The sequence below is a fragment of the Podarcis bocagei genome (assembly GCF_964188305.1).
Source record: "Podarcis bocagei genome assembly, chromosome: 12".
In the NCBI taxonomy this organism is placed as follows: domain Eukaryota; kingdom Metazoa; phylum Chordata; class Lepidosauria; order Squamata; family Lacertidae; genus Podarcis; species Podarcis bocagei.
The window spans coordinates 35321102-35869556 of record NC_138137.1 but is presented as its reverse complement, the minus strand read 5'-3'; the positions used below and the strand labels follow the sequence as shown (position 1 = coordinate 35869556).

General features: G+C 42.8%; 3 protein-coding genes and 1 long non-coding RNA gene across 21 annotated transcripts in view; 2 read left to right on the top strand and 2 right to left on the bottom strand.

The window, feature by feature from the left end:
• The window catches only part of ADAM22 (ADAM metallopeptidase domain 22), a 124630-nt gene extending 70646 nt beyond the window's left edge, over positions 1-53984 (top strand). For 2 of the 13 annotated variants that reach the window (XM_081163157.1, XM_081163162.1), the window contains exons 6-33: positions 3126-3189; positions 3461-3530; positions 6783-6853; positions 9409-9483; positions 12387-12458; positions 12908-13074; positions 14634-14718; positions 15248-15338; positions 16015-16066; positions 18000-18099; positions 19956-20027; positions 20502-20594; positions 21288-21368; positions 22759-22809; positions 23386-23449; positions 24191-24296; positions 25275-25397; positions 26000-26168; positions 26502-26607; positions 27789-27879; positions 29549-29566; positions 31760-31954; positions 36014-36114; positions 36351-36417; positions 38962-39072; positions 41971-42057; positions 51904-52027; positions 52384-53984. In XM_081163157.1, coding sequence (XP_081019283.1) covers positions 3126-3189; positions 3461-3530; positions 6783-6853; positions 9409-9483; positions 12387-12458; positions 12908-13074; positions 14634-14718; positions 15248-15338; positions 16015-16066; positions 18000-18099; positions 19956-20027; positions 20502-20594; positions 21288-21368; positions 22759-22809; positions 23386-23449; positions 24191-24296; positions 25275-25397; positions 26000-26168; positions 26502-26607; positions 27789-27879; positions 29549-29566; positions 31760-31954; positions 36014-36114; positions 36351-36417; positions 38962-39072; positions 41971-42057; positions 51904-52027; positions 52384-52404 — 2527 coding nt within the window. In that variant the 3' untranslated portion in view covers positions 52405-53984. Of the gene's footprint in view, positions 1-3125; positions 3190-3460; positions 3531-6782; positions 6854-9408; positions 9484-12386; positions 12459-12907; positions 13075-14633; positions 14719-15247; positions 15339-16014; positions 16067-17999; positions 18100-19955; positions 20028-20501; positions 20595-21287; positions 21369-22758; positions 22810-23385; positions 23450-24190; positions 24297-25274; positions 25398-25999; positions 26169-26501; positions 26608-27788; positions 27880-29548; positions 29567-31759; positions 31955-36013; positions 36115-36350; positions 36418-38961; positions 39073-39624; positions 39672-41970; positions 42058-50778; positions 52028-52383 lie in introns of those variants that run through there. The other 11 variants (XM_081163164.1, XM_081163163.1, XM_081163166.1 and 8 more) reach the window with 11 other exon arrangements.
• Positions 53985-63244: 9260 nt separating this feature from the next.
• STEAP4 (STEAP4 metalloreductase) lies at positions 63245-298474 on the bottom strand. Of its 3 annotated transcripts, none has more exons than XM_081163275.1 (5): positions 298463-298474; positions 68090-68564; positions 66905-67432; positions 65561-65725; positions 63245-64586 (listed from the first exon to the last, which is right to left on the bottom strand). In XM_081163275.1, the coding sequence occupies exons 2-5, from the start codon at positions 68540-68542 to the stop codon at positions 64317-64319; spliced, it is 1416 nt and encodes a 471-aa protein (XP_081019401.1). In that variant the 5' UTR covers positions 68543-68564; positions 298463-298474; the 3' UTR covers positions 63245-64316. The 3 variants fall into 3 exon arrangements, with proteins under 3 accessions (XP_081019401.1, XP_081019400.1, XP_081019399.1); XM_081163274.1 differs by lacking the exon at positions 298463-298474 and adding an exon at positions 83766-83943; XM_081163273.1 differs by lacking the exon at positions 298463-298474 and adding an exon at positions 83766-83942 and having other exon boundaries at positions 68090-68567.
• ZNF804B (zinc finger protein 804B) lies at positions 165756-405197 on the top strand (the record flags this gene model as incomplete). 3 transcript variants are annotated; one of them, XM_081163141.1, is made up of 4 exons in its annotated part: positions 165756-165773; positions 379521-379664; positions 399750-399880; positions 401681-405197. In XM_081163141.1, the coding sequence occupies exons 1-4, from the start codon at positions 165771-165773 to the stop codon at positions 405195-405197; spliced, it is 3795 nt and encodes a 1264-aa protein (XP_081019267.1). In that variant the 5' UTR covers positions 165756-165770. The 3 variants fall into 3 exon arrangements, with proteins under 3 accessions (XP_081019267.1, XP_081019265.1, XP_081019266.1); XM_081163139.1 differs by lacking the exon at positions 165756-165773 and adding an exon at positions 206254-207292; XM_081163140.1 differs by lacking the exon at positions 165756-165773 and adding an exon at positions 364698-364724.
• LOC308569417 lies at positions 402084-417657 on the bottom strand. Of its 2 annotated transcripts, XR_014000704.1 has the most exons (5): positions 417579-417657; positions 411075-411114; positions 406329-406437; positions 405098-405219; positions 402084-402191 (listed from the first exon to the last, which is right to left on the bottom strand). It is a non-coding gene; the product is annotated as an uncharacterized lncRNA (long non-coding RNA). The 2 variants fall into 2 exon arrangements; XR_014000705.1 differs by lacking the exons at positions 411075-411114; positions 417579-417657 and having other exon boundaries at positions 406329-407472.
• Between the last annotated feature and the right edge of the window lie 130798 nt (positions 417658-548455).

Sequence of the window (548455 nt, the reverse complement as noted above, 5' to 3'; positions counted from 1 at the left end):
CCTGGTGTAGTGGCTTAGAGACTGCACTTTGAACTTGTTCAGCTCTCGCCTGAGCTATGAACTCACAAAGTGGGCTTAGGCAAGCCACTTCCTCAAAGCCTTCACCCCCTCCAACCGCCATCCCTCTCTAGTATTGTGGGAGGGGGGAGTACTGGCCTCCCTCACAGGTTACCTGTGGTGATGACTGAGATAGTGTATTCAACACATTTGAAACGTTCTAAGCACAGTGTCCTTATTGGTCTGTTTCTCTATATTTGATCTACATATGATACAACATTAGGCCTGAGGGATCATCCTGTGGTAAGAGATTGCTTCTAAGGTCATGATGAGGCTATAAATAGAAAGCTCTTACCTCTTTGTCATCATTCAATTTCCCTGAAAGGCCTGCACTTACCTTATGGGATCTTCATTGATTTATTGCTCAGTACTTTTGGTATCACTTTTCAAAATATACTTTAAAAATTATTATATGTGTATTTGCAAGACTGACCTTTTTTTTTTTTTTTAGTTTGTCAACCCTCCCCCACCCCTGAGTAATAAAAATATGTGGCTTCTTCTTTTTTCTTTTGCAATAATCAGGACTTGAGAGTGGGCCACGTTACGTGCTGAGCTCAGGTTACATGCTGAACATCAGCCTAAAAATAGTATCTTTTTAATGCGGTCTGCAGGGTTTGGCTGCATGACTTCCTTTAATAGTAAGGTGTATTATTTATTTATATATATAAATTGCATTCTGCAATTTCATTTAAAAGAAACCAAAGTGGTTTGCAACAATCACACAACACAAATTCAAACTGATCACCAGCTAACTATTACGGAAAAACGTTTGTTTCATAATTTTCTGTGTTTGCCTGGCAGCAACGAAAAGTTTCCAGCAAACGTTTGAAGGTTACTACAGAAGGCACCTGCTGAATCTCTCTTGCATTCCTTAGGAATGGGCCAATAAAGGCTGGGTTTCACTGTGATGTTAAATCAGCCTCACTACCCCAGGGGATAACCACTGAAGTTCCTACAGATGATCAATCTGGGATATAAGGGTTCAGACATAAGGGTTCAGACAGTCCCTAAGGTATCCTGGGTCTAAATTGTTCAGGAGTTTGTAAATTACAAAATAACTTGCCTCAGGAGTAGATGGCAGAGTGTGCAGATGTTTTAACAAAGGCCTCACATGTTTGCCCCCACCAGCAGTCCAGCTGCAACATTCTGCATAAGCCGCAGCTTGTAAACCAAGTCCGAGGGCAGCCCCAAACAGATCACCTACTCCAGCCTTGAGGTTATTAACACAGGAACTACAGTGGTCAGGGTATCCCTTTCCAGGAATGGCCATAGCTGGCAAACTAGACAGAGCTGGCAAAAGGCTCTCCTAGCCACAGAGGACACTTGGGGCTCTGGTGACAGAGGTGTATCCAGAAGGACCCCCAAGCTACACACCTGCTCCTTCAGAAGAAGTGCAGACCTGTCCAGAACAGTGAACCTGCCTATTTCCCAGACATATATTGGCTCTTAGACCATTATCCCTGATGCTTGCTTTGCCTACCAGACGATGGCAGGCCCCGTCAAAGTGGGACTGCTTGATAGTTCCTTGCTGATTTCATCTTGTTGACTTGGAACTTATAGTGACGCTTTCCATTCAACTTGGTTTTGACTCTCAGCATTTTGGTCCAACTTTCCAGACCTGATGATTTGTGAAAGAAGACATAAATCAGCAGTATACTTGTCCAGCTCTCTTTAATTATCTCGTTCTTTCAGCTGCTGAATGTTAATAATATATTATATCCATCCTAAAAACAGAAGGAAGCCAAGATGGAAGACTTGTTTGTGTTAGTGGGCAGCTAGGCCTTCCTGAGTGTATTGTGGCCCTCTACTTCCTCCTTCAGGCCACTCGCAGAAAGAGTTAGACCACATCAGATAGGATGGCCCTTTGCTGATTTCATCTTGTGGGCTCCTGAGCACCTTCCTCAGTCCCACCTCAGTATATTAAGGGAGGGTACTAGCTGTCAGCCAAACTCCTTTTCTTTTCTGAGGCTGTGCCATCTTTGTGAGAATATCCAACAAGTCACCTGTCCACCATTACCACATATGCAGGTGTATGTGGGGTTTGTGCCATATTGTCCATGCAACGCTTGTGGGGAAAAAAATAGAATCATAGAATTGTAGAGTTGGAAGGGACCCCACGGGTCATCTAGTCCAACCCCCTGCAATGCAGCGTGGGGCTCAAACCCACAACACTGAGATTAAGGAGTCGCACTGAGCTACCCCTGCAGAGTGTTTTAATTTGATGCACCATACCACCTTTAGATTTTTAAAAAGTAAAGGTGTAGGACAGAATTTATCAGATACATAACGCTAGAGAGTTTAGCTGTGTCCAGCGAAGCATTGACTTTTGCGAGGTGTGCCTCTCTTGCAGCCACAGCTAAATGTCAGTTTTGGGGCCATTGACTACGGCAGAATTCGTGAACCCCATAGTGAAATCCCTAATTCCATCAGCTCACAGAAGACACGAGTACATTGTTGCAGATTGGAGGATTGCAGACGCTTAGAAAGGAAAGGCCATCTTAGAGCATCTCTCTAGTTAGTAAATGATATAGTGCCTGTAAGACGCCAGTACCTGCAGCTGTTCAGGCAAGCAAGGTGTTCTCCCTGGGTTGCAGTGCTGCCTCTTGGTGGCAAGCAGGAGACACTGCACATTGATGCGTTTAATGAACTAAAACTCAAGGTGATTTGGGTAGTAATTCCTGCAAGGCAGACAGAAATTGTCAAGAGTGTTTTAGAGTGTAGTGTGTTTCCTGATAATCTTTTACTTTGTTGTCTTTAAAACACCAGCTATTAAGTTCACAGTATATCATTATATATATATATATATATATATATATATATATATATATATATATATATGCTTTCGTAGATTTTCACGGGTACAGGAATGTAGGTTTTGGTGTCTTTGGGTGTCTTCCCGTGTAAGAGTTGGGGTGTCTAGGCGACGTTTCGACGAGGTCTCACTCGTCATCTTCAGGCTGGTGCTTTCGGCTTCTTGTTACTAGAACATATATATATATATATATATATACACATACATAGTTGTATTTTTTATTGTGTGAGTCTGATATTTCCCTAATTCTTAACAGCGGCATGTTCTATGATGGAAATCACACATATCTTATTGAGCCGGAAGAAAACTACACTTCACAAGTAAGTAGATAAGTGTTTCGTAAGTGGAATGCAGATATTATCTACAGGAAGCATATTCTGCAAAGATGCTCTTTCCTTCTTTAGCAAACAATTTAGGAATTCTTATGTAGGTTCCAGCTGAGTTTCTGAACTGTCAGAAGGTTGCATCAGAAAAATACGCTTCTCAGCTTCATAACAGATGGCATTTAATAACACCCTTTGGTGCTAGAGTAAAGTCCCAAGAAAGTTTATTTTGTATTGCTTTACTAAATTTAGATGTTTCTAATTTCAGGAGGAATTCCATTTACACTCTGTTTACAAATCCAGATTATTTGAATTTCCTTTGGATGATCTTCCATCTGGTATGTGTGGTTTTTTTAAATCTTGGGGTTTTTTTAAAAAACCGAACATACTCTTAGCTCATCCTTCATTGATGCACTTACTTCATAGTTAATCATTTGTAGGGTTTGATTTTGTTATTTTTAAACTAGAGGCTGAAGAAAATAATCTGCCAGCCTGATTGGGAAACAGAAAAAAATCTAACTCCTCTTCTAGTAGAAAGTCTGTTCTCTAAAACCCCCCTCCCTCCAAAAATATTTTTAGCTTTTTGATATTATGATAGTTATTTAATGACTGGTTTTAGGAGTCTCCACAGATAAAAAAAACAGGCAGATTATAACTGATGCTCTTCTGTAAACACATTACTGCTTACCTCTCTTTAGATTTAAATTTAATAAATGAGCTAGATATATTAAAACCCCCCAGCTCCTAATGATAATAATAATAATTTATTATTTCTACCCTGCCCATCTGGCTGAGTTTCCCCAGCCACTCTAGGCAGCTTCCAACAGAACATTAAAGACAGAATGAAACTTCAAACATTAAAAACGTCCCCAAACACGGCTGCCTTCAGATGTCTTCTAAAAGTCGGATAGTTGTTTATTTCCTTAACATCTGATGGGAGATGCTGAAGATCTGAAGAGGGTGTTTTCAAGGCGTAAGAACAAAAGCACATAAGACAAGCTTGCTGGATCCTGTCCGTGACTCAGCTAGTCCAGCATCTTGTTCTCACCGCGGCCAGTCAGATGTCTGTGGGAAGCCTGAAAGCTGGACATGAGCACAACATTACTTTGCCTACTGGTATTCAGAAGCATAATGCCTTCACAGTGGAGGTAGAATATAGCCATCATGGCTGGCAGCCATTGATAGCCTTGTCCTTTGTAAAGGCAAATGCTTGCATGCTTTCCATAGGTATTTGGACAAGATGGACCACTAGCCTGACGCAGCAGGTCTGTTCTTATGTCTTCAGTTCTGTCCAGTGGTCCCTTTTACGAATTGGTAGGATTTCTTCCATGTTCTGCCTGCAATCCACAATCAGTTTGTTCTGTTCAGCATCATTCTTTGAAAAAATAATAGAGCACACACCACGCCGAAGTAGTATTGTGGTATTGTTTGCGTGCATGTTGTGTGAAAATTTACTCAGGAGACAAAACGATTGAACCCATAGCCATGGTTGCTGCAGTCAAAGCTTACCATGAAACTGAGGTGTAATTAGAAACGCAAAAATTGGTTCCACACCTTTTCTTCTTCCTTGCCTTATTTAGTTGCTTATTACGTTTTTATTTTGCGCTTCCTGTAAGGAACTAAAAAAACCAGCAAGCAGTTTTTCCACCCTTAATCCTCACAGCAACCCTGTGAGGTGGGCTGGAGTGGTTCAAGGATGCAAAGTGGGTTTCATGGATGAGTAGCACCTTGGGTCTCTCTGGTCCTCATCTTTACCATTACACTACACTGCTTATTTTGAGAAGTCAGTATGTGTTTCCCCCACCCCTTATTTGCACAAATAGCACTTTTGTTGCAGAGAGATAGCATTGTCTCAGCAGCTAAATCGTCATCTCCCAGATAATACATGCTTAGCTTCTGTAACTGGAGTGTGGGTTATGGCTGTGTTCATGGATGTATTCTGGGCCTGGTTTTTATTTTGTACTATTCTTGAAGCTGTGAGTAATTAATATTTAGGTACATTTAAACGGATGGGTAAACCTGTTAAGGGAATCTGGAAATATTTCAGTGCCTATGAAAACATTCTGAAGTGTTTGGGGTTGGCTGGGGAGCCCTTTTCCATGTTGAGGGCCACTTTTCCTTGGAGGTAATCTGGCAGGGGCCACATCCCAGCAGTGGGTGGTTCTGGAGCCCGTGATGGTCAGAATCAAAGTCAAAAGGGGTGGGGCCAACTCTCTTCTCTTTCTTTTCCTGTCTCTCCCTTTTCTCCCTCCTGCCAAACCACATCAAATTGCTGTATCAAAATACTGAGAGCTACATGTAGTTATGCCGAGGGCTGTATGTGGCCCTGAGACTGCTGATTGCCCACCCCTCTTTTAAATCATCTAAAAGAGTTCAGAAAGAAGACTGCTGCCTTTTTCCTTTTTTTTTTTTTAGAAAGGTCAAAACATGATAAAACTACTGTTGCATGGGATGGATGATGAAGAAATATGTTTGTGTATGAAAGCTACACTCGGTTGCATAAAAGCTGTCAGGTTTTTTCACTCTCAGTTTTTTAGAGACAGCAAAAATCATTTTTCAGTTATTCGCCTATCCCTCCTGGGGGCAGTTTCAGAAGTAGGTGGGTGATGATACGCTTCTGGTTTTTCGTAGCAAAATCCATTTATATGATCATTCAGATAAGGAAACTTTGCCTTTTGGTGAAATGCTGAGATGTTTGTTATATAGGCTTTTTATGCTGCTTTTGGTTCTGACTTCTCTTCATGCCATTAATACTTTTTTTATATAAAAAATTCTTATCTCGCCTAATTAAAATGCTGATATAATTGGGCTTTGATCATCCCTGGCCCGGGCTGCCATCCTTCACAGACTTGCCTGAAAATTAGTGCTGTTGACATCAGTGGGAGTAAGGGCTCCATTTAACAGTGCACATTTCCTGCACTCGAAATGCTTTGGTGTAGGAAAATGGATGTGAAGAGCTGATTGTCTTTGGCCGCTGACTATGCATCAAAGCTCACAGTAACATACTGATCATAATGACAAAATAACTGCTAGAGCAGGGTGAGGGACCTTTGACCCTTCAGACATTGTTGGATCCTGTCTCTTATTGTCCCTTAATATTGGCAGTCCTAGATGGGGCTCACAGGAGATGAAGTTTCAGCAATATCAGGAGGTCCATCAGTTCCCCACTCCTGTGGCAGAGGCTCAGTAATATTCTGCTCATGTTGGTTCTTTGTGTATATATATAAAGGTGGAGCATGCTGTGGCTATGTAAGTAGCCATTAGAAAAGCAGGTATGCAGCCATGGAGAAATGGAAACTAGGTATTTTTTGAGACTACCTTTCTTATCTGTGTTGTTATTGAAGTCTATAAGTCCACATTTCCACATGGTGGTGCCCAAGGCCACCGTTTATTTGCAGGAAAGCATTTTGAAGGGTGCAGAAATGTAAACCTCCACTTTTAATATTGAGCCACGAGTGAAATGCCTGCAATATTTTGCTGCTGTTGTTCAGCCTTGCTCAATGCAATTGCTTTCTTTGTCCTGCTGTTGAAAATGGCTATCTTTTATTGACCCGTGTTGTTCTGACTTGAAATGTGTGTATTCCATTCAGAGTTCTGGCACATGAACACCACGTCACAGAGGTTCGTTGTGAAACCAAGACACAAAAGAAGGAAAAGGCAGGTATGTGCCTGTTCTTTTCCCTTTCAAGAAGGTGCATTCAGGCATATCTTTCGGTGGGTATGGGATTCTTTTTGGAAGGACGCGTGGGCTTTCAGAACTCTATGGACTTCAGTGCTTTCTGCAAAGACGCACCTGTTATAGTGCGGTTTGGACATTGTCCCCTCATGCAAGTAACATGCTATGTCCAGCATCACGTGGTGACCCCGTAGAAGAACTCTTCCATAGACAGCGTTGCTCTGGAAGTCCTATGTCATCTGCTGTATCAGAAATCCAGTCCCAAAAGCAAACTGCTTCTTTGCTTTGGGCAGGAAGCATGATTCCCCCTTGCCTCCTATTCCACATTTGCCCACTACACTGTCAGAAGGGGTTCCTTCTGGTCAGTTCCACCAGGAGTACTTGTGTCTTGGTGATGGAGAGATTATTTCCCTTCCTGTGTATGGAAGGGTGAATATGCCCTCTTGACACTGATGTCATTCCTACCTACCTGGACAGGGCTTGGACCAAGGTCAGCGCTACAGAGCTGCTGGTGACCAATCCAGCGGTCCCACCAATTCACCTGTGTGTCCCTATTGTGGTCCACCCACATCTTGGTTTGTAGCAGCAGTGCCAGGGACAGGAGGGCAGCTCCTGTAGGAGAAACTTCCCTTTTGTGGTCTCAGAGAAGAGGACACTTTGTAGAGGAGAAAAAAGCAGTTTTATTGTGTACCCAGGTGAGAGTGCAGACCACACACCCAAAACACATTGGCAAGAACAGTTATACATTTCTACTGGGAGGATATTCTACTTAACACAGCCAGTCGTGGAATTCCATAGCGTATCTATTACTATATGGAAGCTTCTCTTATAAGAAAAAATCCTGATCTCTAGGCTTTTCTTACGCCTGTGCAATAAACTTGTTTACTTCATAATTATGTCCTTGCACTTAGTAAGCAAATGTGCTGGTCCCGGGGGGGGGGGGGAAAGGTACTAATACCGTATCCGAAGTTCAGTCCAGAGTCACTAGCAGGGTAGACGATCACTAGATGAGGCGCGAGGTCCGAAACAGGGAGCCGGGTGGGGGAGCAGGAACGCTGGTAGGGCAGCAGCAGGAAGCCAGGCGGGTAACAGGAACACTGGTAGAGCAGAAGCAGGGAGCCAGGCGGGGAACAGGAACACTGGTGGGTCAGCAGCGGGCAGCCGGGCGAGGAACAGGAACACCGGAGAGTCAGGAGCAGGAAGCCGGGCGAGGAACAGGCACACCGGGAGTGCAGATCTAGGTCTGGGTAAAGCAGGTACTCCACAACGACGTTGCTCCCGCAACCTGGGACCGGGCTGCTTGACCTTTATCTTCTTCTAAGGCCGGGGGCGGTCCCGGCCCCCAGGAGCCCCGCCTCTCCTGGCCTTAAGGCGAGCACTCCTCCTGGGAGAGACCAGTTCCCTTCGCCTCTCTGCCCTAAGTCTCTGCAGTTCAGGAGAGGCCGAAGGGTTACTGGGCCCCGGGGGAGGCTCACCTGTAGCCACTGAGTCTTCCAGCACCTCTGGGGCCAGAATGGTCTCACCTGGTGCCTGCCCCTGAGGATCTGGCACAGGTGCAGGCTCCTCAGCATCTAGGCCTTGCCCCAGTTCAGCCGGCCCTGGAGGCGGGGACTCCTGTGCCGGCTGGGATTCCTCCGGTTCACTCTCAGACTCGGAATCCCAGGCCATCACAGCAAATACTTAACAAGTGACTACTTCGTTTTTGGTTACTTCTGCTTTTCCTTGGCTAACTGTTGACTATGGTGTCCATGGGGTAGAGGAGTGCTGAGCATCCCTTTTTGTATATAGGACAATCAGAAATGACATAGAAATCTATCTGCCGCATCACACTTGCTACTACTGAGTGTAAGGGAAAGTGAGTGTATGTGTGATCCTTCAAAGGTAGCAGCACGTCTTAGATTTCATGCTACACACATACACTTACAGTCTCATGTCAGGTGTGTGCCATTGGGAAACGTGCAAGACCTGTATCAAGGTGATCGCCCAGGATGTTCTCTAGAACAAACATGCTCTCCATCTGGGGCTGAGCTTTCTGACGTCAACAATTGCATGGCACAATTTTTCTGGAGAACCTGCAGGGGGACCCAGCACATAGGCGTGCTGTGCTTTGTATCTGACAAAGTAGGAAAAACGCTTCAGCTTCTCAAAATCCTCTTAATTACAGAATTCTCTAAATAAGCCGGTTGCTTTTTGTTTGTTTAGTTTATAAATTGTTGAGCTTATTGGTGCACACACTACTCTGGAACAGATTTGTGGCATTCCTATGGAAAGACCACACTTTGATGGGAGGCAGGTCACAATCAATACCTTAATGCAAAATTTGCCCATTATGTTTCTTCCAGAGTTGCATCAGAATTAGATTGCTGATGCTGGGAGGCATGGCATATATTCTGTTGCTAATTTGGTACATGGAACTACTTGTAAGTGCTTTTGTAATGAGGCCAGAACGAAGGAAATAAATTCATTCCAACACGATGAGTTTTATTACAATCAGATACGTTGACATTTTACACATTTACAGTTTCTTACTCTTTCCGCAGGTTCATCAGAGCCCGTATAAAGTTGAAGAGGAAACTAAATATGTTGAGCTAATGATCGTAAATGACCATCTAATGGTGAGGTTTGCATTTTGGGCCTTTTTGGAGTAATCAATAATTCACGTGTAGCATTGTGCCTGCAGTAGATTAAGAATAAAATACCTATAGCAAAATGATTCTAAGCTATGCAGATATATATGATCAGAGTGAAGTCTGAGCTTGTTTGAAGTTATGCCTAGAGCGGCTCCATAGAACTTCTAAAAACATAGGAAAGGTCAGTAAGTATACAGCATAATCCTGTATATAAATCTTCTCAGAACAAAGCCCCATTGAGTTCAGTGGATTTAATCCCTGATAGGATTGCAGCCACAGAAGGCTTCGGTTGTATACAGAACATTATGCCTAACATGTCTTCTAAATTACAGTATTAGCTGAACGGCATATATTTAGTTAAGAGAAACTATCCACAAAGTTTGAAAGCAGCCATGAATGTAATATTCCTTCATTGTGGCATCTATGTCATTTTTAATCTGTTTCTAAATGGTTAAAAGATACCCCTCAACATCATTAGCTTAGGACCAAAATAAATGTGATATTGAGTTTTTATTTGCCTTTAACATGCAGATTTCTTTAAAAATAGTAAAAAGGAGCTGCTTTTTGTATGTCTGCAGACACACATGTAAGTGTGTGCGAGAGAGATTTGCATCAGATTTACAGTGATTTTCCTTACATTAACAGCAGGAGGTGGCAGGAAAAGGTTAACCTCCTCCCTTCCTGCTGCGATCCTGATAATTATCACACCACTACAGCCTTGGCTTCTACTTGCACTTTAAAAAAATATGCACCTCAAATGCAAAGGTGCATTTTAGGTCACATCTAGTTTGGCTCCTTAGCTATTGCAGACCTCTGAATACAAAATGTCAACAAATAATCATTATTGCCACCAGGGATGGCTGGTAAACCTTCATGATCTGCTTGGGAATTTACCAGAGGCACCTGCTGGTAATCTGATCCTAGGCTAGATGCGTTTTAATGAGTATAGCTGTTCATGCACCCGGTTTACCAAAATTTGGGGAAAGAGCGAAACAACACAAAATAAGTGGTCCTGTCCTACTTATGAAATTAACTATAGAAATTCTCCATGTTAATTCAAAAGACACACAGAATATGTGGGGTGGAGCCACTCCACAAACAGGATTGATCCAAATTAGTATAGAAGATTTTAGGGTAAGCCACAACACTCTTCCTCATTGGTGATTCTTTTTCTTTAAATCATTGAGTTTCACTCATTAATAAAAAGGGTATTGTTGTCATTTGCAATCTATAATGCTGCAGGGACCTTCTCACACACAAACCCCACGGCGCAACTCTGCTTCCCGCCCTCCCCCGGTGAGGTTTCCATAGGAGTGGATTGAAGTGTGTGTTCCATTTAGGCACTTACACACACACACACACACACACACACACACACTTCATCCAAATTATTACATAAGATGTCTCTCCATGGAATAAGAGATTATCGATTGCTTTCTTCGCCTCTGTAAGAAACAGGAAAGAAGGTAGTCATATTTTATTGGAGGCACTTTGAAGCAATTTGCTCTCCTTGCAATCGTGGAACTATTCAAACTGAGAGTTGCCAAGGAGATTTCTTTCTTCCGTTCTTTCTTTTCTTCATAATGATTGCAAACTTGAGTTCTGCAGCCAAGAGCAAAGGCAGATCTCAAAATCTGAATCCTTGGAAAGCTGCCAGAATAAGGAAGAGGCAGAACTCTGTTGTAACAAAGAAACTACAGTGTGTGTGTGTGTGTGTGTGTGTGTGTGTGTGTGTGTGTGTGTAGATGAAAAAGGCCAAACTGTGTAACTGGAAAACTTTCAGGACCACAAGAGTCTATTTCCATAATCGCTTTCTACTAACAGTCAGGGCACTGCACAATATAAACAGTACAGTCCTATACGTGTCTGCTCAGAAATAAGTCACATCAAGCTCAATGAGGGTTACTCCAAGGTAACTGCAGCCCAAAATAGTTCATACAAAACGTAAACATTACTACTACCAGTAATAAAATACAATACTATAAAAGCAACACTGTGAAATATTCATAAAAGCTCAATGAATTAATGTCCATATCATCATTCTGTCCCCCATAAATACTTCCACAGTTTATTTCCCTAAATTCTTTTTCACCAGATCTCCCAGGCATACACTGTGTCTCCAGTTCATAGAAACAAATAAGCTCTGCTCATATGTTACTTGTATGTAGGGCATTCTGTCGGTGATGGAGGAATGGGATTGGCTGGCTGCCCCCGCTCCTGACACCACATCCCTGAGCTACTCCTACCCTAAGGGTGTATGACGTAAGCACCTGACATCTGCTGAGGAACACCTGCGTGTGAACAGCTGCTTCTGTGTAGCAGCTCAGTGCAATTGGGACACCTGGTTGCGCTGGTGTCCTAATCACCTGGAACTCACGCACATGAGCAGGGGTTGGGTAGCCCGGGGGCAGGACCAGCAGCTTAACCCTGCTCCCGCTTCACAGTGTAAGTGCCCTGGGTGTTAGTAATGCATGAATAGGACTATAGGGCATAGGCTTTCTGGCAACCATGTGAGAATTGGAATCTTCTGATCATAGATCACTGGTAATACCATATTTTGAGACATTGAGGAAGCATAACAGTTGCTATTTTTTTCTGTCCTAAGCACATACAAGCTGGCCCAGTAAGATATAGGTTGAGGGATGCTAATCTCGCTACAAATGAGGCCTGTACTGTCTTCTTGGCTATCAGCTTTGTGGAATGCCCTTTCCATCAATTGGTACTTTGACCTTCATGGTACCATAGGGAGTTTAAGATAACAATACTACTAAATAGATGGCCAGTAATCCATTTTTCACGGGCAAAGCAAGCCTTTGATAAAAGTGAGTTCTGAATAGAAATTGTGCTTTAGAAATCTGATTAGGATTTGTCTGTCTTTTGTCCTTCAGCTGAAAAAGCACCGATTATCGGTCGGCCACACAAACAGCTTTGCAAAATCAGTAGTGAACATGGCAGATTTAGTAAGTATAATTCACAAGCTGCTAGTGCAAGATAGATTTGTCAGCCTTATCACGGGGATGGTAATTTTGGGTCAGGGAGCGATAGCTGCAGTGCATTTTTTCATTGGTGTCTATTTTGCCATTGGATGACTGAACTGCAGAAGTCTCAGTTATCTCATTAGGACCATTCCTGTATTATGTTTCTGAATCAAAGGTTCCCAAGTTTTGAAGCACACTCCCTTATATTGGGGGCGGGGGAATGGCCTTGAAAATATATTCAGATATTTAGCCCTTGATCACATTGCGCTTTAATCTGTTAGAAAGGAGAGGGCTCTGACCCTTCATTAAAGTACTGTTCTGTATGCTCAACATTTCCTTAACTACATGGGGGCAAAGGGGCTGTTTTAAGGAGAAAAAGAGGCAAAATTTATACTGTCGCTTGATGATCGTTCATTTTGTTAATGTGCTAGATTTACAAAGAACAGCTCAACACCAGGATAGTCTTGGTTGCCATGGAAACCTGGGGTACTGATAACAAGTTCACCATATCTGAAAACCCACTGGTGACCCTGCGTGAGTTTATGAAATATAGGAGGGATTTTATCAAAGAGAAAAGTGATGCAGTTCACCTTTTTTCGTACGTAATTTCATATTGTTTTGTTATCACTTGGGGTAGTGTATTCTGAATTGCTAGTGCTGAATGACGTTAATTTGGTCTGGGCATAATTCTAAACCACAGTTTATGATTGCATGCGTGAGCCTTGGGTATGTGCATGCTCCACTTTCTCCTTCTCCTCAGACATGGCCTTGAGGTGATCAGAAGCTATCGTTTCCATTTTTAATTCAGTGGTTTATTGTTACGTCCAAACCTCGAACTCTGTTTAATCTTAAAAAATGATTTTGGGAAGCAAACCAGGATTGTAAACCAAGATTAACTTGTTTCCCCTAAACCACAGTTAAGGCTAACCACAATTTGTCTGATTGAGCAACTGTGGCTAGTTGAAAACAAAAGTAAAAAAGGAGTTTGAGGCTTTGTTCATGTAATGCCTTGTGTTTCATCAGAACACAGCCAAACATTTTACATGATGTCCAAATGCGCTGTGTACTGTAATACACACTTTACACATTATTAGGGCAGACCCATGTTTAAACCAACTTTTACGACCCTGAATGCCATCTATTTTCATAAATATTAAAACAGAGATGGGATTTTAAGTGTGGTAGAAGTGATTTGAGCACACATTCACTGTAGTCTGAGGAATTTTGCTTTTAAGGCAGTGAATGGGTTATTCAACCTACATCTACAGACAGCGACCGATTTGCATAGGGATTACATTCTGGACCCTTGCGTGCATTGGTGGGGTCCGTGTAAGGCCGCCCCGTTCTACCCCCATTTTTGTGATGTTTTCTGGTCACTTCTAGGTTTGGTGCAATGCTCGTGTGTGCGGGCATGCATATATCGGCCACACCTAAAATGGTCACTTCCATTTTTAAATATTACCTCAGCCTTCTCTCGATGCCATCTTCAGTGCGGACTGCAGAAGTAAAACCAGCAAAGTCAAGGGGGGCTTATCCCAGCCAACCCAACTGATTTCCCCCCACAAATATTTAAATCTGGATTTATGTTTGCACCCCTCTAGTATCCTTGTGCCTTATTTTCCAAGGGAGTAAACAAGGCATAAGACGAGCTCCTCTTGTCTGTCTTAGTTGACTTGCACTTTAAGGTAGGATCTCTCTAATGCTGTCCCCAAGGCAGTTGTGCCAGGATTTGGGCACCTTGCTTGAAAGCACCCAATTCCTACTGGATCTGTATTAGCCTCCCCTGATGCCAGGTGTTTTTGTGTGCTCCCATTAGCCCCAGACAGCTGGAATGCATGAGATTTATAGTCTGAAACATCTGGGGGGCATCAGACTGAAGGAGCCTGATCTGTGTGGATCATCTCTTTTCAAATCATTTCCATGTTGTTTCAAATTCATGGTAGCTTCCTTTTTAAGGTTGTGGCTTCCTGCTCTCTTTCCTTCTCCCCACTGCCTCCAAACCACTGTTCTGAATCAGAAGCGGGAACTTCACAAACAAGCATACGTGTTTTCTGTCTCCTGAATCCTAAGCTAATGCTTGTTGTTTGAAAATGCCATGGTTTCTAAATTGCCGCTTTGTGCTTTTCTCACTACGGTTTCTGTTGTTTTTCTTTAAAGGGGGAGTCAGTTTCAGAGCAGTCGCAGCGGGGCAGCCTACATTGGTGGTATTTGTTCGCTTCTGAAAGGTGGTGGTGTAAACGAAGTAGGTCCAAATGCCTCTAGAAACACAAAAGGGCTATGCAGAAATGTTTTTTGTGAAAACCCATGTCTGGTTCAGCTCTCATGGCACAATGCTGTGTGACCCACCCTCCCCTGTCACAATGGGAAGAAAGCACCCCTTGGTACCAGTCAGAACATGGAAGGGGGAAAAGATTAAAACCCTTCTCTCCCCACCCCCCACTCCATGCTACAGTCTCAGTCTTCCCCAACCCCACACTGGATTTTTATTATTAATATCTTATAATAAAGTTTAATGCTATAGATGAACTTGTTTTGTATTGGATGTCTTCTCTAATCATTTAAGGGCAAATGTTTTTACCTGTTATTTGGCCTACGCTTTGCAACTTTCAGCCAGCTTGCTATTCCCCTACGGTTCACGGGAAGTAAATGGAACAAGCCTTTGCAATCTCATCTTTCGCTTCAGGACAATTCTTTTAAAATTTATAAAACACTTGTAAATTGATTTTCTTTTCCCCTCTCCAAGCCGTTGCTTCTCTTGTTTTGTCTTTCAGTTTGGAAAGCCGGATTTAATGTCAGTAACGTTGGCACAGTCCTTAGCTCACAACCTTGGCATTTTCTCAGACAAAAGAAAATTGCAGAGTGGTAAGGAAGTTTGGTTGATGGTTTCCTTTAAAAAAATGCTCATTTATTTATCCCCCCCCCCAGGAGGGCAGATGTATTCTCATGCCCCCTACCTTTGCCCCAGTCTCTCCTTTTCTCTTTCTCAGTCATTGTAATAATATATTATTTTTCAGAAGGAAAAGGAAATTTTTGAAAGATGTTCCTAAGAATGCATCTGAACTCTCTGGAATTGCATTGTTTGTTAAATAACGAATCAGGGATACAGTTTTGGTCTAACTGTGGCAATTATCCTATGGTAATTGTATGCAAATTAAATGCAGATCTTTTGGAATTGGCCACATCTGCACCTCATGACCTGGCTGGTGGTGGGAAAGTATTTCTCCTCTCCTGTCAGATATGGGACATGGCATTAAAACTTACTTACTCCATACATGCTTGTGAGAGCCAAACCCATGAAGGTTTGTTTTGCAGTGATCTTTATTTCGTAGATTTCTGGAATGATACATTTAAAGATGAGAAATGCCCTTACTCACAGCTTACTTTGGTATTATAGAACTCCTTCTGGTAGGCTTATAAATAAGTATTGTGTATTCTTCCTTACTTCTTATTTATTTCTCCTAATATGCCCCCCCTATATTTAGATTATTTCCAAAGGGGGGGAAAACAATAGTGTGTAATTTGTTTATTTTTATTTTAGGTGAGTGTAAATGTGAGGACACATGGTCTGGCTGCATAATGGGAGATACTGGGTAAGCTATTGCTTTTGAGAAACTTCAGCGCAGCAAAAAATCTAGATTAGGAGGTGGGGATGGTCGGAGGAAGCGGTACCTAATAAATAGCATTAAATGAAACTGTGCACCTGAATCGGCTGACAGCAAATTGATGCACGTTGTCAAATTGACAATGGGTTGCATTCAGCTAAGTCCTACTCAGAGTAGACCCATTAAAATACATAAACATAAGTTAATCATGTCCATTAACTTCAGTGGGTCTATTCTTAGTAGGGATAGCATTGGCTGCCACCCATTGAGTCTGTGTGTCTCATTAGGAAGATAACAGCTTGCCTGCTGGATCAGGGCAATGGTCCATATTGTACAGCATCTTGTTCTCACAGTCGCCAGCCAGATGCATGTGGGAAGCAACTGGTATTCAGAAACAAACCACCTCCAACATAGCCATTGTGTCAAGTTGTGACTGATAGCCTCATCCTCCATTTGTCTAATCTTCCGTAAGAGCCATGCAAGTCGGTGGCCATCATGGCACCTTGTGAGAGCAGATTCCACAGTGTGACAATGTGCTGTATAAAGAAGCATATCCTTTTGTCTGCCCTGAATATTTCAGCTTTTTTGGATGTCCATGCTATGACAGGGAGAATGAAAAAAAGTTCTCTATCGCTTTCTCCTGTGCCCTACATAGTTCCATGGACTTGTGCCATGTCACGTCTTAGTGTGAGTTCTAATGCTGCACAACAGAGGAATTCACTAGTGCATCAGCTGCACTAGCAGAAACCGGTCGCTCAACAGATTACACAACCTCTTACACAAAGTTACTTGCAACCTGCTTGTGCATTCTCTTGTGCAACAGTATTCTGGTGGCGCCAAACTTTTTACCAGAAGAACAAGTACACCGCCAAGTGACTTTAACTTAGTGCTAATTTGGGTACAAACCGTTGCCTGCCCAGCATATCAAAATCTGAACTAGTTCAGCTCCTACTGGCTAGCAACCATGTCATAAAAATAAGGATAGACCAATGTAGCTGAATTCTTGGCCTGTTTTTCCACTGAGCTTGCAGAAGTGAAAACAAAAGCATCAGTGACATGCTTCATATTGAACACATAACTCGCCTCTAGGCTACTCATTCTCCCTAAGCATATTCATGATGGAAGCTAAACTAAAATTATGTTTTTGGCCCACCTAATAAGCCACAAGTTTCTCATAGCTGTTGTTCTCCTTGAGTTTTAAACATGAAATATGTAGGCACATAGGCACTACCAGTTTACTAAGTGAGTACTGTACATCCGGGGATGTAGGTGGCGCTGTGGGCTCCACAGAGCCTAGGACTTGCCGATCAGAAGGTTGGCGGTTCGAATCCCCGCAACGGGGTGAGCTCCCGTTGCTCGGTCCCTGCTCCTGCCAACCTAACAGTTCAAAAGCATGTCAAAGTGAAAGTAGATAAATAGGTACCGCTCCGGCGGGAAGGTAAACGGCGTTTCCGTGCACTGCTCTGGTTCGCCAGAAGCGGCTTAGTCATGCTGGCCACATGACCCAGAAGCTGTACGCCGGCTCCCTCGGCCAATAAAGTGAGATGAGCGCCGCAACCCCAGAGTCGGCCATGACTGGACCTAATGGTCAGGGGTCCCTTTACCTTTACTGTACATCCATGTGAAGTTTCTCAGCTCTATTCCCTATCATTATTTTGTATTCCTCAGTGCTCCAGATAATTTGCAAATACGAACAGCAGAAGCTAATGAGATTATCTAGGGCATCGCTGGAGAAAGCACAAGAGTCATTTCGATAAAAATTATTCCTACTGGTTTTAATTAGCAATAAAATAGCTTAAGGAAATAACTGGCAAAAATATTCCTTCCAGTGGAAGCACTTTCAGTCCAGTAGAAGTCTTACCTGAATGTTTATGAATCCATCGGTGGGTCATGAACTAACCTGCTTCCCCCTTTGATGCAGCTATTACCTTCCAACCAAGTTCTCCAAATGCGACGTTGAGGAGTACCACGAATTTTTAAATAATGGAGGTGGAGCCTGCCTTTACAACAAGCCTTCCAAGGTAATAGCGGTTTGACACTAAATAACGTTTTATCATTCTGTCTACTCAGATGCTCAGCTCAGTGGCCTCCCAGTCATTTGTATTGAAATGCTTCTTGGCAAACCCACCTGTGTAGCACTTGTTATATATTACCTTATTCTTTCAAAATTGGCTGTGGGCAATCTGTGACCTTCCAAAACGTTGCTGGGCTGGATGAGAAGTTTTAAGTGTCATTTTTGTTTTGGAGCATTTAAAAAACAAAACTGTGCATTGACTTGTTTCTACAATACATTGGGCGTAAGGATCAGTTTCCATAGTAGAGGTTGTTTGCTTTGTTTAGTGCTCCACTTAACTGGACACAGAACATATGTAGGGGGCGAGGACTCTTAGAATATCCTGTGACAGATGGGGATGACCAATCTCCCTTTATTCAGTGATTCCTCTATAGCAGTCTATTTTTAAGTAAATCTGCATATATTCAATTTTGGCTTTGCTTTTCATCACAGCATTGGGATTCAGAGCTCCCTGGTTTTTCATCTCCCGAAATTTAATCTGCTGCCTCCGCCTGCCTCTAGTAGTGCTTTTTAATGTGGTGTTTTATGGATTTGTTTAAAAGTTTGTTGAGAGTTTCCTTGGGTTTCTTTTTAAGAGAAAGGCAGGGTAAAAATATTTTAAATAATGAATAATAAACTGCATATGCAGTACTGAAGTTGAAACGGCAAAGTTTTAAGGAAGTTGAAGGAGTTTAGGATTAAGGTGCAATTGAAATATTTTAAAGACTTCTTCCAACTATTGAAACTCATTTCCCTAGCATCACTACTATAACACACAGTAAAAAAAAAGTTAAGCATTTATGTCCTTCCCTTCTGGGCATCTTACAATATTAAAAAACAAAGATGCTATAAAACAACAACAGAAACCAAATCAGCCAAGGAGGCAGGACCAGCAGTTAAACCCCCAAATGCTTTGTTGTTGTTTAGTCGTGTCCGACTCTTTGTGACCCCATGGACCAGAGCACGCCAGGCACTCCTGTCTTCCACTGACTCCCACAGTTTGGTCAAACTCATGTTAGTAGCTTCGAGAACACTATCCAACCTAAGTTGCCACAAAGAGCAACAGCCAGAATAAAATGCTTGTTTAAAAATGAAAAGGCATTGCAAAGATGCAACCACAAACGACTCTCTTTGTATACAGTGGGATAATTTAGTGCGTAACATTGGAAAGACGTTTGCTTCATTTTCTTTTCTGTATGTCACTGTAGATGTGACTCACACAAGCCTTTTTAGGCATTGAGTAATAAATATGTGAAGCGGCTATTGAAAAGTGGTAGTCACAGCCCCTGGGTGACAGTGCATGCACAAGCTTCACCCCTGGCTGATGCATGAACTGTGCCATGCTCCATGTGCACAGACACATTAGACAGGAGAACTAGTTACCTATGGCAGCGGTGCGAAACCTCACGTCCAGCCCTAGCTGCCTGCTGAACTTTCCACAGCCCCCGTTTCCTACTCTGAGTGTATATGAACAACCCATGAACTCTTGCTTGTCTGGATAGAGGACAGAGAAGTGTGTGAATGTGTGCAGCAGGCATCCTGCTGTACAAACGTAAAATTTACATTGGTTGCCTCAGCCTTTGGCACTCCCCGCCACTGGAACCTGGCCTTTGGAAGCTTGCCCAGAAGGGAACGTGGTCCCTGGGCTGAAAAAATGTTTCACACCCCTGGACTCCAGGGGTTATAGCTATAGCTTGCATATTCTTGAGAGCTCCTCCACCTAAACATATGAATATGACTGTGGGCTGTTTTACCGGTGGCCAAATAATGCAACCCCACACTTGCCATTTTTATCCTGTCTTCCTTATTTATTTTTCGTCGCAGCTTCTCGATCCTCCAGAATGTGGCAATGGCTTTGTTGAAGCTGGAGAAGAATGTGACTGTGGTACTGCGACCGTAAGTCATGCAATGAATAGTTTGCCCGTGGCGTCACTTCCTTTTCAAATTAGACAACTCATTAAAGAAGAATAGGAGAAACTGCCTTAAGGGGGCGGGCTTACTGTTTGCATTGTTTTCCTCGCCAGCCACTTGGTGAAGGAAGCAAGCTGCACATTAACCGTGCATTGATGCATGCACAGTGGTGCTGGTGGAGGTACTTTGGGTCTGCTTGCAATGTACCAAGCAAGTGTAAAAAGAAGAAGAGAAGACTCTGGGGTGTATCCTGTGCTCGTCATGCTCAGAGCATGTTTCTCAGTTAGTAGATGCCAGAATGTAGGCTTCTCCCAAGGCCATCAAATTATTGATTGATTGGTTGATTTTTTAATCTGAAGTTTGCATTATGCACACCATAGAGTGTCAAATGAAGGCGCAGATAGTTTTGAAGAAATGTGCTCGTCAAACTGCTGTTTTACAATTGCCTCCACTCCTCAGGAATGTCGTGCTGAAGGTGGAGATTGCTGTAATTCCTGTAGTCTAACGGCTAACTCCGAATGCAGTAATGGACTTTGTTGTAAAAAATGTCAGGTGCGTATTTAAGTGAAAGATTTTTATTTTAAAAAAAGACCATTTAAAAGCCCGCCACTGTGTCATTATGCCTACTTTTGATTACCAGCAAAATCGACTCATTTTCTGAAAGCTTAACAAAAAGTATCCCAATGTTTCCTTCGCAGTCAGTTTCATCTGCAGGACGTAGCGCAGTATCTCCTGTTTTCAAGCACTTGTTTGTTTACAAGTCGGCCAGTTGAGAAGATACTAAAAGAGAAACAGTAGCACAGAATGAAATGGTGTTATAGCTGGAAGGTCACACAGCCAAACCCAGTTCTCGCTGTAGGATCTGCAACGGAGGATGCAGCTTCAGTTATCCATGACAGATGGCCATCCATCCTTTGCTTAAGTCCTCTGGCAAAGCAGAGCTCACCACCTCCTGAGGCAGGCTGCTTCTCCTAAGTTTAGCTGGAATCTGCTTCTTTAAACCGCTTCCCTCCTTTATATGGGCCGCCGATCACAGGGGTTGTGCCGTTTATAAATATCGTGGCATGTAATTGTAACCTTCATTATTGTACTTGGACATTCGAATTTTGTCAGTCGCATATGAGAACCCCCAGTTAAACCCGATGCGAAGAACAGAAGAAGAAAATATTTTTGTGTGTGTGGTATTTTGACTTGAACCATCAAAAGGTTATAGATCTTCTCAGATATTTAATGTTTCTTTTTCAGTTTGAAGCCAAAGGAGTTGTATGCAGAGAAGCTGTGAATGATTGTGATATTGCAGAGAGTTGCACAGGAGACTCTAATCAGGTAAAGTTTCAAAATGAGTGACTGGAAGGCTGTAGCTCAGTATAGCAACAGGACATCTGCTTGGCATGTAGAAGGTCCCTGGTTTAATCCCTGCCATCTCCAGGTTAGCATTGGGAGAGGCTCCTGCCTGAAGCCCTGGAGAGCTGCTGCCAGCTAGTGTAGGCAGTATGGAGCTAGAGGGACCATTGGTCTGACTCTGTATAAGGCAGCTTCTTATGTTCAGAGAGAAATAATAATAATAATAATAATAATAATAATAATAATAATAATAATAATTTATTTATACCCTGCCCATCTGGCTGAGTCTCCCCAGCCACTCTGGGCGGCTCCCAATCAAGTATTAAAAACAATACAGCGTTAAATATTAAAAACTTCCCAGAACAGGGCTGCCTTCAGATGTCTTTTAAAGATAGGATAGCTACTTATTTCCTTCACATCTGAAGGGAGGGTGTTCCACAGGGTGGGCGCCACTACCGAGAAGGCCCTCTGTCTGGTTCCCTGTAACCTCACTTCTCGCAATGAGGGAACTGCAGAAGGCCCTCGGCGCTGGATCTCAGTGTCTGGGCTGAATGTTGGGGGTGGAGACGCTCCTTCAGGTATACTGGACCGAGGCCGTTTAGGGCTTTAAAGGTCAGCACCAACACTTTGAATTGTGCTCGGAAATGTACTGGGAGCTGGTGTTATATGGTCCCAACAGCCACTCCCAGTCACCAGTCTAGCTGCCGCATTCTGGATTAATTGCAGTTTCCGGGTCACCTTCAAAGGTAGCCCCACGTAGAGCGCATTGCAGTAGTCCAAGCGGGAGATAACTAGAGCATGCACCACTCTGGCAAGACACTCTGCGGGCAGGTAGGGTCTTAGCCTGTGTACCAGGTGGAGCTGGTAGACAGCTGCCCTGGACACAGAATTAACCTGTGCCTCCATGGACAGCTGTGAGTCCAAAATGACTCCCAGGCTGCGCACCTGGTCCTTCAGGGGCACAGTTACCCCATTCAGGACCAGGGAATCCCCCACACCCACCCGCCCCCTGTCCCCCCAAAACAGTACTTCTGTCTTGTCAGGATTCAACCTTAATCTGTTAGCCGCCATCCATCCTCCAACCGCCTCCAGGCACTCACACAGGACCTTCACCGCCTTCACTGGTTCTGATTTAGAGCTGGGTGTCATCTGCTTACTGATGAACACCCAGCTCAAACCACCTGATGAGAGAGAGGTTTGCAAAATCTGGACATTCAGTTAATACCCACTTGAACAAAACAATTTTGGGAGACAGGAAGCAATGTCAAATCGAAGGCTTAAAATGTGCATTTGCATTAATTTTAGACACTGCAGTGCAGCTTTAAAAACTCTGGTCTAGCTTATCATATGGTTCCTTCTGCTTTTTCTTTAGTGCTCTCCAAACCTGCACAAAATGGATGGGTATTCATGCGATAACGAAGAGGTACGTACAGTGTTTCATTTGATAACTTGCGTAAGATAGGCTTGAGCAGATAAAAGCTAGTCTGTTCACAGACGTCTATTAAAGGACTCATTTGGGACGATGGAATCTGTGATTCTAAACATGTGCTGCAGAATCCTGTGCCAGAATCGTGTCTCTTCCCCACCCTTTCCTCTTAAATATATGTGTATATATTATAGGTTTGGTTTCTTGTTCACTTTGTTTCTTGCATATCACATTAGCGGCAGATAGACAGTTGTAATGTAACGTTAATACTTTGAATACATAGCAATAATTTTCACTTCAGTTGGTTAGGTGAGTGGGGGGGAAATAGGTTTTTGAATAGTAAGACCTTTTTATTTAGATCTGGCAAACATTTGAAATTGAAATTGCATATTAAAATGGAGCTGCATATTAAGGCTGCTAAGCTTTGGTCCCATTGGTACCTATTGGTTGTTTGTTTTTTACTGTTTTATAACCTTTTCCCCTCAGTAATGTAGAAACAAGCTAAGCAATAGATTTTTGGAAAATATGTCAAATGACGACAGACCATGTGTCCTTTTCTTGGTTTCTCTTCAGGGCCTTTGTTTTGGAGGACGATGTAAAACAAGAGACAGGCAGTGTAAATATATCTGGGGAGAAAGTGAGTAAGCTCTTTTAAGCTTCCAATTATTATTATTTTTTAAGTGGTATCCCTCTGGAAACCCACTTGCTTGGCATCAGGACTGTCACACAGAAGAAGGCAAAGACGTGCTATTTGCTGCTCCAGAGAACAGCATTATATCTAATGGACTTAAGTTACAGAAGAATGGGTTCTGATTCAACATTAGGGCCACATCTGCCCTATCCTTTTAGAGCACTATGATACAGTCATGGCCTCCTCCAAGGAATGCTGGGAACTCTAGTTTGTTAGGGGTTGCTGAGAGTTGTTAGAAGGCCACTATTGCCCTCACAGAGCTGCAGTTCTCAGAGTTATTTGGGAACATGGGCTGATTTTTAAACCACTCTAGATCTTGTCTGGTTGCTAGAGAATAGGCGGTATTCCACTTGAAGCTGCTACAGTTTCCAGCAGCAGATATTTCTGCTGCTTTATAACCACAGATGTCTACTATTTTGAAGGCAAAGTGCTTTATCAATTGTACAATACCTTTGCAAATTCTAGTTTCCTGTCAATTTCCTCCCACTCCAGTCACCGGTACATTTCAAGGATGCTTTAGCTGAGAACCTTCAGTGCTTATATAATAAAAATAGTTGAGAACATATAAATTGTGATCTCAGTCAGACCAAAATCTTCCCATGTTTACACATGCTTAGCTTTTAGAACAAACGTGTGTGACATGATTGAAGGAAATTAGTTTCTGTTATTTTTTCCCTTGCCCTTAAGATGTGACGGTCGCTGATAACTATTGCTACGAGAGGTTGAATATAGAAGGAACTGAGAAAGGCAACTGTGGCAGAGACAAAGATACTTGGACACAGTGCAAGAATGAGTAAGTTAACACTATTCTTTTGAGATAGCACCTTGATTTTCTTCGTGTTTTAGGCCAGCGGTCCTCAGGCATTATAAGCGACATATATGTTCCTTTGCAGATAACCAGATCTAACACCATCATTATCATCAATAATAATAATAATAATATAACTTTAGATTTAATTGCAAAGATTGCATTGCAGTAATACAATCATGACGTCACCAATGCCTGAGGTACTGTTGGTCCCCAGGTGCCTGTTTGGGTTCAAGGGGGTTCTGGGCCTGTAGAGGTTGGAGACTGTTGGTGTCAACCAGGGATGTCCAACACGTCAATCGTGATCTACTGGTCGATCCCTGCGAGCTTTAGGTAGATTGCGGTCAATCGTTGGCCCCCTTCCGGCCCCACCCCCTCTCCCAGCACCGGCCTCTATTGTTGCAGAAGGGAAGTCAGAGTTTAGAAACGGAGGCTGTTGTCTGGCCAGCGATCGTAAAGTTGGTGGCTGCCTTTGTTCCCCCCTCCCTCAGAAGAGCTGCCCCCCTAAAAAATGTGGCACCTCCCCTCCCCCTAAAAAGCTCAACAACTTTGAGCTGAACCCCTAAAAAATGGGGGTAGATCACTGCCAGGTTTTAATTTTGAAAGTAGATTGCAGTCTCTCGGGAGTTGGCCACCCCTAGTGTTGGCCAGGGTTTCCCAAACTTGGGTGTCCAGCTGTTTTTGGACTACAGTTCCCATCATCCCTGATCACTGGTCCTGCTAGCTAGGGATGATGGGAGTTGTAGTCCAAAAACAGCTGGAAGGCCAAGTTTGGGAAACCCTGGTGTAGACAATCCTGAGCTAAATGGACCAGTGGTCTAACTCAGGATAAGGCAGTTTTCTGTGTTCTGTTGCTTATGTCCAGTAAACATCACCTATTTCTCTTAGGTAAGTTTCCCCCCTTTTTTACTCCAAGCAGCAGCAGCATCAACAATGAATGCCTTGTTTAATCTTTCCTTCCAGGGATGTTCTTTGTGGATATCTCCTGTGCTCTAATATTGTTTCTATCACCCCAAGACTTGGGGAACTCGATGGCGAAATCACATCAACTTCTCTTCAAGCTGTGGACAAGTCCTTTGTTTGCAGGTAATTTCTCAAATCCTAAACGGGGAGGACCCAGTCCAAGCCCATGAATTGTATTTTATTGTCATGATCAGAGGTAACAGCACATCACATGTCCATCGCTATGTGTATACAGAGCAGTTGCACTTGTAAATTTAAAATAATGTTGCATAAATTCCAGGTTGCTTAATCACTGGTCAGAATTTTTTTGAAGTTTTGCGTGATCCACTGTGAGAAAACATCAGCTCTTTTCTAGCCATGAAAAAAGGATTAACAAACGTTACTTAGAGCCAGCATGGTGTAGTGGTTAAGAGCGGTGGACTTGTAATCTGGTGAACCGGGTTCGCTTCCCTGCTCCTCCACATGCAGCTGCTGGGTGACCTTGGGCCAGTCACACTTCTCTGAAGTCTCTCAGCCTCACTCACCTCACAGAGTGTTTGTTGTGGGGGAGGAAGGGAAAGGAGAATGTTAGCTGTTTTGAGACTCCTTCGGGTAGTGATAAAGCGGGATATCAAATCCAAATTCCTCCTCCTCCTCTAGTGTTCTATGTTTTGACAGCAGTTTTGTTAAAAAGAGATTTTAATTTGGTGGATCTAACAACAAAGGCTTTTTGTGTCCTTTTGCAGCGGGAGTCATGTCAAGCTAGAGGAAGATGCAGACCTTGGCTATGTAGAAGATGGGACACCTTGTGGCCAAGGAAGGATATGTTGGGAGCACAGATGCCTTTCTGCAGAATCCTTTAACTTCAGTTCCTGTCCAGGAAGTACAGAAGGCACCATCTGTTCAGGGCATGGAGTAGGTTTTGCAGTGCCTTGAGGGAGTGATTGCACATTAATTCCTTAAATATTGGCTGGCTGGCAAGGGTTCTTTCTGTGCCTTTTCCAAAAGGGCTGTAAAAGAGGCTGAAAGTAAATACATGTGAACCAATCTGTAACCTACGCGTATAGGGTGGCATACAAATAAGAATAATAAATCATCCAGTATACTTTAAAGCACTGGAATTAATCATCTGCCTCATTTTGTAGCCTAGTGGTAGAAAAGCAGGAAAGCAATATCCTTTATTTATATTCGGACGACATATTCAGATTTGAGGACTGCTTTCTAAATGTTAGATTACATTCTTTATAGGTGTGCAGTAATGAAATACAGTGTATCTGTGAAGGGCTGTGGACTGGTGCGGACTGTGCCAAACCCATCATGAAACCAAGAAATGATGATTTTATGCCCAATCCAGGTGAGTTGCATGTTTTACAATTTAATGAAATGATCACAGGCTACTTTGGGGGGGGGGGGTCAGACTTCAAAGCATGTGCATTAATTTTCCACTTAACATGGCATCACAGCAGTAGAGTCTTTTGTCAATAGGTACCGTTGGACCAACTTTCACAGGCCAGAGCCCAGTTTATCAGATATAGCTACCTGCCACAAGACTCGGTTGTCTTAGAAGTCATGCTTTGTAAAAAGGGCCATCACTCAGTGGTTCCACACTGAGTCCAAGGCACCTCTAGATTGGGGTGTGTGCGGAGGAACTGCACTATGAAACCATTAATAGCCATTTCCAGGCACTGCAGACAATATTGAACTAGATTGACCAATCGTCTGACTTGGTATATGGTTATATATGGTCAAGGAGTACCAAGACCTTGAACTTGGTCTGGTGGAAGATTGGCAGTCACTGCAGATCCCACAGACAAGGTTTTATATGCTAGTGGCGGTTGCCTCCACAAGCAGCCTGACCACCACATTTTTCAGCCTCCAGGCAAACCTCAAGTGCAACCTCACATGGAGAGCATTACAATAATCCAACCCTGAGATTACCAGTACATGGGCAACTGTGGTTAAGTTATCCTGATCCAGGAAAGGCCATAGTTGTCTTCTGGTAAAAGGTAGTCCAAGCCACTGTTCTTTCATTGGCAGAGTTGGATCCAGATGAAGCAGCTGCTCCTTCAATGAGAGTGCAGCCCCAAGGCGATCTAGATCAGAGCTGTGGCAGGGGCAAAAAGCTGAATCTGCTCTTGCCAGGGTTCAGATCCAGATTGTGATATGCATACACTCAGCTGCTATTTACTAAAAAAACCCAAAGAAACACACCTAAGTTGGCCCACGTTGTCTTGAATCCCGCTTTATTCTTTGCTGCTACATGTCTCCCTGAGGGTGTTTATCCCAGAGTTTTACACCTCTAAAAATGAATCAAGCAATCTGAATTTAGGGTTGTCTCCAAATATATCATACTCTGAATGAACCCATTTAAATATTAATGGACATGTCCGTTGATTTTAATAGCTCTACTCCCAAGTATGACTTAGCTGAATAACTGTATTAGGAAAACCGAAGTTTCATAGTTTTACGTATGTGCTCCATCGCCTCGAAATGAGGTACATTCAGATTCTCGTTTCCTTCTTTTTTTTAATCTAGGTGTCACTAGCACAAATATTATTATAGGTGCTATCGCTGGTACAATTTTAGTGTTGGCTCTGATTCTGGGCATAACTGCATGGGGTTACAAGTAAGTAATTTATATATATATATATCTTATATTAACAAAGGTAAAAAAGGTTATTTCATAAGATTTTCTATACTTTATTATGATTTGATAAAGTAAAAGTATGAATTGGCAGTGTGAATTATCAAATGATTTAGGCAAAAGAGAATTTCAGAAGTTTCCCTAATCAGAACTGCTTCCAGTTCTCCTCTCTGCAAATAGTTGCCATTCTAGGCTTGCTGTACTCAGAAGACTTGTTGTCCAACATCTGCGGACTGAAGTCTGCATAAGACTGGAGGACAGAGGACAGCCTTTGAGTAAAGCTAGTCTAGCCATCCTGCCTGGGGATTATGGGAATTGTAGTCCAATGACATCCAGAGACCCAGCCAGCAAAGCTGATGTACTCTTTAAGTCAAACTTGCCATAATAGTTATATTATTTACTGGCAACAGCCTGGCTTACTAATTTTTAGTATAACTTTCTCACATTCTATCTTCAATTATTTACTGCACACCTTTGTTTCAGCATGTCTAAACGAAATGTATGAGAGGAAAAATAAAATTTATTGAACTCATGCACTGATCCTAAGTATAGGCCACATTCACAAATGTTGATAAGTCTGGGTTGCTAGGCTCCCAAGGTTTTGGGAATAAGCCACATGCTTTGTACACACTGTTCAATGCCCCCCTCTTGCTCCTACCCTGGCATGAGGAGGGGAAACAACCCCAGAAGCTTGAAAGGGGTTTGACTTCCTGTGACGTCCAAGCCTGGGATTGTGCATTGTTTCTACCTAACAACAACTTTTGGTCTCAGCAAGCAGGGTTCTTCTTAACAGTCACTTAAATGATACTAACTCTACTTATGAAGTTAGGCAGCTCTTGAAAGGTACCAGAGGGGATTGCGCTCTCCTTCCTTGAATGAGAAGAGAATGAAAATAGATCTGGTTTGCGCAAGAAACCTCATGGTTAGTGAGGAAGGAGTTTCACAACAAGCCAGAGTTTCGACAGCATGAGTCAAATTGTGGCTTAGCTCAGCTAAGGACTGGGGAGGAGCAAAATGGCGGCAAGCTCCTTTCTGGAAGCCCACATCTTTGTGGGCCTAATAAGCCATTGACTTGGGTCCACATGACACAGCGAGCCATAGTTTGTCTTACTGTGCCATGTGAACCAGGTCAGTGTGTGAGTTCATATTGCCCAGGGTCTGCAGGGTTTGAAATAAGAAACATCATTTTCTTCTAAAAGGGCTTTCCTAAACTCAGCCTATGCATTTCAAACATAAAGCTGATGCTTCATTGCATGCAGTTTGCATAGTGTCATGCTCTGTTTCATAGCAATGACTCAATTGCTTGGGAAAGACAATAATACTCAACTTCTGCTAGGGTTTCTTTTCTATTTTATATCTTTGGGGCTGGATCCTAAGGGCTGCACAAAGGTGGGTCCTACCCCCTCTCTTCAACTGCAGCCACCCACACCTGGCCCTGTGCTGTTCCTCAAAGTTTCACAACAACTCTCTGAAGTGGCTTTTCAGGGGCATCAAAGAGATGCCAAAGGAGGGTGTGGGTCTTTCCCATTCTGCATGTGGAAATCCACTGGGAGTTCTTAGGATCCAGTTCTTAGCTTATGATACTGAGAAGAGTAATGGCAAGTACAACATGGTAACTCACTCTCTTATCTCTCTTCCTTCCTCTTGTAAGAAACTATCGAAGACAGAGGTATGTGAAAAAGCAGTGTGGCCACATGTCACAGAATGCTTAAGATGTGATCCCTATTTATTATTTAGTTGGGATATATCTATATATTAGAGACATCAGTATGGCTAGGAATGTAACATTTTTTGTGTACATGGAGCTGTGGGCTGATGAATCTAATTTAAATGGCTCCTATCTTTGTAGTGTTAATGTATTGTCCCTTAAGACTTGGATTCCTGTATTCTCAGATATGTTCTTTTAGGAGGGTGGAGCCCTAAGGCAGAGACCAGAACCTGTGGCCCTCCAGATATTTTTGGACTACAACTCCCATCATCACTGACCATTGGCCATGTTAACTGGGGCTGATAGGAGTTAGAGTCTAACAACACCAGGAAGGCCATGGGTTCCCCATACCTGCCCTATGTGGGCTATTTTGTTTTTTATTACACCTTTATTTTCCTAGCAGCCACAGTGTTGAAATTTAACTTCAGACCCAGTTCAATTCTGCTTAGTACATAACATTGATTACTGGAGCATTTTCCAATTACCTGGGCACTAATCCCTTCCATTATGAACTTGTCTGCATGTTTGCCTTTTTAATCAAAAGAGAGATTAACATAGCCATGTATGATCCCGCTCCTGACTGGTGCTGAGCACTTGTTTTTCTAAGCCACAATATTTTTTTCCAAATTAAAAAAAAAACTTGAAAGGAGGTCTAAGGGACCTCATGGATGGTGTTAGACTACAGCTTCCATCATCATTGGCTGTGCTGGCTGAGGTTGATGGGACTTGGAGTCCAGCAACATCTGGAGGACCCCCGACTCCTCATCCCTCCTCTAGAATAAGGCCCAGCAGCATTGTCCTTGGTTTGCTTTGGCCTCATGAAGATGCCATGTGCTGGCATCTGAAGCTGAGGGCAATGCTTCCCTATAAAATGGCTCCAGGTAGCAGCTGAGCATGTGATCATTAGGACTAGAAAACAAATGGTGTCAAAAAGGTGGCAACTTGGCTTTATGAAAAGTATCTTCTCTACCCTTTCCACTTTCATGCTCACAAAATTCTAAAAAACACTGTTGGATTAGCTCTAAGTTTGACATTAAAAGTCTTGTACTTCAAGGATAGCACAACTAGAAAAGCAAGTACTCTTACCTCTGTTTGTCACACACAATAATTAATTAATCTTTTTTAGATAACATCCTGTAAGTGTTCTTTGATCACAGTTCAAAGTACAGGAGTCCAGTGTCATAGATATGGAATCTTTTTTTTCCTTTGTATAAAACTAATTTTTTTGTAAGGGAAAGTACAAAAATTGTACTGGTGTATGTAGGTATATATCTATAATCTATTGCATTAGTTTGAATCTTTGGTCGAAGAGTGGGATTCGGTATTTCTTGAATATCCTGTTTAATGAAAGAAACTCCTTAGTTGAATTTGGGATGGGGAACTAAGTTTGTTATGACTGCTAGGCAGCAGTAGGAAATCCCCTTCACTGTGCTCATGTAATATTTGGACAATATTGGGTATTGCTGTTGTTTTTAATTGCCTATTAATTATCAAGGCCTTCTTTACCGATTGCTCCAACCTGTCACGAGATGGAGAAAAGGAAAGATTGGGGATGTAGAGGGTGGCAATACCTAACCCCACTCTTGAGTGTCTCTTAAATCAAATTGTTCAAACTTGTTGCCTTTAGGCCTATTAAGCAAAACCCACTCTGTAATGGGTGCATATCTTAATTAGACTTTTAAGTATCTCAGGGAATGCATTTCCCCATTACAGAATGTAAGCCTATTTTCTCAGGTAGCCATTCTCTCTTATTCATATAGTTATGTGATAAATTTTCATGGTCTCCTTTCTAAGCTTTACCTGTGCTATATACCATATTTTTCGCTCTATAACACGCACCCGACCATAACACGCACATAGTTTTTAGAGGAGGAAAATCCGTAGGCATGCCACCCGTAGGCATTTCCTCCATAACACGCACAGACATTTCCCCTTACTTTCTAGGAGGAAAAAAGTGAGTGTTATGGTGCAAAAAATACGGTATATATGTATATGAGTGTGTATTTATTTACATATATATATATATATATATATATATATATATATATATATATATATATAAAAATACATACATACATTTGGAATATGCATGTGTTTTTTTTGTTTTTTAACCTTCAGTGTGTTTCTGACTTGAAAATGTTCATTATGCTTTAGACAAATCCCTCAGGGAGATTATGTAAAAAAGCCTGGTGAGGCCGACTCCTTTTATAGCGACATGCCGCCTGGAGTCAGCACAAACTCTGCATCTAGTTCTAAGAAGAGGTCTGCTTTTCTGTCGCATTTTCAGATTTCTACCTGTTCCATCACACATTATTCCATTAGTCAGAACCTTTCATTGTTTTGCAGCAGGTTTGATTACTTCTTTCCTTCCTTTTGTGGACTGTGTGTGTGTGTGTGTTTAAAGTGACCCCCTTCGGTCTTTGATTACTGACTAGTTGTATCCTCTCTTTTCAAGTGCACTTCTTTGGGGATCCAAAACTCCGACAAATTATATTGGTGGAGTGGGTGAGTGGGTGGGTGGGCTTTGTAGCCCCACAGATAAATCAGATCCTCAGTTCTGATAGCCATCTCCTTCTGCTTGGAAGTGCCTTGTTTTGCTGCTTATAAAGTGTCCTAGCTCCTAATCAAGCAAAACACTGTACCCAAATTGCCATGAATTTGAGATTACGATGAAGTAATCAAAGAAGGGGGATGCTGTACTTTCATTAACTGTTATAACATTAATGAATTACGGTAATAGAAATGTTAGAAGTGTTGTATTTTATCACTAGTTTGCCCTGCCTTTTTGTTCTTTCGTATGTTGCCAAATCTGGCATTTCCATTTTGCATTTCTCTCTTTTTACTGACCAAGGAAGGCCTGATTTACGTACACAGCCACCCTTGCGGGTGAACCAGCTTGTGATGTAGATCCCTGTAGGCGTGGCACAAAGTTTTTGGAGTGGCTTCCCATGCATTTTGGCCAAGGTTGCAGCAGCAGGGTTGGAGTGTGTGAGAAGCTGCTACACCGCCATGTGGGCTGTGCCCTTCACTATTACAACCAATTATCCGTGGAGGCAGGATTGTTGTGGTCAGGCCATAGAATCACTGCCGACACCTTGATTCCGCCAGATTTAATCCCCAATCCAATGCCTCTGGAGCATGACGCATCCAGGGTGAGCAAATATATATTGCCCTCTTCTGTGAAAGGAAATGCAGTGGACATGTACATGGAGCTCTGTTATGGATCTGGAGCTTTGTGCATGACACGAGGCAATGGGCTGTCCATTGCTCTGTCTGCTGAAGAAAGGCATATGCACCATTTTGAAATGACACACACATCATGGTGCATTTAAGAGTTCATGAAGTTAACAAGGTCACTTTGATCTGTAAACCTTTTTTTCTATCTTTTAGCATGGAGAGATTTATTATGGAATTGCTTTCGCCCCTCAAGCATCTTAGAAGGCTTTCACAAAAAATAAATAAATAATTCTGCCATGTAATAATACTAATAATGGACAGGCTATTTTGTGAACCATCATTTCCCCCCTTTTTTCTTTTTAAAGATCATTCACGCTTTTGGTGGTTTTCAAATGAGAAACTGAAAAGAAACAGAGGAAATTTGCTCCTCAGATTCAAAGTTGTGAATGTAGTAGCTTAGTGATTCATATGTAATGCCGATGCAAATGTCTGTGTAATACTGAGGGTTTTTATACCTTTGTGAGATTCTCTTTAATTTTTGCATGGCAGATGTCAACTTGAAAAGTAACTCCTAAGTCAACATCCAGTTTCTTGACTGAGGGTTTATGTTTGTGGAAGGATTAAAATGTTGATTTTTCTGAGAATAATCTTCAAAGCTGCATATCCATCTGCAGTTGAACTTCTTGAATGCCTAAATATAACAGAATTTTTGGAAAACAATTTTCCTGATATTTTGTCTTATTTAGGGAGCAAACTTTTGTTCATTCTATGAAGCTTGACTTTTAAAATGGGCATTGCTTAAATTCCATTGTATAATGTTATGTGTCATCCCCCCCCCCCATTTCCATTGATTCCTCATTTCAACCACTTGTTTGTTCTTTACTGTATAATGCTATGAAACTCTTAAGGTCTGTCTACATTAGGACAAAGAGTATCTCTTGTCAGTTACCTATAAAGCTAGCTAAGTTTAAAACTGGCATGGCCTATATTATGGGTGCTTAGTATCAGGCAGGAAATTTACCTTCACAAAAGTTTCAGACTACAATAGTTGGACTAATGAGTAGGGGGGAAAGTTCTGTTGGATGCAGTCCTTCATATCTTACATATTTTATTAATAAAAAAATTGCACAGGGAAAAAAGATTAGAAAAAGCAAGAGAAATATGGGGCTGGATTCAGTCAAAATCAATGGGACAAGTTAGTCATGGCTTAAATTAACAGCAGTTGATTTCAAAGTCAGGTTCAGCTGACTTTGGTTGGATCCAACCCATGCCATTTTGTCTTATTTATGCAAGAGAAAAGGTTCTAAGATATAAAGGATGCTTATCTACGATCTATATAAATTTTGTTAAAAAAAGAAAAGTAGTTTAGGCAAGTCTATCCAGGCACATAGATCCTGACTGTAGGAGTGCAAATATCCAGAGATGTAGTGATCAGGTGGGATTGCTATGAGGAATTATAACAGATATAGAGTAAGCCATCTGTGTCAGCAATGAAAGCATTGTGTTGACTGGGTTTAAACTATTTTGATATGATTCTTGATCAATCCACACCTCTGCATCTCTGGCCATTTCTCTACTGTCCATCTCTCTTGCCTGAGAAGTCACGTACACAGCCCAGTTGCTTAGCCAGGCAGGCGTCCTGGGTCATCCAAGACAGTGGGCAAGTTTATTTGATGTAGGATCTTAATCTTAGGCCTAGGAAGCAGATCTCACATTAAGGTGATAATGGTCGCTGTCCTCCTGGCCACCCTCCTTATCATATGTATTGATTGTTCATTACCTCCGGGGTTGCCAGATCCTCTTCTTTGTAGTTCTGTTCTTTGTTTAGTAGTTTAATTTGTCCCCACGTGGGTTTGTGGAAATGCTCAGAAGAAATCTGATTGGTTCTTACGAACACTCTGTAAAAAGTTCTTTTGTGAATAAAAATGGCCTGGGCCAGGGGGCTGCAGAAACAGTCAGGCACAGAGAGACACAATTATACGCACCCTTCCCGGAGTCTTGCTGGTTCAAGTCTCTGTGTGTATTCTTATTAACCAGAGTTCAATCCTTCCTTTACTTTGTGAACGCAACACTGACGTGTTTTAATCTCTTTCACTGTCAGTTTTAATTATTTTTTGAACTTACAACTTTTTATTGATGATTTTAATATATCTTATATACTGCGCAGTGGTTCAATTGGAATATCATTTTTGTCAAATTAAATAATACATTTTAAAAAAAATCAAGTGGCAGGACAGATGAAATTGGGATAATGTGTTTTTTGTGTGGATGTGCAAAACCTAGGATTTAACCAGGTTTGCATAAGCCATCTCAGAGAATGAGCTTCATAAGCAGGTTTGAGTTCCAGAACTTACATGAGAAAGTAAGTCTCTTCCAGCTTAGTTTTCCTCTGGGGAAACAAGATGGACAGAGAGAACGCAACCTGGGAAAGGAATAAATCATTTTCTCCCTTGCAAGATCCTGCTGCTGCTCCAAGCTTGACCCTCTAAGACAGCCTTCCTTAATTTGGTGACCTCCAGAGCTTTTGGACATCAACTCCCATCATCCTTCATCAACAACCATGCTGGCTGGGGCTGATGGGAGTTGTAGTCTGAAACATTTAGAGGACACCTGGTTGGAGAAGCCTGGTCTGAAGAAACCAAGTGGGAAAGGAGAAGGACTAGGTTGCACTTCTGCCGGGTGTAGGAGAAACTTGCTTTCTTCTTTTGTTTCTAGACAACCTGTGTACACATCTCCTCTGAGCCAGTTGTAAAGGCACCAGTGATGACCCAACATCCAAATATTTGCACCTCTGAGTGCAATAATGGAGCCTCTCACCTGCCATTGTGTTCATGAGCCTGCCAAATTATTTGACAGTCATCCTTGTCTGGCAAATAAATGAGATATCCCACATAGACTAACATAACTAGAAAGGTCTAGAATCTGAAAATGGGACATGTTAAATAGATGCCCTTAGAAATTCACTTAGAAATGGGTTTATGAATGTGTCCTGAGTAGATATGTAGTAATGTGCACACTATTTTAGGGAATGAATAGATTTAGGAACAGTTGTAGGAGCAGAAGTAAAACTTAACTGGACTTTTCATGGACTGCTGATTTAGGCAGACATTTTGGGTATTGTAAACAGACCTTTAAGTAATCCTCAACTTAAAAGTTCATGAATAATGTCCTTAATAGATGCTTTATGTACCCAAACCAGCCAGCTCATGCAAGTCTTGCCATTTACTCCAGGTCAAACGGATTATCTCATTCATGGAGTGAAAGAATCCAAGATGCAAAGAACCTTTCGGACATCTGTCAGAATGGGCGACCCAGGAGTAACTCATGGCAAGGTGAGAATGACCATCGCGTCAGCAGTGTTCATAACCATTGCAGAGTAGATGCTGTCAACCAGCATGCTGCAGCCATATCTACAATACCAGAGTTAGAGTACATGCTTTGCACATATAAAGTCTTACGTTCAGTCCCTTGTATCTGCAGGTAGGTCATGCAAATGACTTCTAGCATGCTACTTTCCTTGGTTCCATCATATTGTTTTCCACTGACTTATCCTTTGGTCTTATTTCAGGTAATATAGGCGGCAACAGGAAGAAAGTCAAAGGCAAAAGATTTAGGCCACGGTCTAATTCCACTGAGTAAGTTTGACCTTGTAGTTGAAAACAAATACAGAAAGACTATCCAACTATTTCTGTTTCAGTTCCTTCCTGTTACATATTTGAACCAGAAGGCTTCTAGACTCACTGAAAGTACTGATTATTAAATGGTGTGGCAACAGGTTTTTATTTTGACCATGTGTTTCTAACAGTTGCTTTTGTTTTTGAAAATACGCCTATTCCCCTCCTCACCTAGGCAATATGTACCAGTGGTAACAAGCTCCTCCATAAGTTTCTTTTTAAAGTCTATTATTTGGCTTCAGGGCAGATTTTGGGCAGTTTGTCAGCAAGAAACCGGGGGGGGGGGTGTCTCCCCTTGCACCATTTCCCCAATGGAAATCCTCACTCCTCCCATCTGCATATCTGTCAATCTCCCCTCCGGAGATGCTTCAGTGTCACCTTGGGGAGGAGAGGAAAGGAACCAGGGCGAAGGGTTTTTATGTTGTGTTTATGCAAAGCTGTGCAGGGTTGAAGGGTTAATCACCCGTTTGCCTGCACTGCAGTCCCAGTCCAGATTTTCTCCCCCACTCCCATGGCTGCTACTTTAAAGGGGAGCAAACACAAGAGACAATGATCTGTTCAACATCACATCTAGCTTGGCCCTAAGAAGTACTTCTAGCTTGTTAAATGTATTCTCCTTAGCAGGATGGGCAGTGAAGCAGGCTTTCCCATCGCAGTTTTGTGTCCCCCCCCCCGTTAACTAGAAGCCCCACACCTTCTCACCTTTGTGTGCTGCACTATTCCCCACACCTGTTTACTGCTGCCTGTTAATCTGCATGGGAAGAAAGTCCCTGATTTGACATCTAGGTGTGTTTCACTACCAATGAAAGTGGATATTTAATGCCATCTTGCAACTGGGGGAAATGGGGAGAAGAGATTTAGATGGCAGCACTAATGCAAAGTTCAGATGTAAGGTTTCAAAATGTACGATTCTTCATGCTAACTTTCACATTTAGGGCAAATGTTATTCAGGGAGACCTGTCAAGGACACAGTGGAAATCATCTGCTATATTCCACAGTAAACTTCTCTACCTAATCAGCAGGAGCAGCCAACATGTTACCTTAATATGTTGTTGGACTACAACTCCCATCAGCCCAAGAGTACATGGCCAGTGGTCATGGGTGATGGGGATTGTAGTCTAGCAACCTCTGGAGGGTTGGCTACCCTGGTGTAGCATTCTGCAAGATAAATAAATATACAACATAGCTTACCTCAAATTCTGTTATCTGGTTCTTTCCTAATTCTGGGTATGGTTTGTATCCCACTAGATGCACATTTTAGTAAATTAGTTTGAATAACATTGGGTAACCATTTTAGTTTCACAAGGTGCCAGGAGTTCAGGAAGCCTTTCTCTGTAAAAGGAAGATGCTTTCCTATGTGTTAATTTGCTTGGAAGTTTCGTATTACTTTCAGCTACAGTGGTGCCCTGCAAGATGAATGCCTCGCAAAACGAAAAACTCGCTAGACGAAAGGGTTTTTCGGTTTTTGCGTTGCTTCGCTAGACGAATTTCCCTATGGGCTTGCTTCGCAAGACGAAAACGTCTTGTGAGTTTGTTCGCTTTTTTCTTAAAGCCGCTTGAAGAGGCACAGTTGCGACGGACCGTGCTTCGCAAGACGAAAAACATTGCAAGACGAAAAGACTCGCGGAACGGATTAATTTCGTCTTGCGAGGCACCACTGTATATACTTTCATTAGAGAACTACGTATTGCTAAATAAGACTTACTTAAAACAGTTTGCTTTGTTTGTGCAATGCCATCTACTGATACATGCTGTACGGAACGAACAAGCCGCGTGTGGCAACGTATATTTCATGTGTTCATGTGCTGCCACAACCTGTGAAGTAGTGTGATCTGAATGCAAATGACATCCAAAATGAGCCAAAAGAGAAGTTGTCAATATCTGGAGAACTGGCGTCTCTGTGCTGCTGTCCATTGCAGCATTCCTGGTGAAAGGTTAACTACATGGATATAAGATGACCACTCCCCAAGCCTGCAGAGCCATTAAAGCAAACTGGTCTTGGTGGTAATGGGGGACAAAACAAACCCTGGTCCTGATCCCTTTAGAGGAGTTGATTAATGACTGCTGGAAATGCATAGTTTTATTGCCATATTTGTCCCTAAGATCAGTGTTACACAAAGCAGACCACGCGGTCGTTTTGCTTGCATGGTATTGAGTAAGTGGAGCAAAAGAGAACTTCTGTAGTTGACAATTTCTGTGGGGCTATTTTCCTACTGGCCCAGTAAAGTTTGTTTTACTTCCATAGTTTTGCAAAGATGAGACATTAACGTTCCAGAGTTTTCTGCAAACTTAAATGGGTAGAACAACAGTTTTGACTTTTAACACCAAGACCCTGAGTGTTGGCATAGGAGCATGTGTTAAAGCATGTCCCTTTCCCGGGTAGCCATTGCTTTGTTCATTTGTACTAACTTTGCCTCTATAGGTGTGCATCTTCCTCATTGTTATAAATGATATAAACTTTGGCTTAGATTTTCCCCACCCCTATTATATATTGTGTTTTTGCAGCAGAACATCCCATGCTTCTGAGCCTGGGCTTTCCCACACCAACCAAATCCCACCCCAAGGCATAAGCCACAGGGGTTCTCACCACCCCCAGACAAGGGATCGGGATCACAGGTCAGTCCTAAGTGCCCTTCCATTTGGGGCAACTTTTTTTATTTTTATCCCATTAAAAGTTTCTTCCCAAAAGTATCCCTGTGGCAAAATACCCCCAAACCCGCCTTTGATTGCTGATGGCAGCGCTAGCTAAGCCCTCCTCCTTGCTGGCCTGATGTGTGTAATCCCCCCTGCCCCCCAGTCTTATAAGACCTGGGACTTCTGCATTGTTGCATGTTGTGCTGCAAGCCAAATCAAGCCACTGGTTTTAAGTTTGGTAGGCTTAAGAAGTTGTTTCTTTTTCGTTTTAAGCAAAGTTTTACCATTTGATCTGATGGGTTATACTATATCAATGATGACTGATGCACAGTTAACCCCCACAGAGATTGCTCTGCCCCTCTTGGTTTCATTCTGCAACCTGGCATGATGTTAAAAGCTACCGTTTCAGGTTGCTCAGAAATAATAGAAGCTGAAGTGTGTGTACTTGGTGCAAAGAAGCCTCAAAAGTCTTGTACAACCGTTGCATGCCTTTGTTGCCGTGATAACTTTCTCTTTTCTCATTGTAAAATCCAGATCAGGAGTGCTTCATGGTTACCAAACGAGCCTTTACAATAAAAAGTGTAGGTTAAAGGTTTGTCATTTGCTCTCACACAAGCCCACTAAAACTGCAAGATAAGAACCAGCGCATAATGTCTTGCCCATGAGCCCATTGCTTCGCTAGCAAATTTGTCTTGCGGCTGTGCTTTGAACTTTTACTTTTTAATTAGGAACCGAGATGGAAAACATAAAGCACTCCTAGTTTTCAACTTGCTGTTGAAAGTAAGTAGACTAATTAGAAGCAATTACAGCTGATAGAGAATTAAAGCGATGCCTGTGCTTATGTGGTTGGGGTGAGTGGGTGGGAGAGTTACGCAGCTTAGACAGAATGATGCAAACAATGTTTGATTATTGGATATAATAAATTCACCATCCGATTTTTATTTCTATTGAAAGCCCACGTTCAACACAAGCTAAAAATGGTTCACCCAAAACATTGCCACCTAGTGGCATAGTGAAATGGGAAGATTGGTGTAGATTGTGAGATACACATTGATAAACAGAGACTAATGGGTTGGGGAAGGTGGCAAAGAGGAAGTTGGCGTCGTTGTTTTTTCCTGCCCTTCTCTCTGGAAGCCCTATTGAGATTCCACTGAGGGTAGCAGTGCATTTTTCTCCACGATTGTGAAGACCTGAAAAATTGTTTTTCTATAAAATAAATCCTGACATTCTCCAGAGTCAGATTACATGATGTCATTTAGTATGCAGCAGTAGCAAGGTCATGGAGTCTCTGGCTTAGTGTCAACTGTAGGTGGATTTAAAAGTAATTTATGAAGCATATTTATTGCAGATAATTAATGCCCCATCTTTCCTTCAAAGAGCCCAAAGTGGCACACATATTTCTCCCGCCTCCACCACCCATTTCATCCTAAAGACAACCCTGTGAGATAGGTTAGGCTGAGAGTGCCTGGCCCAAGGTCACATAGTGAGCTTCCTGGGTGAGGAGGAATTTGAGCCTAGCTCCCTCCCAGTCCTAGTCCCAATGATCTAACCACTACACGACATTGGCGTTATCACTTTGTCCCTGCACTTCATTGACTTTTAAACAGGCAGCCGTATTAATGTAGCAGTAGTAAATGTTATCAAACAAGTACTCATGTAATCTGTGCTGCAAAGAGAGGACAAAGTAGAATATACTTTCCATTGATAAAACAATGGTTGTTAGATTCAGTCTGGATTTTTTAAAAAAAAATACTGTAAGAAATGTCTTGCACATAGCGTTGACCAGGACTGGGCTTTGGGAAGCAGATGGAAGGATCCATGCATATTGGTCAAAGGCTATATTCAAGTTGCCCAGCTTATAAGAGTCACAAGTGTAGGGCAGCCCAGTCTTTGTGCTGCAAACAAAGGCTACTCAGAAGTAAACCCCATGAGTTAACTGGGAATTATTCCTATGCAAGTGTGCAGAGGACAGTAGGCCGAACAGTTCTGTCCGGTAGATTGCTACCACATGGCAGGTGTTTTGTGTGTGCAGCAGCTCACCACACAGAATCATCTGTTTCTGCATCTCACCACGGTCTTCCACGTATTGCCAGCAACGTGAAGAAAGGGCAGTGTGTGGTGAGCCTCTGGGTACACAGCTTGCGCTGCAATGCAAAAACAGCTTCTTGTGTTTTAGGCAGACTTACGTGCACCAAAGAACCCACATGTGACTGCAAGTCAGTAAGATTTCCTGTCATTTAACTGGCAGGACCTGGTTTATTTGCAACTGTGGACGTGAAAGAGTCCCCAAGACCATAATGTTTGGCCCCTGGTGTAAAAGAGGGACCCATTTCTTAGCTGCCTTTTCTCAGATCAACGTTTTCTCAGATCCAAGGTGGTCTGCCTATATTTATGTACTCTTGACCTGTGGTGCAAGGCAGAGAACATTTGCTCGCTGTATAAGTTAGGTTAAAGACACAGCACTGAGACAAAACGACTTGCCTGAAGCTTTCAGGAGGTGCTTAGAAGAGATTAAAGGAGTCCTCACTTTGGAAGGGCAGTTGCTGCAGCACCTGTCTCTTGCGTACTTCCCCACTGGGCAGATTCAGTGCTTCTAAGTCTGTTTGCATCCAGACCGAGATTTAGAGATTTAAGAGATGGGTAGTTCTCTCTCTCAAGGCAAAAGTAAATTGCAAATGTAAGCCTCCACTTCCAAGGGAATTCATTTTGAACCCCCGTGGCTCGGATTTTCTTCACCCAACTTCCACACTGATTTATTTAAGACAATCCTTGGCATTTGGAGGATGTAAAACAGCCAAACTGAGCTTATGCTGCTGTGTGTTACCAGATATTTCTTTATTCTTCTTCTGCTTTCTCTGTTCCTTCCATTGCTTTTTGCAGGTATTTAAGCCCATGGTTCAAAACAGAATATAATGTAGCTAAGTGGGTAGAAGATGTGAATAAAAACACTGAAGGACCCTACTTTAGGTATTTTGTAAATTAATTCTCTATCATCTTTTAAGAGCTGTTCCAGCATATTCCAGATATGATGGGACTCCTTATCTTGTATCTTCCAATACAAGTGATTTATTGTAGATGCTGAGGACCCTTTTTGTTCATTTGCTGCCTTCTGATGTCTTTTTTGGGCTCCATTGTGCAATTGCGATTCTTTTCTGACTGTTTTAATGAAGCCGTTTGAAAAGGATGTTCATAGTGCATGTATTTCCCATCATCATCTCTAGCTTTTAGTAGCTTTCTCTTCGTTTGATGCCAAGTAGCCTTTTTGTGGGCATGATCTATGTCTACCACTAATCAAGTAACATTAGTTGAAATAGCTAAAAGGTCAGTGTATTGAAGCTAGTAGCTTTATAATACACTTAAGATGCAATCCTATACCCACTTACGGGGAATAAGTCCCACTGAAAGCAGTGGGGTTTACTTCTTAATAGACATGAGTAGGGTTGTGCTGTTAGTGCCAACCCAGTGCTTTTTCAATAAAGGTGTGAAATTGCAGCAAGTAGTAGAATTGTACATAGGTTATCGTTTGTGCATCATAATAAAAAAACGGGAAGCATGCAAGCATGTTAGCAGAGCATTTACCTAGTATATCCATTAGAAGTCAGAAATATGCTGGAAAGAATTAATTGCTCTTCATGGCAAGAGGCTAAAGATGTGTTGTGTGAATATTCAGTTAGGTTGTGCTTTCTTTGTTTCGGCCATTGGCCATAATGCCAACTAACAGATCAAAATAAGAAGAAGAAAAATTAACTACAAGCATACAATAAAAACCAATTGGTAAAAACAAACAGCAAACATACAAAAACCTGTAAATCTTAATAAGAAGGAATCAATAATAACAAGAAAATAACACAAGAATGTAATCATGTTAAATACTTTTAAGTGTGCATATATCTCATTAACAGTGCGATGTCTACTAAGAGAAAGGCTCTACTGATCTCAGTGGGTCTTACTCCCAGATAAGTGTTATTGCAGCCTAAAATAAGCATTTCACTAGTTCAATCCTTTGTCAAGTAGCACTCAGAACAGGTGTCCAAACTGGAATTTGGCTATATAGTAATCAGAAAATGTTTGCCACTGCTTTGCATCTGCCAGAGCAAAGGTGGCCTCTGTTAAATTAATCTCATTTTTGCTGGCCAATAAATATTTTATTTTCTTCTGCTTTAACCAGTGTTTGCCATATTTTTAACAATTGAAGAAGAAAGTTATTCTGCATTTGCCCTCAAAATTAAGAAAGAAGAGTAGGTAGTATGGAATGTCCAGTTGTTTTCTCCCTACGGATGCAGAAATGTCAGTCAAAAGGCACTTTCCCATATAGCAGAAGTTCTCAACCTTTTTCAGTCCACGGCTCCCTTGGCACCCCTTTGGGGCCCAAGAGTCCAGTTACGTCATCCCTTGCCTGCATAGCTGGCAGTCTCTCACCCTTTTTGGAACACCTTCCCTTGTGGACTGTTCCCTCAGCCTCCTCTCATTGAGAGTCCTCTGGGCAGCCGCTGCTGCCATCCCTGGTCTCTGAACTCCCCTCCTCCCCCCTGCTGCCCCATAGAGAAGTGTCTCCTCACACTGCCCAACAAAGGCCTGGGAAGAGGATGCCCCCAGCCTTAGTGGCCCAATGGAGACTGGTCAAAGACAAATGTCCAGCACCTTACCTTGGGAAGCAGCAGCTGCCTGTGTGCCTGGTCTCTCACTTGTCTGTCCATTCCCAACCGCAAGGGCTGGTGGACTAGCTGGGTGGGTTGCCTTGCCTGCCTGCTTGCTTGCTTACTTACTCCAAGGCTGCCTCAGCTCTTGGCAACCAGCACCCCATGGCCAGCCCCAGAGGTACCATTTGCCCGGTGAGCTTGTAGCCAGAGCTGCTGCAACAAACAGCCATGCAAGCCTTGGGGAAGTAGAAACATGAGAGGGCATCAGAGGAGGGAGGGAAGGAAAGGAAAGGGGCAGAGGCTAGCATAGCTTGCGGCACCCTGGCCATCATTCAAGGCACCCCAGGGTGCCACGGCACACTGATTGAATACCACTGCCGTATATGGTACATCTAAAAGAGTGGGCAGGGCATTGGTTGCCATCTCAGCAAAGGAGGGCTGGAACTGTCCTTAAAACAAATGTAGGGAAGTCAAATAACTAATTTTTCAAACTGTGCTGGGATTTTATCAATGCATAACGTAGCACATTCTTAACATTTGTCAATAAGAACAAAGCTCTCCGCACAAAAATGCCTCTGAGGTGCCATTTAAATACCATTTTGGCAGCTGTGAACCATAATCCATTAAGAAAATTCAAAGGCAAACCATGTAATTGGATCAAGATGGCACTGAAAGGGGAGTAAGTTGTTGGTTTTTTTAAAGAATTAAGTGAATTTGCCCACACCTCTAGGAGCCTGTCTTCTAGGAGATGAAGTCATTTATGCCAATAATTAAATAAACACAAGGAGACTGGAATCATTCCTGTTTGTTCTGTCTCATCAGAACCAGAAGACTGCAAGGACTCCTAAAATGATTTTTTTTTTTAAATTTTAAATTCTAGTGCTTTCTCTCCAGGCAAACACCATATCTCATTTCCATATAATCATAATTATTATTTCCACTCTGTTTTAAAAGTGTTTAATACTGTACAATGAGCCTGCTCCCTTTGTTAGAATTTATTATGCAAGGAATAATCTTGCTTGATCCTCCTTTTATATTTTTCCAACTGCCAATGCTGGAGATGACCAACTTATGATACTATTCTCAGTGGCCAGTTGCATTGTTATTATAAGCCCAGTTCAGTTGTGACATGAGTGAATGGGACCCATGGACAGAGCAGTAGAAAGAGGGCTTCCTGTGGAGCAGATGGCCTGAGCACATGGAAAGCAGCCATGTGACAATGGGGACAAATACTAAAGGCAAGGGCTTCTTCTTTGTATTCACGTTGCTCCTCCACACGAGTAACAACTTAATAGGGCTTAGTCATATTCCAAAGATTTGAATGGCAAAAGTGACCCAGTGAAGTTTAGAGGTGAGATGATAGAAGGATAGGAGACCCATGTCATTGTCACAAAGTGATGTTTAGAGAAGTTCATGGCCAGTGCTAGGTGAAAAAAACCCATCCTCATTAAATTCAGAAGTGGCATCATTTATAAAGAAACTAAACAAAAATAGGGGAGAGAACATCTGTGTTGCTTCATCTCCTCAAGTCACTTGTTACCTTTTGGTCAAAGGCCTTAATGGGGTAATTCTTGTTTCTGAGGTTAGTATTTGGGTATAGAAGATAGTATTCAATGCAGTATTTTAGTGGGAGGAAGGATTCAGTGGGGGGAATCTGATATAGGCAGCTTGTTTATTTCTGAATCAGCGCGCATAGGATTGCGCTGAGTCTGTCTGCTAATCCTCTACTACATACTATCTTTTGTTGAGCTACACTTCCTAGTGAGCTTCCCTTCAAACTGCCCCAAACAGTTGGTGCTTGGCATGATCCCTAATCTAATTGCTTTGGAAGCCATGGCTGCTTGTAAAACTTGAGAGGAATCAGCAGGAATCAACTGGATTGGTGTTGAAGATAAGCTTATTTATAGATGTCTTGGGACCAAGATGCATATAAGATAACCCCACGTTAAAATATTCAACTACTTCCCAATTATACTACTTCCCAAATTGTTCATCATCACACATTATGATGACCATAGGTATGAGCTGTCACTACAATTGTGCAAGTGTTTGTGTGAAATAATGCATGCTTGTTCATTGGTACAGCTCAACTGTTGAGTACACAGACTGAAAATCTGTGAGTATACAGGTCAACTATATGTGTACACTGATTGTACACTCATTGAATGTAATGTGTTAACACTCCTGATGCAAGTGACAGTACAGATCTGGCTCCTCTTCTTCATGTCATCTCATAGTTTTCTGATTCTAGAGCCCTGAATAGATTACATAATGGGGAAGGAAGGAATTCCCCTACTTGGTGCTGATTTTGGTAATCCCACCCTCAATGGCTGCTCCCATCAGGTTAACTCACTTTGACTCACAACACATTTTTGTTTCCTGGCTAGCAAAATGTCCATAAGCACTTTTGCATTTTCAAGTGTTTTCTGAAACTGAAGATGCATTTTTTTCTGTGCTTGAAATAAGAAGCATTGTCCAGAATAACCTATTAAACATTAAAAGCTTCCCTAAACAGGGCTGCCTTTAAATGTCTTCTAAAAGTTTGGTAGTTATTTTTTTCTCTTTGACATCTGGTGGGAGGGCGTTCCACAGGGCGGGTGCCACTACCGAGAAGGTAGTTAGTAGGTAACAAATATCCTGCAAAGGGGGGAAATGGGGTCCTGAGCTACAAAGATGGCTTCCATGTGTAGAATTCTGTCTCTTCCAGGAATCCAGCAAAGTGGTTTGTGATGGTGGCTAGTTTTTCAGCTGCATAGGGTACTTTCGGTTTCATTGGGGGAAGCTGCACATGGGATTTTTAGCCTTGCTTTCTACTGCCATGCATATATTGTGATTTTTTTAAAATGTAAACATAAGCAAGTTGCTTTGTGTGTGACTCTTTGACCAGGGCCATCTTTAGCAGATGCGGCGCTGGGGTGGAAATATCTGCACAGCACCCCCAAATTACCACAGATAGTGTTGGGGTGGCCATAGCTGCACACTGCCAGCCATTCGGGGGGGGCAACTCTCCCCCATGCCACTGCGGGAGAGCGATCCCCGCAGAGGCTTGGGAGTGGAGTTGCACCCCTCCCAAGCCTCCGCTGGAGGAGAACACAGCTTCCCTCCCAAGCCTCCTCAGGAGGAGAGCAATCCCCGCAGAGGCTTGGGAGGGAAGCTGCACGCCCGCACAGCTGGCGGGCGTGCAGGGAAAGGGGAGGCCACCAGCAAAGCCGCGCAGCTCCCCCACTTGTTGGGGTGCCCCTGAGAGGCCGGTTCCCTGGCACTACGCACCACTAAGCCCTATGAGAAAGACGGCTCTGGCTTTGACAACACTGAAGTGTGTTTGGATAACCATGTAGGAATCGGGTGTGTGTGTCTGTGTCAAGCTTTCCAGTAGACCATCAAAGCTCTTGAAAGGATGTCAGGGGGTGCATGTGTGTTAAGGGTTAGATCACTTGAAAGAGCCTGATTTTCTTCACTAGTGCTCAAGAGGAAAGAGGCCTGGAGGGTGGGGGTGGGTCTTTCCTCCTTTCCCCCATGCTTCTTATGAAAATAAAGAGGTGCCAATGACGCTGTTTCCTGCCAGGATTATAGAAACTGAATGAGAACCATGACTTACAGCAGAAAACAAAGCTGCCAGCCGGTTTAGGACAGGCAGCTTTAATAGGACTGCCATCTGCTACTCTATTCTGGAAAGTATGAGAGCAGAACTGATATAGGTGGTCCACTTAAAGTGGGTTGTGCTTCCTGCCAACGCTTACCTGCTTTCCTTCCCATGCTGTTGGACTCCAACTCCAACTCCAACTCCAACTCCCAGGCTGTCTGGGGCTGATAGGAGTTGGAGTCTAGTAGCATCTGGGGAACACCAGGTTGGGGAAGGCAGTCCTGTAACCACACACAATACTTTAGATGTTGTGGTTTCCTGAAAGTATCTACCAGTTTTCCTTTTGAAATATATTTGCATACGGTTGTAGAGGAACTGGCAAATATGTACTCTGGCAGCATTGATTTAGTAGTGATCAAGATTAAGGCATAATCCTCAGCATGCTTACTTGGAGGGAAGTCGCGTTGTGTTCAGTGGGGCCTTTTCCCAGGTACGTGTGCATAAGATTGCCATTCTAAATGTGCATGCTTGGAAGTAAGTCATTGAAATAGTTAGCATTTGCCTTGGAAGAGAACATATTGAGAGATAACATAACTTCTTTGCTTATCTACTTGTAGCCATGCACTTTTTTGGGAGCAAACAAAGGAAGTAATTGGCTCCTGAGTAGAGATAAGGACTTTTAAGGAGGAAATCGTATCCAGTTTTGTACTTCGGTGTGGATTCTTGATGAATTTGAGGAGTCAAACAGAATGAGCAAGGAATTTCTGGAAATCAAGCATGGTTATCCTAATTTGACCATGGCAGAGTACAGTCATTGCTCTATGGTATATACTGTGTTCACAATATTTTTTCAGTCGAGCCTTTTCACACATAAGTCATAGTGACTGTCAGGGCATCCCTTCCAGCTAAGTTTAAGTTCATGAAATAATTAGAGTCGAAGTGCACGTGATGCAGAAGGAAGGGATGGGCAGATATCATGCTGCAGTGTTTCAAACCATGTATAACATTTCTGAAAACTCATCAGCATAGATTACCTGCATGCAATAAGCAAACCTTGGGGGGAGGGTTCTTTAGCACTGCGTATCTCATCCCAGTACAGAGAGCTTATTTGGTGGAGGCACATTCAAAAAGATGGCATCCCATCTGCATTCAGAAGAGGGCACATTAGACAAATCCACCACTGCACTGCATAAATTCCGAACGAAGATTGTTGAGCTTCCTTTTCGTATCACAGAAACAGCAGTTGGGCACAAAACACCAATGCTCTTGTCAAAATAAGAATAGCAAGCTGTTAGAAAGCTTGATGTATCTAATGAGCAAAGTTTATCAGGCTTCTCTGGTTTCCTTCTGTGGTGATGTCCAAGAAGGGCACCTGCAGTTTCATCAGGAAATGTACTTATTTCAGATTGTGGTTTGGATTTTGAAAATGTATTCCTGAATATACTCTTAAAGTATGCACCGAGGAGGGACTTCCGCTCAGGGCTGTCTTAAGCATATGCGGTGCCAGGGTGCAAAGATCTGCCGACGCCCCCCCAGGTTGCCCAGTCCCAGGCGCGCAGGAGGGCGGGCACTTCCCTGGACTCAACTCTCGGGCCCCGGACACTCAGCCTGGCGCCCCAAGAACCCGGCGCCCGGGTGCCCCGCAACCATAGCGCCTATGGGTAAGACGGCCCTGCTTCCGCTTGTATCTGATTTTGGATCTCTTTGGATGCTCCCAAGATCCTCTGGGTAATGCCTATATGTTCTACACACATCGTTAGGGCAGATCACATGCTTCCTAAATCCACTTCTGATGAATAAGTAGGCAGTGCCTGTTGGGCAAGGCACACACTTCACATTGACCATAATAATAATAATAATAATAATAATAATAATAATAATAATGTGTTGTTGTTTGTACCCCACCCATCTGACTGGGTTGCCCCAGCCACTCTGTGTGGCTTCCAACAGAGTATAAAAGAACACAATACACCAGACATAAAAGGCTTCCTGAAAAATGTAGATGATATCTGAAGAAATGTGGGGGCAACTATGGTGTTTGGTGTGGAAAGTAGATAAACATGGTCTGAGATGCATGGAGGCGAGGGAGGCATAAGGGATCTAAGGAGGTTGCTGGCACAGCCATGTGATTAGGGATTTTTAAAAACATCCTTTCTTGAGTTCAGCAAGCCAGAGGGACCCAAGATGGAGCGTGAGGAAGGGCTGCCATGAGCACAGGACTGGGGTCGGGGCGGTGAGTGAGTCTAGCATTTCGTCAGGGTACCGGAACATCTGAGACCAGCTGTGCTTCTGACTTTTATGTTTTCTTGCACATGACCCAGATACAGAGCTTCCTTGGTCTGTCTTGATTCCGGAATTGATTCTTAAGACACTTTAGTTGTCCATGCCCTTGTGTGTATAACTCTAGTCAATAAAGTGCAGACGCCTTATTGACTCGGACAAGAATGCCCTTCCGTGTGATGCCGACATTGACTTGCTAGTGCTTTCCTTACCTTGTACAGAAATGCTGATTTCTCTGACTAATCAGTCCATTTTTGTCTATCCTCCCCACCCCTCGCCCCACCCCCAAACCAGACTCCTACTTTGGCTGGAACCACTGTGCACTGGATGTTGCTTGCATGTCTACTAATTTGGGTGTTCAGCTCTTTGTATTTGCCTTTGTTTCTTCACAATTAACCCTTTTTTGCCTCTGAACTGCATGCCTTCTGTATAACGTAACACGTTCTCATACACTGTAATAAATGTTTCTGGTGCGCTGCTTTCAAAAAAGCAACTTATGTGCAGCCCTATACCCGGGACATGTTTGCCTGGGAGTAAGCCTCACTGAACGCAGTTGAGGCTTAGTTCTGAGTATTCACGCATAAGATTGCGGTTAAGCTCTGAGCCAGCGAAGACTTACATCAATGTAGGTGAAGGATGGGGAACCTGCGGCCCTCAAGGTGATGTTGTAGTACAACTCCCATCATCCCTGACCATTGGTCATGCTGGCTGGGCCTGATGGGAGTTGGAGTTCAACAACATCTGGAAACGCTCCAGATGTCCTCATCCTTGACATAGGTGCACAGTTGTCAGTGGGACTTGCATTAGTATAAGCCAGGCATAGGCAGACTCGGCCCTCCAGATGTTTTTGGCCTACAACTCCCATGATCCCTAGCTAGCAGGACCAGTGGTCATGGATGATGGGAATTGTAGTTCCAAAACATCTGGAGGGCTGAGTTTGCCTATGCCTGGTATAAGCGGTCGGTGACTCTTTAGTACACAGTCACTTTTTTTAAAAAGCTCTTCTGCCAGTTCCTCATTTTCTTAGCCAGTACAAAAATGCATGAATAAAGGAGAAATGTTGATGCTTTGTATGTATATGCTAGCAGCCTCATACCCAGCTTTGTTTGGGAATTTTAAGAAACACAATGATCAGGGGCTAAAAATCAGTGCAGTGAACCCATCTGCTCTCTTGATTTGAAATAGCATCCAAATGTATCCAAACATGGATGAAAACCTGCTCCTTGATCTCAGGAACCATCATTCAAAATTTGGCTAATGTATCTTAAGAGGCGTCCAAATGCATAACAAACAACTTTCTAAAATATATATAGTAGGTACGTAAGCCTCATCTGAATTATACATTTAAAGCAGTATTGCATCACTTTAAGCAGCCCTGGCTTTCCCAGAGTCCCTTGGGAAGAGGGTTTGGCAGTTAAACCGCTGTGAGAATTGTGGTTTGCCAGAAGCGGTTTAGTCATGCTGGCCACATGACCCGGAAGCTGTATGCCGGCTCCCTCGGCCAATAAAGCGAGATGAGCGCCACAACCCCAGAGTCGGCCACGACTGGACCTAATGGTCAGGGGTCCCTTTACCTTTTTATAATGCAGATGAAGGCATAGATACAATGTGATATAAAGGAATAATTTTTAGTTAAATAATAGTGAAAGCTTCACATATATTACCTCAGTAATCCCTATAACAATTTGATAAGATAGACCAGTATCGTTATCTCCAAAATTCCAGGTGACAGACTTAAGTTGTGGCTTCCCTGAAGCCACTTAGGCTGAGGGGAGAACATTTATAGCTCTGTCTCTTATTCACCATGCTACCCTAAATCTGCTTCATAATAAATCATATTCCCAATTTTATAAATAGCTTATTTTTTATCATTTGATGCATAAAATGATAAGAAGTCTGGTTCATAGTATGTAGTTCAGCCTTTGCCAATCTGATGTTTTGGACTACAACTCCCATCAGCCCCAGCCAGCCCAGCCATTCTGAGTAAGGCTGATGGGAATCATAGTCCAAAACATCTGAAGATGGGTGAGGACTAGCTTAGTTGCTGTCAAAAAGTGCAGTCCCTTGAGAACAACTCTTGCAAAGTTTCCATTAATATGAATTAGAATTGCTCAAGATTTGCACAGGAGTTGGTCCTACTGAACTGTTTCCTAAGCTGTAGTAGCTTGGAAGCCTTTGGCTTCTTTTCCAACTATGTGTGGCAGAGTGATTGAATCAAATTCCCAGCATAGCTTCAAAGTAGTTCCGGTTTCTGTAGCAAGGCTGGTATCCCTAGACATTCTGTTTATTTTTGTCTATTCAACACCTCAGGACCCTTTCCCCTGCAAAGTCCCCTTCATCATCTACTGGCTCCATTGCCTCCAGCAGAAAATATCCATACCCAATGCCTCCACTTCCTGATGAGGAGAAAAAGGCCAACAGAGCAAGTGCCAGGGTAAGCCTCACTTCTTCCTTGGATCTGCTGCGTACTTAACATTTAAGCTAGATGTAGACAAACACCATTTTGTCTTTCACTGTTGTTTGTACTGGTCTCATCTTGGAGGAGCCAACTGTTTATCCATCAATGGTCTGGTTGGTATGTCAACTTGGCTCTCTGTCCATTGAGCCACAGTAACTGCTTTCGCTCAGTCAACAGAAGTTTCCATTGCATAGTTAAAACATGGAATATAGAAACTGTAGAATCATGGAATTGTAGAGTTGGAAGGGATCCCAAGGGTCATGCAGTGCAGGAATAGTAGTATAACAGGAACAGCAATAATGGATATTTCTCTTCTCTTTGTCCTCTTACAGCTATGGGAGACTTCCATTTAGTTCCACTGTCTACCTGAGCTGATACCAGAACTGTTTACTTCAGATTTTATACAAACTCAGCATTGCTGAGTCACTGAACATTCATCTGCTAAGTGGACAATTTGAAGGGCAGAGATGCTGACCAGCATGGAGCGAACAAGTTCCCTGAAGAAGGAAAAGGCAATTTTCTGCAGCAGATTAGGATTTTAATTACAAGTAAAGAGCAACCAAACCATATACATACCCCATTTACCTGGGATACATGGAACTGAAAATATAAAAGAGTATTCCGCATGATGACAGATAATATGTAGATGCGCAAATGAAACTAATTGGGAGTCTCAAATGTGGGTTTTTCTCTGGTCTAACATAATCCCAAATAACTTTAAACAAACAAACAAACAAAAACAAAAAGAATTCAGAATTTGATATGTAAACATTTATGCTGTGTGCATGAATTCCTCTGTTCACCACCTTCCATGTGTAAGGGACTAGTCATTATACTTTAGTAAAACTTTAGTAAAACTAGCATGCAGAAGTAAGAAATGTTTTTTCCGCAAGTGGGATCTGAAGAGGCAAACATTATGACATAAGCAGCCAACAACAACAAAAAATGCTTTTTTAATTTTTATTACTTTTTGTGATTATATTCTAAGTAGAAACTCATACGTGTGTAAAAAGTTGTAAAATACCAACAATGCAATTATATAATGTGGGGTTTTCTTGTTTTGCTTGAAGAACACTCATGAGTGAACATTACATGTCAAAGAATCTTAAGGGCCAAAGTAGGAGTGGCATGGAAGGAGGACCATAGGTCAATGGAAGAGCACATGGTTTGCATGAAAAAGGTTCCAGGTTCAATCAGAATCGTCTCCAAGCAGGACTGGAAAAGTCGTCCTCGGAAAATGGCTTTCAGTCATCGTAGACAACACTGAACTAGATGGACCAGGGGTCTGACTCAAAATAAGACAGCTTCCAATATATATTTTTAAGTCTAATAGCAGCTGCAAGGGGGAGGGATGGTTCTGTAGTGTTGGGGAAGGATTTTTCAATCTTTTCCCCAACTGTGCTGTTTCCCCCTCAAAAACCACCCCTGTGTAGCTGCTATGCCAAAGCTCAGGTGCTAACCTGAAGGGTCTAGAATGCCTTCCTGGATCCACAGAAAACAGTGGTTCACTGCAAGACTTGTTATTCTCCTTCCCAATGAAATCAATGGGACTTTAACAGAGCACTTACAAAAAAACAATGGCGTCACAATCAGGGACCACAACAGTGAATGTGATGGTGGTCAGAATGGCACATTTGCTGTATATATTACATTTTTTTCTGAAGCTATCCAGAGCTCTTAAGTTATCTGGCTTCGCCAATTTATCCTATGTGCTGATATAATACTATGTAAATAATGCACTTCTTGGCCAAATAAGCGCCATTAACTGAACGGTTTGGTTAAGTTACCAGAGGCCATTCATCTACATGGAGTTGCATAATACACTATGTATGCACTATTGGTATGCTATGTTGTTATTGGCTATATACATTCATTGATGTTCCTGAACTGAGTTCGTTATGAAAGATTTTGCAAAGTTGTGTGGTTGTTTTTTTTATTAAAAAAATCAAATATAGGGAATCTTGTGAAGGTTACACAATATTGCCAGTATAGATTCTTATATAGGAGCCGTTATCCTGATTTACTAAGCACAGGGATGGGGAATAAATTTGTGGCCCTCCAGATGTTGGGACTCCAATTCTCTTCAGCCTCTGCCAGCATGGCTAATCACCAGGAATGATGGGAGTTGTAGTCTAGCAACATCTGGAAGGACACAGGTTCCCCATTCTGTGATGTAACATTGCAGGTGATGGTCATACGCAAAAAGGAAAGGGAGAGGAATCTTCAAAGGCATTTGCAAAATAATGTTTTTTGTGTATTTTTTAAAAATTAACAATATGTTCTAGTCAGTATGTTCCCGTACTCTTAATTGCATTCCAAAATAACTGTGAGGTAAAATGATAAAAATGAATAAGCACCTTATTATAGGTCTGTGGTGTGTATTGTAGCTCTCAAGGTATGTATTAGGCAAGATTTTATATATGATGCTTTGTTAGTATCAGAAGTTGAAACATATACATGTTGGGACCAGAGATGTTTAATTCTGATCTCCCCCCCCCCCAGTGATTCCAACATGCTTTTTCCCTAGCAGAGATTTTCGGAAAACACTGCCTTGCAAAACCCAGAATAAAGTGATACCCACATGCATGGCAAGGAATTAATGGGCTGTTGAAAAATCTCTATTTAAAGCATTCTTTGGCAAGGGCATCAACTGATCTTTTGACAGTATTTGAATGGAAACAGCTTCTAAATTTCTAAATTTCATACTTATTTCACACAATTCTTTGGTACATAAGTTGCCATGTGTGGCCTTCCTTCATTTAACTCAGGTATAGAGCACCTGTGAACCCTCCAGATGTTGTTGGACTCTCAATTCCATCAGCCCCACTGAGCCTAGTCGCTGGTTGGGTGGGTGGGACCTGTAGCCCAACATCTGGAGAGCCACAGGTTCACCTGTCCCTGATGTAACTGGACTTATTTTAAGAAATTCCACTTAGTTGAAAATGTTGGTTCTATGCGAATATAAAGTACATTTAAGAATGTCTCCAATTGTAAAATATGTAAGACTTTTAAAGTGTTATATTTATAAGACTCGGCCAGTTATATTTATACAACACTGGCCTTGCAGTCATTAATAATCCCTACAAGAAGCATAAAGTTGGGTAAGTATTTTGATTTGATTTGTAATAAATAGGAAAGGAAAGTTAAAAGAGAGAGAGAGCAAATTCCCACCTGAGAAAATGTCTAAAGGATTGTACAGTATATGTAAAAGTATAATTTTGGAAATATATAATGTCAGCCAGAGACTGGAGGGTGAAAGCTAAGTTAACATCTTGTGCCATTAGACTTGGGGAAACTTGGTTGAAAACCTGGCTGCCTTTCCCTTGGTTTCAATGGATTTTGAAGCAACTTCTGGAACACAACCTACCCTCAGGTTAAAGGAAGGTTAAAATAAAAAGGCCACCTCCATATTAATTATAGAGAATACACACACACAGCTTTTTGATCCCCAGTATCTGGAACATTTAGATGTATATCATGTGCCTTTTTGGATATTTTTCTGTTTTGGTACAAACCTAAGTATCATTTAATTATTATTTTTTTTAAAAAAAAATCCTCCTCCATCTTTTATTTTCAGGTTATTAGGAAGAGTGAAATTTTGTTTTTTTGCCAGACAGAGCTGAATGTAATGTAGTGTTAGTTGAGACAACTTCAGAACATTCATTGAGAATACACCCTTGTCTGCAGTTAATGGCATACACTGTAACCTACCATTGTTTTGACCATTCCTAATATTTGTAAATATTCACCCATTCAGTAATCTTAATGTAAAGTTAAAATATAATTTTAATAAATCTTGGCTTTTACTTCCATGGTCTAGTGCAGGATTTCTCAGCTCACAAAGCTGGATTGCCTTGGTGTGTGAAAGGGTCACGAATGCTGCTCAGTAGGAAATGATGACTTAAGTCTGGGTTAAGAAAGTTAACTAATGGGTTTTGAGTCCTGAAAGACAGAAGAGGTAAGATTCTGAGAGAGGTGCTGCTTCTAGCTATCCCCACACTTTTGATCCATATGGACAGGTCCAGGGCATCTGTTTGTTTTATTTTAAGCCATATGTATATAAAGACTACTTCTGGAGATGCCTCTGCTGAACTGTGTTCACAGGCAGAGGCAATGGAAGGTTCCCCACAATATTTATTTCTTCTCAGGATAAATGAGCATGTCTCCTTTCTGTGGAGATTTTCAGTAAAAGGTATCTTAGTAAGATGTGATTGAAATGGATGTCAACTCTGCAGCCTTGTTCATATGAGCCGCTGCGCCAGCAAAGAAAATAGAAAGGCAGAAGGCAATAAATTTGCGATCCTCCAGGTGTTGAGCTCCAACTCACATCTGCCCCAGGTAGCATAACCAGTATTCAGGGATGATAGGAGCTGTAGTCCAATAACATTGGGAGGACCTCAGGTTCTCTGGCTCTGGAATAAGGATTGTGGTGTTTGTGAGCTTCCCTAGGATACTGTCGCAGCAACAAGCCATGAACAGTAGCTAGTGGCACCGTCAAAGCTTATTTGCTGCTATTTACTGTAGGTGTTGCAATGCCACAGAGAAGCCACCCCAAACTCTTGTGAGACTTCACTAAGCATGTGGCTAAGTCTCATGAGAGACTTGGAGGGGTGACTAAGGAGTCTTTGTAGCTGGTCCAGCCTCATTCTGTGGACAGCCATTGCTCAGTCTGGTACTCTCAATGCCAGTGGCCACAGAGTTCCTTGTATGGCTGTTCAGGGGCCACCATTTGCTTCCTCTTTTGTTTGAAGCGTAGTGGCTGCTGCACCTCAAACAAAAGAGAAAGGAACCCGAAGTGATGCTCCACGACTCGGCAGCACAAGGGGGGCATGGAACATGCATTTGGCCACCCCTGTCAATCTACTGCCTGAGACAAGTTGCTCAATGTGCCTCATGATAGGAATAACACTAGTTTGCAAAGCCTTTACGCAGCAATGAAATGGGCAAAATGAAGGCAATGGATGGGGGGGGGATTTAAGAAATCAATAATATTTGTCAGGAACCACAAATGGTAGTATGCAAAGCTTTTATATAGGAAGGAAATGGGCAGCTAAAAGGCAAAGAATGGGAGTGGACCTGGTAGGCCTCAGAACAGACTCTTCCTATAGTTTGCAGCTGTAATTAGTTCAGCACGAGTCGCCTGACCTGTCACAGCTGCATTTGATTGGCAACTGAACTACCAAGCCTGAAATCAGGCCCAGGGCAACCCAACTTGGGTTTTTTAAAAAGAGTGTTTCTTCTGTAAACATGCAGCAAGACAGTAGCAGTATGAAGGTAAGTGAGAATATATTTCATTTCAGAGTGTTGCTGAAATGTTAGTCCACACCTGCTGGCTTAGGGTTTGTTTTAGGTATGTGAAAATAAGTGGTGGAGTCTAACACTTTGTTCAGTTGTCTAAATCTGGCATCATAAGGTAGTGAGTGAAAACATTAGAAGTAGCTATAGTTTGCTTAACTTGAAATGGCTACTTTTTGTCTGTGTGTAAAAATCCACTTCTGTTGGTGGGTTCACAGGAATTAATTTAAGGAATCCATGACAGTTTTGTGGTGTTTTTTGGGGGGTGGGGGTGGGGGAACAATCACTATTTCCCCTTTCCTGCCATTATTACACTGCTGATCATTCATTTTCACTCAAATGTCTTCATTTTCAAGTAAGATTATCTGGTGTGTGTGGAGGAAGAGGCGAGGGAGTTCATTGCTTAATTTGGAGTCTGAAAGCTTTCCTTAAACACAAATAAGTTCTGAAGAAATTAGTTTGGTCTATTCAACATGGCTTCCAATATTTTCAGTATTGTGTGCTCCTTGAGGGTTATAGCTAATTTTATTTTATTTCTTGCATTTGGATTAATGTTTTATAATGAGCTTTGAGCTCTGGCACAAAATTAAATAATGACAACATGCCTTTTCATCCCACTCAGCTCCAACTGAGTTTAAAAGAGCTCATATGTGTCCAGGGGAACATAAAAACTTCTTTTTAATAGCATCAGAGCTTGAAATAGCCAGATGTGCAAATGTGAAACAGTCTACAGAGCAGCTTTTAAGCAGGATCTATAGTGGCATTTGGGACAGTGTTCCATGTTACTCTACCAAAAATTTGACTCTTCTTGCTGCAATCTTTGACAGTTCCATGGTTGTCCTTCAGAGAAATGTTTAATGAGTTGTTGTTCTGTGTGTAATAATACCACTACAGCACCTATTCATGTGAAGCCTCTTTGTGAAAGATAAGCCATGCATCTCCAGCTGTGCTGAGAGCTGCTTTATAGGGCTGTATGTATGTTTGATCTGCAGAGAAACCATGTAAGCACTGTAATTCCTCACTTCAGGGGAACATGTGGCCTTCCTGTTGTTGGATTCCCAGCTCCTACCAGCCCCAAACAGCATGACAGAGATGATGGAGGCTGCAGTCCCAGCAAAATTTAGAGAACCGTATCTTTCCCCCATCCTTACATGCAGGCGTACAGTATGGAAAAGATGTTTCAATTCCACAGAAGAATTCTGGAGCTTGTGGCTCTTCAGGTGTTGTTGGACTTCAACTCCTATCATCCTAATGGTCAGGAATCCTGGAAGCTGCAGTTCAACATCATAAGAAGGGCCACAGGTTCCCCATCCTTGTAGAGAAATTGTGTCAGAAGCAACTCTGGTAGATGCCTCCATGTTACAACCTCTAGAGAACCCCCTGAGAACCCTGGGTATAGGGCGGTATTTAAACTCAATAAATGATAATAATACAGAGCAAGTCTATGTATGCTCACTTAGCCAACTCCCAGGTGAGTAGAGGCATGCTACCTTAGACTGCCAATGTAAACACAGCAATAGTACCACGCTTGGTGCCATTTTCAAGACCAACTGGAGAGCTAAAATCCAAGGAAAGGGTCAACCAGTGCTTTTCAGCTGGGCCACAGCAACCAGCCTATGTTTTAAAAACAACAACAACTTAAACTCAGAACATAGTAATAGCATTTTCTTAACTTTGAAAACAAGAAATATTTTACAACAATTTTTCTTCTAACTTATATAGGTATATTTTAGTTGCAGTATGATTTATTAATAAAGTAGCATTATGGGTGGAATCCAACTTAGTTCTATTTAAAGTAGACTCAATCAATGTAATGGTTCTTAAGACATGCACATTAATTTCTGAATAGGACTAACATTGGATACAACTGGGTTTTTGTGTGTGGAAGTTACTAGGGATAGGCAACGCAGCTTAAAAACAAAGCAAAAACCCACATGCTAGAGGCTTGATCTTCTAACAGAAATAGCTGTGCTAACTGCTGTAGCTACAGGAAATTTAGAACCATGGAAAAATGAAAGTGGAATAAACCAACTGGAATAAGTTGATAAGGGATGGTGCAATGGTAGGATACACCATATGAGTTTGACAATCAGGGTGGTAGAAGATGGCACAGTCTGAATCCTGCCAATAGACTTGAGCAGAGCAATTCAGTGAGGGGATGGAGAGAATCTCTGGCAGCAAAGCCACCATTTTCTGAACCCTACTGGTTTTACACCAGCTAGGCAGAAGCTGGAGGAAAAGAAGCACACTGACTCCTGGGCAAATGGGAAATCCACTCTGATGTGCTCTCCTTTTGTCCTCTCCTCTGGAGCAGTGACAACAGAGAAGCAATGGCAGAGGTCCTTTCCATGGTGGCTGGGATTCCAAGGGCATACCTGCCTCTCTACCCATAAAGAGAGAGGGTCCTATAGCCTTCTCAGATGCCCTCCCAGGAACCACAAGGTTGTCTACCAATTCTCCTTTGAGATGCATGCAAACAAAAGACAAAATCCCGCCCGTTTTACAGTGGACACAATTATTATTATTTTTTAAGCCTGAGAGGCCTTAAGACCTTACATATTCAATTTTTGCAAAGTATATTTTTACAACCAGTTTAGAAGCACTTGCTTAACTGCCCTTTGAATATAGTGGTGCTAGTTGTTAACTATAAAATATCATACAGTAGCAAGTCTGTAAATACAAAGATACGAAGTATATTGGTCTAATAATTCCTGCTGATTGCCTGTGTTGAGAATCCGTGTAGTATTCGCTAGGGCACACAGTGTGGTGCATATTAAACTGTAAACCTTTGCACAATCTTTGAGCAACAAGATACCACTGTATTATTTACGTACTAGCCACAATCCGAGCGTAATGTAAATATGCTTTTAGTGCCATTAATTATCCGTGGAATTTAAACACACACACACCCTTAACTTTGGGTGGCCAATTTTTATTAGAATTATTGCAATGTTTTTCAAGTAGCAGTTATTATTTGTGACATCTTAAATCTACTGCTGCAAATGTTTTCTATTACAATGTCTTTGTTGTACTATATATCCAATGGCTGATTTTTTTTGCAGTAGCGTGTTTGTCTTGTGGATATGGTAAAAACAAGCACTGTATTCACTATTGGAGGCTGAACCATATGGCATTTTGTAATTGTTTTACTGTTTGGAACTGTCTCAGTCCTTCTCCTGCTGAAATTTTGACAAATGATAATGCAGAAGCTTAAGAACTACAGCTTTGAATGCAACTTAACTTGCATAAGCATCAAAATTCATGAAGCTAGCACACACTTTTCCATAGCAACATTACTATGAGCATATTTAAGACAAAATGACTAATTTCTACCTGTACTCATGTATTATAACATTCAGTAAATATGACTCAGTTTAATATGATTATGGTGTCCTCTTGTGTGTGCTTAATTTTTTTTGAATAATTTGGTGATCTCAAATTATTACTGTGGCTCTTGAAGGGTGTTTTTGTTTTGTTTTTGGAGGGTGGCAGTGTGAGGAGTTGCCTCTTTCTCCTGACAACAAGAGATGTGTTCTTTATCCTTCAACTAGTTGCTAACATATTAGCACAGTACATAAATACCTGTTGAAACGTAAGTTGCACATTCAGCCATTTCATAATACCAAAAAAATATGAAAAACTAATTGGTGCAATCTTCTTGGCATCACCTTTAACAGAGTGGCCTGTTGCAGTTGGTTGGTGGATTATTTTATATATAAAATTTACTCACATATAAATATTTGGCCTATTTTGTTTTTAAATAGGGACTCCAATTATCTGAGCCTTGTCAGTAGTTCACCTCTAGAACAATTGGGAGGTAAAGCTAACTGTAGAACAGGGGAAAAGAAATTTCCTGTAACCTCAAACTGGTGTCTTCCAGATGTTGTTTGACACAGCATAGCCAATTGTAGTTCAAAGCATCTGGAAGGCACAAGATTGGTGAAGGTTGCTCTAAGGAATGGAACTGTCAAGCTGATTTTTCTTTACCTTTTTTTCACCTTCACACAAAAATGTCTGTCTGCTAATGAGTGTGTTATCTCCCTCACCCCATAACCTTTCCAATGCTCTGCAAATTGTCTCTTCAGTAACGAATCTGAGTTTCTTGCAAAGCTTGGGTCATGAAGCATAACACAGGGCTGCTGAGAAGTGAACAAGATGGGAGGGAAAAGCCACCTGTCAGTTACCTGATGTTGCAGCCATGATCTTTTTTGCCTGCACTTAAGCCTCAGAATCAATCCCTACAGGCAATTAAGTTCAAAAAGTATGAAAACTGTATTTTGCTGTTTGCTGAATTGCTTGAGCCATTTTGATGAGGGCATGACTGACCGTCGCCCTGAATAGAAGCACTCCACATCAGGGGCGGAGCAACCTGCCCTGGCACCTGGAGTGGCGCAGCAGCGGGGCTAGCCGCCCACACGGCGAGTATTCCTAGCCACCCACTGCCCACATGGTGAGCGTTGGAGTGGCACCACCAGCCACCCATATAGTGAATGTTCCTAGCCGCCCACTGTCCGCTAGTTGAGCATGGGGGGGGCACCACTAGCCTCCCGCACGGCGACCGTCCCTAGCTGCCTGCTGCCCACATGGTGAGTGTGGGGGGGCATGTGGTGATGTCACCCCTCCTCATGGCTGACACCCGGGGCAGGGTGCACCCCCCATACTTGCCTTCCTTGCCAACGCTCCACATTGCAACATTTTGTTGTAGGACCCACTTGTGGAATGTAATTCGATAATTCAGTTAAGATTCAACGCCCCATCCCCCGCACTGTGCTTTACAGTGGTGGCTGATAAGGGGGTGCATCTCACCAAGACTGACAGGTCCATAACCTCCAATCATATTAAGCAGATTGGCATAGGGCTTCCTTGGATTTGTCTAGCGCCAACCAAACCCCAGCCAATGTAAAGCTTCACAACTCGGCCCATGTTAACGCCTTCTGCAGCTACTGACAATCAACTGTACCAACAGTCTTGGAAGCATTACCTCCAGCCACTCACAGCTCTTTACATTCAATTAAACCCATTGTGCTAGGCATGTCTCTCTGCATGGCGGCTGAGAGTCATGTCACTTCAACAGCAAGAACAATATTCTCCAAGTCAATGTCCTCATTGTAGGAGCTCAAGAAACATCGGCTACAGGAGGATTGTAGTTTTGCTCTCTGTGGCAGGCAGTCGCTCCAGTATTTGCCTTTTTAGTCAAAGAATTCTGAATTAGATTCTCTGTTTTAACAGGGGAAAGTGGCAAAGGGGAGCTGCAAGTTCGCTTTTGTAAAAAGAGAAGCAAATGCCAACATGTACTATATATGGAATTGACATCAGGTATGGGAGATCAGTAAGGGACGCAGAGCCTAGGACTTGCCGATCAGAAGGTTGGCGGTTCGAATCCCCGCAACGGGGTGATCTCCTGTTGCTCGGTCCCTGCTCCTGCCAACCTAGCAGTTCGAAAGCACGTCAAAGTACAAGTAGATAAATAGGTACCACTCTGGCGGGAAGGTAAACGGCGTTTCCGTGTGCTGCTCTGGTTCGCCAGAAGCGGCTTAGTCATGCTGGCCACATGACCCGGAAGCTGTACACTGGCTCTCTTGGCCAATAAAGCGAGATGAGTGCTGCAACCCCAGAGTCGGTCACGACTGGACCTAATGGTCAGGGGTCCCTTTACCTTTATGGGAGATCAGTAGGTCTCATCATTCCTGATCTTGGCTACACTAACTGGGGCTAATGGAAGCCGGAGTCCATACAGCAGCAGGTACCCCACCCCTGGTCTATGAGTATTTGCAAACAAGTACTCTTGCGGCCCACTTGGTATGGGTCGCCCTGATCTGGAAAATCAGTTTCCTCTACGAGCACCTGGATCTGATCCGCGACCACCCGTGACCACACTTGTAGGTGCAGCAAAGAGACTTTGTTCTTAAAACTTTCTTTATTATGATGATCAGGATATACAGAATATAAATGTTGGTGAGCAAAGTTTCTACATAGAGGTTTATGAGTAGGATCTGTTTATGGTATGCTGACCACGGTTAGTGATTTTTGTGTGGAAAACAAGGCATTTGTTTTACTGAATATTATTAAAAATGGTAAAAAAATACAATACATAATATACAGCAGTAGGCAGTATCAGACGGAGCCCAAGAAGCTTGAATAAAAGCAGTTGCCTGTTGTTGATTAAGCTTGTAAGTGTAGCTTAATCATAACCTTATTCATAGGCATATGCAGGGAAACACTATAATTAAACGACTTTGTTGGATCGTAGCAAAAATGAATTTAAAATTCCAATTCAAATCCAGTCCAAAACCACAAAGTCCATTGACCATGAATTTATTGGGGGGGGGATCCATTGTGTTTGACTATCAACACATTCTCCACAAAGTCATGAACACTTTCCATCACAATGAGAGGAAATTGCAGGTGTGTACACAGTATACATGGCCTAGGAAAGCATAGTCAATTTAGGAACCTTTAAAGTGCTGCTCAAATTTGAAAGAGAACATAAATCTGAAAAGGCACAGAGTAAGACCAAAAGCCATAGTTCAAATTTATTATTGCTTTGTCTATCGACCAGCCTTTCCCAACTTAATGTCCTCCAAATGTTCTGAACTGATCAGTCATCAGGCTTGATGGGAACTAGTGCAAAATATCTGAAGGGAATCTGGTTTGGGAGTGCTGCCATAAACTTATTCATCATCAGTGTAATTCATATTCTCAGATGTGGCCCACTGCATGTTGGGCTCCTCTTACACAGAGGAGATAGGGCAAAGACGATAATGGTTTCCTTAAGTCTCAAATCCAGAAAAGGAAGGTGCACTCGTCCTCCAAACACCTTAGATGAATATTGACCAGTTGCTGGGCCTTACATTGCAGAGTAATAATGGAACACATAATTTTTGAGCATATTTTCGATGCGTATAAATTGCTTTCACTTTTCTTTTTTGCTATTGCAGATATGTGTGTTGAAACTACATTTGCTAAGAGCTTATACAGCTGACCTGCAGTGGCTGCTGTTTGTCTGGCTTATGCCTTTGGGTGTTCTTTCCCAGCCCTGTCGAATATCAGTTAACGGCCGATCGATACATGGAAATATGAGGAAAAACTTCATGGCCAACACAATGCAGGGGATAATGAGAGAGAGGATGTAAACGGAAGGAAGGCACCATGGGTAGGTGCCAGCATTCAGGAACCTCTTCCCACCGTAGACCAGTGTATGGGCAGTGCACAACACCAGCGTCAGGTAGCCCAGAGAAGACTAGAAAACAAACAAAACATGATTGCAAAGCTAACTTCCTTATTATGAGATACATGGCAGCAAATTAGAAAGCATTCTATTCTGTTATCAACAGATGACCAAAACTCAATTCTCCTACTGATTCCAGCTGGCAATTTTCTTGGTCAAGATGGGATAAAGAAGCCCATTGTGTCTTTCAATCATAGAGGCAGAACATTTAACTAATCAGGCCTATGAGGCACAGTTCTCTTCTTTGGGTTAGATACATGAAATGAACTATAGGGAGGATTAGCAAAAGTATGTATAATCTATTTTTAGATTATCCACCAGCTTTTTGGTGTATTTCACTTTTAAAACTTTCTAAAAATCATAATTTTAAAACCTGTGATTACTGGTTTTCCCAGATGTGAAAAAGCAAACTCGACAATATGTCGTTCATAAAACCTACAATCAGACTAAAGAGAAACCTTTGCAAACAGATGGCCCTGACACAAACACATAAAAATTCAAGGAGTAGGAACAAAACATCTCTTATCTGCAGAAGCCACAGAGAAGTCCTTGCAGGAGTGATTAATTTCCCAAAAATGAGGGAACCTGGAGAAGTGTCTTTGAAGACTTCCTGAACGGTTGGTTTGGATTGGGTTAGGCCCCTTTCCTCCTCATTTCCAGACAAATATTAAGACTAGGATAGGGAACATGTGGCCCGCTATATATAGGATGGACTCCAACTTCCATCATCTAGGCAGCCTAACCAATATATTAGGAATGGAAATTGTAGTCCAGCAATGTCTGGAGAGCCACAGGTTCTCCATACCTGAATTAAGAGCCACGCTGGATTGGGCTAACGGCCTATATATCCCAGAATCGTCTTTACCACAGTAGCCAACCAGATGCCCCCAGGATAATTGGGCTTTACTTCTGAAGAAATGTCCATAGGAACACACTGAAAGTGAGGAAGAAGGAAAGTTAGCTTGTTGGCTAGCAAGCTCTCTTACCTGTACGAAGCGAAACTCTCTCCAGTTGACACTGTTGCTGACAGAGGGCAAGGATGTTATTCCCAGGAGGACAAACAGAAAGAACCCCAAGATACCCAAAGAAACATACGAGTCACTCATCCAGGCTCTTTCATTGTTCAATGGTTCTGTTTTGTTGTTCAACACCTAAGGTGATAAAAGTTTTAAAAATACTTTTTAATACCCAGTAGGCACAGACAGATTAAAATACAGCTATAAAATGGCTTTAAATTAATATTGTGAAATAGTCAAGGTTCTCTTGACAGGTTTTGTAGGTGCATGGCAAATTGCCAAAAGTTGCACCCGTCAGAAGTCAGGAAATTTCTGTCGTCTTAGAATGGTAAAGACTGGAGATAAAATGGAATTCCCTCTTTTCTAGATTTGCCAACATTTGTTTCTGTCAGCTGTGTAGGGAAGTTTGTTTCTGGCAGGTGACAGAAGTTTTACAAGGTTTCCCTGTGGGATGTGCTTGCTTGCTTGACCTGACAAGCACAGACCTTGTTCAAATGTCCGCCTCTGAAAGGTCCAGAACCTTACATGGTGGACAGTGTCATGAATGAAGAGCAGGCAAGAGGGGGTCAATTCCATGCCACAACATGTTTGGTGACTAGGCAGTGGATCTGAATTGGGCCCAAATCCAACTGCAGGGTATGTGTGTGGGTTGGTGAATGGAGTATATCTGGCTTCATTTTTAAGACCGAAGTGTTAGAACAATCTCTAGGCTTCAGAGCACTAATAAATCGTAAATCAGAAAAGGGCTAGAGGAGCAGAATCTTAGAATTTTTTCACAGCCTTCCCCAACAGCTCTTCATCCTTGGTGTGGTAACAGTATTGTGAGTGGGGGGGGGGGCAATCTGCCTTCCAGAGGCAGCATGGGATAAAGACCCCATGGTTTTTGCTTTTACTGTTAAGATGGCTGGTGGTAATTAGAGGTTCTAAATGGCAACTGGGGTTCAAACAGTTGAGGTCCCCCCCCAGTAAGAACCAATGGCTGCTCTTACTGGAAGCCCGAGAACACCCCTCACTCTCTTTTACATTTGGATGTCTCCATGGGAGAAGCAGGGAGGGCATGATCTGTGCCGGATGGAGAGCAGCAAGCACGACATCCTAAGCCCTTGCGATGTTTCTGATCATAGCTGTCAACGTGTCGCTTTTTTAAAGGGAAATTCCCTTATTCCGAATAGGATTCCTTGCAAGAAAAGGGAAAAGTTGACAGCTATGTTTGATGGCTTCAAAGCCCTGCTTGCATCACATCCCCATACAAAGTTGCAAAGACCTCAGTGCTGGTGGTGGAATGGGAGAAGAAACAGCGCAACATCAACTTACCTGTGCAATGACGTAAGAGCTCCACCTCCATCGTACGTAGCCCCGAATAGGGATCACGAGTGTGTACAAAACATGGAGGAAAGCGTAAGCCAAGGCTACCAAGCCAAGCTGTTTCCTGCAGAGCATCCATTTGTCTAGCCAATCTGGAAAGCGTCTGTACTTTGTACCTCTGTATAACTGGAGGACAGCAGCAAAGATCCCAGGCAAGTAAACCAGAGCGAGGAGGATGAGTGCCACAGCAGGGCAGACACGGTTTGGGATGCTGATGGCAATAAAAAAGGAACGGTCCACTTGTTGCTTAGCGTAAGTATAGACCACATCGCGGACCACGCAGTAGAAGAAGATGAATGCACTGAGGACAAGGGAGAGATAGATGGGGTATTTCCACATCGGGAAAAGTTGCAAAGGGTAATTCTCAATTTCTGTTGCTGCTAAGAGAGACCCTTTATCCAATGGAGTAAGACCAAGGCTTCGAACGATTTCCATCACCTTTTCCTTTGACTTGCTGTCATCTCCGCAGACAAATACCTGGAGCAAAACAGCAGCAACAACAACACAATGAAGGGAGACCTTATTTAGTGTTTGCTTTCGAATACTGCTCTGACTTCAGTAAGAAGCTGTGTTTGAATTGCCAGAGTAGGTCTAATGCCCACAATTAGCTCGTGTTCTTAGAAGGCTATCAACTGACCAGAATTTGGCTAAAACAGAAGAATCAGAAATGGGGGCAGGGAATGGGGAACCTGCGGTCTCCAGGTGGTGGACTATAACTCCTATTAGCCTTTATTATTTGCCATGATGCTTCAGGCTGATGGGAATTTGAGTTCAACAGCAGGTCCACAGGTTCCCCAACCCTGGTCTAGGCCTTGTGATTTTCCTTAAGGGCCCTTTACCTCCCTCCTCCCCACAAAGAAGAAAATTAAAAGCTGGACTTTCCTCCCTTGATGCAAACTTTCTGCTTTCTTATCAGTTCTTTGGGGCCACAATATGAAACTAAGACTGCCAGCCTTAGATGGTTAGATCTCCAGTCTAGAAACAGTTTTATATCATGCCATAAGCAGTTCACCTAGAGAGGCTTTGAACTTGGAAGAAATGCTTTAGGATTTGCAAAATGAAGATCTAGAACTGGGCTTTCACCTTTCAAGTCTCTTTAAATGTGAGCATCTTTTGCCCCAGAGATGTCATTACCTGTCTGCTTGCATCCAGAGCACCTGACTGCAGAGCCCAGGCTGACACGGTGTTAAATGCTTTCACCACCTTGCTGCCTGGCAGGAGCTGGGCAAGATATTCAGCATTGGATTCCGGGTACTGGTTTATTTTGAGGTTGTTGCTCACATCCACCAGCACTTTCCCACGGAGAACTTCCCTTAGGTTTTCCAGAAAGCTGTAATGTGTTCTGTGGACTGCTAAAATGATAACAGCAGATGTTTCTGCAGCTTCTGCGTGAGAAAGCACTGTGGCTCCTTCAGGGATCAGAGAAGAAGTCTGAGCACCTCGGCTTCCAAACACTATAGAATAGCCACACTGCATCATTTTGTGTCCTAGAGATCTTGCAAAATCGCCTGTTCCAAAAATGCACACCGTCTCCTTCTTGTTAGGTACATCTGTAGTCAGTGGAATCATTGTAGAGTTCTTCTCCATAATGGACAGGCACGACGGTCACCTACTAATATACAAGATTGTACATATTAAACCTTATATCTGCACTCGCTAGGGATAAAATAACTCAGTTTAGTTCTCAAATAACTCAAGCTCCGTGATTTACAGATCAGTAAGGAGGGTTGTATAAGGTCACAGGAATATGTCCTGTTTCCTGCTGGAATCTGCAGTAATGTGTGTGTTAGAAATGTGCCTGTTGGTATGAAAACTGTTGAGGTATGCTAATATTTTATATAATGCTCCTTTTAATAGTTGACTTCTTTTGGCACAGCAGCACTTCCTACAAGGTTAACTTACAAGAAACTGAAACTAGACCTTCCAGAGGATGCTGTTAGTGGACAATTTCACTGCACTGTTTGAGCTCACTCTCTGGTGTGCAAGAACAAGCAAGAGACCAGCCATCTTAGAAAAAAGACTTTCTGATGCTCTCAGTATCTTGAGAGATTCAAGTGTGTGTGTGTGTGGGGGGGGGATTTTGCAGTTTCCTTTTGCAAGTATTCTCAGGATCCAGCACAAAACACAGGAGGTGCTTCTGTTATGTGACTTGTTGTTCTGAACTTAACCTCAGCTTAAAACCTCTTTGCAAAACTACGTGTAGTTTTCATGCAGATAACTGTGTGGAACTGTGTGTTTACATGAATTTGTTGTTTTTAATCAGAGCTTCAGGGGGTTTATTTGGTCCCTAGAACCTTCCTTTTATATACCATGTTGGCCTGAATATAAGCCTCACCCACAAATAAGCTGCACCTTTAAAATTCAAGACTTATTTGCAGGTGCAGGCCACCTCCCAGCACTACCGCTCTGAATGGGGGGTGGGGGGTGGGGCAGCCAGTGTCAGTGCTCGGTTCTGAGCGCACTGTGCGCCCGCTTCCTGGCACTACCACCTCCCAACATTACCTCCCCAAGCCGGCACCGGCTGTCCCCTGCCCCCTGGTCAGGGCAGTAGTGCCGGGAGGCGGGTGCTCTCAGTTCTGAATATAAGCTGCACTTTAAGTTTTCACAGTCAGAATTTGGCAGAAAAGTGCGGCTTATATTCAGGCCAATACAGTACGCCTTCATTTCACTAAGTTTCTTTTTTCCGTAAATTGGGAAATGCAAAACCACAAAGCAAATAGTTTTGTCAAAGAAATATATTCCTTTGTGACTTCAAAAGTTATTTGAAGAAATAAAGGTGTGCCATATTTTAGGAACATCGTCTGTCTCAGACCATGGCCACCTCAAAAGTCAGGTAAACATGTGGGGGGGGGGGAATGTTGCACGCTACCCATAATAATTTGACCAAAATTTTCTCTCCCCTTTAACAATTTTTGAATGTTATTTATTTCCTCCTTTATTGATGGGGAATAGTAGGGCAGGGAGGAAATGTGGGGTAATATTTTGGGCACAATGCTAATCAACACTACCCCACCCAGAAAGAAACTTCCAAGTTATTTGGATGCTGTTCAGCTTTAGAAAGATGGGCTATGAAATGATGAATGGATCTTACTTCCTTAGTAATTCCTTGACTTGAGAGCAACACCCCACCCTACCCACACCAAAAAACAAAAACCCCAGGTTCTTTACAACAGCCTGAGAGAATTCAAACAATCTATTCTACTTCCCTAGCTGGGGACATTTTGGTGCAATAAATGCACAGATAAACCCCCCAGGAAACTTTTAGCTTTAGGAATGTTGAGAGCCTATTTGGCCACTAGGTGGCAGCATGGATTTGCTTTGCAACTTTATGTCTTTCTGCTTTTATGTCAGCCTTATGGCTATATACCTGTGCTTGAAAAGGAAATACTAAAGAGATATATTTGTTTTTCTTGTGGGAAATAAATGCTATAGAAATTCTATAAATAAATGAAACAGCATTTAGTACACACTATATATATTTTCCTAACTATGGCTTTACCTTCTCCCCGTTTCTCACCAAAATTGGAATAAAAAGGGGAAGACTAGAGTTGCCAAGGGGGTATGTTTTAGGATTGCCCTCGCTGATTAAACCTACATAAATGTGCACATGCCTGGAAAAAAATAGGTCCGAAGAGACAAAATGCAGGATGGTTTTCAGAGTAGAACCACTGAAATTAATGAATATAGAATCACAGAACTGTGGAGTTGGAAGGGACCCCAGTGGTCATCTACTCTAAACCCTTGTAATGCAGGAATCCTGCCCCCAGCCATCCCTGGTTAACACACTGACCCACTGTACCACCCAAGGGCTAAGTTGGGTCTACTCTGACCAAAACTTTTGCCATACTTAAGAGTAGACGCATTCAACCCCCTTTCTGAGGGGTCTCAAACACTTTGAATGCACCCCACACCAAAAAACCCCCCACATCCTGAATAATTTCTATTTCCCTCTTGTGCTGAAGAGTTATGTAATCAAAACTGACCTTTTTGATAGCTTTGGGAATGCCAAGGGTGTCATTGACTACTAGGAAAAACAGCAATGTATGCGCAGCCTCGTTTTACCTCCAAGAATCAAGCCCAAACAGCAGGGATGAGAAACCTGTGGCCCTGTGAATGTTGTTGGACCACAACATCTGGAGGGCCCACAGTTACTCTATCCTTGTAATGCAGTGGGGAAGTGTAAAGTACAGTGGTACCTCAGGTTAAGTACTTAATTCGTTCCGGAGGTCCGTTCTTAACCTGAATCTGTTCTTAACCTGAAGCACCACTTTAGCTAATGGGGCTTCCTGCTGCTGCTGCGCCGCCGGACCACGATTTCTGTTCTCAACCTGAAGCAAAGTTCTTAACCTGAAGCACTATTTCTGGGTTAGCAGAGTCTGTAACCTAAAGTGTATGTAACCTGAAGCGTCTGTAACCCGAGGTACCACTGTAGTGGGGAACCACAGGCCTGAGGAACAAAGTGTGGCCCTCCAGACCTCCCTGCCTGACCCTTGTGACTATCAGCAGGCCACACCCACCTCATCACTCCTGCTTGGTGCTCTGCTTCATATTTTTGCTGGTGTCCTTGAACCCTCATCATGCCTCTTGGTTGCCCAGATGGAGGATAGAGAGGTAAATATTACTTTAAATGGCCACCTTTGCTGCTGGCTCCACCCACCACTGCCATGTGACACCCCCAGATAGGAATGAGGCCCTCAATCTGAAAAAGGTTGTCCACTTTTACTGAATAGTCATGGGGGACCAGAGTCATAGCAAACACACTTGATATAGCATTGCTAATGTGCAATTTATTTATTTTTTACATTTCCCAGAAACACTTATATTTTGGTCCTATATTTTGGGGTGGGGCTGGGGGGTAGAGAGAGGGGTTGGAATTCCCATGTTTTCCTCTTCTTATTCTTTCTTCATTCATACTCTCTTTTGTTTTTCCAGTATTGCTACATCTAGGAAATGAGTGTCCAACTTAAAATGGGAGTGGGGGTAAAATAAAAACGAGTATGTTGTGAATTATAAGAGCCTTCTGTTATGAGGTGCACATTGAGAAATACAAAATAAACGGGGGGGGGGGGGGATCCAAGGGCCAGGCTCGTAATGTAGCAATTTTATCAGTGTAATTTATTTTTTAAGGAAATGAGCCCCTTTCTCTGGTGCACATACTTTCAGCAAAAAGATTCTGCGCCGTGAGTTTTGACACAGCAGATAAAACGAATTGTTAGAGGTGATAAATCCTCTTGTGGAGAATGTGCCGCTGTTCTGCTCCTCACATCTCTGCCTTTTATCAGGAGAATACTAAAGCTGCCTGGAGGTTCCTGAGACATATGAAGCAGAGGTCTAAAAAGATGTGCTTAATGTTGTCTAAATCATAACAAACTACTGAAAGAGCTGCAAATCTCATCGCCTCAACCTGTTCCCATAAATACATAAGACCAGGCTTAAAAGTTGAGTCGTTTTCTTTGCATTTCCAGGGTTGTTGAATGGTTCAGGGTCTAAAAGTATCAGGCGTTAATCCAGTCCAGTCAACTGCGGAGTGAATTGGAAATGAGCCCATAAAGTCCAGGAAGTTTCAAAGCTAGAGCCAGGCTTACAAAGGACTGAGCAGGGTGTGTGTGTGTGTGTGTGTGTGTGTGTGTGTGTGTGTGTGTGTGTGTGTGTGTGTTTACGCATGGTGTTAAAATATACACTTGACTGCAACAATGCAGGTTTCTGACTTGTAGGGGATACAAAAAATAGGTATCTCGAATAATGGTAGTTTTCAACAGTGTGATTTTTATCCTTTGCGCTGATGTAATTCTCAGTTGCTGGTTTTACAGTGACTCTGGTTTCACAGTGTTTAGATTTCATCTTTTTATTGTACAGTGGTGCCTCGCAAGACGAAAAGAATCCGTTCTGTGAGTCTCTTCGTCTAGCGGTTTTTTCATCTTGCGAAGCAAGCCCATTGACGGATTAGCGGATTAGCGCTATTAGCGGCTTTTAGCGGCTTATCAGCTTATCGGATCAGCTGATAAGCGGCTTAGCAGCTTAGAAAAAGGGGGGGGGACCCCGCAGGAATTCGCAATACATTTTCGTCTTGCGAAGCAAGCCCATAGGAGATTCGTTTTGCGAAGCACCTCCAAAACGGAAAACTCTTTCGTCTAGTGAGTTTTCCGTCTTGCGAGGCATTCGTCTTGCGGGGCACCACTGTATTTTACTTTGGATCTCATGGTTTTATTTTTCACAAAAAACATTTGTTCTTGCACAGTACAGAAATACTGGAAATAAGCTAAAACTGTTAATAATGGCTTGTGGCCAGTTACAGCTTTCAGCAGAGTAGCTGTTGTTTGTTGCAGTAAAACATTTTGTGGCACCTTAGAGGTTAGCAGATTTGTTTTGGCCTAAGCTTTTGTTGACTTCTAGGTTCTATACATGTGACCAATGATCCTCCATGCCTCCCCTCCCCACCCCATGATCAGGGACGGGTGATTATTTTTTGTTTTCAGGTCACGACATTTCAGTATCATTCTGTATTCTTTTTTCCCCTCTGGAAAATGCATCAGCATTTTAGTACTCATTTCCCCCCCAATATACACATCTTTATACAGTGGTGCCCCGCAAGACGAATGCCTCGCAAGACGGAAAACTCGCTAGACGAAAGAGTTTTCCGTTTTGGAGGTGCTTCGCAAAACAAATCTCCTATGGGCTTGCTTCGCAAAACGAAAATGTCTTGCGAGTTCCTGTGGTTTTTTTTCCCTCCCCCCCTTTGTCTAAGCCACTAAGCCACTTATCAGCTGACCCGATAAACTGATAAGCCGCTAATAGCGCTAATCCACTAATCCTTCAATGGGCTTGCTTCACAAGACGAAAAAACCGCTAGACGAAGAGAATCACAGAGCGGATTCTTTTCGTCTTGCGAGGCACCACTGTATTTGATTTTGCCCAATGCACACATTTTGGTATTCAGTGTCCCCTTCAAATATAAGGCATTTTTCCTTCAAATATAAGGTGTGGTTAGTGGTTAAGAGCGGTAGACTCTTAATCTGGTGAACCGGGTTCGCTTCCCCGCTCCTCCACATGCAGCTGCTGGGTGACCAGGCCCTAAGGAAGTTAGATTGGCTTCAACCAGAGCCAGGGCCTTTTCAGCACTGGCCCCAACTTGGTGGAACGCTCTGTCTCATGAGACCAGGGCCCTGCAGGATCTGATTTCTTTCCGCAGGGCCTGTAAGACAGAGTTGTTCCACCTGGCCTTTGGCTTGGAGCCAATTTGATTCCCTCCCCCCATTTTCTTTTTTCTTTTCCTTCTCCTGCAATGAGGCTCCATTTTAATATTTTAATGTTCCATTATTTTAATGTTGTATCTTATTTTTGTTTTTAAGTTGTAATCATTCATCTTGTTTTTATTATTGCTTGTAAGCCGCTCTGAGCCCGGCCTTGGCTGGGGAGGGCGGGGTATAAATAAAAAATTATTATTATTATTATTATTAGTATTAGCTGCTGGGTGACCTTGGGTCAGTCACACTTCTTTGTAGTCTCTCAGCCTCACTCACCTCACAAAGTGTTTGTTGTGGGGGAGGAAGGGAAAGGAGATTGTTAGCCACTTTGAGACTCCTTAAGGGGAGTGAAAGGTGGGATATTAAGTCCAAACTCCTCCTCATCCCCCTCCTCTTCTTCCTAATTTGTTGCTTTTTGTGTACATTTCACCTCTAATAAAAGCATCTTTGTACACTTTATTTTCTGCTGGAGAACTGCACAACAGAATTAGAAATGGAAATTTGAAAAGACAGCTGTGTTTTTGGTTTGTGTATGGCTTCAGGAAATAGGAATTAGGCAGGTTTGCATTAAAATTTGAGCCGAACTGAACTTCTCCACCCACCCCTAGCCTTTAGCTAAGATTCTGCTTGTGATCGTCTGGTAATTGTTGACTACATCTCTCACTGCAAGCCCATAGCATTCAGCATAATCATGGGCTTCCTGGTAACTGTGCTTCTAACAGCAGAGGCGTTAGTTACATGACGACCTTGGCCGTAGCAGGATGTCATAACCATTATGCCAAGCAGCTAAAACAACACCTCTGGCTCTGGTTTGACACCGGGAAGCTCCTTGATGTTGCAATTGGGTCTTGCTGCCAGCTCCTGCTGGTAAAGTGCCAGCAAAAACACAGTGTGTGACCTCTTAGCACTTACTAATGTAAGGTACTACAAAAGAGCTTCTAACATAAAGATAAACTCATACAGGAGATTAAAGGAAAGGACAATAGCAAAACATGCTTATGCAAATTTGTATCCTCTGTTGCAGTTAGAATGGATGTTTGTAGGTAAAGGTAAAGAACCCTTGGATGGTTAAGTCCAGTCAAAGGCGCTTTTCTGGCCGAGGAAGCCGGAGTTTGTCCGCAGACAGCTTTTCCGGGTCATGTGGCCAGCATGACTAAACCGCTACTGGAACATGGAGGACTTTGATGAGTGCCAGAGTGCATGGAGACACTGTTTACCTTCCTACCGCAGCAGTTCCTTTTTATCTACCTACACTGGTGTGCTTTCGAATGGCTAGGTTGGCAGAAGCTGGGACAGAGCAATGGGAGCTCACCTTCTGATCGGCAAGCCCAAGAGGCTTAGTGTTTTAGACCACGTCGCCTTGGGTGTGTGTAAGAAAAACATGTCAGTAGCTACACAGAGATAATAAGATGCCTGACAGACATAATGACATCAGGTAAAGCTCTTCCCATAATTGCATTTCCGTACTAGAAGAGACCTGAGCTGCTGAATATCTGCCTGCTACACAGCTGTTAAAGGCACAAGCACTCTATTCTCCTCCAGCACCAACCCTAAACTATGCAAAGACCCCAGGTGCTAACCAGAATGCTGCTGGCAGTAGGGAAGGAGATTTTCACTCCCAAGTTGTGTTTTCATATGCAGTGCTTTTCTCTTCCTAACAAAAATGTACTGCACTCATGGGCTTATAAGGCAGAACTGACAGCCCATCATATTGATGGGTGCCTTTGCCTCTGTTGATTTTATAACAAGGTTACTCTCGAACACAAAATGAGCAGGTAGTGATGCATGTCTCTTCACACCAAGTTATTGTTAGTACTTCTAAAGGTCAGTTGCAGGCCAATTCTTTAACATGTTGCAGTGTACTACAAATCAAGCTACAGCAGGGATGGAGAACCAGTGTCCATGCAGATGTTGCTGAAGAACTACAGTTCTCAGCACCTATGGAGAACTGCAGGTTCTTCACCCCCCAAATACAGGGTTGGCTAGGACATCAAAACTTTATTTAAGTGTCTCTATGATTTATCTTCGTATTTGTGTGTGTGTGGCACACAACAAACCCTATTTTCTGCCTCTCCATTTCTCACTGGGGCAGCAGGTGTTTGCTCACATAAAGCAAGCCCTGTTACCCTCCCATGCTTTTGTCATGTCTGGAAGTGTATGTCGGCCTTTTCCACAGCAAGTGCACATGCAGCTCCTCAGGGCTTTGAGTGCCGCATAATGTAGCCCCTTGTGCTTTCAGATCAAAAGACATTCTTCCGCCACAATCTGAAAACACACAGACGGGAAAGAAATAATGACAGCTGACTCAAGAACTTGGATCTGTAACTGGAGCCTGGATGGATAACAAACAAAGAGCCGTCCTTTCAAAGGGAACAGTCTGCACCTGAATAACAAGAATTGCTAGAAGAAGCAGGGCAAGTGAGGAATAGTTGATCACTGAGTGAATCACTGGAGGGAAACCACAGGAAAGTGGATTAGCTGGGTGGAGCTGGAGCAGGCTGGGTCCTGCACATATGGATCAGAGATGGAGAGCTTGGGCCCTCCAGAGTTGTTTGACTCCCAATTCCCATCAACCCCCCAACAGCATTTGTGGGGGCCACCAGTTCCCCACCCCAATATAGATGTTTGGAAATGGAGTTATGTCGTTAAAATAAGTGATGAGTGGAGTGGCCTTGATCCCATGTCACTTTATAAACGATGGTTAAACTTAAGTATGGTTTAAAGGTGTAAAGGTAAAGGGACCCCTGACCATTAGGTCCAGTCATGACCGACTCTGGGGTTGCGGCGCTCATCTCGCTTTATTGGCTGAGGGAGCCGGCGTACAGCTTCCGGGTCATGTGGCCAGCATGACTAAGCAGTTTCTGGCAAACCAGAGCAGCGCATGGAAATGCCGTTTACCTTCCCGCCGGAGTGGTACCTATTTATCTACTTGCACTTTGACATGCTTTTGAATTGCTAGGTTAGCAGGAGCAGGGTCCGAGCAGCGGGAGCTCACCCCATCGCGGGGATTCGAACCGCCGACCTTCTGATCGGCAAGCCCTAGGCTCTGTGATTTAACCCACAGTGCCACCCGTGTCCCAAAGGTGAACATGTAGCATGGTGTTAAAACTGCAGGCACTTTGATTCTCCTCTGTTCCTGCTGCTGGCCACCAACTAAGCTATTGATGGGCTTAGCATTATACCTGAACCTGAGCTTGAGCTTTGTTTCCCCCAAACAAACCTTGTGGTTACAGTTTGTGGTTTTTTTGGACAGAAACAATGATTTAATTTGAAGAAGCGTGTTGAGGCTCCTTCATTGCAGGAGGTTGAACTAGATTAGTGTTTCCCAACTTTGGGCCTCCAGATGTTTTCGGACTACAATTCCCATCATCCCTGACCACTGGTCTTGCTAGCTAGGTAGCTAGGGATGATGGGAGTTGTTGTCCAAAAACAGCTGAAGACCCAACGTTGGGGAACACTGAACTAGATGATCCTAAGGATCCCTTCCAAGTCTGCAGTTCTTTGATTCTATGAGAAGGAAGAGCAAAGCAAAGCCCAATGAACCTGTAAACCACAGCTAAGCTCAACTATGGTTTACAGTGATGTGTGAGTCAGGCTGCTTTAGAAGGCCATTGTCCTGAAAAGCATCATGCAAATATTAGGATTTATAATAAATAATAGTAAATATGGACTTCAGCCTTTCATTTTTCAGTGTATTTACAGATGGAGAGCTAGTTCAGAGGTGATCAGATGTTGTTGGACTCCAACCTCCAGCAGAACTGGTAAGGGATGATGGGAGTTGGAGTCTAAAAGCATATGGAGGGAAAGTTTCCTAGCTCAGGGACGTTTAGTAGGTGGTCTTGCCATGTAGGGATGATGAAAGCTGCTGCATTTGCTGAAATTCTATCTTGAACATAGCAGTTACAGGTATGGCTAAGCCCACAATATTTTGCACCTGTTGACTCTGCTCCTCTGGTAAAGTCTCAGTCCTCTTTAGGCAACAAGATGTTTGGGTGCTCAAAAGGGACCATGATGCTAAAAACAGTAACCTCTTGCAAGTATCCATACTTTCCTTTTTAATTATGGGCTTGGCTGGAAAGCAATTAAAAGGCATCCGGTTCACCTCCTACACGGAGGCAACAAACAGCATGCTGAAACCATTCTTCTTAATTTGTTTTAACCAATTCTCTTCTTTAAAAAGCGCACAAAACACCTCTGGGGAAGATGCCACTACATCCATCAAACACATAAAAAGAGCCCTGCTGAATCAGGCCAAAGGCCCATTAATCCAGCATCATGTCCTTACAGTGTCCAAGCACAGGCCGCAGGAAGCCTGGAGGTATGACCAGAGTGCACCCACCCACTTTTGACTTCCAGCAACCAGCGTGAAGAGGCGCACTGCCTCTGACACTGGAGGGAGACCATGGCCATTGCGGTTAGTAGGAATAGATTAGCAGCTCTGTGCACCCTAATTTTGTCTAATCTTATGCTGGTGGCTATCACTACATATTGTGGGAGCAGATTCCTACTTTAACTATGTCCTGGTGTGAAGGACTTCTTTCTTTTGTCCATCCTTGATCCACCAACATTCATTGGATGTTCTAGCTTAGTAGTATGAAAAGGACTTTTTCCGTTCTGTGCGTAATTTTACTTTTTTTTACTTTTTCCGTTTTACTTTTTCCATTCTGTGCGTAATTTTACGCATCCCTTATCATGTCTCTTCTTATTGGTCTTTTCTCTAAGCCTTTTACCATATTTTTTGCTCTATAAGACTCACTTTTTCCCTCCTAAAAAGGAAGGGGAAATGTGTGTGCGTCTTATGGAGCAAATGCAGGCTGTGCAACTATCCCTGAAGCCAGAACAGCAAGAGGGATTGCTGCACAGCAATCCCTCTCGCTGTTCTGGCTTCAGCGAAAGCAACGCAAAGCCTCTTCAACAACATTTGATTCAGAATATTCCCCCCCCCCCTGTTTTCCTCCTCTAAAAACTAGGTGCGTCTTATAGAGCGAAAAATACGGCAGTTCTGTGTGTTGTAACCTTATCTCAAAGGAGAGTAGCTCCACCCCCTAAATCATTTTTCTTTCCTTTTCCTGAAACATTTCCAGCTCTGTAGAGTTAACTTTTGGGGGCAAGTCAATCAGAACCATATACGTTATTTCAAGGGCAGTCACACTGCAGATTTGTACAGTGGCGTGTTATCGGCAGATTTGTTTTCAATCCCTAGCATAGGGTTGCCATATTTCAAAAAGTGATTTATTTATTTTTGCAGAATCTAAAAACAACAATAAAAACCTCATTTTTGGCCAAAGTTGTTGAGCTGTTGTTGTTGGTTTTTTGTTTAACTATTTTTAAGGAAATTCACCAAAATCTACACTTCCAACATGGGTTGCCATACATTCGAATTTCCCCGGACATTTCAGTGATTTCCACCTGGACAGTTTCTGACGGCCAAATCCCAGCTATGTCCAGGAAATTCCAGACGTATGGCAACCCTACCCTAGAACGACATTTGCCTTTTTCACATCTGCTATGCACTGGGTTGAAATTTTCACTGAGCTGTCCATTACAACCACAAGGTCTTGTTTCTGGTCAACCACCACCAATTCAGATCCTATCAGTGTATATGTGTCAGGCATGGAGTATCTTCTCTTCCCCCGGTAGCCTCAGATGCGAGAAGAACAAAGTTTGTATTTTATGGCTTTTTATTCAGTCATCTGGTTGCAAGACAAAAGATCCATGTCTCTGAGCACAGGAGAGGTTGGCTATTCTGAGCCCATCTCTTCTGTCTCCCACAACATCCTGGGAACCTATGGGAAGTCCCAGGAGTCATACTCCTTTTCACCCTTTGTTCTTGAATGTGTAGGGACCTATGTGCCCTTGGTGAAAGAGGGTCTTCCAGGCTCTTCAGGGAGGTCTCTTCTGGCTGCTCTCTAACTCCCCCCTCTTCCTCTACTATCTTGAAGCTAGGCATTTCTTCACGCAGCTGTGAAGCAGCCCTGTGTCCTCCTCCTCCTGAAACTGTAGGGAAGGGGGGGGGCTTCCCCCCTCCTCTTCTGAGAGGAGCTGATCAGGCCGAGGGCTCATTTCCCATTCCTCCTGTTCAGTCCAGTCCAGTGAACTTTTTGTATGGGGCGGGGAGGTTGCTCCGGTGTGCATTCCTGTACTCTTCACATCTAACTGCATTTGCCATTTCACTGCACATTCACCCCGTTTGTAGAGGTTCATCTGGAGTTCCCTGAAGTCCCTTTTTGTTTTAGCCATCCTGAACAATTGGTTACCAGCAGCAATTGAGTACTAGCAGTTGGGTACCAGCTGCCTGACTGCTTGCCCCTACCTCTAAATCTTATATGAACAAGTTAAAACAAGTTCAGGTCAGAAGTGCCAACTTGAATAAAATATTGGCTGGGGGGGGGGCAGGTAAGCCCCGCCTTCACAATCGATCACATGATGCGGCACACACACACACACACACACACACACACACACACACACACCATTTGAATGGCAATGCCCATCAAGTTTGGGGGGGCCTGCCCCCTCAAATATTTTATTGGGAGGGTGTCAAAGGGACCTGGGCCCCTAGGAGTTGGCTCCTATGACTCATGTCATTGACAGTTTTGTCAGTGCTCTTCCTTACAAACAACAAAACAAATCCTATTATCTATGCTGCTGCAGTTTAAATGAGTAACCCTGTGTTTCCTTTCTGAGTGGTATAATATGCACTGTGCATATATGTGGGCATAAAAAGCAGGGCATGGGTGTGGATATAGGTCATTAATACATAGGACACAACACTCCTAGCAAGCCTCATCTACTAACTAAACCTCCCTGTCCAGCTTTGCTAATGTTTTGATCAAGGAACCAGTATGTTGAAAATCCACCTGTGCACCACAGAGTATATTTGCAAGAACCTCGCTGGTCTGGTGCTCTTTCGATTCATTAGTTACTTTCTTTAGTGCATCAGGTGATGTGGACTATGGCTTGAGATTGCATGCAAATATTTTAGTATGCAGTTGGAACACTTCCTTTGCTATTACTGTTTCAAATGACTCTAAATCACCCCTACCAACAATTCTAGGAGCTTGGAAAGGTCATATCTCGCCTTTCTCCTTCTTAAAAATAATGTCATGGTTGCTACTTCAATGTATCATTTAATTTTCTTTTTTACAACTCTCTGAAAAGTGAGTGACTTTTTAAAAAAATAATAATAAAAGTGCAGATTTACAGGGATGAGATGAAATACTGTCAATAGTGGTTGTCTGGATTAATGATGTGCTGCAACTGCAAAGAAAGGATTAAAACTTGAGCTATTGATATTACTAAGATGCTTGCAGATTCAGTTACAGGATCATTTATATTTACATTTTTTAAAGAACAGCTGTTTCACATATAACTTAGTAAATGAGCTTTTGCATTTTCTTCCCTTCCCATCCCACCCCCCCTTTAAGTGGACTGATGTGATCAGGGAAGTCGGTCATGAGACAGTGGTATTTGGATACTGCTGATGCGCTGACTAGATGGACTGCCCTCCACAATCCTTATTCATGGGCTGGACATAATAAAATCATAGAATTGTAGACTTGGAAGGGATCCTGAGGATCATCTAGTCCAACCCCCCTGCAGTGCAGGAATATGTAGCTGTCCCATATGGGGACTGAACCTGCAACTCTGGAGTTATCAGCGCTGTGCTATAACCAACCAAGCTATGAATAAAGTAGGTTAGATCTAGACCCGTGGTTCCCAACGTAGGGCACACGCCCTACAGGGAAGCAATTTGATTTTTAAGGGGGACAATTCGAGAATGAGTTATTAACAGTTAATGGACTTTTATGCTTCCTCCACGTGAATTGGACTTCACTTTTTGAATAATAAGAACTATATGTCACGGGGGGCGGTCATCAGGATATTAGAGATGCTTAGGTGGGGCATGGCCAAAGAAAGGTTGGGAACCACTGATCTAGACCAAGCTAACTGAACTATTGAAATCAGTGGGGCAACTTAGCCAATCTTTAGCCTCAGCCCCGTTAATTTTAATGGGAACTTGGTGCACTCAGCTCGGATCCAGCACAATCATGGCACACTAGCCATAATGCTTAATAAGAAATGTAATACCACATAGAGACGGCAATTTAGCAAATAACATTTAAAGCCTACCTTCTAAGGGTACAAATAAAGATAATAGAAAACAGATTATTTTCTCTTGCATCCCACATATGTAATGGTAATGGTAAATAAGATTTTATTGTACTAGCAAAGGCCATGACAAAACCATGCAAACACTATCAAAAGAAAATATATACATGTGTAAAAACAAGGACATCGGAACCACATAATCACAAGTGAGACTGAAAACAGGGCAGCTCCATGAGTGCCATATGTAATGGTTTTAGGTAATCATGAAGTGGGAGATGCTTTTTACGGTGTTTAATGTTTTACTGTTGTACACTGCTCTGCTATTTTATGGTATGTCAGTATATACCTTAAATAATTTTATAAATAAAGAAATCAGATCTTGCATTAAGCACATCAAAAATACACACAGAGTACATTTCAAACCTGGTACCCAATACCCAATGCTGGAAGAGGTGACTCCATCACGGTGGATTTGTTGTTGTTCTTGTTGGATGGCAAAGCAGACTAAATTTTCCAGTGCCTTGGGGGCAGATGCACATGGTACAATCCCAAAACTGGAGAAGCCATTTCTGGAGGTGTGATGGGGATCAGAGATGTGTGATGGGAAAGGGAAGGCTAACACCTTTCCCGCTGCTCTGCCACCTTGCCAATCCTGGGAGTGCCTTTTCCTCTTTCAAAAGGGGGGGGAAACAAAGCCATCTTTCGAAACCTGCATTTCTCTGAACTTTGAAATGTAGTTCTTTGGATAAGTAATGTATATAGTAAAGGTGCATATGCTAGTATAAAGTGTGCACAGCAATGCATGTATTGGTGAAAATAACATACAAATGTGCTGTATTAGGGTAAATTGGTTTTCCAAAATGTGCATATTGGGCTAAATCGAACATTAAAAATGTGTCTGAGAAAATAGCACAATCGTGCTGCTGAATTTTCATGAGAACCTTAAAATCAATCAATCAATCACAACCTATGTGGAAATGTGTAGAAGTGAAGTTAAGATTGGAAAAATGAGGAACAGAGAGAAACCAAAACTGACATATTAAAAAAGGTCTGCATTCCACTTCATGGGATGACATGGACTCTTAAGTCCCTGAAAGCTTTTCCCATTTGTTCATTTTTAAAGAGTTGCCACAGGATCCTTTGTTGCCCATGTATGTCTAGTCTGGCCTTGAATGACACTTTTGGACCAGCTAATCACATTTTGCAGTGTCACCAAAGAGACGCAAGCCCTTTTCTTTTGCGTTTCCAACAGCAGGAGGAAAGTAGAAACAAGTTTGGATTAGCCACCGCATAGCATCTGTGCCCAGCAGAGACTAACTTGAAAAGGGTGCCTGTTTCTAAAATATCACATTCAATAAAGAAGGTGCGAACTGAGACATTCTGCAAACACTTTGGTGGGTCTCCCAAGGTGGATAGTGAGATTTGTCAAGTTCTCAATTTAAATTGCCACTTACCTTCCACACTCTGCTGCCTGTGGTATTTCCAGCCCTCCTTGTCACTTACTGAGCGCAGCTGCAGCTGCAGGCAGCATCTGGCTGGAGGAACTACGGATGCTTCCCTTCGCTTGGAAGAGAATGAGGAAGTACTTTGTTACTCCTGGACATTTATCAGCTGGAGAGGAGAGGCAGAGAAGGGAGGGGGAAGAGAGGGAGGCTGGAGATTTTGCAAGTCTGGGCCTGGAGGGTGGAGAAGGGAACAGAATTTCCCGGCTAGCGCCTTGGGGGAAATTCCCTGCCTTGGTATCTTTTCATTGGATGAGGTTCAGCCACGGCTGCTTACTCTGCCTGTTGGCAAATGCTGAACTTCTGGCTCCTTGCCAGCTCCTTGTTCAAGCTGCCTTCTCTTCTGAGTTTATACAGTTGGAAGTAACTCAGCTGCTTCAAAGGCAGAAGGAAGCTGTAGCTACCGCAGGAGCCATGTCTATCTCGTATGCAGATCATAAGTGATAATTTTATTCTTCAGTTTATTCCCTTGCTAGTGGCATTTTTGCATGACACGTCACACCACAAAATTTGCTGGGAAGTTTGCAATATAAATAACCACAAGCCTCAGCTCGCTGCCTTTAAGGACATAGGAGCCTGGCCAATGATCTCCCTAGCCTAGTATTCTTGCAATGGCCAACCGGGTGACTTTCTAAAGCCCGAAAGCAATGGTGTTTCCTGCTTGGCAGGGGGTTGGACTCGATGGCCCTTGTGGTCTCTTCCAACTCTATGATTCTATGACCTGAGTCCAGCAGCACTCCCCCCATTTGTGGTTCCCAGCAATAGGCCTTCAGGGGCATACTGCCTCCAATAGAGGAGGCAGAACATAGCCATTGTGGCTTGTAGCCAATGTACCATGGCTAGTAGCCCTTATGTAGTGGGCTTTATCATGCCACCTAGTGGGTTGAAGGACTGGGAGCTGTGATGTTCCCTAGTTGGTTGTAGGATGGCCCATCCAGGTTGTCAATCAATGGTCTGCTAAGGCTTCGCTTCAAGTTTGTGGGGGACTGTAGCAAGCTACAACACACTCAGGTTGCTGGCAGGGCCCACAGGAGCGACTCACACCATGGTTGGCCAAGAGCTTAGCAACTCCTTCCCAATTGTCCAGCAAACAGGCTGGGGAGAGGAATCGGCCAGCAGGCAGTGGTTAGATCCTTGCCTGGTGCCACACCAAACTCTGGAATCAATATACTTGAGACCATGTTTAACCTCCATTTCTTGGTGTCCCATCCCTCCTGGGTATTTTGCCTACATGCGCTTGATGCACAGTGTAAACAGAAAAGGATACATAGCTACTAAACTAAACTAAGCTAAATTCAAAATACTTCCTGGGAGTGGGTGGTAGGTGAAGTGGGGGGGGTCACCTATTTATTATCTAGCTAATCCCATTATAAAGTAGACCCTTCCTCCAAGGAGCTCATGGTGGGGTGTGTAGTTCTTTGCCATGTTATTATCTCTTTGCCATGTTATTTTCACAATGACCCTTCAAGTTACCTAGAAAAAGATTGAGTGTGTGTGACTGTTCCAGCTCCCTTCAATAAGCTTTGTAGATGAACCTGAGTCTTCCCTAAGTGAGTGCACTTTTGTACTAGGTATTCATGTGGTGAGGATGAATGTACACACACACACACACACACACACACACACACACACACACACAAATGGTCTGTAGTGTTATATAGTTATTATGGGGCATAAAAATAAATTACGCTTAAAATAGGTCACTTATTGCAGTAGAATCTTTGATGTAGCCAAGAGCAATCTTGAAATATTGCTGAGAATCTTGACCCCAAGCCACTCACCCCTTTGCAAATCTGAAAATAGCCTCCCTGTTAGAACAGCCACAGGTATGGGTGAAGAGCAATTCAATTTTCTAGATGTTCTGAGCACATCTGCTGCATTCTGACGCTGTTTCCCCCTCCCCTTCTAGACAGAGAAGGTGTCCTATCCACCACTGCCAGATAATTGCTCATTTAGCCCTGTTGAGGCATTCCCTCCATCCTTTAGCCCTGTTGAAGAAGTTCCCTCTATCCTAGCATTGCCCCCTGGTAATTCTCATCCCAACAACTCCATACTTGACCTTCATGCATTGAATGGGAAGGCCTGATGGGGAAATCTTTGTGTATTCCGCTGAATGCCCTTGCAGTCCTCTACGGAAATGAAAGCCATGGTCCTGAAGCGTTCCTGAGCCATGCTAGGGATCATTAGCAAAGAGACAGCAAATAAATCTGCCAATACCACAATGCTGTTATACAAATCTATGGTGAGACCTCACTTGGAATACTGTGTATTCTTCTGGTTGTCTCAGCTCAGGAAGGGAACTGTAGAGCTTGAAAAGGGAAGCCAAAATGATTGGGATGGGTATGTTAAGCAACTTCCATATGATGAAGGGTTACAACATTTGGGGCTTTTTAGTTAGGTGAGAAAGAGGGAACTTGACAGAGATGTGTAAAATTATGCATGATGTGGAGAAAGTGGATGGAAAATAGTATTCTCTCTCAAACAACACTGGAACCATGGGAATGTAATGTCTCAGCTACAACCTGGAGGCCTTGCCATTAACCAAGGCCTGGAACAGGCTCAGTCTGAGAGGAATGAGCCAGAGATGAGGGCGAGGAGGGATATTCCATGCTGAGGGTGAGTTTGGCCTCTGATGTTTAAGGCCAAACTAGTCCCAAACCTGAGGGAAAGATGGTGCCTCAATGCCAGGCAGAAACCCACCTCTTCTGGAAAAGTGCCCAACCACAAGACAGGACTCCCTGCGAATAAAATCTTCCTATTGAGGCGATCTCTGGATGACGATAGCTGAAAGGAATCTGCTGAGGTCAGGATGTGGCTCCATTGGCTCTGGATTAGTGCTTGTGGGGATGCAGGTGGCACTGTGGTCTAAACCACTGAGGCTTTTGGGCTTGCCGATCAGAAGGTCGCCGGTTTGAATCCCTGTGACTGGGTGAGCTCCTGTTGCTCTGTCCCAGCTTCTGCCAATCTAGCAGTTCAAACGCATGCCAGTGCAAGTAGATAAACTGATGCCACTGCGTCAGGAAGGTAAACTGCATTTCTGTGCACTCTGGCACTCATCACGGTGTCCCTTTGCACTAGAAGTGGGTTAGTCATGCTGGCCACATGACCCAGAAAGCTGTCTGTGAACAAACGCTGGCTCCCTTGGCCTAAAAAGCGAGATGAGTGCCGCAACCCATAGTTGTCTTTGATTGGACTTAATCGTCCAGCGGTCCTTTACCTTTTACCTTAGATTAGTGCTAGACTGGAAGAGCAGCTGGGACAATGTTTTCCTGCTAGCACTGTACTTTATCTGCTATCTGATCTCTTGCCTATTTAGAACCTGTCCACAGACTGCCCTGGATCTGTATCTTGCCTGTGCTTTGCCCATGGGTGAACTGGAACATGGCCTTGAACTGCTCTGAGCTGCCCTCTTTCCTAGCCCCTTCTTTTGGACCCTGACCTTGGACCAGCCCTGGATAAAACTTTTGATGTTGTTGCTGGCCTATCAGTGTAGCTGTTAAGAAGTTCCTTTACTTAGGAGCCTAGTGAGAACAGGACAGAGGCAACCAATGAAACTGAATGTTGGAAGATTAATGACAGAGAAAAGCAAACATTTCATAGCTAAACTAATTGGATGGCATTAAAAAGAGCATTAGACAAATTCACAGAGGATAGGGCTATCAGTGACTACTAGCCACAATGGCTATGTTCACAGTGAAATCAGAGTGCTGGACTAGATAAGCCTTTGGCCGAATCCAGTACGGTTTTTCTTACATGGAACAGGGCTACTCAACATGACACCCTCCAAATGTTGTTGGAGTCCAATTCTCATCAGCCCCACCCCCAGCTAGTATGGTGAATGGTCAGGGATGATGGGAGTTGGTGTCTAACAACATCTGAAGGACACCACAATGGCCAACGCTGATGTGGAGGATTCCAAGAGTGTTCAGCTCAATGCTGATTCACTCTCCAGACTTTCCCACTCAATGAATGGAGACCAGAGGCTGCAACCAGTGGCAGCAATGAAGACATTCAAAAGATCTCAGGTTCTACTCTTGGCAACTCCAGGTAGGTATGGCAAAGATTCCCTGTCCTGAAACGATACACAGCAGCTGCCAGTCAGCGTAGCTATTTCTTACACAACATTTATTTATTGCATAACATATATCTGTTGCTTGATTGTAATACAGTGGAACTTCTGTTTTCAAGCATCTCAGAAGCTGAACGATTTGGAACCCGAATGCCAAAAACCCAGAAGTGAATGCTTCCATTTTCAAATGCACTTCGGAAGTCGAACAGCTTCCAAGGCGCGTTTCTCCATTTTCTCAATGGAATTTGCCAACTGCCCATTGCGCCTTGGTTGTCAAACGTTTTGGAAGTGGAATGGTCTTCCGGAATGGATTATGTTTGACAACTGAGGTACCACTGTAGTTTACAACAAACAAACAAACAAACAAACAAACAAACAAAAACCCCCACCATTTAAGCATTACAGTTACCAGTAAAAGAAAGTTAAAAATAGGAATTTTACCAATTCAAAAATAATTAAAATCAACCATGAACAAAAAGATTAAAATGCATGTCAGGGTTCTACATGTCTGGGTAGGCTGTTTTAAGCAGGTGCCAAAAAAGAGAATAGCAGGAAGTTCCAAAGTGTAGGTAAAGGTAAAGGTAAAGGTACCCCTGCCCATCAGGGCCAGTCGTGACCGACTCTAGGGTTGTGCTCTCATCTCGCTCAAGAGGCCAGGAGCCGGCACTGTCTGAAGACACTTCCGGGTTACGTGGCCAGAGTGACTAAGCTGCATCTGGCGAGCCAGCACCAGCGCTGCACACAGAAATGCCGTTTACCTTCCCGCTAGAAAGTGGTACCTATTTATCTACTTGCACTTAGGGGTGCTTTCGAACTGCTAGGTAGGCAAGAGCTGGGACCAAACGATGGGAGCTCACCCCGCCGCGGGGATTCGAACCGCCAACCTTTTGATCGGCAGGTCCTAGGCTCTGTGGTTTAACCCACAGCGCCACCCACATCCCATAAAGTGTAGGTACTGCTACACTAAAAGAACAAATTCTTACTAGTGTGGAACAAGTGTTATGTGGCACCTGTAATTGTGCCAGTTCTTCAGATCGAAGTAGTCAAATGGGCATTTAACATCCATAAAGCATAAGGGGGAATAGCCCCTGGTGCATTTGAGTGCAAAAGAAAGGAACTGCACATTTCTTAAAAGAAAACTTGATTTCAAAAACATTTGACTGCTGTTTCTGCCAGCTTTGGACCGCCTCTGTTTCTTTCTTTAAATAGGGCTACATGAGCAATCATCTGCTCAAGCAGTTACTGTGCTCTAATTTTTCTAGTTCACTGATTGCTGTTTACCTAGTACAGTTGATTGATCACCTCCCTTTCAACTTATTAATTAATGACAATTACATATATTTGCATATTACAAAAACATCAGCATAGCTGACGTTGAGATATTGGGGGGGGGGGGAGTTTGATACCATTTTCCATTTTTGATAAACAAAAGCTGCCAGTCAGTTTTAGAAAAAGGCTTTCTTTAAGTGTCTCCTTTTTATTCCCCACTGAAGTAGCACACTAGATACAAAAGGACCTCAAGAAAATACAAGAATAAATAAAATGGATATTACACTCCACCCACTACAACACAAGAAAGCAATAGAGAGGTAATGACATACCCATGGCTAAAGGTGATATTCAACTATTTTTAATCAGACAAGCAAGAAAAAAAATAAGTATTGCCTGAGGGCATCTTTCTGGGAAGCATCTTGCATGTGTGGTGGTCATATGCCCCCAACATCACCACTGATATAGGATAGAAATTGAAGTCAAGTGGCTTCAAATCCACCAATTCTTGAAAGAAGCTGCAGGATAAGGACGAATGGCTCTGTGAATTTCAGTTCTCCCAGTTTCTCATTATCCCAATCTTTAAATTCATTTCTCCATATTTCCACACCGATTTGCAATTTCCCCTCCCAAAAAACAATTCTCATGAAAATTCATCGCATTTTAATGCAACTGTTTCCTAAGAAACACATTCTGGAATGCAATTTTGCTTTGCAGACACATTTATTCAAGATGCTTTCCCTTAATATAATGCATATTTGTATGTTATTCTCATCAATATACGGATCTATAGTGACACACTTTGCCCTGGTGTACGTTTTGTACATTTCACTTGGCTGGTGAACTGTGTTGCAATATTTGGACAAGTGCAAATTTCAAAGGATGGCTTTGTTTCAATTTGCATATTGTTTTGGAATATTCTGTATTTGTTCAGCTTGCCTCTAAATGCACACTACAGCTAATTTCTCTTGAATCCCTACTGCAGGGGTACAGTGTAGCAGTATATTAATTGCCCCCACGTTAAGGTTCTATTTCTACCCAATACCACCCAAAAACACTGCAATTAAAATAAGTGCAAGGTGTGTTAAAAATAATCAAATGTGTGATTTGTTGAGGGTGTAATGAGCATCACTGCTCAGCTGCTGGGATTATAGTGGTGCCCCGCAAGACGAATGCCTCACAAGACGGAAAACTCGCTAGACGAAAGAGTTTTCCGTTTTGGAGGTGCTTCGCAAAACGAATTTCCTATGGGCTTGCTTCGCAAGACGACAATGTCTTGCGAGTTCCTGCTGGTTTTTTTCCCTTCCCCCCTTTTTCTAAGCCGCTAAGCCGCTTATCAGCTGATCCGATCAGCAGATAAGCCGCTAAAAGCCGCTAATAGCACTAATCCGCTAATCCTTCAATGGGCTTGCTTCGCAAGATGAAAAAACCGCTAGACGAAGAGAATCACAGAACGGATTCTTTTCGTCTTGCGAGGCACCACTGTATTTCTATCCGTCTGTGTATAAGGTGGGAGAAGGCAGGTTGCTTGCCAGAGGGTGGTGGCACCCTTGCCAGGGCAAGCGATAATACAGCAGCCTGCGAATATACTCACTATCATTGGCCTCCCTGGGGCCTACATTTGCTCCTGCGTGACCTGACTGCTCCTCCATTACTAGAGACATTTGCGAGTCAAATTTAGAAGAATGAAGCTTTGGCTGCTTACCAAAATCCCAAGGCCCTTTGAGCGGATTGCCTTTTGCTTTCAGGGGGGCTTACAGTCCAGGGTTGAAAAGCCACATTCACACTGCATTGGGTTTTTTTGTCAGAAATAAAATCCCAAAAGGGGTTAACGTCAGTTGAGAGAGCACATTTTTTAAACGATAATGCAAATCACAGGGAACGACAGGGAGCCAGCATGTGCTAAGAGTTAAAGAACAGTCAGTTCTTTCTCTTAGAAAAGGAAAATATAATGAAGCTGCCCTCTTTTGTATCAAAGTGTCCCTAGGAGCAAAAATTCCATTTTTTTTCTTGTTTTGCTCTTTTTTTATATCTCCCTTTTGAGATGCCAAACTAGCCATTGAGAATTCATGTCAGTTGTGAGACAAGAGCTAGGACTAGGCTGAGGCAGAAAAAAAGAACACACCTTCACTGCTGTTCAGTTCTTTCAGCTGCTATGTGACTGTACTACTTCAATTGTCTCCAGGTTTTCCATTAATGACCATTTAGGGAGTCCAGAGAAAACTCTTTCAATCCGTATATGATTATTCCTCAGAATTGCCTGTATCTCTGGCCAAGTGGTTGCATGCCCTGAGTGGCAGTCGTTTATGAACATGATAGGGTCCTTTATATGGTAGGTAAATATTATTCTGCTCCAAAGATACCACCTTGCCATCTATTGTTCAGTTGTTATAGTTGCGACAATTATTATTTAAAATTGCAGTAAATGCCACAGCAGTGCCAAAAACTGCCTTCCAATGTCTTAAATTTTTTATTTCCTCATTTTTCTGCCTGCTTCTCAGAGCACTCGAAAATTTCAGTGACTGTACTCATTGTTACAAGCTTCCTTATAGTTTTCAGCAAATGTTTCTCCAGCACTTCAGCCTCCTCAGCTGCCCCTGCTTCTTGATCTGAAAAAAGTTCTCATGGGACTTGCCAGGGGTTGGACTAGATGACCCTTGGGAGTACCTTCCAACTCCACAGTTCTATGAATCTGTGATTCTGTGTCTGCACAACGTCTTACCCCAGGCCTTAATTGTGGCCGGGGCACCCAGGAAGGCTGCAGAGCATAGATCACCTGTAGACTACTGGTGAGATAATTTGTAGGACCAAAGGAAGGACACTCACAGGTACCTCCCGCCACCTCAAAAGTAAGCTAAGCACACACAAAAAACAACAACCTGCCACCCAACCCATAAGAATTTCACTCCCTCTTTGATAATGTTTGATTGCAATTTCTTTTCTTATTGGTAGAAAATGGTTTCAAACAGGCTTCCTCAACCTCGGCCCTCCAGATGTTTTGAGACTGCAATTCCCACCAACCTTGACCACTGGCCCTGCTAGCTAGGGATCATGGGAGTTGTAGGCCAACAACATCTGGAGGGCCGAGGTTGAGGAAGCCTGGTTTAAAAGATGCAGGAGACATTTCCTGTGCAGCATTAGTAAATGCACTTACTGCTTTTTGCAATGTAACCTAATAATACATTTTAAAAAAGCATAAATCTTCAGAAGTAATTAAAAAAAACCAAACCAGAAATGTTTCAGAAGAATCACTGGCAGTGCCAGATTTCTGATTTTATTTACTCCTTGCCAGTTGAAGTCAAAACAACAGTTATAGCAAAACAGTCTGCTGGCCTGTCGCATTGTAGATTCATGTTTAAGAAGCTAATATTTACTCCACTTTCTGTTTTCCTCATTTGGGCAGGATTCCATTTGTAATAGGTAGTTTCAGCTGAGTACTGACTCTTTAAGAGCCAAGCCCCAAATGGGTCTTGGCATGAGGCACAATGCTTGAGAGAACTGGCAGAACACTTTCGGATCTGGAGTAGGAGTCTGTTAAGATTGGTGGGATTTGCATGATTTCCTCGGTACCCTAAGCAGACCCCGGCCCAGAGGAACCTGCAACGAGAGACCGTTCTAGCTAAGTTGCCTTCATTTCCCCAGTTGTTGTTTTTTAACTTCCAACAGCCCTTCAGTGAGTTGTAAGAAGTAGACATTCATTAGGAGAAGTCTAGCGTATGCTACTCCCTCACTACATAAATATTTACCAACGAGGTAGGAATTAATTTCAATGGATTGAATCCCTGAAACTGTGAGAACAACTTTCTGAGACCAGATTGTTGTGCTCCATCCTCCACGTTCCTGGACGTTAGTTAGGAAATATGGTACTGAGCCATATTAAAGAACTTTATGTGAATTAGCCGGCATCTGGAGACTCTTGTTACTTTATAAAACACCATTAAACAGAAGGGAAGAATCGACAGGTGTAATTCTGCTGTCTTTGGGGCAAATAAAGTTTCTATTGTTTGTTCCCTTAGGGAACCTTCTTTACCAAACACCAAGGCCTATGCTGAATAATGCAGTAGTCTGCTAGGGTTGGACTCCTGGGCACAGGTCCTGTGTAGTCCCAAATCATCCTGAAGATGCCTTGGTGATACTACTGCAGTAAAAAGTCGTGGTGACAGGCAAAAAAGCAAACACCTGCATCGATAGCCAAGGCTCTAGCTGTCTACCACTTTGATTTCTTCATTTTTGAAGAGTGGCAATGGAGTTCAGCCAAGCATCCACCACCTTCTCTCTCTCCGCTTCCCCCAAATCTGACAGTGTCTTTGGCTCTTCTGGTTACTTCTGCATGATACCATCTGTTAGCCTACAGAGCTTCATTTTTAAAAGCGTGATCAGCAAACCAGTGCAAGCATAGTAGAATATGTCTATGAGCCGTGTCACCTTAATGAATTTAGTGAAGGTGGCAGTTCTCCTGGGCAGCTTCCTCTAATCTGTGGAGGTAACAATGAAGCAGTCTACTGCTGCCTTCTCTCCAGCCCAGATATGACTTTTGCTACTGTACCACTGATGTTAGCAGCCAAAACACCTCCCACTATTTAAAGGAAATTTGCCATGTGCTTGAGGGCAAGCAAGTATCTGCTCATCAGCAAGTACAGAGGCTCATGCCTTTAGGGTCATGTAGTATCCAACACTGGCCACCTGCACGTTTTATGGGGTAGGTGTGGAGGAACAGCATTGACAAAATGAATGCAAGGTGAAAAATACTGTCATGGCTGTAAGAAGAAGGGTCCCAGAATGAGAGTCTGAAACTGGACACCACTTTGCAGGAACTGGACACCACTTCGGTATGTAAAACTCTCCATCGGGGTCAGCTCTTATGGAATTGGTCCATGAACTGTTTCATCTACAATTGCAGAAGTTATAGGGCCTGTGGATGCCATCAGGTTGACTTGCTGCTTTGGGGTACTCATATGTTATGAAGAATCTATATACTCCAAACATCAAGTATAGTGTCCTTTGAAAAGTGCCACCTTATTCACATCATCATCATCATCATGGGCTCATCTCCAGCATCACCTGAATGTAACCCCATCACTGATTATTTAATTTCTGTAGAGATACAATCAAAGTGGTCCACTGAGGCCACTGGAGTGAGGCCTTATGGGAAACCATAGTGGGTACAAAATTTTCTGACAAGAATGACATGCTACTCAGTCTGGGGGTAAGGGTTATTGTACTGTATACTGATTCTTAAAGAGGCCAAACCCAGAAGGCCTCAGAATGAAACTGACTATGTGAGAGACAAGTGTGGAATAGTTTCAGTTTTGCAACAGGAGGCTGTGTGAGTGGTTGGATTTGCATCTCCTCAGGGGTGTAAGCAGTCCCAGGTTCAGAGAAACCAGCAACTGGGTACAGTCCTCAGTAAGTTAGCCTGTGTTTGTCTACCTGCACCTTTCCAGTGAGTTGTAGCAAAAATAAATAGTTGAGCTGGGTCCCATCCACACTGTACACTCCTATACCAGGTATGGCTCCTCTCACCCAAATCCTGGGAGCTGTAACTTACTACATACTACAGTTCCCGGGATTCTTTGGAGGAAGCCATGGCTGCTAAAGTGGGGTAGGAGTAGAAGAGGTTTAGTGGGTACTGCTGCTTTCTTTATGAAACTCTTTTCCCCTGAACATAGGGTAACTTGCTTGGCATTCATAGTTTGACTTATGCTATCTGGTTTTACTGGTTTCCAGTGCATTACGACTGCAGATGTATGAGGTTTCGTCTTTGTTTTAGCGACTAATTAAGCATTTTATTAGCAGGTGCTGTTTCCACATTTATTCCAGCTAGAGATCTTGCATAATTCAACTTGTAATGTACAGGGTCATTGTGACCACATTCAGAGACAGAACTTGGCATTCTCAACCTGTTCTGGAAACTCAGGCAGGTCCTTCAGCTGCAGATCTTCCTGCATCTCCAAGACTGTATTTTGAATCAACTTCGCTTCCCGAAATAAGTTTAGTCCAAGAGCACAAAAGGGTAGAAAACATCTGTTAATTTGCACCTTAGACAAAAATGTCCTCTGGAGATTGTCTTGACTTATAAAATTTCAGTGTATATTTCCTTTTTCTTTTCAAAGAGAAGAAAATAATATTGCTCAGCAGCCATTACCAGTAGGAGCAACAACTCTATTTATCAAACGTTAGTGTTAGACTTTTGTGGTGATATTAAAAAGCCTGAATGCCTTCAGCCGAAATTCTATTTCATTTGGAATGGTTTTACTTGATTTATAGTTGTAACAGTTTTATCTCTTTTGATAATTGTATATTAGGAAAATGAGGCTGTGTTCGCTCATGAGGCACATGGTGGGAGTGGGCAGGACCAGCCTTCCCATTAGGCAGTTGCCTCAGGCAGCCAATTCTGGGAAATGACAGCAAGATGTATGAGAACAGAACTGTCTGGACCACATGGCCTGTCCACATGGTCTGTTCAGTGACAGAACCACATGGCCTGTTTGAACACATTAAGCCAGTCTGTTGCCCTCATCACTGCAAGAGAAGTAAGATTCAGCTGCCACTTGGATCAGCTTCTACACGTGGAATGGAGGTGCTATCTTGCTCTTTAGCTCAGGCAGCAAAATGGAAGTGCAACAGTCCTGTTCCCTATGGACTGTTGCTGTACCCCACACAGAAGGAATTCCCTAGTGATACCCGGTGCTACACTGGGGGTCCATTTTTAGGAGATTGTAAGACATGTATTGAGCATTTATATTTATGGTGTGTAGTGGCTCAGTGACAGAACACCTGCCAAAGATCTCAGGTTCAGCCCCTGACATTGCCAGGCAAGCCTTGGAATGATTCCTGCCTGAAACCCCCAAGAGCTGCTGCCTGCCAGTGTAGACAGTGCTGAGATAGATGGACCCATGATCTGACTCAATACAAGGCAATGTCCTTGACATCCACCGTGTGAAGCTGGTGGGTTAATATCTCACATCTCACTTTTTCCACAAGAAATCAGTCCTGCATGTTTCTGATGGGCAGACATAGCATTGCATATTTATATACAGATAAAAAAATACGATAGCACAAACTTTACCAATATGTAAACAAAAAACAAAACATAAAAACAAAAAAGGAGAGATAAATTTCAGCTAAGCATGCCGTAAAAGGGACCAACAAAATATGCAACACTTTGTATGTCAGAGTTTACTTGCAGTATCCAAAGTTAGAGGCTGTTACCACATTAATCCTTGTTTATAGAATGAAGAAATTCCAGAACATTTTAGCTCTGGCCCTTTGTTGACTATCTTGGTTCACTGACATATGGCTATGGAACTAGTCCTTTTCAGGCATCATTAAACTGAAAGCTTGTTTGAGGCAAAGGGTCATGAACCATCTTCTCCACTCTTGACAGGTCCAAAGGGGTCTTGTAATCTTGTTTGGCTTCGGATTATGGGTGGGGTTTTTTTTGTCTACACATGCAAGCAGACCCTCTTACAAGGCTTCTTCAAACCTTGCTACTAAATGCAGCTACAAGGTTAGGGGAAACCATGTGTAGGGCCAGCATACAAGAACTCACTGAAGAGGGTGACTGGGAGTGCCATAGGACAACAACAATAGTGCCATTGTGATTTGTGCTTGACATTTGCCCCTCGGACATGCAAGCCAAGGATGGGCAGCCTGTGACTCTCCAGGTCCTGTTAGATCCTGCAGCTCCCATCAGCCCCAGACAGCATGGCCAATGGTGAAAGAAGACAGGAGCTATATAGATCAGTAACATCTGGAAGTTCAGATTCCTCACCTCATTATAACAGTTAGCATTTATTATTAATATTTAGTTAGTAATGCTCTCTGCTAGTCAATTCAGTTTGTCACTGACAGGACGTCCCAGGGCATTTGGATCCCTGAGGCAAAGGACAAAATGGTGCCACACTTTCATTCCACACACACACAAGTGGACTAGACTGGAAGTTCACTCTTACTCCAGTGCTGATGATGGGATTGTGTCTTCCACCAAGCCTAAGGGCAACAGGTCATTTTAAGGAGCACAAAACTGGCTGCATGGCAAACACAAATCTGTCTTCCAATTTGTGGTGGTGGTGGGGAGAGATGTGTGCAGGAGAAATGGCAAGGCAATACTGTTGCCTCTCTGCTCCCCCACCTGCCGACTGAGATAGCCAACTTGTTCTGTGTTTTTATTTATTTAAAACTGTCTAGTCCACCTTCTGAGGAAAAATTCTTCCACAAAGTAGCTTATAGATATGATAAAACATCCCTCCATGTGTGTTGCTGTGTAATGGTGGAGCCAGGCCAGATCTCTGGACTCTTGTAGACAGCCAGCAGTTTGTTTGCATGTTCATTTAGTTCTGACCCCATCCTTGCCCTCCAGTTTTCCAAATAGAAGTCTAATGAAATCTGTTTCTGCTGCTGAATAGTTATTGAGGAATTTAATGTGTGTTATAATTTGTCAAGAAATTAGTTTTGACAGAGAAGTTCATTGGCAGTTCAGCTCCCAGCCATTTTAGAGGGCAAAATTGTCATGGTTATGGCTGCTAGAACTGTATTCTGGTTTTGTAGTGTCTTATTTTTGCAGCTGTGGTATATATTTACTTTACCGTTAGAGCTTAACTATTACATAAATACAGTAAAATAGTCTAGGGAGCTAAAGATGTGCTGTTTATGTCAATCTATCTTGGCTTCTCTAAATTGTGGGCTCGTATTTTTATATTTCCCGTAACTGATTCTTTCCTGGAAACGGCTGGTAATGAGCCGAAAGCTCACCAGAAGAATGACCAAAAAAGAGAGGAAAAAATGATCTGGAAAACATGGGAAACAGAAAGCAGCTTTTCTAATATTAGAATATAAATTAAACCCAGATAAAATTAATTGGTTATTTTTTTTAAATAAAGTAAAAGAAGGATATGAAACTGTTAAGTTTGGGTCCAGATTCAGACCTTTTGGATCTGTTTGGCCGAAGTTATTTGGGACTGTGGTTTTGAGGGATACATTGACCTCTGTAAATAAAGACAGAAAGCCCCCAGAGAAAAAATAATCATAGAACTATACATAGGGTTGTGGCTAATTAAGTTACAACCCATAATGTGCCATTGTTGCTCCAACCAAAGCCACATTGAGGGCATATTCAGATGTCAAAAAGTGCTGCTTGAGGTTAGAAAATAGAAACATGGAAAGATAAAGTGACCATGTTTCTGAAGCCTATGATGCAAAACACCAGATATTTTGTCTTCTGATTGGGTCAGGGAGCATTTCCTGTTATTACCAAGCATTAAACTGACTAATCATGTTTCCTGAAAGAAGCATAGTATGTCACAACTGACCCCACCACTGGCTCAATTTTAACCTGAGAGAAAATAAATGTTTATTTTCTTGTTGGAACATAGGCATACCTTTTGCTTGATGAGACCAAAGATCATCTGGTACAGCTACCTGTTCCTCTCAGTGACCACTTTTATGCCTCCAGGAAGGCCACACGCCAGCATGAGCAGCCCTCCTCTGCTGTCTCTCTACCACCCAGCAACTTTTACCCAAGGGTATATTACTTTTTGGCAGTACATGCCATAAATTGGTAAATTAAACAAACCTATTCCAAATCTAGGGACATGGGTGGCGCTGTGGGTTAAACCACAGAGCCTAGGACTTGCTGATCAGAAGGTTGGCGGTTCGAATCCCCGCAATGGGGTGAGCTCCTGTTGCTCAGTCCCTGCTCCTGCCAACCTAGCAGTTCAAAAGCATATCAAAGTGCAAGTAGATAAATAGGTACCAGTCCGGAGGGAAGGTAAACGGTGTTTCCCTGCGCTGCTCTGGTTCGCCAGAAGTGGCTTAGTCATGCTGGCCACATGACCCGGAAGCTGTACGCTGGCTCCCTCGGCCAATAAAGCGAGATGAGCGCCGCAACCCCAGAGTCGGCCACGACTGGACCTAATGGTCAGGGGTCTCTTGACCTTTTTATTCCAAATCTACTGCTAAGTAATTGTGCTTGATGGCCCCAGGTTCTAGTATTATGTGAAAGGGAGAGGGGAAATTGTGTCCCTTTCTTCATCTCATGCATAATTTTATAGACCTCTGTCATTCGTGTCTGTGCAGAAAGCAAGCTTGCTCCATCTTCCATGGGACAGCCCTTCAGATATTTAAGGATGGCTATTATATCACTTCTCGGTCTTCTCAGACATACCTAACTCCCGTGACCATTCCTCATAAGGCTTGGATTCTAAAATGTAGCTGATGGTAACTCACTGTTGGAGAGAGACATTTTGGTTCCACTGTGTGCTGATGGTTCAGCTGATTCCATAACCTATGTGCAAATTCCACTTATTTACAGCCAGAGCAAGAGAAACAAATCGGGTGTTGTAGGCAATGTGAATAATTCACCAGTGTTTGTGCGTCAGCTGTAAAATTTCACTTTGGTAGATCACAAGACTGCACATGTGGCAGAAATATTTGTCACGATCCCAGCCTTAAATAATCAAGAAAATATTCTGCAATGAAACTGTTACGCTTGCCAAATAAAAGTCTGTAGTGTTTTATCTCCGTTGGCATCACAGGAGAAAAACGTAAAGTGTGCACCACTGAATCCTCCATCATTGGCAAAGATGTATGGATCTCTCACGAAGACCTACACCTACTTAGTCCAATAGATTAACCACTGCATCACAATACTTTACCAGAAGCAGGGGTTTAATAACAATTGTTTTTCATTTTGATTGGATTATAGCGATTTTAGTGAATTCAGTTAAAATGCGCACTTTATTTTGCACAGGCACCTATATTTCTTTCTGGTGGTATTCTGCATGTTCAACACCTTTCCTGTACTGCAACTGGCTGCTGAACACCCTGTTTGAAGCAAGTGGACCAAATGAAACGAGACCTAAATACTTCTCCTCCTACACCCTTCCTTGAAACTTTCCATCCTCTTCTGCTTGTGCAGGTATTATGCTGATACTTCCTTATGCTGCTTTTAGCACACAGATCTTGTCCACACCAGAGTGAACCATGTATTTGCAGCTACTTGCATACCCATTTGATTTGTATAATCCACACGATGTTACCCTCAAACAACACAGGTTCCAATTCTTCCCTCCTGTAATTTCGGGTTTACTCGATAATGGGGATAATCCAGTTCACTGGGAAAAATCAGGCTGCAAGCCACTCCCCTTGGGGTCACAGTCAATTTGCTTTAGTGCTTCAGAGTGGGTGGATCAGCCTTCACATTCTGCTGCTCCACTTTCTATGCCCATTACTTCCTTGTTGCTTTCATTTCTTTCCCAGCTATAACATGCCCGTCTCTCTCTCCCCCTCTTCTTTGATCCCTCAGATTACCACAAAACCAGAAAATTACGCAGGCGTTAACATTTTCTACACCAGATATTGCACGGCAATCTGAAAAGTGTGAGCTTTTCATTTATGTTCTGGTGGTGCTCTAAAATATTTCCAGTGTAGATAATGCACTTTGCATGTGCTTCAAAGGTTTAGTGTGCAGGCAACCTGGTGGTGGCTCTCTATGGACTCAGGCAGAGATCTCCCCCATTGCTTGCTACCTGATACTTGTGAGTGGCATTGCTGTAGTTTTATCTCGGGACCTTTCCCATGTAAAGCTCCTATTCCATGACTGATCTAAGGTCCTTTGCCCTTCAACCAGACAAGTGACACATGGCATAAAAGATTAATCTACTCTTCTTAACTAAAAATAGAAGCACCTCATGCAACTCAGGCTCAAGACTTCCACAGCGCCGTGCACCCCAGCTGCAGCGAGATAAGGCAGCTTTTTGCAGCTCTAGGAAACTGTTGCTCTGCTTAGATTAATTTTGAAATTTATAATTTCAAAATTAATCTAAGTCAGTCCATGAAACTGACATTCTTCTAAACAGTTCAGGTCTCTTAATCAGTGTCATAATGGCAGACAGCTGGTCTTTCATGTCGCTATCCTCTGCCTAAACAGCTTGTGTTTCATTTCGTTTACCACGAACTCCTCTGTGTTTTGTTTTGGGGGAAGGATAAAGACACTGATCTGTTTGCTCAGACAGAAAACTGAAGAACTGTAAAATGCACATTTCTGGGGAGCAAATGCCTGCAAACCATCAAGCATGGGGAGATTTTGCTTCATTACTGAAGCAGGTGAACAAAAAACCATGCCAGAACAATCAATTCAAGAAAGAATTGAATTAAGTTACATCCACACCATATATTTAAGATTTAAAGCACGGGTGACACATGTGGCTTCTTCCCCTCAGCTCCCTTAACAAACTTCAGTTCCCACAATTCTTCAGGAAGCTATGTGGTCTAAATGTGCTTTCACTATATGGCGTGGGTGTAAACTTAGTGACAAATTCTGTCGTCAGCAAGTAGAGCGAGACATCTGACAATGCTAGGTTCATGTTGCTTCCTTGCTGTGGGCTGGCTTAAACTGTCTTAAGCCCTGAAGCAATATTTACCTTTGGGATTGACCCTTTGTGAATACTCATGTACAGGCTGTTCTTTGGCTGTGGACAACTGAGCAGCGTGTCATGCAGAAAAACAGCCTTTATATCCTTAAGAAACGTCATGATGGATGTTACTTTGGCAAGCACAACAAAATTCAGCTGAACATTTTCCTTAAGCACTGAACAAGGGAAAAGCCCAGAGGGTTGTGCAGACAGCAATGAATTTATGGAATTCTTCAAGCCACCTTATCTCTGAAGCATACTGGGTCCTCTCATAATGAGGTCTGGTTGTGCAGAAGGATAATTGCTGTAACTAATTCCTGCCCCCCCGTATCCATTAGTAGGTTAGAGCCCATTCACCCTAGAACTTCCTTTGTGACAGAAGTGACCCAAGGGATTAATTATATGTTATGGTGTGGTTTCTTCATAGGAACATAGGAAAGTCCATTGTGGCGTAGTGGTTAGATTGTTGGACTAGGGCCTGGGAGACCAGGGTTCAAATCCCTGGTCAGCCATGAAACTCACTTGGGCCAGTTCAGTCTCTCAGCCTAACCTATCTCACAGAGCTATTGCAAAGATTACATGGGGAGGAAAAGAACCATGCATGCCACATTGAGCTGCTTGGAGGAAAGGGGTATATAAGTGCAAGAAAACAAATGGATAGATGGATGAATGAATGGATGGATGAAGCTGCTTTCTACCAGGTCAGACTAAATGCCAGTCTAGTTTCTGGAGGAATGGTGACCCTCCAGGAGTTGCTGAACTTCAACTCTCATAGTTCTTGGCCATTGGCTCTGTAGCCTGAAGCTGTTTCAGGGTTGGAGTTCAACAACATCTGGAGGGCCAGAGGTTCCTCATCCCTGCTGTACTCCTGGTTGTGACTCTCCTCCAGAGGATCTCAGTAGATAAAGGTCCTCCTCATATTTATTTGATTAGTTTAACTGGAGATGGCAGGAGTTGAAGCTGGGACCCATTGCCTGCAAAGTGCATGTTCTCTTGCTGAGCTGCAGTCTCTCTCCAGCTTGTCCATGTCTGCAAGGAGCTTTAATTTCTGTAAGGACATGTTGTAAGGTGCCAGCGGGCTTGAACTGGGGACACTGGACCTAGATGTTTTAGTCTTTGTGCTATCAGGACAGCTCTCAAGCTGTGGGAGCTCTTGGCTGTGTGGCATTGCTCTTCAGTGCCACACAGACAGTTACCAGGAGGGCAAATTGTGATGGAGCTTCCAGTTATGAATACAGCTCCATCATTAGGAACATGCATGGTACACACAGGCAAACACCATGCAGTTAGTTACATGCTATGAAGGCACAGCAAACTGTTGTGCAAGGAAAGAAATCTTCCTGGAGAAAAAGCCATAAACTAGAAGTTCGAGAGAGTAATGACAGTTCAAGATAAGGTGAAGGGGAAAACAAGGCTACAAATCTATCAAGAACTGCAGAGATCTTCCTATCCAGTCCTATCTTGACTTTTCCATAGGGCTAAGCCAATGATCATTAAATATAATGGAGTTTCCTCTCCACCATCAAAGGGTTTGTGGGCTACCAATCCCTCTGTACTGCATAGTTCCAGTTGCACTCATCACCGTCTTCAAGAAGTAAAAAAGAAAGAAAAAGAGGAGGATGAGATGGTGGAGACGTCGGTACAGTGCAAATGTGTCTGCAGGAAGGCCATATTGGTTCCGCCAGTACATTTACACTGCACTGACCTCCCCACCACCTCACCTCCCCTTGTCCCTCTGGTACGCAATAACCACCCACCTGGCAGGAAGCTTATAGCTGCTGAGCTACTTCTGGGTCTGTAACTGGTCAGTTGGTTAGCTTTTTGCTTGATCACCTCCCCACAGGTTAACCGGGATACAAAGGCAAGGTAATGGATTCCTTTTTATTCCTTCCTTTTTGCAAAGGTCACACATGCTCTGCGGTAACGCCCCAGTCATGCCCAACCCTTGTAACAAGGTGAGACAGAGACACACACAGAGAGAGAACATTTGCAAGTGTTTTTGCATTGCAAGGATGTTGTGGTTACCACTAGTGTCATGCTGGGTGCTTGACACTTGGGCTGTTTACCATTGCACTGCCATCCGCCCCACTCATCTGCTGTCGACATTTGGGGATTCTACTTATGCAATATTTTTATGCTTGTGTACAAAATCCACAGCGTGTTGAATCAGAGGATGACGCCTGTAGATGTGGATTAACCACAGCTTTCGCTTCTGAAATGCATAAAAGCAAGTGAGGCAGCTCTTTCTCAGCTGCTGCTCTTGGGCATGTCACAACAGTATGGGGTGGGGAGTTGTGACTTACACATCTGCTTCCTTCATATTTGACACAGTAGGTGGATATTTCATACCTGGGTACCTTTAGGTAAAGGTAAAGGGACCCCTGACCATTAGGTCCAGTCGTGACCGACTCTGGGGTTGCGGCGCTCATCTCGCTTTACTGGCCGAGGGAGCCAGCGTACAGCTTCCAGGTCATGTGGCCAGCATGACTAAGCTGCTTCTGGCGAACCAGAGCAGCGCACGGAAATGCCGTTTACCTTCCCGCCGGAGCGGCACCTATTTATCTACTTGCACTTTGACGTGCTTTCGAACTGATAGGTTGGCAGGAGCAGGGACCGAGCAACGGGAGCTCACCCTGTCACGGGGATTTGAACCACCGACCTTCTGATCGTTACCTGCCTATTAAATATCATGCACCAAAGTGGCTCTGGCCTTCTCCACCATATCTTTAAAAAAGAGGAAATGATTATCAAAGGAAGGAAAAAACACAGTGACAACTGGGAAGCCCTTAGCAAATTCAAAGTGACTGTTTACAGTCATACATCGTGTTGTGTTAGGTTCATGTTGTGTCTTTTCAGCTTATGAATGTGGCAAACCAAGAAGTGTATACTTCCGGGTTTCGTCGCATGTGCAGGAGCGTTCTGCACGCTTCATGCATGCACAGAAGTGCTCAATCGTGCCGCGCACATGCGCGGAAAAGGCGCTCTAGTTGTGGACTTTTCAGGGTGTGAATGGCACCCCGGAATGGATCGTGTCCACAACTAGAGGTACCACTGTATATGATTAATGTGTATATGTGGGGCAGCCAGTGATAGGAGGCAGAGGAAGGCACACATCCTTCCTCTGGGAGATACCCATTTCCCTCAGCTCAGCTTTGCAGGAGGATGTGCTTCTGCTGCCTTCATCCTTACACTTTAAAATAGTGATATAGCACTTTTGTGTGCTAAGGAAGTAACACATTTTCGGTGAGCTGATCTTATCTGCTGAAAAATCACTGCCCCACCCCTGCCTTTTCCGCGTCTGTTGGCAAGAAGGAGGGCCAACCCAATACATTCTACTGCCTGAGGCTAAGGAAAATATGGCACCCATCTCATTATTCCTCATACAGAAACTGGGCTGGCAGTTAAATTCCTCTGCCTCCCACAGTATTGTTAATGGGATAGTGTCCTCCCTGCTACCTGAGAGCAGCAGGCTAGTTGTGGGGGTGGAGGACAGGCTATAGGGCACCCAACACCTTAACAGAAGAGTCCATCCAAGGGGTTCAGGAGGAATAGTGAGAGGAATGCCAATGCTGCCTGATTCCGCCTAATGGTAGGGCTGGCCCCAGTGCCATGGTAGATAGCATTTTTTACTTAGCAATGCAATGTGTTGGTAATCCAAAGAGAGGCACAGCCAAGGACTACTCTTCTCATGGACACCTTCTATGGCAACATACTGGTTTAACATAACAGTCACTAATACTCGGGTGACTGGGCATTATGCTTACAGTTAAGAACGTGTGAGTGAGGAGTGGGGCTGAGCTGCCCCTCCCTCTGGGATCCATAGAAACTGTACAGCCATCTGAAGGAAGGTTTTCATGGGATCTGAGCAATCTGGGTTGGAACGATCAGGTGGAAGCCTGTACACATGAAAGCTTCCTCCCTTCAGAGAAGTTTGCACAGTGCAGATTTATGTCCCCATTGCCATGCTCTCCTTAACTGTAACAATAGTGCCCAAAAAGGTGTATGATGGACAAAATACTGGGGTTCAAAACTTTGCTGCCTTTCTGTGTTCATCATCTCCTTGCTCTGTGAGGCATTATGGCTAAGGGCAGATGAATCTGTCAGCTTCAGTTTCTATTATTTTCTCATTTTCCCAATCTGTGATTTTTTAAAACATTCACCAGCATTTTAGTGTACATGTTTCTCCTAATATGTATATAGTTTCATATGCAATTTTGTCTAATATATGTATTTGCAAGCTATTTCCCCAATATAATGCATTATTCTATGTTATTTTCACCCATCATCATCATCATTATTACCCCAGGTTTTTCTCCAATGAGCTCAAGGTGGTACATGCTTCTTCCCTTCCTCAGTTAATTCCCACAACAACTCTGTGGGGGTAGGTTAGGCTGAGAGGAAGCAATGGGCCCAAGGTCACCCAGTGAGTTTCATGGTCAAGTGGGGATTTGAACCCTGATCTCCCAGGTCCTAGTCTGACACTCCAAGCACTGCACCACTCTGGCTCTCAGTGAAGACATTTCTTGATTGGAGAAGTGAATTGCAAAATCCAGAGAATCGTGAATTTCAAAGGAAAGCTGTGCTTTGGTTTGTGTTTTGTTTTGGGAGGTATGAATTAGGCAGGGCTGAATTAAAATGTGAAGTGAACGAATTTTTCTGATGGTTTCACTGCTTTCCTAAAATGAGAACTGGAAGGAGGAGGAGCACAACCTCCGCATCCATCTGAAAATATTTTATTGTTCCGTCTTTCTAACTGGTTTATGTTCCGGTTCTTTCATCTTGCACCTATAGCTTCTCATTTTCTTTGTAAAACTATCTAAGGAAAGAAAATATGCAGTAACTGGAAGTACAGCAGATGGCTGGGATGGCAATGTCAGGGATGAATGAATCAGTCTGTTTCTTCTCCATGCCTGTTCCACACATGTTCATCCATACTTCCCATTTCTGCAGTCATCTGGGTTTCTTTTACAAAACCTGCATAAAAAAATGCATTAAAACAATATTTTTAACATATTTTCTCTCACATTTCTAATAGTATTTTCTTTTACATTTTTTTTTTTAGCCAAGAACTGCATTGTCATGTCTAGGACATGTCATGTTCATAACTAGACACTGCAATTCTAGCCCAGTTTACCTAGGGATAAATGGGGATTACATCTGAGTAGACATGGTTAGGATTGCAACCTGTTATAGATCTGTTAGTCCGGGAGGTGTGGATCAGGCCAGTTCCTACTGAAATTCACAAATATCAAATTCCTATGTTGGGACTGGCCAGTGTGGTGCTCTGCAAACTATAACTGCCACTATCCCCAAATATTCACTATCCAGGCTGGGGCTGATGGGAACTATAGTTCCGTACATATTATGTTGACTATCCCTGTCCTAAGTAGTAGTTAGCATGGACAGAAACAGCAGCAGACTTCAAATCTGACTTCTACTTCATTTTCTTCTCTCTCTCTCTCTCTCTCTCTCTCTCTCTCTCTCTCTCTCTCTGAGTTCTAGGATTATATTGGTCCTTGAGAATGTGCTCACTTAAATCTCCTTCTGCCTGGTATAGTATAAATTCAGGTCCTCTTTGTTGGACAACCTCTAGATGGCATTATGGTACTATAAAGCAGTCAAAAAGGAGTGTGTATTTAGGAAATCATTAAATTTTTACCAAGGGTATAATGTGTTCAAAGGGCTACTATCCAGACCTTTCTTGGGCTATCACAGAATATCAATTCCCAGTGGGTACGGAGTGGTCCTAGTGTTAACACTGATGTACATATTTTAGAAAGTATGAGAAAATTATTGAACATTAATAATTGAACCTCAAGTAACCGTGCTTTAAAATATTAATAGAGATTTCATTCATTTTTAAATACCAAAAAAGCATAGTACATATTTTCCTATCAGTGGGGTTTTTTAATATATAAAAAAGAATAGAATATTTATAGCAGTCATATTTGACTACTATAGCAGTCATCTTTGAGTTATAAGAGTGCAAAGTGAAGGTATCAAAATAGAAGAAATCTCTCTCTCTCTTTTTATTTGCTTTGGTAAGCTGTGGTGACCTTTTCGTATTTTAAACTTTACATATGGGTTTGAAAGAAAGAAATATGTCACAGTCTCCCACATATGCCCTGCTGGTTATGCATATGCCAAAAACACTTGTGGTTGAAATGCTCTCATGTCTCAGCATCCACGGTTCCTGTCTACTGAGGCCATTGCAGCAACTGTACACATGGCTTTCTCCTCAGTTTTTAAAAGATCAGGTCCCAAAGGCAAGGAGGTGTATGCTGTATTCAAAGAGAAATATAAAACTCAACTGAATCTTGGAGTGCTTCCGGATGGGGGCCTAATTTGGAAACAGGTCACTGACAACAGTTTCTGTATTCCCCCACCCACCCTATTTCTCAGAATTGAATTCTGGGCCAGGGATACACTCTGGGATTTTGATGCCAACAACACTGTGTGATCCCACAATAAACACCCAGCTAGAACCACCCTTGGCATCTCTGCTTGGTATCCTTGTTGTATTCAGCTTAGCATGCATATACTTTTGGTCCATGGCAGGGCTGGCCCAACTATGAGACTAAGTGAGGCAGCTGCTTCATGCAGCAGATGTTGGTGTACATGAAGTAGCAGTGAGGTTTTGGAAACACACGTGCCACATGGTCTACCCTGTGCCACCTAAACTAGGCTCTTACCCCGAAACACAATTACAACAACTCTTGCTTGTAAGTAAGGAAGAGATCTTTATTAAGACTATTTAGGCTCAACCTAAGGTCAAGAAGTCAAGGTACATGAGCAAGGCAAGAAGTTCATAACCCCACAGAAACTATGATGATGTCCTGACAGCTGACATGCCCCTCCCACCAAGCTTTTAAATGTACGGTGATGGGGCTCTATTGCCCTATGAGTCTGCTGTATGCACACATACACCATCTGGGCAAGATATCACAAAGGTGGCACCTGGCTTTTGGTTGCAAGACTGTGTCCTGCCCCTCTGCCTCCAGCTCCAATGTTTCCTCCTCCTCCTGTTCAACTCCATCCTCTCGCTGGTCGAAGTCCTCCCACCTCCCTGATGAGGCTCTCTGCTCTGCTGGAGGGACTGTAAGACCTGCTTCTCCTTCCCTGCTTCTAGATGTCAGAGTCACAAGTGGAGGACCTATTCCCTACAACCCTGGGTGCCAGCCTTCCAGCCCCCTACCTCCTGGGTTTTCTGGGGTTGCCAAAGTATGCCAGACCCTGATGGAGCCAAGGGCCCATGACAGATGCCCTCAGGTGCAGTGGAGGATGGCAGCTTATCTCCAGTGTTAAACTAAGATTCAGCTACCTGCCAGGTTAGCTACAGGATTTGGAGGTAGTGGGCACAATTTTGTCTTCCATTTGTGGTAGCAAAATGGCTTGCACCAGTCCTGAATCTAAAGCAGATGATGAAAGGCATAAGTACAGTGCAACTCATTTGTTACAGTAGCCCAGAGGTAGGCAGTGTGGTGCTCTCCAAATATTTCTGGGACCACAAAAACCATCATGCACAGCCCACATGGTCAATGATGAGGGAAGAAGGGAGTTGTAGTTCAGCAACATCTGGAGGGTACCCCCTTGCCCAATACGTGATGTTGACTGAAGCAGAGGCCCCACACATCCCAACTACTGGTTGGGCCAACACTTTAAAACATCCTGCTGTGTCGTTCAGACACAAATTCCTGCTTTCATTTGTTCCTGCCTGTTCCTGCTCTTGATGGTGCCTGACACAGTCAGTAGGTCACTTTGCCCCACTGCATGGCAGAGACCGACCTTGACTGTAGCTAATCCAGGCTGATAAAGATCAAACCAGAACAATATCCCAAGCCATACAGCAAGGAAAATGATTGTTCGAAGGAGGAGGAGGAGAACCTGGGGCAAGAGTGCTGGGAGGGCAGTCCTTTTTGACCCACAAGAATCAGGCCATTTCCAGAAAATAAGGCTAGTCAGAGAGAGGGGCGGCTTGAATTGCAACCTCTTTGCTATGAGTCCTCAATGCCATGCAGTTTCTTGGCCTTTGCTCTACACCTGCTTCCTCAGTAGAGCTCAGGATAATGCAGCTGTCTGCTTCAAAAGGCAAAATTGCTTAACAGAAGGCCACACCTCTGGCATAGCAAACAAAAGATGTTTCTGGGAAGATGGTGCAAACTTACTGTAAACTAATTTACAGTGCAATCCATTGCATGTGTAGTCACAAGCAAGTCCCACTAAGTTCAATGGAACTTGCTACCTAGTGAGTTTATATACTTAACTTAATCCTTTATATACTTAACTGGGACTGAGCCCCATTGAAAACAACATAGAAGGATTGCACTGTTACAGGTTCACTGCTACCATAGTCACACATACCCCACTGAACTTAATGGGACTTACTCCTGAGTAAGTATGCATAACGTTAAAGGCCAACTGTTATTTGGACCTGTTTCTAGCACTAACAGGTATAAAGTAGGGAACAAAAGGGTTTTAATCTATAGAATGTTTCATGTATAGGCACATTCTTCTCAAGAAATAAGTCTGCAAGACTAATCAAAACAATTTTAATACGTGTCACATGATTAATCACAAGGTAACATTTTGCTGCAAGGATATCCCACTGGGTTATTTGTCAAAAATGTAAATGCACTCCAAACAGAATTTCCTGCCTGGCTCTGTGTACACCCTCATTCATTATTGGTGTTCATGTACAAGATAAGCATAAGAATTATGAGAAGGGGTGGAAGCAGATAATATTCCTCAAAGAAAATCTCCACCCCACCCTGCCAAATCTAATCTGACTGTGGTTTGAAAGAAAACCCACACACCGTAAAATGGAGATGCAATGGATACATTTTCAGAAGTCTTGAGAAGCCAGTCACTGAACAATGCAGTATTTTTTTAATTGTTGTTTGCTACCTAATAAAATATGCTAACCGAAGTTTACCGAAGGAGCCTCAGGAGATATCATAATTATGATGATCATGCTAGTTGTACCCTGCTTTTTATCTTCATTATTAGCTAATTAATTCTTCCAGCATCCTGTGAGGGAGGAAGCATAAACTTATTAGCTCCATTTTTTAGACACTGGAAAACAGAAACAGAAAGGTATGAGAGAAGTTGCTGTAGGCAAACAAAGGAGATTTTGTATGTCGGAAGGAGGAGAAATTAGTTGGTTATGGTTATTTTCTGTCCCTCATCCATCTGTACACCCTAATATAATTACCTCATTATATAACCCCTGCTACCGTGTTATCAGCGTGGTTTATCAAATGGCAGAATGCCTATGATGAGGTACAAGGAATCACCCATTGGCACAATCCCGAAACTGAGTGACATCGACTTGATTAAGCTCCAGTGGAGAAGCATCTGTCAGCACAGTTGCATGTGCAAAGTCATCTGTATTGTGCTGGCATCACAGAGAGAACATTGTTGAGGGTAAGGAGGTCTTTGCTTTCTCTGCTCCGCTTTTGAGAAGGATGTTGCATTGGTTTAGAGTTTGTGCTGATGGGTTGGAGGAAGAATAATTTGAGGAGCAAATTCTGAAAGCATCATCATCATCATCTAAATGCATTAGCAACAGGAAACGAGTTCCAAGGATAGGGCTAAAGGAGGAAAAGGAGACTGCCGAGAAGATGGATTGGTTCTTTGAATCTTTTATTCACAGTGGGTCCCTGCTCCTGAGCTGACATTTTCAGGAAGGAAGTCTGAGGAACTAAAGCAAGGAGTGGTGGCAAGAGAAAAGCTCTAAGGTTGCCTTGTTAACGAAAAGCTAAGAAAACATTGGGTGCAGATGGTATCCATCCAACCAGGGGTGCCAGCTTGAATAAAATATTGTGGGGGCCCAGGTAAGCCCCGCCCTGCCTAATCAATCACATGATGCAGTGTACACACACACCATTTGAATGGGAATGCCCATCAACATTGTGGGGGCCGAAGCCCCCAGTGCCCCCAGGAGTTGGCTCCTATGCATCCAACAGTTCTTAAAGAACTCATATGTGAAGTTGCTGTTCTTGCAACAATAAAATGTACCTTGTCCCTAAAATTAGCCTCTGCATCTGAGGACTGGGAAATGGCCAAGGTGAAATCAATTTTTACAAAGGCATCCCTGGGAAATCTGTGAAACAAATGGCCCACTGTCCGTTTCATATTTTAGAGTTCTTTGAGAGCGTCAGTAAGGTGATTCAGGAGACACTGTGTAGTTAGACTTTCAAGGAGCTTTTGATAAGCCTCCAGAGTAAGCTTCCTAGCTTAGCAATCTATTTTCTTATGAATCAGCAACAGAAAAGGAAGCAGAGAGCAGGAGCAAATGGACATTTTTCACAGTGGAGGATTGTAAGAAGTAGAGTCCTCCAAAGATCAGTATTGGGATCTGTGCTTTCAAACTTGCTCCTAAATGACTTTTGTCTTAAGAGCTGAGCAAAATAAAGAGATGGCCAAGTTTGCTGATGATGCCAAATTGTTCAGGTCACTATGAACAAAAAGGGATCACAAAGAGCTTCAAAAGGATTTCTCCAAGATGGGTGGATGGTCATTAAAATGCAAAATGAGGTTCGATGTAGGTATTATCCCTAGATTCACAGCTTTCATTTTTTTAAAAAGCAAGTCTCTAGCACTTTTAGAACCTGACACATTTTTTACTTATTTCATAAAATGTATACACTGCTTGTGGCGCTGTGGGTAAATCCTCAGCGCCTAGGGCTTGCCGATCGCATGGTCGGCGGGTTGAATCCCTGCGGTGGGGTGAGCTCCCGTCTGCGGTCCCAGCTCCTGCCCACCTAGCAGTTCGAAAGCACCCCTAAAGTGCAAGTAGATAAATAGGTACCGCTATATAGCGGGAAGGTAAACGGCGTTTCCGTGTGCTGCGCTGGTGCCGGCTCGCCAGAGCAGCTTCGTCACACTGGCCACGTGACCCGGAAGTGTCTGCAGACAGCGCTGGCTCCCGGCCTCTTAAGTGAGATGGGCGCACAACCCTAGAGTCGGACACGACTGGCCTTCGGGCAGGGGTACCTTTACCTTTTATACACTGCTTGGGACGTGGGTGGCGCTGTGGGTTAAACCACAGAGCTAGGACTTGCTGATCAGAAGGTCAGTGGTTCGAATCCCCGCAACAGGGTGAGCTCCTGTTGCTCGGTCCCTGCTCCTGCCAACCTAGCAGTTCAAAAGCACATCAAAGTGCAAGTAGATAAATAGGTGCCGCTCCGGCGGGAAGGTAAACGGCGTTTCCGTGCGCTGCTCTGGTTCGCCAGAAGCAGCTTAGTCATGCTGGCCACATGACCCGGAAGCTGTATGCCAGCTCCCTCGGCCAAGAAAGCGAGATGAGCACCGCAACCCCAGAGTTGGCCACGACTGGACCTAATGGTCAGGGATCCCTTTACCTTTACCTATACACTGCTTGATTGTAAAAAAAGAAGCTCAAAGTCATTTGTAAAAGATAAAAGAGTAAAATCAAGAAGAAGAAAAATCACAACTATTATTTTCAAACTTACAAAAGTTAAAATAGTAAAACAAGTTAAAATCACCTCAACTTTCTAAGCATCTTGGTAGGCTTGTCTAAGCAAGAATGTTTTTGGCAAGTGCCAGAAAGAACACAGTGCTTGATCTCAATAGTCAGGGAGTTCCAAAGTGTAGATGCTGCCAAATTTCTTATAAATACAGAACGGGTATTGTTCTGTATCTGTTGTAGTGCCAGTTCTTCTGATCAAAGTTGTTGAGTGGGCATATGAAGCACAAATCACATGCTTCTGAATACTAGTTGTTGGAAACTGCAGGAGGGGAGAGTCCTACTTGCATGTATTTTGCACAGGCATCTAGTTGGTCCCTGTGAAAAGAGAATGCTAGACTAGATGGACCACTGGCCTGATGCAGAAGGTTGTTCTTACATCCCAGGCACCTGATGCTTGTTATGTATGTATGTATGTATGTATGTATGTATGTATGTATGTATGTATGTTAGGAGGATCTGCCCCTTCCATACAAATCCCTGTTACCAACATTCTGAGAACATAATAAATTAAATCAAAATGGTACATTTGTAAGAGTCAGGTAGAGGGAATAATAGGATGCAATTGGGGTGTATGTCAAAAACCTGATATAAAAAAGAGAGATTTTTTTAAAGAAGAATGAATAAAAACCCACAGGACTGATGAATAGCTCCACCATTGGAGATGGGCTGTATTTCACCCAATGCTTTCAACTAACAAGCCAATCCTTGGCTGGTTGTTTCCAGGATGTCTGTGCTTTTTGAATACAGCTTCTAATTTTTACGATGGCAATCCAACTGCACCTCTTTTGTTCCTGTGGCTTTGATTGTCGACAGGGTCTTTGAGAGACTGACATAAGGGAAATGCAGGGGGTAGCCTAATTGTACATTTTGGATAAGTACGAGGAGAAACGCTCTGACTCTAGTTTCTGTCCTGCTGAGGGCAAATTTATTGTGCACGCCTATATTTTTTGAAATTGCTCTTTTTGTATCATCAAGGAAAAGTGGAGAAGAAAATGAAAGTATTTACATTCCATGAAATCTTCAATAAAATTCGGAGAACAGAAGCTGTTCCATGCTGAACCTCAATAAATAGAGGGCAGTTAAATATTTCATCCGTTTGTGAAAATGCTGCATGAATAATGCAAAAAACAATTCGGAGGAACACAAGTGCTGCCCAGGCCTTGTTCACATGTTGTCTTGGCATCAAGTGTATTTCACAGAAAACCTTAACTTTTCTTCCTTCTTTCTTTTGACTTTTGATGTCTGGATGAATTCAGGGTTGAGCTGGGGTGGTGGTTGACATTCCATGCAATAAGAAAATCCATCTTATTATTGAAAAAGGTTTTGATCAGCTTGTCCATTCTGTTAAGTTTCACATTAGCCAGCTGTCTGCTGTACCAGGTTACGTGTATGCAATGTGCATATATATATATATATATATATATATATATATATATATATACACATAGAAGGGACGCGGGTGGCGCTTTGGTCTAAACCACTGAGCCTCTTGGGCTTACCGATCAGAAGGTTGGAGGTTCAAATCCCTGCGATGGGGTGAGCTCCTGTTGTTCTGTCCCAGTTCCTGCTAACCTAGCAGTTCAAAAGCACGTCAGTGCAAGTAGATAAATAGGTACCACTCCAGCGGGATGGTAAACGGTGTTTCCATGCGCTCTGGTTTCCGTCACGGTGTTCCATTGCAGCAGAAGCAGTTTAGTCATGCTGGCCACATGACCTGGAAAGCTGTCTGTGGACAAATGCCAGCTCCCTTGGCCTGAAAGCGAGATGCGTACCACAACCCTATAGTTGCTATTGACTGGACTTAAACGTCCAGGGGTCCTTTACCTTTACCTTTTATTAATGCAATATGTATGTGTGTCTGGAGGATGGGGGTACGGCATAGACAAGGGGATATCTCTCCAATGCACACCTCCTGCTCCATACGCCAGTGGAAGAGCTCATGCTTTGCATGCAGTAGATCCAAGGTTCAATCCCTGGCATCTCCAGTTAGTAAGGACCAGGTAGCAGGTGATGGGAAAGGCAGAGCTCATGGAAATACAATGCCTCTCAGACTACACAATGCTGGGCTAGTTGGGCAAATAGTCTTATTTGGTATAAGGTGGCTATAGAGCACAAAGCCCTCCAACTTTTCCGAAGATAAATCCAAGACGTCCCTCTCCTTCATGCCACCGCCTTACCAACCACTCAGGAAGCTTCAGCCCACCACTGCCACTGCCCCTCTGCACAACCTTGCTGCTCACCTCCCCACCTGCTCAGGCTGCATCAGCCCACCACCGCCAACCTCCTGCATGATCTCGTCTCCCCACCCGCTTCGGCCTGTGTTGTTTCCCCACATGATTCTGCCACTTGCCTCCCTGGCTGCTCATGCCACCTCGGCCCACTGCTGCTGCTGCTGCTGCCGTCACCCGTCTACCCTACTGCCTTAGATTCGCCAGCTGGGCTCTCTCTTTGCCTACTCTGCCCCTGCTGCTGTGACTGCGCCTCGTTGCAGCTGCTGACGTACTTCTGGAAGCATGGTACTGGCTTCCAGAAGTATGTCAGCAGCTGCAATGGGCCTCAGTGGAGGCCTAGCGGTGGCGGAGGCCTTGTTGCAGTGGCTGCAGGGGAGGCCTCGGCCTCACCATTGCAGCAGACAAGGAAGCAGGACATCCAGGAATGTCCCACTCAAAATGGGACAGTTGGAAGGTCTGAAGCTATTATGATATAGGTTTCAGAGCCTGAATATGAGTGGAAATGTATTTTTTTTGGGGGGGGGCAACCAGTCTCAAGTGAAGAAGCAAATTATGAATGGCTACGTAGAAAAAGGCAATTTAACTAAAGCGCCCTTCAGCCCAATGTACTGCTAATTCCTAATTGGCTAGCGAGTAACCATGCTGTTAAGCAACCTGGCAATTATGCTGAGTTGTACAACACTTACAAAAATTAGATGATACTCATGTAATTACAATAAAAAGTTACTCTAGTAGAAAAAGAGGTTTGTGTCTCCTGGCAGATGATCTACAGCCGGCTAGCTCAACTGGCAATTACCGTAACAAATACACTGATTTTGACCAGGCTTTTTACTTGGCGCTTCAAAGTGAAACATTGCTTTAAATGCTGGGAACTGGGAACAGCTAAAGAAAGTAAGGCAGCCCTCTTTTTCAAATGTTCAGAGGCCTAACTTCAAATCTTGCTTAACATACTGACACACAGTTAATTGTTAATTTATTGCAAAAGATACGCTCTGCTGTCTAATGTCTTGCATAACTTTGGAGGTTTTTCATCTTGGGGGATGGAATCATAAGCTTGTGATAAATTCTGAAGGAACTAATTAGTGTGTATCAATTTTTTTAATGGGGGGGGGGAACCACCCTCTGATGATCACAAGAAAGAAAATGGGTTAGCAATATCTTGCGCCACTCCTGTGATCTTTGCATTTGTAGGAGTTCTGCCACAGGGGGACTAGAGAGCAGTTTGAATTATTTATTGCAGATATAGCGGCTCCTTTTTTCAGGAGTCAATGTTGGTTTATGCCAGTGGAGCTTGTCTTCAACTCAAATGAGCTCCTCCACCCACCCACCTACCACCATGTGCCGTATTTTAACTATTACATTTGCCAGTGGTCTCTGTGATTGACAAGATCACATAGTTCTCATGTGCTGTGTTTATAGTCCTTTATCAGGTTACTGAAACTGGGACTCCCATGTGATAAATAATGAATACCAAGGACTCTAAATACTTGAAATGTATTTTCAAGCTCTTTGTTGTTTGGTTTTTGCCTGTTTGCTAAATGCTAACTTTTAGAAAAGATTAGGAGCAACCTGGAATGTTCTGTACACATCGGAAATGGCATGAGCAAACCCCTCTGGGAGCAGAAGTATTAATGATGACTTTTGCAGTCTGTGTTAATATTTTTCTTTTGTGATCTGAATACCAGTCTGTCTAGCTCCGCTTTCTTGCAGCTTCACCTCACCAATCACAATTGCCTTTCCCCTCCTTGTGTACAGCATTCCTGGCGCTCTACAACTTCAAGAGGCCAAACTAACTCTTTGATTTCAAGTGTGACTGCTGGTGCATTTGTGACAGCACCAGAGCAGTGAGGCCTAGGTTTGTGTATATAGGACCAGATCCGAAGGCTTATGTGTAGGCCTGGCTCTGTGTGTGTGTACACACACACAATATAGATTCAGCAAAAGAGATGGGTCCTACAAAACAAAATTTATGGGGAAAGAGGTGCATCTCCAGCACCTTAGAGCAGGCTTTTTCAACCTTGGATCCTTAGATGTTAGACTACAACTCCCATTATCCCTGAACATGAGTCCCGCTGGCTACAGAGGATAGGAATTGCAGATCAATAGCATCTGGGGACCCAGTGTGGAGAAAGGCTGATTTAAAAGATCTCTAGGGATGGCAGTTGTATTTCAGGAATAGGGGGTCTAAACCGTTCAGGGCTTTAAACACCATTGTAAACATCCTGAACTGAGCCCCAAAACAAAATGGCAAGCAATGGAGCTGTTTTAAAACAGGAGTTAGATTGAGATTTTTTCCTTGAAAAGCCCATCTTCAGAGGGGGCAACTGGAGCGAGGGATCTTTTGGTGGTGGCACCCTATTTATGGCCTGTTCTATCAAGAGAGAGCCACTTGTGGCATTAAGCATGTGGGACATTGTTTAATCCTGATGATCCCAGGTATAAGAAGATGTTCCAGCAACAATACACTGGTAGCATCTGCTTCAACTTTCAAAGAAGCCTGAGAGAAGGAGGTGAAGCATAGGTGGGACACTCCCATCCACGAAGGAACTGCTGTACTGTTGGAGCCATGGTTGCCTGCTGCTCTATCCTAATGCGTCCCCCTGCCCAGTTTAAGATCCCTCCCACTGGAGACCAGGGTGGTATGTGTACATAAGCAGAATGAAAGTGACCAACCCTCATTCTGCTCATAGAAGCCAAGCAGGAGTGTTTGCCTATATGAGTACTTGCTATCTCATGGCACCCCTAATGCTGCATGTTGCTTTGGAAACTGGTGACACTGCAAAGAGGAATAAAATAAACATTTATTGGATTTACATCTCTCCAGTATGCCCAACAGGCTCTCAGCTCAGTTTGCAAAAAAGTGAGCCCAAACCTGGCACCAAATGAGATGATATGTTTCTGAAAAAGTGCAAGAGAGCAACTGGCTTCAGTATGCATTTTGACATCTTTTTCTCCCAGAGGAAGCTTTTTCTTGAGAACCTCTCTCTAGACAATATTCCAGGGAGAGGATGTCACAGAAGAACTTTCACTGAAAAGAAGGCACATCAGAATTCATTCCCGCATGAAAGGGGACTTACTGTAACACACTGGATTGTTTATACCTTTTCAGGAATAAATTTCATTTGGCACCAACTTCAGGTTTTCATCCATCTCTATCCTTTCCCCCTCTCTATTTCTTTTAAACACCACATGGGGGGGGGCTGTATTCTATTCTTAGAGCATGAGAAAGCCAAGTTATGGCCATGTTATTAGTGAAACATAGGATTTCTGGATTTAAATCAATTGCAAAGAATACTGGGCTTTGAATGGTGTGTGGCAGTTATGGTGGCTCCTCCTTCTCACATTTGTTGCTCATTGGGAGAGGGCAGGTGAACAGGCAGAAAGCATGAGGAGGTTTCAGGGCATGACGTTGGTCCCACTTCTCAGCTATGGGTCCTCTTCCTCCCACAGCAGCCATTTTGTAAAGTAGCTGCCGTAAGAGAGAACCGGGCATCCATTGTGCTTGTTAATTACGCTTTATCCCTTTATCACAACAATGCCCCTTGTAAATGCTCCTCAGGACTGTGGAGGCTGGTCGATTATGGCAAATGGGGCACTGCCTTACCAACCTTTGTCAGCCAACAGATGCCCCCAGCTTCATAATTACAACCAGTCAGTGCTGCAGTGCGGTCTTGGACCTCTGGTAGCCGGCGGGAGCTCATGTATCCCATCCACGTCGCCAATGTTAAATGTTCAGAAAAAGTCAGAAGCCCAAGGCAGTGTAAGACACAAGATTTACCCACTCTGGAAGAATGGCAGATGAAGATGATGGACTATATGGAACTGGCAGAAATGACTGGCAGAATCCGAGACCAGGGAGAAGAAATGGTGGAAGAAGACTGGAAGAAATTTAAAGATTATGTACAGAAATACTGTAAAATTAATGAATGTTAACATGATGTTGGACTGAAAATAAGTGGTTTTGGTATCAAGGCTAATAAGAACATGTAAATATAGATAGTTATTTGGATGAAAATATATAGTTATAATAGGTTAAGATTATAAAGATAAATGAAAGAGGGTAAGGATTTGCTGAAAGGACTTTGTAAACGGGAATACAAAAGGGGAGGTGTGAGGAGGTCAAGGAAATAAGCAAATGAACTTAAAGATATTGAAAAATGGATTATTTCTTTTTAAGATATTGTTCTTTCTTTTTTCTCTTCTTTTTTATTTTTTCAACTACTGGTTTTTTTAGGTCTTTTTTTCCTTTCTTTTTTTTGGGGGGGGTAATTTTCTTGTTAGCTGTTGTTCTTTTTTCTTTTTTCTTTTTTGTATGTTTTGTGTAAAACCTTAATAAATATTATATATATATATAAAGTTCCTCAACTACGTTTATTCAGCATTGTCAGTGACAATGGCTCACTTATAGGAAGACGAAACCCGAACTCACAGGACTATACAATAAAAGCCCCAATATGAACTGACAGTTGACAGTTGAAAGTGCATGCGCTTACTTGCCATTAGAACGTTCGTTTACCAGTGTTTATACAATGAGTTAGAACACGCCTTGTAACATAAAAAGTGTTAAACCCAATACAAAACAAAGTGGCACTAATAAAGAAAAGTTCCAGGGTGGCAACAGAAAGCAACCTAAAAACGCTCTTGCAGTTCATCAAAACTATCCAGCAATATCAAGTTATAGGAAAACTGGTGCTATTAACAGCAATCCTTCTAGCTGGCTAATTGGTTTGGCAGCTACAGGAGAGCTATGAGATTCAGGTGAGGGTGGTCAGATGCCTTCTTAATCCCAGCAGGTATATAAGAGGACAACCCGGCCTGCCCAGGCCTCTGGCCTGAACAGCAAACAGCTCAGCTGGCCTGCTTATATAGGCAGCCGGCTGTCAACATTGTAACAACAGCCCAGGGTTTCCCACCTAAATTAACTTACGTGGACCTGAGTGAAAACTATATATACAATACCCCCTGGTGGCCAGGATGAGAACTTCAAAACATAACATGTATAGTACGCAGTAGAATTCTTTTGCTGTGGGATCCAAAAGTCTATTAGCATCTCCTCTGTTCATTATTAATGCCAGGAAAGCGAATTAATGCAAAGGGAAGAGAAATACAAATATCTAACTAAAGCTCCATATTATGGGATACAAGCAGCAGAATGCATGAAGTAAGATTAAAATGCAAGCTCTTGCTATATCATTATTATTAGTCTTTTCTTGGTGTGGCTATTTAATTATATGAAGTTTAGCCAGACTTTCATGAAATCATCTAAATGAACCTTTTCACCTTCTGTTCTCAGAGTTGGCTGTGAAAAATTATTCTGATTGCGGTTTTTTGAAGTGTTATTGCTTTGTCAAATGGAAATATAATTAGAACAGATATTTAGAATGCAGCGTAATTGTATTGAAACCATTTGATAATGCAATCACATCTTAGATGTTTTGTTCATTTAGCAATGGCTAACAATACCAAAGTTGGAAAACGATCTGCTAATTAAAAAAAATGCAGGAAAGAAAAAAATATATTATTTGTTCCAGTGTTTCTCCATTCAAAAGGACAGCCTGTCCTCAAAACTTCATTTTCTAAATATAGAAGTGTCTGAATTCAGGTTTTCTTGGAACAAACATGCTAACTAATGTTGAATCCTTTCTCTCTTGATTCTTGTTCAGAAAGGAGCATTCTCTTCATCATTATATCATTATGATTACTGTTATTAAATATTCCCTAATATTAGAAACAGATTTCAAGACTAGGTCATGCTCAGCTTTAAGCCAAAGCCTCCCTCTTGTGGCTTCCCTACTGTCCTTATATTGAATGAGACCATTGGTTCATTTCCCCCCAAACTTGGGTCTCCAGCTGTTTTTGGACTACAACTCCCATAACCCCTAGCTAGCAGGGCCAGTGGTGAGGGATGGTGGGAACTGTAGTTCAAAAACATCCGGAGACCAAAGTTTGGGAAACACTGATCTAGGTCAGTACTTTCTGTTCTGAGTAGCAGCACCTTTGCTGGGTTCCTCCTTCATTTAACTGTTGGTATAAGAGTTCCAGAGTACGTGCATGCATGTGTGGAGCACTGATTGTTGCTTGGAATCCTATCGATTGAGTAGAAAAGAGGCTATTTGTAGAAAGAAAGGTGGTTCCCAATTGGGAGAGAATGAGCCACGCACACTCTCTCGACCTAACATCTGCCTAATTCATATGTTGCAATTCTGATACTTTATGACTGCATGAACATTTAATGTACATTGTTAGGAATCAGGCACTCCTGCAATTATTAGAGTGGTCACCAAAAAAAGAGGACAAGGATTTGCACAAAATTTGCATGTGCTAACTTACTGTATATGCATAGATACACATTTTGAAAGGACTAACTAATAACCTAAATAGAATTACAGTATTGGGGAAGGCTGACCAGGAGACCTGTGCGCTTGCTCACTCTGCTGTCCAGGTGCTATTGACTGATATCTTCAAGGCTGCTCCTCATCCTCATGAGGCTTCTTTTTTCTTTAAATTGGACTGGGACCCAACAATCCTTGAAATAAATGACTCCTTCAAATAGAGAGCAAATAGGATGCAGAATGATTATTTTTAGCATTTGTGTCTTATCAGAATGGATGAGCAGAATTTCCTGTTTCATCCTTTTATTGCACCACTCATCTTGAATTCCAGTATAACAAGGCTTCTGCATCATAGCAGATTCAATATAGGCTATGCAGGATTGCAGTAGTCAAGGCAAGGCTCCGTCTACCTTGGACAGATCCTCAGACAGTGGGAAGGTGCTAAGTGATGCTTACTTAAGGAGACCTGTTGTCTCAGCATCAAGCTGAGGTCTTATGAAGGCTGGTTGGTCTAGGTATGCTGCTAGTTCCATGCTCTGAAGAGCTGCCTGTTTCTTAAAGGGCCATGGTCTGATTCTGCAGCTGCTGGAATGGGAATGTTGAGGACTACATTGGGGGATGCTAACCAAGTATAAGGAGTTGGATAAAGCCACATTCTCTTGCTTGGAAGGTCCTGAAGTGAGGGAAGAAAGGCTACCTGGTGCTCCCTCTTTCCCCTCCAAGTCTTTCCCTGTGCCAAGGGATTAAGCCCAGAAAACATGACACAAACTGAGAGGTGTGAACTATTCACACTTCAGTCCTCTAACTATGGAGGTAGTCAGATGAATCTCTGCTGACCACCTTCCTGAGCAATGGCTGCTGCCCTGCCTAGTTTTAAAATTAAACAGTAAAAATACATCCATTTGCAAAGTTTCTGTAATTTGCTGAATTGGAGGATAAATAAAGAGGTCGAATGCCCTGAGATTTCCACCACATAAAAGGCTGCTTTTACAAAGTGCATGAAAGCCAATTTAAAAACATTACAGCAGCAAAAGCTCCATAATAGCAAAGGGAAAATTGTTGATCTAGTTACAGATTCCACCTCCCTCCAATAACCTTTGTAAGCAAAAAGGACAACTGGATTATGAGCTAAAGAAATTGCACAAATAATATGTGCATTGCACTTTCATTTTTCTAAGTCTTATCAGCTATGGTAGAGAACATCTGGGAGAGAGCCGGTAAAGACTGCATAAGCTCCAGAAAAAGGATTTGGAGCTGCCTATTTCAGCTTTAATTGCTCTTGGAGAATTTACAGTAACATCCTTCTTTTCCAAAGGGCCAGTTCTCTCATGGCTGTTCTTCAAGAATGCAGTATTAAGTAATTAAGTGCATGGGTGAAAGACGGATCGCGAATCAAACACCACACACAAGAGGTCACATATGCCTTCAAACGCAAACAGGGGAGGATGTTCAGATGGTGCTTATGCAGGAAAAGCAGTGAAGTCTAATTTGATTAATAGAATACCTGGCCTCTAGTGGGCGGGACTTTTATGCTGTACTCTAGAATCAGTCCATCCCTTCAGGTTGTCAATTCAGTTAAGAGGATAACTGTCACTTGCCTCAAGATGCTTCATTTCTCTCAGCCAGTATGTTACTATATTATGTTTTTCTACTATTAAAGTTTTTTTCTCATATATATGTGAGCTGTTTACTTCACTGGATGAAAAGACAAACTCTGCTAAAGAAGGAGAAGGTGCTTGACACATGTGAATGTGAAGCAATTTCAGAAGTGTAATATGAAAAATAAAAGTTGCAATCCCCCAGGTTTCCCATAATTTATGATGTGGTAGTAATGATTTCCTGCAGCTGGGAAACGCTGTTTAGAAATTGCTCTTGCACATAGGGTTGCTATACATCTGGAAATTCCCAGATATATCCTCTTTCAGGGGTCTTACATGCCCATCTGGTGGGAATGTTACATTTTAAAACAAATGTCCTGGATTTGAGAGGGGTGTGTGTGTGTGTGTGTGTGTAGTGTGCGGAGGGGCTCTGGCCCAGACGATCCATGCTCTGGCTCTGGCTCTGGCATGGGGTGGCCCAGGCTCTGGTTCATATCGGGCATCCAGCTTCCGAACAATTCTATAGCAATTCTAAGTCAACTCTCCCAATAATGAGACTGAGATTCTTAAGATACATCGGCTATATGTCGCATACGGTTTAAATAGATGCTTAAAAATACAAACCAAGGGTTTACAACATTATTTTCTTCTTTTCGGGTTTTGTTTGTTTGTTTGCATATAATAGGCTTTAACAAGTAGACATTTCCTACCAATTGGAAGCAAGGAACAAGCATTGTCCTTCTGCAACTTTTCCATGTAGAGGGATTCTGCTTTATCCTGTGTTACTTTGGTTCATGCAGTCATTTATTTTGTTTGCGTTCCTCCTCCAACTCCTATGTCTTATCTCTCTTCCTAGTATTCAGTTTCTCTCCAATACGTTTTGTGTCAGTAGCTCAACATATTTTATTTTCCCTTTTCTTCCTTAGGAGGTTTTCAAGACTGTGGATATGATGTCTCCCATCTTGGTCGTTGTTTATTCTTTTCCTGTGTAATTGTTCTCATTTCCTTTTCTATATGTTTTGTGGTTGTTTGTCTGCTATCCTGTACTCAAATAATTGTGCATATCCTCATTCAATCTTATTCCTGTGATTCAGTGGGCTGGATCATATGCGTGTTTGCTCTACCTGGCATAAATACACACGTTTTTTCTTCTGGCTTCTCCAGATAAACTGTCTATTGAATATTCTTTGCGGCTCCATTTGCATGGCAGTTTATTCCATCTTCCCAGTGTTTCCCTAACTATTAATTTCTGCTATATTTAGCACTCACATGATGTAAAAGGCACTTGCAGAAAATTAATAGAATATATCATATATTTAGTACTCATTTTCATGTTATTTGATTCCATAAAATATCCATTTGCAGCTTTCTTAACTTGGAAAATTGCAGTACAGTGTACGCCTCCTTCTGGCAACTCCTGCAGCCAAGCTGGTGCCAAACATATTGCTCTGCTTTCCTTTGGATCACATCAGTTGTCTGGGGATCCCAGGACCTCCATACACACTGCTCAGGATTGCACCCTGAGGAGGTCAGTTTAGTGCTTTTAATGCAGCGATTTGTGGCTGCAGGCACTTTCCATTGTCTTTTGAGACAGACCAATGCCAACCAAAAAGTTTTGGTATGTGCTCAAATCCTTCTGCAGACGGCTGGCCTCAAAGCTGGGAGCTGCCTACAGTCCAGGCACTGGCTCAGCAACTATTTCCAAGGAGAGCTGGGTGCAAAGGTAAAGGTAAAGGGACCCCTGACCATTAGGTCCAGTTGTGGCCGACTCTGGGGTTGTGGCGCTCATCTCACTTTATTGGCCGAGGGAGCCAGCATACAGCTTCCGGGTCATGTGGCCAGCATGACTAAGCCGCTTCTGGCGAACCAGAGCAGCGCACGGAAACGCCGTTTACCTTCCCGCCGGAGCAGTACCTATTTATCTGCTTGCACATTGACGTGCTTTCTAACTGCTAGGTTGGCAGGAGGAGGGACTGATCAACGGGAGCTCACCCCGTCGCGGGGATTCGAACCGCTGACCTTCTGATCGTCAAGCCCTAGGCTCTGTGGTTTAACCCACAGCGCCACCACACCTTTGAAATTCTCCGCTTAGTTTGTGAGTAGTAAAACTAGGAACATCATTTCACTTAATTTCTCCAGGAGGAAGAGAAATTCTCTAACAGTTTAAAACTGTTTAAGGCTTTTCCGTAAGGTTGGTCTGCATCTCTCTCTGAGTGCTCCTACTAGAAATGGCAATGGCAGCAGCAACTGTGTTGACAACTTGGCCACTATTTTGCATCCTCTCCAGAGCACCAAATCTAGTGTTATTCTATGACATTGTACAGAGGGAAAAAATCCACCACCCCCCCCCAAAAAAAAATGATGGAGAAAATTCAGCAAATTGTCCTTTTTTCTGGAGATGGGGATAGTAAAGAAAAGAAAAATCTCAGAAAAGTATCCTTCTGAGACATTTTAGCTCAGCTCTGCCTTCAAGGCCTTCTTGCCCTGCATGACTTATGGTTAATATATGTATTTGTAGAAAAGTATGATTAATAGCCATCTCATTACTGCAGCACTTCAGAGTGAAGGTGTGGGATTGCACGCTCAAGTGTTCTCGTATATCCTTTTAAATGGACAAAACCCTTTCTGCCTCTGTGGAGATACAGCATGTCAGAAGCGTTCTCCCTCGTGAACTAACATTCTGTGCCAGCCATATGTGTTCAAAGACCAGTTATGAAGTCCAATACATTTTCTGTTTCCAGAGCTGGCCCAGTCATTAGGCAGTGTGACGCCACTGCCTCAGGCGACAAAAGCCCCCACCCCCAGCAGCAGGCTCATGGGTGCTGTGGGTGCCTCGCCTGCCTTCCGCTGCCATCAGCACCAATTTTGGGCAACATTGCATCCATTTTGGGCACATTCTCACTCGAAATCAGTGCAATCTTGGCTGAAGTTGGTCTGATGGCACAGCTGCTTCTTTAGCAGTGGCAGATCTGGCAGTGGCAGGGCAGGTAGCAGCAGCAGCAGCAGGAAGTAAGGGGTGATGGGAGCAGCAGCGGCGGCAAGGCAGCATTTCCCATCTTGCCTCAAGCGGTGAAACAGGGTGTGCTGCCCCTGTTTGTTTCACATACTAGTCCCAGTCCTAATTAAATTCTGTTGAACTTTTGTACTGACTTGGTTAGCTTTGAGAGCAAGCTCTCAGACAAGTCATCGCCTCAAGTTCATTTCCAGAGGAAATTAAAAATGCCTCTTTGCCTCCCTAAACTTGATGTTTATCATGGAATCAACAGGCCATCATTTTGCAAAATATCTTATAGAAGTTTAGAAAGAACGTCGGTCCTTGGAACAGAGAGTTGCATACCACGGTCAAAATGACCTCTCATCCTTTCCCACGCTTTTTGTTTTCTATTCTGGTATGTAGGTGGTAATGAACGCTCAGTGGCAGAGTGTATCTGTTACAACATAATTATAAGGGCCATCTGTAAATTAGATTCATGACACTCTCTCCAGGGAAGGGCGCTCTAGGCATCCTGTCAGCTAAATGCAAATAACCAAATGTTAACTAACAAACACCAGCAAACTACAGTGAGTGATGATTCTGGTCTGGATTGACAGCTTTGCATCATGGATTTTTTTTTTAAGCACATATATTCTGCTTGGAAGATAGTGGATTCCTGTTTTCTGAAGTCATTGTCGTTTTCTTCTACAAAATGCACATGTGAGTTTGCAGGAAGTGCTTCTCAGGACCTGCCAGCCAAAATGTGATGCGGGAAGGTTCTAGCTCAGGGTTTCCCAAACTTTGAAATCCAGCTGTTTTCGGACTACAGTTCCCATCATCCCTGACCACTGGGGATGATGGGAGTTGTAGTCCAAAAACAGCCGGAGACCCAAGTTTGGGAAACATTGACTAGCTGATATGAGGTTGCACTATACCAGGAATATCATATCGGCCTGAAAAGTGAGGTGAGCACTGTACCCCATAGTCGCCTTTGACTGGACTTAACTGCCCAGGGGTCCTTTGCTTTTACCTACCAGGAGTAGGGCTTTCCACCCCCTAATCCAAGGACCATGTTCCCACCTTGGCAGCCATCTGGGGGTTTCATGCTAGTGATAGATGGAACTAGAGGCAAAAGCGGGTAGAGCAACTAATGTAAATTATTTCTTTGTACCACTTTTATGACGCTAATTGCTCTGAGGGAAACTTAACATGAAGGCAGCTTCCCAGACATTTCCACCAGATAAGTCTACCACAAGGGGTTGGTGGGTGGCATTGCTACTGGTGGGCCCTGCCAGGCAAGCTGTCCCCTGAGAGTTTTTCAAGGGCGCTGATGCCAGTTCTGGGTTAGCCTCTATATAACATGTGGCTCTGCAACTCCCACCTTCCCTGATTATTGGTCATGCTGGATGGGTTTGGACTCCAACAACATCTGGAGGGCCACATCCCAATTATATTGCGGCTCGTTGGTTTGAATCAACATGAAATACACAGCAATACAAATCAAGGTTTTGTTTTGCACCCTGAGCATCTCCCATTAAAGCAGCCATGGTGCTGGCGCTTGATACAGCAAGCAGCTGAGAAATCTCTGCAGAATAAATCAAAGAGTGCTTTGTCTTGGAGGATTACTGTGGCAGCATCTTCAGCGATGACTGAGAGCAAGATCTGTCAGATGCTGGATGGTGTCTAAAGGGATCCAAAGCTCTGAATTAATTGAGGAGCCATCTCTTCCGCACCCCCTCCACCCGGTATCTAAAAACCATCAGCTTACAGCTGTCTCTTCACATTGGTGCAGTCAGGCTGAGTGACAGCAGTTGGGAGGGAGGGAAGAGACAAAGATTAGGATCTCCATCATCTTCCATTGCTTGCTTCCAATTCCCCACCCCCTTGCCAGGCAGATAGATGTTTTCAGAGCTAGGATAAGGCAGTGCCAGCAAAGCCAAGTTGTAACAATTTTGGACAACAGCATTTTATGATTACCGATGTTGAAAGCTTTCTGTCAGACGAAGAAATTGTTCCTCACTTCTTTCTTCCATCAGCTGTGGCACCAGGAAAGCAGTAACACTCCACAGGATAAGTATAGGCATTGTTGTTGTGGTTTTTTTAAAAAAAGAAGATAAAGTCTATTGGAAAGATGCATTTTCTGCTTCGATAGGTCAACCCTACAAGCCACTCTCTGTAATCTCAGAAGAATGAAGTGGTTTGTGCTGTGCAAGATGCACCAAGGAGTGTGTGCTACTCTTGAAAAAGATTTGCAACCCATCTAGCTCATGTGGTCAACATTAAACTAAAAGCACTTAATAGGTAACTACAAAAGTTCAAATGTTCTATCCACAGAGTGGCACACTTGTTTGAATCGCAGTTGCTCAGGAGCAACAGCAGGGCGGGGCCATACAGGGAGAATCATTCTAGGTAGCTGTTGTGGGAGATAGGATAGGTGGACTTTCAATTGGATCCAGCAGGGCAGTTATTTCATTCTTACATATTTATGACCGGGGTTATTGTGTCAGCTGGCTGAGCACAGAGGTCTGCCAATGTGAATAATCTTCTGACTGCAGATGCAAAGGGCTCCCATCTCCCCACAACCTCTCCGCAGTGCCTCCGGAAAGACACAACATCCTGGCATAGCTTTGTTCAAACAGAGGCATTGTAATGTCCTGTATATCCAGGTTCCAATGTTGTCACCAGCATCAAATTAATTATAGGTCACACCCAGTGCTATTTTTCTAGAAAAATACATGCTGAAACTCCCCATAAATGCCTCCCTTGTTCTCTTATAATGGCAATGGCGCCCACCTGAGAGGTGCCAGAACTGAGTTCCGGATGGAAAAACCCCCTGACAGCTCCCCCCATCCCATGTTTTTAGATGTTCTTAATGTTTTACATGTTTATTTCCAATTGTTTTGTTTTGTTGTCTCTCACACAGACTGCATTAGCCTGATGCTGTGTTCTGCTAGAGAGAGATTAAGCACATATCCTTTCTTCTCCAGTGCTTGAGAGAACAAAGACTAACTCCCACAAAATGGAGATTTGCAATTGAATATTCCCCATGTGATCTAAAGTTAAACACCTGGTGACAGAGTAACAGAGATACATCCTAAGTTATTTAGCAACTTATCTAAGTTATCATCTAATTATCTAAGGCAGGCTTCCTCAACCTCGGCCCTCCAGATGTTTTTGGCCTACAACTCCCATGATCCCTAGCTAGGAGGACCAGTGATGATGGGAATTGTAGTCTCAAAACATCTGGAGGGCCAAGTTTAAAGGAAGCCTGATCTAAGGTGATTATCAACCTGTTAGGCTCTCTGCAACTCCTTTGTTTAGCTACAGTGGAAGTTTCCATGCTATGCATTTAGCAGTACACCTACAGAGTTATTTTCCATTTCAATGTACAATTAAACAATTATACTTCGGCATTGTTGTGAAGAAACAGGATGCCAGTCTAGGGTGAATTCTTACTTAGATCTAGCAGGGCTGCTCTTTCATGCTTCAGCTTCCCCTGTGATCCCCATATCCCAGCAAAACAGGATAGGCCTTGAAGAGAGTAACAGCTCACTGAGCCACTACTTGCAGCTCTGTTGCTGCTAGTCAATGCCTACTCTAATGTGGGTATTTTCAATCTTTTCAGACCCAGGACCCACTTTTAACCCAAACATGCCTTTGGGAACCTATTTCTTAATCTTTTACCATGTATTTGTGTGGTGATAGTGCTCCTGCTGCAACCCACCTTGAGTCAGGCCATGACCCACTAATGGGCCCCAAGCAACCAGCTGAAGACCAGTGATCTAACTGCTGCCGCCATTGTGTATCATGGTAAGCCCCCACTTCAGAGTAAGAAAATGTTTGGAAATTCTTCTACTTCCTGAAAAAATATATATTATTTTTTCACTTCTACTTTTCCTCCACCACTGCTACTTTCCATTGTTTCGGGGAGGGAAGAGGGGGAAACAGCAGAAAACTTCTGCCTAGCTTTAATTGAAATTGGTGGAAAACAATCAACAGCACTTATCCAGTACTTAATCAGTTGCATATGGAACAAGATAATGAATGAGCTTGGCTTGCACAGCAAAACAATGTCAGTTGCATTTCCTCCATGAAAGCTTACAAGTAAAAGAAATATAATAAGCTGGAAGTTGATAAAGGCTGCAATATTGCTTTACCAGTATATGTTAGAGGTGTAGTTTTCAAGGAAAATAATATGAAATCCTGTTGCATTTAATTATTCTGGCCCTTAGCCAGATACTGGAACAAAAACAACAACAGTAACAAGGGCAATATTCATAGGAATGGGTACAAAGTGTTTGGGGTGTGGCCCGTTATGGGTAATATGGATAAATTTGATCAAGCGATGGGAGGGGCACCCCCTCCCAAGAACGCTGTTGTAAATAACTGAGATTAATGACTAGACTTGGGACGTGGGTGGCGCTGTGGTCTAAACTACAGAGCCTTGGGCTTGCCCATTGGAAGGTTGGCGGTTTGAATCCCGGCGATGGGATGAGCTCCCGTTGCTCGGTCCCAGCTCCTGCCCACCTAGCAGTTCGAAAGCACATCAAAGTGCAAGTAGATAAATAGGTACCACTCCAGCGGTAAGGTAAGTGGTGTTTCCGTGCGTTGCTCTGGTTCTCCAGAAGCGGCTTAGTCATGTTGGCCACATGACCCAGAAGCTGTCTGCAGACAAACGCCGGCTCCCTCGGCCTATAGAGCGAGATGAGCACCACAACCCCAGAGTCGTCTGCGACTGGACCAACAGTCAGGGGTACCTTTACCTTTACCTTTAATGACTTGACTAGCAGAGAATATACATGTATTCAAAGTGGATTCATTCCCTCCCCCCGTATCTGTTAAATTTTATATTCTCTAACATGATGCATGCCATTATTGACCAACATTGCCTTTCTGTGGTCCTTATGCTAGATAACAAATGGGTACAAATCTGACCTTAAAAAATGGCAATCTTCAGAAACCAGTGACAGAGCATTTCCGTCTCTTGGGACACTGCTGTTGACCTCAAAGCCCTCATGCTTCAACAAAAAGACTTCAGAGGAAGGCTTCAGGGTGAAATTCCTAAACTACTAGCAGATATTAAGTTGTAAATCTGATTCAACAACAGATTTAACCCTGTTCAGGGACTTGGTACCATGATCATGAAGGAGCTTCTAAGGGTGCTTTCAGCTAAAATCACCACCTAGATGTTGATGTTTGTGCTGACCATTCCCTGCCAGTCAGTGAAAAATTAGCACCAGTCTGAAGTGGTCTTACATTAGTTTGCATACCATGAAGGTAGCCTAGTAATTTATACCTAGATAGGCCCCTTCAGATTGATGCCAACTGTGAATTGGTTGGGGTGTGGCATGACCATTTTGTGTTGCCAGGGTCTAGCTGGCAGGGTGCATTCTCGGAAGCCTCTTCATGTGTTCAGTGACTACACCTGAACACCTGAAAAAGCATTATTGATTCTATTCAATTTACATAATTAAACTGCTGGTGTTCTATTGGCATAGCTGGGAGCATAGTATTCACTCAATCAGTGCTTGTAGACATTGGCCATTGCATAAAGAACAAAAATAGTGTCTATTACATAAAACATGAGATTGTGCATCCTCACCAGTGACTCCTGTTTTGAATGAATTGTTCCATTCTTCTCTTGTATATATATGGACTCTCAATAGATGTGTTACGACTTACTGTAGTTCATTGCATTTCATAACTATTGTCTGGCCATTTGTCTGATAAACGATCCTCTCTGTACCTTGTGTGTATAATCTGACTCCAACTCCCATCATCCCTGTCCATTGTCCATTCTTGTGTGCCTGATAGGAGTTGGAGTCCAGCAGCATCTGCAGAGTCACAGGTTCTCTATCCTTGCTTTTGAATGAAGCTCTATTACAATAATGGAAGGCAGCTGATTGTACCTGCCCTATACATAGCAAGGTCCTTACTCAAATTTCCTATAGCATTGAAATCTGGGGCTCTGATTCAAACTCTGTTAAGGTTTTGGAAACTGCAATATGTACATTGCAGTTAAAGTATATTAAAAGAATTGCTCCTGTGCCAACTGAGCATTTTCCTGCACTGTGCTATGTGGAATTGGGTGATAACCAACTCTATAAAGCAACTCATCAAGATGTTTCAGACTATTATTCTCTTCCAGAACCAAACTCTGCATTAACCTTGAATAAGTGTCAACTAAGGGATTGGTTCTTCTGGATAGAATCCAGACGGGACCTGCAACTAATTAGAAACACCCAGTTTCCCCCTTGGTATCCATTCTTGAGAACACAGTATTTTAGAACTAGTTATCTGACCAAACTCTCGCCACTTTGCTTAAGAAATGCCTTTATTGAGCTGTGTTTCCATATGATGCCCACCACAGTCTTGGATGGCTGCCATGACAAGGTCCCATATACAGACAGACCTTTTCTTTGTGGTCAACTTCAGACACCACTCATTATCTGTTAGCCTGCTCCTTATATAGAGACCCAAGAAATCACTTTCTGAAATCTTTGTTCAAGCAGGTACACCCTGCAGAAATTGTTTAGTTTCTTTGAGTGACAATAATAGTTTTGTAACACAGAGTGGGTTTCTATGCACTGGCTACCAAAAAAAAAAAAAAAAAGTTAGATAAAATTTCTTTAAGTTGTTTTGGTGATTTAGAGGTGATTCTGAAATCAAGCTAGATTTAAGCTTGTTGTCTCTGGTATCTTCTCTCTCTTACATCATGGGTGTCAGTTTATATGATGGCTGTATGCTCTGTATTATTTTACTAACATTATTGCTACAAGTTTGTCATGACCTTCAGCTATAACAACACACTTATGAACTATGAAATCCAGCTGCGTCATACAGATCTTCTGATGGGGCACTTTGGGTGGTACCCCATGCCCCTGAAGTTCATCTCGGCTTTACCAGGGACTGATCATTTTGTGCGGCACACCCTGCTTTCTGCAACTCCTTGCCAATATAAGTCTTAAAGGGAGCAGAAATGGCTTCTGCAGCACTATTCCATGCACACCCCCTGATACCTATTTTGGCTTGCTGCCTTGTGCTCAAAATGTTTATTAGTTGTTTATTTTGTAAAGTAGCAACATCTTCAACCCAGGATGATTTACCTTCAGATAAATATGTCATCTGATGTAGCAAGTAAATGCCCCCTGTTGTTTCTCTCCCGGGTACTCTAGATTAAAGAGTGAGAGATCTCTTCCGCATAAAATGGAAAGCAAAATGGACAGTTCCTTTCATCTCAGTTACCATGGTAGTCTTGCATCAGTGCTCTCCCAGACCAGTGTTTTAAATCTTCACCATCACCAATATCATTAAGTTTGATTTGATCTGATTTGAGCAAATGTCAGAAACATAGTCATCATCTGGAAGCAAGGAGAGATGTGAGCAAGAGGTCAAATTCCAGACTGGTTGGCCTGGGGGGTGGGGGGAGAGAGGGAGAGAGAGAGATTATTATTGCCCGCCCTTCACCATTGGATGCCACGTCAGGTTACAATACTGCAATTCAAATCTCAAAATTCAAAACAGTTAAAGTATGCATGCATGTATTAAATTTATATCCCACCTTTTCTTCCAAAGGAGCCCAAAGGAAAGGAGCCCATGTCTTTGCAACATGCTATTGATGCAATAATAGTGCATTAGTGATGGATTTATACTGGGCTGCCCACATACCATTCTGATTTATTGGTTGTTCTTCAGTGTTTCTCCAATATTACCACATTATAGCCATCTGGAATGGCACTGTTGTGCTATAGCGCAGCAATAACTCCACCCACACACCCAGGAAACATTGGTGGTGTGGAAAGTTGTCAAATTTTAGCAGGAAGTTTCAGGGTATGCAGTGACTGGAAACAAAGCTGTATGTCTGCCTGGAAACTTCTGCAAGTGGGAACTGTATTGAAAGTGGGATTATGTATAACCATCCCAATAGCATCATGAACAAAAAATAATCATGAACGCATAATAAAAAGGACATCTGTAGGGTTCCTAAATCAGACAACCTGTTCTGTCTCATGGGTTCCTGAAGTGTGGTGGGTGTCATGGGTGACTGGCGATATAGGATTCATCTCTTCGCTTTGGATTGATTTTATATTTTTTTCTTTTGAGTTCAACTTTGCCCTAGCAAATTCTTGTTATTCACCTTAACTTACTTTATTCCTTAACCTCTCTAATCTTGGTTTCTGTTGCTGTCAGCACAAAGGAAGAAGGTGCTCACCTTTATCTGGGTGTTTCTCCAGCAGGATTAAGCTCAGGCAATATATGCTTTGATATGGATGGAGTGAGTGGAAGAGCAAGAGAAATGAGTTTTGGAAACAAGAAAGGAATGTTTTTGTAGTTCAAAGATAGCCGTCATGGAGCTGGGGAACACTCACTCAAAAGCGAAAGAAATTTAAACACAAGCTATTGTTTAAAATGCTGGGAAAGAATCCTAATAGTATGTCTAGTTTATAGCCTGCAATGTTCTTCCCAAGTTAGGTATTCTTGATGAGAATTTAAGGCACAAATGGAAGACTGTGTGCCCATAGGCTGCAGAAGGGATGTCTAGAACTGTTCCTCACTTGACTCTTGGACAGCCTTTTTAATGTCTATAGCTGTGTTCATGGATCCTTTGGAAAGGATGCCTATAGCTAAACATTTATATGAGTTTGCAGTGTACAGGAGAAGGGGCTGCTTTCTTTGCAACATACCTGGTGTTGGCTCAGCCATTGCCTCTGCTGCATATTCCAGGTGGGCTATGTCCCTCTCTTTTTCTCGGTGCTATGTGAATGAACATATTCCATAAGACTGGAAGAGGGTTCCTACTATCACAAGTAAGGTATATTCACAGCAGCCATGTCAAGTAGTTTAATAGTAATTTGCTTGGCTAGAAGAACCCTTGGAACTGGGTCTGGCATTCTCACTGCTCCTGGTGCCATCTATCTTAATATCTTTGCAATGTCTCCCAGGCTTTGAAGCAGTGTTGATCTCAAGCAGAGTTTGGTCAACTGTGGCCTTTCAGATGTTAGATTCTAGCTCCAGCATGCCCAGTGGCTGGAGGTGATGGAAGCTGGAGTCCAGCAACATCTGAAGGGCCACAGATTCCCCACCTCTGGCGATCCAGTGCAGTACCCCAAATGCATTGTGGGGAGAGTTTAAATGGTGGGCACAAGTCACAGCGGCAAATGCTCCAATGGCAGTGCTGCTGGGCCTGCGTGTCTGTGATCAGCAGCAGAATAGGCAGTGGGCTCTCCAGGGCTGATGACCCAACAGTCTACCTCCTGATGCCAGGGATCTATAAAGGCATTCTTGGCACTCTTATCAAACTACACTTCCTAAGATGCTTTGGAGGAAACCATTATACAGTGGTGCCCCGCAAGACAAATGCCTCGCAAGACGGAAAACTCACTAGACGAAAGAGTTTTCCATTTGGGAGGTGCTTCGCAAAACGAATCTCCTATGGGCTTGCTTCGCAAGACGAAAATGTCTTGCGAGTTCCTGCGGGGTTTTTTTTCCTCCCCCCCCCTTTTCTAAGCCGCTAAGCCGCTTATCAGCTGATCCGATAAGCTGATAAGCCGCTAAAAGCCGCTAAAAGCCGCTAAAAGCCGCTAAAAGCCGCTAATAGCGCTAATCCTCTAATCCGTCAATGGGCTTGCTTCGCAAGACGAAATAACCGCTAGATGAAGAGAATCACGGAACGGATTCTTTTTGTCTTGTGAGGCACCACTGTAGTTACTGATATTATTATTATTATTATTAATTGAATTTAGATACCGCCCTATGCCCAGGGGTCTCAGGGTGGTTCACAGAATAAAATCAAGATATAAACACACAAAATACTTAATAAAAATAAAAACAACAACCCAATAGCCGCCACCCCCCACACACAAAAAAGCACATTTTAAAAGGGCATAGGATGTAAATCAGACCAACCAAAGGCCTGGTTAAACTGGATGTAAATAAATGTATAGAGTATATAATTAGACAGTGCCTCTGGGGTACAAAATCTAGGCTTTAGTTTGCTTTCTGTTAACCTTTTCAGTTACCACATGATTACAAAAGTACCCAGAGCGTTTTGCAACCTGAATAAATGTTTATGATTTTTAAGGACTTTACTGTCATCTATTATTTCCTTCATCCAAAATGTAGATTTTGGGGTAGTAGACATTTAAAAAAATCAAATATCAATACAATATTGAAACAGAAGATTTTTTAAATAAAAAAAATCAAAACATAATAAAATCTGAGAAATGATAAACCAGAAAGTATGTCTGTTACTTCAAGAGAAGGAATGTCTGTCAGGAAGAGTGAGGGAGAGGTGCAGGGCATTGTAGCCTAGGATAAATGCGTGGGTCATGTGGCTTGTTCATTATAGTTAATTTTTGTGAAGTTGTCTGAGCATGAGCAACCATATAGTCACTGTTTGCCCTCTGCAGAATCCAAAGAACTTTGGAGTTTGATTCAGGATGACTGTGCATTTCACAATGTAGCCCGCCTCAATTAAAGTCCCAATCAGCTCACAGCTCTTGAAATTAATGCCTTCTCTTTACTATTACTTGTAAACTCTGCACTAACTACAGACTTGCTACTGGTTGCTGTACTTTAAAATTACTTGTTAACCTCCTGATGGTGCTTCTGAGGACAAGCTATTATGTCAGCAGATAAAACTTAGATCAAATGACAAGGCTGCTTTATTCTCTCCTTTCAAAGGGGAAAATCGCCGCATGCTTCCTTTAATAAAAGAACAAGCCTCTCCAGTGGCTTGAAGATAATATGGAAGGTCATCATATCCATAGAGTTCGTGGTGCCCCCTGACCTGCTGTGCTGTAATTTAGCAATTGGCTTGTTATCTAGGGGAACAAGTTAGAGTGCTGTGCTCCATCCAGCATTATTGTGCTTCTCTTAAAGCTCAGGAGGGTGTTTTCAAGCTAATGACCAGGGCAGTTTCTATGTACTTTTCTGTAATGGAGTTTGGAAATTATTATTTTTCTTTCACAGTATTGTGGGCAAAAGTGATGGAGGGGGGAGTTTGAATGCAGAATTCTGGCTTGGTGGATGTAAAGCCTTTTTTGAAGAAGAGGGTGTTACAGGGCAATCCTGTATATGGCTACTCAGAAGAAAATCCCATTGTGCCTGATGCCCAGTTACCAGCCCCATTGTGTTCAGTGGGTAGATATGTACAGGCTAGAGCTTTTAGTTTCTTCACCACAAAGTTGAGTTTAATAACTGAACTGCAGGGACCTTGTAGTGCCAAATGGCTGCACTTGGAAAGAAGTGGAAGATTCATCTGATTCAGGAAGTCTGATAGCTCGAAGATCACCTTGTTCCCTATATACCGTATTTTTCGCCCCATAAGACGCACCGGCCCATAAGACGCACCTAGATTTTAGGGGGGGAAATAAAGGAAAAAAAATTTATTTCCCCCCCAGGTGCGCTGCGCTAATCCAGAAGCTTGGGGCAAGCTGAGGTCAGCGCGCCCCAAGCTTCTGCGTGCCGGCAAGCAGTCCGCTGCCGCCCCAAGCCTCCCGCACCCGGCAGGAGGTCCCGCTGGGTGCGCAAGGCTTGGGGCGGCAGCGGACTGCTTGCGCGCACCTAGAAGCTTGGGGCGTGCTGAGCTCAGCACGCCCAAGCTTCTGCATGCCGGCAAGCAGTCCGCTGCCGCCCCAAGCCTCCCGCACCCGGCAGGAGGTCCCGCTGGGTGCGCAAGGCTTGGGGCGGCAGCGGACTGCTTGCGCGCACCTAGAAGCTTGGGGCGTGCTGAGCTCAGCACGCCCCAAGCTTCTGCATGCCGGCAAGCAGTCCGCTGCCGCCCCAAGCCTCCCGCACCCGGCAGGAGGTCCCGCCGGGTGTGCGAGGCTTGGGGCGGCAGCGGACTGCTTGCGTGCACCTAGAAGCTTGGGGCCAGCTGAGCTCAGCCCGCCCCAAGCTTCTAGGTGCGCGCAAGCAGTCCGCTGCCGCCCCAAGCCTCGCACACCCAGCGGGACCTCCTGCCGGGTGCGGGAGGCTTGGGGCGGCAGCGGACTGCTTGCGCGCACCGAGAAGCTTGGGGCGGGCTGAGCTCAGCTGGCCCCAAGCTTCTAGGTGCGCGCAAGCAGTCCGCTGCCGCCCCAAGCCTCGCGCACCCAGCGGGACCTCCTGCCGGGTGCGGGAGGCTTGGGGCGGCAGCGGACTGCTTGCGCGCACCGAGAAGCTTGGGGCCAGCTGAGCTCAGCCCGCCCCAAGCTTCTAGGTGCGCGCAAGCAGTCCGCTGCCGCCCCAAGCCTCGCGCACCCAGCGGGACCTCCTGCCGGGTGCGGGAGGCTTGGGGCGGCAGCGGACTGCTTGCGCGCACCGAGAAGCTTGGGGCCAGCTGAGCTCAGCCCGCCCCAAGCTTCTAGGTGCGCGCAAGCAGTCCGCTGCCGCCCCAAGCCTCGCGCACCCAGCGGGACCTCCTGCCGGGTGCGGGAGGCTTGGGGCGGCAGCGGACTGCTTGCGCGCACCGAGAAGCTTGGGGCCAGCTGAGCTCAGCCCGCCCCAAGCTTCTCGGTGCGCGCAAGCAGTCCGCTGCCGCCCCAAGCCTCGCGCACCCGGTGGGACCTCCTGCCGGGTGCGCGAGGCTTGCAGACACTCGCCCGAAGCAGGGGGAGCCCTCCAGAGGGCTCCCCGTGCTTCGGGCGACAGGCTGCCGCCCCAAGCCTCGCGCACCCGGTCGGACCTCCTGCCGGGTGCGCGAGGCTTGCAGGCATTCGCCCCATAAGACGCACCCCGATTTCCCCTTCATTTTTGGAGGGGGAAAAGTGCGTCTTATGGGGCGAAAAATACGGTACTCAGCCGATAACTGCATCCTGCAGGTACCATCTTATCAGGAGGCTCATTCCACACAATTTCAGAACCAGGCCTTAAGTGGTTACCTGTAGTAACCACCAAGTCCTATCAGCAGCAGTTCAGCAGCCAATGAGTTCAGTAAACCGACATCTAAAAATCACATAACCCATTATATGAATGCCGGGTCGGTATAAAAAAAAAAATACCTACAGCCTCCTAAAAACAAACCCCAGCATCCTTGGCCACCTCCCCTCCATCTTCTACAGCCCAGGCACACATTGTCCCAAGCAAATGGCTGAAACTTCTAAGTGCAGTACTTAATAAATCCCAGTTGAACTATTCAGTAATTGTAGAGCAATAAAAATTACAGCCAAAGATCAGAATTATCAAATAGTAGTTTAAAAACCCAGTATTGTAGCTTACTCTCTGAATAATGCTTGGGAAGCACCCTAACTACTTGGAAGTAGTAACAGAGAGCTTTTTTCCAGCAGGAACTCACAGGAACTCAATTCCGGCACCTCTCAGGTGGGCGTCATTGCCATTCTAAGAGAACCAGGGAGGTGTTCGGGGTGAGTTCCAGCACCATTTTTCCTAAAAGAAATAGCACTCTGAGGATCTATTTAGTTTCTCCAAGTTCCATGGAGAGCCTCAAGGCTGGTGATGCTGGCCACCAGGAATATGTGGTATTTGTCAGAAGACTCCAAATGATTAGGGTGTCCATGTGGTAAGTTGTTGGCTGAACATAGTACCCTGGCCTGATGTTGAAAGTGCCATAATGTGGGGATGTTTTCCCGCAACCTTCACATGAGGTCCATAAAACAGAGAGCCTTGAGGACAGAACAGGCCATCCATCTAAAGAAACAAATATGTCAGGCCAAAGGTCTCTTATGCAAGTACCATTATACACCTTTCTGGCACAATCACAGTTGGAATGCTATATACAGTTCTGGATGCCCCAGCTCAAAAAAGATACTGTATTGTTGAAAATGGTGCAGAAAGGAGTGAAACTTTTAATGAACCTCTTGCATATAACCTTGTTTCACCCTTTGTTTTCAAACAATTGGAATGTTGTGCAAGAACCACATGGATCTTGGGCTTCTTATTTGAAAGTCCAGTTTCGCAGTGTGCTCAAGGTAGTGATACTGTATTTCTAGGATTCTCCATTTGTGTCATAAAGAGTATAATGACTTTCCCTTTTAAAATTGCTTCTCTAAAATGATTTTTGCTACATTTGTAATACACATTTCATAAACAGAAAAATCATATTAATGGAAAGGAGGTTCAGTTTGCATGAAATGAACTTAAAACGCACAGGCTGTATTCCTCTTTTAATGTGTATGAAACATTTTGGGCTCTGTTAAATTTGTTCCATCTATTTTGACTGTCTCCTGTGAATTATACTTTGTCATTCCAATACAATACAGTATTTGAATGTCATTGAAGAAGGAATTGGGAGTGGAAGGGAAATACATCTACAGATTTCTAGTAGTTTAAAAACTGCCAAACATGTTCAGCTTGAGAACCAATTCATAACAATTAATTACATTTCACAGCTGAAAAATGTTTGCAATTGTATAATTAATGTGTGCTCGAATAATCATATAATAGGAGAAGTATGGCTCATGCTTTCAGAATAATGTGGAAGGCACAGCTTCCTATTTTCCAAGTCATATAATGATTTGTAAGTGAAATGAGTGTTTTGGTTACTTTTGATTTTATTTATTATTCACATCTGACGGTTAAAGCTGGGCAACGTGTCTAAAAGAATGTGGACAAAGAACCAGCAGGCACAAGGACCTTCAGAACCTGCAGAACAATAATCAGTGAAGAAATTTGCAGGCCCCTTTTTCTTATGGTTCACAGACTTAGATATTACTACAAACTGCTATTGGTACCAACCCCGTAAATAATTATGTTGTTGGGCATCTGGGCATCACAAATTAGCATGTTGAGAGCCTAATTATTTTTCATATTGCTTTGCTGTGTAAAAAATTATCCTACAGTAGTGCTAGATTAATTAAATAAATCCACTTCATCTAAAGTTGCTGCATAGAATGGTCCTGGCAGCTATGTTTTAGCAAAAAACATTTCACGCTTCTCTTTGTTCTGTTTTTTTTGTTTTTTGTTTGTTAATGCCAGTTCAGATATTTTACTTATACAGTGGTACCTCGGGTTAAGAACTTAATTCATTCTGGAGGTCTGTTCTTAACCTGGAACTGTTCTTAACCTGAAGCACCACTTTAGATAATGGGGCCTCCTGCTGCCGCTGCACTGCTGCCGTGCCGCCACCACGGCACGATTTCTGTTGTCATCCTGAAGCAAAGTTCTTAACCCGAGGTAATATTTCTGGGTTAGTGGAGTCTGCAACCTGAAGCGCATGTAACCCGAGGTACCACTGTATGCCCTAGTTATATGGTCAATGTAGGTTAAACAATAAAAAGCAGACCATCTTTTTTAAAAAACGGATTGTTCTTTAATCAGGCTCATGAATAGTTCCTTACCTTTTGCATCTCATTGGGGTGCAATGAATTTAGTGATGACTTCATGTTGTGACGCAATTCGTAGCTTATAGCTGTTCAAATGCTTAAAATGAATTGTATTGACTATCTCCATTGAAGCCTATGGGGCTAATTTGGAGAAGAGTCAAACACTTTGGTTTAAAGTGACTGAGGACTGGCATACCAATCAGCTTTAGCTTGCTTATAAGCTAGGCATAAATCGCGGTGTTGTTTTCAAATAATGTAGACAAATCTGCAGTATGAACACCTTCTTGCTTAAAAACAGACTGTTCAGAGCTCATAAATAGCATTAGTGAGAGCTGGATAGGTAGTGCTGCTTTTGGTATGGAAATAAGCACCCACACCCACCCTGTTTTTGGAGTAAATTATTGAATAATCTGTACCTTTGGTGGACAATGTAGCATCCCTTTGATAGTAGACTCTAGCTCCCATCATCACTGACCATTGGCCATGTTGACAGGGGCTAATGGGAGTTGGAGTCCCACAAGAACTGGAGGCCACCATTTTGCCTACCCATGCTCTAGAGTTCTTAGTTTCCTGGTCTGAATGCATTAAATTCATTATTATTTGCTAAACATCCTTAGCAAGTTGGTTTTCAAATTCCTTCTTTGATTCCCCACTTGTTCACAACAGGAATTAATCTGTCAAATTACTTCCTAATAGGTCCCAGGTGCTGATGAAGTAACCAGATAAATGCTATAGCAACCAGCGTATTCAGTATCTATTATTTGAATTACATTTGACAAGTGTAAATAATGACTATAGTTTTAATCTAAGTATACAAAGAACTGCTACAGAGTCTGAAACCAACTCGAACCAGCAATATTTATTTATACCGATGGCTATCTTATTAATGCAGGCACTTGAATGTCAAATTTCAGTGTTAGGATAGGACTTGTAACTATAGACCAATATCTGATGCCTATTGAATTGGACAAAATTGCTGCTAAAACCTAGTTTTGTTAAGCAACTATCAGTATGGGAATGTGTGTGTGTGTATTTGAAGTGGAAGACAACTTATTCTTACTAATTGTGAATTGACAGTCAAAGCTGCCTTGGATTCTGAAAGAAGGCAGTAGGTGTGTGTATTTGTTTTTCAAAAAATCTGGGGTTCAAAAACTCCATACTCTCCCTCTCATAGCACATTTTGGATCCTGCTATCATATAAAAAAGAGAGCCCTGCATACCAAAGATCCATCTAGCTTATACTTGTTGCTTATATTTTTCTCAGATTCTGTTAATCAAGGCAGTTTTCTGTTGGGAAACTGCCAGGGAGATAACGTCCATCTTAGCCCCCAAGCCGGAGTTCTGGACGTCCATCGGCCTCCCGTAGTCACGCAGATCCAACAGTTAGGGGCACAAAGCCTTAGAAATTCCTAGCCACATTCCTAGGCTGGGTGCACCCTCTTTCAGCAGAAAGCACAGTCAAAAGCTTGCACCGCAGAAGAGCAGAAGAGCATAATTTACAGACTTTATTAGAACATGAACAGAACAAAAGAAAACACGTCCATTCTGTCAGCGTCTCTGAGCCGACTGGCATCGAAAGGAATATAGCAAACATAAACATCCTGTGACTAGGACATGCGCAGACTCTGTGACTTGCAAAGCCTGCTCCCTTTAAGGTGGAACGGAAATATCCTAACATCCTCCCCCTTTCCGTGTAACCTGTTGTACCTGTGGTTCACCCAATTGCAACCTTTGTACATAAACCTTAAGTTGTTCTTTGTTAACAACTTTAGACAACAGATCAGCAGGAATTTCATTTCCTGGCATGTAGGACACCTGAATCAGTCCTTTCTGAATACACTCTCTTGCACGATGTAGCTTAATCTGCAAGTACTTGGTTCTTTGCTTGCAACTCTCCGAGTTCAGCAAAGCCAAACACGATCTATTGTCTTGATACACTTGTACAGGACATTTCACAGACACCCTGATGTCCTTAAACAGTTGCATCAACCATTCACAATCCATGAGTGAAAATGACAGAGCATTGAGTTCTGCTTCACAGGAACTTAGGCTCACTGTTGTCTGCTTCTTGCACAACCAGTCAAACAGGCAGTGGTTGTACATGTAGCACACTCCAGAAGTGCTTGTACCATCCGTGGTGTCACTTCCAAAACTTGCATCTGCAAAGATTTCAAGACCTCCAGTCTTCTGACTGGTGAACCTCAGCCTGTAGTGCATAGTCCCTTTCAAATAGCGGGCTATGCGCTTCAGAGCTTTCCAATCCTGAACCGTAGGATTGTTGGCATGTCTGCTAAGCAGATTACAGCTTACAGCTATGTCAGGTCTTGAACATCTGGCAATGAAATTCAACTTGCCTAGAATGCATCTGTATAGCGTTGTGTCAGAAAACGCTTCAGCAGTACTGTCTACCTGGTAACCTGTCACCATCGGTGTGTCTGCTGGGTTTGCATCAACCAAATTCAACCTGGTTAATACATCAGCAATTTTCTGTGTTTGGTGTACCAGAAAATTACCTGCTTGGTCCTTCTCCACCTGCAGAGAAAGATAGTTGGATACCTCACCAAGATCCTTCATGTCAAAGTGCTCCTTCAGCTGAGCTAGGGTGCTTTGGTAAAAAGCCTGATTCTTCCAAAACATCAGAAGATCATCAACAAAACATAAACAATACAGTTTGTTTTGCCCCTCCTCCTTGACAAACACACATGGATCAGCTTTGCCCTGGTGAAAACCTAGAGAAAGCAATGTCTCAGTGAGTTTTGTGTTCCAACACCTGGCACTCTGCTTGAGACCATATAAGGATTTCCGCAGTTTACAGACCATTCCCTTCTGTATCTGCATCCCATCAGGTGGAAGCATGAACAGCTCCTCCCCCAAAACCCCGTACAAAAAAGCTGTATTAATGTCATGATGGGTAACATGCAGTTTCTCCTCCGCAGCGACCTTGAGCATCAGCCGAATGCTCTCATATTTGACTGTGGGAGAGTAGGTCTCGTGGTAATCCTGTCCTGGTACCTGTGAAAAACCTCTGGCAACCAATCTGGCTTTGTGTCTGACTACCTTGCCATTCTGGTCTGTCTTGGCCTTGAAGACCCATTTGCTGCCAACCAGTCTCATTCCTGGGACTACCGGTACCAATTCCCAAGTTTGGTTCCTGTTTAAGGAATCAACTTCAGCCTTCATGGCATTAAGCCAAGGTTCAGCATCTTTAGAGGTTAACTCCTGAACCTCTTTGAAGCTTGAAGGTTCCCACACCTTCTCTGAGCTACTAAGAACAGCAGTTGCTGTCTTAGCAAACTCATCAGCATACCTCTTTGGAGGTCTGCCTTTGGTCGCCCTTTCAGACCTACGTACTAGACGCAAGTCTTCTGGACTCATCTCCTCTTTCTTAGGAGAAAAATGACCAATGGTGAACAGTGGTTCTTCCAGTTCATTGTCAGACGCATCAGATGGTCTGACTGAGGCCTTTGCGCTCTGGTAGTCTGCTGTGTCATCACTGTCACTGACACCAGCAGCAGCAGCGCCGCCCACTGAACTGGAATCCGAACTCTGATCATCATCATCCTCATCCTCATCATCATCCTCCTCCTCCTCATCATCAGCAGCAGCTTTCTCATCTTTAGCTGCTTGCTTGACATCACCTTCATCCTCCTCTGGGTAACTCTGGAAAATTCCCACATTTCCCCCCCACTTAGGATTGTACTCAACACTCCTTGTGAACTTAATGGACTTAGAGTCAGTCATCCATACCCTGTATGCACCTTTTTCGTACCCCATGAACAAACCATGTGCCCCACGCTTCCCAAGCTTGTTGGTTTGTTGTGTGCGTACCCACATGTCCGAACCAAAGATTTTCAAGTGTTTGGTGTTGGGTTTCTTGCCAAACATCTTCTCATAGGGGGTACAACCAATGGGTGATGACAATCTGCGATTAAGGGTGTAAACCAAATTCCCCAAAGCCTCCCCCCAAAACTTATCAGGGAGATTGGCATCATGCAACAAGGTTTTGATTCCTTGCAGCAATGTTTGATTTGCTCTCTCCGCAAGCCCATTCATCCATGGCGATCTGGGCGTTGACATGTCATGCTGGATTCCCTTCTCAGTCAGGAAAGCTTCAAACTGCTGAGAAGTGAACTCCCCGCCCCGATCAGTAAAAAAACAAGAAATACGTTTACCGTGCACATTCTCCAACCAAGCACAGAATGCCTTAAACTTTGGAAACGCTTGCGATTTCTGTTCGAGCAAATACACATGAATGTACCTGGAAAAAGAATCAATCAGAATCATGAAGTACCTTGCTCCTCCTATAGAGGGCGCAAGTGGACCAACCAGGTCCGCATGCACTAGCTGGTAGGGTTTGGAAGCCTGCCTGCTAGACTCCTTGCCTTTTGGAGCAACCTTCACCTTGTTCTCTGCACAAGATACACATTTCATGTGAAATTTACAGGGTTTGATGTTCAAACCCTCAACCACCTCTGGCATCTTGGCCAGTGCCTTCCAAGAGAGGTGACCAAACCTTCGATGCGCATCATGAATGCAACCTGCATGAAAAACTTTGTTAGTTTGTGCAACACAACAAGAATCAGCATTATTCACAACAGCAGTGTCATCATAAGTTATATGGAACAAACCATCCATAAACTTTGCATGCAAATAGTCCTCTTTGCCTTTACTGATGACACAAACGCTCCTCTTGAAGGAAATCTGAAAACCACGTCCAGTAAGCTGTGGGACGCTCAACAAGTTGCTTGCAGCTCCTGGAACAAAAAGTACACCGCTGATGGTTGTGTGCAAACTTGCAAGTTTCACAGTCCCTTCTCCTGCAATTTTCAACGTCCTTCCATCAGCCAGGTGGATCTCACCTTCCTGAGCCTTGAAGGAGATAAAGAGATGCCTGTCCTTGGAAACGTGGCGGGTGGCACCTGAATCCACAATAAACCTGCCTTTGGCTGTTGGAGCAGTCTTTACAGCAAGCAAACCCTTGTTTTGCAGTGGTGTGGGCTTTTGCAGCTTGCCCCCCTGCTGCTCCTGGCCATCAGACGTGCCTTTAGCCTTTGGTGAAGCAGTGCCAGCAAGCAAAACCTTGCTTTCCACTGGCGTGGGCTTTTGCAGCTTGCCCCCCTGCTTCTGTTCAGCAGACGTGCCTTTAGCCTTTGGTGAAGCTGTGCCAGCAAACATCGCTTTGTTTGGCGCGGGCTCTTCACCCTCCCTCTGCTCCTGGCCATCTGCAGACGTCTGCGTCTGGCTCTGTTTACCTTTGCCTTTCCGGCCTCTGCAAAGGCGATGACCTTGGTTCTCACGAGAAACAGAGCTCTCAGCTGCCGACTCCTTGGCTCCCCCTGGAGGCTGGAATGCTGCCTGGGATGACGTGACGGTCAGCTCCCCCTGCAGCTTGCAACCGGTGCCCTCAGCATCCCTGCAATCACCCGCATTCTGGGAAACAGCTAGGACCTCCGATGCAGTCAAACTCTGGGCTGGGATTTTTGGCTTGTGAGCTTTCATCAAAGCAGTCCACATTGCACGTGCAGTGGTGTTGCCAGCCAGCGTCTTAATTTCCTCAAGAGATACAGATAGGACTATTACGTCCATCGCTCTCGAATCATGCGATTTCCATCTCTCTGTCAGAGGAACTGGGGGGGCTTCAGAAACAACATGCCACACCCCAAACTGACGCAGCAAAGTCTCACACCATTTTGCCCAGGTTTCATAATTCTGCCCATCCAACTTAGGACACTGAGCAGTTTCTGAGGTCTGTAAGAGATCCATCTCAGCTTTTTACTTGAGCCGTGAGCCCTATGCCTTCAAAGACTCCTTATCTTGGCAGCCATTAATCACGAACTCTTTGGCTCGGCTCCCAGGCCAATTAAGCCTTGCCGGAGATCAAAGACTCTTTGCCGAGGTAGAACAGAAAAGCGTCCCTTTGCTTTCGCTTTTCCCCCCTTCATACCTCAAACGCAGTCTGTTGCAGCTTTACTCTCCTGTAGGTGCCGTGAATCTGGGCCCGAAACCTTGTTGTTGGGAAACTGCCAGGGAGATAACGTCCATCTTAGCCCCCAAGCCGGAGTTCTGGACGTCCATCGGCCTCCCGTAGTCACGCAGATCCAACAGTTAGGGGCACAAAGCCTTAGAAATTCCTAGCCACATTCCTAGGCTGGGTGCACCCTCTTTCAGCAGAAAGCACAGTCAAAAGCTTGCACCGCAGAAGAGCAGAAGAGCATAATTTACAGACTTTATTAGAACATGAACAGAACAAAAGAAAACACGTCCATTCTGTCAGCGTCTCTGAGCCGACTGGCATCGAAAGGAATATAGCAAACATAAACATCCTGTGACTAGGACATGCGCAGACTCTGTGACTTGCAAAGCCTGCTCCCTTTAAGGTGGAACGGAAATATCCTAACATTTTCATCCCATCTATTATTATAGAGCCATTCTCGAGTTAGTTTCACTGATTGATTATGCCCTCATTGACTTCTTTACAGCTTTCCCATATTTTGGGCAATGTTTTTATTTTTAAAAAAGCTAATGTTTTCTATCAGTTATGACTGACTACACGGAAGCCAAACAATCCTGAGCCGTTGCAAATCAAAATTATCATATGCAGCCAGAAAGATTGAGATTTGGCAGGGGATTGTTAAACAGTTATGAGAAGAACATGTAATGGTTCTGGGTATACAGCTTGTGTTTAGATGGATGGATGAATGAGTGATTGAAAATGCTTTCCAAAATGGGAGTAATTTGCAATATTCCCTGTGCTATTGACCTTTGTATCTTATGAACTGAGGTCAGGATGAACTACCAGTATATGTTGTGGATTGAGCCTGCTGTAAATTTTAAAGATGGGCTTCCTGCCTCAGGGTGATATTGTGCAGCTTAATGAAATAATGATTGAATTATTGGGTGGCTTGCGTGGAGGGGAAGATTTATATCTTTTAATAATGTATGTTATTTAAGACAGAAAATTAACACCACACAGTGAGTTCTAAAAACAAACAAACACGGTGCGTTATTGTAGCTAGAGAGAATCAACTGGTTATGAATAGTGCAGCGGTGATTGCTGAACATATTATTCAAATTGTGGCATTGAATTCACACTGACAAACAACCTGTTGTCCCCCAAAACACAGAGACAGAAAAGAAAATTCTATTGCCAGATTCGAGTTTCAAGGAATGGATAGCCTGCCGTTGTACACATTGTCTCAAGAAATGTTCATTATCAAGAGAGCCTGTCTTGCTTTTGTCCTACTTTAAATAACAGCTTTTCTAGATTGGTTTGCTTTTTTTCACATAGACCAGTGGATTTCCCAGGCACACTCAACCCAATGACGGCATGTGTTTGGAAGTTTATATCTTTATTGGCAAAGCTCTCAGTCACATCAGCTCCTAATGTGCAAGGGTTATATACACCACCCCCTGCTAATTAGCTGTCTAGGCAATCTTCCTTCACAGTCTTGTGCTTTGACAGTGGGAGCAACAGTGTGACCCTTTCAGTTTACTTAAACCCCATTGTCTGACATGGTGGTGCCTGCAAGCGCCCTACGACTCCCCCTGACTGGCAGCTTCAGCTGCTCCCTTGGGTTTAAGTCCCACCTTGTGTGTGGAGACAGTGGAGAGGAGGACGGGGGGAGATTCTAAAGCCACAACTCTCTCTGGGAGCATCATTGCCTCTCCTGCCTCTGAGACTCGTTGCAACTCTTCTCCCACCTCCTTTCACCTGTCTCTGACTGCCTGGTCTCTTCCCCTTGACTCTCCTCTTCCACCACTCCAACACCTGCCTCACGGGCGGCACAGAATCCCACAAATCACTGGCCCCTTCCCCTGAGTCATTGTCCTGCTCCCCTGCCTCTGCCTGCACATTCCCCCACTCCTTGGACTCATCTCTGACATGGATGCCATCTGTGTCAGGGGTGGGAAGGCTGGGGCCCTGCAGATTCCAACTGCCAGTATCCCCAGCCAATATGGCCAATGGTCAGGGTTGATGGGTCAAAGGTTCCCTTTCCCTGATTTATTTGATCCCTGCAAAATCCGGATCTGTTTCTGTCAGGACCAGTTTACAGTTTCATTCCTACTTTCTCATCAAGGAAAATAACCACCCCCTATCAATATGCATCTTGGAATGGGATTAAATATTGAGTTGTTCAACAAAACAAGTGAGAAGCTCCTGTAGCAATCCCCCCTGCTGCAAAAAGTCCATTCTGCACATGTTTTCTTGCAAGCTGCAAGGCACTGTTGCTAAGTGGCTATCATATATTTTCAGGCAATGACTTTACTAATTACCTTTTGGTTTCTAAATTTTGAGTTGCTAATTAGAGGCGGCGGTGGCACCAGCCTGGAAGCCTGGGCACAGGTTCAAGGTTTAGATTATTGTTTGACACATCAAGCCATCCCATTAGCAGCTGTCAGCCTCAACACGATCGGGTGATTATTTGTTGCAACACAAGTTGTGTATTTGGAGCTGACAGGAAGGAGGACATTTAAGGTCAACCAGGTCCTTGTATCTAGTCTGCAAAATGTGGTGCACCATGACATTCATAGGACATACCTTGTGCAATTCTAATAATAATAGTAATATATTTGGAGAAATTAGCACTGAAATGCTTTTGAATGATCATGAGGACTTTTTTGAATAAACAAATTGCAAAGTGATGTGGAGAGCTGAACTTGAGTTTTGAAAAACTGGAAACTGAAATTGACAGATTCTTCCATCTCTAATTTCTAATAGCATGGAAATACCAGGTCCACCTGGCTCTTTCGAATGAGAGAAAGCAAGCTCTAAATACAGGCTGCTACCTTTTAACCCAAGGGATGCGGGTGGTGCTGTGGGTAAAACCTCAGCGCCTAGGACTTGCCGATCGCATGGTCGGCGGTTCGAATCCCCGTGGTGGGCTGCGCTCCCGTCGTTGGGTCCCAGCACCTGCCAACCTAGCAGTTCGAAAGCACCCCCGGGTGCAAGTACATAAATAGGGACCGCTTACCAGCGGGAAGGCAAATGGTGTTCCGTGTGCTGCGCTGGCTCACCAGATGCAGCTTGTCACGCTGGCCACGTGACCCGGAAGTGTCTGCGGACAGCGCTGGCTCCCGGCCTATAGAGTGAGATGAGCGCACAACCCTAGAGTCTGTCAAGACTGGCCCGTACGGGCAGGGGTACCTTTACCTTTACCTTTTTACCCAGGGGTTCCGTTCCTGCCCCCCATATCTGGAGTATGCGTAAGCCTACCTCTCCCTGTTATGTTCTCATTCCCCCCATCTTGCCCCTGTTCCACCCCATTCCACTCTGCATTCTGCCCTATTCCAGATCCAAAAGGACCTGTGCGTCAACGGTCACACGTCATTTGGACGCGTGCAAAATGTTTGCCGCCTGTAGTGCGATTTCAAGTGGCCTCCACTCAGAGGCTATTTGTATGAAGCCACCTTGAAGACCTGCCCTTGGCCATACATTTATTTTTATAGGCATGCCTACATGGTCAAGGACATAGCATGTGTCGGGAGGAGTTTACACTCACTCTTGCTTATGTGTGGCTGACCTTTTTTATGTGTAAGTTGAGACATGAATAACTGGCCTCAAATTGCACAGTGAATCATACTACTTATGATTTCCTGCCACTTTCTGTTTGGTCACTTTTGTGTATTCCTACAGAACCTCCCTGCCTCTTGTATAACAACGGCAACCTAACATTATGTTAGATTACTGCAAACCTAATTTATTTCCTGTCATTTCTTATCCATCTTCAAAGGTTTAACATCTCATTCTCATCACATTCAATGCAGAAAACCTATATCTGTCTGTAATGCAATTATGGTTGTGTTATCACTCCCCACAGTAAATGTCACTAGGAATCTTCTTCTGCTCTGTGTACGATTTCATTTCTTCCTTGATTGGCATTCTGCAGGAGCGTATGTGTCAGGAATCTCTGCATTCATTTCCGTATGCCTGGGTGCATTTTCCTTCCACTCCACCCACTTAGCAAGAAAATTAAATAGCAGCAAAGTTGTTAATTGCACAGTAATTGGGATGTAAACCTCTTTGGCTAAAGCCTTAGGTGGGATTAAATGGGAAATTATTATCTTGCACTGGATGTGATATAAATGACACGTTTACTGCACCGATAAGTCATAGCTATCCCCAAACATACTTACCCTGATCCTGGCATCTGCAACGGAAGCACACCACCTTCCGTTGCAACTATGGGTCCAGTTCTAATGGCAAGCAATTATCTGCATGAAACCATTAATGTCATGGAGGAGAAATGCAAAAGAGTATGCATTCATTTTGGAGTTAATACAAACATCATTTTATTTACATGTTGCCTTTCCATACTTTAAACCATGTTTAAGGAGACTTGCAACATGTAAAAATACTACTTTTTCTTTCTGCTCAAATTCTGAGTTCAAGACATTTTGCTGCCTGAGGCAGAACCACAAATCCCTGCCCTCCAGTGCAAATCAACAGCATTGTACAAAGAATGACCAAATTATTTTGGTACCTGAGGCAGAAAATCCCACAAGTGTCCTTCCCTGGGAGTAAAAGCAGCACCATAATAAATTAAACAATTTAACAGGTTGCTAGCTGTCTCTTTCATGGCACCCAAAATGTCATGCCTAAGGTAATGTACCTACCTCTGTCTAATGATAGGGTCATCCCTGTCCAAGGAACTCATGCTTTTCCATTGTTTCAATCTCTTTTTGTTAGACTGAGGTTTAGCTAGTTTGAGGACTCTTGAAGGCGGCATAAAGACCTTTTCTGCATGGTGCAGTATCATCCTTTGGTTGGGGAAGTTATAAACCGTGTTTTCTCTCTTTGTTGAATTTTCATGGCAGATAACATAAAGCTAAACATTGACATTTTGAACTCTCTTATTTGAGTTCCTCCAGGCATTACATTGCAATTATACAACTGTAAAGGCTTAATGGACATTTGCAAAAGCAATGTTGTGCTGGCTGCATAACCAGTAACCAAAACAACTTATATGTGCCAGAGGCACATACAAGGACTATTCTTGAGAGGAGAAAGGCATTAGTCAAGGGGTTGTAAAGATGGAGGCTTTACCTAATGTAAAAAATGAAGTCTCAAGTCCATCTCCTTGTCAGCTTGATGTTGAGGGTGCAGGCTTAAGTTGACATTTCCAAAACATTGTAAAATATCTAGAAACACAGATCAAATGGCAAAGGGGACTAGTTGAACACATATCCTGCCTTAGACATTTTTGTGACTGAACTAATGTTGGCTACAACCCTCCATATTCCTCTTGTGTCCATTTTTTAAACACCTTCAGCTGGAACAGTCCATGGCTGAAAAGGGCTTAAATTTCAGTCGAAAGACTGGACTAATTTTGTGGACATGTCCAAAGAATGCTATCAAGGGGCCTGTTCTTGTCTGCACTTGTACTTATAAATTGAGACTGAGACTATTAGAGTCCATGAAGGATCTGTGCATTAATTCAGAATAATTAGTATTCAATACTTTCTAGATTTAAATAGTTGGTTTCAGAGCTTCGTCTGGAGAACAGAGTAGAAAGCCTAAATTAACTCTCTTGCTAAATTATCCATCCAAAGTCATAAAAGGAAGTCTGTTTTCCCAATATGAAGTTATACTGTATCATTAATCATTCAGCATTAAAACAAATCATGCAGTGGGTGAAAGATAAAATTCCTCATGCTGGGCTCTAATGGAGGAGGAGGAGGAGTACTTAAAAGCAATTTCCCTTATATTTTCCCTTATATTAAATTTACGCACTTTGCCTAAGCAACGATAGATCACATTGACTAGAACAAATTTATGAATTTACAAGTACATAAATCCAAACTAAAAAAATAATAAAAAATGCTTCCCTTACCAGTTCTCATTATGTCATTGCCTGGCTTTTAAATATATGGATTTTCGTTTCTTGCATGCATGGAATATTTTGAGGAGCATGTCAGTTATAGCCCAGTTATTGATTTATACTTATCCAAACACAATCAGGATAGGGGACTGTGATAGGAATGGAGGGGACCCCATCCGTTATCCCTTGCGCTGCATGGTATGGGTTGTGCGAGATGTAGGGATGTTGCAAAATTCTGATGGAAATGGGAGCAGAAATTGCCAACGCTCACTTACTCATCCCATGAATGGAGAGAGTGAGGCCACTGTGCTGTATCCATATATGCCCCTCTGCTTTTGCTACCATAAGTGGTAAGGGTGGAGGCATTTTCCCCCAGATGGTCTCTTTTCTTTGAATCCCCCCTCCCCGATGGTTGGGGTACCCTTTGGAAGAGCATGGGTGAGTTTTCCCACACCTAGAAGGATCAAAGAACCTTCATTCAGCAGAGGAGCACAATTGAATACAAGCCAGTTGTCTCCAGGGAACCTTTGCAAAAGTTAGCAGTGCCATTAATGCAACCTTTCCCAGACTGATGCACTCCAGATGTTCTGGGCACCTTCCCAACTCCCATCAGCCCCAGCCAACTTGGCTGATTGTCTGGAATGATGTAAGTTGTAGCCTCAAACATCTGGGCAGCACCGAACTGAAGGAGGTTGCATTCATGCCATTTTGCAGTAGATCTGAAACAATAATGCTATGTGAGGTGGATTCAGGGGTGGTTTTAGAGTGCAGCAACGATGATGTAGAATGGAGTATGAGAGGAGGTGGGAGGCACGCGCCAAAATTTAGCTTTGCACAGGGCACCACTGAAGTTTGACAGCTCAAAGTCTGCCACAGGTGGGTTTTATCATGTTCTCAGGAATATCCTCTGGGTTTCCAGGACAATGCTAGCAGAGCACAGAGGAGGAGATTTTGCAAAATGTTTAGGAAGGTTGCTGTAGTATTGTTTGTGTTTTTTTGCAGAGAGCAAACCTGAGAGAGAAATTGCAGCTTTTTGAAGGGTTTGACAGATGCTGAAACCTCTCAGCTGAATTACCAGTGATTACAAGGTGAAGGAAAGGGATAAAAAAGGCATTTTACTTTGTTTGTCTCTAATGCACACATTTCAGCATCGAATAGTTTTATCTTCCCAGTTAAACTTTACATTCCTGCCTGGTGATAAACATTTAAGATCCACTCAACAGAAAATACATTGAAAAGTTTTCTGTTTTTCACGCAGGGAGTAACCCTTGAGCTGTTGAAAGTTAGAGAAGGGTGGTGGTCTCTCCCCCCCCCCCGCAAAAATACGGGTCTTAAAGCATCTGGAGACAGTGTATCATTCCTGCTCTTGTTTGATTTGTATTGCTTGCATAATTAAAAGTGTGAAATAGCTTCACAGCAAAGGAACTGTGCATGTTTAGAAACCGTGATAGCTGGGCGGGGGGGATCAGAGTTGCTCTTCCCTCCTTTGCTCTAATGAAACGTTTGTGTTTTATTAATTGCAATGAGATCATTAATTTCTGTGTGTCTGAGGCTAGTGTGTTCCGAATGTTTACAGCAGTTTTTGCCCAAAGCTCCTCATGGGACTGCTGCACTGCATTGTTTGACATGAAAAAAAATCTGTAAATATATAAATGTTTGATATTGCTCTTCTGGGAAATGGGGGCGGAATTAGTTTTCAGAGAAAGCAGATTAACTTTTGTCCAACAACAACAGCAACCAAAAGAAAGAACCGCGAGCTTACATTAACAGCCACAATTAAGCACTTTTAAATCCCTTTCATAATTTCTAATAAGTCACTGAACCTAATTTGATGGAACACGTGTGGGGAGCCTTTGCCATCCCAGATGTTCCTGAACTGCAACACCCATCATTCCTGGCCTTACAACACCCACTCATGAGCAAGAAGTTTCTGTCTGCTTGCCCACCTGCCTCTTCTATTGGCCGGCCGGCCGGCCTACCCATCTGCCTCTCCCCAGCTACCTCTCCTGGCTCAGATGTACTTGGAAATGGCTCTGAAAGCCAGGAAGAAAGCCAGGAAAAGAGGGCAGTGCCTGGCTGGGGGCAAGGTGGCTGCCTAAGCGAGGAAGGGAGGGAGGGAGGGAGGAAAGGAGTGAGGAAGGCATCAACTTGTTAAAAAATATGGGGGCAGCCCCCCTAAATATTTTAGGGGGGTCCTGAAGGGACCCAGACCCCATAGAGTTGACAACCCAGGATACAATTGTGATTTGCAATCCTGCTTTGTAGGAAGCACTTGAACAATAATTTCCCAGTTTGGACATCATGACAACAGGTGATTTAGCACACCAGGAAATAATGTGTTGACCCAAGTGTGCAAAGGGAGAAGGGAAGGGGATGAGGGGTGTGTGTGTAGGTGTAATGCTGATCCAACAAACCAGTATTCATTGGACTGGGAATGTGACATCATTATACATGCACACAAACTTTGGATCCTTTCCCTTTTTCTTGCCAGTTAAAAAGCTATTCTGCCATGGTGGGGTGTCAGCTCTAATAATTTATCATGGGAGCACCGTGTACACAAGAGCCTAAGGAGCGATTAAAGAATTATGAACCGTATTGATTTTTGTTTCCTTACACCTTAGAAATAAAGCCTATTAAAATTAAATCAACTACATTTATGATGGCTGTTAAATGCTGTTGGCAAGGAGAAATGTGTACTTGAAATCATTTTGTCTTAATAAAATCAGGCTTGCGATAAAGAATAAGAATCAATGTGTGGAAGGAAGTTCATTTTGTTGAAACAGGATTGGTTGGTTGATAGCAAACAGATATTATTATTAAAAAAATTCCTTCCAGTAGCACCTTAAAGACCAACTAAGTTAGTTCTTGGTATGAGCCTTTGTGTGCATGCACACTTCTTCAGATACACACAGTGTTCTACATTCTACAGATACACAGTGTATCTGAAGAAGTGTGCATGCACACGAAAGCTCATACCAAGAACTAACTTAGTTGGTCTTTAAGGTGTTACTGGAAGAAATTTTTTTATTTTGACTATGGCAGACCAACACGGCTACCTATCTGTAACTGGAACCATGGAAGATATTATTATTATTATTATTATTATTATTATTATTATTATTATTATTATTATTATTATCTGTGCTGCCCTTGCCAGCTTGGACTGATAGTTGTCAAAGTGAAGGGGGTCACCTGAGTGCTGCACTACATACTTAGATCTCAGTTTACTACTGACATTCGAAAAGATTGCATGAGGTGGTACAGAAATGCAAGCTTTAGTTTATAATACTGCATTCACGGACATTGAAGCCATAAGTGGGGCTTGCCACATGAGCTAGCTGACTTCCATGGGAGAGTAAATCAATGAGCCTTGAAAATACTCTACTTGGATTGCTACAGGGATGGCCGACATGGTGCCTTGCAGATGTTGCTGGACTACAGTTCCCATCATCCCTGACCACCGGCCATGGTCTCAGGGGCTGATGGGAGTTGGAGTCCAGCAACGTCTGCAAGGCACCATGTCGGCCATGTCTGTCATAATTTATATATTAATTTTATGTCATTCAGAGAACTGGTTTGTGCCCCTAGGTGAGACCTGTTGGTGAAACCTGTCTCCACAGATGAGAGGCAGGAAAGAGTACACCTTGGGGGACAGAAGGAGGTGGCTTGTTTAGTGATTTTTATTTTTATTTTTTTCGCCCTAAGTGATTTGATTGACATTTTTGGAATACATGTAGTATGACTGATGCATATTTTGTTCTACTATATATACTTCTTTGATTCATTCAGCTCTGTGATGATGATGTTGACCCCGTATGTGGCAGCTGTGAAAAACGATGAAATCAATGCTAGGGAGAGTTATTGTTTGTTATTATTGTATCTATTTTTGTGTTTTTATATTGTAAACTGCGCTGTGTTCCTCATTTGGAGGATGGTACAAAAATGTAATAAATGAGAAGAAGGAGGGGGAGGAGGGGGCAGAGGAAATGAAAATTTATTTCTACATTGCATTTATATACTGCCTTTCTGCCAAGGGACCCAAGATGGTTTACAATTTTGAAGTACTTAGGCAAATGATATAACATGTAAGATGGAGGACAGGTCAGTGTGACTGGAGCAGGCCCTGGTGTCGTCTGTGCCTGCCTCTCACACTTTTTTCCTCACAAGGCAGATGGTGTCTGTTGGCCCTGTGATGGGGAGGGGGCAGTCCGAATGGAGCAGGCCCTACGAAGCACATAATGCTGTTATAGAAATCCATAGTCCAGCCGCACTTGGGAAACTGTGTACAGTTCTGGCTGTCTTGCTTCAAAAAAGAATATGGTAAAGTCGGAAAAGATTAAGAAAAGGGGAAGCAAAATGATCAAGTGGCTGGAGCAAGTCTCCTACATGAGGAAAAGTTTGAACATTTAATGTTTAATTTTGAGAACAGGCATGTTAGAAGAGACATTTTAGTGGTGCATAAAGCCACTCCAGGCTTTAACATGGAAGCAAATTATGCAAAGCAGTGAACTGGAGTATGTGAATTTTACATTTATGCAACAGGCTAATTAATTTGCACACATTCACACATCGAGACAAGCAAGATGCATGACCAAGGACAAGACCTGGATGAGGAGGAACCCGGTGCCACAAAGCAGTCTGTAAACTGCAACAAAACAGTCTGGCTTTGTTCCCTGTTTGAGAAGTGTATTTTGGACGCATGATACCTAGCTGTGGAATGCATTTAAAAAATCTTAACAGGGATCTTCAAGCATATTTTTACTCTATATTGATAACAGTGTCCTCTTGTTCTGTCTATTTTTAAAAAGTATATGTCTCAATCAGCTGGTTTGCTTGGCATATCAGCAAACTTGTATGGTAAAACAATGAAGTCATCAAGATCTCTAATCTAAGCACCGAAAAGAGGGAAAGACAACAGAACTTATAATATAACTATGCCATCTAGTGGTATTAAAAAAAGCAGTCGGGCGGGGCGGGGGACCTTATGCCTCCACTCTAAGGAAATAATTGAAAGAGAACAAAATCCTTAAATATCCTGGGTCACAGTTGATAATGATACAAAGAATATAAATGGGCTATTTATTATTGTTTAACCCCTGATTAAAGACTTAATATTTAAGCCAGCTGCAAGCGTATACATATGTGTGCAGGGTGCTGGTGAAGAAACCCACCCCCCAACAATATTGAGATTTAATGTTCTCTCTTCATCATCTTCATCTAGCTGGTCCTCAACAGGGTCCTTGAGTTGCAAAGATCAGTTATCCTGTTGGTCACAGCACCTGTTGTTTTCAGTCCATGGCCAGGTGGTGACAGACTTTTTTACAGTGCTATCTGAGTGGGAGATTATTGGAATTCACTATACTTTTTTTTTTAAAAAAAAGGTCTGTCCTGTTAATCACTTTGACGTGTCTCTTGTAAAATCTGTATGACTTATGAGGCAAACTCTGCCTAAAACCCTGATTTGCTATACACAGGTTTCTGTTATGTCTTAAAATGCCACCTTTTGTAGCTACGTCTTGCAATACATCTTTGAGTATTTTCCTATTGGCTCATCGCTCTCCCCACAGAATCACCCCCTTACTTCCATTTTGCTCAAGGTAATGTTCAGCCTCTCGCCATTTCTCAGCTTTCCTCCTGTCCTGCCTGTTGGAGTTTGGCATACAGCGGTACCTCGGGTTAAGTACTTAATTCGTTCTGGAGGTCCGTTCTTAACCTGAAACTGTTCTTAACCTGAAGCACCACTTTAGCTAATGGGGCCTCCTGCTGCTGCCGCGCCACCACAGCACGATTTCTGTTCTCATCCTGAAGTTTTTAACCTGAGGTACTATTTGCGTGGACAGGCGAAGTCCCCAGATCCCGAGCAGTCCCCCCCCCCTGGTCATGTGGAATAACGACTCAAGACAACGTGCTATGGGATTAAATTGGCCACAACTTTATTAAATTTCAAATGTGGGTAGACCTTGGCACAGGCATTGGGCGTTCTCCCTCCCCAGTCCCCAGCCGGGGACCTAGGGAGCTTCAGGGTTATCCAGTGTGTGTGGGGGGAGTATGGGCCGGCTCTGGAGAACATATGTTCTAGCAGAGATAGCCGCCCCCGTTACGCCGCCGCCGCAGGGGAGAGCAATGACGACCTTTCGGCGTACGGTCAAAGCCTCCCTTCAGAAACCCCTTTAACAGGGAACCCTGGTATTGCCACCGCAAAGAGGAAGATGGACTAAAGGATTCCGCCCAAGGCCTGATACCGCCAAAGTTGTGACGTTTTGCTACGGGAAAGGCGAAACCTGCCAATGCAGGGAAATTCCTTTCCGGCCCTTTAACAGTGACCTTAACGTAGCAGCGCCCGCATACCTGTGAAGAAAAGTTAACCTGCAAAACCTATGAAGAAAAGTTAACCTGCAAAAGAAGACATTAACTGAGGGTGGGAGAAGCTCTGGAGCCAAGTGAGGATTCCCAGGTAAGATCCTCCCTCTATTGTGTGGGCAGGTAATCCCTCCCCTACCTGGCCTGGTCTCCTTGGCAACGCTTCCCCCAGGTGGGATTGGACTGAGGTAGGCGGAGACCTCCAGGTATCCCACCTGAGGGAAGGCAAAGCCAAGCCTATGCTGATGGGGCCGCTCCAGATCTAGGGCTGCGCGCGTCCACGCAAAGGGCGCTCCCCGTTTTAAGCGGGGAGCGGTCATTCTGGATTAGCGGAGTCTATAACCTGAAGCGTCTGTAACCTGAAGCGTATGTAACCCGAGGTACCACTGTATAAATAGCAGGGGAGTGGAGAAATAGGTAGTCTGGTAAGACTACTGGTTAAAAGAATAAAGAAAATTAAGGCAAACAAAGCCATTCTGAACAGAAGCTTACCGTATTTTTTGCACCATAACACTCACTTTTTTCCTCCTAGAAAGTAAGGGGAAATGTCTACGCGTGTTATGGAGCGAATGCCTGCAGGTGGCCGGGGGATCTGCTGCAGTCGTGAGCAGAGGATCCATGGTTTCCCTTCGTTCCCTCCTCCGTGGTTACAAAGCATGGATCCACATGGATCCTCAGGATTTTTGCATTGGGCTACTCCAAAATCACTTTCAGATCACATGTCTGTGGCCACAGCATGAACCACAAAAATCATATATCCACTATTTCATTTAGAATATTTTTTTCTTGTTTTCCTCCTCTAAAAACTACGTGCGTCTGGTGCATGTTATAGAGCGAAAAATACGGTATATGTAGCCATCATGGAGTCAAGAAGTTAACAAATGGAAGGTCTAATGCTAACTTATCTGGAGACAAAGGAGGAAGGGAGAAAACCTGAGGAACAACCTGCGGCTACTCAAGAAAGAAAAGAATAGGTTACCTTTTTGTCTATCCCCCTCCCTACCAATAGTTCAGGTAACTTTTTGCAAGTGTTGCTGCTTTACTCCCCAAACTGCATTTATGCATTATCTATGTTTAAGATAGCATGTTCAGAACCTATTAAGGAAGGGCTTGAAGGTCAGTGGTAGAGAACGTGTTTTGCAAAACTTACTTTTAGATAAGTCTGGGGAAACCTTGGAGAGCTACTGCAAGTTAGTAGGTAAGATCAGCTTCCCCACAACCTGGTGCCCTCTAAATGTTATGGACTACAACTCCCATCAGCCCCATGCAGCATGGTCAATGGGATTATGGGAGTTGTAGTTCAACATCTGGCATACACAGCAGGGAGAAGGCTGGAGTAGATGATACTGAACGTAATGGACCAGGGGTCTGTCTCTGCTCCTGTTTTCTTGAACACAAACCCCACTGAACAAGGTAGGACTTAATTTCTAATGCCTAGGATTGAAAAAGAAGGTAACCTCTCAAATAGTTTCCTTCCCATTGGTAGGTCACTTACCTTGTTCCAGAATGCACATCTCATCTACCCATCAGGTTGCCGTGACCTAGGAAAACTTTTGAAAGTTCATGAAGAACTACAGTTTGATTTTGAAGAAAACTTGTTTTTGGATCATTAATAAATCTGTGTACTGCAAGACATTTTTCAGGGAACAGTGATGCCTGTTCTATGGATCTATGGAAAATATAGGTCAATATAGGAAAAATTTTCAGTCAACTGGGAAATAGCATAGAGTTTTGTCCCATCTGATGCAGGATTCGATGGCACAGCTTAAAAGGTTTGCTTTGATTGTGGCAGATCCCAGTGCAGCTACATGACTCTTGCTATTTATTCAGGAGTTTATAAAATGTAGTCTTTCTTCATGTTCAGAAATCCCACACTTCTATGGAAATGCAATAAAATAAGGCAAGCTTTCAAAAGTTAAACTAGTTTACTGTAAACCTTATGCGTCATTTGATCAGCATATTTTCAAAACAAAATTCTATGAGTAGAAACACTTCTATGACATCCAAAAATTAATTCTAAAATGCTCATAGTTTATCCTTTCATGTTTATGTTTAAATGGCACGCCAAATATAATTTAGGAGTGTTTTTTTAAAATAAATGCATTAGTTGTGTCTGTTCCCTGGATTTCTTACAATATTCAAAGACTAACCAATAAGGAAGCCTCAAAATATTATGGATCTTTTCAAATTAGCAGAGTCCATGGTCAAAGGATCTTAGGTTGCATTTCCAACCACTTTTTATTTTGTAAAGGGAGCCCTATACCGCTTCTGAAGAAAAAGTTAATCCTTGCCAAGTGCTTGAGATCCTGGCATTCTGAGATTTTGAAATGTGCTCAGTATTTTAAAGAAAACATAATAATAGTTGTAGCTATCTGTATCTTTATTTTATTTTGTTTATTTTAAAACATAATTTATATACTGCTTGATTGTTAAAAAAAGCCAGACAAACCTCCTGCAGTTCACAACAATATAAAATAAAACATCAAAATTAGTTGATTAAAAATGGGAATTAAAAGTACAGTGGTACCTCGGGTTACATACGCTTCAGGTTACATACGCTTCAGGTTGCAGACTCTGCCAACCCAGAAATAGTACCTTGGGTTAAGAACTTTGCTTCAGGATGAGAACAGAAATCGTGCTCTGGCGGCGCGGCAGCAGCAGGAGGCCCCATTAGCTAAAGTGGTGCTTCAGGTTAAGAACAGTTTCAGGTTAAGAACGGACCTCTGGAATGAATGAATTAAGTACGTAACCAGAGGTACCACTGTATTCAAAAGATTATTAAAACCAACAGTAGATGAAAACATGTCAACATGTACTCTATATGTCATGAAAGGTTTGCCTCAACTAAAATGTTTTAAGCAGTTGCCGAAAAAGGTATAGCAAAGGTTCCTGTCTGATGTCAACAGACTGGGAAGTCCAAAGTGTAGGTATTGCCACACTCAATTTCTTGCAGGACTGGAAAGTGTATTATGTGGCACTTGTAATGGGTGCCAGTTCTGCAGATCACAGCTTTTGCACCCATCAAAGCTGGTTAAAGGCACTTCTAGCTACTGAGGGTACCTGGGTCTTCAGTGACGGAGCTGGTGTTGTGCTGTTTCAATGGACTTGCTTTATTGTACATTTCAATGGTGCATGTTTATTTTAATGTTCTCATGAAATGGTTTTGTGCATTCTAATTAATTACACTTGTAAGCTGCTTAGAACCCATCTTGGCTGTTATTAAGAGATACAATATTAATAACTGCAAGGCGACAAAGCCATGCTCATTTACCTGGAAATTAGCCCCATTTAACTGAATGAGACTTACTTATGAGTGAGACATGCGTGGACTTGCATTGACAGTGGCAATTAGGAAGCTAAATGACACCCACCTGTGAAATGTGAGGAATGGGGGCCTTTTTTGCTTGGATGTTGTGGGGATGAATGAAATGGGGACTGTGGATCTTAGTTTCTCTGAGAAATGGACAAGAACCATAGTAATGGATGCTGTGCTTATTAAAATTACTTTGCCATTAGAAAGTCCATTAATGAAAAACAAATGTTGTCTCCAGACTAGTGCCCCTGAGAACATGCAGAGCTGGAGTAGAAACTCTCTCCAGGCGAGAATAGTGCTATACGAATCTGCTGTTTACAGTAACCTCTGCAGGAAGGTCATAGTGCGTAGGCTGGATCTCAGTCTCTTGATTTTTCAGACATCACCAGGTTTTCTCAATCCACAATTTATTTAAGGGGCAGGGGAGACTGACACGTTTATACCATTATATTCAACTGAATAGATAGTCCAGCAGCTTAGATTGGATTTATAAAGAACAGATTGCCTTTTATTTCCTTCTTTGTTGGAAGTTCAAACCAGCTATCTCCAACCTGAAGCCATTCAGATGTTCTCGATTCCAGTTTTCATCAACATGGACAGTGGTTATGGGTGACAGTAGTTCACAACATATTGCGGGTGCCAGGTTGGACAAGCTGGCTTAAATAATCATTGTCACACTTGTGTCTAAGGGGACATGCCTAGGCCTGTACTGTGAGTTCCACTGAGTTTAATGAGACACTCCTTGATTGCCCCCTAAAGCTGGATCCAAACCATTGTTTATTGACACAAACCAGGTTTAGGCTGTAATCCTGTATCCACTCACTTGGGAGTAAAGTCCGTTGAACTCTGTGGGACTTAATTTTGAGTAGACGACATGCAGAGGGCTTCAGTGTTAGGAAAGGGTTGTCACCCTTCCCCCACCAGAAGCAAAAAATAAAAATAAAAATAGCCCATCTAAGGAGAAATCCATCCAGTATAGCTTTGCTTTTCACATTACAAGGCTTCAGGAGAGAGTTGTGATGCTGCTGTTAAATAAATACAACATAGAACTCTGCCAGGAAAATTGGAAGCTTGTAATTTATATACTGTCAACATCTACATTGTAATTGGGAAACAGGGATGTTGACCATTTCAGAAATGTCAAACAGTATCTTTCTAAGACTTGTGGAGTGTTTGTGTTGTTGATGTTAAGGAGAACTGGATGAGATATCAAATATTGTGAAATGCCATTATTATGGCTTCATTCCAAGGGGCATTCTTGGTAAACATAAAACAGCTGCCCCATGGAGAGATATGTCAGTGGGCTGTTCCTTCTTGCTGCCTGGACTGGTGGCAAAGTTTCTTTTTCCCCCGCAAAAGAAAGATTGCAACTATTGAGTGCATCATCTATTTCATCATAAGCCCACTTTGTCCTTCAAAGCACTGCAATGCTGGCATTTGAGGCTGGCCCATTTGGGCAGATGCCCCACCAACCCCAGTCTGCTCTCAGCTAGCCCCCACCTGCCTGCCTACATACAAACAGTCCATGGGGATGGCACAGCCTGCCAGATTTCTCCTCCTTAGACTCAATGTTGCCCCTGTAGAAGCCAGCAGGGAGGAGGAGGAGGACAAAACTGGAAGTAGATGGCTTTGCCTGTCATTGGCTCTTACTCTTTGGGACTGGTAGGTGGAAGGCAGGGAGCCAAAGGGCACCAGCCACCACTAAAATTTTCCCTACCCATGAAGATCACAAAATCTTCAGGGTCTGTTTTTGACACCCCCCCCTCTGAGAGTGTTGTACATCGCTGGGCTGACTACCTTTGGCTCAGCGCTTGTATGAATGTTCTTCAGAACAGCTGTCCTCAGCCAGGCACCCTCCAGCTGTTGTTGTTTTTATATAACTCTCATCAACCCCAGGCAGTACAAAGACCCAAACTTCTGTCGGGTACCAGACTGGAGAAAGCTGTTTCAGAATCATGGATCGATCTTCGCAGGGAAACTCAGCTTGATGGTGCAACTTCTACGCTTCCTAAATTGTTCTTTGGATCTATAACTATTGATTAGTAATTTACAGGAAACATTTACTAATCATTTATTCACCATTTAGAGCTGCTTTACATTTACAAATGACACTTTTCAGCCTGATCGTACGGTTCAACTTCAGCTGCAGCAGTTCAGAGGGAGGTTTCTGCTGCTGCGTTGACATGTCCCCCGAAAATAGCTCTGCCCCTCTTGCAGGCTTCCCAAAGGCATCTGGCTGAGAGAACTATGAGAACAGGAGGCTGGGTTCGATGAGCCTTTGACCTGATCCAGCTGGACCCTTAATATGTTATATAGGAAGTCTGCCACTCTGAATTCTACTTCTTTTTCATGCTTTAACTTTGGCTTTAACTTTGTCCCACTCTAGAAACTTTTGCCAACCTGATGTCCTCTGGATGTTTTTGACTTATATCCCATCAGCCTCAGCCAGCATGGGAACTTTAGTCCATAGCATCCAGAGGACACCAGCTTGGAAATGGCTCCGCTGTAGCATGACAGAAACACAGAGAACCAACCTCCAAGAGCAATGGATTATGGGAATGGCAAGCAGCCAAGGTTCCTTTCGGTCAGGTGTGGGGAACCTTTATGCTGAACTACAACCCCTATCATCTCCTGCACTTTTTTATTTCCTCCTTCAGCTCCACACCTTTCTCAAGAGATGAAGAGGCAACCACCCTCACCGTTACGCTCCGTTATGAAGGGAGCAGCAGGGAGGGAGCAGTGGGACATCCTCAAGGACACAGCTGCACCCCAGGTTGGCGACTCCAGTCATAGACCATCGACCATCAGCCAGCATATGAAACAAGATGGTAGGTGTGAGAGCAGCAATTTTTAAAAATAATATATTGTGTATGAAAATACCATTTGTGCCAAGGAATATGGTTTTGGAATCAATCACCATTCTTCTAGAAGACCTTTGATATCTCCCTTATTGTGAGGTTCCTTCTGTTATGTAAAATTTGTATACCAAATGTGAACTGGCTCTTTCCAGCTAGGTCTTCCCACTGTGCAAACGTATTGTTGTGCTGCATTCACTGTCCACCTCGCTGCTGTTGAAATTAACTCTTTGAACTTAGAGGCTTTAATTTCTCCAACTAATTAACTTCTGCCCACGTGGTCCCTAGAGACAAAGTATGCCATAATTGACTCAGCCCAAATCTATGGGCTTTAATTGGACCTTCGATATTGTGGGATGAGACATGGGCATGAATAAGAATCAATGTGATTGTGATGTCGTCATTCACAAATAACTAGGTATCTTCTGTGATAAAGAAGCAAATCCATTCTTGCTAGGTGGGATTCATTTCCATTTTAACTGACTGGAGTATATGTGGCTTCTCACACAGATTTTGTGTTTTCATACAGAAGGGCAATTTTTTTAATAAACAACAACACACATGACATGTCAGTTGTGAAAAGGTTCATGCATGCATTCTTCACTACCTGATCAATTTAAAAGATCCACAAGAAATGTGAAAGGATCAGGCATTCAAGATGCAAAACATCCCCCTGCCCCCAAATACTGCTAGCTGCCATTCTTCAGCCTCATGTATCAATGCTTCCAGCAGGCAAGGTCAGTCGTCAAAGATTTGAACTGTTGGAGAGATCTTTGGAATGCTCAAGCCCTCTTTTGGTGTGTTGAGGATGCATGTTGTGATCGTGTGGTGGATGGGCTAGAAGGATGAGTTCACTGGCTCCAAACCCTCTCACCGTCATTCTCGGCACAAATTAGAGAGTGGTCTTCTGAAGCAGGGAGTCTTCCTGTGCTTGTGGAGGCAGCCTGTGCATTTCAGAATCCTGGAAAGTCAAGGTCCTAAAGCACTTGGGAGGCTGCCCACTTTAAAAAGTGGTCCCGTCTCTTCTTTCCATAGTTCTTGCTGTTGTCCTGCAAGGAAGGCGTGTAGCTCAGTGGTAGAGTATCTGTGTTGCATATAAAAGGCCCCTAGATTCAACCCCTGGTATCTCTTGGTAGGGCTGGGATAGATCAGAGACCCACTTCCAGGCAGTGCAGACAACACTAAGCTGGACTGACAAATGGTCTAACCTAGTTTAAGGCAACTTCCTGTGTTCCTTCATCTTGTGGAGAATGGTGAGAATGACGACTGTGGTGGGTAGCTCAGTGCTGCATCCCTTCGTTGTTTCATTGCTGTCAATGGCATCAAGAATGCTTCAGACTTAGAAGTTCAATTCAAAGAAGGTTTGGTGTGTTTGAGCCCATAATTTGTAATATGATTTCCATACAATCTTGAGGCAACCTGCCTCAAGAAAAGCTACCCATTTGCCGACACCTATAGATGTTACCCTTGTGAACAGAAACAACCCATAATATGAGTGGATTTAGAAAGAAGGAATCAGGTGCTGAGGATGAGTTGTGAGCTGCAATGTTCCTGAAAACACAAATCAGAAGGAAATACAAATCAGAATCTAGATTCATGATTATTTTCATCCACCAAATGAGACTTTGAAATGAGAAAATGTTGATATATTGTCTTATTTCTATAGTTCTCACAAAATGAATTGCCACTATCAAATGGTTTGAGTCTACTCTTGTAATCCGTTTCGAAGAAAAATGACAGATCAGCACTAAAACAAACAACAACACACGCCTGCAAACTCCCAACACGGTGTAGTGGAATGAATTAATTGAATACCAACATGCTATGAATAGCCAGTACTGTTTTCTGACACCGCTAAACATATTTCAAGTATGTTTTCTTTCCATTGCATTAGCAATTAGGAACATGCACCTTCGGCTTGCCTAATAATTTATTCGGCTGAATTTGATAAATGGCTGATCAGATCACTTGCATTGTTTATCGTGGCAGTACAGAAGTAGGATAGTGCCCTGGGTTAATTCGCAACAGCCAGGCACATTGATTCTGACAATGACTGCAAGCAAGCAAATGCTTTAGGCTGGTCAGCATTAGCATGTGTGCCCAGCATTTCTCTGAATATTCATTGTTAAATGAATTTACATTAAACCTATCAAAGCTTAAAGAAGGCCATGGGACTGGGCAAGAAAAATCCAAAGCTAACATGTGAAAAGGACTCGGTGAAAATTTATTAACATTGCAAAGGCATTGATATTCTGTATATTAACCTGTCCCATTTAGTAATTTATTCTGCTTGTGCCTGTGTGTCCCCAGCACTTAGATTAGGGCATAGCCAACTGGCTGTAATTTAGGAGATCTTCAACACCAGATTTGGGAAGGATGACCAGACCCTGTTCCACCCCGTGCAGCATCCTATAAAGGCCATGTGAAATGAAGACTTCATTTGTAGAGATAGAGGAGAATTTTGAATCGGTTCACATTTAAAGGGAAATCTTCCTAATTTGCACTTTTCAAAACAAGACGCAAACCAAAACACAGCCATTCTTGAAATTTGGACATCTCTGAATTTTGCAATGCAGCTAAGTAACGTGTACAAAAATGCATATACCAGGGTAAAGCAAGCCTAGATTAGTGCTGCATTAAGGAAACGTGCTTTGCAAAAATAGGCATATTTGGCCAAATGTCATATGAAAAAATGCATATACCAGGAGAAATTCACACTAAAATGCTGGTGGGTTTTCATGAGGACTTAAAAAATATATATCTGCAAACCAATGAGGCAGGCATTGTGGAGAACTGAACTTCAAATTGAAAAAATGAGAGAAACTGAAATGGGCATATTTGTCCATCCCTACCATTTCTGTGTTGGTGGCAGGTACAGAGCATATCCTGAGGAACCCTTTTTCCAGAATCATTTTTCTGTGTGGTTCATTACTGACTGATATCTGCTAGAAACAGAAGGGAAACTAACACATTATTGACAGTTTTCTCTGTGTGTATGCATTCATTCATTCATTTTATTAAAACATTTCAGTGGCGTAGCGTGGGGGGTGCAGGGGGGGCGGCCGCACCGGGTGCAACATCTGGGGGGGGGGCGCTCGCACTCGCAGCTCTCAACCCACGCTACGCCACTGAAACATTTTTACACCACCTTTAGCACTGGATCTCAAGGCAGTGTACAAGAACACTTAAGATCTAAACTTAAAACATTAGAAATACAGTGCAAGCAAAATGCAGCTAATAACATTTGTAAGACTGGGAAGGTTTGTCTAATCTAGTACACCCATTAGAACAGGGGTGGGAAACTCCAGGGGGTATAATTTGACCCTAAAGGTCATTCCTCCCAAGCCACACAATTTTGCCTTGGCCATATGTGCCTGTTTGTAGTAAGGAACCAGCAGTTGCTACCAAAGCAGCAGGATTTAATTGATGGAGAGGTTAAATCCTGCTCAGTTTGGCTATGCATATCTGGTCCCTGCTGGGGACAGGTGAATGCAGCCAGTGCAAGGAGCCCTGTTTTTTTGCAGGCAATCGCTGCGAGAGGAACTTCTGCTTGCATCCCATGCTTGCAGAATGCAGACTTCTTTCTCCACTCCCCCCCCCCATCACTTGATGTGGGGGGGAGAAAGATGGCTTTCTTAATCCTGTGCTTAGCACTTGGATAAGCACTGGGTACTGGGCTGGCAACACCCCTTATGCTGTGCTTCCCAAGTGCCCAACAGACAGATGATTGTCAGATTCTTGGGAAGCCACCTGTCAATCATGCCATGTTATAATTGCACCATGTAAATGACAGCATGCGCCATGCAAAAAAATTAGAACAGTATCTTGATATTAGAAAATCACTTGAGAGCTTGATTCTTGCATTCACTACTCCTACAACACTGATAGTTCAAACAGCCCGGTTGTGCAGCCCAATCCTGTCCATCTTTATTTGGAAGTAAGTCCCTTGGAGCTCAGTGGCTCATATTCCCTAGCCAGAATAGCACCACATGCAGCTTTATGGTTCCTTCACCTTTTTATGCTTTTCTGGGAATAAGGTAATTTTCCTGTAAGAAAAAAACATATTTCCTTAAATGTGGCAGAAACATTTTTTTACTGCACTGTGTACATGGATCTGCTTGTATGATTCATTTAATAGTGCTGGGATAAACCTTCATCCCATAATCTAGATACTATGGCAAAATAATAATAATAACCCTACTGTGTAATTTATTTGCTCTCTAGAAGCAGCTCACATTTATATAAAGTTTTGATACCCAAATGTAAACATCTCAGGAAACATTGATTTTTCATTGCTCTGGAATTAAAAAGAGATGAAATCTCATCAATAATTCTGGTATTCTGCGATATATATATTTTTTACAACTTTCAGGTGCAGAAGTGATCACTTTCATGTTTACAGCTGGATGCTGTTAGAGCTGTGGCATGCAAATACCCTTCAGTTTAATTATTTTGGTAAGCTGCTTCATAAAACAACTGTGTAATACACATTGTTAAAGTTATATTTATATATTCAATAAAAATGATTCCATTGTAAAGTTATATCTATATACTTACACATCTACTCATTTCTGGCTCTGTGTGTAAGCCAAATGACAGGTCTATTGCATTTTTATATGTGAGCAAACATATCTTACAGACATTGTATAATTACATGCAATGCAAGAAATGTTTCTGGGTCCTTATAACGGTTTTGAGGTGAACAACCCCATCTGTTTTGAGATCCTTTCAAATATTTGGAAAATGTCACCATAACCCATCTTCAAATTTTCCAACTGCCCCCTAGGCTAAGAATTTTCAGTTCTTTCGGCCTGTCTTCATAGGATTTCACAGTTAAAGCCTTTACCAACTTGCTGATTCTCCTCTGAGACCATTTCTTTGTCTTCAACCTTTCTCCTTAAGAATAAGAACTGTTCTGAATGACCTCGTGCCATATAAATGCTCGGTCACATTTGTCCCTTTGTTGAACTTGGCTTGTATTTAGGGCTGCGTAAAAGAGAGAGAGAGAGAGAGAGAGAGAGAGAGAGAGAGAGAAGTGCATTACTGTATACTTTTCCAGCCCCTTTTGAAAGTGACATTTTGGGTGATTTTCTCTAGCGGGCAGATGCAAATTCTCAGTCACTTTGGGGAGGGCAGGCGAAGCCACCATCAATTCTCCCCAATGATGCTCTTGCAGGAATGCTATGGCATGAGATAATATCCATCCAACATCCATCCATCCAGCTGGGCAGAGGGAGAGGAGATGATACACAGGAATGTGTGCTTTTATTTAAAACGCATCTCTGGGTTATTTGTGGGGCATAGGAATTTGTTCATTATTATTTTTTCAAAATATAGTCCGCCCCCCCCCCACAAGGTCTGAGGGCAGTGGACTGGCCCCCTGCTGAAAAGGTTTGCAGACCCATGGCTTAAAATGAGGGTTAGACATATCTGTGGACGATAAGGCTATCATCTGGCTCTGCTACTAGAGGCAACATGTGCTCCTCTAGACTAGGTATTGCTCTTGTATTTTTATGGGTGCATTCTGGTTTATTTTGGACCATCCACTCATTATTCCACTTTATTAGTTGTTCTGTGATTCTTCCCCAATGCTATCACATTTGCACTATAGTTCAGGATCATGTATAACCACGCTGCTACAAACATGAGCAGAAATCATCGTAAATGCACAATAAAACGGGTGTCTGGAAGGGCCATTTGCCTCTGATCTCCAGTTGCTGCAAATTGTAATTTGGGAGAGTGCTGTTGCACCCAGGTCCTGCTTGCGGACTTCCCACTTGGGGATCTGGCCACTGTGAGTACAGGAGGATGAATTAGATGGGTATTTACCTTGAACCGTCAGGGATCTTCCTGGCTCCTTCAAAAGCTTTTGGAAAAGAAAACAAGGAGCTGTTTTCTGCTACCTTACCCAGTAAGTCCCCATCCCTTAAAAGCGACAGCGCATGCAGGCTCTCTTGAATAGAAAAGTCACTTTTGGTATCGTTTCATCCGCCAGAAACCCAGGTTACATGCATGGTGAAATATAAAAAGTGGATGATTTCCTCTTTATGCTGGTAGTGCTGTTCTTTAAAAAAAAAATCAATATTCATTTTGGTAGATAGCATCATAATTAGTCTAAGAATCATGTGTTTTCCTTCTGTCGCCTAGGTTCCTCAAAACCTCTTATCTCATATTCAAAGATGAAATATCTATGGCCCGGGTAGCAGGGGGTTTGAAAAGCTCTTATGCATGATGCCACTTTTTCCATGGACCCAGAGATATGGAGGTATGACTTTGTTACCAATGGCAATGGAAACCTCTTATTAGCATAAGCTTCCATGATTGGCTTTGGAAAGACCCTGCCTCTGGCAGACCATCTCTGATGCTTTGCATTTACATAGTGATTTTAATTCAAAGTACTTAGCATTTTTAAGCACCATTTCTGTTTCGGCACCCAGGTTGTGAAGCTCCTTCCCTAAATAAGTTAAGTTGGCTTCTTCCCTCTTTAGCTGCTAAGACCTTTACATTTTGCCATCCTTCTAGAGTGCGTAAAAATTCTGCCTCCTTGTTTCTAAGCCCAGTGATTTTATCCCATTGTTGGCTTTATTGTTTTACAACGCTTTGACCTGTGCTTGCTATCATTTGAACAGTGCTTTGTTTGGATTTTGAATTTTATTTTTTTTGTAAGCTGCTTTGAGTTTGTTTTATGAAGAAAAGGGAAGCAGACGCTTTAAAGCTGACCAATAAATACATTCTCTTGCTGGAATCCTTACAACAACTGTGCTTAGGTCAGTAATATCACCCCAGAAGTTGAAACTGAGAAGTGGCTTGTTCAAAATTGCATGGTCAATTCATGGCAGAAGTGAGTTTCCAACTGGGAACTTCCCAGTTCATACCTCAGTCTATTAGCCACTGTTTTACGCTAACCGCAGTGTAAGACAGGGGTGGGAAACCTGTGCCCCTCCAGCTCTTTCTGGACTCCAGCGCACATCAGCCCCAGCCAGCATGGCTGTTGGTCAAAGATGATGAGAGTCCAGCAACATCTGGAGAGCCATTGTTCCCCCATGCCTGGTGTACAAGATAATAAGATAACCTAGGAGTTCGAAGTAAGTGTTGTTTTTTAAGAGTAGAAATGGGAGTTACAATACCTTGCTAGCCATGATCCAGAAATAGCGTTGAGCAAATAATCAAGGAGAAGGTTGGGGAAAGGGTCTATTCCATGAAGACACATGTGACAAATTGTGAGAAGGCCTCTTTCTTTGCTTTTGATGGGGAGGATGGGGAGATCTCTTTCTGCATGCTGAAAGGCCTGGGTTTTATGGCTGGGATGTAGCCTACTGAATAGTAGACTCCATAAAGGACTGCTGCCACTGCTGCTGCTGCCCAGGACTGACCTGCTAGGAGCCCGAAGGGTCCTGCCTTGCTTCTCTCCTCCTGGCTTGTGGTGGGGTCTGACAGGCTCCATAAAGGGCTGCTGCTGCAGCTAGGCAGAGAGGGCTCTGTTCTTGTTTTTAAAATGGCTTTTATTTTTTATCTATATCATTTTAAATTGTGATTGATATTAATGCTGTAGTCTTAGTTTTAGATGTTACGATTTATGTGGAAATTGTTTTCCATTTGGTTGTGTACTTTTTGATGTATTTTGTTTATTGCTCATGACTTTTGTTATGTTGGTAATTATGTAAAACTTGTGATGCTGTAAGCCGCCTTGAGTATTGTTTTAACTATGGAAAGGTGGCATACAAATAAGATGATGATGATGATGCACAAAGGTGAGCATTTCATCCATTGTTTTGACCGCTTCTGCCACTGGCGAAAGCTATGTGGCTTCTGGAAAGTTCTTCATTAAGAAATGCAGTCCTTGAGCAGAGAAAGATCCTCTGTCCCTGATCTAAGGATACAGAATGTGTGACTTAACATCACCAAGTTGTGAGCTTCCTTATCCCATTCCAGTTTCTTGGACATTGCTTGTGGGTGGAGAATCCTGTTGTGCAATTCTATTTATTCATCTGCAGTACTGTTATCTGTATCTACACCTATCTTTAGATATTTGTGTGCTGAAATAGCTGCACTGGATTTGAGCACAGGGCTAGAAAAAAAAATGCACTCCATTAAGTCACGCTGGATGGGCACCTCTGCGTGCTAATTTCGGAGCATAGAAATTGACGACCTTAAATATTTTTATGAAGCCTGCGTCAGGTTTAAATTGTTTTTACAACTGTCTGTGTTTCTAATGTTGTTGTTTTTATTACTATGCTTAATAAGCTGTAACATGTTCCACAGAATAACTGCCTGGCGATTCTGCACATATGGGATCAGAACCTAATGACTTAATACCATTATCATCAGATAATGGATGTTTCATGGTGACTGTTCACTGTGTTGTGATGACGGGAGATTATTATCTATTTAAGTGGGTGTTGCAATTACAAAACATATAAAATCTCAATGTAGTAATGAATATATTTTTATGGAAGTTGCATTAACAGTGCGTGAGTTTGTATGCCCTCGTTCCATCTACAGAGAAAGCCAGGAGAGCCTAGCCAGACTGTGGCTGTGAAAGGTATAGTCAGCTCAGCTCAGCTGTTCACAGAAGCCCACAATGGCTTTCTAATGTGGGATTGCACTCATTTCTTGCTTGTGGGCTTCTCTTGGGTTAATTACTGTGAGAGCAGAATGCTGGTATGATCCAGCGACACTCTTTATGTTCTGACTTTCCCTGTTCATTTCAATGGAGGAAGCATCTCCAAGCATATAAAGGGAAGGAAGCATGGCTAGAAGCTGGTGAAGTCCTTCCTCACCAAAAGACTCGCACTCTGACACCTACACACCTGACACTTCTTCCCAGCAAGCATCCCAGCCAATCAGATTAAATATAAAAATAAAAACAATATCCCTTAGAGAACGATAATGCTCTAAGAAGAACAAATCAAAAAGGGGTGTGTGCCTATTAGCGTCATCGCCCAGATTCCTCTCCTAGGATCTTACTATTATTATCGTTATGTTTTGCTACTATTATTTTGTCGTCCCCTAAAATGTATTTTATATAATTGACTTTTTAGTTTTATTCTTTGTATATCGTATTGTTGTTTTATTGCTATGGCCGATGGCTGACGCAAATAAAGATTCATTGACATTGGGGTGTGTGCCCTCACAATGACCTCCAAGCAGTGACCTCCAAAGGGTGACCTCCAAAGGGTGACCTCCAAAGGGTGACCTTTGGGGACCAATGCCCTGGACTCTGCTTGCCAGCAGATGCCCCCCCACATTGTGGCATCTTGTTTTTTGATCTCTATGGGCAGAAGGAGGGGCTCAGCTTCCTAGAGTCCTCTCATCACACTTCCAGCCTGTTTCCCCACAGCTGTAGAGTTTCAAAGACAGATGAGGACTATGACTAGCCATGGTGATTCAGTTCTGCTGTCAGATCAGAATGCCTCAGAATGCCACTTGCTGGGAACCATAGAAGTGCTGTTGTACTAAGGTCCTGATGGTGGGCTTTCTATAGGCCTCTGGCTGGCCACTGAGAGTACAGGATGCTGGACTAAGATGGGCCTTTGGTCTGATCTATCAGGCTCTTCTTATGACAATGGGAGCCACAAAGAGCAGACAGAGGATGATAAATTCTTCCTGCCCTGCTCCCTTTCATCCTCAATGTCCAGCACAGTCAGCATTCACATAGACTGGGAACAACTCTAGCTATTTTTAGCAGTTAACATTTTGAGTTGTTAATAATTTTACTGCTCTCAGACTCTGCTGCTAAGGTGGTTTATAAGGTTTTTATGGTATTTTGATATGCTTTGGGTGATATCCAGCTAAGTAGCACTCAGGGTAGAAACACTTAACTCAATAGGTCTAAGTTACTTAGATACATTGATCTCAATAGGTCTGCTCTGAAGATGACTAATGCTTGGGCATCACCATTAATGAAGTGTTGTGTATTATATTATACCATTAATGAAGTTGCCTTGTGGGGCAATGCCCCCAGTTTGGCAGCTTAGAAACCTCTCTAATAAACAAATGATGCATTTGCATGTATTTAGTACATTCTGAATGTTGCCCTTTCCCCCTGGAGCTCAAAATGGCAGATGTGGTGCATTTTTAATCTTCACAAAAACCCTGTGAGGCAGGTTAAGCTAAGGGAAAGCAACTATCCTACAGCGAGTCAGTTGTTATGGCTAAGTTGGGAATTGATGCTGGGTCCAAAAATCTGTAAATAAAAAGTTTGGGATTTTTTTTAAAGAGCTCACTCTGAACACGTTTCTCTGTAAACAGCTTGGATGGCCTCTCTGGTCCTCATAATCAACATAGATGTCTGTTTCTTGACCCCATGACAAAGCCTTTTGTGAATTTTCGTGACTGGAGTCGTATCGCGAGTTTTCAAGCCAGTATTTGTGAATAGAAGATTACGTTAATCCTCAGTGACAGAGATTTATGGCATATACTGCCCTAGGTTCTGTTACCTGATGTAGAACAAACTGATTTTATTTTATAGACAAAACCAATTTAAGAAATAAATGACTCCTTTAGCCATATAAATTATCTCTACTCAACTTTTATAAATAAAGCATGTCCAGGTCTTTAGATAAAGCATGTTTTTGACATTTACAGCCAAATGATCCCTTCCTTTTTATTTCTATACTCAGAGTTGGTACATGGGATGAATCATTAAGAGAAATTGTAATATTTCTGCTGACAGAAACCGTGTTAGTAAAGGATGAAATTTAGTCTTTTCTTTTTGTGCATTTTATTGTTTGATAATCTGATGGCAATATACTGAAAAGTTGTAGGAAACAATATTGGATGGTTTTATTTTGCGATAAGACAAGGATACCATTGTTGTAAGACATCTTGAAAGATGCTGATCTAAACGTCTCAAAGGCCCTTGAAATATAGTGCTTTCTAATTTTTCCAAACAGCAAAACCGTTTTACAAACCTGTACAACCGGAAGCAGGAAATAAAAGGCAAGACACATAAAACTGAATTAGGTTGAATTAGGACCACATTTTATTTAAACAAACATCTACAGTGGGGATGAACAGTACCAGCAGCTGGTCTAAATCAGTGGTTTGGGTGAGGCAAAACAGGGTCATGTGCACTTTACCTAGACCACACCTTCAAGGTGAGTAGGGGCTGCTTCCTGACCCCACTTGACTGCAAAATCCCATGATGTGATCCTGGGGTCAAGGGCTTGTATTCTGCCCTACTAGCACTGGTGCACACACTTGCTTCTGCCTCCTGATGGACTGGCTTTCCTTCATCTGGCCTGGCTGCAAAAGGTGCTTGCCAGCTGTAGTGTGGAGCTGTATTCAATTAAATAGCTGTGCAAGCGCAAGAAGTTCTGCTTGCACAATGGGACTTACACAATGGTCCTCCACTGCATGCACCCCAAACCTGCTCCAGAGGGTTGGGAGAATCCTCAGAACAGCACATGGCAAGGCGGGAAGAGAGGGGAGACTGTTCCACTGGGCAAGCAGAAATGCTTGCATTATAGAATAGTCTCCTTAGCACCCCTTTGAATACCATCATTGGCTGAAACAAAAATATTAGTGTGTGTGTGTGTGTGTGTGTGTGTGTGTGTGTGTGTGTGTAACTAATGTTGTGTCCTAATGTGTGAAAAACTGAAAGAACTAACATAATTTTCTTAACTTCAACATTTCCTGTGTGTATGTACATACACACACACTTGTAATTAATACAGTGGTACTTTGGGTTACATATGCTTCAGGTTACATACACTTTAGGTTACAGACTCTGCTAACCCAGAAATATTACCTTGGGTTAAGAACTTTGCTTCAGGATGAGAACAGAAATCATGCAGCGGCAGCAGGAGGCCCCATTAGCTAAAGTGGTGCTTCAGGTTAAGAACAGTTTCAGGTTAAGAACAGACCTCCAGAACGAATTAAGTTTTTAACCCGAGGTACCACTGTACTGTTAATTCGTGGGATATTTTCAAGTATTGTAAGATATTAAGGGATTTGAGGGAGGAAAATGCTGTTGACAGTATATAATGGGAAAGGAAACTGTGTTGGTCAGTCTCAGAACAGCAGTGGAACAGGATTTGGAGTCAAGCTGAAAGATGGTTTTTATGTTTACCAATTCATGAGGCACAATATAAATTATTATCGCAGTGGTACTTGAGACCTGCAAGACACAATGGATTTCGCTCAGTGACCCACTTCAAAGGTTGGAAATGTACATCAGGGAAGACACATTTATTACATATGTGGTGGGAGTGTCTGATTGCAACTAATTACCGAGACAGATAGCATAGTCTGTTTCAAACATGATTGGGGTTACATGAAGAATCACCCTCATGCTGATCCTGTTTAATGGGATTGAAGTGAGGTAGCCAATAATTTGAAACCATCAATATGGGTATTGTTGGTCTGTGGACCTGCTCAGTCTACTATCCAGGCACTGTCAGTGGGAAACTTCAAAGTCCATTATCTTCTTTCTCTATGGTAGCTCTTCTAAGAGAAGCTTTTCCCTTTTTTTGCACAAATTCCTCTTGGCAATCAAAGGCATTTATAGTTTGGACCAAGTAATACATGGAGGTACCTTATGGAATAATAACATGCCTTAGCACAATCAAATCCTCATCATGTTCAGGTGCTCAGCACCTCAGTAATCTAAATAATTGATTCTGCATCTTGCTAACAAATGCTGTAGAAACTGAAGGATCTCTAGTGCATATAGAACAAGTTGCAAAGGTCACATCCAAGCCACTTCACATTAAAACAAATCCCCCTCGAAACTTTCATAAACACCCCCCCATCCATCAGTCTGTTAGGAAAGTACATTTTTAACTTTTTATCATTTTTGGTGCTAAAGTACATGTTCGAAGAGAAATTTCATTAAGGTTTCTATTCACTGGGCCTGAGAAATTGCATCAATTTCTATTTCAATTTGCAATGCAGTTAATACTTGAGCTTCTTGTTTGTTTTCAATGTGGCAATTATTCTTTACATTTCTTTTCAGTTTTCAAGTCAAACCCTTTGACGCTCTCTGTAACTGCCCTTTTCGAGTAATAAAAGCAAAAAATCTAGGGATGTGCTTAGTTTACGTGCAGAAAAATCACATTTTTAATAACTATCTATTACACAAATGCAATTATTGGTTAAGATTTTTGATGTTCAGATGATGTGCCAATTTCTTCTATGCAGAAGGTGGTGCAAGGTGGCCTTGTACTTATAATTGGAATTGTATGCCATAATTGAATAAGGCAGAGGCTTTGTTAAATTAGAATCACCTGCATTTCAGACCCAATAACATTCTCATCTTCATATTCCGTTAAGCCTTAAAAGTACCCCAGTGTATAGTGGGAAACCACTTAATTTAAAAAGCTCATTATAAACTGTAAACAAATCTTTACCTGCAGGAGAACATTGCATTTCCTGAGTTTTCGGGAAAACAAAAAGGGTCCTCTTGGTAATTAAACAGTTGCTTATGCAGTCGCTTCAGAACCTGCACAAACAAAACACCACTAGCACCATTTTTTCTTGCCCAAGCACCTATTTTTTTAATCAAAGATCAGTCAGAACACTTTATTATGGGGGCGGGTGGTGGGAAGAAATCAACAAAACTCTTATAATGCTTCTTGCTTTCTTAGATGGAAGGCAGTGAGGAATGTGTGTAGAATCTTGCTCATTTGCCATGTGGCCTCCCCAAAATGGTTATCCAGAAGGGAATGAAACCCTCTGTTTGGAAAAGGTCTCCCACCTCTTCCCTAAAGACAGACAGAAGGCAGGTGGGAAGCAAACAGAGCGATTTCATAGCTCCATGTGGACTAGAATGCCTTTTAATTAAAAGTCACTGTGTCTTTTAATGGCAGTGGCAATCAATGTCATTGCTCAGTTGTATATGCATCTTTTTTATCTTGCTGTTCCTCTGCGACTATGTGATTGTGGCGCAGAGTATAAAGCATAACTCAAAGAAACGTACAACACAGCGCTGATTGCTCTGATGGATGAACTTACTGTGGCTTAAAGGAAAACAAGCATAATTTAAAAGGTTTTGATCTATAAGCAGACATCGGCATCATCAGTCAACAGACATCAAGCTGATGACTTGCCTAGCAACTCAATTTCACACGTGTTTACTGGTTGTAAGTCCTACTGAAGCCGACAGGGCTTTACTCCTATGTGAGGATGCATAGTATTCCTTCAGATAACGTATTCCATAAGGGATTACAGGCAGGAAAGGCAACAGGCTCTCTTCTTTAAAACGTTGTTGATACATCTGTTTTCTCCCCATACTTCTAATTGTTTCACAACACAAACGAACTAGGAACTGTACAGAATACAGAAGTGAAATCGTACCTTCCTAGGGATAAGATAAGAGGATGGGGAGCAAAATGCAGCCCACCCCAGCCTCTGTATCTGGCCCCCGAGATGCTCCTGTAGCCACATCTCTCACCAAGCCTGCATTGTGCCCTCCTAGGGTGTTTTTGCCTGGCTGAAATCAGCGGCAGAGCATATGCCTGCGCTGCCCAGGGTGGGTGTGCTCCCAAGGGGGCAGGGCCCAGAGGGTGCCTTCCCACGCACCAAGGTTCAGGGTCAGAGAGGGGCGGGAAGCTGCTGCTCACTCTCATCCTGCTCTCCGCAGCCAGGTCCGGCAATGGAGTTGCTGCGGCCGGGTGTGCCTCGCCAAAGCTGAGGAGGGCTGCTCTCTGCCACCGGGTGAGAAGAGCTGCTGCTGCCGGGCGCAAGGTGTACCGCCCACTCGTCTGCCATTTTGTCACCCCCCTCAGTCATGACACCCGGGGCAGACCGCACCCACCACACCCCACTTCCTACGCCTCTGGCTGAAATGTGTCTTTGAACTCTGATAATGCTTCCTGCTCGCCTGGATGGTTGTAAGATATGGAGGGGTGTGTAGAAACTAGCCTACTGTACAAAGGTAAAACCCACATTCATTGTTAGCCTACAAAACCTTACTCGACTCAGGATCTCAGTACCTTAAGGACTGTTTCTTCCCATACAGACTGACCCAGACTCTCATACTCTCCAACATTTCTCCAATGAAAATAGGGACGCCCTAAGGAAAAGCAGGACATTCCGGGGTCAAATCAGAAACCAGGTCAGCTACTGTAAATAGGGACACGGAGGGTCTGGACTCTGTGCTTGTCATCTGAGGCCATTCTCTGTGTCCCCTCTCCCCAAGAAGTTTGGAGGGTGACAACATGAGAACAGACCATTTCTGTGGAGATGTTCTCCCCAGAGAAGCTTGCCTGGCGCCATCACTACATGTCTTTAGATACCTGGAGAAAACATTCTTCTTTACCCAGGCCTTTGGCAAGTAAACAATTTGTGGCCTTTAAAAAGGTGGGGGACAGTTATTATGATTTTATCCAGTGATTATTTTATGTTTATTTTTATTTTTTGTGCTATGTAAATTATGTTTTTAATGTTGTACACCCCACCTGGGATCTTTGGATAAAGGGTGATATATAAACTGATAAAACAAATAATGAAAGAGTGAATTTAGATTTATTTCTTGCCTGAATAAATGGAAGAACATGCATATTCTAGCATGTTCCATGAGCCTGTGGCATTTATGGTACAAAACAAAAGGAAGGCGGCTTCATAATGTAGTTTAAATACTGATTAATTTGTGAAAATCTGAACATGTTTTTAAAAATACATTCTCAGAAGCAATTTATTTGAAATTAAAAAAATATAGCATAGACACTGTTTTACACACACGCACACACACGCATGCACACACACACAAACAAACAAACACAACACTTTAGTTTATTTTTAAATGCCTCACTTTGCAAAATAATGTACTTCTCATCTAAGGAAACTATTAAAAAATACTTTTAATCTTTTTTCCCAGCACTTTCTCTGAAAGTTGGATATTAAATTAAAAAGTTAACAGCATTTTGTTTTCACAGCTTCTCTGAAAGGTGAATATTAGATAAAAAGTTAACAACATTCTGTTTTCACAGTTTTCCTGAATGTTGAATATTACATTCAAAAGTTAACTATATCCTGTTTTCAAAGTATTATTAAACATACAGTGTTATCTTTCTTTGTATATGTCTGTGCAATGCCCATGGTGCATAACAGAATGCTTTCCTCACCTTTTCATCAGTCCTGTGCATGGCTCAAGTTACTCCTATCCAGACCATTAATTGCCTAATTAATGGAGCAATCCCACGAATGTTTGTTATGTCCATCAAGTCTTACTCTTAGGTAAATCACAGCCTATTATGCTATGGCTGGGGGAGGGCTGAAAAGACAGTTTTATTATTCCTATGAAGATTCCTCCATGTGTGGTTGTAGCATCAGTGGAGGGGAACATTGTGTCCCAGGATGCAGTCCTAAAACAGGGAAGGCACCTCCCCCCATCCAGGGCTGGCATAGTTTATTCCATAGTATTGGGGAATGTCAAAGGACTGGGATTATCAGGGGAGACCAGGTGGCTTTCCTTGGAATTCACCCCAACCTTCTGCAGCACACCCCCTTGATGTCAAAGCTCTGGTGTTGGTAAGGTAAACTCCATTTTCTGAAGCCAGAGTGCTGTCTGAGTGAGTGATCTGATTCATCTCATGGGCTCTGAGATGCTCTCCCAGGATTTCAGGGTAAATGTTCAAAACACCATCTGCAGTACAAGTTGTTTTCGGTGAACAAAATGGACTGGCACTTCCACTGGATTCCTTCCTGTACATTACACAGCCCGTTTCAGCCTAACTTTTCAGGGTTAAGACTCCACCGACTTGTACAATTTCCCACGTAGGGTGTTCATTGCTTGTTTACAATGTAATGAGTGCTTCAGTGGATGCTGGTTGCTGCTAATAGTGTAACCAAATAGCTTTGTAGCCATCCAAGACTGAATTGGTTTTCAGTCTTGAAGTCATAAGAGAGCAGGGAAGGAGATAATTATTTAGCAGAACTACTGCTGCACAGAACTAGTATCATTTAGCTAGGATCTATCAAATGGCTGCTAATGAGAGAGGAAATTGTTTGAAGCTTTTTGATAGAGTAAGCAGATATCCCAGTTAAGCAAGTTTAAGTGTAATAAACTGTAATTCTCTGTTTCCAAAGAAAATGGACTTGCTAGCGGACACTAAATAGTACCATATGCCCTACAGAACAGATTTTGCCTGGCAGATGTAAAGACCATCTGTAGATGGGTCCACAAATAAGGAAGCAAACAAGAGCAATTCTCTGGGTATTTCAGGAGATCTAATTAACATATTGTTATGCACCACCCTGTCCTCATTTGTGACATGAAAATACCCTGTCCCCAGTTTAGAATAGGCTGCTCAATGTGGTGGCCTTGTGGCCTTCTCTGATACAGTCCTCTCTCTATTCTAGACTATGACAATCTTGTATTTAAAGGAGTCCTTTCTTTCAAGGGTTTCAATTTAAAGACAAAGAACCATAAGGAAAATAAAAGTAGGGGTGGATGAATTTGTCAGTTTTGGTCTTTTCTGTTTCTCATTTTTCCAGTCTTAAATTAAGTTCTCCACAGTTCTGTAGCAATTTGCACTTTAAAGAAAGGAAAATCCTCACGAAAGTCTGTCAACTTTTTAGTCTAGATATTTTTTTGCCCGCAGTTTCCCTAATCAAATGCATTTTTGTAAGTTATTTTCATGAATATATGCATTTTTATGCACACTGTATCCTAAAAGAATGCATTTTTGGTATATATTACTTAACTGAAGAATTGCATTCCAAAATTCAGAAAAGTGCATATTTTGGGGTGGCTGTGTTCAGGTTTGCATACGGTTTTGGAAAATGTGAATTTGTTAAGTTTTGTATTTAAATGTGAAGTGAATTGGATTTCTCCCCAATCTTTAATTACAAGGTTTAACTTTCCATAGGGGCTGCTATGGAAGTGGGGAAGGAAGTGAGGGGAACTGAGGCAAGGCATCTGCATGGGCTTTTGAAGAGGTGTAGGAAGTGCATTGCTTCAGCTGAACAGGAGGCAGACAGTGATAGTTTTGGTTTGAAAAATGTATTAAATGTATTTATTTCATTCCTTGAACCCATAAAGCCTGCAAATTCTTTGCTGTGATCAATTTGAAACACGTGGAAAAATTGCAAATTTAGAGACTTTGGGAAGTTGTAAACAAAACATTTTATTTAGCCTAACTGGCATGATTATACTCAGTTGTCTGCTTCCCTGGCCCCCTCAAATTATTTAACTGCTGTGACTAATCTGCATGTTGAGAAACCCTGGTGTTAAATATCACCTTTGTAAAAATGCATTTCAGCGCAGTGAATTTTGATGCAGCTTCTGACAGTGCCATTGATGGTTTTGATACTGACTGCAATGAGCTTCAGATTTCGGCTTAAAAACTTGAACCTAGATATTTTTCTCACAGGGTTTATGTTACCTCAGGGCATTATCAGTGGTGGCAACCTCCCTATTGGACTCCCTTCCAAAGGAAACCAGGCAATCCACCTCTTTACCTGAATTCAGGAAATGTGTATAGACTTCTTTAAAAATTTATCTAGGTTTTTCTGTCCAGTGGTTTTATGGAGTTTTTGTGCGGCTGTTTTGTGACCTGCTTTAAATTGCTTTTATGTGATTTTATTACTGTGATATTTTGTTACTGTTTTTAGGTAATTTTATTATTGATCGCCGCCCTGGGTTCCCTTTGGGGAGGAAAACCAGGTTATTAATTCGAAAATACCAAGAATGGAAGCCTTGAAGCTGCCCATAACCATTAGTACACACCTGAACATTAGACTGAGCAGGCAGTCTATACGTGTGCCAGATTTATGCAAATCTTTGTTCTCCTTTTGACAATGCATAAGTGGCCATCCTACTGGTCATTAATGAGTGGGGGTGTTGACATATTCAAAATGCAGGATCGCCATCCTTCTTAAGCCAATGGGCACCTCTGGAATTCTGAGAATGTACTGTGTGCACTAGTCACAAAATGGATCCTGTGTTAGGTGTGGCATAACCCAAAATGGCTGCCAAATCTGAAGGAGCAGAGAGAAGGAGTTGCAGTGTGGACAAGCACCTCCATGAGGTGCTGCCATCAGTGAAGTAAAAGGCAACTTCCTCAGCAACCACCGAGTTCTGACACAGAGAGAAACTCTTTGCACTCCTTCCACTCTGTTGAGAACACATGTGTCAGGGAACTGCCATCAGAGCATCAGGTGGTGGAGGGACTCAGGCAGGATGAAAGAGACTCAACTGCTGAAGCAGGGACCAGCAGGGGGAGGAGTGGGTCTCTGAGGGAATGCGAGCAGGAGGGAGGGCTCAGGGAGGCTTCCAGCGAGAACAGTGGGGAGGTATCGGAGTCTCCCATAGGGAGACCCATACCTCGCAGGAAACTGTCACGCCGTGAGTCCAGGAGACGCGTTTCCGTTAAGGAACTTCTTTGCTGGAAACGCTTCCGCAGGCAGCCACTGTCGGACTCTACTAGTGACTAGAGCAGACATGTCCGAGGAGCTCCGTCACACACGGAGGTTTGTGGGGCCGCACAAACTCTGAGGGAGCGCGTTTTCACGCACAAGCAGCTAATCAAACCCTCACAGCAGTCCGACAGTCTTTGTACGCTGCCTGTGCAAGAGAAGGCATCATGAGCGAACCAACCGGAACCGGAGGAGCAGGGGCTGGAGCTGGTCCAAGCTTGGAAGATAGATACCGAGCGTTGGAGGTTCAACTGGCCCTGCAGACGGCGAGGCTGGAGGAGAGAAGGGCTCAGGATGCAGACAAGAAGGGGAGAGCCACTCAATTCCCCAGAAAGGTACCAGGATTGGTGCAGAAATTTGGGGGGGACCCCAAGGACTACCATGCTTTTAGGACAGAGATGCAATATGCCCTTAATGTGCAGTTCGATGAGTTCCCTGATGAGGAATCGCGAGTTGCTTTTGTAATTGGGCATCTTGAGAAAGGGGCTAGAGACTGGGTTCGACCCCTAATGGCAACGCACAATGACATACTAAAGGACACAATGAAGTTCTTTCGTGCAATGGATATCATGTTTTCCAGCGATATTGAGGAAGGGGTGGTGCGCAGACAGCTAATGGCTTGTAAGCAGGGGAGTCGATCTGTCCGTGAATATTGGACTGAGTTTACCATGCTGATTCACAGACTGAGTTGGGATTTATCGGCGGCACCCGTTCAAATGCTATTTGAAGAAGGTCTTTCTTCGGGGGTGAAAGACGAGCTGGCACGGAGCCCCAGGGCGGAGTCTATGGATCAGCTGACCAAATCTGCGCTGACCATAGGAGCGCGGCAGGAGGCAAGAGCCTTGGAGAGGCGGGAAGGGAGAGGGGAACGTTGGAAGGAGTTCCGCATTCCAGACATTCCTGAGCCAGCTTTCCCGCCGGCAGAGCCGATGGAAATCGGAACAGCGCGCGCGCGCGCATTTTCAAAAACCAGCGAGGGAGCTAAGAAGGAGGGAAAGGGCCCCCGGAAATGCTATCTCTGCCAACAGCCAGGCCACTTTGCCAGAGTCTGCCCCCAGAGGAAGGAATGGCAAGGGATGGCGGGAGCTGTTGAGGGGGGAGAAGAAGGGGGAGCGGAGCAGGTAAAAGCCAACGCCTGGTTGCCACAATTGGGGCACTGCAGCCAGGCCAAAGAGCAGTGAAAGTGCCCGTGCCAGAAGCTCCTCGACCTGCTCTAGTGATTGAAGTGTCGCTAGAGCTGCAGAATGGGCACCCCCTAAAAATAAAGGCGCTATTGGACTCAGGCAGCTCCTGCAATTTTATGAGCAAGGAGTTTGCTGCTGAACACCAGATACAGACCATCCCTTTAAGCAACCCCCTGCAGGTGACCACGATTGATGGCAGGGAGTTGTTGGGAGGAGGAGTCCGCTTGCAGACTGTCCCAATGATAATGAGGGTGGCAAGGCACACAGAACTGATAGCGTTTAATGTGGCCACCCTGGGGGGCGCTCCCATTATTTTGGGAATGAGCTGGCTAGCTCTACATGATCCGCTGGTTGGCTGGCATCAAAGAGTGGTGTCCTTTGGTTCAGCACATTGCCTAGAACACTGCAAAGGGGAGAAGGGTTCAGTAGGGGCCCAAGCCACCCTAGCAGGGACTGAAGTAATGGGGAAGGTGAAGGTACCACCACAGTATGCAGATCTCAGCGACGTGTTCAGTGAGAAGGAAGCTGACCAACTACCACCTCATAGACCCTTTGATTGTCAGATCAATTTACTCCCTGGAGCACAGCTTCCCGTGGGCAAGTTGTATGCCATGTCAGACAGGGAAATGCAGGAGTTGCGAGGGTTCATTGACAAGAACCTGAAGAGAGGCTTCATCAGAGAGTCCAAAGCAGCAGGGGGGAGCCCAGTGTTCTTTGTGGACAAAAAAAATGCGGACAAGCCGAGACTTGTATGTGATTTTAGGCGGCTGAATGCAGTGACTGAACCGGTGGCGTTCCCTATGCCCAGAATTGATGATATTTTGACCATGGTGAGGAAGGGAAAGATTTTCACAAAGCTGGATCTAAGGGGGGCGTACAACCTGATACGCATAAGGAAAGGGGATGAATGGAAAACCACCATGTTTACCCCTTTGGGGGCGTTTGAATACCTCGTTATGCCATTTGGATTACAAGCAGGCTCCGCGTGTTTTCAATCTTTTATGAACCACGTGCTGGGCCCTTTGCTCTACAAGAATTGCGTTGCCTTTCTAGATGATGTGTTGGTGTATTCTGAGAATGAGGAGCAACATGTGAGAGACGTCAGAGAAGTGTTGAGCAGACTGCAAGCCAACAGGCTGTGGGTCAAACTGGAGAAGTGTCGGTTCCATACCAAGGAGGTGGAATTCCTGGGGTACCGCCTGTCAGACAAGGGATTGGCCATGGATCCCGGCAAGGTACAGGCAGTGCTGGAATGGAAAACACCCAAAACCAAGAAGGATGTGCAGAGGTTCCTAGGGTTTGGAAACTTTTATCGTAAGTTCATCCGCAACTTCGCCCATCTGACGGCGCCCATCACTGACTGTCTCAGCAGTAAGAAGAAGTTTGTATGGACGGCGGAGGCGGAGCGAGCGTTTGAGGAACTGAAAAGGGCCTTCGCCTCTGAAGAACAACTTCTGCATGTGGATTTACGAAAGAAGCTAAGGGTTGAAACAGACGCATCTGACAGAGCCATAGGGGCGGTGCTTCTTCTGCAGCCGGGGAAGGAGGAGTCGGAGTGGCGTCCGTGTGCCTTCTTCTCGCGGAAGCTGAACAAATCCGAGAGGAACTACACGGTGTACGACCGAGAACTGCTTGCTATTCATGAGGCGTTCCGGAGATGGAGGCATCTGCTAGTTGGTGCACAACATAAAGTGCAAGTGTGCACGGACCATAAAAATCTAGAGTACTGGAGAACGGCGCGAGTGCTCAACCAAAGGCAGTTGAGATGGGCCCAAGAGTTCTCCAAATTTAACTTTGAGATTTGTTATGTGCCAGGCCCAGAGAATGTTAGGGCGGACGCTCTCTCACGCAAACCTGAATATTTGGAGGGGGAGGGAGCACCCGAAGAAACCCATATCATTCCAGAGGACCGCTGGGTGTGTGGGGCGACTTTGGTGGGGCAAAGGGAATTGGTAGAGGGTACGGTGCAGGATGCATACGCCCAGGGGAAACTCAGGGATCTCAGAGGGGAGGAAGACAAACCCGGTGGTTTTGAGGAGAGAAATGGGGCATTGTATTATAAGGGAGCGTTATATATACCTGAAGGGGAATTGAGGGAGAAAGTACTCAAGCAGCTGCACGATAGCCCCACAGCAGGGCACTTTGGGCAACACAAAACCATGTGGCTGGTTACCAGGGAATTTTGGTGGCCCAAGGTCAGGGAAGATGTGCGGGAGTATGTGAGAGGGTGTGAACAATGCCAAAGAGCCAAGGGGGAGAGGCAGGCGCCGGCTGGTTTATTAGAACCACTGCCCACACCTGAGAGACCGTGGGAAGCAGTGGCAATAGATTTCATGACTGATCTGCCAAGGTCTAGAGGGAAAACAGCCATCATGGTTGTAGTAGACCTGTTAACTAAAATGGCCCACTTCATAGCCTGCTCACATGCGGTTACAGCAGAAGAAACCGCCAAATTGTTTGTAGAGAATGTGTTTAGGTTGCATGGCGCCCCCTTGAGGGTGGTTTCAGACCGAGGGAAACAATTTACTTCCAGGTTCTGGAGGAAGCTCATGAGCTTACTGCATGTAGAGGTTAATTTCTCGACGGCCCGTCATCCTGAAACCAACGGGCAGGCGGAAAGAGCAAATGGGGTTCTCCAACAATATTTGAGGTGTTATGTTAATGACAGAGAGAATGATTGGGTGGAGAAGCTGGCGTTGGCAGAATTTGCCTACAACAATGCAGAGAACGTGTCCACGGGGATGAGCCCCTTTTTGGCTAATCACGGGTGCCATCCCAGAGCCTTCCCAGGGGGGGAGGGGGAGAACTGGAGCGTTCCAGCTGCAGAGCAGTTCGTGGAAGAAATGGAAGCGATCCATCGCCAGCTCCAACTCAACTTAAACAGGGCTAAGGAGGAATATAAGAGGCAAGCAGACAAAAACAGAAGGGAAGGTGAAAGCATCAGGGTGGGGGACCAGGTGTGGCTGTCAACCCAAGGGTTGCCATTCAAAGGAGGTTGTAAGAAATTAAGACCCAAAAGGCTGGGTCCGTTTGAAGTCATACAGCAGGTCAATCCAGTGGCTTTCAGGCTCCGGTTACCGAACCACATGAAGCTGCACCCAGTTTTTCACAGGTCGTTGCTGTCACCGTATAGAGGAGACAGTGAGGGGAGGGTCACTAGGGGACCAGCAATGGAGGAGAAGGAACACAGCTACCATGTAGCGGAGATCCTCGATTCCAGGTGGAAGGGAGATCAAGTAGAGTATTTGGTAATGTGGGAAGGGGAACCGGAGTCGGAAAACACCTGGGTTAGGGCAGAGGATGTCAATGACGAGGTTTTAATAGAGACTTTTCATCAGAGGTTCCCACGTAAACCTCAGCCTGTAGCGAGGTTCCGAAGGGAATACTTTGCCACCACCGACGAGGAAGAGGAGTTGGAGGGGTTCCCAGATTCTGAAGAGGAGGAGGATTCAGCTGGCCAGGACGACGATCGATGGAGAGAATTGTTCGAGACGTCAGAAGATGAGGAAGATTCGTTTCGGGGTTTTAGCCCTTCACCTCCCAGGGGGGAGGAATTGGGAGGGGGTGAGGGGGGCCCTGGAGGGGAAGTGGATGTCAGGGAACTGCCATCAGAGCATCAGGTGGTGGAGGGACTCAGGCAGGATGAAAGAGACTCAACTGCTGAAGCAGGGACCAGCAGGGGGAGGAGTGGGTCTCTGAGGGAATGCGAGCAGGAGGGAGGGCTCAGGGAGGCTTCCAGCGAGAACAGTGGGGAGGTATCGGAGTCTCCCATAGGGAGACCCATACCTCGCAGGAAACTGTCACGCCGTGAGTCCAGGAGACGCGTTTCCGTTAAGGAACTTCTTTGCTGGAAACGCTTCCGCAGGCAGCCACTGTCGGACTCTACTAGTGACTAGAGCAGACATGTCCGAGGAGCTCCGTCACACACGGAGGTTTGTGGGGCCGCACAAACTCTGAGGGAGCGCGTTTTCACGCACAAGCAGCTAATCAAACCCTCACAACATGTGACATGGGATCCCATGAAATGTGGTCATGTTTAAGAGGTAATGTGTTCAGTGTAGCAGAGACAGAGCCAGTCCGAGGAGGGAAAGCAAACAGCTTCTCATGCAGTGTGAGATTTTTTTTGCAGGTACCATAGGAGGTACTGGTGAGCACCTTGGTGCCCAGAGTGATCATACAGAAAACAATGTCTTACGTAGGATTTGAATTAGTACAATAAGGGCAAACTGGGTGGTGTCCCTGAAGACAATCTTATGGTTGCATATCAGAAAACCAGGGCTTAATATAATAGAGCATGGAACCTGTGTCTTGCTCTTTTTCTGAGAACACTTGTTTCTGACCATAAGATTGTCTTTAGGGACAACACGTGGCTGGTTTTCTTGTGTGGGTTTTTTTTGGGGGGGGGGTTAGTGTCGGCAAATGTTTCTGCAGGAAGTCTAGGTGCTGTTTTGGAATTACTTGTTTTGTGGCCTTCATTACTGTGGCAACAATTCTGAAGCATACAATTATCTTCCTTCCTGGTGGTGATGACTCCTTTCCGTTTCTCCACAAACTGTGATGTCGGAAACCTACAGAGTGGTCTCTGTTAATAAGAGGAAGAGAGAGATCTTAGCTATGCAGTCTAGTATCATGTGAGAATCCTGCTTTCATGCTAGAAGGCAGAAATGATCTATAGGATATGGCCACTCTTGGCTTCATGATATTGCAAGCTTTTTTAAAAGCCCCCCCCCCTTCTGACACAGAAGAACAGCAGTAAAACAATTTCTCTTTGCCTCTCTTCAAAGAATGAAAAAAAGTTTTTTTCCTGACAGTCAGATTACTCAAATGGGAAAATGTGAATAGATTTTATTTTGCTCTCAATCTGAATGCACAGATAAATCTGGAGAGGCAAGAGCTACAGAAGAGAAAGGAAAAGAAATCAGTTATTTTAACAAGCACACATTAAAAAGCAAAAACCCACAGAATAGTTTTTGATATTCTTTTGCTTTCTCTTCTCTTATAATTGTATCTGTTCCTCATTGCTATACCATTCTTCATTCCAAGCTACTCTGTTATTTCTGGAATTTGTAGAAAGGTTAGTGGGACTCCTGAGTTGTGATTACTTTTTCTAGATGACATTTATTGATCTCATTACCTTCATGCTCATATTTCAAAAAACTTTTTTATTCTGTTACCATTTCAAAGATGACAGAGCCGCTGCAATGTGCAGTGTATTAGAACTGTGTGTAATTAAAATTTGTACTCTGCGCTTCATCAGAAGCTCACTGTCAAAACCTCAGCATGTGTTGTTTACAACTTAGATTGTTATAATTAGAACACAAAATGATTGGTAAAAGCAAGGGGGAAATTTACATTCAACAATAAACATCTATTTTATTTAGGCTGCTCAATAGTGTGGCATCTTCATCATATGGCAAACTGCTATCATAGATCTTGATCCTGTAAAGAATTTAGGTAACTCTGACGAGTCTCTGGAGAATGTGAGGAGCTGGGCACTTAGAAGTAGCAATACTCTCTCTTATTGTGAGGGTCTAAGGTAGCCTTCTCCAACCTGGCATCCCCGCAGATGCTTTAGACTACAATTCCCATCATTCCTCAGTCAGCACAGCTGGGCTAATGAGAGTTGCAACCCACAACATCAGGTTGAGGGAGGCTGACCTAAGGTTTCAATCCTAGCCTCATGATCCTATCAGATCATACATTTTGGTACATGATAAGTGAATAAAATTACATTTTTAAAAGAAATTAATACACTATAAAAAGATATTTCATAGCAGGCAAAAATGAATATTTTACTAAAAAATAAATGGAGCTGTTTGTTTATTAGAAGCAATTTTTTAAATCCACCTGTCCTGTTAAAAAAAGTTCCTGGCACAACTTAGAAAGAATAACATTGAGCTAATACCTGCAGTGGACCTTACAATATAGCAGAGCTTTCCAAACTTTTCATGTTGGTGACGTACTTTTTAGACATGCATCATTTCACGACACAGTAATTCAGTTTTACTAGTAAACTGGAGCAAATTTTCCACCCCCAGGAGGAGAGTGGGGAGCGTTTGCGCTAGACAATGCAGCCGACACACTAACGTGTCACGACACACAGTTTGGAAAGCTATGCAATATAGAATACATGGCACAAAAGGAAAAGGGGTTGGGAGGGAGGAGGAAAAAAGCAAACGTGGCACTAGTTCTTAGCTGACAAGGTGACCAGCTGGAACAGTAGCACTTCAAGAAGAAGAGGAGCCAACTGATGGAGTGGCCCTGCTTTCCTTCTCCCCCTCTGCTATAGCCTGCTGCCAGATCACAGTTCATGGAGGAAGGAGCCTGAGGGATCTGGCTTCTCAGCAGAGCAGATAGTACCCTTGCTTCGTTTCCTTGCCTCTGCCACACCAGCTCAGCAACCTGACAATTTGTTGGTATGCTCTTGTTCAGGCATAGGCAAACTTGGCCCTCCAGATGTTTTGGGACTACAACTCCCATGATCCCTAGCTAACAGGACCAGTGGTCAGGGATGATGGGAACTGTAGTCCCAAAACATTTGGAGAGCCGAGTTTGCCTATGCCTGCTCTAGTTGGAGGCAAGTAGAAGTGTGTCCAGATGTGCCCACATGCAATGCCTGAAATGTTAGGAGCCAAAACAACTATTTGCTTTTTTTTTGTCACGGACAGAAAAGCTCTGACACACTGAAAACAAAACTTTATCATGCTGGTTTTGATTGTACGAAGACTTCTCCTGCAGGGATCCTTTAAAAAACAAAACAAAACACTCCCTCCCCCATTTCTTTGCTCCAGGGTTCTGAAATACACCAAGTGAAATATTGCTGTCAAGCTAAAACCTCTCCTGTGTAAGATACTTTCTTTTGCAAAAGAACTTTAATTATCTTAAATCTATCCAAGCTTTTTTTCTAAGACAATATATTGCTTCTTGCAGTCCCAGAACAAGGCCATATTCCACCTATTTCACTCTCCTTAAAAATCTGTTGTCTGCTTGAATTTCCTTCATTCACCTTATATGATTTTGGCTCACTCGTCGTCGTTTTTCTGGGAAGGTGTAATATTGCTTGCAAATTTATAGCATTTGGTGTAGCTGCTATGACATTTAGGTATTTCAAGCTTAGTGTGCGTGTGTGATTTTATTATTTTAGTCACAACGAGAAAGTGATCATTATCCACAACTGCCTTATTACATCTTATTATATCTCGGGCCATCTCCGTAAACACTTGTTATACCTATCAACTGAAACGTAACAGTAGGGTAATTACAAGTGTAGAGACCTTGCGGCAGTCACTGTCTCTGAGCCTAAACTACCTCATAGAATTGTTGTGACAATTGGCCATGCTGGTTAGAGCTTGATGGGAGCTGCAGGCCAGCAACATGTGGATGGCCCCAGATTCCCCTTCTGTGCCATATAAGCAGGGAAAGAGACCCAAGAGTGGAAAAGGAGAGGAGAGGAGTAGAGATCAAGAGGTTTATAGAAGAGGCCAATTATAAATAGGGAGAAGTGTGGCCATCAGAAGGCAGTGAGTCCTAAAGAAAAGTGGTAGCAAGAAAGAGGGAGGGAGAATAGAGAATAGAGATGTGAAAAAGAAGTATTAGCTACCGTATTTTTCGCTCTATAAGACACACCAGACCACAAGACGCACCTATTTTTTGGAGGAGGAAAACAAGAAAAAAAAAATTCTGAATCTCAGAAGCCAGAACAGCAAGAGGGATTGCTGCGCAGTGAAAGCAGCAATCCCTCTTGCTGTTCTGGCTTCTGGGATAGCTGCGCAGCCTGCATTCGCTCCATAAGATGCACACACATTTCCCCTTACTTTTTAGGAGGGAAAAAGAGTCTTATAGAGCAAAAAATACGGTAAATTCTGTTTTAGCTAGTAAAATGATACTAGCTAGTATTCTTCAAAATAATGCCTTTCCAGACTAAACTGTATTATTCTTTTAAACTAATTGGTTTAATGTGGACTCTTTCTCCAGATTGCACTATAAGTACAGGCAGGCTAGGAGCACATAATCCACATATTCAGGGAGACATTAAATAAATTTGTAGAGTACAGAGGGAAAAATAGGAAGGTGGTGCATAACAATTTCATCAGTAAGTTGAACAAATGCAGCTGACCCAGAAAGCTGGTATTGTAAATGTCATTAAATACCATGCTGTGCCACTCCAAGGTACTCCCATTCAGGGGGTATATTATCATTTTCACAATCACTGTAGTTACAAAGTAACAAGGCAAAATAGCACAACCCGATTATACTCACAATGCCCCAGGTATATAAAAATATATACGTTGGCAACTGGGTGATTGTGGAATCAGATAGATAAGAGCCTAGATATCTAGGAAATTTAATTGAAACCTGACTGTAAGCAGTTTTAACTTCAGGTTATTTGGAATTATTTCAGTATGCTATATTGAAAAGGGAAATGGTCCAAATGAATCAACAGCGAAAGATGGAAATGCACTAGAGCTTGTTGGCTATTGATGAGCTCAGCCAAGGAGCCCTGTGGATCAGACACTGGGTCCATCCTCCATAATGGCTGCTGGTCCAATATATTAGATACATGTTTAGGGAAGTTTTTAATGACTGATGTTTTAATGTATTTTTAATCTATTATTACCGTCAGGTGCCGTTGGGCCATTTATTCTATATTCCATGGATTGGGGCATGGTTTCCCTCATGTGAGATGGATTAGGGAGAGTGAAAGAGCACCTGCCCAGATCTGGGGAACCTGTGGTCTTCCAGATGTTGTTGGAAAGCTCCAGCACCCTCAACCAGCATGGTCAATGGTCATGAATGATTGGAGTTGTAATTCAATAAACACTTTTAGGGCCAGAGGTTCCCCTACTTGGCCATAGCCCATAACCTTTCATGTCTTGGAAGGGATTATGTTCCTTGGGCCAAAAAAGGTTCCCTATTGCGGTGCTGGTGGGTTGCTCAAGAAAAGTGAAGCTGAATGGAAAGGTTGAGAAAAGTGTAACTAAATAGAAATGTGTCATTTTGTCTATGAAGCCTATTGGCTTGCAAGTCCTTTAGCATGCAGAAACATAAGAGCTGCGGAGAAAGGAAGGAGGCAGGCAGACAAGTAAGCTGTCTTCTTGCACTGTCTCCCTCCTGTTCTTACACGTAGAAACTTGTTCATATGCTCCTACCCAGCACTGTCACTGTCCCAGAAATGAAAGTGTCCTGTCTCAAGAAACCAGCTGAAGGACACGTCATTCTGAAACTGAAGTAGTGGAGTTGGCAGCGCAGCTAGCTTGGGCAAGGCGGCTAACAGTGTTTTCCAGCACTTGATGTACTCCTCTACTACATATAACACTTTCATTAAAAAGAGAGATCAAAGCCAGTGGTACCACCAGGGAAGGACATTGAGGCAGACATCAAGGGCCTCTCATGATGACAAGGCAGATGTTGGCCCACAAAGGGCACGTCTGCAACTTCCTCAGGGTCAACAGGTTCAGCTCTGTCTGCTCTACTGGGAGTTTAGCTTCCAAAGTTACTTTGCAAGGCTGAAGTGAGCAGGAGGTCCCTGAAACACAGAAGGGGCAGCTTCCCCCATTAAACATGACCTTCACAAATGGTGTAAACAGGAACGGTTTGGATTCTTAGATCACGGACTGCAGTTTCTTGAAGATGGACTTCTGGCAAGTGATGGGCTGCACCTCACAACGGTTGGGAGAAATGTTTTTGCCAAAAATCTCAGAAACCTCATCAGGAGGGCTTTAAACTGACTAATGTGGGGGAGGGAGACAGTGCTCCTGAAGGTAGGAGTCTATCAATTGATGAAGATGATCATCCAAATGTCATAGACCAAATGGAGCAAACAGCACGCAGACCTAGTGGTGGGAGGAAAAAATCCTTAAATAAGAGACACAGGGGAATGATTAATGGACTTCAATGTCTGTACACTAATGCGCAAAGCATGGGAAATAAACAAGATGAGCTTGAGCTCTTGGTACAGCAAACTAAATACGACATAATAGGCATCACTGAAACCTGGTGGGATAAGTCCCACGATTGGAATGTAAAAATGGGGGGATACAATCTATTTCAGAGAAACAGACTAGACAAGAAAGGAGGAGGAGTGGCGTTATATGTCAGGGATGTGTATACCTGTGAAGAGATCCAAGATTTAGAACCTCAAAGCCAAAGTGAGAGCATTTGGGTCAAAATTAAGGGAGAGAAGAATAACAGAGACCTCATTGTGGGAGTTTACTATAGATCCCCAAGCCAAACGGAGGACATAGATGATGCCTTCCTGGAACAGATGGCCAAGCATGCAAAAGGAAGGGAGATAGTAGTAATGGGGGACTTCAATTACCCGGATATTTCTTGGATGTCAAACTCAGCCAAGAGCATAAGGTCAAACAGATTCCTCACTGGCCTTGCAGACAACTTCATTGTCCAGAAAGTGGGAGAAGCAACAAGAGGAACAGCCATTTTAGATCTGGTCCTAACCAATGTTGATGACCTGGTTAGTGGGGTAGAAGTGGAAGGATCATTAGGCGCAAGTGATCATGCTCTTCTGAAGTTTACTATACAGCGGAAAAGAGCAGCCAAGCATACTAGGACTCAATTTCTTGACTTTAAGAAAGCCAACTTCATAAAACTTAGGGAAGTGCTGGGTGAGATCCCATGGACAGTAATACTAAAAGGAAAGGGAGTTCATGATGGCTGGGAGTTTGTTAAGAGGGAGATAGTAAAAGAACAATGTCAGGCAATACCAATGAGACGGAAACATGGAAGGTGCCTAAAGAAGCCAGGGTGGCTATCTAAAGAACTTTTAACTGAGTTAAGATTAAAAAAGGATGTGTACAAAAGATGGAAAAGGGGGGAAACCACCAAAGAGGAATTCAAACAAATAGCCAGCACGTGTAGACACAAAGTCAGAAAAACTAAAGCACAGAATGAGCTCAGGCTTGCTAGAGAGGTTAAAAGCAACAAAAAAGGCTTTTATGGGTATGTTCGTAGCAAAAGGAAGAACAAAGAAACAGTGGGGTCACTCAGAGGAGAAGATGGTGAAATGCAAACAGGGGACACAGAAAGGGCTGAACTCCTCAATGCCTTCTTTGCCTCAGTCTTCTCCGATAAAGAAAACAATGCCCGACCTGAAGAATTAGGAGCAAATGATTCAGCAGAGGAAACACAGCCCAGAATAACTAAGGAGATAGTACAAGAATACTTGGCTAGTTTAGATGTATTCAAGTCTCCAGGGCCAGATGAACTGCATCCAAGAGTATTAAAAGAACTGGCAGATGTGATCTCAGAACCACTGGCAGTCATCTTTGAGAATTCCTGGAGAACAGGCGAAGTCCCGGCAGACTGGAGGAGGGCAAATGTTGTCCCTGTTTTCAAAAAGGGGAAAAGAGAGGACCCAAATAATTACCACCCAGTCAGTCTGACATCAATACCAGGGAAGATTCTGGAGCAGATCATTAAGCAAACAGTCTGTGCGCACCTAGAAAGGAATGCTGTGATCACCAATAGTCAGCATGGATTTCTGAAAAATAAGTCATGTCAGACTAACCTGATCTCATTTTTTGACAGAATTACAAGCCTGGTAGATGAAGGGAATGCAGTGGATGTAGCCTACCTTGATTTCAGCAAGGCATTGACAAGGTGCCCCATGACATTCTTGTAAAGAAGCTGGTAAAATGCGGTCTTGACTATGCTACCACTCAGTGGATTTGTAACTGGCTGACTGACCGAACCCAAAGGGTGCTCATCAATGGTTCCTCTTCATCCTGGAGAAGAGTGACTAGTGGGGTGCCACAGGGTTCTGTCTTGGGCCCGGTCTTATTCAACATCTTTATCAACGACTTGGATGATGGACTCAAGGGCATCCTGATCAAATTTGCAGATGACACCAAACTGGGAGGGGTGGCTAACACCCCAGAGGACAGGATCACACTTCAAAACGACCTTGACAGATTAGAGAACTGGGCAAAAACAAACAAGATGAATTTTAACAGGGAGAAATGTAAAGTATTGCACTTGGGCAAAAAAAATGAGAGGCACAAATACAAGATGGGTGACACCTGGCTTGAGAGCAGTACATGTGAAAAGGATCTAGGAGTCTTGGTTGACCACAAACTTGACATGAGCCAACAGTGTGACGCGGCAGCTAAAAAAGCCAATGCAATTCTGGGCTGCATCAATAGGAGTATAGCATCTAGATCAAGGGAAGTAATAGTGCCACTGTATTCTGCTCTGGTCAGACCTCACCTGGAGTACTGTGTCCAGTTCTGGGCACCACAGTTCAAGAAGGACACTGACAAACTGGAACGTGTCCAGAGGAGGGCAACCAAAATGGTCAAAAGCCTGGAAACGATGCCTTATGAGGAACGGCTAAGGGAGCTGGGCATGTTTAGCCTGGAGAAGAGGAGGTTAAGGGGTGATATGATAGCCATGTTCAAATATATAAAAGGATGTCACATAGAGGAGGGAGAAAGGTTGTTTTCTGCTGCTCCAGAGAAGCGGACACAGAGCAATGGATCCCAACTACAAGAAAGAAGATTCCACCTAAACATTAGGAAGAACTTCCTGACAGTAAGAGCTGTTCGACAGTGGAATTTGCTGCCAAGGAGTGTGGTGGAGTCTCCTTCTTTGGAGGTCTTTAAGCAGATGCTTGACAACCATATGTCAGGAGTGCTCTGATGGTGTTTCCTGCTTGGCAGGGGGTTGGACTCGATGGCCCTTGTGGTTTCTTCCAACTCTATGATTCTATGATTCTATGACCTTCTAAAGAGAACCTCCCTCCTGAAAGACAATTGAGAGTTTGAAATAACCTTAACCACAAAGCAGTGTAAGCAGCTCTGCGGTCCCCTTTTTAAATGCCCAGTTAATTAATTGGTTATTTCTATAATGCTCTTCGGTCACATTCCCAGAGTGGCTCTGGTTTCTCCTCAGACTTTCAGTTAGGTATGAGCAGTCCGTGTGTGTGTGTGTGTGTGTGTGTGTGTGTGTGTGTGTGTGTGTTCTTATAAATGCCATCTCCAACTCCTCGAAAGAGTCCATCAACGGTGTCTCCAAGAAATTTTACACATCACTTGGGAAGACAGGCGAACTAATATCAGTGTACTGGAAGAAGCAAAGATCACCAGTGTTGAAGCAATGGTTCTTCAACATCAACTTCGTTGGACTGGTCATGTTGTGCGGATGCCTGATGATCGTCTTCCAAAGCAACTACTCTATTCCGAACTTAAAAATGGAAAGCCTAATGCTGGTGGTCGACAAAAGAGGTTTAAAGACTGTCTCAAGGCAAATCTAAAAATAAAAAAGTAGTATAAACACTGTCAACTGGGAAACACTGGCCTGTGAGCACTCCAGTTGGAGAATAGCCTTTACCAAAGGTGTCATGCACTTTGAAGACACTCGAACTCAGGACGCAAGGGAGAAACGTGCTAGGAGGAAGGCACGCTTGGCAAATCCACACTGTGATCAGCTCCCACCCAGAAAACAGTGTCCCCACTGTGGAACGACATGTGGATCCAGAACTGGCCTCCACAGTCACTTACGGACTCATTGTTAAAACTGTGTTTATGGAAGACAATCTTACTCGGCTACGAGTGATCGTCAAAGAAGAAGAAGGAGGAGGAGGAGGAGGAGGAGGAGGAGGAGGAGGAGAAGGAGGAGAAGACGACGACGACAGTAGTGCCACACTTTTTAACAACAAAAAAGAGGTCCCAGTGCTGCATACCTTTGAGTACCCCCTGAAAAAAGAAGCACTGAATGAGTGCCAAAAGGACATTGATAGACCTGCTCTTTCCCATTTCCTCCACCCATTGTCTAAAAGCTGTCTAAGCTAGTAGCCATCACCATCTGTGGTAATCTGTAGTAATGAATTCTGCTAAGTTAATAAATGTTAATTGGGCATGGAAACTATAGAGTAAATAAAAACATGATGGGAATAGCCAGGGGTGTAGCACTTCTTTCTCTGACATTTTCAGTACCCTTGGATGCTACAGAAATGCCAGGAGATATAGCCCCGTAACCAAAATGTGCAGAAACGGTCCATAACTGTTGGAAAGGTGAAAGGACAATGCAAACCTTTATTGTGCCCCTCCCTTTTTTAACTGGGACCTTACACTGAACGATGGCTGATGCATTTTCTAAATAATAATTAAAAAGAAATGAAAATAAAAGTTACTCAAAGTCTCGTGACCCTCTATATAAAAGCAGTGAAGGTGGCTGGGTTGCTGGGGGAAAGTCTACCATGTGACCATGTGGTTTCTCTGTTGGATACCACGAGCTTAAGTGGAAATGAGGAGATGATTTTCCCTTAAAAAATTAGGTCACTTTTCAGCATCTCTTCTGCTGCTTTCCCATCTTTTGTTACGGAGTCAGACATTAATATTACAGCACACATTTTAGCTGAATAAGGATTTAGCATTTGGTTTGTAAAATGGAGATAATAACATTCACGTCAAGAGACTGTGAGGATTAATTAGCTTATGGAGTAAATTCATGATAACAAATGCTAAGTACTATTCATAACAGTAATAAAAACCTTTTTAAAACTGAATGGACAGTTGAGCAAGTGAGTCTTTTGCAGTGATTATTCTGCTCCACCCCTTGTTCTAATGCCTAACCTTTCACTGCCTTGGTTCAAAGTAAATGTACTAGATAAGAATGTGTGGCGGTGTAAGAAATGCTCCCTGCAACGATACTGATAGCTAGAGAGCTTTGCAGGTATTATAATCACAGGTTGCCTTTGATAAACAAATGGTACAGGAGGACCACAGTATCAACATACTATCTTAACATACTGTCACAATTATTCTGTGCTTGTCCATCTAGCTAGCACCTTCTCCTTTTTGATAACGGCATCTCCCAAATACATTCTAAATAGTAGTTAAAGTCTAATATTATGGTTTGGCCCCCGCTTTGGGGAAGATGCTTAAAGGTTTTAGAGAGCTACAAGAAGCTTGGAAGAAAAGGGAGGGTAGAAAAGGGAGAAGGAGCTATCCATGGTCCTTACCATCCTAAGGAGCTTATTCTGGAGCACTAACATCAGCCTAGTAAACTGGCTTTGCCCCGGCTGCTTTGCATGCAAACGCCACTGTAGCCACTGCAACACAAAAGTAATCCTGCTTGTGCCCCAGCATCTGTACATGATCAAGCTGCTTGCAATATTATCTTGCTCCCTGGAGATTACTGGGTTATAAAATGGCCTAATTTATCTTAGTATTCAAATTTCAGTTGATCCCAACAGAGATAAAAAAAATAAGACCAAGTAGTGGCAGTATATTTTCTTTCTTTCTTTCTTTCTTTCTTTCTTTCTTTCTTTCTTTCTTTCTTTCTTTCTTTCTTTCTTTCTTTTTCTCCCTCTCTCCATACTGCCATTCTGTGAAACCATTAGGCCACTGTACAGTAAAATATGTTGTATAAAGAGACTTTGCTCAACAAAAGCGTTATCTATTATCCATAGATTTAAGTTTAGATTTTTTAAAAAATGTATGGATCACTTCCCACAACAAAAAGTCCTTGTGCAGCTCTAATCAGGTTAGTGGTCCTTGCAAAGAAGTTTTTGATGGATTGGGCCTATTGCCAGTTAAAGGTTTAATAAATCAAGTTATATCAACATTGCATAGTTGCTGCAGTTCTTCACAAGATGAAGAGGGGAAACGACAGTTTAAAAGACAGTTCCTTCAAAACAAGATAGGCAACCTCATACTAGCACTATTCCTGATTAGTCAAAAGAGTTCTAATATGCTCCACCTGAACTTCCAACATCTTCTGATAAGGGGCATGTGTGTGCAGTGCATATCACACAGATTCAATTTGTATCAATGCACATCACCCCTGTATAAATAACCCATGAGGTCATTGCCACAGGAGGCTTTTCTGAGGTCAGGAGCAGAGTTCCCTATGCAGAATTGGCTTCCCATCTGTATCTTCCATTCTTGCCTTAATCAACTCTGCTCCTTGCTAAAATAGCTTACAATATCCAGTATTCTTCCTCTCTCTCTTTTGCACATGAGCCCAAACTGAAAACTGAACAAGGCATGCTTAGCATGAATTATGAGTATTGTTCCAGTGTTAGTTTGAAAAGGTAATCAACCATGCCCACTTTACATTAAGAGGAAAATGAAAAGGTAATAATTAAGGGTCTTAATAGTCCGAACCTCTTCCTTTTAAAAAATAAATTGCAGTCTGGTTTTGAACAAATACACCAATTCAATCATAGCACTTTTGATATCTTTAAAGATTGCTATCTTTAAGTAAACAGAGAAGTTTGCTTCTGATCTTTCATTCTCTCAGCTACATATCAATCCTACATCAAGGTTTCCCATGAATACCTTAAGACATGCAGCATCAAAGTTCTTGGTGGATGTGTGTACAGTATGTATTTTTCAAAATGTTTAAAACCCTACCACCATAATTCTGAGAGAATGAGTACTTATGAATGGCAAGTATGCAGTTGTGGATGGGCTTTTAAGTTTTGCATCTCAAGCATTCAAGTCAGTGGAAAAAGTAGGCAGGTTACATGTATGGTACTGGTAACATGTAAAATTCCACAAAGCATTTCATCTTCTTTGAACTTAAAAGTTTCACCATAATTATATTTCTAGGCAGGAGGTAAGTGAGCTACTTTTGGCACAGATTATGACCAGAATGATATGTGTCTCTCAAATTAAAGCCAAAGGGCATAAATAGCAATACTTTGGAGTAGTAGTAGTAGTAGTAGTAGTAGTAGTAGTAGTAGTAGTAATAATAATAATAATAATAATAATAATAATAATAATAATAAATAATAATAATAATAATAATAATAATAATAATAATAATAATTTATTTATACCCCGCCCATCCAGCTGGGTTTCCCCAGCCACTCTGGGCAGCTCCCAACAGAATATTAAAAACACGATAAAACATCAAACATTAAAAGCTTCTCTAAACAGGGCTGCCTTCAGATGTCTTCTAAAAGTCAGATAGTTGTTGATTTCCTTGACATCTGATGGGAAGGTGTTCCACAGGGTGAGCACCACCACTAAGAAGGCCCTCTGCCTGGTTCCCTGTAACCTCACATCTTGCAGTGAGGGAACCGCCAGAAGGCCCCTGGAGCTGGCCCTCAGTGTCCGGGCAGAACAATGGGAGTGGAGACACTCCTTCAGGTATACTGGGCCGAGGCCATTTGGGGCTTTAAACGTCAGCACCAACACTTTGACTTGTTTGGAGTTTGGAGTTATGGGGGCCTAACAGTACAACCACACTTTAGCTTAATTCTGATTGTTAAAGGATGTGTTCCTGTGCAATTTTTGTTTATGGTGGTAGTTTCATAATTATATAGACACATCTGGGAGAATGGGTTGCCTCCAGTTAATTGCTGAGACTGTGTGGGGGCTTTAACCAAATTAGCTGAATATATGCAGTATTTACACTAGGGCTGCAGAGACATTGCTTGTGTATTGAAGAAAGGAAGCTGAGTTTGCATATCAAGCTAAATGAGATTGATGGTGTGTATACCCTGCAGAGGAGAAAAATAGCAACCTGTTTTCAACTCCTTTAATGTTGGAAGCATTTCATGCTTGCAAAACTGTGTCAGTTATTTAGCTTGTAAATTGCTCCTTATATGCAGGCACCTACCTACCTTCCAGAAATTGGGGGGGGGGTAGTGGATGTGATGATCATTACAAGTAAAAAATTGATATTTTATTTTATTTGAGAACTTGATTATCCCTGAAATCCTCTAATTTTTTTAGTTTCCCTTTCATTATTAGAGATGCTGCTTTATTTCTACTGTGCGTTCATACTCATGTGGAAGAAAATATTGGTGGAAAATGTTTTGCACGGTGTTGGGAAATGAATTACTCCTCAGCTCTTTCTATTTGGTTTGTCTTGGGCTTGTGGTTAGCAAAGATTGCAGAACAGAAATAAAAATACTTCTAGAAATAAAAATTGGGCTCAGGTCTGTCTAGAAATGTCAGGAAGGTTTTCCTTATGAAATTATGCAGCTAGACTATTACTCCATTTAACTGGATCCATTTAACTGTATTCTGAGTAGAAGCAGCTCTCCAGAGATTTCCCCCCAGCATCTGACCTACTCAGGGATGAGGGAAAGGTGTTCAGTTTATTTAGGCTGCAATCCTATGCCTACTTAACTGGGAATAAGCCCCATTGAATTAAATGGAACTTGTTTCAGAATAGACATGTGCAGGATTGCATGGTTATTTGTTTATTTTGAACGTTTATGGGCTGTTAAACATTACAAACTTTCATAGTGGTGTATACAACAATAAAAATAACCACAGGTTAAAAAGCAATAAAGCAGTTCTCAAAAGAGAAATGAGGTACTGCCTGTAGTCTGAGTCAACTTTCCCTTCTGAGAAAGTCTGTTTAAAAAAAAAGGTTTTAGCATATGAAAGAATGTGTACAATATCAGGGCCTGATTAACTTCAGCAACAGTTGGTGAATTTATAAACCATCCCCTAGTATAAAAGTCCTGAGACGGTGTACAATTTTGAGTCATGAAAACAAAAGAATAAAAGAATAATGCAACATTGCAGATGCTGATTTCACTAAAAACAGTAAAATCCAGAAGCCATAAAATAAAAATTCAAAACCCCAACAACCAAACTATAAAATGTACTGGAATACCTGGCCAGAAGTGGGAGTCTTTGCCTATTGCCCCAAACACATCAAAAATAGCACCAGGTAAACGTCTCTGGGGAGGGCATGCCATATGTGGGACACCATGCTCAAGAAAATGTTCTGCCTATTTCCATCTGCCTAACTTCAGATGGCGGTCCAGAGGAGAATCACTGATGAAGAAGGAAGTGTTTGGGCAGGCCCATGTGGTAGGAAGTGCTCCCTCAAAAAGCCCGGTCCCAAGGATGCCTCTGAATGCCCATTGCCGGGGAATGACAGTGAGGGGCTACTGTACTCAAGTTTTGGTTGTGGGCCACGCAGCACCTGGGTGGCCTCTGAGGAGGTAAACAGGATGTTGGATCTGATAGGCCTTTGGTCTGGTCCAGCAGGGCTCTTTATGCTGTTTATAGGTTACAACCTGCATTTGAAAACCAGCCAGGTGTAATAATGAGTCAGACTTCAGGGAGCTTCAGGTTCATAGCTGCCAACTCTCTGGGGCCCTGGGTGCCTGAGCACCCAGGAAATTCCCCACAAATTTCGGTGCCACCACATGACACCCGCAGCCCCAGGCACCCACGGTCAAGGGGCCACCTTGGCCCTCCTGAAATCAGCCATGATGCTCCCTGGCTAACCTGGAGTCAGTCCCTACCACTCGGCCTAACCTACCTCACAGGGTTGTTGTGAGGAAAAATGCTGTGATGCGCTTGTTAACTTATTTTTAAACGAAGCGAAGCGAGGTTTTATAGCGCGAAGCAAGAGTTGGAAGTTCCAGCCAGCATTTGCCATCCTTTCCGTTCCCGCCTCTTTCTGCCACTAATCCTTTCCGATCTCGGGCCTTATTCTGGCGCCGGCATTTCGCGCCTTCAGCCCGGAGCTGAAGGGAAACGCGGGAGGCAAAGCTCCTTGACGAGGCAGGGAAGCTAATTCAAGGGGAGTTCTTGGCGGCGCCTTTCGCGGGATGATGAGGGCGGCCCCGTGAGAGGAAAACGGAGGAACGAGAAGCGGAGCGATTGTCAGGCGGCGGGGTCGCCGGCGGGGTGGCGCGCGTGTTTTGGGGGAGATGCGGGATTCCATCTCGTTCCGCTTAGGACAGCTGCTCCGTCTTTTTGACGTGGATATGGAGCGTTTCAAAGCCCCCCAGCCTCCAAGGAAAACAACACCGCCTCAATGAATTCAGGGACGGCAAGAAGAGGCTTGAGGAAGTGGAGCGGCGCAGGATGTGACTCTCCTTCCTAGACCCTGAGCTGCCCAAGGCGTGTGTTGTTTTTTTGTTGGTTTTTTTTTGGGGGGGGAGAGCTGCCAGGGGTTCCCTTCACGTCTGAGCGATTCCCGCCTCCTCCACTGAGGCGAATGCCTGACTGCTTTCCCCTCCGCTCTCTCGAGAGGGAGGGAGGGAGGAGGAGGAGGAGGAAAAACGCGGGACCGTCGACCTCCACCTGCTGCCCCTTTCCAAATTCCCACTGGGCGGCCATTATTGGGGCAGAGGGGGATCAAGCGCTGCTTGGCGCGCGCCCTCCGTCCCCCCCCCCCGCGGCTCTCTCCCACGCCAGCTCGCGCGCGCTAAAAGGTGAGGCGGCGGGAGTCCCTGGCTGGCTTTGGCACAGCCTGCAGCGAGCGGCGTGCGAGGGACTTTGTGGTGCCGGCGGGGACTCATCTCTCCATCCCTCGCCGCGGCGCCAGGAAAAGCGATGGGGAGCCGCTGCTGCTGCTGCTTCCGAGAGCCTCCCCTCTGGCTGTTCGTGCCTCCATAGGAACCTGCTCTGAAGAGAGCGAGCGCGGAGGAGCGAGTCCAGAAAGGGGGTGGTGGGTGGGGAGGAAGCGCGGCGGCGGCGGCGGCGGCGCCTCCCATCCTCCCGCCAAGTTGCGCGCTCGCTCTTTCCATCTTTTCCCCGTCTCTTCTTTGGCGGAGCTACCCAGAGGAGCAGCATGTGGACTGGCTCCCCGGCTCCCTACAGTGCGCTCGGGCTGCTGCTCCTGCTGTTGCCGCCGCCGCTGCTTCCTTCGACACAGCCTGCTGTTGGCAGCGAGAACCCGGGCGCTGGATGAGCGAGAGACCGGGGGCGGGCGGGTAGCGGCTGCTGCGCCTTGAGGGGTTCTGCTCCCGCCGAGGGCAGGAGGAGCGGCGGCGCTGGGCGGCTCTCGCTGCTGCTGCAGAGGATCCCGTCCGCTTCCGCCACGCGCCCCCCTCCAGATCCGGCGTCTGCTGGCGGGCTGACCCACTGCCCCGTTCTCAACCCCGCCCGGACCCGCATGGCGTGCTACCTGGTCATCAGCTCCAGGCATCTCAGCAACGGGCACTACCGGGGCATTAAAGGGATCTTCAGGGGACCGCTCTGCAAAAACGGCTCGGCCTCTCCGGTAACTGGCACCTTACTCCATCATCGGTCTACCTAGAGCAGGCGGCATAGATCTAGATAGGGGCACACGTTTCTCGTAGGAGCGTCTGGGGTCATCTACGTCGGGGTGGGGGGGAGAGAAGACGCGGGCACTTTTGCTGCCTTGGGTCCATTTGGTTACATCTTGTTGCTTAAGCTGACTTTTTTTTAAAAAAAAAAAAAAAGCTTCTTGAATGTTTCTGCAAAGTTTTCTCCTTCCGAATTCACCGACGAAACAGGCTTAAGACTCGGGTGTTTAGGAGCGTATCGGTTGTCTTGGTGAGGAATATAGATCGGATTACTTAGAAAAAAGGGTATTTGGCGCTGTGGCTCCGGTGAACCACAGATGGACACGGTGCTGGCAGAAAAAAGTTAGAGCGACTTTGATATGTGGCCGCGGAAAGTTGGTGGAGAAGAACTCGAAGCCTTGTGGGTGGGGGTAACAGGAGTAGCGGAAAGTTAGACGCCAGAAGGAAGCCATGGGAGAGTCTGGGAGTGACCACTGAAAATGACAAGAGTTGACCTTAAGGCCATGTAAGAGAGGCAAAGGAAAGGAAACAAGCAGTATGTGGGCCAGAGAGAATGATAGTGGTGCTTAGTGGAATTAATAGAATGCTTAAAGGAAGAGAGGGTTTTTTTGTTGTAAAGTCGTCTTATTTATTTTAAAGTATTTTCAGCTGCTTTTTAAGGCTCACAAAATAATGTACAAAAGAAAATTGACACAGGCAGAAAAAACAAGAGGAGGAAACCTCAGGTGACCTTTTTCACAACCAGGGCTTGACTTTAATCCCAGCATTCATTACAGGAATACTTTGAAATGTGTTTTACGTCTCTGTTCTGCTTTCCTAACTTCTTCCTCCTCCTTTCTCTTGTGTCTGCCTCCTTGACAGTCTAAGCAAGGTCTACTTTTCTAACAACAAGAGAGTTCATTTACTTTTTTTTAAAAAAAGAAGAAGTTAGAATATGCAATGTGAATATGGTGACGTTGCTCCTTAGATTGGCGGCAAGATGCCGAAGGGGTAGGTTGAATGGAAGTGCCTTAGAGCATGAGTAAGATGCCAGTTGTGCTGAGGTTATTTAAAGTCCAGTCCTATGCAGGTTTACTCCAAAGGCCTCTTAGGTTCACTGGGACTTAGTCCCCAGTGAATGTGTATAAGCTTGTGTCTTAATGCCCAGAATAGGATATAAACTCTGGTATAAAAAAGATCAGGGAAATATTCTGTTGCAGAACGACAGTCTAGAAAGCAGCATTAGAATGCCAATAAATGGAATCTCTGAAAAGACCCCCTCTTAATGACTGGGGTTTTACTACAGAATAATAAAATCTAGAGGTTGAACGATAGTGCTCATTGCAGGATGACGGAAGCACGGCATATCTTTAAAGTTTTCAACAGTGACATGATAGTTAGATGACATTTCACAAGTACAATCCTTGCACTATTATAGTAGATAGGTGGGAGCTGTCTAGGGTTGCAAATGCCCATCCCTGAGATGCAACCCACCATTGTGAAGCTATTGGAGAAGTGTTCTCCAATAGGGAGTGCATGTGGTGCTGAGAAGAAAGTTCCATGGAATTGGATATAATTGAACAGGTGGCAAAGCTAAAGTGGGTGAGGCTATAAATGAGAGACTGTAAAGAAATGAAAGTGCTAAAGTGTAAGGAAGGTACAATGCTCTGGTTGAAAGCAGGGTGCTTCCAAATGCCAGTTGCTGGAAACTGCAGGAGTGGAGAGGAATCGTTGCACTCACTTCCTGGTTGCTGGCTTCCCACAGCCAACTGGTTGGCCACTGTGAAAACAGGATAGTGGACTAGATGGGCCAATGGCTTGATCCAGCAGGGCTGTTCTTCCCCGAATGGGAAGATTGTGGAAAAAGTGAGCGAAAGCTATGCTGAAAGCTATGAAACAACTGCAAAGACAGCTTTGTAAACTGCAGAGGAGATTTGATGGGAAACAGTTGGAATTATAAGAAGCTTATTGGAGTATGTTGGAACTGATGGAATGTAAAAGAATTTGCTCCAAGGAATGAATACTGTAAGATGTGGGTTAATTTTGAGCAAGGAGCATGATGCAAAGGGTTTTTTAAAATTAACTAATTGCCAAGCTATGGCAGCTACACAGACAAATGACCGCTGTGGTGTTAAGCACCAGTGAGCTGTCGTTTTAGTGCCAATAACTGGTGAAAATGAACACAATGGGCTAGTGACCCTTTACCATATGTATCTAGTTCTGAGCTCCACAGCATTCTCTTCTAAGAAGTATTTGAACTTTAGAAGTTCGTTTTGCTATCTCTTCTCCTCTGAAAACTGTAGGACTCTGGGCACTGTAACTTCACATGAAAAAGTAAAAGTTGTTGTGGTGTCCCATCGTTTTAAAAAATCCAAAATTAGGGCAGTTGGGTTGGCCTAATAAAAGGCACTTCCCTAAATATGGGTTTTGTACCTCCACATGTTTCTTCTCGAACATTAAAGAAAACATATTCATAAGCACACAGTTGCACACTTGCATTTCGTGAGAAGGTTCTACGTAGTTTGTTCTTTACTCCAGTATAGCAGCTGAAATATGTACACACAATGTACAAAATGTGTAACCCGTAGTGCAGCCAGATTAGTAAGGTACACTGCATTCATTTATTTGTTTGTGTTTGTAGACCACTTCCCCTGATAATGTAGAACAAATAACCACACTTAAACCAAATACCATAAAACTGTAGCACCATCTATGTACAGAGTGCTTTACAATGAGCAGCTTTGACAGGTCCCTTCTCCAAGGGCTTATGATCTATAAATAGAGAAAAGGGAGAGAACAAATGAAGGGGGGAGGAATGGAGGCAGGGGAAAACAGGAAAACAATATGCTATTATTTCTGTTATGCTTACTTTGGCTTAGTTGAGTTGTCCTTCTGTAATCCTCAAAATTGACCGATTGAACTTGGGGAACTTACCCGGAGAAAAGACTTCCTCAGTTTCTGTTTTTATAATGCTCAAAGTCAGGAGTGGCCCATGAGATGCCTTCTAGATATTGTTTGGGACTAAGTTCCTATAAATCCCAACCATTGGTCATGCTGACTGAGGCTGATGAGATTTGGAGTCCAGCAACATCTGGAGGGCTCAATGTTGACTATCCTTGCTCTAGACATTGGGTGCCAGGGGATGTTTCACTCCTAGGGCTTGTAGTGGCTTGGGGGAGGATATTTTTTCAGGATCTGGTGTATGGTTTAAAGAGTTTTTTTTTTAATTAAACCTCCTCATAGACTGGTCCTGATGCAGCTCCCCTAGCCTCACTTGTAGTTTAGTCCTCTGTTCCTGTAATGACCATTCAAAGAGCAAGGGCTGTAAGCTGTGAGACTGCATTCCTATCCATACACAGGACTTCTGGGTAGATGTGCAGAGGATCGCACTGCCAGTACAGTGGTACCTCGGGTTAAGAACTTAATTCATTCCGGAGGTCCGTTCTTAACCTGAAGCTCTTCCTAACCTGAGGCACCACTTTACTTAATGGGGCCTTCTGCTGCTGCCACGCCACCGGAGCACAATTTCTGTTCTCATCCTGAAGCAAAGTTCTTAACCCGAGGTACTATTTCTGGGTTAGTGGAGTTTGTAACCTGAAGCATCTGTAACCCAAGGTATCACTGTATTGGTTTTCACTTTGCAGTTGTAATTGACACAAGGACTTCTGCTTCTTAACTGTGGAGGCTACCTGGTACCCAACCAATATGTTTGTGATGTCTAGGAAATGTGTTTTACCCTGTCCTTACCCTTGTTGAGATTTTCATCCAGAATAACTTTGAGAAAATGTCTTTCCCTCTCATTTTTAAAAAAGTGAAAGCTGATTTTAAATATGTTTGAAAGCTGTTCAGGGTTTGGGGGATTATAGGGCGGGGGGAACCCCCGTGGTGATGGCTTGCATGCAAAAGTCAAGAAATTTAAAATGTCAGATTGCTCTGTAAATGTGCCTCCAACCACACTGTACATCTGTATATTCTCAATTCTTGTTTCTCACAGAAAAATATGAATGGACACACTGTTGTTTATGTGCCAGCGGTGCACCATGAACAGGATGTAAGATGTATAGTACTTTTAAACTCACATATTACCTATCCTTCTGGATTATTTTCTCATTCGCTTTATTCTGAAATTACCATGTCTGCTTAATTTGGAAATTCTTAGTTTCCCTTAGGTTTTGTAGGGGTTTTTTTGAGGGGCGGGGGGCTTGATTGAGACATCTGTTTGTGAGTTCAGTGCTTTATCTTTTGTTTCTCGAGCAACATTTTGAACTTTCATATAATCTTGAATATTTCGTTTTAGTGTATGAGGCATTAAAAGCTTCTTGCATTTATGGAGTGCCATCTACTTCATGCATGACTCTGTGTAGCCTTTAATGTGTAATGTGTACCTTTCTATATTTAAAGTGTTCTCTATTAACAAACCATGAAATGTCAGCAGGCTTATGGCTATGCTTTTGGATATGAGAACAGCAGTGAATATTTTAAACACCTTTATGAAATTTCATGGCTGCGTGAACAACAGTTTACCCATCTGGATATTTGTATGTGTCACTTTGTATCAATGTCAGTGATTGTGCATACTGTACTTACAGTGGACACACAATTCTGGGGGAATGAGGCTCCCATAGCAGCTTATGGAAAGAGCCAGGTGTGCATACACTGCATGATCATAGCCTTTGGGACAGTGGCCAGGATTTACATAAGCATACTGTTCATTTTTGCTTATTGCCATAGAGGAGAGAATCCTGCTCTTTACTGATGATTCCTAGCACAGTATGATTTCTCAGGTGAGCAAGAAAAAGTTGGAGGATGCATGCAAAGCAGCGGTAAGCACAACTGTGCTGCAGAAAGCCACATGCAGTCTTATTTCACATATTACGTGTTAATTTTGTACCCCACACCATTTGTTTATTTAGTAGATTTGTATACCACCTTTCATACACGATGGAACTCACCACTTCTCAAGTACAGTGGTACCTCCGTTTAAGAACAGACTTCTTTACGAACTATTTGGTTCGTAGTGTACTGGTTAGCAAACTTTACCTTGGTCTACAAACAGAAGCTGAATGGTGGAAGGGCACCGGCAGTGGGAGGCCTCATTAGGGAAAGTACACCTCGGTTTAAGAACGGCTTTGGTTTAAGAACAGACTTCCGGAACGGATTAAGTTCGTAAACCAATCACTATATCTGTCATCTTGGCACTGGCCAGACCTCCATTTATATATAGCTGCAGCAGGTGGCTGAATCATGTGCCTCAGACCATGCCTGGGGACCAGCACAAGTATTCCCAGTGCAGGTCACCATTGGAGAAAGAAAAAAGTACAATAAATTCAATCACATACAATCAGTAAAACAGCAGAGCAAAGCAACAGGTAAATCATAGTGAATAAAGCACAACAGATCTTTCTTAGGCTACAGTAGGAGGCAGTGATAAGCAGTGTGTGTGTGTGTGTGTGTGTGTGTGTGTGTGTGTGTAAGCCTTGGGTTTGTACATTGTCATCTCTACTTTCTTCTGATATGGCTGCAAGGTGATCTGAAGCCTCACAGTTAACCACAGTTTAGTCTTACATTAGTCTAAGTGTTCTAAACGCCTCTTTCCAACCCTACTGGAATGGGGAGTATGCATGCCCAAGGCTTGCCTCGACTCATCTTTGTGGCGATGAGTAATTGTTTATCATAGACTCCTAGAACTGTAAAGCTGGAGGGAACCCCAAGAGTCATTTGTGTCCTCTTCTGGTCTGACAAAGAAGCCCAAGGGGCAAGGCAGATTGCAGCAGCCCTGCGGCACCATTGAGAGCTGATGCAGCAACTTGCTCCAGCAAAGTCTCCTAGACTCCGCCCTCTTTGTGATAATTACAGTTCTTAAAGGGCCAACTTTTGGGCATGCAGACAGGCATTTCTTCTGAGCTTGCTGGCCTCCTACTTTGTGTGTAACCTGCACTGTTGGACCAGTTCCTCAGGCTCTGGGAAAGACATTTCTGAAGGTCCCAGATCTGGCACTATGGACCTTGGTGTTATTGGATCTGGTCCAGAGTGCTCCTACCTTGACAGCTTTGGCTTTACTGGCTTCCTAGCCAGCAACTTAGAGTCAGGAACCCAGTGTGACTTCTTAGCTGGTGACTCTGCAGCCTCTGATTCAGTGTCTTGGTGGCTGCTTTACTCTGGAGCTTGGGAGAATAAAAACGCTTTAGCCTAGGACCAAAATGATGGCCCTCCCTAGGGAGAACATTCCAAAAACAGGGTGCCACATCTGTGAAGGCTTCTCCCCAATTGCCACCTGCCTTATCTTGGATAGTGAGGACAGCTCAGATGACTATTTTGGCAGTCAAAAATGTAGATTCTGCATTATAGAATGAACACATATGGAGGGGCAATGGGATTATGATACTAGGCTCTACCCCCCCCCCCATGCACTTTCATTATAATGTAGAGTGACCTGTGCATGGTATGGAGTCTATTACCACGATGCCACCACTCACCTGTGGTGTTTATTCCACACAAAAGGGGGCTCAGATGCAGATGATCAACTAACAGATTCTATTGCTATGAAAACCTCCACCTTGTCCCATAAGCAAGGTCTGGCAAGAAGTTTCTGCAAAGCATTTTCAAGGGCAGGTTTCTTGCACACCACTTAAGAGGCTTTATCACAATCAAGTGGTGTGTAAATTTTGTTTTATTTATTTATTTAACAAAGAGTTGTCTACAACTAACATTTACTCAGAGGAGACCCATTGAAAATAATGGGCTTAAGTTCATCGCAGTCATTAATTTTAATGGTTCCACTCTGAGCAAATGTTATTTGAATACAACCCAAAAGTGTTTATTATAGGCATAACAAACATTTTTGAAATCTAATAGAACAAGCTTCTTTTGAAATGTCAAATTTTCTGTCGATGAAAATCTGTCTCCTGAAAGGATACCATCATAACAGACTCAAATACGACACTGCAGGTTTGCAATTTGAAGAGACACATACACACATATCCTGAATTAAAAATTTGAGATATGCCTCATGCTTTTCCACCTGAAAAGGTTTATTTTTAGGGTGGGATAGAATAAGAATTATTCTACCCTTGTTGGAGTCCAATTCCTGTGGTTTGGATGCTAGTCCCCTTTCTAAGCATGAATGACAAGGCAAGCCCAGAGCAGACACCCAACAGGCAACTTCCTCTGAGGACACAGCACTTTGTTAATTCTCACCACCAGGAATGTTTGTTAATCCAGTCACATATCATTCAGCGTCATGGCTGTAGTCCATGCCTCTCCAGCAAAAGCTGATTGGAAGAAGGCAAGCGAGTCATGCAGAGTTGCAGCAAACATGCCCCTCACTGGCTCAGAGGCAGTTTTGGGGTGGTATGACCAGTGTGGCTGCACTGGGTGCCACGCTGCAGAAGACACCAAAACAATGCTTTAGAACAAAGCACGCAAGGCAGGAGGCGCAAAATTTTATCAACACACAGGTGCTACTGAAATTTTAGAGCTCAAAGGCAGCCACTGAGTGGCTGGATGCTTTGAGGCTTATGTTTGTCTCACTTAGAATCACAGAGCTGGAAGGTGCCTCTGGCTCATACAGGAAATCTGCTGTTACAGCATCCCCGGCAAGTGGCTGGCTAGCTTCTGCTTAAAAGCTTCTAACAATGGAGAGGCCACCATATTATATGGCAGGCAGTCTCTTCCACCATTGAACAGCTTGTTATCATCAATAGTTTATTCCTAATGTTTACTAGAAACCCACTTTCCTGTAATTTGAACCCTTTGGTTCAGGTCTTAAGCTCTACAACAACAGAAAACATTTTTTTTCCATCGCCTTCAAGGCTGTCCTATTGCCTCTTAATGGTCTCTTCCTTCAGGCAAAACATAATGAATTCCTTCAATCTTTACTCATAGGACTTTGTCTCCAGGCCTTTCATCTGGACGAGTTCCAGATTGTCAATATAACTTTCCTACACTGCAGTGCGTAGAACTGGACACAGCCCTCCAGGTAAGGTCTGACCAAAACAGAATAGATGTCATCTGGACACTCAACTATGTATGAAGCTGGCTTAACACTGAGTTAAATTATTGGTCCATCTAGGCGAGTTCTGTCTGCTCTGACTAATAGTAGTGGCTGTCCAAAGTCTCAAGATGTATTTCCCATTATCTGCCACCCATTCCTTTTTAAGTATATGCCCGGGATTTAACTTGGAACCTATTGCATGGAAAGCATGCTCTGCATGATGTCCCTTCTGTCTCTGAATCCCTGGCGATGGCTCCTTTCAAAAACTCATTGACAAAAGCCATGGGTGTTTCAAATGAAGCTTGTTTTGCAAGGGCTGAACTATGACCTTTCCTGGCACACAATTTGGGAATTGCTGGCTCAGACCAGGGGTCTGGTGTGTTGCTTGCTGGAACAAAATTATTACTTACTGTGAGGACTGAGTAATGTAACTTCAAGACTGATATAAATGGGAAAGCTCTTGAACTGATGATTGACTGAAGAGTGGGGACGAGAAATGCTGAGCTTTAAGAATGAGTCAAAAGCGGTGGACTCCTGAGAGGGTTATATTTCCTTCAAGAGGCGCATTTCAGAAGCGTCATTTTCTCCTTCCCATTTTTCACAGAATAACAAATGCTCTTTGAGGATCCGATATATGTCCCCTGCAAAATGAAATATGACCCATATGCAAAAATCTAGCATTTACTAAGATTTGTAAAGCTCTGTGCAGAATACTTATGGCCATGAATATATCATACTGATCACAGGGCTGCTTGGAGCTGCCGTTGGGTTTTTCCCCCCCTTTGATCTGTGATGGATACATATAATACTGGCCTGCTGCAAAACTGTTTCAGTCAGTATCTTACCAGACATGCCACAACCTTGGCAAAAACAAACTCACAAGGCAAGACCCAGACTTTGCCAGGATCTTTGCAGAGTCCTGCAGTGGTGCCAATGACTCAGCAGATGTCTTCCTTTCTTCTCCTCCACTGTTTTGATCTAGTGCTGCTGGGCTGCTTGAGGCTTTTCAGCTAAGACATAAAACGAAGTCAGTTTTAGTTACAGTTATTAAAATTACTTCATGTTTCTGCGGGTAATGAAAAGTTAAACTGGTAATTGAGACCTAGGATGGAATGCATGTTCTTTCATAAGGTGTCCCCCCCCCATCAAAATCACAATAGGATATATTAGTACTTGCTACTTTATTCACTCCTCAGATGGTTATTTAGTGATTGTGTTAAGTAGTTGATTGTATTCCATTTAAAAAAAATGTATTTGCTTCACTCAGGGCCATGGTGATTTCCTTAGTGAAATGCCTAAGAAAGGACCCATAGGATTTAACTGGATTTAACAGTTCTAACTAGGTACAGAAAATGTTCATGTGCTAGAATGGCTTTAACAATGCTTTCTACCACAGTGAAACATGTTTCTCCAAAGGAAGTGTTTATATCAAAAGCATACCAGTGTGAGTAGATAAATAGGTACAGTGGTCCCTTGGTTTTAGAACTGCTTAGTTTATGAACAGCTTGGAAATAGAACGCTGCAAACCCAGAAGTAGGCATTCCAGTTTGTGAACTTTGCCTTGTAAGCTGAATATGTTCCGCTTCCTGTTGAGTGTGTTCCGTTTGTAAATTGAGTCCCCCACTGCTAATCAGAGGCTTTCTGTTGAGTCTGTTGGCTGTTTAGGACTGAGCACCCATACAACACAGAGGTGATATTTGGAACTTTTGTTTTTGCTATTTTTGTGTGTGTTTGTTTGTGTGGATTTTTCATTTTTTTGACTGTGACTTGTTCTTCATTTTATGGGACTGACTTGCGACTGTTTTTGTGACTTCGTTTTTGTGACTGTGTGGAACCCAGTTCAGCTACTGATTGATTGATTGATTGTGTGACTGCAGAAATGGATAAAAGCCCCATCCAAACAATGACTATCGTCAGTGCATGTAAGAAAAAAAAAATTGTTTTGTTTTAATCATCTACAATACTGTCTTATTTATTTTATAGTACAGTACATTGATTATTGCTTTTATTTTATGGATCAATGGTCTCATTAGATAGTAAAATTCATGTTAAATTGCTGTTTTAGGGGTTGTTTTTAAAAGTCTGGAATGGATTATTCCATTTTGCATTACTTTCTATGGGAAAGCATGTCTTTGTTTTAGAATGCTTTGGTTTTGGAACACACTTCCCGAATGGATTATGTTTGGGAACCAAGGTACCACTGTACTGCAGTGGTAAGGTAAACTGTGTTTCTGTGTGCTCTTGCTTCTGTCACAGTGTCCTGTTGCACCAGAAACCAATTTAGTCATGCTGGCCACATGACCAGCTGTCTGCGGACAAATGCCAGCTCCCTCGGCCTGAAAGTGGAGATGAGCGTCACATCCCATAGTTGGATTTGACTGGACTTAACCATCCAAGGGTCCTTTACCTTTACCTTACCTTCATTGGATTATGGGTCCAAGAATACATGAATTCAGATCAAGTGGTTCAGAGATAATGTTTAAAACAAAATACTGAAAACTGAAGTTTCTTAGAAGTTTCTACTACATGCTGAAGAAGTGACCCATTTTTTCAAGATAAATTCTAAATCTTTCAGCCCACTGGAATTAGGGACCAATGGTGTTCAATGGGGCTTTCTCCCAAGTATATGCACATAATAAGAGTGCAGCTTTAAACTGGGAAACAGCATGCCTTTTCAGCAGTCAAAGGGTCTGCAGTACACACCTCAAGGAACTGCTTTATTATTTTGAAATATTTAAAATACGATGATGAACAGGAATAGCAATGAGGTGTGAGAACAACTCAAGGCGAAAGAAATCACAGATACTAAGGGCATGTTTGCGCTGTCTGTTGTTCTGCTTGTATGTCAAGTACGACCAGTGAGTTCACAGCACATTCTATGTGAAGACACTAACGGTCAGAGCTCCACTTATATTGAAAAATAATTTCCTTTATGAGAAGAAGCTTGCTTCTTTCAGGATATGTAATGCAATGTCTGATCAAGCTTGGTAAGAATGCAGGATCTATTGGCTGGAAAAGTTTCCTGGCCAGGGGCAGTAAGTGCTGTAGGCGTTTGTTAGATGTTAGCAGGTGACTCCCACTGAAACTCAGTTTCCATTTACGTAGTGAGTAAAGTTGTTTTGTGGCATTACCAAGCAGTGAAAAGAATCATAGAATTGTAGAGTTGGAAGGAACAGTGACTTGAAAAATTAAGTGAGTAAATAAATAAGCTCTAATCTTCGAATCCTAAGGACATCAAGGCAATATGTAGCATTATTAAAATGAGCAATTCCATTTCGGAATAAGGTTGCTTCCATGAACGTTGTTCACTGAGAACTGTTCAGTCAGGCTGCTTTATATTTGAAATAAAGAACCTGCAAAAAAATTTTTTAAAAAAATTGAGAATGTGAAAGCCTTTTAAGGTGGATTTTTTGCATTTAGTTTCTCATAAAGAATTATTTGAACCGTGTCTGATCATTGGGCTCAAGACAGCAATATTTTTGTGTGAGTAGTTTCTCATGTGCTGTGGAAAAACCTCAGTCCCGTTACTGTAATATGTGCTAAGGTTAAGTCTGGACTTTCACTGAAATTTCCATTATATAAAGGTTCTATGGATGGAACACACAAAGGTTCTGTGCATAGCTGGAGTCCAGTCTATCCATTATGCCTGCAGTTGTTATCTTCCAGTTAAAGTCTCCTTTAATGAAGAAGCTAAAAAAGACCTCAGCTGTAGGTTTTATGTAGGACAATCCAATGCAATTCTGCTCAGAAATAAGTGAAACTATGTTCAGCGAGACTCACTTTAAAGCCAGCATTTGAATTCTCTCTCACCTCTAAAATGTTATGAATAAAAAAGCCACACTGACCGGGGCTGGATCTCGACACATCAAAGAAGTGATTCAGTTAAATGCTTTGTAAACTTCATAGAGGGAAGTTCTGTTGGCGAAAAATGGGACTCCACAGCACCATATAGTGTCATAATGTTATAATGCATATAAAGCGCTTTATCTGTACAAATGTAGCTGAGTCCCAGATCATACCCTCAAGTTTAAAACTGGCTAATTTCTGCTTTCTATATTGCATTAAAAGCATTCAGAAATAATGGACACTGGACCACAGGTTTACCTGGCATGACTTTAAAACAACAACAGCAACACATCACTAAAGAACTTGCAGCCTTATGTGCTGGTCTTGTGTTCAGTGCAGCTGCATTAAAGTTCAGAAGGAACTGAGTTTTAAGCCTTTGTTGTTTGTTGTAAAAGTCTTTGCTTGTCTTCAGTTGTTTTTGTCATGCTGTCATGGACCAGCTGGGTAAGCACCACGAGCCACAGTTTAAGAACCACTGGGTTGCTGAAGAAAAATTAACAAGATATGCATGCTTACTTATCTCAGGAGAGACCTTTATTGTTAAATATTTACTCTAGTGACTCTATCATCAAGGTAACTGTTACTATTTTATAGTGATAAACTGATGGCATGTTAATTTTGAGATTTTTCTGCCATATGCCTAATAGATAAGATGTAAACATTTTCTTCAGACTTCTGTCCAAGTTTCAAGCTTAGATACAGTCATAATAGGCAAGCTTCCTTAAGAAGCCTTCCCACCCACACCCATCTCCAAGAAAAGTTGCAGGAAGATTGAATGAAAGTCTGCATACTCTAATCAGCTCTTGCTAATAATGGTCAGTGGGGGTGGCAGTACAGTTTAAAGCATACAGAACACACCAGTATCCACAAGAATGCTTTGCCTATATTCTTTTCCAACTGAATCTGAGAGGTGATTTCATTGTTGATGGGGGGAAGTGTTAGTTGTAAATCAGAAGTGCACTAAGGCAGATGCTTCAATAAATAGCCTAATGAGACCTAGGCATTATGAGCTTTCACCCCAGGGTGTCCCTGCATAGTCCCTGCCGAGTTAAAGCTGAAGTGACATGCTGCTGGCTACAAAATGCACGATTTTAAAATAGTGAAGAGCATTTGAGGAACACATGCTCCAGAATCTGTCTTTAGTACATAGGTGTGTTGTCGTTTTTTGTTGTTGCTTTTTGCTCTGTGGGTGTGTGTTTGTGGGTGTGTTTCTGATATACAGTTGGTATTTGCTCAGAGTGCAAACGCTGCTATTTGTGGTTTCGTTTCCTTGTTTTTGATTGTATCAGCTTGGCAGACTACTTTGCAAAGTACATCTGGCAATGCTGATCACCTGTTAGAAACTAGAGGGGGTTATTGGACTGAGTCTGGCTCTGGTGTGCTTTTCCTCTGCCACTTTGATAATTAAAATTGGTGATGCATTTTGCTGCTTCCTGTGAAATACATGCTCAGTGTGACATTCTGACCACGGCGCTCATGCAACATGTGGTCCTTGGATTGGTAGCTATCGCCCTGGAGGTTAAAACGCAGTTGAAACTGATATCCTGCATTGTAGTGAGAAGATTCAGCACGTGAAACACAATAGGATAGTACCTTAGATCTCCCCCTTGGGTATCAACTCATCATGCCCATAGAGAGCTAACATCCAAGGAGGTGTATATTTCTAGGAACATAGGAATCTGACCATTGGTCCATTTGGCTCTGTATTGTCTACTGAATGGCGGCAGCTCTTGTGGGTTTCAGACAGGAGTTTGTCCCATCCATACCTGGAGGTGCCAGTAATTGAATATGAGACCTTCTGCATGCAAGGCATATGTTCAGACATTGACTTTTGCCCATATAACCATTGAGTAGATATAATACAAGTCAATGTAAAGTCATTACATTGCACAGGTAGTAAATTCTAGTGTCAAAAGCTTTGTTTGGGGGGGGGGTTTAAAGAAAAAAAAAGATATAATGCATTTATGAATTCATCCATACCCCCAAATGCATATACATTCTAAGTTTAGGTGGCCACCTTCGGAGCCAAATAAACAGCAATCAGATCCTACCATCTCACTCTAGGCAACCTGCTTATTGAGCATTCATCCTGATTTGTTTATACGTATATTTTTGTATGTGGAGGTTGGATTATATCTGGTCTTTTTAATATTGATGTTCTATTGAAAGGTTTTCATTTATTGTATAGGTGCAAGTGATATTATTATCCTAATATACATATGGTTGCTAATAACCTACTACATTCTGTGTAAAGTCATTCCAGGTGTCAATATATTTGTCCAAACAAAGTCTACATCTATAGGCAATCTGTTCATACAATGCAAGTGTATCTATATCTGTTCTTAACTGAGTGCTTGCTCTTATATGTTAGTTGGGAAGTTGTTTGACAATCAGCATTCATTCTGATTTGTTTGCATGGTGTTTATGCATCTTTCCGTTAATCATTTGTTGATCCTACATTTTCCATGCATTTCCCAATTACTTCTCTAACTGCAAAAGTTCATTTTTTAAAAAGTGGAGTTATTGCTCAAGAATGACAGAGCATTTTAATTCTGTTTAAAGTGCACTTTTAAAGCTCCAGTATGCAGTTGAAACCCCCCCCCCAAATACAGACAGTGGAGGTGACTATGCTCACTTACAACTCCACGCACCCACACTGTATCTTGGTATTTTAGCCCCAAATTCTCTTCTTCTGTAGGTTGGGGAAAATACTGAAGCTCAGAATTCTTTCATATGACTTTTCTGTAATTTTGCAAGATGGTACCCCTCAACAAGAGGATTTCCAATGCTAACTAGTATTTTCAGACATAAGAAGAGTGTGTTGAAAAAAAGCAAGCTGGCTTACATATACAAAGACTCTTGTGGCTGCATAATATTGAAAGCATCTCCAGAGAAAATGACATTTGTGGGGTTGCTGAACTGAGATCCTGTTGTTTAAATGGGATTCAAACAACAACAAAGGAATCTTTGACATTGCTGCCAAGAAACAAGTGCCTTTTCCCTGTTAAAGAGAAACCAAACTTATCTGGAGTAGAGTTATCTAGCTCCCATTTCTTATCTCTGCCTTTTGTAAATTGAGTGTGTAATAAATAGAGCTGCACAGAATGTCCTTTTTTTAAGAAAAAAAGGGATAAACTGTATGACATCAAATTTTATATCGGAGCATTGAAAGATATTGGTACGGCAAACTTTATAGCCAAGAAGAATATAACTGTTATCTTTAAAGCATAGGAACATGTTTAAATTATAGTGTACTTCTTCACCAACCTGCATGTTTCTTTTCATTGCAACAGATTTAAGAAATAGGTCAGGAATCTGTAAAAAGGTGTTCTTAGGAAATTCTCTTGGCTTCTGCTCTTTATACACACGTAACAACATTTTTAGAGTGCTCTGAAAATCAAAGCCTGTATTATAAACTGTTGTTCCTTTGTACAAATATTTCTGTGGCCTGGTCATGGATGACCCATTAGGGTTCCCTTTGCCAGAAAGAAAGGAAGGAAGGAAGGAAGGAAGGAAGGAAGGAAGGAAGGAAGGAAGGAAGCTTAGTATGTGAACCATGGTATTGTGGCCACGTGAAGGATGTGGTCCAATTTGGTAAGAAGGCAAATAGAAATGAGCAATTAAAATTGGGAGGTTTCTGGGAATGTTGTTAAGAGGTTTTTGGAGCAATGTAACTTAGGAAGTGGGACGCGGGTGGCACTGTAGGTTAAACCACAGAGCCTAGGACTTGCCGATCAGAAGGTCAGCAGTTCGAATCCCCGTGACGGAGTGCGCTCCTGTTGCTTGGTCCCTCCTCTTGCCAACCTAGCATTCGAAAGCACGTCAAAGTGCAAGTAGATAAATAAATACCACTCCGGCAGGAAGGTAAACAGCGTTTCCATGCACTGCTCTGGTTCGCCAGAAGTGACTTAGTCATGCTGGCCACATGACCCGGAAGCTCTATGCTGGCTCCCTCGGCCAATAAAGCGAGATGAGCACCGCAACCGCAGAGTTGGTCGCGACTGGACCTAATGGTCAGGGGTCCCTTTACCTTTACCTGGCTCAGGAAGTATTGGTGATAGTTTGGGACTGCTGCTGCCATAAATCAGGTACTACCTGTGTATGTGTTTGTTTCTATTTCCCCACAATGCCTTATCAACCTTTATAGTAGAAAATAGATTATGAAGAAGATTATGGAGAAAATAAAGGGGAATCTGTAAAGGGTATCCATGAAACAGTACTTTGCATTCTATCTGCGCCGGAAAAATGTAATGGTGAGTTAGACTTTGGGTCAAGATGCTTTCCTGACCTGATTATCCTCAACATAATCCTGTTTAGAGATAAGTCCCATTGGCTTCATTGGCTCTCTTAAATCAGTATGAGAGATCATGCATGTCAGAATGTTATACTTTGCATCTACCTTACAACAGAAGATGTAGGAACAGGACTTAGTCTTGGCACAAATGAACGATCCTCTTAGAGTTTGATCTAGAACATTACATTAAAGTCAGTGGGAGTTACTTTTAATTGGTGTAGGATGGGGGGTGTAATGGGAATTGGGGTTGCTTGTGCGTAAACTGCAAACTGCTCCAAGCTGGTTGTATAGCTAAACCTTTCCCTGGTTTGACAGCCCTTACAACGCGACTGTCTCAGTCACTGGCAGAATCCGTCAGCAGGCGTTTCCTAAACTTCTTCCAACATAAAAGTTCCTTGACTCCAAGTCTCCGCCTAGATTCTCTGCACGGAAGCTTTCTGCGCAGCGTAGGCGTGCCAAGTGGAGGTCCTGTGCTCTCTCCGCTGATCTCACTGGAAGAGTCTCGGAGCCTTCCCTCCGCAGTACTCTCAGCCTCCCCTTTCTTCCTGGTGTCCCCTGGATTTCCTTCCCCAGCGGAAGCTCTCTCTCTCTCTCTCCTTGCTGGTTCCCTCCCCCGCATCATTGGGGAGCCTTACCTCTCCTCTTGCCTCTGATGTCAGTTCCCTGACAGGGGGTATCAGTTAACTCACTTGACATCCTTTTCTGAACAATTGTTAAGCACTTTGGTGTTCCGTTCCCACATAATGCAGCTATAGCAAGCAAATTTCCAGTCCATTTCATATATTTTAGGAAAAGAGGGGCTGGTAAAAATAAAAGGGGTTGGTGTGAAAGTAGAACACTACAGCAACTAGCGGAAGATAAACTGCTTTTGCTTGTGCCTAGGATCTTTGAGGAAAAATGCACAAGTGTTTGTCTCTTGGCCTAGAGCTAGCATCTTTTTGCAGTGGGAAAAGGCTTTGGAGGCTCTGCATTGTTGCAGCAGATAGAGAATTGGGATTTCTGTAATTTGGGGGGAGTAAAATCAGGTTGATGAGACATACTTCTCTCCTCTGACAATGAAAAAGCAGGCTAGCTAAGAGGCCCTTCAGTTGTCCTTTCTCTTGCTGACTCTTGTACATGGTCGAAGTGCAAGTCACACTCTTGCTGGCAATTATACACATTAAGTATGCAAATATAGCGGGGCTGATTTGCATAAAATGCAAAGTACCTTGCCTAGCTAGATGGATCTTAGATATGACATAGCTGAAAAGCAGATCCCTGAACTGAATCAATTAATTGTGCTTGATGGTGACCCCAGAATTTTGAAGAGTCACTCAAGCAACTGCTAGTCTGGAGTAGGTTACTAGTGTGGGCGTTATTCCCACCCTGGATGTGGATGGCTGAATTTTACTAGATGGCAAAGATATTTGCAGAGGAACAACTAAGAAGAGAGCTGAAAGCCTGGAAGAGAAAATAAGGGGAGAGTTGGCATGTAAAAATATGAATATGTTAATAGTAAATGGGACTGTGAATTGTAAAACTGTGTATATATGTTCAGATGGACTGGCTTTCCTTCTGAAAAAAGGCAGCACAGAAAAGAAATAAATCATTAAATGAGCCAGATAAGAGAATTATTCTGAAAATGGACCCGTCATGTGACCACAGTCCATACATACTGTTGCATAAGTTATATGGCACTCGTAGTTTACCATCAACAACAGCTCCACTTGCTCTGACTGTTTGCATAAAATGCTAATATTCTAGCACATTAACATATGCAAGCACCTGAGGGCAATTTCTTATGGCGCTCATAAGAAAAAAGTGTATTTTGGAACACATAATTAAGGCCTCCTACATAGAGGTTGGTTTCTGCTCAGACTTGAGTCAGGAGCCCTAGACATTTATTCAGTAATTCTGGGTGCGTAAATGAATTAAAAATAAAGTCATTAGCATTCAGAATTTATCTACTCCTTTTTGGCCCCAGTCCCCAAACCTTTAGTCTGAAACTGTTTCACTAAAGCCAGTAGGGGTACTACACAGAGAAAGGAACTTGAGAACTGAAGCCTGTACCTGTCAGCTCTAGAAATTAGTCAGAAATTGGGCCAGTTTCTTCTCACATGCTAATTAATTAGCTCACGCTGTGTGACAGGAAGAATATGAGTATATCATTTTAGTAACACAGAATCAATACGGAAATATTTTTGAAAAATAACCTCCCCCAACCCCAAGTTGCTTGCAATTGGTAGTAAAACAGTATTATTGTGTTAATTCTAATACTAAGGACAGAACCTACTCTATCGTTTAATGGTTTATTTATTGATTTAAATTATTTTGTAGCAGATGCATACCAACCTTTTCAGATTGCTTCCATGGAAGAAATAGCCAGAGACGCAAGTTATTTTCAGACCACTTCATTTAGCATGCATGAAATAACTGATTACTATTCACCACGTATTTACTTAAAATATATTATAAGTAAGCCTGGAGATGATTAGCAATGGTATGTAAGGTAAGCATTTGTGGCTTTCAAAAATAGGTTTGCCAAAGATAGAGCACCATCATTAAGAGCCAATTATCATCAGATGCCCTCTGGGATGCAAAAGAACCTCTGGGACCAAGGACTGTGTCAGTAACAGTGCAATCCCTTATATGCCTCCTCAGAAATAAGCTCCATTGAGTTCAATGGGACTTACTCTCAGGCAAGTGTTTATAGGATTGCAGCCGGATGAACTTGGATTTGTACCAGTAAGCATAATGGGTGAATCCAGAATAGCTACTTGCCCCTAGGCTCTTATTTAAATCAATGGGGCCCAAATGCAACCAAGCTGCAATGTAATCCTATGCACATTTATTCAGAAGTAAGATTGGTTGTATTCTACAAACTTGCTCCCAGCTAAGTACGACGGATAGATTTGCAGTTTTCAGATCCAACATGTAGCCTGAATTTGCTACTGAGCATACACTGGCAACAGAGCTGTGGCCAATCCACATGTGTAATTAAGCAAATCAACATTTTTTGAGAGTACATATAAGTGCACTTAGTATGTGAAACACTGCAGTATCTTTTTAAATGAATAATTGGGATACTTGCAGAACATGCAAGAAAAGAAGAAAATTTCAATAGGCTTTCATGTTGTTTCGTTTAATCGTACCTTCCTTGATTATTTTGCCCACTGGTGGTTTTATTATACTTATTAATAATGGTAATGCTGAAATCAGCTGGAGCATTTGCCATGGAGATATTAATGAGGAAACACAGCCTGAATCTGCAGTTCTGACCAGGCACATTCCCCAGGTCTGCCTTAAAGGTAGGCTATCAAGAGATTTATCTCTTGCTTTGCGACTGGAAAAAATTGTCATTATAGGAATCCTTAAATGCTTTACAAATGGACTCAGACTATGGATCAAACAAACAGTGTGCTCTCTGTATAGTGAGATAATTGCTGGGTCTTTGATTACTTTCTGAGTAGGGTGAAGGACACAAGAACTATGTAATTAAAAAGTTTGATAATATGTTGTAATTTATATTATGACTTAACTGTACCCTAAGCAAAAAAAGTGGGGGTAGGAGCCAAGGAGTAGGGGTGATAACTGCCTTTCAATTTTTGTGAATTCATTTGGGTTAATCAGGAAAGGATTTTTACTACACCCTTCCTTTGTTGTGTGTACACACCTACACAAACAGCAAAGCCAAGCTGCCTGTCAGTTTTCTATCTTCAGCATCTCTCATGAATTAATGATTATGATGACAGTTCCCCCTCCCCCACATACTCTGTCCAGTGAAATCTGTCACATAAATTCCACTTTAGGCAAAGTTTGGTTGCAACTCCCTATGGAACCAGGGAGTGGTGTGGTTATTGTAGATTAATTAATCCATAGCAAAAAGGAAACGCTTTTGTGTATGCCTGAGAAGATACCTGCAATGTTAATGACGGATCCATTCTCTGATTACCACAAAAAGAAAATGGCTGCATCGTCTTTGATCCTATTAGCAATAGCAAGGAAGGATTTTCAAGTAGTTCTTTGTTACTGTTGTTTAGTCGTTTAGTCGTGTCCGACTCTTCGTGACCCCATGGACCAGAGCACGCCAGGCACTCCTGTCCTCCACTGCCTCCCGCAGTTTGGTCAAACTCATGCTGGTAGCCTTGAGAACACCATCCAACCATCTCGTCCTCTGTCGTCCCCTTCTCCTTGTGCCCTCAATCTTTCCCAACATCAGGGTCTTTTCCAGGGAGTCTTCTCTTCTCATGAGGTGGCCAAAGTATTGGAGCCTCAGCTTCATGATCTGTCCTTCCAGTGAGCACTCAGGGCTGATTCCTTAAGAATGGATAGGTTTGATCTTCTTGCAGTCCATGGGACTCTCAAGAGTCTCCTCCAGCACCATAATTCAAAAGCATCAATTCTTTGGTGATCAGCCTTCTTTATGGTCTAGCTCTCACTTCCATACATCACTACTGGGAAAACCATAGCTTTAACTATACAGACCTTTGTTGGCAAGGTGATGTCGTTCTTACTGTTTCCCAACTAAATACATTGTTCGCCTTTGAAAAAGAACTATATAAAAATGCAATGGGAATAAAGACCATCCCATGCAGCTGTTTTCTTTTTGTAATGGCTTCTTACAGATGTTTTTTGATCCTTTGTGAACCTGGCGATTAATTGTTTGTTTGTTTGTTTATAGAAATATTTCTGTACCACAATATCATTAAAAACATCAACATGATTTACAACACAAATATCTATATACAATTAAAAAATCACATAAAACCAGAGAGCTTCAACTAACTCTTGCAGAAACACATTTTCTAATTCACCTTCATAACCAAAGTAGCATAGAAAAGTTTTCAGCAGGCTTTTGAAGGTTAGAAGTGAAGGTGCCTGCTGAATCTTTTATTGACAGAGCATTCCACAGGACAGGGCCAATGACACTAAAAGCTCCGTTTTTCATTGCTTGGGGCCACCACCAAAGACGCTCCTGCAGATGATATCAGTGATCAAGCCAGGATAATAAGGGTTTCGGCTGTCCCTAATGTACCTTGGAACTAAGTTGCTCAGGGCTTTGTAAATTAATACAAGGACTTTGAACCTGGCTCAATAGTAGATTTCAGCCACGGCAGCTAACCCTGTGGGGGAGAGGCCAGTTCACATCTTATTCTTGTGTGTATGGCGAAGAAGGTAGTCTTCATTGGCTACATCATGACATAGTGTCATTCCTATGAGCCCATTGTATAGGTACTTTAGGATTGTATTATCAAGCAGTTGACTTTCCAGGTTAAAAGATAATACAATTATGGTAGTAATTCAAGGGTATGCATACTTTTGCACTAAAAAAATAGAGATCCCTTTAATAATAACTTGACATCACGTATTTTGTTTTTCTGTTTCCCTTATAGTGTTGTTGTTATAATGTTTGTGCATGGTGGTTACTGTTAAGCAGCTTACTTTACAATAAGGAGCATTACTAGGGCAGATTTCATTATCAGTGACCAGGTGGTGACTTGCTAATAGGGAAAACTAGTCTTATGGCATTAGAAAGATTAAGGAAAAATCTGTGTGTAATGAACCCACAAAATGCTTTTTAGAATAAGTGCACTACTTTGTTGCAATGTGTTTTGGATAGCTAGCCAAGATTTTAGAAAGGCATTCGTAGCCACTGGGGTTCAAAAAGCAATATCACCATCTTAAGTGACACAGTCAGGTGTGTGGCCCTTGAAGTGGAATGGCTTAGAGATGGCATGCAGGCCAAGTACAAAGCCTCCAGGTACACAGAAATACATTTATTGTGTCCAACATGTTTCAGAAATCTTTATCAAAAGGACTTTTAGGCTCAACCAGCTTATGTCTTTGGCCTCTGACTCTGCTGCAAAAGAATCCTGAAAGATTCCTCTGCCTCCTATATCTACTGCCTTCCTGTTTGTTTGTTTGTTTGTTTGTTGGTTGGTTGGTTGGTTGGTTGGTTGGTTAGGTGACATAAGTAGAGTTCAGTCCTGCTTTGCTTTCACCATGCTCTGCACCCCCTTTCTTTGCCAAGTAAGAGCTTTAAATACAGTGGATCCTCTACTTACAACCATAATCCGTTCCGGAGGTCCGGTCATAACTAGAAACGTACATAAGTAGAGGCTCACTTTTCCATAGAAAGTAGTGGAAAAGGGAATTGATCCATTCTAGATGATGAAAAACACCCCCTAAAATAGCAATTTAACGGGGATTTTACTGTCTAACGAGACCATAGATCCATAAAATGAAGGCAATAATCAATGTACTGTACTATAAAATAAATAAGACAGTATTGTAGATGGGGGGGGAATGTTCTTTTCCCCCTTACATGCACTGAGGGTGGGTGGGCTTACCTGGCTACAAGCTGGGGGTGGTGCAAGGGTCAGTAAAGAGCTGATTCACTTTGGCCAGGGTCACTTTTTTTCTTGCCAGGCCAGGTTCTTCTCTGGACTTCCTCAGGTTAGTTCCTCGGCAGGGTTTGGGGCTGCAGTGCTCCCTGCTGTGCCTCTTGCAGGCAGCACCTCTTCCACAGCTTCAGGGGTGGGATGGGGGCCCTCTCCCCAGCAGAAGAGGACTCAGCACTGCTCCACAGCCGGTGGGGTGAGCTCTGGCAAACTGGAGGCCTCTCCCTGGCGGCGGAGGCCCCAGCGCTACCCCGCAGACAACCAGACAAGCTCCGGGCTGCTGGCAAGACCTCTCCCCGGCGGTGGAGGCCCCAGCCCTGCCCCGCAGCCGGCAAAGCCTCTGTTCGTATCTAGAGGAAAGTTTATAAGTCGAAACACCTACTGAAGGTTGTAACTGGAATCGTACGTAAGTAGAGCTGTACGTAAGTCAAGGTTCCACTGTATAGCCATCATTCATCCGGCTTAGGGTAACCATGTGTCATAACCAAGGACGGTGCTCTGTTTGAAGGGCTTTCAGAGAGCAGTTTTCTGTTGGAGGTGACTTTTATTTGAAAGGTTGCCCAGCCCATTCAGTTTAAAGGTGAAGAACCACGAGAAGGGAGTCAGGGACCTTGAAATTGCCCAATGGCAGTTAGCAGCTGGAGCACAGACTGAGCAGCCAGACGCACAGGAACAGCACAGGAAAGCTGCCTTATACTGAGTCAGACCAATCAGTCCATCTTGCCCAGTGTTGTCTACACTGGCAGTGGTTCTCCATGGTTTCAGGCAGGGGACCATCTGGGCCATATCTAGCGATGTTAGGGATTCAACCTGGAACCTACATGCAAAGTAGATGCTCTGCCATTGAGCCACACCCCTTCCTGTCACCTGGTCTTCCCTGCTATGGTAAAGCATATTATATATATATATATTTACACTATAGTCATTATTTCTAAAAGTGTATCTATATGTATGAATTACATACATATACAGTATGTATGAATTGCATGTAGATTTCATTCAAATCTGTGCTTGCTTTTGTCCTTTCTTTGGGTGATGCATTTCCCCTTTTGGAGGTGATAGATATGTAGTCATCTTATCTGGCTTCTTCTGTTTCAGCTAGTGGTGGTCCACACTGTTGCATCATCACAGTAGAGTCTAGGATACTGGCACAACAACTGACAATTTAAGATTGTTCAGCTGCAGCAGTTCTTGTGCCTGGTCCTCACTGCTGCTTTGTTTGGTACAGAGGCTTAGAGTGCCAGACCTTCAGGACACATCAGCCTACCACAAAACAAGCTAAAATGAATTCTGCTAGGCTGCTCTGGAAAAAGATGGTTTGATATCTCCAAGTGGAACAGAGGACACATTATGATGGTTGTGTATTAATTAGATATGCATGGTACATGACTGTCATTTTCCTAATTCGTTCCTAGCTTTTGAAGATTTCAAAAGTTCACTGCATTTGTAAATCAGAGTGCCTCTGCTATACACAAACCACCTTGTGTTCTGCCCACAGATTTATGGTTATATAACCTTCATTGTGTTCGTTGACATTTCTAGTACTGTGCTAGCATGATTTGTTTTAATGGTTTGTTGAAAAGTGACTAGAAAGGGAAAATAAAATATGGCAAATGTCTGTGCAAAATTTAAGGAGCTGTTGCTTTGTGGTGCACTTAGGCTTGTTTTGTCTGCCAAAGGGCTAGTGGAGAGAAAGGAATACAATTTCCATCTGCCTTTTTATATAACAGGCTCTCCCAAAGATCACCAATGAGAATCCTAATAATTGATTCCTATAACAGAGCTATATATTCAGTAAACAGAACTTCAGAATTAAAGTACCTTCCAGAAAGTGGGTTTTCACATTTAGAATGTCAGAAGTAAGGCACAGTTTTGAACCGAACTTGCTGAAATAAGAGGTGTGCATTATGCAGTAACGGAAACAAATGGGAACGATCCATAAAAATCCACAGAACTCTCTGCTGCCTCTGTTGCAGGCACGTACTCTGTATCCATACCTGTCAGGGAACTGCCATCAGTGCTGGAGGGAGAGAGCAAAAGCCAGAGGGATTCCAGAGAGCGTCCAGGGATCGGGAGAAGCAGCCCATCTTCTGGGGAAGAGAATCAGCGTAGCACCAGTGGAGAAGGGGGGCAGATGGGGGAAGCGGTGAGGCGGTCCCATGACTCCTTGCCTGGGACCAGCGGGGAGAGTAGGGGTCCTCCGTTGCCCACACCCTCCTTGCGCAGAAGGCTTTCGCGCAGAGAGAGTAGGAGGAGACTAGGCGTCAAAGAGCTTCTTTGCTGGAAGAAGTTTAAGAAACGCCCACTGACGGATTCTGCCAGCGATTGAGACAGCCACGGGTGAGTAGCTGTCCGGACAGAAAAGGTTCACTTTGGCAACCCAGCCAGGTGTTTGCACCCAGCCGGGGAGATAAGCACCGGCTTATGCACGAGCAACCCCTAGAACCATTACAATACCTTATACACAACGCACCTGCCCAAATTAATATATCATTCTCTCATGCACAAAACACAAAAAAGCATCCCTTAGCGAAGCCTGATAACTGGTCCCCTGGATTATGTTGAGTTGAGTCTACTGTTGGGATGGTGCTACATCCTCCCTTCCCTTTCCACCAGCTAAGCCCCAAACCTGCTCCTAGGTCCAGGGTACTGACCACTTAAAAGGGGGGAAAGCATCTGAGCATTTGGAATATTCATTTGCATTCCAGATCACAATCCATTTTTAACTTGGGGATTTTCTATTCGCCAGGTTTGGCGGGGGGAAATTGGCTTTTCTGCAAATGTGTGTGTTCTGTGTTTTAATTCAATACCTAAGGCATTTACCATAATTCCTGGGATATGAATAACAGATTATCCAAAGGGAGAGGAAAAAACCCCCTCAGCTGTTTTACATATATCATAGGATGGTTCTGGGTTTGTGTACGCCAGTTAATGTTTCCCAAGCTGTGCTTTAATGATTTATCAGATTAACAACCAATAGGGCTTTGTGATTAACACAGTGTGTTGATTTTTGTTCTAATGTGTTGATTACACGAATAGGTACATTTGCTTTTTATAAATACACTCCCCACTCATTTTAAAGCAGGTGATTCATATCTCATCTTTCTACCCCAGCTTTTGCTACATGAGTCAACTTCAGGTGTCATGTGGCTTGAGGAGGAACTGTGGCTTCTCTCAACTCTCTTTTTTGGGCAAATGACATCATAATTATACTGAAGAGAGAAGTAACGTACTGTTTTTTTAAAAAACCCACTGTGTTATCACAGCTTCCAGGTTAGCAATTAATTTACTTGAAGCTTCTTAATAAAGACAGAATAGAATTCATTACTCAAGGGGCAGTCCTACTGTCCTTTGCAGTTTGTTGAAATAAATACATAAATCCAGATTTGTTAATGTGGACCTTGCTAGGCCTACCAAACCAGTAAACTCCAAGCACACAGTAGAGCAGCCAAAATGGATGGAAAGTTCAGCCCTGTGCCACTTCTGGGGAAGCTGCTTGGACTTGGTGCTCAATTTCATGGACTGCTATGTGAGACCTTGGTAGCTTATTCCTTTTTCACAACATTTCCCTGTTGATTGCCACCTTATATTTGAGCTATTGCATGATGTGAAAGCCACTTCCAGAACTATAAGTGGAATATAGTCGAACTATAGTGAAATAGTGGCGGGTGGCGCTGTGGTCTAAACCACAGAGCCTAGGGCTTGCCGATCAGAAGGTCGGTGATTCGAATACCTGCAACGGGGTGAGCTCCCATTGTTCGGTCCCAGCTCCTGCCCACCTAGCCGTTCGAAAGCACACCAAGTGCAAGTAGATAAATAGGTACCGCTCCGGCGGGAAGGTAAACGCCATTTCCGTGCGCTGCTCTGGTTCTCCAGAAGTGGCTTAGTCATGCTGGCCACATGACCCGGTAGCTGTCTGCGGACAAACGCCGGCTCCCTCAGCCTATAGAGCGAGATAAGCGCCGCAACCCCAGAGTCGTCCACAACTGGACCTAATGGTCAGGGGTACCTTTACCTTTACCTTATAGTGAAAGCACAAGCTTAGCACCCACTTTCATATTATTTTCAAATATTTTTTCCCCCTGGAAGCAAATAACACAGAAATCAGCAGTAAACTTGGATTATATTCCACTATAGTTGCATTATATTCTTTTACAGTTCTGGAAGTGGTTTTCCTTCCATCCAAAATGGTAATTTAGGCTGCAATGCCAAAACCACAAATTTGGCAGTAAGCCCAATTGTTAGGAGAACAAAATAATTGAGGAACTACTGAATTTTACAAATTGTAGTTTGGATTCACAATGAGTTAGTTACACTCAGTTTAAGCCATCACTTACTTGTCCCATGGTTTTCAATGGGTCCAAAATTCAACTAACTTTGCCAGGATCCAGTGTAGTATTTTGCAAATTATAATAATAGTAATAATAATAATAATAATAATAATAATAATAATAATAATAATAATAATATTTATACCCTGCCCATCTGGCTGGGTTTCCCCAGCCACTCTGGGTGGCTTCCAACAAAATTTTAAAAATGAACCCCCAACAACATGCCATGTTTTCTTATAATCTATTAGCTTGTAAATATACAGTGGTATCTCAGGTTACAAACACCTCGGGATACAAACACTTTGGGTTACAGAGGACTTCCGGGGTGGCGCCATCAGCAATGGTGGACTCCCTCTGAATTGGAGGGACTAGCTCCGCGCGAAACGGGTCTTTTCCGCTACGGCGAAGCGGGGACCCTTTTAAAAATCACAGACAGATGAAGCCTGTGACCATGGGACTCGGCGGGCACCCTTAGCATCCCCCCAACCCGCAAAGGAACCCACTAATGGGCTCCGAAGCAAAGAGGGGGAAGTGGCACGGTGCTGTGAGTCAACTGCTATTTCCGTGGAGCGAAGCTGCACAGCCGTTGCCGGAGAGCGCTGCCTTTTTCCTGGGTTACAGACTCCGCTAACCCGGAAGTAGTACCTCAGGTTAAGAACTTTACCTCAGGATGAGAACAGAAATTGCGTAGCAGTGGTGGCGTGGCGGCAGCAGGAGGCCCCATTAGCTAAAGTGGTACCTCAGGTTAAGAATGGTTTCAGGTTAAGAACGGACCTCTGGAACGAATTAAGTTTGTAACCAGAGGTACCACTGTATTTGGAAAAAGATAAAGCCAAGTGTTAAATGTTGTTGTGCTCTTGTAGGGAAAGCAAAATTTTACAGGTTGGTGTTATTTATCAAATGGGAAACAAAAATACAGATAACCTTGTTCAAAACTGCCAAGTACTGGAAACTTAAAAAATAAAATATCACTGTCCTGGTTTTTTTCCATTTTAGAAAATTTCACTATTGTATTGAGTCTCAGTATAAGACTCAGTTTTAAGGGAAAATGAGACATTTGATTTCAAACAAATTATAAGGAAAGCCATGACAGGAAGTTACCACTTTCTAGAAATGTATAGATTTTGGTTCAAATATGTTTATATTAGAATTCCGGTGACATAGTCTTTAAAGGTTATTGTAAAGTGCGACATTTAAAAAGGAAAGTTCATTGCTTTAAAACATAGATGTGGCACGAAGCTTTCTTCCTAAAACTTTTAAACTGTAGGTGTAAATGCTAAGGCTGTAATCTAGAAGTACTTTAAGTGGCTTCAAATTTGTGGTTCTAACTTTACCCAGACAGCGACATTCAACAAGATAACCAGGTGGAATGGGGTGATTTCATGAACATAGCCGCAACTGTCTATTTGCGTAAAGGTCTGTGCTTCGTTTCGTTTATTGCAAGATAAAGCAAAACGAGATGTTAAGGTGGCTTTAAATATATGATACTTAATAAAGCTGTGCCAGCATCTAGTTTGGTGCTCTAGATGTATAATCTAGAGCAGTGTTTCCCAACCACTGTTCCGCGGCACACTAGTGTGCCGCGAGATGTTGCCTGGAGGGAGGCGGGCGAGTCGGGCGGCGAGAGGCGGGGCGGCGGCGGCGAGGAGAGGCCGCCCAGCGCGGGGCTCTCGCCGTCTGCCTGCCTGGCTGCCTGCGAGCTCGGCGGGCAGCGCCTCTGTCCGCAGCGCCCGCCTCGCGGCTCTCATTCCCTGCCCCTGCCAAAGCTCACCCAGCCAAGCCGCGCTCTCCTTCCTGCCTCGCTTTGCTGCCTCCTCCCCCCCCACCCCAAAGCTTGGAGGTTCCCCGGCAAGGGGGAGGGAAAAAAATTGAAACTTACACTTTCGTGCGTCCCTCCCGGCGTGACGCTGCGCGCTGACGTCACGGGGCTGTAATGGTGGTGTGCCTCGAGATTTTTTTCATCAAACAAGTGTGCCTTTGCCCAAAAAAGGTTGGGAAACACTGATCTAGAGATTATACATACCATGCTGGCCCCCACAATGAGCGGAACAGCATCAGCCAATGTGGGTTGCATGTATTACAGTGATTGCATGCATTCTTCAAGTCCCTTTGAAGACCCTCTAAATAGGTTTTCCTTGATATGCTCCTTAGCTCTAAGCAGAGAATTCACTTTAATGTTTTTTGACCATCCAAAGTCTGAATTTAACATAGGAGATGCACTTGAAATCTTGGAAGGAAAAGAAAACCACTTCACTGAAGCAAACAGAATATGGAACTTTTCAGTCTTGGCATAGTACACTTTGTACATTGGTGTAAACCTATTAATATTAGCCAGGCACCTCCATCATGCAGTTTTTTATTCCTGTTTAAAAACTTTTTTCTTTAAGCAAGCCTACCCAGACATGCAATTTTATTATGTGCATTTGGTTTTTTTCAAAAACCAAAACAAAACACAAAACTGTTGTTTTTTATCCATATTTTGATAGTTTTATTATGTCTACTGTTTTGAATTGCTGTTTGAATTGCTGTTTTTGATTAATTTTATACAATTTCCAGTAAACTTCTTAGTTTTTTAATCAAGCAGTGTATAAACAGTAGATGTGTTTATTGCTGAACGAACAATGCAACTTTCAGCCCAGTCCTATGCATGTGTATTCCGAAGTGTGTGACATTTAATTAATTTGGTCTTACTTCCAAGTAAGGTACACAGGATTACAACCTCTGGAACATAAAATCCTTGCTGACAAGGTCCAGTTATTCCACCATTCTGGTCTGCTGCTATTTCCATTGGGTAGAAAATGTGCCAATTTTTGGTGAACATCAGAGCCCTTCCCCCTTGTTCACCATTCCATCTGCAACACAATATGAAATTGTATGCTGTCCCTACTTGCTCCATGCTGCCAGTGAAATTCATGAATGCTCAGCATCTGGCAAGAAAGTGAAAATGTACAATGAATTGTTTCCGTTATGCCTTGCTGCATTTTTCAGCAGTGTTCCTTTACTACAGAGTGCTTTGGGCGAGCACTACCAAATGCAAACACACTTATTGCATGTTTGCAGCACTAGGCTTCAGTTAATATTATATTCACTCCTTCAGGCAGGGGTTGTTGCATTGATCATCTCCAGGGTACTGTGTATGTTAGCCTGGATGACAAGTGTTGTTTAGTCATTTGATTGCTCCAGTCTTAAGTTTTACCTGGGTCTTCCATGTAGTTGTAGGGCATAGTTAAGCAAATTCAGATTGTTCCTGCTACTCATGCAGCATAATAGTGTCTGTCTATGAAACTGACCTCCTGACACTTCTTTCCCAGACTCCTGGAACCCACAGGGTAAACACTGGTGTCCAGAACTGTTTCTTTTCCCTTCAGGCAGGCTGAGATGCTCTGAATGACACGGCTTAGGGCAATGTGTGTGCTCGATTCCTAGCTGAATTCAAGATGTGAACATTTTTGCATATCACTCCTCTACCCCTTTTCTGCTGCCACAGCAGTGCTCTGACCTTGATTGTCAGAATCCTCTGTGGATTTAGACCGAGGAATGCCCACAGAGTCACCAAGTTAACGGTGCTTCTCTTGGGATACGAAGCTCAGATCTTATTACACGAAGATTTAAGGGGCAGAAATAAAGCATTGGTTGAAAAGAAAATTTTTCAAAGCCTAACAACAGCATTCAAACACTAAATTCCCTTTGGCTTTCAACTGAACTTTGGTTCTTAATGCATCAGGAGACTTTGGGTAGCTGCCACGACAGATCTCACTTTGTGGTGTTGAATATTTCAGAAGAATTCAAAATTCATGCTCAAAACAGATAACTGAGATTGTTGTTGTTAATCCAGAAAGAGAGAGAAAATATAATGGGAGGTATTCAGTTATTGCATCCTGTTAGGTCAAGGATTTGCACTTGTTCAGCAGGACTTTCCCCTTACTTGCCACTGTATCAAGGGTGCCAACTCATGGGGGCTGAGCTCTTTTGACACCCCCCCCCAATATTTTTGGGGGGCAGGCCCAGAGGCAGAGCTAGCTGCTCTGGCACCCGGAGCAGCGCACATGCTGTGCACCTGGGGGCGGGGCTAGCCTGCAGCGAGCAGCAAGTGTCCCAGGGGGGCGGGGTGGTGATGTCACCCCGCTCAGGGATGACACCCAGGGCGGGCCGCACCTTCCTCTGCCAGTGGGCAGGCCCCCTAATGTCCCAAAAAATCAGGGTGCAGGGGAGGCTGAGCATGGAGCCAGGCACGGTGTGGCTGGCTCCTTCTCTGCCTCCTCCTACCATAGAGGGGAAGGAGGGTTGCAGCAGCCCCTTGCTGGAGGCAGCAGCAGCAACAACAATGGTCATTGTTGCCAATGCCAATGGCCATTGAAGCCACACTGTTGGTGCATTTGGTTTCACCCCCAGCTCCTCCTGACATCCTGATGTTGCACGTGACGCCACACGCACAAGGTCAGCCCCCCAATCTCACTTGCAAGCTGGCACCCCTGCATCCTGTGCCCTCCTTAGATCTGCTGGAGAGGGTTGAAACAAACCCTAGAAGACATTTAGGGGGCACAGGAGGAGAAGATGTAGAGAACACTCCGTTGTGTAAGTGGAAATCCTTGTGCTTGAAGGAACAAGAATTAGCACTACTTCAGATTCCACCCAATGTCTTCCTAATCATGACAGAACAAGCCGGGGGCAAGAGTTCTGGATTAGGCTGTTACAGATCAATACATTGGAGCAATGTAGGTGTGGTTCTCATGGGAATGTTGCTCTTTGGCTGCATACCAAAGGCCAATTAATGGGACCTTTTATCATAGTTGGGATATGGATTTCTGCAGTGCTTGAGCTCATGGTGCAACACTTGGGTGGTTGCTTCAGTGCAAGTTCAGTGCTAACTCAGTTCAGTATGCATCTACTGTGAAACCACCGTCCCATTTTTTGAATCTTGGTGATATTCCAATAAATGTAGGTTAACTTGCAACTTGGAAATACAATAACATGGCTGTGTTGCCAAGAGAGTCAGCCTGTATCTTCATATATCTATATATCCAGCTGCTGCACACTATATCAGGCCCATACAATGTGTGACATGTCCGACAATGAATACAGCCCACCAGCTGCATATGGCATCTCATGACAGCTTAATGAGGCCCAGATATTGAGGTGTGTGCGCCAAGATACAGTTTGTTTCCTGCACCAAAAGTAGTGCAGCCCAGCACTAAATTTTGACATGACTGGCTTTTAGTGAACCTGAAAGCTTTTGCAGAGTTTGCCTTTTCCCTTCTTTTCCATATGTATCCTGAAAAGTGAGATATATTCAGTGTAAATGTAAGTTTAGTTGACGAAGACTCTCCTCCCTGGAAGAGAGGGGAGTGGTTGTGGGCGGGAGACCGAGCTCCGCCCCTGGTAGGGGGCATTAGCCCCCTCCCCTCCTACCTGGCTGGCGCCCACGCCCACCGGAGGTGGCCAACCAGGTGCCTCCGGGGGGCGTGTGTAGCAGCTTAATGCTGTGGTGCCAGCTCCGCCTCCTCCTCATTCGTCGTCGTCCCTATAGTTGGATGAGCATCAACAGGCTCCACCTACTGTTGAATAAACCCACCACCTATAGTCATCCAATGCCTAAGCCAATACCTTTTCACTGCTGTAATCAATAAAGTTGTGGCCTTTTCTTGCCCATTAACCTTATATCACGTGTCCTTGTGTATTTATTTCACATAGCGGGGTCGGGCCCTCGATCCACAAAGTATTATTGCCACCACAGGCACACGATGTCTGCAGCCTGGTGTGGGGAGGACCGAGGAAATAAAAACAGGAGGTTGGTATTGGGTTGAATTGGGTCACAACTTTATGGATTACAGATGTGAGTAGATTTGGTTAAGGCATCGGTCATGTATCCGGCACAGGGCAGCCTGCATTCTGGCTGATAGGAACTCAGCGGGGTTGTCCTTGTGCTGCAGACTCGACCCCTGACATGGACCAGATGCTACGACCCCACACAGGCTGCCATTAGGACAGGTGTTTTGGCCCATCGGTCCCTGTGTGGACTCCCGGACAGATTCACCCCTCCTGGACCACTTTAATGCTCAACTAAAGAGTCAGCCCAATGCCTTATCTGCCAAAGTTGTGACAGTTGCTATGTGGTAGGCAAAAACCTTCAAGCTGGTCAGTCTACCTGCAGGGAAAAAATCTTCCCTGGCCTCAAATACAACGACCAAATAAACCATAGCAAGGTCCTCACACTGACCTGCCCGGTTGTCTCTGAGTAGGCCCTTAATAGTCAGGGTAGGTGGTAAATCCTGCAATGGGCAGCAAAGAGGGCAGCTCACCCTCCTAAATACTGCGGGAGCAGGTCTGGTCCAGGGACAATCAGGGGAGGTGCCAAGGAACTCTCCCCTCCCCTGACCACATCGGAAGTTGGTGCCCACCTGAGACTGGACAGCAAATGCTCCCCCAAGCTCCAGGTGAGCGGATGAGGCGGTGACAGTAATAGAACTCATCTTGCCCATAAGTCATGTGGGAAATGATGGGATTTTAAAGGCTGCAATCCTATGCTCACTTATCCAGGAGTAGGTCCCGTGGAGCAGACATGTTTAGCATTTCATTGCTACACATGCACATTGCGTTTTCCTGCAAGGAGAGGCTGTGTACTTCTGTGAAGAGTGAGAATCTGTAGGATATTTGATAGAGCTAATGGAATGGTATAGGCAATTATGGATCTTAAATTTCTGTGAATTGCCCATGTTCTGTAGAAAGGAATGGTCTGGGCCTATTTAATTATATCTGAAAATGCATGTGATGTTGAAAGTTACTAGACGTTATAGAACTTATGAAGTAGACTATTCTTCATTCTACGAGTGAAAGGAAATACTCTGTAAAAAAATAAGGGAAGGAGTTAAAAAAAATTATTCAGTCGGGTGCAAAAAAAAAAAGGAAGAAAAGCTCTACCTAAAATGCAATAAGCTTTTCTGAGATGGCTTGAAATGGTGAAGAGTATAAATTAAGTTCATTTTTTACAGAGCCCACAAATTTTTTTTTAGTGGTGCAGAGAAATACAAATTTACGGCTGTGAGGTCACCCATTCTTTACTTCTGCTGTTTCAGCAGCAGTGTATTTTATGTAAATTCAGCATCATTAAGTGACTTCTTTTTGGATTAAAGACATGAGATTATGGTATCTCTTTACCACATCACTTAGGGGGGAAATTGTATAAGAGAAACATGTTACAGAGTCAAGTGGCTGATTCTGAAGCATAAGCTTCAGGCAACCTACGCAGTTCCCTCTGCAACACAACAAAGGACCCGAAGACTGTAATTTTTATGGCTGACAAAATATGTAAAACCTTACAGTATTTATTATAAATCGCTTTCTTCTAGACAGCCAGAATCATTCTAACAGTCAAAAATCTGTGAAGCAGAACAAAGAACCTGAAAGCTCCAACTATTAAAAAAAAGCCTAGCTTCCCCCCCGTTAGACAACTCAAGTTGGCAAAGTACACTCTGAATAAATGGGTATGCCAGGACGATTTGTCATTGTTAAATGCTTTCTCTGGAACTTTTTAAAGTGGCTTTTTCCAATATTGTAACTTTATTAGCGATATTACCTGCTGATCATTATTACTGGGAAATATGTTTTGCGCATATTGCAGGTGCTATTAGGTCTTTTTTCCACTCTATTGTGAACAATTGGGCACAGCGGGCCCTGCCTGTCTGTCATATTTATAGTAGTTAGATTTGAATGTGTTGAATTTTGCCATTTGCTCAGGTTTTTGATGCATCATTGTGTGACTGACCTAAAACATAGAAATGAGGTCCTAATTTATTTAGTTTGCTTATTTGAATGTTTCCTATCTTTGCTGTGCAATACATATTTTTAAAGCTTCCAATATAAAAAACAAAAAGCAACAGAATTAAAACAAAACTCATAAACAAATTATTGCAGAAAAGAGCAGCAGTGAAACCAGATAAAAGCAGTTTTTTAAAAACCACAGATGTCAAAAGACTTAGAAGAATAATAAGGGTTTCACCTGGTGCTTTTTAATTCTTTTAAAGGAACATTCCTTTATCTTCCTGCCACAGCAGCTGGGTGCTTCTTTAAAAGGTTTCATTTTATTCAATTCATCATAAAAGAATTATATTAATATGGTTGATTGGAAGAAATTAGAAGCCAGTCCAAGAAAGATATCACTTAGCTTCCTATTCTCTATGACTAACCAAAATAATAATCATAATAAGGATGATGATGAATGTAGAAGTCTAAACTTTAAGCTTATATTTTTAGATATTTCACCTGGCAAAGCAATTGAAATATGGGCTGTTTTCTTCCCTTGCTCTTAAATACTGCATTATGAATTGCTTGTATGCTTAATGTAATAAAAATGTATGCAGTCTTCCTTGTCAAGTACTACAAGATAAACATCTTAACCCACTCCACACACATACTTTCAGTTCTTGATAAATTTTATAACTGGCTGAATAATGTCTGGGCTACAGCAGCAGAGGAAAAACTCTTTTTCAGCACCAGAGCTGATCCTTGCAGGCAACTTTTTGAGGGTGCTAAGCCAGTGGTAGGTGAGGCCAGAAGCAAAACTTGGGTGGGGCAACAGATGGAATGCTTACTTTTGTACAGTCGGCTGCTCACAAGACAGGTATCTTTAAATACGCTATATGTGGGGCTACCTTTGAAGGTGACCCGGAAACTACAACTAATCCAGAATGCGGCAGCTAGACTCGTGACTGGGAGCGGCCGCCAAGACCATATAGCACCAGTCTTGAAAGACCTACACTGGCTCCCAGTACTTTTCCGAGCACAATTCAAAGTGTTGGTGCTGTCCTTTAGAGCCCTAAACGGCCTCGGTCCAGTATACCTAAAGGAGCCTCTCCACCTCCATCGTTCTGCCCGGACACTGAGGTCCAGCGCTGAGGGCCTTCTGGAGGTTCCCTCACTGCGAGAAGCCAAGTTACAGGGAACCAGGCAGAGGGCCTTCTCGGTAGTGGCGCCCGCCCTGTGGAACGCCCTCCCACCAGATGTGAAAGAGAAAAATAACTACCAAACTTTTAGAAGATATCTGAAGGCAGCCTTGTTTAGGGAAGCTTTTAATGTTTAATAGGTTATTGTATTTTAGTGTACTGTTGGAAGCCGCCCAGAGTGGCTGGAGAAACCCAGCCAGATGGGCAGGGTATAAACTAATAATAATAATAAACCCAGAAATGTTCAGGGACAGACTTTGGTCTTTCCAATTTCAGCAGCTCCCTGTGCGTGGCTAGAATTAGTGCCCCCCTCCCCCAACCTCTCCACTTCCGTTCTGCTCAATTCACAACATTGTACTTGTGGTGCCCTGCAGCGCCCCCTAGGACCCACACTCAGACTTGGCAGAAACAGTTGCACTGCCCTCAATCCACCTCTGAGATGTTTTTGTTTTTCTGAGCATTTGGATTTTTTTTCTTGCCGAGGGAATCAGGTGAAAACAGAGAGCCAATCCTGTGTCAGTTGTCTAATATAAAACTCTCTGCTTCAGTCTGGACACTAGATATTGCTGAAAGAGGCTGCCAGGTTATTCTGCCAAGGTACTGATTTTCTGCCTGCCTGACCAATTACTGTCTCGCTGGTGCTGGCTTGCTGATCTGTCATAAGGCACTAGTCTGCCCTTGGGCTTTGGTTTTTGACAAGTTGTTACTCATTTATTATTGCAGGGGATCTGGACGTGTTTGGTCAAGGAAGCTCTTCTGCTGTCAGGATATTGCATGTTCCAAGAGCTCAAACTTCTCTGTGTGGCTTTGCTGGGAAAACTAAACTTCTAATTTCGCTGCCCACACATGCACTGTGATTGGTGCTGTGTGGAGTGTGGTTTTGTGAGAATCCTGGGTACCTGTTAGATATGGTCTATGAGGTGCATCATACACACAATCCTTTGATTGTTTAAATTCAGTTTTATGAAACTAGTCAAACGCCTCAACATCACATGCAGTTACTTGAGGAATAAGTTCCACCAAAATTTTTTGTTGTTGTTTAGTCGTTTAGTTGTGTCCAACTCTTCGTGACCCCATGGACCAGAGCACGCCAGGCACTTCTGTCTTCCACTGCCTCCCGCAGTTTGGTCAAACTCAGGCTGGTAGCTTCGAAAATACTGTCCAACCATCTGGTCCTCTGTCGTCCCCTTCTCCTTGTGCCCTCCATCTTTCCCAACATCAGGGTCTTTTCTAGGGAGTCTTCTCTTCTCATGAGGTGGCCAAAATATTGGAGTCTCAGCTTCAGGATCTGTCCTTCCAGTGAGCACTCAGGGCTGATTAGCAGGGAATAACTGTTATTCCAGCTATTAGAAATAAATGGCTTTTTATAGCAGGTTGTGAATTTGCATATTAGGATAGAGGGGTAGGAAAACTATGTGGCAAAACTCTAAACAAAGTGTAACTGTTCAACACTCTGTTCTGCTTTCCTTTCTTGCAGATCCTGGGAGAAGCCATCAAAAAATAAAGGCTTTCTCTTGAATTCTTCTCCTCTTATGATTTAAACTAGTAGAGTCTTCAGTTATCTTTCTTGTCCTTAGTTATCTTTCCCTTAAGAATTCAGAAAACCCAACCTCTCCTTATTATACTTTCCTTATTATACTTTCCTCTTTTTGCTACAAGCTTAATGCTTCGGAGTCACTCTGAAATATATTTACCCTGCATTTGCTTTCCTTTGTCTTTGCCTCTGTCCTGCACTCATTTCTGTCCTTAGCCCATACATCCAAGTTGACCATACAGAATATCTGAGACCATTACACAATAATGCAAAGATCTGCACAAAATGGTATAGAAATAATAATAATAATAATAATAAGCAGGTTCTTATCAACTTCTCTTTATCTTCATAGTTTATGAAAATGCTGAATAAAATTATATTAATTCATAAGTTGATAATAGGCATTAAGTGGAAATAGGGCAAGACAAGGACTTCATCTCTTGGTATAACTGCTTGTATAAACCCAGAGGAGGAATATTAGAGAATTAGTCAGTCATTTGGGGTCATTCTCCTTGAGTAACCAACTGGAAGGTTTGTTCTGAAACATCTGAACCCCCTGCATGCAATATGAAGAGAAACTTCTCATCTTAACAGGCAATGCCTATATATGATCCTACTTAGCAGTCTTCCAGAGTTCTGTAAATGGGAAAATGTTTTGCAAAAAATGAAAATATAGGAACATACCACAGCAGGTCCACTTAAATGTCCAAACATATAATTGCTCAAAGACCAGTTATCCAGGAACATTTGGAAATATTAAATTCAGTGAAAGAAATAACAGGACAAGCACATAAGTTTGTTCCTGCCAAAAGCTTCTTCTTTTTAAAATGATTTTTAGTGATAGTCTTATCACAACATGACAACACAGATTGCTCCAAGGAGTACAAAAAGACTGAGGAGTTGAGCTTTAAGTTCATCATCTGCAAGTTTTAAGTCCATTCATGTTGTCATTCTCAGGTTCTGCGTGCTTCTAAATAGGAGTGGTCTGTAAAGGGATAAAACATGTTTTTTAAAAAGAAAAAGAAAAAAGTGAATTTATGTTTTTGTAAGTTTGGATACTTTCCAAACAGATGAAAGAGTGTGTTTGGTTTCTGCTTGCTCTCTATGGAGAGTAGGGTGTAAAATTGTACCAAATTGCCAATAGACTTTCATTTCTTACTCAGCAGGGCTACCCCACTGATGTTTCAGACAAAAATCAGTTTAATTAAATTGGCAAAACTCTCCTTTAGAGATGGTAGGGACTAAATATTTTAATGTAAAATGTCTGCTAAACTAAACACAGAGAGCTCGCTTCAAGATAAGCAGGCCTCCATTTTAATATCTTACTGGTTTGGATTGATTTGAGCACTACCAATTTACTTTGATATGTGACAACCTGAGTCTGAAGAGGTAAGGGAAATTTGAGGGGGTAAGTCTGTGAAACATAAAAATGGCTGCTTCATATATAAATGTGGTAAAGATTGGTGATGTGTTGTGGAAGATCATTTTGTGGTTGTTTCAACAGTATGTTGTGATTTCAACAGTTTATTAATCGTAATAGAACTATAATAGAGAGCCAGTGTGGTGTAGTGGTTAAGAGCAGTAGTCACGTAATCTGGGGAACCGGGTTCGTGTCTCCGCTCCTCCACATGCAGCTGCTGGGTGACCTTGGGCTAGTCACACTTCTTTGAAGTCTCTCAGCCCCACTCACCTCACAGAGTGTTTGTTGTGGGGGAGGAAGGGAAAGGAGAATGTTAGCCGCTTTGAGACTCCTTAAAGGGAGTGAAAGGCAGGATATCAAATCCAAACTCTTCTTCTTCTTCTTCTGTCAGCGTTCCAGATAATATGTCATAAACAGTCTGTTGCAGTTTGCCAAGGTTCTGTTCTGCATAAGTGACACTAACTAATATCATTATATCTTCCTCCTTTATCTAATTATCTTCAAGTAATATATAATAATCTACAATTAATAGAAACAACTGCAAACATTAATATCAAATACTAAATGTACAAACTATGAACCATTCAGCACACTCTACATTATTTTTGGTGTGTTGCTTGTGATACTCCAAGGTATTGCGTATCCACTAGTTGTTTTCCATTAGTTGAGGAACAGGTGTGAGATTTAGCAAGGAAAGCATATTTTTTCTGCACAGTCATCCACTGCCCCCTTCTGTCTCATAAATATGTGGAGTAACAAAGCTTGGATGAATCTGTCTGTTCTTGGATTTTCTCAGTTTCTCATTTTTCCAATCTTAAATTCAGTTTACCACATTTCTGCACCAAGTTTGCAATTTTTTAAAATGTCATCACAAGAATTTGTCATCATTTCAGTGCACATTTTCTTCTAAGATACACATTTTTGCATGCATTTTCAGTAATATATGCATGTTCATGCCCACTTACTTTGCTTGGAGAACTGCTTAGTAAAATTTGGAGAAGTGCAAATTTTGTAGGGTAGCTGCATTTTTATTTCATTTTGTTGCAGAGCATATAAATTTTGCATTGAAGTGCAAACCGACACTAATTTCTCCCCATCCTCCTCCTTTGCTGTTTGATCTCTCCAACACTTCCCATTATACATTCTTATTCCATCTTGTGTCTGTAATAATCTGGGTGTGCAGTCCTATGATATGATGTTTTCTTTTGTTTCTGTGTTGCATATCACCTCGTCTATCTACTGATTAACTTTACTGTATTCACTATTACCAGGCTGCAACTCCCTTCATCAGCTACGAAACACTTTGCAGTTGGCTCGCTATATGATTAGATCAGCAATTTGTGGCAAGATTAGGAAATGAAACAGGAAGGAGAGACCAAACTCCCTTAAAAACATTCTGTTTGGGTAGGACAAATGTTCATGGTGGTGGGAGAGGAGTGTCATATTAGGAGACTCCCTGCCAACCTACCTGCATTTATTTAAATGAAGAGAGGCTATAAATCACTTCACACATTCATCATATGAAAGGGTGTCCGTCCATTTGACTAAATGGAAGCTGTGCTCCATCTCCTATCTTTGTATCTTCGGCAAAGTTCTGAAAGAATAACTGGCTGTTCTCAAGGAGATTCTTCCTCATGAGCTGGAACCTCAATTGCACAGGACCGCAGTTGCATTGAGGAACCTCCATGAGTGCAATCAGCTTTCCCTAATGTAGCAAATGGATGTTTCGCTGCCCATTTCCTTGTAATCTGTTATCGCCATTTTGGACTTCCCTTCTTCTCCATGCTTTTCTCTCTCTCTTAAAAACAACACTATTGAACAATTCATTAGATTTGAGTTGTGTGTTTGGAGCAGTTTGGAGTCAGCCAGGAACCAGGAGGTGGGGGACAAAGAGCAATTAGGATCAAGAGACACTGGAGCTCAGGTAGGATTTTTTTGTCTCAAGTCCCACTGAAACAGGAAGCCCCCTTGTGCTCCATCCTACCCAGGAGGAATCAATGGCCAGCCTGAGTGGAGTCAGTCTGGAACGTTGTTCACTGAGAAGCTGTGGTGATGCAACTCACCAGATGGGGCAGTGGTCAATAGTTCTTGACACTATTGGATGCCATACTGTGTGCTTCCTTAGTGTGGATGGCTATTGGGGTGTCAAGAACGATACTGTAAATATGTCTTTTTCATTTTGAGCAATAGATGCTGTTAGTAAAGGTAAAGGGAGCCCTGACTGTTAGGTCCAATCGCAGATGACTCTGGGGTTGCGGCGCTCATCTCGCTTTATTGGCCGAGGGAGCTGGCGTACAGCTTCCGGGTCATGTGGCCAGCATGACTAAGCTGCTTCTGGCGAACCCGAGCAGCGCACAGAAATGCTGTTTACCTTCCCGCCGGAGCGGTACCTATTTGCACTTTGACGTGCCTTCGAACTGCTAGGTTGGTTAGGAGCAGGGACCGAGCAACAGGAGCTCACCCCGTCACGGGGATTCGAACCGCCAACCTTCTGATCAGCAAGCCCCAGGCTCAGTGGTTTAGACCACAGCGCCACCCGCGTCCCGATGCTGTTAGTAGTACGGTCCAAACCCTTGTTCCTGTGCGTACATCCAACACATGCAGTGCAACTGGGCAGTCCATAACAGTAGTTGGATTGTACCCCATGTACCTTATTTTGTGAAAGTTCTTGCAATCAGAACATTGCATTACGGCCAGATATGTATAGTGCTAAAAACTGAGAAATTACTTTCTCTACTGAGGCTTTCATTGAAGTCAGAAAGGAACTTCCCCAGTGATGGAAATCAAAGCAACCTTTCTCACAACACTGGAGAGATGACATAATAGGTAAGCTTTTGAAAAATTTTATGTGAAGAATTTAGATAATCAATACCACATCATTCCACTTGATAGATAATTCACAGGCAGCACCTTCTGCTTCAAAGGCACAAGGCTTCTTTGAAAAGTAAAGAACTAGCATGACCGTAGATAACTTCATTTTTGTCCAGCAAGGGAACCCCCAATCTACCAGATTTATCTGATTTGAAATTTTATTGAACTGCCTAACTGAAGTGCTGTCTGAATGGCAGTTCAGTCACTTAGTCAGAAAAGAATGGCAAGGGCAAAATAGATATTTTTTTTTAATGTTCACCGGCTTTAAAGTTTGAGCCCCAAAAGTAGTTTGAGTGAATCACACCATTCTGTTAAAAATCTTGAAATAATTTATGAATAATATGTGGAAATGCAGAATCTCAATTGCTGGTGGAATGATAACTAATGAATCCTGACTTCAGTTCACATTGCTGCTTTTTTTAAGGGTCTAGTAGACCCAATTTAAGTTGCACAACTCAAATTGATTCTTTTTGTGTGTATATATTTCAACAATCCCAAAATTTGAGAGTCAGTAAGTAGTAAAGATGTTGTAAAAGTGTGGTGATCTGTCACGGAACAACCCCATTAACGAAGACAACAGTGGTTACTCAGACCTTATTGTTGGTTGTGCAGAAGCCCCCATGACATTTCAAGCTTCAGGCCCTCCCCCCAAAAAGTCAACCACTGATAGCCCCCTACAAATTTCTGATAAGAGTGGAATGAACATTGGGGATGGAGAGTGGCACTGCAGCCACAGAGTCTTTTTAGGTGGATTGTGCTGTTTTGATTCTCTGTTTCATATCCTCGTTTGTAGGGAACCTTTAAACCACAGTTTCTAGGTTCAGACATCATGAGGCATTGGGTGCAAGAAAGTTGTTGAAGTTGGGTGCAAGAAAGAAGAAGTGAGCTGAAAAGCATGGAGAGAGTGAGAGGGTGAACAGCTTGTTTCTAGACTGATAAACCATGGTTTGCAGGTGTTCACCTCTATCTGAAGGGCTGAAATAAATGCAGTTTTGGAGGATCATGTTGATGACAGCTAGAAGTATGGAAATACGTAAAACCAGGCACCTTGGGACAATGGGGTGTTGAGGATTAGTAAATTTGGGGTTGCAGCTCCTATATATGTTTGTGTAGATTTGCTCCTGTACATCTCTAAAAAGTTTCCACAGCAGCTCATGTAGTTCATTTTTTGTGTTTCTCAGTGTGGCCCATAGAACATAGCACCAGAGAGTTGCATTTTAGCATCTGATTATAATCTGACAATCCTTACATAATCTGACAGCAGAGGATAAAGTTTCAGAATCTTTTGTATCAGTCTCTGTCAACTGGTGATGGCGGCAACAAAATCTTCTGGCTAAACCCCCCCCCCCAAGTATTCCCCTGTGAATAATTTGTTGTTGTTGTTTAGTCGTTTAGTCGTGTCCGACTCTTCATGACCCCATGGACCAGAGCACGCCAGGCACTCCTGTCTTCCACTGCCTCCCGCAGTTTGGTCAGACTCATGTTTGTAGCTTCGAGGACACTGTCCAACCATCTTGTCCTCTGTCGTTCCCTTCTCCTTGTGCCCTCAATCTTTCCCAACATCAGGGTCTTTTCCAGGGAGTCTTCTCTTCTCATGAGGTGGCCAAAGTATCATAGAATCATAGAATCATAGAATCATAGAATTATAGAGTTGGAAGAGACCACAAGGGCCATCGAGTCCAACCCCCTGCCAAGCAGGAAACACCATCAGAGCACTCCTGACATATGGTTGTCAAGCCTCTGCTTAAAGACCTCCAAAGGAGGAGACTCCACCACACTCCTTGGCAGCAAATTCCACTGTCGAACAGCTCTTACTGTCAGGAAGTTCTTCCTAATGTTTAGGTGGAATCTTCTTTCTTGTATTGGAGCCTCAGCTTCACGATCTGTCCTTCCAGTGAGCACTCAGGGCTGATTTCCTTAAGAATGGATGCATTTGATCTTCTTGCAGTCCATGGGACTATCAAGAGTCTCCTCCAGCACCATAATTCAAAAGCATCAATTCTTCGGCGATCAGCCTTCTTTATGGTCCAGCTCTCACTTCCATACATCACTACTGGGAAAACCATGGCTTTAACTATACGAACCTTTGTTGGCAAAGTGATGTCTCTGCATTTTAAGATGCTGTCTAGGTTTGCCATCGCCTTTCTCCCAAGGAGCAGGCGTCTTTTAATTTCGTGACTGCTGTCACCATTTGCAGTGATCATGGAACCCAAGAAAGTAAAATCTTTCACTGCCTCCATTTCTTCCCCTTCTATTTGCCAGGAGGTGATGGGCCCAGTGGCCATGATCTTCGTTTTTTTGATGTTGAGCTTCAGACCATATTTTGCGCTCTCCTCTTTCACCCTCATTAAAAGGTTCTTTAATTCCTCTTCACTTTCTGCCATCAAGGTTGTGTCATCTGCATATCTGAGGTTGTTGATAGTTCTTCTGGCGATCTTAATTCCGATTTGGGATTCATCCAGACCAGCCTTTCGCATGATGAATTCTGCATATAAGTTAAATAAGCAGGGAGACAATATACAGCCTTGCCGTACTCCTTTCCCAATTTTGAACCAATCAGTTGTTCCATATCCAGTTCTAACTGTAGCTTCTTGTCCCACATAGAGATTTCTCAGGAGACAGATGAGGTGATCAGGCACTCCCATTTCTTTAAGAACTTGCCATAGTTTGCTGTGATCGACACAGTCAAAGGCTTTTGCATAGTCAATGAAGCAGAAGTAGATGTCTTTCTGGAATTCTCTAGCTTTCTCCATAATCCAGTGCATGTTTGCAATTTGGTCTCTGGTTCCTCTGCTCCTTCGAAATTCAGCTTGCACTTCTGGGAGTTCTTGGTCCACATACATCTTAAGCCTGCCTTGTAGAATTTTAAGCATAACCTTGCTAGCGTGTGAAATGAGTGCAATTGTGTGGTAGTTGGAGCATTCTTTGGCACTGCCCTTCTTTGGGATTGGGATGTAGACTGATCTTCTCCAATCCTCTGGCCACTGCTGAGTTTTCCAAATTTGCTGGCATATTGAGTGTAGCACCTTGACAGCATCATCTTTTAAAATTTTAAATAGTTCAGCTGGAATATCATCACTTCCACTGGCCTTGTTATTAGCAGTGCTTTCTAAGGCCCATTTGACTTCAGGATGTCTGACTCAAGGTCAGCAACCACACTGCCTGGGGTATACGAGACATCCATTTCTTTCTGGTATAGTTCCTCTGTGTATTCTTGCCACCTCTTCTCTTGGTGGCGAGGTGAATAATTTGTACTTATTAACAAATGCTTAAAATGCAGGACTGCTTATTGTTATCAATACCCTATCATTTATGTTTATCAGTGCTCTTAACTTGATGCTCCAATGGCCTGAGTATAAATCCCTTGTTTTGCTCTTTCTCTTCTACCCAAAACAGTTAGGATTTATCTTCTTATAAAATAGTAACTTCTGTATATACCCCTGCTGTGTAATCCTAAACCCAAGTTCAACAGTATATTATTACCAAGCAGCTGACTAAACGCTACTGGTTTTGTTTACATTCTCTGCTGCTGAGTCAGAGCAAAGTTGAACCCTTCCAAAAGAAAAAAGGGGGGGGACATTTTTCAAGCTTTGCCCATCCTTTTCCAGAGTAAAGACACTGTTATTGACGCTAGCTCTCAGTAAGGGAAGCTTTGTAGCAGGCTCTTACTATAACATGGTATGCGCAGTAGATTTCTCATGGACAGTGCTCTTGGAGAAAGGGCATAGCTCAATGAATGAGTGCATGCTTTGCATTTCCCACCCCAACTCCGGTTCAGTCTCTGATATCTACAAGCAAGTTATTGGGGAGACTGCTGTCCACAATACTGGTAAGCCACTGTAAGTCAGTTCCTGCAATACTTAGATGGGCCATGAACTGGCTAGGCAGCTTCCTTCCATCATGTGATGGCATCCTCTTGCTCTGAAGTCATGTCATTCGGTTTAAAAGGGGGAGTTGTAGAAAATGGATTTTAGCCTACTTTTTTTTTTATTGAGTGCCTGCGATTGTTGCACAGCATTATATCATTTCCTCCTTCGCAGGTGACTTGGGCAAGGGCTTCTGGCAACAGCCTAAGCAGCTCTTATAAATTGGAAATCCAATTCTAGCTTTGGTTGCATTATGAAGACAAGTTATTATATACTTGAGTGCTTTCTTGCTGGCTTTATTACTTTTTACATAGTAAAAAGTAATCAGATCTAATTTAAGTCAATAAACACAGAAGAGTGAAAAGTATGAAAAAGGCAATGATCCAGAGCACAAAGGTTTGGATAATTTATTACAGAAATATCATGCAGATCATATTCTTGTTTTGCTTGTCTATCCACAAAAGGTAATATAATGGAGTGCAATCAAATGGAAAATTTAAATTGGATTTGATTTATGTGAAACTATGAGCTGATTTTGAAAACTATCAATTAATCTGAAGAGGTGGAAAGGAAATGTAGTAAGGACAATTAACTCGAAGCCCTGAGCTGAATTTTACAAGCACATCCAGAACCAATACTGTGACTTTTCTCTTTTCTTACATTTTCACAAAAAGCCTAATGTGATTTATTTAGGGCTATCCCAGCTTAGTTTCTGTAACTCACATCTTCTGCCATACTTGCACAATAAAGTTCAGAATGGCTGAGTATTATCTATTATGCTTATTGTTGCACTGGAACTTCTTTTGTGTGGTGGAAACTGGTTTTGTGATTTTAAATCTCTGCCCAATAAAAGGGAATTTCCCTTTTATTGTTCAACCAATTTACCAACGCCCCCCCCCAAAGCAGCCCCTGCAAAAAACAACAATAACCCAACAACGATTTAGTCACAATGTTTTATGTTGGACCAACTAAGTCCCTGTGAGTGGAATGTCTTCCTCTCATGCAACAAACTCACCTCCTTGCCACCTTCACCTCCCAAACTACTTGGGGTGTGTGTACCTCAACCCTCTGGAGCAGATTTTTGGAGGGGGCAGGAGACATAAGGTTGGGAGGAGAGGGAAAGGAAGTTCCATTGTGTGAGTGGAAGTTGCTCTGCTCATGCAGTGAATGGACTGGAATCAACCCAGATTCAATATTACTTGTTGGGTATATACAAAGGGGATCTTTAAGCAATGCTGAAGATTCTAAATAACAGTGGATGTGCTGTTTGACTTGCCTTTTCCTAGTAATAAAATGCTGTAGTTTGAACACATTTGTTTTGGGCTGGGGAGCAGACATATATGAGAATGGAGCACAGATTCCATGCAACAAATGAGTAGCAGCTGCACATTTACTGAACACACTAAAAAGATGGTGCAGAGAGTAGAAGCTCTTACCTATAAATTTATGCTGCCACAGTTTTGTCCTTTCTGGTTTGTTGGTTTGTTTTAAGCGTAGAATTCTGTCTCCCCCTTGGTTATCATATTTCAGTGAAAATAGTAATACAGAGGTTAAAAGGTTTCTTTTCTAATGTAGTTATAAATACAGTATCTGCTGCATCTTTTTAAAGTGCAGAGAGGCCAATAAACAGGTTCTCAAGCCATGAGGCCAAGGTTCCCCAGGGAAGCTGTGACCTCCCCTTAAATTAAGAGCAAGGAAAAAAATTAAGAAGGGAGCAATGAGTTTTAGTTCCTGCGGAACTATTTTCAGCACAAATAGGATAAAGTGTGCCTTACATGATTGCAGCAACCTGCATGCTATTCACCCTTGTAAGGACCAGATCCATGAGGAGAGAAAGCAATTTCAATGTACTTTGGTCAACCTTATTGAAATTGCGTATGAATGATGACCTTCCTTGGCAAAGTGTTTTCTACTGAGTCATTAATAATATGCTGACATTAGAGATAGGTAGTAGCTGCAGAAGTACTGAGAGGGCTTAACATATGAATTAGTTTAGCATGTTCTTTTGAAATATAACTTCCCAGGCAGTTTGGTGGACTAAAAGAAACCCCCAAAAACCCAAGACTGCCACTTTAGAAGGAAGTTTTCTGCTGGTGCTTAGAAGCTAACTCTCTTTGAGCTAGTGCTCAAAAGTGTGTGTGTGTGTGTGTGTGTGTGTGTGTGTGTGTGTAAGTGTGTGTAAACTGGGGCAGCACTGCCTGTCTGTTACAGCAAAAACAGCAAAATATAAACTAGCATCTTAAAAAGTAACAAATGCATAGTGACATAATCCAGAGGTAGCCTATATAGTGCTCCCTAGATTCTGTTGCATGATGCTGTTAAGTTTTAAAAATAGCCTTTAATACTTTTACCAGCTGTCAGTTTGTAGTTTTTAATAGCTTGCTTTATTTTATTTTAAATATGTGTCTCTGTGTATATATATTTCAAAATAGCTTATAAATGTAACTCAGTGATATTTTTCTTACCCTGTTGTACCCAAATTGGTTCTTTCTGAGACTGAAATGCAGGTTCCAAAATATACTACTGGATTGTTGCCTGCTGGCTGATGTGGTGTATTTTGGGCAACAGCCTGGTAATAGGATTTCTCCCATTGTATATTACTAAACGTCCTCCCTGGATAATTGGTAGCAGATGATTTAGAGCTTTTTGTGATGGCGAATATTAAAGCCATATTGGCAGCAATGCTTAAATTACAGGCAATCAGAGGTGTCCTGGCTGCCTTATATTTGTGTGTGTGTGTGTGTTATGATCTCTTAGTTAATGTTTTAGGTGGCTTGAAGGGGGACCAGGCTTTAGCTAGAATTAGTGGGGCTTTTGGATTTCACTTACCCCATAGTTTATATACTGATTGGGAGGCAAACAGTGACACTCTTTGATTTCTTCCAATGAGAGTTCTCAAAGGACTTGGGCTACAGGTAGCTGTGCATAGGAATGTGTGCTTGACTTCTGCGTCTTAGCAGAGTGAAAGGGATGGAGTCAGTTTCTGTTACTGGCACCCACTAGCCCTGATCTCATATTCTGCCCATACACCGAGTGTGTAGAGACCAGGATCATGGTTTGCTTTTTCCAAACACACTAACAGCAGTAACCAAGGTTTGTTCTTTGCTTATTGCTCATGGTCTGTTTTGAAGGAAACAAGCCACAAGCCTAGATCAATACAACATGACAAGCTAGAATTTAACTTGTATTGACAAAGGTGCTGCAGCAGTCGAAGTGGAAGAGGCGATTGCGCTGGGAACTTGTGGTGAGCACATTGGGCCAATAAGATGCAGATGCACTTCTGCCATGTTTGCACTGTAGAATTCCTTCTTTGCATGCATAGGAAGGGTACGTTCCATTCAGATCATTCCATTCATACTATGAAGATTCTTCTCTCTGGGGATTTTAACTTATCTTCAGATATAATTGTCATTGTCAATATATTTACAAACCACATTTTCCACAAGTAAATCTGTGCTCAGATCACCTCACAGAAAAATAAAAGTCTAAATACAGAAACAACACATGATAAGATATATCATCTGGCTGGGTTTCCCCGCCCACTCTGGGCGGCTCCCAACAGAATATTAAAAACACGATAAAACACTAAAAACTTCCCTAAACAGGGCTGCCTTCAGATGTCTTCTAAAAGTCAGATAGTTGTTTATTACCTTGACATCTGATGGGAGGGCGTTCCACAGGGCGGGCACCACCACTGAGAAGGCCCTCTGCCTTTAACATAACATTAAAAAATAATAGCCAACAATTAGCATTATATTTAACATATAAGTAAGCATGCAGCTTATTAATAGGTGAATATCAATATGGATGCATGGATATATCTTGGAAGAACATTTTCTGGGTTTATATGTGGATTTTTGAAGGCAATGCCTTATAGTAGCAGGTTTATGTTTACAGTAATCTTCCAGTCTGATGTGAGGATTATGTGATATTTTTTGGGTCAGCCTTCGAGCTCCTATTGGCAAACCTGAATGGCAGAGCTCCCCATTCAGTTTGGTCCTGTAGGTGGAATCCTATTTATTTCTGCAGCTCTTTCACTGGCAATGAATGATCAAATACTTACCTACATTGCACAAGGCATTGGTTTCCTTGGTGACAACTGTTGTCAGCTGCATCAAGAGACTCACTAAGCAGAGAGTGGTTTTCTTTGCTTTTGGCATTTAAATTGTCAGAATCTGTAAGTGGGGATTTACCACTGAACTCTGACTTCTACTAGAAGTTCTCATTATCTGTGACCACTTATCCCTGGTGCTATCTTTTCTTTGATGGATCATTCTGTTGACTTTGCTAGCTCTTTTGCAAAGAGGACCCAGGGATTCTGAGCTCTTCCACTGCTAGACGAGTTGGGCCATTGGCCTGATCAAGCAGACTCCTCTTAGGTTCTTACATTCTTACGTATCAAAATGCATCCTAGACCACTCTCATATGACAGAAACAGAAGTGTAAATAAAAAGACACTCTGAGAAATTGTTTCGGCATCTCCAGTCCACATAAATCATCTTCAGATATCTGTTTACACACACTTCTGTATGTGTCACAAATACTTCATGTGTTGATTTCTATGAAGCCCCATGAATCTGAAGCACTCTTGTGAACATCAGGTGGTCCATAGCTGACAATGCAACAACAACTTCACAAATTGTACTACTTATATATATGTGTGTGTACATTGAAAAGCCATGGGGTGGCTTTTCAATGTGGGTGGCACCGGCATTGTTTTGGTATGTAGCATATAAACAGAAATAATTGCAATAAAATAAATGTGAACTATGCTGAACATCTAATACAGAAAACAAAATAATCATTTTTAAAATAATTTTTAAAAGGGTGCCCAGAATTTGATGTGTGTGTGTATGTTTGTTTGTTTGGGTGGGTGGGTGGTAGATAGACTGTCACCCTCAGATTCTGCCAGTGGGGGGCAGCTTTGTTATTGTTTGCTTAGTCTTTTAAAAAGCTGAAGGGAAAGGGCCATAGCTCAGTGGTAGCAGAGGCAGATTTAGGGAAGTTCAAGCCATACTCAGGTGAGCAGCTGAGGAGAGTGCCATCGCAAACCCTGGTAAGTGCTTGCCTAACTTCGGGAAGGAGGTATGAGGGCTCTGACAGGGTCCTAAGAAGGCTCTAAAAACCAGCCAGAGCCTTGTGCCTCCTTCCCCAAGCCCACGCCATGTTTACCCAGCTTAAGCTGGCGTCAGGAGGGCTGGGGATAACCCATCAAATGTTGGCCTTGCACAGGGCAGCATATTACCAAGGTCCTCCCCCTGGTGGTAGAGCATCTGCTTTGAATGTAGAAGGTCCTATATTCAATCTGCAGCATCTCCAGGTCGGACTGGGGGAGGCCCCATTCTGATTCTCCAGAGAGTAGCTTCCAGTTGGTATGTACACAATGCTGAGCATGAGGGAACCACTGGTCTAACTGAGTACGAGGCAATTTCCTATGTCCTTATGGCCCTAAACAAAGTGTTGTGGCACTTTAAGAGCAAGAGATTTATTGCGGCATAAGCTTCCACGAACTAGAGCCCACCTTGTCAGATACATAAAACTCAGCCTCAGGTGACCTTATAGCTATGACAAACCAAGCTAATATCATAAAAGCAGGAAACAGATCTGAAATCTTGGCTGGGAGGTTGTGATATCAGACAATGTTTATGAATTGAAGAGTTTAAACAAGACAGATGGGAAGTCAAAGGACCATTAGACTAAGTATACCTGTAGAAATATAGGTGTTTGTGGCCCTCGGGTACCAGAAAAGCCATATAAGTGGATTGCAGTTCTGCAGCCACTTTATAATTCCTAAGGGAATCAGCTGCCTGCTGTGACAGGCCAAAAAGGAAAGAAAATGTGAAGAACCAGCTTCATGTCATGTCAGGGAGTTATACGCGTGAAAGGAGCATTTCATTTATTTTAGATTTCATATTCTTCCTTTCTTCTTCCCTGCCTCCCAAGAACATTGAGACAGCTGGCAAAACTTTAAAGATTTCCAAACAAAATTAAACCTGAAATTCAACATTAAGGTTAAAAACACCACAGCTCCACAAACAGGAATGAGTGGATCAGACTATTTCGAGGATATGTTACTACTTCTTTCTCTGTTTACTCACAAGTCTGTTCTATCTTGTTCTTGCATTAATCTGTGAATACAAACTGCATGAAGGTTTGTGTTTAAATATGTATTTCTGAATGAATTTTCTCTCAAAGTACATATTACAAAAAAGTGTTTTAACTCAAACTCTGCATTTTAAAATGCATTTTGGTATGTTCTTTTGATCTGAGGACTGTGCTGCAAAATTCAGAGAAGTGCAAAATCCACACACAAGCAAAGAAGTTGCAGAGTGGGATAGTTTGTATAAGAATTGAAATACCTTTAATAAAAATAAAATAATGTTTCCAGTCATCTTCTGAAGATTGGCAGTGTAGGGTATTAGCAGGCTTCACTGGACAGGGAATTCTGACCCGTGCTGCTGCAATTAAACAGAGGCCACGTAAGTGAATGTTCTACTTTTCAGACTTACTGAATTTGGTGCAACAGATACAAATCTCAATGAGCTTATTCTTTTTTTTGGGGGGGGGATATAGTTGAAGCTTGCACTTTGATTTGTGCTTAGAAGTTGCCTAAGTATTGAGTACACCTGTTTCATAACTGGTGTCATATGATGCCTGTGAAAAATATCCATAAAAAACAAGGCCACAGCATGCCATGCCGTCTAAAATGTCTGAATATTCTTAAAGGAGAGTCTCGTGTCAAGTGCAATACAATAATCCCAGAAGTCAAGTTTAAGCTAAACAAAATAATGTATGCTTGCAAGTGTCACTTGAACCATCACTTGACCATTCCAGCACAGTGTATGGTATCAAAGGCAGTCTGTGTTACTGATGTCTGCCTAGACTCTTTGAAGTGAAGGGGTGTTATTTTATTTATATATATATATATATATATATATATATATATATATATATATATCCTGAGATATTACTTTCCCCCTTAACTCTGTGGAAGAGCTAGTGTTAATATTAAAGTTCCTGCACACCAATGCACTTCTTTAGTGTTACTTTAGTGCCTATGTTCTCCAGGGCATATTTATAGGAGAAAGAATGTAATATTTGGGGGATGTCAGTCAAAGTAAATCAATTCTTTAAAGCCTTCTGATATGTAGTTTCAGCACAGTAATTTTCAGCCCCAATTACTACATAGTGTCTTTCACTTGAACAGGGCTTTTCTCATCCACATAATTTTCATATCTCCTTAAAAAAAAGAAGTCATATTCTGGATTACTTATTCTGAAACTGCTGCTGGCAGACTGTTGCCTTTGACGGCAAATGACTGACTGCTCACAACTCTCCTGATAACCTATGGTATGAAATGTTGCTTGCCTCGTCTTTTATTAGGCAAATGTGCACTGAGCCAGTATGATAGCTAGCAAAACAAGGGAATAATAATAATAATAATAATAATAATAATAATAATAATAATAATAATAATAATATTTATTTATACCCCGCCCATCTGGCTGGGTTTCCCCAGCCACGCTGGGTGGCTCCCAACAAAATATTAAAATACAATAGTCTGTCAAACATTAAAAGCTTCGCTAAACAGGGCTGCCTTCAGATGTCTTATAAAAGTCTGGTAGTTGTTTTTCTCTTTGACATCTGATGGGAGGGCATTCCACAGGGCGGACGCCACTACCGAAAAGGCCCTCTGCCTGGTTCCCTGTAACTTGGCTTCTTGCAGCAAGGGAACCGCCAGAAGGCCCTCGGCGCTGGACCTCAGTGTCCGGGTGGAGCAATGGGGGTGGAGACACTCCTTCAGGTATACTGGACCAAGGCCGTTTAGGGCTTTAAAGGTCAGCACCAACACTTTGAATTGTGCCCAGAAACGTACTGGGAGCTAATGCAGGTCTTTAAAGACCAGTGTTATGTGGTCTCGGCGGCCGCTCCCAGTCACCAGTCTAGCTGCCACATTCTGGATTAGTTGTAGTTTCTGGGTCACCTTCAAAGGTAGCCCCACAGGCAGATAGGGTCTCAGCTTGTATATCAGATGGAGCTGGTAAACAGCTGCCCTGGACACAGAATAGCCTCCGTGGACAGCTGTGAGTCCAAAATGACTCCCAGGCTGTGTACCTGGTCCTTCAGGGGCACAGTTACCCCTTTCAGGACCAGGGAGTCCTCCACACCTGCCCACCTCCTGTCCCCCCAAAACAGTGCTTCTGTCTTGTCAGGATTCAACCTCAATCTGTTAGCTGCCATCCATCCTCCAACCGCCTCCAGACACTCACACAGAAGACCTTCACTGCCTTCTCTGGTTCTGATTTGAAAGAGAGGTAGAGCTGGGTATCATCTGCTTACTGATGAACACCCAGCCCAAACCCCCTGATGATCTCTCCCAGCGGCTGTATGTAGATGTTAAAAAACATGGGGGAGGGGACAGAACCCTGAGGTACCCCACAAGTGAGAGCCCAGGGGTCTGAACACTCATCCCCCCCACCACTTTCTGAACATGGCCCAGGAGGAAGGAGTGGAACCACTGTATAACAGTGCCCCCAGCTCCCAGCCCCTCTAGACGGTCCAGAAGGATGTTATGGTTGATGGTATCAAAAGCCGCTGAGAGATCCAGCAGAACTAGGAAAAGCTCTCACCTTTGTCCCTAGCCCACCGGAGATCATCAACCAGTGCGACCAAGGCAGTTTCAGTCCCATGATGAGGCCTGAATCCTGACTGGAAGGGATCCAAATGATCCACTTCTTCCAGGCGTGCCTGGAGTTGTTCAGCAACCACTCGCTCAATCACCTTGCCCAAGAATGGAATATTTGAGACTGGGCGATAGTTGGGCATATTGGCAGCATCTAAAGATGTTTTTTTAAGAAGCGGTTTAATAACCGCCTCTTTGAGCAGGTCTGGGAAGGCTCCCTCACAGAGAGAAGCATTCACCACCCCAAGAAACCCATCGCCCAGCCCTTCCCAGCTAGCTTTTATAAGTATGTGCACAAATGCAATGTGGTTCCAGCCATTTAGGGAAATGGATGTATTTCAGTGGTATAGCATCTGCTTTGCATGCAGAAGGTCCCTGGTTCAATCTCTGGGTACAACTGGGGCAAACTCTCTGCCTGAAACCCTGGAGAGCCATTGCTGGCCAGTATGTATCTTCCTATGTATCTTTGAGATCCATGGGTAAGGGAGGGGTGCTCCAAAATCTTTGGGCTATATCCAGTGGTCTTCCTTATGATGGCAGAATACTTTTTAATCCAGCAGAGGCTTCTATCAATGGAACAAGGAGGGGAGCAATTTTTGCTGATTCTGCTCCCATTGCAGTATCCCATGCAACACACACACCCTGACACCAACCCACTGAAGCAGATTTGGGGGGCATATGGAGGGAGGGAGACATGCCACCTCTTTGGAAAAGAAGGATGTTGTGAGCCTTTGGGTTGCCTATGTAATTGTTGTTCATTACACAGTAAGAATCCCCTAGTGCTGACACTTCTATCTCAAAAATTATTGTGAGGATTATTCCGTCAGATACTAAAATAAATGTCCCAATTTCTACAGTCCCCAGCTGCATTCAGCGTGCCACTTAACAGTGAAATGGCCACAGGAATGAGTTTATCTCTAATGCATTGCATGAATGGGAACTGAAGCCTTCCGAACATTTCCCCAGAGACGTTCCTTTGCATTAGCATTAACCCAAAAATTCAGGGCACTCAGGTGAGCGGAAAGGCTGAATGTTTAGACCCTAGTTGTGAACAATAATTGTAGTCTTTCCAATCTATTAGACTTTGCAGCTAACTTTGACTTGTGTGTTTCTCTCTCTCTCTTTTTAAAAAAGCAAAATTGTCTGTCTTGAACTGACATAGAGTGATTTGTCTGTCTATCTTACCAAAAGATGTCAGGCTACACAGAACTCTTACTATTCATTCCTTATATAGTATTAGTGCCTCACAGCATTTTCATGTCAGATAGGAGATAATCCGGTTGGGGGGGGGTTCCTGACTCCCAACAGGCATGTCATACATACATACATACATACATACATACATAGTTAAATCGGTTCTTCACTTGCTGTGAGAGTGAACAATCCCAGTCCTATAGATATTTGTAGCTCTGATAGCAAAGAGTGGCTTGCGCCAAGCAAGGTCAGTTCTGCCTAGGCAGAGTGAGGCAGGTGGCTCAAGAAGTTTCTGGGAGGCTGTGGTGAGGTGTCAGAAGACAGAGCTATTTATGCTGTACAGTCTTCTTTATACTTGCTAAATTGTATTTAGGAAATTGTATTTAAAATACTATCCCATCCCCAGTGTTTAAATAAGATTCAATTGCCATTCCAGGCAGTCTCCAAATGTGGAATGTGTGTGGGGGGGGGGGAGAGTTGTCCTTAACCTCTAGCAGCAAAATCCCTTAGGTCAACCCTGGTGCCAACTGGCTTATAACAGCACCTTCCTCCTGGCTATTGGAGGGGTGTGGCAAGCCTGTCTAATGCTTCCTGCTATTTGCAATTCTATTCTGATTCTAAAATGTTACTACCAAGTGTTATGGCAAGTAAGCCAATATCTAGCTTTGCTTATTATTTAAATACAGCTAAAAATGTGTTTTTGTATTGCAGTGTATTAGTGACAGAGAGTTGAGGAGATTAAGAGTCTCGTGCTCTACTGATTGAGCTATCCCACAGTCTCGTGCTCTACTGATTGAGCTATCCCACAGGAGCTGTGGGGCCACCATGGAAAGGCCTTCTCTCTCACACCTGCTAATCTCACTGATCTAGGTGGAAAGTCTGCATTGTATATCATAGTGTGTGAGCAGATGCAAATGCTAAAAATCATGGACAACAGTATAAACTCCTTGTGTAACTCAGTAAGCCAATGTCTCCCAGCACCATATTCTGTGAACTACATGCTTCCATAGAATAATGGAAATGGTGCCTTGTAAGCCCAACCAAGAAAGATGATCCAGAAGGATACCATTGTTGGTGGTAGCAAATACTACTAAGAAATCCGGGAGAACCAGTAGGGTAGCACTTCCACATCCATCCTTCAGCGTAAGACATCTGGGTGACCAAGGGTGTCACTGTCTCAAAACAAGGCCTGAACCCAAATTGGAATGGTTCCAAATAATTGGCACCATCCAAGGCCACCTTGAGTTGACACATCACCATCACCAACTCCAACACCTTGCCTACAATGTGGCATTAAAGGAGTGTGTGTCAGCTGTTCAAAGAGAGAAAATGCACACCAGTAATTCCATGATGAATGAAATAATCCTTGCTTGTGCTCACTGTAGTGATTTACCGCTGTGCATAAGGTAGTGTTGCTAGAACTGGATTTCTGGGTCCCACTTACCTCAGGATGCCTGGTGGGCAAGTGGTCCTCAGTCATGCCTCTGACATGTTTCCTTGACTTTCAGTTCTGTACTAGACTGGCAAAATGGGGCTGTGGTTTCATTTTAAACACTTAGCTGCCAACGTAGCTTTCCCCAGGATCTACCATAAGTAAGCCTGTCAGGATGTGTTCGCCAGCTGAACCGCAAATTCCCTTGATATTGATTTTCAGTATGATTGCAGATGTAATACAGGTATCTCTGAAGACTACCCTCAGCATTCAGAGTTGAAATGAATGGAATTGAGATGGTAGGACGCTTTGAAGGTTGATGCCTGACAAACTTATCCTTTATTTCAGAGAGCCCATAAGGAAAACAGAACTTATAAAACTTTGCAGAATTGATAAATTGCATGCTATATCTATTTAATCTGTTGATTAGACTTAACAGTTCACCCAGACCCAACCCAAAGGCTCGAGGTGAGTAGTAGTAATAATAATAATAATAATTTATTATTACCACCTGAGTGGCTTCCAACAAAAGATTAAAAATACATTAAAACATCAGTCATTAAAAACTTCCCTAAACAATAGTGCTATGAAAGCTTACTGTGAGTGAGATCTTGCTCACAAAGTGGAGCATGTTTTGCTCACTGTTCCCATTGCAGTCTTCCATGCTCTGATAAGTCTCTTTTAAGGTTTGGAGACCCTTCAACACAGAGAGCTGTGTATCTGTGTGTGTAGCAGGGAACATAGGAAGCTGCCTCATCCTGAGTCAGACCGTTGTTCCAAGTAGTTCAAGACTATACTGACTGGCAATAGCTCCCTAGGGTTTCAAGTAGGAGTTTCACCCAGCCCTACCTAGAGTTCCAGGGGATTGACTTTCTTGCATGCAAAACGGATGCTTTGCCACTGAGCTGCAGGTCTTGCCCAGGGCTTGCCCAAGATACCTTGCTGCCTGAGGAAGAGCAACAAAAGGTCTCGCCATCTCGCCTCACCTCAAGGTACATAGCAACCAAGGCCAGCCAAGTTGTTTTGACTTTGGAAACAGAATGTGTGTGTAAGGAAACATGCAGAATTTGGTGGAGCTTGTATAACTAGAAGTGTTTTCCCCTCTTATAAAGGTTATTGGGGCCACGTAATAAAAACTCTGCAAATTAAGCATTATCATCACTCTTGCTCATAATGTTCATGAAGAACTTAGTTCTAAATCACCAACACGGAGAGAAAGCAAACTTTAGAAATAGAGATGTTTGCGAAAGGAGGGAAGGAAGGAAGGAAGGAAGGAAGGAAGGAAGGAAGGAAGGAAGGAAGGAAAAGTCCAGTGGGTGGAGAGAGAGAGAGAGGAAATAATGCAATATAATTTGAAGAAACTTGTGGTTTCTTCAGGAAATATTATCAAAGACATTTTGCAAGCTGTTCTGATACAAAGAAAAGATAAGAAGATTCACAAGAAAGGCGATAGATGAGTAAGGATATATTGGTTATCCTGAAAACCAGTAGGCACATATACAGAAGTAGAAGGAATGGCTTGTCACTACAAGTGTGAATAAAGGGCTAGTACAGCATGCATGATTAAAATCAGAAACGTGGAGGCACAAAATGATCTAAACTAGCAGCAGGGTTAGAAATAAGTGGAGTTCTTACAAGTGTGTAGAAAAGTCAAAAGACACAGTTGGATTCCTGATTAATGGGAAAGTTGAGTCTGAAGAGAAAAACACGAAGCAAACTGAATTGTTCAGCACCTACTTAGTTTGGTTTTCTTCCTGAAATGTAAATTGCTATCAGATGAATCAATACCTGAGAAGAAAAAGGAACAAATAAGAGGATCTTTCACAGGTGTGTCCAAGATATTTTGGCTGTATCATATCAGACATAAACTACAACTACAACAATGTGTGGGTTTTTGAAGAAATGAGAGTTGTGCGAAGGAACCTGGGGACATCTAGCCAATGCAGTATTTCAAAAGACCCACAAGCCTTCTGTTTATGTCAAAATGTACCTGAATGAAATCAATTACTTGCTTTTGGCAGTTATACCCAATTTGTGGAAGTTCTGGGTGGGTAAAATATGTGCTTCAGGGATGTGCAGGAACATCCCGGAAAGTATAAAATGCAACTAGCTCATGTTCTCCTTGGTTGTGAGGAAGGAAAGCCCTAAGCTGGGGGTGTGCCTTGAAAACAAACAAGTCAAAGGAACATTTAACATTCTGGCACATAAAGCTGACTACTGAAAGAAGTTACTCATCTAAAGTTACTCTCTAAACCTTTCTGCAGCATTGCACTTTTGAGATTTTTGATGGTTTGTCAAAGCAACGGCAAGCTAGGGGGTTATGCATTCATTTTGGAGCAATGAAATTGACATTCAAATCTGTTTGGACATGTGCCTTTCTCTTTTATCTTTTAACTAATTAATTAACCTGATTTATATCCTGCCCTTCCTCCCGAGTGATAAACAATTAAAAAGAAATTAAATAATAACAGAGCAATACCTTTTTCAGTGTAAACATCACTTTCAGATGTCCACACACATTGCTGAACTCCTTGCCTCGACAGAAGATCAAGCAGTGTTCTTTCTTTTTCTTCCTACGTAAAGAGGAGACAAGAGAAAGGCTAGAAGCTCTGTTTGTTTTCAAAACTAGTCATGATACAAGAGTGAGCAATAAGGCAAACCATCTCCATGCCCTTTGTGGACAGTAATATGAAGGAGACAGCAAGGATTCATAAAAATAAAGCATGTCAAGCTTACTTGGTTTCTTGTTTTGACAGGATAATAAGCTTGGCAGAAAGGGCGAACAAAATGGACATATACTTTGACTTCAACATTTGACATAACTCCACATCAAACTCTGGAAAGATTTTTTTTAAAAAGCCATTCAGAAAATAGTTGCAAACTGAAAGACAAAGCTTCAAGTAACCGGATACAACGCATTAGTTTCCGACACTGCTGGATGAAACTGTAAAACAAACTCCAAAGCATCTCAGCAAGAGTTAATAAGTTGTCTGTAATGGATCGATGCTCAACCATTCCAAGGGATAGGTGTGAAATATAGTTCTCTTTATGCATAATCAATTATTCCTTTCTATCCAAGTGCACCAGGATGGAATGAAGTAGAAAAGGGAAACCAGGTGATTTTTTTCCCTGAGGATCTCTGAGCAAGTTGCTTATTTTGAACTACATATTTATTTGCATTACACTTAATTAGAACCTTTCCTATTTCAGAGATACAGGGATAGATTAAAAAAATATATATACTTTCAAAGCTGGGTATTTTTCAAAGCCCATGGACATCCATTGAAGCTGAATATTGGCAGATTCTGAGCAGATAGAAGAAAGTACTTATTCACACAGTGCATTGTTGAAGTATGGGACTCATTCCCACAGGAGGCAGTGATGGTCAACAACATGTATCTTAAGTTCTTAATTTGCACACGATATGCTTGTGCCGCAGAAGAAGCTACCGATGGAGTAAACTACTTCTGTTTTAAGGTTCTTCCAGGTAGCCTGTTTGTTGAGCATTCATTCTGATTTGTTTGCAGGGAGGTTAGCTAATGTATCAAAGCAAGTGCTATCCCACACTTTCCAGTGCATCTTCCCGTCACTTTCCATAACACAAAAAAGTTGGATCATTTATTGCAGCATACCTCCCAATCAACTGTAATTGGGCAACCTGCATTTGTCGGCATGTGATTGAATCCCATTCCCACATCGCAACAGTCTGGAAGCACCAGACTTAGATTGTAGGAGTAAAGTTTTATAATATGCTCCTAGTTTGTGTCTGGATGGGGATTTATAGTCTAAGTGAATAGAGTTGTGCAGTTTGAAATTATTGATGCCTTACTTGCTGTGGATCAATTTTCAGATTGGCGACAGTAATTTCAAAGGGGTTGGAAGATAAAATGGCCTATTTTAGAGAATATTTACCTTGATGTTTGTGCTTTGACTATGCACATTTCTGATTAGAGGATTGTACCTTTCCATCTTGGACATGATCTCTGTACTCTCTCCTCCCCCCCTGTTTATTTTCATTCATAATGATGTATGTGAACATATTTTGATATAAAATCAGAATCTGCAGAGTTCGTTTGTTTATTTACCTACAAGTAGCTTGCTCAGTTGTTGTTGTTGTTTTGGAGGGGAGGGCAGCAATTAGAAGTTGCTGGAGGCAGGTACATTTGCTTTAATAACAGATTTCCTGTCACCACATTCCATTAAAAAGATCTGTGGCTTTTGCAATAGCTACCTATTTTTTTTTATATTGTGGCGCAGTAATACTTCTTCAAAATGTGCATGTAATATGATCACAGGGAGAAACAGGATTCATTTTCATTTCATCTGTTTTTGTAAGCACGGACACAGATGGATCAACTTCATGGAATGCTCAAAATTCAAAATAATCTATTGAACTGAAAACTCAGCATGCAGTATGGAAGGATACCAGATAGGACGATGGAGCCATCCAATGGGAAGTGAAATACTATCCTCCAAGGGGGTAGCTTTTTTGCATTGCTGCAGTTGTGGTAGCCATGTGCCCTGCTTTTAAGAGGGCAGTCCTCTATTTGAAGGGCTATCCAGTCCAGGCCATGAGAAGGGAGCACAGCACCCTTTGCATTGCCCATCAACAGTTAGCACCCGGTCAGCACACTGAGCAAACACATTGGTCATCTAGTCACAGCTTTCTCCACTATGGTGAGCTGTATTATATTCCTTTTAAATTATGGTGATTTTTTTAAAAAAATAAACGATTTGTACCTATACATATTCAGCCATCTTTAGCTGAGATTCCTGCATTGCAGGGGATTGGATGTGATGACCTTGAGGGTCCCAACTGTTCTGTGATTCTACGTTCATCTGTGTCGTCTTTTGTGGTGATGCATTTTCTCTTTGGGGGCAAGGTATAAAAATGGCCACCCTAATTGCAGCAAAAACAAAGCAAAACCCCCCAAAAACAAAACCAGCAGAATTTTATGGCAACTTAGCAACTAAGAGATTTGTTGCGGAAGCCCAGCGTGTGAACTGGATTTCATCATGTGAACCATGTCTCACAGATATGGCTATAAAGGCAGGAGGTTAAATAGTGAGACCAAATCCATATATGCTAGAGTTACAGGCTGGGGCAAATTTTATGTAGAGCTTAAAAGTATGCAAGATAAGTACAAGTGACCATTCACACAAAAATTTTCAGTGATAATGGGTTTCTCCCTAACTTTGCTGTGGAAACATAGCTATAGCAAGAGAGGAGACCATTGTCTCAGCTAAGGCAAAAAACACTTGCTGTAAATTCTAGTTCCTTTGAAGAACAGCAATGCGTAGAACTACAGAACTCCTGGGAAGTTGTAAACCACTGCTCTGCTTTGATTTGCTCTTTGAATTTTGATGTGAGCATTTGACCATGATTTCTTGCTAGGTATGTTAAATATGCTAGCATAAAGTTCATGGGGTGTTAGGGGAGGAGGAGTACCTCTGGTGGGGGACATGTTGTGCTTCTTCTGGGGCAGTTTGTCCACCTTTGGTCCTCACCCTGCACCCAGCTCTCACCTGTGGCTCCTATAAGCTATATCAGCATGTGACAGCAACCACACCCTGGGAAATGGCTTCAACTGGCTGGCTAAACCAGGTGGTCCACAAACCTATGTCATTATTGTCTCTGAAATCACTAGTAGCATGAACCATTGGTATTTTTGTGTCTGCAATGCTGGAGTTTCCACTGAGATCGTTTGCTTTGTTTTCCAGTTTTTTAATATGGTAATGAGCTTGAACTGCTTCTTTTGGTGTAACTATCTCATTGCATGTTCCTTCAACATGTTGTGTTAATTCTTTGGCTGCAGGCGCTGACACTTCATTGTCATTTTTCTTCAGAGGTTTCCATACTTATAAGGGGTAGTTACTGACTATATTTCCTTTTGAAGTTCTTGGGTGGCTGCGGTCTGCATATAAACCGATTGCTCTTCAGTCTGCTAGGACTGCTCAGTGTAGTCTACTTGATTTTCTTCTGTTTGTAAACACAAATGATCTGCATCTGGATTACGTAGGGCTTCTTTTTGCCTGCTGCACAAAGCCAAATGATGTGACTGGCTTTAAACGTTTGAGTATTTCCTTCTGCTCTTTTTGTTGCTTTAATTCACTAGCACCACTTTCATATTGCTTAGTTGTGATTTTCACAAAAAGTCGAAATTAAACATTACAGGTAACCTCCTAGTTGCACACATTCAAGGCACACATAACTTCTGATGTGCACAACATTTTTGGCTCCAGAAGGGGGCAAAACAGGGCAGGGCAGGCTTACTCACGTCCCGCCAACGTCCATGGTGCCTCGGAACATAACCCCCACGCAAATGGGGAGTTGCCTGTATTGTGATTCCACACTGATATGAAAGAATCTTCACTTGTTCTCAAAATGCACACTATAATGATAGTGATCTAAACACTTGTATTGCTTCATAGCTGACTTTATCATTTGATTCTGAGGAGCTTTAAAGCCTCCACACACTTTACCAAACAGTAAGTATGCACTTGTGTAAGTGGTATACAGTCATAGGCTTGTATGTCATGTGTTTAATGGATAGAAAATTATTCCTGGGGGTTTTTTTTTAAATGGCCAGGGGCTAAGGCCTCACTGGATTATGAGGTCCTGGTCTGCAGCCCACTCAGCCCACATGTAAATCTGGCACTGGGTGGATCCTGTAGCTCTTCTCTGGTCAGCCACAAACCTCATTCAGCCTTTTAGAACAGAAAGCAATTGACTCAGGACCTGCTACTAAAGTTATAGGTGCCATTTGATATGCAAAGTGATAATAGTTTATATTGTGGTTTGCACTTTACTGTCGGACTTTAATAAGGCTTGGCTACAAATTTCCAAGATGTCTTGAAGACTCGTACTTCATTTTAATCATAGGACTCCTTTTTTGCCCTTCAAAATGATTACAAAATGTAATTTCAGAATTTGTGATTTGATTCAGGACCTGGTTATACTTTGAAAGCCTGAAATGCATTGGTGTCAGATTTAAATGACCAGTCCATAACACAGTTAAGTAAAAGGTCTTGAAGTCAAGATTTTTCTGCATTGAAGTCTTGGCTTGCTCTGATCTGTATTTCCATGCAAACCTATTTTGACATGAGGCAAAATGGTTTTAAAACACACACACACACACACACACACACACACACACACCATTTTTAAGGTCTTTTAGCTTTTAATAATACTGCTTTTATAAACATATTTGTGTTTTTATTTACGCTTGGTATTTAAACTGCCCAGTCTTTGTGCTGAAGGGTAGTAAATAAATGCTCACAAACAAACAAGTAAATACTTTTATTGTAGTTGCAGAAAACTGCTACTAGCATGATTATGTCATGCAATGAAGTTTTATTCAAATATGGGAAATATCTGAGTGACTGAGCAGATTGTGATGTGAACATGCTTATTTAGAAAAATAAAAATAAATCCCTCACAATTATAATTCTGCTTTGGAAAATGCGTTTTGTAAAGCTGTAATTTTTGCTGCTTTGTGGGGCACGAAGAAATGATAGTGTCATTACCAGGAATGATAAAAAATGCTTATTTTAGAGGAAACCATCATTATATGTAGAGGATTATCCTTTTTTCTCTGAACTGCTTTGCATGCATGAAAGTCTGTTTCTCATGGATAATTTCTCATGGACCTATAATTTTCTAGATCAAATAGGGGTTGGGCTTCTGGAAATTTAGTGTGCAATCCTATCCTTGATGGTTGCTATTAAATTCTGCTGCATTGGTTGTGGGGCGAGGGGGAATATTCTCCCAGTAGAGTGGATTTGTGCCAGTACAGAAGTATAGCTGCTTCAGCAGTGCATAATGTTGGCCTAACACAAGCAATAGTGCAATATAAAAGAAATAGGCAAATGGGACGAGCAGTGAGGACTCATGTCCACTGGGGCTGGCAGGTCAAAAGGCTGTATGGTCAATAACAAATGGGGTCAGAGCCAATGACAGGTGAAGCAAACTACCGTATTTTTCGCCCTATAGGACGCACTTTTCCGCTCCAAAAAAGGAAAAATGTGTGTGCGTCCTATGGGGCAAATGTAGGCTTTCGCTGAAGCCTGGAGAGCGAGAGGGGTTGGTGCGCCGGTCTCCTGAGGGTTGCGCAGAGCTGCCTGCAGTCCCGGGCTTCGCGCAGCTCTGTGCAACCCTAGGGAGCCCAGCGCAAAGTTGCGCCGGTCTCCCAAGGGTTGTGCAGAGCTGCCTGCATTCCGAAGCCCGGGGCGCGCTGAAGAGCGCGCCCGGGCTTCGCACAGCTCTCCGCAAGCCTGGGGAGACCGGTGCGACTTCCCGCCGGGCTCCCTAGGCTTGCGGATAGCAGGCTGTTCTCGGGGCTGGGGTCGGGGGAAGCTTGGGCTTCCCCCGCGCCAGCCCTGCGTCTGGGGGGGAAATAATTTTTTTTCTTTATTCCCCCCCCAAAAAAAGTAGGTGTGTCCTATGGGGTGGTGCGCCCTATGGGGCGAAAAATACGGTAATATCTTATCAGATATTACTGCATCACAAACATAGGATATTATTGCGCACAACCCTAATCAATTTGAGATTCCAGGGGTTCCATATCCAAGGTTCATGTTTCGTTTTGGAAATGAGGCACAATGGAAACTGTGATGTCTTTATGACATATGGTTTATTTATACATATATACACCCTGAGCCTATGGTGGATGGAATTCACAACCTTAACACCCCAAAAGGGTCTTGTTTCTCCCATAGCCGCAGCCTTAGATCCAAGCATGACACTCACTCGCTCTCTCTGCTTGCTGCTTTCCCCATTTGCCATCTTCCTCAGAGCCTCTTAACCCCCTTAATGGCTCATCACCCAGGCTATCGCCTCACGGGAAGCTAGTTTGATTTGATTAGACTTTAACACTTTCTGAATCCAGGGATTAAAAGGATTTGGCACCCACAAACTCCTAACATTATGCCTGACTGCCTTGTTAATTCCTCCACATCAATATAGTTAGGAAAATATGGCATGATGCAGGTGCTTGAGAGTGAAAGAGATAAAAGTGGTTTGTTGTAGTGTTTGCTCCCACACTGAATTTATATCTTCTTTAATTTGTTATTTAAGAAGATGCATATACCAGTTAATAGAACAAAATACCTGTAAACAGATTACAAGGCAGTCTAAAATATCCACTCAAAATGCCAATAAAAAAACAAACATTCAAAGCAAGATACATTATTAATAAAAATATAATATAAAATCTGGAAGGACAGATCGTGAAGCTGAGGCTCCAATACTTTGGCCACCTCATGAGAAGAGAAGACTCCCTGGAAAAGACCCTGATGTTGGGAAAGATGGAGGGCACAAGGAGAAGGGGACGACAGAGAATGAGATGGTTGGATGGTGTTCTTGAAGCTACCAGCATGAGTTTGATCAAACTGCGGGAGGCAGTGGAGGACAGAAGTGCCTGGCGTGCTCTGGTCCATGGGGTCACGAAGAGTCGGACACGACTAAACGACTAAACAACAACAACAACAACAACAATATAAAATCAGTAATTTAAAAACACTTGTAGCTACTAAAAATCACATTCCGGGGTAGACTTTCTGCAACAAAAAAGTTGTTGCTTGAACAACCAAAAATAATCCTGCTTAATTGATTTTAAAACATGTTGATAGCTGTGGTGTTGCTGAATCACATTTGTTATCAAAATACAGCCTTTCTCCTATTAAAGTTATTTACTGCTCTTTATTTACATGGATAGTCCTTCCATACAATTACGCAGGTGATTCTCATGCAAAACGTGTTCCTGGGATTCTCTCAGCTATTGGGTTGATATTCCACCCCCTTTCTGGTTTTGGAATTCACGTTTCCCCCCTCACTCATTACAAAACAAAACAAAAAAGAAACAAACCATTCTCTCTCCCTCCCTCCCTCCCTCCCTCCCTCTCTCTCTCTCTCTCTCTCTGTGTGTGTGTGTGTGTGTGTGTGTGTGTGTACTACTGTTTCATACAAATACCACAGCTAGTCTAAAGAAACAGATTTAAAAAGAATAAACATACTGACTCAGTAGAAACTGATAAAGTGCAGACGTTGCCTGTGGCTATCACAGCACACAGCAGACTTAACCTGTACATCAATTTTATCTCTTCCTGGGTCTTTTTCCCTGCTTGCTTTTAAAACTGGGTTGCTAAAAGATATTCTCTGTTTCTAAAAGCAATTTTTGGTCACCAGTGATAAGCAGAGAAATCTTTCTCAGAATTTGTGATAGTCTGCAGCTCAGCCTCTCCTCTTTCGTTTGTAATGAGCTATGGAGCACGAAGGACGTGCTGCTCTCGCACTGGTGACAAAGCTGCAGTCATTGCATCAAGTTCAAGATAAGAAAGCAAAGTCTGCTCCACTAAGCGGCTTCCTTCCTAACCCTTGTATTTACAGTTCCAGGAGGTGCTGGAGTGCATGTCTTCTGTCTCTTAGGAATTTGAAATTTTTGTTTTAGCCCACTAAAATGTCACATTGGATAATAAAAAAGACACACACACATACACACTGAGAAACATGAAACGTTGTGACTGCAAGTTTGCAAAAGTGGCATGCAGGTGAAAAAAAGGACTGAACAATATTTTTCCATCTGCTTCATAAAAACGTCTAGCTCACGTAGATATTTCTTTTTAAATTCCACATTCTCAAGATATGAAGCAATTGCAAATCCAGTAACTTCAACGAAGGGGGCTCAGACTTCATTCCATCTTCAATAACAAATTTGTTGATACGATGAGGTCTCTCCACTCATCTGACATTACATATTGCATGCTTCCAAGCATTATTAAAAGTGGAGCTCTTCATCAGGTATATTTGATCATTTGATTATATTAGCATTTTCTGTTGGTCCCAAGAATATTAGCTCTTTTAATACATGTACAGCTCTTGGGAAGAAATAGGGAAAATAAATAGAGCAGAAAGGCAGCATCAAAGTCTGGCTGTATTTAGGGACTGGTTCATTCATCACTGAGTCAACCTCACATATTTTCTGGCAAGTATCATGGCCTCCAGGAAGGCTTTCCTGGCAAGCAGATCAGGGCACATTTTGGTTTGCATGCTTTAAAAACAATGGCCAGTCACAATTTCCAAGATATTGACAGTACTTAAACTGTGGCAGCCATTGCTAACCCAGTGCCCTCCAAATGGACTACAGCTCCCAGCAGCCCCAGCCAGCATGGTGCTTTGTGGGGCTAGTGGGAGTTGTAGTCCAAAAAAAAGGTGGCAGCTGAAATATGGTGGCTCAGATAAGGATCATGTATTGAACTGCTGCCCTATGGAACTGAAATAAATGTTCAGGATCAGATAAGAGACAGCGAACAATCCCAACTCTCCATTTGTTTCAGCAAAGAACATAATGCAGATTAGGTTTTTTATTGATAATGTTGTCTTTTCAATCATAAACATAAAATCTAGCAGAAACATGAAGCTGCCTTATAGTTAGTCAGTCTAACTGTCCACCTATCTCCGTATTGGCTGACTGGGAGTAGCTCTCCTGGGTTGCAGACAGTGGACATTCTCAACCCTACCTGTAGATGCCTGAGATTGAATTGAAGACTTTCTATGTGCAAAGCTGATGCTGTAGCACTGAGCTATGGTCTTCTTCTTCTAGAAGATAACTGTGGAACAGGCAATCTAGTCAACCCTCACAAATCTCTTTCCTCTTTAACTGGACAAACACTTCCCACACTCCCCTGAAATCTTCCTCACTTGAGCTCTTTTAAGAAGTTTGTTGCTGCTTTTCAAAGCCTGTGAATCAATCCCCAAAGCCCTGCTCACCAGATAATCTGATACCTGTAGCTGATGTGGGCAGATAAACTTCTTTTAGGGGCATGGTGGCCTTCTCTCTTCCATCCACTGTCATTAAATCCTAAAGCTGATGCCTTTTCACTTGGTTGGAACATCTATTAATCTGGATATTTTCCAGTTTCCCAAACATTAAATTACCAGAAAGGTAAATGGAAAATGTCATTCAATTGTAGTGTTTAAATTCATCTAATGGAGTCTGGAGAGTGCTTCAAGCAAGAAACAAAAGCAAATAATAAGACCCTAAGCAATCCTTGAGTTCTCATTTGTCTCCTATTAAAAGGAACACTCCCCACTTCCAAAAGAGCACTCCTCAGATAGGTAAGAATAATCTCCTCCGACAGCTCTATTCAGGGGAAAGAATAGTCCTCCAGCTGTAATTTCTCTGGAGGCATGGCTGCATAAATTGTGTGTTTGCAGTATAAGAGGAATTGTGTTAATGGGTCCAGAATATTTATTCTGGGGGCATATTAATGTGAATTGAAGCAGCAAATAAAACTAAAGTCTGTGAATGCTTTTCTGTGCTTAGCCTCTTGCAGCATTTGACTTGTGACCTTTCACTTGACTTCCCCACCTCTCTGCCCCACCTGCTGTCATATTTGTGATACAACAGTATTTAGCCTTTTCATTGACCTGAATGAGCTGATAAATTTTGAGAGCCTTCACACGTCACTCAAGGCACAATTTAAGAAGATGGAAGAAACCCTCCCTTACTTAGTTGCTAGTAGCAATGTTTAACGTGCAGCTAATGAAATATATAATACCATGAGCATCTTTTAGTGCGGAAATACTTTCTTTTCTTGAGAAAATAGCGTGCATTACATTATAGTGGTTGGCATGCAGAAAAATCGTGTATCAGGGAGAAGATTGTATTAAATTCTTTGTTCTCCAATGCGCTAGTCTTTCTTAAATGTAGAAAATAACATAAAGCTGGCCCTAAATCTACAATTTGGTGTGGCATAATCTCAGAGGGATTTGTCCCATGATTTTTCTGCATTTGCTCTGAGTAAATTATAATAATCCGCTGGATTTTTCTATTTAAAGTGTTTTGCCGATTTGCTCATAGAACATGGTAGCTAATTTCCAGTATTCAGAAATTACTTATTTAAAATACTGACTGTGGGGGGATGAAATACTGTATATGAATCCCTGTGAACCCACATATGTGGGTGAACAACAAAAGAAATGGCTGGGTGCCTGGATTCAAAATGTGGGGCTTTCACAAAGAGAGCCCCCGTGGCAGAATATTAAACTCACAAAAGTTGAACAGCAGTATAGTGTTAGGAATATAGGTTGTTCAACCTTTTTATCTCACTCAGCTGCACACACCAGCTGACCTCTTACTACCCCACTTGCAGTGAGTGGTCTAAACACTGTTAAGTAAGTTTAAAATGCTTTACTTACAAATTCAAGGTCTCAGCCATGCAGTGTTTCATACAACAGCAAGGATAATGCAGGCAAAATATTCTTGGGTAGAAAATACAGACTATAGTTCCAAACATTTGCTGTAAGCTTGTGAGCAAGCTTTCACACACCCTCCTTTGTTGGTTACATGAGGCAGAGTGAGATGTTGGGGAGAAGAAAGGCTTCACTTCCTCTCCCTTCATGCACCAACCAGTAGTCATGCATAGTTATGTCTCCCATATTTAGTCTCCTATCCTAAGAGTGCTGATTAGAAGAAAATATGAGACCATGAGGAAATAGGAATCAATTGTGATGGGTTATTTTGACATCAAAATTCTGTATTTCTAAGGCAGGCATAGTTTAGAATGACTGCTTGCAAAATGTTCTCATTTACTTGACAGGCTCTTCACACTATGTCAAAGTATGTGTACTTAAGAACTGATTAAGAACTTTTAAAATGGATTGATTTCAATTGCACTTACGGTAATTTCCAAGTGAGAATGCTCAAGGCCACAGCTTGATCCTGTGAGCTCTATTCTTTCTGTAGGCAGAAGGGGAAAATTTATACAGATGGCCAGATCCACCAGATCAGTTCTGTTATCCACTAAGAGGTTCCTGCTTATGACATGGCACACTGTTCCTGGGCAAGGGAATTTTTGAAGCACTGATAAGGAGACATGGAACAAAAAACACATCCTCCTTAAGGCAGTGTAGAAGGTTTGAATGCATTGCTTTTAATACCACCTCTTGGCTCCAATAGGAGGACATTTCTAGTCTCTCTTCTCCATAGGCTATAAACTGAACCCCTGCACCCTATGCAGTTACATTTCTTTATTTGTTGCATTTATACCCTTTTTGTCTCCAAGAGCTCAAGGTGCCATACACGGTTCTCTCCTCATTTAATCCACGTAATGATCCTGTGAAGTAGGTTAGGCTGAAAGGCAGCCCAAGGTCACCCAGTGAGCTTCATGGTTAAGTGCAGATTTGAACCCTGGTTTCCCAGGTCCTAGTCTTACACCTTAACCACTACACCACATAGGCTCACAATAACACAAAGCTTTATTTAAAGGAGATACAGAGTGGATACAGTAGTACTTCTCCACTGCTTGATCCATAATCCTGGCCTGATTGACGTTCCCTTCCAGTCTTTCCTCCAACCTTAGAAAGCCCTTCTCATACAAGGTTGGCTAACTGGTCGAAAGGGGATTTGACTCTTACACACCGATAGTTTCATATGAACTCACTGGATTTGAGAACGCTGTGTGAATGCCTTGTATAAGAAACTTATTTGGTTCAATAAGCTGTGCTGTATCTTATATACTCATCATATTGTAAGAGTTAATATTGGGTAACTGTAAAGCATGGGATAAAATAAGGAATAAATTCAGTTTTGAAATGTGCAATACCTCTGGATGGTAACTGAGGAAATAAAAGCATGACGTTACTCAGTTTTGACAATTTACCATCTGGTTGTGTGCCTCTGAGTTGGATTGTAATGGCAGAGATTTCAAACTTCCACAATAACACTGTAGGCACCTAGAGCCTGGGTCTGCATAATGCAACATTTTCAAATATAGAAGCTGCAAGAGTTATTTATAAAAATCTATTTGGCCATGGAGGGAATCACAATGAATGAAATCTTTATATAGAAGCCTGCCTTCACATTTTCATAGAAAAATCTGGGCATACATTAAGAACAATTTGTGTGTCCAAAGATAATGGATGCAAGGTTGGGTGCCTTTGCAAATGAGTGTTAACAGGATTCCATATGAATTAAATATTTAGCTAATTCTCTGGGCGGGATTTTCAGTAATTTACCATTATGCATCCTTTGTGAAAACTGAACATACAGTGAAAAATTAAAAGCAAAAGTTATTTTAGCTTGTATTTAGCCGTATGAAAAGCTATGCCTTTGTCTCAGGGGGGAAAAACAAAAAACACTGGCAAGTGTATGAGCAGAATACCCTAGCTCTGAGATAACAAATAACATAATTCAGGGGCTGACAGCATTCAGGGACCTCACCTTGGCAAAGTCAAATAATTTTGTAAAAAATATATGTGCTAGCATGGTATTCCTGGGATGTGCAGAATATAATTGTTTATTTACCGTAGTTTGATAGCTGTGGGGTGGGGAGTGAAAAGGGAGAAATGACACCAAGGGTGCAATCTAAGCAGGGCCAGCCCAAGACACTTCTCTGCCTGAAGCGAACCAGAAAATGGTCTGCCCCACCTTACCATGCTCACTCCTACAAGAAAACAAACATTTGCCTAGCTTTAAGCTGGAGAGGCCCTTTCAGAGCTCTTTGCAGCAGTCTGGGAGCTTTCAGCAGATGGAGATGTTGAGCGCCATCCACAAACATGGCTCCTTCAAGGTTCCCTCCAACTCCCCATGGTGTCTAAACAAGGGGAATAGCATTGTCCCACCACCCTGATAATAATGAATAAAGGGGACAGGTAAGCATAGCTGTCAACCGCCCCTTATTTGGTGGGAAACTCCCTTATCCCAGCACCGTGTCCTGCTGCTGTCCCTTGTTGATCATGTCCCTTAAATTTCCCAGGTTTCAAAGGAAGCAGCTCCTCTCCCTCCCTCTCTGCCGGCCCGGGAGGAGGGAGGCTCCAACTGTGTTGCTTGGCTGCGTTGCTCACCCAATAAGGAGTCTAAGAACGACTGGGGGGTGGAGCTTGCATGCCTTGTGCCGATCAAATCGGCCGTGTTGCCTGGGGACTCGCCTTTGCTCAGCGCTTCCCAGCGGAGAGGTGACGGTGGTTTTCCTTGCTGCATCCCCTTTGCCGGGTTGCTGCGCTGTGGGAACCACCGCTTGAGGCTTTGTTTGGCTGCTGGCTGGGCTTTCTGCCTTTGGCTCGGAGGGGCTCAGAAGTTGAACATACCTGTGCTTTGAAAATCTCTTATTTTGGCTGCTTATCCCTTATTTTCGAGGCTGCTGGTCCCTTATTTTCAAATCTGTAAGTTGACAGCTATGCAGGTAAGTGGATGGACAACACAGCTCAGGTCAGAGATGCTCCACCCCAATGCAAACCCATCACCTCTGCCAGCCACCCCCCACAGGCCCTCAGTCAAGGATGCAGCCATGAAGCCAGCATGGCAGGCTGGGGCTGCCTTGGGGTGCAGGATGACCTTGGACCAACCCCCCCCCCACTTGATGTTAATAGCACATACCCCTGCATGCCTACTGAGAAGGACACCCGCTTAAATTCAGTGGGGCTTCCAGATGAAAGCATGCACAGGATTGCAGCCTAAATATTTTCTAGGGATTAGTTTATCATAGGCCTCTAGATGCTTGGCCCTGGACGTCAACCTCCTTACACTGAAGCCAGCTGAATTCCAAGCTTTGTAGGGGTGCATTTGCTTCCATTCGGGCATAGGGTTTGTTTTCAAGCTGTAATATTATACGTGTCTACTGTAAAGTGAACAGCATCAAGCTCAGTCAGGCTTCCTCCAAAATTAGTGTGCATAAAATTCCAGCCTTAATTTTGTTCCATTTCTGGAATATTAAAGGAAACGAAAATATCGTTTTATCCTTTGCCAATATTAATTGGCAAAGGACTTTCAATATATTGTAATCTAGGGACTGGGGGTGTGGGATCAGTCTATTTCCAGTTCATGTCAGTTTGCATGTTTTCATAACTCTGATTTGGCCCATTTCTGCACAAATGGGTTTGTTTGTTTTTTTCATAAAAAGCATGAAAGTGTGTGTTCTTTTTTAATGTTTTAAACAAAACACACATTTTATGCACGTGTTTTTTCATATGCAGTTTATCCTAAAACATGAACTTAGGTACATTTCTTGAGAAAAGAAGCTTACGACAAACAAAGAAAAATTGAGTTATGATCTCTGTGTTAGTTTGTGAAGTGCAAATCAGGTCAGGCCACTTAAAAGTGCAGACCGAACAAAATTAGACTGGCATTGTGTGAAAAAATTCAAACAGTGGCCTAAGCTTCAGATTCTAATTAGACCACTCTTTGAATTTGCTCATACAATACCAGTGCTAATGTCCGTGAGCGGTTGACTATGATTGATTCATTGTGTTCCTAGCAACTGGAATCTAAAGAACTATCTCCACTGGAGACAAGCTGATCGCCACATTAACAAGCCATACATAAGTGGCTTGACACCTGTACAAGCACAAAAGAGATTATGGGGTGACAAGAATAAAGTTCTCGTTTTTCTAAATTCAACATTAAGTACAACAATGAACTCTGGATGTTATACAAAGGAAACTTTTTAAGATAAATCAAGATACTAGGATATATATCAGAGATGGGGAGTGAGTGGGAAACAAAGTAGGAAGTTGCCTGGGTGAAATTGCAAGAGGTCATTGGGTATCAGTTTTGAGATACACACACACACACACACACACAGAGAGAGAGAGAGAGAGAGAGAGAGAGAGAGAGGCTTCCACTTTCATATCACAGCAGCTGAAAAAGGTGGAAGTGAAAAGATTTTACTGTAAAGAATTAATCTCTATATTGTTAGCCACTGCAATAATTACATTATTTTAGTGATGAATTGCAGCCTACCAGTGTCCAGAGCAAACATGTCTGGTGTGCTCTATGAAGCTGCAGGACTCTATTATCTGTCTATCTATCTCTCTGTCTGAAAAAAGAAGTTATTTTAATCGGATAAGCACAAGAACTGTAATAAAGCCACCAAAATAAAACTCAGTACCACAGCCACAAAATACATCCCTCACACAATCAGTGGGACACCAGAATCACTCTGGAACAGCATAGGCTTTGCCTGCTAATGGAAGGGAAATCATAGCAAGAGGGAGAATGTGCTTCCCTTGGGAAGAAGTTCCAAGGCTGCATTAGAAAAACCCCTGCCTTGTTTAATAATTCCTTCTGGTACTTCAAGATAGGTGGCTTGGAAACTTATCTCAGGTTGGTCCATAAGAAAGAAGATGACCGTTACTTAATTTGAAATCCTAGTTGATGAGAGATGACCTTCTCATCTGAAGTCTGGTGTGAATGACTGTTGTTGTTGTTGTTGCTGCTGCTGCTGCTGCTGCTGCTGCTGCTCTTTTTGAATCCCACCCTTCCTCGTTCAGAAGCTAGGGTGAGTAACAGCATTAATTGAATTAATTGATAGTATAAAACCAAAATTGAAACCACAGTTTGCAATAAAATATAGTAATGATAGCGTATGACAATCATTGGTCTTCAAGAAACTGGACAGAAAGCTAGACTTATTAGATAGTCTGCGCAATAGGGCCACTCTTGCTGTGCTCAAAAAGCCCACTAAAACAACATGGCCTTATGCTATGCCAGAATGAATATAATGTGAGTGACAATCAGATTTGTACTGGGCAGAAGTTCCATAGATGGAATATAATATAGAAAGGGCACTGCTTCTTTAAATGGTGTTATTAGATGTAAGGATTTTATGTGTGTGTGTTGGCCGAGAGCTTTTTTTCTGAATATAATACAACAAAAAGAGAATGAGAGACCAAATATAAACTTGGTCATGAAACCCTACCTGCCATAATTAGCATTGCATTTTATAAAAGCAGCAGGGGGTGCGGAAAGATAAATAAGTTATGTCCTGTTTTGTTTAGCCAGTCAATAAACAATAGTCATCCTACTGTCTATGATCAGTCACCTTCTACAAGCTGTGAGATTTGATTGCTTTTTAGTGCCTGCTGGTCTTTCTCCAGTTTTGTAGAATGTTTTAAAAAGCCCCCACAAATTCCTTAATTCCGCTCACATTGTCTCTCATGTTTCAGAGATCGATACGTGGTTTTACTTACTTTCCTACAGGGTACAGTATATGTTGCAACACAGGCCCCTCATTGCTCAAGACAATTAAAATCCGATAATGAGCAAGGAAATGGTGAATTGGTTGCTCCGATTTCCTGTCCATCCTAATAAAAAAAAAACCTATCCTATTAAAATGAGAAAGATGGTCTAAGAAACTGAAGGGTACCAAATTTAAAACTGATAAAGGGGAATGCTGAACTAATCTGTGAATAAAAGACAATAGGCAGATTTTGGCAAATGGCACCTAAAACTTCTTTCAAAATCGTAGCATTCGGCAAAACCTGGGAAGCGGGCAAGGAAGAATTACAATGGGGCTGTTAAAAGGTCTTGACACTGTTACGGCTAAACTGTGTGACTATGTATATTTTTGGCAAACATTCTTTGATGAAACACAACTGGAAGCTTGAGAGGTGGCATCCCTCAGACATCCCGGTTCAGTACATCTCCTTGCTCTTGAGAGTAGAAAGAAAAAAGTCATTCTTCCTTCTTAGGAACAGCTTTTCTTTTTTGCATTTAACAGGGTTTCCAGCTTTTTCCTGAGAAAATTGCATGGACTGTTCAACTTTATTCCCATATCCTGCTCTCCAGTACCCTCAGTGCCTCTAAATGTAACTATTGAACCGTTTAGTACTTTTACCCAGTGCTAGCACCATTGCTAGGCTAGATAGCCTGTGCTGTCCAGGGTGCTGATTCTGTCATGAAACTGTCAGTAGCTGGAGTAGAGGCAACTGATGCCTGAAAGTGATACAGAATCATCTGTATGCAAGTAAATATGTACAGCTTGATTTGTTTTAAGAACTAGAGCATGCTTTTAGACAGTAATTAATGTGTGGTTCCTGTTCCAACTGATTACCAGAAAAGGCTTGATTCACTCTAGGGCAGTGTTTTTCAAACGTGGGTCTCCAGCTGTTGTGGGCTACAATTCCCATTATCCCTAGCTAGCAAGACCAGTGGTCAGAGATGATAGGAGTTGTAGTCCAACAGCTTGGGAACCCAGTGTAAGAAACACTGGTTTGAGGTCACATCCATACCATACATTTAAAGCACTATTATACCACTTCAACAGTCATGGAGAATTGTAGGGACTGTATTTTTAATGGTTCTCTAGCTCTATGTGGACAGTTTAAATGCATGGTGTGGATGTAACCTAGGGTGGAAGCCGAAAGGAACAACTAGTTCCACTATAAATGAAGTGCCTAGGTGATGAACAATTCCCATAATTACTCATGAATATTTTAATCAATTGCCTTTGCCTATCTGAGTGGTAAAGTATTGTTTCTGTGTTCTTCAAGGTGTATTTGCAACCACTAGTTGGCTTAACTAATTCCCACTGCCAACTGTATTACCAGTCATGCTGCCAAGATAAAAGTAAGAGTAGATGTGCCATTTTCTTACATTTATGCCCCTCCTTTCCTTCCATCATCTGATTTCCTGGAGATCACCAATCTAAGCACCAACCAGCTCTAGACCTCCTTAGCTTCAACAAGGAAGTGGCCTTGTCCAGATCTGAGACAAGGGGGAATTTGTATTAATTGAGAACACAGTTAGTCTTCTTATAAGGATTAGGGATACTCAAGACACAGTGGATAAATTATATTGCTAATTCTGTTCACCTGCAATAGGTTTTTGTAATAAAAAAAAGTAAAAGTAAAACCTGCATGAGGGCTGAAATAAAGCTTCTGGCAGCTTTGATTAGAGTTTTAAGTATAGTGGCACCTGCTTTGTGGAACATGCCATCCATTGAAGTTAGGCATACTCGAATTGCATTGCACACATTTTCTTGGATAATAAAAGCTTTTTTTGTTCCTATGGGGTTTCGCAGAAGGGGTGAGGGTGATTCACAGGAAGTTTTTAATTGTATTTAGTTATTTATTTTAAACTGCCTCACAGCCTGAGGCCATTGAAGTGGTGCACAACAAGAAAACTTTAAAAACAATAAAACCATTTCTACAATTAATATTCTGTAAAATGACTGGGTCATGCTTCAGGGAAAGCCTTCTTAGACAAAAACAAAAAAACCCCCAGCTTCAACAGCTTCCTAAATATCAAGTAGCTGATTCCTTTTTAGAAAACTGTTTTATCTGCTTTTATTTGTTGTGTTTTTATTGTTATTGTACACTGCTACGGTATTTTGCACTGCATAGTGGTTTATAAATATTCCAAATAAATAAACATTTAGCATGAAATCTGGAGGAAGAAGAAAACAAGGTTCGCAGAGATGCAGCCCCTACATGTCATCAAAGCCCAGCTTAAGTATCGCAGAAAGAAGCTAATGTGATGCATATGTTAGATTTCTTGCTCATACGTTATTATTATTTATAACAGTTTATGGCTCATTTATCCAGGCTAATTTATACTTAGTACTTCACAGCAAGAGGTGCCTAGATGGCAAATGCTAAGTTATATGGGCACATTTATAAACAGATGACTTTTTAGTCTATTTGCAGTTTTGTTGTAAAAATGTCAAAGCACTTAAACACTGTAATTTTGAGTGTCATGGAAATCTACAAGATAAGTACTTTCTTTGGTCAAGGAGTTTGTATGGATGCTAGTAGAGAGCTATAAAGTAATGGGAGACTAAATTATTTCCTCCAAGGCAATGTGGGGGGGGGGTGCGCTTTTTTTTTTTTTTTAAGGGATAGCATTGCTTATATTAACTACATAGATGCCATTCTGTGGAATAAAATTTGCCGACAGTCGTTCATTTATATGGGAGAAACTAAACAGATGTACTTCAGGGCCATTGGTGTGGGGCTGAACCCAGCAACAGATGACATGCTGAAACTGCACTTCTCATTTGAACTGTGTCTGGCTGAGTTGTTGAAGCATACAGGGAAAAAGATGGGCGCTGAGGTGATGCACCAGCAAGGTCAGTGTGGTGTAAACATGCTGGTGCAACCATGGCTCTTTTGCACCCCACCAACCTTACCACTGTTGTACCCCTCCCACTCTCTGCTTTATCTGGGTGGATGCAACTGGTCCCATCTATGGAAGCTGTGACAAGACTACATCCTTCTCTCCTTATTCTGGTTTTGTCACCCCAGCTGGTCGAAGTTCTCCCCCCTCCCTAATGAAGCTCTGCATTCTGCAGGAGAGGCAATGAAGGAAGTCAGTCCCCCTCTCTCTGGCATTTGGAGTCAAAAGGGAAGAACCTCCATCCTCCATACCTGGGTACCAGCCTTCATTGCCTACCCACCTTCCATCCTGGGTGCCACCCTTGGAGGAATTATGCGGACCCTCAGTTTGGGAAATCCTGCAAGATTCATTGAGAAGATAAGCATGCGGTCTCAGCATTAGTTATAAGTTCAGGGTGTACAGTTCAACAGTTCTTAAGAGTTCTAGGATGGATGGTTAGCATAAGCAAAGTCACTGTCCCTCGAGCTCTGCTTTTAAAGAGCAGGCCAACCATGCAGTGTTCATCTCAAATGCGAAGACGGTGCTTGCAAGCATGGTCTTCTATGAGAAGCGAGGACTGTTCACAGCAGCACAAACAGTGGTGTTTCCTTGGTGTCTGAGACGCCAGTCCAACCCTCTCTCTCTCTCTCTCTCTCTCTCTCTCTCTCTCTCTCTCTCTCTCTGCTTTCAACTCAGCTGGCTCCACCAATTAGATGTCTGCCTCTTAGGCTACTTTGGGAACGTTCTCAGGAGGCAAAATAAAAACTGGCTCAGCTAACACCCTTTCCCTTGCATCTGGCAACAGAGGCATGGAACCCTCTTCTCCATCACTACCTGAAGCTGCTCCACCTCCAAACTTGGGGTCCTCCTCCTCTGACAGATCCTGCTATCCCCACCCCACCCCAGCTGGTGCATTGGGACCCCTAACACATGCAGCCTTTGCTTCATCTTTCTCCTCATCCACTTGAGGCTGCCAAACCAGGCAAGATCTGAAAAAGCCAAAGCAAAGGGCCCTTGACATACAGATAGCAAAGTCCAGTGGGGGATTCTTAATGCAGCCAAACTGGCACCTTCTATACACAAGAGGGAGATTCAAGGAAACCCTAAGGTTTTTAGTCTTTGGGGCAGGGGGAATAAACCTGAGGAGAGGTAACAATGAAAACAGCCCAATGAGGACCAAACATCTTCTGTGGGCACAGAATGGCTGACCACTGGAGAAGAAAAATGGGGGTGGAGGGGAGATGGAATGGAACATCCTGGAAGTGGGCAGAGATCACTGTTTGGGGTTCTTAACAAAAGCACTCCACCCCACAGTGCTCATTCTTTCATGTTGCAGTGGATTTTAAAGGTTTAGGCTTGTCCCACTAGTTCAGAAGATGCCTCTGCTCAATCACATTGTACTCCACAGGGTTTTAAACAACCTACTTGTGTGCTGGATTGAAGCTGGTCACTAAAATGAAATAACATTGCTTATATTTAAACTAGGCTCTAATACTCAAAAACATATAGGCCTGTGGCCTATAGGACACACTTTCTGTGCTAAATGGAATGTGATATATAGGAAACAACATTTCAGTGAGTTTTAAAGGTGCAAGGTAGAGATTTTCTCCCCTCCTGTTGAATTAACTGGCGATTTTTTTGGGGGGGAAATATCTTGAAGAATTTCATCTTCTGAGGCTAATGCAGAGGCTACTCATTTACATAACACTTTGAAGATTTATCCTCTGAACCCAGGTCCTTATGTGCCGCATATTTTATATTAGGTTTTTATATTCAAAGTGCACAGAACTCGCAGCCGTTTCACCTTCAACTTTGATCTAAACCTGTCTGACCAAATACCTATTCAATTGATTGCCTTCCACTTGCAAAAGGGAGAGATCGTGCTTTCTGGTCTAGACTAATGCTGAATAGTGATGCCATCACATTTTCATAGACTGTGATGGACTTGTGTGCTCAGTTTATAATCCTCTGTTTCAGGAAACAGGTAAGGAACCTGCGGCTCTCCAGTGTTGCTGGACTCCAACTCCCATCAACTTCAGTCAGCATGGACAATGGTCAAGAGCTATGCGAGCTGTAGTCCAGCAACTTTTTAAGGGCCTGATTCCTGATCTCTAAACTGAGACATTTCTGTGGTGCACATTGCAGGGCAAAACAGTGAAGCAGCAGTGGAGCTCTTGTGGCGTTAACAGTACAAAACATTGTAAGGTACAAATTATACATAGAAGGCACAAGCAGGCACAACTACTGAAAAATCCCTCAGATCTTGCAGAAATGGGATTTGGTCCCATACTACTGTGATGTATATAATGTATATAATCTCACGAGAGAAAGTGATTACACAAGAAGCTCCTACAACACTGTGAGACCTGCCTGCGTGAAGATGGCCATAGGGAAGGAGCAATGAGGATACCTAAGTCAGGGACAAGGACCCCTTTTCAGTCTGAGGGTCTCATTCCCTTTTCTTTCTTTTTTTAAAGATATTTTATTAGAATTTTCCAAATTATAACAAAAAAAGTGAAAAGTAAAAAAAGAAAAAATACAAAAAAGAAAAACATACAAAATCAAAACAGTTAAAAACACATTAATTTTCATAACATATCTTCCATACACTTATTTTCCCAGACCTCCTCAAACCTCCTTTTTTTGTATTCCAGTTCAATTTGTTAGTTCAGCAAATCCTTACCATCAAGTTTTTACCCTATTCTAATCTTTCATTACATTACTTTACTCTATTCTCCTCATTGTCCTATAAAACCTTAACCTAAATCTTATTTTTAATAACTTCTCTTAACCATTATATTCTTTCCTAATCCCTTAAACTTTTATACCAGAGCCAAGCAATTTCATTTCATCCATCCATCTAGTATTCATCAATTATATAGAATAATCCTAATAACAAAAAAATAAGAGAAAGAAAAAGAAAATCTTCATCCAACGTCCCATCCCCCAGGTCCCGGGTTTGTCAGTCCATTTGTCCCATTAAACTGGCACATTAACCTGGTGATCTAATATCTGAGGCTCTTAAATCTCTTCCACGTCCCTTCCACTGTTTTTCTTCATATTTTCTTTTCACTCGTATGATCTCCAATTTAATAATGCTTTTGCCTCCTTCCAACCAAAAGGTCCCTTTTCCGCAGTCCAAACTGAGCTCCATGTAATACTTAGAAGCATGTTTCAAAGCCCCTCCAGACTTTGAAATCCCCATATCTCCAAGCCTCTCACAGTCCACTACCAGACTCGGAAAGTCCATATGTCCCTGCTCAGGGAGGTCAATCCAACCCCCCATTTCCAGTCCAGTTCAAACTTCTTCTTTCCGAGTCTGATTTTTTCGAAAGCCAGTTGCCAATTCCAAAGATTCATGTTCCTGCAGGGCCACAACCTCCGTCTGTGGCTCCATTTCTGACTCCCAAGGTTCAGCAGAATCCTCTTCTTTCTTCTGTTTTAACAAGGCACAATCTTGGTATAAATCCTGGGTAAACTCCATACTTTTTTCTACTGCCTGTCCAAGATTTCCCACAGTCTGCTTAAGATTCCCAACCAAGTCGGTCATCAGATTCATTCCCTCATGAAATTCTTCCAGTAGAGCATTTGTTTTGAGAAAAGCGCATAACAACATTTTTGAGTACATTGTCCTTCAAGGTCACCATTCAATTCCCACAGATTATACTGTATCGGCTGGAAAATCCCTAGTTACAGTTTCACTGTCTCCCCCTAGAGGGAAAACTTCTGTTACAAATCCAGCCCCAAAGTTTATTTACTTTTAGATACTTTGTCAATCGTTATTAGTTTAAAGTTGCAAAAAGAAACAGTGGAATCACAGCATTTTTTTCTTCTTTTAGCTATCTGTCAAACAGCTTCTGTCCTGGTCAATGAGCTTCAAATGTCAGTCCTGACACCCCGCTCCCTGGGTCAGGACGGCGGAAAATTACTTTATTTTAAACTTACTTCTGCAGGATAAAACAGTCCAAAGAAAGCACCCCCTTTGAGGGTCTCATTCCCTTGTGAGCACTGTCCTGTGGGGGAGGCACATGGCAGTGGTGGGTGGGGCTAGAGGCAAAAGTAACCAATGTAAATTTTATTGCGGTTATTCATATTGAGCATTTAGAAGCAATAGGATGAATAAAAACTGATTCTTCTTCAAATAAAAATTGCCCAGTCCAAAAATATGGTTGAAAAGCTTTACTATCAGACCTTGTTCCGAAACAGACATAAAACAAAATAATGTTACAACCAAATAGTTGCATAATATCATGTGCTGGTTCCAGCACAGGTATAACATCTTAGAAATATAAATTTATTCTATCCAAAGCTGAAATAAAAGTGTTGTCTTTCCAACACAGGCTCCATGAGTCTGGAGGCTGTTTTCTCCTGGAGAGTATCATTAGCAATCCTTTCTCTTGGACTGCCTTCAGAACAGGCTACTAACACACCCAAAATGGAGACCTGCAATTGGATACCCTATGTGGTCTAAGTTAAACACCTCAAAACAGAGTAGCAGAGATACATTAACTTTAGGCTATCTGCAGCTCTTTTATTTAGCTTCAATGGAAGTACACATAATTTCAATGTACAATTAAACAATTATACTTAACAATTTTTACCTTTGTTCAGTAGGCTACTTTCTACACACACAAAAAAAACTTTCCCTGTTCTCCAGGCAACCAAGAGACATTATCAAAGGACATTTTCCAGCCAGGTGAAAACATTAAGGGAGAGCATGAAGTAGGGTTGCTCAGGGTCTGTGGGTGAGGGTGTGTGTGGCCTCAAGAGAGTCCCAAGGACTTGATAAAGAGGTCTGGAGGACTGTATTTGGCCCCAGGCCTAAAGTTCCTCAGCAATTTATGAATTGGACCTTGAAATGTTTAGATGTACATTGACACACGTCAAAACTTTCTTCAAGTCTCCTCATGCTTCTCCCTGGAATCGTTTATGGTTTACCTTGCCTTTATTTCTTGTTACAAGATGATCCTCTTAAACCAAGAAATGTTGAAGCGTTGGCCTTTTATACAGGTTCCCCAGCTAGTGTAAATCAGCGTAGCTTTATTGATTTCTGTCAAGTTGTGGCACTTTATACCATTAACTGGGGATCCAACGACCACTCTCATCCGTCTCCCAAGCTTTCAGCTTTACTGTCCATGCCTGGATGAGCTTTAGCAGGCCAAATTTGCTGATGCAAACCTTAGCATGGGACGTTTGGTATGCTAACTGTTGTAATCAAGAACAAAATATTTAAAGGGCACAGATTCTGAGTTGCCAGCCTTCTTTCAAACGATTATGTGTATCACATAGCTGATCGTGATTAAAACATCAAAAATAAAATAAAATGCAGGAGCTATGATACTTCCTAGCCGTCTGAAAGAACAAAGATGGGATTGTCTCCAATAAGTGCATTTCAAATTAACTTCTGCTATCTGGCCTCGTTGAATTCCTAAGCATCTCAGCAGATATTCTCAGATCCAAACCTATAAAAGACAAGTGTATTGCAGTGTTATTCCCATACCCAGAATGACAAACTACAATGCAAAGTGTTGGGGGGGGGGAGTGTTCAAGAAAGGGAAAGAATTTTATCTCAAAGTAATAGCAATTGAAAATAGGATGCTAGGCAGAGGAAAATGAATGATTTAGTTGCTTAAAGGGCAAGATTAGTGTGGATGAATAGAAGCGCCCTGAAAAGTTGCATGGAGGCTAAGGCCATCAGTGGCTGCTAGTGATGATGGCTATGCTTTGTTTCTGTGGATGGAGCTTATACAAGTATACTTCTGAATGCTAATTGCAGGACACTGCAGAAGGAAAGAGTCTCTTGTGTTCAGGTCCTGCTTGGGGGTTTCGTATCTGGTTGGCCACTGTGAAAGCAGGGTGCTGGACTAGATGGGCTGTTGACCTCAACCCAGCAGCTTCTTCTTAAATTCTATTTCTTTAATTAAAAAAAGCAAAATAACTATGCTTAGAAAAGGAGGGAAAGGGTATATTTATTCTGGTGCCCTACATGTTCCAGATCTAGAGTTTATGTTAAGTGGAAACACCTAAAAGTAAAACAAAGACAGTACTGAAATTCATAGGCTTGTAGCCATCTAAGTTCTACTAAGACTAGACCCATTTAAATTAATGGACCGAAGTTAGCCAAGTCTATTAATTTTAGTGGATCTAGGCTGAATAAGTTGCTGTTGGCATCTTGTCACAAGAAACAATGGAGTGTGCCTCTGGGGGTGAAGTCAAATCTCTACATTATCAGCACCAAAGTGACCTTCCAGGAGCGCAAACCTGGGCAGCGTGTATGGAGCTCTTGGGCTGCCCATCTAACAGGATCCCTCCTCAGCCTCACTGATGTGGTCCAAAGTAAAGCAGAGTAATATGTTTGTCTGCGGGAGTTACTGGAAGGAGGTGTACAATATGGCATCCAACTATCTTAGTGTCTCCATTCCAAATTTGTGTAGGATTTACTGCTTAGTAGTTTCTTCCCCTGAAGACATCCTGCAAGTCAGTGTAGCATCAGAATTTTCTTTCCCCTAGATGGGCTACATTCCCAGGTCACTTCCATCTACAGCACGTGCAGAAACTGCCTTCTTTGGACCCACTATTAGTCTCATCTGATCAATCCTCCAGAGCCTGTCTTTGTATGCAGGAGAAGTCCCTGGCTCACTAAGGGTTTGAGACCCATCAGCTACCTGCACCTGGTTTTGCCGGCTAGTCAAAGCCATTTCCCGTGGTGTGGCCGCTGTTGCGTACTGACAGCTTCTAGGAGCCACAGGTGAAAGCTGAGTGCAGGATGGTGACCAAAGGTGGACAAACTACTCCATAAGGAGCATGACATGTCCCTCACCAGAGGTACTACCCTTTCCCTAACATCCCATACATCCCACTTTGAATATGAATAGCGGAGGATACTGATTGCTTATATCTTTGAACATAATTACCAATTAAACATTAAAGGTAAAGGGACCCCTGATCATTAGGTTGAGTTGTGACCGACTCTGGGGTTGCGGTGCTCATCTCGCTTTATTGGCCGAGGGAGCCAGCGTACAGCTTCCGGGTCATGTGGCCAGCATGACTAAGCCGCATCTGGCAAACCAGAGCAGCACACGGAAACGCTGTTTACCTTCCCGCCGGAGTGGTACCTATTTATCTACTTGCACTTTGACGTGCTTTCAAACTGCTAGGTTGGCAGGAGCAGGGACCGAGCAACAGGAGCTCACCCCGTCACAGGGATTCGAACCGCCGACCTTCTGATTGGCAAGTCCTAGGCTCTGTGGTTTAACCTACAGCACCACCTGCATACCTAATTAAACATTATAAAGCTTGAAATTGTAGAAGTACAGTATGGGCAGATAATGCTTTATGCTTCCAACATTACATAATATAAGGAACATGGGGTGGGAAATGAGAATGAACATGATCATGTATAGATTACCTATAGACATATAGAATACATTTCCAGGCAGAGAACTCAGTAAGCGCTTAGCCTCAAGGCACCATTTGCCATTTGTCAGTACGGTGAAGAATGAAAAATGAGTTGTATGAGTGAGAAACTCAGAACACATAAACCTACAAACACAAATTGTTTTGTGATGCTGTGTAATTTCTTATAACATGTTCATTCTAATTTGGCTCTTCAACATTCCTTTGGAATACATATACACATCAAAAGTGCCTATGGAATTGTCACAGATAGGCAATTTGTTTCTCAAAGAGTTTATCTGCACCTACTGTTCATCCCTCACCTGAAGTCACAGAACTGCTGTGCAGATTATTGTGATGCTCCTAATTGCTTTGTTGATTGATTTTTCTGTGTTTCTGGTGGCATGTGGTATATTTAACATCAGCATGTTATGATTTCCATCATTTTCTTTCATTGTACAAGAGTCTTCCCTCTGATGGATGTGGTGCTCAGATCTGGCATGCTTCTTAGTTGCTGTCTTCATATCATGTGTGCAGAAGCAGGGACATAATTCTTATGAATATCTCCTTCCTGGAGATGCCAGGGATTGAACCTGGGACTTCCTGCATGCAGAGCAGGTACTCCACCACTGAGCTACAGACTTTCTTACAGACCATAGCCTTCCCAGCCACTTTTCATCAGTCATGCACAGCAGTAGCCACGGGCTTTCCTAATGTTTCTGAAAATCAGTACAGGAGACTAGCAGGTAGACTGTTGGACTCAATACATGCCAATGCTGTAGTAAGTCCCTGCTTTCATATGCCAGCACCCCATGCAGTAATCTTCTTAAACACCGACTAAGATTCTTAACTAGAAATTTCTTCTCATTTCTCAGATTTCTTAGAAAACACGTTCACATGTTAGTAAAAGGTAAAGGTAAAGGACCCCTGGACGGTTAAGTCCAGTCAAAGGCAACTATGGGGTTGCAGTACTCATGCAGAGGGAGCTGGCATTTCCGGGTCATATGGCCAGCATGACTAAACCACTTCTGGCACAACAGAACACATGGAAACCAGAGCACATGGAAACGCCATTAATCTTCCTGCCACAGCAGTACCTATTAATCTGCTTGCACTGGCATGCTTTCGAACTACTAGGTTGGCAGGAGCTGGGACAGAGCAATGGGAGCTCACCCCGTCATGGGGATTCAAACCACTGACCTTCTCATTGGCAAGCCCAAGAGACTCAGTGGTTTAGACCACAGCACCACCCGCATCCCTACATTAGTAGGCACACTATGTAGACTATGCATGCAGTCCTAAGACGTAGTTTGAAGGGACGCAGGTGGCGCTCTGAGTTAAACCACAGAGCCTAGGACTTGCCGATCAGATGGTCGGCGGTTCGAATCCCTGTGACGGGGTGAGCTCCCGTTGCTCGGTCCCAGCTCCTGCCAACCTAGCAGTTCGAAAGCACATCAAAGTGCAAGTAGATAAATAGGAACCGCTCCGGCGGGAAGGTAAACGGCGTTTCTGTGCGCTGCTCTGGTTCACCAGAAGCGGCTTAGTCATGCTGGCCACATGACCCGGAAGCTGTCTGCGGACAAACACTGGCTCCCTCGGCCCATAGAGCGAGATGAGTGCCGCAACCCCAGAGTCGGTCACGACTGGACCTAATGGTCAGGGGTCCCTTTACCTTTACCTAATGTTACTTTGCTGAAGCTTATCAGACCACAGTCAGTGCCTGGATGTTAGGCTGCTTAATAGGAAACCTATGCATATATGATGGAAAAAAGTGGAATATACATGCATTAAATAAATTGTATAAGATAATGTATAATAACATTGCAAAGCCTGAACATAAAGAAAAGCTCTCACTGCACTGAAAACCTTTCGAATTTATATGCACCCATTCTATATATTGTACATAGTGTCTTTGAAGTTAGTCAGGCTAATTTTCTATTGCTAAAGGCGCTGTGAATGAGGGTCAAACTGATTTTTGTATGCCATTTATTATTTATACATCATTAGTGCCTAGAAATTGCTTTCAAAGACCCCAGACTTGTACAGTGCGTGTTCATACAAGGGCCTGGATTAAACAGAGTTTTTATATATTCTGTTCAGTACGGCACATGTAGTGTCCAATGCTAAACATGTTTCCACATGCTTATTCAGAGGAGCAACCTCATCTACACATGCAGCAGAATGAAGTGAGAATAAAGTGACTGTATCCTGAGATGAGATACAGTCATACCGCATGTTACGTTTGCTTCTTGTTACGTTTTTTCAGGTTGCGTCTCGCGGCAACCCGGAAGTACCGGAAAGGGTTACTTCCGGGTTTCGCCACTCGCGCATGTGCATAAGCGCCAAATCGCACCACACACCTGCGCAGATACGGCACTTCAGGTTGCGGGCTTTTCAAGTTGCGAACGGGCCTCTGGAACGGATCCCATTCGCAACCAGAGGTACCACTGTAGAATGAATCGTACCACTTTGAGCTATATGTGAGCTATATTTTTAAATGCTCCCATTTGTTAAAATCTAAACAACAAAAACCTACCTAACAGTAAAGAAACAACAGGGAACAGAATGAACTGGAACTGTTCTCCTTGATATGCTAGTGATTAATGTTATTTCACCTGCAGGGAAGTTTTGTTTTTTTAACATGTGGGGAGAGTTCAGCAATGACATCTCTCACATTCATTCAGATTTGGAACAAACCACTCTTCCCCCTAGGATTCTACCAGTTCATTCTGCTGCATATATAGCCCAGGTAGGGCCTAGAAGGACCAGGCAAAGCCTAGAAAGTAGCCAATCAACAGGTAGCTCCTGATTAGCAGACAGAGTTGGCACACCTCATCACAATCTTTCCCACTACCATAAGGAATACTGTATTTCTGTTTCAAGCACAATCATTTTTACTGTTTCTCTCCAAATTTTGCATAGATGCAAATAATCTAGCACATGCAAGTGTTCCTCTTTTTTTTGATGATCCTTAAGGCTAGGCCTTCAGGTCCATGCAGTAGCTAGTTCAATAGTTCTCTCCAATTGGCATGTTAAAGTTTCAGTCATAGCAAAAAATAGAAACAAAAACCTTGGAGAATCCAGTTTGGTGTTGGGGAACAGTCGATTTAGGAGAAGAATCCTCTTTATTCTTCTTCATGTTTGACAGTTTCCAACTGTTGAATACTAAGTTCTTATTAAACACACTGTAATTTTATCAATATTGTGAGAGGATACAAATTTAGAGAAAGTCATGCTTACTGATCTCCCTCTTCTCTTTGTCTCGCTGTCTCCCTCCCTTTCCCTCCCTGAAGTGTGTGCTGTTAAGTCAGTTACTTCCATTGACATCAAATTTAATAATTAGAGAGAGTAAGGAAATTATGGGGAAATTTTGAGCTATGTGCCATATTAGAAGGGCTGAATAAAGCTCAACTGGCAAATTGCATTTGATTAAAGCCTTAGGCATAATAACTCAATAGCCTTTTGTCATGCTAATAATTAATTACTTCCCTTTGAGAAGGATGGATGATGATGGGCTACCTAGCGGTTCGACTCTCAAGCATTTTAACGGCTGTACACTTGCCCTTTAACCACCGCATTTCCTGATTTTGCACTTGGCAAATGCAGGGCGATAGCCTTCCTTTGTCTTCAGAAGAATGTATAGGCTTCAAGTGCATTGTGCCTGCTAAAACACAGCAAGCAAGCGACAAACAAAACACGAAACCAAAGTATATTGTCTACATCAAGAGTTATAGAAGACATCTTGTGAAACAAGTGCCAGCCCTAGGGAGGCAGGATATATAAATCCTGCCCGACAAAATGGCACTTTGGAGACACGGGCTTACTTTAAAAGAGTTATAGAACAAGGGTTTCTAGATTTTAGTGAACCTGCTTTTCAGAATGCACAAGTCCAGTCAGCCCCTTTCATACTCAGTTAAGATGAAAGTCAGACTTTAGACCTGAGGGACTTGTTGGGGTTCAGCTTTAATTTTGCCAGGCTCTCCCTTTCATAACCTTGTGTTGCACCAGAGCTGCCCCAACTTAATTGGTCAGGCAGATGATTGCCTAGGATGGAACACTGACAGGGCTCTAGGCCATGCGGAAGAAATATAGTATTAGGCATGGAGCCAGTAGTGCTTTCCCTCCTCAGTCTTTTAATGCTGCGGCCCCATGCCCCTCACATGCCTGTCAACTGTCCCGATTTGACCGGGACATCCCGGAATTACAGAAGCCGTACTAACTTCTGATTGGATCCCAGAATGTCCCGTTTTTGGTGCCACACATAAGTCAGCTGGCTCCCGAAAGAGCTCAGCCCCAAAAGTCACGTGTCAGGTGGCTGAGCTGGAGCCTATGAAAGTGGAGGAGCTGGAGCTGGTTGTGGTGGTGGTGCAGGCCAGGCCACTCCCACCGGGCTGAGATACCATCCGTCCTCCTCCAGACATTGTCCTCACCAGAGGGAAAGAAGACAAAGAGGAGAATGACGAAGATGAAGAGGAGGAGGAGCTGGAGGTGCCAGTGTGGCACTCACTGAGGAGCTGCTTCCAGTAATGGAGACAGGGGACTGGGGCAGGGAAGCCCCAGCTGGCTCACAAGGGAGCATGGCACCAAAAGACAAGTGTCCTGATTTTAATTGGGAGAATGTTGGAGGGTATACACTCATAACAAAGGAACAGATTGAAAACCTGGCCAGTTTCAATGGTCTTGTACTAGTGAATAGTGTTTCTGTGCGCTCTGGCACTCATCACGGTGTCCCGTTGTGCCAGAAGTAGTTTAGTCATGCTGGCCACATGACCCGGAAAACTGTCTGCGGACAAATGCGGCCTGAAGCGATATGAGCGCCGCAACCCCAGAGTCAAGTATGACTGGACTTAACCGTCCAGAGGTCCTTGACCTTGACCTTTTTACCTTGTACCTCATAAAGCCCTGAACCGCTTAGGTCCATGATAGCTTAAGGACCACACTGCCCTGCATGTCTCAAGCTGATCACAGATGTCATCTGGGAAACAAACGTTTCAGGACGTTCTCAGGTCTAAAAACTGGTGTCAGCTTAGTTGGCTTGATATTCAACAGCTTCTGGGCAGTCAGTCTTCCTCTTTCCATTTCAGTGTTTCCTAACTTACTTCCACACAAACAGTAAAGTTAGCAAAGGGATATGGAAGCCAGTTGGGGAACCTGGAAATCTTCCAGGAACTTTCAAAGAGAACGTGAAGAAAGAATAATGTGTCCCGTCCCCCCCATCCCCCCGCCATCTTACCTAATCAGACCTCCATGCTTTCCTCATGGGGTCTGAAGCATTCCAGGTGATAGTGCAATCTCCTTCTCTCCATACAAATCATACTTGGATTGATTTTTGCTGCTCCGCCTGCTTGATCAATGCTGACACTGTGCTCATATCTGCTGAACAAACTTACTTGATATACCCCTCATGGCACATCCCTCTGAGACCTCCAGAGATGTAAAAAGCTGCAAGTAAAGAGTTGGGGGGTATAGCTCTCATGAACAAGGAGACCCAGCCTTTTGGTATGCATATTTACAGTAAGATAAAACATGGGAAGTGTTTCACACTGGCATTGCTTTTCAGTGTAATATCCATGCAGCACATGATTATTAGCCAAAAGCAACCGAGATATAATTGTCATGTTGGCTTCACAGTGAGACATGTACACCAAAGTCTCCCCCATTCCTGTGCATATGAAGCATTGTTTCAAGTGACCATATAGATTTTTGCAATCTGCATCCTCTATATGAAATAATGGGTTGTGTCATGACCTATGGTCCAAATAAATCTATATCAGATTATGCATTTTATGCTCATTAAGCCAGAGGGCCATCATTTTATGTGATCCTTTTCCAAAATGTTTCTCTGGCCTTGAAGGTACAGGAAGAAGTTGCCAAAGGACAGCCATTATTAATTCACTTCCGTTTAAAAAAGCAGTGTCAGAAATACCTGATTAGGCATTTGGGAGTTACTTTTGATGTAATTTTTCAGGTGATGTTTTGCTCCTTGGTTCTGGCAGATTTCCTGCTTTGTTACTATTTTTATCCATTTTAATGTTGTATGCATATTTAAAAATTATGATTTTGATACTCAGATTAAATCTTTTGGTGGGTCAGGACTAGAATAGAATAGAATAGAATAGAAACAAGAGGAGATACCGACAATAGAAGATTGGAGACTGAAGCTGACTGACTATGCAGAATTAGACAGATTAACTGGAAAAATTACCGTATTTTTCGCCCCATAAGACGCACTTTTTCCCCTCCAAAAATGAAGGGAAAATCTGGGTGCGTCTTATGGGGCGAATGCAGGCTTTCGCTGAAGCTTGAAGAGCGAGAGGGGTCGGTGCGCACCGACCCCTCTCGCTCTCCAGGCTTCAGGAAGATATCCGCCGCCCAGGCAGCCCTGTGGGAGGTCCCACAGGGTTGCCTAGGCTGCGGATAGCAGCCTGCTTCTCGGAGCGTCGGGCGCCCTGAAGGCAGAGCGCCCGACGCTTCGGGAACCATTCCGCAGCCCAGGCAGCCCTGTGGGAGGACCCGCAGGGATGTCTAGGCTGCGGATAGCAGCCTGCTTCTCGGAGCGTCGGGCGCCCTGAAGGCAGAGTGCCCGACGCTTCGGGAACAATTCCGCCGCCCAGGCAGCCCTGTGGGAGGACCCGCAGGGATGTCTAGGCTGCGGATAGCAGCCTGCTTCTCGGAGCGTCGGGCGCCCTGAAGGCAGGGTGCGCAAGGCTTGGGGCGGCAGCGGACTGCTTGCGCGCACCTAGAAGCTTGGGGCGTGCTGAGGTCAGCGCGCCCCAAGCTTCTGCATGCCGGCAAGCAGTCCGCTGCCGCCCCAAGCCTCCCGCACCCGGCAGGAGGTCCCGCCGGGTGCGCAAGGCTTGGGGCGGCAGCGGACTGCTTGCCGGCACGCAGAAGCTTGGGGCGCGCTGAGCTCCGCACGCCCCAAGCTCCTGGTGTAGCGCAGCGCACCTGGGGGGGAAATAAAAATTTTTTCCTTCATTTCCCCCCCTAAAATCTAGGTGCGTCTTATGGGCCGGTGCGTCTTATGGGGCGAAAAATACGGTAGATATCTTCAAGACCAAAAGTTCATCGAGGACTGGGGGAAATTTGTTGATTATCTGAAAAGAACATGTGATGTGCAAACAACACTGGTGGGATTTCAAGAAGCACTGTGAAAGCAGAGATATATTGTTAAAAATAAATAGGAGTGGGAGGGAAGTTTAATGGCAATATAAACAGAGAAATGCGTAAACTGAGATGTAATTATGGATGATTGTCAGAGAAGCCGAAGGAAGTCTGAAAAGAATCAAATTTGTGAAAATTTGTGAAAATTTGGCATAATTGTATATTTGTATTGGAAAATAATAAAAATTATTTTTTTTAAAAAAAGAATAGAATAGAATAGAATAGAATAGAATAGAATAGAATAGAATAGAATAGAATAGAATAGAATAGAATAGAATAGAATCTTAACCCTTGTTCTTATATATTTAAGCAGTGCTTTTTTTCTAAAATAATGTTTAGGGGTACTCTCATTTTCTTACTCATATTGAAATAATGCCCCTGAATGAGGCCAAACTTATATTCACAAAATGTTTAGGGGTATGCGTACCCCTGTGTCTCCCCCCCCCTAAAAAAGCACTGTATTTAAGCCATTTTGGGAGGACCTCTTACTTTTGGCTGCTACTTATGAATAGCAGCAATGTCTTATGCATTCATTAGGTGGGATCTAATGTAGTATCTCCATTCATGAAATGAACTTCCATTTATGGAAGGACCCCTTCTGCTCAGGGAAGCACCCACCACCATTCAGCCTAAGATCCCAGGGCAGTTCACAACAATTTAAAATACAATATTAAAATGAAATTAAAGCAAATCACAGTCCCAAAAGGAGTGTAGATCCTAAACATATATGTATCTCAAATATCTATCTATCTATCTATCTATCTATCTATCATCTATCTATCTATCTATCTATTGCAAAGGCCAGGATAAAGAGAGGTGCCTTCAGCATGTGATGGAAACTACGTAATGAAGATGTATCTCTATGGGGAGGGAGTTCCACAACTTAGGGGCTGCCCCACAGAAGGCCCTTTCCCAGGCTGCAGTCACTCCAGATCTTTGAGGGCAGCAAGAGGCTCCCCTCTGCTGTTTTAGCACCTGAGAGAGTCTGTAGGGAAGGGGACAATCTTTCAGATCTTTGGGGGTCTATGTTGTTTAGAGTTTTAAAGTGGGAGGCTCCATTGTTTTAAAAAAATCCTTGATTTACACGCATCCCTTTTTTCATGCCTAAATATCCAAATCTCAAAAGCGAGATGAGGCTTGGATCAGAATGAGGCGACAAAGGGGGAAAGAAATGCCTCTGAGTGACAAAGATACAGATTATGAAACTGCTAGCACTTCCCTGGATGTCACTGGTGATCTCCCCTGGGAGAGTCCACCTTCCTAACAGATAGATCATGGCATCTGGTAGAAATGTGCAGATTATTTTAGTAGCTGAATATTAGATTGATGCTGCCACCGAGACATATTCTTGTGGACATGTGTCAAATGTGCTGCTGTGTCACTTTCACTCTTAATTGCCCACGCCGTTCTACTGCACAAAGGATAATTCATTTTGTGTCAGCTACTGTTATGAGTAACAAGGACATCTATCTAGCTGTTCACATATATTTTATCCGGTTAAAGTCCTGCCTCTTTCTGTTTCTTATGTATTATTGCATTTATTTCATTTATTTCATTAGTATCACACTTACCCTCCACTTACCCGCAGACACGAGTGGCGCTGTGGTCTAAACCACTAAGCCTAGGGCTTGCCGATCAGAAGGTCAGTGGTTCACCCCTGTGACGGGGTGAGCTCCCATTGGTCTCTCCCAGCTCCTGCCAACCTAGCAGTTCGAAAGCACGTCAAAGTGCAAGTAGATAAATAGGTACCTCTCCGGCAGGAAGGTAAATGGCGTTTCTGTGCGCTGCTCTGGTTTCACCAGAAGCGGCTTAGTCATGATGGCCACATGACCCAGAAAAATTGTCTCCCTCAGCCTGTAAAGCGAAATGAGCACCGCAACCCCAGAGTCATTCGTGATTGGACTTAACTGTCAGGGGTCCCTTTATCTTTACCTTTACCCTCCAAAGGACTTGGGTCACGCAGCTGGCCATTATCTTCTCCTTACCTCCCGAACAATTCTGTGTAGTTGGTTAAGCTGCTGCCAGAGGCAATCCTGCTTCTGAATACCAGTTCCTGGAACTTGCAGGAGGGGAGAGTGCTCTGATGCCTAGGTCCTGCTTGTGGGTTTCCCACAAACATCTGGTTAGCCACTGGACCAACCAGATGCTGGACTGGATGGGCCATTGGCCTGATCCAGCAGGCTCCGCTTATGTCCTTAGCTAGAGAAGAACTAACCCAAGGTCAGTATGACCTACATAGCTGAATAGGGCTTGGAATCCAGATATTCCCAGTTCAGGTCTAATGCACTAACAGCACAACCCATGTCTTCCCAGAAGTTGAGTTCAATTGGGCTTACTCCCAGGTTAAGTGAGGTTACAATTTTAGCCTTAGTTAATTGACTTTAAGTCCCCAGGAAATCAATAAGATAAGTTAGTTAGGCTTATTGATGGCAGCAAGTCTGGATCCAACCCACTGTCTACTACACTGACATGGCTGCTGTTGCTTCTGGTTTTTGTAGAACAGGAATATCAGAATTGTGGTGTTAGTTTTGAATTATATTGTCAGGGAACTGACATCGGAGCGAGAGGCGAAGGGAAGGCTCTCAGATGATGCTGGCGAAGGATCCAGCACCAGGGGGGAGAAACAGCTCAGTAGAGGGGGAAGCCAATCAGCGCAACACCAGGGATAAAGGGGGGCAGAGGGGGGAATTGGAGAGAGGGCTCCAGGACTCTTCACTGGACATCAGTGAGGAGAGCCCAGGTCCTCCGCTACCCACGCCTTCCCTGCGCAGAAGACTCCCGCGCAGTGAGAGGAGGAGGAGACTGGGTGTCAAACAACTTTTATGTTGGAAGAGGTTCAAGAAACGCCCACTGACGGATTCTGCCAGTGACTGAGGCAGCCACGATGAGAAGGGGCTGTGCAGTCAGAAAGGTTTAACAATGCAAATTAACCGAGAAAGGCACCAGTTTACGCACGAGTAACTCATACCTATTACATATATATACCTATACAAGAATGCAAATATTCATGCTGGATGGAATTCAGTCTATTTAAGTAACGTTTTTCAATGTGTTATGCTCAACTCTTTTGGGTATGTGGGATGGGTGGGGGAATAGCATTCAAAGTGATGTTACAGTAGTATATGGAAATAAACAGGGGCCCCTGTCCCCTTCAGGGATTTTCCATCTGTACTAACTTCAAAGATTTGCATAAATACCAATTAATGCAACTGTTGACAATTAATTCAGACTTCAATACCTGTTTGAGCAATATTATTTATTTAAAACATTCCCTACTAGTTTGTCATTGCCAAGGCAATCCCAGAGTGGGTTACTCTGCAATCAAGCAAAATGCATATTAAACACAATAGCTGAACAAGAAGCAAAAAAACAACAGAAGAAGCAGCAATTCACCAGGCTCCTCCAAATGTCTGTGGGAGTGCATGAGCCTTTAGCTGGCACCAGAAACCCAGCAAAGTCTGCATCTGGGAGGGGAGGAAATTCCATAATCAGGGCTCCAGGGTGAAGAAAGCCCTTCCTTGGATGGCTACGTATTGGCACAAGAAACAGAGTAACGTGTGAAGCAGCTCTTTAAGAATGAACTTGATAGACCTTTCTTAAATAATCTCAAACATCTGGCCGCCTCATCAGGAGTTCTGGCCTTGGGTCTTAGTTTTCGGCAAAGAGAAGGTAACTTGCTGTGCCGCTCCTGTGATACTATTGGCTTTTGCAGCCTCTTATTGGCATGGAGCTCACAAGTCTGAAGTACAAACTTAGACATTGACTACATTCAGATGTAATGATAAACTATGGTTTATTGCTAGCAGAGCAAACCTCAGTGATTCCTCACCTTCCCTTCCTTTTTTATTATAATTTTTATTTGCATTTTTTACATACAGTTCCAAAAGAATAAGTAAAAGGGTGTGTGAAAACAAAACCACAACCAAACAGGGACACAAAACAAGACATCTAAGGACTTCCCTTCCTCTCCTTCTCTGATGTTCTTTCTTTTCCCTCTCTTCCGTGTATTCTAAGTTACCAAGTTCTACTCTTCTTACTAATTTTCACTTACTTCCCCTTATATTGCTGAATTTATTCAAGTCCTGCCAATCTGTTCACTTGTTTCTACTGATTTTTAAAAGACCCTACAAACATTTTCCAATCCTTTTTGTATTCTTGATTTTCCCTTCCAATGTAGCTGCAAGGAAGACAAAATAAGCTTTCGTTGCAGTTTTTAACTAACCATAGTTTAGTGTTATGTTCAAAAACTCCTTAGTCTTAACTACAGCTTACTAAAATGAGCCAACTTCTAAGACTGGCTTGTAAAAAGCTGTCTTGTTTCAACAAACTGTACTGCAGATAACCACAGATTAAAGTGCAGAATCATACCCTCCAACATTCCTCAGATGAAAATAGGGACATTTCTCACTCCCCTGCCAACTATGCCTCCTCGACCCCCCCCCCCATTTTTGCCCCCATCCCTCAGAGCATCTCCTATCAGAAGAAGTACGAGTGCAGCCGCCACTACACCCATGGGACATGGCACACACATCCTCCATTGTCCTGAGAAAATCCTTTAATTCCAATTTTATTTTATTCTTTGATAGATTTACAAAAAGAAAAAGACATATCAATAAGTTAATTTTTGAAAGGGGCAAGATTAGATGCAAACACACAAAGCATTTTTTTTGTATTAAATAAAATAAAATTGGTACTCTTTGCGCTCTGCTCTGCTCCTCCTTTCTTCCTGCCCTCTGCCTGTCCCTCAAAGCTGATGCATCACCCAGGACTGGGCCTTGATGACGACAGCCTCCTTTCCTACTCTCCAACAGCCGCTATGAGGTGCCCAAGGCAGGAGGCCGACAGCAGTGGCCATGGAGGCAACGGGATGCTCCCTCGCTGCTGCCACTGCTCAAGACAAGCACCGGCTCATCCTCCTCCTAGAGCCCAGTGGCGGCAGTGCTGGCAGGGGAAATAGGGACATTTTGGGATCAAATCAAAAGCTGGGACGGCTTTTTAAATTCTGGGACACTTGGGGGGCAGACTTAACACTAAACTTTGCTTATCTGAACATGGAAGCAAAAGCTTCTGATCTTGAGGCCATGCTTGGGGATGAGTTCAGTGGAGGAAAAAGGAAAGGACAGGGCAAAGTGCAGGAGATCGAGGCTCATTCACACAGTGCTATCGTTATGTCCAAATGCAATCTATTGTGTGCATGCGGGTGGAAGATGCAAGGGTCACAAGGGACAAATGTAAACACATATAGCCATATATACTTAGACTTTATTTCAGTTGGCAATGAGAACTCAGAGGAACAGAGGTTAAGCCAAAGGCTTTATGGAAAAACCAATATAGCAGCATTAATGTCAAGACCTTATTGTAATGATTTGCCCCGTCTGCACTGCAAGAGGAGAATTAATGTTCTTAAGCTGCTTTGGATGCAGGGGGACGGGAGATGTGGTATAAAGAGTTCCAACAAAAAAAAAAAATTAAACACACCACAGTGTGTTTAAAAAGCAGATCACAGTTGCTGGTGGAAAATGTACGAAGTTCTAACTAGTTCATAATGAGCAGTTTATGTTTTGTTTAAAATGCACGGTTTAAAATGCTCCTTTAGCTCCGTTTTGAAAGTTAACAAGAGTTAGTATTCCAGGAAGCAAAAGTTGGCGGAACCAAAGCATGGCAATTTGTCTCATTCAGTAATAGTCATGGCAACTTAGAATGATTGTGTGAGTTGCTTTCAGTCTGCCATTTCCCTGCCATGCCTTTTGCAAATCAAGTTTTTATTAAGCCAGCAGGAATTCTGTTAACTAGCTTCCTGCAATGCATTAAATAGAGCACATCTTAGTACGGTGTACTAATGCCAGTAAATAGGCCCCTTTGGACATACTAGGAAAAGGTAAACCACTCTCAACTCTTTACCCATCCTGAGGAAGATGATAAGCCGGCCTTCTGCGACCACAGGTGTTTTGTACTACAGCTCCCATCAGGTCTAGTCAGCATGGCTAATGGTCAAGGATGATGAGAGCTGTATTGCAACACAACGTGGAGGGCATCACACCAGGGATAAGCAATCCAGACACTGGTAAGCACAAAATAAATTGTCCAAAATGTATTCCTCTCTAAGGTCTATCTTGTTTACAACAGATGTCTAGGACAAACTTCTTTTACAGAAACAAAAACAGAGGTTAATAGAGTATAGAAAGAAGCCATGTGCATTTTTCTTACCAAAAGCTTGTCTTTACAATTTCTGTCCTATGGCACTGGCGGGGGGGGGGGGAGCTTTGCCCAAATGATTCATCCTTTCTTTATCTGTTAAATTCATCTTTGATCCTCCATGGCAGAGAAGAAAAGATGTAGGAGTTCCACAGCTTTTCATCCAGACTAGAGGAGTCACTGTTCTTTACCAAAACATTATACCACAGAGGTGGGACAACAGCAATCTCTCATTCACCTGTTTGAGTTAGATCAGGCCCCTGCACTTTGCAAGGGTTGTGTCTATGCACTAAGAAGAAAAACACCAGTTAAGCTTGCCCATGCACACTGAACAAACGGCATAGTTTAAGCTTAGAAGGTCATCTTGTGAATCAGCCTAGGGAACTCATAAAATAAGTAGAGGGGGGTGGTTGTACTGCAGCCAAAAGTCATTGGCACCTGTCAACTAGAGAACCAGCTGTGATTTAGACCTCATAGCTGGAAGGCTTGGAAGTGGCATGGATGAGGATCTTGGATGGCAGAGAGGACCAGGATGGGTAAAAATGGTTAAACTCAAGGTTCTCCGGAGAACCGCCTTTATTTGTTTTGGTAGGATGGCTGTCAGAGCCCATGCCTCTGTTCCAAGGAGTCTTCTGTTTGAAGGGCTGTTTGATCCATAAGAAGGAACAGCAACAGCCTTGAACTTGCCCATCAACTGTAAGCACCCACAGTAAGACACAGGTCACCTGGTCATAGCCATCCACATGATGGAAAGATGCACAATTTATCTATTTGAATTTTGGGAATTATTTCTAAATATGTACTTATACATACAAATTAGTATATGATGACTTTATGAAAATCGATTTCCTATTTCATCCCTTTTTTAGGTAATGTATTTTGGGGGAGGGGATGATATACATAAGTGGCTAGTCAGCTGTTGTAGGAAGCACCTATGTCCCAAAGGGTGATGAGTGTTGTATTCCAGGAACCTCTGGAGGACCACAAGTTACCCATCCTTCATAAATTAGATAATTTCTAATATCATCTGACACCCCCATCCCCACCCCCCAGTTGTACTTGCAACTTGCCTGTTAAAAATCCAGTGGAAGAACTCGCAACCCTACGCTGTTCCGCTTCATTAAAAAAAACAAAGAATGAAGCAGTCATGCCTCTGTTTTTCTCAACTTTTCCCAACAAGCAATCTTTCCTGGAGACAAAGAACAGACATGCCACTTGTCACTTCATATATTCATGAGCTCTCTCTTTCGCAACAAGTTGCTTGCAAGAGATTAAAAACCCTAATGAGTGTAATTTCCATGCATCTCTTTTTGAAGTCTGTTCTCTGTGCCATGTCTTGACACCAAAGCAAATACTTTCAGCATAATACATTAATAACTGTGTTCCATATTTCTGTACTCTAGGAGTCTGTGGATTAACATTTGCAACAATAGAGCTTGTTTACAAGAGAGCCTTTCTTCCCTTTCAGCCCATGATTCAGAGTGTGATGAGAAGCTCTGCTAGTTCCAATTTAAAAAATGCTACCTCACCTGCATAGATTTGCATTCTTCTGTTACTGTATTGTAGGTACTAATAAATGTGCTATATACTTTTCTTCGAGTCCAGTGCCTGGGGCTCAGTGGATATTTTCATTTATAAATGCCTAATAACCCTCCACAAACAAAATGAGATTTGAAATGGGAAACCCAGCTAGATGGGCAGGATATAAATATAATAATAATAATAATAATAATAATAATAATAATAATAATAATAATAATAATAATAATAATAATAATAATAATAATAATTCCATCTTTTCTCCAAGGAGCTCATATTTTCCTCACAATAACCCTGTGAAGTAGGTTAGGTTTAGAGACCAAGGTCACCCAGTGAACTTCAGAATGTAGTGAAGATCTGAATCTTGGTTTCCCAGGTTCTAGTCCAGCACTCTAACCACTGCACCAGACTGCTTTTATGTTTCTGTTGCTGTTCGTCCCCTTGAGAGAATTTAGTCCAGAATGGCAGCCTATAAATAAAGTAAGCAAACCAACAGAACTCCCACTCTCAAATTTTCATAATGGGCCCTCAAAAGCCAAAGAGGGACAAAAGTTGTTAGAGCATGAGACTCAGGGCTGTGGGTTCAAGTCCCACAATGGGCGGAAGATTCCTGCATTTCAGGGGGTTGAACTAGATGATCCTTGTGGTCCCTTCCAAATCTAGGATTCTAGGATTTACTAGGGCGAAGAATCAGCAGCAGCATCCCTTGTGGGCCTTGCCTTACCCAGTGTCCACTTCCTATTTCCAATAAAGCAGCGTGGGAAGGGAAGAGCGGTGATTGGGTGAGCAGCAGTGTGGGAGGGGCCAGGGGGCACCATAGAGCTAGAAACAATGACAGAGGACTTAACTGGAAGTTAATTCTCTATGGTGCCATGGGGGACAAAAGAATACATATCTCTTAATCCGGGACTTTCTGTGATAAAGACAGAATCTATGATTACTGAAGTGTAATAGTGATTGTCCCAGCAAAATTGGAGGGTATGGTGAAAGTCATCAAGGCTTCTGCCCAAGAACACTTTTGTTTTCTTCATACCAGTGCTGGTTGTGCCATTATGGCTATAAATCGTAAAAGTACTTTTAAGTTCTGTAAATACCTTGGCTAAAACACATTGGGAGGCTGCTGGCTGCGTTACCTTGGCCTTATCCACCTTTCACTCTGCAGATTGCATTTTATTATTTCGATAGCTTAACATAAGGTCAAATCTTTATCCTGGCCATGTGGGGGTTTTTTTCTTTCTGAGGTAACATGGAAGGAAGCAGCCCAGAAGGATTATTTTAAGAACCTGCTGCTCAATAAGCAGTCCTGAATATAGCCATGACTCCTTTACAGGACTTTAAAATGAAATGAGTTTCCAAGGCAGGATTATAAAGAGAGCTGCTGAAATGAATTTCATAGACTAGAATTCACTGGTCTCTGCAGTGGATCTTGCATCTTTCGCCCTCTCCTTCTCCCAGTTGTCCCTGGTGAGCACGAGATTTTTTAAAAAATGTGTGCTTGTGTATAATTAATAGCAGGGAACTGTGATCCTAGCATGACATGAGCTATATCATACAGAGCAAAAGGTAAAATAAAAAGAAAATCTGATTGCTCAGCAATTTACACAGGGGAAAGTTATCTCAAATTAATGGTTCGCAGGCCTTGATGTTACTGCGCCACATAGATCTTTCTCCTGTGAACAGAAAATATCTCCTGTGAAAGAGCTTAAAGAATTAAATTCCTGGAGGAATTTTCTATGGACTCTCTTAAGAATTTCCCCTGGACTTATATGGAACCCAGCCAGTCTTATGTCATGGGAAGTTGCTTTGAATGGCTCCGTATACCTTTTACACCTGTAACAAGCTACTCTTCCACAGCAAGACCACTGATAAAAGGACTGAAGCCCCACCAAATCTGCTGCTTAGGTACAAGACACAGATACCAGGTGCAGACCCTCAAAGACAACCCCCAGATGGAGAGATTTCTTAGTGAGTAAGATACTGTATAAGATTTATGGACCATAGCAACACACACACTCGACCCTTCACCCTGTGCTGGTCATACACCAAGCACAGTGAGATAAGATGTTCACCCATCCAAATCTTGGTGATGATCCCTTATCCATGATCAAATCATGGATACATGAGATCTTATTATGAACAGTCAGAGTAAAGAGCATTTTGGTAGAACAACCAGAAGCTTGAGACTCCAGGGAAGAAACACATAGAGGAACCATGTGCAAGCTTCTAGCATCCTGTCTCTTATGATAGAATCTAGTTTCCCTGGATCGTAGCTTTCCCACCAGATAGTCTGCGAAACAGAAAGAGCTCACCACGGCCAATGCTTCCCAGAGGCACTCCAAAAACCTACATACACTCAATAATCTAGTAGATTTATGGTTTACCTACAATTTGGTTGAAAGGGAGTTGAAAAAGTTGTCTATAGATAACTTTTCCAAGCATGTAGAGCCTTCAGAGCATATAGAGCCATACCAAACCACATGGGCAGACAGTGATTTCTTAGTTTTTCCTACAGTAGGTCTAAGAAGAGACAAGCTTTTTTTGTTTAAATCTGACTGGCAGCTGGCCTCTTCAGTTGCTGTTGCAGAAGAAGGCATGCTATTCCTTCTATCTATGTAACATAGGCTTAATTTGGAGCCCACCGTGGAGACAGTTCATTAACATTTCATTAACATTTCTGCCATGTACTTTGGGAAGGACATCGCTTACCAAATGCACCTGGTAGATTAGATGACATTACAAGAACTTTTGTTTTATGATAATCTGTACCACAGAGAAACATAATATATGTATATTTTCACCCTATTAAAATGGAATAGAAATTTTCATTTAAATGTCTTTCTGGTTAGATTTAAGGAACTGATGATGGGATATAATATTAATTTTAAATCTCCTCCTCCCTTCCTTTGTTGCTGAGGTAGTTCCTTTATACAGTCCCATTTGGTGCTATGGTTTCATATATATATTGCTTCCAATTTCTAGGCAAACCTTTTAGAGTTTAATGCTAGAAACATGGCCTAGTTTTTTGTATTACTTTTAGCAATGCAAACTGAAGAGCCCACCACCTTTTTTTAGTTTGTTCAGCTAGTATACAAAATTGAATGTATGCAGGGCTTTACATGAAGTAAACTTTGTTTTGCCAGACTTATGCCACCCTTGTTTATAGGTCTCTACCCCCACTTCAAAAATACTCTAAACAAAGTGTCACCAAATGTGTTTCGCAGGGGAACTTTCTTTCAGAGTTCCCCTTCATTTACCATATAGTAATAAAGATGGCGGGAGGAGTTTTCACCACTTTTATTATCACATCAATGTGGGGCTTATAGTGAGCTGGCACTTACATCCAATTTCGCAAAAATAAAACAAAAAATGTTTAGACTCCAAGGTGCATTTGTCATGCCCTATATAAGGAAATGATGGTTCTGCCAGGGAAGGTTAATGCAATGGGCAAAATAAATCAATTTCAAGTTTCAACTAATAGCCTTAATAGTTGGGCAAATCACATCAAAGTTTTCTCTAAGATAGCAGCTAGAGCTAATGTGACAGAGTGCCCACCATTAAGAAACAATTACTGGCTTTAAAGCAGAGCTTGTCTTTATCACCCTTTAAAAGACAAATCAAGGGAAAATGAGATACTGTAGTGAGAGGGACAAGAAGAAGGGCATGCGTTACATTAAAATGCTCAGCATGTACATATTGTTGCAGCTGGTGCCATAGTGCAATTTTGGCTCCTTTCATACAGCACATGTGGGTGTTCTGTGGGCCTTTGCACAAAAATATCTGTATGTGTCTGTGTAGCACAAGTGTCTTATTTGTTGTATATAGATCTCACGTTTTCCCTCTGTGCTAAGCTTCTGCTTCCAGGATGAAATGCTTCCCAGATCTCAAATGGAAAGAACTTTGCATCTGAGGAAATGCAATACTTCATCAGGGACTGCATTCATTTCTGCTGCATGCATGGAATGCAATTGTTGGATTGTCAGGGGAACCTGCTAGATATAGAGCCTACGGGGCCTTTTCAGTGATGGCCCCTGCTTAGGGACTGCTTTCTATATAAGCGCACTACACGGATGGTTTTTAAATGGGCCCTAAATAGTGTTTCATTTGTTCCAAACTGCTTTCACTTGATACTCTATTTCTTTTGTAGTTAGCTGCACCTTTTTTACATTCTTAATGATTTGTTGTGCTTTTATATTTATATTAGGTATTTCCCCCTGCTGATTCTTTTTCCACTCCTTATGATTATAACATTTTATATGTTTTAGTATTATATAGAATGTAGTTTTATGACTTGTAATTAGACCAAGAATGAATTTTATATTTTCAATATACTGTGAGTCGGTTTGGGAAGGTTAATCCCTGGGAGGTTGTCTATAAGCAAGCAAATATTGAAAACAAGAGGATATGGTGCTCCCCTTGGACTGGTGTGCCTTTAGAAATGCCTACAAATGCTTCTGGTGACATTGATTTGTCTCCTGATCTATCACAGTCTCTGCCACAGAGAGGATGTGATGGCCCAAGAGAGATGGAGAAAGGCAGCCCCAGGGTTCCTGAGCCAAGTTTGATGCCGCAGCAAGTTCAGGACCCTAGACAGGACCAGAAGTGCTACTTTAGACTACAATGACTATACTTCAGAACTACAGACAGCCACCCTGCAGCTGAGACAGAAAGAACAAGCTGTCTCAGAACTGGCCGGTCGCAACTCCCAGAGACTGACAGCATTATCTAGGGAGCCAAGACTAAAGCCTTGTCCTCTGTGTGCTGCATCCACCCTGTTGAAAGTCCAGGTCCTTTTTCTGTAGATTCTTCTACATATTTTGACCAATAAGTCAAATCCCTGGGAGGTTGTCTATAAGCAAGCAAATATTGAAAACAAGAGGATATGGTGCTCCCCTTGGACTGGTGTGCCTTTAGAAATGCCTACAAATGCTTCTGGTGACATTGATTTGTCTCCTGATCTATCACAGTCTCTGCCACAGATAAGTCCCATTAATTGGAGTACAGTGGCTACAGAAGCTCGTGCTGGTGGACTTATTGTGTAAAAACCAAATAGTGCAACCACCCCTTCCTCCTTGGAGCTAATCTTGCTCAAGGACTCTGTATCGGGACTCTGGTCCAGAGCCATGACTATCTGTGGCACCAGCTGGAACTGATGCTAAGAGGGATGCAGCCTTTGGACAGCCCCAGGATGGAGCACTCTTTTGATGTGACCGTGTATCTCTTTCCATTAAGTCCAGCTTGGCACTCCTTTGCAGGGCTTTCATTAGTGCTGGGCCAGCTGGTTCATAGGTGGGGGTTGCTGCCATGATGCAGTGAGTAATGGATCTGACAGCAAGGTGGAGTGGCATCTTTTGTTGGTTCAGGGAGATGAGATAGTCAGTCTAATGCTCTGATGTTGCTGCAGAGGGGGCCTCTCTGGGCTGGTGCTTTATGGTGGGTGTCTTCTGAAACATATTTTTGACACAGTGTTAGTGTATCAGTGGTGGATGCAGTCTGCTTTAGGTTGTTCTGCTATGCTTGGCCAATGCTACCACATTATTGCTGTCTGGAGGGTGGGGTGGGCAAAACCAGAACAAAAAGAAACCAGAACATTTGTGGTGCGGGTGCAAAAAAGTTATGGGATTTCAGTAGGAAGTTATGCGATAAGCACTGATTGCCGATGAAGCAGTCTGACCACCCAAACACTTTTCCAGGTGCAAACAGCATTGAATGCAAGATCCCGTGTCACCACCCCCATAGCACAGAGCACACAAATCATCGTGCATGAGCAATAAAAAGGGTGCCTGGAAGGGCTCTGCAAAGAAGATCAGCCTGAAAGTGTGATTGTGTGTTGATTTTAATTGGACTTAATTGTGCCCTAACTTATTCAAGGTTGTGCCCTGGACCGTTATATGAAGCTAATTATATGACACGAACCCAGTTGGACTCAAACAACAGTTTAATAGATAATTCTAAAGTGACAGGATCTCAAATAAGACTCTTGTTGAAAGGACAAAAATATTTTTGTTCAGATGTGCTAGGAAATAATGGAAATAAATGGAACACAAAGGCAATATGCAGAAGAAGGATTAAACTCATATAATAATATGATGAATACTTTTTTGTTTTAAATAACCTGTCAGAGTTATACATCTCTTGTATTTGCCTATCAGGAGCCAAGGACATAATGTGTTTCTTATAATCATAAAAAGGAGCCTCATGCTTCATTAATTTGTCATTTTTTATTAGGTTTTCTTTGTCATGGTGCCTATGGAAAACATTGCATATCACACCCAGAAACTGGTGCAAAAGGATCTTTATTTAAGAGATAAAATGTGATGTGCTTTCTACTGCTTTGAGCTTTATTTCTTAATCTCCAAAGTAGAATGCTTTGGCCCATTTAATCTATCAAATAAAATAGTAAGTGGCTGTAATCAAAGAGGTTTTACTGTGCTTTCCTCTCTAGGGCTGAAACTCTTCCATAGATGGAAAGCAGGCGGAGGGAAAGCAGTTTGCAAAGTGAAATGAAGAGGGCATTTTTATAGCAACCTACAAGTTAGAGAACAGAGTCAATAAATTAAAACTGTTTAGAGTAGTCTTTGCAAATCATTTTGGTGATGACAGTTCGTAGCAGATTTGCAAATACAGACTGTGGTGCAAATCTGAGCTAATGGCTATCTTTTAGCATGTATGGCAGGGTCACTATAAAAAAGCACCAGGTTAAATACAAACTTGTGTAATATAAAGCCCATGAGTGGAGCTTACTGTCATGTAACAGCACAATCTTATATACACCTTCACTCTTCCAGATAAGTGTATAGGATTTAAGCTTTAGGGTGCACACAATCGCAGCTATTTCGTAGTATAACTCTAAAGTGCCCAAAACTCTTAAAATGCTGTTTTGTGACTTATATCTGAGCAGTGCTCTTGCACCACTGCAACCTATCAGTTGCAGGTGCAAACCTATCAGTTTCAGTTTCTCCCAGTTTCTCGTTTTTCTAGTCTTAAATTCAGTTCTCCACAGTTCCACATTAGCTTTTTTATTTTATTTTTTAAAGTCCTCATGAAAATTCATCAGCATTTTCCTAACATACACATTTTCTCAAAGCAATTGTTCCTACTATAATGCATTTTGCATGCTATTTTCAGTAATATTGTACACGTCATTTGGCTGGAGAACTGCACTGCAAAATTCGGAGAAGTGCAAATTTTGAAACATGGCAATGTTTTGGTTTGCACGTTGCTTTGGAAAGTGTGAATTAGCTAGGTTCACCTTTAAATGCAAACTAAATCAGAGCTCTCTGCCATTCTTATCTGTCAATGGAATGAACTGACTCCCTCCAGTCTGATTTATCAGACTTCTGTTGATTGACTGTGCCTGGTATTATTCCATTCCACCCGCCTTCCAGGTATTCATAGAGGATTCCTATAACTAATTTTGGAACTGGATCGAGTTTGCTCTCACCTTCACTTTTTATCCTTTTTGTACTCTGCTGTTAAAAAGTTTTTCCTCCTTGTAGGTAGGACTTATCTTTTGTGAGTTATCCTTTCATCTTAGGATACAGTGGGTTGCAAGATAGCATCAACAACCCCTTCAAAGCTTGCTTACTTCAACTACAGTTAACAAATTTCCTCTCTCAACAGTACACATTCAGTTGGCCCTTGGACTTAATGTTAAGCATATGTTGCATTGCCAAGACTGGCCATTTTTCCAACCATGAATTGTTACAGTCAGCTTGCAGAAGGTCCAAGGTCCTCCAAGCATCTCCAGGCAAGACAAGAAGATCAGGTCTTCCTGAGACTCAGAGGAGCCCCTGCCAGTCAGAGTAGTTATCATCTATACTGGGCAAAATGGTCAAATAACCGCAACTGCTATAGGGAAGCTTGCCACCTTCCTCATGTTTTTATCTCAACATTTGGAGAAAAGGGGAAATAAATGTTGGGAAACCATGTTTGTCACCTTGAGTTACCTGGAGAAAAGGTGAGTTAATGAATCAGACACTTAAATAAATAAGATGGTTAAATAAGAGCCAACTCTACTTGTAGAGACAAACAATCAAACAAAAAACATCCAGTTAGTGAAAGGAAATAGGTTGCATGTCTCTAGTCTAGGGATGGAGAACCAATGGACCTGCAGATGCTGCTGGACTCCAGCTCCCATCAGCCCCTGCAGGCATTAGCAATGGTAAGGGATTATTGGAGTTGTAGCCCTACTGGTAGACCACCAATTACCCTGTCCCTGCTCTAATACTGTTGCTCTTCTGTATTTAATGAAACCCAACTGGAATTTAATATTTGGTAGGGTGGTAATATTCCAGATCAACAATTCTATCTAAGTAGGTAATTTACTGTGATGGCCATTCGTTTAGACAACAGAGGCCTACAATCACTAGAAGTCTCTTTTTCATAGCATCTTGTTGCAAGAAGAAAGTTTATTTCACTTAACCAGGTTAAGCAGTCAATAGCTCTCCCTTGAATTCTCCCTTTCAATTGTGGAAAATATTTTATCTGTTCTGTTCCATTTTATTTGTCTCAGGCATAAGCCATAACAAGACGATAAAAAATAACACTCACTTTAAGAGTAGAGACCTTTAAAAATGAAAATAGCAGTGCAAACCTTTAAAAACACACAAATAAAAATACCATTTTTCTAGCTTACAGTCTTCTATTATTCCATCAAAGTAACACTGACAGCTTTTTGTGGCTGTCTAAGCAAATCTGGCCCCTGTTTGCATTATTTAATCACAATTTGCCTGAAAATCTAATTGCATGTTTGGATCCAGACTAAGTTAGCTTTTAGTTCACATTGGCATCAATGTGAGTCATAACTAATTTGCCCTATTGATTTTCAGTGGTACCTAAGTTGAACTAACTTAGTCTGGATCCAACCCATAAGGTACTTATTGTAGTTCAATCAATCCAGGAAGTGAATGCAACTGTGCAGTTAAGAATTCATTGACATTATTGGTGCATTATCATACATTATTCCAACATGGTAAGCAGGCGATGCAGTAGTGCTTAAAAATGGTTTTTGATAATTGCACAATTGAACGTGAAATTACTTTGAGGAGACCTGATATTATGTGTTGTCTCCCCAGTTTAACAATCTGAATGGGCATTTCTTGCCCATGGGAAATACATGCAAAGAATTGTAGAGTGCACTTCTATCGTCCATTATGTCACTGTGCAGGAATCACACACAAAATGCCAACAGAACGGGACATCCATTTACTACAAACAGTTCTATCATGTTGAATACCTTACAACTAAGAGATGATTACCATGTCGGAATATGTCCTAGAAAGGTACATATGCACAGTTTTAATGTGCCAGGGGTGTGGGGAGTCTGTCCTTGTAAGTACAATCTAGGGATTGGGAAGAGTTTCCATTCAGTTCTCATTTAAAGGCAAACCTACCCAATCCAAGCTTTCAAAGTCAATACATGAAGTGGAACAGAACCATCCTTTGGAATTCACAGTGCTTCTCCAGCCAGTTAACGTGTATAAAAATGCCATACTGGAATGAAGTGTGCATTAAAATGCACGCATCAGTTAAAATAACACACACAAATTCATTATTTTAGGAAATATTTTTACAAATGTGTAGGCAACATTGCATACAAACTGAAACTGATTTCCCCACCTGTAGAACTGCCAAGACCCTTTAAGAAGCTGCTTTATGCTGAATAAGACCTCTGATTTATCTTATTCAGTGTTGCTTACACTGCCTGACTCCAGGGACAGGCCTTGGGCTTTCAAATTACAGCAATGCCCTGTGTGAGGCTGAAATTTGGCACACACCCCACTTCTCGCCTTCCATTCTGCTCAGTTCACTACGTCATAGTTGCAACACCCTGCAGCGCCCCCTAGGCTCAAAGCCCAGTGTGGTGGAACCAGTCATGCTGCCCTAAGCCTGCCTTCTCTGGCTTTTTCCCATCCCTGTCTGGAGGTGCTTGGGATTGAACCTGGGAACTTTTTGTATGCAAAGCAGGTGTTCTACCAATGAGCAATGGCCCATTCCCCCCCCCTCCATAGCAGCGATGGCTAAACAGTGGCCTTTCAGACACGGTTGGACTACAGTTCCTTTCACCCCTGGCACTGGCCAAGCAGGCTAGGACTGACAGGAGCTCTTCGTCAACAACATTGAGATTGCCTGACAGGTGAGTCCACTTTGGAATCTGAGTTTGGATCTGCGGAGTCCCAAGCCCTTCCATTTTCTTGACGCACCCCTGGCAAATGAAGGGAAATATGCTAGCTCTGGAGTTGGAACACACAGAGATATTACTTCTGTTTGTCCCCTGCCAGCTGGTAGATCTTTTGATTTGGTGGTTTTCCCTGCACAATTTCTCCCCTGCCCCACCTTGCTCCAAGGATTGCACTGCCCATGTAATTACTTACGATATACTCCGGAAATGATCATACAGTTTCAAAGTAATTCTCAGGTACAATCAACATATGCAATTGTCAATTAATTTTCTTATCGTACCTGTTTTGCTTTACTTCTTCCTGGTTCTGTAAGTTCCCATCAGCAAGCAGATAGTTTGGGGATAAATGTTGCTATGCAAGCTAGAAATGCGTGTGGCCAGATATCTAATCATTGTGAACAAATTTAATTATATCAGACAAACATGGGTGGGAATGCAGGCCTCAAACCATCCAGCAAATTCCAGAAGCATTTGTCATTTATTAGAGTAGCACCAATTGTGCATGCAATAAACATCATGTTGAGATATGACAGTTTTGCAATGTGGCTTTATTTATTTATATTTCATTTTGACAGCTTTGAATTAAGTATTTCTTCCTTGTTTATTGATCTACTTTTTAATGCAGCAACATTTACCAATCAAAAGATAGTAGAAAAAGAGATTCTGGGAACTATTTTGGTGTTTTCAGTTGATGTGATGCTGCTGTGTGTGGGTTTGAATTTTAAAAAATTCCAAACAGTGTAGAACTGTTTTTTAAAAATCCACCCTGATGTAAACAAACAAACAAAGATGTAGACATCTTTAAAAATTCATTACTTATAATAAATTATTACCATCGAAGAAACCTCTTGTGGTATGTGTCATCCAATTTGTAGTTTGAAAACCAGATGTTTCATTTCTCCCTTTTTTGGTGTGTTGTTTGTTACTTCCTGTGACTTGGAGTCCGCTCAGAAGATAATGTTCTTAAAGTGTAATTGGTACCCCTGGTAGCAGATTTACATTTTTCGTCTGCTCAGCTCTTCCGAAAATTATAGCAGGGGAGATGCGCTTTGTTTTCTACACTCATAAATTGCACTCTGTGCTCCCATGTTTAAAGGATAAGACCAAAATTGTGAGCTTTATGCTTGCCAACTATTCTAAAGTATATATTTTATTATGAAGTTTGGATGAAGGACTGTATAAAAATTTTAACAACAACAACCAAATATTCAGTTTCCTGTTGAACCAACAAAAAAAAACTTGAGATTGCAAAAGGATGGAAACTGGTGGTACCTGTAGCTTTCGCAAAGAAAAGCGCTGACAATGGTGTCCCCGTCCCCCAACTTGTTGTGTGAGCACAGATACACATTTACTATGGCAGCCAATCCCCCTGGCAGAAATGTGTGAAGGAAGAAGCCTCGCTGAGAAGCAACTTAGCTTGCAATATGCTAAGAGTACTGGCTACTATTATGCAGCAGATTTTATTTGCCGCACACATTTCTAGCAAGCATAGAGCTATCCCATTTTCAGAGTAGGGGGCACATGGAAGGCTGTGGGGAGACTTACTCGTCCTTGTGTCATCTAGGAATGCATCCATTGGGTAATCAGATGTTACTGCAGTCTTGTGATTTAATGCTGTATACCACCTTGTCATGTTTTCTGTGAAAAGGCCATTTGTCAGCATTTAACTAAAATAAAAACCATGTAGCCATTGACCCTGCAGAGCGCCTCCAATGCTGAATAGCCTGCGGCGCATCTTCTAAGCCAGAGTCACGAGCAAATTTTAATATAGCTTTGTATGTTTTTTTTCTTATTTACGTGTAAGTTGCTATCACTGGGCAATATGAATAATGCTTTTAATCAGATAAGGACTTTAAAAGCCATTGAAACCTCTGACAAGAGTTTCCACGAGGGTGAAAATGTTGCGTTAGTATATTTTGCTTCTGTGCTTTGGCTACAAAGAGGGACCTGGATAATATCCATGAGGATAATAATTCTAAAGACTCCCGAGTGCAATCATAGAAGGGGAGACTCCTGGGGAAAAGGGAGAAGGTATTTGTGGCAGTAAAGTAAAGGTAAAGGTACCCCTGCCCGTACTGGCCAGTCGTGTCCGACTCTAGGGTTGTGCGCCCATCTCACTTAAGAGGCCGGGGGCCAGCGCTGTCCGCAGACACTTCCAGGTCACGTGGCCAGCATGACAAGCTGCATCTGGCGAGCCAGCGCAGCACACGGAACGCTGTTTACCTTCCCGCTGGTAAGCGGTCCCTATTTATCTACTTGCACCCGGAGGTGCTTTCGAACTGCTAGGTGGGCAGGAGCTGGGACCGAAAGACGGGAGCTCACCCCGCCACGGGGATTCGAACCGCCGACCATGCGATTGGCAAGTCCTAGGCGCTGAGGTTTTACCCACAGTGCCACCCGCGTCCCTATTTGTGGCAGTAGCTGTGACTAAATAAATGTTTAGCAAGTGACATAAATCTGCCCTGTAAGGGTAAATACCAAAAGGAGATGTTAGATATGGTAATTCGCTCCTTCCTCTTTTATCAGCGTTTTTAGCTGCTGACAGAGTAGATGAAATGATAGGAAGCAGAAATGCTCCAGATTGAATTTTGCGCTCCAGTCATACATTTCCAAGACAGCATTGCTTTCTGACTGAGCGGTCGTGTGCCAGTACAGTTTTTGGTTTTTTAAAATACTTTTCTTCTTAATGGCCCTTTCCCCCTTCTTTTGCTCTGCCCTGTTTCTTCACAGTTCATGCTCGTTGGCCAGTGTCAGAACAAGAGTTCAAGGAAAGACAGTGTTTGGTTTCTCAGTGTGGCCTACAATCTACTTCAGCTAGACCGCTGTAAAGTTTTTATATTAATACAGCCCAGTCCTCACCAGATGTCCCCTAGGACTCTTACTGGAGTGTAACGAGGAGAGGGCATAATTTGATGCACTTCACATTTAAAGGCATACTTACCAAATTCACACTTTTCACAACAATTTATGAACTGAAACACAGCTATCTTTCAAAATTTCTAACTTCTCTGAATTTTGCAATGAAGTTCTCTAGCCAAGTAGTGGAGGCAAAAGTGCATATTCTGGCATTGTGTGCATATAAATGCATATATTAGTAAAAAGTATATTCCAAGAAGAATTGTATTTGAGGAAAATTCCTTGCAAAAATGTGTCTTATTAGTCAAAATAGCTTATAAAAATAAAATGCTGATGAATTTTCGGGGGGGACTGTTGCAGAATGTGGTAAACTGAATTTAAGATTGCAAAAACTAGGCAAGCTAAAATTGACAGATTTGTCCAACTTGTTTGGCCAAGGAAGTAGAAGAAAATCCAACGTTGCCTAAACCTGCCATTTTGTAGGTCAGTGAGGATAACGAGCTTTCAAGTTGAATAAAACTCTTTTTTCATGTACGAATCAGGAGGGGATGTTCCTTGGCTGAAAACAATGTTCTGTGTAACTTGAATATTTACTATTCTGCCAATGCAGCTGGTCCACTAATAGGTGCCATACATAACAGTTTGGTTTTCTGCCTCCAGTACATTTACAGCTTAGTTCTCTGCTCCATACCCCAGCACTGTGCACTGTTTGCATTCTTTTACAAACCAATATAAAAGTGATAAGAATTTTAACTAGGCAGAAAATCCTATATGCTACAGGAAGGTTATATTTACCCCCCTTCCTTTCTTCTATCTCATTACTGCAAGGAGATATAAATAGGTAGCAATTGTTTGTTCCCTCCTTTTATAATGATTTGCTGGACCATTTGAGAACAGGATCAAGACAGCATCATCCCAATGTCTATCAAGATAATTTTACTGTAGCAGGAATCAAACTATTGATTATATGTTGCCGGCATATTACTTTTATTACATGACAATCTCTTGCAAAGGCACATGGGACATCTTCTTGCAACAAGACTCAAAGATTGGTTTTAGAGAAAGGGGAGGGGGGAAGAAGTAATGGTGGAAGAACAGCTAGGCGGTTAAAGGCCAAGCAACAGTTCTTTCTCTCGGATTGCGAGACGAAGCTGTTGGGAGTGGCAGGTCAAGATGTGGTGCACAGGTCATGAGCTAGCCCATCAACATGTTAGAAGAAAAGCATACAGTGCAAAAATATTTATCCAGGCTAAATAAGTCCACTCTCTATATTTTCTGACACATTTAGATTCATAAAGTAGGTAAGGGGGAAAGTGACACTTCCTTATTACTTGAAATTGCTTTTATCAACAACAAAAAAATGGAGGTTATTGGGGATTGGGTGGAGGACAGTGTGTACTTTAAGGCTTCTTAAAGCTTCCCATCATCCTTTCATAGAAAGTATTAGGGCTGCAACATTAATCACTTTATCTATCCAATCAATCTATTTTAAAATTCTGACCATTCAAGTTCTGGCCTTGATTAATAAGGCTAACTCCTTTCTTCTGCCAATCTGTTTGCAATAGAAGCCTTCTCTCCCTCTCCCTCAGTCCCCGTCCTCTGTTTCCTAAGATCCACATTTCTGCTGGTCTAGCAAGAAGTCACAAAGAGACTTGTGTAAAGAGACCGTCACACATCATAACTCTCTTGTTGTGTCTGTTCCACTTGGACTGGACTCAACCATACAGCCATAAGTAGAGCACATGTTGAAGGTCACAGAACATATATAGTGAAATGTGCAGCTAATAGTGCTGTCACAAAATAGATTCAGGCTCAGGCAACACATTATGTGATGCTACGGATCTAGATCTCCCCAGCTACATGAAGCTGGAGAAAAGGGTTGATGTGCATTACTATTCTCCTGTTGGTCGACTTGCCACTTCTGGGATCTACTGCAGTATTAATACAGTGACATACTCTTATCACTACCATCTGGGAGGTGAATGAGTGGATAAATCTTAGATAGCCACGAACATTTTTGAAGTCATGCCAATAGAAGAATGGAACCCCCTTTCAGTGGAACACAAAGAAAATCTGGAGAAGCCCAAGCAACAGTGCAGGTCCTGGTCTCTTGCCAAGTGCTGCCATGATGTAAGATTGTCTTCCACTCACCCGCACCCCCACTCCCCACTCACCCGCACCCTTTAATTTGCCTGTGCAAATTAAAGAGCTAATTCTATGAGGGCCCTAAAGACCTGGCATGGAAAATTCATTTATAGAATGGCTTGTTTCCAGAGGTGGCAAGAGGTTAAGCTATACACATAATTCAACCAAACTGTGGTAGATTTGGACTTGTGGCAAGCTTAATTGCTTGCTAGTTGAAGAATGCTTTGCATTTGAACGGATGTTACATGTACCTTTCACCAATTCCGCTACACACAATAAAACCAGGTAGCTACTTGTGTGATGTGGCTTCTCTTTCATGGCAGTGTGGCAGCAGCAATGTACAACATTGGGTTCAGGGTTCTGAGCACTGCTGCAAACGGACCTGTTAGCCTTTTCCTCTGATGCTAGGAAAGGAGTAACAGACTAACACCATTCATAAGAATGTAAGGACATAAGGATAGCCAGGATGCACAGAAGTCTATTGATAGTTCTCTGGGTGATTTGCAGTTTCAGTGAATTGTTTGTGACTCCCAACCATTAAACAGTAGCAGGAGTGGATTTCTGTGTGGAAGGACTGTGATCTCCACTGAGTTCCAGCACTCAGAACAAATACCTGGACTCAGAGTGCCTTCACTCTAATCAAGCACCTTTTTTGCACCAAGCTCTTGATGGTAGATCTTGGGGTTCTAGTAAAACATAAAGTAGATCAGACAAGTTGCCCCTTGGTCTGTTCTGAGACTCTAGAAAGAACCTGGGACTTTCTGTTGGGATTTCAGATCCCACCAGCTGTGAAGAGCAGCTACTGTGTTGACATCATGTGATGTCTCTGAGCGTGAGACAGGAAGTCTCAGCCAGTTCTCATGTAACCGGAGAGTTACTTTCGCTTCTGAGTCGAAGTGTGAGTTGAGTCGTAGACTCTTGTGTTTGCTTGTAAGAGCTGCTTGTAAGAGCTGCTTGTACAGTCTTAATAAAGTAGTGAGTAGACTACGAACTGTCTCTTTCTTCTGTGATGGGATGCCAGAAGATTAGTGTGCTCCTCTCAGGAGGGAAGGGTCGCTTATTACTGGTCTCTCTGGACCGAGGGAGGATTTCAGCCAGAGAGTGACCACCGGAGAGAAGCCCCGGTGTCTTGGGAAGTTGGCACCCTTCCGGGGGGGGGGGCGTTTTTCCAACACTTTCTGCATGCAGAGTCTTTGTTCAACCACTGAGCTGTGTGCTAGCCACTGAATGTTGGGTTTCCCCCATTCCATTACTCCATTAGCTTCTTTCTTAAGATTCCCCCAAGGCATCACTTCCTATTGCCTTTCTATATTATTCTTTGACAGCCTGTTAGTCCAAGGACGGTAAGCATTTCCTCTTTTTCAGAAAGGAGTGGTACACAAATCCCCCTTGATAAATGGACATTTTATAATGTTTACATGCCGACATATCTTTTGCAGACCTGCAGTTTGTACTCAGGCCTGAAAAGCCATCTCAACTATATTTTTGAACTATGTCTCTTTTTTGGAGCATGAAAAACAGACCAGTTTTTAAAGGTTTTTGTTGGTTGCTCGTTATGCTTAGTTTTAGAGTTTATTAGTTTTATATATATATTGTATATATTCAACTACGTTGAGTAGACTCGTTGAAATCAAAGGACTTTAGACATAACCATTAATACCAGTGGGTCAGCTTTGAGTAAGACTCTCCTTGCATACAACTTCTTGAAACACATTTTGATACTTTTTTATTTTTAGAGGCAGATCATTTCATTGAAACATTGAGACAGTGTGAAAGCTGACAGATAACCAAGGTCTGATCTGCACATTAGTCTGGGAGGTGTCAGATCAAATCTGTTGATATCGGATTCACAAACCATCCCTAGCAGAGAAGCAGGGAACTTGGTCTTAGAGGACTCACAGCTGAATGGTCCCTGAATCTCTAGACTAGGGAAGCTTCTCAATCTGTGTGTGCATTTGTGCAAGCATGTTCATATTGTGCTACATTTTTTCACTTTCAAGTAGTAGTCCAGGTCATTTGGACACACAGGCTGTGCTGATCTAATACCTGTAATTATTAGAGTCTCTGAGAGCTGGAAGGTGGGACTTCAGTGCCTTCTCCTGAAGGGATGGACAGATTAGCCTAAACCCATCTTGTTTAATTTTTGCTGGCATTCAGTCATCCTGTTTTGTGTGGATGTTTAAAAAATAATAATGCATAATAAGTTCACATTTACATTGTACATGCTTTTATACTGTGCATTGCAAAATATGGAGAAGCTTTTGGTCTGATTGGGAGTTGCGTTCTGATTTGCAAACATGTTCGGTACCATTGAATTGAGTTGGCCTATTGCAAAAAGAGGACCAAACTAATTCCCTCTTTGTCCCTGTTCTCTTGAGAATTTTCAGTCTGATGAGCAACCCTTGCCTGAAAACAAGAAGCACAACTGAGGGAGGGAGTACCTCGTTAGAGTAGTTTACCACTGCTACTTCTTGCTGAGGTTTGAAGCTGCTGTCACTGTTTCAAGGGCATAAGTTCACAGGAAGCTGCCTTAGACAGAGTCAGACCATTGGTCTATCTCGCTGAGCACTATCTACAGTGACTGGTTGCACTTCTCAAGGGTTTCAGAAAATGACTCTTTCCCAGCCCTACCTGGAGATGTCAGGGGTTGAGCCTGGCACCTTCTGCATGCAAAGCAGATGTCCTAGCACTGATTTATGAGTAGAGCATTCAGCAGTTTATTTGTCTCCCGTCCTAATCTAATAGTTCATCTAGACAGATTGGAATGCTGATTGCTCCTTCTGAATGTGTGGTTGGTTGTTAATCAAAATACAAAATGTACAAATGTTAGTATACGGTCACAGACCCAACAATATATCAGTCAGTACTCTGATTTAGACTTTGAACTGCTTGCACATTCGTATGTGGGAGAGTGTCCTCCTAATGTCACAAGCCCAAATCTAGCTATTGTTTGTATTTCAATAATTAATAATATCATTTTGATGCCCACATTCCAATTCTCAATGTTTTCTGCTAAACCTGCATGTAAAACAGTTTACAGAGGAGACTGCAGAATCCCATTTACTTTCATCTGCTTATATCAATGACAGATATTTGGACCAACAGCTACCTTTGTTATGAAGCTGTCAGCTTGCTAAGCTGTCATCATTGAAGAAATGGTGGGTCCATATATATATATATATTCAGGAAGACATCAGAGCTAGTGTTTCTCTTGCAACAAGCTGTCGGAATCTTTCCCTGTCAATCAAAGATCACTGATTTATTCAAAAATATGCCCTTGCTACATTTAACTTCTGATTCACTCTGGAACTATTATTCATAATTACTGATCTGATGGACAGCTGGAGCACTATTCATTTTGACACTTCCATCTCCTTTGTAGTACAATCTCTTACAGTATTTTTTTGAGGAAATAAAATCAAAGTGTTAGAATGTCCATAGCTTGCTGCCTTTGCTGCTACATCTGATCCTACAGCTATCAGAGAAAATGCTGCATAAGTATTCAGGAGGCATATGCGTTGTACCGTAAGATAAGGTCTAGGCAAAGTCAAATTACCTGTCCATCCTCCCTTCCCCTACGTCTTAAAGTTACCAACATTTCCCCAACTCACAGCAATTGTTCACTGCACTCAAGCTGCTCCCTTTGCCTGCAGCCTAACACAGTAAAGCACATTCAGGCACTGAATGCTGCTTGGGGAGGGGGGGGAGAGAGAGAATAAATCTGGAGGTGTGCAATTCGAAACAGGGGTAGCTAGTAGGGTTTATTTTTTTTATAATCACTTCTGAGCAAAACCTAGTGGGAATTAAGTGGGAATGCAGAAATTCAGCAGCAGTGCCTTGAAAATGGAGGGTGTGCTGAATGTTCTCTTCTTTTGATTTCTGTTCTGAAAGAAGCACTTTCAACACAGGCAAACTAGGATTGGGTGTGCACCATACAGCTTGCCCCCCAAATCAACTGAATGTTCTGGTTGAATAATGGGGCAGGGGAACTACAAGGAGTGCCCCCTGGTCACTGAACATCTGGCATGAATGCTTGAGAGGTCCAAAAGATTAGAAACCCCACATCCAAAGGAAGGAATCCAGGCAGTGGTGAGTCGCTGGGCTCACAGCAAAACCCTGAGACACCTTTGGCAGCAAATGACAGGCTCCTAGGGTTGCCAGACCTCAAAGTCACACCTGAAGTCTTGAGGTTTGTTTGGCTCCCTCCAGGTGGCGGGTGGAGTGCTTGAATCTCCAGATGGGCAAAAAAGCTTTTAACATAAAAAAATATATATATTAAGAAAACTATGTGTGCAGTTTGCAAGCATCAGCCTTTCAGGAGCTGGCTGCAGATTATAGCATAGTCACTTGGAAGAGTCTGCCCTCCTCTCCCAATTAACCTCCATCTATAGGGTCCATCACAAGGTGCTGCCCTTAGGTCTCAGGTTGAGACCCTGAAATCTCAGCGTCTAGGATGCTCCTGACCTGGCAACTTTATAGGCACAGTCAATTCCTGCTGGTGATCACTATTTTTCTTCTCCCTCCCTTCCTCACTGTTCAACCTCGTGTGCCCACCCCTTTTGAGCCAGTTGACTCTGGCAGCCCACCTGACAAGTATTTGTGACATCATCTCTTAAGCATCATAGCACTGTCAGGAAAATCATGTGGGTTACCACACAGCCAGTAGAATTAAAGAGCAGTGTGGGCTTTTGAGGCCAAAGACAGTGAGGGAGTAAGAAGAAAGGGAAATGGAACCACAAAGAGTAGCATCGAAATTACGTTTGCAGCAAAAGCTGAAAACTGCTAGAAAGGGTGGTCTCTTTGGCACTCAGAACATAGCTTTGTTTCAGTGTTTATTAAAGCTGTGATTCTGGAGTAGGGGAGATAAATCAGCTTACCAGGATCTGGATGTTAGTTACAGCATTGTAGAAGGATTCAGAAACATACATGTTCATTATTTCCCAGAGTGGCTGGGGAAAACCAGCCAGATGGGCGGAGTATAAATAATAACATTATTAAACGAATAAATAACTCCTATCAGCCCCAGCATCATATGACACTGTTGTAGTCCAAAACAATTGGAGGGCACTGGGTTGCAGAAAGCTGCTTCAGAGGGTGAGTCACATGTTGCAGTCAGTCATTAACTCCACATACTTGGACCCATTTGAATGATCCACTTGCATGAGCTGAGTAACATTTGAGCCAATTGCTGATGGAATATTGTGGCAGCAACTTGTTAAATAAAGGTTACTTGCAGGCACAGTTCAAATAAGGTCCACAGATAAATGTCTGCCCTTTTGGGTGTTAAACTGAACTCAAGAAAAACAAAATCTATTATAAACATAACCTCCAATCCTTCTGAGGTAAAACAAAGACTGGGAGCAAAATTGTCAAGGAACAGCTGACAACATAAATTCCAAACAACCTCTTGCTGACACAAGCCTGATCTCCTCAGGGGAAAACGTGCAATGGACCGTTCTGCTTTAGAGCAAAACATAAATTTCCTTGAATAAACATCGATGTGAATACAAGAAATCCATCCATACAGGATAATGTTTGCTAACACCATTATTATTATTTTTTAAAAGACTTTGTGCTTCATATCCTCCCAGAATTCTGTAGATTAAAATAGGAACCCTGTTGGGCACTTAAAACCACAGAACTGTAGAGCTGGAAGAAACCCCAAGTTTCAACTAGTCCAACCCCCTGGAATACAGGAATCATAACTAAAGAATCCCTGGCAGACGGCCACCCAACCTCTGTTTAAAAACCTCCAGTGAAGGAGGGTATACCACCTTCTGAGGTAGTCTGTACGCGTGCTGAACAGCTCTTACCACCAGAAACTCCTTCCTAATGTTTAGTCAGTACCTCCTTCCTTGTAATTTGAATCCATTGGTTTGGGTCCTACCCTTGGGAACAGCATAACACAAGTGTCCTCCAGCTTCCTGCCTTTACCCCTGGGGAAGTGGCACACATGGATCCCCCTCTGTTTTACCCTCACAACAATCCCGCAAAGAAGTTGAGGCTGAGAGAGAGAGCCCGTCTGACCCAAGGTCATACAGGGTGTTTCCTTGCTGAGTAGGATTTGAACCTGGATCTCTCCTAGCCCAGTGTTCTGACCACCACTGTATAGCTAGCCATAACCTTGCTGAGCATTTACATTCATTTGCAACTTTCCGATCTATGCCACTGTGTCCACTGGCTATAAAAGTTTGCTTAAAATATAAGCATGTTGAATAGACTGGATCAGGTTTAACGTTGTAGAACAGCTGTTAATAAAGCACATTTAACAAAATTTACTGCCTGGTGTGGCCATTATGCAAGTAAAGCATAGAAGGGAAGCAGCAGTGCGCTGGTGTGTGTATGTGCATGTGCATTAGAGAGAGGATATACTCACCTCCATTCAGATATTTGACTTTATAGAGTTCTGATGGTGGACAGTGAAGTCTGAAGTTCAGATATGTTGAGTAAAATAAATCCCAAACATCCCAAGCACCCAGTTTGGGAGGCCATTTAGCAAGATACTCTCAATGGGCACATCACTTTTGTGGGTCCACCTCTTTCTCATCACTGTCACCACTGTCCAAGAGAAAGGGAATGGACGGAAAGTGTTAAGAAGCTCCCTCCCAAAGGAACGCTTTCCTGATATTGGAAAGGAGCTCACAGGGGCTGCTAATAAGCGCAGCAAAAGCTATGGGACTCTCCTGTGTCATGTCTTTGTTGACCCTTACCCATTGCGCTCCCTTGGCACTGTGCCCTAGGACTCAGCTATACAGCTGCAAATAAAATGTTTTAAATGTTTTGTAAAATGTAGTGTACAAATGTGACACTAGACTGTGACAGTGAGCTATGCCAAATCCAATGCATTTTTCAAAACGTTTTCAAAAAATAGCATTTTCACAGTGTTTTTATAAATAGGTGTGTAGATTCCACCCTAGAGTCCTCCCAGCACTGTGTAAGACGTGGCACGTATTAACTTGCCCTTTTTGCATTGCTGTGATATTAGGTCTGATCAAAGGCAAAGGGGAGATTCTCGCTGAGTTTGTGCACATTGTTATCTAGCTGAGTTTGATCTTTGTGGTACTATCAGTCACATCTATCGGACCTGACATGCCCTTAACTGTTGGCTACTGAGGCAGGCTTTTGCTTTGATTTGCTGCATATGTTGCTATTATTATGGACATCTTCCATTATCAAAAGGGGGAAATGCCATGTTTGGTATCTTTCAAAGATTTTGCTAGTCAGATATTGCTAGCTATCCACCATATATAGAAATAACTGTTTCATCTTATCTTATATCCTAGTGCTTGAGAGACTCCTTCATGTTGTCAACATTTTTTGCTTGAGCAGTTGATTAGGAGGATGTGTGATGAGCCTTGACTGTTTTTGATCAGAATGTGAAGTGTCAGTCCTTGAATTTTGTGCTTTACATTTTGGTATATATTAGTTCAAATGCATGTACTTTGGGTTTTTTTGAAAAACAGGAAACCGTGCACTTAAAAAAAAAAAGCTAAAGATTGTTTCTGAAAAACTGAAATAGAGCTGGTTTGCATGTAATGCTAAGCCAAACCATGGCTTAGCATGAACATTCAGGCTCCCAGAGATGAAATTGCAATTGGTGTACCTTGGTCAGCCTCCTTCTAAGCTGCTAAGATGCTGTGAGCTAAGCCATGATTTGGCTTAGTGTGTTATCCAAACCCAGCTTTGTGGTTTGGCTCACTCCAGACAAACCATATTCTGTTGACCTAAAAACAAACCTCCATTACAGTTCATGAGTTGTCTTACATGAGACAAACCATGAGCCCAGGTTCAGATGACACAGTAAGCCAAACCATGGCTTACCTCAAAACAGCACAAGAACAGCAAGATTGGAGAAGAGGCAAGGCAGGCAAAGTTGCATTGGTCTGCAATGTATATTGGACAACTTATAGCACTTTCTCAACTGGTTAGAAGAATGGGGGGAGGGGGAGGTATTGTCCTGAATCGTCCGTTTTATTAACCATGTGAACTTGGCTAATGGTTTACATGGAGAAACCGACATTTTAATTTGAATGCCGATTCCTAGAAACGTGCAGTGATTTCATTTGAATGATCTAAATTCTTGATTTGCTGTTTATTTCCAAGAAATAACCTTTAATGCAATGTCAAGTACATACATGCACATTTATAAGAAGTGTTCTGTCTCAGCGTATGTATTTTCAAAACATATTTTATCCTAAACTGCACATTTCAACACATATTGGTACTTTTTTTCCTCCCAAGCACAGGACTGTATTGCAAAATTCAGAGAAGTGTGAAATTCCAATCTGCACATTACTGTGGATCAGTTTTATTTGGAATTCACAGAAATCAAATTCCCCGAGCATCCCTAATTGTGCCTACTTTGAATGTCTGAAAAGGGGATGTTCAGGCCCCTACCTGCAGCCTTAAGTGGCGTCGTCCAACAGCAGAGATATTATGTGTTTGCTAAGGGTGGGTTTCAGCTTGTAGCTGTGCATAACTGGACTAACATTCAACTCTAAAGTCTCATTCTCTCCTAATTAGAAGAAAAAGATTGGAAGCCCTGCCATCTACAGCACAGGGAAAGGGCAAGTAAGCCAATCAAGCTGAGATACTAGTGCCCTAGCTATTTCCACAAAATCTTTTATTGAAGCAATAGGACTTGTACTCAGTAGGGTGCAATCTCAATGATGTGCTTTTAATATTATCTGTTACATTTCCCTTACATGTGGATTCAGGATCATAGAATTGTAGAGTTGGAAGGTACCCTGAGGGTCATCTAGTCCAACCCCCTGAACCTAAGGAAGATTGCTGTGAAAGTATGTTGTATGGCCAAGGCTGCATAGACATTATACATTGAAAGCACACCCAAAGAATCCTTGGAAATGTAGTTTAGCCTTATGGAGCTACAGTTCCCCACACCCTTCCTCAACCTCGGCCCTCCAGATGCTTTGAGACTACAATTCCCATCACCCCTAACCACTGGTCCTGCTAGCTAGGGATCATGGGAGTTGTAGGCCAAAAACATCTGGAGGGCCAAGGTTGAGGAAGCCTGCCCTAAACAAACTAACGTTCCCATGATTCTTTGGAGGTAAGGTGTGCTTTAAACATGCTTTAAGTGTATGCTGCATACGAAGCACAAGACTGCTTGACAATTTCAGAATAGCAGAAACACTAAAAATAGAAAATACTTAGTCCCAGTTGAAGTTTAGAAATTACACATTCTAATCACTCCCATCAATTTCCTTCTCTGATAGCTTTTTAATTGTTTTTTTGGGGGGAAATCATAAAAATAACAGTTTTGCATTAACCAAAAAACAAATCTCCTTTACATCATGATGCAATTTTTTATTGGTGTAATCAATATAAAAAGCAAACACTAGAACCTTTTAAAAACCATAGCCATCAGTTTTAATGACTTCCATTTCTCCCCCACATATTTGATCATTATTTCTTTAGGTTTCCCTTATATAGAGTCTTTAATTAGATCATAAGATCTTAAACTCAGTGTTCAACTAAATTAGCTGTGCACAAGTATGCAAAAATTATTGGAGGGATTTTAACAATGGCTGACATTCTCCCCTGCCCCCAGCATGTTACTGCTATTTCTAAGGCTGACAAAGTATTTACTTTGACTTTTTGTCCATGTAGCCCAGTATTGTTGAATCTAACAGTCAGCAGCTCTCAAACATCTCCAGAATCACAGGCAGAGTGTGAGCTTTCCCCTCCATGTGTATTACCTTTGCCTGCTGAGGCGAGGCAAAGAGCTGTAGCTGCACAGTAGAGCAAGCTACTTTAAATACAGAAGGTCCCAGGTTCAATCCCAGGCATCTCCAGGTAGGACTGGGAATATTCAGTGCCCGAAACTCTGGAAAGCTGCTACCGCTCAGAAGAGGCAGTGCTGAACTAGATGGATTCAGTATATGGCAACGCCCTGTGTTCCGAGGGAATAGTGCTTGGGGGGATCAAGCGTAGGCTGCCCTCCCAGGGTAACTAGCAACTGGGTGGGGAATTTGTTGGCACCAAAGTAGGAAGGAAGTGGTTGAACTGCCAGCTCATCACCTGACCCTCTGTGCCTCTTCCCCCACTTCAGTTGTTTAGTGGGGAGCAGAAGAAAGATAAAATGGCTTGATGTTCTGCAAAGTGTGCGCTTGTTGCTACTTCCACTGCAAGATCTGCTTCAAGAAGAACAAAGGAGTGGGCAAATGGACAGAAAGTGCCCATGCATTTAGCAAATGTGTGCATGGCATACAATTTTCAGATGCAAATTCGTTTTAGCATCATGTCTCATTTTAATCGATTGTAGGACTGCTTAGTTGTGATGTTTGCTGTGGTCAGGGCATTTGCCCGTAAGGACACGCAAGAGAGTTGGACAAGATGCATGCATTCTCGAGAGCTACAAATGTAGTGTGCTATTCTCTGGAGAAATTTATTATTCTTCCACCTCGGTGAAGGAAGGTGAAGGGAAAACAGCAATGTTGCAGTGCCATGACACTATAATAGGGGGTTTAGGAAGACAAACAATGAAGCTCCAATCTCTGGAAATGAACGTGCTTTGAATGGAAGTCAGGAATTGAGGGGTTTTTTTAAAAAAAATGGGGGAGGGGAAATAGCGTTGTATGCAACATTTACTAATACTTGCACACATGGAAAAACCAAGTGATTAAAAGGAAGAATAAAGCGGAAATTGCCCTCAGACCTTTTCCTGAAGATTAGTTAGCGCCACAAATGGCTGGACCTGCAGTGCAAAGCAAAACAAATGAGTAGGTGGAATCCGTTGCAGAAAGGTCACTGCTGTAATGGAGGAAAATGTGAATGGAGAACATTTATATGTTGTACTAAACTTATATACGGCTGGAAGTTTTAAGAAGCTCAGGAAAGCCAATGCTGTTTGTGAGAAAATGCAGGATATGTTTTCCAATGCATCAATCAAAATATTTCAGCTTTTAAATATGCCAAAATATGCTTCATCACAACTGGCCTATTAAGGATTTATCATTGGGATCTTTGTATCTTGTATAAATATTTTATTGTAATAAAGGTGGGTTTTTAAAGTATATTTTCCCCACCCCTTAATTCTAGCTTTGGTTACACCCTATTCCCCTGGGAGAGAACACCTTAATTGCTCTCTCCTCTAGGATTTTTAGTAGTGAGTAGCATTGCTTTCCCATAAACCCTTTATAACGTAAGCAGCCATTAATGAAATTCCTACCACCGCCTCATAACTATTTGCATGGCTAGCAACCAACATGCCTCATGCTACAGACAATGGCAAAGGTTGCTATGTCCAAAAAAAACCCCAGTGTCAAGGAGGAAAGAAGAGGAGGAGGAGTTTGGACTTGATGTCCCACCTTTCACTCCCCTTAAGGAGTCTCAAAGCGGCCAACAATCTCCTTTCCCTTCCTCCCCTACAACAAACACTCTGTGAGGTGAGTGGGGCTGAGAGACTTCAGAGAAGTGTGACTGGCCCAAGGTCACCCAGCAGCTGCATGTGGAGGAGCGGGGAAGTGAACCCGGTTCACCAGATTATGAGTCTACCACTCTTAACCACTACACCACGCTGGTGTAGATTAAGGAAGCAGCTGAAGTAAATGTTAACAAAGTCATATGATGTAGGCAGAGTCGAAAGACAAAAGAAATCCTGATATCATTTTACAGTGGTATCTCGGGTTACAGACGCTTCAGGTTACAGACTCTGCTAAACCAGAAATAGTACCTTGGGTTAAGAACTTTGCTGCAGGATGAGAACAGAAATTGTGCAGTGGCGGCGCGGCAGCAGCGGGAGGCCCCATTAGCTCAAGTGGTACTGCAGGTTAAGAACAGTATCACGTTAAGAACGGACCTCCAGAACAAATTAAGTTCTTAACCCGAAGTACCACTGTACTTTGGAAACTTAACAAAACACAGTGTATAATTTGAGGAGAAAGGAACAGAGAGCACTTATCTTTCTTACTTCAGACCTTGTATATAGCAGAGAGACTTTCAACTAAAACAACAGAGAAATAGCTTCCACAGAACTACATAGCCTATAAGAGCATGTACTACATCAACATCATTCCACTCTGCCTGGCTGTTAAGCAACACCTCCACCTATCCTCCTGTTCAACATTTAAACCTTACATTGCAAACTGGATGACCCTTGCTGTTGTGCTCTCAACAGTAAATGTGTAGAGGAGGCAGAATACAGCTGCGACAATCTCAATGGACAGAAGAGGTGGAAGCAAGTGCTAAGGGAAATAAAGGCATGGCAAGGCCAACTGGAAAGGGATGTTAGGGCTACAGTACAAACCATCTTTAGAACCACATTTCCGCCTCTTCCACTTTTGGCTATTTGCATGCGTTTTGGTTGACCTGTTGGTAGCCTAGAAATGATATTATCGTTCCCCCAAATTTCAGTTAGAAGAAATATTTAAAGCAAAGAACACATTTCCCAGGAGCAGTGTGTATTTATAGACCAAATTCTCTCCCTTCTGAAAATACACCCTGGCTGCAATCAACTAAGGCTGTGATCCTGTGTCCAGTTCCTGGTGGTAAGTTTCATTGAGCTCCGTTGGATTTACTTTTGAGTAGACATGTATAGGATTGTACCATTAAGCCCATTTAGGGCGGAATCCAACGTAGTGCTATGGCAATTGTTTTCTCGGTTTGCACAATGGAATATTCTATCCCTCTAGTCCCCCCCATGTGCCCCGAATCCATTTTAGGGGTTCTCACAACCCCCTTAAGCAGATGGGGGGGTCACACACAGTGGGAGAGAGGACACAGTCCTGCGGTGCAAATGGAAATCATTGCGCTGACGGAACTCATAACAGAAACCCCCTCAGCAGGGCTGTCTTACGAATATGCGGCGCCGGGGTGCAAAGATCCGCCTGGTGCCCCCCCCCCAAGTTGTCCAGTCCCAGGCATGCAGGAGAGCAGAGCTGGCCGGCTGCCTCAGCGTCTCGCTGGCTCAGTTACCCCCAAACCCGCGTCGCAGAGCCACCCGAAGCAGAAGAGACCACTGCGGCGCTCCGACCGATGAGTGGCTCTTCCTCGGACTCAACTCTCAGGCCCCAGACTCTCAGCCTGACACTCCTGAGAGCCCGGCGCCCAGGTACCCCGCACCCCTAGCGTCTATGGTTAAGACGGCCCTCCCACATAGCTTTTAGGCAGGTAGCATGTCTCCAATGCCAAAACACAGTTTTCTTTCAAGAATCCATGTTGCTAGGCTTATTCCTGTAAACAATGTGTATCTTTGAGCTTGTTATATGTCTTCCCACCCCTTCCCTGGACTCCTTCCTCCTCTAAACTTAATCTAGCACTTGATGCCTTATCTTGCATGACAAGTAGCAGAGATTTAGAAGAAAAAAAATCAATGTAATCACTTTAAGGCCAATTTATTGAAACTGTACTGTGAAAGTAAGCCATGTTTTAGCGGAGCTGCCCAACCTTTATCTCAATGGCTGTAAATTCATAGTGCTGTTGTGGGGGGTGCTTTTGTGTTTTGTCATCGAATCACTGGTGTCATCTTTGTTGTTTGACTGGTAGACCTGGCTTTGGAGTTGCTCTCAGCATGCATTTGTTTCAGTCAGCATTTCCATACGCTGAAAGTGGAAGGTTTATTGCCGGAATAATTTGTTAAGCTATAAATGCAGCCCTTGGGTGACGCAGCCTGAGATGAATGCAATAATCCACATATCCAAAGGGAAACCCAATTCCTTTTATAAAACAAAAACAAAAAAAGTTCATTAACGGGGAAAACAATCTCAACAGCTATAAACTAAATGTATCCTGTGGTGTTTCGTGTATAGATATATGAGAGCTTTCATGTTTTAGCTTTTAAGAGCGTTGCTGCTGATCAGGAAGACGTATGTGAATGCCATGGAAGTGTGCCATGAAAATGGAACTATTAAAATTTCTCTCTCGTTCAATATATTGCTATGGCTCAAGCTTCTCTGTTGGCCGGTGCAGCTAAATTTCATTTTAAGGAGCCATTTAATTCACAGTGGTGGCTAGTGTAAGGTTACCAGACGTCCCCGTTTCCCGGGGACAGTCCCCGGATTTACATATCAGTCCCCATACAAAATCCATTGAAGTTGAAAAGCGTCCCCGGATTCATTGAAAAAAATCTGGTAACCTTAGGCTAGTGCCCATTGGAACTAGCGGGGTGGAAGGCAGGGAGCCCAACAGTAGGTGGCGCCATAGCCAAAGACAGCAGAGCCAACTCATTCTTTTCTTTTTTGCCCCCATCCTCCTCCCTGCTGAGTTTTACCAGGGCAACACTGAGACCAAAGAGGGGAAAGTTGGCAGGCAGTGCTACCTCCTGGGTTGGTTCCAAGTAAGAAGACAAGGAGATGCAGGGCTGGTTGAGATAGAGATTGGGACATATGCTCAAATGCAGCAGTCTCTACTACAGGCTGGCATTCTTTCATAAAGAGTTTTTGAGTTTTTGATTTGATTATTTAATTTCTATACCGTTTAATATATTTAAAATATCTCTAGGCAGTGACACAACAACTATTCAATTATTCCAGTGGGACGTAGTTGGCCAATGCACCTACTTTTCTTTGATGAACAAAATTGCTGTCATTCCTTTTTTTATAACTATCCTGCTCTGTTAAAAATAATAATCAGAAAGGACTTGCGTAGGTTTTAGTTCCCAAGCAGGGCAACTGGAGATCAACATGATAATGCAGGTAAAAAGGATATCCGTTATCAATGACTCCCTGATATTTGGCACTGCCCTTTGTACAATAAGTGGGTGGGGGTGGACTTAAAGCATATAGCTGTTAATTGTCATGGTGAGTAGTAATCCTTTGATTACAGTAGCTAAAGGCTGTCCTATAATGGATTTTCCTTGTCACATTAAATTCTGGTTAATCTTTGTCTGCACTGCATTTCATTAGGCTGGTGTTATCATACTGATGGCTCCTCTGTCGTTGTTCTCATTCTGTTAATGGGTTGCCTACACATGACAGAGTTCTAGCAGAAAATATCACATGTGTAAGAGAGAGAGGGAGAGGGAGGGTGTGTGTGTGTGTGTGTGTGTGTGTGTGTGTGTGTGTGTGTGTGTAAAATCTTTGGGGAAGACGCTGATTTGTAAACGCCACCAGCTTTTTCCAGCGTTTTAACATGGTGCATTACTGTAAACTCTGTAGTGTGTTTTGCACTCTCTTGTCAACTAGGTACCTAGAGCAAAGCTCGCCTCAATCTTCCATGACTTTAATCTATCTAGAAAATAAAACAGGCAGTCAGCAAAGGAGCTGGCAAAGGGTCTGTGATCATTTCAGTGCTGGTATTCAGGGGCAGTTTGATCTTTCTTCTTCACTTACACATTTCTGAATTGCAGCTCTATAAACAAATGATACAAGTATAAAAACATCTATTTATCAATGTATTTTGAATGAGGGATTCACAGCAGAAATGTAAAAAGCAGACACAAGGAGAGCTTTCAGGCCTTCTTGTCAGGGGTTTTCTGAGATTGGGTGGGGGATTACAATAGTAAAGAGCCTTTATTTTGTAAATCAGTTGGTTACGTTAAAGATAACAGCAAACAGTATACCAGGTCTTATTTCAGGAACTGTCGCACACATTTGATGTAGTTTCAGTAGCAAGGTAATGTTGTGCATTCAGTAAACGAATAGTGCATAATCTTATTTCTTCAGGTTGACTAAAGCGACCGGTTAAACTACTGTAGATCATAACATGTTTGTGTGGTGTATATTCAGCTGCAATATCTGGCCAGCTATAGATATATCAGGGTTACAGGATTTAAAGTTGTAAACAGCAAAATAAAAGCATTGCTTTTCAGTATTTTCTAAACTGGTGTCCTGCATGTTTACTACGCTGATGCACAATTCTGATTTCACCAATAATTCTGATATTATCCTGTGCATGTCTACTCAGGGGAAAGTAGCATAGTCCTATGCATGTCTGCTCACTGAGTTCAGTGAAACTATTCCCAGCTGCGATTTGCAGCCTTAACTGAATTGATACTATATCTGAATCAAGAAACTAGGGTTTGCAATTCATTGGCACATCAAAATCAGAAACCATGGTTTGAAGTAGTTTTTCAGATTATGGTTTCTGCTGTTGTTTGCCACAATGTCTGAATGTTCATTGTTATATCTCTGTCTGCTAAACCTGCTGCACTGCAGAGAGAAGACTATGGAGATGGGAGGGGAAACTATGACTATACAATATGAAGCTAAGAGGATGGTAATAAATTAGGCAAGCTGTTGCAAACCATTGTTTGCATGGTGTATGTCTGGAAGCTGAAACTATAGATTAGGTTCTAATGTGTGAATTGAGCCACTGAGCACAGCTGAAAAGCCAGACTATGAATAGTCATTTATGCATTGCTGAAAAAGGAAGAAATGAAGCAGACTCCAAAAAGGGCAAAAGGGACACCAATTCACATATGCACATGATAATTTATGCACATTGATAGAGAAAAAGACCCTAGAACTTCAATAGAAAATAATATTCCTCACTTTAGCAGAAATATGGTGACCAAGTCACCCATGTTCCTGAACTGTCTGCTACCCTGGTGTAAACTGTTGATCAGCAGCTTCAAAGTTCTCATTTCTTAAGGTTTTTAAAATCTTTAAACTGACTCTGAACAGTAGCACACATACTGATAACCAAATATCCCCCACGACTTTTTAGAAATCATTCAGAATTTATCTGCCCTTTTCAGAGTATTTCCAGAAGTATTTTATTGTCTCAAAGTGACATGACTGATATTCAAAGGGTTTCTGCATGTGCAGTGTGATAGATAACAGTGTACTGGGAATGTTATCTGCATTGCGGAGTATACTGAAAAATCTAAGCAATAATTCACTAAATGAATTTTTTGAAAAATTTAAAAACAGAAATGCTGGCCTATTGAATGCATGTTTCCAAAAGTCAGCCTTGCTGAGTTCAGCAGGGCTTATTCCCAAATGTGCATAGGAATGAAGGGACAAGTGGTAATAAGCATTTGCTAGAATGCAAAGTGAGAAAGGTTTATGGTAATTTTACATAATTGTTTATAATGTAATCATGTATCACACTGAGTGCTTATGCACAGAATGGTTCCAGTCCAGACATTTTTTGTCATTTTGTACATTATAATGAGTGATAAAGGGAGTCGTAATTATAATAAGTTTTATTTGCTAGGAGCTTCGCAGTGAAATGATGAGGAGTACTGATTCCAAAGCCCTATTGGATGGGTCAGCTGAATGTGAAAGGATGAAAATGGTAGCTTCTGCCACGCCAGCTGAGGCTGTTGATCTACATTTAGTTTGGACTGATGCCTGTTTGCACTGACCTTCATGGTGTCTGCTGGCAAAAAAAAAAGTCCATAGATGCTGTAGAAGGATGCTGGAAGTTGAGTAGCAAGGTGGGAATAGTAAAATGGTCATTACAGTGCACTGCACAACTGTACATGCAAAAGAACTCATTGTCAAGGGTAGCCAACATTGCCATTACTCTTGATGCTGTTGGACTGAAACACCCATCAGTCCTAACCAACATGGCCAGTGATCAGGCATGATGGGAGCTGCTGTCTAAGAATGTGTGGAGGGCACCATGTTGGTCTAGGTGTCCCTTTTGACAAGGTTTATTTCCATGCTGCTCAGTAACATCAGATGTTTTAAGTCATGTGAGCAGAAGCTACACCACGACTACTTTACATAGAGGCTTAGCTGCCCACTTGCCTATGGTCAAAAAAATTGGAAGTGTCACCCAAAGAGGGGGGAAGAAAAGTCAGGTTTGCATAAATCTGCACATGATTTGTATGTATAGATGCAGCTTTAGAAATAAAATGTCTCTAGTTTAAATAGAAATGCAACACATCTCACCATAATGGGACAGACCATGCGCAGGTGGGCCTGTGGGCCTGCTCAGTCCTGCTGACCAGGTGCTCACCTTTAATGGGCAACTTCAATGGCTCTCCGGCTCTCCCTTCTTGGGGTTCTTCTTAGGAGTTGCAACAAGGACTCCTCCCCATGCAGACTCGGATTTTGGATGTTGCTGAGTGGTGGTGCTGCAGAGGCACACACTTGCTGGTAAGAGGAATGCCAGTTGGGCCCTATAGCAATCGTGACTTAGTCAATAGACTGTTAGTGTAGGGAGACATGGTTCACTTCTTCAGAGGGTCAGTATGAACCACATGTACCAGTGATGAGGCTGAGAGCCACATTACCTTGCGAGAATTCTTCTGCTCATCGCATGTCCATGGAGGGTGGTCCCAGAGTCTAAAGAAGATGGTGCAATGGCATACTCTCCAACACTGGAGTTAGGCAAATCGGAACACGACCTCGATGGAGGCCGTGCCCCGTCTCACCCAGCCCCCTGCTCTCTCCCTCCCTTGCACCTTTGCCCTCCACCTCTGCCTCCTCCACTGCAGCTGCAGCCTCCGCCGTTGAGGTACTTCCAGAAGCCAGCACCACTTTTGGAAATGGAAGCTGGCTTCCGGAATCACGTCAGCTGGAAAGGAGGAAGAAGAAGTGGGTGATGCATGGGGGTAGGGATGTTGTGAATTCTCCTCGGCGCTTTAGCAGAAATGCTCAGAGTTCCAGGTTCTTCAATGCAGTATATTTATTGTGAGCTATAGATACAAATATCTACAGGCAATAATACACGAGCAGTTCATACAGTCAAACAGAGTACCTGGCTGCACTTTAAGGCAAATAGGAAGAAACTCTCTCTCTCTCTCTCTCTCTCTGACCACACTCCTCTACACCACCACCTTACTGCTGGACAGGTTTCCCTTTTAAACCAATGACAGCACAGCCAGTCAACTGACAGCACATTACTGCTGAGTCATTCTGACCCAGCACTTCCATAGAAAGTATTGCAAGCTGAAAGCAAACTCAAGCCTGCAGACTTACTATCTCACACAGCATTCTGTGAATCCCGACAAGGGGGTGGGGAGATAAATTGGTGTGTTTTTTCATTCTGCATTCTGGTGTGAGCCAACTGACTCACACCACAATGTGGGACCATAAAACATGCATCTTTTGGTCCTACACTCTGGAGCAGCCAGAGCATTGGAGCCAAAACAGGACATCAAGGATTGAGATTGGAAGCTGAGGCAGTTTCTGTAAATCCAGGATGACCTGCTTAAAATGGGACAGTTGTGTGGTATGCAAAGGATGTGACTCTTACCTTTGTACAATATAAATTAGCACAGCTTCAGGAAAGCAAGAGGCATCATCGTAGCTTAAGGGCTCATTCCAGCCAAGCCAAAGCAGCGAGGGGGGCATGAAGAAGGATGAGGAAGGTGGATGGCCTGTGGAATAGCACAGCTGAGAGAGATTCCTAAGGGCCAAATTAAAAGGCTTGGAGGGCTGCATTCGGCCCCCGGGCCTGAAGTCCTTTACTCCTAATGTACACTAATCCTTAGATGACATGACTGTTTTGGATAAAAGTAACAAGAATTTAAGGTGCAGATTTTTCTGGTGCAATTCTTGAAGGATTTCAAAGTATGCTGCCTGGCTGGCCATAGAACCTTGACATGCCTACTTGCAAGTAAATTATGATGGGATCACCGAGGCTTATTGTGTAGTAAAATGTGCTGTGGATCAGAGTGTCCCTCATCATTTCCCAGATGTGTTTATTGTTTGCTGACTTGTATTTACAAACATTCTTTTCCTTTTTTTAATATAGTTTAATCCTCTCTGAGATTACTTAGCAGTAAATCCCTTTTCCTTTCCTTTTTTTCTTTTTGGTTTAAATCAACAGCTGTTAGAAGAGATATTTCTATGCAGAAAGGATTAGGTGTTGTGTTTTAGTGCTGGGTTGAGAATATCATAATGAAAATTTCACTTCTGAGTATGACTTAAAGCATCTTGAAGTTTTGCCGCACTCATCGTTAGGTTATATTTTAAATAATATGCAAAGGGACATTTTTATTCTGTGAGTATAGGTGATTGTCAAAGAGAAGTATTTGGAAAACTTGGAATAAAGAGCTGTAGTTTACTACCCTATAGCCATGCTGCTGCTGCTGCTGCCTATCTAGAATCATCCATCACTGCAGGAATTCAGAGGGGCAGGCAAGAGACCATCCGTAGCTCCCTTGCCAGCTGTCACTGAAAGTGCACCCATATGACTTGTATAAGCCAACAAAGGCACATTCAAGCTCTCTTTTTTTGCAGGAAGGGAGAACCCATATTTTAGCTCTGATGTGAAACTCAGGGATGAGGAACCTGAGGCTCTCCAGATGCTGTTGGACTCCAACTCCCATCAGCCCCAAGCTAACATGGCCAGTGGTCCTGGATGATGGGACTTGTACTCTAGCAACAACTTGGAAGGCCACAAATTCCCCATCCCTGGTATAATAACTAAGAATGGGGAAGAATTTTGGTTTGCACTTTCCAGAACAAAATCCAAACAAAAAAAAACACTAACCTTCAAAAATCAAACATCTCCAGATATTGTGATGCAGGTCTGCAAACCCCTCCTCCCCCCCCCCAAAAAAAAGGTCAGGAAGAAATTGACATTAAAATGCATATATTTTGGGGGGAGGGCCAAATTTGGAGGAAATGGCTTGCAAAAATGTGTGTATTAGGCAACGATGTGTGAGAGAAATGTGCACTAAAAACTACTTGAGGAGTTGGTTTTAAATCACAAACTGATGTGGCAAATAGAACCTAATTGTGCAAGAATGAGAATTTAAGAGAAAGTGAAATTGACAGATGTAGGTGTAACTAAAGGGCAGCGTCTCCATTCCCCACAATAATGTTGCTCTTTCTCTAGACATGCTAGTGAAGGGTAAAACTGCACATGATGCTCAGTCAGGCATTCTAATTTTGGAAAAGGGGGTATTCAGAAATGAACACACAGAGCATTCAGAAATCTCTCTCTGAGCTGAGCCCAACCGGCTCTGAATTTCCCCTCAACTCACTTTCTCACCTGCCAGTTTCCTTCTCCCACTTTTACAATTGGCTAACAGGAAGGCATCTGCATTGGATTGATATGCTGTGTGGCCGAGGTTTGGGCAAACATCAGAAAAGGGCAACCTATGATGAAAACGATGGGGGCATTTCTCAGGCTTTGGGAAAGAGACTCAGGGTATGTTCATATTAGTGGCTTATGCGTGATGGCAGCCTCACGTGAGCTCAGAAGTCTTCATTACAGAGAACTGGAAATTTAGGACAAACGTGAAATGAAGAGGTGGCACCGTGTCCTTCACTCAACACCCACAGTAACACCATAGATATAAGATTGTGGGGGGGGGGGATGCAGACTTAAGACTGAGCATCCATGGTATCATACATACTGTTCAGGCCTGGTACCATTGTTTCAAGATGCCCCGTACAACTTCACACAAAGTTTTGGGGATGGCATCAGGAGCGAAAGCTGCTTCCCAAGAGGAGATTCAAAGCTAACTGCAGTTTCCTTTGACTCTGATGAACATTTATGGCTCAGTTCCGCACACCTAAAATGCATTGATGCCCATGAATGACACTGATGCAGTGGGGAAACTTTCCACCTCAATAGTGATCAAAATGTCTGGTTAATATTCTAGATTAAACTTGCTTCCTGAACTTTTTTGGAAAGGGGTTTTGAAAGGGAGCCTTGGCTTCTCCATCTGAGCCAGGTGCTTTTTCTGCTGGGTGACCTGGTGACTTTTCCAAAGCCTTTAGCCACCTGTCTTTGCTTTTTCCTAGGCATCACTTTTCAAGCTATTCCTTACAAGTTAGCAGAGAGGTCTTTGGCAGCCTCGCAGGATAGTTTGACATTCCAGCCGCAACTGTTTCTCTTACTGCATGCCTGCAGGGCACAAATGACCTTGTTTGCCCCAGTCTTCCTAACAATTTCACTTGGCTCCTTTTTATTTGCAGCCTCCACCCCACCATAAGTCTTGCCTGTTTTTCAGTTCAGCAATGATTACTTCGTTTGGAGACCTCTGTTATTCATATGACTGCTTTAGCTAAAGGCGCTGAAAGCAAATCTGCAGATGGTGCTAAAACTTGAGACAGAGGAAATAATGAGGATCAATGCAGCCAGTTTAAAACTTTTTTTTTTCCAGAGGACTTGGGTGACAAGAGCAACATAATGAAAATTAAGTTAAATGGAGGCAAATATAAAATAATTATTCTGGCTGCAAAGAATCAATCCACAGGACCCATGCTAAATCAGAGAGTCAAGCAGAATACTGATCAGGGAAAAGATGTGAGATACAAGTACAGGTGGGGTAGGGGAAGATAGTAAATGATCGAGAAAGTCTGCTGCATGCAGCAAATTGGATTAAAGGATATGGGGATGCTCTGATCACTAATTCATCCTGGATCTCAACACATCTCTGATCTATGTGCCTTCCCCTGGCTGAACTCACCTATCTTGTAGCTAACCTGATATTACGGTGTGTGAAACGGGGTAAGAAACATGTGTCCCTCCAGATGTGGCTGGATGTCAGGGCAGGTGTTGGGAGGAGGTCGGCAATAACTCACAAGGTGTCCGTGAAGTTAACTCTTTATTCAAAGAAACAAACCAGCTCAGGTCTAGTGAGTACAGCAACTCTTCCCAGTAGAACTTGCCCCAACGAAGCAATTGCGAGGACTGAAGATCCCCAACTTCCCACTGCTCTCCAAATCTCCTCCTCCCCTGGGTGCTTCCCAAGTAATCTGAGACTCCACCGCCTTGTCTGTTTCTGCTCTTCCCTCTTCATACCTCTGCAGCTTCTGGGAGACCAGCAGGGAGAGGAGCTGGTTGCAGCGGAAGGGAGAGACCCTTGGCTTTTCAGCAGCCTGTCTCAGCTCTGGCTCTTGCCCCCCCTCCTCTCCAGCCTCTGCTTCTGCCTCTGGTTCTGGACTGCTCTCTGCCACAGCCTCTTCCTGCTCACTAAACCCTGTTACTTCTTCAGCTGCTGACACTTCCTCCTCCCAGTCTGCTCCCTTTTCTCCCTCTGACCACTCATCATCGTCCCACCACCAATCCCCTGGCTCTCAGCCTTCTTCCCTTGGGGGGGTTCCCCAGCTGGTGCCTCCCACCACTCCTCTGCATCCAGCCAGTCCCTGACACTGGACTACAACTCCCATCATGCCCGCCATTGGCCTTGCGGACTGGGCTGATGGAAACTAAAATCCAACAATATCTGGAGTGCCACAGATTCCTCATCACCCTTGATATAAAGATGTGTGGTCAGTATAATGTGTAGGATGCCAACATTTTTAATTTCTCCACCCATGACAGTATAACCAGTGCTGGCTGGTGCCTGCTGGGACTGGTAGGGCAGAAGGCAGGGAGCCGCAAAGAAGGTGGAGCTGGAGGCAATGAAAGCCAGAGCCAATTACTTCTAGATTTGTCCAAATCCTTCTCCCTGCTGAGTTTGACAAGGGCAAAGATAAGACAAAGAAGGAACAAACTGGCAGTGCCACCCCAATGCAGGTGTGCGGTTCTGTAGCTAGCCCCTTGCTAGTCTGGGGCTGGTGAATAGTCATACTCAAGTCAGCATAGGCTACTGGCACAATTGGATTGCCATCCATTCAGCAACCATGCAAAACCCCACGCCAGTTCCAGCCTTGGGTGTGGGATAGGCAGTGCTGTCTTCCTGATGTAGTGAGAGAGGTAAATTGGGGGACCTCTGAACTGGTGGCAGCGTCCCTGCAGAGGTGCCACGCCCACCAACCCAAGGCTCTTCTGACCTCACTGCTACCTTGCTCCTAATGAGTGCCACGGCTAGGAAAGACACCACTGGTTCCCTTCTTCACAAGCCACCACTGCCTCAAACCGTCACTGTTGTCTTCTAACCAGAGATTTCACCTGGCAAACCCTCTGGGTGGGGGCTGCTATGCGCTAATGGTTTGCTACGGGAAAGACTCGACCAGAAAATGAAAACACAATGTCCTCAAATGAGTGTACCTTCTACAAAAACAACATGCTAAAATGTTTTAAGCAACAGCAACCAAAACGTTAGCTTTGGAAGAAAGCTCAAGTTGTTAGTGGAAGTGAATTCTCACATCACAGCCTCATCTCTTTTGATCCAGCCCTGGTGTTATGAATGCACATCCTAGCAAAGTCTCCTTCGATAATTTGAATTATATATTTGTTTGCTATGTATTTTCTTTCTCGTGGTGTCATGGAGTCACTCGGGCATGTTTCACCTCAGGAGATGGCATTTCATTGCTTTCTTGGAAGGCTGAATGAATTGCATTTCACTATGCAGCTTGCATTGTCTGATAATCTATGCAAGTTCACCGCTAAGCTATTGCCATCTTCTAACAGCAACAATTTTGCAATGTTCTGTTTTCACGGTTTACTGTGCAATTCTTCAAAATGCCATTTTTGGGAAAATAAATCTGTCATTCTGAATCCTTTTGTTGCTGCCTAAAAGAGAGGCGGAAGAGGGCTGTGGCTCGGAGAGTTCAGCAGCTACAGAATAGCCACCCATTGCAACACCCATTATGCCCAGGACTATTGGCGCTGTGGGTTAAACCACAGAGCCTAGGACTTGCTGATCAGAAGGTTGGCGATTTGAATCCCCACAACGGGGTGAGCTCCTGTTGCTTGGTCCCTGCTATTGCGAACCTAGCAGTTTGAAAGCATGTAAAAGTGCAAGTAGATAAATATGTACCGCTCCAGCGGGAAGGTAAACGGCGTTTCCGTGTGCTGCTGTGGTCCGCCAGAAGCGGCTTAGTCATGCTGGCCACATGACCCGGAAGCTGTACGCCGGCTCCCTCGGCCAATAAAGCGAGATGAGCGCCGCAACCCCAGAGTCGTCCGCGACTGGACCTAATGGTCAGGGGTCCCTTTACCTTTACCTTATTCCCATGAAATCAGCAGCCCTTCCTAAAATGTTAATACATGGGGCACAAGGAGTGGTTTCCCTCACCCTACTTAATTCAAAATGGAGACATGCTTCACTCTTGCCCTTAAAAAGATACAGTTGGGTCCAGTTCAGAAGTAAGGATAAACTAAAGTTTGGAAGTACAACAATGATGGAGAAACCTTTGCAGCCTGAGGTCCACATTCCATTCTAGGCAACCTCCAAGAGCTACATTTTAGTGGTGGGTGGAGCAAGAAGCAAAAGTGGTTGGAGCAAACATATTGTTGCACACAATTTTGCCCAATATGCATGTTTTGCAAAGCAATATTCTCTGATATAATTTTCATATGTTATTTTCACTCATATCTGGATTTGTATGCACACCACTCCAGTAAACATGTTATTTATATGAGCATTTTCTGGTTGGAAAACAGCAACTGCAAAATTCTGAGAAGTGCAAACTTGAAAGATGGCTGTTTGTGTATTGCTTTGTGTATTGCTTTGGAAAGAGTGAATTAGGCAGGTTTTTCTTTAAATGCAAACTGATTTAAATTATTCCCCCCATATCTAGTTGCCAGCAACCAGTAATATGGGATTCATAGCAAAGCAGTGTAAAGACAAACAACAGAAGTGTCAAAGTACCTGCTTATTTTACTTTAGACAGTTAAATATTCAAAGAGTTCATACTTCTATTATACTGTGCTTTTTGTGCAGGTAATACTGGCTGCGCCTTTTATTTTTAGCTCCCACTAGAAAGTTTCTTGACTTAACCACAGAACATTATGCAATTTATCACACGAGGATGAGTGATGAAGGCAGCTTGTGTAGCAATGCAATGCTGCAAACTAACGTAAGGCTTTGAACTCAGTAACTCTTTGCTGGATCGAGTGCCATTTATTTTGTCCATATTTTGCCCAGTTAGTCCTTTTCACATTGGGTCATATACCATACATTGGGTTATTTATTCTACAAAGAGAATGAATGAAGGAACAAACGAATGGTTTTATTGAGGAAAGGTACAGAATGAATGTGAAAATGAAAGGATGCTTTCAGGTAAGTGTGTTCATGTACCTTGTCACTTTATATTGTGCTGTTGCATAGTATATGTGTCATGTTAGCAGATGCCCTCCATTGCTATGTAATATTCATGACCATAAACTGCATTGAAATATCAATTTTTTGTGGACATGTAGAAAGCAAATCATGTAATATGTTTGCACAAATAGAGCCGAATGCTATCATGATTCTGAGCTGTGATGAACAATATTTGTAGCAACCTTTCTGCTACTGAACAGTATTGGGCTGGCCCAGGCAGTTGGTGGTTTCCTCACTAGTGGCTGGAAAAGTAGCAGATTCATAAACTGACCTAGTAGGATATATGCATTTGGGCTCTCCATGTCATATCTAGATGAGATTGATGCAGCTCTAGAGCACAAATCATAACAGTGACATGTATAGACTAGAGGTGCACCACAGGCCCCAATATTTGTATCTCTATCTGTGCATTAAAAACAATAAATCCAAATTTCTGAGGCACTCTATTGTCTCCACTTCGATCTGTAATTTGAGATCAATCCTGAGCTGCTTAATATAAAACAAAGTTATATGTTCCCCACTCACTATAATGGGAAATTTAAAAAATGATTATAACTTGTTTCCTCCTTTTGGCCAAAGTGGATGAAATTTATGGGTACAAATTTAATCCTGAGTGGATTAAACATGCCAAATTTTAGGGAGATTTTGTGTAGGGGACTTTTGAATTTTTCAAAGAAAGCAAATCTCTCCACTTTCCACTAGAATTTGGTGCATGGTCACCCCTTCTGAGAGAATACAACCTGCCAAATTTCAGAATGATAGTTGCAGTGGTTTTCTCAAAACAGAATAATGAATAATACTTCACTACTTTGGGATGGGAACAATAAAACTGATGGGGAAAACCCTCCATGAAAGACTTTGATGAGGTCTTTCATCAGTCCCAGAAAGGACCCAGTTACCCCAAGGGCCACTGATGAGAGGCAGGCTTCTCTCCTTACTCCCATGAATTCTAGTGGACACAGTGGAGATTTCTCCTTTGACTTGCAAATGGGAAGGCATAGATCCATGTGAAAAACAAACCCAGCTTTTAATCCCTCTACTAGAGTGAGTGGGGAAAACATAGCTTGATTTTGTACAGAATGGCTCAAAATCCAAAACACAGATCTAAGCTGCGAGAGCACAGAGCAACTCAGAAACATATCACTTTTTTAATGTGCAGAAATGGATACAAGATGAATCTCAGGGCCCATGCACACACCTCATCTTAGACAGTAGATGTCCTGAACCTCTGGCCTACATGGCAGCCGGTCAGTATGCCAAGTTCAAAGTCCAGGGGTCAATCCATACAAGCAAAATCCCAAGGTCAGGAAATGCAGTCCAGGGTCAGTCCAAGTAGCCAAGTCTGAAGTCTAGCAATCAAGATACAGCCCAGAGTCAAATCTGCAGCAAAGTCCCATAGAGGTCCAGGAGCATCCAAGTCAAGGTCCATCCACATGGGCAGTTGAGCAGAACCAGTGCCTCAGCTCTGCTTCCCTTTTGTTCTTTGCATACCGATTACAGCATCTGGGCTTGGTGAGGCATGTGACCTTCACCTGTTCCAAGCTGACTGCAGCTGAGGAATCACACACCTTCTCCCAGAGCTAGTGAGCCCCACCTGGCCAGTTAGGGAGCTGGGCTGTGGGCCCTTGCCTGCCTCCGCCTCCTAGAGAGCATCTTCTGTTGCTCCCTGTGGATCAGAGCCAGCCATGTTCATGGAGACAGGGGTCCCTCTGGCTCTGGTGATGGGTCCTGCTGCTCTGGTTCCTGTGCAGTGACCCCTATCCCCTCGCCATCCTCCATCACCCTGTGAGTCCTTCCTTCCTCATCCGCTGCTCACCCTGGTGTGTTCCAGTTCCGACTACAATCCTTGCAAAAGGATCCTTTCCCTCTTCTCCATTGACCTGCCAGTTCATGACAGCAGAGGTGGGGAAATCACAGTCTGAGATGTTGGAGAGCCTCTGGTTTAGAATAAGTATTTATGAGCAAGATTGACTCAGTATGAGTAAACTTCTTCTGTTCAAGGGACCTTCCATAAAAGATGTGCTTAATTAATGTTGAAATTAGGCCAAGGAACATCATTAGCAATTGTGCTGTTGAGCAGTTAAGCCATAAACGAAACTTCCCATGTTACTTGCTCATCATGTGCTTATGCACTGAATGGCACAATGGGACTGGGGGGTTGACTGGCACAATGGAGTGCTTAGCACTTAACAGGCACCTCTTGTAATAATTAAGAAGGGTATGGAGCACGCTAGAAAGGCGGCATTGATTTCCAGATTACTGCTATCCCAATAAACCCAGCTGCTAGAAACAGGGACTGGGCTAGAACTAAGATCAATGCTATTGCCTTGGCAATACAACTTGCGGCTTTTCATTACCTTTGCTCCAGTTTGGAGACAGGCCTCAAAATGCCCATTTTTTATGATACTAGCAATTTGTTTTATGGCAGCTTCCTGCACTACATGCAACGGGAGTGTAATGCTTTAAAAGCTGCCATGGCAAATGGGGGGGGCACTCTTTTTATTTATGACTTGACAAGCTCCCCGGTGTGTCATTTGGTACTTAAAAACAACAGGATTTGGTAGCTAATTTGAATTGACAGTTGCGCACAGTGCTTGAGCTGTGTAGAAGGGAGTTAAAAATCTGGACGACTGTTGTTTTGAATTTTTATTTATTGAGTGTACCAAAGTGATATTCTGCTGAACTATCTCTAACTCTGCAGGGGTTCTGCACGGGGTGAAGAAGAAAACAAATCTATTATTGAATTAATAAAATAACATATTATTAAATCTAAAATATTATCAACTAATAATAATAATAATAATACAATGGTGACAATGTAACTCTACAACAAAAACAAGATCACAGTCCAGAAACAAAATAAATATTGACTATCAGCAGTTTCCCCACGCAAACAGGATTTCTAAACAATAAGATAAATGCCTTAAAACTAGCTGCCCTTGCAGTATTTTCCCCCAGCATAATAGAATCATGGACACCCATACATTATTCTCACTTCATTGAACAGAGTTGCTAACTGGCCATTTTGATCAGCTTGGTGGGTCCCACGTTAGATAAGAGGAAAGCGGACAAGCAGAGCCCTGTAGCAGTTTTCTTGAACAGAAGGTTATTTATCTGAAAATTTCTCCTGCTGTTTTCCGTATCCCTCTGTTCATCTTCAGCTAAGGGCCTCGTTTCTCAAAGTACTGGTAGGGCTTATTTACAGATAAAAAGACAGCATTTACAGATAGACAACAAATTCTAGAATTGGTGTTTCAGAGAGATGCTAGGATTTGAAGTCAATGGGTCTTATTCTCAAGTAAAAGTGCATCAGTGGGCTTGTCTAGGTCACCCTTCATTATATGATCCCGGGTTGTGTTCCAGGATATTAAAATGATAAAACACAAAGAATAAAAGCCAATCAACACCAACTAGAATTTTTAAAAATGAATATAGCCTATTCTTAAATTGAAACCTAAGCTCCCCATAGTATGGCAATTCTTGTAACCCTCAGAAGTCCAGGTCAACAGGTAAGACAACAAAAGTGCTATCTTATTCATGTTTTCTGGGTTCGATGGCACTTAATCTGGGTAATTGTGCATAGGATTGCAACCTGTTCCTCAGCTAGACTGCTAACTAGTAAAGACTTCTAATAATCAATACCTTTTAGCAGAATGAACAACCTGACAAATGCTTGTTGGCCAGTTGTGTTAACAAGCAGCCAAAAGTTGACATATAAAACTCAGGTCTTGTGAAGTCAGTCAGTCTGAGAAACAATGACTGATCTAGCAACATTTTGATGTGGCTAAGCTTAGGTTTGAACCCAGCTCCCTTGCTGAAGTCTGACACTCCTAACATCCCCCCATCATACCTCACCACTGGACATGCTGGCTGAAGTGGAAGCCCACAGGTTTCCTGTCACTGCTCTGACCACTATACCACACTGTCACTCAGTGCAATGACCAATTCCCTGCATACCACTCATTTACTTGAAATAATACCAAGTTGTGGCGGCGGGGGGGGGGGGATATATACATTCTTCAACCTTGTGCAATGTGCAGTACATCACTGACTGGTGACGACAGTTGCATTTCAGCACATACAAGGCAGGTCCTATGATCAGCTCTGGCCCATGGTAGGCAATGAATGAGAACAACCTCTCAAGACATCCGGCAGTGCACATTCACCACCCTCAAATATAAAACCATTAAGACAAGGATGGATTCCCCCTCCTTATTTCACAGCCTAGCACCAGAACTGTTCCAGTAACTATAAATTAGAACAAAGTGGAATCATCAGCATGCTCTGTGCCATCTCTGAATGGCAAGATCATTGAGCTATCAAATAAATGTTCAAAGCTAATTATTTTTCTGATGAAGAAACATTAAATTACTACCTCCTGGGAATATTATTACAGTTTTGGCAGCCAGCGTGATTTAACTTGGCCAGATTTTCTCAATTGGCCGTACCTAAAATATTATTCGTTGCAATGCAAAAATTAAAACATTGTGGGCGGGGGGAGTTTATTGTGTATACAACTGATCACAGCCAGGTCTCACAAGGGCTGTGGCACCTGCTTCTACCTGCAACCATGTCAGGGGCTGCTGTTCAGCCTGAATTCTATGTGGTAAAGAGACGCCAAGTGGTCTTGGGCTTTCCTAGAGCTTAGGTGCCTAGGCCAGCATGGATCTGCTGTGAGACTTCAATGAAACAGGGCAGTTTTGTAGATCCCATAGTAGTGAGCAAAGCCCAAATGGCCTACCAATATCATACTATTGATATCATCAATGGATACTGTTCCAAAAAGTAAAGGACAATAAAATAATATAGAGCTAGGTAAGAAACACAGTTGCCAGCATACAGATATATGCAAACAAGATAATGGCCATGATCCAGTGCACAGGCATGGCATTGAAATCACTTAGGCTTAAGTCAGAATAACTGCACTGGATTACAGCCAATGTTTTTTAAAAAGGTGCTAATTTTAGGCAACACAAGGAACTAATTTCTGTTTCATTTATGGGTCCTTTTCCCTTATAGCTATATAACGAGGAAAGCGGGGTATGGATGTTTTCATAGGTTATTCATCTTGCCATTTGACTAAAAATAGCAGAAATTAAAACAAACTAACACAAACTGATTAGAATCATTAAACTAACACAAACAGGTAGAATCATAGGTGGTGCACTTTTAGCTTCTGTACTGATAAAAAAAAATACAATTTCAAGGCTGCAATTTTAACCCTACGTAACTGGGAGTAAGCCCCACTAAATTCAATAGGGCTTGCTTCTGAGTAGGCCAGGTTTGGATTGCACTGCAACGTGGCCTGTTCCTTTAATCATGCAGCCAAAGACTTTGGTTGAATTATGAAATGCAGTTTAATTAATTCTGCCTGATTAATAAAGAAAAATGTCAGGCTCTTCTGTGATCTGTTTCTTGCCAGTGCTAGCATCAGTTAAAGTAACACAAGAATTTATCCTGCCTAATGCTTGATCTTACATTACAGCTTAAAAATAAAAAATAAAAACCCTATAGTGACACTGCTCTTGATTGAATGTAGCTTGTCTAAGCAGTATAATAAATTACTGTTGCCTTACGCTCTTTTACTTTGACATTTGACCAGTCAAAATCTATTACAGAAACAGCCTTTCCCAACCTGAAAGGTTGGAGTAGGATCTGTTTCTCTCATGCTCCTTTGAATGTAAAAAGCTTTCATTGCTGCAGGGATGAAGCACTCCAACTCCCATCAGCCACAGCCAGCATGGTCAAAGGCCAGGGATGATGGGAGTTGCAGTCCATGGGCACCAATAATGATGATGATGATGTATTGCTTATAACATGCCCATCTGACTAGGTTGCCCCAACCATTCTGGGTGGCTTCCAACATAATATAAAAACACACCAAAACATCACACTTTAAAAACTTCCTGATGCAGGGCTGCTTTCAGATGTCTTCAGAAAGTTGTGTACTTGTTTATCATGCTTTGTTCCTGCTTGCCTAAAGTAGTGGAAGGGGCACACAGTGCTAATTGTTCTTATGTCAACCTGTCAATCAGCATCTTTAAAAAATGTAAGCTCTATGTAAACAGATTGCAGATTTGTTCAACAGACTAATTAAAGTCACAGTTATCTACTACGCTGCTTCCCAAGAGCAAGGGTGATGGTTCCCTATGGTGTGACATCACCATCTTTGCCTTCTGATTGGCTCCACCATCGGGGAGAAAGCATTGGTATCACCCTTGCCCATGCTGCGATATTCAACTCGGGCTGCATATACACCATACATTTAAAACACTCCTCCCAAAGAATCCTGGGAACTGTAGTTTACCCCCTCAAAGAACAACTATTCCCAGAACCTTTAACAAACAACAGTTTCTAGGTTTCTTGGGAGGTGGAGAGAATGTGCTCTAAATGTATGGTGTGTACACAGCCATAATTCCCAAAATTGTATGTGTCCCACCACATACAGAAGTGGGTGTCTTAGTTCTGCTGCTCCTGTTTGAGCAATTTCTGGGCAATGAGAAGTCGGGAAGCAGCCCAGTGCCTCCTTGTGTGGAAATTCCTTCACATGTTCATTTGAAGTTGTGATGAAATCTAGCTGGCCAGGCTTTCCTTGTCTCTCTGCCTTGAATTTTTCAAGGAAGTTGGATGTTCATTTGGTGTATTAAAGGGTGGTATGAATCTGAATCCATATTCCTGGTATGTGCGCTTACTGAGGTTTATGAAATTTCAGATCAGGCTCCAAACTCCCAGGCTAGGAGTTATCTCCATCATGAGCAGAGCCAAATCCTGGAGGCAGAACTACAGACTTTGGTATTTGTTAGTTACTGCTGAGTCTAGATTTGGCTACATGTTTGAATAGTGTGACTTGGACTGAGTTTTCTAGCTTGCTAATCAGCCAACAAATTTGCAACAATCCCTTTACAGGGATTTGCAGATTTCTGGACTTAACCACTCCATGTTAAAATCTCACATTATCAGAGATGTAAAACTATTAATTATCTCTGTAGAATCTTAGTTAATAGACAGCTGCCTTCTTTATATGAATCTTAATCATTTGTGTGCTTTCAATTATGTGTTATCACAGACCATTGCCCTTATCTGATGATCCCTAGAATCAAACCAAATCATCCCTAGATGGGATTCCAAGAACGGATTCTGAAACAAAAAGTGATAAGTCTATCAAATATTGCCTCCCACCCAACCCTTACTTTGAATATAAGAATTTAATGTTACCCAACAACTGAACTACGTATTAAGGTACAATAGCTCGAAATTGAAAAAGGGGCACAGGGAGGGAAGTAATGTGCATTAGTGGATGTTTTTACTCTGACTCTGCTACTTAATATGGTGATGTACTTTCATTACTCTGTTTCATTCTTCTTATTAAACACTTCAGGACTTCTTGTTGTGGGAAGAGATTCATATATAGAATAAGACTAAATCTAAAATTAAAAATCTGGCCCAGCTCCAATTGTAATCTGGTGTTCGTTGTATACCAGGAAGGCTAAGCAGAGGAAGTTGCATTGTTCATTTTGCTGGAGAGTCAGAATGGGCTGTGCCCATTCTAATCTTTTGCACACACAAAAAGCAAATTCCCCAGTGCTAGGTCAGCTGTACAAGATGATGTGCACCGTGTGCTCACTTAGCCCTCACAGTTGGCAGCTCCATTGTTCCTGAGGAACAGAGCTGTCAAAGGAAGTCATGGTTTTAGAGAGACAGATGGTCTCTGTGGTAGACTGAAAACATGAACAGCTTTGAAAATTAGGATAAAAAAATCAATTTGTCTGAGTACTCATCAGGGAGACAAGTAAAGTTAGGGGGAAATGCAGAGGTGATGAGCTTTCAGTAACCTGTGCCATGAAAATGGGTAGGCTCCTGCATACTAATTACCAAGTTTGTGCCGGGTCATTGTTTTCATTACTGTATGACATTATTAATCCTTGAATGCTACTAATCTGTGATTCACCCTGATCAAGTCCAAATGGAATAACAATGGACTTTGTTGTCTGGTTGGTCCTAGTGGGTTTCAGGCAAGTTTTCAGTACCGTTTTCTTAGCCAGAGTGCTGTTTATTGGACTGCATCTGACATAGTTAGTTGAACTTAGACCTCACTGAAGTCGAAGGGAACGTAGGACGCGACCTTATGCTGAGTCAGACTCATTGGTTCATCCAGCTCAGTATTGTCCAAAACTGCCAGAATTTCAGGCAGCGAGTCTTCCCCTTCCCAGAGATGATGGGGGTTTAACCTAGGACCTTCTGTACTCAAAGCAGATGCTTTGCTACTGAGCTACAGCCCCTTCTTATGGGCTAATAGAGTTACTTATGACTGTACTTAAGTCCCATTTATTTCTGTGGGAACTAATTTATTCTGGTTGCTGTTTGTGGAATGGAAAAATTACCAGTATGGCTACAGATTTATAAGAGGTTTTACTAATACTTTCTTAGCAGGGTGAGAGTGTATTTGGTTGGATCCAACAAAGTTAGCTGAACTGCATCCCATTTAAATCAATGAGACAAGTTACTTTTGGCTTAAGCCCCTGTTAAATTCATTGGGGAACTAAGGGCAACTTACTTACTTTATTTTTTTGCAGAATGGGAAACAGGTTGAAATGGCCACAGATTTATGACTGTGTACTCAGCCTTGACCATCAACACCTGTTGCTTTTTTGTTTGCTGGACTGTTTTCACACAGCCTCAAGATCCCTTTGCACACCTAAGAATAAGCTTTATCAAACACAATAGGAGATACTTCAGAGTACACATTACTGTCACTGTTAATTTTATTTCATTTTTGTTTTTTTACCTAGAAGAAAATCAAGGGTGATCAAATCTTATTTTCCTTCCTCCCCTTAACTACTGTAAAGATTGCAAATCACTTCTGAACTAATCTTGTGCTAAATTAAACTTTCTCTGATAGAAAGGAAAATAGGTGAGATAAGTGCACAAGCCCATGACTTGTTGTGGATCATTTGCAGTCACATATATACCACAGTGAATGTCAGACTTACCCAACCTGAGACCCTCCAGGTGTTTTGAATTACAACTCCCAGCAGCAGCAGCCAGTATGGCTAATGACCAGGGGTGATTGGATTTGTAGTCCTATAGCACCTGGAGGCATCAGATTGAGGAAGACTGTTTTCTGTTCTCATCCAAAGGCTGGTTCTCCTGTCCAGGAATGGTGAGTTGGAGAGGACTCTTTTTGCCATCTGAATCAGGAGAGGGCATTCAGTGCTGGTCCAGTGTCTGGAGGCAATAATGGGCTGGATGACAGCCAATAAAAGAAGACTGTTTCCTGTGGTAGGCTGTTTGTAGGTGGGTAGATGGCCTGTTCTGGGAGGAGTTGCGCCACCCCTGAAACAATGTGCAGAAAGGAAATGCCCATAAAAACCTGTGATTAAAAAAAAATACTGCTGCCTTCCCCGGTGCTTCTAATATTGGATTGCTTTAGCATACTCGGGAATCAAAAGTTTTGTGTCTCTTTTGTAGGAAATGTATACTTTTTTGTGCGCTCTGCAATTTGTAGCTTCAGGGTGCTGTTAAAACCATCAACACCCAGTGGCAATGAGTGCTCAGATCTGACTGGTTTGCCAGCTGCAGTGCTTGGACCGGGGCAGTCTAGCTACACATACTGGTGCTCTCTCATTTAGACAATTGCAATGCATGTTACAGAGAGTTTCCCTCGAAAATTATCCTAAAGCTGGAGTTAGATGACTCCACTTTGCAGCACCAAAGTGGAGTGGTGCATTTTATCACCAGTCCTTTAAAGAACTGTAATTGCTATCTGACCCTTACAAGGCTCAAGGTGCTAATTTAGGCTTGGGGCCCAAGTATTTGCAGGAGCCAATCCATGCCATAAGAAGACCCTGCTTGTAGCCCATCAAGAGTTCAACTGTGTGACAACCTGGAGTGGAGCTTTTTCTGACTGTAGACTTTATAAGCCTCATGATTCCTGGCGGCAATTAATAGCCAGAGCCAGGAAGCCCAGGAGAATATGGAGACTCTGTTTGGCTGTGTGGAGCTTATATGTAGCCCAAAGACAGAGATACTTTAGAGCCCCCACAAGTAAAATGTGAGTCCAAATTCAAGTATGGGTGAGCTCAGAGGGACTGTGTCCACTTCAAAGTAGACCCTTCCAATAATGCAATAATGCAAGCATGGGTGTTTACATTTTTCAGCAGCCCTGCTTCAAATAATTGCCCTATTCCTGTGCCTAGTAATTGCAGACTCGAACATTTTCCTGAACTGGCCAATGGCATCCATACATTGTCTGGTGAGGAGATGCAGGGGCTTTTAATGTATGTGCAGCCACAGTCTCCTTCCGCATGGAACGCTTACACACTAGACTTATGGAGCCAGTGTTTGTTTATGTTGTCTCTCTACCTGTACTGAGTGAACGGAACAAAATGCAGTGTCATCAAAATATGCCATCTACAGCACATTTGACGACTGACTGTGAGAAGAAAATCAATCCATGAACTTTAGTCGCCTTTCTGTACTGCTGACACATGACACTCGTTCTTTGCCAAGAGAACGAATGATCCCATTCCTGAAACTAACCTTTTATCTGCTTTAAACTCGCAAAATGCCAATCACCACTTCTCCCACTGCTGCAAGAACAATCTCCCTGTGAGTTTTCAGACAGTGGGGAAACTTCAACCAGTAAGGCAAGTAGCAGATAATACTGCATTTCTTCTGAATTTTCATGCTTCAGTGCAGAACTAGTAGATAGCATTTAAGCAGTGAGGTGTGGTGTGGCAGGGTAAAAGGACCCCTATGAGTCATCAAAGGCGACTGTGGGGTTGTGGTGTTCATCTCGCTTTCAGGCCAAGGGAGCCAGCGCTTGGCCACAGACAGCTTTCTGGGTTATGTGGCCAGCATGACTAAACCACTTCTGGTGCAATGGAACACCATGACAGAAACCAGAATGCACAGAAACGCCATTTACCTTCCTGCCGCAGTGGTACTTAATTTATTTAATTGTAGTGGTGTGCTTTTGAACTGTTTGGATGCACCAGCTATGCTACCACCCTGCCACACCCAGGTGAGCTTCAGCAACACTGGTGTCAGAATGGCAGCTCCACCAGACCAGTCACTACTCCAACAAGTATCGGCCAAGAAAAGGAAAAACAGGACAGGGTGCCCTCCAGACGTTGGTGGACTGTAACTCCCACTAGCACAGCCATACTGGCTAGAGCTGCATGGAAGTTGAAGTACAAAAAACATATGGAGGTTGTTGAAGGCTGCCCTAATGCATTTGCAGAAATGATTCCTTGGGTCCCAGCTGGTCATAATAATAATAATAATAATAATAATAATAATAAATGAGGACAAGATATTGGCATTTTGTAGGTGATAAATTTGTAGCCATGTACAGAATTCAGAACCAAGGAAAAATGCAAACAATTGTCATTTTTACTTCTGTTTTCTGCCCACTGTTTGTGCGTTGTCGTTTTAATATTTCTCCCCGCACCCTTACTGAGCAGTTCATTTCCTCCACCCCCCACCCGGGAATATAGACAAAAAAATAATTTCCTATTCCTCATGCATATGCATTCACAATGCAAATGCATTGAAGAAGTTAAGAAAAGCAACTAATACAATAAGGAAGACTTTTTATTGTGTATGCATAGTCAGTATGAGTATATTAGCTGTCAGGTTAACTTGACTGCTGTAGATTTTGTGTCTTCATGATAAAGTTGGTCAGAATTAAAATAACAGTTTTATGAAGAGAATAAAAGACGGAGCTATTATACAAATTTGTTGCAGCTCAAATACAAATTGAATTTAGCACATTTTACCTTAAGTATGGACACAAATTATGGCAGCCATTATTCAACTGGGGCAGGATCTAAAACAGGAATATTGAGGGAAGAGGGGTAATAGTTAAATTATACAAGTTGTCATAAATAGATTATTAGACTTTGTCCCTTCTTTTTATGACAACTTAGATAAAATTCTTTTAAGAAGTTCAGTAAGATGTTTTTCAGCAATAGCAGTATGAGCAATTTTCTAAAGGGAGAACCTTGAACAGTTCTAATGATCTATAGCAACACATCTTAACAAATTACCACTTTGTTCTAAATGCTAAGCTTTTAATTACCCTGAGCTAAAAAGGTATCTGTTTAATAGAAGTGATTCAAGAAAAGGCAAATCATTTTCATTAGCAATAATTTGGATGTCCCCAATTAGCAATGACACTATATTTCCTCCTAATGAATACAGTTTTAAAAACATTTTTATTGTGATGCCCCAATTTTCCTTAGTTTGTAAGATGACAAACTATATTGAAAATCATGACTGAGACTTTGATTCCTTTCTACTTTATGACAGCTAATGAACCAAGTGTTTGATTCATATTTTGGAGACATATAGATGGAATCCAGATATAATTAAGTGAGCTGGGAATAAATGGATTATTACCACAGCTTTTTTATAGCTGGAGCTCACCAGAGCACAGTTCTGGCACCTTTCAGGTGGGTGCCATTGCCATTATAAGGGACGCGGGTGGCACTGTGGTCTAAACCACTGAGCCTCTTGGTCTTGATGATCAGAAGGTCGGCAGTTTGAATCCGTGTGATGGTGTGAGCTCCTGCTGCTCTGTCCCAGCTTCTGCTAACCTAGCAGTTCAAAAGCACACCAGTGCAAGTAGATAAATAGGTACCACTGCGGAAGGAAGGTAAAGTGTTTCTGTGCGCTCTGATTTCCGTCACGGTGTTCCGTTGCACCAGAAGCAGTTTAGTCTTGCTGGCCACGTGATCCAGAAAGCTGTCTGTGGACAAACGCCAGCTCCCTCGGCCTGAAAGTGAGATGAGCGCAGCACCCCATAGTCACCTATGGGGTCCGTCCAGGGGTCCTTTACCTTTTACCTTTATAGGAGAACAAGGGAGGTGTTCATGGTGAGTTGCAGCACCTCTTTTTCTAGAAAAATAGCAGAGTATAAGCCATATTGTTGATATCTTATTGGCTGTTCACTTCTGATAGTTATTAATTTGTGAGTCTTCTTTAAACTTTGATCCATTTAAACTCACCTTCAGATATCTCTCATTGGTAAAAACAAGGAGGATTGTGCCAATAAAGCTTAGCAGTGGGGAAAATGACCCCAAAGCATTTCATGTTGTGATTACAGTTACTGTTCTGACATCATAATAAAAAAAGAGCCTGGTCCAGAATCGTCCATTACATTCCCTTTTCATTCCCCACTTACCATTTTCCCCCTGACATTTAAATTGAACTGAACAATGTGCTGCATTTATTCCATCCTGAACTGATTTTCATTTTATTTTGCAATCATTCCAAGCTGTTACTCACTTGAAAAAATAATCTGATGCATGCGCTGCCATTGGTTTGCAACCATGAACTTGCAGACATAAAATAATCCACTTTGACAGGCCATCGTGTCCCCAGAGCTAAATCTATTTTGGATCCTTCCATAAGACCGAGTTCCACGTGGTTCTCACCAAGGGTGATTTCAAAAGCCGCCACTTGCTAGTAAGAAAAGGAATCTTTATCCCTGCACTCCATGTAACATGATTTACTTGAGTGCCAGATTTGGGTTTGTTTATATAGCCATTGAAAAGGTTATGGTATTGTTTAATATTCCTAGGAACATAGCAGAGCATATGAGCCAAGCTTCATAAGGTGCTTTTGGAGTCTGAAATGTGTGCTTATGCATTTAGATGGCAGGAGTTCCAAAATGAACTCACAGATGGGGGTATAAATCTAATATGCCTTTGGCTGCTTTTTTAACTCTCATCATAAAGTATGTGCAATAATTCTGGCAAATCTTGTCACAACTATTTTTGTACGGAAGACCACGTGATGTGGAATGCATAATGTTCAACTGGACTTTGCTGCAATTGGGAAACAGGACAGGAGGAAATAGCTTTGCTTTGTATTCTTCCGTAATCATGGGCTACCCTTTTCTACCAGCATACTGCTAGCTGCATCTTTTAATAAAATCATTGCTTTGCAGCAAATCCCTGAGCCCCCAAGCAAGCATATAGTGATATGTGGACTTAAGTCCCAATTGAAATCAATGGAATTGAAGCATGGGTATACTTGTGCTTTGGATTTTAGTCCAGGTTAATAGCTCCTACCTAAATAAAATGAATTCTTTAGCAAATGATTATGTTTCTTACATATCTCAACCCAATCGGGCAACAACAAAGACATTCCAATGCATACATGCAAATACATAAATATATTTTAGCTGCAAAATCTACCTATGTTGCTCTGCCTGCTTTGGTCTCTGGCCACGCCAGTGGCGTAGCGTGGGTTGTCAGCACCCGGGGAAAGGCAAGTAATTTGCACCTCCTAACCCGTGGATTTGCGCCCCCTAACCCTAACCCCCAGATGTGCAGCCGGCCCCCCTGCACCCCCCACGCTACGCCACTGGGCCACGCCCACCATTGGCATGTGGCCCCTGGATGGTTGCCTGGGTGGGGATGCAGCTTCTCAGGCTGAAAAATGTTCCCCACCCCTGCTTCAGAGTAGGGTGCTTCAGAGTAGGCAAATACAATGGCAGCCACTGCAGTTGCCCTCCTCTAAGGCCAAGACCATTGCTCGGTCCCAGCTCCTGCCAACCTAGTAGGTCGAAAGCACACTAAAAAGTGCAAGTAGATAGGTACCATTCCAGCGGGAAGGTAAACGGCGTTTCTGAACACTCCTCTGGTTTGGGTGTTCCGTTGCACCAGAAGCAGCTTAGTCATGCTGGCCACATGATCCGGAAAAACTGCGGACAAATGCCGGCTCCTTCGGCCCGTAAAGCGAGATGAGCACCGCAACCCCAGAGTCGTCTGCAACTGAACTTAACTACCAGGGGTCCTTTACGTTTACCTTTTTAAGGCCAAGACAACTGAGGTAGAGAAACTGGGGGGGAAATCAGCTAATATTTAAATTGGAATTTCTCAAAATATAGGTAGAACACCTTCTAGCTTTATTTATTTTATCTTTGTCTAAGTTAGGGGGAGCCAGTCTGGTGCCCTCTTGTCCACCCCAGCAGCTCAGCTAATTGTTGTAGTCCACATCAATTGGAAGATAATATATTGGCTGCCGCTAATCTATATAATAATCTAAAGTTTGTCCAGTACTGCTAGCTAAGTGAGTACTATAAATTAAGAATAGTGGCCCTGTTCAGATACAGTTTCTCCATGGGGATTATTCTGAGGGGGGAGAGGGAATGGGTTGTGGGTTCTCCCTCTGTTCCTCCTCCTCATTTGCACATTTCACTAGGGCACTAAGAAAACATTAGAAACTACTATAGTCCACCCACTATAGCTAGCAATATATATTACTGAAATCCAGTCATTAGTAGCCAGCAAAAACTTGAGTAAATAGCATAGGCACTGGATCCTAGGGCTGAGGCAGTTCCCCCTAATGTATTTTTGGAGAGGGCCAGGCCCCCTCAGTGTTCAGAGGGCAATGTCACATAAATGACATCAGGACGTCACATCGGTCCTGCTCAATCAACTAGAGAAGATGGCGCCTCTGGTAAATAAGTAGATGTTAAGTACTCCTGGTAATGGAAAATATTTGGCTTTCTTTATACATTGATAATGGGCATGTTTGAGTTATCAACTGAAGAAATGGTTAAAGGAAGTGGTCTTATAGCAAGAAGCCTAGATAATAATTTTTTGGACAAGACAGTGATTCTGAAGAACTAATTGATTTATCTGCAGCTTAATGAATAGAAACAGTACTATTTGTAATATATGAGTTATTGAAGTAATCAATACTGGAGGCACATCATAATAACTTAGGGATGACTGATTAATTGTCAAAGATTTATTTTTATTAATTTATTTTGTTTTGGATTTCAGTGGGGGGTATCTATATGACAGTGGTCTCTTTCGGTATATGCCACTTAGATTTTAGTATTTTTCAACTATGTTAATTAATCAGATGGCAGAGTTATTAGATTGATATTGGAAAATTGTCATCAAATAATTAAAGAAATGACAAGGCATGCTTTACTAAAGATTCATTGATAATGGATGGGGGTGATGATATGGAATTGTGAGCACATTTATAGCTGAAGTATTAAGCCTGAATAGCACATCATTTAAAAGTCTCTTCACAGCATAGGTGGTTGCTGGGAAATCAGAACATACTGAAATTATTGCATCATGTTATAGCACTGACCTGAACTACCTTGTTTGCTCTAAATGCAGAAGTTAATCAATTTTGTGTTTCTTTGCTTCAGATTGTTTTTAAAAATGGCAGTATGACACTCACTTCTCACCTGCGGGAGGTGAAGTGGTAGGCTTCTCTTTCACTGGAAATATGTGAGCAGTGGCTGGTTGGCCATCTGTCAGGGATGCTGCAGTTTCCTCCTGCAATGTAGATCCTGCTTTGAGCAGACGATGAGAGATGACCTTCAAGGTCCTTTCCAATAAAACAAGTCTGTGATATGTTGTTTGCTTCTGTATTGTTACAGAATGAAATGAATGTAAGAAAGACAGTGTTGAAATGGTTTGCAGAACATTGAATTTATTGAAAGGTAGGAATTGCTTTCTTGAAAGTTAGGGAGCAAGGCATGGAAATATAAGACTTGATAGAAAGGAGTTATTGTGAATAATATATGAATAAAAAAGAAGATGGAGAATAACAGTGTTTAACATCATCAGTTTTTGAGTCTTCTCAAAAAGCTACTAGATATTATTAACCTACATTTTACAAGAAAGTCATCTAGATAATGGTAATCAAGAGAATTGTGTTTCATTGTCCACCAGTGTGACAAATTCTACATGGTACTGCAAAGTGCTTAATAGATATTTGATTTCTGCTCACTTATGGCTCAACCATGATTTTCATCAAGACTTAGAAAATGGCCCTATCTGTGTTGAGTCTGAATGACACTACACATATGTCTGCCTCTCCTACGTGCTAGACACAGAGTTGGGTGAAATATGCAGAGGTCCCTAAATGATGCTGTGTTGGTGATAATTGTTGCACAGCAGCAAGAAATAAAGAGCTAGAGCCCAGTTCAGTCTGTTAAGTGAGGAGAGGCCTGCATTGTAATCCTGAAGTACTGCAACAGGATAGATGTGAGAAGATGAATGGAGGAGGACAGACTTCAGATTTTATGTGATAATACCTGCGCTCATCAGAGAAGAGGTAAAAAGGAATGATCCATGAAAGAGGAAGAGAGGGGATGCAGGATTAAATGGTGAACAAATTGAAGGAACTGACAATAAATGAAAAGCTGCTATTAATTTTATGATCAATAGGCCTGCTAGGGAAAGTTAACTGCATCCAGGAGGGGCAGAGCTTTGCTTTTTCCCTCCAGAAAATCAGGTATCTTCACTTTTTGTTGGAAAATCAGGGATTGCTTAGCAGGTAGGCAGAAGTACAGACCTCTGGCCAGGATTCTTTATGCCACACTTTTGTTTGTACATTTATGTTATTTTTACCTTAGGTTTCAGTTCCAGGGCTTCGCGAGGCAGCTTACATACTAAAACAATACAATGTAATCATTAATATTACAAATCAACAAAACACAATCAGACTAAAACACCCACCCCCAAATCACAAATTAAGAGAAGGCTGGGTGGAATAAAAAGTATGTTAGGGCCTGTTTAAGAAAAAGACACCAAAAGGGGTCTAGATCAGAGATGATGAACCTGTGGCCCTCAGCCAGCTTGCCAATAGTCAGGGATGCCAGTAGTCAAGGACGATGGGAATTGTGACCTCATGGATTGATATATGTGTTGGTATTTTTAGGAGGAGATGTTTCTTTGCTTTGCCATCCATTTGGATATATCAGCTGGGGACGATGGGAGTCCAACAGCATCTGCATACCATCTAAGGTTCCCAATTTTCCAGGGACATTCCCAGAATTACGATAGCCATCCCAGCTTCTGATTTGATCCTGGGATGTCCCTGTTTCCCCCACCAGTGCCACCACCGCTGAGCTCAGAGAGAAGGATGCGCCAGGGCTTGTCCTGAGCAGCCGCAGCAGAGATGGCAGCTGCAAGGGAGCAAACAGTTGCCTCTCCTCCCTTTGGCAGCTCATCGCAGCTGCTGCAGAGCGGACGAAGAGGAGGAGAGGCTGCAGCCACCATAGTGTGAGGGGCAGGCAGAGCGCAGGGCCACCCAGGGAGGGAAGAAAGAGGGAGCCAAGTGGAGCATAAGGTATCTTGATTATTATTTTTTTAAGTTCTTTGTGCATCCATGTCTAATCTTGCCCCCTTTCTAAAATTTATTTATTGGCTTGTGTTTTTCTTTTTGTAAATCTACCAAAGAATAAAATAAAATCAGGATTAAGGGATTTTTCTCAGGATTCTGGAGGGCGCGTGTGCTGTGTCCCATTGGTGTGGTGGTGATGGCACTTGCCTTTCTTCTCAGAGGAAATGCTCTGCTGGGGTTGTGGGGTGAGGAGAAAGAAATGGTGGTTGAGCACTGAGAAATGTTCCTCCTGTTTTCATCTGAGGGATGTTGGAGGGTATGCCTCTGTTGTAGATCAACTTGTGTTAGTAATAGAGTCTAGTTTTCTTCCCAAAGCCTTGATGTACCTACCTGCCTTATTCCTGAAGGTGGCCCTCTTTTGAGCTAAGCCACAAATATTTGTGTCCAACCTGTAAAAGGTTGTATATGCATGCCATAAATAGTCAGATGGAAATTGCATCCCTTGACTGGACAGTGGTACACTCAGGTTCAATTGTGTGCCTTGCAATTCCACAATCAAAGTATTGATCTAAGAATCCTGTGTTGCACTGCTTGATTATACATTTCTAGGAATAGAAGTATTAATGCATTTTATCTGTTTGAGTTTGAGAACCACTAAATGAAATGGAACTTCGGATTTATTTCTGTTGTCTTGCAATAGGTATGAAATCAATAGGACTTAAGCTCACAAAACAGAGTGCAGGGCTGCAGCTTCTCAAAGTGCTCTTAAGAAATCCGACCCCAAATTTCCATTAGGCTTCTCCCCCCCCCCCCGAAGAACAGAATATCTAAATCTGCTAAAAGCTTGGCACTTTTTATCTGGCATCACACTTACGTAAATGGCAATGGATAGCGATAGGCAATTATGGGGATTCTGACAGAATGTTCTGAATGTCGAAAGAGGACAAGAGGCACTATCTGAAGACATGGGAGAGGCTTCTCACCCAGCTGAATGAGGAAAAAGTCCTCTTAACAATAAGGCTGCTTATATGAATCTCTCCCCCATGTATTCAACAAACACAACTTGATTTGCACCTATTATGATCCCTCAGGATACTGACATGCCCTCCAGCCCACAGAACCATCCATTCAGCATTAGTGTGCCTACAGATGTGGGGCTCCCACATCTGAACAGCTCAGACCAGCAAGAGTTCCTGCTCATGTGACACACACACACCCTCTCACACTCTGCCCCCAATGTGGAGTATGGCTAATAGGCATGCCGTACACACACACACACACGGAATGAGTGTGTGGGAGTTGTCAGTACAGAGCTAATGTAGGCCAATAATATAATAATTTAAAGTGGTAATTTTAGCCAGATGGTGACAGTTTGATTGGGGCAGATTTAGGGCTGTGCAAGTGGTGTGCACACACTGGGCACTAAGCCGAGGGGAGGCCACAAGAAGGGAGAAAAGGCTGAGCAGGCACACAGAGGCCACCTGATGTTTACACTCTTGCCCAGTATGGTGAGACTTACTGATTTCTATTTAAATTATTGTACCTATTTCTAAATTTACATCTAGACATATAAATTAGTGCAAACCTGTGTCCTTATTTGTCCTCTTTTTGGCGATCTATGACCTATCTGCTTTTGGAGGGCAAGTTGTCCATCATGCCTGTTAGCAAGCCCTTGTGGTAACGTCAGTTAACTGGAAATAACTAAGGAAAAGCAAAAAGTACTTGAAATTTATCCTGTACTCCTTTCAGAACGGTGGGTCCAAAAAAACACCCTTTCGGCATTTGGAAGCATTTGATTTATGCTTACCTATCCCTCTCCAGGTTTTGCTGGGCAAAGTGGCCTGCTTTTTTCCCTTGGCCAACTTGAACAGGGCAGAGATCCTGGCAATCAATTTCTAAAGCAAAACTGCACATGCTGTTTTCTAGGTCAGCATACTTTAATGGCTGTGCAGTCTATTAAGCATCCCTTGCAAACCTTGGATTTAACAAATGATTTCTAATTGACTACGTGTTGCAGCAACATTCTAGGAAACTCAGTAACACCGCACATTCCATTGATTCTTCTTATATCAGAAATTGAAATGTCAGAAGCCATTAATTGCATTTTCACCAGAAGGAGCCAAAGCAACAACTAGTGCTCAGTACAAGTGCTTCTGCTACGTGCGCAACTGATATGTTTAGGAAAATGCTAGATCAACCTTTTATCGCAATGACATGCATCCCGGACTAAATTCATATGAATATAACAATTGTATCCCCCCCAAGTCCTTACATCATGAAAAATGCCCCTTTCTCATGAAATCCCATGGTTTCTTCAACTAAGCTGAAGGGACCATATAGTCAGATATTTGGCGTCAATGAGATACAGTACAAAGGAGGACCGTTGTTGCCAATAGTGCATTGAGCCTGTTATGTGGCTTTAGTTATCTATAAAAAATACGTCCTCTCCTCTCCACCAGTCAACTTTGTACCAGTCTCTCAGTGGGATCCACAGATAGAGCTCCCATTGAAAGCAGTGGCTGGCATATTGCAGTGCACCTGTCACCTGAGGAAGGTGTGCTTGGAGATTTGCAATATTTATTATAGAGTGGAGCTGATTGTTTTAAAATGAGGGGGTTTTTTGTCGAAATCTATATGTACGACAAATGATTAGGAGTATGGCTCTCTGGGCCAAGAGGTCTCACAGTTAGTGAAGGACCAAAAAGCATCCTAGGAGCATCCCTATGGTGTGTGCAAAGTATTCTACAACAGGGTTGCAGAACCTGTGGTCCTCCAGCAACTCACATCATCCCTGCCATTGCTGGTCAAGTTTGATGGGAGTTGGAGCTCAACAACACTTAGGTGCAGGTTTTCCGCCTCATAACCACAACTTAAAGTACAATACATAAATATTAGAGCCTAATGTGCCTTTTGTCAAAGTGAATTGTTTTATGTTTTGGACTTGCTGGAATAATGTGCTGTTTTTTACTGTTCTCAAGTTTAACAACTTAGTAGGGAGAACCATTCCTGACCTCTCGGAACTGTACAGGATGTAATAATCACTGTACCTGCCTCAGATCAATAAGCAAGTTTGAAATTATGGTTCCCCACCCCCGCCCCCCATGGCAGACAAGTATAATTAGGCAATCAGGCAATGGAGGTAGATGTGATTATCTTAAAATGCACATGAGAGCTAATTGGTTGCTATTTTAAACCATCTGTATAGTAGAAAGCAAACTGGGTGTTTGTTTCAGCTGAAGAGGATAGAATTGGAAGGATCAAGTACTAGTGAGCAGAAAGTTCCAGTTGTTTTGTCACAAAAGGACATTTTATTCTTGTTTACTCCCAAACAATTAGATTTTTGTCTTCAGTGGAGTGGAATAAGCTGTAAATATTTAATTGACAGTTTATCATCAGTAAAAGAGGAGAAAGAGACAAATTAGATTTGGGATGATTGCCAGTATGACAAAATCCTCCCCCCCCCCCCCGGGCTTTTCCACAAATGTTGCTTATTAGGAATGTAGACACACACACACCCTAGCCTTGACTTCTACAAAATGTGTCTATACTTAATTAATGCTATTGCATCCACATTCTAATTTATGCATTTTAATTATACAGAGAGGCTTGTGAATAATTAATGTTATTAAAACAATAGGTCATAAGAGTAAGCTTAAAAACAGCAATCAGTAGGTTTAACAGGTTTTTTTCCCCTAGCATAATCTCAGGATAGCTCCGTTAAAAAATAGTTTAACTGTTTCATTAAATGAACATTATACTTTTATTTAAGGGGCTAATGAATTAACAGCCTTCAGTTGAGGCTACTTGAGGGAGAGCCCATGACCAGTCGATGAGTAACAGAAGTTTACATCAAGGGCCTTATAGGCATCATGTGAGCAAACAGGCAGAAACAGAAAATGTAGGAAAGGAGGACCCATGTATCCATAGGGCAATTATATGTGTGTTTACTCAAAAGTAAGTCAACCTCTGTTCAGTGTCGATTACTACCTGATACTGTATAGAATAGTATTAGAAATCCAAAGATGGGGTAGGATCTCAGGCACATTCAGCAGAAAGGTGTTTTGTAATAAATGATGTCATGTAGAGTGGCTGGGGAAACCCAGCCAGATGGGCGGGGTACAAATAATAAATTATTATTATTATTATTATTATTATTATTATTATTATTATTATTATTTAACCTAACTGGGACCAGTTATATGGTAGCCCCATAAGAGTTCTTCTCACAAACAGTAGAGGAGATTGCAACCTTTTTGTTTAAGCTGCCATCCCAGTCTACATTATTATTTTTTGTTTATTAATTTTGTCAGTCTCTTTATCTTGCACAGGGCAACCTAAAGTGACTTATAACCAAACAAGCAGACAATTAACCCCACATAGGAACATTAAATCCAAGAGGAAAGAGAAATACATTATACATGATGGAATAGTCCTGATTGGAGAGAGAGAGAGAGAGAGAGAGAGAGAGAGAGAGAGAGAGAGAGAGACTCCTAGAACAGAAAGCTACCATGTCAAAGAGAAGGCTAAACTAAATGCAAATCTTTGGGTGTGGAGATCATGGAAGAAACGGCTGGTCCCTGGGTTGTCACCATATCATAGTTTTCTATACCATCCATGCTAGACCAGACACTTTAAGAGTTGAGAGGTGAGAATCTGTCAAATGAGACATATTTTTGAGCATGAGAAACCAACTGGCAGAGAAAAATGTGATGTGCTGCTTCAGGGTTACAATATCATTTGGCTGCATAAACTCCAAGTGCAAAAAACCTGAATGGAGTTCTGGAATTTATGGGTCATTGACAGTGTTTGCAAATGAAGATCTGTAGCAGACAGAAGAAATAGCACAGCATTGCTTATTTATAACCGATTTCTGGATGCCAAGTGCGGGCAAACTAAAGGGTCAAGCATGGCTTGGGAGACAGGCTGTGGGAGTGTGTACTTGGAATGGAGTGTGGGAATACAGTCATGGGCAAAAGAAAGTGCACTCTCTTTGAGTTCTGTGGTTTTACATATGAAGACATAATAACAACCATCTGTTCCTTAGCAGGTCTTAAAATTAGGTAAATACAACCTCAGATGAACAACGACACACAACATATTACGGTGTCATGATTTATTTAACAGAAATAAAACCAAAATGGAAAAGCCATGTGTGAAAAACCAAGTACACCTTACGATTCAATAGCGTGTGGAACCACCTTTAGCAGCAATAGCATGAAGTACGGTAGTTGTTTTCTGTAGGACTTTCCCCATCTTTCCCATCGTTGTGGGGAAATTTTGGCCCATTCTTTTTTACAATGTTGCTACAGTTCATTGAGGTTTGCTGGCATTTGTTTATGCACAACTCTCTTAAGGTCCCATACGGCATTTCAATTGGGTTGAGGTCTGGATTTTAACTGGGCCATTGCAACACCTTGATTCTGTTCTTTTTCAGTCATTCTGTTGTAGATTTGCTGGTATGCTTGGGATCCTTGTCCTGTTGCTTGTCCCAATTTCAGCCAAGCTTCAGCTGTTAGGCAGATGGCCACACATTTGACTGTAGAATACTTTGGTATACAGTCATACCTCATGTTATGTTTGCTTCATGTTACGTTCTTTCAGGTTACATCCTGCGGTGACCCGGAAGTACCGGAAAGGGTTACTTTCGGGTTTCGCCACTCACACATACGCAATAGCGCTAAATCGTGCTTCACGCATGCACACAAGCGCTAAATCGCACCGTGCACCTGCGCAGATACGGCGCTTCAGGTTGCACTCTTCTCATGTTGCAAATGGGCCTCCGGAATGGATCCCATTCACAACCAGAGGTACCACTGTTCAGAGGAGTTCATGGTTGACTCAATGAATGCAAGGTTCCCAGGTCTTGTGGCTGCAAAACAAGCCCAAATCATCACCCTTCCACCACTGTGCTTGACTGTGGGTATGAGCTGTTGGTATGTGCTGATTTGCTGTGTTTGGTTTTTGCTAAACGTGGCGCTGTGCATTATGGCCAAACATCTCCACTTTGGTCTCATTTGTCCAAAGGACATTGATCCAGAAGTCTGGTGGTTTGTTCAGAGGCAACTTAGCAAACCAAAGCCATGCTGCCATCTTCTCTTTAGAGAGACGAGGCTTTCTCCTGGAAACCCTTCCAGACAAACCATCCTTGTTCAGTCTTTGTACTGTCACAAACTATAACATTTAATATGCTAACTAAGACCTGTAGAGCCTGAGATATACCAACTCTTGGGTTTTTTGCAATTTCTCTGAGCATTGCACAGTCTGGTCTTGGGGTGAATTTGCTCGGACATCCACTCCTGAGAAGATTGGCAACCACCTTGAATGTTTTCCATTTTTGAATAATCTTTCTCAGTGTAGAATGATGGGCTTAAAATTGGTTGGAGATGACCTTAGAACCCTTCCCAGTTTCATGGTCAGCAGCAGTTGCTTCTCTAAGAGCATTGTGTCGCCTTTCTTCCTTGGCATTGTGTTCAAACACACCCGAATGCTCCAGACCAGCAAACTGCTAAAACTTCAGTTTTTATAGAGGTGGGCACACTTGCTGATGATCAGTTAAGCAAGGGCATTTGATTAGCCTCTTAATTCCTATGGAAGCAGTAAGGGTGTACTTAGTTTTCCCCTCTTAATTTCTCCATCTTGGCTTTATTTCTGTTAAATAAATCATGACACAGTGTAATGTGTCATGTGTCGTCGTTCATCTGAGGTTGTATTTACCTAATTTTAAGACCTGCTAAGGAACAAATGATTGCTATTATGTCCTGATATGTAAAGCTACAGAATTCAAAGAGGGAGCACTCCCCCCCCCATGACTGTATGTTGGGAGGAGGGCCCCCATTAAAACAAGAGTCTGCCACTAAGTTGATGCTACATTTACAGTCGTATTTCCTCTGCATGGTGGATGGGCTTTGTGGGAAGAGACATGCTATTTCATATGAGGGAGCACTGGCCCTAAATGTTTGTCACTTGGGACTTGGTGTTTAGTTCAAGATTTTTAAAATCCCCAAATCTCATTTATTGAGACTCTTATCTATTTTTGACAGATTTAAGATTTGCGCATATATATATATATATATATATATATATTTGCTTTCGTAGATTTTCACGGGTACAGGAATGCAGGTTTTGGTGTTTTCGGGTATCTTCCCGTGTAAGAGTTGGGGTGTCTAGGCGACGTTTCGACGAGGTCTCACTCGTCATCTTCAGGCTGGTGCTTTCGGCTTCTTGTTACTAGAACAGAGCTCTGTTCTAGTAACAAGAAGCCGAAAGCACCAGCCTGAAGATGACGAGTGAGACCTCGTCGAAACGTCGCCTAGACACCCCAACTCTTACACGGGAAGATACCCGAAAACACCAAAACCTGCATATATATATATATATATATATATATATATATATATATATATAGTGGTGTTCATCTTTTGCCAGTCAGAATGGTGATCTCAAATGGCTGGGAAACGTCCTCTGAATTTTCCTTGCAGCTATGACATGCCTGTATTTGATCAGCATTGTAACAGTGGTTAACTTGCAATATCAGACTGGCAAAAGGTATAGCCCCCCCCCAAAAAAATGCTTCTGAGATAGTGTGGTTTTCTTTCATTTGCTTTATTAACTCAGGTGGTGATCCTTGAGTGCATACACACACACACACAATTTATTTTGGGAAGATTTTCTTTTTGTCCTTGCCATAATCTCTGGTTTATTTTATACATTAGTTTGTGCCTCAGCACACCTGGCACACCCTCTGCACCCCCCAAAGCTTAGGGTATATACATGGATGCAGTCTTCCCTGCCCCCACTCCTTTTTCCATGGAGTTTACTCCATGATCTCTCATCCAGGTACTGACCAAATCCAGATCTTTTTTTCATTTTAGCAACATTTGACACATCATGTGACCTCAGGCCATGCCCTGTGCTCAATATACCCCATGCTCAATAATATCCACTGAAACCTCGTAGATATGTGCTATTTCTGACCAGATTGCAGGAAGCCACTTGGTGGTGGCAACATGACTTGAACTCTTTTTAGCTAACCTTTCATCAAAGAGGGTGGATGTGACAGCTATGGTTTGGAATGAAAGAGCATTGAGAGGTCCCCGTTTCAATCTAATAGTTCTTGGCTTTTGAACTCACCTGCTGATAAGTAAGGATAATAAAAAGGGAGACTCAAGATGGTTGTTCCCGCAAACTCTATCACCTTCACCTCCAGATAGGGTAGCCATGTATCCTACTTGACAGAGAACAATCTTCTATTTGACAGGAGTCCCCCATTTGAAGAGCTGTCCAATCCAAAGCTAGTATAAAAGATGGGATGGGGAAAACAATACAAAGGGAGAGGAGGAGCTATAAAATTTCCCTTCAACATTTAACACCTGGAGGTCACCTGCTCACCTCCCACTATGATGAGATATATTGTATTCAGTGCTTTTCTTCTAGGGGGAAAAAGGTGGTGGTACTGTGTATCTTGAGTACCCCTGGGGGGGGAGAACTGATTGTATTTCTGTTTAAATTATAGCAATTATTAGTTGCACCTTTACATACAAAGTTGGCACTGTGTTCTCTTTTGGACAATCTTGGTGTAACACTAAAAGGCTAAGGAATGAATTGGGTTGTGAACCCCACCTCCTTAGTGTTACATCTTGTAAAACTACAAATTGTTGGAGTGTGTCATGTAATGTAATTTGCTGTTGTTTTTGTTTAGTCATTTAGTGGTGTCCGACTCTTCGTGACCCCATGGACCAGAGCACGCCAGTCACTCCTGTCTTCCACTGCCTCCAGCATTTTGGTCAAACTCATGCTGGTAGCTTCGAGAACACTGTCCAACCATCTCATCCTCTCTCGTCCCCTTCTCCTTGTGCCCTCCATCTTTCCCAACATCAGGGTCTTTTCCAAGGAGTCTTCTCTTCTTATGAGGTGGCCAAAGTAATGGAGCCTCAGCTACACAATCTAATGCAGCCTAAATGCAGCCTGATCTATAGTGCATTTGGCCTGCTGTTTTAAATGCCAAGAGCATGTTTGTTCTTTTTGGTTCAAGATGTATTAGAAAAACATAATTGTCCTCCAATTTAGCTCAGCAGCTAACATGTATGAAATGGCAGGCTGTGCGCGGCACGGTGCGTGTGCATTTATCTGTGTTCAGTTGAGACAAGATGCCTCCACCCACACAGTCAGGAATTAACTTCCCCGAGGAAGGTGCTGAACCCTGAATAATGACAACACCGTTGACTCACACTAAAATCATTTCAAACAGACAACCCCCTAACAATGGTAAAAAGGGGGAGGGGAGGAATAAGCATGATGCTTCACCGGAGACAGGTACTAAAAAAAATAGGAGCCGTGCCTCGTTGGAGCATATATAGAAAGCAGGAATCGGAAAGAAGCGGCAATGATGGCATTCTGTAAAGGGCATTTTTGTCCCGTTCTCTCTTTAGAGAAATGCATTTGGAACAGAAAGCTGACCGGGTTGCTTTCTGTCAATGAGTAGGAGAGGAGTGGGGTTGGGGGTTTCACACCTGCCCCACTTTGGCTCATAACAGCCTCCACAAGTTGATGCCTAAAAATTGATAGTGATGAGCCTTTGTGGGAAGAGCAGTCCACAAGTGGGAAGCCACCATTGAAAAGACCCATTCTCATGTTGCAATCCTTGCAACCTCCCATGAAGGGGGCACACAGAGAAGGGCCTCGGATTATGATCACAGAGTCCAGATCAGTTCATGTCAGGAAAGGCAGTCTTGAAATACTGGGGTCCTGAGCTACATAAGGCTTCTATTGTCTCTGCTGCTGCTCTGTTTTGACTCCGGAAGTTTTAGGTATCCTTGTGTTCAAATAAACATACCTGTATTTTTTTTGTAAGGGGTGCGGGTGGCTCTGTGGGTTAAACCACAGAGCCTAGGGCTTGCCATTCAGAAGGTCGGTGGTTCGAATCCCCGCGACGGGGTGAGCTCCCGTTGCTCGGTCCCTGCTCCTGCCAACCTAGCAGTTCGAAAGCACATCAAAGTGCAATTAGATAAATAGGTACCGCTCTGGCGGGAAGGTAAACAGCATTTCCGTGTGCTGCTCTGGTTCGCCAGAAGCGGCTTAGTCATGCTGGCCACATACGCCGGCTCCCTCGGCCAATAAAGTGAGATGAGCGCCGCAACCCAGAGTCGGTCACGACTGGACCTAATGGTCAGGGGTCCCTTTACCTTTACCTTATTTTTATTGTATTTTTAATATTTTGTTGGAAGCTGCCCAGAGTGGCTGGGGAAACCCATCCAGATGGGCGGGGTATAAATTATTATTATTATTATTATTATTATTATTATTATTATTATTATTATTATTATCTTCTCTGAGAGTTTTGGACTGATATGATTTTTTTAAACTAACAAATACATTCACCCTGACAATCAATGGTTTTTTCACAGATCAGCACAAGGTAATTTTCAATGTAGTTCAACGCAAGAGATAAGAAGCTCGATCATGACAATTATTGGTCAGTTGATTTAAAATAATTGATAACCTGCCCTTTCTCCATATGGGCAAGGTACAACAAATAAAATTTTCAAGCTACTCCCGTTGTTTCAATTGGACTTCATCTTGCTGGATTATGCCCCACTAACTTTAAAATTACGTTATTGATTAAATAAGAATGTGCACTTCCTGTGTCTTGCCAGTCTCTCAGTGGCTTATTTATCTTATTTAATCAATTCGTAGCAGAATTGCTATTACTGCAACCCGGAGTTGTTCTCCTAATTTTAAGCCTTAAGGAGTCCCTAACTTTCTTGTTCCCTCTAGGCACCTTCCCTCACCTTGGCTTTAAAATAGGTTCTCATCTTTTATAGTACAGTATGGCAGCTGAAAGCTTTGACATGTAAAACACTCATTGGCAAAACTAGCATTCCCCGAGAGGCTTAGCTTATTCCCCCAGCACGTGTACACATTCATACAGTTTTGCTTCTCTTAGCTGCACTCTGTGCTGATAAAGGGATTAGTGGCCATAATCATTGTACTGTAACATCCTGTCATTATAATGTTTCTCTTTCTGTGCTCTTGTTCTTTTGCATTGTTGAGTGCTGTTTTAAAGTACAGCTGAAGGAGTAATTAGTCTAGAGGGTAAATGCTGCTTTAATCTGCCCGCAAAGACTGACGTCCAGTAAAAGGCTCGCTTGAATTCCTTTAGATCAACCTGAAGAGCATTTTCATATCACTGCAGTGGTTTTTTTTTCCAGAACAGCGAGTGAGTCACCCATCTTACCTTTGAGCCACTCATCAGGCTTAGCGGTTTAGATGCTAACTTCTTACTACAGACCTCCATGGTACTGCCAGAACCCCATGACCCAATATATTTTGCTGCCTAAGGAAAAATAGCTAATGGCATCACCGGTTCCCAAGTCGAGATGCAGATAGGGATAGGTATATGCAATTTTGCCTAATAACACATTTTTGAAAAGTGATTTCCCCTTAAGTAAGACATTTTGCATGTTATTTTCACTAGTATATTCATCTGCATGAACAGTATATGCATTTTGCACGCATTTACTTGCATTGCAAAATTTGGAGAAGCGCACATTTCAGAAGATTGCTATGTTTTGGAAGGCTTGCATTTAAAGGTGAATAGAATCTCATTTCTCTCTCATACTTAGACGTAGATTGCCCAAGACTGGCCAGATTACAGTCAAACTAGCCAGTTTCACTCTGAGACACACCTTTGCGGATATTTTATTGTTTAATTATGTGCAGGACCACTTCCAATTTTGCATTGTGACTGCAGTGTGCAGGGAAGCATGGGTTTAATCTTTCCCTCCCCAGCTGTAATCCTGACCACAAGATTGTGCTCCATACCACAAGTAGGGTTGGAAAATAAGCTACCGTTGTTGTTTTGATATCTTGCCTCTGCTTGCACTGTGGCAGGTGGGGTGTGTCTGTAATTTCAACAAAGAAAAGACTCAGGCATGCTTCCAAACCATGCGATTTGGTTCCATTTTTTGAATGAATACCCCACCAGCACTTCTCCCTGGGAGTAAAAATATGTCACTCAAAATCAACTGCCTGAGACAGCTGCCTCACTCTGCCTAATGATAGGGCTGGGAAGTACATGGGACTTTGTGGTGAAAAACTGGCAATAACCAAACTGGCAATTGGATATAACCAAATATTTTTCCTCTCCCTCTGCCCTTCTAGGATTTTGCTGAAAAGGAGAAGGCAGCGGCAAGTGCTCTAGAGGATGTGAAGGCTAACTTCTACTGTGAATTATGTGACAAGCAGTACCATAAACACCACGAATTTGACAACCACATCAATTCCTATGATCATGCTCACAAGCAGGTAAGCCTAAAAAGTCATTCAAGATATAGCCATGTAAAATAGGTAGGGTATACATATAGAATCATAGAATTGTAGAGTTGGTAGCTTCTTTTTAATTTGCTGTGTCATATTCCTGTGGTGATATTCTCTCTTACATGACATGACAAGTTGCACCAATTCACATGACTAGTTGAACCACTTGATAGCAAGTAATATTTTTGGGGGGATGAGCCAGCCTACCATGTAATATTCACAAGTATTACCACATGGGGTTGGTTTCAGTGTCAAATTGTTTCTATGTTTCATGTGTGCATTTGTGTATTTTTAATTGTTTTTATTTTTTAAAAAATTATTGGGTTACAAAAGTACATACAGCGTCTCTGCTTTCAGTTCATAGAATTTGATCTACAGATCAGTCATATTTGATTGGATACATTAATATTATAGACAGTATAAAGTTGGGGGAGAAGAGAGAAGGGGGGTAGTAAACTTTAATTCTTCTACATCAGACATAGACAAACTCTGGCCACTGGTCCTATTAGCTAGGGATGATGGGAATTGTAGTTCCTAAACATCTGGAGGGCCAGAGTTTGCCTATGCCTGTTCTACATAGTGTATGTGTAAGGTTTTTGTGTCAGCATCATGGGGGCAGGTTCCATTTGTATTGATTTATTAGTTTTTGTTGGCAGTGAGAGAGATTGGGGGGGGCAGGGCATGGCTTGGTTGCCTTTAGTTGACTGCAGTGAGTTTTGTTTGCGTGTACGAGGGGAAGGGGAGTTGTTCGGTCCACTTAGCCATATTGATTCATACGTTGTTGGTGGGTTCCAGTTGTTGTCTTGTTGAGCTGTGTATGTAATTTACATAATGTTATATACTCATGTAATCAGGCAGATGACCAATGTCTTAAGACACTGTCACCCTTAAGAAAACATGGCTGATTGAGGGTCAGTTGTGTTAATTGCATACCATGGTCCCAATGAAAATCCCCACTTGTGCTGCTCTGCACCCTGGGATGGATGTTTCTGTTGGTGCCAATGGATGCTTCATTCCTGGGTCGAATAGTTGGGGGGTGGGGTGGGGACTGGTAAGCATGACCTTTATTGCAACAAGAGCATGAACTAGAATAGCCACATGAAGGGACTGTCAGAATCAGGGCTGTGATACAGAGGGAGGGAGTTAACCACACAGAGACTCACTGCAACTCCATCCCATGCTGTCATTCACACTAGTAGCGAAGTTTCTTTTTTAGAAAAAAGAAGGGGGGGACAGAGAAAAACAATAATGAAATAACAATAACATGTAATTAAGGTTACAGAAATATGTAGTATATATGTAGGTAGATAAACTTATTATTTCCCTTAAGTATACATCAGTTCATGAGTCACTATGGTTTCGATAAATATGTTCCAAATATTATTAAATTTGTCCATACATCACCCTCATCTGAAAGTGATCTGTTCACAGGTTGCAAGAGTTGTCGTGTTGTCTATCCATTTATCGGGGAGGGGGGCATATTTTTATGCTTCCAATGTAGATTTATTTTGATAGTAGGTAAGTTTCTTTCCCAGGGCTAATAGCAGTTGGGCATTGTGGGATTTTCCATCAAGACCTCAGCAGGCAGGGATGGGTTATATCCCCACTCCTTGTGTGCTGAAGTTCTGATCCAGTAGCTCCCTGCTATTTATTTTTAAAAGCAGAAAAATGGACATATTAATTGCAATCACACAATTAGAATCACATCTGGTTTTCCCAGTAAGATTCAGGCGGGGAGCCGAATGCTTCAAGAGACACTCGCATACATCACAGAGGGGAAGGGATGACTCCACTTCTCCCCTACAAAGTCAAATACAACCCATAAGCTATACATGGCAGACGACTGAAAAGTTTGCCGAACATTAATGTTCTTGTGCCTGCCTTTGAGGGGAACAGATCTGCTTTACTTGTCGCTGGCCTATTATGGATGCAGTTCAAAGAACTTTGGATCAGGCTATTAATTTCAATTCCGAACAGGGAGTAGTTGAACTCCAAAGGAATCTTCTTTTGCATTCTCTCGACTAGCGTTTTCTCTTTCCTCCTTAATATCCTGCTCATCGCCTTACTCAACAGCAAATCAGCTTCTGATTACAGGTTCCAATGCTCATGAGGGACAGTGTTGTTGATGAAAGTCGTGAATTTCACGAGTGTAATCAAGGCCACAATTTTGGCCCATTGTTTCCTCAGACAAAACTGGGTTAATCATGAATTCTTTTTTAATATATATATTATATAAAAAAAAATCAGCTAGTGCTGTTCTCCACACCACTCAATTAGTCTATAAAAGGCTGGTAATGATATAAAACAAAAATGGTTTCAGATCCAAAACATGTGAAGTTAATCCTATAATCCCTCTTCCCTATACAAAAGGATTTATTTGCAGCTTCAGTTGCTTTTTCTACTTGTCAGAATTTTCTGGGCTCAGATCGATCCATTCTAAGCATCATCATCCCTTTCTTTCTTTCTTTCTCTCTCTCTCTCCCTCTCCCCCCCCCCCCCATATCCCTCATGTTTCTCAGCCTTGGTGATTTATGCAAAACAGAAAATGGAATGTTGATGCATCAAGTCAGTTTGTCTTGGCTGCTCTCCATCATAAAAGATCATGGTTAAAAGCAATAAAACTCTTTTTAATTTTAAAACTAGATTTAGTGCTCTGGGGGGGGAGGGGGGAAGACAGATTGGCAATGGAAGGAACAAATGGCCTATATTTTATAAAACAAGCTAAACTTCATAGAGAAATGACAGCACATGCTTCTCAGCGCTGCCCTACTAGGTATGCTAATGTCCCCGATTAGTGTACCCGTAAGGGTGAGAAGATGCGCATCAAAAAATGGCAGCTTTGCACTGTGATTCTATAAACACTGGAAATTAGTGTCCCTGAATTCAATAGAATTTACCACAAGGTAGACAGGCTAGTTAATAATAATAATAGTAGTAGTAGTAGTAATAATAATAATAATAATTTATTATTTATACCCCGCCCATCTGGCTGGGCTTCCCCAGCCTCTCTGGGCAGCTTCCAACAAAATATTAAAGTACAGTAATGCATCAAACATTAAAAGCTTCCCTAAACAGGGCTGCCTTCAGATGTCTTCTAAAAGTCTGGTGGTTGTTTTTCTCTTTGACATCTGATGGGAGGGCATTCCACAGGGCCGGTGCCACTACCGAGAAGGCACTCTGCCTGGTTCCCTGTAACTTGGCTTCTCGCAGTGAGGGAACTGCCAGAAGGCCCTCGGCGCTGGACCTCAGTGTCCGGGTAGAACGATGGGGGTGGAGATGCTCCTTCAGTTGTTAAAATTGCTAATTATTTTATGATGGTGGTGATGATGATGATTAGCTAGGAATGAGTCAGATTCTGTTTCCAAGCTTTCATATTTCCCTGGTCAGTAGTTGTTTTTGTTTTCTTTTCTTTTTTTAAAAAAAATGGCTTTTAAATAAACATCTCTCACATATCCACAGAAATGGATCTAGCTTTCCTACCATGCAAAGTTCCACTGCATCAACCACCACCCAGGAAATCATATGATGGCAGTGCTCTGAACTTCATTCTGTATGATACTGTAGTTGGCTCAGATTCAAGGCCAGAAGCCAGCAGCAACTCCCCTGCTCACACATTTTCTACTATAAATTCTGCAGAAGGTGTTGCTGGACTACAGCTCCTTTCATCCTGGCCCATTGGTCCTGCTGGCTAGGGTTGATTGGACTCCAGCTCCAGTAACATCTGGCAGGGTCACCACAATGGCTACCCTATTAGGCCAGGGATCAGCAACCTTTCTGGGCTCTGTGAGCACATTTGCAAATTGAAGGAACTGTTGTGGAGGCATGGAGGGTTTTTGATGGGGGCGGGCTCCCTCCCCAACTGTACCTCCTCACCCCCTAAAAAAACTCTCCTACACCAAAACTAGGTCCCCCTTTTGAGGTGGGGACAGCTGGTGAATTTGAGAGTCCGAAGAGGGATCTCTGGAACATTTCCACCTTGGTTTTCAAACAGCTTAGTTCTTGAACGTTTTGGCTCCCGAACGCCGTAAACCCAGAAGTGAGTGCGAACTATTTTTGGAAGCTGAAAGTCCGATGGGGCTTCCACAGCTTCTGGCTGGCTGAAAGAGCTTCCTGCAGCCAATCAGAAGCCGCACTTTGGTTTCTGAACGTTTTGGAAGTCGAAAGGACTTTCCGGAACAGATTCCGTTCGACTTCCAAGGCACAACTGTATTGCTAAATGCAATGCCACACAACATTACATGTTTGCTTGCTATTCCTTTCCTAAATTGCAGATGAAAAGAGCTTGCTATTTACAAGTGTGATAGGTGAGCTGGTTCCCCACAAAAGGCACTCTGTTGCCTGGGGCCTGTGCCGGAATTGCAGGCCCAGATGCAGAGCTTGCAATTTAGCTGATGTGTTTTAACTATGAAATGTCAGCCTACCCTTGATATATGTCACCAACACACCCAAATGAATTCCAGTTAATGAATTAATATGTAAGACATGTCAAAAAGCTTGAATGAGTCTCCAGAAAGATAGAGCCTGGCTACTTAATGAAACTTAAAATCAACGCTGTTCGATACAAACAGAGCAGCTGTTTGTACAACATGCCTAGTTGCATATGAGGGCAATACTGAATCCTAATTACCCTAAAGCTTGTGCTAATATTTTTCCATAAAGGGATGCAGGGATTTAAACGATGAAGGTAAATGGTCTCTGGTGGACAGAGGCAGATTTTAATGTTCCGCTTACATATCTGCATCAAACAAATTTATTTATGCACCCTTCCCAGCCCTTATCTTTCTATGTGAATGGCTTTTGGACAAGTTACCTAAATCTACACAAAGATAAGTCAAAAGAAAGACTTATTCATTCATTTTTTTTCAGTTTATTCCCCACCAGGTCCCAAGGAAGGGTACAACAATGTAATTTTTAGTTCAATTTAAAATTCGGTGTTAAAACAGTTAAAACAAATTACAGTCACAGAAATAGGGTGGGCCCTGAAAACACATACTTGGTCAAAGGCCAGAGTAAGGATGTGTATCTCCACCATGTGGTGGAAACGATACAATGAAGGTGTCGGGTGCAACTCTGTGAGGAGGAAATTCCACAACCGAGGAGCTGCCACGGAGAATGCCGACTCCCAGGCCACCCCCAAACTTCTGAGAGGTCTGAAGGCAAGGAGATGACCTCTCTGCTATTTGAGGCCTAACTCATTTAGGAGTTTAAATAATAATGTGAGCACCTTGAATAGGTCCTGGAAATGAACCAGCTACCACTGCAGCTGTTTTACACCAGTGTGGTGTAGTGGTTAAGAGCGGTAGACTTGTAATCTGGTGAACCGGGTTCGCATCTCCGCTCCTCCACATGCAGCTGCTGGGTGACATTGGGCCAGTCACACTTCTCTGAAGTCTCTCAGCCCCACTCACCTCACAGAGTGTTTGTTGTGGGGGAGGAAGGGAAAGGAGAAGGTTAGCCGCTTTGAGACTCCTTCGGGTAGTGATAAAGCAGGTTATCAAATCCAAACTCTTCCTCTTCCTCTTCTTTTAAAATGGGGTTGCATGAGTTCTGAAGTGAACCCCAACCAGTAATCTGGCTGCTGCATTTTGGACTTGTTGAAGTTTCGAGGTCACCTTCAAGGGTACCCCAACATAGACTGCACTGTAATAATAATCCAATTTGGAAGTTACCACAACATGGACTACCATCTCCTTCCACAAGGGGCAAATATTGGTATAAAATTGTTCATAGTGGCATTTTATATATTCATTTTATTTTATTTGTTTATTGTTAAATGGCATGCCAATTTTCCTTTTAAAAATACTAAAAGCGGCTCGCAACGTGCAGGGATGGAGGGGAGGCGGGACTAAAAACATTTGTGCAATAACTACAGTAACAAAAAAAAACCACCACAGACATTGGTCATGTTAATGGTCTGGAAATGTCTGGGCAAGCAGCCAGTTCTTCATCTCCCTGATCACCATTAGGAATGCATTCTGTAGGCGGAGGTGGATTTAGGGCAGTACGACCAGTTCCCTCACACTGGGTGCCAAGCTGAGGAGGGCACTGCAAGCCATCTCAAATATGATATACTGCATGTGCAGAACAGAAAGTGAAAAGTGGGGGAATGACAAATTTGGGCTCGCATAGAGCGCCGCTGAAATTTGAATGGCCAAAGTCCACCCCTGCTGTAAGGTGGGTGGGTGCAACTGCTGAAATGACCTTTTCCTGGACCCCAGCTAACCAAACTTCTGTATGCCATGATGCCATCAGGAAGGGGCCCATCCAAAGACCACAGTGAACATTTTCTACATTTTGAAAATGTGCAGTGATGAGAAGGTCTAATAGCCCTATGACATCTCTGAAATGAATTCTATATATTATGCTCCTTACTCCAATTTCATCTGGAAATGGAAATCAATGTTATATATGCTTTTCTAATGCAACATGTTCATTTCTGGAGTATTAATTTATGGCAGAGTTCTTCCAAGATACTTAACTTGCACATTACTGCAATCACATTTATGAAATCAGTGCTTGGATAGCAGAAATAGAATTATCAAATGCCACTGAACACAGTCTAGTGACTTGTTATGACTTGAGGCAGCACATTCCCATTTTAAATGTCAGTTTATACAAGTCTTTATTTTAAACCCACAAATCTATGCCATTAGATGGGGCTTATTAAGAACCAACACACCTGATTCAATGTGATTGCTTTGTTACTTTTCTCATTATGCAAATAAATTAGCAGGCGTCATCCCCGAAAACTGCATGTTGTTTAGAATAATGAGATTGCTTTCATTATCGGAACTTCAGAAATATCTAGCGAGAAGTGGGAAGCTACTGTTAAATGCAACGTCTAGATAAGTTCCATTGTTAAATGTTAGATGCTGTAGAATTACATTCGCTACTTTTTTAGACCAAATGCTAATTAACATGTAAATTAGCAGTTTAGCCCTCTTTAAAACCCAGGGGACAGTTAATTTCCTTGCTGATTGTCGTCCGCTGACTTTACAGCAATTTGAAGTATTACATTATACGAGGAACTACAGAATTCTGTTATCAAATTCTAGAATCTCAAGCTAGCCTTGCGTGTCAGAGGAAGAGTTCAATATTAATAATTGTGCTATCATCTTTTTTCTGTTTTTCTCTATGGTTGCACAGTTTTGAATAATGAAATCTCTTATGTATCATGGAAGGATTTTAAAAAAATAAATATCCATTGTAGGCAAGTAGATACTGATACAAAAGAAGCATCTTAACAATGCAGGCCTATATATGTCTACTCAGAAGTAACTCCCATGGAGTTCAGTGGAACTTAGTTCCAGGTAAGTGAGTGTGGAATTGCAGCCTTGGGGCTCTATTTTATGTACACATGCATGGGAGTAAGGTCCATTGAATCCCATGGAACTAGGGATTGTTTTCTGTTCTGCTCTATATTCAGCACGTGCAGCGATGTTTCTGCTCTGCTGCACTCTTGACCCACCTTCAACACAAACATGCACTTAGGGACCCATTTCATTTCCCTTTTTACCATATATTTGTATGGTGGTGGTGCTGTGGTTGTGACCCACCTTATAATGGGCCACAACCCAGTACTGGTTCCCAGAACACAGCCCAAAAGCTGGCCGCTCACTTCCTCTAGCTGAAGTCCACTAGTCTAGCCTAGTCAGGATCAGTGCACCAGTGCACATTTCCAGCACATATTAGAGTGTGATTTATATATTTTAGCTAATTTGCTAGGAGTTAAATACCAATGGTACATCATTTTCATATAAATTTCTTTCAAAGTATAATATGCTGTAAATTTCAGATTTGTAATCCCACAGAGCTAACTCAATATTATAACCAAAATCCCTCGCCCAGTGTATAAGCACTGATTTGACTGGTTCATGTTTTGTTTGCCAATTGAAGTTTATACATTTTAGAAATCACAGTAATTTATTTTTATTTTCCAACAATTCTTTTTCGAATTGGGAGATTTTAGGTGAAAAACCTTTCTTTTTATTCAACCTAAATACTTCATTAAGATGACGATATTGCAGCCAATCAGTTATTAGTCCTCTTATTTCTTCAAACCTCCTTCATTTTAAATCTTGATCTACCTCTCATAATAGTTCTTTATAAGTTACCCAGTTGTTTCTCATATTTATTTTTTTCACCGATATTGCTTCAAGTGGAGAGAGCCACCACTGTCTTTTGTTCTAATAAATTTTCATATTTATCCCACAATCAACACTTTCTGGACAGACTTAGGTCCAGACATTAAAACTAACCCTGACCCCACTAACAACAACAACAACAACAACAGGGGTCGTCCCCCCCAGCCACTTTGGGTGGCTTCCAACAGAGATTAAAAATACATTAAACCATCAATCATTAAAAGCTTCCCTAAACACGGCTTCCTTCAGATGTCTTCTAAACGTCATGTGTCTCTTTGACATCTGATGCTAGAGCGTTCCACAGGGAGGGCGCCACTGTCAGGAGCTCGCCCTACACTCGAGTAGGACGCTGGCAGACACACATGCCCGACTGGCATGTTCTCTCCCTCCTGGTTGATTGTTCGGGAGCTTCAAAAGCTTTCTTCAGCCCGAACATCACAGCGACCGATGCCAACAGACATCAGCACACTTAGGGATCTGCAGATTATTCACAGCTTGTGTAACAGACCTCAGCAACTCAGCATTTTGGCTAATCTACTTTATTTACATATAAACACATACGGAGCACTGTAACATGGCTCCCTCTCTCTCTAGCATCAGATAGCAAAGAGAAAAAGAACAAAGGACAATAGTCCCACTTCACAGAACACAGTAACACAAACATCCTGTCTCCGTCACTTCCCACTCTGTGGAGTCAAAACATACACTGTCATGTGATAGACAAAAATCCCATGACTGTAATCATGGAGCAGGAATTCTAACATCCTCCCCCAATTCATGCACTGTGTTGCAGTCATCAGTGTAACTGCAACAACCATACAGATATCGTACACACAGTATACCCCTGTATCACCCGTTCCACCCTTGGAACTACCTGCAACTGGATTGGCCTTGGGCCTTACCATCCTGCACTTCTGACTAGTCTTGGCGTCATAGCTCTTCTGACTATCAGGAAGTCTCACACTTGGCTTTGTTGGGACTCGAACTCTAGCCTCGCTCCTCTCTGAGGAATCAGTGTTGGCACACACGGCCTCTGGACGTGGTCCAGCTTCCTTCTCCAAGGAAACAGTGTCTACCCTTACAGCCTTTGGGCGTGGTTTCCCGACCCTTGGGGACAATCGCTTTACCCCTTTTAAGACTCCGGGTTCCAAGACCTGTGTCGAGCCACCAACCACAGCTAAATCTGCAACAGCTGTGTTAGCAAACTCCTGAGCATACCGGGTGGGCTTCTCACTCTTCGTAGCCTCTCCTGATCTGTGCATCCGGCACATCTCCTCCACTGTACCAGTAGAATGCACCTCAGTGCACCTGCTGTTTATAACAGCAACAGACTTGGTATCTAAGTCTCCAGCAATGGCGTAGCCTAGGAAAATACCGATTTTCCAAGGAAGAATCTATGCTCCCTGCCTTGTGACGTCTCAACCCACATCAGAAACATGCATTGGCATCCCGGCTTTTTCCGGGTTTATCTTGTCACAGTTCCCATCAGAAACCTTTTATTCTAACAGCCACTACCGAGAAGGCTCTCTGCCTGGTTCCCTTTAACTTGGCTTCTCGCAGTGAGGGAACCGCCAGAAGGCCCTCGGCGCTAGACCTCAGTGTCTGGGCTGAATGATGAGGGTGGAGACGCTCCTTCAGGTATACTGGGCCGAGGCCGTTTAGGGCTTTAAAGGTCAGCACCAACACTTTGAATTGTGCTCGGAAACGGACAGGGAGCCAATGTAGGTCTTTCAGGACCGGTGTTATGTGGTCTCGGCGGCCATTCCCAGTCACCAGTCTGGCTGCTGCATTCTGGATTAGTTGCAGTTTCCGGGTCACCTTCAAAGGTAGCCCCATGGCTTTATGTTGCTTTTGAACCAAGGATCTGAGGTTGTGTCTCCGTTCCTGAGCTCCACTCCAAGGTTCCACTGGCACAAATGCTTTGCCATTCAAATATTAACACCAGCCTAATGTAGATTCATTTTTCCCCTCCAACTTTAAATGCTTCTGAAGCAGCTGCTTGCCTTCCTCTAGTGAATGCTTCTATCATCTAATTTATTTCCTCCTCTTTACAACCACTCTGTGCCCCACTGAATGTATCTACAACAGCAGCTTATGTGTTTCCCTTCTATTTTTGAGTATAGATTGCTACCATCTATCTGATTAATATGCACAATTTAGCAGCATAATTGAGTCCAATGGAGTTTAAGAATCTTGCTGATCTTTCCGCTTGTAGAAAAATGAGCAACAAATCTTCAAGGTATGCTTCTAGCCAAAAAGAAAAAGGAATCGAGCCTAACAACACACATATGTTTGTATGTTCCTTTGGGGGGGGGGGATACTGAATGCATGGTGCATATCAAGGGAGTCATAGTAGAATGACAGGATTACTTTACTTAATTCCCTGCACTAGTCAGAAACATTATCATCTTTTTTTCATCATACCTCAAATATATCCAAACGAAACAAAACCATGCAACTGGCTGTATTTATTGGACTATTCAGTAGTTACTTAGCCTGTAAAACTAAACACACTTTCCTGCAAGTAAGTTTCATCAAAGTCAATGGGGATGACTTCTGAGTAGACACTCACAGGATTGCACAGTTAAAAGCCAGATACCAATGGCCCTTCAAATAAAATGATAATGTCTGAAGGATCTTCTTGCTCCTGCTGTTTAAAAAAATACATAAATTTTTGTTAAACTGCCCAAAATTAATGTCCAATGGTGGGTGAATTCCAGTGCCAACATGTGTACTGGGCATCTCCTGAGCCATGAGACATTAGGAATCCTTCAGCTGAACCCTAATGAGGATACATGAAGCCACTGCCAAGTTCAATTTGCAAATTCTCAAAGCCAATCTCCCTCTTTAAAAGTTATTAGCAAACTGATCTACAAACTTGTTAAGACCGAGAACATGTACTAATTGCCAGACACTTTTGCGTAACTGGTTCTGTGGACTGATTTCAGTGAAATTAAACTGAATTAATTCCAAGTACTTTGGTCTAAGTGGTGGGTCATATTCAATTACACTTTTATTTTATTTTATTTTATTTTTAAAAAAATGTTAATGTAACAAGATTCAACCAAAAAAAAACAGAATAAAAAGTAGAAGCAGCAGATAGACAAAGCCATTTCATTTTACATCTGTAAGAAAGGGTCATTGAATCACATTAGATGCCAGTGAAGAAGTACATGCAAAAGAACATTTTTATTTATTTTGAAATGTTTATAAGCTGTTTTCCTAAGTAAGCTCAACTCTCTCAAGCTGGCTGACATAAAGCAATTTAAAATTACAACTTCAATAATCATCACCATAATTTCTAAAAATAAAAATTAATGCAATTTGTACAAAGACCCACATTAATAACCCAGCGGTGCTAAAAAGCACACATCCAGCTCAGAATATAAAACACATTTTCAACAAAACCATGAGCTGAAAAGAACACCATAACAAGGAAATATTACACATGCATAGGCATCCAAAAACAAATAGGTCTCCAAAGCCCTTCTAAAGAACTGCAGTGTGGCAGCTTTCCGGAGGTCAGTTGGCTATGAATTCCAGGGCCATAGCAGGGAAAAGGAGAACCAGGTAACAAATCACACAACCGCTTAGACACAGGAAGGCCCCAGTGACCCAGACAAAGAACGGCCACACTGAACAGCTTTGTATGAACATTTCGCAATATATTTATCCTTGTGATGTAATGTTCTTGGCTGCATAAGCGGTTGTAAGCTGGGTGTGAGTGTTGGGCCTGCATGTGACCAGACCCACTTCCCTGCTCCTTGCTCACTACCTTTGGCCGCGGTCTCTTTAAACTACAGTTCCAAAATGGAGAATGGTAGTTTGTGCAGAACGGTAGTTCCAAGAGACCACAGTTGAAGGGCCAAAGCCAGAAGAAGACAATTCTGTTTCAGATGCAACACGAAACTATAGTTTAATTTAACCAGGACTGCAGTGTTGAAACCAGCATGCGAGGGGAGGTGTGTATAGGCCTCATACCCGTGCCAGGAAGACTGTTGAGACAAACATGGAGGGGGTGTGTGAACAGTAACATCAAGGTAAAGGGACCCCTGACCATTAGGTCCAGTCATGGTGACTCTGTGGTTGCGGCGCTCATCTCACTTTATTGGCCGAGGGAGCCGGCGTACAGCTTCCGGGTCATGTGGCCAGCATGACTAAGCCACTTCTGGCGAACCAGAGCAGTGCACAGAAACACCGTTTACCTTCCCGTCGGAGTGGTACCTATTTATCTGCTTGCACTTTGACGTGCTTTTGAACTGTTAGGTTGGCAGGAGCAGGGACTGAGCAATGGGAGCTCACCCTGTCGTGGGGATTTGAACCGCTGACCTTCTGATCGGCAAGTCCTAGGCTCTGTGGTTTAACCCACAGCGCCACCTGCGTTCCAAACAGTAACATACCACTATACAATTACAGACAGATACTTGTCTTTAAAAAATATCCTAATATTCAATGACTATAAGGCAGCTGGTGATATTTAAGACAGGGTAATAATGTTAATCAAAACTAATTTCTCCACAAAGACCAAATCACAGCTCACAAAACAGTGGTTAAAACAGCAGGTCATTAGTTAAAATTCTTGATTTAAATGATGTGGTATCAATAGCTTGAGTAACACCCCCCCCCAAAAAAAAAAAAAATCAGTTGGATTTCTAAATGATAGTAAAGTTGACACTTGACAATTGTGTTTGGAGAAAGAATTTAAGAGATGGAGCAATACTACAAAGCAGCCTTGGGTGGCCAGCCAGTATCCAAAGTAGGAGCACTCAGAAAGAACCTCAACAGAAGAACTTGAGAAGCAAGCCCAGCTTGTAAGGAAAACAATATAATTAGTTATAATAATTCACAATTAAGTGTGTTTTACTACTAGGAGTTGGGAAGGGACTAGTGTACTCTCCACTGCTTGTAGGAATGAGGAGCCTGTGACCCTCGAGATGTTGTTAGATTCCAACTCTTGTAAGTCTCACGCAGCGTGGCCAATGGGCAAGAGAAATGTCAGTGCCCTAGTGGCAGTTCCTTGCATGGGGTTGACAGCGCATGACTTGTTAAAGGAAGTGAGAGAATTTACATGTGCAAAAATCAATTTATTCCCATTCCATTTTCAATTAACATTTGCAACTTTGATTCAATCTGTTTTTTATGGACCACTGCTCTCTGCAATAGCAACATCCCTTAGAGCCTTCTTATCATACAGCTGGAATACGGTGATTTTCATGTGCACAGATAGCTTCCTATGTATCTAGTCCACTGAGGAGTTTTCCTAAGCCAGCTCCACACATTAAAAGTTGTGTTGCAGGAGTTAAAACCAACAGCACAGGATTCCAGCATAGATCTGTTCTTTCTAGGAAGTTCCCTAAGATATGCAATAAGGGAATTCAATACAATAGCAGAACCTTAGTCAAACACTTGAGGACAAGGAACAGCACCACCCTGTTGGTTGACTGGAGAGGTTGCTTATATAATCATTGGGAAGTCTTTTGAGGGTGGAATGTAGCTAAACATGGTCATCGCCCATGTTCAGAAGCAGCATGCTGGGGAGTACATTAGATGCTGGGGAGAAGCAATGAGCAAATTCTGCCTTTGTGCCTTGCTTTCAGTACCTGAAGGCAACTGCTGGACCCAAAAAGGCTTGATGGACCTTTGGTCTGATCCAACAGGGCTATTCTACTGTTCTTGCCTGTTTTTTTTTCTTCCATATAACTTCCCAGAATACACTTCAACAAAATGCAGACTTCTCAGAAGCATCCGGCCTTCACTTTCTGACAATGTGTCGGATCCAAACTTAAACACACTTAGAGTAGGCCCATTTAAACCAATGGGACTTAGATTGGTCTTGGCTCACTTTCCCTATTCATTTTCCTGGGTCTCCTCAAAGCAAGGCCAGGTCTGAATCTGACCCATTGTTTGCATTCACTTTCCTGTATCAGCCAACGCTCCATGCAGATAAGCTGCTGAATCCATGAGCAGAAGCAAAACAGGTGGTAATTACACACAATCCTACCTTATTGGGATCTTTGTCATTGAAGTCAGCATGTTATCTTTGGGCTAGAAGCCAATTAGGCCCTTAAAATAAAGTATTCACAATACTGGCCTGAAAAGGAATACAGAACAGCAATATATATGCAACTGTATTTATCTACTAGTCAAGTGAAACGAATAGGATGTGGTTTAATCAAAGGCTGTGAAATGTTTGTCATTCAATGTATCAGTTTTCTATAGTTCATCCCACTGCACAAAGTTATTCCTGAGCTATCCCAGTAATACTCAAAAATTACAATGACATATTGTTTCAGAAATGAAAGAGCAACTTGAAGAGGATTCAGCTGCCCTATTTCTCCTTGTCTTTCAACATAATCTTCCATATCACTGTGGCTCCCCTAAGCCAAAAAGATACAAAGTCACTATCAGCATGTTGAATCTGTGCGGGTGCATATTTTAAGGGGATTGTAGTTCTGCTTTGGTATTTAAACTCAACCATTTTCCCTTTTAACAGTAAATAATTCAGATTTAGGGAGGTTGGCAGGGAGGTTGCACATGTGAAGAAAGGAAAATAAGATACTGTGTAAACAAAATATAAGGTTTCAGAAAGGGAAGGGAAGGGAAGGGGGGAAAGTCTGCACCCTACACACAAATTTCCAAGGAGCAATTAAAAGATTAGAAACTCATTTGAAGACCTAATTAGATCCCGGACAGCAAATTTAAAACAAAGGCATTTCCCAAAAGCACACAACTATAGTAGCAGGTATGAATGACCACCAGCAGGTACTTTTCATGTCCCCTGGTTTCTTGAAACTTTTACCAGGAGACAGAGTTGTGTGCCAGTTGAAAGGTGACCTGGGGCCCTCTCCCAGTACAGCTCCAGCTTCTTGCTGGAGATTTCTGCTATCACCAGAGATCACTGAATGAGTAGCTTTTTATCTTTCTTTCTTTTTTTTATTCACCAAATGGACACAGCCTAAAGGCTTGGTAGCAATTAGAAATTCCATAAAACATAGCAGAGACACGGCTGTTCAAAAAGGCCATTGGGTGATGATTGTTTTTTTGTCTCCTGTTAACCTGCACTAGAATTATTACTCTGTTGTTGTTGTTATTGTTGTTTTAAAAAAACCATGGTGGGTTTAAATTGGGTTTTTTATTTTGAAATATTATTTCTGTATTTTGAGTTCTTGGACTCCTTAAGTAGAAAGTAGGGTGTGATATACCGTAAGTCTTTAGAAATAAAATAGGCAAAATGAAACAAGGAGTTGGTATATGAAGGTTAACACTAGCACCCATCACCATGACTTGCATCTGAAGAAAAGTTAGCTTTAAAAAGTTCACAGAATGGAAGTTTCCTGTCCCTGCTTCTACTTCACAGCTACCTGTGACCCCCCTCATTGGAGTGGGACAAGGCTTGGTGAAGATGAAGGAGCTCCATGCTGACAGGGGTAGCCCTACAGCAGGTAGATGTGCACCAACCTGGCGTTCCCCCACCCTTAATAATGAATGAAGCCTGTAGAGCATGAGACTCTGAATCTGAGGGTTGAGGGTTCGAGCCTTACCTTGGGTAAAAGGTTCCTGTATTGCAGGGGTTGGGATAGATGACACTGGTGGTCACTTCCGACTTTCTGTGATTTCATCCCAATAATTATGTATGAAACTATACATACTCCTCCAGCTCTGAGGGCCTTCTGGCAGTTCACTCACTGCGAGAAGTGAGGTTACAGGGAACCAGGCAGAGGGCATTCTCGGTAGTGGGACACCCTCCTGTCAGATGTCAAGGAAATAAACAACTATCTGACTTTTAGAAGACATCTGAAGGCAGCCCTGTTTAGGGAAGCTTTTAATGTCTGGTGTTTTATCACTTTTTTATTACTATTATCATTAATTCTGTTGGGAGCCACCCAGAGTGGCTGGGGTATGTATGTATAACACAACAACACAACAACACAACACAATTTATTACCACTGCCTCTCCTATGAGCCCCTACCCTGAGCAACGTGTGCAGGGGTTTGCTAGGGAGAGGAGAGGATGGTAAACTTTCATTCTGTGAACTCCTTACATCATTTTAGGATCCAAGTCCTGTTTGGGGTAATTTGCTCTCACCTGGCAGCCTCCAGGCCCCAGTTGTCTCAGGAGCCATGAGAACAAACTAATAAGCAACAATGTGCCGCTCCAGAGCAGCTCTTTGGGACACAGGAGTCTATAGACATGAGGGGTGGGTGGGGTACTCTCCTTCTGTGAGCTTCTTTCTATTAACTTGTCTTAGGAGCCAAGTTCATTGGAATAGTTCCTTACTCTGCACTCCTTCCTTATCCCTGACAGTAAGACACTGAACAACTGCCTCCACTGTTGTGATATCTTGAATAGAATGTAGAAATGAGATACTTCTGGGAAGCTCAGCTGAACCTGGAGACACAAGTCCTACTTTAAGTTTTCTTTGGCATAACCATCATTTGCATGTATGAGGATGGTTCACTCATCCAGTGAACTGGACAGAGTCCCATTTATTTTGATTAGTGATGAGCCCTTAGATTTCTCTGGAGAGTGTCCCATTGGAGGGAGAGGGAACTTTGTCCCGGGACAGAAAATGACCAGATAGGGCCTGAATAGCAGTGGGAGATAAGTGGGTGCTACTGTGCAAAATTTACTACAAAGCTCATTGCATCTACTCACTTAAATAAATTTCATAGCAATATTATTAAATCGCGATTCCATGGAACAAATTGAAATGCATCAGTTAATTTTAAAGTTGCCTTTCTCGTACGTTTAATCCTGAAAACTAATAGCCGTTCAAAGTTATTTTTAGAATGCCAGTTACCATGGTGAAAGCAAATTCTCTTACTGCTCTTTCTGCCAGTTGCTTAAATGGCTAATGCTGTATGCCTCAGACATACATTCCAATTATGCTTTTCAATAATTTTATCATAGTCATTTTATGGTTGGGATTTTGAAGACATTTTACAAATCACGCGGTTGGCTCTACTATATTAATGCATGGTTTGTGTCAATTTGGAAAACTTAAAACGATTTAAAAATTGTGTTTTGTGTCTAATATACATCGTCTTTCTGGGGAAAATGTACATCCACCTTTGAAATAAGATGTAAAACTGGAATTGTAGGTTTGAATAATTGCCGGAAATCCTTCCAGCCCAATGTCATGCATTTTTACTCAAATATAAAGCAACTTTATTTAGTAGGACTTCTTATCTAGTAAGTAGGAATGCATAGGACTCCAGCCTTCTCTTAAAACATTTGAGAACAGTCAAAACTAGCAAAGTAGTGGAGAATATGATGCAGAAGCAAAGAGTACATTTGGGGGTTAGATGAGTCTTGCCAATTGGCTAGTTTCAGCCAGTCAGATGCAGGCATGGCTTATGTCACCTGGCCAACCAGATGTTGGCTCTCCAATCTATGTAAGAGCTCCATATTATCCCATTCAAAGCTGGGACATTGCACAGAAGAGGGGGAAACTTTGCTGAACTTCAATGCTTTCTGCACTTGCACTGACAGTTGAAATGTCAAGAAAATCTCTCGGGCTAAAGTGTAGATGTAAGCATGCTTAAACCTATTAAAAAAAACCAATGCTCAACTCTGCAAAGTGTACATCACATGTTAAGTATGAGACAGGGGTGTGCATCAGCTCTGTGTACTTCCAGGGTGCAAATGTGCATGTCTATAGGGGTGTGGGCTTTGACAGGGACCAAGTGATGCCCACCCCTCCCCTTGCCCAGCCTGCCAACTCAACCTCCCTACCAAGTCTTGTGTTTTTGCATACAAATAGCAGTTAATTCAAGCAATGTGATATTGTCATATGTGCCTGTGCTTGCCAATGTCCTGGATGGTCTTATGGTACCCAAGTAATGCCACAGGTTGTGCTGGTGCAGAAGTCCTTCCATCTAATCCTATGCACCTATTTGCCAGTGCAGTAGCTGGTACAATCAGGCTGCAAATGTCTTGCAATTGTTATTCATAGGAACCAAAGAACAAAGGAGTCAAATTTTGTAAAATAAATCATACTTTGGCACATTTGACTAGGTTTAGCCAGCCAGTTAGGTACCTAATGGCATGAAAAAATGTAATTGCACACTTAAATGTATGTTAATTCCCAAGCTCTCTACCTTGCTTGAGCGTCCTTATGGATGAGCGCAATTATTTCGATACTGTTCAACAGCGCCTGTTAGTGAGCTGAGCATCTTTTGCGTACATGGTTAGCCATACCAATGCTACTATTGTATATATATTTGTGCCCATTCAGCTGGGCCATTTGTTGATGTTGTTTGGAGAACGATTTGAAGATTTATTCAGCTAGTTCCATTTGGGTACATTTTGAACAATACAATTTATTTCATGGATTGCATTCAAGCAAGCACATCTGAGGTCAATTAATTCTCATGGACAACTGCATAGTAAAATATGGTTGGCCAAGGCATGGAATCAACCATAAGATACCTGAAACAAACAGCATGGGATATCCATAAATACTTGATTGGAATAGAACTATGCATATGGACAATATTAGGGGGGAAACATGTCTGCCCTTTAATATGTGCATATCTGTTATTTCAGCCTTTATGAGTTGTTTCCAAATAAACCATATGTAGAGTATCCTACTCTTATAATTTAAAACCCAGGTAGGAGTGGGGGAAAAGTAGGAATTATTTAATTGCTGTTGCTGCTTCTTTGGCAATCACTCGTAGCCGAATAAGATTGTTTTCCATGAACATGGTCTTAACAGTGAGTCCATAAATGACTGTGGAGGCCAATTCTGGATCCATAGGTCCTTCCACAGTGGAGACATAGGTTTCTGGGTGGCAGCTGATCACAGTGAGGATTTGCCAAATGTGCCTTCCTCTTAGCTCATTCCTCCTTTTCACCCTGAGTTTGTGCTTCTTCAAAGTCCATGACACGTTTGGTAAAGGCTCTTATCCAGTTGGAGCGCTCACAGGCCAGTGTGTCCCAGTTATCAGTGCTTATGTTGCATATTTTTAGATTTGCCTCAAGAGCATCTTTAAACCTCTTTTGTTGTCCACCGATATTTTGCTTCCCATCCTTGAGTTGGAAATAGAGTACTTGCTTTGGTAGATGATAATCAGGCACCCGAACAACATGACCAGTCCAACAAAGTTGATGTTGAAGAATTGTTGCTTCGACTGGTGATCTTTGCTTCTTTCAGTACACTGAAATTAGTTTGCCTGTCTTCCCAAGTGATGTGTAAAATTTTTCGGAGACACCGTTGATGAAATCTTTCAAGGAGCTAGAGAAAGAAGCAATGGTACCAAAAATTCATATATTTGTTGTTGGAGCCAAATAGCTTTATGCTGTAATGTTTTAGGTTATGGGGGAACAATTCAAACCAAATATTGACTTTGTTTTCTCCCCACTTCTCCAAGATAATACAAAAGAGCTATTTCATATGCCTGTGTGAGTAAAATTGATACCTATTGGCTAGTATCTACGCCATCATGCAACATCATGCTGCGCCTGGCATGCAACATTCTCACTGGAAAATAGTTTGCATCTTCTAATAAGTAATAAGGTGCTATGCACCCTAAACTTGGTGCCAGAGACTGCAAGGGTAATTTCAAATGCCACCCCACGAAACCAGTTCAGGGTGCATAGCACCTCTGGTACACAGCCTAATGCTACAGCCGCTCTTGGTGCTTTCTGGGTTGTTGTTTTTCCTGTTGCATCTGGTTGTAACAGTCATGTTTGGAGATGCAGCTCTTCTACCATAAAGTGCATTAGACAGAGATGTGAGTTTGAGTCAAGCTGACGGATAAATATACCCCCCAACCCCTCTGCTCACTGGGGATTACTTATTACATTATAATTGCATTTTATCAGCTTTGCCTCCTGTATCTTGTCTGGTTATGTGTAGAAACACAAAAGCATCAACGTACTATGAAGAGATGCATCATCTTTTATTCTTGTGCTTCTCTTGCACAGAGGCTGAAAGAGCTAAAACAAAGGGAATTTGCACGGAACGTGGCTTCAAAATCCTGGAAAGATGAGAAGAAACAGGAAAAAGCACTCAAGCGACTCCATCAGCTGGCTGAGCTGCGGAAGCAGTCAGAATGGTAAGCATCTGGAACTTGTATTACATTTTAATCTCATATCCACCCCCCTAGAAGTCCCAGAAGAAATCTCGGTAACTTTACTCCTGCTTTATATAATGCACAGATAATCATCACATGCCCTGCAAGCCCTTTTTAACTTATCAGTGATGCCAAAACATCCTTGCCATAAAATTGGAATCCCTGCATTAATTCCTTGGCATTTGAAGGCTGGGGTTTTTATCCTCTTTCTAATCTGATCAGAACAGACATATTTTTTATTTAAAAAATAGTGCTGTGCTGAGTTTTCAAGAGCAAACATTTTCAGTCCAAAACCATAAGCTTTGGAGAAAATTATCCCCTCCTCAGAAAAAAAAACAAACCTGTTTCCCCCCATGCTTTTCAGACTTGTAGTCCCTCCCAACAGCTGCTTTGGCACCATTATTGTTTAGTTGGGGGGGGCAGATTTTCCTTGCTGTGTGAGCCAAACTAATCAGAGATCATCTCACTGGTGTAATGATGTCACAGCATCACAAAACCCATAAGAACTCTTGCATTGCCATCACTGTAAATGGAATGAGAAGGAACCTGACAGACCACTACATTGTCTCCTTCTCTTACCGCGCAGTAATAGCAGGTTCACTGCCCACCAGCACAGTTCAGTAAGACCAGAAGCATCATTCTGAATGCTTCTGGAATGGGATGATACATCCCCTCTTGCCCCTTCTCCTCTATGGTCACTTACACATCCTCTGAAGATTGAAAGGGTTCAGGTAATGTTGGAGGAGGAAAAGAAAAGTGCATGGAACTGGCCTCCTGTTTCTCTCAGATCTGATATTTAATATTTCACTAACAGAGCATTTCACCTTATTAAAACAGATCTGAGTTTAATGCTCTTAGCAATTTGTAAAAATTGCTAGGAAAAGGGGGGAAATAAGCCCCAAATCTTTATTTGCTTAGTCTAGAAATCCTTATTTTCATTTCTCTGCACATATACAAACTCTCCAAATAGTTCCTTAAAGGGAACTAAAATAGCATCCTTACTGTGAAAGAAACACAGAAATGGAGAGGATTCCAGTAGGTAATTTATACTGTATCACTCAATTACTTATACCGAGTCAGCCTGTTGGTCCATCTTGCATACGCCTGCTCTGGCAGCGACTCTCCATCACCTTTTCTTTCCCTGCCACATGAAATCTTTCACCTGGAGATGACTGAAGCCGAGAACTCTTTCATCCCAAGCACGTGCTCTGCAGACTGCTAAACTAGTAAGTACAGGTACTGTACAGTACAGTGTACAATATGTAGTCCAAAGGCTTATAGAACACACAGCAGGGCAAAATTACTAAGGGCACTTCATCTACCATACCAAAGCATTTCAGACTGTGGTCAGCCTGCCACAGTGTGAAGTATTCGGGCTGTGTCTAAGTAGGTTCTATTCACAGTAGAGCTATTGAAATCAATGAATCTAGGTTAGTCATGTCTATTCTAGAGCTGGGCAGTACTCCAATTTCTTGCCCTGAAACCGAAATGGTGTTCACATCGCAATAGTGGTTTCAGACTTTTTGAGCTGACAATACATAGTGGCTCCACAGCTGCCATGATGTATTGGTAGCTCAGATTGCCTTCCCCTGAACAGGTGAGTTGTGTTTTTCCTCTTGGGGCAGTGGGTTGCTCCAGGAGGAAAGACGCAGCCCACCTGCTTGGGCAAAAGCAGGCAGGTGCCTTGGATGGAACCCCATACTTCTCAGTGAAAATGACTACTTTCTGAAATCTAACATTCATTTGCAAATCAAGTGATTTTATTATGTCATTTATTTCCAGCGTTGCTGAATGCAGACCTGCGTTTAAATCTCCCCAAGTGGTTGTAGAAAAAGAGCCGACGCCACAAGATAAGCTTCTGTTAGCTCAAGAAGGCAAAGTCAAGAATACAGCTGAAGGAAAAAGCGTCACCAGCAGCACTTCCGAGAAGCAGCAGGAACTTTTGCTAAGCAAGAACCAGTCTTGCATAGAGACACACCGTTTTCTTAGAAGCCACATCTCTCCCGCATTCTCCTGTGGCACCAATGGCTGCAATCGGGCCGGGGTGTCCTTTTCATTCTCTAAAAAAGTCCACCTGAAGCTTGAGTCATCAGCATCCGTTTTCAGTGAGAACATGGAAGAAGCATATGACTGCATCAGATCCCCTCGGCATAAAGCAAAGCAGACTCACGAAGAGTGCCGTGCGTGTATACATATGAGGGACGAGAGGAAAGCAAATGTGCATAAACGGTTAGGCACCGTTCAAAGTCACCCAGACAGCTTCGCCTCCTGTAATCTGGCTCGGAAAAATCAACTGCAGAAAGAAAACAATCAGTACAAGGACAGAGAGCAAACAGAAACTCATACTTCATTTCGTAAAGACAAACTACATCTTCCAGATTTGGATTGTTCTGGGTCTCCTGGTGCAAAAGAACAAGGAGGAGAGTTGAACGAGACCCAGAAACCCTTGGAAAACGTTGTTACACCTCAATGCCAAACGAATAACATTTGTACGCAGCAAAACACTTACAAGCACAGTGATGGCCTGTTACCAGAATGTGTCTCTGAGTCCTTAGCCCAACAATCATCTGAGCAAGGACATCAGTGTGAGGGAAACTACAATCCCTGTGTATTCAAACAATCTTCTGATTGTACAGACGCTGTCAATGCAGATGCTGAAATGCCTAGGGATAATGCACTGGTTCATGAAATTAAGCCTAAAGCATTGCCTTTTCTTCATGTACTGAGCAAAGATGGCAGGACAGCCTTACGGTGGCCCACAGAACTTCTTTTGTTTACAAAAACAGAACCCTCCATTTCCTATGGTTGTAATCCATTGTATTTTGATTTTCGGCTCTCCTTATCTCATAGAGAAAGTGGGCATCATGAAGTCGACGAAGAAAGTCCTAATGAGCACTCAACAAGAACTATGGACCTAGATGGAAATGACGCCTCAGATCTAACTGAGAACAAGCAACTGTCCAGTGAAAAAGATAATCAGTCTTTGAAGCCAAAGAAGAAGAAAAGAGCTCTAAGCCTCAAAACGTCCTGGCCAAAATTGGATTCAGACACAGAGAATGAAATGAGTCAAAGTGCTCCAAAGTACATCTCAGATGATTTGAATGAAAACCTACCTGAAGTGCCTGCACCCCTTGATTGCTCAAAAAGGCGTTACACGAGAGCAACAAGTCCCCACACGACAATGCATGTGAGATCTTTAGCACAGCAGTTGCAGAACTGTGAAAAAACTCTACAGGAGGAAGTAACTGAAAACCTTTGCATTTATCCCTTGGTGTCTAGGACAAAGAAGCAAAAATGTGCAAAATGTGATTTAATGTATGCCCAAAGACAAACCGACCTGGATTTGGTCACCTGCAGCAGTGACATAAGTGACAGCGGGAAAGATTGCGTTCTTGGATACAAGTTAGATTCACCCAGGGAGTCCATGGGAAACGAAGGCAATGGGAATTTTGCTGGTTGCTGGAAATTCACTCCTTTGCAAAAGCCCTTTTCTGACAGACAGTCTAATTATTCTGACACTTCTGTTAGCAGTGCAACTAGTTACGCTAGTTGCTACTCTAGTCACAGATCAAGTGATCACAGCAGAAGTCATTTGCCTTTTTGCTGCAAAAGGAAACAAAAGCCGGTTGAAAGGCAGAAATGTAAACACAAAAAGCACAATTGCATTTCATCTTCTGATGATGCAGATGGGGGCTGCCTTTTCAACAAAACAAGTCAAAGATCTAGAAACTGTGCACACAGGCATATGGCAAAATATCAAAGACATTCGAGATATAGACATTTACTACAAAGAGATGTATCAAAGCAAAGCAGGAACAGACACCCTCTTTGTAAACACAGCAGGAGCAGGAGCTACAGCAGCTCCAAAGGTTCTTCCACCCAAGATTCAGGAAGCAGCGAAAGATCATCAAGCTGCACCAGATCAAGAGCCAGCAGTTCGGGATCCCTTGCAAAAGAATTGGTGCATGACTGGAACAAACACAAAAAGGATATGAAAAGCACTGACAGAGCTGAACCAGGAAAATCAGACTCTGCACACTCAGACTGCCAGAATGAAAGTTGTCCATCAAAACAAGTTGGAAGCTGCTCCATCAACCACTTAGGAAGGAAAGCAGTGGGGAAGAAGTCGTTAACGGCCAAACTCCTTTTAGAGAGGGTGAAATCAAAGCGAAACCAGGAGCAAACTCAGAACACTGAAAGCTTTTCAAATACCTGCGAGAAAGATCTCCCCCATAGTCAACCAGGTGTTAAAGGTGCATCATCAGTGGATAGTGAAGCAATGTTACCTTTGCTTGAGAAAGCCCTTCACATTGATACGAGCAGCAGGTGGAACAATGGAACTGGCTCCGTGGAAAGCGGCACAGGCACAGAGCGAGCCGAAGCTTCAGCGATAGATAATATTATTCTGACAGCTAGCACTAACTATGGCAATAGCCTGCTTAACGACTTAGGTTCTCAGGCCCTGAATAGGGCACAGGACACTGCAACAAAGCATCAAGTAGATCTCTTAGCTGGTGAAATGCAGCCCCTACTACAAAGCTGTGACTCGGTGCCAAATGGTTTTCCTGGTGCTTTTCCTTCTCATGGATATTCTGCTGTTCCCAACCTAACAGAGACCAAAGAAGAACACCATGCAGGTGTAGATTTGAGTGGAGTGGAAGGGGATCTGAACTGCTACTCTGACAGTGCTATGCATAAATCCGGTGAAACAGAAAACAAGACTGAGCCGTACAGTAAGTGCATCCCCTCTCCTTTAACGCAGCAGCCTATAACCTTTTCCCCGGATGAGATAGACAAATATAGGTTTCTTCAGCTGCAGGCCCAGCAGCATATGCAGAAACAGCTCGTGGCAAAGCATCTCAAGGTTGTGCCTGCCCCAGGACCAGCTGCCTTCTCTGCCTCCCCAGCTGTCCCTGTTCAGCAGCACTCGTCTGTTGCCACCCTCCGCCACACGCTGCTGCAGAGTTTTGCCCTGTCCACCGGAGTACATCCTCACAGCAGCCATCTTTCCCTGACTCATATGCATCCATTCTCACCATCGCCTTTTGCTCCATTCTCACTCTCGCCCTTTACTCCGGCCTTCGTGCCCGCGCACTCGGCGCTCCTGGCGGGACACCCGTTCCATTTCGTATCAGCGACTCCCATCCACCCATCCCATCTGGCAATCCCGCCGCTGCCCCACGCAGCCTTTATTCCTACCCTGTTCACGCCCCAGCTGAACGCAGCGGCATCTTCTGTACATCTCAACCCCTTGATCCATCCATTATTCCAGACTCAAGAACTTCAGCACCGTTCCTGACCTTGTCGGAGGTGTTGGTTATCTGGAACGGAAATGAAGAAGGTGTCATTTTCCCTTTTAAAATTGCAAAGTCATTGTCCTACACTCCAAAAGCAATTTAGAATGACAATTCCCATTCAGCAGCCTAATTGCATATCTTATGAGAGACATTGCGGAAATCAAGGTCTGGCTGACGCAGCACATGATTGTTAATTTGATTTTCACATTCCTTACAATAATAGCCTTCCCAAACCTGTTGCCCTCCAGATATTATTGGACTACTGCTAACATCATCCTGACCATTGGCCACACTGGCTGGGGCTGATGGGAGTTGTAGTCCAAAACACCTGGAAGGCATCAAGTTGGCAGAGGCTGTCTACAGCTTTCGTACAGCTTTTTATGCTGTAATAGGCTTGTGGACATTTTAAACGTTTTCACAAGAAACATAAGTTAGAAGTACAGGCATCCACCCACGTACACTGAGGTTACATTCCAGGCCCCCATGCACATAACCAAAATCACATAAAGTGGGGAGCATCCTCTAAAAAGCCTCAAAAAAACATTTTTTTTCCTGCTGTCCCAAGTTCTCTTTTCCCCAAAATATCTGGAGTTGAAGCTCTGGGGCCAGCTTGAGGATGTTAGGGAAAGGTTCACAGGCACTTCCCCCCAGGTTGAGAAGCCCTTTTCCTCCATACAAACACATCTGTCAAACCCTCACATAGTACACAGGCATTCACAGATAGGGACAAAAAATGGTCAGTTCACCACAGAAAAGGTTTCCCTATCTGAAATGTTGTGAATCTTGGCTTTCTAACAACATAATACGACACCTGTTTTGTCAGTACCAGTATGAACAGGTCTGGTGTGGGGGTTTTTCATTGCATTGTCAGTTTCAGAAGCATTCAAATGACAAGTGGAAAGGATTGTCGTGATCTCGGTTTGTAAGAACTCCCTCCCCCCCCCGCCCCCAAGCACTGGAAGATGCAGCCATTCCAAATAGCCACTAAAGTACAGCAAATTGTAAGTTCTGACCCGCATCTTATTTCCTTGAAACTCAATTCCATTCAAACGTTGAGATGTTTTCTAAGTAAAACAATTCATTTCAGGATGCAAATTTTAAGATATGTGTTAATCAGACAGTGAGGTACTTACCCCAGTAAGCAAAGTAGGAGGAAGGGATTTATTTATGGACTTTTGTCAAACCATAAAGTATATTTCATGAACACCCGCTGGTGTGATCCACACAGAACTGTGTCTGAGCCTGCAGCAAGACAGTGCAGAAAGAAGACATTAAAAACAGATGTGGAGGCACCCTAAGACAGAATCAGCACTAAATGAGGGTTGAGTTAGCCTTTGACCTGCACCATTTTCCCTACTGAAGTTGTCTTCCGAAGTTGCTATTTTCCAGCTTAAAGGTGGGCAATTTAAATCAGGAAAATGTTGGAAGGAAGGGTTTTTCCTCTCTCTCCCCCTAATGTCTAGACCCTGATCCAATTGCCCACTCCACTGGCCTTTAACATTAAGTAAAAGTGAGATATTCTGATCATGGATTTCCTACATTGCCCCAAGCTCATCCCTTAGAAGGATTCAACATGCATTCAGCTTCCAGATCAACTTGCATTCTATAAAAGTAAAAAAAACAACCACCCAGGTTTCCCCAGCTGCATCTTCCACCAGTTACAAGATGGAATTCCAATTCAATCTCACCTAGGGTTAGTTTTAAAAGTTCACTTTGTACAGGAGAGGGACAAAAGTGATCAGGCAAGACCAATCAATCAGATGTAACTGTTTCCCTGTTATGAAAGCCTCTCTGTAAAACACTGAACATGTCTGTTTGTTATGCAGTTTTGCAAAAAAAGCAAACAAATAAATAAATATGCCACTTGATTCATTTTTCAAAGTGTTTAGTTTATATTGAAACTAAATAATACTCTGGCTAGTATAACCTGTAAACTAGTTATTTTGTTTTGTATTCTCTGTAAAAAAAAGGTGTTTTATATTCTACAGTAGATAAGTGAATTGCACTATTGAACATGCAATGCAGCTTTTTTTCCTTCTTTCATTATTCAAGTTGTTCCTGGGAATGTAGTTTCATGCAATAATTTTTTTCAATAAAAATGCTTAATGACATAAGGAGCGTCAGTCATGCATTTTTAAATATCATACCAAAAGACAGCAGAAAAGTAAGATGCAGATGAGACAAACATACTCTGTATTTCAATCGACAGAACTGAAATGGGTTTAATTTAGACAAGAAGCTGTAATGCTGAATTATTTTAGGCTATTTCTTTAAGAAATTTTTTTAAGCATGTGTTACTAGAGTTGATTCAATGGCTCTATAAATAAATATTACTTTTTTATTTAAAAAATCACCACTGATGTGTTTTTTTACAACCATTTTAATGGCTTTATTAAATAGTTTATGTATTCATTTAATATTAAATTTAATTGATAACACACAGGGTTTTTTCCTTCAACATTTGAACTAAAGCAGATGTAATCTTTATAAGTCACAAGCCAGTTCTACCAACAATGCTTCTTGTGTGCTTTTATATATTATATCCTTCTTGCATGAAATAAATACTAAATTATCCTACCACAAGTTCCCGTGAAAAACTTACTTCTGTATTAATTATCAGAAAAGCATCAGAGAGGACTACCAACTGCTTGAATGCATTCCCTCCAACCTTCCTCAGATACAGACATTTCTCACTCCTGCCCCAAAGTCACCCTCCTTGACCCCCCCCCAAACAGAGCATTTCCTTTGAGAAAGGCAAGTGTCACCTCCACTACACCAACAAGGCACACACACCCTCCACCATCCTGAAAAAAAACCTTAATCCTGTTTTAATTTCATTTTATTCTTTGGTGGATTTACAAAAAGAAAGCACACACCAATAAACAAATAGAAAGAGGCAAGATTAGACACGGACACACAAAGCAGTTTTAAAAAACATCAAGACTCCTTGCCCTCTGCTTTGCTACCCCCCTTTTTGCCTGCCCCTCAGAGCCAGCGCATCACATGGGGTAAACCTTGGCGGGAGCAGCCTTTCCTCCTCCTTGCCACTATGAGCTGCTCGAGGGAAGAGGCCAGCAGCAGTGGCCACGAAGGGGCAATGGGATGCTCCTTCGCCACTATCGCTGCTCAGAACAAGCGCTGACTCATCCTCCTCTCTGAGCTCAGAGGCAGCAGCACCAGCAGGGGGGAAAGAGGTCAAATCAGAAGCTGGATGGCTTTCGTAATTCTGGGACTGTCCCTGGAAAACTGGGACACTTGGTGGGTACGCTTGAAAGTTTAGGAAACCCAATCCTGCAAAGACTTTTGTGCTTGCTCTCTTTGGCACCTGATTGCATGCAATAAGTTTAGTTTTAAAGCACGAGTGGGGAACTTCAGGCCTGGTAGCAGGATGTGGCCTTCCAGGCCTTTCTATCTGAGCCTTGGAACTCCCCATAGGCCATATTCCCTCTGCAGCCACAGCCTTCACTGGCCTTGCTACACATCCACCTTGAGTGCTTTTGCAAAACCTTTCCAGATCAGAGGCTGTGTCTTCCATCATCACTTTATCCTCAGCCACTGCTAGTTTCTTTAGGTCCTAAACAATCCAGTAGTGGCTGAGGATAAGGTTGCCTAGTGGGGGGGGGGTACAGCGGTACCTCTGGTTACGAACGTAATTCATTCCAGAGGTCCGTTCTTAACCTGAAACTGTTCTTAACCTGAGGTACCACTTTAGCTAATGGGGCCTCCCACTGCCGCCGTGCCATTTCTGTTCTCATCCTGAGGTAAAAGTTCTTAACCCGAGTTACTACTTCTGGGTTATGGAATCTGTAACCCAAAGTGTTTGTAACCTGAGGTACCGCTGTAATTTACACCTCTGTGTCTTAAAACTACTTTTAGTTGCTTATGAACAAACACTGGGATTGCATCTGCCTTGCATACCCTACCACCTGACAAATCACACCATAACGATACCATGACTAAGATGTAAACCCCTCAGATCAGAGACCAAGATGCAGTGTCTGGCAGTCCTTCAGTTTATCTGTGCCTCCATTTCTGTGTGCACATCTAAAACTAGATGACATGTTAAATCAATACAGTATTTCATTCCCCAAAACCTCTAAACCTTTCAGAGCAAATGCATTTGCCATTGGCAATATAATAAATTATATTTGCTTATTAATTTTTTATTAATGAAAACAGTTCCATACATAGTAAGTGATATGTGTGAATCAATGATGTCCATAAGGAAATAAGTACGGGCAAACCAATTCACTGAATACCAGCTGAGTCTATTTCCCTCAAATAAAATCAACTATGTCCTAAAGTTGTCAAACCGTTCACTGGAATATTGTGGTTTCCAGACTCATCCTGTGCTAAGACATGCTGAAGTCCACTGAAATTAAAGGTATTATGAATGCCTAACTTCACTTATGTAAAGTTGCTGCACCTTGCTGCATTTGGTGTTATTCTGAAAGCCTTTTGAGAGCTAAAATCTGAAGAAGAAATGTAGTTGAAAAGCAAATCCCTCCTAAAGACTACCTTTTTCTATCGAGCTGGAATCACCCTACGGGATCTGACTTCTGTAATTTTGAAAAACAGCTGGGCATTTTTTTTAAGGCTCTATTTGATGGCCCTCCTTGTGCAGAACTCATATGGCAACAACACCTGGAACTACTGGAAAAATTGACCTCTCCCATCTCAATTTGTTCTTGCATTTCTGAATAAACCAAGTGGCTACTGCCACAAGCCATTTAACTTGTGATCTGTGTGCTGATACTATATAGGATGAACTGTCGGAACAACTGTTTGGAATATCTTCCCTGGCACTGAAGTATTCTAAAACCGACTCTGCCATGGGGCACTCCTGCATAAGAAGGACTATCACTGCCAGATTTATGTATAAGCTAAACAAGCTATAGCTTAGGCCCCCACTCTCTTGGGGGCCCCCCAAAAATGTAAAGAGGGGAAAAACTGGATGTACATTTCCAAAATATAAGATAAAAAACAAAAGAAAACCTACATACAGTTAGAGCTTAATAATTATTTCACTATTAATATGCTTCTTCTTAATTGTATTTCACTATTAATATACTTCTTAACTGTATTTCAGTTCAACAATTACTTTGATAACATACATATTTTGTTATGTGCAAATGGCTTTAGATACCTAGTAGGTCCATAAATTACCATATTGCATATATTCAATACAAAAAAACAGAAACAATTTGTTGTTGACAAAGGACAGCTGGACATAAAAAAGGCCCCATTACCTTCAGTAGCTTAGGGCCTCATCAAACCTAAATCCGGCCCTGGGGACTATGAAACGCTTCCTGTTTGGGCAGAGACATTGCCTGAGCAACATGCTGCCTGCCTTGGGAAAGTTTCCATTCTTAGTCTCTGGCTTTTGACAATAGGGCTAGGGGGCGATCCAGGGGCGCTTGCAGCTGTCCAGCTCTCCATAAACTGGGCAAGGCGAAGCGGGCAGGGGCTGGAGCCTGGGGGGCTGCCCGCTTCCCTTCCCCGGGGTGGTCCATTCTCTTGCATTTCCTGCTGTTGCTTTGGATCGTACCACCTGACCTTACTATGCTACTGGGAGTGAGGGATGCTGACACAAAGTCAGCTGCAATTTGGGGCAGCAGTGAGAAGTGTGGGAGGGAGGCTGCTGGGTCACTCCCAGCTCTGGTGGCTGTGATCCCGGGACCTCCAGGGGACAGGCTGTGCTTCCCACCAGGCGCTTTGTCACCCCCCTCTGTGATGGCACGCTAAGTGGCCTGCGCCCACCGCACCCACCCTGCTCTGCCCCTGCTTACTCCACCTTTGGGTACACTGCCTGCCAAACAATAACATGGACCAAGTGTTGACAAACCACAATTAACAGGCATTTGCCTCTTCTGACTTACCTGTTTAATCCCTCATGTGACGTCTCTTGTTTTCATTGTTCTGTATGGAAATTAAAAGATATAAATGTAAGAATCTTCTTTTGTTCTGGGTTCTCCTTCATCGCCTGTTTGTTACGTGAGGGGGAACCCTGTGGCCAACCATCTTTATTTTGTAATAAAGATCAGGCTTATAGCCACTTTGCTTTTCATCAAACAAACAAACAAACAAACAAATACTGACTGGTCCTGCTAGCAGAAGCCCACACAATGATTGCTACTAGGCAGGCATGGCCAAACTTGGCCCTCTAGCTGTTTTGGGACTACAGTTCCCATCATCCCTGACCACTGGTCCTGTTAGCTAGGGATGATGGGAGTTGTAGTCCCAAAACAGCTGGAGGGCCAAGTTTGGCCATGCCCGTATGAGGCTTCCCTCCCTTCTCCTAGCCCCTCCTCCATTGGCTGGAGGGGGGTCAGGAGTCCTATAAGAGCAGCATGCAGTGGGGAGTGAATGGGAGGTAACACATACATTTCTGCTTGCCCTGTGAAACTCTCAGAACATTTGTAACAACACAATGCTGTATTCCTTCCTCTGTGACTTTCACCATCACTATACAGAGAAGTACCAGAGCCAAACATAACTGGGTCTCCTGAAAGATGCATCAAGTGATGAACTCCAATGGCACCAAGATTTTCTAAAATGTACAGAGCCATATGCTGGATCTATGTGGGGAATATGGATCTGACCACATGATATAGAAATACATGCTTGATGGTGTCGGGGAGGGAGAACCCAGCATTCTTCTGAACGCTGCGGCAGATTTGGTTTATATAACTTGCACTGCTCTGAGATTTGTCATGGAAGAATGTCTAGCTTATATAAACAATGACTACCTAGATAGAAATTATTCATGGGGGAAACCAAATTTCTCTAACTCTCCCTTCACTTTCCTTCTTGATCTATGAGTAAGCAGGACAGAATTGCCAAATGTAACTGTCACATCTGGCTGCTTGTCTCATTGCTTTGAATCATATTCCTCTCCAGCAGCTCTAAAGGCACAGGAGTTACTGGTGTATTGGTATATTAACTCAGGAATAAGCTGCACAGGAACACATGTCAGGGAATCAGCTCAGGCTGCATTTTCACATCCAAGAAAACGGGTTATGCAAGTGAGATGGTACTTGAGGAGTCTGAGCTTAAAGCCAGGCTATATTATTCATGAAAGCCTGTCCATTTTGTAAGTCACCACACAACACAAATCAGTAGCAGCATATGTGGCAAGGCAGAACTGCCCTCCTGAACCTGCTTTGAGGGGGGGGGGGCATTAAAGAAAGGAGAGAAGTTCAATTCACATTTAAAATCAAACCTATCCATTTTGTACTTTCTAAAAAAGTATGAGAACCAAAACTCCACTGTCCTTTTGACATATCTTGGGGTAAGCTATCCATTAAAATGCAGGAAAAAATGTGAAAATAACATACAATAATGCATTGTTTCAGGGGAAATTGTTTTGCAAAACTGGGTATACTAGGCAAGATTGCAAAGGTGTACATTAAGAAACATTTGCAATAGAGAGCTGATGGATTGTCATGAGGACTTTTAAAAATGCAAACTGATACAGGAGTGTGGATAAATGAATTTAAGATTTGAAAAGAGAGAAACTGAAATTAGCAGATTTGCCAATCCCTCTGTGTCAGTGATTGGCTACGGTACCCGCACTGGCGGGAGTTCCAGCTTAGAAGAGATGGTGCCACCTGTGCAAATGTCTGGTCCTGACCTGGTGCCCCAACCTGCCCCATCTCCATCTAGGTAAGCCACAGTGCTGCTACCTTCACAAGGGCAGTTCTGGATTTAGTATGGCGCTAAAGAAGCTTATCAGGGCTTTTTTAAAGGGCCTTGGCCATCAAGATCACCGTTGCCTTCATCTGCAAGACAAGCCCATCCATCTTTCCCTGTATCATTCCACATACCCGGTCCATGGTGTGAAACTTTAATAGAGCACACAATTTAAGGTATCTGCAGAGGAAATGCCACAGCCTAGTGCCAGATGCCTCAGCTTAGTGAGAGAATCTCCATATTGCAAGAGAAGAAAATCTCAAAACCACCACCAGAAAAATGATTGCAAGTCAGTATTCCAGGATAGCTCATTAGGACTTACTTCTGCACAGAAGTGCATAGGATGGGGGATCGTTTTATTTTCATGGCAACTTCATTCCATTTCTAACAACATAAAATCCAGCTTGCAACTGGAAATATAAGCAACTTGGTTTTCTTTCTATTTTGTCTATAATTTTGTTGTTTGAGGTTGCTTTTTATCTTATCAATTTGCCCTTTCCACTATCCTCAATAGGGGAAATGGCTGTGATATAATTCTTAATGCACTCTAATGTTAGCATCAAACTATTATTTCAGAGCTCTTTTTTTAAAAAAAACAACCACCTTGTCCTGTTTTAAATGTCCTTTTAGCCTATTTCCTTTTCTTTCAACACCCATACTAGGTAAGTGAAGACAATGACTGTAAATAGAACCAGGCATTTCAAAGTACTCCCCCCACCTGTTCAGTCACTAACAAGTTGGATCATCAAGCATTCTGCTCTTTCCTTTCCATGTTGCTCATTTGGATTTAAAAGGAAGATAAAAATACTCATTTTGGGTCATTAGATAGACCATGTCTATAAACTACAAGTCTTTGCACATAGTCCAGGTGGTTTTCAATCTAGCATTCTTGCCATAAAGTGTTGTGGTACCAAGAGGGGGAGTAGCCTAGCTGAGAAAGTGCTAGATGTGAGCATGAGAGATGAGGGCTCAAATTCCCACATCTCCTAACTACAAAGCGATTGTGATATACATAACAGGAAGGTCCTTTACAAGTTAAACATTCTCTGTTCGTACTATGTAGGGCAGAATGAATATGGCCTCCACTTTCACGTTTCCATCTATTTTCAGGGAGCTGTACTGAAATCTGAACCAAGGGAGGACGACTTCACTGGTCTCCTCCTGGCAATTCAGGCTGATGGTCGTCATTTTAGGGTTGCTTAACTACAGTTAATTTACAATGAAAGCATAAGCTTCTAATCTTTTCCTTGAAGTCTTGCTAGACAGAAGGAACATAGGAAGCTGCTTGTATCAATTCAGACCAATAAACTGTCCAACTCATTGGCAGCTCAGAAAAGGAAGTCCTTTCTCAGTCCTATCTGAGGCTGCTGGGGATTGAACCTCAGACTTCCTGTGTACCAGACAAATGCTCTACCCCTGAACTACAGCCCTTCCCTGTGAAATGACAGAGGAAGAGGGAGTGTGCATGTCCAAGGTTTCCTGTGGCTCACTCCTCCATGATGAACCATGGTTTACTGTGATGGCTGAAATGGCCCTAAGTATTGACAGTGGGAGAAGACATCAAAGGAAGAGGATGAAACTGATGAAAGGAAGAAAAACCAAGGCTGGATGCTTCGTTCTGGACTGTGACAAAGTCTAAGGGGTTAACTGAAAAATCCATTTTTAACTCTAGCCTATGAATGAAGCCTTCTCTGCAAAACAGTTGAAAGACATTTCTCTGCCAAGAATCCTTCTAAATTAGCAGTTTGAGAGACAGCTTCATTGTCAAGGTTTCTCAGTATTTATGGCCGCTAAACCATGCTGTACTTTAATAGATATACAAATCCTCTCGTACCAAGAGGTCATCGAAATGCTACTTGAGGGTGCTACTGGAATATTATGGTTTGTTCCTGCAAAAGCTCAGAAATCATACAAATAGTGCCCATAGCACTTCTCATAGTTTCATATCAACTGTCTCTAAATCGCCAACCATTACAAATACTGTCAGGTTTAATGGATGGGTGTCTTGGGAGAGGAATGACATACATTTGCCGTCTTAGAGACAAGTCTCCTTTAAAGGTTTTCATTCTGAGTTTGCACGACCAGAGAGGTCTTGCCTTGATGGGCTCTCCCTTGTATTTGCTTCAGTGGAGAAGAGACCAGCTCCCTCATTGATTCTTCCACTTGAAAAAAAAGGCAGATGGAATGGATGGACACTTGAGGATTTGAATCTCTGAACAATGACCCTTTGAAACACAGATTGGTGGAACAGGAAACTTACTGAAGCAAAGAAAAAAGGTTCAGGTGGACTAATGCTGGAAGCCTTTAGCCCTTAGCAGTTCAGGCTGACTCATCTCATGCTGTTTTCCTTAAATATTGAATAGAACTCTATCTGTAGTTCCTATTTCTGCCTATCTGTACTGCCTTGTCACTCTCTTACGCCACGTCCTCTTTCTGTTTCTTAATCTCATCCCTTTTTCTTCTTTCTTTCTTTCTTACTTTCTTTTGCATCCACCCTTCTGAATGTTATCACACATCTGTTCTAGTGTCCTCGAAAGTCCGTTGGTAAACAAATTGTCCTCCCCAAATAAAACCAGATGCTCCTTTGTCTTAAATTATCTAGGCTTTCAGCATCCCTATAACTCATTCGGGCTTTGCCAGATGTCTCCTAGGAAAATGTCATTGGAGCTATATATGAATATCAGAAGCTACTTTATGCCATGGTCCATCCAGCTCAACATTGTCTACACCTGCCTTCTCCTGTCTTGTTTGGACTACAGCTCCTATCAGTTCCCCAGCCAGCAAGGTCAGTGGTTGGAGATGATGACAGTCCAAAATATCTGGAGGTCATCAGGCTGGGGAAGTCTGGTTTACAATGTCTGGCAGTTAGTTTTCTGGGTTCTATGTAGCATTATCTGGATTTGCACGTCATGCATGTACTGAACCAATGAGCTATGCCCCTTCCCCTAAGTAGCTCCATATCCACACCTCCTTACCCCAAGATAAAAAAAAAACACAGCACCCTTTTGGCTATATATTTATGGAAGAAAAAAATGAAGCTAAAGCCTGGAGACATCACAACAATAGGGACATGTTTATATTGGGTGGAAATGTGCTTCAGTGTAATTTGAGAAATATACCACTTCTTTTTGGGGTTATACAGACAGATTCAAACTGTTCAACCAACTAGGTCAGTATTGCCTTCACCAGCAGCTTCACAGAATTGTGAAGTTGGAAGGGATCCCAAGGGGCCATCTAGTCCAACCCCCTGCAGTGCAAGAGTCATGACTCTTTGCCAGCCCTAACCTGGAGATGCAAGGGATTTGTTTATTTTTAGACTATATATATCTCCTCTAAGTGGTGCACAAAAAACTAAACCAACAACAGACAACTTAAAGAATAACAAAGGTTACAAAATGCACGAATATACAAGTGTTACTTTAAGAGAAATTGCTAACACACATAGAGCAATATCACTGCCTTCTCCTTCCGATACACCTCCCCACTTGGTCTCTTGGCTCTCATCTGGGACTTTGTGCAGCCATGCTGCCTCTCACTCACCCAGGGCCCAAATCATCTCATAAATCTCATAACCAAGAAGGATGCTGGATGCTGGCATTGCCTTGGTTTCTTAACTCTTGACTTACTTTTGATGGGCAGGCACCAAAGCAGATGGAGCTATCCACGTTTAAGATACCCTCAGGCTACCCACATTTCAGCAGTGCCTTGTGCAAGGCCAAAATGCACACACCCCTCTCCAATGCTGAGATCGCTTGCAGCTCCACCCCTGGAAGTTAGCTCCTATGCCCCTCCACTCACAATTCCTTCTCTCCTCCTTCAGCTGCTTTGTCCCCAGGACCTTTGGGATGCATTGCATGCGAGCTGAACGCTAACTAAACTACAGCTTCTCCCCTATGTGTAAAAAGACACAGTTGGGTATGAAATTCTGCCGCACCCTCTTATTGTGACATTGTTGTGCCATCTGGGTTCTCGTGTGAAGAACACGTGTAAGAAATCAGCTGCAAACCTGCTGTCTCTCAGTAAGAAATTTGTCGACTAAGGCTTAGAAACAGACTTGATATTTGGAAATGTAGTGCATGAAACCTGATACTGATGAGTAAGCAAACTGCATATAAACATTGCCAGGAAAGGAGATGCAATGCAAATGAGAAATGTCTGCAGCATTATAATCCGTTTATCCTTTAATGCAGAGATGACTTGAACCTGTGACATTCCAGATATTATTCGACTACAACTCCCATCAGCCCTTGTCACTGGCTATGCTGCCTGGGGCTGGGGGGTCCCACAACATCAGGAGGCCCCTCCCTGCTTTGCTTGGGAATAAATCTACATCTCAAGAAGAGAAGTGTGGCCATTAATCAGTGTTTCTGTACTTATTACATTCTTATTACCACAGTTTTGTTGGTGTTATTATTGAAGCTTGCTTACCATTAGCCAGGTTTCAAGCAGGACTAAAATTCTTGCCATGGGCTTACTCTCAAAGTTCTCCAGAAGAACATACTATCCCTTTGATATTCATTTTTTTTAAAAAAACCTGTCTAGTACATTTCAAAGACAGCTTCAGTAAGGTAAGTGAAACCTAGATAACTAAAGGCTAGGGATAAACACCATTCAAGTCACAGCATTTTAAAACCACAGCATTTGAAATCAAACACTACATACATTATTATTTTTACATATGTCTCCCTCACCTCTCTCCATATGAATTGACCCAGACTTTGAGATCATCCTCTGAGGCCCTTTTTCATGTACCTCTTCCACAAGAGGCCCGGAGGGTGGCAACATGAGAACAGGCCTTTTCTGCAGTGGCCCCCCGTTTGTGGAATGCTCTTCCCAGGGAGCTTCATCTGACACTTTCATTATAGGCCTTTAGGCACCAAGTAAAAACATTCCTCTTCAACCAGGCCTTTGGCTGAGTAATGTCCTGTATGAGTCCTAAATGAGTCTGTGGGAGGTGGTGGTGGGGAGGGGGTGCTATTGGTTTGGTTTGTTCTTGTGTTTGTTTTTATTATGTATTTTGTGCTTATATATTGTATTTTTATGTTGTCAACTGCCCTGAGGTCTACAGATGAAGGGCAGTATACACATTAAATAAACAAATAAAATGCTGTATACCCTGTCATCTATACATGATAGTTTTTTGGGTTTTTTAAAGAAGTCAATAGTACTGTGCATCTAAGGAGTTTCACTCAGCAGTTGGGTGGTGAAATACAGGTGTTTGAGTCTGCATATCATAGTATAAATTCTCCCTTCTGCTAATAAAATAAAATAAAATAAACCCACCAGTTTCCTTTAAATGAAATCTCTAGCTCTGAAACATATAACTAAATGTACTAGATTTAAAAGGAAGGGAAGAGAATGGGTTGAATATATATTAAAAACTATGTCCCAGCAGTGAGGCATAATGGACTGTGGAATAATTTCCCTGGGGAGAATTTGGAGGTGGGGTGGGAGACAGAGATGCACTCAAGAATCTAGTGCAGACTGGAGAATACTTAGTTTTATAGTCCCTAGCTAGGGGAAGAGTAATAAAGAGGCAGGGGAGTTTTGCCTTGGGCAGCCCAGGCCTATGCTCATACATTAGCAGTTGTTCCTGCAGAATTGATCTCCTATATTAGACAAGTAGACCGTCCAACTCTGCTCTACTTCACTTTTTAAAAGCCAGAAAAATCCTTTTATTTCTCTCTTTTTATGGTGCAACATTCCATCACTGCTGGAGCAGGAAGGATTGCTGAGATAGTCCTTAGGATGCTAAAGACAGCTGGTTATTCCATATCCCTCTCCAGCCCACAAAGTGTCAATGGAATTTAGTCCCAGTTTTGTTCCCCAAGCAATGGAAAAATTGTCCACATATTAGAATTTTAGGTAGCTCCTCTTTACACTGTTACGCCTTCAATATTAGTTCTTTCTCACTTCAGTTAAAGGCTTCAGGTGTCTCCATGCATGCGGTTTCATTTGTGGGCATAATGTGGCATGGTATTGGCCATAAGGGTGGATTAACTATGAAGACACAGCAGCATTTTCTTCTCACTGCATCATAGGCTATGAAGTCCTAATGCAGCATAATAAGCAAAAACCATTAGTGCTCATCCAGCAACCCTATTAAAAAGAAAGATAGTGTGTTGTTGTTTTTCTAAGTCAAGAAACGGAATACAAAATAATTGTTGTGTTTGAAAAACCTCTGATGTTTGTGGGTGTGGGTGTGCTCCCATAGCAGCATCTAAGCGACTGGTCAGCAACAGGTTAGCACAAAGTTAATGCAAAGCATTGCCGCCTCTCTGTGCTATGTGGGCAGGAGCCACCAATTCCCCATGCATAATTTACAGCTGGCTGCACGGATTCTACCAAATCTGGAGTCTTTGAAAAGTTAATGAGGACATTCTGGGCTAGGCTACGTTGGGGATCTCCAAAGTTCTGAGCCGAGCTGCTGACTGCATTTCCTTTCCTCCGAATGCCATCAAAGTGGTGCGTCTCTAAATTAGTCAATACACAAGAGAGGAAGCCAAAAGGAAAACAAGGACGGTTTGTGCCTTTATGCAATGCTCAGGTACAGTTAGAGACAGGTCTCCTTTCAGGATGTGAACACACTGCCTGAGCAAAAATTAACTGCATTTTTAAAAAACCATACCCGCAGAAGCATATAATGTGAATCTGGCTGCTTCGTGCTATGGGACCAGAACTTTTTTTTTTGCTTGTGCTCATAGACCACCCTTCTGCAAATGGTTCCAGGATGGATTACAAAATACACAATCTATAAATGCAACTTAATAATGTGGTTCTTGGTGGATCAACCAGATATAGATACAAGTGGGCCACTTAGGGCATATCTATGGGCCTTGATAGTTGAAGTGGGTAGACTTGATCCTCCCCTAAAAACCACAACTGTTAGACATGTTGTTGCTTTCCTTCTTCCTTAGCTGGTTAAAAATTAAGCAGCCAGAGACTACATTTCAAATGTAAAGTATGGACACAACCCATGGTCTTTGATATGCACACCCAAAAACGTAAAGCGGAAATGTAACAAAGTTTGGGGTGGGAGGGGGACAAAGAATCATACAGAAACAGGTCAGGCCACAATCCTGTCCTATCCTTATCTGGACATAGACTTCACTGAACTCAGTGGGAATTGCTTCTGATTGGACCTGGAGAGAAATGGGTGGTCCCTACAGCTCCTGATGAGAGTATACTAGTTCACAATTTCAGAAACAATGTATGAACCAACCAACACACAGCCATCTTTTGAAAATTGCCACATCTCCCAATTTTGAAATGCAGTTCTCCAGCCAAGCAATGTGTATAAAAATGCATATACTGGAATAAAGTGTGCATATAAATGCATATAAATGGGACACGGGTGGAGCTGTGGGTTAAACCACAGAGCCTAGGACTTGCCGATCAGAAGGTCGGCGGTTCGAATCCCCGCAACTGGGTGAGCTCCTGTTGCTCGGTCCCTGCTCCTGCCAACCTAGCAGTTCGAAAGCACGTCGAAGTGCAAGTAGATAAATAGGTACCACTCCGGCGGGAAGGTAAACGGCGTTTCCGTGCGCTGCTCTGGTTTCGCCAGAAGCGGCTTAGTCATGCTGGCCACATGACCCGGAAGCTGTACGCCGGCTCCCTCAGCCAATAAAGCGAGATGAGCGATGCAACCCCAGAGTCGGCCACAACTGGACCTAGTAGTCAGGGGTCCCTTTACCTTTACCTTATAAATGCATAAGTTAGTGAAAATAACATACAAACGTGCATCACACTAGGGAAATATGTGTATATTAAGGGGAAATGTTACCATTAAACTACTGGTGAATTCCCATGATTAAATATAATAATAATCTGCAAACTAATGTGGAAATGTGGAGAAGTGAATTTAAGATTGGAAAAATCAAAAACCAATAGAAACTGGAATTGACAGATTTAAGCATCCCTAGTGCAGCTGTGCAATGTTCAAACTGGCCCCACGGACATCAGTAATGTTCCTTCCTTCCTTCTCTCCCCTGTTGCCTGTTTCCTTCCTCTACTCACAGTCCTCCTCAAGGCTCTGAAATTAATTTTTAAATCTTAACCTTCATTCCGATTACGAATGGCCTTACCGAAGCACAGGTATTAATAATGACGTGAGCGCAGAGAGGGCATATTTCATTTTCTCCTGCAAACCTTGCAAAAGCAGCAGCAAACAATTGTTGGCTTTGGTAGATATTGCTTGCCATCCAGAAAGCATTTCCTGAAATCAAAAGCTGGCATGGCATCAAGGGCGAAAATAATCTTCCCTTAATCAATACAGTGTGACAAGCTAACTTCAGTGGCAGCAACAATCCCCCAAGCCCGTCCTCCAAACAAACAGCAGCTTCTCTCTAGGGTTTTCCACCGTATATAATTGCTTCTCCCAGAACAGAAACCTCTAGAGATGGCTCGTTTTATCTATTGTATACACAGCTAAATAGGCTTATGTCACTTTTCTCTACAGAGCGATAAAGCTATGTTTAAATTCATTTAGACTAATGCCATAGCAGGCAGATATGTTGCAGCAATCATACTTTTAAATAAAGGCAATGCTCACTAAAGGCTTGTGACAGCTCTCTGCAGCTAATCCCAATTATAGCAACATTTCCCTTACTTCTGGTGTGTGACAATTCCATAGGGAACATGTAGATTGTATGGATTGGGATTAAAAGAAATCAAGACTGTCAAAACCACTCACAGTAACTTGGTTAGGTTTTGCCCTTTACCAAATCAGGCATCAATTTTTCAATGACTCCCACATGTGCAATTCTCAGTTTTTGAAAGCTAATTTTTGCCGGGCCGCCTCATGGCATTATGTTATGTCGCCAGGATTGATGTGATTGGCCAACACCTGACAGTGTTTACAAAGATATGCTGAACAGGCTTAGACCCAGTACCAGAGAAGCTGGTTGCATTGATAGGAAACTTAGTCTTGTAGTCTTGAGAGAAAGGAGAAATAGACTCCAAGATCTTAAACAAGGCAGGGCAAGAGTCCTGAACGAAACCCTGCAAAATCACTGCCTGTTCGAGTACAGCAGGTATAAGGAACCTATGGCCTTCAGATGCTGTTGGACTACAATACCCATCATCTCTGACCATTGGCTATGTGGCTGGCAATAATGGGAGTTGGAGTGTGACAACATCTGGAGAGCCACAGGTTCCCTGTCCATAGCATAGATCAGTGTTTCCCAAACTTGGATTTTCAGCTGTTTTTGGACTACAACTCCCATCATCCCCAGCTAGAAAGGCTAGTGGTCAGGGATGATAGGAAATGTAGTCCAAAAGCAGCTGGAGACCCAAGTTTGGGAAACACTGGCATATACAATACTGAGTTAAGGGCTAATAGTCTGACTTGATGTAAGGCAGCTTCCATGCCAAGCCCTGAGCTGAAGTGATGCTGAAACGATGCAGATCTGAGTCTCATCAGCATCCTTATGAAAAACTATGTGGGACTCCCAGGTACGTCACCTTGATTTTCACAGTGGGAGAAAGGTGGGATATAAACTGAAACAAAAAACACAGTCCATTTGAAATGGCAGGATGATCACTGAAGCACACAAATGAAGCAAATGGTTCAAAGACATTTTTGATAGCAGTTTATCTTCATGGCAACTTGGATTTCCAGTACCATTAAATTAATTGTCCTGAACAAGGGAGCAGATCCATTTGCCAGGCTGGCATTCGAAGGTGCTCCTTGTCCCTGACAGGGCCCACCATCACTTGACACCTGCACTAGGCTCACCACTTTAAGCAGCTGGGTTGACAAAGCAACTTTATAATTTTCCACAATGCCCCGAGTGATGCTACATTGTTGGCCATTATGGCCAATTAAAATGGCAGCTTACCCACCCACCCCTTGAAGTGCTGTGTTGCCTCCACCACCCAAGTAAACCTGAGGGGTCCTCATCATTGTCTCAAATTATAATAGGGGCAATTGAGCTGTTGATTATGGATTCTAAGAAAAGCCATTGAGAACAGCAGGCTAAATCAGACCAATCAGATGCTTCTAGGAAGTCCACCAGGACTACTACTAGCAGGGGTATGCTGTGTTTGTCACATGCAGCACTGTTTCCCTTCCTTTGCAGTTCATCTTCTACCATCTTTCACTGTTTGGGGTGGCAAAATTATGCAAACTACATAACTAATTGCATAAAATACATTAGTTCTGCTGTCATTATGCTATTCCAGCCCCCCAGCCCCCATTTCAGTGCAAAAGAAATGCAGTGCAAAAGTTGGGACCGAACATAAATCAGTTAAATATTGTTTGCAGACTGAAAGCAAAAATAACAGTGAATACCCATCACATTCCCTGGATTGATTTCCACTCTTGGCACAGGATGAATAAGCAAACACCAGTGATTTCTGCTCCCACTGAAATTCTCCTATCCACAAGCACAACCACACAGCCCCAATCTCACTGCCACACAGCCCTCTCTGCTTGGTATGTGGGAAGGACTCTACTGCCGGGAGGCTATTGTTGTCCCACCAGATGAGCCTCTCTTGGGCAGTGGGAGAGGAGAAGAGGGGTGGGGAGACAAGGTGGTGGAGTCCTCAATCATGGCTAATAGCCATGGAGCAATCTCTACTCAGTGCCTTTGTCCAATCTCATTTTAAAGCCATCAGTGCTCATGGCCGCCCTCGCATCCTGGGGCTGTGAATTCCACAAATGAATTATACAAGTCCTTCTTCAGTGCAAGGTGTGGAGGAGATCAATAATTAATATTGTGCTCTGGAGATTGCTCTGTCATATAAAGTTAATATATTTATGGAATCCATTGTAAATAGCCACTAGCATAGCTGGCTGTGACATCTAGGAATTGCTTCCAGGTTGTTCCAGGCAAAGAAGCTTTAAAAGCTGGCAATTTTAGGAACTCAGATGATTCCCATAGGGGAGTCACTAGATGGGATAATTAGTTTTGTGTGTGTGTGTGTGTGTGTGTGTGTGTGTGTGTGTGTGTGTGTACAGTTTAAATTGTATCCTTAGTCTACCTTGGATGGAAGGCTTGTCATTGTTTACAGACAGCACGCACATGCACACACACACACCTTTCTAAAGAGATACTCACCAGTGTCAACAGACCGCACAACAATCACACAGGAATTCTGCAACAAATCCAGATTCCAACTCTATTCCTCTATCTGCTTGGGAAATGCTGTTGCAGGAGTTGTAAAGTGATGTAAGCCAGGCATCAAGGGGGCGGAGTGCAACCATTTTATTTTCATTTTCATTTTCACCCGCCTTTAATCAGAAGGTCCCAGAAAGGGTTATAGCAATATATAACACACATCATTAAAAATAAAATAAAAAATTGTGCAGTAGCACCTTAGAGACCAACTAAGTTTGTTTTGGATATATTCATGCACATGGAAGCTTATACCCAGAACAAACTTAGTTGGTCTCTAAGGTGCTACTGGAGGGACGCGGGTGGCGCTGTGGTCTAAACCACTGAGCCTAGGGCTTGCCGATCAGAAGGTTAGCGGTTTGAATCCCAGTGACGGGGTGAGCTCCTGTTGTTCGGTCCCTGCTCCTGCCAACCTAGCAGTTCGAAAGCATGTCAAAGTGCAAGTAGATAAATACCTCCAACAGGAAGGTAAACAGCGTTTCCGTGCACTGCTCTGGTTTCGCCAGAAGCGGCTTAGTCATGCTGGCCACATGACCCGGAAAAACTGTCTGCAGACAAACGCCGGCTCCCTTGTCCAGTAAAGCAAGATGAGAGCCACAACCCCAGAGTCGTTCGCGACTGGACTTAACTGTCAGGGGTCCTTTACCCTTTTTAAGGTGCTACTGGACATTTATTTATTTAGACTGCATCAGACCAACACGGCTACCTACCTAAATCTCAAATAATTTAAAATAGTTTAAAACAAGACATTACCATCTATCAAGAGTGCCTCTCTGCATTCTGCATAGGACCAACATGCCATTTTCTAAACATAAGAGTAAATAGATACAAATTAGGTATCAGAAAGCACAATATTCAGAAACTAGTATGTGAACATTTCAACCTGAGACTAACTGATCTTAAAGCAGTGATTAAAAATATCTAAATTTATTTTTTCCACAAAAAGCACAAACAACAAAGTAGGTACAAAATCACCAGAGTGACATACAAAACTTCTTAATCATTTGAAGTGCAACTCCTGACAGAACTATGATATTGAAAATATTTTGCTTGGGTTCTGTCATTCGATAAAAGGCATCAGTATACAATGGATTTAGGAGTGGATTCTGGGTGCTCACAAGAAACAATGGCTAAATAAAATTAATGAGATTGTGTAGGGATGCATAAATCTGTTAATTTCAGTTTCCCATTTTTTCCAATCTTAAATTCAAGTTACCACATTTCCATATCAGTTGGCAAATTTCTGTTAAAACATCCTCAAGAAAACCCATCATCATTTCAGGACAGTTTCTCCTAATATACACATTTTGCCAACAATCTTCCCTAATATGCACATTTTGTCAACAAATTTCCCTGATATATAATACATTTTTGTATATTGTTTTTACTAATATATTCTTTTTTATGCACACCTTCCCATAATTCACACTTTTTCGGTCAGAGAACTGCATTGACATTTAGAAAAAGAAAAGAAAAATCCTGCATATTTTGAAGGAAAGCTACATTTTGGTTTGCATATTGTTCCAGGAAGCGCAGAACAGGTAGGCTTCCCATAGGCATTCTTTTGGCCACTGTGAGAAAGGGCCTAGTTCGGCCTTTGGTCTGAACCAGCAGGGATTCTTCTTATGTTCTCAGGTTTGTGTTAAAATGTGAACCAAACTGAATTTCTCTTTCATCCCTGGCTATGTGGCAATGAACGTGTGTGTGCCAACGTGGAGAGATACCCTGGAAGCAACAAATATCCAAAGTATCTTGATTGTGACAGGAATGTATTGCCTGACAAACGACAGAAAAAGGAATTAACCAGCAGAACTCTGCTGGGAGTTGAGACAATCGAATTCCCTCAGGTTGAAAGATATATAGAGATGTTGTAACAGGAAATCAGGCAGTTTAGAAAAATCCATTTTGGAGAAATAATGTTTGCTTCTTCAGAATCTCTCTAGGGTTATGAAGGACAAGGTCTAAACACTAAGAAAGGATGGATCTTTCTCGCCGGCCTTTACAACTTCAAATGGGGACTGAATACTTTCTTGAGGAAAAGTTGGTCAGCTCTTTACGGAAACATCAAGGAGGAGACGATAGCTAAGAATTTCAGCCATATTTGCCATGATAATGTAAAGCTGGACTGCATAGCCATGCCTACTACTATATCAAGTCCACAGGGAGTTCCTTTATTTTCCTACAGATTTTTGTATATACTAAGGGAAAGTGCAAGCAGTGGCATCCCACAAACATATTTATTGGGGCTGGTGATATTTAACTTAGGGTGAAGACAAACAGATATTCTAAGGGTCCCAGGACAGGGTCAGAAGGCACAAGATCTGTTGGGGACCCAAATAACTGAGTTGGCTTGGAACCCAAATATCTATAAAGGTGCATTTCTTCCCATATCCCTCTGCCCATGTTTAAAGATATTCTGCAGAGGCCCGTCACCAGGTGCATTCTTTATCAGAGCTACGGCAGCCCAAACAGAAGGAAAATAATCTCTTAGCAGTGGTGCCCCAGTCTATGGATTAGACTCATCAAAGAGACTCACCAACCTCCTGGCACCAGACAATTCACCCAGGTGCTTTAATTTCTTGTACATTTTTAATTGTTTAAAGAATGCTGGCTATAGTTTTATGACTATACTTGTCTTGTGATACAATTGACAGTACACTACCCTGAAATCCTAAATAGACTGGTGGGATATATTTTTGTCAGGACACAGGAGCTGTTGCTGCCTCCCATGTCATTCCTCTCCCTGCTAGCTCAAATGAAGACACAGGTGAGGCAGAGGGGATGGGATGGCAGCAGCAGCTGTGTATAATTGCCCAGATACAACAGGGAGGAGGAAGAGAGAGAAGAGGAGAATATATGAAGGAAACCACTACAACAGAAACAGTCTGTGGCTCTAGATAGGCCAATCTACATGAAGGGAAATAGGCTAGCTTGCAGATTCAGTGATGAGAAGGGTACCTAAGTCCAACAAGTGAAGTTCCCACCTGGTGGTCTCTGACGAAGAGACTATCTACAGCTCTGAGGAACATGGGCCTTGGGGAGCACTAACACTAAGCAGCTTTGGATCTGGTCAGTTCTTGGATGAGAGGCCATCTTGGCTTCTTCGGGTTTCTAACTGTGGTGAAAGCAGTTTGAATACATCTCTGCCCAAGCATGAAGATTTCCAGAATATTATCTTCTGTTCCCCCATAATCAATTGCCGATCAATGAATGTGGTCATGGGACCCTCCAGACATCCTTTTTATTCACGATGCTGTTAGGGCTATCTTAGAATCATAGAATCAGAGTTGGAAGGGATCCCAAGGGCCATCTAGTCCAACCCCCTGCAATGCACTTTCAATACCATTTGCACTTGCAAAGGTTTGGGGGCAGTCATACTGTTTCACTCTGTGCATATCCTGTAGCTTCCGGCTGAAATCCTATAACTTTTAATGCCCCAAATTTTCTGAGGATTTGTTGTTGTTTTTTGCTCTGCTTTTCTTGTGCTAAAAGCCCCTCTAGATAGCAATAATGTGGTAGCATTAGGAAATCATTGCAGAACTACTAAAAAACAAACATGAGTACACTATTGTTTATCAAGAACATGTTGCAGAACATACACCCACAATACTGTTAATGTGCGCACACACACCCGAACAAGATTTCTTGGATGCCAAGCTCCAAGTCTGGTGCAAGTACTCTTTGGTAAGAGAACTCCAGCAGATTTAAAAGCACAAAACATGCAGCAAAATATAGGCTGTCAGGCCTTTAAAATATGCCCTTCCAAGTCAGTTTCAAAATGTCTCCTTAAAAAGTTCCTTTCCAAAGCTTCTGTTCCCCCAGCATAGGAAAAGACCTCATGCTTGTTAAGTTAAAAATTGGCTTACTTACAAACTCTTCAAAAGTCTGGTCCATGTGCTTTTCCATATATCAGTAAAAAATGTTGCACAGGCAGCAAAACACAGCTTAGTTACAAAATGGTAAAAGTTCCTAGATTGCTGATACAGGAAACAAAGAGTGGCTGGTGAGAGCCATGCAAATGACCCGGAACAACCAGCTGAAACCTCTTTACATGCTCAACTTCTCATGTACACAGGGGAGGAGGAGACAATAGGCTTGATTCCCTACTTCCTCCCAAGATAAGGGAAGTGACATAGCTAAGTCTGGCAGGACGTCTTACTCTATAGTATTAACCCTTTCATGCATTAATTAGACTTAAGGAAATCTAAGTGAGTCTGGTTATCCGACAAATACAACACCAATCTGGAGTGGCCCTATCTGGAGCAAAACACGTGTCTGCCCCTGGTATATATAATAAGATGAAAACTGCTTACAAACTGTAGGAACAGTGAATTCCACTGTGACACTGCAAACTGCTTTTTCTTGTTCTGCCAAATGGCTGTTCAGTATGAAAAATGGCTCACTGTCAGCAGAGAGCCTTCTTCTCCCTCCTGAGATCAGCATTCTTCATTGTTTTATTGAGATAAACTGACAGGACATGCAGACCTGGAACTTTATTTTTGCACATACTAAATTGCAAATCAAGGTGCTGTCAAGGGGGACTGGCAACAAAACAATGAACTGGAATCGGACCAGCTCAATCAAATATGCATTGAGCAGCCCTGACAAAAGTACCACTGATTTAATATCTTTCAGGTGAGTTGGCACGTAATGAGTTGTTATTTTTTAAAGCCAAACAAACCGTTCACACGTGTTGGCTACTATTTGTCATCTTTATCACAAGAATTGTAGCCATTACCATCTCCATGTTTATGTAGCATTCAGCTCAGCCCTAGGAATTCTGCACCCTAGTCCTTGCTGCATGGTGAAGTCACTATGCCAATGACCTTCCATCAAAGCTGTCAACATACCCAGAGAACTAAATCTTGTCCAAAGCATTAAAGCAGTGGTAGAGAACCTCAGTCCAGGGGCCAAATGCTACTCCCAGGCCTCTCTGTCTGACCTTTGGGACTCTCTGCAATCATGCCTCTTCTCTCCAGGACATACCCAACTGACCCTGATTTGCACCCACTTTAAGTGTTTTACTTGGTTGGAATGTGGCCTTAAACTGTGATAACTTGCTTACAGGACAGGTGTGTGCAAAGGTGTGTAGAAACTAGAAACAAGGAAGAAATTCAATTTAAAGCTGAATCTACCAAATTCGCATGTGAGAACTGAATTGACAGCCATTCTTTTAAATTCTCCGAATTTTGCAATGCAGATCTACAACCAAACATTAAAAAAAATAATGCCTGTATTAGGTGAAAGTGAGCATAAAAAGAATCTTTGTGAAAATAACATACAAAAATGCATTATATAAGGAGAAACTCTTTGCAAAAATTTGCTATTAGGAGAAATTTTCACTAAAACATTGAAAGGTTTTCAGGAGGATTTTTCCCCAATTGCAAATTGCTGTGCAAATGTGGAGAGAACTGGATTTAAGATTGGAACAATGGGAAGCTGAGAGAATGGAGATTGATAGATGTGTTCATCCCTGATGGAAACTAGCCTACAGCACAAGGGTAGAATTCGCATTTGCTCCTCTGCCCACTTTTGCCTCTAACCCCATGCACCCCTGGCATGTAAGCTGCCCAGAAGAGATTGCAGCCCTCAGGCTGAAAATGGTTCAGCACCCCTGCAATATAGCAAGGCAGGAAGAGTATTTCTGGTTGCTAACATGCCCAACCATTCTTGGGAAAGTATATTTATTCCATTTAATTCTCCAAGAGATTGGGAGGGGGGGATATAGCTTAAACAAGAAGTCTCATTAATGATATCTTTCATTATGCAATGCAGCAAAGAACAATAAGGTAAGTGTTGGCTGTTTTCAAAACCAATGTCATTTTGGGCTACATGAGATAAAAGAAGCTTCCCTTTAAAAGCTCCCCCCTCTGCAGTCAAAACAACAGGGTACCTGGAATTATGCATTCAGAAATACCAGCCACATCCAGGCTCCTTTGAAGGCTTCGTTCTTTAGTCTTAGAACAGCAGAAAATTATCAGTGTTCAAGAGAAGTGTTTTTATTATAGGATGTCCAAATGATCAAGCGTTCTAAATCCAAATTGGTGAGGAGCTGGAAGATGATTTACTCATTTTGGTCACCACATGCTTTGAGTAGCTTCACGTTGTGGCTATTATGGTCAGGCAGCAATCCTGCGCCCGCATACCTGGGAGTAAGCCCTACTGAACATAGTGGGACTTCCAAGCCAACTTTTCAGCTGTTTGTAAAAGCTACATTTGAATGAGGATCAACACACTAAGCTCTGTCGTCCCCGTCCCCCCACGGACCCTGGGCTCCTATGCACACCATCCTACCTGAGATGAAGGGCAAATTTGAAGAAGGGAGCCACATCTTACTCATCTGATTAAGAACCCCAGATTTTGCAAGGTTCAAAATGATAGCATATGGTGATTGATATGGATCAGCAGAAATCTGAACTGTGCATTGAAATGCCTTGGAGGAACATGCCTACCCTTGGAAGCAATCACACTGAAACCTTTTGTCTGGAAAATAAAAGCTACATTTCCTATGGGAAATACATGTCTGATAGTTAAGTCCCAGCTCTATCTAAGATGGAGGGGCACAGGGCCACGTTTGGTTCTTGATCTCAGATGTTGGACAATGTGATGTTTGTGATCTACTTTGTCGTTTCTATGTGCTGTAAACTGCCTTGAGTACAGTACAGTAGCAAAAGGGGTCTACAAATTTAAAGTAAAAATGAAATTTGCATTGTAAGTTGTCCAGACCAGCTTCTTGTGCAATTGGGACCAGAGGCAGTTTTAGGGTGGCATGACCAGTGCAGCAGCATTGGGATCTGCAATGCAGGGGGTGGCACAACAATGCTACAGAGCAGAGCGTGAGAGGTGGGGGGCACCGAATATTAGCAGGGTGCTGCAGTGGCGTAGCGTGGGTTGTCAGCACCCAGGGCAAGGCAAGTAAGTTGTGCCCACTAACCCGTGGATTTGCGCCCCCTAACCCGTGGATTTGCGCCCCCTAACCCTAACCCCAGATGTTGCGCCCGGTGTGGCCGGCCCCCCCTGCACCCCCCATGCTACGCCACTGGGGTGCTGCTAATACACAAGGTGCTGCTGAAATTTGAAAGCCCAAAGTCCACCACTGTTGAGATGATATTCTCTGCACCAATGCAAATGTCCAACAGGAAAGTACAGTGGTACCTCGGGTTACAGACGCTTTAGGTTACAGATGCTTCAGGTTACAGACTCCGCTAACCCAGAAATAGTACCTCAGGTTAAGAACTTTGCTTAAGGATGAAAACAGAAATTGCACAGCGGCAGCGGGAGGCCTCATTAGCTAAAGTGGTACCTCAGGTTAAGAACAGTTTCAGGTTAAGAACGGACCTCCAGAACGAATTAAGTTCTTAACCCGAGGTACCACTGTACATACAAAAAGATTAATTCACTTGCATGCCAGGACACTTCCTGTGCATGCCAGGAGGAGTGTATACAACAACGATGGAATAAGAGAGCATGTTAGACGAATTGTGTGGAATACAAACATCTGAATAAAAATGATCTTGCCCATGCCACCAACCCTACTGCTCAATTAACAGGCAACCGTTTTCCCCAAACAATGCTTGCAAATTGAATTGCAATAAACACAATAGACAGCCCATTTGTTGAGATTTAGCTGGATATCTGCAAATAAGTGATTGCATCTCAGGTTGAAATCCCAGCAGCTGATCCATTGCCTGAGCCTAGAATACACGGCAGGTGCACAAATGTCTTGGGGGATAGCAGCTGTCTCTAGCCATGGTATCTGATGAAGCCACCCAAGGTATCAGAGCACATAAGTCACACTAAGAAAGCTTTTTTGGGCGGCATTCAACAGTTCCAGCTTAACAACAGGGGCTGGATTAAACTGGCCTCCAAGGCTACCAAAGGAATGTTTAATATGAGAAGCACTATTTTTTCCCTTCCCTTTTATCTCTCGTAAGGAAAGAATAACAACCTGGATTTAAGACACTGTGGTTTCTCTTGTTGAGGAAGCAGGCTGGAAGTGGAAGGAAATATAGAGGTGTTGTGGCTTCACAGACCTGCTGGAAATTTCTGATTTTACATTGAGCATAAGCTCATTAAGTTGCCATCCTCTGACCTTCAGAACACAGTGGGATTTACTTCACAATAAACATGCATAGGATTCCTTTTAGGAAAGCCCAGGCTCAAATCTCATACTGATAAGATACTAGGTATCTTACGAGTTAAGTATAATTGTTTGTTTAATACTGAAATGGAAAATAACGATTAGTTGGAATGTGTATTGCTGAACATTTAACATGGAACATTCCATCGAAGTTAAGAAGAACTCTCTGGGTACCTGATGAGTGCTGTCTGGATGAAGTCACAGTCTGCCCAGTAGAAAGCAGCTTCCGAAACATGCTATGCATGTTCTGCCACTCACAACAAGCAACCTTTTGGACATTTCTTCTGAGGACTTCATATGGGAGATCATTAAGCACATCACAAAGAGACAGAAAATAAACTTGAAGAACACTGTGAATTTAAAACAAATTCCTTTTGCAGACTCTGAATTACCATTATTCACATGTGACAGCTGTGAAATCTCTGAATGTGTAATGATCAAAAAACTTGTCAATTAAACCTTTCAACTTACTTTTTACACACACACACACACACACAAAAGGGGGACACTGCAGAATACTAATAATTTTCAGAATGATGCTCTTGCATAGACAGGTGGTGTTCAAAAGCACGGAAAGATGCAAATATCTCTCTTTCAAAATGCCACTGTTGAATGACAGAACCTGATCGCTGACCTCAAAGGAAGAGCAAAACAAAGAAACTGGATTGTCTCCTCTAAAAGTATCCTTGTGTGATATTATTTAATCAACAAAACAATTATAAGTTACTAGCCTTTGTAAATATCTTCATATATTGTCCCTAATTTGCAAAAACGATGTTTCTGATTGCTGCTGACAGCTCTGAAAGGCTCAAGAATATCTATCTTCCCCAAGAATCAGTGGGTTTTCCAACAGCATCGACAGAAATTGTTCACAGTAGAATTTATTTTTCCCCAAGAATCTGTCATTCAAATGCATCAGGGTATTGTAAAGAATAAGTCCACTAGACAGGGTCTGCTATGGTAGGTGCCATAAATCCAAGAGGTAAGTGAAAGCAGGACATGAATCAGTCTCAGGGAGTTTCTGCCACTGGATTGAAAGTTACAACTAATATTTTATTCTGGCATTAATGCTAACAAGGGAGTAAACTTCAGAGGTTTTCACTGTGAAGTTGCTCAATTGCTCGTGTCATTTCAAGTACCTTATTAGTCAAGTGTTTCTTAAGAGGGAACTGCTGCAGTATTAAAATGGACCTGTGGATTATACTCATTTTAATAGTTCTAATTGTATGAAAACTGGCAAGTTTTATGCACAGAGCCATTTCAGAGTATGTATTTAAATAGGACTCTGTAATTTTCATATCTTCACAACAGCATTGCATCAGCCTACATCAAACAGCTTCAAATGTAACCCTCTGGCCCACTCTAGAGAAATTTAGGCCAAATCCACTCCATACATTTAAGGATCCTGGGATATGCCATTCACTAAGAGTGCTGAATTGTTAGACCTCTCCCCTATTCCCCTCATAGAGCTACAATTGCCGCAGTGGCTTAATAACCAATCCCAGGGAACTCTGAGAATCATAGTTCTATGTAGGAAACATGCATCTCCTAACAACTCTCCCATTTAAGAAACTACCATTTTTAGGAAGATGCTATGAGTATTAAAGTGGCTTAAGAGTGTTTTAAATGTATGGGGCTCAAATGACCTTAGCCATGATTAAATCCCATTTAAATAAATGGAATGTTACTGTCATCATGATTAACCTAAGCCCCATTGATTTCAAATGGACTTAAATTTGATCTGGACTGAGTTCCGCATTCAATATCACAGCAGGGCAGACTGCAGACATTTTGTTGCTGGAAGCAAAGGACAAGATGGTGACCCACAATTCCAGGCACAGAATTATAACAATGGCAGCAGGGATGCCAACTTGAATAAAATATTTAGGGACCTAAGTAAGCCCTGTCTCGCATAAATGATCACATGGTGCAACACACACACACATACCATTTGAATGGCAATGCCCATCAACTTGGATGGGGGCTCATATATTTTATTGGCTCCTATGAATGCCAGGATCACCTATTATACCTGGCTAACTTGGGGAATATAGGGGCAGGACATGGGGGTACACACAGCCCTGTCCCTCTGGACCACCTCACAGCCTCTCCCTGCTCTACTTCTCAACTTCTGCTACCCCAGGAGGCTGTCTAGTAGGACCTGGTTAAGTACAGGGGAAATTATGCTCTCCTGGGAGAACATATTGAATATGCTGTGGTGGGGAACCTTTTTCAGCCTAAGAACAGTATTCTCTTCAATGCAACATTTGGGGGGGCACATGCAAGTGATGGGTGGAGCCAGAGGCAAAAGTAGACAGAGCAACGGATGTACATTTTACCTTTGTACAGTGGACTAATTTAAACACGTTTAAGCAAGAGGTATCACCAGAGTTCAAAGACTCATCCCAGCCAAGCCAAAATACTTGCAGGGTGATGCAGGGCCAGTGAGGAGTGTGGCTGGGGAGAATTCTAAGGCTAGAAGTACTGTATTCAGCCTCCAGACCTAAGGGTGCCAACCATTCACTTAGGCTTCTGTTCCAAGGCGGAGATTCTTCCATTCTCTCACATTACATGCCTCATGCTGAGAGCTTCTGGTCTTGGCTCATAAAGAAACATCATACAAGAAGAAGAACTGTTAAAAACAATCTGCAATGAGTGAATATGCTCTATGCATTACTTTGGCTAGACCAGCCTGACACCATTGTACAGTAACTCCTTTGGGGGGTGCCTTCTCCTAACAGATGTTTGCATGTGGACAAAGTGGGGAAACAAATGTGTTTTTTCTCTCTCATAATTCTAGAACTCTGGGCCATCCAATGGAAGATTCAGGACAAAGGAAAGTCCTTCACACAGCACATAGTTAAACCTATGCCATTGGCTCCCACAAAAGTGGAGGTGATGCCACTTTCTGCTTTGGATGGCTTTTTGTGGTCTTCTTACTAGGAAGTTGCCATGGGCATATTCTTTCAGACCCGCTTTGGCCCACCTCCCCTCACACATGCCTTTGCTCCCTTTATAACTGAAGTTGCTTTTCACAGACCTGATTCAATAAAATCGAAGGAAAGAATGTTAGTAAATCAAAGTGTTATAGAATGCACTCCTCCTCTGTTTATATCTAAAGTGTTCTCCATTCCATAAACAAGGCACTATGGATTTTAAGGGGACCAGGGCATTCTATTCTGAGATATATGTATAATGTGATGGCAAATATATCATGCATGTTAAAAGGAAAAGCAAAGCTAGCAAGAGGCTCCTGGGCTGCAGTCTGAAGTCTTCTGTCACATTTATAAAGCAACAGCAACTATCACACAGAGGATTATTTACTAGATGCATAAAACAGACATAGGAAGAGTTGATATAATTTAAGTTACAGTGGATAACAAATGTGAATTCTGTATGAGACAGAAGAAAATGGAGGAGGATTGAGATAATGAGATACTAGGCAAAGAGTACTAACTGAAGTGCAGTACCAGACGTGGAAAAAATCAACCTTATGATCTGGAAACAGACTGAGATCGCTAGGAAATAGAATACTGCATCAGAAGGGGAGGATATCAGAATACTCGTGCACAAAATAGAGGATTATAGAGGGACCAGAAATAGAAAACTTTGAAATCCATTTACAGCGTGTCTTGGCGTATCATATTTTCTTTATAAAAGTCAATTATACATTATTCCAGATGACAGGTATGACAACAAGCTTTGAAAGACATGAAAATCAAAGCCTTCTTTTCAGAGTTCATTTTTGGTTTAGATATTTGTGGGATATCATTACAAACTGGGTTACAAACTGGGTTATAAACATGGATGAGGACAGGGAAAAGATGGTTGTACCTAGATGTTTTGATGTTCATTATTTGTCAAAATATTCTTTTGAAGGATTGACCCTTTTACCAAGGTAGTTTTCTGAGCATTGGAAAATCCTCACCAAGTGTTTTCAAAAGACCTCCTTCAGTATGTACAGAGCTGGCTAAAACATTTATATTACATTTTCAAAGATAATGCTACTAGCTGTGATGGCTGTGCTTTGCCTCCACAGTCAGAGGCAGCCTGCTTCTGAATGCCAGTTGTTGAAAACCTCAGGAGAAGAGCGCTCTCTTGTCCTCAGGTCTTGTCTGTAGACTTCACGCTGTGAGAACAGGATTCTGGACCAGGTAGCCTGATCCCTCATTCTGATCTGGGTGCAATTCTGCTATGGTAGAGGGAACCAGTCCACCAAGCTGCCTGCATGTTGCTCCTAAATATGGGCTCTGTGCTGTGATGGGCTTCAGAGTAAAGTTCTTCACATGCCAGTCATCAAGGCAGGTTTAGGAAAAAGAGGACACCGTCCACTAGGTCATTAGAGTGATTTACATAACTCTTTTGGTTCCTTTTGATAAACCTTGGCTATGGTGTTAAAGATTCTGACACAGTGACTAGACTTCTCCTCAGGTTAGTTATTCCGTCAGAACATCTAGCCCCAGAAGTGAGGGATGGCCATTTTTTAAGGGTGGGGAATAGCTTTGGACAGGGCAATGGTAATTATTAGAAGCTCAGAAAGAACCCTCTGAACTACATAGAGCTGACTAGTGCTACAGTTGTAAGGGGTCAGAGCCTAGCAAGTGTAGGATTGGTCCAAATGTGGACATTGCCATTCAGAACTGAGACTGGGCATGGCATCTTCACTTCACAAACTAGATATTTTGTGACAGAATTTTGAGTGGTGACTGAAATCTAGAGTAGAACATAGCATGTGCAAGGAAGAGGGTTCAATTTTCCAGCTTACCTTCCCATACACCCATGGACCCAGAGGATGCCATCTTGGGTCCTGTTAGGAAAAGAAGCAGCTTTCTGCATCTTAGGGACGCACATTTTCAGCTGCTAAGTGCTGCAGATCCAACTGCCACATGGGAAGAAGAAGAGGAGGGAGGGGAAAATTCAATTGTGCAAACATAAATCCTTGTACCACCGAAACAAGAATCTTAGTGCTAGTTTGTATACAAACCATAGTCCTATTTTATTTTTGCTATTGACCACCTTTTAGGGTTTATATAAGCATCTTCTTAAGCTAAAAAATAACACAGATGTTATTTGTACCCCTTTGGTAGTTTTTTTCTAGGGTGTGTGTGTGTGTGTGTGTGTGTGTGTGTGTGTGTGTGTGTAAGTACTCCTGCAAACCTTGGTGTTTCCCCAAGTCTGCTTCTGTTTACGGTGTTTATTGTGCATAGATGGTACCATTTTGACTACATAAGGATCAACACAACATGGTATTAGTATGTAGGGCATGAGAACTGTTCTCAAGGGCCTTCCTTCCATCTGTCAGTGACAGAACTCTGGGGAAGAGAACTTTAGAGCGGAAAGGTAGCCCTGACATTCAGCTGCCCCCATAACCTCATTCCTCCTATTTCTCTTTCAGAAAATGAACATGTGGGACAAAGCTCGATCCACCAGAAATACAAACGAATCTTTAGTGCCCTCCCCTAAATATATATATTTCTGTTGCTGCCACTACTTTAATAAATATCTAAGAAGATCCTGACAAACTAGATGTGTCAGTAATTGCTAACATGTGCATAATTGCACTCATCTGCATTGACACTCGTCTTGGAGGGTAATTAAAGATGTCTCTGTCAGGTTTTGCAACACATACAGTTTTGTGTTGTTGGTTTTTTTTAGCTGGCGGGATCACTGACACACATTTCCGGCAATTTGCCTGACAATTCCCCTTGAAGTTGCTTCTTGAGTCAATAGCATGATTATGCAGCTCAAAATAAGCTATAGAACAGTTCCTTAGACAATCATATTGTAGGTTCTCATTAAGATGAAGCCCGGTATTGGGGTCCATTTTCATCTCCCTGCATCACTTGAGTGAGACTTTCATCCCTGCATATCTTTCAAGCTGAGGCATCTTTGTCCTACTTTCACAATGGCATTTCATGTACTGCCGTTAATGTTGGCGCTTGCAAAGTGGTATGATGCCTGTATCCATGGAGTTGGTAGGGAAGGGAGACTCCCCAAAGAGGCGGTTGTGCTCGCAAAAGAAGCCATGAGCTCAGAAAGGAAGGAAAGAAAACAAAAGGAACTTTCAGAAATAAATAGGGTATAGAAACAAAGAGGCAGACTAAAGGGGGGGGGGGACCTTGTAAACCTAGAAAAAGGAGAAGAATGAAGACGCAAAAGATTGCTATCCAATGCACAATTGGGCACATTCCAAAACAATTTGTGAAATGAAACACAACCTTGTGTGTGCCCTGTGTCCTCCCCAAATCTGCTGCAGAAGTTTGAGGGAACTCCTAGAACAGTTTAATGGGGTGTGCAGGAGGAAGAGAAGGGGAAAACATTCAATTTCACTAGCACTGATGGAACAGTCACTTAGTGTGACACTGAATTCCACCCTATATTCCTAACCACAGAACTGTTCATGTGTTCTTTACAATCATAGAAACAATCTCTTCAGAGGCCTTATTTAGGACTCTATTACAACAATTCTCAGCCTTAGGTCATCTCCCCAAAAAATGAAATTATTTTGACCTACTTACAGGGGTCTTATGAAGAAGAACTGGGAACGGAAACATGCAGCATCTCTTTAAAGCGTGTGTTATAATAGTCTTGGTACAAGAAGAAGAAAACAACGTTTTCTTCCTTGTGGGGGTGACTTCTTCCCCAATTCTAACAGTCCAGAAATTAATTTACCTAATGAAAGTTGTGACTGCAAAGGAATTAAAAATGTAGGACCATTAGAAGGCTTCATTTCATTAGGAATGCCAAGACACTGCATTATTTTAACGGAGAAATATTCGTTCTTCCAAGCCTTGGCAGGAAGTTTCTTTATGTGTCTGTGGTATTTTTATATCACAGCATGTTTGCATTTCTGGGCAGAATTATATTGAAGGAAAGTGTTGCCAAATAATGCTGTGCATGGAGATGAGATATTCATTCGTACTGTCCTATGAATATTTTATTATTGGTAGCAATTAGATGCAGACGAGATAACATTATCTCTAGTTGCCTCCTCATATTAATTTTACTCCTCTTTCATTTTTTCCCCCATTGGGGAAGGCACCTAAAGGGTCTGGTTATTTATTTATTTGCATTTCTATTGCAGTACAAGAATGTGATGAGAGAGAGGAAAAACTATTTCCACAGTTACACTTCCCCTTCACACAATTAACCCTGCCAGTAAGAAAATGGCTGTGAAATTATTGAGGTCTTGCAAAAACCAGGTGAGAGGGTGAAGACATATTCCCAACATTTCAGGCGGGGAAATCGGGAAAGGAGGAAGGAGCATGCATGTGGTCTTCCATTTTTTTATTTATTTATTTTTTTTGGTCCTGTGCTCTGGGTTTGAGCCAACTGACTCACAGAACAGCGCCAAAAAATGCCCGTCTTTGGGTCCTGCACTCTGGCATGGCCAGAACAGGGGAGCCAAAACAGAGCATCCTAGATTGGGATCAGAAGCCAGGGCAGCTTCTGGCAATCCAGGATGTCTCACTTAAAATGGAGAGTATGTGGGGAACACATCTAGCAAAGTTCTCATGACATTTTTTAGGGATGGCAGTAGGAGTCAGTATGGTTGGACACTTTCTGGAGACACAGGAGCTCAGAAGGGTCCATTTCTGACACCCAAAGGTGGGTACCTTTGGGGCTCCTGTCCAGGGCCTACTGCTTCTGCTTCCTCCACCATCAGAGTCATGGAATTGCTGCTGTGTGACCTCACCTCCACCCTTTCCTTGTCATAACCCCTGAATCCAGCAGCGATCCAGGCAGAGAGTCAGAGGTGTTAAAGGCCTCAGTCTGCTCTTAACCTCTGTCAGAGCAAGTTGCTCACTCAGAACTACCCATGATCTTGCCCTTTGCAGCCTCACAGCCTTGGCTGTGGGATTCAGCATCGGACTAGAACACAACATGCCTCCCCACGTACATATGTGTTTACCCAGCGGTGGCTCTCATGGTGGAAGCTAAGCTAGGGTTGCCATATTTCAAAAAGTGAAAATCCGAACACAAGTCATTGAGCTCTTCCTGGACATTTTTATGGATTTTTGGAAGTTCTGTCCAGATGCTGTTTCTGGAGGACAAATCCCAGATATATCCAGGAAATTCTGGACGTAGGGCAGCCCTTGCTAATCCAGCACTTGAAACTAAACTGGGGTGGGCAGCTGCCATGTAAGATCCCCCAAGATGCAATGCCCAAGATCAAAAACATTCCAAAACAGGGGGAACTGCACTCCACAGTCAAAGAACTCATGAAACACTATCCCCTTCATTTCAGCTTATCCCCATTTTCATGCTTGCTGGATTTTCCTTTTAATAATTCACAAATGAAAGGGAAGTCCATTTTCCGTGTCACTGAGGTAACACAGATGAAATGCAGCAATCTATATCTGATCACACCAGTTGACACTTGAGTACATGAAAAGAATACTCAGAAAAGACAGGGGTGGGGAGAGCAGAGAGTTTTTGCATCTCTTATTGAAGCAGGACTGTCGGCAGATTCCTGAAGCTGCAACCCTATACACGCTTACCTGGCACTAAGTCCCAAAAAACTTGGTGGGGCTTACTGTTAAATAGACATGTTTAGCACTGAGGAAAAGTGTGAGAATATTAGAGCTAGAAAAGTGACTGGGTATACTGACAGACAGACAGACAGTACTGATAGACAGACAGACAGTATATAAAAGTGCAAATAATTTTCTTTATGCGCAAGTAATCAGTGTTTAAGTGTGGCAGAATCTATGCTCTTGCAACTCTTTGTCTATTAGCACCAGAAAGGAGATCTCTCTACTCTCTTAAACACCAGATAACACCTTTTCATTTTGTCAGCCTGACCCAGACTTGTATTTCCGCCCCGCTCTTTTAAAGTCTGTTGATTGTATCAGTATTTCTGATCATTTCGTTATGTGTATTTGTTTGTTTGTTTGTTTTTAATCTGTATTTTTTCATAATGCTTTTTACACTGGTTTACGGAAGCTGCTTAGACTTCTCTTCCTTCTCTTTTCTACCCAACTCAACTACTGAATCTAACCCATAAGCCATGGAAGTTAATAGAAACCACTGCTAAAGGCTTGAAATCTGACTCCCAAGTGCCGCAATTTGCCACAAAGGTCACTGAGCAATAACAGATCTCAAAAACACAACAAAAAGGTCAGCCAGATTATTTGTGTAGAACAATTCTGGATTGTACAGATGCTGAAGCTGGGGCTTTCTTCTAATTCAAGACTGGCAGTCAATGTAGGCAAAGGGAGGGAGAATTTACAACCTCTTTTCCCCATGAGTCCTAGTCTCCAGTCTCTGCTCTTTATTCATTCATGGTGGCAAAGGTAGTTAACATTTCATTGATATATGAAAGGAGCAAAGCAGCCAAGAAATGAAGGCGGCATCAGGATATTTTACCATTCTGGATCGAGGGGTCTGGAAATAGGTAGGTAGATAGGTAGATTATTATTTGTATTGAGATACATGACTGGTTTTAAAAAATAGTCAAGAACAACCCAGTTTGGCTTTTTACTTTAAAAAAACTGTTCTTATTAGGTTGTGCGTATGACATACAGTGGTACCCCGCAAGACGAACGCCTCGCGAGACGAAAAACTCGCAAAACGAAATGTTTTTTTCATTTTCGAGTTGCCTCGCAAGACGAATTTCCCTATGGGCTTGCTTCGCAAAACGAAGCTTGCCCCGGGGACAGCGGGTCTTCTCTTTTGAAGCAAGGGGCGGCGGGGAGATCGCTTCTCCCCACCGCCCCTTGCTTCAAAAGACGTCCGGGGGCAGCGGAAGCGCTTCCCGCTGCCCCCGGACCTCTTTTGAAGCAAGCGGCTGCGGGGAGATCGCTTCTCCCGGTGCTCCGAAGCGGGGCGGGGGGGGGGGGCGGGAACACCTTCCCCCACCGCCCCGCTTCAGAACGCTGCTCCGAAGCGGGGTGGGGGGGCGGGAACACCTGCCCCAGCCGCCGGGCTTTGTAGCGCTGCTGCGAAGCCGGGCGGGGGGGGACACCTGCCCCAGCCGCCGGGCTTCGTAGCGCTGCTGCAAAGCCGGGCGGGGGGGGACACCTGCCCCAGCCGCCGGGCTTCGTAGCGCTGCTGCGAAGCCGGGCGGGGGGGAACACCTGCCCCAGCCGCCGGGCTTCGTAGCGCTGCTGCGAAGCCGGGCGGGGGGGCGGGAACACCTTCTGAAGGCGGGCGGGGGGCGAAAGTCTTTGTCCCCCCTGCCTGCCTTCCCAGGGGCTTTTAAATCGCCCCGGACAGCGGAGAAGTCCTCCGCTGTCCCGGGGCGATTTTAAAATGCCGCCCGCCAGCATTTTAAGATCGCCCGGACAGCGGAGAAGTCCTCCGCTGTCCCAGGGTTTTTTAAAATGCTGGGGGTGGGAAGAAAAGCCCTTGTCCCCCCCCAGCCTTCAGAAGAGGTCCGGGGACAGACTGTCCCCGGACCTGGTCTGAAGGCGGTTTCCCTAGGAACGCATTAATTGATTTTCAATGCATTCCTATGGGAAACCGTGCATCGCAAGACGAAAAAACCGCAAGACGAAGAGACTTGCGGAACGAATTAATTTCGTCTTGCGAGGCACCACTGTACAGTGGTACCTCGGGTTACAGACGCTTCAGGTTACAGACGCTTCAGGTTACAGACTCCGCTAACCCAGAAATAGTGCTTCAGGTTAAGAACTTTGCTTCAGGATGAGAACCGAAATCGCGCAGCAGCGGCACAGCAGCAGCGGGAGGCCCCATTAGCTAAAGTGGTGCTTCAGGTTAAGCAGTTTCAGGTTAAGAACGGACCTCCAGAACGAATTAAGTTCTTATCCCGAGATACCACTGTAAGTATATGTGTGCAGACTCATCTAAATGGAATAAGCAGCAAAATTGTCTTAGCCACAATCAGAGCAGAATTGTCACTGCAGCAAATAATTGCCAGATAAGCTCATGAAATTTAAAACTTCCAAAGAGCCCCCAACCAGTATAAATTCTGAGTGAGGTTTCACATGCATCATCCCCCCCCCCCCCCAGTAATTTATACTGGTTTTCTGTTGAGCAGTTTATGTTGAAGAGAGATTGTAACAGTCCTGGCTGTGTGTGTCTGTCTGTCTGTCAGTGTCCCTTTTGGAACTCTTCTGGTGTTAACATTGTTTGCATACTGGCAAACCTTTAATGACCAAATTACCCACCCTCCACCCAAATTTTAAACAGCAGAAAAATAAATCTGCCTGTGTCTATTCAAGTATCACACAACATGCAAGTGGTGCATGGAAAGGAGGAAAAGCACTCTGGCTGTTGGTCTTGTGACATTCCCCCTTTATATCTTAGCATTTGTTGTGATGTATGAAAAGCAAACCCTAAATAGTGCCAGTTCCTACACAATCAGAATCCCCAACAGGCTCAAGATGACAAGAGTTCTACTCCAACAATGTTTGAAGACCCAACTCCCATCACCCCAAGCCAGTGTAGGCAATGATCAGGGATGATGGGAGCCAAGGTTGAAGGGTGCTGATCTAGATTGTTGAAGTAAAACTACTGAGGGCAAAAGGTATCCCAGCACAATTCTTTCTCTTTTGGTGTAACAGAGCAGCATATTTCAAACAACAGGAATGGAGCAGCCAGCAAAGGGCGGGGGGGGGGGGATAAACCCTCTATCCTTGATCCCACTACCTGGCTAGGCCATTTCAATTCTCAAGCCAAACTGCTAAATTCCCACAAGGTCAGAAAAAACATCAGCACCCATAGCAGTGTGAAGACTAAGGAAGGCGGGTGGCACACCAAGATAGAATGTGACAGGGGAGCCATGTGCTGTTTTTTCAGCTTCTGGCATTTTGTGTGGTCAGTAAGCCAGGTTTGTTATCAAATCAGTTTATTCTTTTGGTTTCACTTGGCGTGACTTTCTGGAAATGCTCCTGATGCTTTCTGATACTGTACTTGCACCAATGCTTCTTTGGAGAGGGTGTCTTAAAGGGTGGTTTAGATAGCTCTCCCATGCATTCAAGGACCACATAAGGGAAGTTGTGAGGCAATATGGGCTAGGAAACCACTCTCTCTCTCTCTCTCTCTCTCTCTCTCTCTCACACACACACACACACACACACACACACACACGTCCCACCACCAACATGCCTGGCAACCACCACCTATACATTCAGCTCTTGTGAGAAGGGGTACTACATGCAAATCAATGAACACGCATAGTTCCTTCCAGAAATGAATGGATCCTGCACCATTCCTATCTCTCATGCACATTGAACACATACATAGTGTCAGTGAGACACCAGGCATGTTGGTGGTGGGGACAGGCCTAGCTTGTGTCTCTCCACAGCTTCCCACCCTTATTCATTAAATGCTTGGTATGGCTTCCTTGAAGACATTTATAGTCCTTTATTTGCAAATACACTGCCTCTCTCATTGGCTCAGCAAGTATGCTATTATATATCCATCTTTGACCTTTTACATTTTTACTGGCCTTCTGATCCAATATATATTGGATCAGAATATATATGGAAACCAGTTTTAAAGAGTACTCAAAGAAGCAATTCTTAAACTTACACCAAAAATCCTCAGGATTTGTAAGACCTTTCATAATACAATAAAATACAAACTAATCTAAACAAAAACAGAAAAAGAAGAATGCAATGTCCTCTCTCACAGAAGGTCTTAGCTTGTCCCTTGCAGAAAAAGGTGAACCCTTCCAGCTCTTTCCTGGGAGCTTCCCCTTCTCTTCCCAGCCTCCCACCCTGGGAGATCTCCCCTTCCTTGCCTCTTACACAGGATCCTTCACCTTCATCTGTATAAACTTGCACCAAAAATCAATAGCACTGAAAATAGATGTTTCTTAACTCCTTTCATGTATAAATCAGATATGATAGAGCCTTTGGGCCTAACTAGATGAGATGGTGGAAGATGTGTTTCTTTTCATACATAACAAAATGTGGGAGGGCTTACAGCTCCCTGAATGTGGAAAGCTAGTATATCACACTGAAAGGGATTAGGGTTATCATATTTCAAAAAGTGAAAATGTTTGCCCTAAGTTGTCAAGTGTTCCCCCCCCCCAAAAAAAATCACAAAGTAATTGGACGTTTTGGAGCTATTTCTGAGGAAAATCGGCAAAAACGACACTGCCGACATTGGCTGCCATGCATTCAGATTTTCCCAGACATTTTGTTGATTTCTACCCAGAGACTGCTTGCGGCTGCAGTATTCCGGATATGTCTGGGAAATTCCGAATGTATGGCAACCCTAAAATGGATTCTGGTCCAGTCTTCTTTCTGACATTCTAGGTTTCTATGTTTAATGCATTTTATGTGTAGTTGTTTCTTACATAATGGAGTATTTAAAGATTTATAATGTTTCAATCCAGGCTTTCCAAAAGTTCAACGTGGTTAACAAAGAAAGAAGAAAGGGAATACAATGTATGTGGATAAAAATAATAAAGATGCTGTTAAGATGCTAAAATTACAAGAAAATAGAAGTATCAAGAAAAACCCATATGAACAGAAGTAAAAAAAAGAAAAATGTTTCCTTATCTTTTTCATTTATTACATTTATTAAATACCACCCTTCATCCAGAGATCACAGGGCAGTTTACAATGCAAAAACAAAAATACATACCATAACAAACAAACAAACCCCCACAGAGTTATTTTTATTATCTGTAGTCAGGAAGTTGCATAGGACTGGTTATACAATTTCAAAATGTGGGGTTGTGCCCTTAAATGAAGTATCCCTCAAAGAAACCCTTTCTTAAGAAACAAATCCTAAGTGTTTATTTGTATTACTTCCACAATGAAATCTCAGTTTGTTTTTTTAATCCTCTCTTACTGTTGCAAACTATTGCAAGTTCTCAAAACATTTATTTCCTTAATGATCCACATTGATGAAGACTTTTGAGTACTGTAGTTCTCTTCTGACAAATTGTTCAGCATTGCCTGTTTTCAAACATGTATAATGTAAATTGTCCCAACACTAAAACTGCAACCAAGATGACTTTGTTTTCTAGGTGTTTGCTGTGCTGCACTGCAGTGCCTGTGACTTTTACCTGGATCATTGCTCACAGTGATATTTACCAATGTTCCCATTACGAATACACCATGTTCCATTTCTCCCCATAGCCTTCAATGCTCCCTGTACAATTTCTCCCAATACTATTTGCCAAGATGTACTGTTGCGCCAAACAACTTTTACCGTATTCCTCCCTATACTGTTATTTTCAGTATCATTGCTCCCTGCTCCCAGACACTTTCACCATGACTTCCTGCTCAGTGCTGGCGCCAGCATTGAATAACTGCTGCTTATGCATAGAAAAGCTTCTTATGTTGCACATTTTTCACTGCCGTCGCTCATCTTCTGAATACATGAGAGGCCACTTGTGTTTGTCATTATCAGTAAGAGCAAATACCTGTCCTTGACCTTCAGTTGCAGCAGGAAGAATTGACTTATATTAGTGCATGGCTAGCCAAAGACATTTTTTCAGCACAAATGATTGGGCTGCCCTAGCCAAGGAGTGGGTCCATGCCAGAATGCTTTGCAATGCCTCAGAGGGAATTGGGGTGATGCAGTCAACAACCCATAACCTAACAGGCTTTAGAACAGAGACGGGAAACTTGTAGCCCTCCATATGTTGCTAGACTACAACTCCCACCATTCCTGACAATTGGCCATCCTTACTGACTGGTGGGAACTTAAGTCCAAAGATGTCCAGGTAGCGATGGGGGAGAAATTCAATTCAGTGCATGTTTAAAGATGAATTTAAGTTGCTCTTGATAAAACTATGTGGACCAAAACACAGCCATCCTTCAAGATTCACACTTCTCTAAATTTTGCAATGCAGTTCTCCAGGCAGAAATGCATTTACTGGGGCAGAATGTCCATAAAAATACATTGTTGGCATCTGTCTGTCTCAAGAGACAATAGACTGCGTCTCTGTGGGGGTTGAAGTCAAACTGCTATGTTTTCAGCACCAAAGTGACCTCCCCAGGGTGCAAGCCTGGGCAGTGTGTATATAGAAGTCCTGGGCTGCCCAGACAACAAGACCCCTCTCTTGGCCTCACTGTTGTGGTCCAAAGGAAAGCAGAGCACGGCTTGGCTGCTGGAGTTGCCTGAAGTCAGTGTTGCCAATCAGAGTAGACAATGCTGAACAAGATGGACCAACAATCTGATTCAGTATAAGGCAACAGCCTATGATATCTTTTCGGTTTGTTTTGGAACCATGGCTATTTTTGCTGCCACTCATAATAATATCAAGGTCCCCTTTGAGCAACAAATGCATGCACAAAGGTGCAAGCAGATTCTACAAGAGAGACACAGACAGGACATATTATCCTCCATTTTGACCTGTCATTGCTACTCTTACTTCTGGGTGTGATCGATATATAGCCCTAGCAGGGCCTAAAGAATAACCCTCCCTTAAAGACAATATGAGGCACTCAACACATTACAACAAATTACAGTTCCTCAAGCGCCATCACCGAGCATCAAACACCCAGTCAAACAAACATAGGGCAAAATCTGAGGCCTTCTGGGGACTGCTGTAACCTATTAATTATTATTATTATTATTATTAACTGGATTTATATACTGCCCTATTCCTGGACGTCTTAGGGTGGTTCACAGAATGGTGCTGAGTGAGTAGGAATGGGTGCATATAGATACAGATACACATCGTGTAACTAAAATGAAGTTATTTTCTGAATATTTTAATTGTTTTATATTAAACTTACCAGAGGTAAAACATTATTTATTGAGGCCTTAAGAGAATAATGTTGGCTGGGCTCAACTTTTAAAAGAGCCTGCCAAGCCTCCCTCCCTCCCCAGATCCTACTCTTGAGGTGATCACTTCCAGTGTCGCTGGACTGACTCATACCACTGCGCCAGCCTGACATTCTAAGTAAAATACTTTCATCAGCTCCACCCCACACGTTATGATGCCACATCAGTGCAAAAGACGTAATTATATGGCCGCTCCTAAATGCTTATTTGCAGAAGGTCACTGGATTTAGCAGCAAGTGAACTAAATCTGGTACATCTAGCTACTAAGCTCGTAATGAAAGAAATGAATAGGTCTATATAATACAGATTATGACCGTCGTATTTCTTTCTCTAATCACAGTCAGGCATTCGGGGCAGACATGCAGTGTCCTTGACATTGTGAAACTTCTGATCGATTGCTTTTTGAATCAGCAAGAAGACTGGCAGCAATGGGCTTTTATAGTTAAAACACATGAAAATGCAGGACTTAAAAAAAAATGGCAAAGCATCTACAAAATCAGAAACCACTATAAAATGTCTGGTATGTATTTCCACAGTGCTATGGTCACTAGAGTGTTATTGGGTTTTTGGAAATGCTGGGTTTTTCCTCTCTATTGTCACTCACACACTTATCTGTCTAAAAGTTTCCATGAGGCTGATTGGTCAGTAACTTTGCTAGATAAAGAGGATTCTGTTTAGAAATCGATACCCATTTCACCACCCTGTGCATTGATCCCAGGTGGATCTACACTCATGATTTTCAATGTTAAGGAATGGTTTTGAGAACCATACGGCCACACAACGTTCTGCTCTTCGGCAGAAAATAAGCTTGAAAGTAAATGGAGAAGCTGTTGACAATGTTCCTCTCCCACCCTCCTCCCTCTCCTCCCCTGCCTCTTACAGCATGTCTTCTTTGGTTGGAACTGAGTCTGGGAGGGATTTAATTGAGAGGAGCCTACCACTGAGACTGTGAGACAGATTGTGCAACATACACACACACACTTTACAGAAGTAGCCAGAGAACACAAATCTCAGTTTCCTCTCTTTTTGTCTGGAACACTGAGGTGCCAGGATTTCCTCTGCTCATTCCACAACTCCTCCACCCCCTGCCCATACACACAGCCCTTCTAGGTTTTTCCTCTCTCTCTCTCCCCACGCCCCCATTCCCTCTGCCTTCTGCCTTCTCCCTCTCTCCCTTTCACCTCCTGCGGTGTGTGTGTGTGTGTGTGTGTGTGTGTGTGTGTGTGTGTTGAAGTGTAAGACAGCACCTATTTTATACAAGAGTGGAATGTAGCTGGCTCCAAAAGCCTAATTCAGAAAACTTCCTATTTTGCACATTAACATTTTCTTCATTTTACTCTCTCTCTCTCTGTCTCCCCGAAAGCATGGTGCAGCTGTGGAGCCATGTTGTGCATTTCTTTATTCATTTATTGTTATTTATTGTCCATCACTTTGGGGGGCTGCCCCCCACCGTACTTGGGGGGGGGGTGGTGAAGGGACCTGGGTTCCTGTACATGTCACTGGCCTTGCAAGCACATATAAAAACATAGTAAAATGTCAAACATTAAAAACTTCCCAATACAGGACTGTCTTCAGATGTCTTCTAAAAGTTGTGTAATTCTTTATCTCCTTGATGGGTGGGGGCATTTCACAGGGTGGGCGCCATTGCTGAGAAAGCTGCTTTGCATGCATTGGCATTCATATAGGTCTAACTGGGTGGGGTGGAGCCGCTAAACTACGGTAGCTCCCTGGCACATGGATCACTGTGGCTTACTGGGAGGCAGAGAGGAAGTGGGGAGGCAATAGGAAAGTCAGCATGGTGCAAATATGTCAGTGAAGTCAATTCAGCTCTCCTATTGGTGCTTTTACACAATGTTAATCTCACCACCTCCTCTCCCTCCCAGTGAGTGACATCAACCCACCTCTGCCCCACCCTTCAAGCCACTTTCACCTCCATGATGACATCACCTCTAGCCAGGGGAGCGAGGAAGACAGAGCCAACCCAGTGGTCCCACTGATGCGTTTGCACTGCGCTGCCCCCCGCTGCCACACCCCTTCCCCTGCCAATAAGCAGCAGTAACTAACCTGTCAGGAAGCTAAGATAGCAGCTCTGTCCCTCCCAGCAAGTCACTTCTTAAGCTCTATTCATGCCATCAGCAGTGTCTACATTTGTGTGTGTGTGTGTGTGTGTGTGTGTGTGATCCTGCCCATCTAACTTCAATGCATTCAACATGTGTGAAAAAGACTAGTTTCATTATCTGCAAAATGGTGGCACTTAAGTTTCTTTTTAAAAAAATATCACAACACTGTTTGCTTAGTTCCTACTAAATCATCGTATTTGTTTATATTTTACAACCCATTTAAGCACATCCTCATTATTCCTCAACTGCGCCAAAGTAGTCAGTGTATCCTACAGAGACCCCTCGAACTCTATTTATCTGCACATTTATTGCGAGCTTCTGCTGCTACTTTCCCTTCTGAGATTGTTAGTTTTTACTGTTTTTGCCAGACTATTGAGTGGCTGCTTAATATAAGTTTTTTCCTATCACTTTAGCTCATTAATGTGACAGAAATATTACTGATACAACCACCTCCCGTCATCCATAGGAGTAATTATATGGTATTCTCCATCACTCCCCAGGTAGATTTTCTGAGTCACCTTCTCTGCACTAATTTGACTATATTTAAAAGCTGCATGCTATTCATAACTAGAAAAGTCTGTTAAAATAATAACATGGAATGTGAGTAGAATATAAACTTCCCGCCTGCAACCCTGCCCCTTCTCAGGGATCCATCACTGAATTTACTTTTGGGAGTACAGCTAACTGGCCTTGTTGGTAGTGGAAATTTATTTTAGCCATATATTCACAGGTTTTCTAAGACATTCCTGTATTTTATTATACTTATGCTATGTGGTCATTGCACAACTAAACACAAACACACACACACACACACACACACACACACACACAACGTAGTTGCCCCAGTCTCTCGTTTACTGTTATTCCAACAGAAATGGGAATGGCAATGTTTGTTTTATTGTCCCATGTCCAGAGAATAAATCTATCCAAGGAATGTGACTGGTATTGACTGCTGCTTTCACTTCACTTCAGGAGGAAGAGCGGGCTACAAAAGAAACAGTATGACAAATACAGAGAAGAAAGGAAAATGATGCATTATATCTCTAGGTGGAAACCATTGCTGGAAGTGGCCAAAACCAATGCCAATTGGGAACCCCCTTTTTCATCTCTCTTTGCTGCCCCCTTCCTCCCTCCCCCTCCATTTTCCTATTCCTTGCAACCCACTTGAAGATAGACCAAGGGTCACATGAAATTAGTCCAGAGGCCAGAAGTGACTCTTGGGCGTCCCCAGGCTACAGCAATTGCACCTTGCAGCTTGCTCTGTATGACTGCTTGCTGATCTAGGCACCAGAAATCATTTAACACCCACCTTTATGTTAGCATCATCTAAGTGAAAGACTGAATGTAAGACAGTGATCCTAGAATACAAACCCTGAATGTTATTGACCTTGCCTGTCAACTTGAGGACAGCTCTAGCAAGCTCATCCTGGCAATCCCATCCTCCTGCCTGTCAGGGGGACAATGGGCCCTTTACTGTTTGCAGAACTTTTTAGTGTGGAAATTGCTCCCTTTGGGTATTTGCCTTAGCTTCTTTATATAACACATTTGCTTAAGAGAAGCCCCACTGATTGCCATGTGGGAGTTCTCCACAGCAAGCCGAATATTCATAATAGTCTTAAACAACTGCATTTGTGTGTGGAACTGTAGGATGGGGAAATCAATGCCAATTCCTAGCTCAGCACAGGCCAGTCTGTGACAAGGACAGCCTAAATCTAAAGTTTTGCTTAAGCTGCAGTGCCAGAAAAGCATGCTATTCTCTTCCGAGCAAGAGCTGGACAAGCAAATTGTGGGATTGTTGTGGGTTTCCTTAAGTTGCTGTGAGAGAGGTTGACTTAGGACTTCCATATCTTCAGCAGAGAAGAAGAGAAACAGGAGCAGCAGCAGAGCTATAAACAAAACCCAAATACAAGTTGCCTCTCAAATCTGCCTATAAAAGAATGCAGTCTAAACAACATGTCACAGAATGAAACAATAGGCAAGAAGCCGACTATATTATTTGGACGTGGGAAGCAATGGGCTGTATGTGATTCTGCATATATGTGCTCCTTTTGGAACAGAAACTCGTGTGATGTGATTACACTAATCTAGACTTTCCAGAGAAGCATCTCAAAATAGCTTGCCTAGTCTAAGTTAACTCATTTTTTACTTCCTGAAATAATAAAACCACCACCTAACATGGATTATTTTTTTAAAAGTCCTCGATACAGTATGGAAGATGATGTTAAAATGCCTTTTGGAAAGTTTGCTCCACTGTAGCAGTAGCAATTTTTTCAGCCATTTCTGAGCATATTTTTGCCTTTAACGAATAGAAGATGACATTATCATTAGGTGTGGCATCATTTACATTCCACATACAGTTGTTATTTTGACTTTTTACGGTTTCCTGTGGTGGTAAATTTCACTCCTGTAGACAGTAAGAGTAATTGCTTTGCACCAAATAATGCTTTTAGAAAGTTTAACTGTCATCCTACACCCATTAGTACACCCATTCCTCCAGATACCAGTTTTATAAGGACATAAACATCCTTGGTGCCGGCAGAATAAAAGACAATTTGTATATGCAGTAAAGAGAGAAAGAGAGAGAGATGACTTGCATGATCACAAAACACTATAGCATGGGGGAAGAAATAAAGTAATCCATTTCCACCCTTTATTTGTTTGCCATATTTACTGCATCTGCTGTTTGTTTTTTAACCTGCCAGATCTCTCCAAAATCAACAGAAATAGAGGCACCTCTAAACTGGGTAGAATTTGACTAGAAAGATAAAAATTCTCCCTTGGGTCTTAATGCACATATTAGAACACATATCCCAGTCTGCAGAGTACTTTACTATCTGGATCCCTTGACTTTCTACAAAACTGTTTATTTTAGTACATCACTGTAAACCTAAAGTATTACTGAGAGTTTGAACCCATGAACTTAGTGGATATTATTTGAATTCCACTGCATTATTGTAGAAGCCAAATTTCACAACTGAACTTTGTTTAGCTACAAGTCTGAATGACCGGGATAAATGCAGATGGAAATTTCCCCTACAACTTTGAATAAATGAGCTTTCTACTAGGGCAGTGTTCCTGCAGCTTCTTATACCACACAGGCTTATTTTTTTAAAAGAATGGCTTTTGCAAACTCTTTGGAAGAACTCTGCTTTATCAGTCCAGGACTTCAACATACCTGATATCACCTGCTTTCTCAGCATCATCACTACAGAGATTTGTTTGAAGGATTTTTCAGAAACCACAAAAGCAATTAAATTACGTTTCATGCAGAATTAGAGACCTTAATCAAATGTGAATACTTGATATCCACACAAGCCTAAAGCTCATCATTTGGCTGGGTCAGCAACACAGTATAGGCTTTGTCTGAGATCCACCCACTACTAGTCAGTCTACTGGCGGAACCTACAAGTAGTATGTACATCCAAAATGATTTTCCTAGCCCAGGCCCAAGTACCATTGCTGAGAATTGAAGTGCAGAGCTGTGTGAAATGTGAGGCCAAACAACAGAAGATAGGAGTCTCTGAGATAAACTTGCCTGCAAGCCGAATCCACACTCGGTTCGGGCAAACAGCTGTCCACATAGTCAGATGATCCAGGGGTCAAGGAATCCAAACAATCACAAAGCCAAGGGTCCAAACAAGGAGCAGGGAGCAGCAAGGTTGGACCAGGAACCACAGGCATTGTTTCTAGCATCTGGCTGCTGTAGAAAGCCCTGTTTAAGAAGGCTGGAGCCAGCTGGTTCTCATCAGTGCCTTCTCCTTCCTGTTCTTGAAGGCTAAGCAGCTGCAGGTGGAGTCACTCTGCCTTCTCTCCCTTTAGGCTGCTGTTCAGCAGGGGAAGCTGACTTCTGGCCTATGACAATGATGCAGATTTCATTTATATTTCTCACCATGAGAAAAAAGCAAACATCAATACAAAGCCCCTGGGCAGTACTGGGAAGAACAGTTTGGTGGGTTTTATTCCAATTTCTGCATAAAGTGTTTTGTATTGGTACACAAAGAAAGTGAAACTCTAGATCAAACTGAAGGATGCAGACTGAAAAGCACTCCAAATTGCACTGTTGCCATTTTAACTTCCCATAATGCCCCCTGTACTTTTGCTCCAGAGTATTATTAGAAAGCTCAGATCCCAGACATCTGGAGTTGACTGGAGTACAAAAAAAGAAAACTGTTGAAAGGGAGGCAGCTCAGGGCTGTCTTAAGCATATGCGGCACCAGGGTGCAAAGATCTGCATGCACACACACACACCCCCAGGTTGCCCAGTCCCAGGTGTGCAGGAGGGCGGAGCTGGCCAGCCACCTCAGTGTCTCGCTGGCTTGGTAGCCCCTGAACTTGCAGTGCAGAACCGCCTGGAGCAGAAGAGCCAGCTGCAGCACTCCGACCGACGGGCGGGCTCTTCCCCGGACTCAACTCTTGGGCCCTGGACTCTCAGCCTGGCACCTCTGAGAGCCTGGAGCCCGGGTGCCCCGCATCCCTAGCACCGATGGGTAAGACAGCCCTGAGGCAGCTGTCCAAGGTACTGAAACGAGTCTGAATCCTTTAACTTACAATGCGAAGGGTTGAACTGGAGACCTTATAAATGCAAAGTATATGCTTTACATCTGAGCCTCATATTCTTGGATGTTAATTTTCTCCCCCAGACCTATATGTAAAGAGTAGTTACTGCAGCAAAGGGCTCAGTGAAGCTAAAGATGGTGTGATTTGTAATATTCTGTGATACATATATTTAGGTTTCTGGCAATTCTTGAATTAAAAAAATACATCCAGGCATTCTGTGATCTAATGACCGCTTTGTGTGGGTTTTCTTTCCTAAAATATGAAATAAATGCCCCCTTTTTTGCTTTTGCTTTCTTTTTCTTGCCTGCAGCAAGGTTCTCAGACTGACTTTGATTCTCTCACATGGTGAAACACTGAGAAGCAGATTAGGTAGGAAAACACTATCATAAGGCATATGTTGTTCAGCTTAGCACTTACAGTTTTGTGGGCATTTCGGGACTGGATGTTTATATATAAATAAGCCCCAAAGGTTGCCAAATTGTGGCAAAAGGGTTTCTGCCATAATTGGAAAGCTCATGTGAATGAATGAAAGACCTCTGAAGTCTGTTCCACCTCTTCTTGATATTTCCCTCAAAGACAGAGTCAGATGCTGAGAAAAACCGTGAAAATATTTTTGAGTAGAACTGTTTCAATGAAAAGGACTTGGTTTGGTCATTCAGTGAGGGTAGCTTATGCTTTCATCTTTCCGCTTTTGTCTTTCTCTCTCTCTCTCTCTTTTACACTTCAAAATTGGTACGCTGTCATTTCTGGAAGGAATGCATCCTCGACAACTTAATCACAACTCACAGGTGTGCAGGTCTTCTATGCTGCAATTTCAGATGGGTTTTAGGAAGCCACCTTCTTCAAATCACCTTTCCTTAGATGAGTTTCTTTTGTTCCAGAAAGCTATATTAGGACTTATAAGAAGAGCTGCTTTGTGTCAGATCCAAGGCCCATCTAGTCCAGCATTATGTCCTCACTGTGGTCAACCAGATGCCTATGGGAAACCCAGAAGGCGGAAGCAGGACATGCATGACTAGAAGAACATCACTCTGCAACCAGTGGTCCCCAGAAACTGTTATACAGTGTCTTATACCAGCAATGCTACATGGTCTTCATGACTTGTAACCAGTGGGAATTACTTCATGAGGGTGACTGGGGCAGTGTCCCATCAACACCAGCCTGCCTTCAGCCAGCCTCCACCTTCCTTGCTTACATTCAGCCCAGGTGGTGGCACTGGCTTTCAGATTCCTCCTCCTCAGGTCTCAGATTGCCACAATAGAACTCAGCAGGGAGGAGAATAACTACTATGTGTTGGCTCTGCTTGTCATTGCCTTTGTTGTTGTTTTTTGCGCAACAGGGTGCACGTGCTGGGCACCGATGGTGTGGGGCCCAAGTCAGCATGCCTGCCTACAGGCATCTGGCTGAGTACCATGAGAACAGAATGCTGGATTAGATGGGCTCTTCTTATGTTCTTAAATCCAAAGAAAGTTGTATGTGAAAGATAGTACACCTTGAGGATAAAACTAGATGTGATACATTGTTTACAATCACAGTCGGTGGGGGGCGGGAACAGTAGGCATGTTGGGGGAGATTGTTCAGACTGCATCATGGGGTGAGGTATAACTCTTCTCCCCCACTGTGGTCTCAATAAAACCACACACACACACACACACACACACACACACACACCCTCCAAGCAAGCTATTGGATCTGGAAAGGAAGCTTGAATTGGCATTGTGCACAGACCACCTATACATAACTCATAGCCGTGGCTCTAACTCATAAGCGGCAGGTTCCTTCAGGGTGTTGTTACACATCAGGAAGCCCCGCGCCACATGTGCAACATTTCACAACACCACCACCAGAAATGGAAGTTGATTGTAGGATTGGGACCTGTCCCATACCCCTTGTGCATGCCGTGCAATTAGGGCCTCGGGATGGAGAGAGTTACTTTTAATGGCTAAATTACACAAAGTAGGAGCAGAAAACAGGATTTAAAAGTAAAGGCAAGTGCAGAGACATATTTTTTCATTATTTCCTGAGCAAGCAGAATAAAAGTAATAAACAGATCGGGGAAAGTAGCTATACAAGCAAGCACTTCAGATTAATCCATGATTGCAAAAAAAAGAACTTCTCTAAAAAGTGGAAACTAGCAGGAAAGTGAATTTTCATGCCTAGCTAAGAAATGACAAAAATGCCAAGTAAGATATGACAGTTGCTGAAATATATTCTCTTTTTCTTTCTTTTTTTAACTAACAGCAGGATAGGAAAGCAAGGAAAATAAATGCATAAAATAGGTAATTTTTCCACTGTTATTAGTTATTGCTACTTCAGAACTGAGGTAAATTACAGTCTCATTTTTATACGTTTGTGAATACTGTTCTGCAAGTATTTCCTCTTTTATCACAGCTCTGTTTGGGTTTGATTGATAGTTTTATTTTGAAAAATATAAATAAAAGGAAACCATTTTTTCCTTTGCATGGGGCGGGGGGAGGCTGAACAAGAAACGAAGAAAAAGCAATTTATTATGCATTTCCATTTCCCACATATTCTTTGCATGATTTCTATCTCTTCACACACAGCTTCCATAAAACTAGCCCTTCATCTCAGGAAGTTAAGGACAAAGTAAACTTCAATCCTTCAAGCCTGCATTCAGAGACCTCAGACTGTTCTCTGTTCCACATTATTCTCATACACCAAAACCTGCAATGAGGCTACAGTTATTAACAGCTGCCTATACTTATAAATAAAAAATACACCGTTAGCAAGACCGGCAAAATCTGAAGCATAAAAATGAAAGATTTATTTGAAACTCTAATTGACCCTCCTTCACAAAAAAGGATAAATTTGGTGAGTGAATTGGGAGGGACGAAGAGTAAAGAAAAGTCTGATTAATAAAAATGAAAAGAAAAAAAAACCAACCCCTCTCATTACTGACTAAAAGGTTCTAAATAAAAGATGCCAAATTCTTATGCAATCACCTACATCAGCATAAAATTACTTCTTTCATTTGCGGAGTGCAACTGTTGGTGTTTTGTAGTTTGACATTTCACTGTGGACCTTCTCTCCAAGCAAATTTACTGTCTGCTGGTATATATTTTTCACCGCTGCAAACAAAAGGGGTTGTTTTTATTTTATTTTCATTCCTGAAGGGTTTTTACTCTGCCACCTTTTCTGCCACCTATTCTGTTTGAGGATGCTTATTTGGAAAAGTTGATGGCTTCTCCCCAAACTAGAGGGAGTTTGTTTGTTTGATGGAAATAGCTTCTCCGCCCCCACCCCCCCACCCCCGGTGGATGATATATCCACTGCTCTCTTGATAAAGCAATATTTCATTTCTGGAAAGGCGGGATATCCTGGTTTGATAAGTAGTCATCACTGACTGGATAGAACTTGTGTACATACTTGAAATTGCTGTTTGACAATCCTGTGTGTGTGTACGCCAAGCTAAGTGAATGTGTTGAGGACTCAAGCTTCAAATTCTGCTTTGGGAAACAACCAAGGGCCCCACTGAGAACACAGGGGAGGATGACAATATATAACATCTTAAGCGCAGTAGAAATGGGTTGAACACACATTCATTGCACTCTGTGGCCTTTTTTTTAGTGAAGCAAATGTATCCTCAAGCTACCTCAACTTGCTCAAAAGCCTGTCCTGTTTTGCTGCCTGAGGCAAAATGGGAAGGTGTCACCATCCCACCACCCCCTCCCTTGCCAAAGCCTCACTTCCCTGGGTTGTGCGGTGGCAGCTTCTGGTGAGATTTCGCAAACTCTTGCAAGAGTTTGCAAGAGTTCTGTAAGATCTTGTGAGAACCCAGTCTGGAGGGGCCATGGGTGGTATGCACTTGCAAAGTATGCACTTGGGACACGGGTGGCACTGTGGTCTAAACCACTAAGCCTCTTGGGCTTGCCGATCAGAAGGCTGGTGATTCGAATCCCCACAATGGAGTGAACTCCCATTGCTCTGTCCCAGCTCCTGCCAACCTAGCAGTTTGCAGTTTGCATTATCTACGCCAATGCAAGTAGATAAATAGATACCACTGTGGAGGGAAGGTAAACGGCGTTTCTGTGCACTCTGGTTTCCGTCATGATGTTTGGTTGCACCAGAAGCGATTTAGTCATGCTGGCCACATGACCCGGAAAGCTGTCTGTGGACAAACGCCGGCTCCCTTGGCCTGAAAGCGAGATGAGCGCCGCAACCCCATAGTCGCCTTTGACTGGACTTAACCATTCAGGGGTCCTTTAACTTTTACCTTTACTGCACTTGCAAAGGGCTACAAATGTTCATACTTAAAAATAAATAAATTTACCAGCTGGTTTGAAAATGAGGAAACGAAAAAGCAAAAGGTACAGGTTCGTACATCCATCTCTGAATTCCCAAGCAACTGGCTCCTGGAGCAAGCAACAGGCTGTGTTATCACAAAAGCTTCCAGCAGATGTCCAAAGGCCTCTGTTCTACCTGATAAGATCAGTTAGCCATTACAACAACAACAACAACAACAACAACAACAACAACAACAACAACAACTAGCTCTGCCTGCAGCTCTGCCAACTTATCTGTTATTGAATATAATTGTGTTGGGTGACCTTGGTTCTGTCACAATCCCCCTTCGTAATCTGTATCACAGTTTGTTTTTGCATATAATATGAGGCGAACCCTGTGTACATGCAGGGCTCAATGGTATCAGTGAAAGGTGACAATTAAAATAAATACTATTTTGCACAATAAAGGGCCCACCTTGAATGAGTTGGTCTCTAGATGTATAAACTGGCCTGCTCTAAAGCATCCCCACTCCCCAGTTAATTGAGAAAAAGAGCCCTTTGCTCAAAAAGTTCTATAGATCACAGAGACTGATCGTCATTTGCAAAACAAAAATTCTAGTTGCAAATAGTTCAAACAGTTCTTTGTCATTATTTCCTGAAACTTTCAAAATACAAAGAATGACCCTTCATGGTTTGCATCTCTCTGTGTGCTGTTGTTTTTAAAAAAGCAAATTGGCATCATTTCAGAATGACCGAGAGCCTCTCTTAGTTTTATTTATATTAGAGTGGGAAGTTTAACTTCAAAAATTAAGTATCCAGAAAATTCAGCCCGTAAGTTACTGAAGGCAGCCTCAATCAGTATGTTTTCAGCTTTACTCAAAATGTCACCCATTCGCCAATAAATGTGCTTCATTGAATATCAAACCAGAGCCACAAAAGGGCTCTTTTCTTCTGGCTTCTCCTTCTGAACTGTCCATCTTCTGCTATAGTTTGTCAGAGAACAAAGCAGTCTTATCTGGGGACAGAAATCTCTTCTGAATAGATTTATAAAGATTTGTGACTGATCTATAACAGGCACGGTGCAAATTAAGCCTGCAGGGCAGGGAGTTGGGGTCCCTTCCAACTTGACAATTCTCTATGAAACTAACTCAGCCCTGTGCTCCTCTAGGTGACGCTAGACTAGAACTCCCATCATCCCTGACCATTGGCTATCCCATCCTGGCCACGGTTGGTGGAAGCTGTAGTCCAAAAACATCCACTTACCAATCATTGTCCAAATACTGTCGTTGATAAATACTGTAAATAAATGGATGCTTTTGTTTTCATTAATATTTAGTTCTAAACATCTTTCTAAGTATGTATTTTCAAAGTACACCTGATAATTGGTGACCAGGCTACCTGAAATACTAGACCTGCTAGAGCACTAGATCGTTGGTGGGTGCTCTTTCGGTTGTGCCTGACTTACAGAACTCTATACCTGGCCATAACACAAGGCTTGACATTCTCGGTGATGGTGCTTGTTTGCTTCAGAAAACTCCACCCTGCAATGCACCAGGCAGTGCACCAATGATGGTGTGATTGCATCACTGATGTTCCCCAGTGGTTGGTGCTATTTTTAAATTGGTTCTTTAAAATGTTTTATCATGACTGCAATAATCCACTCTTGGAAGGTAATTGGAATTATATATACACAAAAAATATCATATACCTATAAATATGCCAATCCCATGCCAGGCCCTACGATCAGCAGGGGAGAGACCCTGTTGTTAGTGCCACCTCTGCCGGGCTTTGGCAGTGGTGGTTCCCCATTTGTAGAATGCCCTTCCTGTTTCTCTCATATTGACTTCCAGGATCATTTTAAAACACTCCTTTTTACCCAAGCAAGTGATGGCTGTCAGACACTGACCATAGGAACTATGAAATTGATAACTGTGAGGGTGTGTGATTGCCTTTAAATGTTTTTAGAGGTCCTAAATGGTTTTATTAGTGATGTATGGAAGTGAGAGCTGGACCATAAAGAAGGCTGATCGCCGAAGAATTGATGCTTTTGAATTATGGTGCTGGAGGAGACTCTTGAGAGTCCCATGGACTGCAACAAGATCAAACCTCTCTATTCTTAAGGAAATCAGCCCTGAGTGCTCACTGGAAGGACAGATCCTGAAGGTGAGACTCCAATACTTTGGCCACGTCATGAGAAGAGAAGACTCCCTGGGAAAGACCCTGATGTTGGGAAAGATGGAGGGCACAAGGCGAAGGGGACGACAGAGGACGAGATGGTGGATAGTGTTCTCGAAGCTACCAGCATGAGTTTGACCAAACTGTGGGAGGCAGTGGAAGACAGGAGGGCCTGGCATACTCTGGTCCATAGGGTCACGAAGAGTCGGACACGACTAAACGACAACAACAAATGGTTTTATATGGTTTTAAATTCTTTTTAGATGCTTTAAATCAATTTTGCTTTGTTTTATATTCTACTGTTTTAACTTTTTCCATATTTGCTGCCCTGGGTTTCTTTGGGAGAGAGAGCAGGATACACATTTTTTTTTATTTTTTTAAAGAAGAAAAGCACACTAAAACTTTAAAAGTGTGTGGGAGTGGAGAAGGAACTCCCAAAACCTCACCCTAGCATTCAAGAATTTTGAATTGTTCCAATCAGACAATTCTAACACCACATCCAGCAGATTTGATGCATAATAGGCAACTGATTACCTTAGTCACTAAGGTGGAATATAGACACATTAAAAATGCTATGAAAATGTGTTTTGTAAAAGTGTTTTGAAAAATATATTTAATTTGCCATAGGCTCACCATCGTCATCTAGTGTCACATTTGTATAATGCACTTAAAACACACTATTTGCAGCTGTATAGTTGAGTCCTAAATTTCTGTGTCTGCCACATACACATGGCAGCTGTGAGTAGTATTGTGTAGCAGCAGCAGTTAAGAAGATACAGTATGAGGAGTTGCAAGAAAACCACTCCTGGGAGAAAGCCACACTAACATCAGCAGGAAGATGGAGTAGTACCATACATGGCAGTCTATTCTTCAAAATCAAAAGCAGCATCAGGGTGCAGTCATACCTGGAGAACCAATGTGATGGAGCAGCCCCAGTATACATGCATAATGCCCAGGGGTGATGGGTGCCATAGCCCAACAATATCTGGAGGGACACAACTTCCCAGTTCATGTCTCTGTGCATGACCTGGGACCACTGGGCCAGTCATTACCCTTCCATTTTGTGTGAGTCCTGGTTGCTGTTGCTCGCAGGTATAGGAAAGTCACTCTGCACGTGCTCAGAGGCATATTTGTTTTGGCATTTCTTTATGTGATCCAGGCTTATTGAAAACCACTGAGAGTCTTCCCAGTTCATATGAAACTCTTCCACCTCTTCTGCTTTCTAGTCTGTTCCAGGCTTGTTATTAGAGAGGCATGATTTGAAACAGCAAAGCTCTTTGGGGGAAAAATATATATGTAGTATTACCTTTTTCCCATCTGTGTTGGCCTTTCTGGAAATATATCCAGCTCCTATAAACTAGAAAACACAAAGCAGCAGGGATTAAAGCTGGTGAAGTAATCTCAGCAGACGAGAGCAAGGATTTTTTTTCCTAGGCAGCTGAAGATAGGTGTGCTTAATTTCTTCAGAAGGTTGGCTATCAATCATACCGGAGTCATGCAATCCTGTCGTCAATATGAGTGTCAATCATCAGAGATGCCAGGACCTGGAGATCCAGCACAGTAATGATTCCCAATAGTGTAAAATTCATTTTGCTGTTGCAAGTTGTAATATCAGAAACTCATTCGTTCTTCAGATCTGACGGCACTTCCCTGCTTTTTCATCTAAAGAAAATTGATGAGAAATTAAAAGCTGTTTTGTCTCCATCTTGTTGCTCATAATGGATTTTTTTTCTCAGCATTTTAGAGAGTTTGATGATCCTTTAATTAGATGTCCTTACATCCGGCTATCCATCATTCCTCTTGCACTCTCTAGAGTTTATTTATATTTCAACACTGAGAGTCTACGGCAAAAGAAGTCGGGATATGTGTGACTGTGCAATTCATGATTCAAGATCTGGTTAATAGGATCTCTCTGGTCATCATTATCAGGATTTACAAGTACCATAAAGGTCTTCTAGATAAATCCATTGCAAAAGAGGAGGAGGTATTTGCATATATGTTTGTTCACTGTGTGATATCAAAGTATTCCCTGCAATACTTGAGCATTAGAAACCCATAAGAATTCACCAACAGAGAGAACCTAAGAATTTTTAAGGTTCAGCCACCTTTATTGATCCTCATCAAATTTAAAAGTACTGACTGTCTTTGAAGGCTCATCAGCTGCAAAAGGAATGAATAGAGGGGGAATCTCCCCTCCCCCAGCTAAGAAGTTCTACTCCAGAGATATGAAACTATCTAAGATTTATGGACCTATTAGTTCCAAATATGCTACCTGAAAAGACTTTCAAACTTAATTAATTCACTATTGCAAGCATAATAAAGTTAGTGAGAAAGGTGTTTAAGGAAAACATAGCAGCTTTTTATGAATGCCATATATTGTTCAGCAGTGTGGTGTTCTTTAAAGAAAGAACCAGGCAAATTCTCTACATAAAAGAAGTGGTGGAATCTGAGCAGAGCCAACTCTATCCTTAGGCAGATTGACCATCTCTGGGAGAAGATACTAAGGGGCAGAGCTGACAGCCCCCTGGTTTCCCTGAATCTCCCTGATTGTACCTTTCTGGTGGAGAACAGATCTGTGCATGTAATATAGCCTCTACTGCACCCTATAACTAGCCTACTATACTCAGATGCAATGGAGAATTGAAATAAGATTGAAATCAATCTTAGATTAAGAAACCTTTTCCCCCCCATCCTCTTTCATAACACTAGAGCTCAGGGGCATTCAATGGTCCCGGATGCTGAAAGATGCAGGACAGACAAAATTCTTTCTCACCCACCACATTTCCCTTAGATCTGATTTTGGAAAAAGTGGGAGTGTTGTGCATGAGCACTTTAATCACACAAATCTTAATTTGCTGATAAAGGTAAAGGGACCCCTGACCATTAGGTCCAGTCGTGGCCGACTCTGGGGTTGTGGCGCTCATCTCTCTTTATTGGCCGAGGGAGCCGACGTACAGCTTCTGGGTCATGTGGCCAGCATGACTAAGCCGCTTCTGGCGAACCAGAGCAGTGCACAGAAACATCGTTTACCTTCCTGCTGGAGCAGTACCTATTTCTCTACTTGCACTTTGACGTGCTTTCGAACTGCTAGGTTGGCAGGAGCAGGGACCGAGCAACGGGAGCTCACCCCCCCCCCCGTCACGGGGATTCGAACCACCGACCTTCTGATCGGCAAGTCCTAGGCTCTGTGGTTTAACCCACAGCGCCACCCATGTCCCATAATTTGCCGATACGCAGTTTCAAAATAGCAACTCTCTAGTGGCTAGGGATGAAAAATGCAGGGAAAATCTGCTGGGTTAGATCCAGATTTACAGCACAATTCTAAACATGACTTCCCTGAAGCAAAACCTATTGACTTCCATTGAGTTTACCTCCAGATAAGTGGGTTAGGATCATAGGAGCCAACTGCTAGGGGCCAGAGGGGCTTTGCCCCTTCCATTAAATATCTGAGGTTGGCCAGACCCTCCAAAGTGGATGGGCATTGCCATTCAAATTATGTGTGTCCACCGCATCATGATTATGTGGGACAGGGCTAACCTGTCTCCCCCACCCCCAATATTTTATTTAAGTTGGCACCCCTGGTTAGGATTGCCGCCTAACTCTCGATCCAACCCAATGGCCCCTCAGTTTGATACTGAGTCAGAACAAATTGATAGGGGGGAAATGTATTTATTTATCCATTTTATTGTATTTACCAGTATATCCCACCATGGGTAGGGGATAATGCATAACAAAAGACCATCCTTTAGAAAGCAAGTATATTTTTGCTTTAAAATCTTAAAGATAACTAGCACTGAATTTATATCCCAATACAGCTAAAAAGGAAACATGCAGGAGTGAGGCAGGGTGTGGGTGGAATCAAATATACATTTTTTAAATTTATTTTTTGCCTTTACAAACTAAAATAAATGAAATCAACTGTTTGAGCTGTAACATTCAGAAGAAAATCCTCAAAGGGACTTCAAACAATCTGATAAAACTAAGTTATTATACATGGATGCTTTCATGTCTACTATTTGAATGTTGAATAAATATTTTTCAAGAAAACGGGGGTATGGAAAAACAGCATTAGTTAAAAGACAAGCATTTGAACATATATCTTACAGCTGTCAATCTTGTTTGGATATCTGTTTGGACTGCTTATATTAATATATATGTTTAAATTAGTCCCAATGGGTCATTTTACTGTTCAACGTGAACTGAGTTTGCTTCTTTCTGTCTAACCCCCCCACCCCACCCACTTCTTTCTGCTATATTTGCAATTATTTGTTATTTATTTTTAAAGGCAACCTAAAAGCATATACATAATAGGAGCTGGAAGCCAAGCATTTGTCGAGAGAGTGGACAAGATGCAATGTGTGGCCATCTTTATATATTCATTTTTGAAGCTTGGCATTTTTTTTTCCAAGAAAAAAAAATGAGGGAATGGATCGAACAAGACTTGTATCCAGCACAGCACTAAGTAACCATCCTGTTGGCATGAGAATTTACACTGAAGGGTATTGGGCTAGATGGCCCTTGGGATCCCTTCGAACTCCACAATTCTATGATTAGCCATGCCTGTTAATTTCAGTAGGTCTGCTCTACAGATAACTAACATTGGATATAACCCAAACATGTATTTTGGGGAGTGGAAGAAAATCTAAATATTTTTCCTGTTGGCTACCAAGGGAAAATACAGGTATAAAAGAAAAATTCCCTGGATGGCAAGATCCAGGTTTGGGGAAAGTAGTTTTGGGTAAGAGAACCCCAACAGAGATTTAAAATCACAAACTATACAGCAAAGCATGGAAATATGGGATATTAGACCTTTAAAATGGGCCCTTCTAAGATTCTCTCTTCCCTTAGCATAGAAAAATATCATATATTTGACAAGTTAAAAATGGTTTACTTACAAACTCTCCAAAAGTCAGGTTCGTGTGCTTTTCCACACAGTCAGAAAAAACAGGAAGTAAAACTTGGCTTAATTACACTGGTAAAAGTTCCTGAGTACAGGAACTTAAGAATGGCTTGTAAAAGTCTTGTGGTCTGAGCTTTGAGCAGCCAGCTTAGACCGCATCATTTTCAGCTTCAGACAGGAAGGGGAACAAAGTCTTAATTGCCTAGTTCCTCCCAAGGTGAGGGGAGTGGACATAGCTAAGCCTAGCAGGACAGCTAACTCTAAGGTATTAACCACTTCATGCATTAATTAGACTTAAGCATTTTGATTATAGGAGGCTGCTTATCTCTAAAAGAGGGGTAGTCATCACTTCCAGATATTGTCAAACTACAACTCTCATAATCTCTACTCATTGACCATGCTAGTTGGAACTAATGTGAGTTATAGTCCAACAACGTCTGGAGGGCACCACGTTGGCTACCCCTGCCCTTGTGAATAGTCATGGTAGCAGTGGCAGCTTTTGGGGAAACTCTTTCTTCAACTGTTTCCCCACTAGCTTTGTTTCCAACAATGCTTCCAGAGTTATGCTATGTCCTGAGAGAGCAGGATTCAAAAGGGGCATTGCAGAGTACTATAGTATCCTGCCAGGCCATCAATTTCAGCTTGGCATCACAAGCAATGCTACAAATGTGTTCAAATGTGGTTCTCGGTGCAAAATTTAATACAGATCAGAATAACAGTAATAAACATTTTAAAACGCAACAATTTAGTTGCAGATTAAAAGCCTGACGGATCTCTAAATTACATAGTGAATCTATTGCCTTCTAGATGTTTTTGGACTCAAAATCCCATCAGCCCCAGCCAATGATCAGAGATTATGGGAGTTGCAGTCCAAGCATATTTGGAGAACTGCAGGTTTCCCAACCCTGCTTTAGGATGCCAAAGAAAGTATTATCAATTACTTCCATCATCTGTTCTGAGTCAATATTCAAGGTTTGTTCAGATCTATTGTGAAGCCATGCATACAGCCCTAACTTTTTCAATACCACCTAGAACCTGGGCTTGTCTTTTGTAAGCATGTATATGATCACTGCAGATGGTAACAGCAGCCACAAAATTAAGAGACGCCTGCTTCTTGGGAGGAAAGCAATGACAAACCTAGACAGCATCTTAAAAAGTAGAGACATCACCTTGCCAACAAAGGTCCGTATAGTTAAAGCTATGGTTTTCCCAGTAGTGATGTATGGAAGTGAGAGCTGGACCATAAAGAAGGCTGATCGCCGAAGAATTGATGCTTTTGAATTATGGTGCTGGAGGAGACTCTTGAGAGTCCCATGGACTGCAAGAAGAACAAACCAATCCATTCTTAAGGAAATCAGCCCTGAGTGCTCACTGGAAGGACAGATCGTGAAACTGAGGCTCCAATACTTTGGGCACCTCATGAGAAGAGAAGACTCCCCGGAAAAGACCCTGATGTTGGGAAAGATGGAGGGCACAAGAAGAAGGGGACGACAGAGGACGAGATGGGTGGATAGTGTCTTCGAAGCTACAAACATGAGTCTGACCAAACTGCGGCAGGCAGTGGAAGACAGAAGTGCCTGGCATACTCTGGTCTATGGGGTCACGAAGAGTCGGACACGACTAAACGACTAAACAACAACAACAACAAGCATATATATTACATTGTGGGGGTATGATATGATATGATGATATGATATGATATATGATATGATATATGATATACAGTGGTAAAGGACGCTCGACAAAGCGCCGCTCTGCACACACACACGGAGCGGTTTCCGCTCCTGCGCATGCGCGAGCGGCAAACCTGGAAGTAACCCATTCCAGTACTTCTGGGTTTGCCGCAGATGTTCACCGAAATGAACGGTCGACGGGGTGGACGTTCGCAGAGGTATTACTATAATATAATATAATATATCCCACCCTTTAATACAAGCAGGTACATAACTGAAAAACAAAATCAAAGCAAAAACAGTTAAAACATTCTAAAAATAATTATAATTAAGAACATCTAAAAGCAATTACAGTTAAAAACATTCTTCTGTCCAATGATCTGGGGGGGTGTACATATATGTATGCACATATAACAAGGAAAAATGGTATATAGTAGAGTCATAGCCTACTGAATTGCTGCCAGGGGTCAAATCTGTGTTAAAATATACCATTTGCATAAAGCTGATACCTCGTTAGAAAGAATCATGGGCTTTTTCAACAAGCTGACGGTGTTCCACATAAATATCTCATATGCCTCAAAAGTTGTTATTTAAAACTTTATTTTTTACTTTTAGTTTGATAGCTTGCTCTAGGAACAAGACATTCTGTCCAGTGACAAAATGTAATATTTATGTAAAGCAGATTTAATGCTTGCACATGGCAATAACTCTACCACACACACTGATTACACAGCTACATAAATGAGGAAATTCATCTCTATGAAACGCGGAGGTTTCACATACTGGCAGTTTTGAGGCTGCTAAGTCATTAGTGTCCTTCTGTGAGAGGACTCTTTTCTTTCCAACAGTAAACAAATGTTAGAGCATAATGTAATGTGTCCAATAAATGTTTTCTGGTTGCTCAGAACTCTATTGCTGTTAGCTAAAGTTTTACAGTGAACCAGTCTCAAGGGTTGGGGGAGGTTCACAACTTTAAAACTTACATCAGTGATTCCTTAGGTTACAATAAAGTTGGGGGGAAAGTACCAAGGACAGATAAGTACTCAGGAATAATCTACTACAGGACAAACCTAAAATGGAAAAAAGGCAGACAATCATTTGTTATCATTTACTGCTCTCAGTTAAATCCACTCCAAGTATCACCAGTGAGCTACAGTCCATCCTGAATAATGACACAGGCCTTGGATGGCAAGGCTGAATTTGCTTACAACCTAAAACAGCAACTTGCAAGCAACAGCAAGCCACACAACAGGTACAGGCACCAGACCCTGCCACAGATCCAGATGCTAGTTCTGTTCCCATGCCTATTCTGGTACCACTATTATAGGACATGACAGCATCATCCATAATATCATATGTTCATCTTCCAGAATAAAAGGTCATCATTTGCCACAAATGACTAAATGGGAGAAAAAGTCAGTCTCTAAGTAAATGGACAGAAATCTGAAATTAGAAATGTCAACATCCAAAAATGGAGGAGGGACATTTCAGACTGCTGGACCACTCTGTAACTAGAATGATACTGGAACAAAGGACACCTACAATGCAAATCATTGGATTGCAGTTCATCAACAGCTGCTTCCAGACTCGAACTCCATCCCTAGAGAAGCTGGGATCCAACGAAGAACAGTTGGGTGTCGGGGGCTGGCACGGACTGTTTAAAACCCCCAGGCGCAGACCAGAGGGAAGCCTGGTTGTTCCCTCTGGCATGCCCCCAGAGAGCCAGCCCTCCATGCCAGCCTGCCATTGGCCAATTCAGCAGGCTGATGCGGTGCCAGATTTCATGCCGGGAACGTGAGCCAAAGCTCACACTCTGGCAAGACAAGCCCCCGGCATCCCAGCTCTGCATCGCTGGGGGTGGGGGGGGAGGCACTGGCCATCCTGCAAAGCCACCACACCCCTAGAAGGGGGTAAGCAGTCTGATTGTTATTCTACTGGCAAGTGAAGTCTTTCTAACAGGCTTTGGGGAACTGACAGCTTTTAATGAAAGGGCTGGTGCGATGCTTTTTATTGTAATTATTTGTATGGTTTTAATAGATATCTTTAGATAGATAGATAAACAATTAAGAAGCGATGATAGATAGATAGATAGATAGATAGATAGATAGATAGATAGATAGATAGATAGATAGATAGATGATAGATAGATAGATAGATGATAGATAATAGATAGAATTTTATCTATCTATCTGAGATGATAGATAGATAGATAGATAGATAGATAGATAGATAGATAGATAGATAGATAGATAGATAGATGATAGATAATAGATAGAATTTTATCTATCTATCTATCTGAGATAGATAGATAGATAGATAGATAGATAGATAGATGATAGATGATAGATAGAATTTTATCTATCTATCTATCTATCTATCTATCGCTTCTTAATTGTTTTTATTTGTTTTTTTTCTTTGCTTTTAGTAGGTTTATTTTTATCTGTAAGCTGCCTTGAGTCCCATCAGGGAAAATGGTGGAATACAAACAAACAATAATAATAATATCAAGAGGTTTAGTGCTATCATTTATGTATTGAAGGGGGAAAAGGAGTAGTGATGGAGGATGGAGGAGAATTCAATCCAGTTTACATTTAAGGGTGACTGTATTAAATTCACATTTTCTGGAAGAAGTATGAGAACCAAAACATAGCCATCCTTCAAAATTCTCATGAATTTTGTGATGCTATTCTCCAACCTAACAACATTTTGAAGAATGACTGTCTTTCAGTTTGCATATGGTTTTTGAAAGTTTGAATTAGATGGTTCCTCCATGAATGCAAAATGAATTTAAAAATTTCCCCATCTGTACTGGAGATGCCCACCCATTATCAGTAAAGATCTTGCCAAAGTTGCCATCATGTCTGGACAATACAGAACACTCTATAATCATCTTAGATACTGGTGAAAAACACACATAAAATGCATTACATTAAAATGCAAAAAAGTACAATACTCAAATACTATGTGCAATAATGTTTATTATGAGAAAATTGCACTAAAATGCTGATGAATTTTCATGAGGATTTTTTTGTAAAATAAATTTGCAAATCCACACAGAAATGTGGGGAACTGAATTAAGATTGGGGAAATGAGAAACGGAGAGAACCAAAAGTGACAGATCCTTCCATCCCTACTAACATATGATCCCAAATAAGAGGGTGTGTGTGTGTGTGTGTGTGTGTGTGTGTGTGTGTGTGTGTGAGAGAGAGAGAGAGAGAGAGAGAGAAGGGGGTGGGGTGAGATATTTCCTCATCTCTCCCTTTGCTTTATAATCCCCTTTTCTGTTCCCAGATGCTGTGATGCTAGGACAGAACCAATAGATTTGCATACGATACTCAAGCCAAGCCACTTCAAATTTGGCAAGCACAGCTCTGCAGTTGTCAGCGTGTGCCCATGATATAACTTCCTTGGTTCAGAGTGCTTTGAAAATGTTGCCCATCCATGGAGCCATGTGTGTCCATGGTAGATTTACGCTAGTCGGGGCAGGGGGTGGTGCTGAACTTAAGAAATGTGAGGCACTTGCTGAGACTTTAAGAGATAGCAAAATGGGTTTGATGGTCCAGTGTGGGCGTGCACATGGCAAATGAGGGGAGAGGGAGGCTATATGGCGAAATGACAGGCAGTGTGGGTGAAAGATTCTCTTTTTTAAAATGCTGAATTACTTCATAGTGTCACAAATGGTGCCTCGTTTTAACAAGCTGGTCATTGCCAGCAGCAGTCTCTGATCTGCCAGTTGTAATTAACAAGCCATGACAAGGCAGATTTGAAATGCAAAAATGCCCTCCTGGTCCAGAACAGAAAGGCATTTTAGCATTGGGTTCCAAAGCAGACTTATACCGCAGATCTTGAGACATTATGGTTTTTAAAAGAAAAGGAAAAGTGTCCTTGCACTAGCACAAGTGGATAATGTTTCCCACCATTGTTGGGTCAGAGGTAGGATTGCCCATTTTCGCACTGGCCCTCTTCCTGTGCTTTTAAAGGCAGGTGGCTATGCAAGTGAAGCAGGAAACTAAATGGTGAGAAAACTTTCTGCTGCAAAAGAAACCCTGCCCTTTGTAAAGGCAGAGGCACAACCCAAAGGCAATGTTTAAAGAATATAGAGAAGTATGAAGGAAAACCACTTGATTGTTTTTTGGATACACATTAAGAGAAAGCGCTGTCCTTAAATTTCATTTTCTCTTTCAAATGTGGCACTGGGAGTGTGTGTCCAGAATAACAGCATGCCTCTCTCAATTTCCAAATTGCTTGTTATCAGCTTTTCTAGTTAATGGGGTGGGGTGATTTTAATCTGTGATTAAAACTTCAGTTAATTAAGCTAATTGCTATGAACCACTGGTGGTACAGTTTGCTACTCTGTAGGTCTGGCGGAATTACAGAGCTCCTGATTCACTCCTCTGCAATCTATGCAACCAAGGTACAAGAAATGATACATTATTCCCATATTGCTGGTGCTATTTGGGATTGTAAATGGGTGCATTGTTAGTTGTCTATTTTCTTCACCCTTAATGCATGGCAGATGGATGCATCACTTGGTCAAAGACAGCAATATAGCTTTGGGAACAGTGCCTAAGAAGACATCAACATATCTCTTTGAAGATAATGGACATTTGAGGCTCAACCACTCTAAACTGTTTATTGAAGACATTATTCATCCTCTCTCAAGGCACAGCTGCAAGCCCTGTAATGATAAACACAGTGGCTGTCTAAAGGACAAACTACATCTTACACTGCAGTCAAGTATAACACTATCTTTGTTAATGAAAAGCAACTGTGGGACATCACATTTTTACTTAACCCTTTCCCCTCAATTTTACCTTCAGAATCCCTCTCTGCATCCCTACTGCTTCATTCATAAGTATATTTAACAATATACTATTCCTCTGCTCAAATTCTCCATCCCTTTTGGACTTCCCAAGCTTCACAAACCTGCCATATAAGGTCTGTTCAGTCTGAAGCTGTTCTGGGGGCTGAAAAAAGGCAAGTAAGTTCCATTCTTAGTGGCTGAACTGCAGTGGCCTAGAAACTTGAAGGCTAGAGGTGAAGTGGTAGGTAGACAGCTAACAGCAAAACATGCATTATATTGAGATGTTAACACAAAGAGTAGTGGTCAGTTACCTAAATTAATACATACATTTTAAAAAACCAGCCACACACATTGTACCACTCCTGCTGAAAGCCCAGGTTTTGCTGAACCAACCTAAGATGTTGAAGCAGAAGACTCAAGTCAATATAGAAGCATGATGGGTTCAAGTTTTTGGAAGCCTTCTTTTGAGGCCCTGCCCGAATGGATATCCCTGCCCAAAGTCATGACTAAAGTCTCTTGGCATCTCAAATTCTGGGCTGAGCTGTGATTCCTTAATGGTGGCTAATTAGAAATGGTAACAGGAGCTGTTCTTGCTTTACAATCGGGATGGGGAATCCTTGGCCTCCCAGATGCTGTTAGAATCAAACTCCCATGAGCACCAGCCAGTGCGGCCAATGGTCCAGCAACATCTGGAGGGCATCAAATTCCCCTGCCCTCCTCTAAAACAACACCAGTGATGCTACTGATGGCTCCTTTAGGTAAGGCTTGACACTCACACTGAAATCATGTTGAGGTGCAGCAGCCTTATGTAGTATATCTATTGGGTGCTTTTATAAATGTGTGTGGCTTCTACAGTTCCATCAACCATCTGCAGCTGGGCATAGGAACTGTTTGCAAATCAATGTTTTCGCTTTTCATTTTCTACTCCCTGTTCAGACCCAGCACATATCCACGCGCCTCCAAACAAACACATGCTAATAATGAAATGGATTTCTACAAGAAATAGAAATGTTAGCTATTAATTATTTTTTTGAGATAAAGCTGTAACAGGGGAAAGAAGAGCAATGAATAGCCTGACAGTTTCTAAAGCACAGCATTCATACACAAGCTAATACATGTTCAAAATGGGATGAAATTGCTATCCACAAAAGTACCATATTAGCCAAATGCAGAGGAGAAAAATCTATAAAATTATTAACATGCTGAGTTATATGCACCTGCAGTTTAATTAATGGAAGTGTTTCCAATACTGAGGCAAGATCCTGACGCTATCAGCTGTAAGGGTATAATAGATGCAAGTGTGAAACCATTTATGTAGAGAAATAGCCTTTCATCCTAAGAATAATTATTCTTTACCGTATCACCCTCATGAACAATAGATTGGTATGCAAGCCATTTTACAATATGTCGTAAACAGTTGCCTAAATGGAATGTTAATTATCCAGGGTAAAGGGGGGTGCTTCTCATTTGAATGCAACCATTTCACATGATGCTTATTAATTTTAATCTCAATTAGTCTGATTAAAATATTAACATTTATTTGTTCCTTCCCCACTACCACCACACACTTTCATTTTTTTTAAGTCATTATGTACAGTGATAGCAATTACTGAGGCCTTTAAGCTCATTGTGGTTTTAGATTCAGCCATGCGGACGTCATGGGTAATGAGGCTAAGCAAGCAAGAAATCATGAAATTCAAACCAATAGAGAAATTAGAGAGGACACTGATGAAGCAGTGGACTAATATCCCGTATCAGAGACAATTCTATCTCCAGCTTTCCAAGAAAGCAGTAGTGGGGATTTTCGCAATCCCTTCCATTTTTCTGGTGGCACTGGACAAGTGGTAGGAAATAAGGCACTCGCGTCTATGACAGCACCCACTTGAGTCTTCCTTCAGTGGATAATGGCTCTCCAGATACATTGTCCTGGAGACAATGAGTCTCAGTGCAAAGCACCCAGGCATACCATTACAGAGGAATATCCTAGAGCTCCACTACTTACTTTTTTCACACCGTTGGCATAGAAATGTTGCCAGGATTTTTACTTCCAAGTTTATAAATACTAGTTTCAAGAGGTCGTGGTCAGAACTTGGAAAGCTCTTTTTAAAAAGGAACTAGTTCTAGTTCAAGTTCAGCATGTTCAAAGAAAATGAACTAATTCCAGTTACATTCATCATTTTACAAAATGAACCAGTTGGGTTCACATTTACAGTTCATCCAAATGAGCATTGGCAGATTAGATATAGATATAGACATAGATATAGTCAGGGACTGGGCAGAGGAGGAATGGTGGAGACCGCCTCCCTAGCCTGACCCTTCCAAAGAAATGGAAGACGGTTCAGAATTACAACAGGGGTTTGAGGAAAGTCACAGCTCAGAAGCAGATGAGGGGGAAAGTTGGTAAATAGTGGGAGAGGAGGAGCAGGAAGAGGAAGCACCAGGGGGTGACAGCTGACTGACACAGTGTCATTAGAAAGCATTCCAGACCCGCCCCCCTCCTAGAACCCAGCAAGCCTTGAAAGTAGGAGAACAAAGAGCTCAAAGGCACAGGGCACTTGTCAGCACCCATAGAGATGATGAATGAGGAAGTGAGAGAGACGGGGGTGGAGATTCACTCGGGAGAATGCCATTATCCAAGAGGCTGGGTTCCAAAGCCTCTCTCTACAGATACTGAATAAAAAGTGGATGGTAAGAAACATTTCCCCGTCTTTGTACGTTCCTGGGCAACTGACCGTGGGAGTTGCTGGCAGCTGCCTGACAGATATTCAGCATTCAGAATGTTGCAAACTGCTGTGCTAAAGTCTAAAATATGCTTCAGACAACTAAGAAAACAACAAGACACACACACACAGTGGAATGCAAATTGTTTAACTTATTTCCCCAATACATTATCTCACATTCAAAGGTCTAAAGAGTCTAAAGAATAAAAGACACATAGAAGAGAACAAACTTGAAGATAAATTAGAAATCATTTGAAGTTCTAACCCCAAACCCAACTTAATTCATGTTCAGTTCACCCAGCAATTATGGGAAGTGCTTTCAGGTGCGATTCACAGAGATTTTTGAACTAATGCTGTGATATTCATTAAACTGCACTAATTCATTCTTGACGCTTACCTCCAAATAGAGGACAAGGATTATGGGCCCTTGATTCTGCCCCCTCCCCCCCCCCGCAAGAGAACAATTTTACTCTCCTCTCAGTTAGCCCACTTATCTGGGAAATAAGCCCACCAAACTCCATGGAGCTTCCTTCTGTGTAAATATAACTAGAATTGTGCTGTGAGTCTGGATCAAATGCCATGTCTGCAGCCAATTCATAGTCGAAATAACACTCCAATTAGACAATGTCAATCAACCATTAGTATGGATTTTGGACTGAATGCACCCCAGGAGCCATAAATGTTGTAGAAGTTAGAATGTGAAGAGAAATCCTTCATTCATAGAGCTCCTTAATTGTAAGAAGAAAAACAACTCCCAATTTTCTCCCAATTTTGGATGTGTGTATGCACAAGTCCTACTGCAAGAAACAAAGTTCTACAGCAGTTTCGGCCTTCCATTTGATGATATCTGAGTTATTACTGACAAGAGCAACCACTAAACCAGAAGGAGAAAATTTAATTTCAATAGCTTTTGGGGTTTTATTGATGTGGGGACCTCTGTGACAAAACCCAAACAAATAGCAAAGTAAAATAAAGTAAGTGTTTTCTGGTGACAACTCACATAGAAACTATGCTATTACTTTCATACAATTTTAAGTCAGTGTCTGGATTGTAATAGCTTTTGGACACCTGTATGTTGTAGTGCAAGACATAATGCAATTTATTCTTGTTTGTGGCACCCCTCAAATGCCAATTTATTGGACTGCAGATTCCTCCCTGAGCTCAATATATTTTACAAACTCATCTACAGGGGGGTGAGTTGCACTTTCTGGCCCCCTTTCAACCTTCCTCCATTCCAGACTACTGAACAATTTTCTTGAATTCCACAACTGTTCTGTAGCTTCTAACATCCTCCACCTCCACCACCCTCTTGCAGTACAGAGATGTTACTTTTTTTTCTTACTCAAAAATTTGGACCAGATGTCAAACCTGAAATAGAGTGATTTGATAAGAAGCCTGTGGTTATCAATCAGTGTGTACCAATCGGTACTCCCATCTGAGCCAAGTATTTTTTGCTATTTATTTATAAATAAAAATACTGAGTTCCCCAACACTACTATCTCAGGTGGATCTTCAGGGTGGCTTCCAAGCCAAATATCAAGCAATAAAACAGAGTGATGGACTAATCAGACTAATTCAATTTCATTTTTTCCAATCTTAAGTTCAGTTACCTAATGGGCCCATCAGGTGTCACACACAGTGAATGCAATGGCTTCACAAAGGCAGCTACCCAATCAGGTTTCTGTATTGTTATGCTGGTAAGAGCAAATGAAGCCATCATGTTGCCATCACTCAGAATGGGGCAGGGAGGTGGGGAAAGAAAGTGAAGCTGAACTAGAAATCCAGAAAAGTTCAACCCCAAAATGAATGTAATTCACCTTTAGGTCACACAGCAATTATAGGAACTACTTTCAGGTGTGATGCCATGGATTAGTTGGATGCAGAGAAATGGTGGGAGGAACCAGCTGAGAACTACCAAGGGAAGAAGGCTCAGAGCCCAGGGACTGGTGGTGGGACGACAATGAATGGTCACAGGGAGAAGAGGGAGAAGACTGGAAAGAGGAGGTATCAGAAGCTGAAGAGGTGGTAGGAATGTCCCCAAATCCAACTCTTCTGGACATCAGTCATACAAGAAATATGCAAAATAACTAAGCAGATATTAGAAGTCACCCCGGAACTGGCCCTACTCAACATCTTCCATGATAACAGTGCCCACTCACATTATAAAGAGCTCATAACCCACCTGTTCTCAGCAGCCAGAAGCATCATAGCCAGGCACTGGAGAGACCTGTCAGGAGTAAACATGAACCAATGGTATCAAATAGTATGGGAAACAACCTTACTAGAAAAGCTAACCAATAAACTGAAAATGGAACAGGGACAAATAGAAGACACCTTCACTGGTTCCCCCTCATCACATACACAGACCAACAAGACAATAACAAGAATTCACCGATAGCATATGAATCAATATGGTTAACATGATCCAAAAATCCACCCCCTCACACACATAAACAAATCTCACTACAGTCAACCAAAGACAACCAACCAAACCCTAGGCCACTCCCAACTCCTCTTACCACCAAGGAAATATAACAAATGAACAGAAAGAGAACCCACACAGGTGACGCTGACACAAACACCACACATACACCAAGTAGAAGAATAGAAGCATTACCACCCCACCCTCCCCCTCTTTTCTTCTCAACCTTATACTGGCCACCAGGAATGAGCTCCTCCACTCATTAGGCCTGACACTCAAGCTAGCCTGCGGGTATCACGGTTTTGCTAATAGGGAGTTAACTCCATCTTTGAGTTCTCCTGTGACAGGTACTTAGAGATTTCTGAACTAGTTCAGTGAACTTCATTCAGCTGAACTAGTTCAGTCCAAGCACTGGCTTTCCCCCTGAAGACATTCCACGCTTACTGCATGGGCATTGGAATGGAGGATATGGTGCAATCTGGACAGGACCAGTTGCACAGCCACACTCAGTAATAACTGCAAGGTGGTCTGTACTTCTGCCCACCTCCCACCCCCCACCCCCCAAAATGGATCCACCCAGCTCTAAATAAACCCGTCAAAGCGGCTGCTCCCATCTTGATAGTTGTGAGGCTGGAATTAAAGACAAGCAGAGGAAGCAAATGGAGGTGTGAGGTAAGAGAATGCCAATCAGGATTTCATTTTACTCCTCTGTCTGCAACATTATAACGTAGCTGTACATGTGACTTTCCGATTTCATCTCACAGTGTTGTTGAAATAAGTATGGGATTTAAAAGTAACAAACAAGATATATATTCCCTTTCTAGAAATGTATTCTCATGCACAGCCTCTCAATGGTTCCATTTGCAGGATGAGGGCATTACAGATAATTTTTAAATGGGGCATATCTTTAAAACAAAAGCAGGGAAATATAATTTGGGTTGGGGAACAAATAAAATAAAAATAAGGAGCAGAACATCCCAGCAAAGCAAAATCAGGGCAAGTCGTTTATAACCTTGGTTCTAACACTGGTCCTGTTTGGGAGATACTGGAAAAGGGATTCTGGGTTGGAAGCTGAATGGCTGGAAGCTTCAAGTCATTACAGTAGTTGAAACATTACTTCTAACGGCAGAAGGCATTGCACTGGGTAATTATCTCGCCTCTCCAGGTGACATAATTTCCTTTCCTTCTGCTGCAAACTCTACCCACCACCAGAAGCAAGTTCATCTTCCTATTAAAAGTTATGGGTTATCTTTGATAAACTTGCATCCCCTGCAACAAAGTTGCTTGTAGGCAGTAGACAGAGAAACTTTCAAAGCTCCTTCTCAGGTGGGGAAGAGACCAAGAGTGGGGACTGAGGGGGAGCTGAGAAGGAATGGGTCAAGCTGGTGGACAGCTGCACCCATCTGTGTTTTCAAAGGCATCCTCTGCCTGAGCAGGAGGAATTATGAAGGCACAAACTGGCCCGATGACAGTCTGCTCAATCCCTTAACTCAGTGATGGAGCATCTCCAACTAGGGCTGGGAGAAACCCTAGTAAAACCTTGGAGAGCCACTGCCAGTCAGTGTAGATAATATCGAGCTAGATGGAAAATTTCTCTGCCTGGATAAGCCAGCTTCCTTTGATCTTATGTGCAGGTATAAGGCAAATGCCTATATTTCTGTGTGCTTATGTTAGTTTAGCATGCATTCCAGATCAGTCCAGAAGCTGCTGCTGGTGCAGAATGCTGCAGCCAGGTTGGTGCGTGGAGGACCTTGAGGTACACATGCTGAAGGAACTGCACTGGCTCCTGATCAGCTACCGAGCCATGTTCAATATCTTGCTGCTAACAAAGCGCTGAACAACTGGAGACCAGATTATCTGAAAGACCACCTGTACCCGTATAGATCTAAAAGATCACTTGGGTCATCTGGGGCAATTCTCCTCATGGCATTAGCCCCTACTTAATATCATAGATAGTGCAGTGACCTGAAAATAGAGATTTTCTGTTACCACTCCTATGCTATGGAATGCCCTTCCCCCTGCCATGTATGAAGTAGCAAACATCATTTGCATCAGACATCTTGTAAATACTTCTCCTTTTGCCCAGGCCTTCCTTGATTCATAAGAGCAGAGTGTGGGAATCCCTTGCAGACGACTGCAGTGCCCGGAGACAGGCAGCCAAGTCATACACAAATAGTTGTGACCAGAAAAGGAGTGATGTTTGGAGGAGTGCAGAGAGAAGAAATGCCATGGTGTATCTGCGGCAGCACAGCCAGCCGGCTTTACCTGCCCTAGCTGCAACAAAACATGTCTCTCCCATATCAATCTTGGCAGCTGCAGCAGGCATGTCCTTCCAACAGTTTAACTTCACTCCCAAAGGCAGGCACCTGAATTCCTGTTTCAAATTCCTTTTGCTGCTGTTTTATTGGTTTTAGGTTGAACTGTTGCCTTGATGGTATTACTTGTTTTTACCGTATTTTTCGCCCTATAGGACGCACTTTTTCCCCTCCAAAAATGAAGGGGAAATCTGGGTGCATCCTATGGGGCGAATGCAGGCTTTTGCTGAAGCTTGGAGAGCGAGAGGGGTCGGTGCACACCGACCCCTCTCGCTCTCCAGGCTTCAGGAACACATCCGCAGCCTAGGCAGCCCTACGGGAGGTCCGGCAGGGATGTCTAGGCTGCGGATAGCAGCCTGCCACCCGGCGGGCGGGGCGCCCTGAAGCAGAGCGCCCCCCTCGCCAGGCAGACAGCCGCAGCGTGGGGAGCCTTGCCGGAGTTCCTGGCAAAGCTCCCCACGCTGCGGATAGCAGCCTGCCGCCCGGCGGGCGGGGCGCCCTGAAGCAGAGCGCCCCCCTCGCCAGGCAGACAGCCGCAGCGTGGGGAGCCTTGCCGGACTTCCCGGCAAGGCTCCCCATGCTGCGGATTGCAGCCTGCCGCCCGGCGGGCGGGGCGCCCTGAAGCAGAGCGCCCCCCTCGCCAGGCAGACAGCCGCAGCGTGCGGAGCCTTGCCGGGCTTCCCGGCAAGGCTCCCCACGCTGCGGATTGCAGCCTGCCGCCCGGCGGGCGGAGCGCCCTGAAGCAAAGCGCCCCCCTCGCCAGGCAGACAGCCGCAGCGTGGGGAGCCTTGCCGGAGTTCCTGGCAAGGCTCCCCACGCTGCGGATAGCAGCCTGCCACCTGGCGGGCGGGGCGCCCTGAAGCAGAGCGCCCCCCTCGCCAGGCAGACATCTGCAGCGTGGGGAGCCTTGCCGGAGTTCCCGGCAAGGCTCCCCACGCTGCAGATAGCCTGCTGCCCGGCACGAGGGGCGGCCTGAAGCAGAGCGCCCCCGCGCCAGGCAGACATCCGCAGCGTGGGGAGCCTTGCAGGAGTTCCCAGCAAGGCTCCCCACGCTGCGGATAGCAGCCTGCCGGCCCCGCAGGGGGGGCGCCCTGATGCAGAGCGCCCCTCGCGCGGGGCAGACATCGGCCAGCCCCACAAGCTCGGGGGACAGCAGGGAGGCGCAGCGCCGCCATCCCGCTGTTCCTCCACCTGGTTCTGTTTCCCCGACCTGCTTTTGGGGGGGAAATAAAGGGATTTTTTTCCCCTTTATTTCCCCCCAAAAAAACTAGGTGCGTCCTATGGGGCGGAGCGTCCTATGGGGCGAAAAATACGGTATATTGTATACTGCTTAGAGATCTTTTAAAAAATATATTAAGTGGTGTGTAAATGTTTTTAAAATTAGGGCATAGAGGGCAAGTGGGAAGTGGTTGGCTGGCTGGCTGGCTGGCTGGCCAGGAAGTTAAACAGTCTCAGAATACTCAAGGACCGCCTCTCCCCATATGACCAGACCAGACACTAAGGTCTTCATCAGAGGCCCTTTCAGTGGCACTCCCTCACCCTTCTGTGGGATGCAGCAGGCACCATCCTTATCATCCTTCAGGTGCCAGGCTGACACTTTTCCTTTACCCAGACATATGGTAATTAAGTTGCCTCCTACAGAGATGTTCACATCTTTCAGTGGGGTGGGTAGGATTTGTCGTTATTAATATATTGCTGAATAAGCATTTTATGTATTTTGCACTGTTTATTGCTTTGAATTTTTCTTGTTTTCATTTCCTCTTGCTCTATTTTACTCTGTCGAGTCACCGGGAGGCTTTTTCTTCTGTATAGCATGACTGATAACTGTAAATGATCGTCCTCGTCATCACCCTTCCTTTGTGTGCACGTGAGAACATGCACACGCAATCGGAATTCCCATGTGGGGGGCCTTTGCAGAGTCCTCTTTCTTCCCATTTATGTACTTCTGCAAAGCGTTGGAGTTGCGGTGCCTCCTGTTGCCTCCCTTTTGTGTGCCTGTAGTGCCAACTCGGCTATGTCAGCATCGGCATTTGCAGCCTGAACATCAGAGACGGAGGGGATTATTTGCTCCACATGCTTCTGTTTCTCCCTGAACGGAGCACCTTTGTTCAATACTCCTCATTTCTATGAGACGATTTCCCCTCTCTCCAGCATTTATTTCACTCCCACCTGAGACGACTCAGGGGGAAGTGTTAGAAGCAACTGCCGCTAATTACTTCCCTGCATAGCCCATCTCATTATGTAGTACACAGATTGGAGAAGACATACAAACTAACACCTTAAAAAAAAAAAGCAACAAGAAAAACACTCTGTCTGAAGCATTGCAGTGGGTTAGGAATGAGACATGATGATCTTCCGTAATGTATGAGTGAGTTCCCCCTGCAGTTTGAGTAGGGATGCACATCACACACATCTGACTCTGATGCTGAAGTCAATATGGGAGTCCCTGTGCTTGCAGATGCTTCCTATTGCGCTCCGAAGCTTCCATGTGTTACCTTTGCATACATATACAAAGAGCCCCTCTGGATAAACTTAATGATGTTAAGTATCTTATGAATAAATCCATTCTTTCTAGTTACCAGAGCTGTAAAGGCAAGTATTTCCTACACAGATATACAGGAAACTCCCAATTTTCTGAGGCGCCAAGTGAAATCATGTATATTGGGAGCACCACCGAAAAAGCCTGAAAACACCACAATCGCTCCCTCCAAAATCTCCATACTCAAACTCCAACTCTCCACAGGCTTCAAAGATCAGTGCAAGGGCTCCTGGGATTGCACTTGCAAAGGTTCACAGGATTGCTAGACACTATTTCTGCACCAACTTTGTCATTTTTGCACCATTTTAGTGCAATTTTGCCCCTTTTTGTGCCACCTCTGAGTTCATGGCAATGTGTGCATGAGTGGTTGTGTGTGCTTTGAATGCACGTAAATTGGAGTTGCCTGTACATGGGTAGACAACCAGATGCCCTCCTGGTGCTGTTAGACTACAGCTCTCGTCATCCCTGTTCATTGTTCATGCTTGCTGGGGCTGGAAGGAGCTAAGAGTCCAACAGCATCTGCACGGCCCCACACTGGCTACTCCTGAATTATACTTTTACTCCACACTTCCTCCTTTTGCAAGAGATTACACTTTTCTACATGGAACTTCCATTGGTCTCCTACTATGTCAGTGAAGAGGTCCACACCTGCTTGGCTTCAGCCATATAGCAACATGCTTCCATCATGACTACTCACTGGGAGAAGCTCAAAAGAAGGTGGAGATGCAGCCCGAATCTCTGTATAAGAGCATGCCCCGTGTATGGAACACCGAAGGTAATCAGAACCTGATTCTGGCTTCTTCTGGCTGGTATCAGGACCAGAAATGTGCAAAGATCAGCACTGGAAACAAATGAGGCATAAGGAAGGATGCAACCATTCCAGGTTGGTCCAGAAGCTGCAGCTGCTGCAGAATGTTGCCGCCAGGTTGTTGAGTGGAACATCTGCAGGTGCGCCTGTGCTGCGGGAACTGCACCGGCTGCTGATCAGCCACCATGGCATGTTCAAGATTTAGTTGCCCCCAGAGTCCTCCCCTGATAGTACTGCTTCGCGGAAGAATATGCTGAAGTTGGTTTCCTGGCAGTTGGCCACAGTCCAAGGATTATGCCCCACTGTCAACATCATTGCGGAGGATCATGAAATACACATCTCCAATGATGTAGTGCAGCTGCTGGTGTCATCAAAGTATCCTGAACTGATATTAGGGACCAGCCAACCAAAACAAAAATTACATTACCTGCAACAGACAACCTCTGGTGCAGACATACCCTATGCGAAAATAACGAGGAGAAACGTTCCTTTTTCTTTTTTTCTTTTTTGCAGAAGTTGTGCAAGATCTTCCTTCTGTTATTTTCCCTGCTGTTTCCTCATGCTGAGACTGGCTATCAGCTTAATTGCTGAGCAACTCAAACCCAGCAGACTCTGTGGGTGGTCTCTGAGCCACTTCATAGCACAGCCAAAAAACGAAAAGAGAGTTCAGTCTGGGGGAATTACAAGGAGCAGGAGCGCTGAATATAGATTTGGGCTGGGAAGACTGAAGGAAACACACCTTTTTAATTTATTTTCTTTCCATTGTTTCTCCCCACACTTTTTGGTGATAGAAGTATAATTTGGACATTGAAAAGTTAACAATCACAATTTTCTCTGACAGTACATCAAAATTTTGATTGAGCAAACTCAAAATAGGGATGGGAATCGCTTCTGTCAGTTCATCTAGTTCATCGCTGCCTTCAGTCTCTGTGATTAACATGACAGCCATGAAACATGGGTGAAGAATTATGGACCTGTGATCTAAATCAGAACCCTCTCTGTTCACAAGGAAAATACATAGTTTATTCTACATTTGTTGGCTAGGGCCTGCTTGAATCATGCCGGAACTATACCTCCCCACCTCCCTTGTAATAAGGAGGGCTGCACCAGGGGAAACTCTGGCCCACAGGCCTGATTAATCCCTATAGGGATCCTAATTTGCCCCATGAGGCCATTTCCCCCACCTGTCCCATCCCAATGCCATATCAGCCAATGGGCACTGAGGGACAGCACTTCTGGAGTTCATCTGCAAGTGATTCCAATGCAGATCACTTGCAAATGGACTTTAAAGGTCACCTTCAAGTTATTACCTGACGTGATAATAGTGACTAGTGCCATCAATATTGTCTGAATGGGATGAAAAGCTGCTTCACATTGAAAGCTCTGCAACACAGCCAACTCTGAAACAGCAGGGAGTATCACCTTGTTTTTGAGAACCCCAAGGTTTGCAGAAACACAATAAAATATTTGTGAGGTGGGGATTAATGGGACAGAACATCCCCAAATCAAGCCAGTGTGGACTGAGCATGCTCAGGAGTGATGGATGAAATGCTGAATGCCAGTTAAGAATGCGAGAAGAGTCTTGCTGGATCAGACCAATGCCTTATCTGGTCCTGCATCCTGTTTCCTCAGTGGACACCAGATGCCCATGAGAAGCCCACAAGCAGCACATGTGTGCAATTATTCCTCTCCAGCTGTTGTTCTCCCGTGATTGGCATTCTGCCTCTGATCCTGGAAGTCGTACACAGATATCATGACAAGTAACCACTGATAGCGTTATCCTCCATGGATTTGTCTAATAGAAAAATGGAAATCTAGGGTGTGGGAAGGGAATGTAGTATCCTATAGAGGACCACAGCTAGCTAGCTAGCTGGCTGGCTGGAACAGGCACACACCCTGTTCAGAAGTTAGACAAACAGTCCAACATTTTGCTGCTGCAACTCCCACTTGTCTCTGTTCATTATCCATAGATCTAAACTGAAGTGTCTATGTTCAAAGGCCAGATGATGGGGCCGAACAACAAGGAATGGCTTTATGATCCTCATGATGTTTGCCTCATCATGTGGTATTCAATATTGCTTTTGAGCACAGATGCTTCAGATTAGCTCTCTAGATAATAACTACCGATTGATCTGCCTTCCATGAATTTGAATAATCCTTTCTTGAAAGCTATGGAAGGCAATGGCCATTGCCAATTCTTGTGGCAAATAATTCCATAAATTATTTCAGCATTGTGTGGATAAGTACTTCCATTTGTCTGCCCTGACCTTATTATTATTTATTCATTGGAATAATGTGTACAGTTTGGGTTGCCTCACCTCAAAAAGGATAATGTAAAGTGGGGAAAGCTTGAGATAAGGGCAACCAAAACTGTCAAAGGGGTGGAGTGACTTCCCTGTAAGGAACAGCTGCAGCATTTGGGAAGTGAAGTGTAGATTTGGAAGGCTGGGAAAGGTTGGCTTCTATAATGCAGATAACTCTGTTTGAACTAGCCATCTCTCCATCTCCTTGCTGCTGCAGGTCTGTCCTTAATAGCATATTAGCCAATCAGAGGTGTTCCTGCATGATTATCATGCTTTCTTTCAATGGACTATGCGCTCCTTCTAATCAAGAAGTAATAATCAAGGTCAGGTGACATTCTTAGAGATGTTTTCCACCTGGGAGCAAAACAAATTGTATTGTGGTATGGATTAATTAGTTTTGATAGTGATAAATAAACTTCAGTCAATGTGTTTAATTGTCTGTGGGCTGGGAATCAATTTTTCCTCACAAAGAGTGCTGGAAATAAAATCAACTAGCAAAAGGGGGTTTTGTTGCTCTTTTTTTAACCACAGTTCCTCTTCATCTTCCCTAGGCATCATCACTCAAGTGAATTACTGGATACAATGGCCACCGAGAACAAAAGAAAAATGATTGGCGAGAATAGATGCCGATAGGATTGGAAAAAAAGAAAAAAGAAAAAGAAGGGAGTAAGGAAGGAAGAAACCCTCCAGTGGGGCAAGCCTGAGTATAACTGCATGTCTTGCATATTTCCCCAAGGAATATGGTAATGAATGGCAGTGGCAGGAGGGAGACAGTTTAAGGCAGCAAAATAAAAGAGCCAGGTATCAAATTGAATCATGTTTACTTTGAGATGTATTAAATCTTTACATGATCTTACTTCTCCTTGCACAACTTAAAAAAAAAGTTCAAAGGTTCTATGCATGCTCTTTTGCAGGGAGCAGTTGTATGGAATTATGTGCCCTGTTTCCGTAAGTGTATAATGACGTGGGAGGAGGGAGAAAGAGAATGATTTGGAGGTCTGGAAAGCAATATAAACTCTAAAAGTGTCATGTAAGTAGAGCCGGTCCTACTATTAGGCATTGTAATGTGACTGATCACCAGCTGATTTGGGTTGCCATGAAAAAGTAAATAAATATTGTTTCCTTATTACTGAAATACAGTGGTGCCTTGAGTTACAGAAGCTTCAGGTTATAGACGCTTCAGGTTATAGACTCCACTAAGCCAGAAATAGTACCTCGGGTTAAGAACTTTGCTTAAGGATGAGAACAGAAATCGTGAAGCGGCGGTGCAGCAGCAGGCCCCATTAGCTAAAGTGGTACCTCAGGTTAAGAACGGTTTCAGGTTAAGAACAGACCTCCAGAACGAATTAAGTTCTTAACCCAAGGTACCACTGTATTATTTTCTGCCAGGGAAGGAAACAGGATTTGCAGGATTTTTTGACCTCAAATGCCATATGTACCTTAATTTGCAGGTGGGAGAGCTGTTTGCTTCTTTGCCTCATGCATCAAAACGCCTTGAACTAGTATTACATTAAAACATTAATACATTTAGTACTTCCACATTCTACCTTCCTTTCATCAAAGAACTCAAGGGGTTTCCAAATGGTCCACCACCCTGGAACTGACCAGACCCAAAACTCCTGGCTCAGCACAATGGCAGTTGGGATAGGAAAAGTGAGGATACAAACCGAAATGTTTTTGTGTGGGGAAGACACATTCAGGGTTTGGGGAGGGAATTTAAAGAGATCTATATGGTGAACCACCCACAGGGTGACTCACATGCCCCGAGTGAACATTACAGAGCTGAGTAGCACCACTTGTATGGATTGTTTTCAGGATTTCTAAACTGCTCTACATTCAGAGAATATCTGAGTGGTATATATAAACCACATTTTCTCCTGCTACTTTCCAAATGCTCTGTCTGGTGCAGAGGGCCACACCTGACATTTGAAGTGTTTTCCAGTCCCTCCACTGGACTTCCAATGCAAACATGATACTACTATGGCACAAATATGGTACCAGTCCCTGGCACACTGGGGGAGGATTGCCAGTTCACCGTATCAGGTATTTAGGGAAGCACTGAGCTACACTGCTTCATGATGCATGTGGAGTGCAGCATTCAAACGTTGTGACATAGCAGGGAGGAATTTTCTAGCTCCATCTGTTCTTTGCTGAGCTACTTTCTGTTTGTGGGGTGTTTATTTAAATGTAGAGGAGCATTCAAAAGTACAAGCCCCCCCCCCACCTTTCTACCGCGTTATTCCCATCTCAATGTGTTGCATTCTGTAGCTTCGGCCTCAGACAGTTCAGTAACAGTGCAATCCTATACATGTCCACTCAATCAAGCTTGCTCCCACTTAAGTGGGTATAGGATTGCAGCCTACGGTAATTCTTTGAAAGGCTGGGGTCAAGAGAATCTGAGAGTGAACAATGCAGAGGAAATAGAAGCAGCACCAGGTGGGAGGTGGGCGAAAATAAGCTGCCACAGAAGGAGGGTGTGTGCAGCATAGTCAACAAGGATAAAATAATGCAGGGCTGTTAAAACATTTTCAGTTTTATATTTCCATCTGGGATCACCCGGTTTCCTCACTACTAATATCATAATCGTAATTTTCCATTTGTGATTGTACAATATTCCTCTGGCAACTAGAATAATGGCTTATGTGAAAATAATTAGGAGGCCATTAGATGTGTATTAAGGGCACAATCCTGCCAAAATTATGCACATTTAAATCCCATTTATTTTAATGGGAAAGTGAAGTGCATGCTCAACTCATTTTTGCTGGAATTAATGAAACTTAAAAGTGCTTAAAGTAGCTGGATTGTGCCCTAACTGTCTTATTAAATGGCCTAGAAACTGCACTTAAGGGGAGTTCGGCCGTTAGGAAGCATTCAATGGACCACTGTTGGAGAATCTCAGGGAAACATATCTCTTAAGTGTGTTGTTATTAGGAATGGGAGAACCTGTCCATTTTGGTTTCTCTCAGTTTCTCATTTTTTAAAGTTCAGTTCTCCATATCTCTGCATCAGTTTGTGAACATTTGTTCTAAAGTGCTCATGAAAATTTGTTAGCATTTGAGTGCAAATGTATCTGAACTCACACACACACACACAAGTATGCAATTTTGCCTAATATACATTTTTGCTAATGTAATGTAACATTATTTTTGCTAATATGTACACTGCAATGCAGTTTATCCCAGTGCATGCACTTTTATACAAATTACTTGGCTGGAGAACTGCATTGTAAAATTCGGAGAAGTGAAATTTCAAAGAGTGGCTGCCACTCGGTTTGTGTACTATTTCAGAAAGTACTGGTGTAGGGTTGTCATTAAATGTGAATCAAATCAAATTTCTCCTCCATCCCTAGTTGTTATCCATGTAAATTTATCTTGATGGAATATCTCACGTCTTATACTGTCAACACACTAAAAAATAAAAATAATAATGTTTCATCCTAAACATGATGCTGTTTACCCTTCCTGAAGCCCTGAAAATTGCTTGTAGCCTGAATTATTCAGTACCAGGTAATAACGTCTTGTAAGTGAATCATACAACTAGCTTATATGGCTACCAGATGTCAGGAATTGGCTGGATGAGGAAGAGTGGTGGGTGCCATGTTCCCAAGAGCCCTCTAGACAGGACATCAAAGAAGAAGACTTAGACATTGGATCATGGTGGTGGGACACTAGGGAGCAGTCTGGGGAAGGGATGAGCTGGGAAATGCTAGCAGCAAGAGGTTTGAGAGATCAAAGGAGGTCATAAGAAGGAGGCCCTTCCAGGACAGGGCTAGAGGCTGAGGGTCTCAGTGTGAGCACAGGCTCAGACAGAGAGAAGTCAGAGGTTGTCCCTGCTTCCCAGCAGCCGGGCAGTCCCAGCCCAGCTGGCTCTCCTCCCTGCCTGGCACCGTGCTCAAGGAGAGTCCTACACGTTGCTGAGCAACCAGCCAGACAGGCTCAGAGGAGGAGCCTACCCTCTCGAGGCAGCCTTTGCCTGCTTGGGAGGGGTCCAGAGTGAGAGGCTAGAGGGGGAAGGGAAGGGCCAGTGGTCATTTTCAGCAACATCTCCAGCCAGATGAGATGAGCTAGAGGAACTCTCCTATGTTGTTACTTTCGGTGAATGAATGCTAAGTGCATTTCACGTCTCAAGTCCTTTTCTGCTCTGAGGATGACCTGTGCTCACCCGACGGCTCCTTGACACCAAGTCTTGAAACTATCTCCCTCCGAAAAGCCTTTCTTCTAAATATTTATTCTAAAAGGGTTTATCTTAAATCATGATGCATGAAATCTTTATGCTGTTTTCAAAAAGTTCACAGAACTTTGTCAATAAGAAATTGGTCTTCATATAAAAGATCATTCTTACTGAGAGTCAGGTCACGAGATTCTTTCCCCCTTTTGACATCTACCTTCTGGATACAGAGAATGGGTTCAGTGAGGGCTCAACAGCTCTGCCACCAAGTGTTCTGCAAGGCAGGCAGGCAGGCATCTTACAAAGAAAACAGTCGAAAAATCTCATCCCCAGCAACATGCAAGCAGGCGTTTAATATGGTAATGGCAATTATTTTACAATAGGCCCCACTCCTTTGATATTGTGGTTGTGCTAGCTCTCCCCGTGCCAGTTATACGAGTGCCAGCAACTCTTATAATCAGAAGACAAATTTGTACATTATGAATTTTGATAACATGAGTAGGTTAAGGGATAAGTTAGTTCAACCCAAAGCCTTAATAGCATATCCAGGCAGTTTCATAATTCACCTCAATTATTTGGACTTCTTATTTTGATACTGCAATTGCAAACAATTTCTTACATCACATTTTAGCAGCATGCAGGTATGTGTTCATGGAACTTTGAAGTGTCAGGCATAGCCCTATTGGCTTTAGCCCAAACGTAGCAGAGTTTTCCTGCACAGCGAAGAAGCTAGTTGCGGCAGTAATGACTAGTCAGCTAGACTCAGAATAACTATTTACAGGATTTATTAAAAGGAAAAATAAAACCAGCAGAGTTTCTGCATACAAATAAAAGCAAATAAATCCTATCTTTCTTTCTTTCTCTCTCTCTCTCATAACCATACACAGCACTTCTAACTCCTAACACACCTCACATCAAACTGTGCTAGCAATCCCTAGATAACAGAGTTGAGTGCTGCTCGTTAACCAATCAGAGTGAGTAGTTTCTAGGTCAAGCAGACCTGGGCTTTCTGCCAAGAGTAAATTGACACCAGCTGGAGTTAATTGGTGAAGCTAGAATCTGCAAGTTTCCCACGAGAACCAATTAACAGAAAACTGAACACCCCCTCACAGATTCTGCTGAACAATTAACACCAAATACACCTATGTAGGAGATCATTTTTCCAGCAAACCTAAACCCTTGCACATTCGCTTGTTCTTTATCTTTGCCAGTGGTTTAGTTAACACATCTGCTACATTTTCTTCACTTGACACATAAGTACAGGTGATTACATTGTCTTGTACACAGCAACGTACATTTTGGTATTTTACAGAGATATGTTTTGAACGCGATTTGAAACCCTCTGTTTTACTTAATGTTATACAAGCTTGATTATCAATGTAAACTTGTACTGGTTCTCCACAATTCACATTTAAATCTGTTAACAAATGCTTGAAATAAATCACCTCGTTGCACAATTCACTCAATGCGGCATACTCTGATTCCGTTGATGACACACTTACAACGTCTTGCTTGCGTGACCGCCAGCTGATTAAAGCTCCACCGACCATTATGACTAGTCCTGTGACAGATTTTCTATCTGGCAAATTTCCCCAGTCACTATCACAGTAGCAACTCAACATTTCATCCTCTGAAGAATTTAATTGTAACATATAGCCAATTGTCTGTTTGAGATATCTCAGAACTTGTTTTACCCCTTTCCAGGCATTTAGTGTGGGTTTTGAGACCAATCTACTTAATATGCCTACTGCATAGCTAATATCTGGTCTGGACCACTGTGCTATATACAATAAACTTCCAATTACAGAGTGATATACATCAGGATGTTCAAATTCAGGACTCTCATCTGTATGAAGTGTTTTTATGAAACCTGGATCCATAGGCACCGCTGCCCCTTTGCAATCCTGCATCCTGTATGTAGTCAGTAGTTGTTTAACTTTGTTCTGCTGACTAATTAGACAGCTGCCATCTTGGGCCCAGCACACTTCCAACCCTAGATATGTCCTAACCGGGCCTAAGTCTTTTGTACACCCACCTGCAGCATACAATCTTTGCCCCCTCAGGCGCTGCTACTGGTGTAAAAACCTTATGCTCATTCAGAGAGGACATCTCTTCCTCCATTGCCTGTTTCCAGCGCTCTGCCTCCTCTTTTGGTAACTTTAACACCTCCTGAAAACTCTTGGGTTCTGCACTTACACTAAACACATTTGCAGTATCTGGGGAAAAACGCACTGGAGGCACTCCTTTGTTTTGTCTTTTAGATCTTCTGGGAGAAAATTTTTCTTCTGACCCACTTTCCTCCTCAGAACTACGACCTCTCTTTTGTTGCTTAGCAACTGGTCTTTGGCTAACTCCACTTTCTTGAGAGCTCTTATCTGAACTTTCCTCCCCCTCAGACTCTGATTCTCTGTGCCTACCTTCAGAGTCATGAAGCTCCTGGGAAGGTTCAAACCAAACCTCAGTATTGGCATGTAGTCTCTCCCAGCCACTATGTTCACAAAAACTGGCATTCCTGGAGATCACAATGCCATTTGTCCCTTCAGCAAAGCGGAAACCTTTTCCCAGCTCCTGGTATCCCACAAACACTAATTGTTTGGTCTTAGGATCTCCCTTCTTTCTCATTTGTTTCGGAATTAATACCCAGGCTTTTGATCCAAACACATGCAAGTGGTCAATTTTAGGTTTTTTCTGAAACAATTTAAAGTACGGGGTTGTACCTATTGTTTGATGAAAGAGCCTATTTTGGAGATAACACGCGGTGAGCATGCTCTCCCCCCAATAAGACATGGGTAAATCAGCATCATCAAGCATGGCAAACATCATCTCTTGTAAAGATCTGTTTTTTCGCTCTGCAACACCATTCTCCTCTGGGGAAAAAACGTTCGTTTTTCTATGCCCAATGCCACGCTTTTGTAACCAATCTTTAAAGGCATTTGACATAAATTCGCCACCTCTGTCCGTCTGAATCCTTTTGAGTTTAATGGACAGAAATCTTTCCACAGATGCCACCCAGCCTTTAAACTTAGTGAACACGTCACCCTTATTCTTCATGGGAAAAACCCAAGAATAACGTGTGGCGTCATCCACAATTGTTAGTGAAAAACGCGATCCACCCCTGCTTACAGCAAATGGACCAATTACGTCCATGTGAACCAGCTGTAGCGGTGACTCACTGACTCTGTCACTTCTGGGGTAAGAGACTCTGTGGGTTTTAACCTTTTTACACACATTACAATCAAGGTACTTGTTACAACTCTTTAAATTACCCCCATCAGCCAATTCAGACATTTTTAGTACACTTTTCCAGCAAGCATGCCCCATTTTCCTATGCAATAAGTGCACACAGTTGTCATGTATAGCTTTGTTATTCACTGCAGGCTGAGATTTACTGACTACTGCTGCAACTTGAGATCCTGCTTTAAGCCAAAACAAGCCTCCCTCTGACTTAGCAGTGCCTAAAATCTCACCAGCCTTCTTAATAATGCAACTGTCTCCTTCAAAATACACTTTAAACCCAGCTTTTAGCAAACAATCTACAGACATCAGATTGCTCCTTAATGACGGCACACAAAGTACATTTTGCAGGCATTCACGAAGACAAGGAACAAAAACTGCACCCCCCGAAATCACTTCGGAAGTACTTCCGTCTGCTAGAGCCACCTGGCTGCGCTGTGCTGAGTTCTTGGAAACAAACAATTCATCTGAATTCACGATGTGGCGAGACGCTCCCGAATCGACCACCCAGACCGCTTGTTTCTCATCAGCACTCTTGACCTCGCCGGTCACCAGCTGAGCCGACTGTTTTCGTTTGAAGAAGTTCTTTTTCCGCTGCTGCTGCTGCTGATCTTGTCTCTGCTCCTGCACCGGCAACTGAGACTTGACCAACTCCGGACATTGTCGTTTTAGATGCGCTGAAGACCCACATCGGAAACAACGCCTAACAGCAAACGCTGACTCCTCACCGGTACGCTGCTTTTGCTCCACCTCTGGCACGGCATGAGAACTCCTTCCAAACCGCCCACCTGTAGAAGCCTCTGCAGCCAACGACCTTTCTTGCCTCTTCTGCCATTCTTCAATCAAACGCCCAGTAACGTAACTGACTGATAAATCACGCTCCTGTATGCCTTCTAGAGACAAAACTAAATTATCCCAGCTTTCCGGGAGAGAACTCAAAATAATAGCCACCTTCTCCTGCTGGTCTAATGCACAGTCTCTTTCCTGCAGCGCAGCAAACTTTAACTGTAAACTGTGTAGGTGTTCCTGCATTGTAACCCCAGGCTGTAACATTGCCTTGTACAATGCCTTGCGAATGAACAGCTTGGAAACCGCTGTCTCACGCACATGGAGTTCTTTAAGTGCTTGCCACACACCTCTAGCTGTCTTGATTCCCCTCACATACGGCAACTGGGAATCTTCCAGCCCCAAGACAATTGTGGCCCTTGCTCTTTGGTCTTTATCGAGGTCTTCATCATCAGGCTTCGTAGGAAACTTACTCACCACTTGCCAGAGACGATCCCTCTGCAGCACTGCCTGCATGCGTTCCGACCACAGCAAGTAATTGGAGTCATTCAGACGCTCAAAAGCCATCTGAACTGGTTGTGAGGCCATCTTGAGAGCGATGTCCCTGGAACCCGGAACCAGCTACTCACGACCACCGAGAGAGAAAACAGGAACCACAGCACCCAGCACTCACACGCTGCAGCTGTTGTCCTTGTGTCCACTGCGTCACCAGCTCACCACGGTCAGGAACCAGCCAGAGAACAACAACTTCTGGAACTACTGGAACCAACGCCGTTGATGCTGACACCACCGCAACTCAGGCTGGCAGCACAATGCCCATAACCTCATGGAACTTTGAAGTGTCAGGCATAGCCCTATTGGCTTTAGCCCAAACGTAGCAGAGTTTTCCTGCACAGCGAAGAAGCTAGTTGCGGCAGTAATGACTAGTCAGCTAGACTCAGAATAACTATTTACAGGATTTATTAAAAGGAAAAATAAAACCAGCAGAGTTTCTGCATACAAATAAAAGCAAATAAATCCTATCTTTCTTTCTTTCTCTCTCTCTCTCATAACCATACACAGCACTTCTAACTCCTAACACACCTCACATCAAACTGTGCTAGCAATCCCTAGATAACAGAGTTGAGTGCTGCTCGTTAACCAATCAGAGTGAGTAGTTTCTAGGTCAAGCAGACCTGGGCTTTCTGCCAAGAGTAAATTGACACCAGCTGGAGTTAATTGGTGAAGCTAGAATCTGCAAGTTTCCCACGAGAACCAATTAACAGAAAACTGAACATGTGTATTCATCCCTCCATCTGTTCAGCCTCTTCCTTTTGTGGAGTGGACATGGATCCAGCAAAGCTTCCATGAAAAGGTTGGAAGGCAATTTGCAGTAGTTGTTCTTTCCAACAGCAGCTCCTTATGCTGCTTCCCATGTTATTCTGGATTGTGCTCCAAACAACACTCCTCCAGGAACAAGTGAGGTGGGGATAAAGTGCAGGGAAGAGTTGTGATAAGAACATAAGACATTGGCTCATCTAGTCCAGTGTCCTGTTCCCACATTGGCCAGCCAGATGTGCGCTCTCCCTCTCTCTCTCTCAACCTAAGAGGACAACCCCTCTTCCCCACCAAGCCCTCTAAAAACCAGTCCAGTCAAGATTGAGTATGATCAGCAGTGAAGAAATATTGAGCGATAGATTGAAAAGAAAAATGGATCAGGAGTACAAGAAAGAAGATTCCACCTAAACATTAGGAAGAACTTCCTGACAGTAAGAGCTGTTCGACAGTGGAATTTGCTGCCAAAGAGTGTGGTGGAGTCTCCTTCTTTGGAGGTCTTTAAGCAGAGGCTTGACAACCATATGTCAGGAGTGCTCTGATGGTGTTTCCTGCTTGGCAGGGGGTTGGACTCGATGGCCCTTGTGGTCTCTTCCAACTCTATGATTCTATGAGTTCTCAGGAGTCCCATTTATGCAAGTCCTCATTTCTTACTTCCCAATTCCCCAATGCAATGTTTCTTTTTGACTTCACACAATTAACTTAATTTTTAATTCTCCTTATCCAAGGTGGTTCTAAACTGATGTTTACTAGGAAGTGGCCTTGATAGTTTCATAAAAGGGCACAAACTTTTGCCAAATGGTAATGTGTTTCCATCTTACTTAGTTGTCATTAAATGCAAATTTGCTATCACGGCAAGCCAAAGTACTCATAACGTCACCCAGGCTTTCAGATTCTGAATTCCATCTGCCCTCTCCAGCCCGTGAACCAGCCAATCCCCTTTGTCTTGGATGTGAAGATAAGTGCGCTGTTCATCATGGCAGCAGCCTGACTTTTTATCATCCCCAGCACATCTTTTTGCAAGGCTAGAGACTCAGCTCATCTTTTAAAACTGCCCTGGCAGCAAACCTCCATTTACATTTCTATGCACACTCACACAAAACCTGGTAAATTAAAATGTAAAAATGTTTAAAACATCAACGGAGCGCCTGTCAGAGAATTTTCTCTTACAGGTTGTAACCTGTTTAACATCTGTTTAAAGAAACCCAATTAGTTTCTGGAGGTCTAAAAGTCAAATACATTGTCTTGGAAGTAGCTTTAGAGCAAGCTGCAAAGCTCTTCCACTTGGTAATTTAAATGACTGACCGTTCAATTTATGAGCATTTGAAGCAATAAAATTCAGCCTGAACTTAATAATAGCACATTTTATGTGACAACGATGACAATTACAATCTATAGTTACTGCGGTCGCCCTTTGGTCTAGGGAAAGATGACAGCATTAATTATACACGCTCACCATTTGTCAGACTTAACTTGGCAGGCGATTGAACTAAAAACCGTCTTCAGCTTGACTTCTACATTTTCTATTTTCTAATTCACTGGAACAAAGATAATTAGAATTGAGAAAAATGAGCAGTTCCCCCACTTCGACACTTACTTTAAAAATATGCCTCCCTTTCCTGATGTGCAAGTTTGCATACAGCACAAAGCCGCGTCAATTGTGTGGGCTTGTTTTTTAATAAATAAATAAAAGAACTGTCAACCTTTACTTTCCTACTGTTTCCCGCACCAGTCAGGGATGGAATTCATTCACTGTAGTACCCACTTGGAGAAAACAGAAACACTCTCTGTCCATATGTCATTTACTCCGATTTTACACATTTTTAAAAGATTTTAATAGGGTAGACCCTTCTCTGCATTCCTGTCCATTGCTCCACACATGCTGATGGAACGGAAATGTATCATTTTAACTTATACTCCTCCCCGTATTTTTATTAAAGCAACAACCAACATGCAGATTAGTGCAATACCTTTATCAGGCCAAATGGAAGGTTACAAAATAGTGTGCAAGATTCAGTGTTCTGCAGAACACTTTGTCAGGCTGGATGATGAACAAAAGAAGGGGTTGAGGGAGAAAGGATGATATGTGGAGTTTGAGCTTGAAGCTCCTCTATTGCAATTAGCCAACCACTGCCCCACTTAGTTGTCCCCTGGCAGTCACTTTCCAAACAGCTGCACAGCCAGTCCGTTGCATGGTAGAGGCATCAGGACCAGAAGTAGAGTTCTGTGGGGATGGTGTGCATTGGGAAAGCACTGAGGACCTCAAACAGAATGTTGAAAAGCAGCAATGAGAAGAGCATTTTGTCTTGGTCTCAGCAGGAAGCAGGAGCAGCAGGGAAGCAAGGGGGAAGGAGAAGAGCAACAGAGAAGGAGGAACGCAAAGAGAATATGAGACTGGGGAGAGAGACACAAAGTGAAAAGGAGGAGATACAGAGGAACAAGGCATGCTATGGAGAGAAATAGGGTTGCCTCAAACACTATGCTAGAAGTGGGAAAAGGGGGACAGAAATAGTGGGGAAGGGTCTGCGGCTTCTACCACAGAGGGGGTGATGAGGGAGGGCAGACAGGAGTAGAGGCTATTGTATGGTGGGAATGGAAAACTAACGCTGACAGGGGCAGAAATGCTGAATAGGGGGGGGGGACACCAAAGTGAAAGGTGCCCTATGATGGAAAGAAGTAGCCAAATTCTTGAAGAGAGACCCCACCAGGTGGTTCTCCTAGAATAAGAACCCCCCTAAGGTTTATCATATATCTATATACACACATACACATAAATCAACAAGTATTTAGTGAGAGCTAGTCCAGCTGATGTTGTGCTTTTGATAAAGTAGTTAATACAAAATATTAAATATACATTAAAATTATCCCCAAAAAGTCATAAGTTGAAACAAGAAGGCCTAAAATATTGCAAAATCCAAATAAAATCAACAGTTAACAATACACACACACACACACACACACACACACACACACACACACACACACACGTCAGCATTACATATCTGGGCATGCTAGTAGAAACAAAAAATCTTTTACCATGCACAACAGTACAGTGAAGACACTTGCAGAGGGTTGTTTTTGTTTTTGTTTTGCATGCAAAAGTCTCCAGGTTCATTCTTCTACAGCTCCAGTTAGATATACTGTACCTGAAAGGTATCCCTGAAAGCACAGTGAGCCACTGATAGTCAGTGTAGGCAACAGTGAGTTAGGAGGACTGGTCTGACTTGTTATAAGGCAGTTTCCTGTGTTTATATTATGCCAAGCCATAGGTAGATACACTGGTATAATATTTCAAAAGCCCTGTTTTGCTTTTTTTAATGTATTAAAAATCCATGTAATTGCCCATTTAGTTGAAAAAATAAGGTCACGAAAACAAAACCACTGTTTTAAGCTGCTCCAAAATGAAAGGCTGGAAATGCATATTTTTAATGTTTATCAAGGGGGGGCACTGAACAGTTGGTTGACTATGCAAATAAACATTTGAAATTAAAATTATATTTCTACTAGCTCTTCAGAAAAAAAATTACTTTATAAATCATAACTTGAATTCAATATTATGACTTGGGATAATTGCTTCATATTTGGAGAAGCTGGCATCCACATCAAGTCAGCCATATTTGTGTCATCCGGCTTGCCAAACAACGAATGCAGTTACAAAATTAATGTCCCAGGATCGACCTGTAAATCTTTTAGACTTTGTGGTGCAATATGGTGAACAAACTGTCTCCTCAGAACGTCTCTCAACACAATTGCAAAGCATTGTTTCAGTCCCTTTTCTAAAACTGACGATGCATTAGGGAAACCTTTACAAAAGCCATTTCCTCTTAAGAACACTGGGGTGTTTTGATCAACCTTTGTTTCAATACAGTGGTACCTCGGGTTACATACGCTTCAGGTTACAGACTCCGCTAACCCAGAAATATTACCTCGGGTTAAGAACTTTGCTTCAGGATGAGAACAGAAATCGTGCTCTGGCAGCTGGAGGCCCCATTAGCTAAAGTAGTGCTTCAGGTTAAGAACAGTTTCAGGTTAATAATGGACCTCTGGAACGAATTAAGTACTTAACCCGAGGTACCACTGTATCACATTCCTTTTCAACCTGTAAGGCAAGGAGCCATCATCTGGAACACTCAGCAGCACATAGGAACATACGAGGAAGGTGCCTTATCAAGTCAGGCCATTGATCCATCAAGTCCAGTATTGTCTACACTGAGTGGCAGCAGCTCTTCAGGATTTTAGACCAGTGACATTCCCATCCCCACCCAACGCTGCTGGGAATTGAACCTGGAACTTTTTCCATGCAGAGCAAGCGCTTTGCTACTGAGCCATGCATAAACATTCCCTAAACTCCCACAACAAAATCCAAATACCCAACAAGCTCAAAAGCATTCTAGCACGATTGGCCAACAAAACAGGTTTAAAGAATTCCTTGTGTCAATGGCATAATCTGTTTTGCTCCCATTAATCTATAAAAATGACAAGACGACTTATGGCTCTTTACAAACTTAAGGCCATAACCCTGCACCCTGCATGACTATAGAACAAAGGGGGGGGGGGAGAGCACTGCTTCAGAAATTTCCATTTTAGCCTTTCCTCTCTGTCAGGACTGGGCCACTGAAAGCTATCAGAGGTGAACCAGGAGTTAGTAAGATAGTTGACACTCATGCAAAGTCCCAGCTCAAAGAGGAAACCTTCTATACCCCTTCCTGTCTAGGCGAGTCCAATAGCAAAACAGACAAGGCCGGAGCCTGAAAATGCTTCCATGTCAAGAAGAGACTTCAAACGACAATTAACTCCACAGGGCAGCTCTCTAGAGAACCAAAGGGCCTGCATTAGCTTCTGACACTACCACAATGCAGTGCAGCTGTTATGTACTGAAGTTCTCACCCTGGGCCAGCAGGGGGATACTGTAGACAGTTATGCAAATGAAGGATTGAAAAGTGACGTTCAGTGATTGGATAGTTTTGTATGCAAATGAAGGATCGAAAAGTGACGTTCAGTGATTGGATAGTTTTAGAACGTTGCAACAGTTATAATTGTTCTGTAGCTCTATATAAGCAGGCTGACTGAGCCCCTCAACTTAGTTCTGTTCCAGCTTACAAAATAAAGAGCTGCTTTGGAGAAATCGCTGTGTCGTCTGCTATGTCAACCCACAACTTAACAGCAGCCATACTGCAACTTCTTAAACCTTTCATTTTAAACATGCATTTTTTCACCTTATGTTCAGACTATCCAGAAGACCATCGCTGACCATGACTTTTCAGACTGCTCCTGCTCTGGTTTTTGTTTTGAGTAAAATAGCCTAGCTAGGAATTTAGAGGAGAACAAACTATCTTTTTTAAAAAAAAAAAATCACCTCAAAGAAGTTTACATCAAAAATGCAGAAACAAAAAACTTAAAGTGAATTAACTGTAGAATAACAGTATCTGGCATAGCAGCAGTATATCAGGCAAAGAGCTGTAACTTAGAGGGAGAGCATCTGCCTTGCATCTAGAAGATCCCAGATTCAATCCCTACCATCTCCCAAGCACAGCTAAGAAAGAAACCTTGAACTGTGGTTGTTAACTGTAGAGACTGCCGCAACATATTACTGCAACTAGCATGGAAGGGTCCCACACTAGTCCTGGCCACCTGCCATAAGTGGTACTATTGGTGCAGCTTTTGGGCTCATCTTATTGGGCATCCAAGTGGCAGAACAGGCTGCGAAGGATGGAGCCACCGCAATGAAGAATGGGGCTCATTCAGGAGCAAGACCTGCATGAGAAGCCTACCTGTCTTCAGACCAGGAATTCCGGGAGGGTGCCTGCCCTCTCTGGCCTTCATGGGCATCAATCTCAACTCCTGCAACACCTTCGAGGTGAGCCATCGCCTCAGCGCCCCAGACAGCTGGGAGCTCCAGCTTTGCCAAATTCTTCATGAGGAACTTTTCAAAATAAAAGGACAAAGGCACTCAAACCTGCTGTTCACAGTGCTCATGGCTGGAAGGTGTTTGGAAAAGTCCCACCAAAAGAAAACCTACAGAAGGACTCTAATAATTCGGCAGAAGTCAGCTTCTTCAGCGAGGAAGTGCAATGAAGCAGGAAAGAGCCTCGCCTCCCCCCAATCAAGCCCAGGTGAGCAATTAGCCTCTCCCATGCCTTGGCTTTAAGAACAGCAGGAGCAGCTGAGAAGGGGGAAGAGGAGGGGTTGGGGGGGAGGTTCAAGTTATTATGGTATTTTATGCATTGTGACTTGCAGTTACTTTTATCGATCATAGTTTAGTAATTATTTGTTGTTAAGAGTGAATTTCTGTTTAATTATTATTTGCTGGAGTTAATTTTATTGTGCACTATTATATTCAAATAGATGGTTGAATATTACTTTATTTTATATAAGTCGTTCCATTTTAAAGTTATGTTTTAAGATGACTTTTTTGTATTAGATCAGATTATTATATGGTGCATGCTCTTTGTTGTATATTTTGTTGCTGTAAACTGCCTTGTGTACAGTAATATAGTAGTAGTAATACTAATACTAATACTAATAATAATAATAATAATAATAATAATAATAATAATAATAATAATAAATTTATTTCTACCCCACCCATCTGGCTGGGTTTTCCCAGCCACTCTGGGCGGCTTCCAACAAAAGATTAAAAATACATTAAAACATCAGTCATTAAAACCTTCCCTACACAGGGCTGCCTTAAGATGTCTTCTAAATGTTATATAAGTGTTTATTTCTTTGACATCTGGTGGGAGGGTGTTCCACAGGGCAGGTGCCACTACAGAGAAGGCCCTCTGCCTGGTTCCCTGTAATTTCGCTTCTCACAGTGAGGGAACCGCCAGAAGGCCCTCGGTACTGGACCTCAGCATCCGGGCAGAACGATGGGGGTGGAGACACTCCTTCAGGTATACTGGGCCGAGGCCATTTATACCTTTAACGGTCAGCACCAACACTTAGAATTGTGCTTGGAAATGTACTGGGAGCCAATGTAGGTATTTCAAGACCAGTGTTATGTGGTCTTGGCAGCCGCTCCCAGTCACCAGTCTAGCTGCCGCATTCTGGATAATATAGAAAGGCAGTATGTGATTAAAAGTGAAATGAACCTGCCTGAAATCCTACAGAGTAGCTGCCAGTCATTGCGGATGGTACTGAGGTAGATGGAGCAATGGTCTGACTCAATAGAAGGCAGCTTCCTATGTTTCTATGCCAAGTCACAGCTTTACCTGCCCCACACCTGCTGTCACGAATGATGTCAGGTGTAGTGCAGGTGAATGTGGCTTGACCAAAACAGCACTGTGGGGCAAGTGGAGAGGCCTCAAAGGCCTAATCAGGCCCACCGGCTAGAGGGTCCCCACCACTACCTTATGAGGAACTGTTCTACAACCTACTGTTTGCTAAGGCTGCAGGATGGCAGCCTAGCTAGTCTATTGTAACATGAAGTACGAGCTTTATCAGTCTGCTAATTTGACCCTGGACAGTGCCACAGGGGAGGTGATGCTCTCACAATGTTCATGGCAAATCCAATTTATGTGGAGATATTAAAGACAACCACTATAAAGCAGCCTTTGTCAATTTGGTGCTTTCCAGATGTTTGGGACTGCAGCTCCCATCAGCCCAGCCAGCTCATGTCATAATGACTGTACCTAATGACTGATGGGAATCATAGTCCAAAACAGTGTGTGAATGATAGCTCAGTTAGTAGAACATGAAACTTAATTTTAGGGTCGTGGATTTGAGCCCATGTTGGGCAAAAGATTCCAGCATTGCTGGAGATTGGACTAGATGACCATTGTGGTCCCTTACAACTCTGTGCTTATATTAATGTGTTCCATCCTCTACGCGGAGGGCACCAGATTAGGGAAGGCTGCAATAGAGAGCCACAGATTCACAACCGTAATCAACATCTCTGGAATCAAGAGACAAGCAAGGAATAAGAGGCTGGAATATTAATGTTGTATGTGCATGATGTGTATATAAAGATATAAACACACAAACATCCTGGGGCTGATGGGGGTTATATTGGTTATTTATTTAATTTATGAATCACTTCCCATAAAATGCTGTGAAGTGATCTAATAATAAAAAGCATATAGAAATGCAATTTCAACCCAAGGCAGATAAAAACGGAGATAAAAACTTTGTACTCCAAGACATACAAAGGGGCACCAAGTTGGCAAAGGCTTCTGGAGGGACTCAAACTAAATTGTAATCTCAATGGCATAATTATTTTTCCACATTATTTATCTATAACTGCATTCTGATATTGCATTGCTTCTTGAAAAGCTTAGGTAAGCATCATTGTAGCGGCAAAGACCTGGAGAAACGTCAGCAACAGAAGTCTCTTCTAGAAATAATCATTTTAAACTTTAGATGTATATGCTTTGCCCCATGAGTCAAAACCATTAAAAAGCACTTTAAGAATTTTCTAGCTAGCTTTCCCATTAAATCACAAGTTTGGTGAAACATACAAACACTGTAATTTTGAAAATAGTGGGTACTTTAGAGTAGGCAGCTGAATGTCCTTAAAAGTTTCTATTTTATTTTCTCAATTGGCCCTTCGAAGTTCACACATTTATTTTTCTTAAATCGTATTTTCAGAGACCTGCTGAATCACAAATGCCTGCATAATTTTTGCTTGTATCTTTCTGTCTGCTTATACAAACTGTGATGCATTTACGTTTCAGTGGTTATGATGTTATACCTGCCCGGTGGCCTCCACAGTTCTTGATGCAGCCACTGAGAACAAAAGAAAAGGTCACATCCTGTTTCTCACAGTGGGAAGGCACACAAGCAGAGCATGAAGTCAATAGCCCTCTGCATCTGCTACTGCCCAGCAGCAGCTACCGCCTAATTTAGAGAGCTACAGGTAGTCCCTCAGTCTGACCACTCTTTCTCAGCCATGACACCCCCATCTGCGATAGGAGTATGATAATACAGGCCTGTTCTTCAGGGTTAATCTGAGGATTACAGCAATCTTAACATCACTCTGAAGCAGGGGCCACCAACATGGTGCCCTTCAGATCTTGTTGGACTACAACTCCCATCATCCATAGCCATTGACTATGCTGATTGGAGCTGATGAAAATTGTAGTCCAAGAAATGTGGAGGGCACCATGTTAGCTATCCCTTCTCTAAAGCGATCTAACTACTGTATTTTTTGCTCTATAAGACTCACTTTTTCCCTCCTAAAAAGTAAGGGGAAATGTGTGTGCATCTTATGGAGCGAATGCAGGCTGCGCAGCTATCCCAGAAGCCAGAACAGCAAGAGGGATTGCTGCTTTCACTGCGCAGCTATCCCTCTTGCTGTTCTGGCTCCTGAGATTCAGAATATTTTTTTTCTTGTTTTCCTCCTCCAAAAACCAGGTGCATCTTGTGGTCTGGTGCGTCTTATAGAGCGAAAAATACGGTAGGTGTTGTTTTTATCTAGAAATCGCATTGGTGCTGATGAACTTCAGACCTTGGGGATTTGCCTTTCCACTGCAGAAGATGGCTGCTTTATTACTATGCTCTGAAACATAACAAGATTACGTCCCTCTTTTCCTATAAATAATTTTTTTCTGGAAGAAAGCCTGCCATCTGGAGTCCTATAATCTGAGTCCCATGAGCCAGATTTCAGAAGGATAATCTCACAACAAGGGATTATTTTTTTAAAAAAAAAAATGAATTAAAAACAAAATGAACGCATTCCATTTGTTTTCTGCTGAAAACCAACATGGGAAATGGGCAGCAGTGTTGTGATGGGTGCAAAGTGACAGCAGTGAACTCATAGCAGCAGTAGTGCCACTCACTTCGGTGGAGTGGGGGCAAGGCAGAGGCAGGGTTGGAGGGGCAGAGGGGTGGCAGCAGGATGCCACTGCCACTTCAGAGCATCCTCAACCTCATCACAGCCTTGCCTTGCCCCAATCCTCACCTTTACATCCCCTTCCTGGTTTGAAAGTGGAACAATGAGGCAAAAACCAAAAGAACCAAAAACGAATGAAGCAAATGTGCATTGCATGTTAAGCATGACTATTGTTATGAAGCCATGTGTGAATGTCCAGGGACATCAAAGTTGAGGCAGGCACCCTGGGTTTTCACTTTCTCACCTACCCAAATGTATAGTGGAAAAGGAAAAATCTGAATCAGCCTACAGACCTCGTGTGCACCATGGGTTCTGATCTGGAGTGAAAATCTGTCGAGCCGTTTTTCTTCATTATAGTTGTTGTTGCTGCTTTTAAAGGGGACTTGTTCAATGGGTGTCAATTAACAAAGAAACTTGTTTTGGCCTTTTGCAGATCTCTACATTTTTTAGTTGTGCATCTGTGGCTTTCCTTAAAGAAAGTGTTAACTTGGTCTCTGTTTTAGCTGGAGATTCTATATTAAATGTTTGTTGTTGGGTAGGACACCATGAGTAATCTTTGATTTGTGATAGGCATGTCACTTTATTTAATGTAATTTTGTTCGTAATTATGTTCTACTAAGGCTCCAGGTGCCTGTGGGTATATGTGTCAACAAACTACAATGCATTTATTACCAGTATGTGCTATTCCAAAATGTCATTAAGAAAATGTATGACACTATTGTCATTTCTTATATTAAAAGTTAGGTGGCTATTAAACATCAGAGACTTAACCCTATAGAGGTGGACAAACCAGAAAGGGTTATTTAAATGTCTGTGTGTTTTAGTTTGTCCAAGGACTGAAGTGAGTAACAAATGTATAAGCACACCCAAGGCTGCAGTCCTAAAAGTGGAGGGGCAGAACTGAAAGTGGAGGGATGCTTTGTTTTCCTCTTTCTGCTTCTGAGTTTTGCTTTAAAAAGGAAAAAAGGGAAAAGCCTTCACCCCAGTGTGACTCCCCTTTATTACATACACAGCCCAACAAGAAGAACCCACCAACAGCATATGAATTCATATGGCTATCTTGACCCAACAACCCCTTCCCCACTGCCAGACACTTGCAAACAAAACTCACTGCAGTCAACTGAAGCCAACCAACCATGCCCTAGCCCCCCCCCCAACCTCTCTCAGTGCCAATGAAGACTGATAAATGAAAAGATAACCTACCCACGTGACACTGACACCAAAAACTTGCACATACACTATGTAAAGGAATGAAAGTTTACCCCACCTCTCTTCTCCCCCAACCTTATACTGTATACAACATTAAAGTCTCACATCGAATATAACTGATCTGTAAAAATGACTTTATGATCTGAAAATAGAGACGAAGTATGTACTTTTGTAACCCAAGAAAAGCTTTAAAAAAAAGCCTTTCAAAACAATTCCCTTCCCATTAGAAGTATTGGGAGAAATAGGGGTGGGAAAGGTTCAGACTCACGCAGAAGCACACCTAAATTTCCTCCTGGTTTGAAGGCATGACCAAGGAACAGAAGGATCTGTTTCTGTCTCCAAAACCAGTGGAGCAGATCTAGTCCATCCTATGGCATCTGGGACACCCTCCCAGGGACCATAGGATCATAGCCTTAGTATTTTAAATACCAAGTCATCAAATCTCATTACCACAATTCAAGGCAAATCCCACCCAAGCAAGCCTACTCAAGGAGGATTGAGAGCCTGGAAAGAGAAGCATGGTCTGCAGAAAGTTACAAGACCATGCAGAGTTGACCCAAGGGCCACATTCATCCCTAGAATGAATGTGGCTAGAAGTTCCTCAACTCTCAGGTAGCATATCACAAAGTAGGTTAGTGAAAAATTAAGATAGTGTTTGCTATTTGTATCATATAGTAAATGGCAGCCAAGTAATCCCAGATGTATCTTCCAATTCAAGTTCAACTGTTGAGCAAATGCTTGACCCAATAAAGGATAATAATTACTGATAGCATACTGATAGTATGGAAGCCATATTCTGCAAAATATTTAATTAAAACACTTCATTTGAATAGGAGGCTATTTAGTTCTGCTTATATTCCACAATCATATTTTAGGTTGTTTTTATAACTACGATTTTTGATAGAAAGAGATTAAGCAAGCATAAATATTAATATAAATTGTCTGCTGCTCCCAGAAAAAAGCATTTTTATAGGCTACATTGTAATGATTTTAGGATTTTAGCAGTATTTACATTGAACAGCACAATGCGAAATCCATTTCACTGAACTCAGGTGGCAATTATGCTACTTCTTTCAGCATTAATAGATGTTGGGTTGAAATAAACTACTCATCAAATAGAAAACTATCCAATTTAGCCCTTGTCTGATATTGAAAATGAATCTGACTACTCAGCTGGCATAGTATAAATGTTTACTGGATTTGTCGGAAACAAATTGCATGAGTTCAAGTTTCTAGAGTTAATTCTATTAAAAACACCTATCTTCTCCATTAGCCTGCCATGCTATAGAAATGTGTTGCATATGTAAACATTAAGGAGTAATTACCTTAAGCTGGATATGCAATTGGTTGAAAATCTACATTCAAGGTGTAGTAATAGATCTACACCAGATTAGAAAGTGATACTCAGCAGGATCAACATCTTAGGAATTGTTAAGTCTCTGATATTTACACATACACACCCCGAGAAAGCGGGGAGCTAGGAATGCTTTAGGTATATGGTATTCTGCCTGAGAGTAATATCGGACATGCATAGCTCAATCTTAGACATATTCATTTGGAAGTAAGTCCTACTTGTCTTCGGTGGGACTCACTCCCAATTAAGTGTTTATATGGCATGGGCTGATGGGCATTGGAGTCCAACAATATCTAGAGGGCCACAGGTTCCCTGAATTGGGGGTGAGGGGTGTATTCCAGAATAAGGTAAAGGGACCCCTGACCATTAGGTCCAGTTGTGGACGACTCTGGGGTTCCGGCGCTCAGCTCGCTTTATTGGCTGAGGGAGCCGGCATACAGCTCCCGGGTCATGTGACTAGCATGACTAAGCGAACGAGAGCAGCGCAAGGAAATGCCATTTACCTTCCCGCCAGAGCGGTACCTATTTATCCACTTGCACTTTGTGCTTTTGAACTGCTAGGTTGGCAGGAGCAGGGACCGAGAAACAAGACCTCAGCCCGTCGCAGGGATTTGAACTGCCGACCTTCTGATCGGCAAGCCCTAGGCTCTGTGGTTTAACCCACGTCCCTTTTGTATTCCAGAATAACCAGTTCCAATTCTTGGTCCTCATTTATTTTGGCTGCATGCACATCATGCATTTAAAAACACACACACACACAAAGAATCATAAGAACTGCAGCTCTCCCCCCCCCCCCAAAGAGCTACAATTCCCAAAAACTGTAACAAACTGCAGTTCCCTGGACTCTCTGGGGGAAGCCAGGTACTTTAAAAGTGGTTGAAATGTATGGTGTGTATACACTAGAATCCACGAGGATGGATATTGAAAATACATGTTGTAGCAAAGACATAAACTGTGGGGTCACTCCTAGCATTAAACAGAACTGGGTAATGGCTTCACTTGGCTAATTTTGGCAGCAGATACTACATTAATTAGGCTGTTGTGTGCTTTTTCTTCTGTGGGGAGTAAGGGCATTTGGATTTCCCACCTCATGTGTAAAAATAATCTTAAACCAACCTTGAAATGATGCCAATGGATTTAGTATTCAGTATGGCTATCAGTTAGACAATTGACAGAGAAGACCAGGAGGTGGTGGAACATCTCACCAAAGAAGAACTTCAGCCTTTACTCACAGCATCAAAGGGTTGAGAAGGCATAACGTATCTTTGAAGGAAGACAGCACAAAGAGGCAATGAGTAATTAGGGAGGACAGCAACTCAGAAACATGCACTCCTCAAGTGCAAAAATGCAGGGTGGAATATGAATAAGATAATTCTTCAACAGTTCTCAATATACAGTCGATATATACAGTACTTTGTCTCAACCCAATCCTCTGTCTGCATATCCTCTTTGACAAGGTCCTTAAAGATGAGGAGCTTCTGGGCAAACATGTGTCCTGTAACCTCTTGTTTTTGAAAATTAAGTATTACATGGCTGTGCCCTTTGTTCCTTGCACTCTGTGGGTGGCATATTATTATTCTGCTATCTGACTGTGAAATATAGATACTTAATTGGGCCTTGAATTCAGAGGCGCCACGAGGCAAGTCCGCTCATTCACATGCTAAGAAGAGTGGTTGGGTCTATTGCACCAGCATAATGTAGTGGGGATTTAGGGGGTACAGAACTCTGATAACAGCAATTGTGTTAATGAGCAAAATTACAGCCTTCTTTAATGGCTCCAGCATCCCAGGAAACACTGAGTGCTCTGCTGTACCAATGAGTGCACTCTCGTTACTATTACTACAGATCAAAGGCTTCTGTTCTCTACATCCTAGCCATCACTGAAACCCCCACCCAACATCTGCCTGATCATATGCAGATCAGCGCTGAGTACCGATTCCTTGTGTAAGTGGGTCACGTTTAAAGGTCACATTTCCATTAGGAAAATTATCTGAATACCTGCTGTATCGTCATCGACATCACACGTGTGCATAATTACACTTGTGATTCTTACACAGTAGTAAAAATCAAAGAACACATGTGTCATTGACTTTGAAAGTCAGAAGATTATATGAGACGGTGCATCATGCTTTTGTAAGCCACGCTGGTTATTTAGAGGCATGTCGTGGTTATTTAGAAGCATATTTTTCAGAAAAGCAGGCTGGGTTAAAATTACCCGCTAACGGTGATAAGATGAAAGGAGAAGCACTTCTGCTTCATTATACCAAAGAGTAGCTTTTCATAGTGGGTATGGGAGCAACCAGCATGAGCAAATTGTTTGCATTAGGTTTTCACTGAAAAATATGGAAAACCTTACATTTTGAATGTACTAAGAGAAAGGACTCTTTTTTTAACATCTAGACAGCAGAGATATGGCTGTCTTTCCCTTCCCCTCCCTACCCATATCCTTCAAATCTATCTCCACAGCAGTTTGATTTCAAGTTTCAAAACCAGGCACATTTTGGTAAAGCTGCTAGAGCCAGTGCTGTTGCCAAAGCAAGACAGCCGGTGCAGTTGGATGCAGAGCACACAAACAACTGTTGCAAACTTACTGCCCTACCATTAGGCAGAGGGAGGCAGCTGCCTCAGGCCTCATGAAAGGGTAGCAAGTGGTTAACTACTTAACTTATTTTTATTGCCAGGGTGGGGAAAGAAGCACTTGCGGGGTTTTCTGCCTCAGGTGGCAAAATAAATTAACCTGCATTAGGACTATGCACCAGGGCCAGCCCACCCATGAGGCAAGATGAGGCGGCCACCTCAGACAGCAGGATCCACAGGGGCAGAAGATCTAGCCTCCAAGCAATGAATCGCCCGCCGTCTCTGCACACTTCTTGGAAGCCAGATCTGCCCAGGGGCGCCGACTTATAAAAAATATTGGGGGGGCCCATACCGGGGTCCCGGTTCTGCCTGTCACATGAGTTCGCCGCTCACTCACCGCCTGTGATCTGCGCGGGGCCAAAGCACAGAGCCAGCTGGAACCACAGGACCACCAGGGAGAGTCTGGACTGCGAGCGCTGAAGCAGCGGGGGCGGTGGAGGTGGTGGGGGCGGCGGCGGTGGCTGCTGCTCCTGCCGCCACCTCTTCTCTAGGAACGGATCCCCGCTGCTCGGGTTCATTCCATGATACATCTTTCATCCGCAAAGGGCATCGGGATTGCAACGGCCTGCAACGACAGGAACAGGCAGCTTTGCTTCAGCAGCACACGGGCAGTTCTCTCCACACACCTTCCCGCCCCCTCCCGGAGGAGGCGCCCCTCACTCAATGGCACTTTCTGGCCCTCCGCCAGCAAAAAAGGAAAACCTATCCCACGCCGGGTCGCCCCCCGCACGCTGCCCTTCCGTCGCGCGCTCCCTGGCGGCAGGATGGCAGTGGTGCTTTTGCATGCAAGAACTGGCCTGCCCTCCCCAGGCTTCGCGCCGGGAGGCGGCCACCCCCTCCTACCAACGTCACCTTAGCCGAACCCAGAAAAAAAGCCCCGCTCCGGCGGCGGGAACTCCCGTCCCCTCCATTCTCCCCTCACCCCGGTCCCTCGCCGGCGACGAATACGCCGTTCCTCGGCCCCGCGGCTCCATTCTTTTCTAAAGTCCCGCCGCTGGGGGTCTTCCTCTGACTGACCGACCTGCCCGCCCCTTCTCAGGAGCTCCCGGTCACTTTGGGAGGCGCGCGCCGGAGTCCCCTGCGCGGTTTTTGGCAAGGTGCCTAATAATTTTCTTAAATTATTGGGGGGGCAGAGCCCCCCAAACGAATTTTTGAGGGGGCTCGGGCCCCCTCAGGCCCCATGGAGTCGGCGCCTATGGATCTGCCTCCTCCTCAACAGCACCCTGCAATGCGGCCTCTACAGCAGCCTGTTGGGGAACAGGTGCTGCTGCTGGTCTCCCCCCACCTTGTTTCCATTGTAAGTCTTTATTGCCCCTTGTTTCTGGTGTAGATCTTCATCCATCCCTTCTTCCCTGGTTGAGGGGTACCGTTTTGTGATTTGCCTCAGGTACCAAATTTCCTGGGCTGGACCTGCCATATACCATGACTGTATCTAGGGCAGGGGGCGGGGAAAAGCTATGCAACTCCACCACCTCAGGCAACAAAATGAATTGGGTCAGTACTGGGCAGCATCTTACCATGTTGTCACTATGGAACTTTCAATCACAGCATTTCAAGTACTTTGCCTTTTTCAGTTGCCACTCAGGCCATTTTTTTCCCCTCGCCGGAACTCAATTCCAGCACCTCTCAGGTGGGCGCCATTGCCATTATAAGAGAACAAGGGAGGCGTTCATGGTGAGTTCAGGCACCTCATTTTCTAGAAAAATAGCACCACTGTTTTTTTATTTAAAACACAAACATTTAGGTTTATTCTGTATTAATTTTCTGCAGTAACAGCCATGAAACCATCAATAAAATCATTAAGACATCATAGTTCACATTTCAAAAGAATAATACAGTTTTCAAAAGACGTCTGGAAGAAGGCAGGGCTGGTTCCTGTGGGAACTAGACACAGAGAAAAGGTGGGATGTGTAAGCATGTTAAATAAAGAAATAGAAGATTAAACAAATTCCTAGAGGAGGAGGTTATCAATGGCTACTTGCCGTGATGGTTTATGTTCTACTTCCACAGTTGGGAACAGTATACCAGTTTCCGGGCAATGTAAGTGAGGAGAAAACTGTTGCACTAAGATCTTGCTTGTGGACTTTCCATAGGCATCAGGATAGCCACTATGAGTACAACGTGCTGAACTAGATGGGCCTTTGGCCTGATCCAGCAGGCCTCCTCTTAGGTTCTCAATTGGGTAGGGGGGATACATTAAGGCATGAGATCAAGCGCTCACCTCCCAGTGCCAAGACAAGGAACCATCCTTTTATACTCTGAACCACTGCCGAAAATGAGCCAGTGCTACCCCATGAACTGTGGCCGCCCTCCCCTCCCCGAATAGACAGCAATGGTACCCCCTACTGAAACACAGTTGTGATGGCTGGGGGTGATGACTGTCAGAAGAGGCAGAGCCACACATTCCAAGGGCCAGTGCTGCCCTGGACTACTAATTTGAGCAACTTCCCACTTGCATGCAACTGCGCACACACATGGCACCAGGAAGTGGAAGTAGGGAGCACACTGGAGAGTCCTCCTGGCTCACAAGGTGTCCCTCCCCAGAGACCAAAGAGGCTGTGTTCTTCTGGCTCTGGGGAGGGTCTCCTCACGAATCACAGGGATTCTTCAGGGGTGCTCTCGACTTAGGCACATTTTACTTATGTGTGCGGGGCCCCCAGAAAAATATCCCCTGCATAAGTGGGGAGTCGCCTGCATCTACACAATGTCAAGTGGCACTTTTAAGAAGAGGGAGCCACAAAGATTTGTGGACTGCAGATATACAGTAATATTGTAATGAAAACTATTGTTAAGGTCTCATAAGTGACACAGGGGACAGAGCTGGGCTGCCTCTTGCATAGTTTAGCTTTAGTGAAGCCCAACATTTCCTCATCCGAGTGGCACAATCTGTGCCCAAAATGGCTAGAAGAGTGAAAACAACAGAACGTCCTCCTAGCCATTCCCTCTCCGTTCCATTTTAGTGTTCTGTGCTAGAATGAAAGTTTACACTGAACCTTGGGCAAGAAAGAACAGCTTAATAAGGCCCCCTCTCATCTGAAATTTCATATTATGAAAAACAGCTGTTTAGCAGCTGATGCATGAAATACCCAGGGAAAGGAACAACAACTGTTATTCTGCGGATGAAAAGAATCTATGTATTTATATTGCTTTGCTTATCAGCGTTACAAACAAATGCAACAGAAAATGATTAAATTAGCATAATATGTTATTACAAAGCTGCCATCGTGTATCATGAGAATGCAGTTGTAAATTGCATAAACAGCTGAAACGAGCACAGATCCTCTATCTGCTTGGCTGGCTGAGTCGGTGCCAGGATTTACACCCAGGAAAATGTGGTGGGTACGGTACCAGACTCCCTGTGTACAAATCAATATCCTTTCTGACCCAGAGTTGTTCAGATTCAACTGTGGTCTTTAGGTTAGAATAATAGGATTGGCAGCAGTGGAAGAATTCACTGTTAGCAAAAAAAAAGTTGATCCACAGGAATAGTCTGCAAAATACCCAGACCCAGCACATGGCTTCCATAATATATCTTGCCTACCATTTGAAAAAAAATTCCTCCATCTTCACTCAAGCTCTAAGTTCTTTTGGAAGACTTGAAACAATTGGATTTCTCCACAGGCTTTGACTTCTTCGGCTCTTTTTTGCTGGACCATATGGAGAATGTTATACAGTTTGTTTCTATTATTAATTCTGATTGTCACAAAGACAGGCAACAAGTGACAATGGAGCATTTGACCAATCTATGCTTCTTTCATACTACCCTAAAAACACACAGCACACAATTCCAAAATGTTGCAGAGAATCAATTACACTTAGAAACATACTGGCCTGGTTCAGACATAAAATGACAGCATGGTTTCCTGCTACATGAATGAGCTGAGGCAAGCCTTAGACCCACAATAGGGAAATTGATAGCTTTTGTTTCCTATTTAAACAAACCACGGTTTCCTGCAGCAGCTGAACTTGGGGCCTGTGGTTTGTTTAAGGTTAGTGAGAACAATCCAGGATCAATACGAGCTTCAGATACTGACTTCTTCTGAAATCATAGTTTAAACAAGTCACAATTCCTTAATTTCAACATCAGGGTTTCCTAAAATATATGCGCTATGGTAGATCTTGCAACTGACCCTTGAATTTATAAATTCAGACTGATTCAGTAAAAAAATTGTGATCAACTCATGAACCATAAACTCTGTAAATTAAATAAACACACACACACACACACACAGCCTTAAAAGGGGAAAGCAAGTGATTAATTCAAATGGCAATAAATATTGAAAACTAGCTTCAGATTTGGGGAAATTCTGCTTAACATCAGAGTATATTTAGTTTTTCAAAAACCCACAGTTTATCTTTGATATAGCTCAACTGTTCATATATTGTTATATTTTAAGAATGACTGATTAATCTATCCAACTCCTTCTAATCTAGTCTGACATCTAAGTAGTAAAAATGCAGATTGGGTTGCTACTTTGGGTTTTTAAATGTTTCAGGGGGTTGATGGTGTTTGCATAACCATATGATATGCGTACTTCAGCATTTCTACAGGTTAATCATAACCTGAAGGCAATAGGATTTCTTCTTGCTTTCCAAAATTACATATACATTATTGCAAATTAGTTCTGGCACAAAGGGATGCATAATGAAAACATCAGAGGAAATTATAGCACTTTTTATAATAAGCTGAGCTTGCTCCATTAATCCGAGGGCAGAAAAAGCTGAGACATTAAGTCTCCATTATTGCAACTGAGGATTGAGTAGGGGACCCTTCTCAACTTGAGGATTTCTCCCTGCCTCTAAGCATCGCTACTAGCGTGTTAAGTCCAAAGGCCAATGTGTATTGGTTTAATTGAAATCTCCAAGTAATGGTTAACTTTTCATTCCTAGAGATACCAGGTCACGGTTAACTAGCAAGAGAAAGAATAAGATTAAAGGCATTCACACTTAATTACTTTAAGAAGAGCACTGCAGAGCACAGACATGTTAACACAATATTGGTGATGCTTTAATTTTTTTATAGTTTTGCCTACAGATATTACTATAACTGGCACCTGTTTGGCAACTACCGCATCCAAACTGCAGGTATACCAGCCACCTGATCTACAAATCTGACATTCCTTTCAGTAGCTACAAAAGGTCAAGAAACAAATTATGAACAATAGTTGCAAATTAGCTGAGATGTTTGAGGAATTTGTGGATTCTGATATGAACAGACCTGTTCTCCGCTTTGTGTGGGGGTCAGAATGTAGTCCTTCCAATTTCACCCGACTCTGAAATTTGTGGTGAGTTTTGTGATGAGTTCTCAGACCCAAAACCATATCAAAATGTATTATTGCATCATAAATACACTTAGAAATACATATTTTGAGAGACAGTACTAGTGGTCCAAGTTTCCTATGTGGCTAGGAGAGCCCTTTACCAACTTCACCTGGTTTGCCAGCTATGGCCATTCCTGTCAAATACTCCGCCAACAGAGATTCAGCAGGTGTCCTATCCAGGAATGGCCAGACCACTGTAGGCCATTTGTTGGTAACCTTGAGGTTGGACTCCTGTAATGCTCTCTATGTGGGGCCGCCCTTTGGTTTAGAAGCTCCAGCTGGTGTAGAATGCAGCAGCTGGAGTGCTGGTGGAGGCATCTAGCTGAGAACATGTGACACCATTGTCAAACAGCTGCCCTAGGTGCCCATCTACAACCAAGACATGTTCAAGGTTCTTCTACTAATTTACAAAGCCCTGAACAACTTAGGTCCAGCCCTGAATCCTCAATCCCAGCTTGATCATTGAGTTTATCTGCAGCAGCATCAGTGGTTGTTGCCAAAGCTCATTTGGCAGGAAACTGAGCCTTTCATGTCATCATGTTGAATCATACCTCCCAAGTGCCCCGGGGGGCAAATGGGACATCCCATGTTTTTGCATGAGATCCCAGAGGCCATTTTGGATGCCATGCTCTTGCGCTGCACTCTCAACCCCCAAAAGTGCTTTTAGGGGGCAGAGCAAGGCGCAGGCCACAGGACTCACCCAGGAGCACATCTCACAAGATGTGCATCCTGGTTTGTGGCTTGAAAAAGTTGGACGGTATGTGTTGAATATTCTGCTGATAGAAATTCAGCAGGTGTCTTCTGTGTCAACTTTTAGATGCCTGATGAAAACTTTTCTATCCAGCCAGACCTATGCAGGCAATTGAGAATACATCTTTCCACAATGGTTAATTGTTTGTTTTTAACTTTTTATATGGTTTTCATTATTTGGTGTTATGTATTATTGCCACAAAAAACTTTGATATTTTTTCTTTTTATGGTATAGCAATAGTTAAGTATTTTTATTTTAAAAAAAGTAACTTTTATGCAGGTATTTCGTTCATTTTTAATATATTATCTTTGATCTCCTGCTCTGCTGTTGTACAATCACATGGATGCTACCAAAGTGGCAAAGGAGTCTATCCAAACAGGTGTCTAATGCCTCTTTGCATAAATGAGCCACAAGGCAGAAGGCTACCTGCGAACCATTGCCAATCTCAGTGAATGTACTATCATCCTAGTTTTCAGCACTACTGTTTTTTCCAGTAGCAAAACATTCTGCTGAAGTGGCTGCCAGAGCTGTATCATTAAGATGCCTCTAAGACCCTTGATATCCCATGTGGACTAGAGGCTTGGTTGGAAAAACATTTTAAGGGTGCACTAATGTTTTTCTGACCTACTGATTGTATGTATGCATGAAATCAGTCAAACTACTGCACTTTTTTCCGTTTGCTACTGGCTATGAAGCATCAGAACTTCACTCCAAAATCCAGGATGAAGGATACCCTGAAATTAGCTACAGCAGGGATTCCTACCCAATCCAGGGTTCTGGGATTACCTACTACTCATACCCCATGAAGTATTTGGAGCATCATTTTGAACCACAGCTACCAGACATCCACCAGCTGATGTCAGAGAAGGGTCAGATTTCAGCTAGGAAGGGAGTGGCAGGTTTTGAGCAGAGGCAATCACTGATGTAACATTGTGAAGCACTGATATAATATTGTATAAGAAAGTTTATATAACATATAAAAACAGAAAGGGCAGAAAGCAGAGGGGAAACTCTCTGTAGAATCACATATAGAGGTGGAGTTTGGAAGAAGACTAAAAATCAGCAAGTGTTTTACAGAGTTCCAGTGAGCCCCAAACTTCCTTCATGTCAGGAATTCAACTTGCATGTAAAACCAACATGAGAGCAGGGAGATGCTAAACTCCCAACCCCTCCACAAGTTGGAGGGTGAACTTCTGAAGCAGAGATCCTCAGCTACTAGTGGATCCCTACAGAACTTGGAATCCAGATCTTCCAGGGTTCTAAATTGTGTGGGAAACGTCTAAGTGATTCAGATGTTTGCCCTTTAACTCCTGGAGGGTAACAAGAGATGGTAACAGGAGTGTGTGGAGCTACTTGGTCTCATCCTTACCCTCCCCACCCTCTGGTGGTTTTACATGCAAGTAGAATGCCTGCAGGGAGCTCAAAAGTTAGACTTGGGCCAGATGTCTGCATAAGAAACTCTGTCATGGATCAGGGCACTTGTAGGCACCATACAATGCATACCAATGAGATCATAATCTTTGGGGGTGGAATGATAAAATGAGAAACAACAGGCAGAGACACAGGAGGCCAAACAAACAAGATCGAGACCCTCAGTGGGTATATTTATTTGTCTTTGTCTTCCTCGTTTCATGTGGCATTGTGCGATGGTCTGGGGAGAGGTTTGCCCTTTCACTTGACTAGGCATCTCACAGGCATCTCACACACACAAAAGTGCAGGATAGCGCTGCTTGCTATTCACCTGTTGGAACACCTGGGAAATAAAAAGAAGACGAGTTCTACAAAGAGATGGAAATTGTTTCATTTCTAAAGATGCAACTTCTGGGCTTGGAATCTTTTGTTTGACATGAGCCATATGAAAATTTGAAAAGCACAAATTCAGACTCTTGCTTTGGGAAAACACACAATGACAGATGAATTATTTCCATTTAATGTGTTGCTTCCCACATTCCTGCAGTGCTTTCATCAAAATATTCATGAATTCTTTTTTTAAAGTTCAATCTAATTTTGCTCTTTTTTTTTCTTACTCTGTTGGAAAGGAGGGGTTCCTTCCATTCTCAAACTCTGCTATATCTTGAGAAGTTCATGCATTTTATTTCTGGCTTTTTTATAAATGAGACTTTAAACATTTTTTTAAGTTCTATGTACAGTGTTACCTCCAGTTACGAACTTAATTCATTCCAGAGGTCCATTTGTAACCCGAAACCATTCTTAACATGAGGCGCATTTTCGCTAATGGCTTCTCCCGCTGCTGCCGCGCCACTGGTGTGCAACTTCCACTCGCATCCCGGGGTAAAGTTCGCAACCAGGAGCATCTACTTCCGGGTTATCAGAAGGGCGTAAGGAGGTTGGTACGTAACACGAGGTTCCAATGTAAATGTCATCCCAGAAGACCTTTATTTTTTTACATAGCCACCACATATGGAACATTGTACCAATTCCTTCTCTATATCTCCAACAAGTATTAGATACATTTTTATACATTTTTGAAAACTTCCATGAAGTCAGATACCAGCGGTACAGCATTTTTTTGAAAATTTCCCTTAAAGTGTAACATACGGTAAATTTCTAATTTACTTTCCATAAATTTTCCCACTCTTTCATATCTATGTTATGCCCGAAATCCTAGGCCCATTTAATCATGACAGCCTTCACCTCCTCTACCTTCCCAGTCAAGGAGGAGTCCATACATTTTTGAAAGAGTTTTCGTTTGGGAGTTGACCAAATCTGTTTCCAGTCTAGATGTTTCTGTCATAACCCCCCTTTTTAAAATCTATTTTAAATGTTTCAAATAATTGATAATATTGGAACCAATCTGCAATCTCTTCTCTTATCTCATCAAAGCTTTTCAGCTTGAATTCATTTTTTTCTTCCTTTAGTAAAGTTTTATATATTGGCCAGTTTCCTCCGGATTTTTCCTTTTAACCGTGGATGCTTTGGTTGGTGAGCTCCACCAAGGTGTTTTTTGCTCTAAAAGATCTTTATATTTATCCCAGACCACTCAAAGGGATTTTCTGACAATATGGTTCAAAAAACCCTTGTGAATTTTTACTTTTCCATACCCCAGGTATGCGTGCCACCCATACCCGTTATCATAAACTTCTCAGACTAGCAGGTCTGGGTCTTGTAGCATGCACCATTCCTTTATCCAGGTGAAATTGACAGATTCACCCATCCCTACTGGAGGCTTGGACACGAGTTGTTACAATATTTGGATGTCTTCCCTTGATTCTGCTGCTTGTGACGTCCATGCATTGGCTCATTGGATAGGGTCATAAACCAGCCCAAATTCATCCTACTCTGCTAGAAGTTGGGAATAAATCAAATGGAAGATAGTTGAAATGAAAAATAGATGCCTTCCCATAATATCTTGATTTGTTTTAGAAGGCAATGACAGCTCAAAGCTCTAAAGAGAAAAATCACCTTCATCCACTTTTCCTGGGAAAGACCCAAACCAAAAAGACTTTATTTCCTGTCAAAGGCTGTGCTTCTCTATGAGTGATTCAGCAAAGCAGAATATGTAAAAATCTAAGTCATCAGAAATCTGGCAGACACTGCAGTGCTTCTTCTGATCCAACAGATATGTGCCAGGCTATTTGTGCCATCTGTCACACAGGAATCAGCAACGAGATGACAGGTGTACAGCTGGTGCTGTCAGTTTTGAAATGCCACTTCAGCATAGAAAGAGCAGGGGGAAAGTGTGGGTCAATCAACGCGCAAAACAAAGAACCTTGGTGGTGAAAACAGTGAAATCGGCGGAAGTTCAGCTCAATTTCCAATGGGCTGGCTAGTATTCCAGCCATCCAAAATCACCCTTTCTAAGTGGCAGCAATACATTCCTCAGAAGCGAAAAGGTCACCGTGTCCATAAAAGAACTTGGCTGCCAATTTCCAGCAGTAGCTCATGTTCATATTCCTAGTGTTGCAAGGAAGCTCATCCTTCCTATAATGGCCAGTGATACAAAGCCAATATATAATGAATCCCTCCGCTGCAGAGGCATGGAATAGGAACACAGCAGAACAGGCTCCTCAATTGATTTTTGCCATGGAAACCTAGTTGCCAGCAAAGTATTCATCAAATGGTGGCCGCCAGCTGACCTCCATTATTCTGCTCCTCCTTTCAAGTCCTCCTTTGGTGAAAATGCTCTTTCGCACTTTATGAATATGTGAGCAGGGATGGAAATGCATATCCTGAAGAAGTGAGATTCGGAGAGGCTCTTCATACCTCTAAGTGCAAGTCAATCATGGCCCCACAAAATACAGGGATGGGAAGCCCCAAAGTCAAATGAACCCAAGAGGGATTTATAAGGTTGGAAAAGTGGGAAGGAAGGGAAACACTGTTGGATCAATCCATCAACCTCTGATGGATGATTTAGAAGGATTGGGTCCGGCATCACTTTTGGTGCGCATGTGTAGCAGGATCCATATTCAACAGAATTACATCTCAAAGCAGCTCCTTCCTTGGAAGCATCTTCAGGGTTGAAGGTACACACAGTAGACAATAAACACTCATGGACGCCATAAAGACTCAGTCAAGTGTAGAGGTTTGCTTGACAGGCATAAAAACACGTTGGTAGCAGATATATACAGACATTCACCATTGCCATGATGAAGGCATGCTTAGAGTCCAACAAGAGTCAGCTTCTCTCACTGCAAGACATAAGCAAGAGACTTACAAGTTACAACAAGTTACATAGAACCATTGTTATCAGTACTTCCTGTCACTCTGCACATGTCCAAAGAATAGTTCCCGCAGAAAATGTCCTTGCATAGACAAAACAATCTCAGCCTTCTGCTGCTTCTTGAAACTTCTTCTCTGTTCTTCTCTGTGTCTGAAACAAATGATTCTCTCTCACCCAGAGAGAATATCCAACAAACACAACCTGTTCCCTGCATCCACCGTTCACTGGTGAATGAAGCACATTGCTCACAGGACCTCAAGGGCTAATCCATGGTGCCCTCCCGGTGTTGTGTCTGGGAACTAACTAGCTCAGGTGACAAGAAAGCAGCTGCAGAGAACCCACCTAGTCTAGTTGAACCAACAATCCAGAGGAACCTCAGAGGCCTGCCCCCTTCAAGCCGTCAACCAGAGACCTGCGAAGAGCTACTCTAGAGGACTTGCTGCTGCAAGGTCTATGAATACTATAGATGTGGGGGGGGGGGGACCAGCACAAGCATGGGCCCATGCAGGAGATTCACTTTACCTAAATGAGGTGGATGAAGCCTGAGGATGAGTCCTCAGGGCCTGCTCTAGTGCATAAAAGCTTAGTCTGGCTCTGATCCTAAGGTTGGTAGCGTGCTCCAACAGAGTTATCCATGATTGTACAGCCCCCAAACCAAAGCATTCTTATGAGATCATCCAGCCCAGCATCCTGTTCTCACTTTGACCAACCAAAGGCCTATGCGAAGCCTGCAAATCAGGACCTGACTGCAACAGCGTCAAAAGTGAGGCTTGCCTTTCCCACACCTGGTCTGCCTGCCATCTCTCTTCTGTGCTCTCCTATGCAGCAATCTCTTAACACCTCTGTAGTTAACCCAAATATACTCTCTCTTCTTGAATAGTAAAGCACTAAAGGAAACCTGATAATTAATGCCCAAAAGTGTAACTGCTGCTGAGATAGCGATAGCAGTAGAAACACGAGAGACAGTAATCAGCGTTTGTATTCTTGCCGAACTATGCAAAAGTGATACTCTGCTTAGAATGGCTGTTCCTCTTTCTGCTAAACTAGGGCAGGTCTATTGAGGCAAAGGCAGTCAGCTGCTAGATCTGCGCTCTGACTCTTTTGTCATGTTGATGCCGACTATGACAGTGCTCAGTGATGACAAGGAGAGACTTAGTGCAACCCCAGGCAATCACTTCCATATTTGAACAGCCAACATTTTTTTACTTTTAGACATGCACTTTGCATTCCCATGTGCAATTTTAAATATTTCAAATGATCTACCAGAGTGTGGATCCCTATCTTTCTGCTGAAATAAGTACTTGAAAAGCCACAGGAATTTATGATTAAAATGCAAATCAAAGGAACTGAAGATTTTAATCTGTTATTTTAATCTGTAATTCCTTACACACCAGCACAGATAAGAACATTTTCAGCTGTTGATCATCGTGACTGAACAATTTCCCCATGAAATAAAGGATCCTATTGTAAGGGTAATTTAACCCATCAAGAAGGCCACTTTTTTTTAAGGTCATTGTTAGTGGGCTGTAATTACAGAGAGGGTAGCAATATTCAGTCAGTCTTGAATCCATTCAAGCTTAGCCAATAAGGTTGAAGGGGAATTATGAAGATGAACCTTTAAAATGATTAAATCAAGCCTGATGAGGGAAGTGAAAGTCAGCCGTCTGGCTCATACTTAAAACATTCTACTAGAGCTGGTTGTTACACCTGGTGACCTAAGGACAGAGAATGGCTATAGCAGCATCCCTTGCTAGGTAAGTCAAGACCATCCTGTTGTTCTGCCTGCCAGGTAAAGTTCTGGACATAAGAAGAGTCCTGCTGGATCAGACCAAAGACTAGGAAGTCCATTATAGTGCATGAAGGCAAAATCTCTCCCTGTTTTCTCTCTACTCAACAACTGAGATTCAGAGGTCTATTGCCCCTGAACATAGAAGCTCTCCTCAGAAATCTTTCAAAGCTAATAAGCATCAGTTGACCTATCCTCCATAATTTTGCCTATTCCAGGAGTGGGAAACTTATGTCCCTCCAGAAGTTGGAGAAGTACAGCTCCCATCATCCATATCCATTTGGCCATGCTGGCTGGGGCTGAGAATGATGGAGTCCAACAATAGGGAGCCACATGTTACCATCTCTGGTCTATCCTTTATTATCATCACCTTTACCTTGTAGCAGTGAATTCCAAAAGTTAAATTATGCCTCAAGTATGTTCTTTTGCCTATCTTAAACCTGCTACCAGTTTCAATTCCTAGTGACTGAATTATGAGAGAGGAGGGTGATTTATCTTTCTCTGTGCTACGTACAATTTTACAATTCTTTCTGAGGTCCATCAGTTTGTCCCCTCAGCCTCACCCTGTCATCTTTTTTTCACAATCTCTGTGTCATTACTTACTACAATGCATCGGGGCGATGGCCCTCTTACGTTGATGTTAGCTGGTATCTAGGCTGCATCATAAATCCTTTGGGATAATATTGCTTCTTGTACAAGGGCTTGAATCCAGGGGTGCTGCTGTTGCATAAGTGGAAAGCACTTCTTCTCTTGCAAGGTGTAGCACCAAGACCCCCCCCCATCCGCTGCTGCACCCTGCTGTAGTGGAGGACCGCACAACCCTCCTGAGCAGATTGGGAAAGGGTACAATGGACTTCAAGTGGTTGTGGTGAAAGGTAAAGGTAAAGGACCCTTGACAGTTAAGACCAGTCACAGATGACTCTGGGGTTGCGGCGCTCATCTCACTTTGCAGGCCGAGGGAGCCAGCGTTTGTCCGCAGACAGTTTTTCCGGATCATGAGCCAGCATGACTAAACCACTTCTAACGCAACAGAAAACTGTGACAGAAACCAGAGTGCACGGAAACACTGTTTGCCTTCCTGCTGCAGCGGTACCTATTTATCTACTTGCACTTTGTGCTTTTGAACTGCTAGGTTGGCAGAAGCTGGGACCGAGCAACGGGAGCTCACCCTGTCGCAGGGATTCGAACCACCAACCTTCTGATTGGCAAGCCCAAGAGGCTCAGTAGTTAGACCACAACGCTACCCACGTCCCTCAAATGGTTGTGAAGAATGGTCAAATAAAAAATAATAAAAAACACCTTACATAAGCAGAAGTGTTTTCTGTCCATGTAGATTGTGATTGTGCACCCCTAGATCATGGTGAAAACTCAGGGAATCACTTCTCTTTGTTCCTCCTTCCCACAAGAAATCATTTTGGGATAAGCATCAAATATCACCTCTCTAGCTTCCCTTTACCGTTGTTATGTCACAAGTATTGTTCTCTAGAGCAATGATGAGATACTCTATGCCATTTGCCTGTGACCTTTTCCCCTTCTTGGTGTGGCTGGCTTCCACAGAGACCTGTTGGGTTTCTCACAACCCCCAACTTCCATGCAGAGAAACTCCTCAACTTCAGCTTCTCCCCTGCTATTTCTTTACTAGTAACTGGTCCAGGTAAAGTGGGTTGGTGTGGCCAGAGTTTTGCCTTGTGTTGAGCTAGCACCTTTACAATTTTTCAGCAATACATACTGCCACTTCAAGCCCCAAAGCCATCTCACATACTATCTGCCATTTAGTTTAAAACAACATTTGTTGTCACTTGAATTGGCATTTATTGGTGTTTGCTCATTTCCCCAAAATAAGCAAAGCAATGTTGGTATTGACAGAAAAATTATATCCATTACAATAACCTCTGCAGTTGTGAATTCTAAAGTAATAGTTGCAGGAGCACAAATGTTCATATGCATGTGTGTATAGACAAACAAGGAGATTTGATTATGCAGATAAGGGGGCTACTCTTCCCTGTGACCATCATGGAATAGTCAAATGAAAGATCCATATGCCGTACATTTAAAGCATACAACCTCCCCCAAAGAATCCTGGGAACTGTAGGTTATTGCTGGGGGTTGTAGCTCCATGAAACTACTCTTCCCCAGATTGTTAGGGGAACAACATGTGCTTTAAATGTGTGTTGGAGGTGCTTAAATATATGATGTGGATAGGTTAAAAGATGAACAGCTGGGACAACCTAATTAGCAGCAGAAACAATATCTAACCCCTGGGCAGAGGGCAATTTTCTTCTTCATCCCCTCTCCCACAAAGCTGTTGTATGTTCTTATGTTTAAAGTCATCACAGTCTTTAAAATACAGTGTTATATTTATTGTCAATTGGATACAGACCTGGGCTGCAACCCTAACCCCGTTTACTTTAGTGTAAGTCCCCTTGAATTCAATGGACTTGCTATTCGTTAGGATTGCATTGCGAGTCATGCTTAGAGTAGACCAGTGTTTCCCAAACGTTTTTGGGCAACGGCACACCTGTTTACCGGAAAAAATTCTCGCGGCACACCACCATTAAAGCCCCGCCCCGTGACGTCAGCGCGCAGCGTCACGCCGGGAGGGACGCACAAAAGTGAAAGTTTTTTCCCTCCCCCTTGCCGGGGTGGGAGGAGGCAGCAGAGCGAGGGACTGAGGGACGGCGGCAGCTGAGGCGGCGGCGGCTGTTGTGGTGGTGGCGGCGATAGCGGGCGGAGGAGGGGGCGGCGGCGGGGCTTGAGGAGCCGTCGCCGGGAGTTGCTGCTGCTGCTGCTGCTGCCCGGACATGCCGGCCTCCTCCTCCTCCGCTGTCTCGCGCTCCTCCCTTTTGCGCGCGCTGCCCCGCCGCTCGGCACCACCACCGCGGAGCCGCCCCCGGCTCGACGCGGATCCTCGCCGCCGCCGCCTCTCGCCGCCCGACTCGCCCGCCTCCCTCCCACGGCACACCAGCCGATGTCTCACGGCACAGTAGTGTGCCGCGGAACACCGGTTGGGAAACACTGGAGTAGACCCACCAAAATCAGTGAGACGCAGTGGCATGTGGTTTGTAGGGGAACAGTTAGGGTAGGAGGTGCCAGCTTGAGAGGGCGATTGGGGAAGCAATGCACACATAATATCACAATTTCCTAGCATCGCACCTCCCTCCCTAAGCAGAGCAGGAGTTTCCTGGGCTTTGGGAAGGTGGCAGGAGGACTCTTGGGCCCTTTAGGAGATGAGCCGAATTCCCATTCCTCTGACTGCACACCACTGGTGAAACTGAAGTTAATCATTAAGCATGCATCAGTTTGCATCTAATACAGTGTTTTCATTTTCATTTATTTTCAGCTGCCCTAGAGACCTGTTGTCAGGCAGGAAAGCAGATTTTAAATATTTTAGTTGAACGAATGAAAGACAGTGATAAACAAGCATCACTATGATTGGCAGGTACAGATAAACAGTGTCTTTTTAAACCACGTTGCTCGAGTATCATGGAGAGGCAGTTAAGCCCTTCAGTATGCAAGGCCGCTTGCTAGAGTCCAGTAGGAGAAATACCACATTGCCCCATTCTTTGAATTCAGCAGAACATCTTCTGACTTTTTACTACCCTTGCTGCCTGCTCCTCCCCCTCCCCTCTCTTTTCCTAGGGCTAAACTTAGTAAGGCATTTTGAAAGGTTAATGGCGATTTTAATGGACCTGCTTTAATTTTCAGCATTGCAACAGAACCTTAAATATGCAAACATGTCGTGGCCTTTGCAAGTCCTCAGCCTAGAGACAGTGATTCATTGCTACCACCTTCAGAATTATTCTTTCAAAACAAAGTAGAATGAGAGCACTTCGTGATTTACTAGGGTTGTTTTTTAAAAGGAGAGAAGGGGGAGGGGGGGACATTGGAGCTGCTTTTTCTTCTAGGACCCATCTGGGTGCCTCCCCTACAGCAGTGAATACTGAACAGTCAGGTTGGTTCTTTCAAGCATTGCTGTGCTTTGGGGTGGTAAGGGGTCTGGAAACAAAACCTATGGGGAGCAGATGAAAAGAGCTGGGTGTGTTTAGTCTGGAAGAGAGAAGATGAAGGAACATGGGAACCTGCCTTACCACAAATCAGACTGTCAATCTAGCTTAGTATTGTCTGCACTGACTGGCAGGTGCTCTCTAGGGTTTCAGGCACAGGACATTCCCAGCCTTACCTGAAGATGCCGGGGATTGAACCTGGAAGCTTCTGTGTGTGAAGGGTCACTGAGTTCAACTTCTGACCCTTCCATAAAGGGCTGTAAAGGGAGACTATGTTAGTGGCCTTCAGATATCTGAAGGACTGTCATGAATAAGATGGAGCAGGTTTGTTTTCTGTTGCTCCAGAGGGCAAAACTGGAATCATAGAATTGTAGAACTGGAAGGGACCACAAAGGTCTTCTAGTCCAACCCCCTGAAATGCAGGAATCTTTTTGCTCAACGTGGGGCTCGAACCCCAACCTGAGATTAAGAGTCTCATGCTCAACTGACTGAACTATCCCAGGGATTTAATATGAATGGATGTAAATTGGAAGGAAACAGATATTAGAAGAAACTCCCTATCAGTAAAAGCTGTTCAGCAGTAGTCCACTTTCCCTCAGAAGATGAGTGAGCCAACTGTCAGGGATACTTTAGTAGGCAGCCCTGTATCAGGAGGTTTTTATTTTGTTTTTAGATATGCTGTAAGCTGCCCAGAGTGGCTGGGGAAACCCAGCGAGATGGGTGGGGTATAAATAGTAGTAGTGGTGGTGGTACACTTCCTGTGCTGGGGGTGGACTAGATGGCATCCAAAGTCCCTTCCAGATCTAAACTTCTACAGTTCTATGATTCTTCTAAGCATGTAAAGAAGATATGTCACATGTATACGGGGGGAGACTACTTATTTGGTGTGAGAAGCTGGGTAATCTAGGTACAATGAAGGGATTTAGGAGGAGTCAGATTCATAATCACTTCAAGACTGAAACTTATCAATATTATTATTTAAAAATTGTCCACTCCCCTCCCTTCAAGAATCAAGGGGGACCTCACATTTTATATATCCAACAACCCTGTCTGACAGGCTAGGTTGAAAGGAATTCAGCAGGTGAACACATGGGGAACCCTTGTTCCTCCAAATACTGCTGAACTACAACTCCCATCAGTCCCAGCAAGCATGGTCAAAGGCCAGGGATGTTTGGCAACATCTGGAGGGACAAAGGTTCACCATCCCTGAGCTAAATTAATACCTCAGCTCCTAGGATTACCTGAGCTTGGTGGTCACTGGTTTGTGGTGGTTCAGGGTCCAAAACATCTAATAGAGGCTTATATTATCATCACATCACTCACTAAAATCAAAGTTCTTCTGTCCTTGCTGAGATTGTCCTTCTGAGCCTTTGATAATCAGCACAAATGTGGCCTATTCCAGATCTATTGATAATGCATTATTTGTGCAGTATGAAAAGTGCCCACAGGAGATTACTTTGACTCCAGAGTTTGCGATAAATTCTTAATCAGCTGGAATCCATCAATTCCAAGAGAACAACAAGCACCACAGCACACCAGTAGCCTTTGGGTTGGAGAATGAAACAAAGCACTAACACCTCCACAGGCATTGTGACCGATAAGTATCAGAGTATTTGAAAGTTGAACAAAGCTTCCTCCGGCAGCTTGCTTTAGAAAAACCAAGGCAAGGTGGAGTACATGCAGGTTTCACAATTGTGTGGCTTACCAAACGTCATTTAACACCGAGCACTTCTGCTGGTTGTGGAACACTGACTTTAATATTCACAAGGTTATTGTATGCCAACAATGTCACTGTGAAAGGGGTATGAACTGAGGGCATGTGCATGATGCAGCCAAGCAGATCTGGATTGAGTCCAGAGTTAGGAAGCTTTTTTCTGTCAAGGATCACATTCCTTCAAAGGTAATCAGTTGAGCAGTGCATACGGCTTAGGTACAGGCTATCCAAAGGATTATATCCTCCCCCCCCCCCACATAAGAACCTGCCTGGTCTCTGAAATCTTTGAGGCAGTCCCTTCCCTCAGGCACATTTGATGGGACTGGCTCCCTTTTTGTCTTTCCACTGGCAGGTGAAGCTGTTCTTATTCTGATTGATTGTTTTTTGAGGAAAGGGCTTTAATAGTGTGGTGCTGCTTTTATTGTATTTTAATAAATTAGTTTTTGTTTTGTTTTGATTCTATTAGAGTTTAAATATTTTTAAACTATTAACTTTTTTAATTTTAATGTTTTTAACTTTTTTGTGTTTGTTTGTTTTATATACCACACTTCATCATAAGAACCTTAGGCAGTTCACAGAATAAAATACAGGATTTGATTTGTGTAAGCTGCCTTGAGATCTGGTCTAGGAAAAAAGGTGGGGAAAGAAAGAAAGAAAGAAAGAAAGAAAGAAAGAAAGAAAGAAAGAAAGAAAGAAAGAAAGAAAGAAAGAAAGAAAGAAAGCGATTGACAAGGGCAATGACTCTCTTCTCTCTTCCCCACACCTCTTCCCTCCCATGTATGCCACCCCATTCCTCTCTCTCTCTCTCTCTCTCTCTCTCTCTCTCTCACACACACACACACACACACACACATTCTACCCAGCAGGCTGCCAGAGAAAATATAGAGTTCTGAACTAATCACTTGCAGAGGATTTTCCTCCCCCATTTTGTTCCCGCCCAATCTCCTTCTTTGGGCTGTCTCCACCCACCTGCATGAAATGTGGCAGAGAGCTGGTGCTAATGTTTAAAATGCTAAATGGCTTGGGGTCCCAATACCAAAGAGTGTGCCTTCTCCACAGAGGTGGAGCTAGCTGCTCTGGCACCCGGAGCAGCCCACGATGGCAGGGCTAGCCGCCCGTGGGGGTGTGCTAGCAGTGAGCATCCCAGGGGGGTGCCACCTGCAGTGATGTCACCCCCCTCAGGGATGACACCCGGGGCAGACCACCACCCCCTTTCTCCACCAGTGCTTCTCCAAAAATCAGCCATCTTGGACTCTACAGTTGGCAAGGGATGTCCTGTTGCTAGTGCTGCCAATGGGGGATGCCCAGATGGTGTTGATCCATGGAAGGTCTTCTCAGAGGTGGTTCCCTGTTTTTGGAAATGCCCTCCCTAGTGAAGGAGGTACATCCCAGGCATTTGGCGGCTGAAATATACTTTCCCTGACAACTTTGGAATTATTAGCTGTGAAAGGTGTTTTGTTTTTGTTTTTTTACATTTGTATTGTTTTAACCATTGATGTGTTTGTCAGCCTGGGCTCCTTCAGGAGGAAGAGCCAAATATAAATGTCATTAAGTAATTCGTAATAGTCATCTCTTCCTTTCTCACTCACTTTCTCTGTCTCGTGAAATAGAAAGGTAGGAGTAACAACTGTAAAGCCATATTTTGATGTCAGTGTATGTGAATGTGTTAAAAAGGAGCAACCATTTTTGGTAGTCAGGTTATGAAATGATTTGGCAAGAAGCCTATTGCAATATATTCGCTGGTGTATATGGGTTATATTGTTGTATTGTGGGAAGATAGAAAATGCCAAAATGTGTGAGCTCCTGGTCTTTGGGAAAGAAAGCAAAGCGACCTAAGTGGGTGGTCAGTGCACCTATCCTTGATGGGCAGCTGTAAATTAATATTGCATAGCACCTCAAGACAGCATAATATAAAATTCATTTGATGTTGCACTCCTGTAGAGTAATTTGACCTTTAGTGTGAAGAAGGGGGTGAGGGGTGAAGGAAACTCTGCCAGATACTCCAAGCACGGGGCCTGTTTCTGCACTGGCTGCAATCAATCAAAGAGATCTGGAGAAATTTGGTCATTAACTTCTTTTGCATTCTTATTGTTAAAAGCAGTGCCTTTTTTACTTGTTAGAGCTGCAAAAATAGGGAAGGATGCAACAAGAAATGACATCATCAAACAGTTATTAACTGATGTACTTCAGAGAATGGTTGATAGTGGTCTAGAAGAGACAGAAAATTGAAGAACAGTTGTACATAGCAGAATTACAGAAAAGCTCTTTGGTTTAGTTTGTTCCTCAGTCCCGCCCCTTATTTGTCCTGGCGTAGGCTGCAACCCTAATTCAGTAAGTAAGCCCCACTGAATTCAATAGAATTTATTTTTGAGTAAACATGGTTAGGGTTGTGCTATGACTCTTCAATCTTGTGTTGTGGCTCAGCCCACCCAAGTAAAAGTCAATAGTGACCTGAAACACCCTGCATATATCCTTTCAATCAGCCTCCCACACATACCGGTACATCATTGAGAATTGCACTCCTCTCCCCACAAAATACCCATGCAAAATCAGTTTATGTCATCACCCATCTTTTTTAAAGTCTGCTCACCACCTAAGACTGAAGTTCATGGACTTCCTGTCACTCATTTGGTCACTGGGTGTGCCCTCTAGTTTTCCCAGACAAAGCTGTGTAGAATTCACCCTGCAATTGATAGTAAACACTGGGCATGTTTCCTGTTGCAATTAACATATAATTGAGTGGTTTATTCAGCTTCAAGAGTCTTTGCTAATACCAAAGAAAAGTCTCAAAACAAAAAAGAAGGGGAGCGGAAGAGAAAAATGAAATTGGGGGGGGGGGAGCTGATTTTGTCAGGCCTTGAAATGTTAATTTTAAATCCACTTCCAATTATTGAGGAATCTATTTCAGAAGGATTTGTAAAGTAAATGTTTAGTTTTTAACACAGTGAAGAACCCCACATGCAATATTGATGATTTTGAAGAATGTAAAGCTAATTGAAGTCAATTTTATAGGATGCATGATTAGAAGCTGAGCATTTTTAGATGATTGGATGATTGAAAGAGATTATTTTTTATTGTTTTAAGTCCAAATTCCCCATCTGTTCTTGTATGCTAACTTCACACTCCATTGCACACTTCCTAATTAAGATTGCTAATGATCTGTGTAACTGGTCAATCCATGGGTTGTAGAAAGATGAAGTGCCATTAGCATTTTATCTCAGTGATCACTGCATCTAATTGTTACAAATATGTTGCAGCTTTTGTAAAGCTCATATGGGAATAGATTTGCCTCTTGTTCTTGCTGCTGTTCAAATCATTTTTGCAACCGACTGTCATTTGAATAATATACTGAGAGAGGCAAACCCAGTAAAATATTCAAGTTCAGTAGCAGAAAGTACAAAGGGGGGGGGGGTAAAAATAAAAATAAAACACAAAACCCTACAGGAATCAAACTTAACATTTTAAAATCCCACCCGGAGCTCTAAAGAAATATCACAGCACACTGAAATCCGTCACCAAAGACTCTTAATCAAAAGTTTGCAAAAGGCCAAGAACATCTTGAAGGTGAAAAGGGGTCTGAATATAACACAAAACGCTGGTGTGGACATCACAAATTATTCATTTTAAGAAGTGTGAAGAATATGGTCTTCTTGAAGTGGAGGAAAGACTGGATTGACGTCAGAGTTTTTTCATGAAATAATTTCATTAAATAAAATATGAGCAGAGACAATATCGTAACAACATGGGGAAACTATATACGAAGGAAGATAGCCCTGCAGCTTATCATTCCAGTACTTATTGGAGGCAGGGTGGGATGGTCAATGGGTGACCTTGCAGTGTGCAGCAAATGGTTCTGATGAGGATGAGATTTGAGCAGCTTCCATGTGGGAGAAATTCCAGTAATTTATTTGAGCCCTCCCAGGACACAGCCTTGTTACGATCATCTGACACAGAAGTTAGAGTTCCCTGCAGTACCTCTCCTCTCCCCAGTCACCAGAAGTCACCAGAAGTCAATGGCTGCAAAAGGGAGGCAGAGCCTACCATGCTCCATGTCTTGTCAGTCAACATGATGCTTCAGTTGGCTCCTGCTCCATGCAGAGATAATATCCCTCTGGCTGCCTTAAGGAGAGCATTTTCAGGCAGAAGAGCCCCTCGAAGCTGTCCATGGTCCTGCTCTTCTCTACCCTTGACTTTGACCTACTGCTACATGCTTCCCTTGCAAGCCTTGAGCTCCCATGGAACTGGACGCATCTCAGGAAACTTCATTTGTCAACTTAAGACATTCTTAAATAATAGGTTAATTTTTGTCAGTGTAGTTGTCCAGCTGCTATTAAACTAGCTATCAGCTGAATCTCAGGTGTTTCTCTTCCACTTGATAGCACTAGTCATTTTTTGCTGTTCTTAGCAAAATGACTATTAAATCGTGATCATTGTTGTCAAGAATCCTCTTCAGGTAACATAGCAGCGCTTTTTGCATCCCAAGTTATTGCATATCAGTTATTTCGATCTGTATTAATAAGTTTTTTCAATCATTCTTTATAGAGCACCATGTCCAGAAAATACATCTCCAGCAAACTCATTTTTCCTAAGTTATAAGTACATTTCAATCAGTGTAGTGTAAAGTACCACTAAAACTGTCATTTTAATGAAAAAAAATCCTTTGGGTGTGCAGATATTAAACTGGCATGAACATTCAACCAAATCCATCTTCAGTCATTATCTGGCATAATTCAACCTAAATGTCTCTTCCATTTATTCAAAAAGTTACTTCTACATTTATCTGGGTTTAACAATGACATAGATCTAACTGGCCAACCCTTTTATATTACAAGTTCCAATTAATTGTCTAAATTATGTCTTGTTCAAAGTTAAAATACGTTTTTGTATAAAAATAAATATTCTCTTTCACATGCAGCTGAAAGGTCTGAGCTTCAGAATTTTTAAAATCTACAATTTTTAACATGAACAATTATCAACACTGCCATTCCCTTCCCTGCAAAGCAAAACTATATCCAAAGCATTTATTTATTTTCTTATATTTATATCTCACTTTTCTTCCATCATGGAACCCAAGGTGGCATTTGAATGACCTTTCAGTGAAACAGACTATTTAGGGCGACAGGACAGAAGGAAATGGGAATCACTGTGCATTTGGCAACTAAACTTCTCTCAAGGCTATCTGTAGTTACTTACAAAACTCTGTGGGGAGTGATAAAAATTAATGGATAGAGTTCTTAGTGGGGTCATTTCTTATTAAGTGATCCAACTTCTTTACCTCGTGTCATTCAATTTTCTTAATATTTTGTACACTTGTTGAATGATCAAAACCAAATTTTGTGTAAGGTCCCCGTCCCCCGCCAATAATTTTGTTTGAAATGCATTTTGTTGTAATGTTCATGAAATGATGTACTAACAAGAATTATTTCAAATTATTATTAATTCTATATGCAATAGCAAGCCATCACTCGGCTTTGGAACACATTTTTAAAAGAAAAGCCTGAATAGCTTTTCAGATACCTTTTAACTGAATAACTTTCTAAAGGAATGCTTGAAGTAACTGATATTATAGTCTGAAGTCTTCTTCATTCTGTTATATTTTACTCCCAGAAGATCCATTTATCCTAAATAGAGCCCAATGAGACAAACATGTATGTTCTCTCTCTCTCTCTCTCTCTCTCTCTCTCTCTCTCTCTCTCTCCCTCTGTGTGTGTGTGTAATGTGATCCCATTGAGATCCCAAGATGATTTTTTTCAGGTAGCTCTTAGAAATATTAAATAATACATTTTTTGGAAATTTTAAATCTTATTAACTTTTTTAATCACTTTTATAAAAAATTAATTTTGTAACTTACATTTAAAATTAAAAGTAAGTCCATCATGTGACATATCATATTAAAGCCCATGAAGTAAAACTGAATCTCACCAACAAATCACAGCTCTACAGTTTTCACGTAAATTCAAGTAACAGGTGTGGCTTCAATAACACATGCTCATATTTTATATCAGAGCAAGCAGTTCTCAGTGGAGATGATGGTGCTTTTCTTAACAATAACCTATTTTACAAATCTGAATGAAAACGACTCTTCGGGCACCCACTTAGATAAAACTGAACTGTGCAAATGCTGCTGGCAACATTAGGAAATATGCATTTCTGTGCACCAGATAGCAAAAAAATCTCCACTTTCACAGGTCTAAAGCAGAATTCCTCCACTTTGAAATGAGAGAACCTAGCAGGAGATCTATGAAAGCATCCATTCAGTGTAGATACTAGGATTCATCACCATCTGGTCAGATCAGATTACTATATAATCAAGGAGTCTCCTGCTAGCCGAACCATCAGGGAGAATCCTTAAGAGGCCTGTCATTTGCTATTTGAAACTGCAGCAGGGAATAAGTGTGATATATGACTAACACTCTTTGCCAGAATCAGAAGTATACACTTTGGTGTGGATTCATTCATTATGCCAGCTCCACAGAGATGCATCTGTGAAGCTGAAAGTATTTTAATGAAGAAAAACAGCAGTGTTTCAAAAGTTCAACGAGGACACCCTAAACAAATGCTGCATTTTAGCTCCCCTTTAAATTGCCAGATTCTTAAAATGCCAACTTTTACTGAAAACGGATTTGCTCAAAGGAACAGATGCTTAATGGACAAGAGGCTGTCCCAGCAAACTTTTAAAAGGAAAAGAAGCAAAAACAGAAAACTTGGCATGCCAATTCTGTGATCCCATCCTACTGTGAATGGGTTTTTAGACATTCATTTTAATTCCCCATTCATGTGGATTCCCATATGGAGCAAAAGTCTCCATTGCAGTATGAAAATTACTCAATCATTAATGGACAACAATTTGTAGAGAAATAAAATAGTGGGCAGATTACATTGCAATTAACCGAATTATTGTCTTGCTAGTGATATAGTCAGATGCATGGACAAGGAAGACGATAGGCATGGGGAAGGAGTGGGGAAGGATGTAGCTCAGGTGTACAGCATCTGCTTCTCAAGCAGAAGGTCCCAAGTTGAATCCCAAGAATCTCCAGGAAAAGGCTGGGATTGTCTCTTGCCTGAAACCCTAGAGATCCATTGCCAGCCAGGGGAGGCAATACTGAGATAGATAAATGGTCTGACTCTGTATAAGGCAGCTTCCTATGTTCCTCACATGGAAGAAAATTCTAGCAGCTCTTTCAGCAACTTGACTCAGATTGAGAGAATGCAGTAAATCTAGCGACTATATTTCAGACAATGGATCCTGGTTGGCCCACGGGTCCCAGACCAAAGTCACATCCACAGCAAACCAAAGTCTTCCAAAGCAACTACTCTACTCCGAACTTAAAAGTGGAAAGCATAATGCTGGTGGTCAACAAAAGAGGTTCAAAGACTCTCTCAAGGCAAATCTAAAAAAATGTAGCATAAACACCGACAACTGGGAAACACTAGCCTGTGAGTGCTCCAACTGGAGAACAGCCTTTACCAAAGGTGTCGTGGACTTTGAAGACGCTCAAATTCAGGATGAAAGGGAGAAACATGCTAAGAGGAAGGCACACTTGGCAAACCCTCACCATGATCAGTGCCAGATTTATGTACGGTATAAGCTAAACAAGCTATAGCTTATGGCCCCACTTTCTTGGGGGCCCCAAAAAAATTAAAGGGTAAAATACTGGATGCACATTTCCAAAATATAAGATAAAAAACAAATAAAATAAAACCTACATAAAGCAACAGTGTTTTGTGCTGTGTAGGCTCCTATGATGTAAGTAATGGGCCCCACCTGTTAGCCTGCTCCCTAAAATATCACTGGTTTGCTCATTTCTATATATAGGGTTCCTACATTCTGCATGGACTGGTTGCAAGGCAACATGTGCAAATGGCTTTAGATACCTATTAGGTCCATACATTACCATAAAGCATATATTTAACACAAAAAACAGCAACAATTTGTTGTTGACAAAGAACTGCTGGACATATAAAGGGCCCCATTGCCTTCAGAAGCTTAGGGCCTCATCAAACCTAAATCAGGCCCTGACCATGATCAACTCCCGCCTGGAAACCTATGTCCCCACTGTGGAAGGACATGTGGATCCAGAACAGTCACAGATGCACTTTTAAAACAGTGGAAGACAATCTTACTCGGCTACGAGTGATCGCCAAAGTAGAAGAACATTTAAAGCATTCTTTTTCCATTTTAACAGTCATGCTTTCCCCCAAAGAATCCTGGGAACTGTAGTTTCTTAAGGATGCTGGCAGATCTCACAGATCTCCAATCCCCAGTATCCTTCATAAATTACAATTCCCAGGATTATTCATGACTGTTGGGTTTTGCCAAATATACTGTAAGGGGCAGGGGCAGTGAGTAGAATCCTGCTTCTAGTCTAAGTTCATTCCAACAAATTCTGTACACTGCCTTAGTTCACTGTATTCATGTGAAAGGTTTCCATTTTCATATTTTATTGTCCTATTTCGGGGGTGCACGTGCAGCTTTTTAAATTCTGGAAAGTATTGTCTAAGGTTGAGAACTTCAGCTTGATTTCAAGTTTTGGGGGGGGGGGGAATTGTTGATGGATACCATGTGTACATGCTTTGAAATGAAATTATTCTGACATTTTGACCTGTTCAAAATAAAACAGTCTGATGTTTTGAATTCTCTCCCATACATCATTACTACCTGTGGACAAAGTTTAAACATATCAGGTTTCATCTTGATAACCAGTCTGGAAGATGACTTGAATTAGGCAAAGAAAGCTACTTTTACAGAGTTGTGGAGGAAAAAGATAATATACCCAAACTTAATATCCACCACAACTTAGAAACAGCTATTTATACAATAAATCAAATTTAGGAATCTGGAGTTTTTGATGATGTAGTATTTATTTTGTTGAGCTCATTTTTAAAATAACGCCTCCTCTTTATCAGTATTGTGCCACAGGCACTGGAGGATCTCACGGAGGAAATCATGTTCAGTTGCTGAAAGGAGGGATCCCAAAGCACAGCAGCAGGTATGACTGTTTGGTTCAAGTCCACAATGTGTAACCAGATTAAATATATTGTTGCATCTCATAATCAGTACTTTGAAGGGAATAAAAGCAAGCTCTGTACACCCTTTAAGATCCGTGGAGTTGATGTTTCTTATAAAATGCTTGGCCTCTGGGCATTTCTCTAGAGTGATTACAATCTCCATAACATTTATATAGTTACAGCAGCTAAACTTGGAAAGATATAGCACAAGGGTAAAGAGCGAACAGCTCGCATTTCAAAACATATCTTAAATCACTGAGATGAGATAATTCATCCATAAGAAATTCTGCAACAGCTGGGAGGTGTCTTTATTAATTGTATTTCCATTGTGAGCTGCTAAAACTGCAGTTCTCATAGTAAGCCATGCTGGAAACTTGTGCTCATCTGGGAGGTGTCTTTAATTTCATTGCCTTTGTGAGCTGTTAAAATTGCAATCTTCATAGTAAGGCACACTAGCCCTTTGACAATTTCATAAATATCCAGCTTTGGACCTATATTTTTATAGGGTTTGTTTAACTTTTTAAGCTGTTCTGTAGGGAAAATTTGCCTAGTAAGTATTTCTCTAGCTCATTGCAATGACTTTTTATTAATGGCAGACAACTGACAGAAGAACAAGATGTATTTCGGTTGTTTTCTGCTTATTGCATACCAAACCTTTGGGCATTTAATATCTGCCTACAATGCATTATGAGAATGTGAATCCTGACTGTGTACAAATGACCTAATTTGACTGATTTGCAGCATACGTGGGCTGTGAGCACAGAGATATGTTCATCTTCCTTGGCTGACTGCTCTTCAATCTTCCCCATCCACTGAGCACTTAAGACAAAGGCTGTAGACAGATTTACAAACCTGGAGAAGTGAGCTCACCAGAGATCCACATCATTCCATTTTGGATAGTAAAATAAACCTTAAAAGTAAACTTGGCCAGAACCAAACATGCAGTGCTAACTGGCTTTTGTGGCATTTGCAAAGCCAATTCCTTCCACCCTGGCCATCTTAGCTGTGGAAAGTGCTGGCTGGCTGGCTCCTGTGGCAGTCATGAAGCCACTTTCCTTCTTTGTCCTTTTTTTTTTTTTTTTGAGGATTTGTTTGTGAGTTTGGTTTTGCATTTCTTTAAGCCTTGAGAAACCCCATCAAAGGTCTAGGGGGAAAGGCTCATCTTTACCTGGCACCAAAAAGATGTCAGTGAAGGCACCATGAAGACCTTACTAGGGAGAGCATTCCATAGACATGGAGCCACAGTTTAAAAGGCCCTCTCCCTTGTCATCACCCTCGGAGCCTCCCGCAGAGGAGGGATCCAGGTAAGAACCTCAGGTGCATTACTAGCACCACCCTGGAGTGGACCTCTGATCTTAATACTGGCTTCTTCTTCTTCTTTTTTTTAAATGATATTTATTACTTTTTCAACATTTTCAACACAACACTACAAACAAAAAAAGAAAAGAGAAAATACAATACAAATACAATACAAAAACGCTATATGGACTAACAAAACAAAGCAAAAACAAACAAAAACAATTTAAAAACACCTCAAACATTTTCAATATCTTATATTTCATTCACTTATTTCCAGTAACCTCCTCACACCTCCCTTTTTGTATTCCACTTCTATTAATTGTTTCAGCAATTCCTTTCCATCTTACTTTGTTTTCTATCCTATAATTATCTTAACACATTCTTGCCTTATTTTTCCTTTAATTTTCTATTAATCTATTTATACTTAATTCCTTATAACATTTCTACTAAAGCCATATAACTTCATTCCAACATTTTTCTAACATTCCTTAATTTTACAATATTTCTATAAATAGTCTTTAAACTTTTTCCAATCTTCTTCCACCGACTCTTCTCCCTGGTCTCGGATCTTGCCAGTCATTTCCGCCAATTCCATATAGTCCATCAACTTCGTCTGCCATTGTCCAACACTTCAGTGCTTTCAAGAAGCAGCCATTCTCTCAACCAGCAAAAAGCAGATGGTTCACAACGAAATGTAAAGGTCTGGCAGGGCAGGTCCACCTCCTTCTTTGGCATCCATCAATATCTTAAGTTTTACTCGAGGCTTCCTGCCCTGCCAAACAACTCTAGAAACATCCCTCTGCCACCTCCTGAAACAATCCATCCCATCCAAAGCTTGCAATGTTTGAAACAAAAGCAACATCCCCAGCAACACAGCAGCCCTCATCCCCACCACAGTAACTCGGCCCAACAGTAACAGCTTCTGATTTGTCCGTATTTCCAAATCCCCATTCTCTTCAATCCAACATCCTTCACAGTTATCCTTAAACAGATTCACATTTTTGGCGGTCATACTAACCCCCAAATACCTCTCTTTCTCAACCAATGTTAGTCCTGTCGCCTCCTGAAACTCTGTCAAGCTTTCCTTTTCCACTTCAGATAGGGCTCTGGTCCTCAAATTCATCTGTTCTTCTTTAAGTTCAATCATAACGAATGTCAGCTTATGTTCATCAGGTTGTCTTTGTATGGATGGGACTCTCCTCTCCAGTTGTATTGCTTTAGATTCAGCAGCAAGGGTTTTTTCCCTGACTTCATCTGCAGTTTGCCGTATCAGAGTAGATTCCTGTGTCAATTTCTGGGTGGTTTCTGAATTGGTATTCACCTTTTGTCCCAAGTTATTTAAACTTTCTATGATTAAGTCAATTTCAATATTTGCAGCATCCATTTTCACATTTATCACGTCTGTTTTCTTGTGAAGTTGTTCCAGCGAATCGTTTATTTTCAATAATGCAGCCACTAAGGCCTCTTCTGTTGACATCCCGTCTGTTTTTTCCTTTCCATTTGCCATAACACTTAAGAGATTCAAGGTCAATTCCAAAGTCTCAGAATTTTTTATCTTGCAGCTGGAAATTCCCCTAGCCTAGCTCCTGTAAAGTAACCAATTTCAAAAGCTTCCACTAGGGGAAAACAGTTTCTATTTGTATCGGTCAGTATGTCCTCTTTTAAACACAGTTTCAATAATCCAAAGTTAGTTTCAATTTTCAGTTACTTTCCTCCTTTTTTTGAAAACAACCGGAGACAGTAGAAACAATGTATTCTCTTGTTTAGGTACCTGTCAATGAACGTTCTAAACGCTGTCAATGGACGTTCCAAAAAACATCAATCCTGCTAGCAGCCCGTTTCCAGGGTCAGAGCGGCGGTATTTTAACTCTCTTAACTCTCTCCTACGGGCATATTCAGTCCACCACTCCCCCCCTTCTCCTGTCTCCAAAAGGGGGGGGGTTAGTTCTTTACCGATGGAAATTTAGTCTTTTACAAAAGGCTTTCCAAGACTTTAGCTTACAGCCTCCTTCCTTCAGTTTATCTACAAAAGGGGGAGGCGGACTTCCTGTATTGAACCTCCCCGTTTCGATGCCAGATTAAACATTTTAAAATCCAATTCTTCCCAATTCAGCTCTACTCACGGGTAATTACTTTAGAGTCAAATTGTCCACAGGAAAAAGTCAGTGCTCTCCGACAACAGCTATTCGGCTTCGCTCCGTGGAAGAAGCAGACGATTCGAAGCACCGCGCCACTCACCCCACATCGCTCCGGATCCCTGAAACCGGGTTTCCCCGCGAGTAGGGGAGGCGCAAAAGGTGCCCACCGAATCCCACGTTCACAGGCTTCTCCCGCCTGTGATTTTTACGGGTCTCCGCCTTCGCCGTGGCGGTACAGACCCAAATTCCCACAGGGCAAATTCCTCCCGATCAGAGGAACTCCGCCATTGCCGGAGGCACCAACCCGGAAGTCTAATACTGGCTTCTTCCTGTGCTGTCTCTTTACTAGACATCTAAGTTTCCCAAAGCAACCGCAAAATTGTGTGCTTACTCTGTCTCTGCAATCGGACCTAACTGTGAGCAAGGCGGTGGCTTTTCCAAAGGCAGGAATAGGAAATGGCTGGATAAAGACCAATAAATTGAAGATGGATCTTGACAAGATGGAAGCAGTGTGGGCAGATGGTTCTCAGATCCATAAAATCCATAAAATTGTGCTCTCCCTGAAAGTGTATACATTTTGAGGTTGTCAAGTCAGGTGTCCCCAGTGGACCAAGGTGCATGGATATTAAGCATACAAAACGTAAAATGCAATAGAAGGGATACAATTCTTTGCACAGAAAACCCCTAGTGCCATTTGCTGCAAAAATGTAAAGAAAATAATTTAATGACTGTGGGAAACTGAGGGGAGCAACTCTCATTGCTTACTCATTCATCTGCCAGTATGATAATCACTTCTTTCTTACCGGTCATATGAGCAGAGAACTATGTGATCAAAATTGGTTTAAAGTCACTGCAAGAAGAAAATCATAAAACTACAAATTCCCATCACATTGTGCTCCTTTCTGCAAGTCTAAGGAAATGGCAAATACTAAAAAATATATTTTGTTGGCTAGCATACCCGTGTTCAGACGGTATGCTTACAGATTTAATGCTGACATTGAGACAGAAACAGCTTAAAAACAGCACTGCATGACCTTAAAAGTTTGGGTGTTGATGTTCTGCCAAGGGGCAGAGGCTCTTTTTGGATTCAGAGCATAATGAAATGGGCTGAAGGCTAAAGATTTAATTAAACAGCCCAAAGGAAACAGCAAAGCATTGAAAATAGCTTATGCCCTGTCTCTTTTTGGTTGCTGAGAATCCCACTCAGCAACAGGTGTGACTCCTGAAGTTTGGCTGGTACACAGAACTTTCTGGATAGCCTGGGTCAAAGTTCCACTAGCAAAGATGTTCTTATGCAGGGGTTACATGATAAGTCACACCTTGTGTTTATGTCACATCTTGAACTGTGGTTATTTAGGCACCTCCACCAAAGTGAAGGACAAACTAATGTAGGGCAAGCAGCCAACAGAGATAGCTCTAGGACTAGTGGAAACTCCCTAAAGCAGAAATCACCTCGGGACCTTTGCAGAAATTTATCTAGAAGGTTGCAATTCCCACACTGTGCTGTTTCAGCATAACTAGGCATGCAAAACTCTAACTTTATGGAATAGATACAGAGAAAACAGAATTAAATACTGAAAGACCTTAGGCCCCACGGGATCTCTCGGCACATAAGAAGCATTGTTGTATGTGTCACCTAAGCCTCCTTGAGAGAATAATTGTCTTCTAAAATATAATACAGTTGACTCCCCTGCCGCCCACAAAGGGGGCAATTCCAGGGAAATAAATAATAATAGGAAGAATGAACACAATTAATGTCCTTTCTAATATAATGTTCCATTTTCCTTTCTTTTTTGCACATAAAGATTTTGGGATGGGTTGTTTTTTTAAAAAAACTTGACCTTCATGCTAAATATTTTAAATGTAAATGGAATCTTCAATATGTAAAAATAGAAAAAGTTGACTTTCCTTTAAAAGTGGGGAGTTGTTAATTCTCAGTTGCGCAAAATTCTTTCATGGTAAGGTGAAATGGCCTCAGGGGACTCTCTCTTTTAGGAACTCTGACTACCCAGGATGGAATGATCAAAACTGATTAATGGGCCATTCTCTGAAAAATGGGATGCATCATTTATTACATGAAGCTCCTGTTATTTCAGGCTCCCAAGCCCCAGGACCTCACAATCTAATGGTGGCTGTGGAGAAAGAATGGAGAGAGGGAAAGGATATTGAGCAGGGCCAACCCTATCATTAGGCAAAGTGAGGCAACTGCCTCAGGCAGCACATGCTGGGGGGGGGGAGTGTCTTGCTCGGCAGCAGCACAATAAAGCAAGTCCCCAACTAATTGTAAGGCAAGCTCTGTTGCTGTTCCAGGAAGGAACAAGCTGAAACTGAGCCCATATATAGCAGCAGATGCAAATGCAGATGCAGCCTAATTGCCAACAGCACCTGTGCCGCAAGAGGCTGCTTTATTTAAAGGGACCCACCCTTCTGCAGTAATCTCTGCAACAGAGTGGGAGAGCCTCAGGTCTTTCTGGGCCTTCTGCAGTGGAGATGTCTGCAGTGATTCTGGTGCTGGCCCTGTCTGTACTTAAGAACATAAGACTAGCTTGCTAAATCAGGCCAACGTACCTCTAGTCCATGTTTCTGTTCTCACAAGGGTCACTCAGGAAACTAGGGAGCAGGACATGATTGCATGAGCACTCTCGCCTCCTGTCGCTTCCAGCTACAGGTATTCAGAAGCACTACTGCCGCCAACTGCGGAGGCAGAGTGTAGCTGTCATGGCTAGTAGCCATTGACAGCCCACACCTCTATGCTTCCCCTTCAGGTTCTGCCCACTTTCACCTCTAGACCTGCCTGTCACTGGTATGTGGCCTTCAGAAGGTTGCCCATGAGGGGGGAAGGCTAAAAAAGAAAGGTTCCACACCCCATATGACATTAGCTGTGGTTTATCTACCAATATATTCCACAAGCATTTCAGAGGAGATCCATAGACCCTGATTCAGAGAGAGCGTTAATCCTCCAGGCACTTCATACAGTGTCAGTACATCATATATCATCAGCATCAGCATCATGTCTGGTATTTTTTAAGAAAACTGTCCCTCCCCCAGAGGTGCTTAGATTCTGTATTTCCACAAGAAACAAAGAAACAAAAAAGGATGAGAATGGAAGGAAGAGAATAAAGTAACAAGGGATGACTATGACTCAGGCTGTTTTTACATGTGAGACTGGATTGTCCCGTTTAGGTTCCCATCTTATCTCTGCTCCAGAAGGAAAAACAAGAGAAGAGAAGCATTTGTGATGCAAATAAGCATTCTGGCTAAGGCAGGATTTTACATTCGCATTGCAAACCTAATTGAAGCAAGAGCTACTTTAAGGGCTGTGTGTGTGTCAAGGAGCAAACTATCAAGGCTGTCCAAAATGAAGACCGTGGAGTTAAGGGAAAGGCTGGCTGGTAAGGGTGAGTTTTAAAGAGCAATTTGAAAGGACAGAGGTGAAGAGAGCATGGAGCAGGCTGAAGCTGGTAGAGTTGGAAGAGTGAAGGTCACAAGCAGGGTTATAACAAAAGAAAATGGTAAGATTAGACTGGGGGAGGCCATAGAAACCTCAGAAGGTGACAATCAGGAAGTTTTGTCGAATTAAGGAAGAGATGGGCAGTTGGTGTATGGATCTGAGGTGGTCTGACTGTAAAGAGGTGAATCATTTCAGTCAGAGTTGCAGATAGGTCTGAAAGGACTAAGGGATCAACTTGCGGAGAGAGCTTTTTGTTGGGATCACTGCAGGGATGGAGGGGTGATTTAACCTTTTCTTCTCTTTGCTGCAGTCCAAAGGAAAAAAAATCCCTCCTCTGAAAGTGCTATTTGCATTAGGAGGAAATCCCCTGTGTGGGAGCAGGGCAAGCAATGCCAAGTGCTCTCAATGGTCTTGGCAGCTGACCCCCCAGTTGTAAATCTGGGGAGAATGTAAGGGGAATGCGGAGGGCGAAGATGGAGGGTCAAAGAAAACAGCCTGGCATGTGCCATGCCAGCATAAAAGGCAGCTGTTCTTGGCTGGAAGCAAGATAGGACAGAGGATCTAAGGACAGATAAAAAGAATGCAAGCATAAGGGAAGGTGGGAGGAGATAATTGTTCAGATAAGGAACAGAGAGGAAGCTGAAGGAAACAAAGGAGTTCAAAGGAGGAGGGCTGGGCAGAAATCACTGTGTGGAGTTTGAGATTAACTTGAACACTTGTTTAGAGACAACATGAGAAACCTTGTAATGAGTTGGATCCTGATTTTTCTCGAAAGTGAGGGATCCACCAGGAGCACCCTGAAGTAAGAGCATGTTCTGAGGGTCTGATGGGTCCCATTATAAAGGGGAAAATTACATCACCCACTGGCACTAGTGCTTTCAGTTTACTGTATCCGGAAAGCTTAAATTAGGCCAGCTTTGTCAAGACAGAGCTAAGCAAAGCATAGATGAAGCAAAGCATAGATGAAGCAGAACGTTGGGGTGTGGGAGTTGTCTTTATTCAGCAGGATTTATACACTGCTTATAAAAAAACTAAACTTTTATCAGTGGTTTGCATTAAATCATGCAAAACACTTGTAAGAAAATACCAATAACCCCAAAAATTAAAATGAAGTTGATCTAGATAAAATCCGCAGTTAAGAATAATAATAAAATTACATGTTGTAGGCTTTCCTAAACAAAATGGTTTTTAGCAGGTGTCCAAAAACAATACAGAGAGGCACTTGCCTTGTATTTAGAGGTATGGAGTTTGTAAGAGTAGTTCCTGCCACATTGAATGATGGATTCTTTGCAAGTGCAGAACAAACATTATGCAGAAGTTGTGAAAGTGCCAGCTCCACTGGATTTGGGAGTGGGTACTGTTGGAAAATGCCCTGGGGTGCACCTGCAGCTCCCGAACTCCGAGCGTTCTCTGCTATGCGCAGCTCTGGAAAAGGCATTTCCCTTCTTCTCCAGAGCGCTTCAGCAACATATATCAAATGATATATGCACACTAATCTTCTGGCATAACACAGCAAGAAGCGTGAGACATCGTAGAGCTAATCTACATATTTATTTACACACTATGTACAGTGTACAGACAAAGGAATCATGGTGTCCTCTCTCTCCAGCTCCGAGAGAAGAAACAGGAACAAGTAAAAGCAAAAGTACAGTACATACAGCGGAAGAGATAAGACTGTCTTCCATTCCCACACTCTTCCCAGACAGACATGTGATTTACACCAAGCTCATGTGCAGCATCGGAGTCAAGAAATACTAATGGGCAGTGGCGTAGCGTGGGGGGTGCAAGGGGGCAGGCCGCACCGGGCGCAACATCTGGGGGGCGCGCTCGCTGCCTCCGGAGTCGCCGAAGAGCCTCGGGCGCAGGCTGTAGCAGAGCCGCATGTCTCGCGGAACCGACGAGCTGTGTGCGCGTCCGGGCTGAAGGCGCCCGGCAGGCAGCGGCTCTCAGCGCTCGCCGCGGAGGACGCGCCAGGCAGCCCCTCCTCACAGCCCCGCTGCTGCTGCAGCTGCTGGGCCGTTGCATTTTCCTCGCCTCTCTGCCCCCCTCCTCCTCCGGGCAAGCGGCGTCGTTTGGGCGGCGGCGCCAGCGGCAACTCGCAAGTTAGGGGTTAGGGGGGGCGCAAATTACGTGCCTTGCCCCGGGTTAGGGGGCGCAAATTACTTGCGTTGCCCCGGGTGCTGACAACTCACGCTACACCGCTGCTAATGGGTACACTTCAAGCAGCAGTCAGGAATATGCACGTCTGTTCACAGTATACACAGTATGTTTACTATTATATGTGTGCAAAAATGCTCTAAGAGAATAGCAACAATGCTACTTTTTTTCAATCTTAAGAACATAAGAAGAACCTGCTGGATGAGGCCAATGGCCCATCTAGTACGGCATCCTGTTCTCACAGTGGCCAGCCAGATGCCTATGAGAAACCCACAAGCAGGATTTGGGCACAAAAACCCAAACCGGTATTCAGAAGCATTACTGCATCTGTGGAAGCAGAAGAGAGCTAGCATGACTAGCAGCCTTGGATAGCCCTCTCCTCCATGAATTTGGCTAATCCTCTTTTAAAGCCATCTAGGTTGGTGGCCATCACAAGACTCCTATGGAAGCAAGTGCCACAAACTTTTACATCACCTCTTATTCCCCACATGATGTGGCCACACCTGCACTACACTATGATACCTTGTTAACAGTCATGGCTTCCCCTCCTCCCCGCGCCCCCAAATCCTGGAACCTGTGGTTTGTTAAGGGAGTTGAGAGCTGTTAGGAGACTCCTGTTCCAATTGCATAGTGACAATTCCCAGAGTTCCCCAGAAAGAGGGATTGATTGTAGCTCTGTGAGGAGAATAGAGACTTCCTAACAACTCTCAGCACCCTTAATAAGCTACAGTTCTCAGTACAGTGGTACCTCAGGTTAAGTACTTAATTCGTTCCGGAGGTCCGTTCTTAACCTGAAACTGTTCTTAACCTGAAGCACCACTTTAGCTAATGGGGCCTCCTGCTGCTGCCGCGCCACCGGAGCCCGATTTCTGTTCTTATCCTGAAGCAAAGTTCTTAACCTGAAGCACTATTTCTGGGTTAGCGGAGTGTGTAACCTGAAGCGTATGTAACCCAAGGTACCACTGCATTCTTTAGGGGGAGGAATGAATGCAAAGCGGCATTACAGTTTTTTAAAAGGCATGGTGCAGATGCAACCACATTATTTTATAATGGCATTCCATTTACAACAGTTAGGAAAACCCATTTGTATATTCTGACAAGAAAAAAACCCCTCTTCCTAATAAAAGAGGATAGCTAATAAATATAAAAGGGCTTCTTTCTAGAATTTTCCAGGAAATAAATTGTTATATGCCAAACACAAATGAATGAATGCAAGATTAGAAACTTCAAATCCCTTAGAGAATATAGATTTGCCTTAGGGTGTTTCAGGAAGAGCAAAAAGAGATGCCAGTGTGAGACCTTATTGTAGTTTGAGGGAGGGAAATTACGAAAGGAGTTCTCTCATATATACAGACTTTCTTCTGCCTTTTTCTCCCCATGTCACTCACTGAGATTTAAAGAGTAAAACAGTGGAGTTCATTTTTCTTTACTTTTGAGGCATCACAATGACCATTAGCAGCTAAGAGAATGTGACCTTTACAGAACTCGTACAGGAAATGTTACTGCAGAGAACATACAGTCATTCTCTGAACATAAAGTCAAAAGGGAACAGCTCTTAAAGCGCAATAACATACAGCTCAATCCATTCCATTCACTGGCAAAAGATTTGATAATATGCTGTAAAAACCTGGTTCACTTTAAAACATAGCTAGATATGCAAGGCTTGAGGCCTCTTCAAACAACCATTTGATGTGAGGGAGCCATGAAAATGCTTGAAAATTCCATGCATGCCAGTTCCCACTCTCATTGCCAGTTAATCATGTGAATGTTGCTGAAAAGGAACGTTTACAGAAAAAAAAACCACCACCACCCGCTTGGCAAGGAACTGTGTAAGTGGTGCACCCCCCCCAAAAAAAAAAACCCTCAACATTTTAGCACAGTAGCCACATTAGGAATTACCTAGGCCAACCCCTAGATACGCCTCTGACATTTTATAATAAAGGGCACCAAGGTCTAGAGCGGCAGAGAAAATCAACAGTAAATTGGACTGTAAAAAGGGTGGCTCCATTTAAAGATACTGGTGTTGGCACCTATAGTCCATGACTGCCATTTCTCTGCAGTTTTCGCTTACCCGCCCACCAATCACATACCATTAATGAAATCGTCTTGGTCTCTTTAAATTATTTCTTTTGTATTCTGCTCTCACATACCTTCCACTCTTATACACTTGGAA

Bases quoted from the DNA above. Each gene is read 5' to 3' on its own strand.
- STEAP4 (XM_081163275.1), bottom strand. From the start codon at position 68,542: ATGGAGAAGAACTCTACAATGATTCCACTGACTACAGATGTACCTAAC. The intron at 67,433-68,089 runs GTAATGACATCT...GTTTTGCTCCAG, and splicing joins CTCTGGATGCAAGCAGACAG to GTATTTGTCTGCGGAGATGA. The intron at 64,587-65,560 runs GTAAGAGAGCTT...TTTGTTTTCTAG, and splicing joins GAGAGTTTCGCTTCGTACAG to TCTTCTCTGGGCTACCTGAC.